Source organism: Centroberyx gerrardi, chromosome 8 (assembly GCF_048128805.1).
Source record: "Centroberyx gerrardi isolate f3 chromosome 8, fCenGer3.hap1.cur.20231027, whole genome shotgun sequence".
NCBI classification, from domain to species: Eukaryota; Metazoa; Chordata; class Actinopteri; order Beryciformes; family Berycidae; genus Centroberyx; species Centroberyx gerrardi.
Window position 1 is genome coordinate 6454312 of NC_136004.1, and position 422304 is coordinate 6876615.

Consider the following 422304-nt stretch of genomic DNA (forward strand, 5'->3'; position numbering starts at 1 on the left):
GGGCTCCTTGTGGTTAACCCCCCCCCCCCGCCCCTTCGTATCTCCCTCAGCCAAGGGGTGAACTCACTCGGGTCTGGGGCCAGGCACTCGCACTTGTAGGCGGTGACGTAGTCGGGCTTGAAGTCGGTGTTGATGGGGTAGTACTTGAAGGAGCCCACCATCTTCTTGATGGCGTCGGAGATGAAGATGAAGGAGATGAGGCTGGAGAAGCCCTCCTCGGTGAAGCGCGTCATGTACTTGATGATGTAGCTGGCGTCGGTGGCCACCAGGATCAAGCACTGCAGGCAGGAGTGGATGCCGATCCACAGGCGCAGCTCCATGTAGTCGATGTTGTTGCTCCTTGGGGGAAAGGGGGGGGGGGGGCAAGCATTAGAGAAGCACGGACGTATCCGAATCGTATGCATCATCTACATCTGAAAATTGAATATATGCATGAGGTGAATAGTTTTTATAATGCACTAACAAGCTCTAACTTCACGTTTATATGGTTATGAAACTAAAATGGTCATATGACATGTGACATGATTCAAGCACCTGATGGTATGCATGCATGTTAGCAGTGTCATATGAAGAGTTTCATTCCAAAACGAGGTAAAAATGTGACACATTCTTTGAAAAAATCGTTGCTGGTAGGAAGATAAAACACACTATTGAGTATTAATGAAGTCATAGTTATCGTTATAGTCATCTTGAAACTGCTTAGTTACAAATTCATATTACAAGATGTGATTTAATCCCCCAAAAGTCTACACATGCACACTTTTCAAAGTTTCTAGTATTTATTGCCTTGAGGCCTGAGATGAAAACCCATTAAAATCATACTTTTTTCCCCACTTTCATTGGATAAAGTAACAAGCAAAATCCAGGCAAAATCAAAAGGCTATTAATTTCTGTGAATGTATTATTCCAACAAGATATATATACTTTAATTGAATGGATTTTCATTTCAGGCCTCAAGAAAATAACAACTAGAGAAACTTGCGTGCGTTGACTTTTGAGCAGCGTTTTGAAATTAAATCATTCAGATTAGATTGAGTAGATTGCAAAAACTGAATCATGAACAGGGGTCAGACACTGCAGAGCAAAGGATTCAATTGTTTTCTTTCTCTCCATAACGACACTGCTGAATATCCTCTAATTGATATTAAAAAGAGCGTGCAGAGTCCTCCACAGTATTCCCCGCTCTGTATAATGTGTGTGTACGTCTCTGAGAGGGAAGCTCACTTGCTGAATTCAAAGAGCAGCTTTTCGAAGATGAGGATGGGCCCCGTGGAGCTGAGGATGATGAGGGGCTGGCCGCTGAAGAGGCAGAACACCGTCCCCGCCAGGGCCGTGCCCAGGAAACTCTCCATTACACCCTGTGGGAAGGGCGGGGGGGAAATAGATAGAAGAGGGACACAAAGAGAGACCAACAAAAATGGAGAGGGGAGCAGAGAGGGAGAGGGAAAGATACACATAGAGAGAGGAAGGGAGGATGGGGGGGGGGGGGGGGAGTGGGGGGCAAAAGAGATTGAGAGTAGATGGGGAAATGGTGTAGGCCGAGTTGCCAGGTTGAGTGGCGGGGAGGGAAATTGAAGTTTGAGATGGCATCGGAGGAGAGGGGAGAAAAGAGAGAATGAGACGGGAGAGGAGGGTGTGTGTGTGTGTGTGTGTGTGTGTGGGGGGGGTAGGAAATCAAAAGTGAAGAGCAGACAAAGGGACAAGACGCTGTATTTCAACTTGACAGCATGTTGTGAATCAGCGCCGGCCAAAACACTTATCTGAAATGATTCCTGCGTGTGTGTGTGTGTGTGTGTGTGTGTGTGTGTGTGTGTGTGTGCGTACAGCTGCATGTGTGTACACCTTGGTCAAGGAGAGAAGTGGATCGATACAAACCCGCAATGAATCAAAGAAGATTTGTGAAAATAATAACACAAAAAAACCCTGGTAAATCTGAATAAAGAGCCCAGTGCTGTTCTTTAAAAGTTCCTTTGGGATTTTATAGGGTTCTTTACAGCACCGTAAATGTCCTATGAAGAACTGTTTGAGCACGGTTCAATATCAAATAAACCACTTTCTAAAAAGGTTCTTTACAGCACCATGAAGGGTTCTGCTATCTCCTGATACCACAATATATAGAACCCTTTTTGTTAAGAGTTCATGTCCAGTAAATACACCTAGAATAAGTGCAGTGCCGGTACCTGAACTGACTTGTGTGTGTTTTCGAAGTGTGGTTCTCCATGTTACCTGGTAGTTGTCGGTGGCGTCTCCCAGCAGGCCGCCGAAGGTGATGGCGTTGGTGATGCAGCCCAGGTAGATGAACAGCACGGCGGAAATGGACTGGATGTGGAAGCCCTCGTAGAAATCGCTGGGCACCCACGGCAGCTTCCGCTTGATGTCCAGGAACAGACCGCTGCAGAAGCTGTCACACACACACACACACAGAGACAGTGGTTATGATGCCTCTCACGCTGTCATTTCCCATGACAGGATGGGACCGCTGAATTATGATTTAAAGTGGTATCAGAAGTCAACGCCACATCTGTCGCGTTTAATTCTCACAGATTCACGCTCTAAATTACCATGCTGCAGTTGTTTCTAGGAGTTTTAAAAGAAACAGCCGACGTGGTTTGATTGTGAAAGGATACAGGATGCATCATCACTCTGTGTCTGTGCGTTCATGCAGGGTTCAGCACGGCGGAGCTAAGCATACGGCAGACAAGACCCGTTCAAAAACACGGTGAACATCACGCTTGTGCCATTTGAAGCGACGGCTGAGAAGCAACGCAGAGCCAGTTTGTATACCAGTCGGTTCATCAAGATGAGTGACAAGTGGGATGGGATCTTGCCCAACTGAGACTTTCAATATACTTCACTGCCTCAAGGGGAAAAGCTGCATATTGTAGGAAGCCTTGTGGGTTTGACTTTAGAATATTCAAAATGTAAAAATGTTCCAAAAGTAGCACCTAAATTCTAGAATTCATTCCAACAATTCAACTCATACTAACCCAACTCTCACCCAAAGTCAATGCCTATCACAGTGGTTCTCAACCTGGGGTCCGGGGACCACCAGGGGTCCTTGAGGGGGTTCCAGGGGGTCCCCAGCAAATGGATGAATTGTTAAACTTCAGCATTGTTTCATTTACAAGAAGTTAACACAATTAGAGAATGTAGAAGAATGACTGTTTTGGTCATAGTTTCTCTGTTATCTCTCTACCTACAATACAGATAGTCATGGAATTCTGGACAAAATCATATCTAACAATAAAAATGTTCTCAGATTTGGGTCAGAGAGACAAAATCTCATCAAATGGGGGTCTGTGGCCCTGATGTGGACTAAATTAGGGGTCCTTGATATGAAAAAGGTTGAGAATCACTGGCCTATCAGACCGGGGTAAAATAATATTTGAAATATCACATTGATGTGGACTAAATTAGGGGTCCTTGATATGAAAAAGGTTGAGAATCACTGGCCTATCAGACCGGGGTAAAATAATATTTGAAATATCCCTTTAGACTTTGCTTTCCTGCAATGCGACAAAACGAGAAGTGGAACATTTGGTCGTGTTTTCTCGGCTGCATTGTGTTAGGCGTTCCCCATCACACACAGATGAAGGTGTTAGAGAAGACTGTCAATGTGACCGCAGATTAATTTTCACCATCTTGAGCTAAACTGCTCAATGGGGGAAACTGCCTGACGCAATTTAGAGGAGCTTGGACCCGAATCTCCTCCTGCTTTGCCAAAATTCAGGTTTCCGTTCGGTCCAAACCTCCTCCCAGTCTGCCAGGTGGACCGGACTGCCTACCGTCCGGTGAACGCCAGCTCCTCTCCCAGTTCGTGAGGGACCGGCATCACCTCGTCCTCGGCCAGGCCTCCCCCTCCTCCGGCGGTGCCGTTCATCTGCCCCAGTTCGTTTAAGGAAAACACCGACTTCCTGCGGACGAGAGACACGGACAGATGGAACCAAAATTGAATTATGGGTTGTTATTCTGCAAAAGTAGACATTTTCCCCCAAAAAAACTTCCCAAGGTCTATTTCAGTTGTTTTATAAGTTTTGACCCATGAGATCTCAGGACTAGAGCCAGACCGATCGATCGGGCTGATATTGGCCTTTTCTATAAATTGAGCATCAGCCAGTCAGTATCGTCCACCTCTGATATGATGGAGGTTCTTCCCTGACCACAGCTGGTCAATATGTTTGTATTATTATTATTTTTATATCAGATATCTGACCAGAGAAATCATTCCAGTGTGGTGTGGGAGGATTTTACTCAACAGTCTTTAAAATCTGCAATGAAACCTGCCTCATTTTGAGCTGATAACCCACCTAAAATAAATTAATTAGTCTGGCTTTCAATGGAGAGTTTTAATGTCCCATGATGGTCTTTTCCACACTGACAAGAATAAAATTCTGGGGGAAACAATGAATACTTTTGGGGAATGGTTAGGCATGAAAATCATCAAATTTATAGATACTGAATATCGGCATAAAATATCAGCAGCTTTCAATCGAAAAACATCAATATCAGCCTTCAAAAACCCATATCAGTCAAACCCTACTCAGACTCGAGCAAAATTCAATGCCTAAGATAGTTGAATGAAAGCTTCATAGACAGTTGCTTTCCTGTATAAATATTAAATACTATTTTTGCCTCTATTTAAAGACTAGATTTTGAACTAAGTCGGCTTTGGTGGAAATCCCCTTTCAGTTTAACTTGCCAGTCGAGGCTGAGCATAATGCTCATTGTGCCGCAGACAGAGAAGCTGATGGGCTTTATGCTCAGGCCTTTATGTGGCGTATGGATTAGTGAAGTGTGCGTGGTAAACGTCCAACCTTTTGTCGGCCGAGGGGACTTTCTTGGGCGGCTCGATGCGGATTTTGGGATCCCATTCTCCAGGTGGAAGCACGATCACCTCGTCCAAAAACTCATCTATGCCTGCTATGAGGTCCTCCCGATCCCTGGCCTTGTACGCTACATCGCTGAAGAGCTAGGAGGGGGAGAGAGAGAGAGAGAGAGAGAGAGAGAGAGAGGGAAGATATGATTTCACCGTTTCAATAAGCTCATATCTTGGTGATAGTGATCATCAGTATGCGCTGCTCTGTGTCAAACAGCTGGGTTTCTGCTCTTGGCCGTCCCCTCTGATGGCTTCTGGAGCCTTGTTAGATCTAATTCCTGAAAGCTGCATCGACACCTTGACCCCGGTTGGACTACATTCAAAAACAACTGCCAATCAATGACTAAACAAGCCCTAGAAACATTGTGAGTCAAGTCCACAGGAGTATAATGTAGAAAAAAAAATCAAAGGGTTGATTCTAATTGGCAATGACTTGGGCATAGGCCCAGTTCTGTTTTTTAAATGGTCACTGCACAGACCGCAGGCCATTTGGGACTGTAAAACAAAAAACACAAAAAACAGCACAGGCTAAATTTCTTGCAGAGTGAAACTTGTTTTAATGAAAAGCAGCAGGTGCCTGCAGCCTAGGGAAGACAGGAATATTGCAAAATAGAGCGGCATGTTACGCTTGATTTGATTTTGGTGTGGAAGAAATCACTGAATTTATTGGTGCTTTTTCTATATGCTGCTATGCTTTTGGATGAACTTAAATTCAGCTGATAACCACATTTTGACTATACAGCAATTATATATGTGTTTAACATGTCTATTGTTGGGTCTAATTTCAATCAGGAAGACTCTCATCATTTGGAGTTAGGGGTGGTGATTTCTTGATGATTTCTTTACTACTACTGCAACTACTATGAAACAATCAAAATAGCCCACTTGACTTTGGGCTTGGTTATATAACAAGCTCATCATCTATAACAACTAAAACGGCCTTCTGGAGAGAGCAAAACACTCCCATTAGTGAGCCAAGAGTGACTCATTATCCAAATAGAAACCCTGCAGTGAAAGTGATGCTTAGCAATCAGCCTCACCTCCAGTCCTAATAAAAACACAACAACAGGGCATCCCGGTGGATCAGCAGGCGAAGGCACACATCACATACTTGCGACATCTTTGGCTTCGACTCCAGCGCACGGCCTTTATTGCGAATCATACTTTTCTCTCCCCCACACCTTCCCTGACACTCTCCAGTGTCTAATACACAAATACAAAAAAAGTTCTTTAACGCACAATGAGAGACACTTACATCATCCACCATTAGGGTTGCTATGGCTCGGCCGATCTCATTATACGACTTGGCTTTTCCTTGGGGACCCAAGAGAACAAACAGGAATCTGCGCAGTGGAGGAGAGAAATGTGAGGTATGTGCTGGGTTCGGTATCGGTGAAAAGGACTTTGTTAGGAGAAGGTGATGGATAAGTAGACATGGCGGTGATTACCTGGTGGGCACGGGGACCTCGGTCAGGCCTCCTAGCGTGGTGGCCTGGGACAGGCGGACAAAGGCTACAAAGGGTTTGTTGAGAAAATCCACTTCGCCCACCAGCACGTTGGACGCCTCGGCATCTCTGGGAATCTTCTTCATGAACTTATTCTTGAGCTACAGGAGGTGGAGAGAGAGAGAGCGAGAGACAGAGAGAGAGAGCGGAAAGGCATCATCTCATGTTAGTATGATTCATACCGTTCCTAGAAATCATCATGTTCTGACAGCAAGGGAGATAAATAATACTTACTCTACTTAATACTTACTCATGTATGACACTGCGTATTTCACAGTTTTTGGTATATTCTCATATCATACAAATTAGGGATGGGACGATATGCTTATCTCACGATACAATTTGACATTACAAAGTGTAAATAATATAATTTCAAAGGAGAGCTTGTGAAATTGTGATGGTCAAGCATCTCATTTGTGATTACTACAGCAGAATAAAATGTATATCGCGATTCATTTTTCTGTCCCACGATACATATTGTCACATATTTGTATTGCGATATATCAAATTCAATATATCGTCCCATCCCTTGTACATATTTTTCATGAATCTTTTTTTCTTTGTAAATTCTACTGCTGTTATTTTAAACACCTTCTTAATGCTGTAATTAATACTTTTTCCGTAACTCTGATTCATACATTTTCTACTTAACTTTACTTTCTGCATATTCTTTTATAACCCCCTTTTGCTCTATTCTTATTTACATTCTATTTTGTCTTCGCTGTATCCTTTAACTATTGGCTGTTGCAAAGTTCCAATCTCCCTAGCAGGGATCGTTAACGTTTCATCTCCTCATTATTTTTCCCTAACAGTCCCTCTAAACCTGGAGGATTAGTCTGGAAGGACATTGTTAAATCCACCGTCACCGCTCTTCCACAGGAGCCCTTTGCTAGATAATAGCCCGGCGCATTAAACCCTCGAGTAACACCAATCAGAGAGACAAAACATATGTAGGCTGATACCGCTGAAACTGAAAGAGAAATAAACAGATAGGTGGCCGGCCGAGCTGACCTGTGTGATTGCACACAAAGCCGCGGTTGCTAATTGGACAGCGGCACAATAGCACTCGATAATGGCGAGCCTCGCCAAATCCCCGCGGCCCCGAATCCGCCGCTACATGTGAGGGCCGGACACGTGGACGGGGCGGCGAGATCCACGTTTTCCCGGTGCCAGCTCAATATTGACCCAGACAAAGTGGCACACACACACACACACACACACACACACACACACACACACACACACACACACCACCGACACAGCGAAAAACTACCACTGGCCCATTATTACATGTGACCTAGTGTAGGCATGTAAATACAATCCAAATATCGAGCCGCCCGCTCACAACTGGGGCACTTTACCAGGAGCAGTGGTCTTCCGCGTAGCTGCAATTTCAGAGCCTGCATCGCATACTCCCAATCAAATTCTTATTCATTTATTTGTCATAATTATTTGGCCATAGACTTTCAAGTGCAGCTAATTCAATGCGCTAGAGCCTGACCCGCCCGTGTCAAAGCCCGGTAATCCGAGCAACAATGGCACGTCCTCGCATCGGCGCAAGCATGTGTCGGCGGGTTTAAACCACGTTATTGAACTGTCCCCGCAAATTAGTGAATTATGTGTTTGCACGCTTCCTCCACCGCTAGCCGCCACCTTCGCCGACAACCGCAATGAAAGGCTGATGAGACTTAGAAAAAAAAGCCGGCTCTCACCGCTTCAGTGAAACTCAATGACACCACACCTCAAGAGACATAAAATAGGTAATCTCGCCAGTAATGGAATGGGATGGAAAACAAGCATGCGCTCCTGCCCGTGCTTCGGTGCAGATAAACAGAGTTTTTGCCATTACAAAAGATAGGAATATGAATTCCTACATTACGAAACACCCTGGGGGACAATTCAGCCAAAGCTCCAGAAATAAAACACGTTGTCGTTCACACTCTGAGGAAACACTGATGTTAGGTAATCAACATAAACATTGAGATAATGTTTATCTCCGTGTTCTCTTGGTTTGAGGAACATTGAAATCACCCTGCTGGGTTGGAAAGGCACAATAGTGAGTCACCTGGTCTGTGCTGGGAGTGTCTGCAATGTCATTCATGCTCCTACTCTGGGCGTGATCTGGAAGGCAACACAGCAACAGCACCAGTTAGAACACATTACTTGCTATATTTTAGACATAACGCTTGGACACTGTTATCCAGAGCGACTTACAATGAATGCAACAGTAAAACATAAAGATCATAAGCACTGCAAGCAACCAAAAGTAAGGACTGGAAGTGTGTAATGGTGTAAAGACCTAATACATACGTGTGTAATAATTAACAGGTATGACAGAGAAGTGCAAGGAAAAGCAATATAAGCTACAAAGAAGAGCTAGAAAGTTCTTTCTTACTACTTTCCCCTTGTTTTTTAATATATGCTTACTTCTTATATACTTTGTGCAGACAATTGTAAGACAATCCAGCTTAGTGGTTATGGAGGAATGCTTACAGAGGAAAAAAAAAAAAAAATTTCAAACATGCATGTGAAAAACACACTATCTAGGGCAACTATGAGTTGTCGGATGACATTTACACGCAGCATTAATATGCATCTCTCGTATCCACAGTGAAATCTGATTGTTCTTTTCATTGTAAACCACAGGTTGCTGCACAAATCATTTCCCCTCTTAATATTACCATCCTTTACAAAGATGGCAAAGCTCAGGGAAAATCCATCATACACGACAGTTTCGTCAGACCGGTTCGACTGCATCTTGTCTTGCTTGCTCCCCATCCACGATTATCCATTTTTAATAAGTTGTTATTTTCAGTATTCCTAGTTTTAAAGCAGCATTTATTTCCCAAATGGCAGCGAGAGGTAACTGCTTGAATTTTGACTTCAAAACAGAAATCCTGTAAGGTGTAAATTAGGAAGACACTTAACCCCTACCAGCTCACTCTTCAGTGCCAAATACATGCCCGAAAATTCTGTTACGCATTTGATAGGGTTAGACCAATTGATCGGACTGATATTGGCCTTTTATTAAAAATCTGATATCAGCAAGTCAATGTCGTCCACCTGATATGATGGATGTTCCTCTCCCACCACAACTAGTGAATATCTTTTTATTATTATTTAATATTAGATTTAATCTGATGAGAGAAATCATTCCAGTGTGGTGTGGGAGGATTTTACTCAACAAACCTGCAGTGAAACCTGCCTCACCCGGCCTTAAGGAGCTGCTAACCCATCTAAAACAATTTCATTAGTCTGGGTTTCAGTGGAGAGTTTTAGTGTCCCATTTTATATTTTTAGTGCATGAAAACAGTCGAATTTATAGATACTGAATATTGGCACAAAATATCAGGCGCCGGCAGCCTCAATCCAAAAATATCAGTATTTTCAAAAACCTTCAAAAACCCATATTGGTTGAATATTGTAACACCCTCAAAAAATGAGAAAAAATATGTTTCTATGATATTGTGGCCGTAATGTGCAGCCCTGCAGTAGATGTGAGATGTTACAGAATGAAGTCCTGAACTCCTGACCATGAACACACACACAGACACTCACGCAGACGGCCGTAGCTGGCAGACTGCTGTTTCATTCGGAGGTCTTCGGTGGATCGGTTGAAGTTAGCCCCCGACCCCGGCCCCGGCCCCGGGCCGCCCCTTGGCCCCGGACTCCGATCTGACAAGCAGGAACACAGATACAGACACAAACAGCAACAGACCGGTCAGAGGTGATGCTTTATGATTTATAGCGGTCCGCTGTTCCCCATGCGTGGATAGGATGAGGAAATGCTACAGCGGTAATTAACTCATCAAACATTAATACATCCCTGCGGAGTCTATGAGCCTTGTTGACTCAAGGAGTGCATTCATTCAGTCATTTACCAAGTGAGTCATACCCATTGTTATATTGAATGTATGCACATTAAATATCTCAGGGTGTAGGACTAGAATGGACCAATCACTGATTAAAAAAAAGAATACTATTTTTCAAGGAAAAGACAGTGTTATTACATGATGACATGCCTTAACACATGCTGTTCAACATTATAAGTAGCAGCATTAATCACGGCAATAATTAGGCGTCAATTCACTGAGACCTAAGCTATGGCAAAGCCCCTGCACTGAATATCATTTGCCACTAAAATGTCCAAATCCGCTTGTATAAATGAACTATATTTGGGGATAAAGTGGAGCAATGACTGATGACTGAGCAGATTTTATTATGTTGTTTGTTCACCAAACTGCCAGATTAGAGGGAACATTGGTCCTAAATGCTCCCCTGATGTGATTTGTCTTAGAAATGGCTTCCAAATGAATTTCTGCTTGATCTTTTTCCCCCATTACAACGATAAAAACTGCAAGATCAAATTTGGACTCATTAGTAATGCGATTCTTTTCAGTGACCGTTCTCTGCAGTGAAAGCTATGCAGAATTGAGAGACTTGAGACTGAGGTTTAATGGGTGTCAGACACTCACTGGCAGAGGAGTTGGACTTGCCAATGTCGGCTAGCGAGCGGTGGATCGGCTTCTTGGTCTGGTGTCGGTGCTTCCTCAGCAGGACGAAGCTGATCTTCTCTCTCAGGTCGGGAGATATCATGCCTTCTTCTATCTGCCTTTCAATGATGTCATCTGCCAAAGACACATTCATCCTTCACATCAGAAAATATGATGTAGGAATCCAGTGTATACAGCAGTATGTATGTATAACAGCAGTCAGTTCCACAAGCATCACTGGGATACACTGATGTTCTTGGTCCTGTGTGGCTCAATGGGTAGAGCAAGGCAGTAATACAGCCAGGATTGGTGGTTCTATTCCCAGTGCAGTGATCTCTAAGGTAAACATATGCACTCATGGTACTGTAATGTGATTTAAAAAAAAAAAAAAAAAGAAGAAGGCACAAAAATGGCATATGCTAATTGTATATATATATCTATATAAGTACAACATCCTGTGATATCTTAGGATGTAAAAAAGTACTAGAAAACTTGAAAAGCTCAAGCTGTGATTTTAAACAGCATTGAAGAGGGAACATAAAGTACTTTCATGTTCAGTAAAAAGAGTGACTGTCTTGCTCCATTTCCCCCATGAGTCTCTGTAATCATCAGAGTCTAATCATCACTCGGATTTGCTGAAAAAAGTGGTAACTTTTCATTTCACAGCCCCCTGAGCACTAGGCATTTACCAGGTAAATACAAGAATAGTAAATAACCAAGTAATTATAGCTGATGGGTAAATACTTAGCTTAATTATTTAGAAACACCTCCGGTATTACTTAGTTCAAGGAACAATCTTGTAGGAAATTGAGTTTCATATCAGCAACAGCCCAAATTTAATTGTGTACTCTCTAGGAATTAAGGCAATTAGTTTTTCTCTAAACCTTCATAGCTCTACCCATTAAAAAAAGGGGGGTTGTTGGGCTTATCATAGAAACTATGAAACTGTTTCTATGTAATTTGTGGAAATTAAAGCAGTAATGATCTGGCACAAACTCTGAAAGAGCACATATTTTCCTCTAGCTTTGTGGTTGAAATTTTAGGCACTTCATTCAGGGATATGCAGTGGAGAGAGAGGGGAAGAATATGTGACTAACTGCTCAATGCAACTTCCACTGCTGTAATGGTGCGTTACAAGGCAAAGTTTGATGCTCGCTGTAATGTGATAAAAGATATTAGTGGCAAAATCCAATTTGTGCTATTGTCACTTACAGTTTGTGGTGGAGGAACATAATCTTGATTGACGACGCAAAGTCTGAGTTTCAGAGTTTGTGCTCATTTCAGAAAATTTTATGAGATCGGAGTTGGGAATTCTAGATGCAACGTACACGAATTGGCCGAGTTGTGACATAGCTGCCTTGGCCAACATGGCTTACAACAACGTCGCTCTGTCTGTTGACAATAGTAAACTATTCAAAGTACATTGTATGTGATCCATCTTCCGAAATTTAATTTAATATAAGCTGGTCTTGGCTACGATGCCGTCAACAAAACAATATATATTATGCTTCATCACCTCCATGTTTGTTTTTATTTCCAACCAAAAGTTGTGTGTCCCACTTCACAACTCGGAGAAAAGACGGACAAGAAAAGATAGTTTTCCTGATAACGATTTTTGTGGGGTGGGTGTAAGTCATTTAAGTAAAAGTCAATAGTCTGTAGTAGATTTGTTTCCAAATTTAAGGATATGTAATACAATAAACTGTCTTGTCTTTAGCCCAAGCCTCTACGTTGTAGCTTTAGGAGTCAGCTCAGCTAACCTTGGCTTTTGGATTTGTTCGCTTGCTAACTTCTCTACAAGACAATTTGCAACCAATGTTAATGTTAACTACTACTGTGCAACTACTAGTGCAACAACTAGCCACTACCAGCACTAGCTTCTACTAGATACATTAGCTGTGCAAATCAGATTTGTTTACAATAAGATAATGATGGTTAGCTAACCAGATACTAGCTAACAAGCTGGCATTATCTAAACACAAAATCAATCAAGCCAAATTAATTTTTCAGTGGGGAAATGATCAGTTCCTAGTCAAAAACAGCACAGATATAAATTATGTCTACTAAATTCTGATGGCCAAGTCAAACATTTAGACATGCAATCGGCTATCACTGTTGCCCAGGAGCTAAGGACCTCCACTATGGCAGCCAGAGGGTGCATTACCATCTCAAAGCCCTCTGGACATGAACTGTAACGGAACTAAACCCTAAACATCTCACCAACAATCTGAGGCAGTGAGTAGCCCTCCAGGTCCAGCAGCACCGTTCCCGTCTGGAGACACGTCCTGAGCTCAAAGAGACTGTGCAGGGACAGCGTGGACACGTGGGGTTTACTCCACCTCTCTCCCCCCTCCTCCACCTTCTCCTCAAACTTCACCCACCTGAAGGCAGCAAGACACACAGAGAGAGAATGAGGTCTGATGAGGAATATACAACTGTCGAGGTGCCTTTGAGCAAGGCATTTAACCACCACCAGAGCAGTTGGGGGCCCAAAGCAGGAGACTGTGGTTGTAGTGGGAAGCTCCCAGGTGTGACTTTATGAAACTGAATGTGAAGCTGTTGCTGGGTAAGAGCATGATGCCTTCTATTGCTCAGGAGACTAAATTGAGACTCTCACTTGTCACAAAAAAACATGTAGTAGTAGTAAGAGTCAATGGCCAAACCGCTGTTCCAACATTCTTCTATCTCTCTCCTTAGTTCTTATTCTAATCCTTCTCCTAGCACTTTGCTCTTACATGATGGTTCTCTGGTCAAAGGAATACTGTAAGGGAACTTGCTTGTAATGTTGGTGATCTAGGACTTTAAACTTTATTCTGCTGATGCACTTCCATGCAATTGCCACCTGCTTAGAGGGCCAGATGTGGGCGTGTTTTGTCACATAGGATGATATATGAAGTTCCAAAAAGTTTAAATTGGTTCACAGACAATTTCTGACACCTTACACTGGCAGTAAACTCCAAGCATCTGATGATCCATGTGTGTGTGTGTGTGTGTGTGTGTGTGTGTGTGTGTGTGTGTGTGTGGTCAGTCACCTGGCAGACTCCTTCCACTCCAGCTCGTCTCCTTCGTGCTGTAGAGTGTCCATCTCGGTGAAGAGCGTCGGCGTGGGCATGTCATCGTCTTCACCCAGGATGTAACGTAGCCGCTCCGCCGCTGGAGACACTGGAATTATTCAGGAATGAATAAAGGAATATTTTGGACAATTTTTTATATTTTTGAACTTATATAACATGAAACGATATGGGCCTGAGGACCGTGAAGCTCACTTGACACATAATAAGGATGAAAAGAAAAACACCAAAGTTGCAATTACGTGGTTTTCACTTGACACCGGCAACAAATCACTGAAGCTCCACCACACTGAATTCGGTAATTAACACTACTGATTAGATAAGACATTTGGCCACTTTCAACTGATAGTAATAATCATGATGTTGATGACAATGATGAATGCGTTTCATGTTCCCGGTTGAGGTTGTACTCCACTTGGCTTCACCTCTGTTAATGATCTAGCACTCCAGCTGTAGCCTACAGCATTTCTACCAAACAAATGGGACATCCCTTTCCCTAAGGTTATGCAGATTAGCTCACTGATCTGTCCCCTGACACATAATACCACTTATCAATGTACAAAGTGATCTCCAATATCAATCAGCATGATTGATGATTGATGATGAGCTTGTGTAAGTCATTATCAACCAAGCCTAGGCCAGTGACTGTAATAATTTAATATCATTCCATGTATTTCTTCCACTGTACAAGCATTGTATTATCATTACTGCAGTATTATAACCAGCGTCCAGATCTCATACATTACTGCATGGTTATAGATATTCAGTCATGTACCTGCTGTACATACAATCCATTTCATTCTAGTCTTTTTTGAATGGAGATTAACATGGACCCCATATGGGCTAAAGTTCATGAATGGCGCTGCAGGGTAATGACCCTCCAGCTGGCCACAGTGTTCCTAACCTATGGGCTGAGCTGTATTGTAATTACTGTACACAGGGTGTGCCATTAAATGCCACCAGGGATCGATGATATTGAAGCACTGTATTGACAGCAAGCTGACAGTGAATTCCACTTACATTGCCTGTTGCATATACTGCCCAGGATCTGAATGAGGGAGTGGTGGTGAAATCAAGTGCAGTTAAAAATCCAGAAGCAAAATCACATAAAATACTACATTCATGGTCATTTATATTGATGAAACATAATGTTTGCAGAACTACACAGAGATGTTACACGGTGTACCGCCAAAGGGAGACACCCACAAAACACAAAAGGCATCAGCATCACACAAAGCCATGTGAGCCTCAAAGCGAGTGTTGCCATGCAGCTCAGCGACTCCACGCAGCACATTAAATACTCATTACCTACTCTGGCTGCTATAGCAAACAGTGTAGTGACTTCAACACAGAATACACACGGTGTGAAGCTGAACGGTAAACAGACAAGACATGAACTTCCTTCATTCCCATATAGAGAGATGAGGAACATCAAAGAGTCACTTTCCCTGACTATATTCCCTAAATTGTTTACTTGGACACTATTCTCCCTTGCTTTCATCTCTCATCTCTTTGTTGTCCCAGCTGTCATCCTCTTTCTATTAATAGCACAGTATGCAAATATTGATATTCATGCACACACTCCAAAAGAGTGTGTGAGCGTGTGCCTGCAGTCCAGTAAACTCCTGTGTTGCCTTGCACCTGATTGCACCATGCTGACCGATGTGGACCACCTTCGCAGCCAATGTCTATGAAAGCTAAAGCAGCATTCGAGCAGGTAGGCTACTCACGACCCGAAGCTGACAAATACATTTTTCAGGCTCGTGCTGAACTCAGTTAAAATTGGCGCTGCAATGCAACATAAACTCAAAAGCACAAGTAAATAGGTAGAATTTCAAAAGATTGCATGACAATTGTAACATCTGACATAACCTGCTTCCTGTCTGTGCCAATCTTATGGGGAGCAATTTCCCCCCCCCAAAAAAAATCAAAAGCCTGTCTGCACAGCAAACTAATTAGAATGGGAGGCAGTAGTTGTATTAGAAGTTATTCATACTTCATCTTTTAACAACGAACTGCAACGGAGCGAGAGACAAGAGATTCAATATTAGATTATTTTTTTTAGACATGTTAAACAAGTAAAACTTACTTTTCAAACTTTTCAAGCTGCAATAGGTGTTCCCTTTTGAAATATGAAAGGCAACAATGATTTCTTGTGATCCACAGAAAGGTTATGTCATGTTATGTTATGTCATGTCATGTCATGTCATGTCATGTTTTGTTGTGTTATTTGACTGTATGTTATTTGATGTGATGTGATGTGATGTGATGTGATGTGATGTGATGTTATGTTATGTTATTTAATGGGATGTTATTTGATGTGATGTGATGTGATATGATGTGATGTGATGCGATGTTATGTCATGTCATGTCATGTCATGTCATGTCATGTCATGTCATGTCATGTTATGTTATGTTAGGTTATGTTAAGTTAGGTTAGGTTAGGGTAGGTTAGGTTAGGTTAAGCTATGTCATGCCATGTTGTGTCATGTCATGTCACGTTATTTCATCTTATGGAATCCTGGCAACTGCTTCACTGTTCATTATGTCATGATATTTCATGTCATGTTTCCATGTCATATTGTATCATGTCATTTTGTGTCATGGCATGTCATGTTGTGTTGTGTCACATTGTGTGATGTCAGGTTGTGTTTTGTCATGTCATCTCATGTCATGTCGGGTCTTAAGATGCCATTTTGTGCCATATCATGTTGTGTCATATGATGTTTTGTCATGTTCAATTATGTCACTTCAAGTCGTGTCATGTCAAATCATGTGATATCATGTCATGTTGTGTCATAACATGTCATGTCATTAAGTGTCATATGTCATAACAGGTCATGTCATGTCCTGTCATGACACTGACAGGATGTCTTTTTATCTTAGGCTCCCTGGCCCCTGACTCACTTGTGTGGTTGACGTCTGGGACGTTGTGGTCTTGGGGGTCCATGAATCCTTCCTCCATGTCTATCTCTCTGTACTGGTCGTGGTCGTGGTGTCTGTGGTGGCCGTAGCGTCTGTCCCTGTCCGTGTCGCTCGCCTCATGACTCGAGCGCCTTCGCCGGCGTTTGCGGCGATATCCCCGCGGCACCGGGACGCCGATGTAGATGGACTGATGGTCTGTGGACAAATATGAACAGTGTTGTTGCAAGATGAGATATCTACAATTCAAAGAGAAGAACATCAGCCAATGTTTCCTTGCTAGAGAAACTGCGTAATTAAATGATATTGTGCAATTTTTCTTGAAAATCACGAATAGTGTTTAGAGATATTGCTTTTATCATAACAATGGATAGTAATTGAAGTCCCTGACTGAGACAATTTTACATGGAGGGTGGCTTTATTGAATGGTTACATTCATATACACTACTGGTATCACTCCATATGAATGGTTGCATTCATATTACATGCAAAAATTAGCTGCCAATATGAGTTTCTCTGGAGGAAAACTATTGCAATTTACTTAAAAAACAAGCTTTAATGAGATCACACATTTTGCAAAACAGCAAACGACTTTAACGAATATTTTGTGAAAAGCCCCCAAAATGGTCGACCAAGGTTCCATAACATGGCAGATTGTCTAATGAGATATTTAATTAATCTCTCATACTCAGAGGAAAATTTTCATGAATGTTAAACCACTTTAACAAACTATGAATAAATTATGATTCCCAGCTCATGTCTGTTTATTAATGATAGCACCATTCTCTGTTGGAACAGTCGTGAATAAATAGGAAATCAAATCTATTCGGAATCAGCGGTGCATTCACAGTCTGCGCATCATTTCCTCTTGATTTGATGTTGATTTGTACAATCCCTGTTTTGAAACAAAAACCTGGACGATGTGAGTTTGATCTGCTGTTAATTAAAGTGTCACTGCAAATCTAATTGCATACAAAACCCCATCTGGAATAACTAAACAAGTGGGAGAACCGGGCCAATATTGGCTGTTTGGAACCAGAACCTTCTAATCTGCTGCTCAGTGTGAAGACACACACACACACACACACACACACACACACACACACACACACACACAAATACCGATACACATGCATTCCCTCAAATGTCCCTCCACCCCACATACACACACACACACACACACACAGATGTATACACACAGAAATACAGATACACATGCATGTGCTCACATCCCTCCACTGCACACACACACACAATACAAACACACACACAAATGCATACACATTCAAACAATGCCTCCTGACTTACAAACACACACACACACACACACATACACGAACACACACACACATACACACACAAACACACACACACATCCTCAATACTAATTTGCAGCCTATTAACGCCTACAGATGCTGTTAATTCTTCCACACAAACTACCAGTTCAGATTAGAAACAAAGAGAGAGAGAAATCAGAAAGCAAATGACTGTGATGATGTACTGTGTTGCTATAATAAAAAAGACAAAGCACATATAACAAGCTTTAATATCCTATTTCTATTAGCGGCGGGCCAATCTAATAGATCTTACTTATGTATGCACCACACACACACACACTCACCCTCCTCCTCCTCGTAGCGAAGGTGAGAGATGCCCATCCCTCGGTCTCCATGGTCCATCCTGGAACAGAGGAAGAGGAAATGTTGTCACTTTGTGTGTGTGTGTGTGCACGTACATGTGTGTATTTGTGTTTGAGCATCTGTTTAAATATCCGTCTAATTATGCATATGTCTGTGGATGTGTTTGCATCTGCATGCGTGTGTGTGTGTGTGTGTACATGTGTGCATATGTGTGCACGTGTGGGTGTGTGCGTGTGTGTGTGTATTTCTATGTAATTGTGTATGTGGATATTGGAGATGTGATGTCTGCACGCACGTGTGTGGATCTGTGTTTCGGATATGTCAGTGTTTATGTGTGTGTAATGTGTGTGTGTAGGTACTGTATATGTGTGGGTGTGTGTTTCCTGTGTGGGTGTCAGTGTGTGTGTGTGTCGTTGCTCTATTTCCGGGATGAGAGCCTCCAGCAGTAGCTATTGTTCACTGACCTCCATGTTGGCTTACAGTGTACTGCAGATCAATGGGGAAATAATTAAAAGGGAGGCCAAGTCGATGGAAATGCGCATAATTAAAACAAATGTGAGGGTAACTTATTGCACGTGGCGCCAATTCACACATCAAATGCCACCAGTGACGTTTAAGGCTGTCCTGTTCCTATGGGAGCTGAGAGGGGCTTGGAAGTAATGGATTACATTTAACAGGATTACAGCAATGTCACAAGGGAAAAAATGGCAACCAACTTCTGTTACATTTACGGTAGTTGCAGACCAGATGCAGTTCGCCTCCATTCATTGTCTATGAGAAACAAATGACTGTGTGCACAGGTGGCGACACAAACCAGGCCAACAGCTTGGTGAGAAAAGTAAAAAAAACCAACTAGTATTATGCAAATGAGCTTAACGGTCAGGCAAAAAGCTGGAAATTGTTGTTCTTCCTGGTGTGTCACGTTACTGGAGTTAGCCAAAATTAGGCTAAACAAGTATGTTTGCTTGCTAGCCTACCTATCTCATCACATCCTACTAGCTGTGGCCGTTTAGCTAGCTAGCTCGCTAGAGTAAAGCGCAATATCAAGATTAGCCTACATTTTCCATATGTATGCTAATGAAGAAAAAGAGAAAATACAAAATGGGTCTCCATAAACAATGTTAAACTCACTGCGAATTTGCTGCTTGGAGGCTAGTTCACAAAACACACCCACATCTGCATACTGTTACTAAACTAGAAGACACTCTAGTGCAAACCTCCACCAACATTGAACAATTCTACAGCTTGCTGTTACACCCAAAGACATCGCTCCTATCACTGAAGTTAAATGCAAACTTATCCTTAGGATTTGGAATCAAGTCTCTATCTCTGTTAGTTTCATAGTTATGACTAAAAAACAATAATCACCTAATGGTGGAAATCCCAGATCTTTATCACCACCAAAATGCAGTCAATTGTTTCTTGGCCTAAGGCCTATCTGCCTTCCAAATCTCAAGGAAATCTATATCCTACTGACATACAGACTAGCTTATAGGTGTGAAAACAAAACCTTAGGGATGGAGAGTTGACTCCAAAAGAGTCGATTCTCGATTCCATCACGTCAATTCTGAGAATCGATTCTACGAATAAATGGAATTGGATTTGACTCCTGATTCTGGAACGGTAGAAACTGTTTCATTTAAATACATTTTTAATGAATTCATTCTGATTTAGGCCTATCTATACTAATCTGTGTTCGACTGCCTTGGTCTGATCAATTTCACAGTGGACAGGGGGAGTGAGAAACTCAAGGCTGGTTGAATGCCAACCGGCGTAAAACTTCCATTTTTGTGTTGATTTTCATTTGGAATGGGAATTGATTTAGAATCGATTCCATCAATTCCATTACAAGAGTCGGAATTGACTCCAAAAAATTTAGAATCGTCCATGCCTATAGCAGAGGTAAAAACTACTGAGAATTCAAGATACAGAAACTTTTGAGAAAGTAGGTCCTTACTTGCTGTTACGGGTGTAGTAGTAAATATATATATACATCATAGTAAGTGGCATCAAAATGCTGTATCCTCCTTTTTATCTACACTACAACACTGCCCAGAGGTATAATATTACAGCTGCTTTTGAAATAATAGTTCACATTTTGTCGGATGCCAAAACACGCTGGACTGGAAATCAGGCAGTTTGATTCACACAAATCATTTTACACATCTTGAAATAAATTCTAACAGTTCCAAGTAAAATTACAGTCTGGATAGTGAAGTAAATATTTTTTACAGGGTCTGGAGGAAGAGTAACTCAAAAGTGATTGAAAGCAATTAGATTAAGCATGGATGGGATCAGGAGCACAAAAACAGCAGAGAACAGAATTATCGCCCATTAGAAATGAATGGGAATTGTGTGTCCAAACAATTGGAAAACTGACTACAGTTTTACGCAGGCAATCTGTAATTGATTATCTTCCCAAACTAAAAATCTAGTCCAAAATGGTATATGTAGATTTGGGAAAAGGAAATCATAACCTGATATTCATTGTTTAACACAAACATGAAATGAAAATGAACTATGAAACTAACAGAGGTAAAAACTTGATTCCAAATCCTAAGGACATGTTTGCAGGGTCAAGAAATCTATTTAACTTGAGGGATAGGAAGTTAACTTCAGTGATAGGAGTGATGTCTTTGGGTGCAACAACAAGTTGTAGAATTGTTCAGCTTTGCCGGGGGTTTCTGATTCTGATAGAAATTGCCTTCGAAGGCAATTATCTCCTCTGAAAATATAAAAAAAAGCGCCTGTATCTTTGTGGCTACTGTATCTTGCAAGGTTAAAAACACACCAGCTTAAATAGCCAAATAAATAAAGGCTTTTTAATATGCTCACAAGAGAGAGAGAGTCACCTTGGACTTTTTGGATTTCTGTTTTGCTACAGAGGTGCCCCCATTTTCCAAAGAGCACGTCTGGTTCCTACACCCTCTGAGCCAAAGCAGCGTTCTTTATCCTTCGCTCATTGTGGATATCTCAATTTGGCATGAAACTGTCAAAATGCAATCCATGATGAGAGGCGTAAAGTGGCTGGTCGAGGGTCAGTTCAGCCCAGCAGAGCCCAGCAGAGCCGCTGCTGCGCCTGTGTCTGGCGCTGGCTTCCTGCCTCTGTAATTAGTGCTGTCACATCAGTGTCCTTCACACCCGGTGGACAGCTGGACCGAGAGCTGCAGGCCACCCGAACCACCACCCCCACCCCACCCCCTCTTACAGGCTGATCGATGGGCGCGCCCGGCCTCTAAAACCCCACACCGGTTGATGTAGGCATGCACAGGCAGGCACACACACACACACTAACACACATAAACATACACAAACACACAAAAGCAGATGTTTCAACGTGTTCACGCATTCCACTGCACACATATGCGTGCATGCAAACACACACAGGCTTGGGCACACACAGGCAAAAATTATAGTCATTCAGTCTACTGAATGAGTCTTAAAATCCTATTTTTTTTAAACCAAGTGAAAACATCTGCTAATGCGGTGAGGTAATTTCATTTGTTTCCAAAGCAAATCAACTTTACATGGACATGTACATGTACGTGCACTGCAAAAATGCACACTTTCATACGAGCATTGAAAAACATATACTTTACTCTTCAAATAAGATCACACCCACATGCTGCATAACACAAGCACATTCAAACACACACACACACAAATATGCCCAGTGCACGCAAAATTTAATATTTCATAACAGCGTCTCTTTGTACCACTCAGAAATAGCATTTCAACTTTTAACAAGCTGTGCAAGGCCTCAAAGTTTTGAGGAAGCAGTGTGTGTGTGTGTATGTGTGAGAGAGAGAAATATATAACAGCTATTAAGTGGCGCTCATTAGTGGTTCAGTAAGTTTAAAGAAATGATATCCCAACAAGAACATTTCTCTTGAAGTTGTTTAATTACGCTTCAAATATATTTCATTTTTTTTGAGAGGAGGATGATCATACACTGTCAGAAAATACGGAACAGATTTGTGCCTTTTGATGCTGTGGCTGTACCTTATTTTCTGAGAACCTATGAAACTGTTAACTAAACTGAGACACTTTTTTGTGTCAAAATTGTAACACCTACTCTAATGAAACGACTGAATGCATGAAAGTAAAGCTCACTAATGAATGTTATTGAAGTTATTAGCTATTTAAGTAGGGTAAGACAGAATATATATCTGAATATTGACCGAATAAAGCTCTGGGGGAAAACACTAAAACCTAAACAAATGGATTTTTTGGCATGAAAATTGTCAAATTTAAAGATACTGAATATTGGCACAAAATTTCAGCTATCTGCAGCTTCAGTCCAAACATATTAGTATCAAGCCTTCAAAAACCAATATTTCTGGAACCCTAATTTGCAGTCTGCTACTCACAAAATAGCAACATATAAAATGATATGATCGTGTCTTTAAAATGAGCACTGAACATCATGTAAAAAAAATTCAAAATGAATATAGTGTTTAGTGATTTCATTTTTCAAATGATTTGTTCAAAACCCCACTAGATAAAAATGACAGGCCTCTTTTATAAAAATGCCCTTACACTTTGTACCATGTACCATCATTTCAAAGAATATTCAAAGAAAATTGTATCTAAAGCAGTCTTACCTTGGATACTGATTGAAATCAGCTTTGACTTTCGATATGCCACTGAAAATTGGTCAGGTTTTCAAGGCTTTCATTCCAACTTTTGGTTTAGGTTGAAAGCACAGAAGTTTAAACAAGGCCCATAAAGTCCCAGAACGCTCCCACACATCGGTTAGTGTTTTTCCCACACTTCACTGACTGTGCTGCTGTCATTTCAGAAAATATGAGCCCTTCGGCTTCAGACGAGAGAGGGGGAGAGAAATCAATGAAATCAATGAAAGAAAAAACAAAAAAAACAGGATAAGACCAAGATAAGACAAACGTACCTGGATTAGTTGTCTGCTGGGATGAGTGGAGGAGAAAAGGCCTTCACTGTTTGCTGGGCAGCATCAATGAAAACATGCCAGTGGAGCTCTAACAAACTATTGAATGGTACAGGAAGGCTTCTCTCTCTCTCTCCCTCTCGTGACTGGCTCAATAATGGACAAACTAGGACTCGGCAGAGAGCTTCAGGCGGGAAGTTGTTTGAAAGTATGCTTGACAACCTCCAATAGAAAAAATCTCTCTCCATACGCCAGCAGGTCAATATATAGTATTGTGGAAAAAGTGATAAAGGATAGATAGGAAGTTAAGCGTGGCCTATAGGATGCTTTCCATGAAATAGTGTTGTGGGTTAAAAATGGATTTTATCTGATCCCAGCTTAATCGAAGATAGTTTAGACCTCATTTCTGATATCCTATGAAGTTTTTACATAACAGGATTTAAGTTTGCCAATTGAAGGCAAGGCCTATACAGAGTGTGGACAAAAACCTTCCATGGTGCAAACACTGTTCTCTCATAATGTTCCCCTAAGATGATACACACTTCATACACACTGCTAAACAAATGAAAGAGTGGTTTCATGAACACCAGGATGGAGTCAAACCAATTCCATGCTCTCAACCCCCAGATCTAACTGACCTTTATAGATTGGTAGATTTCCACTTCTTCATCCCTCAGAGAACTGGAAGCGTTTCTTCTTGAAGAAAGGTCCAATATCCACCAGACACAGTTCAGGACTTGATGACAGCAGTACAAGGAGGACTGAAGCTGTTCTGAAGGCAAAGGGTGTTAGATGTTTCCCTCATTTTGTCCCTGTAGAGCCTTTTACACATGGCGTTAGGCTATGAGACTCCCAGAGCGTCATCATTATTGATCTTTCTCACTGTTAAGCAGACCAGAGGACACACGTTGGCGTCCTGTGCCTATAGGCAATAAACACATCACAGATGAATTGGTGGTTTTAAATGGATGTATGGTGTTTGGCAAATGAACTCTTCCGTTGGGTACGACTGATTAGCAATCTGACAGGAGAAAATTGTGCGAATTGTACCTTTCTTAAATGATGTCTCCGGGGAGGATTAATCTGTCGCTCCTAACTCATCCACACGGTGTCCTTAATGACCATTAAATGGACAGCAATTCATCAGCCGTCGGTGATGAGAGTCGGTGCTGACTCACAGCATCTAATGGAAGCTCATTTGCCAATTTACATCACATTACTTGCAGAAGTTTGGGGTTTACTGCCTTGGGATGCATGAAGGGATTCAGATGTCGGCCTGTTCCCCGGTGGTCCATTGGTCAGGATTTGGCACTCTCACTGCCGCTGGTTTCATTCCCTGTCAAGTAAACCAATATTTCATTAGATGCCACCTTATTTCAGCATCTAATGTACCTATGGTCAGGGACTCAGGGACGTAGCTAGGAACTCTGGGCCCCCTGAAAGAATATTGTTCTGGGCCCCCCTTTTTTTTATAAAATAAATCTAAGTATTTTTTAAATAAAGGGCATATTTAATGCAGTGAATTAATACTCAATCCATGTATTGTCCAGATCCGATTCATTGTGGAGACACAGGGACTCCCAGACCAGCACCTGCTGGATGCTGGTCTCTACACCAACTGGTTCTTCAGACGTGACCCAGACGTCTGGAGGCTGAAGGTATTGTAACACCCTCCTGCTTTGGCTCTGTCTGGACAGGGTGTTTGTTTTTTCCAGAAGATCCAACAATCCTTTTAAAATAGTTAAAAAATGTATGAAGAAGTATCTCATATATATTCTGTGTTTCTTTAGACAGCAGAGGAGTTCACCTGTGAGACGGGAATTGACTGACAGATGATGGACAGATAGACAGACTTAACCTCCTTTCCTTCCTTCCTCCCTTTCATTTGGCACTTGACAAGTCTTGTAACATTTGCTATGATTGATAGATCAATAGACAGACAGATAATAGCAGTAATTCATAGTGTTCATTTGCTCTGTTTCCATGAGCTGTGAACATGGGCGGAAATTACGGGGGGGACAGGGGGGTCCGGACCCCCCCTTCCTGGGACTAACAGAGAGTTGTCCCCCTCAATATATCATTGTAAACATAACTATATAATTTTAAATAATATAATAATATGCATTGAAAGCACTTGTGCTAATTATAGACACAAAACAATGCGTTTTTAAGTTTCTAAAGATTGCGCCCCCCCCGCCCCCCATATGCCTCACAGTGGTTTGGTCCACTGCCTACCTGCCTCCCCGAACCCACACACACACACATTAGCCCTCGGTACGAGTGTCTGTGGAGGATCTCTGGAAGTGTGTCAGTGGTGGCAGACCTCCAGTAAGTAGCTGCTTCGCAAAGGTTAACTTAAAACAAAGGATGTGTCAGACATTTTTCTTTACTTCTACCACTCAATAGAATAAAACACATTCACAATTGTAACCAGACTACATTTTGTTCGCTCCATTACCTCGCGGTTGAATCTTGTGCGTCAGCGTGTTGGTACGGAGCCGCGTCTCCTAATGCATGTGTGTGTATGGAGGCAGGAGGTCTGTCCACAATTAAAATCATCATAACTCGCTGAATTTTCGACCGATTTTCAAGCGGTTTGGTTTGTTACAAATGCCAGACATGTATTTATGATACAGGATACTTGGTTAAATTAAAATGCGGGTTTTCATACCAAAATTATCTTTTGTAGATGGTAACAGTAATATTTCTATAATATTATAGGCTATTTAAGATTAACTTACCCTATGTAATTAGGTTCTAAGTATATTCTTTTTTTCTTACTGCATGTAAAATGGCTGCCACTATGTAATTTTGTTTATAATTTTGGAAATAAATGAAGACTTAATTCTTAAAAAAGACCCTGAAGTAAGTTTCTGGCAGGCTTCATAGCGTTCTGGACTTTTACACATTGACAGCAAAACATTAGAGATCTGCTTTTTCGGGAAAACAAAATCTAATTAGGCATATATTAGCTTTAGTTCAGTTAATGGGTGTTGCATCTCACCTACTACTGTAAATAACCTGCATGCTGTGTGTGTGTGTGTGTGTGTGTGTGTGTGTGTGTGTGTCTATTTGTCAGCCAGCCAGGTCAGTTAAAATGGCAGAGAAAAGAAAAACAGACATCCGATCATTTTTCAGTGCACCGAAACGCCAAGTAGAAAGACCCCAGTAATATCAAAGGCAATTTGATAAAATCTTCATAAGAAAGGAATGAAGTGCTTATGGAAATGTTTCATAATGGACCTCTATATACATTTAATACAACAGTACTTTTGGCGGCACCTTTGGTGTCCCCTTCAGGAATTGCTCTTGAGAAATTTTTCTGTTTATTGTCCCCCCCAACAGTGAAATGAAATATCCGCCCTTGGCTGTGAAGTGAATTTGACTGAACTGTCATTGACTGTGTTTCTAAATCCAGCTCTACCCAAACGAGGCAGTTGAGTGTCAGGATGTTGGGGCGTTTGTAGGCCTCATGGAATGGATGATGGAGGTTGATGCTGAGCAGAGAGCTACGCCCGGCGACGCTCTGCAGCATCCCTTCCTCACCATGAGCCACCTGGAGGACTCCTACGCCACCAGCTCTCAGTAAGTGTGAATGGTTAGACAGGTGTTTGATTGAGAGGGAAGATAGGATTGATTGATTGATGTATTGATTGATGGATTAATTGATTGATTGTCATACTTCTTGCAGTGTGAAAGAGTCCTTCCTGGCTATGAAGGCTTTCTGTCATGACAGCACATCAGCCACTGAACCTGATTAACAGAGCTTCAGTCACCTCTGCTGAGGAGTAACAGGCTCCATTTACACTGCTGCTGAAAGTTCCAGTTCAGATTTTTTTCCACCAATACATCACATCTGAGCAAAAAATCAGAATTCAGCAGTAAGACCTGCAGTGTGAATGTAGCAGCTTCATGAGGGAAAATAATAAAAAATAAGTACCCTAACAAATGGTTTGATTGTGCTGTTTTCATTCATATGTAACTGATTATGGAATTTCCAATGCAGATCTTGTATCTTTGCTTCAGTTTCACTGCAACAAATACTGACAAGCACACCCACATTTAGGATACATCTATTATAAAATAGAAGTGGTGTTATATGGTGTTTAGAGTTTGATCAAATCTGTTTGATCAAACTCTCACTTAGGTGAAGGGACGACAACATTGGGGAACACTTTAAAGCATAAATTGACTTTCACCTACATGCTTGTAATGCAGAGTTTTCCTCCCATGTGGCTCCTTGAGAAGCCCATCATGTCGAGCCATTTCCAATGTTTTCTAAATTTCCAAACCACTCATAGTCACTGTTTTCCATTATTCCATTATTACTAACATCAAAAAATCAAGGTTCAGGTCCAGGAGGCGCCACCCTGCCAGCCAAGTGACAGCATATTTTCAGCCTGTATAAAGTTCATTAAACCAACATTAAAGTCAGTAGTGGCGTTTTATGGAAAATAAGGTTTGGTATCAGATGAAGAATTCTAAATAAAGTGTTGCTCTGATTGAAACTGAGACTGAGAAGGATGAGATACTATGAGATGCGATGGAAAAGATCCAGATGCCAAGACAGGTGAGGCTGAGTGAACCAGAGGAGGAACCAGGTGTGGTAAACTGGTCTTGCCTGGTAAACTGGTCAGACTGCCTTAGGAACTAAGGCAGTCTGAGAGATAGAGATGTGAAACACGTCGGCTTCGTAGATACAACAGAGGAGAGGCCCAATGTAATAATGTAATAATGAATGTAATAATTATGACATTGTTTTACTACATTAACAGGAGGGTTGAAATTTTTGAAAAGTAAGCTGTTAATATAATCACTGAAGACCTCTTCTATATATTATATTATATATTCATTCCTTTTTTAACTAATACCATAGTTAAAGCCCCTATGGTTATGCAGTGTAATGGGTACATCACAGCACTAACACTGCCAGCGTTAGAGGTTCAACTCTTAATGCGTCCCCCATGCAACTGTTTGCACTGGTGGCAGTGGAAGGCGCTTTGATAATGAAGGTTATGGAATACACGCTCTTGTTGGAGACAGCGATCTAACCAACAACCTTCCAGTTATTAGTTGGACTCTCTACATCTTTCCTAAGACAAGTTCACGCTCCTTCTCTGGGGGTTGTCGAAAGGCATTCTGGGAAACGTAGGAACTCTCTAACTGAAGCAGAAGTAGACGAGGCAGATTGAAAGAAAGTGAGTGCACCCAAAAAGTAAATTACAACACTTCATCACAAAATAACTCCTGGAACAGACTGAACACGACCAAATTGATGATATCTAACAGTGCAAGAGTATTCGAGGGTGGATTTTTCATTTGGGATCTCACAGTGAAGAAATGCGACTCCAGGCTCTTAAAAATAAATCAATTGAAGCTCTGTGCTCAATTTATTGTGTCAATCATAATCCCTTCCCTCTTCTTGCATTGTAAAAATCACGCGGCAGCCTGGAGAAGACGAAAGAGACGGGATATTAAAGGTAGTCTATTAAAAACAAATGGAGTGAGACCGCAGATACTGATTGCAAAGAAGAGGGATAGTTATATAAAGAGCACCAAATCTGTAAAGGGGCAAAGTAAGAGGATGAGAGATAGGAGATGCAATTTGTCAAACTCTGCGCTCATTATAAAGGTAATGAGGGCCCTTGAGTAACAATCCAGTTGTGCTGGAACTCTGCAGGCTCTGATCCTCAGAGAGAGAAACTCCTGGTAAAAGTATCAAATCTGTCTTTTTACCCCATAGCCCAGGGAGCGTTCAGTGTGAAATTGACTGCAGATTGCTTGGTCAAACTTCCCCTGTAACTGAAAGCCAACACAGATGGGTAATTTAATCAAGGGTGCAGACACCAGCGGTCACTCATGATCTGTCCTACGAATGTTAAGGAGGAGGAGTTGGATTTACCGCAGAGAGATGCCAGTGACTGACATGAGCATTCGGCACCTTTGTTGGTATGGAAAAAAAAAGGTATTCAGCATGTAGTGAACAGAAAGAAGTTCTAGTAGTAGGAGCAACAGCAGCAGTCGAAAACTTCCCTAAGTAAGTTCAAACTTGATCTTAGTTTTTCACTTTATAAGGGGGAGCAAAGATCAAGCAAAAATCGCCAGAAGTTTATTTGAATGCAGCATCTTAAAAAAATTACATTCAGAACCAATGTTCCCTCTGATCTGAGGGTTTGGTGACCTGCATCTAATAATTTATCACATTGACCAAATAATATCTTGTCAGTCATCAGTCATTGATCCATTTTGTCCCCACAAATTTAGTCATTACAGTGGGTTTTTAAGTTTTGGTGACAAATTATATTAAATGCAGGGACTTTGGCATACATTAGTGTTTAGTGAATTGATGCACATTTTGTAATAAAGTAAAGACATGGCCATCTCAATAGCTTAAAACAGCATCGATTCCATAGTCAGTGACGACCTACAGTGTTTAGATAAAAGCAGAAAGCCTTAACTCATTCAAACGATATAATCTATCTGCAGTTTTGTCATTCGCCGGCTCTCTCCATCTTGTGCAGGCTGTATTTTTGTGCTGCTGGCTCCAAGCATGACTGCACGGTGCATTTTAAGGGTCAATACACTGTGCATTCAAAACACTGGGATTCTTGGAAATTGTATATTACCATCCAAGCTCAATATTCGTTGCCTCTGCAGCAACTGAGCCCGTTCACTGACAGATGAGTGGCTACCTGGAATAGGCTACTTCGGGGTGGGGGGTGGGAACTGAGAAGCTGCCCATTTCCTCTCCTTCTCACAGCGGCGTTCATGTCATTATTGTCATAATCACGGCTTGTTTGCGTGTGCGCACATCCTGCACTCGGAACCGTCGAGTGTTATTTGTGGCGACGTGGTTCATCTTCTCGCCGTAATTATTCCACCCGCTGCCTCTTGATCGTCATCGCGAGGGAGGAAGCGAGGTGAGAAGTGAATGAGGAGAGATGACACGCAGGAGGGGGGAGAGGTGTGTGCGTCCATTGTGTTTGCGGATGGGAATTGATGTGGCTGGTGCATTCTATACAGGGAGAGTGCTTTCAGGAGGCAGTGTGAAAACAGGGGAAGAAAGAGTAAGAGAGAGAGAGAGAGCAAGAGTAAGAGTAGGGAAGGGATGGTCGTTTTATAATGAGAAACAAATTCTCAGGTGTACTTGAGACCGTCTCTCAAGCAAAAGTATCAAGCAATTTCTGAATAAGGAATTCATATGACAAGGGTGTCCATTCATGCCAACTGATTTCTCATTCTCAGCTGAATCTGTGAAAATTGCATTTCCTTTTTTCAGCGAGATGTCAGGTGAAGTTAATGAGCAGTCCATCAGTGCCATAAAATGCCCTACTGTGGAGGCAGCGCTCTTGCCAAGAATCCGCTTCAATGCGAGCTATAAACTAAAGCGAAGAATCCTCCGCGGAGGCGGGGGAAAATGTTTCAATTTCCGCTCGAAATTCATGGCACTCTCCATTATGTTCACAAGCAAAGAAGCAGACAAGCACGCAAGTCAGTAGACAAATTCAGCTTTATTGACAAGAACAGTAGTGCTGATACAAGGCAGGAGCTAGGGGGAAGCTCAAAACAGTGCATAACTCAGATACAAAAAACGGTCATACTGTAGCTTTTTACTGGATTGGTAGTCTGGAATAATCCCATTAGTTGTTACTTTAAAAGCTGGAAAGAATAAAAAGGTTTAGTTTAAAAATGGAATAGACTGAAAACCCCTTGATGAGAGCCTAACACCTGTAAACTGATTTTTTTTTTCTTTTTTACATACTTCATATCCAGTACAAAACATGCATCCCATGTTATTCCACAACTGTCAGTCTTACAATGTACACTGATTGCACAAAATCAAATTGAGATCATAATAAAAACAAATAATATACATATACATCCGTCACAGACGCTACACGCAAGACATATTTGGCTATTCCTATTTCTCAGACATGGAAAACCTCATTTCAAGCTACCATAAATTTATACACCAAATATTACTGTCCTCTGACTACTGGGCCATTTTCAAAACAGCCTGAGGTAAGCTTTAGCACATGAGACATAGCTCGAATTCAAAGGCTAAAAAAATTAAATAGAACAACGTGATATATTATAATGCCAAAAATCCTTAAATTTCAACCGTCACAAACAAGAGACGAAAAATTATTATTAAAAAAAGCCACTGTTGCATCTTGTTCCTCCAATTTCTGTTGTAAACAAGGTAAAGGATTACCCCAAATGCCTCAAAGTGCCAAATTACTGACCGAACTCTCTTGATCCGCTGATTGACAGGTTCAACCGTTAAGTAGTGCAACACGACTAGTCCAACAAATGCAATGATTACAACAACAAAACAAAACGTGGCAGAAAAAAAAAAAAAAAAAAAGAGGCTAAAAGATCATTCAGTGTTCCCTTTTCTGCTTCCGACCAATGTCTACCTCGTCCAGCCCCGTGGCTGATCTGGACTCCTGCAGTTCTCGGAGCTGCGAGTGTGTGCGGGGCGCCTGCTTCTTGAGCTTCTGCAGGTGAATGTCGATGGGGTCCAGTTCGGGCTCGCTGGCGGGGACGGGCAGGTAGCCGCCGTCCCTCGGCAGGCACATGCACCAGCCGGCGCCGGCCAGGTCCAACTCGCTGTACTCGAAGCCGGCCTTCTTCAGCACCTTGAAGTCCACCATGTCGGCGGACTCGCTCATGTCCACCAGCAGGTTCCAGAAGACGCAGCTCAAGATGATGCCGAGCAGCTGCGGGGAGATATGGGGGCCTTGTTAGTAAAAAAAAATGCTCTTTGGATTTATCGTACAGGGTGTCCGAAAAGTCTGGAATCATAGGGAAACCGCCAACTAGGAGTATTGAAACTGCTGGTTAAAAGTGGGATTCGAACCCACACCTTAGACCGCTCAACTATCCTGACAACTAGTGTGAAGAAAGAAATATCATATGGTGTTACTTATCACTATGATCCCAGACTTTTCAGACACCCTGTCGATTCCACTGAGCAATCATTTCAAAGAGTAAGGAAAAAAATATATTAATTCTACCTACAGCATTCCTCGGATATAATTGGATATGCCTTTGATAATACATAAGCTCGGTTTTAACTTTAGATGTGTTGAGTTGAAGATGAATTGATGAATTGAAGTGAGTCAATGTAACCTATGGAATTTGGCATCAAAATGTATTTCTCTTACATCTCAACTTTGGCAGGATTTTGCTGCAAGTACAAAATTTGTTTATTTCTTTTTTAACTGGTAGATCAGAGGGAGGATACCCCAACTCTTGTCTTCAATGGACAAATGGATTGGTTTATTTACGAAGTGGATGTACAGTATATTGTTTAGAGGCAAAGGATCTTATTTGATAGATAAGAATTCACAGTCTGACACTATACTTGCAAATGTTCTTGCCACTGATAACACCTGAAACTTTCTCCTCCAGAAAACTGCAGGGTGAGGGGAATACTGAGTACAAATATAGGCATTAATTTTTAGCTGGAACTAAAATCGAACCCAATAATCTACTGATGCAGCTGTTTTAGAGGCACCTCGGTGGATAATTAGGCGTCTTCATGGGGGCTCTGACAAGTCTCTAAAGTTTCACAACATTGAAGAGTGTTAGAAAGAGAGTTTATGCATCATGTGAGTTTATGTTTTTAAGAGAGAAGATATGTGGGCAACTGGATTAGTAGGAGACCAATTCAGATAGCCTTAAAATTCATCAAAAGGTAAGAGCTAATGAAACTGTCACAAACTGGTCCACTGAAGCAGGTTTTTGAGAAATTAATGATACGACCCAATCAATTTTATGTTCTTCCTGACAATGCAAGTATTCCAGCTACACTAGATCATGTTGCCAAAACCTATGCCCAGGAGATGACCGTACATCATTAGCTGTTTTTATGTAGCATACATAATACTAATGAATTGGCAGGCAGTGTTGCTAGGAGGCAATCAAACTGCAAATTAACTTTAAAAAAAAATATCAATGGTAAATAGGAAAGGTGTTTATTTGATTGGCTAGAGGCCTTAAAACACAATTCAGTTTTCAGTGAGTCGGTGCATTAGGTTTTAAATTACCTGTGGCAGCCCTATGGCGCAGCAGAGTGCAATGGTTGTTCCAATGTTGTCACTCATCCAGAGGTTGACAGCGTGGATACAGCCGCGCACATGGATCACCTCCTGCAGGGTTTCACGCTGATACACAGACCAGGGAAAGACGACAATTTCATACTCAAACTCAACACTCTCCTCTAGCGAGAACCTCAGAAGGTGAGCCAGTGAAGTTTTAAAACTCAGGCGTGGTCGTTCACTGTGAAACTGCTAGTGCTCGACGAACGGCAGAGAGAGAATTTCAATGGAGCCGTTCAGTTATTCGCAGCCAGTACAAGTAACTGTGATCATTCTAAAAACTAGGGAGGCTGAAGGACAGAAAAACAGATACATGAGTGACTTGGCACCACAGTATCTGCTTGCCACTGCTTAACCATCTGGCAACGGCACAACATGATCACCTTGTGCCGCATTACCTACGTCTTCCAGTTTGCAAACAAACTTGACATGGATGTCAATCAAATTAATACCCTTTTCAGTGATAAAGTTTATACAGAAAAAACACCCTCTAAGGATTTATATAAGTAAAGTTCTGCCAACTGGATAAACCTGTAAACACTGACAAAATTTAAAGACGTGGGCAGCAGGGTTTGGAGATGTGCTCTTGTCATGCAAACCCACAAATCAGCCCTAATTTGTATGGTGCATTTTCCAAAAACACAAAAGAGACTTCTTCACCAATTATTCATCTTACCTGTTTATCCAGGGTCTTGTAACCACAAAGAGTGTTGATGACCTCTCCCACCTGGGCAAAAGTTACAGAGACAAGATTTTAATTGAGCTTACATGACCACACACAGCTCTAAGGGGACTTCTGTGACAGCGATACGCTCCTTGGGAGGAGGTGTAGCTGTCTCCTGCCAGCCGGAGCGTAAACTTGACCATCTGCAAAATGGCTGCAGCCCTGACAGGTAGGAGCCGATAACGCCGGAAGCCAGTGTTCAGCCTTTCTAATCAACTCTCATATCTCCAGGGTGTGTGCGTGTGTGTGTTGGAGGATTCTGTAGATCTCTATAATTTCTCCAGCACAGCTCCACTGCTTCCGGAGGCTGTATCAATGCTTTGTGAGCCGTGGAGCAGGAGAGATAGCAAGCAGATGGAGGGTGGAGAGGGGCAACAAGGGACCTACATTTAATTTAACGGAAGAAAGAAATCTCCCAAAGCCCACACCAATACCTGTGAATCACACGTCTCCTGTAAGCCGGACTAGGCCTTCTCCTACACAATCAATTACGTCTCTGCTGGGCAGATATAATGACAGGTGTCTCTTTTAGGCTTGATGAAACAGCAACATCACTAATTCAGTGTTGGTTTTAGATTTGTACCAGCAGGCAGTAGGGTTTGATCCTATCGCCTGTTCTACCCGCAGCAGGCCCACACAACCTCACTGATCCTCATTCCCTGGCCACACAGTATCAATACTAGCTAATTAAAACTAACTAAATTGGTCACTCTGAAATGTATGGAGCTACTCAGCTAAGAGTAGGAATCTAAAGACCTCTGTGCCGACGAGAGCGGGAGCTAATAGAATCCATTTACTCTCTGCTTTGTGCACATTGTAGATACCTTTGATATAAACACTCATCAGGGACACATGCACAAACACCCACAAATGTCATATGATCCAGCAGACACGTGCCCAAGTGCCTGTCTGAACAAGTGGCTAGTGAATTTTGCATGACGTCTCAGTAAGATGCGACAAAACTTCTGTTACAGCTTCAGTTTGTGTAAAGTTAAAGAGGTAAAAGTTTAAGATGTGCTTATATTATGTTTTGCCATTTTTGTTTTGCTACTGTTAGCTGGCTAAATAGTTTTTTTTACAGGATAGCACAGTGTTTCCTTCTGGAAGCACCAACTTCACCAAGAAATCACTCAGAGCTTAGTAGTGATTGGTCAGAAGAGGTGCCTGACTTGAGAACATCTCCAGATATTTTTTTCCGACGTCTTTTCTTGTGAACATTTCCATGCCTGAATCACAACTTCTCCAGATGTGCCACACTTAACTGGTGCAGATGTTTCACAGGATTTTACGTGAAGGCGTGTGTGCAGTGTGTGTCCATGCTGCCAGCACTCACCTTGCGGCGAACACAACAGGTATATGGAACCCCGCAGGCCAGTGGACCAGTACCGTTACAGAAATGGTACTGGTTGACTCCCCAGTCCTTATACTCATCTCCTCCACAACACGAAAACTGGAGAGGAAAATAACAGAAAGAAAAAGACATTTGGGAGCTAAGTATGCCATCAAAGCAAAGGCTCAACTCAACAGGCACATCAAACTTGGCAACAAGCTCAAGTGCTTTTAAGTCCATTAAATTGAGACAACCCACTGGGTTACAGCTTCCGCTGTGGAATCAAAACCTCTCTGTCACCTTGGACTAAAGCCTGAGGCCACTCACCGTGTTGCCTCCGTTATCCCCCTTACCCAGACCAGGCCTCATTCACTGAATAATCTTACTTCCAATTCCCACTGCAAATGGAGATTGATGTGGAGATAGCCGCGGCGGGGAGCTGGAGCTCAGGTGAAGACTGGGTACTTTCTGACACTGAATTCAAGACTATCACTTAAAACTACAGTGCAGAGAATCCAATCGATCGGCCAACATGTTGAAACCTACCCTGGGACAATGAAGGACAACTCTATCTCTGTCATTACTGCTGCAGCACCTTGTTATTGCCTTGATTCCTCTTTGTGGCACCTCAGCTGCATGCTATTCTACCGCTGATGAAGACAAGCACCCCATTGGCTGTGCAAATAACACATTTCACAAGTGGTGGCAACGGCAAATGAAAAGACGGGATACATGCCAAGATGCAGGATTTATTGTCACCTTTATCGACGCAGATGACAACGACAAAACATGAAATAATAGATAGAACTGTGCAAATGGTGGTTGAGAGGCATTAGTGGTGGTAAGAAACATTGAACGTCCATCTGCTCTGATGAAATGCGTACATGTATGTGTGTCTCAAACGGATAGAAGAAAAAACAAATTCCTAAATACCCTGTGTGTGACAAGGCAAATTGAAGTACTCCAACACCCCACCCCAAATTTAGAAATAAATACATAAGAATAACAATAAAATAAAAAAGTCTACATCCAAGTTCTAAATAATGCACGATACGATTCCTTGTGACAGCATCCAGTTATAGACACACACAGCCCATCAGGGTACTTGGTAGAGCCATTATGTTTATACCACATATTTTTTATCACAATACCAATCCTTATCATCATTTTATAAAACCATTATAGCATTCATTCAATATTATTATCGAACATAATAAAATTAATGAGCCCATGCATGCACACACACCCAAAGGAATTACCTGTCTATCCATACTTTGTACAGAAAACATCTTACTACCTTTTGTTGCACATAGTCCAAGATGTTTTTGAAGTCCAGATCATCGTAGTAGTGTTTAATTCCCTCTCGTATACTGTTCTGAAACAAGCCAGACGTCTAGGTAGAGGGAGAGATGAGAGAAGGAGATGCACAGAGAGAGGGGAGGAAGAGCAACGTGATGAGCACTGACAAAGGTGCTGTCAATCAGAAAGACTGACAGCAGTACGGCCAAGGAGGTTGTGACCCGACTGTGGCTGGAGGGTATGCTGAGAGGGAATACATAGGAATGTATAGGGTGTGAATATATGGCATAGAGAAGCGCATTTACCTTCTTTTCAAAGATGAGAGCAGTAATGAGCGCGACTGCCTGGAGGAGCAGCAACACACAGAGAACACAGAGGAACTGTGGGGGGAGAACAACAGGATTATACAGGGTTTCCTCTGTATCCGTTCAGCAGTGGTGCACCGCCACAGCAAGGAAACTACCACCACTGTTACAAAAAATCTTGATTTAACATTGTAATTTCCCAAGCAATTGTGAACAAACAGCTTAACCTTAAACATTTTTTGTGTAAGGAAAGATTTTTTAGAACACCTCAGCAAGAGTCTACAAGGTTAGGCCGTGATCGCTTATTTTTGAACGCGCCCGTTTCAGTTATTATCAATGGTTTGGCGTGCGTCTCCTCCAAACTATGCGGCTTGCATCTTGGATGCAGTACATTTTGGGGCGCTGGGTGCTCCAAGTTGAACATGTCTCTACTTTAGCTGTGCCACATTACGTTAATGGCAGGCAGAGAAAAACACAGCAGTGCCTGGAGGGACGTAGCCTATACATTTTCTCAGTGAGTAAACTATATCTTCAGAACGGAATGGGCTCCTCATCCTCTACTTCAAGCAAAAGCAGAGCTATAACTAACTTTCTCTTGTCCATTTTTACTTTCAACAACGTTATCTCCTCACTTCAGGTTAGCTAGCTAACGTTAATTAGATAGTTGCAAGAATGATGTAATGCTCCTTGCTCCTTGCTGCACTTTGCGTTTGAGCAGGAGAAAAACATCCTATGTGATCACGGCCTTAAATGTCTTATGAGCTGCTGCTGTTCTGCAAACTTCTAATTCACTTTATCTGTCAAATGTTCAAGTGTATGTAAATGTAAATGCATGCAAAACTCAAAAATAGAAACCTGGATCATATTAGCAACATCAATATCAACCATAACAAACTTAAATAAGAGATATACACACATCCCCCTCCCCATCCTTACCATGTGCAGCAGGGTCTTGTTGTCCCTGAGGGATCCCACCATGCCCACCACTGACACGGTGAACATCACCAGGCCCAGCAGGATGAGCACCACAGCGGGAGCCAGGAAAACCCCCTCCAGGGTCCGGTTCTTCTGCCTTTCCACCTCCGCATACACCCCCACGCACAGCACACACAGACCCATCAGCTGGGGGAGAGAGATAGGAAGACAGTTGGAACTTCGACCTATATGGGTTTTTTGGCCCATATGTTTTTTTGGATTGAGGCTACTGATAATCATAAAGCCTCAGAAACAGCATTAGATCATCATGGGACACTAAACCTCTCCACTGAAACCCATACTAATGAAGTTCTTTTAAGTGGATTAGCAGATTAAGGCAGAGTGAGGCAGGTTTCATTCCAGATTTTATAGACTGACATCCCCAAAGCTGAACAATAGAATCATATACTTGCCTCCATATATCCGTGGTGGACGACATTGACTGGCCAATAATATCTGATTCTTATTAAAAGGCCAATATTGGCCTGATATATCTGCAAACCAATATATCGGTCTGACCCTAATTGAAATGGTTAGAGCCTCGCTGAGTGACAATCCCCCTGCATTAGAATCACAGTACACCACACGGGCCTGCAGGGTGGGATGCGAAAGAAGATGTGCTTGTTTATAATGTGCATGGAGAGTGCCTGTGCTCTTTCCATGCTCAAAGATAGACAGCTGTTTCATCGGAACCACCGTAAGAGAAATCAGAAATGTGCACATTTTATACGACACCCAGCTCTCCTTGATGTTCTGTCGCACAAAAGCAAAAAGTTAATTTGTAAATTCTGTGTTTCCTTTCACACTTTGTGATTCAAGTTTGGATGCTTTTGTTCTGAGTAATCCAACATGAAAACCCTGAAAAGTGCTGAAGCGTCTCTGAGTGCTTGCACCATGCTGAGTAAGGGCTAATAAATGGGAAAGGATGATTAGGGGCACAGGAAATAATAGAGAAATGGAGGTAAAACAAGGTCTTGGTGCAATACGATGTGTCATCACGGCACCAAACTAAACCCAGTCGACAGCCTTATTTTAGGGCTAAAAGAGACATCCTGGGCAGTGTGCTGGACCACTATGGCTCATAATGAATCACAGTCACTAAGTAGAATACATTTACAAAAAACTGTCTTGATCGATTGGTGCACAGACACTGACAACTTGAGGATTTTCAGAGTACAAATTTGTTCCAAAGGGACAGTGCCCCATATATATATATATAAATAATGCAACTGCTGCAAAGAGAAGAGAAACAAACAGCCTTGGCTACCTTGCTATTGATTTTCAATTGGAAACAGAAGCAATCTGCCTTAAGAGTAGGGTGCATCTACTTCAACTCTGCTCACAACCTCCATAAAGCATTGGCAGATGCATTTGGCTTGGTTCCCATGTTCAATGTTAGCCTACTTACCTTCACTGCCACAGGAGTGAAGGTAATACAATGCAACATGTAGCCTAGTTGCTTGCAGTTTGTCCTGCAATATACAATATGTCTTTACTGTCTCTGTAAGAATTAACCAGGCATATTCATATACCACTGTATAAGGCGGAGTCGTTCCTAGAGGACACCTACAGCTTTATTCCTGTCATAAAGATTTCCGTTAAATTGCATTAACCAAATTCAACAGACGACAGCAAAGATAGCCTTAATTAAGTCTACATGGCTGGCTTGCGGCCAAAGGAGCTTTTGTCTGTTGAGCTGAGTCGGGCCACGCTGTCCTAAATCACAGCAGTAGGAGGGAGAGATAGCGGAGGAGAGAAATAGCGAGACAGACCATATGAGAGGGACTGTGGACTGCTAATGGAATCAAACTACTGATGTTTTGGAGTCATATTCAATAACATGCTTTAGGGTGCATCTATTTGACTAACACAGACAGTGGAGCAGTTTGGGGGTGGGTTGGCGTGGGGGGGGGGTTACATTATTCCCATAATTTTCCTGGAGGTAAGAGTGCTGAAGGGGTGAGAGGGAGAAAGCAGAAAGCGAGACAAAACACAGGGTTTTGTAAGTGGGGTGCTGAAGACTGAGGATGACACTCATGTTTACTTCTTAATGACCTGGCAGGAAATCAACTTCCTCATCTGCCGATCAAAGTGGCTGGTGGATCATTCACCAGCCACTTACACTAATTAAAATGTAACCAAACGGCTATGTAGAACAGACAAGAGACCATTTATTTAGCGGCCAAAGTGCCTAGTAGAATAGACAAACAACCACAACCAATGTTTACCAACTTGACTAACCCAGGAGTAGGTCCATGTAGCTTACAGAGAAAACTGGCTCACAGTGTGAAGGAAGCATCATTTCTTCTAGTCCACTTGAACCAAGTAACCCTAACATGACATTAAGATTTCACATACAAACAGACCTACTGGGTTGCCACAACATGCTACTAGGTGACAGATTTTGATCACACTAAGTTTGGCTACTCATGTTTTACCATAACCATTACTGTCCTTTTCACTGTTAGCAGAAAGTATACAATGTAACTAATCAGGCCACACAATGCCTATTTTCCACAAAGGGTTCACTAGTAGCCCCAGAACGTTCTGCTCTGTCATGAATGGTGAGAATGTCACACCAAACGCCATTCAAAAGTCTATCAGTTCAAAGCTGCCTTGCTTTTCGGGAAGGGTTCATACGTGGTAGAACATGACTTAAGACCTTTGCAAATTGCTAGGATCCACTCTTCAACTCTGCATAAATCCAATACACTGAGCAGTACTTATTTGGATAAGATTACAACTTTCAGAATTGGTTCTCCTGTTATTTCCACAGTCGTCTACCACCAAAAACACTGTGGTGGGCGGTACCGTTCTCGCCATACAAGAGAAATACATAAAGATAATTGTCTTTCGTGGATGAGTTAACAGTTACTTTACAGGGTTACCTTACTGTAACTGAACAATTCATTTTAATTACAATATGAGCACGGATTAGTTTATTTAAATTCCTAGCCTAACTAACGTTATAGCGCCTTTAAGCAAGATCGTGATTTCTGTCGGCAAAAAAATATATATTTTCCCACGTTATCATCGCTTTTATTCGATCCAACGCCCTGCACCACCTCACGAGAGCCCCTTTGTCGGTGCCGGTCGGTGCTGTTAGCCGATGAAAGCTAGCCACGCTAGCAAGTTCAATTAATATCTCAATAAATTGTTTTATTAGAAGAACGTGCCGCTGTTTTTTGTTTAAAAATGTGAGAGACAGTTATAAGCTACGTGGTATCGGATATTCCCCTCCTAGGCTAACAGTACTGAGTGGCTAGCCCCGGTATCGTTCACTTGTATGGAGAGAAATGCTACGCCAAACTCCATTCAAAGATCTTACAATTTAATGTTGCCTTTTTATCGATAAACGAACATACCTGGTAGAAAATAACTTGAGACTATTTACAAATCGTTGAGGTCTACTGGTAAATCCGGCATGTACATAATCCACAAAGCAGCACCTTATTTCAGCAAAATTACAACTACAATTGGTTCACACTGCTCACCCCGCCCTCCACGGTGTGTTTTGGTGGAAGAAGATGGTAGGACTGACAGGGGAACCAATTCTTAAAGTTGAAATTTTGTTGAAATACGTCCTGCTTGGTGTATTGGGTGTACGCCGAATTGTACAATGACTCGTATACATTCATAATAGGTCTAAAGTTGTGTCCTAACAGATATATACTTTTGCTTGTAGGCAAGGGCACATTCAACTGCAAGACTTTTGAATGAAATTTGGGATTTCGTTTTTCATACGAGGGCTATTGGGTGGCTAACGTCAACTGTCATTTGGGGAAAATGCTGCAGCTCAGATGAAAAATGATTAGTGGTCGTTAAATGCTGCTGTGAAAAAAAGGGGAAAAGAAACTTACCGAGAAGAGCATTGAGTAGATATTTAAAGTGAATTTGATGAAATAGTAGAAGTGGTTGGTTTTCCTCAATTCTGAATAGGAGGGCATGGCTGCTAACGTTAGCGAGGCTAGCTAACAAGCTAGCTAGCTACCCCACGCGTGGTTTGTGCGCTATCTAAAAACAAATTAAATAAAATATGAACAATGAAATAAAACTAGCTTTTGTGAGAGCTAACTGAATGGTTAAAATATGTAATAGCTCTCATTCCTCACATGCTATTGTGTGTAACGTAAAGAAACCAAACCACTTCCGTGCGGCTGGGCAGTCCACGCTTTGTTTTGACTACATTCTTAAAGGCACAGTGCACAAAAACTCATTTTTATATTGAAGTTATTTTAAAATGTATTTTTTATCAAGGTGTTGTATTATACGAAGTTTTTAATTTTAGCTTTTAATGAAATCTTCAAAATTGTACAACAAATATAAACAGAAAAAAACAGAACCACACTGACATTTGACAGGAGATGTATCAGGCCTGTCAGAGTGCAGCAGCAGTGGACAGAATATATATAAGTAAAATTACTGGTGTAAAAAATCCACTTGAAATAAAAACCAGCTCATTTAAAATAAGATAAGATGAAACAATATTCCTATGACGACATTGGGTCGTTGCAGCAGCAAATATACAGCCAATGAGGGGTATTACACATAATACAACCAGCAATTGTCAAGAACATATTAAGAAGACATGTATGAACGAAAAGCAGGAAAAAACATTACAAGGTTGTGCAAAACAACAGCAGTAGAACATACTGAGACAAAAAAAAAACATGAATGAAAATATGTATGATAAAAAAATATATATACAAAAAAATAAAATATATGCAGAGTAGAATACATAAGTCAAAACAAACTTAAGTAAAAGTAAAAATAATTAATTTGAAGAAATACTCAAATCAAAAAAGTACAAGTACACAAATAAGATGCTAGATTAGAGTAACCAGAGTAATTGTAATTTGTTACTTCCACACAGCTAATCCCAGCTCTTGCTTCAGGTTGCATCAGTTGTTGCTGCCCCTTGTTGGATATATTAGGCACGCTTCTGACACACCTAATGACGGCATCACAAATAGGTTTAGACACTTGCAAAGCTGGCCTTATGTGAGATCACCCAAGTGATTATCACCTGAACTGTTTATGCTTTTTGTGTTTCTCGTGACGCCTGCATGCATGAACATTTTAGTGGCGCGGTAGAAAAATTACCGATAATACCGATTCCAGTTCATCCTCTTTCAGCCAATCCTGAACGGAGGTATGTTTACATAATAGCTGCTATGAGTCAGATCAGTCATCAGGTTACATTTAATCCATTATGGTGGAGTCCTTCTAGTTCAAGCCCTGTGTTGGCAAGCATCCACCCTGCTGAAGTCTCTTTGAGCAAGGCACTGAATCCCTACCAGCTTCAGGTGTTCTGTTCTGTATCTGACCCTGACCTCTGACCTCCCTGTGGAGGGAGGGGGGCAACAGAAAAGACTGTTTCCCTACAGGGATCAATAAAGTATCATATTATCATGCTTTGCCTTGTGATGGACTGGCAACCTGCTCAGGGTGTTTCCCTGCCTTCCGCCCAATGCATGCTGGGATAGGCGTCCAGCCCCTCAACAGGAATAAGAGGGTAAAGAAAATGAATGAATAAATGAATGTTCATGCATTGCACAAATAGATCCACACTTACAAGCTTGCCAAACCTTGGCCAAGTCATCTTTCCAAAGCCCTGTCTAACTGATTGGTAAGTTTATTGATCTCTGTTAAGGGACGTCAATCCATCACTCCTATGTAGCTTCTGAAGGTCATTGGGTGCCAGTAATCAAAGGCAGCATAGAGACTCACAGCTTTGACAAATAATGGAATTGAAATTTCCAGTGGGTGAGAGGGGAACATTTAGGCTAAGCTATTCAAAGCTTGGGTCAGAAGAAGGTTTGAAAAAATAAATAAATAAATAAACATTTGGAATTGGGAAATGTTTTCATGTGCCTAAGTCCCCCGGCACCATTAGCCAGGCTGGGAGACAGTTTGCATGGGAAGAAAGTGAGAAAGTGTTTAAATTGAGAAACCCAGCTCATTTCTTCTGCTTAGTCATTTGAATCCAACTTTATGCCGCCCATCCCCACTATCCCAACCACACACACACACACACACACACACACCTACACACACACACACACACACACACACACAACCTTTTGCTTTTACCCAGTGAGGGAAGGATACAATTATCACTATTTTGATTTCTCATTATTTGATTTATAATTGCCGTTGTGTGAGTGTAAATGTAATTCTCCACAGTGATGGAGAGCATGGGTTGCCTAAAATCATAATATCTGAATGAATAGAAAAGGTGGTTGTTATTGTAGTGTCATTGTAACAACTGATAACTTGTTAATATTTAATAAAATGTCCCTCTGAATGAGTCACAATTGTAATAAACACTGATATTGTAATAATAATGTTAGACTCCATTCAGCTAGCACATTATCATATTAGCCAGCAGTTCTTCCATATTATCAGTCACTACACTCATTCATTACACCTAAGTTGGCTGCTATAGACTGCTGATTCATGTGTGGACAGTGTTTGAGGATCAGACAGTCTTAAGCACTGATCACCCCACAACTGGCTTTATTTACTTAGTGATGTATTGGATTAAACACATTTTTTTCACTCTGAAATTCATTGTCTGAGCTTTTGATATGATGACTGACAATATATGACTGATAAATATGAGAAAATATATATCAAGGCTGTAAAAGATTTCTTTATATTTGTATTTTTTGTAACCTCTGGAATAAACCGGTCCTGTATTTTGAGTATTACTGGGTTTTAAAAGCTTTAAGAATTAGTTTCTATTTACTGGTCGAACAGTCAGAAGAATATATGTGAACAAACCTCAAACTCAAATGTCATAAATTCTAGATTGCATCTTTGAAAGCCATTCAACTGTGTTCATATAAATGGGAATACGGATCCTGTCCATTCAAGTGCTGTGAATAGAGCATAATGCCAATAAATGTATGTGACTGAGTGGCTGTTACTGCCAAATTATGGTCTTTCTTTATCAACCATAGCTTACCATGTTTGTTATGCTGCCATTATTATTTTGATGTAAAGGAAAATTGCACCCTCAGTATTCTTACGCTGTTTGATATCATCAATCTGTGATGTTAAATGTATTCCAGGAGCTATTTTATGCTCCTGGAATACAGTGCTGTAATTTACTTTTTTATTGTGCCCACTTTCACTCAGCCTGCCTCGTCTCGTCTCCATTCTTCCCAGAATGCCGTTCGACAAGCTCCAGAGAAGGGGCACGAACCTGTTGCATTTAGCTGTGGGTTATACATGTAGGTAGAGAGAGGGATAGTGATAGTGATAGAAGAGAGACAAAATGCGTCTTCTCCTCCGTCCTTCCATCCTCGACTCCTTGCTGACATTCCGTCAGAACTGTGTAGAACAAGGTGCAGGTGTTCTACCTGCATGAGGTAGACAAGGCTCATGAGGGGTTGACATAGATGACTTACACATTGATCTTAACTTTGTGAAAGTTTCTATGTGGATAAAACATAAGTCTAATTGAATAATTTAGGCAGCTGTCGTCCTGTGCGGGCCTCAAAGCCACGCTTCAAACGTCACTTCAATGAAATCAGAAATTGGTCTCTCTGCCTCATTTATGATGGATTCCTCCCTGTATGATTGTTGAATGTCAGTGCTAAATGGTGAGTCTAGAAAGAAGCTCTTTGATCCTGAGGGACTGACATCAAAACCTGACTTTCACCGTTAATGTTTTAGATCACTGAAACATTTTCTGCTATCAAACCATTGTAGCTGGGCTGGAAATATCCGGAGGTGACGTCATATCGTCTACATTTGCCACTTATCTGTGAGAAGAAGAAAAATACACCAACAAATAATAAAATGTACCCAGAAATGCAAGGTACACTAACCGTGTTAAAGTGTTTTAGTGTGGATTTTTACTTCAAGAAAGAGCATTACGAATCCGTCTTTTCATAATGGATTGAAACCCATTCTGAGATTTCAATAATTGCGATTAATAGGTGGACAAATTGAGCAAAACAGATCTACTGTATCTATGTTACAGGACGTCAAAAGGCCTTACGGATAGACCAGCTAAGTGGAAAGTCAATATACTGGCTGTGGTAATGACCATTAAACTGCTGCTCATTCAGAGGCTGCAGTGAGCCAGGAGAGCAAGGACCTTTCATTCTGAATGCCAGTGACAAACCCAGTCCATCTCTGCTCTGAATTCACTATGACCTCTTTCACACCAGAGATACAAAGACAGGGCATATGCTTTATATGTATATGTTCATTGCGATTATTCTCTGATAAGGTCATATTTAATTTCCTAATGGGCACTGGTCCGAGGTAGAAAATGACTTACCCGCAGATAAAGAAAGTGTTTGACTCAAGAAGTGTATTCTCCCCTTGGGGGACAGTAATTCTTAATCACCACCATGGCACTATGTGCACTGTTTTATGATGAGTGCAAGACATGCACATTTATCTCTGAAATGTAAGAGCTTCGTCATCACCCCCCCAACTTAGATTTACCATTGACTGGTGCCAGAAGTCACTCCAGTTATGGAATGCAGTGAAGCTTACTCCAGATCAGTTTGAGACCCACGTTCTAAGGGACTTGGTCTTGTCTCGGAAATGCTAGCATTTTTACTTGGCCTTGACTCGGTCTCAGACAGCAAAGACTAACTTGTTTTTCTTTTTACTGTGATTGGATCTAACTAATCTTCCCCTTGGGCAATAAATGACTGGCAGACTTGAATCGTAAGTTAGCAGCAATGAAGTGTTTGACACAGATCTGCTTTATTCTATGATGGCTTTCTGTCATGTAGTAATCCTCTATCATATGTCCAGTTGTAGTTTACTAAAATGCCTAAATAATGTTTGTTTTGAAATATTAGCAGAAAAACTGATGTAAATTAGGGATGGGACGATCTGCTTATCTCACGATATGATTCAATACAAGATATGGGGTTCACGATTCAATACAACCACGATGTAATAAATAAAAGTTCAAAGATAACAAAGTCTGACTGTGCAGAATTATTATTATTTTTTTAATTTATTTATTTATTTCTGAGCCACAAATCTTTCTAGCGATGGCATTGGCTTGCCAGAATGTAAACAACAATTTAAAAATGTCATTGCAAAGTGGCAATAATATAATTTCAATGTTTCAAAATGTGTGATTACTACAGTAGAATAAAATGGAGCTGATATCTAATTTTCACTTTTTCATCAATTTTTCACTGTGATGCTGGTCTTAAGTTGGATTTGCATTGTGCTGGTCTCGGTTTTGACTCCGGCCTCGGCTGCAGTGTTTGTTTGGCTTGGTTGCCGGTGACATTCCTGCCAAATGCGTCTGAAACAATCTGACACCGCTCAGATGTTCCCACCATAACGGAAAATGGAATGGCGAATTGATTTGACCTCAGCACGAGTTGTTTTCACGCTGACCTCGTCTTGAAGATTGCTCTGTTTAGGGACCATTAGGCAGATGTGGGAATAAATAATTGCTGCGTTGATTCAGCAAGGAGGAAAGGAAGGACATCTCGGATGGCAAAAAGAAAGACAAGAGAAAAAGATTAAGAAATACATTGTTTTAAGAGTTTTATTTCAATATAGTTATTTTGGGGAAAGATCACAACCTGACATTCATCATTCAATATCTCTAAGATCCCCTCCAAAAGGAAAAGGACAGTCTCTGATATCATTTTGTCAACCAAGGACATAGTTATCTCATGTTCTTTAAAAAGTAACATTACTTCTTTTCATTTTATGCTATCAATCATTGTGCAAGAGAAGGTGTCAGTCTTTTCCAAATGTCTGTCTCTATTTTAGAACAAAACTCCACAGGTGTTTCTACAGAAAACACTTCTGTCAACATTTCACCTCTCTTCAAATCTGGAGAGAAACAGAAACAGCGATTGAACAGGAAATTGTTCATCCTCTATTGAGCGGGGAGCCGCTCTCTGTCGGCTGAGTGAAGGGCTTCATTTTTAGTCCGGACCTTGGACTGAACAGCGGCTCGATGGAAAGCACAAAAATATAAAAATGTCTCACGTAACAATGCAACTACGGTGAAAAAGCGAATGTCTATTTCAGCACCAAGGAAAAGAACATGTTTATTCTGGTAGGAAAACATCTAGATGGACAGATGTTAAGCTCAGAAAGCTGGTAATTGATTCCCTGCTATTAGCTTCATGTAATTATGATGTAATCAGTTGCATTTACAAAAAAATCAGATTACAGAGACATTTGAAAACAAGCGATTAACTTAAATTTAAAAAGGTGATCACTGGATTACTGGGAAATATGCTTGAATGGAAATGAAGCATTTGATTATGAGATTATGGACACAAACACCATTCATCATTCATCATTATCATGAAATAATAGTAGCTAATAACTGAAGATGATAATAAAAACCAGTATTCAAATTACAGTCTGTAAACTGGAATAAAATGTTCATATTCGACTGGTTTTGGATCAGAGTAACTACAAAGTAATCAAAGTTGACTGAGCTGGAGAAAGTTTATTATGTGATTATGTGTCCTATTACAGTTTTAATCATTCATCTATAAAAGATCCTAGAAGCCTAGTACTGCTCCCTCTAGCCTCCTCTATTCTTCCATCTTTATACTTCATAAATACAAAAACTTTTGTTAGTGATGGCTACATAAAAGGAGGTGAGAGTGTGTTCCAAACCGTGGCAAACACTTCAAACCTTATCTCTGGACAAGGGGATATGGCTTCCCCTGCCAGCCAGATCTGGACACGGCAAGGGAGACACGTCCAGGACCTTTCCAGATGCTGAGCCCCCTGCTTATCTCCCCCTCACCGCTCTCTCCCACCACAAAACAAGTCATCTGTGCTTATTTTGAGATGTTTGTTTAGCCTTCATTTCATCGCTTGAGATCAAGATGGCAGCGTACAAAAAGGGTCACACATGAAAAAACAGAAACCCGGGCACTTGGCATTAACACAGAACGGTCCTGAATGAAAGCGATGTTGTGAAATGTGTACGAGAGCTATGAAAGGAGAGGCAGAAAACCTTGGAGCGTCAACTAAGAGATGGGATTTTCTGCGCTCTGTATGCTTGTTGTCGTAAATTATGGCCTCAGTGCATGGAAAAAGAATATTCCCCCGGCGGTTCACAGGGTCTGTGGTTCTCTAGTCGCTATCTGTGCTTTAAATCCTAAAGAAAAATCACTATAATTTCCCTATAATATTCCTCCATATTACTCCATTCCTCACTTATAGTGTGTATGTGTTTCTCAGGATTATAGTGTCTATATGGTTCTCAATTTATAGTAACCTTATCCTACTTTATGGTATTCTTTTATCTACTATGGTATAACTAGAATATTACTATAATATTGCTATAGGGGCTTGTAGTTTTGCTGTGACATTTGTCTAGAATCCTTCTGAAATGTATTATTGGATTGCCATAGTTCTTTTTCATCAGGGAATGATGGAATAATCAAATCCAATGAAACAGCTGATCCCCAATTATAAACCCAGGGCTGTGTGAGACAGGACACCACAAGAGGGGGCAGCGAGTAGACGACTGGGACTTTCAAACAGCCCGGCACATCTTTACACACCATGTTCAGATAAAAAAAATGATTTTCTGAGGTTTGATTTAGAGATGAAATCTATAAAGGATGAATGGCATATAGATCACAAATCATATCCAAGCTTTCATCAGTTTCAGCAACTCTACTAAGCAAACCAACACCTACCCACTTGTTGCTTTTTGGATTTCTTTATGTGATGCTATGAAGTCAAACAGATAAACTACTACTAACTAACCACTACTACTATTACTACTACTACTACTACTACTACTACTAGTGCTACTACTACTGCTACTACTATTACTGCTACTGTACTACTACTACTTCTACTACTACTACTACTACTACTACTAGTGCTACTACTACTGCTACTACTATTACTGCTACTGTACTACTACTACTTCTACTACTACTACTGCTACTACTGCTGCTGCTACTACTACTACAACTAGTACTATTACTACTACTACTACTATTACTACTAGTACTGGTACTATTTTTGTACTACTACTACTGCTACTGCTGCTACCACGACTACTACTACTGGTACTATTACTTTACTATGACTACTAGCTACAATAATTATATGTTGTGTATTGTACTGTATTTATTTATTGTGTTGTGTCATATTTTAACCAACCTGTGAAGCAAAAGACAAATCCACTGTGGTGGACAACCAAGTTGTATTCTATTCTATTCTATTCTATTCTAATCTATTCTATTATTATTATTATTATTATTATTAGTGTCTATCGGAATTTATTTTTCTCACTGTATATGTCTGCCTGTGCAGTTAGTTATTCTCTAAACCATATAGACCTAATGGAGCATACAAGGGAAGTATGAGCCTAAATGAAATTGGATGAAAGCTATTTAGAGTACTAACAACCCCGTAGGCGACTGTGCAATATGAATTTGATGGAACCTGCACTCATCAGTAATCATAATAACAAAGCCTATTGCCTATTGGACGAGTGCGCATCGGCATGCTCCATAAGCTGCTGTGCTGCCGCTCAGTTTGAGGAGAAGAGGAGGAGAAGGAGGAGGAGAGCACAGAGCCAAGAGCCGCTGAGGGAGAGAGGAGACAGGAGAGCGCTCAGACATGTACAGCCAGCTCAGTGTAACTCAGACTGCTTCTGCTACTGCAATGAGGGGACGGCTTGTGCTGCGCGTAAAAGACGCATTTCCATTTTTACGCACAGTGGAAAGTTTAAAAGATAGATAGATTGCCATCGAAATTTCCATGTGAAGTGTTTGCGCTGAATTCCTGAATTGATTCTTTCCAAGGCAGCAGTGTCTTCAAGTGGACATTCCATAGGCTGCCAGTATGTACAGTCTCAAGTGAGCACGCGGCAGCGAGCCGTGGAAGAAACTTTCGTTTTCACTTTGCATTTTGCACTTGGATATTTTTCTTTTTTGTAATGAATTAGGGTTAAATCCAGTGGCTGTGCTCACACTTTGACATTGGGTGCCACACGGCAAAATGGATCCTTTATTCAATACCACTGATGTGCCAAGCAACTGGACCAGCGGCTCCAACGACACCAACAACGGAACCATATACTGGAACCAGTTTGTGCAGCCGGTCTGGAGAATCGTCCTCTGGGCCATAGCGTACAGCTGTATAGTTATAGTGTCCGTGGTAGGGAATATTATAGTGATCTGGATTATTATGGCGCACAAACGCATGAGGACCGTCACCAACTATTTTCTGCTGAACCTGGCGTTCGCCGAAGCGTCCATGTCCGCCTTCAACACCGTGATCAACTTCACCTACGCCGTGCACAACGAGTGGTACTTCGGACTGATCTATTGCCGGTTCCACAACTTCTTCCCCATCGCCGCTGTCTTCGCCAGCATCTACTCAATGACAGCCATAGCTCTGGACAGGTAAGCGCCGCAGTTCCCGCTGTCTGCGCAGCTCTTGTAAAAAGTAAACGAAAGACGGGAGACCCAAATACCCAATCATGACCAGCTGTAACCAAATCACCCAGTATAACCTTAGGAGAAAGATCCTTAATCTTATGGATCTATCCTATAATCCATCCTATAATACATTTTAGGAGGCTACCAAATATTACACAAAAACTATAAGTCTATAAGGATATTATAGTGATAGAAACACCTATAACTATTAACAATAAGGTCGCTATAAAAAGTTCCAATAAGAATATTATAGGAATATTATGAGAATGTTTTTTAAAAAAAATAAAAATAAATAGGATATACACTCATATTGAGTTCCACATACTCAGTGGGATACTCAAGTTCCTATAGGAATATTTTAGGAATATAGTGATATGAGATTTTGATACTTCCTTCAAATATTGTGGGGCTGGGGGCTCTTTGGATGAAAAAGGTCTCCAAAAATCAGTTATTACGCCTTTATTCTGTCTCTTCATAATTGTAAATAATTGTATAAACAGGCTTATGAAGAGATGTTAGCCTTGGAGCTCTCTTTTCTCCACATGCAGAGGATCCCTTTTCCTTATATGTTTAAGATGATGAAGATGGTGCTGTGTAGCTGAATGGTAAGAGAATAGCACCAATACTGCCATGGTTAGGGGTTCAATTCCCAGTGGAACCCATATTACAGTACTATGAGACGCTTTGGTTGAAAGCATCCAGTAATTGTATAGGCTGTGTTACGTTTTATCTGCCCCTGCCACAGTTCATAATATAGTCTCTCTATATAGAAAATGCTCAGCTGGGAGTCTTGGCTTTGTATCTCAGCCTATGGCTTCTGTTCACTTCAATGAATAGTCATCTATCACTGGAATGGCTCCTTCTAAGAATGAGGCTGAATGGAAATCAGGAGCGTAAGCACCGCTCTGCTGTGTGTGTGCGTGTGTGTGTGTGTGTGTGTGTGCACACGTATGCATTTGTGTCTGTGTATATGTGTGTATATGTGTGTGTGTGTGTGTGCACGCACTTGTGTGTGTGTGTTTCTGTGTGTATACAGTAGGTGTGTATGTGTATGTGTATGTGCACAAGCATCAGTGTGTGTGTCTATGTGTGTGTATGTGTGTGTACATACTCGTCTTTGTGTTTCATTCAGGCTGCCACTTCCTAATCACACTTATTAGTAAAGGCATATTCCCACAAAGCTGTTTCCATACAGCCTGAGGCTTATTGTCCGTGTTTCTATGTCTGTACCTTGTGACTCAGGTGGTAATGGCCTGTAATTCCTCTGCATATCTCTCTTTCAGTGCGTAAGCCATGAACTTGACCTTTTCTAGTGTTTTAAAATTCAATTACCCTTGAGAGCTAGGGGAAGCGAGAGCCAGCAGCCAGATTGAGATAGTGACCGGCCACACACACACACACACACTTCAAACACACTCAATCCGGGAGGCTTTCCCAAAGCGTGTCTTAGCTCTGAGTATATCTTCAAGTCATTCCTCAAGACATACGTTCCTGAAAATACTCGCCACTGAAGTAGTATGTGAAATGCGTCGTTCATTCACCACAACATTGGCACTTGGCGTGAGATTTCAAGTATCTCTGCAGGTGCCATAAATAAGCTGCACTTCACAACATCAGAAGCATTAGAGGCATTTCCTTTTTGCCCCAACCCTTATTGTGAAAATAAATAAATAACGTTGCCTCCCTTTCACCAATGTATTTATCACTAGGCTACACCAAATTCGAGCGTATGCTGTAATCCTCATTAATACCCTGTGCCTCATGCAGTCAGCTATTTGGCACTGTACTGAGCAGATCCCAAGCAACTGGCCAACAACACAAAAAGTTGTTTACGAACCTGCAAATTAAGTAAATATGTTCCCTCTACAGGTGGAAAATATTGACCTGTAATGGTCAGCTGGGTCTATATTACACACTTACAAAGAATATATGCATTCAAAATCTACATGCGACAAGATAAAGTGCATTGTTGTAGGCTATGACCTACAGTATATCTGATTTAAAATTGATGATTCTTCAATCAACTTGATATGCTTTATTCAGGAAATTGATGATTCCTTTAATCGACCGGTGTTGTCTTACGGTAACGTGATTCTTGAAGTTGATCTTCAAGTAGTTCTTTGTCGTCATGATATCCTTTGGGAAACGCACGTGAAAATTTCAAGAACTTTCTTGAAGGAGTGCGTGAAGTATGAGTTTTCAAGATACGTCGTTATCGGGAAAGCCACTGCTGCTCATAGCCAGATTGTTTTCCCTGCCCACCGTCTGTGCAACACTTTAACCCTACGTTAAAAAAAAGCTTGGTGGACAAGCATTAAAGCTGCACTAGACAACTTTGCACTTTGGCGGCCCCAAGTGGCAGCAAGAAGTAACCGTTTGAATTTTTTAAAGTTTGAAGGACTTCATTACCCAGAAATCATGTGCAGCTTTCTCTGGATGGAGCGACTTTGTCACTAGTATTAGTGACTTCCCAGACCCCCCTGGTGACTGTATTTCTCAAAAGTAACTAGTGACAAATCTAGGAACTCTTTCTGACCATGGGGAACAATGTTAATGTGTTGACTGCCAAAGCATTTGCAGACAAAGCGGTATGGTTGATGCAGATTTGCGCTACTTGCTTGTCTAATCAAAGAGTGGTCTAATGGTCACAGCACTTCCCATACACAGTGAAGCTAAGAGTGGGGGGGAGAGCAGGATCAGTGTAGCAAATATATTGATATGCAAATTACCGTATGATGTCATCTGGAGACTTCTCGCTATGTTTTTGAGCAGCCAATAGCTACTTTCCTTGGAAGAAAGTTGGCAACACTGCTGCCCAGTACAACCACAGTCTAATTCCACTGGAGCAGTTTACGATGTACCTTGAATTTCTGGGTCCATTTTGTTATTTTTCTTATTCGAGGTATTTCCAGCGCAGCTACAGTGTAGTTTGACAGCAGAAAATGTTTCAGCGAGCTAAAACATCAGCGGTAAATGTCAGCTTTTGGTGTCAGTCCCTCAGAATCAAAGAGCAAGGGCTTCTTTCTAGAGTCAACATTTTATACTGACGTTCAACAATCATACAGGGAGAAATCCATCATAGAGGAGGCAGGTACCAATTTCTCCACTGACAGTTGAATCAATTGACCAGAATGCAAGACATGTTGCATTTTGAGCAAGGGGCATGAGTCTCACTTTCTGTCAACTGGAAAAACTCACATCACTATCACCAAAATGATATGCACTGAACATCACAGATTGATGATATTTAACAATAAGAGTAAGAGGATTGGAGGGTGGGTTTTGCACTTCTATGGTCCTTGTTGACAGAGGGGAGAGCGTTACTCCTTCACCCTCCCCACCAACTGGTCCAGGGAGTGGAACCCTTAACCTTCTGGCCACAAGCCTGCTCCTCTAAGCTCTAGGCTCCTGCTGCCCCTCACATGGCTTAGGAGCAAATGCAACAGCAAATGAAAATGAGTTATTTACTGGGATTGGTCCAAGCCATCTGAAATCTCCCATTTGTATCCACCTAGACAAGCACCCCGCCTGCTTGTCCCTGCTCCTCCTGCCCAAATCCATCCCGGTGCGACCCGGACTTGGCAGCGGACGACTTAACTGCAGTGCATAGCATATTAATGACAGCTTATGGTGGCCTCCTCTCCAGCTCTCTCACCTCCATCCTTCAATTCCCACCTCCTCCTCTCCCTCCTCCATCTGTTATCCCTTGAGGCATCATCATCCGAAGTTATTCTCACCCCTCCGACCTGTCTCTCTCCGCCTCTCGATGAGCATGTGTGTGACATTTCGTGGCATGAGCACATTGTCTCCAAATGCAAATACGTGAAAAGCGAGACAAAGGAAGCTTTGCATAAGTTCAATCAGGAGGACTACTTCATTCACAGATCCGTCCCCTCTTCCCCTTCATTCACCGCTTCCCGCCTAATCAGCGAAGGCTATGCCTCCTTGGTTCTACTTCATTCAAATGATCCTCCTGCGCTTTCATTTTCCACTTACTATCCAATCAGTGTAAACCTCAAGAAGGAAGCACTCCTTTGGTTTGCATTATCCAAGCTTGAGCACTTCCACACCTTCTCTCAAACCCACTTGGGAGCCAATCGCAAATCAATGCGCTCTTCATTACCTCAATCAGCAGTTTCTGTGTCATTATTGTGTGTCATTCATAATTGGGCAGTAGCTTCAAATGGAGTCTACGCCAAAGTTTTGATCAATGTATGATTCAACAGAGTTTTGAATTTGTAAACCGAGTCTCGAAATGCGTTTTCTTATTTAACCAAGACCAAAACACGGTGTGTCCAATTCATACTATTGTCACATAATCCATATTGTGGTGGAGGAATCTGATCTTCACATAATTGGTCTTTTCCGAGTTTCCGAGTTCGTGCTCATTTTTCAAAATTGTATGAGACTATGTTGTCCCTCTCTGTGTTGTCTGTATCTCTATGTGTCTCGACGACCTGCTCAATCTGTTGATGTCTGGTGTGTTTGCTGGTCAGGTCAGGTCACTGTTCCCACTCTGTATGCCACCTTTCACCTAGAACAGATCCACACACAGCGACTGTATACATGTTTCTTAATTTACATTTTAAGCATTTAGGTGATGCTCTTGTGTGTTGCTCTCGTGTGTACAGAAGTCCACACCTATTAGAGTTAATGTAACACTTTAGATAGTTTTGAGCCTCATCAGCTCTATGAGTGGACATACAACACACCAATCAACACTTGTCAACTCATAATAATTGTTAGAGAGATTCAGACTGATCGCAGCGAGCATGCACACGTGCACACACACACACACACACACACACACACACACACACACACAGTGAGGGGTTGATGGGTGTGCAGGTGGATGCTGGTTTTGCACAGGACATTCTCTGGTGGCTGATAAGATGAGGAGGTGACAGGTTATATGTATGCTTGTAGACAATAATGGCAACAATTCTTCTTCCAAATTAACCCCCACCCCCAACACACACACACACACACACACATGCACACACACACACACACACACACACCCCAGGCTCCTCCACCTTCACCCAGGCTATCTCCCTCCCATCTGTTGATGGGGATTTTATGTAATCTTCTGCAAAACAACAGCAACCCCCCGAGAGGCCGGTAAACCAGAGGAAACAAATTCATGATCAAATTACCAGAGCCTGCTTTCAAACGCAATTTGCAAAAAAAAACCCACTGGCAGGCTTGAAGGTTGGCAATTGCGTCTGTCGCTTTAGCGGCTCCCTTCTTAATCACTTACGTCTCTTCAGGAAAACTCCCCCTGCAGTGGCCTCATGGTGTTTATATCGAACCGTTGTGTGTATTGCCACAGCAGTTTAGGTGCTATTTGTGGATTATTGGAGCTGTATGTCACCCGTTCCGTCTCCGAAGCAGCTGCCGCTGCTGCCTGCCGCCCACTGGGAAGGTGTCCTAGTGAGAGGCATCAGAACTTGCCCACAGACACATATTTGAGGAGCAGAGACTGTAGGGAACAACGGCAAATGAAAGGGAGGGAAACAGAGGGGAGCGACACTCTGAACCGACAAGTCCATAAAGATGAAATACCTCCCAGCGGTAACGGTGGTTATTGGGGCATTAGAATGAAGAGAGCGACTTTGCGAGGTGAATAAGAGGAGTGTCATGCGAAGTTACGCCGAGCGAGTTTGAGCGCGGATTATTTTCTATTAGAAAGTCTCACTGTGAATGAAGACGGAATCATTAACTGTAGCTGTTATGTACGGAAAGTGGAAGAAGAAATTGGATGAAAAATGGAATAGGGCTTGAATGTGCATGTGCTCAGCAGACAACGGCCACACAGTACTTGCAAATAATTCTGTTTACTACAGAATTATCAGAAAAGGATACTCAATTGACTTTCAAATACACATTCCCCATCGTGGCCCTGATGTACAATTCCACGACTTCCCATAACTTTCCATAATTCCTTAAGCTTTCCATCAGTCGGAGTGCTTCCATCTTCCTTCCTGGTTTGTTGATGTCGTTTTTCAGTCTGGATTCCACACCAGTTGGGCTAAAATACCCTGATTTTCCCTTATTTCCCTACAGAATTGATAAAATTCCCAGACTTTCCCTATCTTGAATATACCTTTCCCATGCTTGTTGTTTTCTGTCTGTCTGTCTGTCTACGTCTTGCTCATTTTCATTTATTTTGCACTTTGTAACTTCGGTTTTGAAAAATGCCATACTAAAGATTTACTTACTTACCTCTCAAAATTCCCTGATACTCCAGGAGGAAACCCTATAAAATAGTCTAAACCTACTTATCAGGAATGCCATGCTTTATAAACCCCACCCATCTCCTTCTTTAAGCAGGTTAAAACAAACGTGAGGAATTAAATGCATCTACTAATGCCGATATACTATTGTCTGGTGTCTGGTAGGCATGGAGTCTATGTACAGTGTTCCTATGGCAGCAGCGGTGGCACCCTGGAGGTTCCGGGTGTCCGTTGTGTTCTGCAGGTGTTTGTTTGATTCTGCCATCAACGACCCGACGATGACTCACCTACGTGATGAAGAGGCCCACGGCTGCCAGCACTGCGTGAAGCAGAGCCAAAATAAAGCCAAGGGTTTTTGATCTCCCGTTTTTGGCTGACCGCTGGGAGCGTTTGATTCCAAAGCCCTCCTCCTTCCCCGCGATATAATTAGAGTGAGATTGTCCAATTAGCAGATTAATTTGGGTTATTAGCGGGATTAAGCCTTTAATTAGATCACTTTGGCTCAGGATTGCATTTCTCCAGAGAAGTTTGGCTTAAAGGGGCACTTCAGCGAAAAATTCAACTGACGCTAATGTATTCTAGGCATCATTACATACGTCTATATACAATCTTGGACAGTTTTATTTGGTTTCAGGGTTATTAAGATATACGGTATGTAAATGAAAACTGTGTAATCATCAATTGAGTTTATTGAAATGATACAGAGGGGGAATAGCACAGCTCAAAGCCTCTGTGTGGGATGCTGTTGGAGAAATATAGTTTCCAGGTTATTAAGTTGCTTAGAAGAATAAACAAGGTTTTGAGGATTCAAATGAAAGCAAATCAATACAAGCGAATCTCTCAAGAACTTAAGTCCATCCCGGCAAAAATCTTTGCCGGGGATGAAATAGAGTCGAGGTGAAATATCGACGAAACGCCCCCTCTGACGCTTTGAAATAGTGTATTTTTTGCCGAGGGGGAAAGCGGCGGAGTCTAGCAGCGAACCGTCTTTCTAAAACCAATTACCCGTCGAGCCATGGTGTGAGTGATGGAGAAGAGCGCTTTTAAGTTATTCATGCACTCTGGCGTCTCTCTGATTAGGAGCATGATTATGACGATGTGAAACAATTACTCTAAAACGCTGAGGGGGGATCGTTTGACTTGAATCCTAAAAGGCCGCTTCATAGCAGACACCCGTGATATTGTGATGCTGTTGTTGGTTTCGCTCCAAAGAATACAGTTTTGTGATTCTGTCGTCATCCGCAAAGATCCATCCAGTTTTTTTTTTTTTGTTCAGGAGTCCAGGAGTGTGACTTGGCATAAACCGAAGAGGGATATTTTCAAAAGTGCAAAGAATTGTTTGACATATAAGCTAAAGAAAAGAAGTTTCCTTTTAAATCTTTCTGATTGTGGTGGTGTGTGTGAATGAATGTGTGTGGGTGTGTGTGTGTGTGTGTGTGTGAATGCTCATACACATTTCCCACAGGCATTGTTCCAGTGTATGTATTGAGTTAAACCTTCAAAGCTGTATTTTCAGTGCATGACTCTTATGCAAATGAGCATTTTTACCCTTTGCCTACATCAAGAACCTACAATGAATCTAACTGGACAATGAATCCTCCATCTGAACATCTCATTCTTTCCTCCAGTCTGTCTTCATGTGATCAGGGTTAGATCACAGGTCAGCAGTTACATTCAATATCTAACCTATTACAGATTATTTAGAATGTGTCAAATTATGTGTGCGTGTCTATGATCTACATATATATATATACCTTTAATCTCTTCAAATAATGTAGTCAATAGTATTTGTAATCAGATTACTGTTTTTTTTAATCAGATGACTGTAATCTGGTTGCATGTAACATTATTTAATGTAATGTAACGTAATGTACAGTTACATAGTGGTGAATAAAAAGGTGGGTGAACTATGACCTCAAGTCAGTGATCATCATGAGGCAAACAACCACCAATAGAAACAAAGCAAATTATATTTCAGAAAAGCTTTATCTTTGCCTGAAAAGACTGTATCCTCATATAACTGTCACTACTTACTATGATGTAGACTAGGGTTCAACCATGAGTTTTTGAAGGACGATACCAATACTTTTGGATTTAAGCTGTCGATAGCTGATATTTTGTGACTAATATTCAGTATCTTTAAATTTGACCATTTTTATGCCAAAAAACCCCCCAAAAAAACAAGTATTCAGTGTTTCCCCCATAATGTTATTCTCGTCAGGGTGGAAAACCTTCTCAAGCATTTAGACCATCGTGAGACACTAAAACTCTCCATGGAAACCAAGATCTTAATAATAATACATATTCATGTATACTTGTGTGGAATCTAATCAAAATGTTTCATTAGAATCAATTCAGGTTAAGGGCTTCCCATAGACAACCAGTGCAATATTGATGAATTCTACAATAAATGTGTAATCTATCAAACTGCATCATATCCATCATATCAGAGGCGGACGACACTGACTGGCCGATATTGGATTTTTAATAAAACGGCAATATTGGCCCAATGTATCATCAAAGCAATACGTCAGTGTAACTCCACTGCATAGTATTTACATCATGAAGTGTCACATCAGCCCTATAATCTTCTCCCCTTGACCTCCATGCGTCCCTGCAGGTACGTGGCCATCATCCACCCCCTGCAGCAGCGCATGTCGTCCACGGAGACAAAGGTGGTGGTGGGGGTGATCTGGATGCTGGCCCTGCTGCTGGCCTTCCCCCAGTACTACTACTCCAACACGGACCAGCTCCCCGGCCGCGTGGTCTGCTACATCGACTGGCCCGAGTACGCCATCTGCGACTTCAAAAAGATGTGAGTGTCTCCGAGGAATAGCCACCGCATTTGTCAACAAGCGGGCCGTTAATTACTTCTGAATTGAGAGCAAATGTGGGAGGACGGCATTTGCATGCAGCGTGAATGGGAAGAAGGAGTGAAGCGTTTTTGTTGCTTTGTTGCTGCGAATTGATTGAATGAAGTTGGTAGGAGTTTTTTTTTTTTTTTTTTCCTCCGCTGAAAGGCGAAAGCATCGTGTTGGAGAGGCGAACAAAGGATGTGATTGAGCCTTTACTCCACTGGAAACTTCACATTTTCCATTTACAACAATAACAACAATAATCATAACAATAATGAACTTCATTTGTAGAGCAGCTTTAGAGTTAATAAAACGCTTTACAGAGCAGAGCATGGCAACACATAAACCAGGACGGTAATAGTCGATCATAAAGTCTATAATAAATAAGAACAAAGAATTAAGAATGTAAGAATTTGATCAAAATGGGTTTTAAAAAGAGATTTGTTTTCATGTTTAGACTGGTTTTAATTGGGATTTGAATTTCTGGCTGATTTTGCAGTTCTCAAACTGAAAGGAATGCTTAGATCAAGCTTTTATTCAGTTTTTCCACTTTTTCAGTTTTTCCACACTTATGTTCACTTCAGGTTACTGAAATGCATCCATGACCGCTTTCAGCAACCTGCAAAAACATGTAGTCAGACAGACAGACAGACAGACCCCGTGTCTCACATGTAACGCTGTGAAAAGCCCATAGACTGACATCCCACCAGGCTCGTTTTGTTTATCTAACCACAACAGATCGAGAAGATACTGCCCGTGTGCTGCACTGGCCTGTATTTACCTCTGCTATTGATTCCAACTTCTCTAAGTGCCTTCCATCCAACTTGCCTGGACTCTAAACAAAGGAGCCTATTCAATTATCCCCTAACCAGCCCGAATTAAAGCTCGTTTTATATTCACGGCCCTGCAAAGCAGCAGCAGCAGCAAGTACAGCCGGAAGAAAACAGAATGTAAATTTTTTACGGCTACGACCAACCTTGAAGGGATTTGACTTAAAAGCGTGCGATTCAGAATCACGCAGGGTCGAAGTCTAGTCAGTGTCTAGGCCAGACAGGTGATAATCATTTCAAAGCACAGTGTGCGGTCCGGCTCGCTCCCTCGGTTTACAATTTTTTCTGTTCTTCTTAGATGTGTTTTGTTTGATTCTGTAGCGTTTATCTCACGCGGCAAACTCCGCCAGGTTCAGACCGTATTTGCATAGAACTTTTAGACTCAGCGAGCGGTGGAGAGGTTAGGCCAGAAGCTTTCCAGGCACGATCTGAGCCGTCTTGATGCAGTAGGTCAGAGGAAGGTTGGGACAAGCCGTAAGAATGATTTGCAAACACTATCTGACCCAGGTGTGCTGGCAGCGCTGTCGACTAGTCACCTTTCCTCCAGATATCGGCTTTCCTTGCATGCCGCACGCAGCCGAAGCGCTTTCATATCACACCGGCAGCCAAACATTTATGGGAATCATTTCCACGCTCAGTATTTATGCGTCGCTCGTGCTGTGGAAATAGCAAAGGCTGTCAACTTCAACGGCCCTCACCCCATGATCTACAATCAAGGAGAAGGCAGAGGGAATGTATTGCAGAGCGAGCGCCGGTGTAAATCTTCCGTCGGCCGCACACTGGAGATTTGCTGCTGTGCCAGGCAGACACACAGCTGAAGCTGCTTTAGGATAAAGGCAGTGTGTCCGCAGGTCATTTATTCACACTTTGCCAAAGTAGCCACCTGCAATGTCTTGCATTTGTCTGTTGTGTTACCTCTAGCATGACTGGCAACACACACACACACAGAAAAATGAAGGTGCGAAGTGGAACTGAAAAGAACTATTAATATTCCAAAGAACAATGTATGGTTCTTTGGGATATTAAACAGTTCTTAATTCTTAGTTATTGGATGGTGGGTGGTGGCATAAATATGGAAAATAACCAAACCCCTCCATAGTATATATTGTGCAACTGCAATTGAGGCGATACAAGGGCAGATAAACAAAAACACAATGCAGGTGTCTAAGCAAAGGAGAGCAGGAATAGTTCTTTAAAGAACCTTGATCTGAACCTTGATCCAAAGAACTATTTTCTGCACCTTTATTTTTCTCTGCGTACTCAGGCACATTTGCACAAACACACACACCACACAGAATATGAGTTATATGAACACATAAACACACACACACACTCCCACACGATGATTGCACATATGCACTCTCTCACACACACACACACACACACACACTGTGGTCACAGCTCTGCTGATGGCATCCTCTCAGCTCATCAGCAGCAGTGTTTGCTGCTCTGTTGCCAGCCGGCTCCTGTCTCCCCCTCGCTACTGCCTCCTTCAGATCTCTCTATGGAAATACAGCTTGTTATGAACAGCATGACGGCAATTTCAGCGTTCATGATGGGATTCCTGTTGCACCTATTACTTTTTTAATGAAACTGTAATCAGTGATGCATCGGAGCTAAGTGCGAGCGCAGCGGCAATTCGGCTCCGGCCGCGGCGGCAAGTAAATGACACATCTGATTAAGGCTGACCCCGGGTCAGATCCCACATGCTTTTCTTTCCGGGCGTCATGCCGCCGCCGTCGCCGTCTACACCCTGTCTGGTGCCTTCACAGTCAGCGGAAATTAGCGGGCAAAGTCTCATAGGAGGGTATAAATAGATGACACTGTTTGTGACTGTGTGCTTGCATAGCTAACCCCCCCCACTCCACAGCACACAGCCACATAATACAGGGCTCACATACACAGAAACACACACACACACTCACATTACTATACTTGTGAGGGCCTTCCATTGACTTTCATTACCTAACCTAATCCTACTTTTTAACCTTAACCCTAAACCCAAGCCCTAACCTTAAAGTAACCTTAAAGGAAAATTCCACCCTCAGATACAGGAGTTACTTTGTGATGAAATGTTGTAATTTACCTTTTTGTTGTATCCACTTTCCCTCATTCTGCCTTGTCTACTTCTACTCCAGTTGCTGATTTCCTACATTTCCCAGAATGCCTTTAGACAACCCCCCTCGCCTCGACTTGTTGCATCGAGCTGTTGGTTTTATGTGTAGGTGGCGAGAGTAATAGCAATAGTGATAGCAACAACAACAAAAAAACATGTCTTGTGGCTGCAATGCATTCTGGTCTATTGATTCTACTGTCAGTGGAGAAATTGGTCTCTCTGCCTCTTCTACGATGGATTTCTCCTTGTATGATTGTTGAAGGTTGGTGCAAAATGGTGAGTCTAGAAAGAAGCGCTTGATCTTTCATTCTGAGCAGGACCGGCTCTACACTATGGGGGGCCCGGGGCAAAATTTTCTTTGGGGGCCCCTGAACATTAAACACTAACATAGACATCAATAGTAGTTCACAAAATAGCGCAAGGTAAGGCACAAAACAATTAGGAATATGGGATGGGATTGTATTATCATATGCGGCAGCTAAATTGGGATTTGGAAAGAAGGTGGGAGTGGGGGAATAGGCAGCTCACCTCAAAAATGAGCGGCACATATGGTTAGTTTTGGAGTGACCCCCCAATATCATAATTTTTTGAACTTTTAAAAAGAGGTTTGACTTCAAAAAACAGTGTCATCATGTCTCAAATTACTGCTAGGAAATATGATTTGGACTCAGAATACAGTTCACAGAAATACATATTTGCAGCACATCACCACAGAAACTTATATACTGCATAGTTGATGATCAACCTACTATTGAAGAAAGAAATAAACAAACGACCTGTATATATTTCTGTGTATGATTATTTTTTCCTCTACTGCTGACTTCCAGAACTTCCCATCAGTGCAATTAGTCAGGTCAAGAACCATGTGCATACTATATAGAGAGTCCTTCTTATACTACTTACTATACTTGTATATTACCTCTTTATATACTACCTCAAAGAGAAAAAGACCTGTTCCATATTTTCTACTTTCATATAGCTACTTCTTTGGGAAGTTTGTGTTGTTTTATGTTGAGAGAGAGAGAAACAGAGACAGAAAGAGAGAGCGAGAGAGCTTTGAAATGCAAGAGTCTGAGAAGAAAGTGAGGAAGATGGATGACATAATGCTGATCAGCAAAGTGGAAAAGTACAGGCGGCTGTATGACTGATGATTGTTCCTACGAAGACAGCATTTAAGAGAAAATAAGGTTTGGGATGCTGTTGCCTCTGTTGTTGGATCGCAGCCTGGTAGCTCTGCAGACTTGACATGATGAGGGAAGGCGGAGGCCTGCCGCCTCCATCGCAGTCTTAACTGCACAATAGCCCAGCCTACTTACAGAGACCGTTTTCGGCAAAAATACACTTATTATCCAGCCTGATTGCTGACCATGTAAACATAGTCAGTGTTTAAGTGTTTTGGGGTGGATTTTCCCTTCAACTTTAACCCTAATATTAACCCTAAACCCAAGTCCTAACCCTAAACTAGCCCCCTAAATAGAAGATGTCCTCACTATCTCTCTATCCTTATGAGGACATTTGGTCCTTGTAAGTATAGAACTACAAGAACACACGCACACGCTCACAAATTGGATCCCCATTATGCCATTATGCAGAAGGAACACGCATACACCTAATGGAGGCACATACAGTATAGACACATTCCCAGTCTCTCTCACACACACACACACACACACACACAGATAATCATGTGGAAAATCACAGAGCGAGCACACCTTGTTCTCGGTGGTCCCTCTCCTCTAAATTGGGCTTCATAGGAGCAGAGGCTTTGATCATTGCCAGTAAGGCGGCGTGGAGCAGGGCGTCATGTTACCTCCTGTATTCATTTGCCTCTGCTGACTGGCCCCGGCTACAAAGTCAAAGGAACAGCAGCCCCTCCCCCCCAGCACACACACACACACATAAATACTGATACACACACTCACGGGTTTACATAAGCACACACTTACATACCCAGAATACATTTTCACGTTGAATCGGCCTGCATCAACTTTCCGCTGTGTGAAATCCGGACCTAAATATCTTTCTGATATCAGCTTCTAAAGCTGTTTTCATATGATTTGTTACCGTGTCATAATATCATATTGTGAAAACCTTGTGCTGGTTTCAGTTGACGTTCAACTTGGCCACCTCCCACACATTGCCATCCGCGAAATGCTCGCTCGGTATGCTCACCATTTGCATGCATATTCACACTTACGCACACACACACACACACATGCACGCACACCGACGGCTCGGAAACAAAGACATTTAAGGCAGGCTTGCCAGGGGAAGAGATGAGGCGGCATCACCAGGACAAGAAAAAACATGCAATATTACTGTGTATAATTTGTCAGAGTGTCATCCCTCCCACTCCTGTGGCCTCCGCTGACTGAGATTTTATTGATTGAGCTCGTATGACAGCAAGGTGACATAGTACAGCTTCCACTCCCCCTAAAGCTCCATCCGTCAGAGGGAGGGAGGGTCTGCTGGGGCCCCAGACCGGGTCTGGTCAGGCACAAACTCTATTCTCCTGAGGTAATAATTCAGCTACACTCGGTGAACAGTAAATGAGGGGAACTTTAATCAGAAAATGTGCTTTTATGGCTGAAGTCTGCTCATGTATTTTTTTTGCTGTGAAAGGCTAGAAGGGGGGAATGAAGGATCCAGGCACACTCCTTGTTCTGAATTCCAGCAGAGCGCCTTCAATGGTGTAATGATTTCTGCAAATTGCCTTAAGAGTCACACCAGGCTCAGCTGGAAGTCCTGTCTGCTCGTTGGGGCAGACTTTTCTACTTGTTGCTTCCCCCTAGGGCTTTGGCAATCATAAAATTTAGTAATGACGATTATTGCCTCACAAATAATTATGATTATGATCCGATTGTCTTTTTATCCCAAGGAGAGTGAGTAATGAAATGAGCACATGAAATCAGTAAGTCATAATATTACAATTAACCAATGTGCTGATGGGTACATTACAATGATAATGCGTCGGTAAACTTCAAATGGTTTATGCGCACACAATAGAAAAGATGGATTTGAATCTCCAGCAAAGACACCAACAGACCGCACAGCGTCTGCATCCACAGCAATCTAATTACCTAGTGCACAAAGGAAATAAAACGTCATGCTGTAAAACTTTATCTTTGGAATAAAACAACACAACCAAATCAGTGTCGGTGTTTTCATATTCTAAAATATGACCGGGACCCCTACGCCAAACTGAAGCAGAATATAAATTCTGTGTGGGTCTATTATCTTAGCCATAGACAATCACTGTCCACCAGGTATGACCCAATTTTGCCCCCAGAACAGCCTGAATTGTTCGAGGCTTCATGGATTCAACAAGGTGCTGGAAATGTTCCTCGGGGATCTCGGTACATGCGGACTCTCGCTCAGCATCACTCAGTTCCTGCAGATTTTCCGCTGCCACATTCATGCTGTGAACATCCTGCTCCACCTCATCCCAAAGGTCTCTGTTGGGTTGAAGCCTGGGTACTGAGCTAAAGTCACTGTCATTGTTCCTGAAGCATCTTTACCCTGCTGGAAGGCTAGACTGTGGCCGTGAAGGGATGCAGAGAACGTTCTCCACCCTGTACTCTTGACACCAGGCAGGATGGATCCACGGATTCCTGTTGTTTATGCCAAATTGGACCAGGCAATGTTTAGCCTTCCAGTTTTGGTGATCAAGTGCCCACTGTAGCATCACCTTCTTGCCTATAGCCAACAGGAGTGTAAGCTGGCCTGGTCTTCTGTTGCTGTAGCCCATCTGCTTCAAGGTTCCACGACTTGTGTGTTGTGAGATGCCGTTGTGCACGTCACTGTTGTAGTGAACTGTTGTTTGCATTCTTGTGGTCCGTCTGTTAGCTTGTGTCAGCATTCTCTGATAGAGAACCACCATAGTGCCAAAATCCTAGGAAGGCTGTTGTTTTGTTAGATGCTGGACCATCGTAGCACATTCGCAAAAAAAGTTCCTTAAAACATGTTCATTCTAATGTTTAGCAAACAGTAACTGAACCTCTTGAACCCTGTCTGCATGATTTACACTTGTGATTTATGACTCACGGTCTGGAAGAATGTGTGGGAAGGTGTACTTCATAACATGGAGCGTATATGCCGTTTAGCATGCCAGTTTTGGTGGACATTTTTATCCAAAGCGCCTTATGGTATCATGAGTACATGCAAATCTCCCCCAACCCTGTCAGTTTTAATGCCATGCTTGTACACATGGGTTGTGCTGGTTTTTGCGCCATCTTCACGGTTCCCTTGATTTAGACTCGGGTATATGTAGATATCTGTGTTGGCTCAGTAGTGTTTACCCAGTGGGAGGCTGTCTACCTCTCTGTCTTCCAGCCAACTGACCTCGACAACACCTTTCCCTACAGCCAGAACCTGGGAAGTCATACTGACAAGCCTGACTTTTTCAAGGCAAGAAACGAGTTTTGCTTATGACAGCGGCTTTACAAAAACAGACGCCTGCGAAAGAGGAGAGCCAAGAATGGAAAAGGGGGGCCCAGTGCCTTTCCTTTTCTCTGTTTTTTTTTTGGACATGTCCCTGTTTGGAGTGCCATCACACACAGCTGGAGAAAGCGGGTGATGAATAAACTATATCGCAGCCTTGCATTTCTCACCCTCCGCCACGCACCGTTTTGTAAAATGAAAAAGACATTTATCTCAGGGAATGCTAATGAATTACAAACGTCGGCTGCCTGTTCTGCTTTGAATTCGGCGTGTTTCACTTTATCATTGTTGTTTTCCAAGGAAGGATGTTAGAAAGCTGTGACAGCCAATTTCACACGTCTTTGACAACAAATCCGATGAAGGAGCTGAAGAGAGGGAGGGCAAGAGAAAAAGAAAATGAATGCGTATGCTGCTACTGTCCTAATCATTCTTAACAGTAAAAAGCCATTAATGTTGTATCCAGTACAAAGGAGATACTACATCCATCCTAGGACCTACATTGGAGAAACACATTTAAACACACCTGCAGGATTTACATAAGACTTTTCCGGTAAGCGGATTACTCCTATATGGCCACTTGTGTGCATACAAATGCCTCCCATTTTTCCAAGTAAGTGGATTGTATGGCAGCTTCGTTTCCCCTGAATTGATTTTCATCAGCCTCATGTTAAATGTTTCTGCGGTTAGTGTGACCCGCTCTCTCACTCCTGTGCATTGTTGGCTTGAAAAAGAAACATTAGTGTTTGCCTATACTGGTGTTGCAAAACGATTTTGTTGCTGTAATAAAACTGTGATAAAAAGCTGTAATAAAAAGTTGTATAACATTTCTGTTGACAGTGCAGAGAGATAGGAAAGACTGTGAGCCAGAATTGAACACATCATGAGTATGTGGCATGCTCTCCAGCTGCAGATTCCTGTGTTTCATAAGATTTTATATTACACCACCTAGAGGCTGCAGCTGCACCACAAATCTCCTACAAAACATTTCTGGCGCCAAGATGGTCATCCAGTGGAGAATTGACTGTGTGCAAATGTCTAAATAACAGCCTGGTTAAAGAGAGGGATATCTGTAAATGCAAGGTGTGGTGTGGCTGTAGATCCATTCAGTAAAAGTGAATAGTGTGATGAGGTGGATTTGTTTCCAAATGTATGTCTTGTCTTTAGCCCTAGTCTCTACTCCAAAACACTCTGAGTTGTAGCTGAGTCAGCTCAGTTAACCTGAACAGTTTTTGACTTTGTTAGCTAGCTAACTACAGCAGGCTAATTTAGCAAAGCAGCCAATGTTCATTTTAATGCACCTACTAGCCACTACTAACACTAGCTATACCAGATACGTTTGCTAGTGTGTAAATCACAATATAAGATTGTGATGGTTAGCTAACCAGATAACCTCTGGTTAGCTAACAAGCTGAAATAATCTAAACATAAAACTGATAATATTTAAAATGATCAGTCAATTGCACAAAACAGCACCAAAATGAACCATATCTATTGGTTCTATTGAGACAACTAAGTTGTCCATTTAAAAACTCAGCTGTCAACTGTTCGCTGTTGGACCTCCAATATGGCCGCCAAAGGTTGCATTACTGAAAGAGCTCTTTAGGTAGCCCATGTTGTAACAGATATTTCATAAGTTATTATTATTGTGCTCACTTGCTCAAATACTTAAACAATTTTTACCCGCTCTCTAGTAATGTATCATAGGAAATCAGGATACTTATAAAATAGGCTAAGAGCCGTTTTTGTCTTTTAATCCACTGGATACTGTAACTCATGCTTTTATTTTGTCAAGCCTTGACTATTGTAACTCCCTGATTAGCCAGCAGATTACAGTAGGCTACATCCCAATTACAGTTAGTAAACCAAAATGTTGCAGACAGACTCCTGACAGGAACTAATCAGAGACAGCAATTACCCCCATTTAAGCTTTGGCTTCCACTGCAATTTAGGATTTATTTATTTATTTATTTTTGGCATTTCTGCTTTATTTTGATAGTCACAGTGGAGAGAGACAGGACAGACAGGGCAGAGAGAGGGGATGACATGCAGCAGAGGGCACAAGCTGGATTCAAACCCGTGCCGCTGCGATAAGGACTTAGCCTTAATGGCACGCGCTCAACCAGTTGAGCCACCAGAGGATTGATTTTAAACATTTACTGATTACATAGGCCCATAAAGCAGGTGTTAGACTAGTGCGTAGCTATATCTGGGAGCTTTTAACCTCCTGTGAGATCCCTTCAGTCCAGGCTGAAGACTAAAGCTTGATGGAGCTTTCTAGGCTCTGAAACTAGCTGCCAACTCACTGTCCTCCTTTAAAACACTTAAAAAAGACACTTTTCAGGCTTGCTTTTACTTGAAATATGGTCTGTATTCTGTTTTTCATCTGTTTTAATAGTTATTCCATGCATTTGCCCTTTTGTAAATTATTTTTTCACATTTTTATTTATCTTGTGTAGCACTTTCTACCTCTATTTTGATAAGTTCTCTATACAGACAAGAGGTTATTAGAATTGTATTATTTTGGTGACATACCTTTTCTGCAGTGTACCTGTGTGTGCGTGTGTGGCTCACTGTGTGGTCATTTTTACTCTGATGAAAGCCACTGTGGAGTTCCTGTCCTCCTGGGCGTTCGGTGGGATTAACATAATTGTAGTTAATTGCCAAGGAAATGGCCTGCGAGGCTCAGCTGTACCGTTCACAGTGAGGAAAATGGATTGTCCCTAGTGCTGGAGTCCGGGGTTATGTACACACGTTTCATCTTTTACACAATTCACATTCAGGTAATAGAAGTCAAACACAGGATTCAAATAGATACATAAACAAAGTTTCCCCATCATTTATTCACACACACACACACACACACACACACACACGCATGCAGATACATACACCCACATACACATGTCCAATTGCATATTAACAGGCGTATTAATTGACACACACTCACTGGGGCGCGCAAAGGGCTAACAAGATCAAGCACTGTGTCTGTGATAGATGACCTAATCACTGACTAAATACTGAGGCTGTCATGATTAATTAATTCATAAAGGCTTTAAATCCATTGGACAGTTAGTGGAGCAAAGGTCTAACTGCTCCGCCTCACATCTTAATTCATCTTACAAACCAAAACTCTGGTTCCGAATCCTTTGACAAACAAATGATGATTGATTCAGCCCTTGACTCGACTGAGCAACTTTGTATTTACTACTTAGCACATCAGTACCTCAGGATTAGGCAGTTGGCAGGCTGGCATATATATGAGGCCCACTATTAACTAGGAAGTGCCCACTACCGCTCCATCCTCTGTTACATATATCATCAATCTGTGATCAATGCATTCCAGGAGTTATTTTGTGATGAAGTGTTGTAATTTACCTTTTTGTTGTATCCATTTTCCCTCAACCTGCCTCATCTACTTCTGGTGGTTTTACGTGTAAGTGGAGAGAGCGATAATGATAGGGATAGCATTAGCATTAGTGATGGCATTAGTGATTCCCCACGGGGATTAATAAAGTGATATCTTATCTTATCTTATCTTACTCAAAACACATTGTAGGTGCATTGTGCATTGTATTATGGGCAATTAATGCTATTGTCAATGGAGAAATTGGTATCTCTGCCTCTTCTACGATGGATTTCTTCCTGTATGATTGTTGATTATCAGTGGAAAGAGTCAAGAAAGAAGCTTTTGCTCTTTGATTCTGAGGACTGACACCAAAGCCTGACGTTTACCACTTAAACTTTAGATAGTTGAAAATTTGTGTTCTATTAAACTCCATTGTAGCCGTGCTGGAAATATGTCAGTGTGACGTTGCGTCATCTACATTTGGCCACTTATCCATGGCAATAAGAAACATTCACCACCAAGCAACAAAATGGACCCAGGAATGCAAGGTACATCACCCATAGCTGTTTTTAAGTGTTAAGTATTGTAGGCAACTCTCAAAGTTGATGTTTTTGCACAACTTGCCTCATCCTTAGGCGCAACTTACCCCTACCCTGTGGCAAGTTGTGCCGAAAGACCAACTTTTTTTTGGTGGGTCAGACTTCTACCACTGCATTAGTTACAGAACTTGTTTTAATTCTTGAAATAAATACACATGTATTTTGCAGTACTAGTACAAAATGTAAAGATTTTATTTATTTTACCCCTTTCTCCCTCTGTAATTCTGTCATGTATTTATTTATTCGTTTAAAAAAAAGCACCAATGCACTTTCACATCATATTGGAAGAAGCGAAAGAACAGGATGACAATATAATTTTTATTTATTAATTTAAAATCGACCATAAACAAACTGCAACAGACATTATTTGCTTTTTTTGCAGTCGGCAGCTCATATTTATGGTAAATCCGTCATGAAACGAACGCAGTATAAACTGCTCTTCCTTCCTCAGTCCAGTTCTCAGGGACAGAAATGCCATTCCTCTATACTAACTGAAATGCAAATTCTCTGGATTTCAAGGGCATTACTCTATGAAACTGGTTAGCGGGTCTCTTGTTGGCTGGCAAGTTCAGATTCCATTTTATCATCCAAAATCTGATGAGTTTTTGCTCGTCTGTCATTACCTGTCCTTGGTACTTCTCCTTTGTCTATTTTCTCAATATATCTCTTCATTTCTCTTCGGCGTCATTCTGTCTAACTTCTGTTTCCTTGCCACTGATCACACCGCTGTATGGCTGCCTAGATGCAAGAAGTGGTCCAACTTACCCCTTTCTCCCCTACAATAAAGTACAATAAATGCATTGCACTGGATGATTAAAGTGATTGCGATTGTGATTGTGTTGCTGTAGGTACTATGTGTGTGTGGCCATCCTGCTCTACTTCCTGCCTCTGCTGGTGATGGGCTGTGCTTACCTGGTGGTGGGATTGACCCTCTGGGCCAGCGAGATCCCTGGAGACTCCTCCGACCGCTACAGAGAGCAGCTGACCGCCAAACGCAAGGTAAGCCCCACTTTAGACAGCTTTCCACACCACAGAAAATCTCAACAAACAAGCCACAGGTGCCACCCGCTACATCCTCCCCCTCCAAAGTGCATCGGCGACTCGATGATGAACTGAAAGGGCAGAGGACACAACAAAGGGGATTAAGTGATTTCTAGCATATTGGCATCCTTATCATTGCTAGCGAGATCGGTATCACCAGACCATGCAGAGGCAATCTATAGGGATTAGAGTGCTGTCCAGCTGTCTTCCTAGCTGATCTCCGAGGCCGCCCCATAGAGAGAGCCTCCTCTGTCCTAGAATCCCAACTGTTTCCAAGCCTATGAGGGGCACCGGGCCAGCAAATCCCTCAACTGGTCCATCAATATCATTTTTTAACACGGCTTGATCAGCATCATGATCAGGCTCACACATGGTCACATTATCTGGGTCCAAAATCTCCCACTCATCGTCGCAGTTTCAATCATTTCCACATCTCCCTGATCATGACTATCAAGGTCCCCATCCCCCTCGACTACCCCCGGGGAATTCCTCTTATTTCAGTTCTGTGTACTTGTCCGACTGGCCCTTCCTGGCCAACGGGGGCAATTGAATACACAACACCCCGCTTGGGAGCTGATCTTATGACTTGATAGGGTGTAAGGTCCCAAAAATCCTGGATTTTATTACAGTCCATGACTGAATGATTCCTGGTGTACACCAGATCACCCTGTACAATATCTGGACCACTGTCATGACTTTGACCCTTCTGAGCTCGCAATGTCCTGTTAGCAGTCAGCCGTTGTTGCACCGGATCATATGCGGCTGTCAGTGACTCCTGATCTTCTTGCACCCACTCCTTCAGTCTCCATCAGCATCCCCATCGAAACCTATTAAGAAATCCACAGGCAAACGAGGCGATTGGTGAATCGTAGTATTATAGGCGTAAGTCACTTGGGAGAGATGTCAAGACCAATGTCGCTTTTGTTCAGGGAGAAGGGTGCGCAATAAATTATGAAGGGTACGATTAACACTGACCGTTACCTTGAGGGCGGTAGGGGATAGTACGACTGTTCTCAATCTTATAAATCTTACAAAGCTGCTGAATCAAAGAACTCTCAAAATGTCGCCTCTGGTCTGAATGAATACAACTGGGACGCCCAAATAGATGAAACCACCGCTGTACTAAGACCTTGGCCACCGTACTGGCTCACTGATCCTTTTTTTATTTTAAGTATTTGGAAAAACCAACACTCCCCATAAACGGTTTAACTTTTGGCTGGACAGCCTTACAGGACACACCAGGACACACCTCACAGTCTCGACACCATTTCTCTACATCCTTATACATACTTGGCCAGTAACACCGCACCCGCAATGTCTGCTCAACTCCCTGGTGACCATGATTATCATGGAGCTCACCAAGAATATTCTTTTGGAGGCGCTGTGGCAGTACAAGCTGGTAAACCTCCCTACCTCTGTCAGGGGAATAAATACAGCACAGACTCCCTCTCCTCAATACGCCCCCATTGCCGAACCAACTCTCTTGCAGCCCATCCTGGCTCCCTTCCACTATTTGAGAAAAGGCCCAATGATAGGGTCTTGCTTCTGCAAGATCAGCAGATCAGCTATGGTTGAGATAATTGCACTTGTTTCCATTTGTTAAGACAAGACTTTCCTTAAAGTGACATTTTCTGGAGTGATCTGCCTTGTTTCAAGATACTCACACTTCTAGAGAATTCTTTGAACAAGTGATTGGAAACAAGTTGAATTACCTCAACACACCGGTGGAAATGTGCACTTGTTTCAAGGAAAATATGATTTTAATTCTGAATATGAGACAATATGTCTTGTTAATTTTGCAGGGTAGATAGCTTTACACATGCAAACTATCATCTCATTAAACAGGTCATTTAGTCTAGCATTTTGTGTTTTGCATTGGGTGATTTGCACTGGAAAAAAGTGAAATATTACCCCACCAGCATATCTTTCCAGTTTGTTTTAAAAACAATAAATAAACACAGTTTCAGTAGCTAAGTTAAACTACTTTAGATGGACATCTATTGCACTAGGCTAAATGTGAACATGTAAGGGCTGGTGAATCTTTTTTACATGATTTCTGTGGCATTTCTCATTTATTAGACAGAATGAAGTAAGTGAAAATGGATTTTCAATTAAATTTAATGGAATCTCATTTTCCATCATCAGTACATCTGGCCAAATTAGAGACAAGGTTGGCTACTTTTCAAAATGTAATCTGTGATAACTTCATTAACCATTTATTTAAATTGTAATGAGTAACTTAATCCACTGCCATATAGCCTCAGTAATAAAATCTGATTACTTTCAGTTACTTTTGTGTTACCTTGTCATGAAAAAATATATTCTAATTTACAGATTTCAGGTAATTTGAATGGCGTTAACAGTTTAAACCACTATCAAACAATTTTTAAGTAATATTACTGTTTATAAACTCACAATAAATGTCTATGGTTTCTAAGAAAACTAAAAAGTAATCACGTAATTTTTCAAAAGTGATCTGATTTTTTACAGTAGCTTTAATGGATTAGTTACCAATTCATGTAATGAGATTACCGTCACCCTGTGCCATGTGATCTGTTACTCCCCAGGCCTGAACAGGACATAGCTGCAAGGTTCATATCTGCCTGCATTTCCCTCCAGTCATTAAATAATCATCGTAGGACCTTGAACTTGAAGCCCAGCCTCCGCCCTTCATCTTCTCCTCTTTATTTGTTTTAGAGCCCAGACTTCTCCCAATGCTTCTGTTTTTGCCATCAACTCTCCTATACCTTCTCTCCATTTCTTTGACCTTTTTCAGTTGTCTTTCATCGCCCATGCTTGTCAGGTGTGTTCACAGTCTCAGTGTTGCAGAGTGTCTTAGATAACACTCTCATAATGAAGACAATTGCCGACACTCGCCTTTTCTGACTCTGAAAATAGAACATAACAATCTTTCAACATAATTTCTATTAAGGTGGCTCTACACTGATGACCGATCGGTCAATCGTTGCATCTGGGCAGTGGAGTCTGTGGACATTTATTTATCCCACCTATTTTATTTTACTATTTCATTTTATGCTATTTTTACTTGTCTCTTTTTGTTGCTTTTTTGCTCTTTCACTTTGTTTTTATGTTTTTGTCTTGGTTTATTTATTAGTCAGAATTTGTCATATCTTTTAATTCCTTATGACTGATTTCTGTTATATTTGTCATTGTTAAAGCACTTAGTATTTCTTTTTATGTACAAAATATACAAGACTGACTGTAGTTATCTGCACAGCTATAAAGCAGAGAAGTTAATTGATAGAACAGTGTTAAAACACAATTTTATCCAATTATTTAGTGAATTTCAAATAAACTTTTGAAGGTTGCAAAATTAAAATGTGAATTAGGTATGCTTCCATCAGCTGGGTTGAAGAGAATAGATGGGCCTCCTGATTGTCAGAAAAAAACACATCCACCAGAAAATTGTTTTTCCAGAATTAGTAGTATTGGCCAGGTTGTTGCTGTTCTTTGATGTCAGCAAATGTTATCCATATTTCATACTTTCATCCGAAGACAAAAACAAAGAAATTAACTTTGTAATTTGTAATGCACCAACTAATGGCCACACAACTACAATGGAGACTGATACATGGTAGAAATAGCAGGTATGACGTATCTAGGAGGTTGTGGTGGACAGATATTTTCATTTCAGAACATCTAAAGCCACTTTTGAACTGTTGTGCAGTGAGACTTAACTATTCGTGCCAAGCCTACCTCATTGTTTATTCGACAAATGCATTTTCATCGGTATTGATTGCGGAATTTCTTAATCAACAAAAGAATTTGAAACGCCTCAAGTGAGGGTAAAGGCTTTTTATTTGCGATATTGAGGAAATTCTATCAAATTTGCTATTTCCATTCAGCCTTTCTAAACATAAAAATATTTAGATGGCAACCCAGCTACTGATAAAACACAGAAGAAAGAGAAGTGAATGTGAATTTGACCAGGTGAGATGAAAAACTCCAAGGGGCTTATAAAAGATGCCTCAAAAGAAACAAAAAAAACAGAACAAGCAGCACCCAAAACGATGAAAATCAAGACGAAGCGAGCCTGAGCGCCGCTGTCCTGTGTCTCCGTCAGGTGGTGAAGATGATGATCGTGGTGGTGTGTACGTTCGCCATCTGCTGGCTGCCCTACCACGTCTACTTCCTGCTGCACCAGTTCTTTCCTGAGATGTTTGAGGAGACGTTCATCCAGCAGGTCTACCTGGCCATCATGTGGCTGGCCATGAGCTCCACCATGTACAACCCCATCATCTACTGCTGCCTCAACGACAGGTCTGTCTGCACACACACACACACAAACGCACACACACACAATTGGCAAGTACTGGGCAGTAGTGGGATTAGGCCTAGTTCCACCTAGGGATGTAAAATGATTTGTAATAATTGCGGAATCCCATGCGAATCTGCCATGTCTGTAATTTGTAAAGTAGAAATTTTGGCACAAATTACCTTCCGTTTTTGGATGATGGCAGAGGTCCCCTGATAATACTAACGTCATGCAAATCAAACTCTAAATTTCAGCGAAAATATGTATTCGGCATGCAATTTGTTTTTCTTCTTCTTTTAGACACGCAATTTTTATGTCATAAAAATTTGAGGGAGGTTGGGGGGCAATTTATTAATTATATGAGGTCCTCACATTATACAAATCCCATGCAAATAAGGCTTTATTTTGTGGCAACTAATGCCATCATAAAAATAAAATAGTAATTGTTTATACTGCGTCTTACTGGGAAAAGTAATCATATTACTTTAACACTGGGACACACACACACACACACACACACACATTGATGTGCACACATACCCTGACGAAAACAGCACTGCTGTCCACACGTAAGATAATAAAGAATTCTGCATCGGAGCTATGGGAGTGGGGCTATAACTTTACTTTGAAGTTTTTGTTCCTGTGGGCCAGCACCCCATTAATATTGCGTTTCAACTCATCTCCAAAGCACACATATTCCCAACAATAACAATAGTGTCCAATACTGCTGAAGGGAAACAGAGCATATACATAGATATATACAGTACATATACAAAGACATGTCACCAGAGATTCATTTTACATGCATTCTTCATTGCATGACATGCACTCTGATGCATTTTTTCCTTTTTGTGTGTCTGTCTCGCTCAAAAAATGTGTTTAAAATGGACTAGATAGAAGAACTTTTTTAGATGTTTGGAGAATCCTAACTTTTGACTCTTCATCAACAAACCAGAGTTTTTCTTGCAGCGGGGTACAGACCAAACAGCAATGGTATCCTCCCTCAGGACTGCAACAGAAGACACACACTCATGCAGTCTTACACACACACACACACACACACACACACACATAAAAACAGTATCACACAGCAGTATCCCATCCTCTGCTGCCTCGGTGACAGGTAGTTTAAAACCCAGTCAGAGTCGAGAGGCTGCGTACGCTCACTTTGAGGTCACTTGCCTGGAAAGACGCGTTCGTACCTCCAGCGACTCAAAGACTTCCACACATGTGCCGAAGTTCAGATACACTTCTAACTTCCATACCTGCCTTTGAGACTGGCTGAATTCCACCGTGAACATCAACAGTTTACTCTCATGCGCGGCGTGTTTGCATTCTGGCTGTCAATAAAAATGTCTGTGAGTTTGGCAAATTAGAAAAGGCAGATGTTTGACTGCTTTTGTGTCTTTGATGAATCGTCTCCCACTGTCTTCCGTAGCGGCCACCTGTTAATTGTCTCCTGCTGTCGGAGAGATGAGGATTTCACGCTGTGGGGTTTTTTAGCCTCTGAATTTCATTACGTCCTAGGAATGAAAATATGTGGGTTGGACTGCGAGCGATGAGCCGGGGTTTAGTCAGCGTACTGTACAGTATATTGGCCGGCCCTCGCCTCCATCAGCCTGGCTCATTGAAATTCAAATGCGTGACCAAAGTTGGCCCTCTCCTCTCATTTTCCATCAATCTTTCCTCGTCTCTCAGCTATTGACATTTTCCCTTTTTGAAATTCCTCCCCCTTCATCTGCCCCTCTGTCTGGGCTTTGCATGTGTGAGCGTGTGTGTTTTTGTCACGCATGAGCATACGCATGTGCGCTCTAGTTCATTTGTGCATACTGAGGTGAGATGTTTTCATCCCATTTTCAGCCCCTCAGGGTTGAAAAATCCCATTTTCAGCCCCTCAGGGTTTCTTCATCTCACCTACATGATGTGCATTTCTGTCTTCTCTCCTTTCTGTAATTTCTATTATTTCAGGGTCTTAATTTATTTTTAACTTCTAACCCCCTGCCAAGCACTAAACGCTGGTGAAATTTGTCTTTTGCAGATAAATCAGTAAATGTCAGTAAATGACAGCTTTTCGAGACGATAACGTGAGACGATAACATTTGAATGCATTGGTAATATACAGTCTTCGGTCTTTGCCTGTTTGCTTGACTTTATCCCTACCGGCAACCATACATTCTCTCTGACTGTGAGCCAATCAAATCATAGCATAACAATGGCTCTCTATCAAACACCATATGAAATATCATATGAACTTCTGCAGACTTTCCTAGTCTTGAGAACCTTCTTGAGGATTAACATCAAACTGCTCTGTTTGAATTTGAATTCTGTTGCACCTCATGATGAATTACAAACTTGATCTCTTCTGAGTGAGCAAATCTGAAAAAAGCACTGACACTGTGTAGGCTGTCATATATGAAAAATCTAGATTCATTATTTTGTCTCGTAAAAATTATTTTTGGCAGGTCATTTGTTTTTAGTTCACCACCTCCTGGGAAGTGAGCCAGGTAATTGTTTATATGTGCACATCAACCAAACTCCATTAAACTAAACTATGCGCTTGTACTTGCACAGGTTCCGCGCCGGTTTCAAGCAAGCCTTCCGCTGCTGCCCCTGCGTGCCTCGAGGCTCTTACGAAGGCCTGGAGCTCAAGAGCACCCGCTACCTGCAGACCCAGACCAGCGTTTACAAGGCCAGCCGCATGGAGACCACCGTGTCCACTGTTCTCCAGGTGGTGGACGACATGGAGCAGCCCAAGCCCAGGGCGGTAGCCGGTCCGGGGGGCGCCGGAGGGACCGCGGTCGGAGCCAAACCACATCACTCCTCCCTGGACCTCACCTCCAACGGCTCGTCGTCCCGGAGCGTCTCCAAAACGGTGTCGGAGACATCCAGTTTCTACTCCAGTAACAACCTGCAGGAATAGACCTCGGACACAGACGGCATTTTGCTGCCAGCAAGGAGAGAGTGCGTGTGTGTGTGTGTACTGTATGCGTAGCTGCTTTTGCCTGTGTGCATTCCATGCAAAAGTACAGTATGCATGTGTGATTGTGCCAGCGACTGTGGCTTGTGTTTTCGATGAATCCGTGGCCAATGTCTTTGCTGAAATCTCATATTCAGTGATTTATAAGCGAGGCTTGGTTCCTGCTCTCTGAGGGCTGTCCTTACCCACAATGCCCTTGTCTAAAGTACTCATCATGCAACTCATTCTCCTCCACACTGAATGACCCGCTGACTATAAAAGTTAATGGCTGGCTCAGTGCCGAAATCCAGAGTGATGATCAACACTTCAAAGACTTTACATGAGCAGATACCGGTTCGAGAGCTAAATTGAAGCCACGCATCTTCACAGCTGCTACTTGTCACACCAGCCTCCTCTCAGTGCATGGCGAAAGGTTCGCACATCCTCAATCACACAAGCTGCGAGAGTTCACACAGTCTATTTTGGAGTAGAGCTGTAACATAAGAGCGACACGCTGTGAACACAGCAGGTCCTCACTTTAAAGGGGTGTTCTCTGAGAAGAAGCAGGGCTTGGAGAACTCGGGTTTCCAGAAAGTTCTCCACACCTCTAGTGCTGAAAACCTGGGTTTAACAAGAACTGTCTCCATGGGACGCACCCTTTGAATGCAGAGGCAGGTGTGCGGTTTCATTTACAAGGCTCCCCCAGAAGAGGGTAAAAATAATCAAGCAACTCCACATTAACTCTGAACTTTGCGTGAATGTACGTACGTGCCTGTGTATGTGTGGACGAGTTACGTGATCAGAATGCCCACCGCATCTCCCAAAGCAGAACTTCTTCAGGCAACGAAGAGTGCAAGAAGTGGGCATCGGTCTGGCTGAAGAAGCGCTTTAAGGATGCCTTGAAGGTGTTGATGAAAAAAGCTCCGGCATTGGTCTGAAACACCAGCAGTCCGGCTCGGGTTTCTCCTGGCCAAGCACCGACTTCAATGGAGCCGCCTTCTGTTAATCATAAAGGTACTGCAAATGCTGAAGTGGCAACAGTGCACCTCCAGCGAAAACAGACCTCTTAATCTGACCCCAACCTACCCAATGTGAGACTTGAGAGTCTGAGTGAGTGGCAGGGTGGTAGCAGAGACTGTAGCCGAAAGTTCCCAAGTTCAATCCCCCATGACTCTTGAGCAAGACACCACTGACCCCCGCCAACACCAGTGGCAAAACAACAGAATTCCCACCTTCCTTCGGGATCAATACAGTGTGACAAAAAAACATTGTTCCACGTTCAGCTTCCTATGGCACCACTTTCAAACTGTGAAGTATTTACGTATCTATTATAGGCCACCTTTCCACCTGGCATTAACATGCATCTCAAGATTGTGTCTTGATATGATTTACATTTACACCTGACATTAAAATGCGTCTCTAGTATAGACGCTGAAATTGGATTTCTCATTCCCGCGCCAAGATGCAGATTGCTTCACAGTCACTTCCTCTTGTAATATTCACATCCTTTGAAATAGACAGCTTGATCGGATCTTCAGTGCATCTTGGGTGCATTCACACCTGGATTTTATGCATTGTTGCTCTCTATCCAAATACAATCTGATCACCCAGGATGCATGTTAATACCAGGTTTAAAGGGCTTCATAGACAGTTCAGCCTGGAATCTGCACAGGCAGCCTGTTGGTCTGTTAGCTCTCTTTGTAATGTGCAGTGATGTGCCTTTGCTGCTTAGCATAATGTCTGTAAAAGGGCAAGGCGAGCTGAGAGGCAGCTCACTCTGCTGGCATCCAGGAAAAGGAGGATTAGGTAACTGTGACCACGGAAGCCCACTGGGACAAACTGTCTTACCGCCTACAGTGGTAGACATGCCTCATGCAGGAATGTGCACACACATTCACACACGTACACACAGGCACATGTGTGCACTGCAAGAAATGACAAGCTTGGCATGGGATTTTATCTTGTATGCCATCTTATCAAGCTTGTTTCAGAATATTGTTAGTCAAAGTGTCTTACTACACTGGCAGATATTATTGGTTTAACTAAATGTGGCTTTTCTCACAATAAGCTAACGTGTTTCAAGACATTTACTTGGTACAAGGAAAGATTTTATTCATTGTTTTGTGATGATTTCAAGAAACGAGTGACGAATATCTTGAAATTAGGTGGGTCACTCTACTAGTATAAAGATAATGTCACTTTGTTCAAGATCATTCTTTAATCAAGTTGATTTACATTGGAAATAAGTACAGAAGACCAATACTAGATTAAATCACTTGTTAAGGTGGATTTTTTTTTGCAGTGTACACACACACACATTCACACACATGCACACACACATACCCCCAACAGTACACACCCAACAGTGGGAAGGGTGTGACCACCTGTTGACACCCATCATTCACCCCACTGAGTCCTGGTCTATTCTCAGAACACAAAGGCTGTTGTTATAAATGCCAGTGTCAGCTGATGTGAAACCAAGAGGCGGATGTGAAGGAACATAACTATTTTAATCAAAGTGAGAATCACAATTACCTTATTCACCAAGTACAACATTGGTGACAGTGGTGCAGAGACATATCAATAACTTACATAGTAACAGGAGCACCGACAGGCACACATGGGACAGGCACAACAGGACCTTACATTTAGTGCAAAGGGAAAGTGGGAAACATAGACAGTAGACTATCCACATCACTCTGCATATATACATTCAGTAGATTTGAAGAAGAGGTAGAAAAGATAGATCAAGCCTTGCCAATAGTCCACTTTTTCACAGAGGCTAGAATGTAATTAAAAAGAATACAAGAAGTTTTTGGGAGATTGGCCCACCTGTTAAGTGATGAGAACATAGACACCAAAATCATCCGGGGGTAGATCATTGGCTCTGGAGCTCCATGCTAACACTTTAGCATACACTATGCTGAGTGACAGTAGGAACTAGCATTATCCAAAGTAAAAGATGACCTTTTACTAATGAAAGGTTGTTGGTGGTAATTTTTATTATATGGCCTGTAGATTTCTAAATTTAAAAAATGATTTCATTAACTAGCTGAACCAGGTTTATTTTTGGAACTATTTCAGGTGAGTAACCACACAATCACCTACTGCACGCTCTCCCACTGTGGTAGTTCAAGACAAGATTATTTTTATAAATCTCCTACACAAAACTGCCAGACTTAGTTGTATATGATTTTAACTCACCATTTAACTTTAGAGCTCTCACAGGGCTGACAACTTTCAAGAACGGTTGAGACATTAGCTTCTTTTTGTCTTGACAATACTTTTAACCTTGACAAAATGGAGTCAGTGCAACTGTCATCTTTGAACAGTATCAACTTTTCAGTGTCAACTTTCAAATTTTTTTGAAAAGAATCTTTGTCATCACTCGCTATCTTTCATCTCTTTCTTTCTCTTTCTCTCTCATTCTCTCCCTGTCTCTCTGCTTTCTTGTCTCACATAGCACAGCACAAAGTGTCTCTGCTAGAACAGAGACACAGACTGACTGGCTGTGCTGTGTTAAGTCATCTGCATAAGCGCATACAATTGGACAGCGAGCTACAGTTGGAAGACCCTCGCATACTAGCAACAGTGACTCCTGCCCGCTTCTGACAGCTTGCTTTCACAGTGGCAATCAGATGAAAGTTGAGCCACGCCCGAGACTAATGTGGATGTTGGCTTGCGTCCACAAAGTAATAAAACTCCGACATTGACATTTCAAAGCGTGAGAAATAGGAGGTGTGGCGTGAGTGCATGTGATTAGAGTCAATGCCTGTGCCTGAGAGTTGGCAGCCCTGTTCTCATTTTCTCACTTTTGAGATAATGCTGTATGGCCTATCACTCAACACAGTGGATGATAAAGTGTTAGCGTGGACCACCAGAGCCAACAATCTACCAGGGACATATGGATCATTTGTCTATGTCCCCTAATCTCCCAAAAACTTGGTGTATCATTTTCTCACATTTTGTTATCACACATTTTTGCAGTAATATGAGTTTTGAACGGCTTTCACAGGGTCATGAAACTTGCTCTACCTATAAACGACCACACAAACCTCCAGTTCAAGTAAAAACATGAAAAACAAAATCGCCAAAATTGGAGCTAGAAGATTTTTCCAGCGACAGCAGTGACACACTATCACTCCTCTGTCTTGTGACTCTGTCCTTGTTGGAACAGACGTGTTTAAAGATGCAAATCAGCCTGAATGATGATGTGTGTAGCTATCAAATGGCCATCTGTTTAATTGCTTCGGGTAGGGAGGTAGGAAAGCAACAGACCTTCCTGTACCCAGCGCCGCTACATCTCGACCGCAGAGGCCCAGAGGAGAGCAAGCCGGGCCGGGAGAGGATGAGAGCGCGGCTGTTGATGTCGTTAGGACGCTGTTATGTGATTACGCTACGAATGCTACCTGCACACTCGACGCCTCATGGCCTGATGGGATGAGTAGGAGTCAGTGAGCTGGATAGGCAAATGTTCCTGCCTGCATGTACTGCTGCAAGACAATTATCCCCTGTTTGTGTACTGGAGTGTGGTGGGTTTGTTTGTGTGTTCTTGTACTTTTTTCCTTATGAGGACCAAGGACATTTTGCTGCTTCTCACCTCTATGAGGAGCTAGTTCAAGATTAGGTGTAGTGTTAGGGGGGAATGAATGTCATCAATGGAAGTAGTAGTACAATGGTGTGTGTGTGTGTGTGTGTGTGTGTGTGTAAAGCAAGTTTCCTTTCTCCTGTAAGCACAGGACAGGATTCAGCTCCATCACATCTCTCATCACAGACAAACAGGGAAATAGCGGAGGCAGGGTCCAAAATTAACACTCGCCAGTTGCCAAATGCGGGTAAATTTAGTCTTTGGCGAGTAAATTATGGAGACCACCCACCACTCTGGCCGGTAGAAAAAAATGAATTTCCTACACGCGCTGGAGAAAGCTGCTGGTTTGCTGTCACTTCAGTCTGCTAGATCTGCCGTGCTGCGTGTGTCGTGCGTAGTACGTAATTGCGTCAGTCATCAAACCGCGCGATTTTTTGTTACAGTACGTGAGGTACTTGTTGTCATCCGGGCAGTTGAAACAAACCCAGCCATGTGGAGATTTATTGCGGGAGTGGAGCCCCCAGGAAAGAGAAAGAAAACAGGCGAACTTCAGGCCAAAGAGACCACTGCTGCCACGGCCAATGCAAGCAATACAGTTAATGTTACTACTATTATTACTGCACACTACTATAATATTGATTGAGAATCGCATATGAGACCAAGATGACATGCTAAATAGTAATAATAGCAAAAGCAATTTATTATTTTTGGCTGGTAAAAAATCTGTCTGGCCGGTAAATTTTTTCATCTACCAGCCACCGTGGCAGGTAAGCCAAAAAGTTAATTTTGGACCCTGAGCGGAGCGTTTAGCCAGCTTGTTATTTCTGAGCAGAGGGTTTAGCCACCTTGTCAAACTGACATAAAGCTTGATTTGATAATATAAGGCTGTGAATTCATTTAAATATTTAAATTTACGTCCAAAAATCAGAATCGTTCAGTCAATCATAATGAATTTGAGTCCCAGCCTGCCTGTCGAATCTGTCAAAAATGCATCTCTGGCTCCTCATGCCTCGGCTCCATAGACTCTCATTCTCTGTCGCTCTTATGATACTCTTCTACTAGTCGGCTAATTTGTTGTTAGCACAGATACGTTCACTAGCGGCATCATGGCAGAAAATGCTAGGAGATTACTTCTCCTAACTCCTAATTTAAAGCTCACCCTCGACAAAATGGCATCCTTGGACCAGGTAATTTGACTTTCAATGGTTGTAACTTTTGTAATGAAATTAGGCAGTAACATCGCAAATGATGGTGTAAATGGTGCAACTTGGCAGTAACAGCAGCCTACTGTATGTCGCTGGCATATCAGTCAGGTTGGCCAAAAATGATTTTCAACGTAAGCTCTTTGGGTAGGCTAGTATGCTAACTAGCTAGTATGCTAACTAGCTAGCGGCACTCAGCTGCCCAGCGCAGGTAACCTGTGTTGGCTAGTTGGATAGTTAGCAGACTTTCGTCCTACCTGGTCAAAAATTTCAGTAGCGGTCTATGGAGAGTAGTGTTGGGATGAACGATCCGATTCTTTGAACGGCTCTTTTGTAGGAACGAAGGGAACCGAGTCTCGCTGGGCGATGAGCCGTTCTGTTTTTTGTCAAGCTTTACAGACAGATATGTCATGCTATTTGTTTAAGTTGCCGTCTCCTGCCACCAGCAAATGTGTCCCCCTCCATTTAAGAGATAGCTTATGCTCCTCCCTCGCCGCTTGCCGGGAGGTAGGTGCCCCGTAATTCCCATCACTAATGGAGAGTGTCTCCAACCATGGTAATACTGACAATTGGTATTGTGCAACCTTATTCCATGCTCCACATGGATAAAATAACAATTTGTTACTGGAAAAAAGGTCCCGGATTCCAACTTTAAGAAGTGATGTTTGGAAGATATTTGGATTCTCTTCAGTAAAAGGCAAGACGCACCCAGTGATTTTGTCTCATCTTCTGTCTTGCAAATTTAAAACTAAACACCAACCCAAATCTTCATGTTGCCAATCAACTCCAGATAGAAATCTCTGTTGAGAATTGCACCCTGCTTTCATGTGTCAGTAATATGTAAATGGAAGCCCTCATTTCAGTCAATTCATCGTCTAATAACATTTTTAGGGGCAACTGACAGCCTTAATATGATATAAAGTAATAGTATCCATTATAATATGTAGCACTGGAAAACTGTCTGTAAACCCACCATCCTATTTGAACCTTTTTGGCCTTTCAACAGCAGTCAGGTAGATCTTGAGAGACTCCCTGCACACCGGCTGCCCTAATCGAAAACCAGCAAGTCAGAAATAATCCGCACAGTGCGTCCTGCATGCAGAGTGCTTCCCCTCATCCACCCTGCACTCGGATGGGTCAAGTGGAGCTGGGGAACGAGAGGCATGGGGCTTTAATGAATGTCTAATCAACTTTGTTCAACGAGTGCTCCTAAATGAGAGCGTGGCAGGCTCTCTGTATGTCTCTCTCTTTCTCTCTCCAACTCACACACACACACACACGGTCGCTGATGAGAGCTGTAGCGATGGAGACAAAAGATGCGGGCTTGTTGCTGAGGAGCGGCGCCAGGCAGACTACACAGCGGGGTGAATAGCCTCATCAGCGGCATCTCTTCCTCTGTTTCTATCTATCCCTCTCTCTCCAATCACGCTAATTACAGCCGAGAAGTGGAGAGAGAGTGAGCTCAGTATGAGAGAGCGAGGTGGAGCACACACCCGTGGAAGCACACATAATAGCGGTGTTCACGCAGAGGCGCGCGCTCACATGCACTCGCAGGTCTCCTCATCCGTTGGGGTGAAAGACTAAAAGATTGCTAATGCACACTCACAGGGGAGGACAGGTGCACGTTGAAATGTATGCGTGTGTTGTGAACAGATTGGTGTAGCGCGCCTTAAAATGTGCTTATCTGCTATGGTGACCGAAGTAATTTCTGTTTTGATAATCCTACACTCAAAGTCCTCGATCTAAATTACATTTTACACTTTTATAAAGGATGCATTACTCATGGTTCACTTCAGTTAGAAAATGATATATTTATAAGAGCGTACATCAATAGCTGATGCTCATCTCCAGAGTAAATTACGTTGAGCGTAACCGTGAATATGATTGAATTCCTGCAAGTGCCAATGCCGCAGCAGCATGAAAATACTAAACAGTGAAGAACTCAAAGATGCAGCGAACGAAGCATCTGCATCAATACAAACGTGGATTGTCGCAGTCATGCTCAGTATTGTTGCTTCCTGGAAATACTGTAGTTTTTGTCCCAAGTTTTTCCTCATCTTGTATAAATGCCCACCTTTCCACTGGTCTCTTTAGTGAACCTACTTTTGAATGTGACAGTTCGACTATGAGCTGAAAAGAGAAAATCACCTGTGTTGTGTTGTAAATTTAATGCATCCGAGCAACGATTATCCTTATCTCAGCACTTGGGACTTGGGACACTGCGTCCTTGGAGAAAAAGTGACTGGATTCTGGTGCCATAAAGGGACAACTTCTTAGTGCCTGTTACAACACCATGGGGTTATATACCTGTCCGTCGCCATGCTATGGGCTGTGTCTGAAAGCTGATGCTGTCAGAAGTGGATGGTAACTAATTACAATTGCTGTAGTTACTACATTTAAGTAGATTTTTTTTTTTTTACTCCTAAAATCTGTACTTTTACTTAAGGTTGGACCAATGTATGTTCTTGAGGACTGGTGGTATGATAGTTTTGTATTGAAGCTACATATTTCGTGCTGATACTCAAAACGTTTTGGCTATTTTTTTGCCTAAAAATGCCCCGAATATTCAAGAATTCCCCCAGAATTTTATTCTTGGAAGCACCTCAAAGTATTAAGAGTGCATGAACTTTTAGTATGGGTGACATTAATCAGAATGGAGCCACTAACCCATTGAGCTACAAAGGACCACAAGACTAGGGTTTGACGAATATGAGGTTTTTAAGGCCGATACTGATAATGATATTGGACTGGAGCCACCTATAGCTGATCCCAAAACAGAAGTATTCAGTGTTTCCTCCAGAATTGTATTCTTGTCAGAGTAGAAAAGCCTCTGGAACAGCATTTAGACCATCATGGGACTCTAAAAAACCTGCTTTCAAAACTTGAAAGCAGGTTTCACTGCAGATTATTACAGACACTTTGAAGCTGTTGAGTAAAATACTCTTAACATGATGAGGGAGGAACCTCCATCACATTGGCAGTTAATGACACTGACTGGCCAATATCAGATTTTTACATCTACTAGGTAATTTATTACTACCTTCACTAGTTGTACTTTTAGACATAAGAATAGGGTTTAAAGTTTACATCCTGTAACCAGAGGGGTCGCAGGTTTGAACCCAGTTACAGTCAGTGTGTCTGTCGACGTGTCCTTCAGCACGTGTTTAACTGCTTCAAACTGTATCCAGTATGTGTCTGTACATTCTCTAACTTCAAAATGTATAAAAAAGAAAAAAGATATTGTATTCAAACTACTTACTATATGGTTTCCATTTAGAACTTTCAGGCCCTTTTCAGACACAGCCATGTACTCGGTCACACACGCCAGGCTGAGTTCTGTATTGTATTGTATTGATGTTTTGCTTACTTCTACCATGCCTATTTATTCCTGCAAGAGATTTACACTGACAGTGGGATTCTCTCTTGTAGCATTTTGAACGGTTCAGTATTTCCAAACTTTACATCATGCTTTTGTCAAATGGGGGTAAAAAAAAAAAAAGTATGTAATCTCTTGTGTAAGTACTGCTCTAAGGTGGCTGACTGTGCCATCATCTGTGTGTCCTCTATATGTTACTGTGTCCTATTTGATTGACATTTTTATCTGTGCTCTTTGCCAATTCGGGGGATAAATTTCAATGTTGTCTTATGAAAATGATGTAATTATAGTTCAGATTTATTATTCGCCACATCTGGTTTGTGTGTGTGTGTGTGTGTTTTTTTTTCTCCACTGCATATAGCCACATCAAACAACAATTCTGACAAAGAGATGGGAGGGGAAAAAAGTGTCCGCCAGAGTCCGGCACAGAAAGTGCCTTTTAGCTTCAATGTTCAGAGAAGGGATAGACAAACAACAATTTACTCTCTAGATGTGTCTGGCTTGGCTCACTCTCCCTCTTTGTAAATCCTGACCTTCAGTAGGGGTGCAGGGAGATGAGAGAGAGGAGAGAGAGGATACAGGAGGCTGGGGGGTTTGAGGGAGGAAAGGAAAGGGAGGAGGTGAAAGAAAGACGACAGAGGCATGGGGGTGCGCTGTTAGTGTCAGAGAAAAAACATGTTGTGTGCCGGACTGGACTTCTCGCTGTCAAGCAGAGCGCGCTGTACGCATATTAACGAACCGCGGCTGCGTTCACGGGCCCACACCTTCTGTCCCACCTCCAGTCCTCACCCGCTGTGTATGTGGCATTCACCGTACCTTGGCCCAAGTGAGTTCCAATTTGATCTTGTATTTTTTCTCATTATAATGGAGAGCAAGGATCAAGTAAAAATTTCCAGGAATCTATTTCGAGACCAGCATTCAGGACCAATGTTCCCTCTAAACTGACAGAACTTGGTGACCTAAGTCTAATAATTTATCAGATTGACCAAGAAATGTAGTCGATTTAAACTGGTTTTTAAGTTTTGGTGGCAAATTATATCAGATGCAAGGACTTTGCCGTAGTGTTGAGTTCTATAATCCTTTAAAAACACTGATTACCTGTAATCAGTGACATCATCCATTAGGATTTTGTAGTCTAATTGCTGTAATCCTGTTAGATGCAATCTGTTACTCTCCCCAGTAGCATTAGACTGATATGGATTTTTGAAGGCTGATATTCAATATCTTTAAATTTGATCATTTTCATGCCAACATTTTTTTTTGTATTCAGTGTTTCCTCCAGAGTTGTGTTCTTGTCAGGGTGGAAAAGCCTCTGAAACAGCATTAAGACCATCTTGGGACATTAAAGCTTTAAGGCAGGGTGAGACAGTCCCTGCAGGTTTCACAGACTGACACCCTGAAGCTGTTGAGTAAAATCCTCCCACACCACACTGGAATGATTTCTCTGGTCAGACATCTGATATAAAAAATAATAACTAAAAACATATTCACTAGCTGTGGTGAGGGAGGAACCCATTTAATATCCGATTTTTAATAGGCAAATACCTGCCGGATAATCATTAAATGGACATATGTGTCTAATATCGGTCTAAACTCCCCCAGCCCTGCTTTTGGGAAGCTCGGCCCCGTGCTGCATCTGGATTCTGTCATTTCATTTTCTAAACCAACAGGGAGCGACTCGACAGGCAAACGTCTCGGTGTGTCAGAGAGACTCCCACCTCTAGTTCGCACCATCTGTGCTCCTTTTCATTTTTTTTCTCCCTTTTTCTTCTCATTCCTTGTTAGGAGGTGGCACTTTATTCAGACAGTAAGGATCACAGAGAGAGAAAAAAGCAGCGTTGGTGAGGCAACCTCTAAAAATTGCTAATGGCCGGGTTTGAAGCCAGGCACAAAGGTACGTGGTCAAAACAACACAGTGCTGCTGCCAGGTAAAACCCTCATAACTCCAGTATTTTTCCTTGAATTGAAGCGTTTCTTGGCCCTCGATGAGCTGAGAAAATTGTACATCTCCCCAGGCTTATGAAACCCTTTCAAAGCCTACTGTGTTATTTCAAAAGAATGCACAGTTGTCAGTCTGAAAAATAAGGCTGTTTCTTCTTAATCCCTCAAAAAGTTGGCATTTCTGAGATGAGACCTCGCCGTTCTGAAAGATAACAAGTTGAGTAATTCTAATTACTCATAACTTGTTACTGATTTCAAAATAATTTCATTATTTTACATATTACTCCCTGGGAGCAGAAATTCACTTCACTACATACAGTATATTATTTTTCCATTACACCCCCAAAATTGGTGATTGCTTCCTTCTCTTAACAGTAAACATGTCGTCCCCCATGAATGATGCAGAGTTGCAGTGGGGAAATAAGTAGAAAAGGTTCCCTCGTGTTTCTGTTCATGTTTTCAATTTTAAAAATGCCAGAATGGAGCAATGACCCAAAGTTTAGTCGAAATTCGAAAATAAAATCCCATCTCATCTCATTCTCATCTAAATTAGCTCAGTGTGAGAGGAAGGCAAATAATTATGACTAAAATGAATCAGGGGCATAGGGGTGGAATAGTTTTTGGATATCTCACCTTCAATCTGATATTTAGAATTAGAAAGTAATTCATTAGACTATTTGTTTCAGATACTGTAATGGGCTACCACTCAACACTAGTAACAAATCCAATGAAGGATAGTTAAAGCAGACAGAATGGAAATGGAGATGGAGAGCAGTGAAACCAGAGCAGACAGGCAGGAGGATGAGACGAGATCCAGGCTGATACTGACAGCATGACTACATGAAGCGTCTGTGAGAGGAGAAGGAGATGAAAATGACAACAGGGAGGTGAGGAGGGAGAGAGAGAGGGAGTCAGGAGAAGGAGGGAAAGTGGGAGTGAGAGGAGTCAAGAGAGAGAGGAGGGAAGAAGGAAAAGGAAGCAAAATGAGAGGGAGAAGAGAGGGAGAGAGGTGTCGGATGAAGGAGGGAAGAGGGAGAACGAGAGAATAGAGAGGAATTGACAGGAGGGAAGAGGGAGAGAGGGAGAAGGAGAGGAGAGGAAGAGAGAGGAGTCAGGTGAAGAATGAAGTGGAGGGAAGAGGAAGGAGGGAGGTGAGTCGGGAGAATGAGAGAGGCACCGGGGGAAGGAGGGAAAGAGGAAGAAGCGAGAGGAAAGAGAGAGAGAGAGGAGTCAGGAGAGGGAGCGAGGAGAGAGAGAGAGGGGAGTTGGGAGAGCAAGGGAGGAGGAGGAGGGAGAGCCTGGGGAGCCTTTACTGAGGCTGATTATCACATCTCAGGTACTCCATCAGTCCCCGGGGAGCACCCTGCAGATCTGCAGCTCATGGTAATGCATCCTGATTGTCTTCAATCATCCTCCTTCCACATTCTATGAAGGATGTCAGTAAGTGTGGGGGGGCGAAGAAGAGGAGGAGGATTTGGCAGCGACAGGCAAAAGGCTGCTGCCTGAGTGCCACAATAAAGATGGATGAGATTTTCCTTGAAATCCTCTGTGTGTGTGTGTGTGTGTGTGTGTGTGTATTTGAGTGTGTGTTCTTGCACTCCTATCCATATGAGGACCAAATGTCCTCACAAATACAGAAAGATGAGGAAAATCCTCCAAAGTGAGGACATTCTGGCTGCTCCTCACTTCTTTATGGAGTTAGTTTCGGGTCAAGAATTGTGTTCAGGGGTAAAATCAGGATTTAAAGGAATAGTTCACCCCAAAATGAACATTCAGTCATTATGTACTCACCTCCATGTCAGTCAAAACTCCATTGAACCTGGTAGGACCACCAAACACCCAGCGAGTTAGCTTCTGTAGTTCCACCTCAGCCTTCTCCCAAACTATTGAAGTTAATGGGGCCCTCTTTTTACAGCTCCAAAAACTGCATAAAACGGCCATTAAATTTCTCCAAACAGCTTGTGCAGCATAAACCAAGTGTTAAGTCCAAAAGTCCAACATTTACCTCATTATCTCCTAGATTTTTCTCCCTGACAGTGTTCTGGAGGTGAGTAGATAATGACTGAATATTCATTTTGTAGTGAACTATTAAAGGCTGGTGTTTTTTAATGCATTGCTTACCGTCAACAAATCCTATGAAAATAACAAAATCAGCAATGATTTTGTTTTGCCAACAAGTCTCGTCCATGTAGCCGGTGCCCAGTGCAGCCATGTTCCAGCAGCCATAGAACTCCATTGTATTAAAAAAATGATTAAAAACATGTCAAAGAGCCATGCCGTTGCTCTGGGCAACATATTTCATCATCGCGATGACTTTTTCCTCAAACAACTTAATAAGCCGGCTGTAAAGACGTTTGCGATCTCAGGAAAGTAGTTCCGTAGCACCGAAAATAGTCCCCGGTGTAATGAAGAATTTGTTCCCATTTGAATTTGATTTGGTAATAACTACAACAGCCTGACTTTTCGTGGTAACAGCGATTTTTAAAATTGAAACCATGTCTGTGAGCTGTATTTCAAGGTTTTTAGCTTACAATTGGAGCCAATGACTTCCGGGTTGAAGGCTAAAAACGGTACGTTGGAAGTCAGAAAGTAACGGGAGTAGAGCAAACGCATTGTTGATTTTGTTATTTTCATAGGATTTGTTGACGGTAAGCAATGCATTAAAAAACACCAGCCTTATCCTTTAAGTTAAGGTTGGTTTAGGATTTGGGTTTAAGGTTAGGGTTAGAATTCGGATTAGGTTTAGGTCGGGGTAAGGGTTAGGACATGAATGTAATGTCTGAAGGTCCTCACAAGTATAGTAATACGAACGTGTGTGTCTATGTTCTCATATGTTCACATGCGTGCACGCTTGTGTGTTTGCTTGTGTATGTGGGTGCATTGATGCGGGCTTGCCTGTGCATATATACGTGTGCATGAGTGTGTGTGTGTGTTCTCCATGTATGTGTGTGTTCTCCGTGTGTTGTTACGATTGGAGTGTGTGTGAGAACTGAAGCAGGTGGTGGAGAGCCGAGCTGAGTGGTGGATCCGGGGAGGCGTCTCTCCAGCGTCAATCTGAAGGACTATCATTGCACTCCACTGTCAGCAGCATTGCTGTCTCGCACATCAAGTGCATAATCACATACCAGCCAGCAGCCCCCCCCCCCCCCCTCTCCTCCCCCTCCCACAGTTTCCACTGTTCACACCATGGAGCGTCTCATCGAGGGTCACACCAATATATATTCATATTTGCTTATATTTCAGGCAGATATTGTCCTTTTATTCAAAATCAGCCCGTCAGTGTTGTCCACCATGATGGAGGTTCCTCTCCTGGAAGGAGCGGACAGGTTGATACAGTGAAAAAACAGCCGCTTGTCAGTGCAACAAAACAAAGTTCTCATACAAGCAAAGAGGCTACATAATTCCATGTGCAAATTAAGCAATCTAAGTGCAGCGGGGGAAAATTAGTCAGTGGTTCATTACTCTTAAAAGCATACTGATTAAGATTTTGTCGATTGTGGCTTGTAAACATAACGTTCAAAGTCGACCCCTCCTCCCTCCCTCCCTGCAGTTGGCAGAACGGTAAAAAAGTACAAAAAAACAGTACAGCGAGGCGAAACTCAGCTCATTCCAAAACCAGAGTGAATCTGGGGTTGGTTTTCACCCGTTGGAGAGTATTGAAGGAGAGGATGAGAATAAAGAGCGACGCGGAATTGGCCTCTTTTCTGTTGGACAGGTAGGTGCCGGTTAGCTTAGCTAGCTATATCAGCTTTTCTACTACAACAAAGCTACGCTAACAACAGTAGCTAGCTGCCAGCTCACAACACACACTAGCTCTGACCAGAAGTCCAGTTACTCTGTATTAGAGTTTGGGACGGCCAGCCAGCGTGGCTTTTAGATATAAAAGGATTCAGCAGTGGTTTTGGTTGCAGGCGGACACAGCTGCTGCCAAAAGGTTGATGCCCAGAAACATCCTGAAATAATTAGATTAGATATCAGAAAATCCAGGCAGAAGGCAGGGTCTCTGCAGACACACACACACACACACACACACACACTAATGGGCCATAATGATTGAGTAGGATCACTTTGGATGTGCTTATGCTATTTCAAGTGGGGAAATCCTGCTCAGTATGCCTTTAAGTTTAGACACATTATAGTGCCCTGGAAGAAGACGACCACGCCACTCAAGAACGACATTTGCCTTGCCTTTCAAAGATTTCAGTTATTTGTACCTGGTTCACACCAGTAAGCTCGCTGATTATTTTCACCAAGCTTCCCAGTCTGTTTTCATTGCACAAGCTCATGCTGCCAAGCCAGGCTACGATACAAAACATTGAAACAGATTCAATGAAATTCAGATAAAAAAGGTTATCATTTTACATGAAGAGTTCATTTTCCCTGGGAACAACAAGCACTGCTGTACCACTATTACAACGGCAATTTGTCTTGAAGCATAGTTTGCTATCATCAAAAGTTTCCAGATATTTATTATTTGACCACAGTGAGTTCATGAACAGGTGGTAACCTAAAAATCTATTGCCATGTCGTACGTTTGCTAAATCATCCACAACTCAGCCATGTCCATTTTTGCCCTCCAGCAAAAGACTAAAAATGTCAAAATCACCCGTGAAAAGCCTATCCTCAAATTGACTGCGGCAGGCGTTTGTATAAAATATATGAAGGTGGGGAAAGAATACAACCCTGTGGCGCGTCAGTGGATGAAAAGAGCTTCTCAGAGGGAACTATTAACCTGAACACACTGAGATCTGTCAGTATGAAAGTCCCACAATGTTCGGATCTAATCAGGAGCTTCTCAGCACGAATATAGGGCTGGATTGTGAGAAATCTACGAACACGAGTCTTGTCCCTAGACGCTGACACAATAGATGAAGTATTGTAAGTGTAGAATCATCCACCCCCTCCCTGCTCTATAACTGTAAAGTATGTAACATATTATCAACTTGGTTTTGAATATATGTTTTTAAAAATTTCTCTTTTTTTTTTTCATCACTTGGGAAGTTAATGCCACAGGCCTGAGAACATTTAGTTCCCTGGGATCCATCTTTTCGGTAAATGGGAACAATGGGAATTGCTCAGCACAGGTCTTAAGTACCTTCCCACAGGGGAAGGTACCTCAGCTGAAGTCTGGGCTCTTCAGCTGAAGTCTATTTCAGGACCAGCTGTTGTCTTCCAGTGGAATTAAAATCATGTCTGTTGTCTCATTTGGGATCTCATTCAATTCTGAATTAAAATCGTGACAGTGAGATTGTAGATAAAAATTATTCAGCGCATTGGCCAGTTGTGTGTCTGAGTTAAAATCACCCAGGCTTGTCCCAGTGTCGCTGCCAAGCCTGTTTTCTCCAAATTTTGCTTGGCCTTTTAAAGGGGAAAGAAGTAAGGTTTTTACCGCCTCAGCGATTCTCCAGGTGCTGAGATTTCTGTCTCTCAAAACTCACCCGTACTCTGGTTTGGAACAAAAACTCTCCACCCATTGGAATTTCAAGTCACTTTATTTTTACTTAAAGCTGCCCTAGGCAAGATTTTTATGTAAAAATATACCTGTCTTATCAGCCTGAATCACAAAGTGGGGCTGCAACGGAGAAGAGTGTCCCATCCCCACGGTAGATTCTCCCCATTTGCTCAAATGAAATTCTGCTGTCTGGTAGGGAGACAAACTTAAGGCCATAATCCAAAACTGTCCAGAGCTCTGTCTGTTGGACTCACCGACATTAGAACTTTTGCCTAGCTTGTCCCTTTGGCATCCTTTGGTATACAGCTACAGATTGTTACGTTATTTCTGGGCATTGAATTTCAAAGTTACTGGCAATTTAAGAGTTGTAGCTTTAATATTACTTTAATTTCTGACCGTATCTCTTTTCTAGTTTCCCTAAAAGCAACCACATAATCCTCCTGAACAAGACTAAGAGTCTAACGCCTGGTTCAGAGCACCTGCTTTGTTCTTATGTCTGATAAGATGTGAACTCTGTAGTTTGAATGCTAGTCCAATATCAGTAGATAGTCTTTTCCATTCAGGTGGAATATATTTTCCCCTTCTGGCTTGCTGTGTGGTCAGTGAGCCTCTCCTCTGTTGTATCTATGAAGCCGAGGTGTTTCTCATCTCTATCTCTCAGACTGCTTTAGTTCCTTTCAGCAAGACCAGTTTACCACACCTGGTTCCTCCTCTGGTTCACTCAGCCTCACCTGTCTTGGCATCTGGATCTTTTCCATTGCATCTCATAGTATCTCATCCTTCTCAGTCTCAGTTTCAATCAGAGCAACACTTTATTTAGAATTCTTCATCTGACACCAAACCTTATTTTCCATAAAACGCCACTATTGACTTTAATGTTGGTTTAATGAACTTTATACAGGCTGAAAATATGCTGTCACTTGGCTGGCATGGTGGCGCCTCCTGGACCTGAAGCTTGATTTTTTTATGTTAATAATAATAGAATAATGGAAAAGAGTGACTATGATTGGTTGGAAATTTAGAAAACATTGGAAATGGCTCGACATGATGGGCTTCTCAAGGTGCCACATGGGAGGAAAACTTTGCATTACAAGCATGTAGGTAAAAGGCAATTTATGCTTTAAAGTGTTTCCCAATGTTGTCGTCCCTTCACCTAAGTGAGAGTTTGACCAAACAGATTTGATCAAACTCTAAACACCATATAACACCACTTCTATTTTATAATAGATGCATCCTAAATGTGGGTGTGCTTGTCAGTATTTGTTGCAGTGAATCTGAAGCAAAGATACAAGATCTGCATTGGAAATTCCATAATCAGTTACATATGAATGAAAACAGCACAATCAAACCATTTGTTAGAGGCAAAGACTTTTTTTTATTATTATTATTTTGCCCTCATGGAGCTGCTACATTCACACTGCAGGTCTTAGTGCTGAGTTCTGATTTTTTGCTCAGATGTGATGGTTTGGTGGGAAAAATCTGAACTGGAACTTCAGCAGCAATGTAAATGGAGCCTGTTACTCCTCAGCATGGGGAAAGTAACGATGGAGGGCCTTCCTCAGTCTGGAGAGGAATCGCTGCATCTTTTTAACAGATCTGAACTCTGCAAGTTAAGCAAAATGTGAAGTTAAGTAAAATCATCACCCTTCACTCAATAGTAGGAAATATAATATGAATCAGAAATAATACACCTGTACAGATCAAATTTGGACTTGTATCTTACTTTTTTTCTTGACCTCAGTGAGGATAGCGGTCGAAGCCTCATCAGCCAGGTCAGAGGGAGTGGAAGCGCCGTCAGCTGGGACAGTGGTAGCAGTCGTAGTAGTCTTGTCAACTGGGACAGAGGTAGTGGATGCCTTGTCAACCGGGACACTAGTGACTGAAGCTCTGGCTGATGTGCTGTCATGACAGAAAGCCTTCACGGCCAGGAAGGAGTCTTTCACACTGCCAGAAGTATGACAATCAATCAATTCATTCATCAATCACAATCAATCCTATCATTCTTCCCTCTATCTATCAATCAAACACCTGTCCAACCACACACACTTACTGAGAGCTGGTGGCGTAGGAGTCCTCCAGGTGGCTCATGGTGAGGAAGGGATGCTGCAGAGCGTCGCCGGGCGTGGCTCTCTGCTCAGCATCAACCTCCATCATCCATTCCATGAGGCCTACGAACGCCCACACATCCTGACACTCAACTGCCTCGTTTGGGTAGAGCTGGATTTAGAAACACAGTCAATGACAGTTCAGTCAAATTCACTTCACAGCTCATGGAAACAGGGCAAATGAACACTATGAATTAGTGCTATTATCTGTCTATCTATCTATCTATCTAATTGGTAATCATAGCAAATGTTACAAGACTTGTCAAGTGCCAAATGAAAGGAAGGCAGGAAAGAAAGAAGGTTTAGTTTGTCTATCTGTCCATCATCTGTCAGTCCGTCTTTCCTTCTGTCCTTCCTTCCTTCCTTCACTTTGACACTTTCATTTAAACAATGAATACCAAATCTATGCTGGTCTTGATGTGCGGCTCACATACACACATACAGAAATACTGGACTACTGTTACTACTACTACTACAACTGTAGGAGCCATAAAACATGATGAGTCAGCTTTCCATTTCATTTCATTCAATTGCTTAAGCTCCAAGTAATCAAATTCTAAACACGTCTTTAAACTCTTTCTAATTAATTTTTAACCTTTCAAGCTGAAGCAAGCACACACATTTTCTTAAGAAAATTCAATCTTTTCTAGTTCAGTCTTTTTGATACAAGAAAACAGGGACCACCTACGTGTAGCAATTCACTCAGCCAATAGAAGATGTGAGTCCTGCTCTCTATGGACTCAATTCCCGTCTCACAGGTGAACTCCTCTGGTGTCTAAAGAAACACAGAATATATATGAGATACTTCTTCACACATTTAACTATTTTAAAAGGATTGTTGGATCTTCTGGAAAAAACAAACACCCTGTCCAGACAGAGCCAAAGCAGAAGGGTGTTACAATACCTTCAGCCTCCAGACGGTTTTCAGGGTGTCCCTGTGTCTCTACAATGAATTTGATCTGGAAAGACAATATAGCATCACATTAGCCGACATTCTACATCACATCTCCACATGGGTGTGGAGACTTGTCTGTGGTGGAAACCACCTTAGAGTAACTGTAGACTAAATCAAATATAGGTATATTATGTTACTTACTGCGTCATATTCATTGTTGGAAATATACAGGTGATGGCCCACATGTGTTGTGCATGAATGCGCTAAAAGAGCGCGTTCATTGAACGTGCTCATGTTTTTGGTGAACGGTGAACTAAACGTATCCGTTTGCAACTAATGAACGTGAGCGTCGTTAACTCCCGCGAGAGCTAACGGCGCTCATGCACTGTGTTTTACGGCACCCGGCATGGCTAATGCAACTGGCAATTCAGACGCAGCTACCGGTACTGCTGAAGTACTCTAAATACTCTAAATTGTGTGCTCTGCAGAACTGAAATCATAGCACATCTTTCAGCTAGCGACTGTAATGAAGCCAGTGGTAGAGCCTGTACCAGCTCGCTATTTTATGTTTTTGAACTGCTTGGTTCATGCAGGCTAAATAAAATTTCCATTGCATCTATAGTATACCTTTACTGCACCTCTTTTTTTCACTTTCTGCATAATATGACACATTGTTTAAGTGGTAAAACATATACTCACATTGGTTTTTCTTGGCTTTTAAAAGTAATCTCTGTCTGCGATTCTATTCAGTGGTTCTTAATCCTGGTCCTCGAGTACCACAGCCCTGCTGGTTTTCTGTTTTACCTGGTAGTTAATTACATTCACCTGTTGTAATCAGGGGCTAAGTGAGGGACACCAGGTGAATGTAATTAACTACCAGGTAAAATAGAAAAACAGTAGGGCTGTGGTACTAGAGGACGAGGATTGAGAACCACTGCAGTAATTCATTTAGTTTGGGAAGTGGGCAGTGGCAATGATTGGGGGCTGGGGATGGGTAGGAGGAGGTTCTATTGAAAAAGAATAGCTCGGAGCAGCTCATTTAAAAAAAAACGGAAGAAATTAACGTAAACTAGTTCATGTTTTGGGACTGTGAACTTAGTTCAAAATTCTAAATTGTGAACTATGAATGTGAACTAGTTCATTTTAATCTGTGTGAACTGAACTTTGAGCTAGCTCTTGTGAAGTGTGAACTTGCACAACACTGCCCACATGTCAATAGCCTCAGTGGCTGGGAGGCCCAAGAGGACCTCTGGGGCCCTGAGGGTGGAAGACAAGAGCCAAACATAAGAAATGTTACTGAGATTTGAAGACCAAGAATATAACATCTGACATGGTACCAATCCAGACACAGGACCACACTATATCAGCACTAAACGTTGACAACTGTGAATTACAGTCAAATTCAACATTTTTCCTAGAAGCTACAGAGGAATGACAGAAACTCAACTATTCATTTACAGTAGTGCTAGGAAACTCTCAGTAGAACATACCTGTACCACAGAGCGTGGAAGATGTCTCCAGGCCTCACTGTGGAGGCAGGAGTGGTCAGACCAAAGTCAATGAGTTTGACTCTGTAGGGCTGATCCACACAGTTCACCAGCATGATGTTGTCTCGCTTGAGGTCTGCGTGGATCAGCCCTATTGACTTTAAGCCTGCAAAGGCCTGGGCCAGCTGCTTCAGGACCGGTCTTATCTCTATGAGAGACAGGGGCTGGTTTCTCTCCTCCGTGAAGTTCTGGAGGCTCTTGTCCAGCATCTGGAACACTAGACAGGGGTGTCCTCGGTGCAGGAAACACTCGTGCCACTGCACCAAGTGACACTTGTCTGCGTCCAAGATGCTGACTGCTTCCAGCATGGCCCGCTGGGGAGAGAAGATGAGAAGTTAGCCAGGTTCATTGGCAGCTAGGTATAAACACTTCATGATACACATTTTAATAGACCAAGCAAAATTTGAAACATGTTACCCAAAACTTTCATGAGCATTATCATGCAGTGCAGCCAGGGAGCCTTCACAGTGGTCAGAATGAAGGAATAAATAATTAAAAACATTCTTCTTTCTTTTATATTCACAATATTGTAGTTGTTTGTTGCAGTAGTTTACTACAGAGTCTTAGAGTCCTACCTCGGTCTCAAGTGAGATTCTGAACAGTTGAAGACTGAAACATTTTATGAAGGAACGATCAGTAATATTTTACTGGCTGGTTGTACAAATTGAACATAATACATCAGCAGGGGTTCAGCAGTGTTGTTGATCAGTGCCGGTCACTCCACTGTTACCTCAATGGCTGCTGAGATTTCAAGCTCTCTAAACAAGCAGTCAGGTCCGTTCTCTCTGTTTTGGTGGAAATTCTCCACACACACCCTTCAGTTCAGAACTTCTTTCAGGTTCATGTGCACAACCATGGAAGAACGAACCACAGTGAAGCCTAAAAATTCCACAATGACAAAGTCCGCTCCAAAACCAGAGTGAACATTGCTGTAGCATTTCAAAGGTGGAGGAGCTGAAGACTCTGTAAAACTGCAAGAGCGATGCAGAGTTGGCCTTGGAATCAGGCTGTAGGTAGCCTAGGCTTTGGAGGACAACGTAGGTAGCCTACATTGTTCTCCAATAGCCTCCAAAGCCTCATCTTTTTTACTGTTGTCCTTGTAGACACAATGGTGACATCTCACTGTACTTTTCCACATCAGGAATTAACTTTATATCTTCAGTCTTCTCCACTTTCTCCCTTTCTTCACAGACTCACATATCAAAGCAGTCACATTTATTTGTTTAGGATTTTTCTCAGCCAGAGTCGTGACTGGTCAGGCAATCATTAGGAAAGCCTATGGGACCTAATTGTCTTTTTCTTTCTCTATCTCTCTCTCCATTTAAATAAGAACATAGGCCTAAATTAATTAAGTAGCCTATAAATATAAACATGTATTCTTGTATCCTTGTTTATTTTTGTGGCAATTCAATAACACACCCAATTTTCAAAGTCAAGTGATAATTCAAAACCAGATAAGATCATCATCCTACAATGTGTGATGCATTTAAAACGCTCATGCTCATGAATCAAAAACAACAGTGAAGACACTGGTAAGTGCTTCTGTGGTGATATAAGGTGATATAATGCAGATATGTCCATCTACAGTGTGTTTTCATGGTGTTTTCCTGTGAAATACGCATGCGCCGCACAGAGAAAATAGACTAGACGCCAAAACTGGTGCTGCAGGTTGCGAGGTGTGAACAGGTCTGACCCATTAACATGGGCGGCCAAAGGAAACGCTTCGGTGCCGTTCCGCCTCCGGTCTGAACCAGGCCTACCAGCTCCACGGGACTGCATTTTATGGAAGCGTCCCTGCCAGGAATCGAACTCAGGTGTCCCAATTGAAAGTCTGCAATCTAACTCCCACGTGACTAAAAGTGGTGAACAGCGCAACCGGCCAACCAAACAATGCGTTCATAAAGCCCCTGCTGTCTAAAACCAGCAATCTTTTTACCCAATATCATCGTCAATGGGCTAGAAACCCCGGGCTTGTTCCTAGGATAGATTGTCATCTTTTTAATTGGATTCATCAAGTCTTCGCAAAACGATACATAACAGCACAGGCTATCTTTGAGCTCCCCATCCCTAATCAATTGATTCCTGAAACAGAGCTGTCTGCGCATTGATTTGCTTTGCTGCAATGCCAGGAAGCTGTCACCAGTCCAGACCATAATCTGCCACACTGTAGGCTTCCCCCTCTAAAGCAACAGATGGGGAGCAGATGTAATGTTGTGGTCCAATGACCCAAATGAGGCTCTAGCCACCAATTTATAATCCCCCTTGATAGAGCCATTACAAAGGTCCCGTGTCTTTTCATGTCGTGAAGGGCAAGTGACAGGCTGAAACTCGTAAAAATTGGAAAACTGAAACTTTTTCAACATCACACAACCATCAAGCTGTTCCCGGTGTCACGGAGACAGTTTGCTGTTTCTGAATCACTGAAATTTTAGTTGGCAGCAGTCTCGGCATCAGCTTTAGGCTGAATGTAAACAATAGTGACAAATAACTGAGGGAATTCCCCAGGGGGATAATGGGGCTGGTAGAAAATGGAGCTAAATGTCAGCAAGACAAACCGGCTCGCGCTCTGTTACATGGCTGAACCGTCTGCGATTAAGATGCCGATGTTGCGTTGATGCAAACGCCAAATGTCGTCTTTGATGGGTGAAAACCTTCTCTCTCCAAAATGTCAACTTTTCAGCAAGTAAGACAAACAGCTTTATTTTTAGCTTAATGACCAGGCATTTTTGAAGCTAATGGGTTTTGAAAGGGTTTCATTAGCCCAAGAGGTTGGAGAATCTTCTCAACCGGTAGAAGAGCATGTAATCCTTCACTTGTGGTGACAATCTGAAAATCACAAAGTTGGCATTACGAGGTTTTCACATGACAACAGTGATATGCAAAAGCATCGGCTGAGGCTCGTACCATGTATTTATGGTCTCTTTGTTTTGAATCATGACTCACGACCTTCATCGCATCTCCCATAGCATCTCCCATCTTATTACCTCTCCACCGTCCATTGTTTATTACACCGAAATGCCATAAAAATATAATAATAAATAATATTATTAAAAGCATCCATGGATAAAGGCTATTAAAGGGACGGTACAAACAGAGCCTGTCTTGCTGATATAATTAAAATGTCATAAAGGTGCAGTGACTGAAGCCAAGCGAATTACATTAATCAAAAGCTTTTAGTGGATTTATGGAAATGCATTGTGCCCGGTGACAGTTTCCTCTGTGACTAATGTAGTACTTATCTGTGCAGACATTTCCTGAGAGGAGGCCATCTCTTGCTGCTGTCAGGTGAAAACCACAGGCCTCCAGTTTTGCTCATTTTTATCTTTGTATTGGAATTGGAGGAAAATATATGACCCATGGGTTTATAACGCCGTTTCAGCAGCACCGCTATAAGGTGATCTGTTGCTTCGTTTGTGCCATGCGCACTGCTTAGGGGAATTACGGTATGCACTCATACACCAGAAAGTACGGTGGAAGTCAAACAAGGATTGCGGGCTCTTCTAAGACAACCCTGGGTAACTTGTGAGTCACTCTGCAAGTACTGTACGCTGCTGTTTCCTTGTGGCATATACAGTATGTGTCAGATACAGACAGCCTGCCCTCACTGTGCCCTCTGCTCAAAACCCTTATGGGCACTGGCAGACTTCTAAACAGGGGGGAAAAAGGGGGAAATTTTGATTGTACATACAACAAAGCTGAAACATTGAAAGACAAAGAGATGAGTCATGTTTCTGTGCTTTCTTTCTAACTCTGGGTCCACAGAAGTCTGTAGACCTAACCATGTGGCTGGGTAATCTGTGACATTCTCATGTAAATAAATGTGCTTTTTGCTGCTCTCTATCACTGATTTATATAACACAAAAGTGATTCAACCTACAGCCAGTTCATGAAAGCTTTTACATTTGCTGTTCTAAACAGCCGGGGTCTGGTAGGTCCTCTGGTGATGCGTTTTATGCTTCCAGTTTGTTTGGAATAAACAGAAGAAGAAGAACTGGGTAGTTAGCTTGAGCAGTGGTAGCCACCATGGCTGAACAGGCAAAGAAAAGAGAAACTCAAACTGCATCAACAGAAAATCCAAGGAAAATGACAGTTACCGGACACACTGTTTGATTGACAGGTGATCTCTGGGAAGAGCAGTGCAGAAACACCACAGCAATGAGCGCTGAGCACCAAAGATGGAGACAAAATAAAATAGAGGATCTAACAGATTACCTCTTTAAAAGTGGAACATAAACAGTGGTTTTGTTGTTCTGCCACCACTTCCCTGAGCACCGCTAGACTTTAATGTCTGACTATCACTGGCTTGAAACCTGGATTTTATTATTTCATGGAAAGCAGGAATCCACATTCCTACAGTATTCTCTCTTTATTGCCATGTCTTAACACTACAAGAAAATCAATATATGTATCTTGAGAGCTACATTGCTTTTATATGACCAGGGGGACATATTGGTTGATGTTGATGTTGGTTTGCCTTCATCACGTTGAAAAGTTGGCCGCAGCTTAAAGGACTACACCGACTTTTTGGGAGTTTAGTCCATTATTGGTCACCTTACCCAATATCTGATGAGAGTCGTGTAGTTCTTTAACTGTTGGATTTTGTCACCTGTCAGCAGTCTATCACATATTATAGGCATTGATAAAAATATTGTATTGCTGCAACAGGAGTTAGACAGCAGGAGTCAGACAGCAGAGAAATAGAGGCGAGACAGGGGAAACACAGCAGCAAAGGGTATATCAGACCTCAAAGCCAGGCAGTAACTCTGCTTTTTTAGAAGGTGCTATAAAAATTCTATGATTAGGGCGGTTTAGCCTTGGCTGGTTTAGTCATGGCTAAACCAGCCAAGGCCTTTGCCTTCAATTTCTATTGTCCCAAACTTTTCCCTCTCTCATCCCTTTGGTATCTTTGGTATAAAGCATCAAAGAGCGGCCGGGTTGGTAAACATGAGCGTGCTGTGAGCAGTTTACTGATGTCACCTCAAGGGATTTCTGGGTATTGAAGTTCAAATTTTTCAAACAGTTGGGGCCACCAACATGCAAAACTGCCTAGTCCAGCTTGAAATTGCGATGCTCGTTTCCATTAACTGCATTTTCTCTCCACTGCCCATGTATTACACACCTGTTCAGGTAATGGCAGATTGAATTCGACGTTATTAAAAGATAACCCGAGTCCTGCCATCTCCTACCTATGCACCTCGACTCCATTATGCACAAATCAAGGAGGGAGAGGTAGTCAGCGGGCCAGCTAAGGCTTCATCATTCATCTCACACAGAGTCCCTCACTACATTTCTCTCATTCTTTTTGCATTATGCTGCCAGAACAGATGATTTGTCAGCCAGGCTATAGTGTCAAACAAATAGAAATTTTTTAATCTCCTGTTATAAATATTTCTAAGTCGGCCTTGGTCCTGGCAAGCCCCACACTACTACAAGAGTGTTTATTTGACAAGCATTTGGCCCTGCTGTGGAAAATGCGCTACTGTGAGCAGGGAGTAAAACAGCAGTAAATATCCAGACTTGAATCAAGAAGTAATTGCAAATGCTTTTTCATGGTTTGTTTTATGCTGCGTAGATGCAAGATGGGTGGGGTTTAACACACAGGCAGGGATGTATATTTTTAACCTGACATAATTTCATAGCATACATCAAAGTAAGTATCAAACTAGTAGTATCAAACTGTAAGTTATGTCAGGGTCTTTTAATGAAAAACAAAATTACATACTTCTCTGAAAGTAATTGATTTTTGCTTATGGTTGTTTGCCTTATTAACTGGAGCTCGAAGTTTACCAACCTTTTTTTATTTACCTCTACATCCTTTTGTACACTTTTCTAGTAGATTGTCATCTCACCTGACACCATGTGACTTGCCCCCGTGTGCTAAACCCACCCATGTTGCACATATGCCACACAAACTAAAGCAAATAAATGTTTTGCAAATACTAGGTAGCAGTTGCCAGTGATTTCTCCAGAGGAGCAGCTGGCTGCAAATGCCAACATCAACATCACGGACACAGAATTTGTATGAAAAAGGGCCAAGAAACAACCACATTCATTCCACGGAATATCAGAGTGTACAGAGGCACGATACTAGCATTGCCGTGATGTCACATGCATTTCCAGTATTATGGTGCTTTATATACACAGATCATTGGATGCAGCTGTCAACAGAATATTATGATTGGATCAACCATTTCAAACAAATGTCTAAATGGTGATTTCCCAAGTTGAGATAGAAGTGGATGCAAGTCATGCACACACATTCATCCACGTGTAAAATGAGCGTTGGGGAGTTGAATGAAGATATACTGACAGATAATTGGATCCGTGTAGTGTGTATTTTTTCCTTTCCAAATGAATACAATGGTTAATTATTCATACATAATTTACACCGCATTGATTATTCAAACAGTCCTTGCACACAAGGGAGTTGCAGGCTTATTTTCCACTTACGATGAACTTCCAGTAACTGTGACTGATAACTGTATTATAAGTCTGACAACATGTGCCAGATTAAGTACAAGTACGTACAAGACATCATTTCCTGTGCGTTCCTTGGCCGATTTCTCCATTACCACACAAACAAGGCAGATAAATAAAAACCAATTTGTGAGGAGATGATTGCCATTTTCCATCTCGCATTTGATTACAAGTCCACACCGGTAGCTAACTTCCAACTGAGCTTCCTCCAATTATCTCCTGGCCAACCTGCCAGCTCAATACAACGGGGCTCCAATCGGACATCATCCCAAGACAATACCCCGGGGTATAAATTAGGGTTTGATTGGGTTTTTGGAGGCCGATACCGATACCAATATTTTTGGATTGAGGCAGCGGATAGATGATATTTTTTATTTTGACCATTTCAAGTTTAAGTTTATTTATTGACATAGCCCCATTTATACATAGAATGTAACTCAAAGTGCTTTACATAAAATGCATTGATTAAAACAATAAATTAATTGAAAACAGTGAATGGGTTAAAACCATTACATTGCATTAAAATATAAAAAAAAAAAAAAAAAGCATACAGCATAGGAATGACCCTCTATGCCAATGACATCAGTTCTAAAATGACCAACTTATAAAATGACAAGCAAACAATAAAACAGCAGAATAAATAGCACAGTAAAGGGTAAAAGGCAATGTTAATTAAAAGCTAAGTTAAGAAAGTAGGTTTTGAGCTGGCGTTTGAAAGAGCTCACTGAACTCGCCTGTTTGATATCTACTGGTAGAGTGTTCCACAATTTGGGAGCATAATTTAAGAAAGATGCATCCCCAATCTTTTTATGAGTGCGGGTGTGAACGGTCAACAAGCCAACATTTGAGGACTTGATATAAAGGCATGGATACGTTTTTTCAGCATCTTGCCAGGTTAGGAATGACCATACTCTGGCAATTTTTTCTGAGATGCAAGAATGCTGTCTTTGTTACTTTGTTTATGTGGGGCACAAAACTTAAGTCAGAGTCTAAGATAACACCCAGGCTTGTTACTTCCGGCTTGACCTGGGAAGTCAAATTTCCGAGTCTACTGAATAGTACATCCCTCTTAGTAGTAGTAGTAGTAGGAGTATTTCAGTCTTGTCTTCATTCAGTTTCAGGAAGTTATTACTCATCCATTTATTGATTGCAAATAGGCAGGAGGTCAGGGAACTTAAAGCATCTGCATCTGACAGCTCAACAGAGACGTACAATTGCGTGTCATCAGCATATATGGAAATTAACATTATTCTCTCTGATGACGTCACCTAAGGGAAGCATATAGTGAGTAGAGTAGCGGACCAAGGCAGCTTCCTTTTGTCATATCTGTCTGATGCATGATCCCCAAGACTAACAAAGAATTCTCTAGGCGATTTATGAGAATATTGTGATGGATTGTGTCAAAGGCTGCGCTAAGATCTAGAAAAACAAGAACTGAGACTTGTATCAGTACTAAGTCTTAGATCATTAACTATTTTGGTGAGAGCAGTCTCCGTGCTGTGGTTGGCTCTAAAACCTGACTGAAACTTCTGCAGTATATCATTTTAATTTAGAAAGTTGCTAATTTGACGACTTTTTCAAGTATCGGATTGGATTGGATACGGGCCTGTAGTTACTCAGAACTCTACTGTCTAAATTAGATTTCTTCACTAGAGGCTTCACAAGAGCAGTTTTGAATGCGTCAGGGAATACTCCAGTCTCGAAGGATGTGTTTATTTCTTTTTGTGGAGATACTGTTAAAAACATTCTTAAAAATGACAGTAGGAAGGGGATCAAGATGGCAGGTGAAGGAATCGCTCTGAGCTACTATCTTACAAAGTTCTATGTAAAAAAAAAGCCTCTGAAACACCACGAGACACTAAAATTCTCCATTGAAAACCAGGATAATAAAATTCATTTAGGTGGGTTAGCTGTTTCTTAAGGGAAAAAAAACACCCTCGGATACTCTTACGCTCTTAGATATCATCAATCTGTGATGTTCAGTGCATTCCAGGAGTTGTTTTGTGAAGTGCTGTAATTTACCTTTTTGGTGTACCCACTTTCCCTCAACCTGCCTCGTCTGCTTTTACTTCAGTGAGTGATCTCCTGCGTTGGGAAATGACTTTTAGCAACCCCCCAGAGAAGGAGCGCGAACGTTTCTGTCAATCAAAGGTCCGCGTATGGCAGGAGTATTCAGAGAGGGCTGAGAATCTGCAGGTTTTTGTTCCAACCAAAGACTACAGCAGGTGATAGTTCTTCGTCTTTGGTTGAAGGTGTACTAATCACTGAAATAACCTGCTCTAGTCCTTGGTTGGAATGGAAACCTGCAGCCGTCTATGACACACGGCTGAATACCCCTGGCTTATGGGCGTATAAAGCCAACTAGTTCGGGAACAGTGGGGCGTGTCTGTGATTGTGATTGGTCCATTGAGTCTATGGGCGGTGGAGCAATTGGTCTCTCTGCCTCTTCTATGATGGATTTCTCCCAGTATGACCGTTGAACGTCTAACTCTCCTTGATGACAAACTCCCCATGGCTCAATTCATCCTCATTGTTTCGGAGAACCTCTTTCTTTCTTTCTTTCTTTCTTTCTTTCTTTCTCTGCCTTTTGTTCGCAGTATCTGCCCTACTATTCTGCGCTGGCTTTTTGCATGTCCCCACCATTTTAGAATTCAAAGAGCGTCTGATGGAGGCATGGGTGTCTCGCTGCAGAGCAAGTCAAAGGTTTTCTCCCTGTATGATTGTTGAATGTCGGTGCAAAATGTTGAGTCTAGAAAGAAGCCCTTGCTCTTTGATTCTGAGGGACTGACACCAACATTTGACATTTACTAGCTGAAAAATGGGTCCAGAAATGCATTGGATTCTTTCTTTAAGGTAGGGTGAGGCAGGTTTCACTGCAGGTTTTACAGACTGACACCCCTGAAGCTGTTGAGTAAAATCCTATCACACCACACTGGAATGATTCCTCTGGTCAGACACCTGACATAGAATAATAATAAAGAAACATGAATGCATACTTGTGTGAAATCTGATCAAAATGGCACGTTGGAATTAGGGTTCGACCATCATATCGACTTGGACTAGCTGTGGTCACAGAGGAACCTCCATCATATCAGAGGTGGACGACACTGACTGGCCACTATATGATTTTTATTAAAAGGCCAGTATTGGCAGACCGATATATGGTGATATGGCGATATATATGGTATTTGAAGATGTGCGTATGCTGATGAGGGTAAGTAGAATAATATGACCCTATTGGTACTTGGGCTGATAGGTGGGTAGACAGTAAATTCCCAGAAAAAGAAGGGTGTGTACTCCACATACTTGTGTATACCCTATTGGTGAACTCAATGAGATTTGAAATCTATTAAATAAAACAAGGTGTGTGTTTTGTTGACAGATGGGAAGGTGTTAAAAGGCAGAAGGTTGAAGACAGACAATCAAAGTAATCAGACAGATAATAAGCATGCCTTAGACAAAGAGCCTCTCTTGGTTTCTCTTGTTATCTCTCTCTCTCTTGCTCATTCTTTCCTCCTCTAACACTGCACTGTCCATCATAACAAGTCATGTAATCTAGTATTGAGTCTTAAAATCTTATTTTTGAATTTTCTGGAATCAAGATTAATTTTCTTGATACTGGTGGAGTGGTTCTTCTCATCGCGTTGGCAGATATTTGGGGAAATTATGATTTTATGACTGAATATGAGACAAATTATGGACTTTTTTTCCCCCAGCAAATGACTTTCAGGATTTTTTTTCAGAGATTGATGTTTGCAGTCAAAACAAAAGATCACTGTTTTGCAGATGAGCAGATTTAACAGATATATATGATATTCAGCGTTAAGATATGTGTGAATGGATGGATGCAACCAGCCGTCTCCCTCACGTTCTTGCTGTAAATGAGAATGTGTTTCTCCACCTGCCAAATCAAATAAGAGTTAATGATTTTGGAGTCACTGAAATGCCTTTTGTCTGTCTGCTTGTCTGTTCTTGCCATCTTATCAACCATACACCACCTACTGTTTTGCTTCATCACACACACATCACTTCATCAGAGAAATGAGGCTGGGGGGTTTGTTCCTTGCGTAAACTCAAGATCAAACCTTGAGAAATCTGAAATAGTCATATGGATTATTAAATTGATGGACCTGGATGGATTAAATTGATTTGGCATCCCGGAGAAGTGAAAAGTGCTTTCCAGGTTGTCAATTTTAATCACACACAAATGAGATGTAAACAGAGCTAATAAATCATATTCCCCCTTTATTGATTACTGAACTCACAAAAACAGATCAGACACCTGGAGGATGCCGCGTACGCCGGTGGTAAATGGAGTCTAAATTGTGCTTCACTTATCATCCACGCCTCTTTCTTCTCTCCCAGGAAATCTATTCAAATGAGTCAAGAAAGACAATTAAAAGAGTGTCTCACTGGGTGCTTAGAAACAATTTATTTAGGCAATCAAGCTGTTTTTCTGTGAGTGGAATTGAGCGAGGGCGTTTCTCCATCCTCAACGCTTATTTTTACCATTCGAAAACAATGGAGTTAAATCGTGGTGGAAATCTATTCCTCCCTCACCACATGCATTAAGTTAAGTGAGATTAAGCGGTGGAGATGCGCAGCAGAGGAGACATCGCCTATTTACATATTCAAACAAACAGACCATCTCCTGCAAATGCATACTAAGGATTGTATACCAGCATTGGATGATTGCGTATATGCGATTGTATGGCTTTCACTCCCTCATTCACACAGACAGAAAAAAAACAGCAATTTACTCTATCTTCTCTCTCTTTCTCTCTCTCTCTCTCTCTCTCTCTCTCTCTCTCTCTCTCAACAACCAATGCAATGTACTGTAATTCAAACAAAGCGAAAGAGCTCTCTCCCCTCCTGGTGCCACCGTTCCAGAGAGATAAACATTTCATAATAATCATCTTCAATCTGTTACCCAGCGCCTATTAGTTCAATAATGTCAGTGTGTGTTTTATCTGCTGCAGAGAACACAGCCAATCTACTGATGGCAAGTTAAAATCTGCAAAAATAAATATTTTTCAAGAAAAGCATATTTTGTTTCTTCACTGACACTCATATTTGTATGGTAATGCTGCTCTTGGGGAAGGAATAGTGTACTTAATGCATTTTTCATGCTACCCTAGTAGCAGTCTATTGTATACAGGGTATACAATGCTGCTGATGGGCCACCTGTGGTCATCTGCTGCAGTGGTCCTCAAAATGGGGTCCGGGGACCCCCAGGGGTCCTTGAAGAAGTTCCAGGGGGTCCCAACAAAATGAATAATAGTTTAAGACAAATAATTTTCACTATTATTTAATTCACTAGAAATTATCCCAATTACAGGATATAGAAAAATCACTATCTTCCAGTATGGGTCCCTGGGACAAAATCTCATCTCAAATGGGGGTCTGTGGCTCTACTATGGCCCTAGTATATGTCTATTTAGGGGTCCGTGGCGTGGAAATGTTTGAGAACCCTGATCTACTGGCGATTAAAGCCCTAAACGTGCGTTGTTGTGTTGCGTCCCTCCAGCCTCCTCCTCTGTGGTTTCTGTCATGGGGACGTTTTCGTGGCCCCTGAACCCCAGAGTGTACCAAAGAGTAATACTAGGGTGGCATATATGTATACAGTGCAGTATTCCTGCCCCAAAAGCAGCATTACCAGCAGCGCCGGTGCACCGCGCTTATTTGCATAAAGTTAACTTGAGCTCAACTTTTGTCCCGCCCTTTTCACCACATCGCGAGCTCGCTTCACGCCGCAAGCTATCCCAGCATGCTCAGTGCTGCAAAAAAACGTACAAAGTAATCTCACCTAATCAATGATCAGTCGTGAACAAGATATAATCAGTCAATCATTCAAACAATTAATCAATATTTTAAGACACACTGGTTTACACCACAACACACTGGGGCTGGAATTAAAAAAAAAGTTTATTCCTGTATCCCTCAGAGAGTTTTATCTTCCCACGCTGCACAACAAGTACAGGCAACAATCAAATAGTAATTTCGCACTTTGCCGTGATTGTGAATCCCGCTGAGTCATAGATTTATACCAATTATGTGTATAATTAATGGCATTACAGGCTTATTGTTTCCTAATCCAGAGCAGATGTTACAAGCCTCCAACAGCTGAGACCAGTCAGTAAGACTTAAACGGCAAACTTCAGAGAACCACATTGCAAAAAAAAAAAAAAAAGTGACCAAATCTGTTTAAAACCTTTATTTTACACAGCGAAAGTCGACTCTTTTCCATGCCCTGCTTCACCTTCATCCGTTTCCACACATTCACACAACCACAGTCTTCTTCTACTGTTTTGTCTTCTTCTGAGCTGCTCCACTGGTGCAGTTGGGGGTTCAATGTCTTGCTCAAGGACACCGAACCATGGGAATACCTCTTGAGAAATGGATGAAATGAATGTCACTCAATCAGTTTCCCAACCAACAGCTAGTCTGGGGATTCGAAGCCTGTTTCTCCAACCTCTGGGCTAATTGTTTTACTTGACAAGACATTTTGTGACAACATCAAAGTGACAATATCACTCCGCTTGTTCCAAGATAATGTGACTTGATTCAAGGAAATGAGTTGATTTGCGTAGAAACAAGTGAAATTGTCAGATTTATTTATCATGTGTAAGTGTTAAAATAACACGTTAAGAATCGGTGCCAGATTGACTCATTAGGGTGTTTTCGCAGTGCAGGTGCGGATGAGGTGCTGCAAACAACCGTGAGGGATTTCTGAACGCCTCCACTAGACTTATTCAACAGGAGACAAACAAAAACCCTCACAAAAAAAAAGCGACAAGGAACAACTTCACTCTAAAAGTGGGATGCAAAAATCTATTGTGCAGCTCAAATGAACAACAGCGCAGGAAAGGCTTTAATTAGCCAGGACAGGAGAGTCACATCCTGACTGATCAGGTGCGTTTCAGACAGGACGCCCCAAACCTGAACAGCAACCAACCACAATGTGGAGAGAAAAAATGGTTCACTTTCTGACCAAAACTGCCATATCCTTCAATTTTTTTCAAATTTAACGTGATGTAATGTTATGTTGTAATGTCTAAATTTGGCCAGTAATCCACGGGAATAAGAAAACTAAACCACTAAACAACAAAATGGACCCAGGGATGCAAGGCACATCCCCAACAGCTGATTTTTAACAGTGTTAAAGTGTTTTAGGGTGGATTTTTCTTATAACTTGAGGGTTAAGAGCTAGGTTTATGCAATGAGTAAAGAGTATCTGTAACAAAGAACTTCCAGAAGTATCGGACATGAAAAAGCCAACACCTGCAGATTCGAGCATATAGCAACTTTCTCCCACTTCCCAGAGCTGCAACTAACTCCGCAAGCAACAGCCGGTAATCATCCCTATCCTGGCTATTTCTGTTTCCAGCCAATAGGCCCCTTTGTAATCAGGAATCATACTTAATTATCCACATTCACATTCATCATTGTCAGTGGAGTGGCAGCCGGCCAGGGAGCACTCCTTCCCATTATGGCGTATTAACAACCGAGCGCTCTGTTTTAAAGTCATTTCCCCCCGGTATGAATCATGCTTGTCTTTGGCTTGAATGAGGTGCTGCAGGGCAGGATCCTGATCAGCCGTCTTCAGCAGCACCCCACCCCCACCCCCCCATTCCCCCCCCCACCCCCCCATTCCCCCCCAAACTCTCTCAAGACCTCTTGAATTATGAATCACACAGTTGGGGGAAATAAAAAAAAAAGAAAGAGCATGGCAGGCGAGTCTCCGAGCGAGCATCAAAAAGAGCTGTGTGCGAGTGTGTGTGTGTGTGTTTGGGCGCTGATACGGCTGTAGCTGCAGGTCCTATCCAATACACCCCGGGCTGCGGTTTTATCTCGGCCCCGCATGTCTCCAGCAGGCTCGGGACCGCGTCACGGCTTGTACGGTCTGTGTTGCTGCGCTCTCTTCGTGCCTCGTCCTGGCCTCATCCAAATAATGCGGACTGACACTGAATTCTGGCCCTCTTTCCGTCACCGGCCTAATGGACAGCAGTTGACAACTTTCAACTGTAAATGCATGAAATCAGTACAGTTAACTGTCATGACAGAGGTTGTGCATTTATTGCTAAAACACAAGTATTGTTGGTGACAGAAGCGTAGTAGAAGACAAAGTAGAAGTTTCTGCATACTATCCCTTAATTGAACACTAGGTTGAGAAAAAAAGTGTATAATAGGCTATATTAATCATATTCCTATAGGGTGTCAGCTAAATTGGCTGCCCACCGCTCCTGGCCTGCCCAAGGAGGAGGACGAGCCAGGATGGGATAAAAGCGGAGAATAAATTTCACGGCGCCATTTCAGCATGTGTGTGTGTGCCGCCGCCGAACACGTGTGTGCATGCGGTGTGGTTGTTTGTGACGAAAATAAAGACGGGTTTGTCCGTCCCCTGTTTGTTTGTTTTTTATTGGTAAATTGATTGACACTATTAGTAGAGTGATGCCTTACATCTAATTGTGTTCTCATGAGTTATAAGGAGTCATTTAAATATTTTAGTGTTGGATTGAGATCTACTTTTGGTTCCTTGACCTTTGACCTTAATGGTTGTATAGGCCTAAATGTATCAGAGTTCATGGTGCTGACCATTACACATCCTAGTCAAAGTACAACAGAAATGGTAGGACACTGCGTTTCCCCCAGTGCAGATAAAATCCAATCCTTTCTAATGGGCAATGTATCAATACAGTGATGTCATTTACATATTGAGCCTCATTTTCATACATATGGGATGGTCAAGCTGTTCCAGGCAAAAGCCTATTAGTCACCCAGTCAAAGTGAATACATCTAATTTATATACTAGTCTGCTGACAGACTGTCCTTTTTGAATGTATAGGCTAATTTGCCTTTGGGATTCATATACTGGATAAAGCAGACAATCAAGACACTTCAACATTTTTTTTTTAAGTGGTTGTGTCTCTTGGCAAGGTCCTGCAACAAGAAGAGGAAATGCATGACTTGAGTAATACAGTCATTGAATGAAAAAATTGATGCCAATTGATAACAAGCCAAACAACAAACCAACAATTACCCTGCTCTTCTGGCAATATGATGGACATGGAAATGGAGGCTGTGCATAGGACATTTCTGCTAATTGCAGTTTCTTCCTCAGGTGTGTGTGTGAGAGGGGGGTATGGTGTCTTTGCCCATGGATGCTTCCAGAAGGGCACCTCTCTTTTTGGCCAGACTTGACAGATCCTGACATTGTTTCCTCGTCGCCTTTGAATCCCTCTTGATGCTGCGTTTATGTTTTTTTGCAATATAGTCTCAAATGCTGATTTTGTGAGCCTTTAAAACCAGTTTTCTGGACCTTTTGGTTGCCTTCGCATTGCCTTTCACATCTCAATTGTGTATTTGACAAGAGGCCTATTTGAATGAAATGAATGTGGTAGGCTACAGTAAGCCTACAACAACTATAAACTGTACAGTTACCAAGGCCGTAATTATAGTATCTATTGGGGGGGACACATCCCCCCCAATATTCAAAGATGCTCAAAATGTCCCCCCCAATATATTGATATAAAAAATATAAATAAATAAAAAACATTGCTATGCTACGACAGGCAACCACGCACCGCCGTCCGAAATAATCATTAGCAAATGTAATCATTATCATAACTAAACTTAACAAATTGCCATTATTATTACTACCGGTTCTAGTATTACTGCAGTTCTGCGTGTGGTTTGTCCAAGTGGTGTTGCCGTACCCCAGCAGAAGCCGGTGCTCGACCGCTGTCATTTTGCACTGGAACTGTGGAAATAAATAATATTTTGTACGAGTCTAATCGTCGTCAGACCGATAGACGATGGGTTCCGAGATTGGAAACAAACGTTTTTGGTGAAAACGGGCCGATTTGCGAGTGCTAATCAATCAAATCACTAACGTTAGCTATCATAGCTAAGTTACCTGGAAAGTAGTCTCGCACAGCCAGACCCTTCTGCAAAGTTAATTAGCCACACATTCACCCAGCGACCAACAATGGTGCTCACGGGTGTATTCAACTAACGTTAAGGTCTTTATTACGTTATATTTGTCAGAAAGCCCACGTGAAGTCTGAGTAAAGTGTCAATCATTTATGTTGCGCTGCATGTGTAATTTATGTAGACAGTAGTAGCCTAGCTTTCATTTATTACATATTCGTATAGTATACTGTATAGCTGTACTTGCTTATGATAAATAGACTTTTTAGTGTTTGTTTGATTAAAGTGCAAGCAGTTTTATTACAGTCAGCTTTCATTCACAGTAAGTGTCATCATGAGCAAGAGGAAGGGTGGCAGTGACATTCGTCAGGTTTTTGGGCAGCCTCAGAAAAGAAGAAAAGTAAGTTGAGAGTAATGAGAAAATGAGTACCAGTCAGATGATAGAAGTATACAGTAGCACAAGAGATGAGTCAATGTTTCTTGATATAATAATCATTGCCATTCAGATCACAAAATGGTTAGTAATCCATTCCTGAACATCATGGCAAGAAACACCACTTGTTTACTGATAATATTTCTTTCATGTTCACTCTGGTGTGTTCAGAGTAAAGAGAGAGAGGGAGAGAGAGAGCATGAGGATGCTGACAGGGCAGGGAGAGAGAGGGAGAGATGACTGGAGAGCAGAGAAGAGGAGAGACCTGGAGAGGAGAGGAGAGCTGAGGAAAGGAGAGGAGAAGAGATGACTGGAGAGCAGAGAAGAGGAGAGACCTGGAGAGGAGAGGAGAGCTGAGGAAAGGAGAGGAGAAGAGATGACTGGAGAGCAGGGGAGAGGAGGAGAGACCTGAAGAGGAGAGGAGAGCTGAGGAAAGGAGAGGAGAGTAGAAGAGATGACTGGAGAGCAGGGGAGAGGAGGAAAGACCTGAAGAGGAGAGGAGAGCTGAGGAAAGCAGAGGAGAGGAGAAGAGATGACTGGAGAGCAGGGGAGAGGAGGAGAGACCTGGAGAGGAGAAGACAGCAGAGGAAAGGAGAGGAGAAGAGATGACTGGAGAGCAGGGGAGAGGAGAGGAGAATATAGGACCAGAGGAGAGGAGGAGAGAGGGCTGGAGAGCAGAAAAGAGGAGAGACCTGAAGAGGAGAGGAGAGCTGAGGAAAGGAGAGGAGAGGAGAAGAGATGACTGGAGAGGAGAGGAGAATATAGGACCAGAGGAGAGGAGGAGAGAGGGCTGTAGAGGAGAAAATAGGATGAGAGGAGAAAATGAGAGGAGAGCAGAGCAGAGCAAACGCCCCTGCTGCCCACCCAAGTTTACTTGTAAATATGTAAATAAAAACAACAATTTGCTAAACCTTGGCCACAATATCTGGACTTGTCTTCATATAACAATGCATAGATTTCTGTTTATATGATTATGGTTATGGTTGTACTTTATTAATCCCTAATCTCTGCCATTACATTCAATGAAACAAGAAAAGGTAAAAAAGAGAAAAGAAAAAACAGAGCAATGTAATACAATACACTATTAGACATTATTGTAAAAAATAAATAAAAAAGTTCATCCCATGTGTTAGTGAATATTTAAATATTTTAGAATGGCAGGAAATGAGTTTTCAAATTTTGAATTTTTTCTGGGGGAGGGAGGGGGGGGGTCCCCCCCATTGTTGACTCCATGGCTACGGCCTTGACATTTACACATACCCATCAAAAGTGGCTTCCGGAGCCAAATGTGCACTTACTCTACTTAACTCTCTGTCACCCAAATCTTCCCCAAGACCTTCCTCCGCTGTGTTGTGATTGGTTATCAGCTGCACAACACAGGGGGGAAGCGTAAAGAAATGGAACACGGCCAAAGATGTACTTTTAAGGTACGATGCTCTTACCTTAAGTGCTGTTCTGTGCAACACATGTAAAAACCTACAAACCTTCTTAAAATTAGGAAGCCTTCATGACCACTAAAATCAATCGTTATTGGGAAACGCAGCTCAGGCCAATCAGCTCCATATATCAGTCTAACCCTAGTTTCATGTTTTAGTCTTATGCCCCAAAACTTTTCAGACACCCTGTAGGCCACAAACAAAAACTCTGTGTGTGTGTGTGTGTGTGTCCACCTTATAGTGACTAAGAGAAAACCCCCACTCCCCTCTGCAGCCTGCCACGACGTGCCTTGCCGGGTCACTGCAGGACAGGTCAGAGCCGGTTAAACGCTAAAATGCTGCTGGAGGGCAGAGCGGCCTCCCTCCCTCCCTCCCCTCCGCTCTCCCGTCGCACAGCGGCGTATCGCGGGGCCGACTCGGTGCGGTGAATGGAAAACAGCACGCCGCTGCCCCACGCTGTGCCACGCCGCAGAACTATCAGCTCCAGTGATATTATCATGGTGGGGATGATTCTCCGTGGCATCGGCTGAACCGGTGATTATCGCTGTTAGGGGCTGCTGGTTAGCGCATTATATGGGGCGGGTTGGACGGTGGACAACACCACCCCCCCACACACACACACACACACACTACCCTGCCCCTACGCCCCCCCGACTCGAGATGTCACTGCAGCAACGCCGGTCATTATCAGTCAGCGTGCTGGAGTTAATTGCCCCGGCTCTGCGGGCCCCCCGCTTAATGAGAGGAGGCTCTGCGGGCCCACATGGAGTGCCAGGTCAGGCGGCCGGCCGGAGGTAAAGCCTATTACACACACTGATGGAGGAAGGGAAAGAGGGGGTGGTGGGGTGATGGTCGGTTCATACATTTTTCAGAGCTGTGTCTAAACATATATGGATTTGCTGCATGGGCTGTGTGTGTGTGTGTGTGAGTGTGTGTGTGAGTGTGTGTGTGTGTGTGTGGAGTGGGGGGACAAGTGTGTCATATCGATATGTTCTCCATTTACTACTAGAAATCCTTTGAATTTGCAGCAAATAGTTGCAAAAATGCTGCAAGGACCCCTACGATATTAAAATTCTAATAGGCCCTTTCTAAGTTGCCACAGGAAGCACTGGTTGCTCAACGTGGAAGCTGTTACCATGACGACATGAAAAGGGCCTATAGGAGGACAAAAACATGCTACGTCTTTCAAATGAACTGCTTTCAATAAGTCAGACACAAGATTTTTGTGTAAAAAGAAAAAGTGCAAGGTCATTTATTGACTCTGCCTTATTCTACTCAATATAAAATCTGATTGTATGTACTTGAATTCATGCACTTATAAATGGAGGACCAAAATAGTCACAATTAAATAAATAAATATGTGTCAGTGAAATAAATAATTACATAAATACATAAATAAATTAATAATTGATTCATTGTTTTCCTTTAATTATAAATAAAAAAAATTATAAATAATATGATTTCATAATTATTGTTTTCATAATAACATGACTATATTTAATTGTATTGTAAAGCTTTTTTTTATTTTTCCAATGGCTTTTATTTTCAGTTACATGATGATATTCGGAATTACATTTTTCAAAGTGGTTCTTTTATTTCCCTTTTTCTTTTTTCATTGCTCTTTTTATTTCATAACATTTCATAATGTCACTTTTCATAATGTCTCAGCCGTCTGTCAATCAAAGTGAATGGGGCGGGATCTATTTGCTGATTGGGTAATCCTTTGCAATCGATTATTTTTCCTGGCTCTGAGGCTGGTCTTGCAATTTCAATTTCTGAGATCAATAAAAAAAAAATAGAATTAAATTTATTTTATACAATAACTTTTGCTCATTTTCATGAAGGGTGACAATAATTCTGGAGTTGACTGTATATGTATATGTATCATGCAGAGATGACCAGGGAAAATACATGTCTGGGCAAATATGATGATCAAGATCGATCAATAAGTTGCCTTTACATTTTTTATTCAATCACACAGTCTTTTCGCAAGGCAAAAAATAGATGTTAATCCTGTGTTATGACTTGGTTAGTTGGTTGGTATTGGGAGTGTAGCCTACATTGCCCTAAAAAACTGCCAGGTGTATCAGCACTTTTATATCCTTGATACGCACACTGTGTAACATTTTGGTCAATATTGCAGGATTACACAGCCCAAGTAGATGGATAAACACTCTCACATTGTCTACATGGCAACTTCTAATGCTATGGTATTATGCTGCAAGTCTGACTTCAATTCCTGTTGCCCGCATGTTGCCTTGTCATCTTCTCCAAAATGTTGCTTGTTGTATCACAAGCTTTAGGTCCAAGATGCACAAGCAACATTTTGAAGCTGTGGAGAAGGGAAGTATTGCTTACAACAGGGATGGGATTGGTAAGCAGGACAAAATCAATGTAACCACACTGGCTATAGGAGAATAATGAAAAAATACTTACATACTTTACATTGCTTCACAACACTTCCCATGTATCATGGCCCTTATTCCTCCCTCTAACACATTACACTGAATTGATTTATTAAAAAGTAACTTTTACTTTGAGTATATTTTAAATGAGCTACTTTTCTTTTTAATTGAGTAGGTGTTTACACCAGTGATTTTCCTTCTGCTTAAAGGATAACACTGGTGTTTTTTAATGCATTTCTTACCGTCAACAAATCCTATGAACAACATCAACGATGCGTTTGCTCTACTCCCGTTACTTTCTGACTTCCCATGTACCGTTTTTAGCCTTCAAACCGGAAGTCATTGGCTCCAATTGTAAGCTAAAAACCTTTAAATACAGCTCACAAAGACATAGTTTCAATTTTAAAAATCATTAACTGTTACCACGAAAAGTCAGGCTATTGTAGCAGGGTTTCCCATACATAGACAACTTTGTGGCGGCCCGCCACAATATCAGCACTGACCGCCACAAATTTGCCACAAATTATTATAATTTTTTTCACTATTTCATGCACTTTTAAAATGATGGAACAAAGTATTTATTAACAGACAGACAGATAGACAGACAGATAGGTAATTTGTCAGTAGCCTACCAAAAAACTGGATGAGAGCAAATGATAGAAAACAACAGAAAATGAGGGAAGGAGAGCAATATTGGCATGGATTGTCAATGGAGAAACAGCAAGGGGTTTGTGTATCAGTAAAATGTCAGACTAACCTGCCAACCAAGCTAAGGATCTGACTGGATTGTAATAATAGGCACTCAGCCTAGGCTAGGTTAAACAATCTATCTAACTATCCTATCCTTTCTTTCCCTCTATAGAGGGAAAGAAAGGATAGGAAGATAGTTAGATAGATTGTCACATAGTACTGAGAGTTATTATAATAACTCTCAGTACTATGTGACATTAGTGGGAGGCAGATGAGGGCAGAAGTCAGAGGTGGGGTATAACTGCTGCAAGGTAATGTGTGATGTTAGTTGTCAGTACCTCTCTATCCCATTACTCATGGTGAGTAGTGATGAAGTGGTGTAGAAAAAGGGGGGAGAACTAGGATTTTCAGGATAACACCGAAGGTAAACACCCATTTATACAAAAAAGGGTATAAGTGAGTATGTAACATGTGTGAGCTACCCCAGTGTTAGCATGGAGTCTACTATCGCTCAACATAGTGTATGCTAAAGTGTTAGCATGGAGCAGTGGAGCTGATATATTCGCAACACATGGATGATTTTAGTATCATCCATTAGGTTTCAGCACAGGTGCGTAGGATTAGGGATGAATTGAGGAGTTCTGCACACTCTTCTTGCCAAACCATAGTTACAGTTAAAACAGACCTTTGTTTCTCTGATTGCACAACAACAGTGCTTTTCTAATTGGCAGTATCTATCTTTTTATCACTTAAAGCAGGGCTTCTCAAACTCCGCACCAAGGTCTGGACCAAACTACAAATCAATCACATTAGACATAAGTTAATGTAACAGTAGTTAATGTAGGAATATATTTTCTTGTGTCCGACGCGTTGTATGATTGAACGGGCATATATTTACTAGAGTGCGCAAGCGCATGTGTGACACGCATTGCAGAGTGCAAGTTAACCATCCTTGATTTTTACTTTCACGGAGCAGCTTGTGTGTGTGTGTGTGTGTGTGTGTGTTTGTGTGTGCCGCGCGCCCGTCAGCAGTTTCTGTGGATGCGTTCACTCTGGTCAAATCACACAAAGCGTAATGTCATATTGCTATGACAACGAATTGTCACTGTCAGTCAAATGACAGGTGGCCATTCATGTGCTCACCATGTTTGGTTCCACATATCAATGTGAGGTGTGAACATTGTGAGAAACTCCTACCGCAGCAGTTTGACCAATGAACACTTGGGTCAGTGCCTCCGCCTGGCAATCACACCTTCTGTCCCCAGGTTCAAGGCGTTGGTTAAAGGCAAACAGCCATTTCTCCACTGATTCAAGCCACCATACCGTACTATTGAATGTGTGTAGCCTACTTAGTTATGTTTAAGTTATGTTATGGACAAGTTATGGACGTTGATTTATGTTGGTGCTTTTTATTGGCATAATTCCGGACCACTGAACTTGTGTAAAATTCATAAGTGGACCTTCACTAAAAAAGTTTGAGTACCCCTGACTTAAAGGTTAGACCAAGGGGACCGTCTCCCAAAAATTTGGTGTATTCCTTCAACTATAACAGTGAGTGTGGAGAGGAGCTGGCCAGCATTTCTATTATCGTCCAAAACCTCACTGAATCTCAATTTTTTGTAAGGGGAAATGGAACTTCTTTATCAGGACGAGTTTAAGAATCAAATAGAAGAAATTGATTTTCCTCAGGTATCTCCAAAATTAATATCCAGTCAAAACCTCCACTGGATAATTGGATCATTGTGTGTGTGTGTGCAGTTGTGAGTGTGTGTTCATGATACTGCCAAAAAGAATCCGAGTGGGGGAAAGGGGGTGAAGCCAAAGCTGAGAATATTAATTCCATCTTCAAAATAAAAAGCTGTTTCCAAAACACCGACACGGGATGCAGCACTCAGTCCTTTGTGAGTTTTTCATTTCAACATGAAAGACAGACCCATGGGATGCCGGATTTATCTTCTACTTAAAAAAATGTCCTTCAAAATAAATGTTTTGATCTTGTATTTAATCTCAAATACGTACTTGTAGGTTTTTACTGTCCCATAGCACAAAATGACTATAATATATCTGCTCGGGATTAATAGGGTTGTTGATCAAAACCAGTGACTCAACGATTCCTTCATCAGGCGCTGAGATTTATGGCTTTTCAAAATTCAGACCCCCCTCCAAAATAAGATATGGATCTCAAAGTTTGATAGAAGATAGATATCAAGATCTCAAAATAAGACAGAACACTTCACTTGTTTCAAGATAGTCACTTGATTTAAGAAAATTCTTGAAAAAGCAATCTAGTGAAATTAACTCACCCATTGGCAGATTTTCCATTCAAAACCTAAGATTTTTTTTAAAAAGGCCGCAATGATAAATGACTTGCCAATATCTACACTTTTTGCGGTGTAGTGATGATGAGAGGGTCACGTAGGCCACGAAATGAGCCGCCCGTTAATTACATCTGCACTGACCCGAGGCAAGACCGCACCGCGAAAGAGCGCCGGAAAAGTCAATGCAATTGACCCGAGGTCTAGTGGCTGACATGAGCTGAGCGATGGAGAGCCGCAGCTTATCTAAACCCCACAGCCACGCAGCGGCACACGGGCTAACAACGCCCAGCCCCCGCACGAGTGGTGGGGACGGATGTGGGGGTTTTGTTTTGTGAATCCGTGGACCGGCACGCTGCAAAAAATATTTTAGTCTAGTTCAAATAAAATGTGAGAATTCTTCTGTATGTGGAGGTATTTGTTGAGTAAGTGCTCTTTGGCTTTGACCTTTTTTTTTGCTCTCAATGAAAAAGAAGCAGTTCCAAGGCACTCTTCACGCACAAGGTAATTTAAGGAGCTTTTATTGTGTGGCTAGTTCAAATAACCCTATTAAAGTGTGCAGGCCACAGCGAATGGGAAGGCCACAGCACGGGCGAAATAGTTTTTCATGTTATTTTGAACTAGCCGTGCCATTAAGGCTTTCTAAAATATTTTGCAAGAGGAGTGCCTTGGAACTCTTTCTGTTTCATTTAGTCTAGTATTGACTCTTAAAACAAGTGTAAATGGAGGATCTCTCTTGTTTCCAATGCAAATCAACTTGTTTCAAGAGATTTATTGAATCAAGTGTCATTTTCTTGATACTAGTTGAGTCACCATATTTCAAGATATTCTTGTATGAACAAAATGATCAAAACAGGTGAAACCGAATTGGAGGCGAGCAGAATTATCTCACCCCACAGGCTGATTTCTTCACTTGTTTTAAGGAAATTAAGGTCTTAAGACTTAACTAAAACTTGTTAGGATGGATATTTTTTGCAGTGCAGAGTCATGATGTTGAGGAGCTGAGGAGAGGAGCTGGACAGCTGTCAGAGGGCTGGATGGACGCTCAAGGACCCGCTGATTGAATGCTGCTTAATGCGAGTCAGCGCTCCGGACTTGGATGGAGTCGCTTTCGGTGACAAGAACATCCTCGAGCCTCTGAGTCCCCTGGGAGGAGCTGCACAAGGCTGTGCTGCTGTGAAGGATGGATTCATTACAGTTCAATTAAACTATTTATTGCCACAAGGCAATTTTCATGGCAGGTAACACAAATATTAACAACAAAAACCAAAGAAACGCACACGTTCTACCTACAACAGAGACCCATGTAAAAACAGCTCTGCAAAACATCTCCATCTTTAGTCATTTAGTCTCATATTCAGCCTTGAAATCAGATTTTTCTGAACTGAAAAATTACTGCTAAGAGGGTGAGATTCCACTTCAGATGCAGTTTTATTTGCTTCAGGACTAAAGAAACAAGGGTCAATATCTTAAAACAAAGCAGAATACAGAATATCAGTCCACTAATATCAAGAAAAAATGTCACTTGATTCAAGAAAATTCTTCAAACAAACTGATTTGCATGGGAGGCAAGTGAAATGACCTCACCTTATCAGCAGATTTCTTTATTTGTTTTAAGAAAAATAAAATTTTAAGATTGAGTAGTAGATTAAATGACTTTAAAAGATGGAAATTTGTTTGCAGTACAGTAATCTCAGCTACCCTTGCCCACTTAAGCAAACAGGGAGATCTTATTTAGTGTTGAGTCTTAAAAACTTATTTTTCTTCAAACAAACAAAAGGAAAAAGGACAGACATAAATGGAGAGACATAATTTCACTCAATTTGACTTTAACTGACTTTATCTTGAAAGATGTCGCTCCATCTGCCATACTGTATTTCAGGATATTATCACCTGTTGCAAGAAAGTTGTGGATACAAGTACAACTGCATTGGAAAACAAGTGAAATGATCTGAAATGAAAATGATGAAATGAGTGAAATGATATGATTTTGAGAGTGAAAGATTAACAGAAAACATTTTTTTCAAACAACTTCTGTATCTATATCTGTTGCAGTGCGGATCTTTTCATTGTCTTGCTTCAATCTCCGAGTCTCAGGTGATCTGTCTGACCTGGCCGGCTCTGAGGGAGAGAGAGAGAGGGAGGGGAGTAAAACAGAGACGGGGGAGGCTGGGTAATTAGTTTTGTCAGATTGAGCTGACACACAGCTTTAACATCTATCTCCATTAGCCTTGCCTGTCCGTCCTCCCCTCTGTCTTGTCTGTCAGACCGGGGAGGAGACCGGCCCGGCTCTCTGGGACTGGGTCGCACGGCTGTCTGGCAAGCGCTGTCCTCTCGCCATCCCTCAGCATCACCGGTGGAGCGATAGAGTGGTAGGGATACGGCTGGTCTAGCATGAGTAACGGTGTCAGATTAGCTCATGCTCAGTTAATGTGTTTACTTAATGAGTGTTGTGAGATTTTCTGTGTGATGATATTAGTAGCTCAATAATGAATATTTTGGACGATTCATCATATCTTCTCGGCATTTAGTGAGCACCATAAAAAACACTTGCTTGTCAAAGTAAACAAAACAATGCATACGGGGTTCAACCGATGTGGGTTTTTGAAGGCATGATACTGATATTTTCAGATTGGTGCCGATAGTCAATACTTTGTGCCAATATGTTTTCATGCCAAAAAAATCCTCTAAATTACAAGGATTCAGTGTTTCCCCCAGAATTGCATTCTTGTCGGTGTGGAAAAGCCTCTGAAACAGCTTTTAGACCATCATGGGACACTAAAACTCTCTACTGAAACCCAGACTAATGAAATTCTTTAGGTAGTTTAGTAGCTCCTTAAGCCAGGGTGAGACAGGTTTCACTGCAGGTTTTACAGACTGACACCCCTAAAGAGTAAAAAAGGGAGGAATCTGCATCATATCGGAAGTGGATGACGATTTTTGATAAAAGGGTTAGGGTTAGGGTTATCCGCCTGATATATCTGCAAACTGACATATCGGTCTAACCCTACATAGGCTTTAATGCCCTGAGCTGATCAGCCACCAACAGTAGCGAAGCAATAACATGATGCTCCATCAGGCAAAAAGAAAAGAGACTCTTTAATCTCACGGCGGGAGGCCGAAACCTCGCCTATAACTCAGAGTCGGAGGACAAGATGAGATGACTCCACTGCAACCCGAGCATGAAAGAGACACTGAAATAAGAAGGGTCAGACAGATGAAGGGTACGCAGACTAAAAGGGTAGGCTGGGTTGACGGGGAGGGAGGAAAGGGGGCTTGATGGATGATGACTTCGCTTTCACAAAGCCCGCTTAAATGTCAGGAGGACGGGTGGCAATATTCTCCGATTAATAACCGGAGCGCAATGCGTATCTGAAAAACAGCATGATAAATGCAGGGCAGGGGTAGCGAAGAGGAAGAGGATAAAGAGGAGGCAGAGGAAAAATATGAACAAGGGAGTGAGAGGAGGAGGAGGAGGAGGAGGAGGAGGGGAGGAAAAATGAATGGAAACAAGAGGGGACAAATTATTATTTCACAATTATATAACCAGTCAGGTCGATTAGGAGGACATTTTTATTCATGCTAACAACTTTAAGGCGTCGTTGCAGGGGGAGGGAGGGTTCCACACATGCCGACCCTCCAGTACCGCCGCTGAGCAGCTCCTCAGCCCACCCAGGTTTGCTGGGGATTCAAACTGGCGACCTTCCAGTGTCGAGCTTGCCGCTCTAACCTTTAGCCTATTGCTGCCATTTAGGAAAGGACAGCATGAAGGGGATTTGAAACGGAGCTGCAGATAATCTCAAAGTGCTTTGCTCGGTCCGGCGGTGACAACATGATTCTCATGAGATGTCGACATGATGTTTTGTGACAATATTTTGTGGAAAAAGCCTCTGAAACAGCATTTAGACCATCATGGGACACTGAAACTCCTCAGTGAATCCCAGACTAATGAAATTCTTTTAGGGTTAGCAGCTCCTTAAGGCAGTGTGACCCCTCAACACCTATTTAATGGTAGGGGAAACTCTGGAATATATTAATTAAAGGCCAGTATCGAGCTTATATATTCATCTAACCCTGATGTCAACACCTTAAACGTGAAGGAAAAAAGCATCCAAATCAAGCTTTTGCTCTCAGCCTCACAGCTGAGTGGATTTTTTGTGTGTGTACGCCCCAATCCTGCAGATTGGCCCTACAAATTTTGATGACTATAACCTGATTGACAGCTTGTGAATCCACCACTCTGTCTGGTATTCACCTTCCTTCAGTCTCCTGGTCATCCACTGACTGACAGTCCTGTGTAGAACAGCCCGATACAAAAAGTGAGGCTCCGATATTGAAACACAAAAGCGGGTCAAGCACTTACACATGCCCTCACTCCGGCCTGTAATCACTCCACTTGTTTCAAGATCGCCGCAGCTCTTGATTTTTTCATGGATTGTCCTCGCGCTCTAGCTGATTGGTGGCTGACGAGCCTGGCAGCGTAACAGCCACATGATGATTGTTCTCACCTGATTTCCAGCAGAAAGCCAGTCGGTTCGTACCCAACGTATCCCACTAGCCTGACTCTGCGTTATTGGCGGGGGTGGAGAAAGCCAGATCCAGATCAGCCCCGCATACTCTGTAATCAAAGAGCATTGGAAGCTTTCCCCTCGGCCATCATGGGAAAGCAAAGCGAGCGAGCCGGCACGGGGAGCGAGGGAAGAGCAGGTGAATATTTCAGCGAGCGTGCCGCAGTCCGCCAACTGTCTCCTCCCCCTACTGAGCCTTGTAATCAATGGGGAGAGAGTGATTGACACAAATTATGCCCTGCTGCAAGCGGAGAGAGAACGAAAGACGCATAATATGTTTTTCTCTCCCCGCCGCGTGAAACCCCCGAACGCCTCAATTAATCCTGCGAGGAGCGTAGCACAATTATCAGCATTTCACCCATTTACACGCGGAGCACATTCAAAAGTGTGACGCGCCGCCTGTGCGTTATTTGAAGGAAGATAGACAGCCATTCACTGCAGCTGAAATGCAGTGCATTTTCAATTATCATAACAGAAATACAATAGGAACTCAGTGAACTGTTACAACTGGGGTAATAACACATTCAGCACACACACACACACACAAATCTTCTCTCACCTCTGACTCAGTGTTTTCATCTTTGACAGTGGAATTGAAACTGAAGGAGGCGATATGATTGTCTAGAATTGACTGCAGAAAACATTTCTATTGGATTTCTTCCCTTTCTGGTAATCCCTCTTTAAGCCTATTGAAATCTTGACCTGAGCGAGGCCTCAGAGGAGCCTCACACAAAGTTTAGACTATTTGAAAGTCAGTTTAGTATACTTCTGACCGACAAATTATCGATTATGTGAATTGTCCTGCTGCTGTAAACCCAATTTGTTGGGTGCTCTAAGTAGTTTGAAACAACCAAGAAATATTTGATCCTGGTCTGGTTGCAGACGACATGATAAACTAACTGAGCTGTCTACTAACTGACTGACTTACTAGAAAGAGCCAGAGAGATTTGTTGGAACATGGAGAAGGAAAGAACACTGACAGATCAATGGCTATGTTCACACTGAAGGCCTAGTGTGCAATTCTGATTTTTTTTTACCTGACTGTTCACATTCATTTTAGAAACTAGGCCCATATCTGATATCCTCCGTCCTGAAATGGCCCGCATGCACCAATGGACATAGGGTCCATTACGATATCTTCACTCTAGTTTTGTTTGAATGGAGGCATCTCTCCAAATACAAATTAAATTTGCAACCTCGCTGTCTCTCCACTGGCTGCTTGAGCCGTTCTCCTCCATGTTTTTCCGGTCTAATGGACGCAGAGTTTTGCCGACAATGTTCTGTCCCATGGAGAGTGATGACAAAACCACATGAATTCCCCTCTGACAGTTCAGACAGCGGGTGCCGGTTGCATGGCCACGGATCAGATATGGATCTGAATGTGGTCCACATCAGAAATGAAAAGATCAGAGTCCATGTGGGTTTTTTCTATTCACGCTGCACTAAAAACATCAGATCACATAGGGGAAAAAAACTGAATTAGAACACTTGCAGCTGCAGTGTGAACGTAGCCAAGGACTACCTTTCAATTTTGTAGAGTGAATGCAATCTGAATTCTAATGTGGAGGGTGGACACACATGCCTGTATATATACAACACACACACACACACACACACAAACAAACACACTCACTGCAATTATAGATAGTGCAACACGTCTCATTTTGGTGATAAGTCATCCTTGTGATTTGGAATTAAGCATGCATTTTGCACACAAACATATTTATTTCGCTGTAGCCGTTATCATCTCTTTGGAGATTGTTGAAGTTCAAATGACAGATACTGCTGCAGCATGAAAACCTATTGCCACGCATTTTTCACATGTAAATTCGACTGACCATGAGGTTTCATTTTTTTACCCGCATGGATGTAAACTTCATCTTTTCCTTTAAGGACACCAACCATGAACAACAATATACAGTTTGATCTTTTGCTGCCACTCACTGAATGCAAATCCCATATGAATATTGTAAAGGTGGACCTCCTCCGCAGCCCGTGGCCGCGGGGCTTAAACCACAAACATCCCCCCGTTACCTTGAACGTAATGCCCTGTCACGCTGATAACAAGCCCACAAAACCACGCAAAGGCTCTTTATTGGCGCCAGCCTCGCTCCTCCGATCTCTGCCGTTTTTGATTTATTCCCCTTTTTTCTCCCGCTGCCACTATCTTACTCGTTCCCCTCCTCTCTCTCCCCCTTCCGTGTCCCCCTCCTCTCTGTCCTCCTTCTCCGGTGCCGGCTTGTTTGTTCGCCGGCTCTCTCCAAAATCTTATCTGACCTAAAATGCCATGTCAAACATCCAGCCTGCTGCCTGAAGAGACCGGCAGATTAGCACACTGCATCCTGAGGGACACACGGGGAGACACGGTCACACTGGAACACTCTCGTGAATACTTTTCTTAATCAACAGACTGGACTTTTTTGTTTTTTTTGTGCTTCATGTGCTAAGTGCCCATCTTTTAATTAACGGGGACTTCACCACAGGGTTGCCCCATTCCTCAGGGACAAGTCGTGTAGTAGAAGATGAATAGGGCCGGGAAACAATGCGTGAAGGTCCCGCCACGATCGCAACTGCTCCCTGTGGTGAGAAAGTGGGCCGACGTGGTCTCTCTCTCTCTCTCTCTCTCTCTCTCTCTCTCTCTCTCTCTCTCTTCTGTCTACCCAGACATTGGCCTTAGGGCTCCTCTTTACCCTCCTCCTCTGTTGTGAAATAGTGGACGTTCCATCACTGTGCCATTCCACAGACTCATGCACTTGGGATTGCATTTCTTTATCTGGTTATGTTGCCTGTGGACTGAAACTGCCCTCCGTCGGATGATGCATTGAGGGAAGACTTCTAAAGCAGAAGGCGCATTAATGTACATTTACATTTTACACTTGAGGCATTTACCTGAATGTCATTTTCAAAGCGGCCTCAAGGAACCAGCAACAGTAGAATGAGCTTGAATTCCTGTCTGACGGCAATGTACATTTCCTGAAAATGTGCTCCGCGATCATCATGGACAGTATGTTACGTCTGGTTTCTGTCAGATCGCCCTGAAGAAATGACAAATCACATCTGCTGCAGATGATAGGCAGCATCAGCCTGATTTAAAATGTTTTAGGATGCACACAGACACGTTATTGATTCCACCTGCGTGTCCGTCATAAAAATCGACAGCGCTGACATTCTGAAGGCAGGGCCCATGTGATCAGCTGCAGGCGAGTCCATAAACCGGAGCCGCCGGGTCGGGCAGTAAATAAGCTCCACGTCACTCTTGCTAATCACAATTTTTACGCCTAATCAGTAGATCGCGAAATGGAATCAATATTACGGAGTCCCGCCACCTGCTTTCTCGATATGAGCCATCAGTATTCATGGAATCACTTGGGGGTTTCTCAGATGTAGGTGAGGCAGCAGCGGGGCCATTAGGGAGCGTCCTCGATTTGACTTCAACTTCCCTTTGGTAGACGGGTACATGTATGAAAAGATGTTATGCATTAGGTATAAGTGACTTAATTTTTCATGGATTAGGGTGGCCTCCCAAGTAAACACTTCATAAATACTAATGTGGGAATATATTGCGCCGAAAACCCACACTGTGTGCATGTGTGTGTGTGTGTGTGTGTGTATGGACATATGTGCGTGTTTGTGAGTCCTTATATGTGTGTGTGTGTGTGTGTGTGTGTGTTTGTGAGAGAGAGAGACATGCTGGCTCCAAAAATGAGTTTTCCTGTGTCACCCTTGTCTCCATCTCCCCAGGTCAACCAACCTCCTCGGTGGGTTATTAGACAATCCCAGGCCGCAGCTGGTTCCGATTGAAAAGGTGACAAAATAGAAGACACTGACACAGTGGAGGTCGGGGAATTAGCATTTACGCTATGTCTCTCTCCCTGAGGGCCAGCCGCTTTCACAGGAGCTTCAGCTGCTTCTGCCACAACAATGATTCACTTCAAAATGGGAAACAGCAAGAAGTCGGCAGCAGGCTTCAAAGACACAATCTGAAATTCTTTGACCATCTATATTTTAGATTTAATCCTGTTGAGGAATTAGACCCATTATTAGGCCTACTAGAATTACAGGTCTTACACAAACGTCAGAGTTATGCCACAAAACAGCCACATAGAACTAGCTAGAAAGTAGCTAAAAAAGGGAGATTGTTGGTCAATACAGTAAGTAAAAGTCTGATAAGTAGATTTGTTTCCAAAGTTAGGTTACTGTGACAGAAAATCGTCTTGTCTTTAGCTGTTGACCCTCTGTCTCTAAAAGCTTTCTGAGTTGTAAAAGAGTTAGCTCAGTTAACATGAACAAACAGTTGGTTTTGGCTTTGTTAGCTAGCTAACTAGCCCGCAGTTTTTAGCAATGCAAGTGATGTTAAAGCACTGAAATGAAAAATGACTTTTTCATCTTTTTAGCTAATTCTATCATACCAAATATCTATCTGACAATTTATGCCAAAAAAGGACAACATTTTTATTTTCTTGTATTTTTATATCAAAATCTCATTACTTCCTGGAAAAATCTTTAGTGGTGACTTATATTGTGTACCAGGAGGCATACATAAAAAACCATCACAGATTTTTAAATTCCAACCCTCCCATCAAATAAAACTGCCTTTCTCTCTCTGGTTTACACTTTTGAATGATCCCTCCCTGTGTCCCACCCCATAATCCTAACACATAACACATCACATTAAGCAAGATGCTCTCAAAATGCTATACTGCCACTACTAATGTTAGCTTCTATAAGAGACTTTTGCCAGTGTGCATTTCAAATGTGTTTACAAGACAGTGATGATTAATATACCAGATACTAGGTTTGCTAGCTAACAAGCTGACATTATCGCAACACAAAATCAATCAGACATATCAGTGGGGAAATGATCCGTTCCCAGTAAAAAACAGAGCAGACATTAAACATGTCTATTTAGTTCTGTTGAGACCAAGGAGGTTTTATACACCAAGTTTTTAGAAACACAATCAGCTGTTCACAGCTATTGTTGCCCAAGAGCTGAGGACCTCCAATATGGCTGCCAGAGGGCGCGTTCCATCACCTGAAAGCCTTTTATATTACAAATGTAAATATTGCAAATCTCCATTGGGATTTCTTTCACTTATCCTTAAAGACACGTCCTCTTCCTGGCCCTCGCCCATTCCGATGTTCCTGTTCCTGTTTCTGTCCTTGCTTTAACTATCCTGTACTATATCCAGGCACAGCGTTTGTATCCCTGGGCTTTCACCAGTCTTGTAATTTCATTAAAAGCATTGGAGCAGTGCAACACATATATCTCCCTCCTTGTTGACTTGGACTAGAGCCTGTCCTCGCCTCTAGCTGCCAGGCAGATGAAGTGACGCCACAGCACAGCGAAGGCCTTTCTTGTGCTGCATGTTCTTTGACTTTGCTCAAAGTTAACTGTCCCATTTACACCGAGCAGAAGCATAGTTTTGCTGGGTTATGTGGTCGTGTGGAGCACTTGCCGAATTACGGGTTTTGATTCCCACTGGAGCCAACCACATTTGAAATGCCTGCTCTTGACTTGTAAGGCTTGCCAGGCTAATGCTGTGGATGAAAGCGTCCATCAAACAGCACGTGGTATGATACGGAAAATCCTAATAGAGCGAGCGTGTGCATGTGTGAAAGGGGCTTAAACTCCACCTGGGCACTAGTGTTAGCACAGAGTTAAAGATAACCTAAGGCTGAGAGTATTCAGTGTTATAAAATAAAGCCCTTAATGAGGAAGTGGGGATGCAGAGATGCACAGAGGGCACAGAAAAGTGGAGGCATTTAATAATCGGCGTTATCTCCCATCGATGACCAGCTAGGGAAAATCAATTAAATGGCCTTGGCTGATTCAAACAAGCTGCTGCTTCGGCTGGAGAGATAAATGCTTTCTATTTTTTAGGCACTGCGGTGTGTTTGCGTGCATGCATGTGTGTGTGCGCTTGCGTCCTTGTATGCGTGTACATACGTGTGGTTTAAATATAGTGCGCGCGTGCACACACGCACACTCTCTCTCTCTCTAGGTTCATTTCAGTTTTAATGCCATAACCATATATCACAGTGAAGTGCTTCTCTTTGGGTGCATTAGAGAGATTATACAGCACTCCACACACACACAAATGCACACACACACACACACACACACAGGGAATCTGGCATGTGTTGTAGTCAAGACCACCGCAGTAGAGATGAAGACACGACCAGGACCAAGAGTCCAAGAGAGTCTTTTTTTCTAAAAACTAAAAAGATGAATTAGGTGTAAATCTGTTGGAATTGCTGTATTAACAGTATAGTAGAATGGCAATGGCTTAGTGCTCTTTCTATTTAGGATATATACACAGTGCAGGTTAGCCCAGGGTCAGAGGAAAAATGATGTTTGGGTTTGTTCATCGTCTCAAGAGCAACAACACTGGAGCCTGGTCAAAGATTTCACACAAATGTCCTCGTCTCTGGTCTAGTGTGATGCTTTGTGTGAAGTCAGCATCAAAGTAAAAGAAGTTTTGGCAAGCAAGCACAGGCTATGAGCCATGCAGGGATGGAGACTGGAGTCACATGAAGTCATAATTTATGCTTTACTAAGTGGGTAGTGTGGGTGCATGAAGGGAATCCTTTAGCAAACCTGTGAGTGTGGGCATAGCCTAAAGGGATATAACAAAAGGTTTAAAAAACACAAAGGGTTTCAAATTCAAACACATTCATTATGCCACTGAATAAGTTGACTTGCTCAATGCATGGAGATATTACTTTACACTTATACAGTCATGAGAGAAAGACTTGAAAATGTTGACAAAGAAGGAACGCTGCTTTAGCTTGAACACTATGTAGCGAGGCAGTTCATGTCAAGAAATGTAGAACCAAAGACTTCCATAACAAAAAAAAATTGAAATAACACAGGTTTATTTAATGAGGATATACCTGATTGGCTGTCATGTTAAAGCAGGAAAATACCATTTTACATTTCTCGGGGTTGAAAATATACTATAAAAAACACTTACCCTTACAAAAAAATATATAGTAATCCTATGATAAATTTTAGAAGGATGCTACATAAATATCACAGGAAAACATTCAGAGACAGAAAGGAGACAATCCAGGAGTTTGGTCTGAAGAATATGAATGAATTTTTAATCCACAAGAAATGGGGAAAATGTAACATAAAGAGTCTCCTATAATGTCAAACCAGTGCTGTAGCTGTAAAGCTGCCTGCAATTTGGACCCTTATTCTTCACTGCCATCTAGTGAGCAGCCTCGTGTGATTTTCATTGTCGTCGGCTCCTCTTCTGTCTATGCAAATTTCATTGTGTAGTAGAAGTATTTTAGCTGGGGAAATGTATTTACCGGTAGAGGTGAGGGATTCCAAAAAGGAGGGAGGGAAAGTGGACGGGGGCCATAATGTTGACATTTAGACAGTTGGCACCACTTAAAAAACTGTTTAAAGAGATTTGAGTTGCACTTCATTTATACATTTGCAAACCAAATTAGGGGTTACACAGTGACAGCCATGTTAATAGGTAAGTGTTATAGGCCTGTGATGAGAGTGATATCTTCCCCACTTTGTTCATGGGCCTGAAAGAGAGGTTTTTATTGGATGTCATAGTGCCCAGTTATGAGAAAGACACACTAGCTGGGGTCAGATTTAAGATTTACGTTACTTGATAAGAAGGTATTTACCCATTGTAATAGCTGTGTGAAGTGAGTCTACTAAGGTGCAGGGAAGCCCCTGGACAGTAGGTCACCCAATAGGCCTATATGTAGTCTAGGGATACATGGGATGTCTTGACCAACAGCAAGCTTGATATTCTCATGACAGAACAGCCCTTCCTATAAAATGATTACTGTCTTAACCTCAAATGAGTCAAATAATACTGAAATTGTCCATCCAAAAGGAGCATAGACTGGAAAATAACATAAAGAATCCGCAGGCAGAAAAAAAAGTGGGCGTGGCTCAACGTCGTGACGTATACCGGCGTTACGTAAACCGGCGTTACGTAAACCGTTCGGCGCAAAAATTCAAAAGGTGAACAGGAAGAAGAACTTCAGCCTGATCTGGTCACATCTACCAATTTACAGCGATCAAAAATAAACTGATTGTAAGACATTTAGAGGTAAGTTGTGTCGACCGAGCACATTCTGCAGCTGGTTTGCAGCGCTCCGGATTTATACGAGTCAGCTACGTAGCGTAGTTAACGTTAGCGAGATAACGTTAATGTTAGCTAATGCTAGCCTCTTGTCTTGTTAGGATACATGTAAACTAGCTAACACCACCAATTTAAATTCGCTGAGCTGCAGCAAAGTTGCTTTTGTGTGTTTCTAACCTGACCAGACAAGCAATAGTGCTGTTTTAATATAGCACTTGCTGTCTAAATGACTTATTACATTATCTATTGCAATTAAACTTGAATCCTTTTGTTTACATGTGGCCAACTGTCAGCCGTGCCGTTCTCTTCTAAGGTAAAGATAAGATAAGATATCACTTTATTAACCTTTATCTTAGAAGAGAACGGCACGTACCGATCTATCTATCTATGGAAAATATGTCTCGAGACCTTTTCTGAAACGTCAGGATCCACTCTTCAATTCGGCACAGATATAATCCACTAAGCAGCACTTACTTCAACATGGGTCATTCTGCTTGCTGTATTTTGGTGGAAACATTGTGGAAATAGCAGGCGAACTAATTATAAATATTGGAATGTCTCACAAATATGTAATTGTTAGTCTATTTAATGTATGCCGAAATGAAGAGTGACATCCAATGGTTCAGGAAAAGTATTGAGTCATATTTTATGAGGAATGCAACTTTGACGATAAGCAAGGTAACATTAAATTGAGATTATTTTAATGGAGTTTAGCGTGACAGTCAAGAGAGAACTGACCTATAGGGACAAAACTAAATTTAAACTTAAATTTGCTTTTGTTTGCATCAAACAGCTTATTTATTTTCATGTAGCTGTCTCTGTAAATTACTCGTATTAAGTCATCATTTCAACTAGATACCTTTTGTTTACATGTGGTCAACTAATAAGTTAGCTCTGTCAGCTTGGGTGCGCACGATTTATAAAATGGGTCGCCCGGAGGACTGTGTATGTAGTCGATTATATATACTGGGTATTGAAAATTAATTCAAAAAGATATTCAGCAAATATATTTGTACATGTAGACACATATGTACTATATCTAAAATATATTTTGGCCATTAAAAATATGTTAAAATATATCATCTTTCATGTAAGTACTAATGCACATTTTGGAATATTTTGAAGCATATCTCTAAACTATTCTGAAGTACAGTTATGTGTCCTTGTATGGGTTGACTTCTGTCAGTTACTGACAGTAAAAGCTATCTAAAAAATGTTGGTGTTTGTTTTGTTAACATTGAAACCTAATCCCAGCCATTTTTCTTGAAGGTGAAACTTGGGTGTATGTCAAAATAGATTTGATAATATGTGTTCCTGTCTCTGTCTCCAGCTAAGATGAGTGCAGCCTCTACGCCCATCTCCCGGGTGCGTCCTGGGTGGGGGTCCTCGTCCTTGAAGAACAAGGGCCTGTCCCCCGCAGCCTGCAGTACCCCACTGCTGGCGGCCTTCCCCGGCAACGACGACGAGCAGGAGAGGCGTCAGCGGCGGAGGTCCAGGGTCATCGACCTCCAAACCGCCACCGACTCCTCCTTCAACGAGTCTGCGTCTCATAGGTAGGCCGCAGGGATAAGGGAGCACACTCAGCCTATATCCTGCTTTATGGAGGTGGATTAGACTCGCCTATAGCGTCAGGGGTGGTAGTCTGTTGAGAAAGTATGCAGGGGAATTTTGTTTTCTTTGTATATTTTATTACTTCATCCCAGAGTTTCTATCTATATCATTGGAAAATTGGAGCTGCTAATCCTAAATGAATTTCATTAATCTGGGTTTCAGCGGAGACTTTTAGTGTCCCATGATGGTCTAAATGCTGTTTCAGATATTTTTCTGCCTTGACACAGATAGAATTTTGTGAGAAGGACTGGATACTTATTATACGTATTTTTTTTGTCAAATATAAAGATTTGACACTGATTTGAAAGATACTGATTGAATATAGGCTATCAGTGGCTCCAGTACAGAAATTTCAGTATCAGCATTCAAAAACCCATACCTGTCGAACCCTATTGTATACCTTGACAGCCTGTATATTGATGTTGAGAGCTCACAGACAATCCCCTGTGTGTGTGTATGCAGCGCCGCTGGGACTCCTGCTGCTGTGCCCAAGTTGTCAAATGCGCAGATCTCAGAGCATTACTCCACTTGCATCAAACTCTCCACTGAGAATGTAAGTATACATGTATCATGCGCATGTATATACACAGTGTTTGCAATCACTCACAGCTTCACTGAATGTACTCAACATGACTTCCGCCAACTTCCAGACACATTTGCAAATAGGAATACCATGTTTCTTTTTATCCGATAAAGCATATCTGGATCTTGTGTGATGATTTTTCCTCTTTGTTTATTACATTTGAACTATTTTTGAAATACAGAGATATGTACTGGAAGGAAAAAAACATAGACTAATGATTTTCCCCCCTCCTTTTTTGTAGAAAATTACCACTAAAAATGCCTTCGGTCTGCATCTGATTGATTACATGGCGGATATTCTCAAACAGAAGGATTCTGAGCTCACAAACTTCAAGGTATGAGTTTATCTTTTATCTTATGAACCATTGGTATCTTCCTTGGTGCTGCAAACCTCTCAGTATTTGAAGTTTCCATTTTTTAATGCACTTGAATCAAATATATGGTCACTATGTCTTCAGGCTGTTTACCTGTTTGACCTTTTAATCATGGAAAACTTTGAAATATCATGGAATTTTAAAATTCTTAGTAAAAAATCACAGCGGAAAATTTTGAGATTTGTGTGAAATGTGTCGAAATATTTTCTTCAATCAGTGTTGAATGTCAAGCTTGAATGCTGATAATTTACTTTGAAGAAAATAATGATCCAAATAAATACCCTGGTTAGTCTGCATGGTCCAGGAAAAGTCTTAAAATGGCTTAAAAGGTCTCAGATAGGCTATTAAGTCTTAAATTCAGTTTTAGAGGACTTAAAAATATTGCAGTTTCTTAGGGTGCTGTTTTCCTGGTGAGGAATCCACCCAGTAACCTATTGAGATAGGGTCTACAGTTTTCATGTTTATTACAATTGCAAATTGTTCTTGTATTTCATCTTTAAAGGTATTAACATGTCTTAAATGTCTTTAATTAACTTAATAAAAGTTTGTTACAAAAGTCCTAGGGGATAGTTGTGGCTGTTGTGACACCAGACATTAGACTCTGACAGATGTTGTTCATGGAAAGTGCGGCATATGCCATAGAATAATCACGGGTTTTGATTCGCAAAAGCGGTGCAGAAACCCTGTGTGACTGATGGATACATCTCTCTCTTAATGCGTCTCTGTGTGTGTTTCCCTGAAGGTGGCGGCCGGCACTTTGGATGCCAGTACAAAGATTTATGCTGTCAGAGTGGATGCTGTTCACGCTGATGCCTACAGAGTGCTGGGCGGCCTGGGAGCCGAGACCAAACCTGGAGAGGGTGAGAGCCTCGGCAGTGTGACTCAATTCACTGTTAATAATTTGGTCTATAAAATGTCAAAAATAATGACAAATGACCATCACAAGTTACAGAGCCCAAAGTGATTCTTTAGTTTGTTTACTCAGTCTGACCAGCAGCCAAAAAAATGTAAAGTATTCATTTAATAACGATATGAAACAGAGAAAAGAAGCAAATCTGAGCATTTGTGAATCTGTAACCAGCAAATATTTGGTATTTTTACATGATAAATTATGATAAATGACTTAAACGATTATTCAATTATCCAAATTATAATTTAAAAAAAATTGTCGACCGACTAATCAAGTAATCGCTTTGGCACTAGTCTCATGCATTGTTTGTTATTTATTCATTTATTAACAGTAGAGCAAGGATTGGGGTTTTGGGGGGTTTTCGCACAGGATGTCAGGCTTTGGCCACACAACTGCTATGTTTTGTTTTTTTTAACCTTTACTCCAAGTTAAGTTTACTGATGAAGATTCCCATTTCCTTGCCCATCCCCCATTATCTTCTGTGTGTGTGCGTACAGCGCACGGTCCAGAGCAGGAGGGAGACGTGGAGGGGAGCGCAGCGGGGGAGCTGGCCGCCAAGCAGCCGAAGAAGAAGAGGCCTCCTAAAAAGACGGTGGAGCAGAACCTGAGCAACATCAACAGCTCCGAGTCTGAGCGGAAGTGTGAGGTATGATGTTGTCTCCTACTCACATATGGCTTCCACATAGATTTCTGGTCATTTTTGCTTAATCTTTGCTCTCTATTATGATAATTAAAAACTACTCGATTAAATTTGGACCCAACTGAAAAGAAATTAACATAAATGCAAGTCACTTTACTTTGAAGTGTATTTCAGTGCATCGTATAAGGATCATGGACCATAGAACTTGTAGTGGCTTCTTGTTTTTAACTGAAATTCCTTAGCCACAGTGGAAAATGACTGGACATTCATCTTTTTCATATGAAAATGAAGACCATTTATTCTTCTTCTATACAGATGCAAAATTCCAAAATAAAATACCATTCAAAAGTTGAAAAATAAAGCAATTGCTGCACATAAAACCTATTTCAAACAAAGGAACATAATGAAGCACATGAGGCCTTATAGTTTTCTCAGCCTGCTGCAGGCGGAGAGAAAGCTCACAGCCATTAGCGCCCCCCACATACACACACACACATATTCAGGACGTTTTGGAGTGCTGTTAATGCCTGCGAACGCGGTCAAAGGTCCTTCCCGTCCCGTTCAGGTGGACCCCATGTTCCAGCGGATGGCCTCATCCTTCGACGAGAGCAGCACGGCGGGCGTCTTCCTGTCGGTCCTCTTCAGCGAGGACAGCCGCTGCGAGCTGCTCTTCCCCTCCCACATGACCCTCCTGCAGTCCAGAGCCCCCTGCAGCCCCCCGCCCCCGCAGAGCGTCCCCGCCTCGCCCTTCATGGGTAAAACCTTTGATATAACTAGGCCTGTATATTCACATAAATTCTTAAAAAAACTGAATTGAACATGGTCTTTTCAGTTTTTCATTTTAACTAATTTGCACTGTGAATACAGGTGTGTTTTAATGTTTCAGCATTTTTTGCACAATATCTGTAGATTTTGAATCCTGTCTCGAAACATATTCTAAAATATATTCATTCATTAATTCATTCCAGTATGAGAAGTTACCAAGCTTAATAAAGTAGAAATTGGGCACGCTTCACATCTCTTATTGCCCAAATTGATGGAGTTTATATAGAATCCATACAAACTTAGCCAATTGTAAACAAATGGATTCCCACTCAATTGTAATAGGTGGTTCATTACAGGCTATTTAGAGAACAAGTGCTGTATGCTAGCAAGTTAGCAAAGTTGTGTATTTGACAAACACAAAAACAACTTTACTGCAACTCAGCAAATTTTAAATGCCATCATCAAACATTGCCAATGCAGGCCAACTTTTTACAGCCTCATAATAGATGTAGAAACTCATTCCCACAGTCAAATAGTCCTTGCATAAGCTCAGTCAATGGAAAAATGTATTAAATGAATCAAAACCTCAACAAAACAAAGTAGTGGGATGACAGGAGTCTAGTGGCACTGTACTGTAACTACAGACTGAGGGGTTTAACCTGTATAATGTATTGGAAAAAGACAAAGTGAAAAGTATCTAGGCAAATGCTATACTTGCGGTGTGGGATGAGTATTTGTCTGACCTTTTAGTGCCATGTAACTAACTGCTCCCCAGTGGAAATGCTAATCCCCGTCACTCTCTGTGTTTCTGCCAGGCGGTCTGCAGCGATCCCAGGAGAAAAGCTCCATCTGCCCCTCGCTGCAGGACTTCTCCTTCACTAGCTGGAACCCCGAGCAGGTCAGAGCAACCACACAACCACCGAACCCCAACAGCACTTTTCACTTTTCTCCAAATGACAGCGGGTTGTAGTTGTTAGACTGATGTATCGGTTTGTCAATATATCCGGGCCGTTTTTGGCCTTTTATTAAAAATTGATTTTACTCAACAGTCTGTAAAAGCTGTAATGAAACCTTCCTCACTCTGTCTGAAGGAGCTGCCAACCCACCTGAAAACGATTTCATTCGTCAGTGATTGATTGATTTTATTAGGAATTTAAAAGCACAACAACTCAAAAGAGTATAATGACACAAAATCCCAGAGGATAGCACTTAAAAGTAGGGATGGGCATTTTAAGTAATTTCAATATTCGAGTACTCGCATTAAATTAGTATAGAGTACTCGAGTACTCGCAAAAAAATAATAAAAAAACTAACTTAAGAATATGGTCCAAAATTAACACCCAAGCGAAAATGCGGGTAGGGGTCCGTGTCCGACTGGAAACACACAAGCGGAACCAAAGTTTGGCTAACGCTGAACAGTTGATTTCGTAGGCTATAGGCCTGTAAGAATATCTATTACTATCTAATGCTTTCACATTTATGTAAATTGGCCAACAACGGAAAACAAGTGCAATTTGAAATTCATTTATTGAACAACCAGGCTACCTTGTCGGCACTTTGCAGATCAGCCCTCAATTTCACCGCGCTTTCCTCATACATCTTCTCCACTCTCGTAGCTGTTGTAGCTTGTACTCCGGCTCAACAAACGCCATCAGCTCGCAGAAGCCTTCTCCTTCCACAAAGCTTAACGGGAGCATATCTCCAGTCACCATTTTCGTGATGAGCTGGCTAATCTTCTCTGCCCTGGTGGCATCACAACGGCGTGTGCTAACACTGCTAGCAAATGAGGTGAAGCGAGACTGCCTGTTATCTGTCTCCGCTGTTTTCTCCTTGTGCTTAATGCGCAAATGGTTAATCATCGAATTACAGTAGTTGTTCTATGATACGCAAGTTTAACGTTACATAGCTTGCACTGCATTCATTTCGTCTATTTTGTCGAAATACTTCCAAACATCACTCTTATGCCTGGTCGCCATTCTGCCTGTAACGTTAGATCCTGTAACAATGCGTGTGCAGATCTATCAGTTTTGCTAGCAGTCCCGTCCAAAAAATGTAAACTTTTAATATAGAACAGGGTCAATTTATGTTTATATTTATTATATACATATATGTTTTTTTTTACAAAGCAAAAAAAAAATGCGAGTACTCTATACGTCCAAATCGAGTACTCGAGTACTCATGCCCATCCCTACTTAAAAGCATTACTAAAAACACTTATTTCCAAAGTGGTCCTCGATGGAAACAAACAAACACAATACATAAAAACAAACAAATCGATGGAAACAAACAAATTACAAGATAAACCTACTAGCCCCCCTTGCAACCCCACGCCCGTGTTTCAAACTCCTTAGTGTTTCAATGGAGAGATTTAGTCCCATGATGGTTTAAATGCTGTTTCAGAGGCTTTTCCACCCTGACAAGAATACAATTCTGGTGGAAAGACTGGATCCTTGTAATTCTTTGAATTTTTGGCAAAATAGAGATTCAACTCAAAGTATATCAGTAAAGTAGTATTTACTTTCTGAGCTCAGCCTGGTGTCTGTCTGACTGCGCGTCTCTCCCCGCAGACCATGAACCAGCTGCTGGAGAAGATGAAGCAGGGCGAGCACGTGTTTGACGTGAACGCCGCGCCGGAGCCCGAGCCCGAAGACGACGACGGCCAGGACTTCGGCCAGGACTTTGACGCCGACTATGAGGACGGGCAGGGGGACTGCGGGGACAAGGAGTACAAGGAAGGCTGCGAGGCCTCCGGCTCCGGCAAAGGACGGTGAGAACACAGACTGTCGGGAGGTTAAATGGTGATGGTAACATAGAGATTATAGAAGTAAGCTTGTGACAGGAAGACTGGCAGTAGGGTTAGACCGATATAGGGGGCCGATATTAAAAAATTGGCCAGTCGGTGGTGGACGCCATCGATGCAGTTCGCTTGATTACATATTTATTGTATAATTGATCCACACAACTATACATGAACATGTTTTATTGAGAATAATGCTCAGCTGAGTCAAAGCCGAGGAAAAGAGATGAGCCTTAAGTGACACTCACACCTTTTCCAAGAGGCAGCGAACAAAGCCCCTTCTCACTTTTAACTTCTTTTAAGTCAGTAAAAAGTGTTTTTTTTTTGGGGGGGGGGGGGGTTGCAGTTCTAGGCGAAAAATATTTATCACAAAACAGTGTTTTCCCCAAAATGCAAACCAAATGGAGAGTGAAACTCACATTAATGAGACGGAACCGCTCCGCCGACAGCCTGTCCGCCGACAGCCATCAGAGACGTTTGATTGGGCGATGTGACGATGTGTCAATGTTGGACCTCGAACAACCCCAGCAGCGAGTACACACACATTTATATGCAGCGATGTGTTCGACTGTGGTTCTGGCAAGTTTGCCTGCAAGTATACTGCTGCCTTTAGAAGGCACTAAACCCCCAGCTGCTCCAGTGGAGACTAGCAGCAGAAGACTGGTTTTACTGGGAAGCTTCTTCCCTCCTGCTGCAGCTGCTCCTCCAGGCATTTGCTTGTTAAATAAATGGTTAATTATACCAAGCAGAGACAATAGTTAGATGTCTGCCATACATGGAATTTCACCAAGAAGCTTTTGACTGATTGCTCGATTTATACATTCATTCATTTTCTCTACCCACTTCATCTTTAATCAGGGTCACAGGGGGCTGGAGCCTATCCCAGCATGCATTGGGCAGAAGTTCCTGATGGCGTTTCTGTTTCCTCTGTACAGTCTTGCACTACTCATTTCTCTCCTGGTGCTATTCGTCACGGTGCCACTTAATGAGTGCTCATTAACACGATCAAAGCCTCATGCTAGGATGAAAGAATGGAAACCATTAAGTCTCAATCAGAAAGGATCCTCTACTGCTGATGGCCTACTTGTGCCAACAACTTTAAAATGCATGAGTTACTTAATTAGGGCGAAAAAGTAATTGGATTGCCCAGTATCACCAAGAGAGTTAGCAGTCAATTCATTAGAACATGCTGAATGGCTCAAAATCCAACTTTTTCAGTTTCATAAGGGAATTTAAGGGAAGTTTGCGTTTGTGTGGATGTTGGTTTGAACTTTTCTCTCGTGGTTATGGGATGTTTGTCTAGGGATGTGATTCCCATCGGGGAGGGAGACATCGCCACCATGTGTCTGCAGCTGTCCTCTCAGCCCAGGGAATACTCCTACTTCAGCCCCAGGACCATGGCCTCCTGGGCCGGACCCGGCTACTGGCAGTTCAAACCAAAGCACAAACGTGAGTGAAATCCATGGTAATGATGGGGGCGATGGTAGTGTAGAGGTTCCAGAAGCTGGCTTGCTATTGGCTTGCTAGAATGTGAACAACAATTTTAAAATGTCATTACAAAGTGCAAATAATATAATTTTAAGTGAAGAGCTTGTGAAATTGTTCTCATTTGTGATTACTGCAGCAGAATAAAATACAGCTAATATTGCGATTCATTTTTCTGACCCACCATACCTATTGTCACTTTTTTGTATTGCAATATATTGAATTTCGATATATCGTCCCATCCCTTCAAAAAAACAATGTTAAAAAATAAGGCAATTGATTATGTGTATAACTATTCCATGTAACTATTCTGATGATTACTTATCAGACTATATATACAGTGTTTCTTCTCTGTATAGCTTTATGCAATGCTTACCAGGGTTATTTTAGTTTTGGTCCACATCAGTCTCTTTTATTTTTGTACTGTTAATGCTGAAATGTGTGTCTTTGGATGCTTTATGATACTAAACAGCATAATGTCTGTACACATTAGGTTTATCCTTAGTTTTGTTTTGAGGGATAATGGGATAAATTACCGCTTCACATTTTCTCTAGCAGCGGTGGCAATTTTCCAGCAGCGGTCCTGCGCTGCTGAATGAATGGAGAGTAAACGCTATATCTGTCTATTTCGTACGGTTTATCTCCTCTAGTGGACCATTTGCCTGACAAGGAGACGCGTAAGAGGAAGCCCAAGAAGACCTTTGAAATAGACTTCAGCGATGACGTCAACTTCGACACCTACTTCCGCACCACAAGAGTAAAAAGCTTTTATTTTTTATATCAAGGGTTTCATTCCAAAACACCATGCATCCATTTTAGCAGGGAAAAAGTGTTACCTGTTCATTGCTCAATATTTATATTGCATCCTATAAGAAGCTACTGTTTTGTGTAGCTGAAGTGAAGGGCTCAAGATAGCTAATATTATTTTTGAAGGCTGATACTGATATGTTTTAAATAGCTGATACTTTGTGCCAATACAAAAAAAATATATAAAATTTCAAGTATGGTGTGTGGAAACGCATCTGAAACAGTGTTTAGACCATGGGACACTAAAACTCTCCATTAAAACTAGGATAATAAAAAATGCTTATTTTTGTGGATCAAAAAGTCACATTAGAATCAGTTTCTAAAGGGCTTCACATAGACAACCAGTGTAGTATTGATCAATTCTACAATAATATGTAATCAAACAAACTGCATCATATGGATGACACTGACTGGCTGATATCAGATTATTAATAAAAGGCCAGTATTGGCACGATATCAAACCAGTATCCATCTAACCATACTAATAACATGTTTGTTTTCATGAGTGACTTTTATGTTTCATACCATCAGTCATTTTGTCAGCAAGCATCACATAGTCTAAATAGTGGATCTTTTATTTTGGAATGAAACTCTTGTGCATTGTTCAGTTAGGTCGACTGTCTTTATGTTGCTTCACGGTGCTTTGACACCCGACAACAGAGCCAGTGAGGTGTCCGTCTCAACATGCTTCATCTATTGAAATGTAAAAAAAAAAAAAAGCACTCAGGCTCTCGGGTGGTACTTTTTGGTGCCGTCACCATGGCAACGCGGCATTCGGCACTTTGTGAATGATTTTTGATGCAGCTAATGCAGGTCACACTCCCTGGCTGTGAGAGCCTTTTATGCCCCAGTCTGTCATGCAAGAAATTTGGCATGGGTTTATTAGAGCTGCACTGATACGAGTGTTTATTAAATACAGCGCATGATTCATGTACTGATCCAAGTTTAACTCAATTTACAGTCATTCATGCCATCTAGTGTTGGCCCATTATAAAACAATTACAGGAACAAGTGCATCTATTGCTTTTATTTACTCCTTTGAACAAATTATGGACTGGCCATTGTGTAGCAATCCCCAATCAAATAAAATAGATAATTATGATAATAAAATAGAAAATAGGCTTTATAACAGGCTAGAGGATGTACATTCATATTTTTTTTCACCCTAACTAATTCTGATTAAGCTGTTCTTATCTGTTAACATATTCTGAATTAATTTACATAAAAATTGTTTATTCAGAATATGTTAACAGATAAGAACAGCTTATTCAAAATAGCTGAACAGATAAGAACAGTGTGGTAGTTATGAATAATAAAACAGAATGGCGTTCAGCCTTCATAGCCAAGGCCTCTCTTCTGAACAACAGCTGCTCTGCCTGTGAACTTCACAAACAGCTGCATTCAATTTTTTGACATGTCAGGAGACATTTTTCCTCCTGCCATAAAGTTTTTATATCGTACCAAAGCGCATGTCATCAAAGTATCGATATCAGGACGGCTTCATTTGCTGATCTGAGTACAAGCTCTTGGCAGCTGGCTTGGTGCCGATCCCCACACTACAGATACTATCGGTGCACCTCTAGTTTTAGGAATCAAGTTCATTGAAATATGACAAAGGATCACCAAATAATTAAGTAACTCACTGAATCCAGGGATCAAACGCAGGTCTGGGAAGTCTGGAATATGACAAGTTTCACCAAAGGGCTGTAAAAGTATGGGAAAAATTATTGTTATTCAGTGTTGATGCACTATGACTACATATTTTATGTAGTAGTAGCCCATACATCATTTCACACAAAATTAATCTTCAGCTGTACAGTGATATGGCCTAGTTGTCTGTAGGGACTTTGAACACTGACCAAAATCTCCAAATCCAGTCAAGAAAATATGGACTTGTGACATGGAAAATGTGTAGAGCCTAGGCTTAATCTAATTGAATGTAAGTTTTATCTGACATTGCCGTTATCTGTCCCCCCCCCCCCCCCCCCCCCCCCCAGGCCGCCACCACTAACAGCAAGTCTGCCCTGAGTGCCAGCAACAAGAAAACGACTCTACCAGCAGACTTCCAGTTCCCCCCCGAGACGCTGTCCCAGCTCAGCCTGAAACCCTCCAGCACGGTAATCCTGCACAGATTCCTCGATTTTTCGAGATTACTCGATTTGTAGCTGCTGGCGGATGCAGAATACCAATCTGATCCATTACTTTTACTGATCAATAGAGACTTAGACTACCAGTTTGAGGTCATTGGACGTAAATAAGTGAGACATCATTTTTTACATCCTTCTATGAGTGGAAAGACAGAAAATCAAATTGTTTTACATTCATTTATTCCAGGTTACATGGTTGATCTTTGTAGCAGATTTTAGTATCGGGGATCTTCTCTAATACCAATACCTTATTTTAGCCAGGTATTGGTTGATATTCAGTATCAGTATGAATTAATTATTGGGCAATCACCACACAAACATATGAAAAAAACGTGAGAGTCGACCAATGGCTTTTCATGACAAGCTTCATAATTATACACAATACAATAGTTTGTTGGATTCTACACGTTCAGTCATTTTGAATGATCAAACGCTTAATTCCAATGCATACGGACAATTAGCGTGGTTGTAATTTTTGGTTTTGTCTATCCTAGTTGTGTCAAGAAGGCCAGAAGAGGCTGTCTGGAGAGCTGGGGGAAGGCATCGGAGACTATGACTACAACAACGCCAACGACACAGCCAACTTCTGTCCTGGTCTTCAGGTCTGGACCCCGCCTGTTTATGTTACATTTTACAATTTCGCCACTTAGCTGACTTTCATGTCCAGCGTGACTTAGAATGAGGAGCAGGTGGGGATGACAAATACCGGTCGTGGAACAACTCTTGGTCCATCTTCCTCTCCAGGGTGGCGACAGTGACGATGATGTTGAAGGGTTTGCCGGTTCAGACGACACCCAGCCCTCGGTCGACAGCATACCTGCCTCCTCGCAAGACCCAGAGGGAATCTCCACCTACGGGGAGGACGATCTGGTGCCTGAGCCACATAGGGTGAGAGACAGAAGATCTTAATGGAGATCATATATGCGATCATGCCTTTGTGCTTCCAGAGTTCGCTGCTCTATGCTCATAGCTTCTGGTGGTGATTAATATGACTAAAGCTGCTACGCACCTTTGCATTTTAGCGGCCCCAAGTGGCAGCAGGAGATAACTGTTTTCATTTTTGTAAAGTTTGAAGGATTTCATTACCCAGAAATCATGTAATGTGCACACTCCTCGGACATACATTTCTCCTTGGTGTCTGGTGGGGTAGAGGTGGTGAAGGTGAGTCCTGCTTTCTCTGGACCGAGCGCTCACTGCTGATTAGAGAGAGTTTGGGATTTTGCTCTTAAGTTTTGATTCGTCATCGACATCACATTTTTTTATTTGTATTTTTTCCCCCGACAAATGTTTCCGCAATATTCGCCTGACAGTTGGAAGGAAATGGAACTTATGTGAACATATGCTCTGCTTAATATACTCTTGTGCCTGGTGTTAATTAATTAACATGTTAATTAATGTGCCTGATGTTAATTATAAGCAGAGCTTCTGAGCATACAGAGAATACGTTGCACACATCTGAATACTAAAGACCTTGCTTATCATGGCATGGCCTGATTGGAATTGAATTTCAGCTTCTTCTTTTTTTTATATGTACTTAAGTTTTTTGCTGTGATTGTTCCTATAGGTCAACAAGATTGAGATCAACTATGCTAAGACGGCCAAGAAAATGGACATGAAGAGACTCAAGAACAGCATGTGGACCCTTCTGACTGAAAGCCCACAAAAATCCACAGAGGTAAGTTTCAAATTCTCTATATGGACAGAATATATCCACATATCCTTTTTTGTATGCAGGCCACAGTGGCTGGTAATTTCACTTGCCAGTTGTGCTATTTTACCAGCCAACTAGGTTTTTAGGCTAAGATAGAATAATGGTTGGTCACTGTCCAAAACTGGCTGGCAGAGTACACAACCGTAGCAGCCAGAGCCAGCGATTTAACAGCATTTTGCTGTTGTTAATTCCCCACCCATGTGTGTGTGTGTGTGTGTGTTTCTGTGTCTAAGTCTATTTTATTATTCACCCATTCATGCTCCCTGCAGGAGGCAGAGACCGTGGAGACATCAGAGGTGCCTGGGGAGAAAGCCTTCAGTCAGACCACAAAGACGCTGCTTCAAAGGTACCAGCAGACCTCCTACCATGCCTACCTTGGCACAGCAGTAATGAGGAATAATAATAATGACTGAATTTCACTTAACAAAACTACAGTGTTGCAGGCAACTATATACTCAGGTCTGGAAACGTATGGGAAAAGTTCAGAAAAAAATTGTTTCACTGAAAACTGGGTTAGCAAACAGGACGAAGACTATTCTATAAACTGGGGGCCCCGACAGCAAAGGTTTGGTTTTTAATCTTGACCTTGGGATTGAGAGCAGCGTTAAGGAGGAAGATCTAAGAGGCCGTGTCCGTGTATGAGGCTTCAAAAGCCTAAACCATTAAGGGCTTTAAAAGTAATCAGAAGAATTTTAAAATCAATTCAGAATTTTACTGTAGAGAAGCCAAAATGGGACAGATGTGATCCCTTTTCCTAGTTTTAGTCAATATTCTGACTGCTGCATTTTTAACCAGTTGTAGCCTGGAGTGGGCCTTGTTACTGAGGGTGGTGTACAGAGAATTACAATAGTCCAGGTGGGAGGAGACAGAGGCATGAATAACTCTCTCAAGGTCTTGAAATGACAAAAAAGACCAGATTTTCTCAGCTGATAGAAACATGAGAGAACTACTCCCTGGATTTTCAAAGTTTAGGACCGGATCAAAAATGATCCCCAAATTTTTGGCAGAGGGCTTAACACTATTTGCAAGATGCTAATAACACTATTTTCATCAAGCGATTCAATGATCTTTGGCGTATCCTTTGGAATACCGAACACAGTGACCTCAGATTTACTATCATTCAGCTGCAGGACGTTTTCAGACATCCAGCACTAGACAGTTAGACAGTCCTTAAGTGAATCAAGCCCCATACTGTTAGCCAGTTTGACTGGTAAATAAAGCTGAGTGTTGTCAGTATAACAGTGGAAAGAGATGTTGTGATTCTGGCGAAGTGGGAGCATATACAGAGAAAATAGTAGAGGACCCAGAATGGATCTCTGGGGAACGCCACAATTGAGAGGTGCCAAAGATTAGGCAGAGCCTCCCATGGTAACAGAGAATAGTAAGTAGTCTAATCTATCAATTAGATGGGATGCAAACCAGTTAAGAGCTGTGCCTCTGATTCCCACAAAATCCTTAAGATGCTTGATAAGAATTCTATGATCAACTGTATCGAAGGCAGCGCTGAGATCAAAGCAGGACTAGGATTGAGCATTGCCCAGCGTCAGTGGCCATAAGAAGATCATTTGAGACTTTAAGCAGAGCAGTCTCAGTTCTGTGTTTAGACCTGAAACCTGATTGTAGTTTTTCAAGAACTTTAGAAAGAAATGGAACTTTTGAGATGGGCCGAAAGTTGCTGGGTCAGAGAGGTCTAAACTGGGCTTTTTAAGGAGGGGTTGAACCCGTGTGAGTTTTATTTTTTTTCCATTTACGTTCAGCTTGCCTACTCTTTCTTTTAATGGTGCGAGTGTGCTCATTTAGCCACAGAGAGGCACTGTGGGTAGATTTATTAGTTGTTTTAAAGGGCATGACGACATCTAAAACTGCATGGTTGATTGTGCTACATTTCTCTAATGGAGACTCTGGAGTACTGGATTAAAAACGCACTCAAACTGCCTAACAGTAGTAGAGTTGATCAGGCGAGTCTGACGAGAGCTAAAAGATGGTATTGTCTGATGAGCAACAGATATTAAAAACAAGACAGAGATGGTCAGACAATGAAAATCCTTTTGTTTCCAAGTTGCTCAAGGTAACACCAGAGGACATAAGATCAAGGGTGTGACCAGGGTGTGTTAAGGACTCATAAAATCTCTGATAAGGCCGAAATCCTTGGTTGTTTTAATGAGCATTTCATTGCCTCTGGTTCCTTGTTCGACTCTCTCAACATTGCCCATGGAAATTCCCCTACTGTTTGTTCTGACGGTCATGTTACGGTGGGTCAAGCCTTTAGTTTTAGTCCGGTTACAGTCTCAGAGGTGCGTAAAGCCCTCAAACTTTTAGACACTAGAAAATCAGCAGGTCCTGATAACCTGGAGCCTTACTTTTTAAAGCTAGCAGCTGATTTTATCGCACCACCTTTGACACATCTTTTTAACCTCTCCCTGGACACAAACGAAATTCCCCATATATGGAAATCTGCTTTTGTTCTTCCCCTGTTGAAAGGGGTGACCCTACTGTCCTAAACAACTATAGGCCCATCTCCAAATTGTCTGTCCTGGTTAAGGTCTGGAATCCCTTGTGAGTGAACAACTGAAAGAGTTCTTATCTACTAACAATAGTTTATCTGATTTTCAATCAGGTTTTAGGAAAAAACACAGCACAGTGACAGCGGCTTTAAAAGTAGTAAATGATTTTATTGAATCTTTAGACAACAAACAACATTGTGCAGCCTTTTTCATTGATTTATCTAAAGCTTTTGATACTGTGGATCATGCAATACTGATGCAAAGACTTATCAGTGTAGGACTGTCAGAACAAACTGTCTGTTGGTTTAAAAATTGTCTATCATGCAGATCTCAGTGCGTGCAGGCAGAAGGTATCACCTCTAGCTCCCTTAGTGTATCCAAGGGCGTGCCACAGGGATCGGTCCTGGGACCACTACTATTCATTATATATATCAACAGTCTCGTTCACAATGTTTCCAACGCAAATTTCCACTTTTATGCCGATGATACTGTGATATACTGCTCTGCGTCTACACCAAACCAGGCTCTCTGTCAGCTACAGCTTGCTTTTAATACTGTACAACGTACCCTGTGTGTCTTAAAACTTGTTTTGAATGCCGACAAATCAAAACTCATGACGTTTTCGAATGCAAAATCCAAGCCACTGAACCTCCCATCTATCACCACTTTTCAGGGCTCTGAGATTGAGTCTGTATCTCAATACAAGTATCTAGGAATTGTAATTGATGATTCTCTCTCATTTAAGCCTCACATTCAGCAACTGGTGAAAAATCTGAAGTTGAAATTGGGTTTTTATTTTAGAAACAAGTCTTGCTTTTCCTTCGGGGCCAAAAGGAGACTTGTTGCTGCCACCTTTATGTCTGTGCTGGACTATGGCGATGTTATATACATACATGCATGCATCTTCGCAATGCCTACACACGCTGGATACTGTCTACCATGGAGCACTGAGATTTATTACAAATTTTAAAGCCCTTACTCACCATTGCTCTTTGTATGCTCGGGTTGGATGGTCTGCCTTGTCCACCCGCAGACTTAACCATCGGCATATCCTTATTTATAAGGCTATTCTTGGTCTGCTTCCATCTTACCTACAGATCTACATCCTTCAAAAAAATATGGGAAGTTATTGTCTTCGCTCCCAGGACTTATTCCTACTAACTGTCCCTAAAGTCCGTACTGAACTGGGGAAAAAGGGCGTTTAGGCATGCTGCTCCCTCTGCTTGGAATCAGTTGCAAAATTACCTGAATCTTCGGGAGCTGGTCTCACTGGATGCATTTAAAGTGTTTCTAAATGACTTGGAAGTAAACACATCTGGCTGTAGATGTTTTGAATGTTGATGAAATTTGTTTTTTGTTTTCGTTTTAAATTGTTATATGTTTGTTTTATGTCTGCAACCGTGTAACTGTGCTGCTGCCTGTCTTGGCCAGGACACTCTTGAAAAAGATTTTTAATCTCAATGAGACTCCACTCCTGGTTAAATAAAGGTTAAATAAAAATAAAAGCCTGTGCGTGGGACCAGTAACATATTGTAAACTAAAAGAGGCAATCAGATCCAGAAATTATATAGTCCATATATAACGTATATGACACCCACTTTCATTTCCTGTATTTTGCTATTTTCTTCACTCGTAGAGTAATATTGTCTAGTTGGCAGTCATATTGCCCAGCCATTATCTAATAGTAATCCAGTCAAGAAATGAAGGTTGGAAAAAAAAGTATGTTGATTTGAACTGGAGAATGCATAGGAACCCTGTGGTTTGTGTTAATGGGAACCAAAACACTAGTGTGGGTGAATGTGTCTTTGCCCTTCATTAGCCTGGCAGCCGTGCGTCATTGAAATCCCTGCTGCGAACCAAGCGAGCAGGAAACTCCAAACATCTACTTCCTTAAAGGCACCAGGGTGTGACGGCATGAATTATGGACTATAAACCTCGCTCTCACTCTTTTCTAATCCTCCTCCTCTGTCGGTCCAGGCTGCCCAGCGCGATGGCTCAGAACCTGTCGGTGCCGCTGGCGTTCGTCGCCCTGCTTCACCTCGCCAATGAAAAGGTGAGTGACGCCGATATCAAACCTCAAGTGCTGGGTGTTGACTGGCAGTGTGTCATCACAAGTCCCATTTGATGGTTTCATCCCACTAAAACACATGGGACATTTAAATTAGTAAAAAATGTTGCATTTCAACATAGACATTGACAAATACTGGTAATTGAAATTGTACAATATGTCATGTTACTTGTCCATCTACATATGATCACCATGCTACGGTTGGGTGAAATACAGAATCAGCGGTGTAACCCAACCTTGGGTTTGGGTCCCTCTGGAGGGTCCTCGGATATTAAAATGGGTTGGAAAAATTGGTTCCAAACAAAGTAAACATGATTTTAAATGGCCTGAATTGTCTGTGAGCAGCTTTCAAAGGCATCTGGATAAAGTATGGAAAACTAATTGGATCATTTCTAGGTCTTGAATTGTTTTGGAATTGATCAAAAAGAATGCAGGTGCAAAAAACTGTTATTCAGTGCTGATACCCAATAACTATCATATTATAATGTGATATATGTCATATATGTGACATTATAAAGTGATGTGTCCTAGTTGACTGCCATATTTCCCAGCCAGTACACACCAGTAAACACCAACCAAAATCAACATTAATAATTTTGATGTGGAAAATGTATAGGAACCCTAAACATCATAAATACGCCACAGCCTCAATCTACAATATACATGTATTCCAAATATTGGATGATGAGAATTGTCTTATCTTGATATGTGGTCACCTACCAAAAATGAATATCTGGCTTGTCCATTTATTATAGCGAGTAGAATACGTACAATATTGTGTTTTCTTTCTTTAAACAGAATTTGGAGCTGGTGAAGGTTGATGACATGTCAGATATCATCATCAAACAAGGCCACTGAGGAGAGGTGCATGATGGGATGTATGGAGAGTGACTGTTATTCTCTTCACTTTGCTTATTTTCTCCCTTTCACTGTGTATAATAAATAATGTTTTTCTGGTTCACTCATGTCGGACTCAGTCTTATTTAGCTTTTACGAACAATGTAACAGGATTTTTTGTTTTTAGAACATATGTTAATAAGTGACCCTTTACATGTCCGAACTGTCTTTTATTCCAAGTGTTTTTAAACCTTGAACTTTCCTTTTACTCTACACTTTTGCTGCTTCTTCTTTGTGTAGATAATTCAACTCCACCTCCTTCTCTCAGCAATTGTACATTATCAAAAGAAATAAAGGTTTTTCTACATACTTTGTGTATGTTTCTGTGTGTATATAGAAATACTGTCTAGGTGAACAGATTCATTCCAAAATAGACTGATATATCAGGCTGATATTGGCCTTTTATTAAAAATCAGATATCGACTACTCGGATGCAGTTTGATTTATTTTAAGTAATCAATTCTACGCTGGTTGTCTATGGGAAACCCTTAACCTGAATTGATTCTAATGAGACATTTTGATCAGATTCCACACAAGTATGCATAAATGTTTTATTATCATCATCTTGGGTTTTAGATAGATTAGATTTAATTTCACATGATCTGTTTCAGAGGTTTTTCCACCCTGACAACATGAATATTCCAGTAGAAATTATGATTTTTTTTTTTTTTTTGGCATAAAATGGTCTAATTTAAAGATCTTGAATATCAGCCATTGGTATCTTCAGTCCAAAAATAATCAGTATGGGCCTTCAGTATAAGTCAAACATAATATCCACCATCTAAAACACATCATCTACTTTTACAAAATGACTGTTTGCATCAAAGTTTTCATTCACAATGGAACAAGTCAGTAGCTATCATCAGGTCTTTTTGTTCCTAAATAACTGCAATTTATAAGGACACAACTGGCTGTATTTCTGAAACACTCTTTTATTATGCTTTTATTATAACAACTGTTTTCCAAAATGGACACACTGTATGGCTTCAGTTATTTTTAGCTGCCTGTGATTCCGAGCAGCCTGCAGCAAATGTCTCACATTACAGAGCAGAATACCTGAGTACTGCATACCTTTTTTTTTTTTTTCCCCCTCCTTCCTGGATAGACGTGAAACCGGTTGGTTAGGGCCGGTGCTGCTGGCTGGGTGGGACTCAGTCAGTGTGACCTGAGTACAGCAGCAGCTGCTGGGCAGGGAGGAGTCACTCATTCAGCTGAGAGACACAGTTCAAGCAGTCCTATGGTCTAGTGCAGTGGTTCTCAAAGTGGGGTCCGGGGGCCTCTGGGGGGTCCCCATCAAAATGAGGACTAGTTTGATGTCACTATTATTTAATTCACTGGAAATTATCCCATTGAGAGAACGGATAAGAATGACTATCTTAAACATTTCACTTTCACCACTATCAGTATCAGTATTGCATTCACAGTGGGCTACTTTCATATTGTTGCAGAAGTGGTTTCTCAATAAACTTCATTTGCAGTATTTTACCGAATGTGAAAACCATTTATTTGTAGAGTGCAGAATTTTTAATGGAATGACAAGCCATTATAAAATGGATGGTTGTGTTCCTTAGTTGATCGGCTGAGTCTTGTTGAAAGCCAATGTAAAACATCCAATAAACACAACCATGATCACATAACAGTTAATGAATCATTAATTTAAATCTTAATAATATAATATATAAACCCATTCCTGTGACTGCATAACAGTTAATTTAAATATGAATGTAGTAACCTTAACAACCACTTTGTTTAGCTGCTGTTCAAGAAGAATATTGTTTGATGGAAGAATTATATTTAATAGGGTTATTTGTGATTATTATTATTGTTGTTGTTATTATTATTGAATTAGCATTGATTAAAAATGAATGAATGAATGTTTGTTAGTCGTATAGTTGTTAGCATGTTGATATATTGGTTTTGTTAGCATTCCTTTGTTCGTAGTATCTTTGTTAGCATGTTGACACATTTGTTTGTTAGCATTTGTTTGCTAGTAGTACACTTGCTATAGTAGTTTGTTAGTGCGTTAGTATAATTGATTTGATAGCATATTGGTTTCTTAGCATAACCCTTTGCTTAATTTGTGCACTTGTTTGTGTTGTTTGTGTCACATGTGAAAAGATGTCATAACACCTAGCTCACACCTCAAAAGCCCTCATTTCAAGAAGAATACAAAAATGTTATGAAATTGTTTGACCAGTTTATCTCAATGATTCAGTAAGTAGGCAGACAGCCAGCAGCTGGAAACGCCTTGGTATGACGCCATCCTGAGGATAAAACAGGGAGCGGACCGAGGCTGCGTCGAGCTGCCAGAGTTTACTGTAGTGAGACCGGAACTCAGGCGACTTTTGCCTTCAAAATAAAACGTAATGTTTGTCCCATTAAAAGAAAGGAATAAGCAAGTATTGGGGTGTACAGAACAAAAGTTGTATCAAAATACTCATCAGACGAAATATGGAGTGAAACTTAAGGCAAGGCAAGGCAAGGCAATTTTATTTATATAGCACCATTCAGACACAAGGCAATTCAAAGTGCTTTACAAGGGCATAGAAATACATTGAAAATAGGACATTAAGATTGCATTTAAAGGACATTAAAAGCAAGAAGACATTTAAAAGACAATAAAAACAAAAAACAAGCAAATAAATAGTTAAAGATTAAAAAGAAGTTATGTATTTAATTTATTGGAAAGCCGCAGTAAACAATAATGTTTTAAGCCCTGATTTAAATAAGCTGACAGTATTAGCAGACCTCAGGTATTCAGGAAGCTTGTTCCACAGGTGGCGAGCATAGAAACTAAAAGCTGCTTCACCTTGATTGGTTTTGATCCTGGGAACACTGAGTAAACCTGTCCCAGATGACCTGAGGGGTCTGGGTGCTTCATGACATACAAGCAAATCAGAAATGTATTTGACGTTTTGGAATTGAGTCTTTCTTTGTGTATTTTTGGCCCTCTGCGTAGGCCTATAGCGTCTTGCTATATATATATATATATATGAAGGACAATCTGGGGAAAGCAATTGCATTGTCATTACTACAGATTCCTTGTTAAATATATTCTTTATTTTCATGTTGGTACTTTTGTATTACTCATTAATACTAATATTAATTACAAAATCCTCAAAAAAGTTGCAACATTAATACAGGTTTTATTTTGGAAAACAATGACCGGAAAATGAAGCCTTTATTCTGGGTAATCTGACACTAGAAGCGAAGGAATTTAGTTTGAAGGAAAAAAACAACCAGGAAGTTAAACAGAGGAGGAAACGTAATCGCTTTCGTGGAGCATCAACTCTTTAGTCCATAAAGAGGTTTTAAAAGGTTTCAGATATCATCGTCAACTTAAAAGAAAGTTTATCCATCGGTTCGTGATCTAGGGGCATTGTTTCCACAAAATGGACATGGATCCGGTAGGTGATAATGGTTGCTGGTGTTTTTGTTGTTTATAAAGCCCCTCCACCGTCTCCATGCTCAGAGATGAAATGCAACAGGTGTATTTCCTGATAGATTTAGTTAGATTTTTACTTCTGTTTTACTTTAAGCGACTGTTTTCCATAAAACAGTTATGCATAATTGAGCGCATTAACTTTTTATCTTAGAGAGAGGAAGTTAGTCAGACCCAGAGTAGCCTAACAAAATGGCCTTTTTTTCAGCCATTGTTGAAACAGTCTTAACGTTTTCTACTCAGTCTAACTGATATTCACATAAGCCAGGCGTTTGAACATTACTGTCTCAACTGTCATTACTATCCAATGTCCATGTTTTCTACATTTTCCCAAAAACTAGATTGTCTAATTCACTGGTTCCAAATGGGGTCCGATCGTATAGAGAGAAAGTAGTCCATTAAAAATGTTGCAAGTTAATGCTGTAATCTTTAATGGCAAAGATACGAAAGCCTACCCGATAGAACATGATTGAAGACACTGTACTGAATCTTCAGGAGCCATTGTTCAATTCGGCATACATATTATCCACCGAGCAGTACTTATTTCAATAAAATTTCAACTTTTACAATTGGTGCTCACTGCTCACTAACGTCCTTCACGGTATAATTTGTTGGAAGACTGCTGGAAGAACAGGCGAACCAGTTCTTAAAGTTGACATTTTATTGAAGTAAGTGCTGCTTGGTCAATTATGTGTATGCCGAATTGAAGAATGGCTCCTAAAGCTTGAGTGAAGGTGTTAAAGCATGTTCTACTGGGTATGTACCTTTTCCTATTGCCAAGGCAATATGGAATTGCCCTATTTTTTAGCAGAGTTTTTCTCTCCATACAAGAGAGAACTGCACGTGCCAGGGCTAAAGGTCCTTGAAAGGGTCCCAGAGAGTTCTCAGCAAAATGAAAGAGTTTAATTTCACCATTATTATTAATTAACTCTAAATTATTACAATGTGAGAGTATGTAAGAATGGCTATATTGATTGTATGCATCTCTCTTCCTATTGTTATTTCTCCTACTGTAATGTAAACTAAAATCATATCTAACAAAAATCCTCTCAGATGGGGTGTCCTAGGATCAAAATCATATCCAGTGAGGTTCCATGGGGCCTAATGTGTATCTGTTTTGGTGGTCCTTGGGAACAGTCTAACTCATGTGACAGCGCTTGCTCTGCTGAACTGTTATGAGCCATGACCTCAGTGGTTTGGGAATATTCCCTTTCCTACTCTACGGCGGTCCAGGCAAAACTTGAAGGGAGGACTAAACCAACAAGCAAAAACAGTTTTCCTGTAGCCTGCAGCATTTATCACCGTCATATTTAGGTCAGCTTTTATTTAAATGGCTTTGATGAAAAGGGACTTAACTTCGCACAATGAAATCTCACCGCCTGCCAGATGTCTGTATGCGTTATACTCAATCTTTGTCATGGATACTCACAGAGTAGGGTAATCTCTTATTTTACTAGATTAGGAATTGAGGTTTGCTGCGGCCTGCCAAGTCAAATAAAATCAATCCCTTGCATTTACAGTTTGCCCATTGCAAGTCAAGCATTTTATCAAGAAATATATGATTGATCTCCATTTTCCATTTTAGAGAGCGCTTCCTCATGTGCGTCAGCTAAATATTTGCAGGGTCTAGTATCTGTGTAAGGCATCTTTTGGTGAGTTGTCATGCTTTACCGGAAGACTGCACTTCCCAACGGCCCTTTTCTTGATCAGCCGAGTAACACTGTATGGGATGGATTCCTCTACGAGGCTTACAACAGTTCAAATATTTAAATAATATGATACTTTATGTAGCTAGCTGTCAGTGCATTGAGTTCTTGTGTTGGGCATGTTTCTCTCTCCCTCTCTCTGTGGGAGTTGATATCTGATATCTGTCAGCCATTCAGTGGGCCTCATAGAGCGACTGGTGCCGGTAGAGAGGGAGTAGAAAGACGGTATAAACTTTACAGCGCTTATCTAAAAGCAGAGTTTACAAAGGGCTTTACAGCAAGGTATAACACAAGAATTGTAAAGTGATAAAAGGGAGTGATAAAAATAGGAAAACGCATTCAAGAGAGAATGGGTGAAAAGAAGAATCAATAATATGTCAAATGAGATAGATATATAAGAAACAACACAAGATTCTGCAAGATCAGAAACGTAGAAGTCTGTTTTAAGAAGTGAGTTAAAAGATGATATTGAAGAGAGAAAGGAGTGGAGGAAGGAAAGAGAAAGCAACAAAGGAAAGAAGAGAGACAGAAAGGAATGGACAAAGGAGGGAAGAAAGGAGTAAAGGAAGGAAGGAAAAAAGGACGGAACAAAACTAAGATGGAAGGAAGGAAGAGAGGTGGGGTAGGAGGGAAGCGAGTCGGGTGGTGACGCAGCAAAAGCTGTCCGTTTCCTGGAGACTGTTTTGTTTACGGTATGGTGGTGGCTCCATGGGACTTGGAAGTTATGTGTACACACACACACATACACACACACACACACACACACACTGCATATAACATTAGCACAAAGACCAACTCCATCCTACACTTTGAATTCAAAGCTATGACTTTGCCAGCGGCCTCCACATCATTCACAGCTTATCTTCTTGGTTAAGTGCAAACACACAGTAGTAGGCGTTGACTGAACACGTTTCCCAGCCATGCAGAAGACAATAGTTTGAAAGGCAACAGGTTGTGCTGTCACATGCAGCAGCCTGAGGGACTGAAGTGACGTCAGCCGTCATGCAGACTGTCAGCTGGAAATATGTGCCTGATAATATAGGCTATCATTTGATGTCCTCCTTGGATACTGGTGGCATGCAGACCTGCCCAGGTTTTAGACCGATAAGAGATTGTCTCTGTAGAAAAAATCCATCCCAAATGTATTAATCTTATATAAAGGTTAAGGCATATGGTTAAGATTTACTTTGTCTCCCAAAGGAGAATTTGTTGAGCCACTGTATAGTATAAAAAAAACACACCTTCATACACTACAATTCATATAAATGGCATAAGTGAGTAAATATGAGAGTAAATAGGGGCGTCAACTGACTAAACCCTAGAAATGGTAAAGTCCCTGCAGCTAATGTCATTTACCACCAACGCTAACCCACTTATATCTGCTAAGTTCCTGACTGATGATGATGTATTAGATGTGTGTCACCAAACTGTCATCTTAGAGGGATTTTTTGCTTCATCTTTTCTCTCGATTGTACTGATAAAATCTACAAGATGAAATGTGCGCTCACTTAGGTACGTCTCACTGGTGCAAAATCATCTTGTTCCCTCACTCAGTCCTCTCTCTCTCTCTCTCTCTCTCTCTCTCTCTCTCTCTCTCTCTCTCTCTCTCTCTCTCTCTCTCTCTCTCTCTCTCTCTCTCTCTCTCTCTCTCTCTCTCTCTCTCTCTCTCTCTCTCTCTCTCCCTCCCCCCTACTCCCCGCCATGCTCTCTCCACCCGTCCTCCCCCTCCAGGAGCGGGGTGAACCAGAGGCGGTGCCGCAGGACAAGGTCCAGACCTTGAGGGAGCAGGTAGATGGAGTCAAAGACATCATGACACAGAACGTGGACCGGATCCTGGCCCGAGGAGAGAGGCTGGACGACCTCATGGGCAAGTCCGAAGACCTGCAAGCGGGGGTCAGTCTCACCGTGTGATCTGCAACACCATGCGGATTCATCTGACACCTAACCCATAGACTAGCACCTGAACTGCAGAACAAATCGCACAGTATTGCACTTGCACCATGAAGTAGTTTGCTGTTTGGGTGTCACATAAGAACAACAGTGAATGAATGAACAAGGAAATCTCAGCTTGTGACTATGTTGTGAATGTGGTTGATTACGCCCATGTTGGAGAGTAGCCAGTTGGCACTGAAGATATTTCCAAGGTAGGCAGGTATTGTTTTTGACCTCGTCGGCTTGTCGGCTTGTTTAGAACCTGCAGAGAGAATCCTACCACTGATACTGACCGATTTGAAATTCCAATTCAGTTCTGTCGGCGAACCGATGCAACTCATTCACTTTAAGTATCGTTTAAAAGAATGATTGATACATGAATTGACCATCACTACTTATATCTATATAATTTAGTTGGTACTACCTACAGTACTATGATGTGTACTATGAATTTACGTCATGGAGGCCACTGCAACTAATTACAGTTCTCCTTTAAAGTTCACACACACATTTCTTTTTAGAGAGTGACAGCCACGAGTGACAGCCACAATTCCCCCAGGTGTTGCATCACGCTTCTGTCTTTTAGCTTCCTTGCAACGACTTCCAACTTGAGACCTCACACTTCATGCAAAAGTGCGCCTGCGCAAATTGCAATAAACAACAGTATCCAGGATACAGTGTTTACATGTCCCAGTATCCCAGCTGATATCGGTCAGTCCCAGCGATCATATTTGCATTTCTCAAAATCGGGATAAGGGTTTATCTGGGTGTTTGCAAATATATGATATATATATGGATCAGACCTTAGATCGAGCCCAAAAAAACAAGCCCAACCCTACCCGAGCCCGTGCACGTTCTGTCTGAGCCCGGCGCGGGCCCGTCCCATTGGCTGCATTTATGGGCCCGAGCCCGGTTTAAAACCGAAATTTTCTTAGTAAGTTGGCTGTTTATAAGTAAACTAATTCCGCGTTGTTTGAATGACAAAAATCTGTTCAGAATTACGTGCGGGATCTTACTGAATAGCCTACTTCCTCTCGCAAAGGACTCGCAAAGCGAGTGGTGCCGTAGGCAGCGAAAACCCGACACTTACATTTCAAATCGTAACCCTTGATTGACTGGTGATAAAAACATAATTGACAAAAGGAATTAACAATCAGACTTTGTGGATTACAGAGAAATTTGAATGACAGAAATCCGTTCAGAATTACGCACGGGATCTTAATGAATAGCGTAACACGGAAGCGAAACTTGTTTCAGTTGGTTTGTCACTACCCGATCTGAGTCACTACCTGATCTGAGTCACTACCTGATCTGAGTCACTACCTGATCTGAGTCACTACCTGATCTGAGTCACTACCCGATCTGAGTCGCGCATGCGCGAGCGTAAACGGTTTACGGCACAGACCCCCCTTTAAATTTCGGCCATTAGCTCTGTCACTACCACAGATTAATGTGTATCTTCAATTGGAAAGACAAATGTAATCGTCTCACACTTGAATAGCATTAAGGTTGATGCGGACTCACTAGCCAGCTATAGCTTTTATGTTGCCATGGCCATTTTATATTAATCGCTAATGTTACCGAGTTGGCTAGTTAACTGATGTAGCAAACAAACCCATCATGTTTCACATCACATCAGCCAAAGTGGTGATTGGAAACGAAGTAGTATCCAGTTATGGAATTATATTTATCACCACTTTGGCTCGGGTTTGGGCAGAGAATCAAACCTCTGATATGGATATGATATTTGCATGCGCTGACACAAAAACAGGATACTCCAAAAACCCAAATATGAATGGGATATTGGTGTGCATGTAAACTCAGTCATTGTTCATTTGAAAAAAAATGGTGGATAGTAGAGGGCTGTTGTGGTCGGAGCGGGAGACAAAATCATTCGGTTTCAGGTTGGTAGGAAGAAAGAGAATACAACGCTGCTGTCGGTGGCTGTTTTTGCCTGGGTCCAGACCTTTGAATCCGCCCACTCCACCGAGTTGACTGCTTCTGGTCTGGCATCGTGACATGAAACAGCGGTTTCTCTCGGTTGAAAAATGATCGGTCCAATGAGCGCCGGGGGGGACTAACGATTAGCCAATCAGCGCCACGGGCTGGACTAATGCCGTTGTCAAGCGTTGTCAAGCTGTGCGCCGGAACCAAGGAGGAGTAATAACAACAATGGCGACCGCTGTAGACAAGGTAGACACTGCTATCGAGGCTGTTCTAAGTCCATTAAAAGTACCAATTACTTTGAAATCCGAACAGCACTCTGCTTTGAAGGCATTTATTCAAAGGGGAGATGTTTTTTTCGCATCAGTGTCGACTTAAAATGACGTCAGATTCAGGCGGATACGTTGGTCTCTAGTGATTGGTTAGGGAAAATCGAATCCCCCTCCCCCACGGAAATCGGTTAGAGTGGAGGCATTGTCAGACTGAAGATGGAAATGTAGTGTAACAAGTTGACAATTCTGTCTGATATCAGGCAATGGCTGTTTATCAAAACTTGTCGGATAAACTGACGCCTCCGGCTACCAGTGTTGTCAAGTGAATTGAAAATACTGACTAAAGCAGCCATATTGGTTTGAAGCTTAAACATGACAAGGTAGCGTTGTGGAGTGACTTCCTTTACCTGTACATACATAATGGAATTCACTCTCATTCATAAATACAATAGTCACTCCCCAAAACTGACAGTGTGTGCACATGGCCAAAGATTCATGTTCAGCTAAAAAGGTATACCAAGTTTAGGTGGGTTTACCCTCCACTACAGTCCTGGTTACAGGACCCAGTTCCATTTCTTTGTGTGTGTTTTATATTATATTAGGAAGTCATCGAATTAATCCTCCTCTTCATTGAAACCTCTGTCCCTCCAGGCTTGTTTGCAGTTGAGGGATAAGCATTGTTATGTGAAACCATGATGGGGTGATGGTAATAGAGCAGAGGAGTCACGTGGTTGTCCTGCTTCCAGAAGGATTTTGGCCGTTCATTTGTAGTGTGCAGAATTTTTAATGGAATGACATGCCATTATTATACGGATAGTTGCGGTTCAGATTGGCTGAGTATGAGTATATATACTATAAGTAAGTATGAAGACTGACCTTTTTGGTAATAAAACATTGCTAGTGGTTTTTATTATATGGCCTGTAAATTCATACATTTTACAAAAAGAAATGAACTCAAATAACAAAAGTATAGCTGATGTAGTCAGGTTTATTTTTGGAACTATTTCATCAACCATGTATTCATCCGCTGCACAACGATTTTTAGCTGTACAAAGTCTCCCATCACCTTCACTTCCTACGGAAACAGGGAAAGTAGTCCCTGCTAGTTCGAGCAGCATATTATTTTTCTATCATATTTTGTATAACTTTTTACTAATATCCCAGTCTTAGCTGCATATCATTTAAGATTACTTACCATTTAGCTTTAGAGCTGCTACAAATCTCATTTTCTCCCTTTGTAGAAAATACTAGTGGCCTACTATCACTCAACATATTGTATGCTAAAGTGTTAGCATGGAACACTGGAGTCAGTGATCTACCAGGGACACATGGATAACTTTGGTGTCTATGTTCTCATTGTCTAATGGGGAAGTTGACCAATGGGCCAAACTCCTAGAAGCTTGGTGTATTCCTTTAACGGAGCGTCCCGTCCCCCCCCCCCCCCCCCCCCCCCCCCCCCCCCCCCAGGCTCAGCACTTCAAGCAGACGTCCCAGAAAGTGGCTCGCTCCTACTGGTGGAAGAACGTCAAGCTGGTGGTGGTCATCGTGGTCATCGTCCTCATCATCATCCTCATCATCATCCTGCTGGCCACCGGAGTCATCCCTGTCAGCACCCCCGTGCCTTCCATCACTCCCACCAAAAAGCCGTAAACACACACACACACACACACACACATAGAGACTCATATACACTCATACACACAATCAAACACATTCCTATTCAACAGGACACAAAATGATACATAGACTCACTGCTGTCGGGTGAAACCTCCATAACTTCCAAGTTGATTCCTACCAGTGAATTTCACACTTTTACACACAGGATTTCATAGCTTTGGGTTGAGAAAATTCTTAATGTTCTTAATACTTGTGAAGTGCACGTTTTGGAGGTCCGAGGTGTTCACCCGACAGCAGCACACACACACACACACACTGTAACTCCTCTCACAGGACGGTTCACACCACCGCCGTCAGCCCTCGCTCGTTTAACCACCAACGGTCACTCCTTCACGACAAAGAGGAAGTCGGCGGGCCAATTTTAACCTGATGTACAGCTGCACACAGTTGCACTAAATGTATCTGAATAATGTATAGATGGAAATGGTGGAAGTGGATTCTTCTAATCTCTTCTTAGATACTCCGGGTGTCTGGAATGTTATCGTTTATTTGCACATTTACAAAGTAAGGACAGTAACTGTTGCTAACTTGTACAGTTTAAAAAAATATGAAATGCAGTGTCAACAGCGTCAAAAACAACATGGTGGCGCTTCGCAGTCACAAGCCACTTTTTTTTTCATTTTTTTTTCACACTGAACAGTCTGTCAGTTTGGAAACCCCCCTTGCAAATGTCTCACCAAACACCCTACAATCTGTCACCGATATATTAGTTTTAATGAAAGGCTGAACTCTGTATCGAAGTTATCATTTGTGGCCTATTCCTTTCAATGTGCTTGTAGAGTTTCAGAATGGTTTGCTGCCAGTTACTTTGTAGTCAGACAATCTAGAATAATCCATAGCATTCCATTGAAATATATATATATATATTTTTCCTCACATTGTTTATTGGATGTATTCAGTTAGCACTACCTTAGTTCTTTCTAAAATGTTGTAATCAGCGCCTTAATCGGTATTGAGGGGTTTACTCCTCTGTGAATCGCACACAGCAAAAGCAAAAGAGGCACAAAATATCTGTTGTGGGACAAAAAATCACGTAATTGTAAGTTATTTTTAGGAATGAAAAAAAGCGGCCATCTATTTTTTTTGAAAATGTACAACAGGATTTTATCTGCTTTTGAAGACCCAAAGGTCATGAAACTCGCTCAGCTCATAAATGATGGGGGGAAAAAAGATACTGAAATTGCAGTTTTTTCTACAACAATGGTGGCAATGCGATCCTTTCATGGGAATATATCACATATATCTCAACAGAATTGCAGATTTGTAAATGTGTGCTGTGCAGTGTGTCATCGCCAATTCGTCAGCAGTCTTTTAAACTGGTTCGTTCTTTTTCTCGCTGTCTGAATTTGTTTTAACGGAGACGGTTTCTAGAAATATGAGTGTATGTGAATTCCTCCGCTCTAGTTGGGGCCCAGCGTTCCTGCTGTTTCTGTTTCGTTGTTACATTAAAGTGAAGCAGCGGAGGTCACGACAGGGCAGAGCGAAGGTATTGACAGTATAGGGGGGTACAAGAGTTTCAGACCTCAACGTATGGCCTCGATACTTTGATTCAATAAACAGACCGGCCCTCGGTGAGCCGGTAGCGTCGGTTCCCAGGCTTCTAGTGTTGGAGGATCAGGCTCTTCCAGCCAACCAGCTGAGAGAGATCATTTACAGTCCCATGTCAACCAATAGGCCCAGGCTCTGAGGCTCCAACTGGAACATTCACTTCCAAAACACTTATATTCATTTTGGAGGGGGAAGAAAAGTCAACACCTGATGCTCATTCTTCAATATGTCTAAAATGTAGAAGAACCAGTCTGTAAAGTCATCTCCTGTCCTTCAACAACATACTAGAAGTTGTTTATTAAGTAGGCGTCACTTTTTTCAAATGGTGGATATGATTTTGTCATCTTCAACTCCTGTGTCCTCTGATCTTTTCTTATGTCTGGCAGTCAAACCTTCTCCCTAGGACATTTTTAAAAAAAAAACGGACTTTGTTGTTTCTCATATTGACTAATAAACAGCTGTGGTTTCTGTCTAGATTAATCCATAACCCCCTTTTCTGCTGTTTTCAACACCAGTTTAGCTTCGAAAAGGTAAAAATAATTAACATTATACGGCTTGTATATAGTCAACACCATTCCCATCTGTTTGTATATTTGCAGCAGCCTTTAACCACTGTGTTAATGAAAGTATATATTCTTTAGAGGCTATTTATTTAAACGTCTTTGTTTTTCATGTGCTTAATCTTTGTTTTGTTTTTTGTTTTTCAAAAATCAAAAGTGGGCTGATGAAGGAGTATGTGATTTCCTTAAATAAACAGATCATCATAATGAATGAATCATCAAATGGTACAGTTCACCAAGTTGCCTTGTGTCCCATCACCCTGCTATTAATCATTTTGTAAAAGTACTTATCGCATTTTTTGTCTTCTTCTCTCTTCATGTATTATTATTATTTTTTAATCTGCTTCTGGGGCGCAGAAGCCTACATCTAATTTTCTTTTCACACACCCGTGCTGAGCTGATCCACGCTGTGCCAGGCCGAGATCGCTTTCTGTTACCAGCAGCTCCAGCTGTGGTGGATCTGCTGGCTTTTGTTTTCTTTTTCCATTGTCCTTACTCTTGTCATTTTGAATCCACATTCCTAACAAGGATGACATTCCCACATCCACAACCAGATTACCACACATAAGGGCATTCAGGGGTGTGAGTTCCAAACTTGTGATGTCCCAAGCTGTTGAGATGTGAAACCCAATCCTGAATCCCAGCGTGTGTCGTAATCTCACAGTGAGATGTGTTTTTGATCAGCGGGATTCACAACGGTTCTTATTTTTGATGATTTATGGTGTTTAATGGCTTCATCTGATATACAATAAATAGTATTTACTTACACTCTGTTGTGATAGTGTTTCTTCCTTGGCTGTTTGTGTTAACGGTCACAAGGTGGCGACAGAGAGCGAGGATGATGGGAGACATGAGGAAGTGGAGCAGAGGGGATTCCCCTGCTGTCACTCTGGTGCTTCAGCTAATGGTGAAACTGCCCAGGGCAAACAGAGACTTTGCATTTCATCATTTGAGAATTCTCCCACGCTATGATATTTGGTTTCTGTTTAATCTCCTGCACAGGCCTTAGTGCTACCAGCAGTGCAGTGTTAATATTTGTATCAATTTAAAAAATCAAATAAAGAAAGCAGTCCCGATCTTAAAGTCCACTCATATTTCCACCATCTCCATTGATTTGTCACATCTCAGTTGACACATCTGAACACTTGTAGGTGGTAAACACAGTCTGATGAAAAGGTCATGACCAGACTGGCCTCTCAGTCATGTTGACTCAACAACACGGTCAACCTCTGCATCCCATCCGTGTTGAATGTGCTGTTTTGTCAACAAAGTGTGACTAAAGCTACATATTGAGATTGTGTTCACATGACAGAAGGCCTGATGAGCGCCGGGGACAACGGCCGCTCACACACACAAAACACAAGCACTGAGAGCCCATTTATTACTGACAGGAAATCAGGCTGCACTCAGATTGTTGTAGTCATGCGGATGTGAGTCTGCCATCCATGGACGAGTATTAGGCGATAATGGAGAGGGAGGGCTGGTCAGCGGGGTGAATATGGCCTTTGTGCTTGCTCAGCTCTGCCCAGAAGAAGCCTTTTGTTGGTCGGGTCTTTGAGCCTGGCAGCTCTGACCTGGCAGACTCACATGAGGCATCGTTTAGAAAAACGTTCTCACTTTACCCTAGATCACATTATACGCTCATTTCAGAGAATATGATCATAAAATCAATGTGATGTATAATAGGAGTTGACTGATGCATGTTTTTCAAGGACGATAGTTTTGGATTGAAGCTGCTGATATTTTGTCCCGATATTTAAGATTGTTAAAATATTCAATACTACTGATTTTATTATTACTGCTACTGCTACTACTGCTACAACTACTGTTACTATTATTACTACTACTGCTACTACCACTACTACTAAAGCTACTACTGCTCCTGCTATCACTACTACTACTATTGTTATTATTACTACTACTACTACTACTACTCAGTTATACCATAAGTATGCAATCAAACAACCTGCATCATATCCATCATATCAGAGGTGGACGATACTGACTGGCTCATATCTGATTTTTAATAAAAGGCCAATATCAGCCCCATATATTGGTCTAATCCTAATTCATATAGCATTCATGCCAGGGTAATGATAGCTTAGTTTTAGCTTCAGATATACCACAGATAATTGGAGAAAATCGCTGTAAATAGATCATTCATCACAACTTGAATCTGGTTGTTTTGTCTGGTACCCGGGAACCAGCAGCAGGCCCGGAGTGTTCCTGCTCTGATAGAGGCAGCTAATCAGTGTTGTTTTATTCACCGTTATCATTAGGTCAATGTTGACAGAAGATGGGTTCTGGGTGGTAGATTCACATGGCCATCTCGCCTCCTCAGCAGCCATTTCGCCCTTCAAAGCTGATATATTTCTTTTACACATGATCTCAAGCACACCTCAGAACGGCAAACAGTCTCGTGCAGCTCTGTTTGCTCAGTGTGATGATGCAGGTGAATCAGGCCCAAAACCTCAGTGAGGGATACTGTTGGGAAATAATATGGAGTGAATAGAGTTTTGTTGGAATTCAGATGAAATTAAATAATTCCCACCAAATATCATGTAATGGTGAAAATCTTTATGGCGGAATCAGTTACACACAAGGGAAAAATCTTACACAATACATACACATACTTCTCATTCCTATGGCACTCTAGTGTTCTAGCATTGTAACTATAAGTTATGTTATGTTTAATGTCCACTATACAAACAGATGCATATCAGTTTGCCCTCAAGCTGTGGCTTCCATTTACATCTGAGATATTCATGTCACCAAAGCCAATAATCCAGATTTAGTCATATTGTCATATTCTACAAAGGTCTTTGAACTCTTAGAAAGGAGTGCGTGAATAACCCCTCTTCCTCTTTCCGATATTTCTTTACTTTCAAGCCTCAGGGGTTTCTTATGGGTGGTTCAGATCCTCTATTCCTCTATTGCATCCTCTTTTTGCAGTCATTCGAAAAGTGAAAGTCAACTGAACTGTGACCTGACATGATGTGTTATGATGTTAGCGCGCAGTGTGGACCTTCTCCGTAAGCAGAGGCGGTGATGAAGCCTGGATGGAGTAGTGTGTTATTTTGGCAAATAGAAGCACGCTGAATACACAGCTGAAGATGGTCGGAAATAATTTTAATTGTGCGGCTGAGTGACGCAGGGGAGCTACAATGGAGTTGTGTATACTGCTTGTCGGCTCCTTATCAGAGGCACACAACAGGGACACACACACACATACATGCATATATAACAACACACATGATTAAGAGCCCATAGTCTTCAATGAGCCAACAGACTTGTATGTTGAACTATATTTCTGAGCCACAAAGGACCTACACTACTGCAAGACAAGGACACTATTGTAGTAACTGTGGTAATCCTATGACACATTTTAGGACACTGTCACAGCAAAACTATTATGTCCAAAAATTATACCACAAAAATCCTATGGCAGGACAGAGGAAAAGTACCATAAAGTTCATAAAGGTCATTGTAAACCCACTGCTGAGTACAGACACACTGGAAGTCCCTGTGGGAATATTATATGAGTATTATACAGATTTTTCATCAGGGTGGAACAGCAGTCACCTTCTTAAAAAATGTTGCATAGCCTGTAAGTAGGCAACACCCATCAGTGGCCACACAGCACACAATGTTCTGCAGTTAAGTTTTGCATAGGCCAGGCTGGAAATGGGCCATGTTTCAATGGCCGTGTTTGAAAAGTAGAGTAGAAGAAGAGTCGGACACTACCAGCTTCCCACCAGAAAAGACACTGGGAAGTGATAAAATGATACGAGTATGTTTATGACTTTTTTTTTATTTATTGTGTAGTGTATTTTTTATGGGTTTCCCTGCTGCCAAAAGGAGATAATAGAATGTCACTGTACAGTCAAACTAGTGCTGCCTTCAGGTGCCCCTCGTAAGTTACTGTGTCCAATATTGAGGACGTAAATGCAACTTATTGTGCATTTAAGTGCTTTTGTTTGGAAATAATAACAAAATAGACCCTGTAACAATAGTAGGTTTTGGTGGCTGTTGTTTTATGTAAGAAAATCATTACGTTTTAGGCTAATTAATTGATTAGCCACAAGTTGTATACAGTTTCCCCAGCAAAATGAGGAACCGTTTACTTCCACTATTATTTCACTAGAAGTGAAATCAATGATAAAAAGTATCAGAATGACTCTTTTGATCACAGGTTTCACCATCGCCTCTGTTGTTATCACAATACCTAGACAGTTATACTGTATAGTTCTACACTTAATCTAAACCTAAACAAAAACCTTATCAGATGAGGTTGCTTAGGACACAATGTTATCGAATCTTGGTCCATCTTGGTCCATGGTTCTCAACGTGGGGTCCGGGGACCACCAGGGGTCCCTGAGGGGCTTCCAGGGAGTCCCCAGCAAATTGATGAATTGATGAATTGTTAAACTTCATTATTTAATTTACAAGAAGTTAACACAATTAGAGAATGTAGAGGAATGACTATATGATCATAGCTTCACTGTTATCTCTCTACCTACAATACAGATAGTCATGGGATTCTGGACAAAAACATATCTAACAATAAAAACATTCTCAGATTTGGGTCCGAGAGACAAAATCTCATCAAATGGGGGTCCATGGCCCTAATGTGGAATAAATTTAGGGTCCTTGATATGAAAAAGGTTGAGAATCACTGGTCTAATGCATATCTATTTGGACAGTCCTTGCAGAGGCATCAGTTCACTAAACCCCTGCATCTAATATCATTTGCCACTAAAACTCCAAACTCGCTTTCTTGGAGCGATGACTGATGACTGACAAGATACTGAGGTTTTCATTCCACCCAATCACTACAGCAGCTGATTTCACTGATTAGTTCCTCCTCTCTGGCGGAAGATGTGTTAATTAGTAAAATCAGCTGATATAGTGATTGGTTGGAATGAAAACCTGCAGACTAACGGCCTTCCATGCCAAATTACCTGTCCCTGATTTGGTCAGCGTGATAAATTATTAGACATGGGTCACCAAACTATCATCTTAGGGAACATTGGTCCTGAATGCTGCCCCCATGTTAGTTTTTTCCAAATATATTTCTGATTTTTGCTTGATCTTTGCTCTCCATTATAATGATAAAAACTACAAGATCAAAATTGGACTAACTTAGGCTGAGTGCCATAAAAAAAAACTAAGATGAAACTTTATTTATCCCCATTGGGAAATGAAGCTGTTGCAGCATAAGTAGCCAACTATTCCACAGGGGAGGAAAGACAACTAGCATGTAATAAATATAAAATAAGTAATAAAAACTAGAAAACAATAAAAGAGAATATAAACAAGTGTGGGGTTATAGAAACATATGTTCCTGACAATTTAAACGCATGTTTAAGTAGATTGTATTGGTGATAAATATGGGTAAGGAAGGACTATGGATTACTAACATGTATGGTTTACAGTTGGTACATACAGATAACTTGCCATACTCATTTGACACCCATAGGCCCTTGATATGAAAAACTTGGGAACCGCTGTCATAGAAAATTCTAACTTCCCAAATCGTAGCCTAGATAACACTTTTGTGGGACGGTCACGGTCATGTAGTCGTGAAATTTGCGACGGTACCCTGAACGCAGCATAATGAGGTCTGGTGACGGCAGATAAGGAGGTGGGAGTTTCCAGCAGACCACAACCACTGCACCGACTGCAACACAGAAGTGAAAGTGAGAGAGGAGAACAAGTACAGAGAGGAAAGAGTAGAAGGTAGAAGCTAAAGAAAGCCGCAACACTTTCGCACAGGAAGCGAGGTGGGACATAAAAGAGAGTTCTAATCAGTTTAATAAGGTTTTCCCGTAAGAAGCAGTTGAGTAAAGTCGTGCTGCAAATGCATCGGATCCGGTGACAGGCTCGACAGAAACACAGCGATACGTGACAGACATGGTGAGTGAATTTCAGTTCACTTCTATATTACTTGGATATGGAAGCAGCCTTAAAGAGAAAGGTTTGTCTTGGCAATAGAAGAACTGCTTTCACCACTCTTAAAAGACTAACTTTAGGTTCTGTTAGAAGCCTTCAGGGCCAGTGGGCAAAGTCCTCTAAGTGAGTAAATGGGACACCAAAGGTTACCTAGGTATACACCTATACTGCAAAAGTAGAATGCATGAAATGTATTAAAATGCATCTTTGTTCAAATAACAAATATATAGTCAGAAAATGAATTAAAGTAAGTTAATGTATCAGTTAATGTATCTAATTAGAACACATGGTTGTAAAAAATGAAGAAAAAGCTACTCTCTTGTATTGCAAAAAAAACAAAAAAAACATATAATAATATATAAGATTTTGGGCACTTTGAATCAATTTCAGATGAATGTTGTCTATATGGACCAATATATTTCACACATTTTTCACATATTTTCAAATATATGCAAAATGTATTTTTTTGCTGTATGGAAAATCTTATATCAACAGTTTGGGCTACATCCTTTCTTAATGGCATTAATAACCACCGTGGATGCTCTTATTAAAATAAAATTACCCACTGAACTCCACACTAAGGTGCTACAATACCTGAAAATCCAAGCCATCATTATTAAATAACAACATAAATATAGAGCACGTTTTCTGCTGTTAAAATAATGTGAAACACTCAGAGAATACATGTTTACAGCTGCCTCTTTCACCTGAGGTCCAATTTTCTAAAGAAAATACAGATCCTATAATATGATGTGACTGGGGTTTCCCTAGAAAAATGCCAGGTACACTCATCCAGGCAGGAGGGAGGGAGGGAGGGAGTGAAGGAAGGAAGGAAGCAAGGAGGGGAACTGGAATGGGCAGCAGTTCCTGTGTTAAGACGTCGCCGGTTGAATTTTAAACACAGACTATTGTTCAACTGCTAAAACTATTTAGTGGGGTGAAAATGAGATAGCTGGCTTTAGGGGCATCAATTAATCCGTGTCTGACATTCCCCTTAGGGACCAGGTTTGTTTTTCTACCAGCTTCAGACTGTGAACTTGTGTGTATACGTCGCTTATGTAAGTCTCTACAGGAAATGACAGTGAATTATGAAGCCATTCAAGATGCTGAGAGCGAACTTGTTTTGTTCTGTCTGTTGGTTTCCTGTCCTCGTCGACACGCGTGACTTCTGAGACACCGGCTTCCTCTCCTGGCTCAGAGGGCAAAGGTCAAGGAGAAACCTGTCAGGATGCAAATCAATCTGGGGTCGAGGCATTCTCGAAATATCCTGCTCAGCTTCTTATCAACCTGTAGCTTATCGGTGCCATCTGGGAGGCCGCGCTTTTTCGTTGTTGTGCTCGTTTACTGTCAGAGCAGGTGCTGCCATTTCCCCAAGGACAGAGGTGGAGGTTAGCGGAAACGCTTGAATGTATTCTTCACAGTCAGAGAAAACCTGCCCTACTTCATTTTGTTGGCCTTGCTGCTGCATACCTGTCATGACTTGTTCTACTAGAGTCAAGCTTTCTCTCAGTCTTAACTAGTAGCAGTGTACAGTGTACTGCAGCAGCGGCATTTTCACTTTTTTTCTCTACTCTTTTTTTTTTTTTTAATTTTGAACAAAATTTGTGAACAAAATGAAATAAAAATAACTTTCTAATTTAAAAAGTAACTCATAACGATTTACAAGAATTTAAATACTAATATGTAAAGTTACTAGTTACCATTAAAAAGTAACCTGAGTACTCTTACCCCCAACACAGCTATTGACCACTGTGGGAAAGTATGAAACACCGTAAGCACCAAAAAGATTTTTTGCATAAAAACACCCAAAATATGTAGACTAATAGCCATTTCGTCTCAACAATTAACCCAGACCCGCAAGTATGGAACACCTTCAGCACAAAAAAGGTTTGATGCATATAAAACCTAAAGGGACTGAACAAATTGCCTCTACGTCTCCTTCATTTCCCATGTCCTGCTTGTTTTAGGGTTTGGGTTTTGCACAGGCTGTTCAGTGCAGAAAATGTAAAAGCTTTCATACCAATTGGTGATAGCGAGTAGCAAAACAAGGAAAGTACGAACAACGTGAGCACAAAAGGTCCAGCGCATACAAAAATCCAAAGTGACTGGACTATTCCCCGCTACGTCTCCTCCATTAACCGTGCTCTGCTTGTTGTTTGGACAGGAGAATGGGAGGAGCCGCCTGCAGCAGGCCCAGGAGGATGTGGAGGAGGTGAAGGTCATCATGCTGGACAACCTGAACAAGGCTGATGAGAGATCCGGCAAACTGGGCGAACTGGAGACCAGGGCTGATGAGCTGCTGGTAAAGGTAAGCGGGATGAGTTCAGAGAAGCCGTCCGAGTGGAAAGACATCATTTGTTTAATAGTGTCACACCAAACTATTCTCACTCAGTTTTGACGTTCTCCGTGGAAGTCTAGGGTTGAGCGGACGAGGCAAAACGACTGGAACAAATTGCGCGCAGAGGCCCTCTCCACAGGCGTCTAGCAGAGCCTGGGGAATAAAACAAGGAAATGTCATATTGATGTCTATAAATACACCTTAGGTGGAGCTGGGGAGGAAAACAAATGTACAATTTACATCCTGATTGTGTTTTATGGGGCTATTTTTAGAAAGGTATTTCCTATTGTTTCCTTAGATGAATGAAGCGAACCGGTCTCCCTGGGTATGACAGAGCGAGTCCAGGACGTGCCACGAGGCGAATGTCCGTCCGGGGGTCGCCAAACGGGTCACATCGTTCCCACATCGCCCCGTTGACCTGTTACATCACGCTTGTTGACCAGTTTCGCAGAGAACTGGTCCAAGCGGGTCACTGGGAGAAAACAAACAGGAAAACTAGGAAGAGAGCGCTGACATTTTAGGCCATGGGTCACTTAAGGGTACAGATGGATAAGGAACTGGCAAACGGAAAACGGCTCATAAATTTAGTTCACAGATCATAGGGGTACACCAAGGCGTACACATGGATAACAAACAGGTTAACTAGGAAAATGGCTTCGATTAACATAGCATCACTCATATGAACACAAAAACTCAATAAAATGCCTTCAGATCTTACCATCGACCCCAATGACGGACGTTCTCCAAGCATCGTTTTTGAGACGTTTATTCCTCTAGTCTTTCAAATAAAAGTTCTAGAGAACTGGGAAACTTTGAATGGCTGTAATCAATTTTCTCTGCCATTGTGCACATGCCAGGCAGGACTATTGTTCATGAAACAAAATGACATTGGTAGGGAAACAAGGAAGCGTGGAAATCCGATGACCGATGACTTCACGGCCAACAAGCTTGTCGAGCGTCCGCACATCCGCCAAGTTTCCCTGGACGCTCAGCTCTATAGGAAATAAATGGACTTCCGATGACTTGTTGATCGTGTTTCTCAAAGTGTGAACACACAGTTATGGGTTACACTTAGGTGCATAGGGGTACACCAAGGCGTATACGTGGATAACAAACTGTCACGGAGTGTCTATGTAGTAAGAATCTTCTCAGAATTACAACACATTTTCTCCGTAGACTATGGATGTTTCACCGGAGTTAGTATGCTGCAATGTGTGTCCAAGACAAATTTGCTTCTTGACAATAAAGTCACAGTGATTCAGAGAAGATTTCTGGGCTTAATGTCTTCTGTTTGTGTGTGTGTGTGTGTGTGTGTGTGTGTGTGTTTTCCCCAGAGCAAAACCTTCCAAAAGAACACCACCAAGGTGAAGCAACAGAAGAGATGGGACAACATGAAGATGAAAGTGGTGCTGACTGGCGTCGGAGTGGTGGTGGGAGCCATCATTATCGGACTTATAATCGCTGCCATTGTTGGCGCCGTGTAAGGACGGTTGCTCCGTTGCTAGCACTGATGAATGTGGCATCTAAGGGAAGTAAGATGCCGGGACTAAAGGACATGGATGGGACTAAAGGAAGATGAGAGATCGCAAGTGCAAATCGTGGGAGTTATTGAACCGGGCTGACAGGAGAAGGCTTCAAGCATTTTGTCCGAACCGCTCAGTCTGTGCTATTACTGTGTTTCGAGGCATTTATGGGCGTATCAGTCCCGCTCTTCACTCATGTATAGTTCTTCAGTTGATATGGTACCATCGATAGCTCAGCTGCTTCTTCTGTCTTTTGTTATTTTTCAAAAGGTTACGTCTCTGACCGGCCCAGATCGGAAGCACACACCAGTCCACGCATAGAAACAGAATGTATTTCTGTCTTATCTGTAATGGAGGAAATGTATTATGAACTATTGGAAACATTGCTTGAAAGTCTCAAAGTGTTCCCATAGCGTTTTTAAAGGTCCCATATGGTGTAAAACAGGATTCCCCTTGCCTCTTTGATTATAAAGGAGCTGGATGTGCTCTCTAAACATGGTGAAAGTATCAAAACGCACGGTCGACTAAATCCACATAATCCATATTAGAAAAGCGAGCCTCTAAACGAGCCGTTTGGACTTCCGTAACTTTGTGGCGTCACAAAGGTTCGCTCATTATCATTTTTGTAAGAAATAATAGACTAACAAAGTGTTTTTTTCAAAGCGGTTGAGCGGTTGTCATTGTTTATTACCGGAGAGTTTTCCCTGCCTCTCGCTGTCTGCAGCTGCCGTGGTCTGTGGTGTCTCACGTTTCACTCTTGAAACAGTTAGCCAATCAGAACAAAGGGTCGTTAATATTAATGAGCCTTAAAGACACAGCAACAGAAACAGCCTGTTCTTGGTAAGGCTCAGAGAGATGCTGGAAACTGAATGTGTAAAAATGGATTGAGAGTGTTTTTGGTATATGACACCACACACACACCGCTTTGAATGGACCTCAAGACAGAAAATAAAACACTGGAAAGTGTAGAATATGGGACCTTTAAAATGCATTTTACTTAAATGTCATCACGTCCCAAGGAAACAACGTCCACAGAGAAATCATGTTTTGACAGACTAAAACCGATCCACTGGTCTCTCCATTCCTTTGTAATTCACGATCATGAAGATTTCTTTTAATTAGGTCCAACTAGACATTGAAATCCATGCTGATTGCTGGATATTGTGCTCCATCCACATGAGCATTGCGTACAGTGTACAAATGTTGCTGCTGAGGAATCCCTTGCAAGATGTCTTAACATAAGATTTTTTTTTGTATATTTTTAGTGTTCTCTCTTCAAAGCCTTTATGTTGTCTTTTTGTTTCTATGTTAGTTATTCTTAATCTCAAAGGTCTAATGCCCTGTGCATGTCAAAAACAAAAAATAATGTTCATAAAACATTTACAAAGCTGTTTGCAGTTGTCAGAAATCATTTTCAACTACCAGTGTCTTTCCATCACATGAGTTTGCGTAGGGCAGGCATCCAAAAAAAAAAAAAAGAAAACATAATGGCACCTCCACTTCAGTAAAATCAATATCACCTAATACCAATCATTTTGCCAAAATATTTCCTTTAAATCTTGATTAGTCTCTCACTTGCAAGAAGTGTGGACCATCATTGTTTCAACTTTGCTTTTGATTAGAGTAAAGGTCAGATTGCTTTTTCCCCTAGTGGACTTTACGCTGTGACCCAGTTTCCTCCACATAACTCTGGTATGGTGTGGCAGTTATATTTGGCTCAGTGGCTGACTGCATGTCCAGGGCAGCCCTGGTCAAGTTAGAGAACTTAAAACTCTTTCTTTTCTCACTGCTTCAAGCTATCCAACACTTCTTCAATTCTTCCAACCTTATTTTCCTATTGAGTTCAATGAGAAAATACACATCGCCGAGTGGTGCCGATTAATTATTGTTAGCTTGAAGTAGGACACTGGATTAATTATTGAGCCAAAATGTATGTTATATTGTACCAGATTTCTGTGAGGACAAACAAAGCCAGTTGAAGCAACAAGGGCCATAATTGTTAATCCCTGCTGGGGCCATTGTCAGAGACTGATTATGTCTTACAGGAAGCATTTTCATTGCTGCTGTTAATGACATTTCTCTCTGTTAATATTGTAGAGGTTTACATTTACCTCAATACATAATCAAATATTTGAAAAATTTTTGATGGTACAATTTCCCCAAGGGGTTCAATAAAGTGCTATCTTATCTTATCTCATCTTATCTTATCTTAAACGATAATCAAATGATGCAATCATTTATTCAAAGTCGTACATGCATGGTGATCAAATATATTTGATTCAAGGTGATTTCTTATATTTTTAATACAGTCATATTATTGTTGACCCTATTCCCTTTTGCGATTGGACGAGAAGTATCACGTGGAGTTGCATCGTCATACCCGGAAGAATGACAAGTGTTGGCTGTTGCTAACAGCGGGTGAGTCTACTTTATTGAGTCTGGTCAAGAAATGGCTAACAATTTGTTTGAGCGCTATTTTGTCTACCAGCTCTTCTCTTGTACGTTATGTCTCTGTGTAAAAGTTGAAGAAAGTCTAAAGGCTGTATAGCGTTAGCCAGATAGCTCCAGATAGCCGGAGCTAATGTGTTAGCTTGTTAGCCGTAGCCGTAGCCTGATCAGAGACCGTTAGGCCAAACTCCATTCAAATTCTCACAATTGAATGTGTCCTTGCTTATCGGCAAAGGGCTATACCTCTTAAAATGAGACTCGATACCTTTACTAGATCGTGAGTTGACACTTTCCAATTCGGCATTCATATAATCCACCAAGCAGCACTTTATTTCAATAAATGTTCAACTTTAAAACTGGTTCACCCTGCTCGCTGCTGCCTACTGCGGTGTGTTTTGATGGAGGGAGATTGTTAGAATAACAAGCGAATCAGCTATGAAAGTTTACAGTTTATTTAAATAAGTGCTGCTTGGAGGATTGTACGTATGCCGAATTGAAGAGTGGATCCTAACAATTCACTTAAGCTTTTCAGAAATAATGTATGAGCTCTGTGCGTTTAGCGATAACGAAGGAAACAAACAAATTTCCAGATCTTTGAATGGCATTCAGCTTGCTGTATTCTTCATACGAGAGAACGACACGTATCGATCACCAGAGCCACGTTTCTGCTGTCAGAAGAGGTGAACCTTGTTTTGTTAGTGAGTTGGTCAGCAACTTAGACCATCAGGGTAGCTAATGAGTGAATTATAAATGACCACTTTTTGATATATTTGAAATAACCACTTCTTGATTTGTTAAAATGGGGACAACAGAATTTGCCTTCCCTGCCTATAGTAGATTGAAGGATTGACTTAGCTGGCAATAACGTTACAAATAAATAATATTGCTATGGCTGGTTATTCAAAGTCGTTGTTAAACATGCTATAGGCACTAGTGTAATACACTGTGTCATAAAAACGTATCATGGGGGGCAGCAGTGTCCCGTCCTGTAACTGGTCTCAGGTTCGATCCCAGCAGCAGCCTGTGTCCAAGTGTCCTAGAGCAAGACACTGAACCTTTAACATCCATTTGTTTCTGCCAGGCATCTTATTGCAAAGAGGACACAGAGATTTGCTATGCCAGGATGGCATCCTACTTTGATGAGCATGACTGTGAGCCTACCAACCCTGAGGAACAGTATCGGCAGAACGCACTACTTGAACTGGCCAGGTGAGGCACATTTTCTTTTTCCAGCATCACATTGACTAGTTAGTGGAGAACCAGGCTCTGACTGACTGTTGTGTCTTTGTGTATTAGGTCTTTAATGCAGGGCTTGGACATCGACTCAGGGGCGTTCGACCTGTCGGACTGGGACCAGCGTCTTCCTCCTCCGGCTGCCAAAACTGCAGTTCAAACCCTTTCTGTGGTTATCATTTCCCCAGAGCAAGCAGGTGACAGAAATTGGCTCAGTTCCATTAAGTGTGTTTTTACTTTCAGTTCTATATTCCTATAATAACACTGTCTGGCTGTGAAAGGCATTATGCATTAACATGGGGGCATTGGGTGCCTTTAAAGTATTTCAGTTAAGTAATTCTGATTGGGAAAGGCAGATGAGTAATGCTGTCCCCTTCCTCAACAGCTACTGTGAACATACCTTTTAGCAAGGCACTTAAAGGAAAAAAACACCCCAAAACACTTAAAAAGTAGCTATTGGCAATGTACCTTAAAATTTGTTGATGCGTTTTTCTTATTCCAAAAAAGTACATCACACCACTTCATCACAATATAACTCTTAACAGTATCCGAGGATGGATTGTTCCTTCAGGTTCCCTACTGCTGCTCATTGGCCATGGATGCATTGGTCAGCTCCTTGTGTGAATGTATGCAGCTGTATGAATGTGAAAGCAGGGTGTTGCTGGGAAAGAGTATGCATGCTTAGCTCCCACTCCCTGGATAAATAAAGGTTAGAGAGATATTCAACCTGGCTGTCTTTCTTCTCACAGACAAAGGTCTCAAGTGTCCGGTGTGTCTGCTGGAGTTCGAGGAACAAGAGACGGTCCGAGAAATGCCTTGCAAACACCTCTTCCACTCAGGATGCATACTACCCTGGCTGGGGAAGGTAAAGCCCATGAATCTGTAATTCAAATGTTCATTCTGCACCGTACTTCCTCAGACCCGGAGTGGAAATGTGCGAGCGGGTGCCTAAAATTCCTTTTGACCCCTTTTTTTGGTGTTTTCCTTTTCTTTTAATCGCAGACCAACTCGTGTCCGCTGTGTCGACTTGAATTACCAACGGACAATCCAGAGTACGAGGAGTTTAAAAAAGACAAGGTGGGTCTGCAAATATGCATCGCTTTGGCCAAACTGTTCCTCGCGCTCTAACTGCTGTAACTGCTCTAACTGAATTGGGTTTCTGTGTCTTCCAGGAGAGAAGAAAGCAGCGGGAGCACAGGCTGGAGGACCTGCATGGGGCCATGTACACATGACAGGCGGGACGGCGTCTCGGTGCCGCGGTGCAGTCGATGGCCCAGGGCTCTACGGTGACATTTTCCCTTGAAAAAAACTTTTAAGGCCACAGGAAAGAACGTAGGAGCGTAAACACTGTAGAACTCTGTGACATTTCCCGTACTTTGCTTGCATTCAGTTAGGCGTGACTATGACAAAAATCGCTTTTTACCTTATTCCTTTTTTTTGATATATAATATCTGAGCTTTAAATACACGCACAAACATCTGTTCAGCTGGGTTTGTTTTCCAACGAATATGAATCATTCAATGACAGGAATGCTACGCCAGCTTATACCGCTGGATAGTTTTAACTCTTTCTGTTCTCTGCCTTATAATCTCTTCATTTTTCCACAAATGTAATTGATCGAGCAAATCTGGAATCATTTTTCTCCTTCAGTTTTAATGTATCCCGTGTGGTTGTGTTGATTTCTGAGAAAGCATCGCCCATCAAGACTTTGGATACTATGCAGGGTTCACAGGCCATGTGGGCTCATTTGCCTCCGCACAGTTGCATTTAGATTTTGGACGTTTTCCTCAGGGACGTGTTAGCGGGATACACGGCCGTTGATGGACACATAGGCCGCCGCGGGGATCAAACCCGTGACGTTACGGGTTTTCGGAGAAAGCAACTAACACGACTAACATGGCCTGAGTCGGCTGGATGCTTGTACATCAAACGCAGAACCCCGGATTATAAAATCATGTTCCCTCTTCCAGAGATTCCTCCGATTTTTAGCTTTGCTTTGATGGAATATTTTGCAATTCTGTTATCGTGTTAGTATAAATCTGCCACTTAGGTCCGCGCTGGTCGTCTCTTGTTAACACTTGCCACTTGGACACTACAGGGTGTCTGCAAGTCCTGGGAAGGCTTAAAATGTTGTAAATCATTAACTAAAAGGTCTTGAATGCAGTTAAATGTAACATTTTAAGTCTTACATTCAGGTTTAGAGGTCTTGAAACTATATTCCAATCGTTGCCGACCTCTACAGCACTTCTCATTTTCATGTTTATTTTACTGTGAAATTGGTGTTTATTTCTAACTGGCAGTAAAAAGGTCTTGAATTTAACTTGATGAAACCTGCAGACACCCTGCGTTAGACAAGGGGAAAAGTATCTTAATGTGTATTTCAGTTGCCTCCACTGTCAGTTTCCTGGAAAGCAAAGTCATTTGGGTTTTCGTTCCCCGTCCAGACAATTCAAACTGTTGTGTAACCATTCAGTGGATGCTACATTGAAAGGAAGTGTGTGAAATTGACCAACAGAACGAGGTCTGAATGGTAAGACATCCAGTATGGAAAGAGATAAGTGCCAGCAGACAATGTATTGCATCAAAGTAAATTTACAGAATGAGATTTGTAAGGTACAATTGGACATTGAACGCAATAGCTTGAAGTTGAATACGATTACTATTGAATTCAATTTTAACTATAATGTCAAATGAGGTTTTCCCAATTGAAATTCAGATTCAGCTTCCTGACACACACCCAGGCACAAGGGACTTTTATTCCCTGAGTGTCGACTGGAAGGCGGCTGCCTCTGCACCGGTCTCTTTCCATACTTCAGTCTCTAAAGGTTATTCTCAGAACGTACAGGCTCTATCAGTTCAGTGTAGTCGAGTATTTTGGTTTTCTCAGGTTCTGTTTTGAAATGCACTGGCTTTACATTGTTTTGTTTTGTTAAATTGGAGTTGTGTTTTGGATGTCAAATGATTGTAAACCAGTAGTATGTAAACCAATGACTTATTTCAAAATATGTTACATCTTCCATTATGTCATCTGCTCTGATAGAACTAGTTGTTGTGTCGGCAATAAGCAGATCTTGTTTATCACAAAAATAACCACCCAAACATTGATGTATTACTATGTATTACTAATACTATGGCACACTGTTTATTTTATAGTAAGTACTGTATGACTATGATGTTCTTTGACTTTTGTGTATTAAGCAGAATCATACTGATAATTTTACTGTCCTGTCCTGTATAAGTTAACACAGTAGGCATTTACTGTGCTCAAAGAACCCACGCAAAACACTTGCTAATAATTTATCATTTTTATTTGATATTTGAATATAAATCTCTGACAAAAGAAAATACCTAAATGATAGACAAATCATACATATTTACAGAATTTATAAAAGGAAACAAAATATTCTCTGCGTTGCCTTGTTTTTGGGATTTCACTGACTCTCCTCCATTACCATCAAATTGAGTAAAAGACATGTTTTACATCATTTTCAAACTTAGAAAAAAAAGACTTACATTTTTAGTTTTTATAGACATTTGTTTCTGCATTGCTGTTTTCTAGAGTTCAAGACATCTACAGGTCAGGCAGCCTTTTGTAAATGGGATTCTCTCATGAACAAACATACCGGAGCTATTTTGATTTTTTGACACAAATAAAAGAAAAACGGGTTGTAAAGCCACTTTCATATTTTGGCCTGTCCAGTGGAAGATAGTAGAGATGCTGTCACAGAATAAATCCAACCCTGTGTGAGGGTTCGTACAAGCTGCCAGTTGAAGTCTAACCACGTGACTTGGTTACAGTATGGTGAGATAGGCTACATCGGAACACAAGATTCAACAGAAAAATCAATATTTGAACATGTCCATCTGGCACAGGATGAGGGATAAGGCTAAAACAATCAGTGCGCACACACACACACACACACAGGAGCTAGTGTTTCTATCACACAACAGGAAGCCATCCAAATCCCATTTATTTCACCTGCAGCCGACACTGAGAAAAGCCATCAAAATTCCAGTGTAGACTCCAATCTTTTTTTGGCAAGAAGAGCAGGAGTTAGAAAAACCATCTTCGACACAGCTGCTGTACTTGTCAGGGTTCCTACAGGGTCTGGGAAGCTAATGCCATCATTTCCAGGTCTTGAAAAGTTTGATATTTGCACAAAAACGTCTGGAAAAGTAGAAAAGAATCTTCAGACCTGACGCACGTATGACTACACATTTTATGTAGAAGTAGACACACTTCCGTTTCACATATTTTGATATTTGTTAAGTATTGGCCAGCCACTATCATACTCAACACTGGCCTGCGATATTAAAGCCTGGGAAATGTGCTGCATTTTGAGATTGAGAACATGTAGGAACCCTGCCTTCTCCGACATCAAGCCCACAGATGACAACAGAGGTAGGTGACGCGACAACTTCAAAATGTGTATTGCTGGCATCCAGTGGTTAGACAAAAGTTCAAAATGTACCAATACTACCCAGATGGCAGAACACTGTCAGCGGTTATGTAACATACTGCTGGAACTGATCACAGATGAGGAGGAACAGCCCACTACAAGAGTAACTTGAATCCCAACAGTGTGTAATCCAAGTGTGGAGTAATGTTCTCCACAAGGTGGAGCTAGTCGGCTTTAGTTTGAGCTTTCACCTTGGTGGGGTATTTTGGTGTTCAGCTAATTCTCACCTGTAATTAGCACACTGTTGATGAGAAGTTGGCAACGAGAAAGACTTATTTTTCAAGCATACAAAATGTTCAATATTTGAAATGTAACATAGTTTCAGTTTTCATAATGACCAGTGTCTTGTAATACGACTTGTACGATATTGCCTGGTTTTAACACTGTATTTGGACCATCATGACGCATTGTGACACCTAAAGGGTTAATGGCACAAGGTCTACAGGCATCAAATTCACTCACACCTCTCAATCAATTCCTCTGAACGAACCGACCTCCGTAACTCGCTGAGCAGGCTTCACATGACTATCTTTTAAAGAAAACCTAAACTCAAAAAATCAAATAAGGCTTCCGAGGGACCAGCCTGGAATCAAAACAGCTTGTGTCCACCATATGCTGAGGGTGTGGACAAAAAGTATGTTAATCTGTAAGTAAATGGGCTCGATGGATTGTATGGGTTTACCCTTTTCATAACCACTCACTTTTTTACTACGGGAAGTAGGTCGGTTCAAGTGTCATCGTGTCGCACTTTAGAAACAAAAGAGCCCTGTGTTCCACTTCTCCCGGGTAAACCCCAAATCCCCTCGCTGAAAAAAAGGCATCGCTCACTCCACTGGAGTGTAAATTGACAGATGAAATGGCAATTATTGCACCAGACATGACGGTGAAGAAAAATAATAAGGTAACATGCACAGTAAATGTCAAAAAGAAATCATGTATCCTGTGGAATTAAAAAAAAAGAAAGGAGGAATTAAGAGATTCTCAATTAAGAGTGATTGGGATGCGGACAGTCCCATTCAACATAAGGGCACAACAGACCAGCAGGATTACACAACCAGTCCACACTCACATGTTGACAAAATGGATTACGTCCTGAAGAGAACAAGAAAATGCAGTGGTTCAAAATACAGAGATATACGTTGTAAAACAATTAAAAAAGATACCATCAAAATTAGCATTCAAATCACCTGCCCACTTGGGGAATCTATTCCAGATATCAGGCAAACATTGTGCACACAAATAAAATTGTCAAGTCAAATTATGTTAATGATTTTTGCCAATCATCTGACAGATAATTTATGCTTGATTGATAAATAAAAAAAAAGGCCATGTGGATTTAGCCTGTCAAAAGATACATAACTGTTAACTACCTATTCACTTCTCAAACATTCAATATTTTCTACTTACGATGCTTTAGAATACAAACTCAAAACTCAAACATACATTGTTATTCTCTCATTCAAAAAGTGTGGCGTGCAGAGATAAACGAGGGGGTCAAAACAGCGGAGAGGGCGGGCCACACCAAGTGTTGGGACAGTCTGTGAAAAAGTGTCTGGGGGAGAGGGGGAAAAAAATAAAATACTTTGTGGCTCTAAGAAACCTTCTCGTTCCTGCAAGACGACGCCGATAAACACTGGTAAAAAGCCACAGCGGCTGAACAGAACGTCCCCGACCTAGTGAACAATTACAGGCCTGATTCCCCCCCGAAGTCGACAGCCGTCTTGAAAAACATTCGTGGATCGAGTGCTCCCCCCCCCTGGCTCCGCACATTCAGCCCTCTTTCGAGTGTCACTACAGCAAATGCAACGGGACGTTTTTCACTGTAGTGGTTAACCGGACGGCTTTGTGACAACACTAAAAAATAAACCAATACAGCGATACAGACACGATAAACCTGGTGTGTCGGTCCGAATTCTTAGAGATTTCAAAAACTGCTCTCCTCCTGCCCATGCTGCCTCTGCAACCTCCCTTCCCCGCGGGAGCTGGTGAAGCGCCTCTGCAGACCTTTTTTGAGAGGGGGGGGGGGGGGGGGGGGGGGGACGCAGAGCTACAACATGGCTATGCTCTCCGGGGTGCAGTTGAGATGGGTGGATGTGCTGCTCCCGCCGGGGGACTTGAGGCCCTTGGTGGCCCCGCCGAGGGCCGCCGCCCGCGACCCGGGGCCCATGATGACCCCCGAACCGTGGTGGCTCTGCTGCAGGCCCGCCATCATGGTCTCGTTGGTGACGGTGCCGAACTCGTACGTGAAGGTGCCGTAGAAGACCAGGATGTCCACGGTGAAGACCCACTCGCAGATGGCGGCGGCGTGCTGCAGCACGAAGCTCTCGTGGATGAAGAAGATGCCGCCTGGGGGGGAGGGGGGGGTTAAGGAGCGAGAACATTGCACAGCGGAGAGAGACAGGAAAGAGAGGATGATGCTTGAAAATGGTCAACTTTAAAGATATTGAACATCGGCACAAAATATTTGAAGCTACTCACAGCTTCAAACCAAAAACATCGGTATTGGCTTTCCGAAAGCCATATCGGTCCACTGATAAAAAGTATTCTAATCGTGTTTATAATATAAACTGTCTACAGTTATGTGAGTACTTTGTTGTTAAAAATATGAGCACGTTGAAGCCGTGTTGCTGTAGATCCTCTTTTGAGGCTGAAACAAACAGGCTGACTGGCCCATATGTTCCTAGTATGGCCAATCTCAACCGGCCAGGCAGAAAGCACAGCATCTGTCTCTTATCCCTCCCAGCCCGACTGGGACGGAGCAGGAGAACAAGGAGGAAGAGGAAGAGGAGGAAGACCAGCCTCTGACAGCCTTGCAACAATGTGACAGAAACTCATGTTACATTATGCACCTTAATATCAACTCAGTCAGCCAGGAGCTAGCCGTCACACCTCCACCCCCACATCCTCTCCCTTCATACTTCATCCTCAACAACACCCCAGTCTCTTGAGAAAACTCTCTTATTCATCACTAAACAGACGACTGAGACTCCACCAGATATGAAACCCAGGAGCCAACTGGTGGCCAACAATCACTTAGTAACTTCTGACCTCAAAGGTGCTTTAAAACTGTACAGATCTACAAAAAGACATGATGTCAATATTCATTTAGGAAAAACTTGAACAGCCAATGTGGAAATTGATAAAAAGCTCAGTGTTCCTGCACATTTCCTATTATAAAAACATTTTTTCAAGAGAGTAATTGTCTCGACTTGAATTGAGGATTCTGGTCAGTGTTTAGTATACTATATGTGGACAGTGGCTGGGTAACAACTTTCTGCAAGTTACATTTTTAAGATGTATTTAATAGAAGCTAAAATAAAATTTGAGACCAATTTCACCCCAAAGATTAGCCCGAAGAGTTAAAAAATAAACAGTAAAGTATAGATTTCTCACTAGAAAAGTAGCCCACAGACATCTGAAACTATATTCAAAACTCAAACGCAACTAACAGCAAGCAATTAACAGACACCCTACAATATGACTGTGAACTAGGACAACTGAAGATTATATGTCACAGTATGTGAGATGACATTAGGTCTATAACTGCATGAATTATGTAGCCATATAAACATTGGGGCTGAACAACAATTTTTCCCCACCATACTTTTTCCAGATTTTTTCCCATACTTCCTTGACAATTAAACTAATTTTCCATATATTTCCAGACCTGTGTAGGAAACCAGAAAGATGCCCCTATGAAAAGTCAACAACATACTACAGGTTCAACTCACTAACCAACTGAGTTTCAATTGGAAAACAAACCTGTTTATTCAGGTTCTGCACTGGACCTTTAAGGTGTAAAAATACACCTAGACTACACAGGAAATAATGGGTGACTAACACACTATAAAAAAGAGGGATCCAAGGCAAGTCCAAAACTGTTAGAAAGCATTAGTTCTAATGGCTATTCATGATAATAGATCAACTGCAGTGAAATGGCCTTATCTTCTATTATAAGCAGCCAATGGAATAGAGGGCTTCTTAATTGATTTTGGTGTGGTGAGCATCTCTCCTTTTCATTGCGATTGAAGAGCCTTGTACCTGAACAGCCAACATTTTAATACAAGGTTTCCCTTCTTTTATTCATCCATATATTCAGCTTAATCTCTCTGTTCCTTGTACTTGTTTCTCTGTGTATACATTAACTGGATTCCTGGAACTGTGGATTTCACTATTCCACGCTGTATGTACTTAGTTCTTCATGTCAGAAATGTGTATGTTTGTCCTCTACTGAAAAACCTTTAAGTAAATCATTTCTAAAAACACCTTTGAGGTCTAAACAGATATTCCCCCCATCTCTGCCATGTGGAAAGAAAAGGATACTGAGGACGAGGGAGACCATGGCACCCAGTGCCAGCGCCACCCGGAAGTGGGCCATCCAGTAGTCGAGGGCGGTCACAGCCACCCGGTAGGTGAGCACACACTGCAGGCACACAAACAGCAGCCCCGCCGGGAACGCCACGCCGGCGCCCACGTAGTGGAGAGACTTGGCGTGGTCAACCTGCCGACGAAACATACGGTCAGAGGGCATGTTCATATTATTCTGATTCTTACCACAGTGCCACGCGCATTAATTTAGGTCAGCCAGTCGCTCCTCTATACCTGTACGCCATCAACAAGCTACACTGTTTACAGCACTTGACAAAATCATTCTCTACAAATCCTGTTCTAAAATGAGCAGTATCATAACTAATAATAGTAATAATTGTAATTTTGTGGTTAACTATGGCTCTTCACACATGGCTGCAATTTTTCATCCCATATTCCAGAAAGAACTATACGTCATTGCCACATAGAAAAGAGTGGAGTTCCAACCCGAAAGCAAGGCGAAGGAGCTTTTTAGTGTTGTGGATGTAAGTGGATTTCAGTGGTCTTGCATTTGTTTCTCAAAAACAACACCACAATATGTGACACAGATGTTGTATTTATTGTCACCTCACAAAAACACATTACACATCATGTGGTCTAAAAAGTTTTGCTTTTCTCAACTTTAGAAAGCACTATGCTCTGCATAAGGAGAAGCCAGGCATCTTTTTCTAAATCAGTTGCTATCCATTGATTTTAAGTAAGTAAGGTACTGGCAGTTTGAAAAAAACAAAACAAAAAAATTGCGTGAACACACTCATATGTTTTGTTCCTGAGTTTTTCTTCCTCCTGTTAGCAATGCTAGTGCAACTCAATGGGATACAACACCACCATTTAATATCCTAACCAAGGCCCGGATCTACTAAAGGTTTGTGCCACCGCAAATCGCATTGTGGGTGCTAAAACCTTGTTTTCTGATCTACTAAGACAGCGCACAGGGCATTTGCACCTGAAATCATGGGTTGATCTGTGTGCAGATCAACCCAGTTGCACGCTCTTCTCTGGATTTGCTGACACCAATGTCTCCGCAACATTGCCTTGATGAAAACAATACAACATGTGTGGGTAGTAACTGTCACTACAGTGGAGAGGTGTGCGAGTGGCTTCTCCAGCTATATGTAACCGTACCTTCACCCTCTCCATCCCTCCCACACCTGGCACCTGCGTCTCAGCCAGGCTCTCCTGCACTTGCTCCTCCAAGGGAGTTAAGGCTCCTCTTTGGCTTTATTTATGGTAAGCATTTTGTTTCACCTCCTCATATCATACCAGCACTTTTTACCTCCACTAAATCGCGCCTGTGGTGCCCAACTGCATTCACTTTATGTCGTTCCAGAGTGACTTTTTACGCGCGCGTAAAACTCTTCTAAGCAGCTCTTTGGTGTTTTCTCTGCCTCCAGCTCCACTGGAGACATTTGCGCTTCTTTTCCCCATCATTATGTTGCCGCTAATGGGCTATTGTGCGCATTGTTTGGCCCTTATATTAGCGCAGTCGCAATTCTAATTAATTATCTGCGCCTCATTTGCTCGCCCTACTTTAGTAAATACCTTGCGCTGGCGGTACCAATTGCACCCGCAATTGCTTTTGCGCTGCGCCGGGAATTCCAACATGTTAGTAGATCCGGGCCCAAAATCTCTAAGTCCTTTCTAACAGTTATATTACAATCTCACCATTACTACAGTGATGGAAAGTAGCTTGTTGAGTAAAACAAAAACTCTGGTGTGAAAACTTTGTAGGTGTTCTGAAGAGAAGACTGAAGGTGAGTGGTGAGTAGCGGCAGATGGCAGGACTCTACAGTGATGAGTTCACCAAGGGGCACGTGTCTTCCTAAATTGAAACTGAAAAATGTAGGAGCACAGGAAAGAAACAGCAGTAGAATCTCTGTAGTAATTAAGGTTCCCTTTGAACCTTGAGTTGCACACACGTTTCTTTTTCAGAATTTTTTTTAGCAAGCATAAATTTAGTTTTAGCAGTGCATCACTGCCGTTGTCTGAAAACCTCATCTCTCCAAAATTCAACTTTTCACGCTTTAAAAGGGTTTCATACACCCAAGGGTCAGAAAAGTTTCTTAACTCGTAGAGGAGGACCATGTAATTCTTCAATTCAAGAGAAAAATAAAGAAAAAAAAAAAAATCACCAAAATTAGAGTGTAGTATTTCCCTACATGGCGTAGAGCAGAGGAGAAATCCCAAAGGGAAAGATTACCTGGAAGTTGCCCACCATGACCAGGCCGACAGCGTTTGTGCAGCCGGACACCAAGGCGCTGGTGTTGATCCAACACCGGTGGCTGTGCTCTATCACCTGGGCGTAGCGCAGAAGGCACACCATCACCACTGTAGGACAGAGGAGGGGACGGGTACATTTATACTGTATTCACATTGTGGCCTAAAAGATGCCATACCGGTCAGCAGTGTTGGGCAAGTTACTGAAAATTAGTAATTAGTTACAGTTACTAGTTACTTCTCTCAAAAAGTAACTGAATTACTTTACCAATTACTGCATAATAAAAGTAATTAGTTACTAGGGAAAGTAATTTTTGCGTTACTTTTAAATGTCTGCTTCAATTCTCTTATTACACATAGCTATATTATTTCAGTGTTGCTGTGGCACAGTGTGGGACAAGACAACTGTCAAATTTTATCTATCATTGTACCCATTATCACTATGATGAAAAGTAAGTAGTGGAACAATAAAACACAATAGATATGTTTTGATAGGCGTATATATTGTAGCCTCGACAGGCCTTCAAATCAAGCATTAGTACACTGTGTGTGCTAAGTTACCAGACCGGTAGCAGTGTTGCCAACTCTTTTCCAAGGAAAGTAGCTATTGGCTGCTCAGAAAGTCGCTAGAAGTCGCCAGATGATGTCATATGATAATTTGCATATCAATATATAATGCTGCACTTGTTATGCACGCCGCGGCGTAGCCCGTTTTAATATAAGTGCTGACTCCGCCCACCCGGGCCAGTTTGGGTGTACGCCGGTAACAAGTGGACCCTATCCTACAGTCCCTGCTCTCAGCGGAGGGAGGGAGCTACACTGTGTGGGAAGCGCTGTGATCATCAGACCTCTCTGGATTAGACAAGCAAGTAGAGAAAACCGGCATCAGCCATACCAATTTATTGCCAAATGCTTTGGGATTCAACACATCAACATTGCTTCCCATGGTCAGAAAAAGTCGCCAGATTTGTCGCTAGTCGCTTTTGAGAAATAAAGTCGCCAGGGAGGTTGGTAGTCTTTTGATTCACTTGCGCCACCGTAAAGTCGAGTAACGAGCCCACTTAAATTTCAGTAATTGCGCTATTTAATTTGAAAAAGTAATTAGTTACATTACTAGTTACTGCCAAAAGTAGTGGAATTATTCCCAACTCTGCCGGTCAGCATCACCGGATGGCAGTAAAGTGCAAAATGCAACTGAAGAAGCCTTCTTGTTACAAGGATAATTCTGTTTGACCATACGAAAAAAGGCAACAAAAATGTATTTCTTAAATGGGATCATGTGACTGTTCATTTTCATAAATATATTTAATTTCAAAATGTCTACTATTTTGCAGACTATTTAATATTATTCCCACTGAAAGAATATGAACAGGAGATGAAATGAAGAGGAATTGGAAAAGCCTGACCAAACAAACATTTGGAAGTGCATCTTTTTCTCCTGAAAACTTTTTCCAGATTCCAAAATGGTCACTTAGACAAAGAAAGTCTTGCTTGTTCACTACTTTATCTTCATCTGAAGAGACAAGAATAGCAAGTGGACAAACGCATGTGTCTACATCCATTTTGTTAGATGTTACAACATCTGATTTGCATTTACCACCATGTTAGAGGGCAAAAGTTAGAAAAAATCAAATTCTGTCAGCAAGTTCTATCTATGGGTGCATTAGGTGGAATTTTTCTTGGCAGATTTTACCATCATTCTCTGAAAACTATGAACATTGAGGTTGCTGTCTACTGCATACCACCACTATGTCAATGCAGCATTCAATTTTGGCCATTTACACTCTCATCCAGAGTAACTTAGAATGAGCGTAACAGTAAAATACACTTAATTTCCTAGATCGGCAACATTACAAGCAACCAACAGTAAGGAGGTCGAAGGTCAAAACCACAGCACCCAGACAACAGACAGACTGGTAAGAGAAGAGCAGAGAGAAGGGAGGAGGAGAGGAAAGGAGAGATGAGAGTAAATAGTGGTAGAGGGAAAGATGCGAGGCAACATTAAAGGGGGTGAGGAGAAGATGGAAATATAAAGGGAGTGAGGGGAGGAGGTGAACTGAACGATGGAGTGAGGGAATGAGAAAAAAAGAGTGAGAGAGATGTAATTAAGAGCAGCGGGGGAAAATGGGGGCAGAGCTGAGTAGGGATAAACAAGACAGGAAGAGGAGTAATGGAGGAAGGTCATGGAGGATGAAGGAGGGGAAGAGGAGAGGGGGGGGGGGAAGTGGAAGGAAGACCACATCTATTATTGATTAGAGAGCACAGGCTATTTAAAGCCCCTCTGCATCTCTTGAAGGCTAGTGGCAGCCGCATGTAGCCGCCATGCAGCATTATGGCAAGTTAATATAAAACAGAAAATGCAGTGTCTAGTGTTAAAGAGCAGAAGCCAATAACCTTAAACCTTCACTCAAGTGGGGGCTGCAACAGGTTTAACCACTGAGATTAAGTCACTAGTCAAGTTTCAGTTTTTAACATATGAATTATGAGTATGTATTTACAAATTCCTAGAGAGCTGCACTACTTATTGATAGAAGATCAGGTTTTTACAGCATTCTCATACTGTTATGCCTCAGTTAAATAGCAGCACAAACATAAACCTTCCACGGCTTCCAAACATAATTAATAAAGTGATATCTCCCCGAATTTCCCCACAGGGATTAATAAAGTGATATCTTATCTTAAAGTTTAACATATTGTTGATTCATGTTGTCACACTGTCATATGAGGATACTGATAATAACTCAATCAGTCAATCAGAATGCAAACATGTCTCCCATCCCATGTTTTGGATTGCTGTTCACCCAGACAACTTGGAAGCATAAGTACTGTGCATTCGCTCATTTGAGCCAACTGGCGTCTAGATGCATTGCAAAGTGTATTTAAGTGGTAGACGGCGCATACTGTATAGCAATACCAGCATGTGAACAGTCCCCAAACAGCACTCTCTCAACACACCCCGGTGAACTCTACTTCACTCTGCCAGAAACATCATTTCTATCTGATGCACCAGGCACTTTAAACCTATGAACCAGCCAACTGCAATACTTCAATTCAATGCACCAGCCACTTTATGCTAACTACTGTTAATATTGCATTATACCGTTTCAGTTTGTTGCACCGTATTGTCTTGTAAAGCTCTTCTTTGCTCTGTTTTGTTTGGAATGCAGCAAAAAATGTTTTGTTTCACTGTGTATTTGTGTAAGGTGGAATGACAATTACGTTGCCAATAAAAGGCCATAATTTGCCCCAAAGGTCAGCTGTGGCAAACTTAATGTAAGTTAAAAGGCTCATCACTGCCCGTCATTAAGACACTCATACCTTTCATTGATACAATATTGTGTCGTCACAGTGAGGCTGTGAAAAGATTTCATATTCACAAAGTCCGCCTAATGTTGGCCAGGGCTGCAGTGATGGGAATATAGATGTAATCTACTGCATTAATCACTCACCTATGAAAGAATTTCAGCACATTTAATATGTAACAGTAAATTCCATTCCCTATTGATAACTCTGGTCAACCAGGCCTAATGTAACCTAATGTAATAGAAGCAGTCCTTTATAGCCAGAGTGGTCAAATAGCCTGGAAACACTACAAATATTTCTTATATCTCTAATCTAATAAATATATCTCTGATATAATTAATCATCATGGAAAAGCAAAGTGGTTCTGCTGGTCTCTAAGCACAGTTGCCCTGCTTACAGCCCTTCTTACTATCTGTAAATTCAATAGTTTCCCCCTGTACAGTTCTTTTTTTTTTATTACTTGCCACTTTCATCTGAATGTAATGTTTCTGTTCATACCGGGTTTTGGATATGAAATTGTTGCAATAAAGTTTAATAAAAAGTCTTCTAGGAGTGGTGACGCAAATTTTCCAGAGAGTTTATTGGTGACAAAGCAGGCTTTCCTACGTTTGGATGTGATAGTCTCACCATTACCTGGTCCGGAGCAGGTTAGCTGTGCAGCCTAGGTAACTATGGTGATCAACCCCGCTATAAAGTGAGCCACCTTCATGAGACTGAAAAGCCAGGGTTAAGCCCAAAGCTATCTCGCTGAGCCACTAAACTCGCTTTGTGAGACAGGCCCCAGGACTCACAGGTTGACAACAGGTTCCATGGTTTCCTTGTGGTGTGGACAACGGTAAACAGCACCTTACTTCCTAATTCCGCTGTCAAACCAGACGAGTGACCCAGAAAATTTTGGGAAGCTTTACTGGAATGCCGTAATCTTCCCGGATCATGTGTGTGAAGTGGGTATAAAGATCTAACCTCACTTGCTGCCACCACTCCTCTTTTAATTACTATAATTTAGCTAAATGTCTGTGTGTGTGTGTGTGTGTGTGTGTGTGTGTGCCGCTCGGCTAAATCAAGGCCTTACCCATGAAGGCTCCAACGTTGCCAATCAGACTGAACAGGCAGCTTTCTGGTGGGAAGGAGCCACATTTACTGCAGGACACACCAACAGAGACAAGGAGACAGAACGCCACTCATTATTACAGAAAGAAGAAGCCAAACTCTAATCACAATACTAGATAGACCATGATCTGAATGTTGCTGTTGTCATATGACTTGCACTAGATGAGAGGCTGTTGTCCTTGTACCATCACATCACTGTGTTTCTGCACTATTGCCACCAAGACAACGATCGTCCTGTACACTGTACTAAGCAGATAAACTGACTATGATGACAAATGTATGAAACTCACTTCGAGATATTTTTGTCCCCCATGATAAAATCTGAGAGCCTGGGGATCGGTCTCTGTGCATTTGTATCACTGCTGATCAGATTTTGACAAAACTCGGGGGAGTGCAAATGACTGTGTTGTGTCATTTTCAAAATTACACTGAATGGCCAAAAGGGATCCTACAATAACAGGTCAAAATTAACCATTTTATCTCCAGTCATATCTCCCACACTACAAGTTGGAATTATATGAAATTTGGTGCACACATTTTCCACCAATTTCAGTTTTGTGAAAAACACTTTTCCCACCAAGGCATTTATTTACCGATTGGCCCAGCGGGGGACTAAATCATTTGTAGGGTACGACATGTTTACTGTTGCCTTATTTTACTTGGCCATGTATGTGAAACCACCTGCGATGTTATATCTGGATATAAAACTAAGCTTTAGATGAGGAATTACCTCTACATGCGCTCTGTGAACAAAGGCCACTGTGTCTCATGATGCCGTTTAACAAAAGCACGTCTGTACATACTTGCCAGTGGTGGAGACTGATTTGCAGATTGGACAAATGCAGTTTATGCAGAGTGTGGGTTAATGACTTGCACAGTGCCACCACATAACAAGGTGCTAATTCAGGCCTCGGGGCCTTCGGTGACAGACAATTGCCTCCTGTGTTGCAGATACAAAGAGTAAGAACTGTGCAGAGAGGCGAAGAGGTTGAATGGGAGACCTGATGAGGGGGATGTCCTGGATGGTGCAGCATGTCTTGGGGAAGCCTGGTCGGGGCAGCTCCTCTGTGCATGTTACGTTGTAAGACCTGCAGCCGGGACACAATGACGAGTTTAGTTTATTGAAAGGATCCCCCATTGGTAGTTGAGGAATGAGACTGTGTCCAAATTAAAAAACTGAAAGACTGGGATATTAGATTTCTATGCCCGTTTCCTCGCATCAAATAATCACTCACCAGTTCTCCACAGGACAAACATGGTGATTCATCACGGCCATGGCATAGCTGCGGGGTGAAGAACACACCATTATGCAAAATGAGAAATGTCAAATGTCAAAAACACACAGCATCAGGACACAGAGTGACCTAACCCGTGATGACACAAGTGGAACTATTATCAACAGAGAAGATTACACCGTGCCTAAGGAAAAGGGACATTCCGCAAAATAGGAGGAGATAATCGCTGGAGCACATGGATCTGTGCAAATATTATCTGACAATGTGAATATCTTACAATACACATTTGCACATCTGGATGCAATTCTGTTTATGTCATCTCCATCTGTGATGACGTCAAACGCTTACTTCTGTGCATTTGTTCTTCCATCTGCACACCTGATAATGTGAACAGCTAACAATGCACACTTGCATATCCACTTCAAATCTGTAAATCTGTCAACGAAGATACTTTATATTTATTCATCTGCTGTAATATTCTCACTATGCATATTTGTTGTGTTATCTTCATTTCATTCGCTCTATTGTTATCTATTTCCTTCTCCCCACTGCTGCTAAGACCCAATTTCCCCGCAGGGATCATTAAAATTTCATCTAATCTAATCATCCAAACAATTTATGCCATTACTACTGTGCTAACAGGCTAATGTTTCAATGCTGCAGCGTACTTCACACACACACACACACACACACACACACACAGGATGAACTGTCACTCACACTATCCATATTCCTGTGATGGAGAAGGCAGAGAGGCTGACAGGCAGGACAATCCAGGCAGTCATTGGGCTGGCAGTGAGCTGACTTTGTCCAAAGCATGGGGGGAGAGGGGGAGCTTCGGGCCGGAGAGGCGACACAAGGGGGATCAGGTGGGGGTGGGTGGGAGGGGATCACTAACACATAGGGAAACACACAGGGGGGGGCATGAGAGGACGAAAGGGGAATGGCACACCACTTCTGCTCCAGAGAGCCCTGCAACCAGCAGCAATCTGAATGGAGAAAGAGAATGGAGAGAGGCAGAGAAAGGCATTATTAAAAAGGAAAAATCCACCCTCAGATACTCTTCAACTGTTTGATATCATCAATCTGTGATGTTCAATGCATTCCAGGAGTTATTTTGTGATGAAGTGCTGTAATTAACTTTTTTGGGGGTGTACACTTTCCCTCAGCCTGCCTCGTCTACTTCTACTTCAGTTAGTGATTTCCTACATTTGCCACAATGCCTTTAACAACTCCCAGATAACTCCAGCTGTGGGTTATACTGTACATGTAGGTGGAGAGCAATTACACTAGCAGTTGCATAGTAAGAGTGAGACAGGGACAGTTTTCCCCAATCGAGAGTAGTGCCACTTACTCAAAACACAACATGTTCCGCATTGCATTCTGGTCTATTGAGGCTACTGTTGGTGGAGAAATTGGTCTCTCTGCCTCTTCTACAATGGATTTCTCCCTGTATGATTGTTGAAGGTTGGTGCAAAATGGTGAGTCTAGAAAGAAGCCCTTGTTCTTTGATTCTGAGGGTCTGACACCAAAACCTGACATTTACTGTTGAGGTTTTAGATCGCTGAAACATGTTATGCTATCAAACTCCATCGTACACCACCAAATAACAAAATGGGCCCAGAAACGCAAGATAAATCACCAACAGCTGTTTCTTAACAGTGCTAAACTGTTTTAGGATGCATTTTTCCCTTAAATGACATGAGCCCTGATCATAAGGACTACGGGGAGACAGAAGGACAAGCACCTCTTAAAAATATATGAACAGCAACAAAAGGTACTACTGTCCTGAAAGATCTGAGGTAAAGTGCACACTTGTGAGAATGAGGACTCAACCAAGGTCAGCTCTATGGTGGGAAAAAAAGCACGGGACAACACTGGCAGTATCATTTTGCACAGTGTACAGTTACAAATCTGACCTTCGCTCAAAGAGATTATACACTGAACTAAGAATGAACTCGTCTTAAGCAAATCCAAATAAAAAGAAGCTCTTGTTCTCCAAACAAGGTCACTCTCGCAAATAAGGTAGTCTAACAAAAGGTTATCATAGTTTTTACGCAGCTTTTATCACATCAGCCATACAATTAGCCTATTCTAGGGACAAAGGAATACATGATATGAATACTGTTAGGGTCTTCTGGCTTTTACACTTTAAGACCTTAGTACTATGCTCTTGCTCTGTTTATAATCTCAGTGTAAACTTATTCAACTACTACCCTTATTACACATTTATCAAATATGGCTAAAATGTAAATGCATATGTAACCTTAGAAGACAGTTAGTGGGCATTCACAGTTTGCTTTCCCTGCTATGTTTTTGGCTCACTATTACTATTTGGTGGTTCCCAAACTGGGGTCCAGGGACCTCCATGGGTCCTTGAGAGGGTTCCACGGGGTCCGCAAAATGACACGGGATAGTTTAATTTCACCATTACTTCTTTCATTAGAAGTTAGCACAATGAATGTGTAACAGCATGAGGTTTTAATCTCCACAGTCCCCCTCCCTCCCAAACCCACCACCTGCTGTATAGACTGACAACAAAAATCCTCAGATTAGGGTGCCCCAGCACAAATCTTTACAAATGTGGATATGGAAAGGTTGGGGAACCACTGGTTTAAGTTAGGAGCAGCCTGCATTTGCTCCTCAACTGTAAATTTCCCATGGGCTGTTTAACACTGTAAATAGAAAACACACTGAGTAGATGGTTCATTGGTGAATTGCCTGGTTTATTGACCAGTTGACTGATTTACTGATTGATCGACATAATTGATTTATTGATTGATTGGCATGCAGGTCGTTTGTCAATCATGGCACCATACCGGGCTTTTAGTTAACCGAGATGGTTTAGGTAGCTGCTGGTTCCCTAGCCCTGATTCCCAAATGGTCCTGTATCAGGGATAGTGGTTCCCTTGAACATAGTTTTGATATGCTAACATTAGCTACCGTTAAGGCTAGCGTCTTATCAGGGCTAGGATCAAAGAGTTTACAGTTTTAGCGTGAAAAAAGAGCAGTCGTTATTCGGTACAATTCGCCAATGTAGCATCCTAACTATCTTTAGGCACTAACGTTATAAACACATACAGTAGCCTACTTGCTTGCATGCCAACTAAAACTGTGAACAACAATGTGCTTTTCAATTAACACTGAATTACCCTCGTTTAATATAAAACCAAAGCCTATTAATGCAACCAAACAAAAGGATGAACATTATTGAGTTCGCCAGCCAGCTGTCGTGAACCGGTAACGTTAGCCTGGATAGCTAGTTAGCTAGTTAGCTTGCAGCTAACCAGCTCTCTTGACTTGACACTCGCCCGCAGCTTCATTTCCGCTAGCCTAAATGATAAGCTCGTCAACGAGACACATTTTGAGCACAAGAACACCAATAATGGTTTGGTAGTCAATACAGAAGAATCAGTTTTCACCTACCCGATCCCGCTGTGCCCACCACAGACCTCAACAACCTTGGTTTCCCTTTAAAAACCAGCTTTTCTTATCAGTGTCAAGCTGGCGACAAAAAAAAACTTCCGGTTATAATTTTCACAATAACACCCTCATTAACGAAGCCATAGCAATGTTTTGAGTAGTACAAACTGCCAAAATGAACATAAAGAATATATTTAAGGAGTAATCTGTAAATGACAGAAAATAATCGTTATTTTTTACCAAAATGTTCTTTTCATGCAAGAAGCCTTCCAGCGCTACCAAAACACACACAATGAAATATCACAAACTGCCTAAGGTACCACAGCAGACAACTTGGAAGGATGTCTATCACCTCGAAAAAGTAGATTTTAACCCACAGCGGTGGCACATTTGTTTCCAAAGGCAATAGAATGAGGTACCTGTCAGCTACCCTGTGCTTGCTTAGCTACTTTACAGCTACAGTTTCACTCCATAGTAATCGAATCTATTTTGATACGATTTTTTTCTGTACACCCAGTACTAACCTATTCTTTCATTCAAGTGACACATTTTATGCTTTTGTTTTGAATGCAAATCGCATAATTTCCGGTCTTATTCTGATTAACTATAACTAACTTGACGCAGCTCGCTCTCTCTGAGGCCCCACTGTGCCTTTCATGCGCCACCTCTCTGTTTGTAGTTTTTGGTGAGGAAGTCTAGCATTAATCTAAGGGAGGCCAACAGCTATAGTGGACTACTAGATCCATAACATAAGAGGTAAGACCAGACAGAGCGCCAAACCAATGAAAAGTTTGATATGTTTCCAACGCAGCTCTCAGCTTTATGAATATCTATGTATTTCTTTGACATACTTAATAGTAACGTACTTCCTTAAAATACATAGAGTGACGTTTTAGCTAGGCCTACCTCATACATTCTTTGTTTCTGTGATAAGAAGGCTCCATTTATCAAAAAATACATTTCAAATATGCAGTACTTCAGAATATGTTTTAAGATATGTTTCAAAAATCTATAAAACTTTGTCCAAAAACGACGACATTCATTTGAAATGTTTTGGACAATGGAAATCATTTTCTTCGTATGTAGGCTACTGTTGACAACATATACCATACTGTTTTTGTATGTTTTGGAACCATATATCTATGCTTGTATGTGCAAAATGTATTTTTTTGGCCATATGGGAGTACATTATCATAGTTTAATAACAGAATATTTTGTTTATAAAATCAGTTTATTGCCTGTAGAGTAGTTGCAATGTACCTCGACTCAGCCTAATCCAAGGTATGGGTAAGTGTAAAATTAGTGTAAAAAATTGCCATGAAATTGAGTTCACAGGTGGCCATTGTCAAATGTATTTTTTTATTACAAATATATTAGTAAATTAATTCATGTAGGTTACAAAATGCTTTGCCAGTAAATGTATCTAATTCAAATTTTTTGAATTTTAAACTGGCAGCAGTTTTTTTTATATATTGTTTAGTGTCTATGATGTTTTGTGCATGTTTTCTGGTATTTTTCCTGCTTCAACGTGACAGCCAATCATGTTAGGCATGCAGTCATCAGTTACACCTGCACTTGTACACTGCTGTACATCTTTGTCATCATTGTTGATCCACATGATTAGCCATGCTTTTGTTTATCGGTGAAAAGTCCTGTCAGGCTGTATGTCACAGTACTGAGCTGTCTGCATAGTTTGTACAGTTTGACAATGCTTAGTCATGTCTGAGGAGTGGGATTTTTTTCCATTTTTAAAATTCTGTCCTTAAAATGATCTTGTTTCAGATTAGCCTACATGTTTCATAATTGTTCTGTCTTAGCATATGAGACAGATAAGAGCAGCTTGAATAACTGGTTCCTAACACCCCATCCAGGTATGCTTTTTAAGAGTCTGCTACATGCACATCTATCAGAATGACAGGCACAGTCAGGGAAGGAGAGGACAGTCTCCGGTCTGTAGAGGAGCATCCAGTGCTGTTCAACCAGAGGTAAGCTAAGACAATATTTGTTATGTTTTATTTGTATAGAGAGTACACTGGGTTCTTCAAGGGTTCTTTGGTTAGATTAGTGATTCTATATAAAACCATAATGACTTGTTAAAACAAAAACAAACAAAATCAAGTAAATCATGTTAAATATCCCATTGTGTTTCTTAAAAAGTTCATTTAATATGGCTGGTTTGGAGCATTTAATTTTGCATTTTTAAATGGTCCTTTACACCATAAAGGTGCTATGTGGAACCATATGAGCATGGTGCAGTAGAGAACCTTTCTAAAAGGGTTCTTTACAGCACCAAAAAGTGCTCTGCTGTGGTACAATGTTATAGTATATTATAGAATATTATAGTTCTACCATAGGAGATACAAACAAATATTTTCAGCTGCACATCATGATGTTGAATAAATACTAATAAAATATTATATAAAAAAAACGACTAAGAGTCCATTGAGGTCGCTCCAGAGAAGATAATTCGTTGTGATTGGTGCACTGGTATAATTATTATAATCTACTGTGTTAATAGTATTCAGATCCAAATTATGTCCCACTCATAACCATCACTAGCATCACTGAGTTGGCAGACTGTTCAATTTCATAGTGCTATAATTACATTTCCAGGGCTCTCAGCGGGGCCTGAGTGCATAATGCGGCTCCTGCTCGGCAGATTGCTCTGGGTTTCTGTGTTTCTACTCGGTGCTTCGGAGTTGGCTCAGTGCTGCCCCAGTGATGACGGTGGCGCCCGGCCCTTCGTCTCCTTCACCCGGCCCTCGGCCCGGCAGGTGCTGACGCCCGGGGACGGCCTGGGGCCCCTGTACAGCTTCGCCCGGGCCTTTCTCAAGGCGGTGCAGCCAAATCCTTTCCCTGAAGGCAAGTGGCAATGACTTACTCTTGGTCTCATGTCTTTTTTGACCCTGACTTGTCTCTGTCTCGTGTCTTTTTTGACCCTGACTTGTCTCGGTCTTGTACCTCAAACTTCTGTGCATCAGTTGGTCAATTCCTATATGCATTAGTTGGATGTTGAAGGGTAAATACAGAGCTCCTGCAAATCTACATCTCTGTTGATCCTTAAGAGACTCTTTAAGCCTTATTTGGAAAGACATACGGTATACACTGTTTATTCACTATTTTGGAATAGGAATAGGACTTGATTCCCTCTGGTCTCGGTCTTGACTTGGTCTTGACCCCCTTTGGACCTGGTCTTGGAATTGACTTGGACTCCACTAAGGCGGAGTTGACTGCAGCCTTGATAAGAGCTGTTTTCAGTATTGATCTACTGGCTTACTGGTTGTATCTGCTGGGAATGTATGTGAAATTCATAACAGATTTCTGGCCATTCCCCTCCGTCATTACTTTTTTATTCCATTCTATTCCAACGGTTATTTCTTAATTTCTCAATCAGTAGGAACAACAGGTATACAGTGTACTGGAGACACTAGGAAGATACAGGGGATATTGTTTTTTTTCCAATCATGAGAGAAGTTATCCTCTCATTATACAGACCACAATTATTCCAAAATAATGGAAATGTATTCTGTTTCTTTTTATTTCAGCTATTGTATCTAAAGCCTTGAAGAATGAACAGCAAGACATTCCTAAGGTATGCAAAATTGCCATGGTTGTTCCTTTGTGAGATATGTTATATATCGATATTCATACATACTGTATGTTACGGTGAAAAAAATCTATGTGTCATTCTTAATTGTCTTTGACAAGGCGTGAACTAAAGTGATTTTTTTGACCGTTTCCTTTTTGGAAACAATGACTTGAGTGATGGATGAATCATTGCAATCATCTCTATCATTATCATCTCTGTGGATCATTTCCTTGTCACTTGTCACCTTGTCACTCTGGTTCTTATGCAACTGATCAATGTACACAATGTATTATACACACCATACAGTGTATTGACACAATATTGGACAACACAGATTATTATTCATCTACAGGAACCTATAGTGCTTATTTGGGCCAATTAATGCTCTGCTTTGAGGATGGTGAACCTATAAATGTATAGATAAACCAAAAATCTTGTTGTTTGTTGTTATGTCAGATGTTAAGTGCTAATTCCTAGCAGATTGGAGCCAAATACTATCTTTACATACTTTTACGGTTTGTTTTTTGAGCCTACTTGGGGATGGGGGTCAATATCTTGCATATGACAAAACAATGAGCCAGAAAGCTTAAACAATCACAGCAATATATTTGAAAGTCAACGGAGAACCCTTATCTGTGATTAACAACTCATCTGAGTTGTGATGTCAATTCCCTGTAACGTGAAAATCCCTGATGCTGCAAATCTCACCCATCTGGTACTCCAAGCAGGTTGAAACAAACATCAATTTAGTACTTGGTCTGAAGTCTTTCAGTGTGCAGTGTGCACAGCTTACGGTAAACACTAGCAAGTCTAATAAGTAAGTACTGTTTGATCCAGGTCTCATTCATAGCTCTTCTTTGGCAGTTGGTGCAAGTTACAGTTATAGATATACTGTGTATACTGTAGTAACACTACATAGCGTGCAGAGGGCGACCTTGTGGATTCACAGCTCATGGAATGCATACTATCCAGATAATAATATAATGATCATATATTTGTCAAGCACTTTTCAAAACAAAGTTAAAACTACAATATGCAACTCCTCACCTTGAGGCAGGAAGTGTATTGTTAGTCCCGCCCTCCTCCCCCTCAGTTGGTCAAGTTCCCACCCCAACACTTGTCACTCATCTTGATGAGCTGTCGTCTACCTGAGACTGAGGTAACCAGCCTCCACAGGTGTTGAAGAAGCAGACGCTGAACGCAGACAATCTTCAGCAAAAAATGGTTTTCAATGGGTCTTGTCTGCTGCATGTTTAGCTTCGCTGTACTTTTGCTTCTTCCTGCTTTCTTCCATTGTTGTTGTGTTGTGGCCACGCCCATACAACATGCCCACAGCAAATGGTCCACACCCCAAAACGTCCCCAACATCACTGACAAGCCAATTTCATGTAAACAGGGAGATTTAGGCATGTACACACAGGGACACAGACAGACAGACTGATGATGTATAATATATCGTATACATTTATTGTTATGTTAATGTAAAAAAAATAGCAGTTTTAATAAAGTGCTATGAGGAAACTAACAAATCAACAATACTTAAGACAGCTGATAGATTAAATAAGTCAAAAAATAAGTTGGGTTAGGGTTTATTACCTTTGTTATCACCCCCTCTAAATATCATATATATTGAAATATCGAAATATAATTAATAATATAATTAATCATCCAAAATCCCTATCCCACCACCATCTTCTGATTAATTTTCTTCATAACTAGATGTCGTCCTCTCCTGTTGATGCAGTTCAGTATCACACAGCTAGCAAAATGGCAGAAAAGTTCACTTTGTCTGGGTGGAAGTGTTTATCAAGATAGTGGGAGGGGAAACTTGAGTGTATATGGAGTATGCGTGGTCACAATGTACATCTGTGTTCTGTGTGAACAGCTGGTGCAGTACGAGGCAGGATACCTGGTGTGTCTGATCCTGGCTGTGCTCTACTTGCTGTTCATGCCAATAGCTGTTGGAGTTTTGCTCCGGCAGTATTTTCACAGCAGAGCGGTGCGTATCACCAGCCCCTCATCGACGCCACCATCGCGTTACTATAAGGACATCGCAGTGTCAGGATGCCTCATTCTCATCACACTGCTGCTCCTGTAAGGCATTCACTTCACTTCACTTCACTTCATTTACTGTGTTGGCATGACTGTTTATCAGAAACAATATTGCCAAAGCAGTATATAAAATGTAAATGATCAAAAAACAACAACAAAAGTTTATACATTCAAACCATAATGAGATGATAAATTATTTGGTGTGGAAAAAATATGCTAATGCAAAATTACAAATATCTATAATCATGTAAAACAGTTCAGAAATTCAGAACATGTTTTACAAGCTTTACAAGCCTGTAAGAGCGTAGTAGACAGTGTGTGTGTGTGTGTGTGTGTCTGTGTGTGTGTGTGTGTGTCTGTCTGTTTCAGTATGTTTCTGATGTTTTTCTCCCTTTATTTCTCTCTGTCGCTCTTTCTTTTCATTACTCAATATTTAGTCCCAGATGATTGTATCCTCTGTTGTCATTTTGTAAGCAAATGTATTTTGTTAGCTGCTAAGATCAATAATGTTTTGTGATGGTTTTTACTTTTAGTCCAGCAAAAATTTTCTACGAAAGGGTCTTTTTTTTTTTTTTTAATGATTGTTGCCTCATTTTGGTCGTCACTTGTAGAAATGATCAGGCACTGAAATATTAGAGGATAGAAATGTCCTCTCTTGCTCTGTGCTGCTGATATCTAGTTGTCATTCTTCATTCCTTCATTCCTTCCTTCATTCATTCATATGGGTGTTGCAGGATCGGGGTGATTCTGGCTTTCACCACCAACAGCAGAACCAGAGCCAACATGTCACCCAGCCTCCAGCATCTAGACACCAACGTCGGGATCGTGGAGGACAGTCTAGGATCCGTCCCTCAGGTCTGACACAACAAAACACCTCCCGCACCTCCAACACCTCCACCTCTTCATTACGCTAAGCAATATGCTTGGTTTATTTTTATTTTTCATACTCACAGGTCACATACATTTTTCAGAAAAGCTCAGAACAATTCATTGCTATTCAGTTTATATGATAGTGTGTGTGTGTGTGTGTGTGAATTGTGTGTGTGTGTGTGTGTGTGTGTGTGTGTGTGTGTGTGTGTGTGTCAGGGTGTGTGCTTGTGGTATGCTTAATGAGTGTGTGAATGGCTTTTGAGTATGACTGAATGCTGATTACTCATATACATATAATATTAATGCAGTAAGTGCTGTATATGTCAGTTTTTAATCACACTTGACCTACTGAATTCCCCTCAAGGGACAATTTAATTTTCCTTGTTCATAACCTTCCATAAATAACAGCGATCTACCATCACTGGCCATGTAATGTGACTATAAGCTTCACTGTGTCTTATGAGGGAAATTGGATACTTAACTTTATGGATACAGGCCCTGTAGTAGTGATGTCACTTGTTTTACTGTCTTTGCAGAAAATGGAAGCCATCGTGGAACAGTACAACATTCCCAAATCAGAAATCTCAAAAACAATCCATGGTGAGGGTGATTGGTTCATTTATTTCTGATATTTTATCAACATTTATGTTTTGATATATTAAATAATCTACATTATTTTGCACTTTCAGAGGCTGATGATGCCATCAGTGCGACAATAGTCACGTCTTTCAGCGGTGATGTCCAGAAGGCTCTGATGGATTTGTCCTCTGCTGTTAAAGGTGTGTTAAGTTGCAGAACAGGACCTCACTGATGTGGCTGACATGCTTCGTTGGACACATACAACACGTGCTGTTATGTCATGTGCACCAATCTCAGGTGTCTTATGGGTGTGGTTGCTTTCTCTCTGGCGTGCTTTTAGCTGCTATGTATATATAATCAGATAGAGCTTCAAATAAGCCACACAACAAAGCAAAAATGTCACAACGGAATGGTGTTTACCCAGTAGACACTGACATCTGACCAGCATCAAGACATTGTGTAGTATAAAATAACTCAATGGATTCTCTCATGGGATGGTTAGTGGTTTCTTTGAATCTCTGAACATTTGCACTCTTAAAACGGATGTGTCTTTTTGTCATAGTCAGTAGTTTCAAACTGATGTAAGCTGTATGAAGATCGGGTCTTTTAAGGAAAAAACAAGATATATTCATGCTTTTCTGAAAATATAATGATTCTTCTATATTGGTGGTTGCAAGTGTACAGTCTCTGTGTCTCTCTGTAACCCCACAGATGCTATTGGAACCACTGATAACCTGAATACAATTGAGACAACAAGATCGTCCATGCAGAGCAGACACAGCGTCCTGCAGGTAGCCCTGCGCCAGCTACAGACTCGACTGGACAATCTAAAGAACTGTCCCGGCTGTGATGTTCCTGACTCCACTAACCTGGAGACCGATGCTGACTATACACTGGTATTCCATTCGATTTGTTCTGGGCAAAAAACACATGTTAAAGCCTCCACACACAGACATATTTTAATCTAATTAGTACAGAATCATAGTCAGTCATTGAGCATCACCTTACCTGAATCAAAATTTTGGTTTGTCATTTCAGATCCCAAGTGTTCAGGACAAACTGGATTCAATGCCCCCCAGAAGTGAGCTTGAAGGCCTTGTTGAACAAGTAAGCATGATTAGTAATGAAGCAGTAACCCCTACTGAAGTGTAATAGAGATGCTGATGAGAAAAAACACAAGATAAGATGAAACTTTAATGATCCTGAGGGGAAATGGAATCGTTACAGCCGGACATACGTAGATTCTTGCTGATCCAGGGTTTGTAATTGATGAGTAATGAGTTATTGTAGCCAGAGGAGGTGTATGTGATTTTTGACCCCAAAATTCATGTAATCATGATCAAATCAAATCCGGCTTATTTGCTGCTTGATAATATTTGCTTCAGGGTAACTCCACCTTCCGGGGTATTCCTCAGTTTTACTCTGACCAAATCGCACCGACTACAGCAGGTGAGATGGACAATCATTGTACACTTTCTAAAGTGCTACACAGAAGTGTTTCCTCCCTTTTCTGTTTTCTTCTTTCTGTTTCTCTGCCTCTTTCTGTCTTTGTGAGCTTATGTGTGTTATGTGACTGTCTTCCACCAGCTCTCATATTGGAGCTGAATAAGACCCAGAAATCATTGATGAACACCAGTCAGAGTTTTCCCTCCCTGCAATCTTTCACTGAGTTTGTATCCCAGCTGAGAACCTCCGTCCGGCGCTTTGAAGGACCGATAGACTACTACGATTACATCAGGTAGCTTTGGTACTATCACATCCCTCCTATAAAGCCAGATATACACATTAGTGTAGCTCAACACTTGCCTAGTGTGGCGGTGGCCTAGAAGGTTGTTTTGCTTGGCCAGCTCTCAGGTGTGAATGTTGGGGCATCAGTTCACTAAACCCTAAGCTTTGGCAAAGTCCCTGCATCTAACACAGTCTCACAAATTTTATGAAATGAGCACGAACTCTGAAACGCAGATTACATGTTGTGGACACAAATAATGTGAAGACTATGTTCCTCTACCATGAAAAGATTATGTGACAATAGCACAAACTGAACATGGCATTTTCACATATTCTTCATATGAAAAGGTTAGCTAACGATTAAGTTAAGGCAAGTAAAACAACTTTGGTTAAGGTTAAGGTTAAGGTTAGGCAACTTGAACAATTTGGTTAAGGTTAGGGTGAGGTTTGATCTGAGGTGTGCACCTTCATACACAACAGTAGTCTCATGTGATTGATAAGAGATCAGTGATGAGCTGTTTGATTATACAGGCAACTCTGACAACATCTGTCCTCTAACATATGAATGCATGTTTATCTGTACACACATCAGCCTGGTAGCCGGCCCCTAGCCTAGATGTTTTTTAAATGATCTGCATCTAAATTCCAAACTCCAACCGGTATGGGTGGTAGGAAATGTGATGTTAAGTTAAATGTGATGTCTTTGTCTTATTGGCAGTGTGTCCTCTGGCTCCCTCTATAGGTGGGCGATAGCAGTTACACTCTGCTTTGTGATGCTGGTGATAGTGCTGCTGATGGTGGCTGCTCTGTCCATGGGACTGCCTGTGCTTTTCAACCCAACTATATACTGCTCTTTCCCAAATGCAAGACTGGAACGGACAGCGCTCAGCCTATTCCAAGCGTAAGTAGTTCAACCCCAACATGGTGCTTTTCTGTTCTGATTGACAGATGAGTGATGAATCCAACATCAGTCCCTGAGTCTCTTTTTTTTTTTTGTTAATTTCCGTCCACAGTTCTATGATTTTGAGCTGTGCCTTCTCTTGGCTTTTCATCATCTTGGTCTTTGTCACTCTGTTCTTCGGGGGAAATGCGTACACCTTGGGTTGCCAGAGTTTCACCAGTGGCCGACTTTTTACAGTAAGGACTCAGCTCAAATGAAATTTTGATTCTAATAGTTGTCCATAGTTCGCTGAGTTATATTTGTTGTGCCTCTCTGGTGATAAGAAACAATGAGTGAGTGAGTAAATGAATGTAAAAATGAATAAACAAACAAGCAAACAGACAAACAAATAAATAAATAAATAAAGATATACATACTTTGATACATGCACACATACACATATGCATACTATACATACATAAAACTAATGGTTTACTGCACACTAAATCAGTCATAGACAGACTTGTTTCAACTTATTATCTGCATAGATTTACTTTACTTGAATTACAAAAAATCACAAAGGTAAATAAGTGCAACAAGTCAGTCTACGAGTGATCAAGTGTGCAGCAAATCTACAGTTTTTTATGAAAGAACTGGACGAACTGGTGTTTTCCAATAACATGATGGCTTGTCCTACACAGTTCCTCGACCAGCAGGAGACCCTTTTCACCAGTGTCAATGTCAGTCAAGGAAATGACACCGCACAAATTCACCCCAGCATGTCAACCGTCTACCAGTAAGTCCTCCATTACTGTACTAATAACAAGATATTCCCACCACAAATGATTCCCAGCAGCACGCTCAAGCAGTGTCATTCATCAATATTGTGTCTCAGACGCTCTGTTTCTGCACCGTCACTCTTTCTTTTGTCCAGAGGCTGTATGAGAGGAAGCTCCATGTTCCACAGCATGAACATGAATCAGCAGTTTGACCTAGAAGACTTCCTCAATTCCACCAAGGTGTGGGTCTAATTGTTATATTTATAAACATTAAATATATTTGCATAGCACTTTTTAAAACATAAGTTACAAACTGCTATAACAGTCAAATAAAAGCAAACATTGATCTCATCAAATAAATTGAAAAAAGTAAAAACAAGATGGCACCAGAATAATAATGTTTTCATAGTGCATATGAATATGAACTGTACACTGACTGTTGCTAAGAACCTGTGCGTCCATTCTAGTACCTGGAAGGCTTCAATGAGACAGCTGGAAACATGAGGGTTGACATCAACGACCTGAAGCTGCTGTCTGATGAAGACAGACAAGGCCTGCTGGACTTCAGAAGTCTCGACTTGGAAAGCTACAACTATGACATGATGCTGCTGCTGGTATAAAGACGCACACCTCTCCCTCCTTGCCTCTTTTGATGTGTGTGTGAGAGTCTTGTTTCCTTATAATAATCAAGGATTTGCATTTCACTCTTTCCCTTCCCAGCTCAGCAAGCCAGTGGTGAAGCGAAATCTTTCTGCTTTGGCCGAAGAACTGGATGAGAAGGCAGAGCTGCCTGTAAGTGTTTGCCTGACAGAGTCGCTAAAGAAATACACCAAGGTTTTGGGAGATTGTCCCGCTGGTCAACTTTAAGTGATGAGAACATAAACACCAAAATCATCCATGTGGCCCTGGTAGATCATTGGCTCTGGTGCTCAATGCTAACACTTTAGCATACACTATGTTGAGTGATAGTAGCTACTAGCATTAGCTAAAAATGAGAAAACGAGAACTTTACAGCTCTAAAGCTGAATGGTAAGTAATCCTAAATGATATGCAGCTAAGTCTGGTAGTTTTGTGTAGGAGGTTGATAACATTTAAATAAAATATGATTAAAAAAAAATAACATAAAAAAATCCTTTTGACCTACCAGGAACTACTTTATACTTCATATGGCGGTGGGCAATGGGAGACTGTCTGCAGCTAAAAATCACTGCACAGCGGATGAATACATGACTGTTCACCTGAAAAATAATCCTGGCTACATCAACTGTACTGAGTTAGTTTATTTTTGAAATGTATAAATCTATAGGTTATATAATAAAAACTAAAAACTTTTTATTATCAAGAGGTCAATCTTCTTCTAGTTAGCGCTCTCAGTCAACATACTGTATGCTAAGTGTTAGCATGGAACACCGGAGCCAATGATCTATCCTCACTTAACAGGTCAGTTTCCCAAAACTTGGTGTATTCCTTTAAAATAAAATTACAAATCCTGTGAACAGTAAAGTCATTTACAGCATTTGCATCTATTCTGGCAGGAGAACACTGCGATTAAGGCCGACTTACAGGAAGAAGCAGCAAAAACCAGATATCTGCACAACCTTGTGAAACAGCAGAGAGCAGATGCAGTATGTTCCTCACGTCAAGTCCAATTTACATGCAAAGACATAAACTTTAATACTGAGACCGAGTTTCTGATTCTCTCATGTGGATTTGATCTTTATAATGTCAAAATGTTGACTTTGCCTGTCTGCCTGTCTTTTGATCACTTCAGGCCAACATGACTGCAAGTGTCAAGGCCTTGAGGGACATAAGCCGAACTTACAAGGTACATTACAAACAATCTGCTTACACATTTCTGTTGCCTGTCTCTCTGTCTTTTGTGTGTGTGAGAATGTGTGCATGCGTGTGTGTGTGTGTCTGTACAAGAATGGGTGTGTATATATCAAAGACAATCACTTGAATGAAGTCATGTGTTTGTTGGAAACTCATTTCTTTCACGCCTGCAGGCTAATGTTGACAAAACGCTGAATGGTTTCAGCCAAACTGAAGCTGCCATGCAGGCTCAGGTTCCATACATTGTGGCAAACGTAAGAAAAAGATTCTTTATTGTAAACATTAATCATCAATTCAAGAATTTGAATCATTGTCCTGGAGAAATAGCTCATGTCTCAGCCTCTCCCAGGTCTCCCAGTGTACCTTGGAGAAAGCAGAGCAATGCCTGCTGCGCTACCTGGACTGGGTCCGTCATGCGGTAGGTGAAGTGTAGCCATACAGACCACAACACAATCATTCAGACTGTAACGCTAATTTGTACAATAAAGAAAACTGTTGAAAGAGGATTTGTAATGGATTCTAGTCACACACGCTACACTCCAAAAATGTTACCATTAATTAACAAGGTGTTTAGTCTCATATTCAGTCTTAAAATCTTATTCTAATAAGACAAGTGAAAACTGAGGCAGATTTCTCCACTGGGATCAAGATTCAAGAAAATCCTTGAAACCAGTTAATTTGCATGGAAACAAATGAAATTATCTCATCCCATTGGCAAATTTTTTTGTACTTGTTTTAAGAAAAAATACATTTTAAGACTCAATACTAGGTTTAATGAATTGCTAAGATGGACATTTTTTTTCAGTGTAAAACATTAGCAGTTTTTTGCAGGGTTATGGCTTCAGATCCAGCTCTTAACCTGGGTCGCTTCTCATCTTTCATCTATTCTGTCACTTTCCACCGTGTAGTATCCAGTCAAGCCTCATTTACTGCATATAAAAGTCACTGAATAGTTTGCTCCAATAAACTGAGACTATCCCATCCTGTCATTGGCATTGCGTACTCCAAAGAGCTCGTACAAATAGGGAAGGTTTTTGAGATAAATGTCTTCTACTATGTCATGCCAGTAGTAGTAGTAGTGCTTAAATAGACTTCCACAGTGATAAATGTAAATGTAAATGGTGTGGATGACTTCAAGTGGATTAATACTGCTTCTGAAAGTTCCTATGTATGCTTTTCTCTATTCTTGTTTGTAGATCTTGGATGAGATTATGGGTTGCCATTGGCTTGTAAGATCTGTGGAAAATGTGTACACTGCAATATGCCTAAATGTGATCGACCCATGGGTGAGTGAGATATCTTCATTACATGATTTACATTGTAGGGATTTCGCTGATTTGCAATGGGCACAACAGTAGAATAAGCTTCAGTTTCTACTCAATATCATCGATATTACAAGTAGCAAATTGTGAAAGTGCAAGGGTCAAAGCCACTGCAGCCTGGCAATAGCTTTAACCAAATATTTTTGTGTTCCTAGAATGATTATCTGATATAAGAGCGCAGCCTACTGGGTAAAGAAATAATAAAAGGTAGAAAGGATCATATTAGAGCAAATAGAGGAGAATATGGGAGAGGGGGATGTGACTCACAGTGGGAGAATCTTCAATTTTAAAATACCCTGCGATGCTAATGGATTATTTGTCTATCAGGGGTTATAAATATGGCTGAGACTAGGTCAGCAGCACCTTACTGAGTGTGTCTCCGTCTCTGTGCAGAATGCCTTCTGGCTGTGTTTGGGGTGGTGCTGTGCGTTTCTGGTTCCTGAAATACTCCTCAGCATCTACGTAGTGAGACGTGTGAGACCAAACCCACCCACGCTAACTTTCATCGGGTAAGAGCAACTTTCACGGCAACGGATCAATGGAATTTGACAAAAAAAAAAAGTCATTCCTGTTTGGTCCAAGGGCAAAGCTCATCCTGAATTAAGACTGAACACACTGGAAGATGTTCTTTTACTGTCTTTTATCTTTCAACATTTTAATCAGGGATGTAGTGGAGGGTAAACCCACCTACACTTAGTTTCACCATCTTTCAAATTGCAGAATAGAGTTTTTTCGCCTTTTTAGGCTGACATAAATCTACATAGTCCATAGTAAACATCACAGTAAGTATTATAGAACTAATGTAAGTTATATGATAATGGAGTATTTTAAGGGGAAAAACAAAACAAAACAGAAGAAATGCTTTACTGAGTTTTTATCAAGCTGATATAAATCTTTATGATATAAATGCATAATGTGCATTGTGGTAAGTTCTATTAGATTGCTGTTGTTAAAAACATAAATTCATCCAATTTTGAAAATATGTTTTATGTGTATAATTGTGGTGGCTGACCTTGCGGCGATCAACAACTGGAGTCCACGGTTAACTGAACTTTTTAATTTACCACCACATCACTGACCGTGACCATATGCTATTGTGTTTTATTGCAGGAAAGACCCGTTCATCGTGGCTGTTTCTCACCCAGAGAAGAAGAAGCACATGGAGGAAAACCCCACAGAGAAAACCAAGTCCAACATCTATATGACTTTAGAGGAGCTGCACAATATGAACGCCAAAGATGTAAAAATGAAAGGCCAATCTGAGGACACCTAGAAAACACTCAAAATGCACAAGTACAGAGAGTCAACAGATGTGTATTAAACTGTAGACCCAAGTTTGCTAAGATTTTATCATAGATTCTCTGTTGGCTGTTTTCTGCAGTTTGTCAAGATTAAGTTAAGCACTTCTTTTTTCTTGTAATAGTTTTGACTAATGAACCAAATGATGTTGCTACTGGATATTGTAGAGCAAGTAAAAGCCACCCATTTGATGAGATTATGTCTCAAGGCACACACACACATACACACACACACACACACACACAAATGAGAAGATTATTGTTGTTAGATATGGCTTAGAAAATAATTACATAAGTGATTGCATTTATATTTGGGAAGAGAGAAACCCATGATCAGTAGTCATTGTTACACATTCTGTGATTCTGTTAATGTCTAGCCAGTTCAAAAAAAATCCTGAAATTGAAAATGTCCTCATTATGCTGGGGAACACCCTGGAGGCAGGGGCCCACATTCACAAAAACCTGAATGTATGGCAAAGTTCCTGCATCTCATATCTGATATTTAGCACCAAAACTTCATAAAACACTTATATCCACTACATTTCTGTGGACAAAGTGGAGCAATGACTGATGACTGACAGGATATTATTATTCATGAATGCTTTTTTTAGATATAGCTTCCAAATAAATTTCTGGTGATTTTTGCTTCATCTTTGCTCTTGATTATAATAATAAAAACTACAAGATTAATTTAGGACTCACTTCAGGTCCAGGAGGCGCCACCCTGCCAGCCAAGTGACAGCATATTTTCAGCCTGTATAAAGTTCATTAAACCAACATTAAAGTCAGTAGTGGCTTTTTATGGAAAATACGGTTTGGTGTCAGATGAACAATTCTAAATAAAGTGTTGCTCTGATTGAAACTGAGACTGAGAAGGATGAGATACTATGAGATGCGATGGAAAAGATCCAGATGCCAACAGGTGAGGCTGAGGCTGAGAACCAATGCGCTCTTGCTGAGTCAGTGTTTCCTCCCTCTACAAGGTAAGACTGGCCCTCTGAGGGCGCTTGCATAATAATATAACACCAAACACAACACAACACCAACACAACACAACAGTAACACAGATGGAAATGGAAAACATCCAGTTTTACAGATGGTGCAAATGTTTTGTAGCCCACTAGGGAGTCACTCATCTTCTAAAACACAGAAGATCTTTGGTTCCACATGGCAGCAGAGAGAGAGCGTGAGAGCGAGACTGTGAAGCAGGTAGAGGTTTATCAGAGCAGGAGAGGCAGCAGGATGCCGGTCTGAACGGAATCGAAGCAGAAACTGTTCCGCTTTTAACCTCCTTCTGCTGAACGACAGGAAGAGAGAGAGCGAAGGAAAAGAAAAGAAAACGGAAGAAAAAAAATATGGAAGATTATCATCAAACCTTCCGACGTCTTCAAACTATTTTGTCTATGGAGTTGCGGCTCTGCAGCAGCGTCTGGTAGGAACACAACCACCTGAAAGTCATCTGGTTTAATTATATCTGACTGTTAATTAATCATATACGTTGAAGATGTGGTGGTGATGTAGTTCTGCTCAGTTTTCCTTAATTGTTCTTAATTAGTTGAAACGTGCGAGGCGTCGTGGCTGCCATAAATCCGACCTCCTCACCGCAGATTAAAATATTATAGTTGTTTAAAAAAAAAAAAGTATATTTCCTGGAGAAAATATGCGCTAGCTGGGCGTGTGCTTGCTTCAGTTTAAAAGTTTTAAAAGTTAGAATAATAATTATTATTAGGTTATTAGTAGTAGTGGTAGTGTTGCTATTATTATTAGTAGTATTAAAAATAATATATAATAATTAAGTGTTCTTCTTCTTCTTATTATTATTATTATTTATTATGACCAGAGGGAAGAAAGCTTCAAGTTCATTTTTCAAGTGTTTCCAGTTTGACCAGCAGATGGCACTATTCAAGCTATTCAAACTATTCTGTGTTATGATTTTTTCTGGGGAAAAAAATAATAAAAGTGAAATATACAAAGAGCTTCAATGAGTCTAATAGACCCTTTTCACAGCAGCCATTTTGACGTGTCATAGCAGGTAAACACAGGTGTAACTAATAACATTAATGACGGTTCCATTCCATTTAGATGTTCCACAGCCATTCCAATGAGCCAGCATGCACAACACCAGGCCCTGGCACTGGAACACCTAAATGGAATGGAACCATCTATAGCTGCATCCACACTGTGACACCCAGGGGTCCAGGCTACTGCTGCGACAACTACCTACAGGTCAGTACTAACACTACTATAACTACCTACAGGTCAGTAGTAATACTACTATAACTACCTACAGGTTGGTACTAATACTACCATAACTAGCCTACCTAAGGTTAATACTAATACTACCATAACTACCTACAGGTCAGTACTAATACTGCCATAAGGTCAGTACTACCATAATTACCTACAGGTTAGGAATGCTATTTTATTTATTTATTTTTTTTACTTCCTGCTTTCTGCCCGACCAGACGCTCTCTGCTTTGCTTCTTGCCTGCTTATCTATTTTTGGCAATATTTTCCTGTTTTTCCTGCTGCACTGCTCAAAACTATGAGTGGGGGTTCCTGTTAACGACTATTTCTGCAGGTTTTAGAGTGAGGAAAGGTCGTGATCACTTATTTTCAAACTTTTTTCTGGACAGAGCTAACTGCAGTGTGGTGTGTGGATAACACACGGCTCCCCTCGGATCAGAGTCTTCAAGATGGCACGGACTGCTTTCGACTGTACTTGAAACCAGGATCCTCGCATTGGAAAAAGCTGGAGAGCTTCATGACACACTATTTCTCCTATCGGTGAGCTGATACAACCTAGCAACCATACTATAACTTTTCCAAAGCTTGGTAAAACTGACCCAGTACAAGGAAAGCCCTCTGAGACTAAAGAGAATACTAGCTGCTGGCACAAGTTTGGGGTAAAAGCAGAGCCGTGGTCCAGCATGGAACACAGCTAAGGAAGCCAGCTCATTCAACACCGGGCACCTGTACCAGCAGACGGCCAACTAAAGAAGCAAAAAAACATCAGAGACTGCAGTCACCATCAACCTTACGACTGGAGAACAGGTTTGAACCGTAATAATATCTGCATGAATTAGACAAAGAGGGCACTGCTGACCAGTTGCACAAGAGAGAACAAGGATGGATTATGGTGCGCACAGAGGGAGAAAGATCAAAAAAAGCTCACTCAGTCAAAGGACTAAACCGTGGCCCCCCATTGGATCAAGCGAGCGAGCCGTCCACTCTTATCGTGGGAGACTCCGCTATCAGAGACATTAGCGGTAAGATGTTGAAAACATGTTGTTTCCCAGGCGCAGTGGTCAGTTACATCAATGATAAAATCCCCCAGATATTGTCTGATCACCCAAGAATAAATCAAATCATTGTTCATGTGGGGACAAACGATACTTGCAGAGAGCAGTCAGAACTGCTAAAGCAGGACTTTATGAAATTGTTTGACAGACTTGGCCAACTAAAGATTCAGTCTTTTATCAGTGGTCCCCTACCAACAGTGGACAGAGGAATCAACAAGTTCAGCAGACTCCTAGCTCTGAACTCATGGCTTTCCACATCATGCAGTTCAAAAGGACTGAACTTTATTGATCATTTCAATCTGTTCTGGGGACGCAAAACCCTTTTCAAACCTGATGGCCTACATCCAAAGTAGGGGTGAAACTACTAATGGGGAATCTTCACTACTCCCTTCATCTCCCATCTGCCCACTGCCCTAATGCGCTGCAGTCCCGATATCAGCAGCCCAAGGTCAACCACTCTGAGTCTCCTCCTGTCTATCAGCAGCACTCTCGGAGCCAGGATATTCCATGTGACCTGCCAGAGCCGTTGGACAACAACTGTCGGCCCCGGTCTCTCCAGTCCTCCGGATCATCCTCCCCCCTCTCCCTCTGCTTCTTCCCTCTCCTTTCTCCCACCGGCGCTCATCTAGGGTTCACCGACAAAATGGAAGAACTCGTTGATGCTGGGATCAAACTCACTCCCCCGACCCATTGCCCGCTCCTTCCTATGTAGCACCCTTCCACACTCAAGGTGTGTGTGTCTGTGTGTGTGTCTGTTGTGTGTGTAGGTGTTAACAGACAAAGCAAATGGTTGGACAGGTGCTTGATTGATGGATGGAGGGAAGGATGATAGGATTGATTGATTGATGTATTGATTGATGGATTAATTGATTGATTGTCATACTTGCAGTGTGAAAGACTCCTTCCTGGCCATGAAGGCTTTCTGTCATGACAGCACATCAGCCACTGAACCTGATGACAGAGCTCCAGTCACTAGTGTCAAAGTTGACAAGGCTTCCACTACCTCTGTCCCAGTTGACAAGACTACTACGACTGCTACCACTGTCCCAGCTGACGGCGCTTCCACTCCCACTGACCCGGCTGATGAGGCTTCGACCGCTATCCCCACTGAGGTCAAGAAAAAAAGTAAGATACAAGTCCAAATTCGATCTGTACCGGTGTATTATTTCTGATTCATATTATATTTCCTACTATTGAGTATCTTTGTTTCAGATTCACTGCAACAAATACTAGCAAGCACACGTTTAGGATACATCTATTCTAAAATAGAAGTGGTGTTAAAAATACTGTTCTTCGGTGTTAACAGGTTTGTGTGTGTGTGTGTGAGCCTTGGTGAGGTGAACAGTGAAGCCCACTGATTGCTTTAAACTGCTGATTCTCTGCATTGTGCTGTGAACTGACACAGAAGGTCAAAGATTGGTATTGCCAGTGTTGAGGGTAAAGCATTACTGTAATTTGGAGTTATGCAATAACATTACTATTAATAAGCATTGTTGAAAAAGCTACCTGCTTTTACAAGTCACCAGTTATATGTAACTTTCTACATACACCTGTCTGCCAGAGGCTACAATCTGGACCTAAACATCCTGGTTCTCAGCAGCATAGCATGAGAGTCAAAAGTTGTATCCATGACTTGGTGTTAGCAAAGGCCTAAGCACAAGCAAGACACCAAGATTTGGCGACGGTCAGCAGCGAGCAGCTGGACACAGTGTGAGTGTATTGCCCAGGCATGAATTCACAGGATGAAAGAAAACAAGGGGAGGAGGGGGGTCCAAGGAGGTTGACTCAAGATATGAGGGCAGCATATAATTAAATCCACGGAAAGGATAATGGGATTTGAGAAAACTAAAAGCAGAGTGGAATACTGAAATTATTCCAGCCACTATATTGTGTCCTATTTCAGTACTGCCTACATTTTATTTGTCATTGACAGCGGCAATTTCACACAATCACACATGGAACAGTTTTGGTAGCCTACTATTGCTGGATTAAATGTTATGGAACCGGGCAGTTGAGAGTAAATGAAAAAGTTGTACATAAATTAAAATAAGTTCTGATTTCATGACAAAGTTCTGCCATTACGCACACTTTCACTAATCTGGAAATGACAGAATAATTTTTTTTTGGGTGAAAGTGCGTTACTGGTGGCGTGATCTAGTTTTGCAGATGGCCAGGTCAGATTGTAAACAACTGCACATGGAGCTGGGTAGAGTTTTGTAGAAGACTATCCACTAAGTGGAAATGGTGTGGTGCTGCTGCTTTCCAGGCTGTGAATGTAAATACGTTGTTTGGTCGCCATATTGTTTTCACAGAGTGGCGTTTGGACTGCTTGTTAGCAGCAAGAAGCTAGCAACGGAGCTCGCCGTTTCAGGGTATAGGTTGTCTTTCTGCCAGTAAATATGATACCTCCATCTGCTGGAAAGAGCAGACAACGAGAGCAAGAAGAAAGTAATGTGTGCTTTGTGGAGATTTCATTGAAACATAACGATATAAACCAATATCCACACATGGGGCCCTATTTAAACGATCTGTAGCGCATGGTCTAAAGTGCATGGCGCAAGTGCATTTAGGGCGTGTCCAAGTCCACTTTTGCTAGATAAACAGCGCATAATCTGGGCACAAAGTAACCGGGCTTTCACACCAAACGCGCAATCGCGGCATTGCGCAGAGCAAAGTCATTGTTTTCACTGAAGGACACGGCAGCGCTCTCCTAAACAGCTGCGCAGCCGAAAGCGACGCGCACCACCTTGATATTTCGCCAGGTTTTGCGCCCAAAGTTCAACTATATTGAACTTTAACCCCCAAATACGCTGACCTCTACGAGGCGCGTCCAATGGCATTCCAACATTTACAGGAGGCGGAGGTTTTGTAGGCGCCGGAGCACCAAAGAAAATAACTCTACATTAAAAACATATTGGAACCTGGCCAAAAAGTCATAGCCATGGTAGATAATATCCGAAAGGATGGGGATACCAAGTTAGAAAAAATATATTGCGTTATTTACATATTCGAAAGAAGCCTAGATAGCATCATTGTTGAATTATTTCAGCTGCTTTGAACAATGTTAAGACGTGAAAGCATTAACGTAGCACATTATTCATGTCATTAGTAAATCTATCTACACCATTTCAAATGGACTATTTACAGAAAACGAACCCATAGGCTGTTGAAATTGTTTAATAAACTGCTGGTGACTCCGCTAGTGCATCTGGAAAGGCGAAAATATGTTTCTGTAGCCTACCGAGATTCCAGCTTGCGCTCTACCTCGCGCAAAATATGCGCATTGCCGCTTCTGGCGTGAAAGCCCCGTAAGGCGCATGGCACAAAGGGGTTGTACTAAGTTCCTTAATTAATCATAGGTGTGTTTTGGGCGTAACATGAACTCAACCAATCAGAGTGTCATCTCTCATTCCCTTTAAAAGCCAGGTGCGCTTGCACCTTGACGCATTGCTATTTAAATGGCGGATCACTCAGCTTTTGTCTGGACTACAGGCTTCTGCAGCCAAGCAAAGACCAACAGACCGCATCAGTAACCTAATGTAGCCTATAGGGAAAAACACCACAGCCTAGCTCAAAACTTCATCTTTGGAAAAAAAAAAACATCGCAACGAAATCAGCATCTGTGTATATTTAATATATTGAAGTAATGGCTACGCCTCCGTTTAGATACAATATATACGGGGAAACGGAGGCGTAGCCATTACTTCAATATATTAAATATTGCAGGCACATTGCCAAACATGCTTGAGCAACAAAACGGCACAAAGAACTGAGCAATTAAATGATAAAACAATAACGAACTATAAGGTATTTAAAAAAAACATGACAGGCTCTTTCAATCATCGTGAATTTACTGCATGGAATCCTTGGAATGCGCCATTACGCAGCGCTCAGCTCACGTTTCCTACAGCCTATCTTACAGTGTTATATAGTGTTAAATCATAGGAAATAACCAGTATTGATAACATTTGCTAAATGTGAAATATTTGTAGATATATAATGAGCTCTGTCCATTAAATCCTTTTGGGGACGTGATTCTGAAAAGGCCTTTACTATTTTACATGTTAACGTTGTGTGTGTGTGTGTGTGTTAGAGAGAGAGAGAGAGAGAGAGAGAGAGAGAGAGTAATGCGCCCTTTAAATAGCAGGAAAATACTGCGCCATTGACTTTAGACCAGGTTCTTGTTGGTCAATGGCGCAATCGCTTTCCGCTGCCTCAAGATAGCAATGCGCCAACAATGCGCCTGACCACACCTCATTTTAAGACCAACACGCCCATGGGCGCAAAGATGGGTGCAGGTACATTTGCTATTTAAACAACGTGGGCGCTGGGCGTGAAAATGACAACTGCGTCGGTTGGAAACTAGCAATGACACTTGCGCTGCGCTTTGCGCTGCTTTGCGCTCCTTTGCCCCCTTAGACCGTGTTGGAGACTGTGTTGCTGTTTTCACCTCTTTTCTAAAGCTGTTGTCAAATTCCGCTCCGGAACGATGCTCCTCCCGGCCCATTCAGTAGCTTTTCATTTTTTTAAAACTAGCTTGGCTCCTCCCTCGCTGTTTTATAGCGGAGCTCTCTCCCTCCCATTCCTGAAAAAAATTCTCATAATGGCAGAGTAGATGGCGAGCGAGTAAACTTGTTACCCACCTCTTCACTTGTCATTGTGGCACACGTAACCTTCAGCGGGAGAAAGATCTGTCAGAGCAAGACTAACTGCCCAGACGTCTCCGTAGGTACCAAGCGGCCAAAACCACGGGTGAATTTTGAAGCCAATAAGGAAGTGGCTGAACGCTGCAATTCTTCTAATGTCTGCTAGATGCTGGCTCCAAAAAGCCTCCAAATCCAGCCCAACTCCATGCAAGTCAATGGGACCACAACCCAACTTCTCACTCAAAATATAAAATCAATACATTTTTTTCGACAAGAGGTTTTGGTCTCAGTAGCTAATTTCACTTCTTCTAATATGCATCCATATGGCAATTTTCAAAATAATTGCGTCATTAACGGGATATTACACTTATAAAATGGGGTTGTTTTCCAAGTGATTGACAGGTCGCCTATCCAGTGATTGACAGGTCGCCTGTCCAGTGATCGACAGGTCGCCGATTACGATGAAATGTTTGTCCTTGGTAGGCCTCCATAGTCCAGTGGCTTTGCTGTGTGTTATTTACAAATGTGTTGCAGTTTCTGTCACCATCTAGTGGTCCGAAAATGTAGCTTATTGCATCTTTAAAAATTACATTAAATTTTATGTACTAGTATTTTGTAATTTATATTAATTATTTGTTTAGAATATGTAAGACTAAATTAACGGGGAGTTCCAATATTTAGATTTCCATAGGTTTTGAGATGCAGCCCTATTTTGACTGTTCCTATGGACATGTGTCACATGACATGCTTGATGCATGTGCCAGCTGGGAGTGACTACATGAGTCAAAATTAGTTGTACTCAAAAGCAACTAAAAAGAAACCTAAAGAGGGTAAACAGTGATTTGCTGTTGAAATTTAAGGAAAAGTAGTTGCACAACTTATACTTAAAACCAACTAAAAAGAAACACAAAAAACAGTAAACAGTGACTTGTAAAAAATATATGCTAATTAAACATGTTCAGAGGAAAAACTAAGTAAAATGTAAGTTTAGTGTTTCTTTCCTTTTCCTTTTTCCTTTATGCAAGGCACCTGTTTGGGTCTTCATGCTTGATTTATTACCAGTTGTCAAATGGACACCTAAAGACACATGTCAATTATAATGTATAGATTAAATGTTCATGTTTCAATGTATGCATTTTTGTATTTGAAAATACAAATTACATGTATTTTAATTAAATACATTTGCTCACACCAGTAACTTGTAATTTATTTTGATACATTTAATGGTCATTTATTTGTATTTTGTATCTAGATACATTTTATATTTTTGTACCATCTCTGCTCCCTGTCTTTCTCTTGTCTCTCAGACATAAAAGTAGGGACGGACCTGACTTGGTTTATGTGCCCAATGTCAAATTATTTTGATCATAACTTTTATGTGTATAAGCACATCAGAAAGGCCAGGATGAGTGCATGCTTTTCGTGTGAGGAACATTCTATTTGGGTTTTCTACAATAGTTGTAAATACTAGAGAATGTATGCAACAGGAGGGATTACAGCCAGATGCCACACACTCTTTGTGACTCCCACTGTATCCACATAATTATCTGTGGATGATGATTATAACCTACATTCTTGGTTTACTAAGCAGCTTTGAAGAGACTTTACTAAATTTGACCCGTGAATCTTGCAGACAATAGTCACTGACGGGAAGCGAGAGACCTTGAGAGTAGATGACATTAATCCCAGTTAAATGCCAAGTATGCTCGGAGACATCCATTCTGTCGTTAGATTCTTTTTAAGGCATTTCTGCTTTACTTGATGATATGCAGTGAAGAGTGACTGGGGAGATGGGCAGGGGGGTTGACAGGCCACAAAGGTCATTACCTGGATTCAAACCTACAACACTGGACGTACATGGTATGAGACAGTCTTTCCCCCAGTATTCATTCTAAATCCAGTGTACAGGATGTTGAAAAAGTCTGGAATCAGGTATCTTTTCCTTCAGGTATCTACAGAAAGCATAATTGATATGCTAATGACTTGGCTCAATCTCAATCTCATCTGTAAGACTTTTCGGGCACCTTGCATTTTAGCCAAACCAATATTTCAAACTAGCACTTTCATCACAATGAAGTACCTAAGTTAGAGAGTAGTTGTAACCCTGTTGCCTGGGCCACGACCAAAACTGGGATTAAAACAACAACAAATGTGGAACCAAATTAGATCTACTGCCTGTTAGCCCCCTGTCCGTTCTCCTGAGATGATAAAACAACTTTTATTAGATGCACTTGGATTTAGAAGCTCATTAGACGCCCCAAGCATCTTTAGGAATACATTGCATAGGCCTACTTAGGCCATGGATGCCCATTTAGACACACATTACACTAGACACCCACTGTTTTCAGAGAGACTGAACTTTGAATCTGTTACACTCTGTTAGACCTTATAGAGGAAAGGTCAAAAGCAGCGGAAAATATTGAAAAGATCAGCAGCTAACTTGCAATAATTGCAGCACGCTGATCTTCCATCACAAACACCATAAACCATCATAAACCTTTTTTTTTTTACATTATTATACAATGATTTTGATCCTTTTCATTAGGTTTTAATGGGAAGATTGCTCTAAGTGGAAATTCTCCCTCACTGTTGGAAGATACGTGTAATGCTATTGCCAGTTCTTAATGAGCAGGAAGATCTGACAATTTTAGCTGCCTATGCTCTTAAAATTAAATTAGTCCATTTCCAAATGCAGCGTTTAGATTTCCATCTTTCATTTTGGCCTCTTCCATCCAGTGTGCCCATGTGGTTTGCATGACAAGCTCAGTTCATAAGTCAATCTTATGACACACTACACTAACAAGACTAGCTTAATCTGGTAGCTCTATTTAAATGTCACTGCTTTAACAAGCTAAATCCTTCATTGTTTTAATGAATCAGCTGTGGTTGGCACAAGAATGAGTAAATAAAAGTAAATATGTGGTTAATAATTTTATTAGCCAATGGTGTTGCAGAATGGCCCTGCTGGTCAGGCAGCCATGTTAATCAGCAGGACAATAATCTGATGTCCGATAAGAGGATTCAATGCCAAGCAAAGTTATGTTCAATAGATGACTTGTTTTGAATAAAAATCCCATCTTTTTTAATCACTGCTACTTGTTAGTTACTGTAAGTCAGTGTGTCACAATATGTACTCTATATATCACAGCTTTACAACTGATGTCTCTGTAGTTCCGACATGATCAACAGAAGATTATTTCCAAGAGTCTGTGGCCTTGACTCAGTTCATGTTTGCACCCCCCACCCCCCCCTCCCGCCACACACACACACACACACACACACACATACCCCGCCCCTCCCAATCAGGAAGTAGGCTAAAGCCTTTATCCTCTTTTATGTATCCACCCCCTTTGTTCTCCTTCACTATGGGGGTCTTACAATACAATACATACTGATAGATGATGTAAACATAGTAAAAATTTTAAATTGATTTTCACTTTTTTTGCCCTGATGAAGGTCTTGTGACCGAAAGCTTGGCACTTGATTTATTAAAGAAACTTGCATGGATCTAAGTGTGCAGAACCTTCTTCCTTAAATTGATTTTCACTGAAATGAAAACCATTCAATATTTTGTAATATTTCAACAAAAAAACATCACATGGTGTTGTGGTGTTGCTCAGAGAACATGACAGTACAAGATGCGCAGTGGTATTTTCCAATCATAGCTTTCCAATATGACTTCCTTTGAATAATCTATGGGGATTGCAAACAGATTAATGACTAAGGGCGCAGTGCCTATGCATTCATAGATGGATGCGAGGAAAACAATATTGATTGTTGTTTTTAAACAGCAATCACATAGTCTCAGCACTACGTCCACATCATCCAGTATTTTTCAGATTTAAAGGGGGTGAAATCACAAGGGGCATTCCTTGAGATATGCCTCGTGCCCAACGTCACGCCAGCCAGGGAGCTCAGCAGGGGATAATGGTATTTAGATGTCCTGTAAGCACAAGGATCCTCTCAGTCAGCAACATTAATGGGGCCATGAGGCATCCTGCTCATGTCCTCCATGGTTAAGTGAAGGGGGTATTAGACGGCAGTAATGCTGGCAGGTCTGAGCGTGCTGTCTGCTGTGTAGTCTGGGGCATCAACATGGGGAGCAAGATGCTCAACCTGTTGAACAGGAGACAGAGCCTCTTCCCCAACTACAAAGTCACCGGGACAGACGTCACTCGAAGACCCTCAGAGGATAGCGTCGTTCCGTTTGCCAAGGACAGCTGCGTCAAGACATGGAACTCCATGCAGGAGCTGAGCAGGGACATCTACGATATCTACGCCGAGTATGAAGATGAGGAAGAGGACACTATGGTGCACAGCCCTTTCAAACAGGCTTCACCCTCCAAGAAAAACTATATGATCAACATCAATGTAGGGGGGAAGCCCTACCAGATCGCCTACAGGATGGCTGCCAAGTACCCCAAGACCAGAATAGGGCGACTCGCCACCTACACAGACCACAACATGAAGCTGGACCTGTGTGACGACTACACTGTGACCAACAATGAGTTCTTTTTCGACAGGGACCCGGATGTCTTCCACAGCATCTTCAACTTCTACAGGACCGGCGTGCTGTGGATCAAGGACGAGTTGTGCCCCCGCAACTTCCTGGAGGAGATCAACTACTGGGGGGTGAGGATCAAGAACACCCACCGCTGCTGCCGCATCTCCTTCGAGGAGAGGCAGGACGAGCTGAACGAGCAGCTGAAGATCCAGAGGGAGCTGGAGGCCGAGGTGGAGATCGAGGAGAACGAGGAGCTCTTCCAAGACATGTTCATGGGCCAGAATCGCCGAACCATCTGGAACCTGATGGAGAAGCCCTTTTCCTCCGTCCTGGCCAAGCTGATGGCGGTGGCCTCCAGCCTGTTCGTCCTGATCTCCCTGGTGGCCATGACTCTCAACACGGTGGAGGAGATGCAGTATAAAACCGTCACTGGTCACCTCAGCGGGAAGACCTACTGTGAATACGTGGAGTCCATGTGCATCGCCTTCTTCACCATGGAGTATCTGCTACGTCTGGTGTCCACGCCCGACATCAAATCCTTTAGCAGGAGCGTGCTCAACACCGTGGACCTGATCGCCATCCTGCCTCAGTATCTACAGCTGGTCCTGGAGGTCTTTGATAATCAGGAGAACTACGTGAAACACGAGGCTGACATGCAGGCCGTGGGGCAGGTGGGGAAGCTGGGGCAAGTGCTGCGGATCATGAGACTGATGCGAATCTTTCGTATCTTGAAGCTGGCGCGACACTCGACCGGCCTGCGGGCGTTCGGCTTCACTCTGCGTCAGTGCTACCAGCAAGTGGGCTGCCTCTTCCTCTTCATTGCCATGGGCATCTTCAGCTTCTCTGCCATGGTTTACACTGTGGAGCATGACATGCCGCAGACCAACTTCACCAGCATCCCTCACGCATGGTGGTGGGCAGCTGTAAGTCACCTACACAATCTATTGATCTATCTTTTTAACGGTTCACTCTTTGGACAGAGTATGTACCATCTTTGACAGCTCCACAGTATATATCTCTGTCTTATTATCTGAATATTTTTCAACGATCAAAATATCATACGTGTACGTGTATACGTGTAAAAGTTTCAAGTGCACCATCTTGTGCTATTTGCTGGTTCACTATTACTTACAGTCATCCATTCTTACATTAGTCTTTAAAAATCCAGCAAAGAATATTTGACTAGATCATTTTCTGTCTAGGCTTAAATGGGAGGATGGTAGATCAAACATAAGCTTTTTCAGCAAATTTCATATCCTCATGTAACTCAAAATACAGAGTTATTTTACTCCACTCACTGCCAACATATATAAGGTTTTGGTTATACTTATATAATGGCCTCATTCCACTGTATTAACCTCTGTATTAAGTTATGTACAGCATGTAGCCTACACAAGTATTTAATGGAAATCTCCCTAACACACAAGTACTTACAAGTGTATGACAGCAGAATGTAAGTACAAACAATTACATCTGTTCTCTTTGTACTTACATTGTGTTTACACCCTTGTAAAAGCTAATAGTGTTAAAGACCAAGAGGACAAGACTAAATTCGCAAAAAAGGAACAATATACCCCAGGCAGAAGATATACAGCAGCAATAGACAAACCCAATCGCATGAAATATGAGTCTTCAAATTAGGTGTAAGTGCAGGTCCTCATTCATCACTTCAGTGTTCCCCTTGGTAATCTATCAACTATACTTAATTACCTGTTAAGTATAATTGAACCTTGAATAAATCAATTACTCACTTAAGGACAAACCTAAGTCACCTATTTAAGTTAGGTGTCCTGCTGCTTTAATTACTTAAATGGTTGCATGGCCTCTGAATGGTGTCTCGACTCTATAATGCTATTAGATTACACTACAAGAATACCTGGCACAAAAACACATATAGGCCAGCTCCACTGCTGACTGTCACCTCACAGTGTGTGTGTGTGTGTGTGTGTGTGTGTGTGTGTGTGTGTGTGTGTGTCCTGACAAGTATTGCAGTACCAAAATGTGTGACTGTACAGACACATGTATACCTGTTTGTCTCTAGTCACTCTCAAATCCTCCATTTTAGGGGGGTGCAACAGCAATATAAAAGATCATTTGACCATTTTCATGCCAAAAATCTACAAAAAATGCAAGTATTCAGTGTTTCCTCCAGAATGGTGTACTTGCCAAGGTGGAAAAGCCTCTGAAACAGCATTTAGACCATCATGGGACACTAAAAGTCTCCATTGAAACCGCACACTTCTTCCAATGCTCCCACATATTTATTCAGCTATTTTACAAGTTTTCAACCCATCAATCATGTATCTCCATTTTTATTGGGATGTGCATATATCTCTCCTCTTGTTCACAAACCTGGTTAAGATGGAAGACTCCCATATTAAACTGACTACTGTGGCATGGAAACATCTCACTGCTTTCACTTTAGGTTTTCACCGTCTGCACAAATATGGTTTGATGTCAATCAAGAAAAGAATAATTGCCTGTAACATCAGGTTTAACATCAGGAGCCTCAAGATCACAATGATTAGTTTTGGGACCATCATTTCTTTCCCGTGTATTAGAAGTAATCTGCTATTACTCAATCAAAGAGGGGGGTGGGAGCTGGTGGGACTGCAAAAAAGTATGAAATGTATGTTAGTATATACTGTATGTTGTTTAAGTATGCTTATTGGTTTATTCACTGGCTAGCCACTGGCTAGTTTTACATGGCACTGGCTAGTTTTACATGGCAGAGTAACCTGGCTATTGGCCTCACACTGGTTAAAGTCTCATTCAGGTTGAGCTGTTTATGGGAACCTTTGATACCTTGCGATTGAGTCTCCCAATGAATAAACCAGTTAACAGAATATTCCCCCTCACTCTTTGACTGAGCAATAGGAGGTTACTTCTAATACAGAGGAAAGAAACAATGATCCCAGTAGTAAGTACTGTTGACATCAGAATGTACCCATAATGCTGTGCGAGTCTGAGTTTGCACAGACAAACCAAAAGAGAAAGGAGTGAGATGTTTCCATGCCACAGTAACCCGTTTAACATGGGAATCATGCTGCGTTCATGTCATGTGGGAAGAGGTGGAAGAACGGGATGACATCTTGTTGCTGCAACCTTGTAAAATGTTTAACTCGTTGGAACGCACACATCCAAAATCACTTTTATTTAGGAATTTAAAATCAACAATAAACTAACTGCAGCAGATTTTTTAGTATTATTACAATCACTACTACAAAAAACGTCCAGTCTGCAGCTCGCATTTTCGGTAAATCCAATATGAGGTGAACGCGACATTAACCTGGCATCTTAATGTTTCTCAGGTACCCAGGTTATCCTAACCGAGTTATGATGTTTATAATATCATCAAACCACTATATGGATCTAACCCTGATTATAAGGTATACTAAATAAGACTTTCACTGAAAATGTCTTATGCTCCAGACCAACGGCTGCTCTCCTTCCCCCCTGCAGGTCAGCATCTCCACAGTGGGATACGGGGACGTCTACCCAGAGACCGTACTGGGCCGCCTCTTCGCTTTCATCTGCATCTCTTTTGGGATCATCCTCAACGGCCTGCCCATATCCATCCTCTTCAACAAGTTCTCAGACTATTACTCTAAACTCAAGTCCAACGAATACACAGCCAACATGAAGAAGCGAGGCAAGGTGAGGTTTGCCAAGAGGACGGCCAGAAGCGTCAACCTGTGTTGTGGAGGCAGCAGCTCTCACTCACACTGATTGCTTACCTGACTTGAGGGATTTTATAACTGCTTGATCTGTGGATTCCTAAAACATTTGCTTTTGTACAGGCCTACACAAAACCATGATTTTATGTTAGTGAATGGTCAGAAGCATAAAAAAGAAACACATGTACAGATTTCCCACTGATTTTCAATGAGAACTACAAGAACAAATGAAAGAAATATCCACAGATTATGTTTAGCCCTGCTCTTGACCTATGGAGCAATCAAGCACAATGTTTTGTTTCATTGTTTTCTAATTTCTTAATATTTTATTGGGGGCACATGCCCTTGTTTTCTATTTAAAATGTGTGTTGTTTTTTTTAAACAAACATGGAATAAAGTTTTATATGACATTATGATTTACCATACTACATTTAAGAGTATGGACTAATGAGCCCACAGTCCCACTGAATTTGACTCTCACAGTAAAATATTAAAATATACAATATTGCCAACACCTCTCTGGTTGGATAAAGGGTTTTATGAACAAACTCTAATGTTATTTGCAAGATATTTATTCTAGAGAAAGGATGAAATAGCCATTAATATTGCAATCACAGCTCTCATAATTCCTGGAACTCTTTGCTGAGCTAATATACATGATAGATTTGGAAGTCACGCTGCTCAGAGACAACTTAGCCCCTAAAACCTGTGCATCTCAGCAAACAACACTAGTTCCCTTGCATTTTAAATGTGTAGAACGTACACAATGGGAACCTCCAGTGGCTCACAAAGGGTACTAAAGCTCCAAACACTGGTGCTGCTTTTTAGGTGTTTGTATGCATCATCCAATAGTCTACATGTATAAGATACTTTACTGTTTTAAATAAATACTGTACTGCTCATGAAAAGATTCTCGTCATTGAATGAATACAACTTCATGTGGGGTAATGGCAGGCCAGCACAGGCCTGTTCATCTGCACAGATCTCTACTGACCTCTTCTGGAGGGATCAGGTCCTGCAGAAAGCCTTTTGCTCCCAGTGGAACAAACTGCTCATTTTCAACTCTGCTGTGCTGCTCTGTGAACACTTTGACTCATCTCACTATTAAGGAATATGCTGCTATACAGCAATACAACATGCTATCGAGAAATAACCACACATTTTCTAGCTAGTGATTTTAAAAATAGTACAGAAGAATCATCACTGATGCTGCATTCAGGTCCTATGGGAAAAACATAAAAGCAAGTTTGGTTCATCCTGATGAGCCGTTTCACACTTAACACACATCCACTGAGTAATGTATAATGTACATGTACATATGTTTTATAACAAACTATTGCAATGTCACCCACAGACAAAACCTGCTGTGGCATTTTAAGAGTTGTGATCACAAAATGTTTATGTGAAATTTGTTAATTTTGTTTGTTTTATTTGAAATGAATACAATTACAATTTAGGCATTTAGCAGACGCTCACACCCAGAGCACCTTACAGTTAGTTAGTGGAACTGTAAAATAAGTGAACATTCCTCAAGCATCAATAGGGTAAGTATCCAGATAGTTCAGAGTGCTAGGAGAAAAAGTGCTACAACATTAATCAAGAAAAGTAAAGTAAGAACATCGGGGTCTATCGGCGACCAGAAGTTTCCAGGTAGTATTAACTACCCGAAATCTGATGTGAATGGTATTTTGTACTTGACACAAAGGTTAGCTATATGTTATAGTATGAAGCTTGTATTTCGCAGCTTTCCCCGTGGAACTTGAATGCAGCACGAGAAGACGTACATGAAGACGTCACAGCTGTCCCAGTCCCACACTCCTCAGCGGCAGTAAAGTGACCTCTGCTAGCTGCGAGCCACAGACTACTTTCTGTAAGACAATGGTTCCTCCAGTAGCAGTGTCGCCCTTGATCAAGGTTTGTATTGTTGAACATACTTTCCATTTGGTTACATATGTTTTTTTGTGAAATTTCCCTCGTGTTTCTATTTGTTTACCAGCTACCTAGCGAATGCTAACCTGCTAACGTTAGCTAGCAAGACAGATGCATGCAGCAGGCAAATGAAGGCCAAACAAAAATAACTCTGCTACATTATTAAATGTTAGTGACGTTATGTGGTAAGATATGGCCACGTTATATACGGAGGCATAACTTTGTTGAATTTGCAAGATGCATAGACTGAATAACACCGTTAACGTTGGTAGCTAACACACTTTTGCATGCAGAAAATGTCACGCCAAACTCCATTAAGAAATCTGGCATTTAAAATCCTACGCTCCTCATAAAACATTACCTAACTTAAGACCTTTTACGGACCACATGGACTCACTCTTCAATTCGGCAAATATAAAACCCATCAATAAGGACCTGAATTAATAACATTTAAACTTTTACAATTTATTTATTCTGATCTCTACCGCCCACTACGGCGTGTTTTTGGTGGAAGAGGACTGGGATTAACAGGTGAACCAGTTTTTAAAGTTGATATTTTATTGAACTAAATGCTCCTTGGTTGATACTTTATATGCCGAACTAAAGAGTGGCTCCTAACAATTCAGAAAAACTTTTCAATCACATTTTATGAGATGTGTTCTTTTGCCGATAACGAATGCCACATTAAATTAACAGACTTTTGCATGGAGTGGTATCGGGGCTAGCTAACACTGTAGCAATCAATAGTCATTCCATACTAAGTAAAGATTATTTGACTGGCATTAATTGGCGCCGTTTTTTCAATTACAGACAGCAAGGTATTCAGCTCTAATTGCTGGCATCATCTATGGTAAAAGGAGATATGGTGAGATATTCGTGATATTTGTCATTGTACACAATGTCCTTTATTGTAACTGAGACCAACTTACTTTAATTATAGTAGCAGCTTTGATTTCATAGATGTGCATAAGTACAGTGTGCATACCTAATGTTATTTGTTTTAAAAAAAATCAGAGGTCTACTATTGGAAAAATGACTTTCACAAAATGACAGATGAAAATAAAACTATGGAATGTCATTCATTATCTATCTTGAGTTGTGGGGGCAGCAGTAGTTTAAAGGTTAGAAAAGCAGACAGATCGCTCTGCTCCCTCAACAACCACCACTGACTTACCCTTGAGCAAGGCACTTGCCCCAACAGTTCCAGTGGAGCTGGTTGTACTGGGCAGCTCCCAGGTGTGAATGAGTGTTATATGTGAAGCAGGGCTGGAAAAGAAGATGCATACTCAACTATTTTCCCTAACCCTGTTGAGCAAGCAATGAATATCGGGTAGCATTTTTTTTTCTATAACAAATGTTAGTTTTTGAAATGAAACCCTTCACTCGCTCCCCCCTCAGATGAGCTGAAGCCTATTGCTGCTGAGGAGAGGAGGGTGGAGGAGGAGGAGAAAAAGATCCGGGAGGAGAAGGAGCGCATTGCCAAGCAGCTAGCAGAAGGTAGCCTCATCAGACATATTGACACAAGTCAATCAATCAGTCTCACATCCCACCTTTCATATGCACAGATCTATATGCTGCACGACTGATTGTTTTCCTTTGTCTTTACAGCAAGTGAAGACACCATTCTGAAATAAAGCCCTGGAGATGAGGTGGTCTGTCATGTGAGGATCTCCACATCAACCTTCCCTTCCTTACTTGGGTGCAACAAGGTCAAAATTGGGTCACAACCTGTCCACCACTCCCGTTCTGTGGATATGTTCACTCTTACCTCAGATACCCACACTTTGTCTGGACCGCCAGATACAGTTAGTTACATAAATGTGTGAAATAATGGCTTGTTTGACTTTGAAGCATTGTAATATCGCAAAATGCAGCTGCACTCTAAGTTATTAAGTTCATGTTTGTACTTAAAGTAATGTCATATAAATACAGAACTAAACAGTCACTGAAGTTTCTGTCTTTTGTTTACCTGTGTGTGACACTTGGTTATATATAATATCCAGTGTTCCTCCCGCCAATTTAAGTCAATGCATTATTGTCAGTTAGTTACTGCACAGGTCAGAGATGTAATATTAAAGGGATACCTTGTCATTTTGCAATTTAGTTGGTTAATTTTTCATTCATCAGATAGTCACCACATTGGAGAAAAGTTTTTTTTATTTTTGTCCATAAGTGACTTGTTGGCATTCCTCATAGAAACCTATAGGGAAATGGCTAGCACTTCTTTAACTAAAATACATCATGTTGAACAAGAAGTGTCAGCATTACGGCACTCTAGAAATCACCACCTACAGTATATTATGGGTCAGCTGTGTCCATCTGTCAAACGTGATATTTCAGATGATACCTGATTTTGACTAAACTTGGGAGGGATGGTGCATCTTCACACTGTGTTCCAACATGTAAAGAAAATACACTTATTGGCCTGATGGGGGTGCTATAAAAGTAAACAAACATCACTGGTCTGCTTTTGATGAAGGGATGATGCGTCTTTGCATGATGATCCAGTGTTTAATAAAAGTACACTGCTTGGCCAAATGAGGGCGCTATAATTATAGGTCAAAATTGTAACTCCTACTGTTTGACAGTGTTTGTTATAAAGTTCTGGCTGGCCTGTAAAGAAGTTAAGTAACTTGGTGATATAATGGTGATCACGGGATGAATCCTCAAAACACTTATGGGAAATGCATCATATACTTAAACTTTGAATAATACCCATGTGTAGATTGAGTTATGGCACTTGTGTCTAGGTATAGGCTATCTCAGTCAATTTCCTTACCTTGCCGGGTTACTACATAGGATAGATTTTGAAAATGCACATTGAAGTATGGCTGAACATTTTAGATGTAGCTGTAGACCCCCTGTCCCTTCACATTGTGGTATTTGTTGTGTAGAATAATTTTAAGAGCAATATAGCCCTGTTGAGTGATTTCCAAACTTTTTCATGTGAAGGATACCCAGAAAAATGGGCATTAGACCACAGATTCCAATTTCAGATTTTCCAAGTAATGACATCTGGGAATATTTTTGTGGTCAAATATGACTCAATAAAATGTTAAAACTGACTATAGTGTGGGAACAGTGAAACCTCTGATCTAAACAGTCATCCGCATACATTGTGCAGACTTCTACGGAGTGAAATAACTGACATTTAACTATTCCTAGTTTTGCTGGGAATGCCTGGAACCCCTTCAGGGACCCCGGATTGAACCAATGGCCTTGCTGACAGTCATACTGCCTCACGGTCATCAGCATTCATCATACTGAACACCAACTCAAATCTTAAAATCAAAGAAGAATCAAACAAGAAAACAAGGCATAGGGAAAAAAGTATTTTTGAAATTAAAAATGTGTAGGGGGGTGTGTGTATCCTTGCCTCCTTCCTCTGAGGAAAATCCTTTTGTTACGCAATCTGCCCTGCTGGTATCCAGAAATCACTGGTCTGACATGGCTGGATTGTTGAAAGTTGTGAGAACTTGAGGAAGGGCGCGTCCACAAGAGGATCAGTTAAACCTATCTTTTGTTTTCAGATTAGAGCAGAGTTAATTCTGTTGAGACGCTCTCTTTCTGCAACAGGTCAGGATATTTGTTTTGACAGCGCTGAACAGCCGAGGATCTTAAGGCACAGAAGCCAAAGCTAATATCTTCTGGTTATATATAGAGCAACAACAATGCTAGCGCAACCTAAAAATATAGCTGGACGCATTAACACGCTGCTCGGCTTTACTTAGCTCACACCTACTGTATTGTACAGGAATACCTGATAAGGTGGCCTGATCAGGGGTGGGCAGTGGAGAATTACATGTAAGGTGATTACGGTGATCGGATCTGACAAAAATTGTTCAATTTAATAAGATATAGTTACTCCAAAAATCAGATCACAGACTTGTACAATAGGAGAATACTTGTTGTATTGCTCAGTAAAATGTTTGAATGAAGAAAATGCTTTTTTGTGAGCTTAGATACAAATATTTACACATAATGACAATATATTCAAGGTTGTAGAAGATAGTTATGTTTAAGATACAAATGTCCAAGTTGGAATAAATATTAAAAATTTCGACTTCATATTCCATATTCTGTCAATTTTGTAAGTGTTTTGACAAAAACAAACATCAAACTCATACAATGAATTAAAAAAGAAATAAGAATAGAGGGTAAAAACAATGGTAAAAAAAATACATCACGTAAAAGTCTAAAAATAAGCTTTAAGAAATGATGGAAAAGATGATACTGATGACAGATCTTGAGTAACTAAGCAAATTACTTTATGATACTGCAATTTGAAGGAGCTAATTAGCAATCTGATGGATTACTTTTTGGAAAGTAACACTCCCCACCCTGGTGCTGATAACACGGTGTCATGCATGCTGGCGCAAAACCGATGTCAACATTCCTCTAATACGCTTCAGCCGCCTTCTGAACGTTTTGTCTGGGATTACAGGTGGAAGCTGCGGCAGCATTTAGGGACAAGATAACAGTAAGTTACTTAACCAACTGACAGCCGACAGAAACAGCTGAGGCTCTGTTGGGATAACAACACATCAGTGAGATTTTCCTGTCAGGTGTTTGCAGGCCATACATGGTGTTGATATTAATCTTACATCTCATTTTTTTTGTGTATTTTTTTTTGTTTTGTCTTACCACATATCTGAGACTACACGTAGTGTTATATATTATCAATACTGAATATCATAAAATGTTAAAGGGATGTTTCAGGTGGTATTTGATGCAGAACTTGTAATCGTACGACATACATTATGATTGAATGTATTTGATTTGAACGGTCTTTTATTTGATTCATAATGTTTGATTCATAATGTTTGATTCATAATGTTTATCAAGTCAAGACAACCTCTCTTAGAAGTGGATCTTCATGGAATTTTATGGAATTCAATTCACATTTCCGTTTCCTTAGAGCTGGGTGCAATTCCAATTCCAACTCCAGGAACTGAATTGGAATTTACCATGCATTCTCAATTCAATTCATGAATGGCCCCAACCCTGCCTGAGATAATGCAACATTTTATCTGAAGATATACCACATACATGAGGCAGAGGGCTGGTTTGATAGACACTTAACGCACAGTAAACAAACTCCAAATCCTACTACCATCCCATCTCATAGCTCTTCTTTACCTACACTGTATATTACATTACCCTCTGAGCAGGTATACTGTATATCGAGGAAACAGAAAGAATGAGTCTACAAATCTGGCGTCCTTACAGTAAGCCTCAAATTAATTAAATTACGTTTCCACGTAACCCAGGTGCCTAAAATACTCCTGTTGTATCATGTAAACACTTGACTGTGGCCGCTCGGCCCGAGGCTCAGGTCAGGCCTTTACCCTGGACATCTGCCTTTATGCCATTATGCAGCCCTGCTAACAATTACATAAAGCCTACTGTATATGCTGCTGTATGCAAGGGTTCATCAGCTTACGGCGGGGATTTTGTTAACTGGATTAGAGGTAGATTTAAACCCTGTATTTAGGTTGAAGCAGTGAAAATAAGTGAGCTCGTCTGTGCCTCTGGTATATAAAGGCTGACACGCCGTCTGCTCACCACAGTCGGGACTTTTCTGCTCTGGATTGAAACCTTCTGCAGCTCACAGCCTCATTCTACGCTTCAGGTAAGGTGCTGCTGCTCCACGGGGAACTGGGGAACTTTTTAGTAGGAAGAGTAGCCATTTTTAACGATTCGAAGAGATTTTGCAAGATGAATAACTTAAATGAATAGATCTACTGCTGTAAATAAGTACCAGAACAGTTGGGCTGAAATGAACTAAGTCTGTTTTCAGAGTTTGATAGTGGGAAAATCAACATTGACCAGTACTTGTAAATTTAAAAAAATGAATATTAACCCTATCAGGTAAATTAAAGTGTGCTTGCTTTGGCTTTTGCCCAGAATGGACTTCCAAATGTATGCGGTGGTGCTGGCTTTCCTGGCCTGCGTGGAGCAGAGCCTGGCCTCCTCCTGCGTGGTGGACAGCTTCACAGTCAAACAGGACTTTGACCCTGCAAGAGTGAGTACACAAATATATCTATTATACCATTAGACATATTTTTACATTATCCATATTGTATGGATGAAATGAGAAGCGCTATATTGGTCTTTCTAACTTGTGTTGTTCTGGCTTACAGTATGCGGGAAAGTGGTACGCTCTGCAGAAGAAGGATCCTGAGGGTTTGTTCCTGCAGGACAACATCTCTGCTGAATACACCGTTGGGGACGACGGCTCCATGGTGGCCTCCTCCAGGGGCCGGGTCACTCTGTTCGGGTGAGCGCTTGATGAGCGCAATTCAATGTGTCTAAGAATAACATACAGAGGGAAATCAGTTTCCTAAGATGAATTTAGCGATTTAGAAAGTAATTTAGCATCTATTCCTGCTTCCCCTTGTGCTGGAAAATGGGATTGTGAATGAGTTTTTTTCTACTTGCCCGTCTAGATTCTGGGTTGTGTGTGCTGACATGGCCGCCCAGTACTCAGTGCCTGACCCCACCACCCCCGGCAAGATGTTCATGAACTACCAGGGACTGGCCAGCTACCTGTCCAGCGGCGGTAAGCCTCTTCACTGACACATGCACACACACACACACACACATCACACACACAGGACTAATTTCTTTCCTCTCTGCCCCTCCCAGGTGACAACTACTGGGTCATTGACACAGACTACGATAACTACGCCATCACTTACGCCTGCCGCACCGTGAAGGACGACGGAAGCTGCGACGACGGCTACGCCCTGATCTTCTCCCGCAACCCCCGCGGCCTGCCCCCTCCCATCCAGAGGGCCGTCCGCCAGAAGCAGGAGGAGATCTGCATGGCCGGACAGTTCCAGCCCGTGCTGCAGTCCGGTACGCACCCGGACTTTCACGCTCCGCTAGATAAATAGACAAGCGGTGACCAGAAACCTCCACTTGCCTTCACATTTTTAGGGATTTAGGGATTTTCTTATTCAGAGTGACTTACAATGAGTGCAAGAGAAGTATAACTTTCAGTTCTCGGATTGCCAAAATTACAATTATAGTAAGGAGTGCAAGGGTCTAAAACCACAGTAAACTGATAATTGATATAACAAAAATTAATGTGTCCTTAGGATGATCACTGACATGTATTGATAACTTTAATGTGGGAGCACAGGAAAGTAATTTAGCTCCACAGTGTGTGACAATAATTGAAAAAAACAATCCCTGCTTTGAATCCTAATTTGTACATGAGCTCCCTTGAATGGATTTATTTTTTGAGGACAGGCAGGACAAATGCTAATAAAGTATTTAGACATTTTAGCCTAAATATCCTGTGTAAATGGTTAAGCTTCTCTTTCATGAAAACTGATCTGACCCTTGTTCCCTCTTTCTCTTCTCAACAGGAGCTTGCTAAACTCGTCCCAAGTCGGAGTTTGTTGTGCAACCCTGCATCATGTTGGCTCGGTCGTCCTGCCCAAGATGAAGACGGAGGTCCTCTCAAAGACGCACATAGGGGATTATTAGGCACATTAAGCTAAAATTTACCATTTGCTATGTCCAAATGTCGAAGACAAGAACAAAACATCAGGTAAATCCAATTCAAACCCCCCCCGGTCGATACATTAACATTAACAGCTAATGATACTATGCAAATTACAGTTACAAACCAAATGCGATGAAAACCACAGGTGGTGGAATGAATGTGGTGATATAATCGACCATACATGTTGTCACATTGATGGGTAACATCTGTACTGTTCAATCAGTCTGTATTGGTGGCAATAAATTTTGTAAAGAAATCTGTATTTGTCCTTGTCTTTGTAAAAACTGTTCTTTTGGTGCATGGTGCAATGAATAGACTTCAGTTGGTAAAGGATCAATCTTTTACTCTTAGCTTTTACTCTATTGTGCAAAGGCAACAGAACGTGTTCATATTTCCAAATAGGAAGCATTTCAAGTAGGCTATTATAAAAAACAAAACAACAAAATTATTTTGAAAACAGATTTCAAAAGACTAGGGATCCACCGATCAGATTTTTTGGGGTCAATTCTGATTAGCGATTCTGTAACAGCAAACATGCATAGCAAGCATGGACAGTAACTTTTCAATACAGCACTGTGTTTAACAGATTGTTCTTTTAATTGGCTGACATAGCTGGCCAAACCACATGGAAATAAATCTGTTTATTATCGAGACATAGTATTTACATGCTAGTGTACGTGTGATAGTGCTTGAAAAAGGTTTTCCCTGCAGCTATCCAATACATTAAACTGTTTCTGATCATACAGGCTATGAAATTCATAACACAACATCAGAAAGAGTTCCAGGTAAGACTATAGTGCAAAGTGGAAAGATATTGAGATGACTGTAGCAGACATTCCAGTCCAGTCCCTAATTGGTAATACTAAACTAGTAAAGGCATTACAAGACTCAATAGATCCAATAAGTTCCCACACACTGAATATTTGGTTTGATCTAATTAAACAGTAGAAATTAGAAAGGGAAGTGAGATTGTTGAGCTGGTTTGCTTATGATGATAGATTTAAACCAAGTTTGAGTGACCAAAACTTCAGAAATTGGGAGAGAAAGGGAATCACAGCAATGTGTACAATAATCAAGAATGGAAATATAATGAGTTTTCAGGATTTGAAAGAGAGATATGGATTAGAAAATGAGGATTTCTTTAGATATTTACAGTTGAGGGATTATTTTATAAAGGAAATACAAAACTCAAAAACCTTGAATGGAGTGCTTGATGTAATGATGCAGACATACAGTGGGACAAGATTCAAGGCAATCTCGGTGCTATACCAAAATCTAAGAGACTGTAAAGCTTCCTCTACTATGTACATTAAGGCTAAATGGGAGAGGGAACTGAACATTGACATTACAACGGAAGAATGGCTCAGCATGTGCGAAACATAACACACCACTACAAATTCAAGAACATGGAAGGAGTTTGGAGGGAAAAATCTAACCCGCTACTTCATTACACCTAAAATAAAGAGTAAACAAACTGGTTCACAACAATCATGTTGGCGGATATGTGGGAATAGAGAGGCAAACCACACACACATTTTTTGGGAATGTCATAAATTACACTCCTTTTGGGAAAATGTGCATGTTACAATTAAAGACATTCTGGGATATGCAATACCTAAGGAATGCAAAGTTATGTACCTTGGAAATATAAATGATTGTGTCATTGACAATGATAGATATTTAACCAAGATATTATTGATCACAAGCAAGAAGGCAATAACAAGAAATTGGTATAAGACTGAACCCCCTACTAATTTATAATATGGAAAAAATGACTTATCAGCTTAGAGTGAGAGAAAATGTTTTTGTTAGTAAATGGAAGAAATGGATGATTTATGACACAGTGGAAAATGCTTACGGACTAACTGATATGTAAATTTCAAGATACTGGATTTGTATACGCCCTTCTTCGATAATGGACACTTGTAACCATGGCTGTTTTGTTTTTGTTATCTGTTTATTTTGTTTGCTTCTGTTTTCTTTTTCTATCTTTCTGGTTGTAAAAAAGTCATAAGTCAACATACACAATAATTTTGGTTGCATGCACAAACAAAAACTCAATAAATATTAAAGTAAAGAGTTCCAGGTAATAGCTGAAAACAGGGATTGAATACAATAATCAAACGCAGTGAAATGAAATGACCAAGTCTCTGAAATTAGAAGCAGCACCATTCTCTATTAAAAAAAAAAAATCCCATATTCATTCACTGTCAAATGGAACATTAGCATGATTAACAAGCAGATGATCAGATAAAACGGCTGATCACCAATGACCTATTTAGAACGTGTATTATTGATCAGTGCATCCCTACAAAAGCTGTATTTACACTGTACAAAAAAACATAAACGTAACATACACAACACTGTCATGTTAAAACAGTGGACCCAGGCCTTGTGTTTCACTAGCGGTCCTCTGAGTACCTCTCAGCCAGCGAGTACGACCCAGGCCTTCCCCAGTAGTCCACAGCCCGAACTCTGTACACACCGCTGACTTCCTGGTTCACTGTAAAACACAACATAAAACACACCATAATGAGCATTTCTTATCCTTCTAGGACTGTGCTCTTAAGCAGCTCAATGGACAGAGCAAGGCACTAACACTGCCAGGGTGACACCCATGCTGAAAATGTGGGACTCATGGTACAGCAAGGTGGTTTGGATAAAAGTGTCGAACAAATAGCATGTGTTACGATTTCTATCAGGGTTGGCATCGATTTACATTCAATCCATTTATTTGTTAAAAGAAATTAAGGAATTGTGGTTCATCAGTCAATGATAGAGCATTAATTCTCAACAATTAATTTCTCAATAGGTTGGATATCACAACTTCTTATGTCAAAGCTTTTTCATACTTGGACAGAGTTGGAAATTCTTACCAGGCGAATAGACATATGAAGTAAAAATGGTGTCCTGGGTATTAATTCTGCTGAATTCGTTCTGGTCCTTGGAGAACTCCACTTCAAATGTCTTGATGCATCTACAAAGCGATACAGGAATTTAAGCTTACTCTATTGTTGCTATAAGTAGTTCTGGATAAGGAGCATCTTCTAAATGGATACATGTAAATCTATATCCACTTACAGTCGTGAAAAGACTAATAAAGAGAAAGTGTATCATGTGTTACCTACTTGGAATCGACACAGTGATCTGACCAGACAATCAGGACTTGGCCTTTGGTGATCCTGATGAAGCGTAATCCATTAACCTGATCAAAGATCAAAGCTAGTTAAGTGCTGATGAGAAGAAATTATATTTCATGGAAAATAAGACACCTGTTAAAGGACCTATGTGTTACATTTTTAGATATCAATATATCATGGTCAAATGAATAGTGCTACCTTGGTAGAATTGCTGTAAACAAATGAAACCATGGTGGAGATGATTGGTAGCTTCTATCTCACACCAGTAACATTGTTAATGCTAGTGTTTCTCAAAATTAAAACCACATTTCCCATAAACCCTGGTTCCTTCCTGTTGCAAAGAAGATGTTGCTACTTGTCCCCCCTCCCTTCCTTATACCAATGTCTCAAAATGTTTGTGGTAATGATTTATTCATGTTAGAATACTACACGTTTAAGCAAAAGTTCTAGTTGTTGGGATACCATAAACTCTGAAGAACAGACACAAGTCTTTCAAGTTATTATTCAAAGCATAGTGAGCACCATATCCTGCAATTGGAATTACTAACATGAAGAATCTCTCTTTTTGAATAAGTAGCCCTGTCCCATAGAAGTCTTTTGCCATTGCCTGTGTACCACAGTTAAGTCCAAACCAGGCTAGTTTCATGGTCAAATGTATGGATCTTGAGTATCAGCACAAGAGATCAGCTTCAATCCAAATGTATCAGTAATAATGGACTTCAAAAACCATTATCAGTCTAACCTCAAGGACAACAGCGCCTTACTTACAGTCCAAAGGGTCAATACAAAACCCACTGTGGACAGTAGAATTTATAATTCACAAGTAACCAAATTGTGAGACAAATGTAAACAAAGAAACCAACCAAAGTGAGTTGAAGGCGGTGGTGTGAAGTGTGGTGGTACTGACCTGGTCTGGCATGGCCTTGGGCTGGGAACACACGTGGATGAGGAGGACAGAGGGCACAGAGAGCTGGGCCTTCAGGGTCAGAGTGTCTCCTGCAGGAACGGGCCAGGGTCCACCCACCTGAGGGTCCTAACATCAGCACAGCAGTGAGGGCTTCAATCAGCAGCCATATTAGACAAGGTAAATGGAATTTGTATTTTCGTATATTTTTCGCAATGTTCGTGTTGGTTTATACAGTACCTCCACAGTCCTGAGCCGTCTGAACTGCTCTGCTGATGGGTAGTCAGGGCTGCCCATGTTCTGCCACAGCTGGTATGGGTTGGTTACGTTATTGTCCAAGTAATACGTGACATACACCAGCCCTACATGGAAAAAGACCACATGCAGGACTGAAATGTACTGCCTACTCAATAATGCAGGAATAAAGACCAGTATGACCACTAATGTTGTAATATTAAAGGAGGAATTCCACTTAAACTGTCTTTTAGTTTATCATGTTGCAGGCGTGTTCCTATAATTTCCCCAATATGTTTTTGTTGATTTATGAGTTTAGAAAAATTAAGTAGTAGTAGTTGTAATAGTAATAGTTGCAGTAGTAGCAGCAGTCGTAGTAGTAGTCACAACAGTAGTCAATGTAATAGTAGTAATAGTAGTAGTGCCTGGGAAAATGTACTGTGTACTTTTGCAGAATGACAACCTAAAAGTCCATTTCAGTGGAATTCTCTTTTAAAGTTCACTGATTAGATCATCCACAAAACTGCACCAAACAGCACTGATGCAACACTATGTCCTTAAACCAACCTTTTTGTCCAGCCAGTCCTTTCAGTGTGACAGTGATGTCGTCCTCGTTGGTAGAGGTGCTGTTGTCATCACTGTTGTAGACCAACACCGCTGCCTGCCAGCTGTCTGAGCTGCCTGGTATCACAGGCTCGTGGCTGCTGGCAACAACTCCCACAGTGCTGCTGTTGGTTCCTGCTGAGTCCACAACCTGAGCCAGGACCTGGGTCTCTCCTGAGGGTGGAACCACACACAAGAAAAGAAAAAAAATGTGGCAAATATAACAGCATTTCCCCTTGGCCTATTCTAGAGTGGAGAGATCCTCACCCAGCAGAGCCAGCAGGCCCATGACGGTGAGGACGGGCTTCCTGATCAGCTGGACGTGGGGCGGCTGGGTGTTGTTGACCTGGAAGCGGGCGGTCAGGGTGCGCTGGGTGAAGGGGTGCGGGTGGTAGCTGAGAAAGGCGTTGTCGTTGCTCAGCAGGGTGTAGTTGATGGTGCGGTTCCTGTCCGCTAACAGCAGATCCTGGTGCTGGTTGATCACCTGGTGGGGAGGGAGGAGGGCAGAGGGATGGATTATGTGCGTGGTTATGTGAATCAACATCTTCCCTCCACACTCGGTCGGTAATCCTCGTCCCCGCACCTTACCTTAACTACCATGGCGGCGTAGGTCACGTCAGCCCTCCATGTCTGTGGCCTGGACCAGCCCACCAGCGGATCCGCCTCATCGTTGTAAACAGGGAGGCTGCGGAAGAGGGGGAAGCGCTCCTGGATCTCCCCCACTGTCTGGATCTCCTGCTGCAGGATGGGCAAGGAGTAGCCTCCTCCCTGGAAGACAGCAAAACACGAGTCAGATGGGGAAATCTGCCGCCAAAAAAGTGGTTCTAGTAGCATCAAAGAAGCAGCTCTTACTCGTCTTTCGGCAGTTCGGTTATGTTGTTTTTAATATGCTGCACATAAACTTTTTTGTGGCTTGTTTGCCTTTCACTGATAAACACACATCTGTTTTCAGTAACTGGCTGCCTCCCAACTCCTGTTACATCTATGCAGTGATGTAGCGGTATGCTATAATATCCAGTAGGTGATCATAATAAGGCCAACAACCACCAATATGAAAAAAATCAATTATACACATACTTTTTCTGTGTCAGATTTGCAGATTTTGGTCTGTGTTCAATATGACGTATGTTGACAGCAGCTAAGGAATATGACTGTCAACTAGGCAACAATATTTTTCTATATTTTCATGACTTTCTGCGCATCCAAGCTTATGTTTGGATTAAAGCTGCTGATAGCCAATCTTTTGTGCCGATATTGAGCAATTGAAATTTGACCATTTTCATGCCAAAAACTCCAATAATTACTAGGATTCAGTGTTTCCCCCAGAATATTATTCTTGTCAGGGTGGAAAAGCCTCTGAAACAGCATTTAGACCATCATGGGACACTAAAACTCCAGACTCGTAAAATTCTTTCAAGTGGGTAGACTAATGAAGGAACCTCCTCCATTGATTTTTAATAAAAAGTCACTACTACTACTAAACTTTGGGATGGGAAGAACCCCACCTTCTTGTGCAGGGCGATGTAGTCGAGGCGGACCCCCGTCTCTCCAGTGAAGTAGTTGGTGCCATTGTAGCAGTGCTGCAGCATGGCCCAGCAGTACGGTGAGTGTGGGGGGGAATGACAGGAGTCTCCAGGACCCCCAAACCTCAGGACGCCGCTGGCTGCCCGCAGGCCCTCCGAACAGGCATCGTAGTAGTTCAGGAACCCTACAGAGAAGTGAGAGAAACCATGGGTCTAGTGATGGCTACAGCATGGCCAGGGTTAGGGCTTTTTATTCCCACTGTGAAAATAATTAGGATGATATCCATTTTAGCATAACTGAAATGATATAAAAGCATCATCTAGGCTGCATTCTGGGTTTACCTTGAATTGACATGGTGACGTTGTCGAAGTCATGGTTGTTGGGCTCATTCCATGTTTCAAAGTTCCACTGAGAAACACTTCCCAAACCATACTTGTCTGTAACGCAGAATTAGTGAACACTGTTTAACACAAAAGCTTGTAGAAACCACCTGACATCAGACTTGGCTCAAATAGTACAAATACATTTTAAGGTTAGTTTTAGTCTAATTAGGTTCCAGATGCGTGGGATTTGCCATAGGGCAATACAACAAGTGCCAGTGAGTTTACACAGTCACAGTATTTACACATCAGTTCAATAAACTCTTCTGTGATTGACATCTTATCTGACACTGAATTGTCCTGATGGTGATAACCCCACCTTTTTGTACTCCATCCAGGTGAAAACCAATGTTGAAATTATTTTTTTTCAAATGCTACTTGTAAAAAAATCTCAGTAACCAACATGAAGACGGGGTATGCACATCTAAAATAAACCTTATCTCAGGTGCAGGCTAAAGTCTTAAGTCAAATACTTAAGTCTCAAGTCAAAATTAAGTTTTACTTTTTGAAAGTTTCACACTACAGTTTCAAACTGTATTGCCAAACGAAGACCTACATTGGGTTGAAATGTTACGTGTGAACTATTATGAAATGTTACGGTTTCTTCATTATGATTTCCCGGTTAGACCTGAGTCAGATTGTATTTCCTAACAGTCCTTAGCATTTGTTTTAACCTGTTTGGAGGACCAGATGGTTGGGGTTTGCCACATAGGACAATTCAATGATAATTCTTGTCTTAATTGGACTGATGCGGTAAACCCCACTCAAGTGGTACTTCTAAGTAGGTTGAAGCAAATGTCGAGAATTACTTTTTAAACGCTCTGGCCATTATGTGCTGCTCAATCACAACTCACTCACCAATGTACCTCTTGGCTATGAGATAGACCAGGTTTCTCCACTCTGCCACTTGTCGTTTGTCCTCCAAGTCAGTGAAGTAGTTGGAGACGCTGCCCATTAGTTCAAAACCTGTGATGCAGCAGTGCACAAAAAAACACATTTTAGCCATTTAGAATGATTTACAATGAGTGCAACAGTAGAATGCTTTTCAATTGATCACCAAAATCATCAGCAACCAATAGTACAAGGTTTTTCAACCATATTTTTTATACTTTATAAATGTTAGTTCTCCTGTTCTTGTGTCCCTTTATGATGTTGTGGCTTGTTTCTGTTATTGGCTTTCTTGAACATAAACTGGTTTTCCTGTTTGTAAAGTACTTTGGGTTAAATTGTAGCATGAAATGTGCTATAGAAATAAAATTTGATTTAACTGGATTTGAAGTGCAAGAATATTGGAGCACAGAATTGGAAATGGATAAAAAGCTAAAAACTGGAAGTGGCAACAGTGGAGGGAAGGCTGCGAGGGATACTGTATTTTAAGGTGTATCGGTATGAATCCACACAAAGATATGTGTTTTTAGAATACTGTCATCAACAATTATTCAGTGCCTTAGGGTCTTTTTACCTATGTCTTTATTTTTCTTTTATTTATGTAAAGCACTTTGAATTGCCGTTGTGTATGAAATGTGCTATATAAATAAACTTGCCTTGCGTTGTTTTTTTTTCCAAATTCAATACACAAGTTGCCGACTGCATCAATATTATAAAGAATTTGTGACAGAAAAATTTACATAAAAAAAGAAACAAAAAAAAAAGACAATTTTGAACAAAACTTCTCCCCATACAAATGATTGTGTAATTCAAATTAAATTGAAAAAAATGTATCCAATAAAAACAAAAAACAGATGACTTCAGAAATATAATGATGTGATGTCTTCCAGCTCCAGGTAGAGGCAGTAAATACCTGGTCGTAGTCCATTAATCCACAGGAGGTCTATCAACTGATCCAGTCTAGTGAAGTTGTACTGGGGTTCTCCTCCAACATCTCTGCAACAACAACAAATACGCACAATTTAATAGCCGTAATTTGTTTTTCTTTTCACATCAGGATACCATAGCAAACATGATATCTAACCATAATTCATGCCACAATACTTGAATGTACAAAGCTAAATGTGGAGTATGTGGAGTGATACTGTATGTATTCTAACTGTCGGTAGAAGTCTGTAGGTGAGGTCCTTCTGCTTTGTGTCAGTATGTAATATGAGACTCTGTAAGTTGCCAGTTTGCCTCTGCACCAACATCGCCAAGACAATTTTTCTGGATTTATTGTACTTGGAGATTAAAGTGATTCCGATTACTGTTTGGGGAGGAGGATTAAAGCTGCCATTCCACTTACTGTGCAGTGACCAGCTCCAGCATCCAGTGTATCCTGACCTGCTGGATCCCTCCATGGGGGACTGAGCCCACATAGGCCAGGTTCAGCTCCTGGTCTCTGCTCAGGTCAAACTGGTGGGCCTGGGTGTGGGGGAGAGGGGGGCTGGACACAGAGAGAAGCTGTCATGTCTTTCCAGCTGAAAGGAAGAGCTGCTCTCAACAGTTCACTTTATGATGCACCACAGGGATGAAATAGTATATTCTAAGTACCAGCTTGCTTATATACCAAAAATCAAAGTGCACTGAGTCTTCCAACTGAGTCATGTGATTTGACATTCACTTAGCCCCGATAACGTTCTGTTCTCTCTCGTATGGAGAGAAAGTCATTCCAAACTCCATTGAAAAATCTGGCAATTTAATGTTTCCTTGCTTATCGGCAAAGGTACATAAGTCTTAGAACATACTTTAATATCTCTTATGAATAATTTTTCTTCTGGTAACTTAGATTCGAAATAAAAATGAAGCTCAAGGCTGCATTTAATTACGATAAAATCTCAACTTTCAGACTTGGTTCACACTGCTCGCTTACCGCCCACCACGGTGTATTTTGGTGGTGGAAAGTGTGGGAATAACAGGCGAACCAATTATAAAAGTTGAACAATTTTACACAAATAAGTTATGTTTGATGTATTGGATGTATGCCGAATTGAAGGCTGGCTCATAATAATTCATAAAAGGTCTTAAGTCATATTCTACCAGTATGTGTCTGCCTATAAGCAAGACAACTTTAAACTGCAAAATCTTTTGAATGGACTTCGGCCTAACTTTTTCTCCGTACAAGAGAACGGCTAGGGATTGGAAACTGAAAAATACTGGGATTATTCGACCTACCAGAAACCAGTGCTTCTCCAGAAGTGTTTAAACTCTGTTACTGGTCTCCCCACATCAACTGTGATGACATACGAACTGGCTAAGCTGTCGTTGATGTTAATCAGCAACGCTAAAACAAAAAAAGTTTTCCACGGCATGTCTACAACCGAGCATAGTTGAGCTAGCTTAGACAGCTAACAAAAACAAAGTGAACTTAGCATTGCGGAGTCGAATAGCAAATGACAAACCTTACAGGACATGGTCTGCAGGCATATATGAAAAAGGCTAATATTTTACGAGTGTATACATAACTAAAACACAAGGAAACAGAAGAGTCACACTCTAGTAGCTGTAGCAGCAGTCAGCTGAGAATGATGACGTCTAATAGATGCGACCCTACTGTTCTGTCCTCCAAATTCGGCCAAAATTCGGCTGCATTTCTCGGCCGCATTTGCAGAAGCCTTTGGAATGGGACAGCCTTCATGACCCAGTATGACGTATTCGGCCTCGAAATGCGGGCTTCGAAGGAGGCAGCCTCGGAAATGGGACATAACAGTAGTCTCAAGAAGTAAATACAAAATATTTGATACAGCCAGAGGATTGATGCACAAAGTTTGATTCAAAACGTGTTTATACATTTTTTTTTATTTCTTTTTAATTGACAAATACACGCGAATAATAAAGAGACCTGAAACCACAGTCACCCATAAATATGAATGATTTCAAATCAATCTCTGTTTCAATCAACTGTAGTTTATTCACCAGAAGTAAAACAAAACTTAGCTGCATGCATCTAAAACATCTGAAGGAAGTGGAACATCAGTTGGCATCACACAGTATAGTGCGCTGCCTAGGCAGCATGTGGATCAACTCCTGTTTGACCCCTGCAGCCTCTGGCTCCACAGACTGGAGAAATTCCACCGCCTATGGAACCAGGATTTCCATCGGACGTCCCCTCTCTCGGAATATGATGGGGGGAGATAAGCCAATGGTGGGATGCCCTGCTGGTCCTCCGTATGGGTTGAAGGGACGCATCTGGGGACCGTACGGCATTAGCAGCGGGTTGACGGCCTGGCTTAAAGCTGGGTTGTAGTAAGGGCTACCATATGGTGGAGGGGGCAAAGAGTAAGGGGCAGGCCCCTGGGGACTGGCTGCTGGTGCTAAAGCCATACCTGGTTGTGGCATTGGCATTCCCTGTGGTAAAGCCATGCTTGGTTGTGGCATTGGCATTCCTTGTGGGGCTCCAGGCCCAAAAGCCGTGCCTGGTTGTGGCATTGGCATTCCTTGTGGGGCTCCAGGCCCAAAAGCCGTGCCTGGTTGTGGCATTGGCATTCCTTGTGGGGCTCCAGGCCCAAAAGCCGTGCCTGGTTGTGGCATTGGCATTCCTTGTGGGGCTCCAGGCCCAAAAGCCGTGCCTGGTTGTGGCATTGGCATTCCTTGTGGGGGCATAGGTGGTAAAGCCATGCCCGGCTGTGGCATTGGCATTACCTGTTGGGCTCCAGGCCCAAAAGCCGTGCCTGGTTGTGGCATTGGCATTCCTTGAGGGGGCATAGGTGGTAAAGCCATGCCCGGCTGTGGCATTGGCATTACCTGTTGGGCTCCAGGCCCAAAAGCCATGCGTGGTTGTTGGACATGCATGGCAGGAGGGGGAAGGTAGTTGCCGTAACCTGCAGCGTAAGAGACAGCGGGCGGGGCGAGTGGAATTCCCTGGTGGATTGGCAGCTGCAGCGGGCCAGCAGGGAGGACAGGCTGAGCGGGGTTGTTGATGTGGAGGGTGAGCTGAGGGACAGCGGGGGCAGGCACACTCATGGGGGGCACAGCATTAGGGACTGGGGCGGGGTTGATAAACACAGTGGGAGGGCTGACCCTGGGAGGAGGGAGGGGTTCAGGGACCTGAACTCGGGCAGATTGTCTGACAGAGGCTATAGTCCGTTTCATCTCTGTCAGCAACTCACTCAGGTTCTCGTCCTACAAACAAACACAATACAATGAGCAGTGTAAACATTCAGCAGGAATATATGTTTAAGAATAATACAAATCTGCATTTATACTGTGTGTCTTAAGCTACGTTCCTCTAGGACATGTAGTGTGCAAACACTTTTATGTTAAAGTGGACATGAAATACCCAAATTATCAATAGCAGTACACTATTTCATGTATTCATCAGTAGTAGATTATGTCGATTTGTCATTCTTTAGACATCTGAGTTGGGCTTCTGGATTCCTGGATTATGGCACAAAGGATTGCAACTACAAATCCTGTGTATTGGTAAATGCACAATTATATTCAGCACCATATTAATAGCAAAAACAACACCACCCTATTCTATTATGTTTCTAGAGTGCTGCCATTTTATGGAGTATAGTAAGTCTAACTCTACTGCAGTACAAAGCATATGATCATCACCTGTTCCTCCTCCTCACTGATAGACCGCACTTCTCTCTCATGGTTCTAGAATAGAGAATATAGATAGAATATAGATCAGATTGTTTTGAAGGCAGGTGGTAGATAACATTGTTTTGAAAGTGTTTTGGAAATGTGACTTACTGGAGCAGAATGGCAGGCGGCAAGAAGGCCCAGCACAAAGAGAAGCACCTTCATCTTCGCGAACGCAGGAATCTCTCGTCAAAGGCCGGAAATTATGTTTCTGACAGATCATAAAACCAAATGAAAAACTCAAAGGGATTCACACGAGACATAATAAACTTTAAGCAGTGAAGTAGCAGTAGTAGCAGCAGAAGCAGTAGTCATTTATGGTCTTACCTTATACGAATATGAATCCAAACAACGCTGCACATGAGCTCTTTGAATAATTTCTTCTATGGTTTATTATGTGCTGTGGAGATATAAATGCTTCTCCGTCTGCCAAACTCTCCAATCAGAATGGTGTATAGCCACATGTATTAAAATGGTAAAGTAATGACATCCAAAAGATTTCAAAACAGATGTTTTTCTTTATAAAGGAACCACACCGTAGACGTCGTGCGGCATTTTAACCAACCCAGAATAGATGAGGAGTGAAAATTGACCATGTTGTATCAGAACCTCAGAGTAATGTGTTGCCTTTTCATCTTAATTAAATGAGGGGAGTCGTGCCATGGCAGCTCTCCCCTGGAGGCTTGTGGTCGACTGCAGCCTCAACCGTAGAGGTGCATACCAGACTAACTGAATTTTTCACCTGTGCTATCATAAACTCCATCTGCTGTTGTAACTTCAGCGCTCCTTAACAAATGCTGTCCTGTTTTCTGGGAGCGGTGGTGAGCGGTGGAACATTTTTCCCTAGCCTGACTCTAGACACGGCCTCAGGGGAAACCAGTGTTTGTGTCCTACTGATGGAGATACAGGCTCGACACATACGTGCAAACAGAGCATCAAGTGAACAAAATGTCCTGGGATGGAAATGAAGTTTAGTGGAGATATTTTGTTTTTTCCATATGCAGGTATAAGGATGATAAAATACAATCAAAAGGGGAAAAAATGATTTTGTAGGTCAGATTGAAAAAAGCGGGCTTCTAGAAATAACCTGGAAAAAACTCAAGACATAAAAAATATATAAGGTTATTCATCTAGGCCACAGACTTTTTGGACTTTAATTGTATCTTATTACTAATGAAAACTTCACATTTTCAGCTGTGTTGTCTGTCATCTTGATTTTGATATACACGTTTATCATTGAATATATTCTAGATGGGATCAGATCAAGGAGGCAGGAGCAGTTTGTTATTCAGGACAGATCCAGTGGCTCGTGGTTTCACACGAGGGACATTCCTTCCCGATGAAAACACACTTGTTTGTCGTCTTGACACCTGAAAATAATTTGATATTAAACCCGAAAGTCAACAGTGGTTCTGCTGTCCCGCCACAAGCCAGCGAAAGGTATGCAATCAGAGTTTCACAATGTTGCCATCCTAATGATGTGGTGGCCTCGCGTGGGATTTTGTGATTGGCTGAAATAGGCGATAAAAAGAGGTCCAAATGGCTCCTGATTTTATATTAGCTCACAGCAAATAAGAGCGTCTCTGAAGAAGAGAGGGGTCGGGAACGAAGAGGAGATCCAAGGACTCTTCACACAACTTCTCAGGGTAAAGCTGACATTTGAATTACCAAAGTATTGTTTTTATATACTTTTTGCAAATGTGTTATATTTTTTTTGATAAAACTATTACATACAATGTGTGGGTGCTCTCCATGTTTCTTCAAATTCTACTATATGAAATTGACTGTATGCTTGTATGTCAGAATCGTCACCCTTAGGTGAAATCTGATGATGAAGACCATCATCTTGATGCTGGGTCCTCTCTGTCTCTGCCTGGCAGCTCCAGTAAGTTCACTGGACTTTTCTCATTCCAACATGTGCAAATTATCTGTAATTATTCACTTGCATTTCCATTGAAACACTCTTTCTTTTGTCATTAACCTCAGGTGCATGAAGCTCATGAGAGGAAAGCCAGAGCGTTGGCCATTCAGGTAAGCATTCAACCTGTAGCTCATATTCACAGTCTTCATTTTGATAAATCACTATGAAACTAAACCGATATTGGGGTGATGGTGTTTCAATAGAATGTAGCATGCTGCAATGACAGATGAGGTTCTTTAACTCAGTGGTTCCCAAAGTGAGGTTTGGGAACCACCAGAGGTCCTTGAGGGGGGTCCAAGCTAAATGAGAATCACTATTATTTTACTCACTAGAAGTTAGCACAATGAGACAATGTACAAGGATTACTATTATCCACCGCTGTACTAAATTGTATCCAACAGCAAAAGCTTTAAACCTCCACTTCAATCCTTGTTTGAGACCTGTATTCTACAATCTGTATCCATAACTGTAAACTTTCCTGTGCCTTATTGCAGTACCAGGCTTCTTTTGAGGACGGCATCCTCAAAGTGCCAATCATCAGCCACTTTCCTGACCCCCTTATGCCTAACTATGTGAACCCCGGCTACACCATGCTCCAAAGCCCTCTCCAAAGCCCTCTCCAAGGACGGGCCCCGTACAGCATGTACCAGCCTGCTGCAAGCCCCACCAGCTCCTTCTATCCCTCATACTCCTCAGTGCCTTCCTGGTATTACTGCTCCCTGAACCCCATGTACTGCCAGTATCCTCAGAATACTCAGTATCCTCAGAATACTCAGTATGCGCAGTATCCTCAGAATCCCCAACAACCCCAGTATTCCCAGCATCCTCAGAATCCCCAGCAACCCCAGTATTCCCAGCATCCTCAGAATCCCCAGCAACCCCAGTATTCCCAGTATCCTCAGAATCCCCAGCAACCCCAGTATTCCCAGCATCCTCAGTATGCTCAGTATCCTCAGAATCCCCAGCAACCCCAGTATTCCCAGCATCCCCAGCATTCCCAGTATCCCCGCTATCCCATGACAAATCCCCACTATGGAAACAACCTCCCTCTGACTCCCAACATTGGCGTCCAGCCGCCAATCATAGTGTTGGAGAGACCAGCCAGGAATGCCGGTGGAGGCTCTACTAGACCAGCAACACCAGCAACACCAGCACCAGCGTCGAAAGCAACGCCGGTAGCACAAACTACTCGTTCACGTGGCGATGGGAAGGCATAAGTGTTTGGATGTGGCCCGATGATGTGGCCATAAGGTGTATTTACAGAGGGGGATGTGGTCTTAGGATTTCCTTGCAACTGGGTGTTGGTTTAATCCACTCACTTATCTTCTCCATCGCATCTTTGTTCAAGTAACTACCAAGGGCAAACCATACATGTTTGGCTCTTTGTACCATGTCATGTTACATCAAAATATGCATTTCAACACATGCTAGACTTAAGTTGAGCCTCTACTGCATAGTCGCTATTAGCTCTGTAACATTGTACCTTTACATTCTTCATGTGATATCATACCAGTGTCTTGTGTACAGTGAGAAGAGAAAAAAATATAGATAAACAACAAATTCCACCAGCAATGGTCATGCTGAAAGAATGTCGAAATAAAAAAAATTAAAAAACACACCAAAGAGCTGTTACTGGGACATTTATTCAAAAAACAAAACAAAAAAAAAAAAACTTGGGAGAATCAAGAAGGTATGAAAGGAAATTTAGACGTCATTTACAGTTGAACTCAAAGATATTGTTAAACAGCGACAGTTATACACATCCATTTACACAACCTGTACAAACATTTTTTTCCCGTAACATTTGCAAATTAATTTCAAAATAACTTAAATAGGTTTCTATGTAAAAGTGCAAATCCTTATGCGTGGGATGTCTGTGAGTAAGACTGTGGCGATAGAAGGGCGATTTGAGGAGTTCACTTGGCTTGAGGTGCTGCTCATGAGGCATTGTGAGGCATCACAAGCACATTTTATCATGCTGCCTTATAGCGCATAGCTCATACCAAATCACAATACATGTCATTATACCTTATGTTTAATGTAAGAATAGCTCATGTGTAGAATACTCACGATGCCTCACAGTGCACTTCAAGTTAAGTGTCTCCGAGTTCACATCTTCTCTCATCCAAATCAATATAATGTCCAGGTAGGTGAATACCAAGTCTCTCCCTCTGTCTCAATCCCTATGGTTTAACAGAGAGCCCTTTCTCAATTCAGCATGTCCACCCCTGAATAAAACCACTAAAAAGCAATGATCATAGTGTTCTGGGGTAATGTCTCAGAGTCAAGTGAAAAGTCATAATTACAGCATAGCAACGACGCACTGTTACCTGTTTGGTAGTGTTATAGGTTAGCATTAAAATCACAGTCACCAGAGGCCATTCTATACAGGATGAACCAGGAAATGGCGGGGCAGTAGTAGTAGTAGTACTAGTACACAGGTTACAGGCTTTGGTTGACAGAGTGAGTGTGTGTGTGGGGGAGGTGGTGATTCTCCATAGTCACAAGGCATGATGAGGCAACGAAGAGTGGCAAACTGTTAAAAACGCTGACACTGCATAGTCTCTACAAGCATCCTCCCCGTTGGCAGGGAGGGGATAGTGAAAGAACCCACGCACGCTATTGGGCCGTACATGCGTCTGTATTAACATGCAGCCGATGCAAAACAAAGTGGAAACCGACGTGTCATTACCACAAGTAGATTATTATACAGCATATTTGTTCATGATCCACCGGTCACCATGTATTCTACTGGACTAGAGAATGGAATTGTGTGTCGTAAATAAAAGGAAGGTCGTTTTTAGGCATTGATAATAAAAGGGAGAAAATAACGAGCAAATAACGAGCAAAGTCCTTGTGTGTGTGCGTGTGTGTGCGTGTGTGTGTATGTATACATATAACTAGGACTTCTGCTCTGCTCCTGCAGCAGACTGGGCTGCGCTCTCCGGTTTAAGGATCTGGTAGGTGATGAGGTACTCTGGGTAGGCCTGAAGGAAAAACACATGGCAGTTGATTAGCCAATATCACACGGCGGGGTTCCTAAACATTTTTGCTCGGCCCGGTTTCGGTGCTCACCTGCTCTCCCCTGTAGATGACGTACTCGGCGTAGGCCAGGCCGTTAACGCTGGGCCGCCCTATCACCGAGTGGTGTCCCGGGGGAGCGTGGGCCATCTTCATGGCACTGAACTGTAGGAATGACTTGCCCAGGGTCACTCGGCAGAACAGCATCTGCCTGAGGGTGCAGGGGACAAGACACAGGTCAGGCAAGGTGGCCCAAACGGAATCAATAGACTGAAACATTCTCTGATATTAAGAACATGCATTTTTTTTGTAAATCCATCCAAGCAGTAGCGTCTCACCTGTGGCACAGGTAGCAGGATCGGTCTTTGTGTGTCGGGCAGCCGGTGCCTCCTCCGATGCCGTAGACATACTGGTTACTCTTGGAGGAGTTTTCAGCAAAGTAGATCCCTGCTCCAAACATCCCTCCTATGTAGGCATGGCGCTCGTCAAAGCCTTTGTGGATGATGGCGTTTATGAACGGAGAACCTGGAGGAAGACGCGAGAATACAGTGACAATATGTCATCTGAGGATTTAAAATTAATTTGTGGTGCAATAATCTGTGGGGCACTTTAATCTAAATAAATCTGGGTGGGAAATTGACACCAGCACTAGGCCAAACACTGCTACATCTTTGGCTTTGGCTGGTCAGGTTGTGTACCCTAGCACAGTGGTTTTCAAGACTGTTGGGTCATGATGGTAAATGTTTCAGAACCATTGCACTAGCAACCGATATGGCAGGTCCGATCTAACCTAGTTAGATGGTAAAATTGTGAAAATAACTTGTGAATTTCAGGATTGACCACTGTGACAAAAAAATAAAAAAAATAAAAAATAAAAAAGAGTTTTCTCCCCTGAAATACACCCATTAAATGCTAAGGAAACTCAGGTGGTTTGATGGATACTTTTATCTAAAGCACCTTACGCTGCATACATTTTGAGTATGTGGTGGGAAGTGAACCTCTAACCCTGACAGTGTCGATGTCTCGCCCACCCATAAAGCTGTACAGGACCAATAGTCATTAATTCCTGATCTGGTATGATTTAAAAAATAGAAACAAATCCCTGACAAGGAAAAATCTGTCAGTACCTGCTGACATAATTAATTTCTAACCTTTTGAAGTCAGGAGCTAACCATAATGGGACAATAACACCACTTTGTGAGACAGCAACCAAACAGATGGGTTGGGTGTAAGTATGTTGGGTGTGGTTACCATGGAACAACATGCGCTCGTTGTGGTGGTTGTGGTTCTCATCTGCGATCTCCTTCTGCCGATGGGTGTAACGCTCCCTCAGCTTCTTGTTCACCACCTTCTGGATCTGTGGGCCACAACACGACACTCTAAACAAAATGTTTGATGCTGCATCTGTGTTACACCAGGCACTACATGCTGCCTCACGTACTTCAGGTCAGAAGGATCATTCAGTGGATCATTATTAAAAAACACATAAAGGGAGGAATCCACACAATGTCTTGTTAAGGGCACCAAGACAAAACAAGTACAAAAACATTTCCTGGTTCAGACCTTGATGATGTTGTATCTGCTGAACACGCCACCAGCATTGCCTCCGTCCCTGTGCTCTCGGATGGTGCTCTGCATCTGAGGCAAACAGAACAAAAACAGGACACGTTTTATCATATATTAACATGATGCACTGTGACCAGGTTGGGAAACAAACACCAGCCACTAGGAAAATGCCACTAAATTATTGCTGTGGCTGGTAAGTTTGTCTACTCTACCAGCCACGTATCAGACATGTAACCAACTATCATTCGGAGGTACTATTTTAAAAATTGTTGTCTGTTAAAATACTGATAATGGCAGGTGAATTTTGGCACCTGCAAATCACTGTGGCTGGTAGACAAAATGGCAGCTGCCTGCAGTGAGTAATTTCTAAACTAGGGGTAGACTGATATATTGGGTGCCGATATTGGCCTTTTTATATATTTTTCTCTCAAAATATGTATATATATATATATATATATATATATATATGATTTTACGAAACAGCTTCAGGGTGTCAGTCTGTAAAACCTGCAATGAAACCTGCCTCACCCTGCCTTACAGAGCTTCTAACAGACCTAAAAAAATTTCAATGGGGGGTTTTCGTGTCACATGAACAATGGTGTAAGTGCTGTTTCAGAGCCTTTTCCACACCGACAAGAATAAAATTTTGGGGGAAACACTGAACATGTCTAACTTTTTGGAATTCTTTGGCACAAAAATGGTCAAATTCATTGGCACAAATATTGGCCATCGACAGCTTCAGTCCAAAAATATTGGTATTGGCCTTCAAAAACCCATATCAGCGGAACTCTACTATAAACACAAAGTGCAGAGTACAGACAGTGAGGTCTACCTACCTCCTCCTCAACAGATTGGCACTCCTTGTCATCTGGGGCGAGGTCGATGAGGACGGTGCCCTGGTTGGCACAATGGAATGTCAGGTATGGGTTGGCACCTGAGGAAAAAACAATACAACAGTATTTACACAGCAGTGAAAGAAGCCTAAAGGTTGAAGCAACAGGTTTGTGACCAGAAGGTTCAAAATTTGAGCTGGCAGGGAAAATATCTTAACCCTACCCCCCACGTAACCCAAGTGGAGCTGGTTCAATGCCAACAGTGAAAGACTGTGGCCCGAGGTTGTTGGGTGATTTCTGACTTAACTGGCCCCAGGACGCCTCCTTACCTTGTTGACCGCCCAGCAGCCTCTCAACACCCTTGATGAGCTTGTGGCGGTGGCCATAGGCATTAATCCCGATCTCCTTCAGCTCTTCGTGGCCCATGTCTGCCAGCACATCCAGGGTGATCTAAAAAAAGAGGAGGGATACATCAAGTTGGGAACTTAACACCAGACAAATGGTCCTAAATCTTGGGCTGTGGTTGGTCAGTTTGTCTACTCCACTGAAATGGTTCAGTGGACAAATGTTTCAAAACCACTATATTAAAATGTCAGTTAAACCTATAATGCTGTGTGACGAGTGGCGGTAAAAATTAACCAATCATGAAAAACGGCGTGATGCCACATGCGCATCAGAGTGTAAGCTTTCTTAAACTCTGATGCGTGTCTTGCAAGATTATGTATGTACTGATCACTTCTAGGACAGAGCCAGGGTGATGGTCTCACCTGCTCCCTCTCGAAAATGTCCCTGAGATGCTCCAGGCCCAGGCTCTTCAGGAACTGACTGATGTTCATGTCCAGCATTGCCACTACAACAAAAACACAATACAGCATGTCAGAACAGCACAGACAAGAACAGCTCATCTTAAAACCGGCTTCCTACACATTTTAAATATTGAAAGTCCATTCTTTTTTATATCTTGACCGGCTTTGTCGATTGCCCAGTGATCAATATGATGTATGCCGATAGTGCTAGCTCCTAGACCTCCAAGATTACAAGCAACCAATAGTAAGCCAAGCCAAAGCACTGACAAGAGATGCAACAAATATTCCTGTGCCCCTGGAATGAGTGCAACCTAAAGGTGTGTTCATATTATTCAACTTTTTTCCAACCTTCCAATGTCCTTTCAAACCTTTGTGGGTTTTTTTTACACTTAAGTTAAGGGGAGACGAAAAAATCAAGGAGAATGGAAAGTGTCCACTTTTAGAGGAGTGCTCAAGACATGGACCACTAACAATAACAATGAAAATGGAGAAAGTGGTGAGAGTGATACTAAAGTTGGTAGTTGTCACTATGACCATAAGGAATCAGTATGCACTTGGCTGGATTTTCTGCAAAGTGTTCGCAAGTTGTACCCAAGAACTCGTTACCGACAGCGGCGGCTACTGCAGCTAGTTGTTATGGAAACAAACTCTGCTTATATTATCAGCACAAAATGTGGTTTAGGCAATGCTTTTCCAACAGAGAAAAAACCAACAAAAATACAAACAAACAAATGCGGATTAGTGTGAGCACACCTTAAATCGGCAACTTTACAACGGTAACTCACTTTCTCCTTCCTTGCGGTCAGCCCCTGTGGCTCCATCTGCCACTCCGGAGGCCCCGGTGGCGGCGGCAGCCAGCTCAGTGAGTGGTCCGGCCAGGTTGTCTATGCTGCTGGCGGCTGACAGGCAGGAGGGCGTGGAGGCAGGGGAGATAACCGAGGCGCTGACCACTGTGGCCTGGGGCTTGAAGCAGCTGGGCAGGGCGTCGGGCGGCATGGCGTCCATCAGCAGGGCACGGATGTCATCAGCCTGGAGGGACAAGGTGGGGGGGGGGGGGGGGGGGAGAGAGACAGGGTCAGAAGGAGTCTGATCCAAGCCCCAGAGCTTTTATGATACTGATATTTATCAGTGTCTATGTTTAAATGCTACATTTTGTTGTTGTATAGCTGATTTGAATGTATTAGGTTTTGTTTTGCCTGATGAGAACTATAACTCGACACTTAAGTCATCAGGAAAATTCATATTTTGGTGATTATTCCTTCAAAAAGGTACCACTATCTACCAGCAGCCGTGCTTGACACTTGACCAGTTGAAAAAGACACTTCCAAAACTCAATGTGTGTCATTCCCCCCCCACCCCACCCCCCATTTTCCCATAACTTATCCTGGCCTGGAAAACGCGTATTGCAAATTCCATGACTTTTTTTCCCATGTTGTTGACAACTGTGAAAACCCTGACAATAAGTCGTTACCGTAGCCAGGTCCAGGGCGGTCTGGCCCTCCTGGTTCTTCATGGTGGGGTCAGCTCCGTGGGCCAGCAGCAGGGCACATAGCTGGGTGCGACCCTTCTGAGCCGCCTCATGCAGGGGTGTGAACGCCCATTTGTCTGTTGCATTCACACATGTATTGTATTTGATCAACAGGGCTGCAATGTCTACATGCTGTGGGGAAGAGAGGAGATGCAAGACATCAGTGACGAGAGTTAAAACTGTGTATATAGCTTAAATTGATATGGCTAAATAAATTCTGAATTGGGGCTTTAGTATGTGGATCTTTTCTCAGGAAAGCTGAATACCACACAAAGGCAAATTACTGTACATGTAATTGGTGAATAAAGTGATTGTGTTGTTGTGACTGACCCCATAAGAGGCAGCGTTGTGGAGAGGGATGAGGCCTCCCTTGTCCTGGGCGTTGACATCAGCCCCATGCTCCAGGAGATACTCTGCCACCTCAAGGTTGTTATAGCCAGCTGGGGAGGAAGGCACAGGGATGCCAGGATGAAACTCTTTACCCTCTAGCATTCACAAAAGTACAGTGACTAGGCTGCTCCAAGTTCTCAAAATACTATGGTGATTATGCCATTTTCAATTACCTGAAAGATGACGTTCAATTACAAAAGCCTGTCCAATTGATCACTAATCAAGCCTCCTGTTTGGATATTCAACAAGTTTTCACATTTAAATATGTGCGCATGGACAACAAAACCATTTCCCTCAACATCACATGTTGAATGTTCCAAGAGAGGGACTTGATAAATGATCAGCTTGGCTATAAATGCTACAGCAGGAGTGTCTATTGGTTAGAGTCAGAGATTGAAATCAGCACTAGGAAGACAAAAGCGGAAAAATGTAGAAGCAGCCAGTATCTGTTACCTGCAAGGTGCAGCGGTGTGGAGTTGCGTCCCTGGGTGTCTCTGCAGTTGATGTTCTCTGGGGAGCAGAGTTTTTGGACACGGGCCAGGCAGCCTTTTTTGGCAGCATCGAGCAGGGCGGCGTCGCCCCTCAGCAGGTCCTGGATGTCGGTGTCTCCGTCCTTCACCATGTCCAGTGGCATGTTGCCGTCACGGTTCTTCTTGGTCGGGTCTGCTCCGTGCTGTGGAGCAAAAGAGGTTTTTTTTTTTAGCCCAGATGCTGTTACCTTGTTGAATTCTTAACCTGGAAAATCTCTACCTAAATACACACATGTCCAGGAGGCTCTATTGTACTGCTCTGCTAAGTTTGTGTCCTGTGCTGCCTTATGCATTTATTGGGTTTTGGGTTTATGCTTAAAAGGGTGTTAAGTAATCTGTGACCTTTATCGGCCTCTACTGGAAACCGGTATGAATTGCAACAACATCAGCAGAACTTATCACCTCCTACACAAGTCTAAAGCATAGTGCGCGTAGTTGTGTGTGTCTGTGTTTGAGGGGGTGGGGGGTATATATCAATATATTTTAACTATATAGAGACGGTGGGGCACTTCATAAATAAGCTGATAAGTTGTTCCTTTCCCCCTAATAATCATCGTTATAGTAATCACTAACAAAGGACACTGATCAAGACAATAAGGCAATACTTAGCGACAGGTGACTATGAGGGATCCTCACTTTGAGCAGCAGTTTGCAGATCTCATATTTGCCCTTGGCTGCGGCCTCGTGAAGTGGTGTGAACTTCCACAGGTCGGCCACGTTGACCGAGGCTCCGTGTCTGACCAGCAGCTCGGCCACTTCATAGTGACCGTAGGAACAGGCGTTGTGGAGGGGAACCAGACCGCTGGGGGGGGGGGGGGGGGGGGAATACAGACATGAAAATCTTCTCACCCGAGTCTTGATGCATTGTGCCGAGTAGTGTTAAACTTCTGATTAATGCCTGGCCTCAAATAATAAACTGGTCCAAAAAAAAACAAACATTATTAACGCCATGCTGCCGGTGATTTTGCCAGGTAATTGTCGATCCAAATAGCTGTCTGGGCCACTATTACAGTTCTTATATTATCTCTAGAAGTGTAGGATGGTAATGACAGTGAACTCACCCCTTGTCTTTAGCGTGGACGTCAGCTCCGTGGTGCAGCAGGTACTCCACCACAGCCACTCGGTTGTAACCAGCTGCAAAGTGGAGGGGGGTGGAGTGGCGGCCCTCCAAATCACGGCAGTTCACATTCTGAGGAGTGCATAGTTGCTGCCATTCACAGAGACAAAACGAAAATTAACAACTATAAGCACTGTGTTGATTTGAAATAGATTCATCTAACTTGTGTGACAGCAGCTTCACGAGGCAGTAAATATACAGTTAACGCCTCTGCAGCTGCTACAGAGAATGTTAAATTAAAGTGTTATAATGGAGCTCAAAATTCCTAAAGGAGCAAAAAACCAACACAGCCCCAGTGTTTAGAATGGAATGAGAACTGTGTGGGATCAACTGATTATTTACATGACACACCCAAAATGATGTGACTCCTTTAGGTTAGAAAGAAATGGTCTGATAAACTTAACAGCAAAAAAACTGTGGCAGCCTATAATACTGTGATCCCAAGTTTCCTAGCAGACGTGAGATTGATCTTAAGGCTATGAAATGAGCGAAGCCCACTTTTGTTTTGATCGTACAATAGCTTGATGAATGAGGGCCAGTGAACTTACCTGCACTGTGTCCAGATCCCCAGCTTTGGCCGCCTCAAGGAATCGATAGTCCACGTCAGAGTTACGAGTGGGAACATTTTCTGAACAAAACAGGGACAAATTCAAGAGTAAGTAAATAATATAATTAAGTACATAATCACTGTCAATTCAAATACCATCAGTCATACAGGACCCCCACCCATGATGCCAGAAGCCCAGTGAGTGTAGTTACCGTTGAGAATCTGCTGTACGGCCTCGTTGCCCATTTGGGCAGCTGTGAAGCCCTGCAGGGACACGATGGAGGGGTCGGCCCCATAGCTCAGCAGCAGCCTGCAGGTCTGGATGTGACCCGCCAGGGCCGCCCTGTGGAGGGCCGTCTGGCCCAGCGTGTCCACAGCGTTCACCTGGGGTCGGATCACAGTAATGGATTAAAAATTGAGCTTGTTTTGTAATATTTTGTGTGTCTCACAGGCTTTAGTCAGGAATAGGCCACTTGCTGTTGTCAGAAATTGGGGATTTAGTGCAAAAGGACACCTAGATAGTATTTGTCAAGGAATGGGAAACTGTTACTCGTTCATTTCACCCTCACAGATTACAATTACTATTTTACCAACAGGATGTGCAGAATGAAAAATGTAAAGGCAAATGAGGGACGACCAGACCTTTGCTCCATGCTTCTGCAGCACCTCCAGGATATCGTTGTGAGCCCTCTCAGCAGCAACATGCAAGGGAGTCATGAAACTGTCAAGACATGACAGAAAAGACAGGTCAGGAAATTATTACCATATATGATCCAAGATTGTGCTGTGCTAGTGGATGCCTGTTACTGTCACATTCTTTCTCATTTCTGTTTTTTAGTAATTTTAACACTTTTTTAAATCACTGTAATCAATTTCCCCATGGGGGTTATAAAAATGTCATCAGAGGAAATCATTATGTTCAGAATTCCTCATGTTCTCTATTCATTCTGTGCTTTATTGAAAGCCGCAAAGCTAATGTTTAACACTAGCCACCAAGAGAAACAGCCCTCTGTAAGATAGTATCTTCCAGTAAGTGATGAAGCTAGCTAGCTATAGGTAGCTAGTTTCAACAGCTGTAACTAGCTAGCTACCTAAAATTGAGGCAAACATGGAAGCATGTTATTTAAGAAATATACTGTAGTTAATTCAATGGAGTGGTGTGCTTTGTGTTTGCTTTGTTGTTTCTTTTGAGGAGAAATGTTTTCATAACCCCTTTTTTTTTTAAAGCTTACCTGGGTAACCTATGTGCAAACTAAACAATGCTAGTTGTGGAGCAGTGGTGGTCTTACTCTTTGCTCTTCTTGTGGATGTTTTGTGCTTCTTTAATTCACCAGCCAAATTCATCAAATTCTCTCTTCCTTTCTGTGTTACATCAATTTAAAATGTGTAAGTGTGTGGTGGTCTTACTCTTTGTTCTTCTCGTTGATGTTGGCACCTTTACGGAGCAGCAGCTCAGTCACCTGTTTCCGCTTAGGATGGGGTGAAGCCACAGCACAGTGCTGCAATGCACAATAACATTAGATTAGACTCTTAGTTACAACAAATAATAAGGTTGCAGAACAAATTTATATTTTAGTCCCAACCCCCTGCCCGTCAAGGGGCCTTCTGCCTCTTGCCAGGCCATCACTATAATAAAAATTGTTCTTAAAGGTTCAATAAACAAAAGCAACTACAAAACTTTGCCATTGTGAGGATAGCAGTCACTGTTTACCCAATTCGGCCTATTATTAAACTGTCCTCAGTACCATTTTCATGTAACAAAATAATATAATCTAGTATATATGTATACACACGTGTATGGGCTCTGATTAGACTTTGGTTCAACAGCTGTACAGTAACCTAAGTAATACAGAACAGAGCTAGGGCCAATTTACTTTCAACTCAACCAATTCAGGACGTGGATTTTCTTCAAAATTCAAAATCTGGAAATCTTTTGGCATAAACAGGATTTTAAATCCAATCAAAAAACAACTGCATTTTAATTTCCATGTAGCATTATGTGAATCAAAAGTGATTTTGAGCCCCAACCCTGACAGAAAGATTTGGTTCTGACCAGAGCAGTCTCGTTGGTCTGAGGGTGTTTGAAGCTGATGATCTCCAGAGCCAGGGTCTTCTTCACTTTGGCCATGTCTGCCTCCCGGGCCGCCTGCAGCAGCGAGTGACCTTTGAACTCATCTACATGTCAGGGGAGGAACAGAGAAGAAAAATGTAAATGGGGAGATGCCATGCTATTATTTTGTGCCGGCTTTAAATTTGATCATTTTCATGCCAAAAAGTTATAAGTATTCAGTGTTTCCCCCAGGATTTTATTCTTGATAGTGTGGAAAAGCCTCTGAAACAGCATTTAGACCATGGGACACTAAAACTCTCCACTGAAACCCAGGATGATGATCATAATAATAACAATAATTAGACAATAGTAAACATGCCGTCTCCCATCAATGATGCAGTCCTCTTCTGGGCCTATCAGTAACATGTACATCACCTTGTTTTATCCTGTACTTGTAGAATGTGTTTTTTCCTCATCATTTTGTGTGCATGTGTGTTTGTGTGTGTGAAAACTCACAGGTGAGCCTCTCTTTGAGCTCCGGGGTGGGGGCCATGTCCACGGCGCTCTTGCTGTGGCAGTTGAGCAGGGTGGGGTCGGCCCCGTGGCTCAGCAGTAACGAACAGACCTCCACTCGGTTCTTTGATGCCGCCTCGTGAAGAGGAGTGAACTGCCACAGGTCCATGGCGTTCACACAAGCTCCATGCTGCAGAGTTAACGACGAGAGTAAGGAAAAAACATAAAAAATAACACATCAGAGGCCAGTATATAGTGGCACTGGGCAAGCAAATAACATTCAGAACAAATAACAATTCAGAATCTGATTTAAGTTTGCACACACAAGGAATCTAAACATCTTCTGGCCAGCTCTTTCAAAATCAACTGTTTGGAGGATAGGCTTGCTGAGCTTGTTAGAGAATATCTGTACTTCTATGACCTATCAAACAGCCTTTAAATCCTCATATGTCACCACTATTTACAGTTTCCCAAGATTATGGTTACTTCTTCGCATTCTTACGCTCCACTGGCGTGGAGCATAAACAAAACACACAATACAACCCCAATGCGAGTATACACAAATTTGTATGCGGTGACGTGTTCGACTGCGTTTCTATTTCAGGCAAGTTTGACTTCGTTGCAAGTATACCGCCGCCTCTCATTTCCAATCCTGTGGGGGTCTGATTATCAAGTTTAAAATAAAGTAACTGCAACTTTTTGGGCCTTACTTTTAGCAGAAGCTCTGTGACCTCGAAGTGACCGTAGGAGCATGCATTGTGAAGAGGAACCAGGCCACTGCAGGGACAAGACAGTCAGGTTAGTGTCATATGAATGTATTATGACAAATACACCCACTAGTTATCAAATATCCATGATCCTCTGTTTGGGTTTGCAGTCCGGCTGTTGGTGCTTGTGAACAAGTGTCTTACCCCTTGTCCTTGGCGTGGACATCGGCTCCATGCTGGAGGAGGAGCTGAACGATGCGGACCCGGTTGTAGCCGGCGGCCAGGTGGAGGGGGGTGGACTGGAAGAGAGGATAGCTTGTTAGAACAGAGCTGACTGGCTGGCTCAGTATGAGCTACCTTCAGGAGAACGGCCACGGGAGCGAGCGGCTGATTAGGGCCAGAAGCAATGTGCTGCGCCAGGCTACACTCGGTGAGTTGCAGATGAATGGTGAATGATGATGCAAGATCAAGGGAGTTCTGGGCAAATTCTGCGACAAAAGTCATTGGCTGTCATTACTGCGTCTGAGTGAGTGACAGCATCAACCCCACTACTTCTCTACTTTATCTACCATTTGACAACAAGGTGAGCAAAATAAAAATAAAAACAAATCTTTCTATGTTTTGGAAGTTTAAAAATCATATGCAAGTAGTGACCTGGCTAGTCAGTATCCACTAGTGCAACAGTTAATTTAAAATATTGAATTCCAAATGGCTGAGTGGGAATGCAAGGAGGTAGAATGAGCAGGCTGAGGTTTTAGTAAGCGTTTCTGCAGGCCATTAAAAAAAAATAGATTGCATGGCTTCATTTCAGCCAAACAAATGCATGTTAGTCTAAGCAAAGCAGCGAAACAGATTCCTGTAGCGTTCATTCTTTGCTCCGAAGTCTAGCTCAGGCCTAGTTTACAATCAAAAGAGGAAAATCATTCATTTCAATTCCCATGCAGTGATATCAAGACAACACCCAGAAAGCCCACTGTTAAAAACTCAAGCCACAGTGACAGAATCTGCTAGACAAGAGAATCAAATCAGGGTGGCATCATTCAGTGTTGGATGACATGAGCAATCAAAAGCAGATCAATTCATTACCGCTGATGGTAGCACAGAACTAGAATGAGTGGTGAAATGTAGCTTTCCATTCATTACCGAGTACCAACTGATCCAATAGGGAATGTGAAGTGGACACAAATTTCACAGAGACACATTCAAGAACCGATGCAGGGGGGCAAGCCTTCAGGCATGCATGAGTGATCATCCAAAAAAGTAAAATCAAACACTGACTTAAGAGCGAGTGACTTGAAAGTTGGAGGAAGTGTGGGTGAGTGTGCAGAGGAGAGGAGACACACTGAGAAAGCAGGCAATGGAGATTTTGAGCTCCTCTCCAAATTCAAAAAGGTGGACGTTGTACCACAACACCAACCCAACTCACTCACATAGTATGCGCACGCACACACACACGCTCACACAAACACACGCACACACAGAGGAGCATCAGGGTGGGATAGATGAGAGTGACCCGTACACCCAGGTCCATGATGTGCAATTAACAAGTGACAGCCAGCTTATTGGTCAAATTAAAAAAATGGATTAAAAAGAAATTACAAAAATTAAAATAAAAAAAATCACAACAGTGCATCAATCAAGTGGCCGTTATCAAGGTCGACTTACCAGCATTTTTTGGGATGTTGACTGATCGACAAATGTTGCCAGAGTCACACGGAAAACAAAATGAAACAAAAATTACAAAATGATAGTATCTTTTCACAGCAATCCTATCCTCCCTTAAGTCAATGAAACACAAGGCCTAGTTATGAACCACTGTCGGATCCATCAAACATGGTCTAAATTCAATGTGACACCAGGGTACAGTGAGTAAATAGCTGAGGGGTGAATGTGACTTCTCGTCCACCAGTTTTCTCTGTGGCTTTGTGAAGAGACAGGGACTTGTTAATGCTGCCCAGAGGTTAAATCCCAGGCAAGTGTTGGAAACTGGGCCACACTGAGGTGAAGAAATTGCTCTTGACACTGACCCAATCTGCTTCGACATAATGGCTTAGTTCACGCAAACTCCAAATATGCAACAAAACAAAAGGGGTGGCGAAGGAGAAACGCTATGACTGATGAGAGAGGGGAATGAGAAATTTGGTTAGGAATGTATGTAATAAGCCGTTGGGGATTAAATATGTCCACCAAGGGACTTTGTTAGCAACGGTGAATTATTATGGCACTGTGGAATTGCTGATTACGCTCGCCAAGCATATGAATATGCAATTGTTTGTCATTGATATTTATGAAAATAGGAAAGGGCCTTCTTGCCAGGTAATAGAGGGAGGCTGCGCTCTAATAATTCCATGATGATGGGTAATGCATGAAGGACAAAAACAAAAAAACAAAAAAACAGTGGGAGTAAATCAAGCTGATTCAAAACAGGACGAGGGAGTGAAATGCAAAAACAAAAATATCCAAACCTACGCCAAATTCAGCAATGCCAAACACTGACATTAGAAAATTAAGTGGAGAATGTATTCCAAAAAAAAAAATGCATCTTGGTGCCTTTATCCTTTTAGTCACCCACAAAAGGAAAAAACACAAAGGCAAAATTAATCCCAAATAACATTCTACCTCCTCTAGACTGCTTACATTTTAAGCTGAGCGTCAGTAAAACTGTTGTAGAGTCCTGAGGGGGCACGATAGCTTATGCTGGGAAATATACTGCCAATATTCAAAAAAAGTTCTATTTTACTTTGTTATACTTGGATCAAGTTCCTGGTCTAAGAGCTTGTGCATCTAAATGGATTTCAAGATTAGGTCTCAAATAGTTTTACTTCAGCCGTTAAAATGGAAAAGCGATTATGATGGGGAAAGAGAAATATTGCTGCTGGGATACCTGACAACATAGTCCAAACATCCTGCAAACATCATACCTGATTTTTACCAAAAACATTTGCAATTATAAATAAAAAAGGAGAGGTTGGCCTAGTTCACTTTCCCAAATAAACCAGACATCTCCAAAGAACCTCAACCCAAACTATTCTGTGCCTATTTCCTTCAATAAAAGGAACAAATGATCCCAAAGAACCTAACTTACTGGGACCAAAACTTGTGTCTTTCACAGTGAAAACACAATTGAAGTTTATGAACAGAAAAAAGGGACATGGAAGTGACGAGCTGAACCTACACACAGCTGAGGATTAATGAGGTAGGTAAGGCAAAGGAAGATATGTTATGACAGAAGCAAATGGATTTAGAGATGGGTCTGCTGTCACACATGCATCATTATAAAGGAGAAAAAAAACCTACATCTATGTATGTGGCACAGTAGTTTGTCCAAGTTAAGGCAGTCCCTGTTAAACCTCCCCTTAATCCAATGACATAAATCCTCTTCATATTGCACCACAGAAACTAATCCAGCCACAATCAGATGATTTTAATCCTCTACATACATATTGTCTGAGTCAGGAACCTTCTTGCTATTTTTTGTCAGGCATTTTTGGAGTGTAAAGAATTTGGAACTGCACAACATATAGTATCCAAGGTGTTATGACAGATCTATGACCAGTGTTGGCTGACGTCTTACCTTGCGGCCGTCGCTGGCATGACAGTTGACATTTAACGGAGTCAGCAGTGCCATCAGCTTCTCTTCGTTTCCACTCCTGTCATTACATGGTAACGGACATGAGAAAAGACGGGGACGTGTAATCAAGTATTCTGCATCAAAATACACAACAGCCTTTTCTGCAAAGCAATCTGGAGGTTAAAGATGCAATCCAACTGTGAAAAAAATGAAAATTCCCATAATGTATGGATAGTGGAGCTTTATCATGTTGTCATTAGGGTTTATCGCTTTGCCAGACATTATCGTTGACCTCCGAAATGATGTAGTTCGTTTGATTAGATATTTATTGTATTATTGATCAATACTGCACTGGTTATGTATGGGAAGCCCTTAACCTGAATTGATTCTAAGGAGATATTTGGATTTGGATTTCAGACAGTACACATGCAGGGTTTCGCACAGCTCTATATATTCAAGGTGGGCTGCCTTAAAAGAATTCTGCTGTCTTGACTGAAAAAATAATATAAAAATCTTCTTTTATTTATGTGGTTATTTTTATTGAGACTCAAGGATTGTTGAACACAGCATCCAACCGCAGCATCTACTGGCCAAACGTAGCAGTAAGGAGCAGATTCAGGAGCAATATATCATGTGAGTCAAGTAACATTGGTACAATGGTGCACTTCATCTAATAACACCATAATATCAGCCCTGTCTGAACCGCTGGAAATTGGCTACATTAGCAAGTAGGATAAATACCCCAAAATATTTCTTTCATGCCATTGCAAACCATGACTTTTGCTCTGCCTATACCCTGCATGAAACTACTGGTCGCCTTTGTTAGACTTGTCAAACTATATTTCCATGGATTTCCATGCGCCGGTAACCATTGTATAAAACCCATCCTAACCAACAGGACGTTCTTCACTGTGGTTGTAGGTGCTTCTGTGCCGCTGACAAGTGCTGTACTTTGTACCTATCCACTTCACCTCATACCCATAATCACAGTAAAGAACACCCTCTCTGGAATTAAATTCTAGCATGACATAGTGAAAAGTTAAATTATGCAATTGTTTGAACATAAAAAAAAGACACTGGCAAATAGCACTAGTGTATGATGATGACTCGACACACTGACACCCACCTTGCGGCTTCCAGGAGTTCATCCTTCTTGTATTCACCTGGATTAAAACAAATGTTCAGATTACAACATAGGTGATTTTATTTGTGCTAAATGTATTTGTTCACTTCATGATGACTTCCAAACTTGATCCATTGTATAAGTGGGCGAGCAAGTTTAAAATTAACAGGTAGGGTGACATATTTCTATGAAAAATATATATGAATTATATGGACGGTAGAAATTATTCTTGGCAGGCAGTTTCCCAGCCCTTGGCAGGTGAGCCAAAAAAGGTAATTTCAGACACTGCCCTAGGGACTGAAATGTTTGTGCCATCTATTGTCTGGGCACTGTGGATTTGACCGTTATACTTACTCTTTGTTGCTTGTAATGTTGGCGATCTAAGAACTGAAGCTTATTCTACTCTTGCACTTGGGATAACAGCACCAACTAACTGTCTAAAATGTAAATGAGGAGTGGATGAGAGGGACTGACCAGTGAGCACAGCCTTGGCTGAAGGGTCAGCCAGATCCAGAGCGGATTTGCCGTCAGTGTTGCGGATGTTGGGATCGGCCCCGTGCTGGAGTAACACTGAGCGAGAGAAAATGGAGAAGTGTAATTAGAGGGATTTATATTTTCTATGATTCTGATTTTTTGTAAGAAGTGAAAACAGTGTTTGAATACAGAGGGATTCATTCAGCAGTGGGGCATCACCACTGCCAGAACACTGCCACCACTGCTACGGAAAATATGAAATTAATATAACAATATAATTTAGTCAAATTCATGAAGAAGTGTAGTTCTAATGGTTACAATTGTTTTCATTATGAGCAAGTATCTACATTTTTTTTTACACTGGAAGCAGCACAAGATCCATGACTGGGGCCAGAGCTTGGACAAATGTGGAACAAAAACTAAGATTACTCCCAAGAAACACAGTTACATAAAATTACGGTAGACGCCAATGTCAGCAATTGGGATTATTAATGACATATCTACTGACAGTTTTGTGAAAGATAACCCTTCTCAAAAAAAAAACGGCTTGAATTTGTCCGAGAATCACTGAGACAAATGATGCACATCATTATAAAACACAATTCTAAAAACACAGAGAATACTAGTGTCTACTAGTGTTACAGCCTTATAGCTCATTTATTACTGTTCATGTCTAGTTTACATTTCCCCCAATCATTCTGCGATGCATGCCATATGTAATTAAATATTTTAACATTTACTAATTTTTTTGTCATTTTTAAAATACAAACTTTACGATGTCAAACCTAGCTTGAAATTAACTGCTGTCCCTGCTAACAAACACACCACACCTAAAAAGATATGGTTATGACAATTAAGTTTATAAGGAGACATTTTTGAGGGATTATTTCCTGGCGGAGACTCCCATTTCTTGCTTGATTGACAGGAAGCAGAGGGTAATTAAAATGTTAACCATTTGGCTGTTTGCTAGCTTTAAATTCCCATCTTTTTCACCACCACTCACATACTTTAAAAAGCTCGGTCTTCAAAAAAAAAAATCGGACTTCTAGATCAAGCGTCAAACTTTTCAAGAGGTGACTTTGTCCGTTTGCAATTACTAATAATGAAAGCTGGAACAAGCTTGAAGTGCAGTTACCACAGATTCCCGGCATAGCTTATGTTTTAGCTTAACTTCATCATGAGTCCATATGTACGATTCTGCTCTAAAATGTACTAAGAGTTAGAAGTTAAAAGTTAAAAAAAGTTAAAAGTTCTACTTTAAGCCTTACCAATGCACACATCTATCTTGCCCTTGATGGCAGCCTCGTGTAATGGAGTGTAGTTCCAGTTATCTCTGGCGTTGGGGTCTGCACCCTGACACAGGAGGAGACTGACCACTTCAGCGTGGCCGAAAGAGCAGGCATTATGCAGGGGGATGAGCCCTCCATCATCCCTGGCATGCACGTTGGCCCCCGTCTGCAAGAGGTGCTCGACCACATCTTTTCTGCCAAAACCTGAAAAAGAGGGTTAAAATGCATTTCAGTTCAGTGTTTTCATATTCATTCAGCAGTGGTGCACCAGTCCACCATGTGTAGCTTTATCACCACTGATGCTGCTTCAGAGTATGGGAAATTAATCCCTCTGAATACACAAAAGCTACTTAATTTGTTTATATTTACATATCCCCAAAGCATCACTGCTGCATACTGATACAAATACAAAACACTGTTGTTGCTAGCACTGTACTCCTAGAGTATTATGAAGTGTAAGTACAGTGAAGTTAAACTGGCAAAACATAAACTTATACCGTCTATCTAAATGTAGAGTAGGCAGAACTAATGATTTAATTAAAATTGTCAAGCTTAAAGTTGTATTGTATGTTCTAACCAGCCAAGCTTCAAAGGGAGGGGGTTAAGATGTTGACGGTAGGCCTACTCAGTAATCGACCTGGGTTGAGAAAATGGTGTTAAATTGCTGTCAAACACTTGTGAGCTATTGATTCAGACGGTTTGGCATTAAACTGTTATCCTCAAAGGGGTAAAAGACAAATGTTAGCTGCAAATACGTCGAACAAGACATAGTAACGACATTAGCTAATGTTAACCTTAGCTAGCCGTTACGTTAGCTACAAAACAAACGCTACCCTATCATTAGCTTAGCTTACCCGCAGCGAAATGAAGGGGGGTAGATTTTCGTCCGGCCATGTCCTTCGCGTTTACATTTACCGAATCGACAAGTCTCTTAACTCGAGAAACATCGCCATTTCGACAAGCCTCGAACAACTCCCTGAATGCCCCGCCGATGCCGCTGCTACCGTCAGTGGGACTGGCGGCTCCAGAGCCGGGGCTGGAGACGCTGCTGCCCCCGCCAGAGGTTGTTGTGGTGGAGCTCGCACTGCTCGCTAGGACCGGGGCTGGAAGGTCCGGGGAGGCCAAAGCTATCTCCATTCCTCCGCTGCATTCCCGTTCACTCTCCGGGGGTCCGACAGCCGAAGTCAGCAGAGCCATCGGCGGAGAGCCCGGAGGACCGGCCGAAATGGAGCTGTTTCGCGGCGGAGACTGTAATGTACTTTGCTGTTGTTGCTGCTGCGAGGAGCGACGAGACACCGCCATTACCGCAGCTCTCAAGCAACAATAATAGCAGTTTCTCGTTTCCGGTGAAAGTGGTCCGTTTCCTGTCAGCTGTTTGCTCTCAGTGGTTGCTAGCTGCAGAGTAACGTGAAACACACCTACTATCCTGTTTGTTATGCCAGATAAGATGCCGAAACCCGCTGTATAACAGATGACCATGTGCGTTAAGAAATTAGCTGTTAAGGTATCAGCTTTACGCCCGACTGCCGAGCAATTTAATGGTCAGCAAACGTTAAATAGGCTACTTTACACACGACCTTTTCTGAATCTTTAGGTTCGCACTCTTCAATTCGGCATAATCCACAAACTGCTTATTCCAATAACATCTCAACATTCAGGATTAGTTCACACTGCTTGCTGCCGCTGCACGGAGTATTTTTAAGGTAGACGGCGAACTAGCTTTAATTGCAATTGGATCATGTACATTCCGAATGAAATATTAACTCAATAATTCAGTCATTACTTTAGTCGTATTTATGAGGCCATGTCATTTCGGCGATAAGCAGGACCACATTTTTTTTTTTAAAGATTTATTGTAATTTCTTATAAGAAACATATAAACAATAATAAAACAAACAAACAAACAAAAAAACAATAAAAGCCAAAACATCAGTAACATTAAACATCAGCTGTTCCTCAATCTAGATGAGTGCTTTTCACAGCTGGATTCGTTGCAACCTTGGGGCACTGACTGGTGCAGCTCAGAGGAAGTAGAGCTTGTCAGACAGCTGGATGGCTGGTTCTGAGTGCAGGTACTGGCCAGACAGGAAGGCCAGTTTGTGGGCATACTTGCATGGTGCTGGAACACGAATGGTGCCGGGCCAGTTCCAGTACAAGTGGCACATCTTGAAGGTCAGCCTGGTGTGGGGCCAAGATAACACTGTTACAACTGTTCTGGCATTAGTCAAACTGTAACCCTGGTCCGTGCTTTTCTTGTATGGTGAGAAAGATACGAAATTCCATTAAAAAAATAGAAATAAAAAATAATGTTACCTTGCTTATTGGTAAACATACACACCTTGTGCAGTATGACTTAAAACCTTCTACCAATCTTTCAGGTCAACTCTTCAAATTGGACATACAGTTAATCTTTTATGACTCAGCCGATGTACTGCATAGCTGTCAGACACGGTACCATCCAAAGAACAGAGTTCCATAAACTATCTTGTCCAGTACAATCTATTTCTTGGCTTTCTCTACAGTTCTTGAAAATTTGTTGTCAAAATATCCTTTGGGAAACGCAAATGTAATTTTCAAAAACTTTCTTGAAACTGTGCCTCACGCACAACTTCAGAAGTTTCAGTTTCAGAAGTATGTGAGTTTTCAAGATCATTCGCTATTGGGAAACTAACACCTGATTAGGAAGTAATACTCTGTACTGTATTTAGAACACACTGTCATTTATGACGGCTGCAGTGACTCGATTCCCAACAGGGTCGCTTCCACAAAATTCAATGTCGCGGGGCATAAAGAAGAGAACAGCACGTACCAGGGGTAGCCAAACTGACACTTACTGGACTTTGTTTTAATATAGATGGGTTATCAATGGCTCTGCAGTGGATATGTCCATTAATTTGTATTACCGTTGCAAATGGTCTGGTGTGAGGTTTGCTGTGTTGTACACAGAGATGTAGTGTGTAGGAAGTCCACAGCCCTGGCGAATTTGATGTGCCATCAGGTAGAAGTCCACCCTGGATTGAAAAAAAAAAAAAGAGGTTGCATTGCATACAGGGTGGGAAATTTACACTAACCACCAGCCAAATGCAAACTAAGTTTGGATGTGGCTAGTCGGCCTGTTCTATCAGCCTCTTCAACACAGTACACGTGAATTCTGAGACTTGGCAGCCACCTGTGGCCTGCAGACAAAAGAGATCGCTGCCCCGATTCTGCCATGACTACAAAGAGGCTCTACTGACCATTTCATCAGTAGGATACACTAGGACTGACCAGTCTTTATGAGTGAGGGTGTGATCCAGAACAGTCCCAGGTGGAGGGGTGCCAAAGCGGTCCGTAGCACAGGAGTAGAGGGTAGTGGTGATGCGCTTTTGCACCACGATGAAGACCAGCTTGGGCTCATAGCTGGGGAAGGTCTGAAAGCATTTGAGCAGCTGTGGGATCTCGTAGAGCTCTACCATCTTCAGCTGGCCGTCTGACACGCCGTCCCGGTACACCACAATCTTTTCTGGTAGGTTGTGGTTCACCTGTACACAAGGAGGCAATAAAATGCTAACAAAAATTATCTAAACATACATTTTCTTGATCTAAAGTTTAATCAAAGTTGACACACAACGAGCCGTGTGGTCAGTTGTGTTGCTGGATTAGAGCTATCCACAGCGGACAGTGAGATGTACATGCCCACCACAGCACCGATGTGGTGTGCAAATTCTAAAAACCTGTTTTTGCTTTGTCATTGTGGGGTATTGTGTGTAGATTGATAAAGAAAAAAATGAATTTAATACATTTTAGAATAACGGTGTAACATAACAAAATATTACGTGAAGGGGTCTGAAAACTTTCCAAATGCACTGTATATCGTGACAGTTGGTGATATTGACTGCTTTTAATTTTTTTCATAATTCTAGTGATATATAAACATCATTTCAGCATCAGACTTATACAATTTATCATTCATTTGAGTTTTGTATGATTAATCAATATTATAGGCAAATTATTTGATTTTCAGTTATATTACCCTGCTCCCTTCCACTGGGTATTTTTACTGAGACAATAAATAAGCTGAGAGGAGCACAGAGTGGGGAATATGTGGGGGAGAAGGTCCTCATTAACTTTGATCCTTGAACAAAAGGGGTAGAAGTGGTTCCAGAGGAGGGGGTTTGAACCCCAAGACCATCTCCGAATGGCTGCTGGTCCTTTTTACCTCATAGTATTTCTGCAGTGCGGCCAGTAGGCAGACCCGGAAGCCATTGATGAGCTCCTCAGTGGGTGTCTGGAAAGTCACTCTGGAGTACCACCGGGTCAGCGAGCTGGGAAAGAAAAAAATTCTAATCAGATACTTATCAGCATTTCCTGTAAGAATATTACTGCCATTGCTAGAGAAAATGTGAATTAACAGTATAATTTTGTTTAATTTCCTGTAAAACACAATAAAGCGTAGTCCTAATGTAGATTTAATGTGCTAATTATAGGGATGCTCTGATAGATTGGCTAGACTGGATAGATACTGACTTTCTATGTTATTAGATTGGTGGCCTCAAAATTAACAAATTCTATGATGTAAAAGAAAGTGAGTCAAATTTCTCTACATATGGCTTTACTGGTTGTGGTTACTTGCTGACAACTGTGAAGTGAAGTGAGCAGGTTTTACATCTACAGAAGTGTCAGAACATAGGAGGTTATGAACTGATTATACTGGTTACCCAGCCTGACAGAGGGCTGTGATATTTTAACCCACCACAGTGCACAGTAAAAAGAATAGACCTATTTTAACTCGGTTCAAAATAGTTTTTACTTTAATTACAGAATGCAGTTGTAACAAATGTGTTTCATAAACCTCCTTGTGGTCAGTTTCAAATTCCCTCACCTAAGCGGCGGGGCCTACATAAAGCACAATGGTAGGTGTGTGCCAACACACCTTCTGAATTTAAAATTTTATTGAATCCACATTCCTATTGGCATCTGTATGGGTTGATTCTGCTTATGTGAATTCGGCAATGAGTATTGGTCCCAAAAATCTAGATCAGTGCATCCCTAGTTCATTATGATTAACTATCCAAGGAAAGGCATTTTAAGACCTGCACTTGGACCATGAGTAGAAGCAAAACAACAGTCGCTATGACACTGAAAAATTACCGAAGCTCCACTGCTACAGAAAAAGTATTAAACATTGACAGTTTACCTGTTGACGCTTGCAACAAAGCCCATGACAGATCGATTCTTCTTGCTGGTGTCGTGGTGGACATCAACTCCAACCACCATCAGGTGTTTCTATTCAAGTGAAGCAAAGGGTAATTATTTTCCCATGGACTGAAGGAACATCTGTATAATGACTTTGGGATCCGGGTTTGTTCCTTCCAATATGACTTCCCATTTTAACAAGCGGTAATTTACAGTGCTTAATTAAATACAGTATTACAGTACCTGTCTGCGTCTCACATGCACACCAGTCATTTATAGTATTGCACCCTATGAAATCCGCCTATGTGCACAGAGCTTGTACCGTTTTAGCCAACCTTTTCTTTGTTTTAACAAATCACCCACGATTTCCTAATTTCTGGTGCATTCTTCAGTATTGGATTGTAGAATTTCAGCAACTTTTCCCCAGGAATTCATGGTTACATTTTTTGGGGTTGTAGAGATGCCAGTACTAGCAAAGTCGCTCAGTTACCCCCCCTTCTAATTAGTTAATCTTGGATGAGTTGCATATAGCGCCAGGACATGAGGTAGTGTTTTAAGTGGAAATTATGCATCACCCTATTTAAAAAGCCAATCAACGTACACTACATGGCCAAAAGTATGCGGACAACCCTTCTAATTAGTGGATTTGGCTATTTCAGCCACACCCATTGTTGACAGGTATATAAAATCAAGCACACAGCCGTGCAATATCCATAGACAAACACTGGCAGTAGAATGGGCCGTATTGAAGAGCTCTGTGACTTTCAACGTGGCACCATCATCACCATCATAAAATGCCACCTTTCCAACAACTAGTTTACTAGGGGTGTGAAGGGTGTGAATATAGAGTTAGAGCACAACCTGTGGCTGTGCATATTAGTGTTCTGAGGTGTTATGAGGTCCCAAACTTAACTAGAGCTGCTGACCAGCAAGAATGACTTGGCAAAATAATTAAAAACTCACTGTTGCAGGCTACCTCTATGGAACTCTCATTAAATGGGAAAACTATTTTCAAGCCTCATACAGTTGCAAATCAACACATCTGCCACATACAAATTGCAAATTGCAGACATCCTGCCTCAGGGCCTGTAACCAATAATCTAAAACTAGCCCAAAAAACCATAAAGCTTGGCTTGCTTAATGTTAGGTCTCTGGCTAACAAGTCTCTTTTGATCAATGACCTAATTAATACTTATAAAGTTGATTTTATGTTTTTAACTGAAACCTGGTTAGACAAAAATGGCAGAATGGCTATTCTTATTGAATCTGCACCCCCCAATTTAAATTTTTTAGATGTTTTTAGAGCTGACAGGAGAGGGGGAGGTGTTGCAGCTCTTTTCTCTGATGTGTTTCAGTGCAAACAGGTGTCATTTGGGGATTTTACATCTTTTGAATACCTTGCTTTTACTTTGAAATGTCCTCTTCAAGTTTTATTTCTGATTGTATATAGACCACCTAAACAGTCCAACAATTTCTTTGACGAATTTGGTGAACTACTGTCCAAAATCTCCACAGATTTTGATTGTCTGGCTGTATCGGGTGACTTCAATATTCACATTGATAATCCAAATGATAATCATGCTAGAGAGCTGACTAGTATGCTAGAGGCTTTTGGTCTGTCTCAGCATGTGTCGGGGCCCACCCACAATCGGGGGCATACCTTGGACTTGATTATCACTAGGGGTCTCAATATAACTAAAACTGCTACTATTGATGTTGCCATATCTGATAATTTCTGTGTTTTCTTTGATGTGTCCATAAATCTGGAACTACAAGCTAGGCCAAAAATTGTTAAAAAACGCTACATCAATGATAATACTGCTGCAGCTTTTATGAACGCCATATTTATGTCACAAATGCCCACTGCGCATTGTATTAATGACCTTGTTGAAAATTTGAATTGTCAAACTAGGAATGCCATTGATGACATTGCACCAGTTAAGGTGAAAATCTCTGGTAAGCAAAAAGCACTCTGGAGAAATGCTGTCTGTAAAACAACGGAAAAGAGAATGCCGAAAGGCTGAACGTAAATGGCAAAAAACAAAACTCCAGGTTCACTATGATATCTACAAAGAGGAGCTTCAAAACTACAACATAGAATTGAGAAATGCCAGACAATCCTTTTTTGCCAAGATCATTAGTGAAAATACAAACAATGCACGTACACTTTTTACTACTGTTGACAGACTGATAAATCCCCTAGCATCAATTGCCCCAGAGCTTCTTTCTACTGCTAAATGTAATGAATTTTCCGCCTTTTTCAGTGATAGGATTGTGAGTATCAGACAAACCATCAGTGCTTCCATGTCTAACAGGAAGGTGCCTCCATTTCCTTCACGCATAAATAATGTAAGTAATATGGCAAATTTTACTGGCTACTCAACACTTGGGATACACCATCCACTGTAGCCAGTAGAAAAAAGTTAAGCTTCCTGCTCTAGTAATAAATAATACTCACCAGAGGGACACTGACAGTCCACAGCTCTCCCCCTAGTTTGCTGTTCATCTGCAAGAGGATTTTTTGGGCAACACTCCTCAATTTCTGTGGCTGTGAAATTGTCCGGACATTGATGGCCTACAAGTAAGTAATAAAGTGAAAGCCAGAGTGGGTTAACAAGAAATACTAGGGGAAAACCTCTTATTGAGGGAAAATGCTTTAAAAACTGGAAAATTATGTTGGAAACAGTTCAATTTCTCTCAGTCTCTTTCCCTTTACTTCTTAACTCAAAAACAGATTAAAATGAACTTGGATGAACGTTTGGACCAGTATGACAAACCTGGGAGGGGATGGGGCTTTTAACACAGCAGAGCTTCTTGATGGCGCTGTAGAGGTCGTCTCTGTTGCCGACCAGGATGCAGACTACCAGCTGCATGTTGGGCTGAAATCAGAGGTGAAAGAGAAAAATGACGCAAAACTGAATTTTACAAGTGGTGATACTTTGACCATTCATTTTTAGCATACAGACTACATTATAGGTTGGGTACATAGGGATGCTCCAATCGATCAGCTGCTTATTTAAATCCGATTTTCATTACAAGTTACTTTATTTGGTGGTCTCCAAATTTGCCGATCTCATAAGCCAATCATTGATGTAAAACGCGTGAGCCAGATTTCTCCACGTGCCTCGAGAGAAGAGCGTGCGCTCCAAAACTCTGTGCCGGTACACCGCTGATTATGTAGCAGCAAGGGTGGAGGGAACTGCTCCACTGGACCTGGTGTGCCACTTACTACTTATTGCTGCATGGGTGGTAGTAGCCTCAAGGAACAATAAATCAGTAGGGACTTGATTCCAAATTGTATGTGGATGTTTGAAGGGTCAAAAAATGTACTTCACCTAAAATTTAAGTTATAGGAATGATATCTTTGGGTGTAACAAGTTGTTGAATTGTTCAGCTGTTGGCGGTTGTCACTCTTCTAGTTTATTTTGCCTTCAATATTCTAACATTCCAACATGAGAGAGATGGTTGAAACTGAGGTGCTGAGATGTAACAGTCACACTGCAGCAGTTATAGCTAGCATGTAGCACAATATTTTTGGCCATATCACCCAGCCCTAGGCCTAAATTGTTATTGTACAATTAGCCTCTCATTTCATTCTTTGTTTTTTTAAATAAAGAGAGGCTACCAAATTAAAAATGTGCCACTTGCCTTTCGTCTGATGTAAAAATATTTGGAGGGCCTTGTCATGAGTTTCAACATCTAGACTACAACTCCATTTAATTGAAAGAAGTGAAATGGAACAAGACAGCAGGAACAGTCAGTATCAAACAGTAAAAAAACAAACAAAAGAACAGTATCAGCCAATCCCGAGGACAAAAAAACAAAAGGTGATCAGTATCGGCCCCAAACATCCTGATTGGCGCTTCCCTACTTCTACATTAAATCACTTCTTAAAACACATTTTCACCAGCAGGCTTTTATATAGTCTATTTGCCTGTTTTATTGTTCTTTAACACAGTTTAAAACCAATCCCATTCCATTTTTAGTTATTGTTTTATTGTCTGTAAAGCACTTGATAGCAGTTTTGAAAGGTACAAGTTCTTTTTATTTGTTTTATCACCGCACTTTTCTGTCATCTACATAATTGCAACTCTCACACTGTATTTCGTCAGTGATAGGTATGTCATACCTCGCTGGTGAGCTGAGAGTGGATACTCTTGACGTAGGTCTCTGTGCGATCGTCCTTCAGCTCCACGCGAATGGGACGCTCCACCCGCAGCCCCATAGGCCCGGCCACCTTGTGGAAAGTGGAAACCAGCTCCTCAGCCTGCTCTGCACAGCGGCGTGGGTAGAAGATGGCCCAGACATTCAAGGGGATCTGAGTGAAAGACAGGTCAGTTGGTGAAGAAACAAAACCACAATTACTAAAGGAACCAGCCCTCGAGCTATCTGCCAAGCCTGCCGGTCAGGAAGATAACTGGTCACACTCTGATGCTTTATGCTCAGCTTTGAGAGGAAGGCAGATAGCAACTGTGGCCTCGATCACAGCAACCAGAGATGGGGAACGGTACAATTAAAGACTGCACAAAACACCTATACATCAACTGTGACAAAAATGCCATAGGCCGGAAGTTAAAGCTGCTGCCTAGCTTTCTCTGCTTTACAATTAAGTGTGTCCCTGTGTTAGAGCATCTGTCTGATCTTAATGGAATTCTACAGAATGGGGAGACAGCACCAGAAGTTTCCCACGATGCACCCCCAAACTCACACAGCTGATTGAAGCATCCCTGACAACCTCCCTGGACCAGGATACATCAGTGCCAGTGACGAAGGATGCCGATTGCAGACAGATGGTCTCCATGGGTAGAGTTCTGCCTTGAATCTGCAACAGAGAAAACCATCACACTCCAATGTCCTGTCCTGTATACCCTGTATGACCAACCACTCAATAACTGGAGCTATGGAGAGTAGAATAAATCTTTACTGTAGCCAAAAGGCAAGGACAGCTAGTAATCGTAAAAATATTATATAGGAAGACTGATATCAGGGATGCAAACACATGTATGGTGAGAGCTACCCGAAGTCGAAAAAAAAAATGCGACAGCGTAATACATAACCATGTGACGCAGGCCTGTGCTATATGCTTAAATAAATAGGAAATTCTATTTAATATACTCAGATCAATAAGAGACAGACAGATAAACAAAAAACGTTTTTTTTGGTGGCCCTGGGTAAAATTATGTGTCTAATGGGCTGTTTTTGCATTTTTTTTTGTACGTGTGAATAATTAAGTGTATGCATGATGAATGAAAACAAGCAGTAAAAAAAAAATTAATGAAAACATCAGCTAGAAACGGAGGGGAAGGATGAGATATCTCCTGCAACTTCTATTGTTCTGAAATTTCATCTCTCCCGGTTAGCACTATCCCCAAATCATAAGACAGTCATAAAATAGCCTACGTTGTCCCCTTAAACATTTTGCTAAATCATTAATTAGGGAGATTTCACCACGCACAACCGTGTTTTTTGTGGCAGCCTCGCGGGGGTTTTATTTTGAAAAGAAAATGCGCTTCGGCGGCAAGCCTGGAAATGTGGCGAGTTTCACGGAACTTCAGCTTGAGCGGGTACTGGGAGTTCAAAATAACTGACGAAGAAGAGACCTGAGCGTGGAGCTGGCCTGACAGCGGAGATTGGCCTGACAGTAAAACCTCCTTGGGTCTGCAGCCAGACCCCCCTCGCTGTGTCAGCCACGGTCCAGCAACAACCACGTAACCAGTGACGTAATGTGAGGTCCTAGCAACAGGTCCTAGTTGAGTAGAATTTTTTGCTCAATGCAGTTCACTCATATGAGTGTGACAGAAATACACTGTAGGAATCATTAAGGAGATTCGTCCCCCCCCCCCCCCCAAAAAAAACCTCTTCGAAACTGGACGATTCACACAAGTCACCCAAACTGACGTGAAAAAAAGCGACATTCGCTGAAAAGCGAGTTGTTTGCATCCCTGGATATACTGTAGTTAGGGATGTTAATGATTAATCAACGATTGATTCATCACCATTAACAATTTGATCGATCAAGCATATATTAATCGATAATGTACGTTATGTGCTATTTCTCATTTTTTTCGGAAATGATTTACCGCCACAAGGGCGCAATTTAACGCCTATACAGAGGAAGAAGAAAGCCAAGCAAGCGGGCGGAAGCATGCCACCCGAAAAGACAACAGTGTTCATTGTAAACATTGTAATACAAAGTTGAAATACAGCACCTCTACAAGCACAATGAAAGAGAATGCATTCCCCCGGCTGGCGAAGTTGGCGCGACACTATTTGTGCCTCCTGACCCGGGACAGCTGTTCCCCCGGAGCGTGTGTTTCAGCGGCTGGACTGACTGTCACCAGGCTGCGCACTGGACTCATCCCTGACCATGTAGATACGCTCTTATTCTTAAATAAACCAGTAGATTGTCGTGCCATTGTTTCCAATACATAAACTGTGGCAGCGCCGCAATATCGGCACGGCCGGCACAACATAAACAGTTAATCAATGTATAGAAATTGATCTAAATCGCTCTGTAATGCGTCTAATGTGCGCATCATGCCATGTCTGTCATTTGGCGATGCAGTAGCTCTGTACTCAACCTGACAGTCCGTCTCCCGTTCTGAAAACGTTCATAAAAATATAAAATTCCACAATTTCTCCGAACTTGCATGTGTTGTAACGGTGATGAGTAACTTGATACTTTTCAATCGGACAATTCTAACGCTGTTCAACACTCAGAAAGTTAACATGAGTGCAGTGCAGAGACTTCATTGCATATTCCGCCAGTTGGGTTCCGTTGGACACAATGTAAAAACAATTTAAAGTAATTAACCCTAAAGAAAGTACATTTTCAGCCTGTGGGAAACACTGACGTCCGTTGTCAGGGGTCCCGACTCTTTTGAATTATGCTTGGTTGAGTAACTTGTTGAGTAGGCCTAAAGACAGGTGTAAAAACACGCATTTTGTATTTTCTATTTTCTATGGCAAAAGCTGTTTTTACATAATGATTAATCGATTAATTGGTCATTAACGTGACAGACGATCAATTAAGGAAATTTCTGAAAATTTGCATCCCTAACTGCAGTGGTTCTCAATTCTGGTCCTCAGACCAGACCATTGTAGAGTACTGCTGGTTTTCTATCCTAGCAGATAGTTAATTGCATTCACCTGGAGTCCCAGGTATAACTGAGTCCCTGATTAGATGGCTAGAATGAATCCCTGAAGACCAGGGCCCTCATTTATCAACAGTACGTACGTACAAATATGTGTGTAAACCATGCGTATGACCATTTCCAAGCAGAGTTGGATTTATCAATTTGTACTTATGCTTGAGAACGTGCGTGAATTTAAGCACAGCTCTGACCATGCTTACGCACAGCACCAAGCGGATGAAAATTAAAGACCACCAAGAACGACAGGAACAGACAATCAAATTAATAGGCCTTTTTATGATGATTAATATAAAAATGCTTAGGCTACAGTAGTTGAGACTAAAAGTGCATGTTATACCATTCATAAACAATTTTGACAGTGCCGATTGTTCAACTATATTATCTAGTCCATTTAAGCATACTGAATTAAATCGACTAATTGGCATCATTTTAAATATTAGTATGGGTGATCAAATTCAGGGTATAGGCATTCATAAAAGGCAACAATAAGACATTGGGCCTCATGCAAGAACCACTCGTATGAACAGATTCGTTCTTAAATCACTCGTACGAGCGATTTAAGAGAACTTGCCGCATTCACCAATTTTCTCTTAGGTACGAACAAAATTTACGAGTGGTCCAGACCTGTCGTACGAGTCACGTACAATCAACCTGCCGTTCTCCAAAGCAAAAAAAAAAAATTTCTTGTTGACTAATGGATTGTATCTCTGTCACTTTGAAGAAATGTTGAGTTTGAATATATAAATGACACTGTAAAGTGATGTATAATCATGTTGAGATTAACCAGTACAGTGGTTATAGTCATAGGAAAAATAGCAAGGGAGCACTGTTGGCTTTTTCAAAAGAAGGTAGTGCGTAATTTATTTTACCAGAGCCGCATAAAATCTCATAAGTATCCATGCGGGTTACATAGTAGCCTATAAGTGCGCTCAATACAAAAACAAAACAAAAAACACTAATTTGCCAGGTTATTTGACAAACATTCAGATGAGACAAAGGCAAAGTTAGATTGTATTGTGGGAAATACATTATAGAGGGAGATAAATCTGATTTCTAGGCTATTTCACTCCAGTTGATAACGTTAATGTGGGTGCAAGTGAATCTAAACTTTAAAAAGAGAAATGGCTTTAGGTCTTACCAGGTTGAGGTGCAAATCGCTGTCCAGGGCGACATCGCTGGACACCTGACAGCTATATCACCAATTATGGCAGGTATAGGCCTATTCTTTCATCTGTCTGTGTAACGGAGAATTCCTCCTGGCCCCCTCCTGTTGCAGTCATGGATCAAGCTTCATGTCAAGCCATTTCTTTTTTTTTATTTCTGTGACGGTGCCCTAACGACAAATCACTATAGTCCTATAATATTCCTATAATACTCCGATATGGACTTAGAGTGTCTGTGGTACTCAATAGTGAGTTTATAGTGACCTTATCATGGTATTTTTGTCTTCTGTTGTATCACTATAATATTCCTATAGGGAATTAGCTTTCTTGGGATATTTATTTAGTATTCATCTAAAATGTATAGGAATACTATAGTTATTTTTCGTAAGGGGACGCACAACAGACAACACTGCATTAACAGCACAGGTTATTTTCTCCCATTCCTTGGCATTAGCAGGACCTTTGATTCCGATATTGAATTCCACTATTGCTGGTAGACTTCTTCTTAGTCTTCTGTGTAATTTTTATGAATGAAGCTTCCCGACATATGGGCCGGACGCCTAACCTTATATGGCATTATTGGGGCGTCAATTATGCAAATTCACAATTCTCATGAACACGCGTTAATTTATAACGCCATTCATCATGTTTACGCAGGTCATTTACGACTGTTTTCTGAAGATACGAGCGTTTGGTGAATCTGACATGGCACATTCGTACGAGTCGACCTCACGAAAAAAGTACGAGAAATTTAAGATAAGAATACAAAAATGTTCTTGCATGAGGCCCAATGATTGTTGTGTGCATAAAATGGCTCATCTTGCTTTGATGGATGATTTGGAGCATTATGCATTGCACATGGAGCGCATTTTCAGAGCGCACCAACGTTTTAACTGAAAGCGATGAGCTTGTTTTCCAAGCCCTGTTTTATTGGACCTCTGCCCGCACCTTCTCCATCAGGGAGGACCTGCATGCTTAGAGAAATATATTAAAATGATAATTATTTATCACGACAGGAGGCAAGTGTTTGATCCAAAGTGGTCGGTCCACATCGGACAGGCTGGTCTCAGTCTGTCCTCTGCTTGTTGCAGCTTGTTGTCCCTCTTGTTGACGATAATTATTTTGGATTCAGGTCAAACTTTTTTCTTTTTTTTTTTTCTGCCACTGCTCTGTTGATAAAACAGTTTAATGCCGTTCACACCTGCTGACAGGCTGTATGTTTTTGCTTGTTTATTAATCTACCATCGAGTGTTCCAGAAAGTACTTTACCACAACCTCAGTTACCAATTTTTAATAATTTTAATAATTCAATTTCTGCATCGGTAAATTCTTCCTCCTGCGTTCTTTGTCCGAGCCGTGTTGAGCACAGAGGAGATATCAATGACATTTCCTGCTGCATTTAAAGGGAAGGCTGTCACCATATATGGTCAACTGGGGGCGTATATATTTATGTTAATGAGTGGCTGTGCACGAGCATGATGGTGGTTTAGAAAGTGTGTGTTTATCAAGGCAGATTACTTACAGGTGTGCGCACGCACGTTTGATAAATACAGATTTTTTTGTACTTATGCACATTCTAAATTTTATTCATAAGAGAGAATTTAGAACCTTTGCAACATTGATAAATGAGGGCCCAGGACCCTCATTTATCAACGTTGCATAGAAAAGCCCAATGTCTGTTGGGCTGTTTTGGAATGTCACCATGGTGGGCGTGGCATACAGTAAGGAGAAAACATACCAAGGAGGCTTTGCTCAAAGCAGTGCTACTTCATAGAAAAAGAAGAGACAGACTATACAGTAGGCCTATAAATTAAATAAGAAACTGACTTGGATATCGGAAATATATAACTTGTTGATTGCTAGATCACTAGAATCCTCAGAATCTAAATTGAAAGCATGGAAGGACGATCTACAAGAGGAAATACCAATTGAAGAATGGAATAAGGCATGCAATAAAGCTCAAATTCAAACCGCTAACACACATTTAAAACCTCTGCAATACAATTGGTTAATGACAGTACCGTAAAACTTCAATTAATAGCCCGGGCTTTTATTTGCTTCAAACACTGAACTCAACCGGCCTATATTTGGGACAGGCGTCTATATGGGACAGGCCTTTAATTCCTAAAACTCTTGCTCAGCAAAGATGGGAAATACTATCAAATTGTTTATTTACTGGTAAACCAGTATGAATATTACTTGTATAAAAATTAGGCTATCGAATAACATGGTATACATTACACCAGAAAAACTCAATAAATTTAATCCCAACATTCCAGACTTATAACAGGGGTAGGGCGGACAAAGGAACATTTTTCCATTGTATATGGAAATGTCCAAGAATTTGGGAATTTTGGGAAGAAGTTGGATTAGTAGTGCAGGAGATTTTCCAAATAGCTGTGGAACCTAAGTTTTTTGTTCTTGGCATCTATCCAGAGGGACATAATATAAAACGTAGAGAACAAATCTTTGTAGACATGTGTCTTTTGCAAGCCAAAAAATCTATAGCATTAACATGGAAAAGTACCGGCAGACCAAGTATTGGGCAGTGGCTTAAGGAAATGTCTCTGCGTTCACCTTTGGAAAAAATTACATGCACACTCAAAGACAAACAAGAAAGGTTTCAAAGTATCTGGGGCCCATTTATAAATTATATTAGGGACAAGGATATATCTCATATGTTGGACGAGTCTGGGGAAGGATAATTATAGCCTCTGCAATAGAGGTCATTTAAACAACTGTTTTAGATGAATGTAATGCAATATAAGTGATGAATATTTAGGTATTGTAAGTGCTTCTATTGTAATGTACCCCCTTTGTGTTTTTTTATTATTGTCATTACTATTATTATTTTACCAATTATGTAATGGGAGTTAATTTAATTTATTTATTTTTAATCATTTTAATATTGTTTGTTCATTAATATGTATGTATCTATGTATATATCATGTATATGTTTATATTTTTATAATATTGGATATTTGTAAGTATGCATACATAACAGGGCTGTACAGTGCGACATATATGTCATGAAGTGAGGGTTTGTGTGCTTGTTTGTGTGTGAGGTGAATTGATGGCGCATCGCTATTCTACTTGGTAGTTGTTGCGATTAAAAATCATGTCCCTGGCTGCGTAGAGTCCATACATCCAACACCAATTCCCACAATTCCTAGGGAACAATCCCATAATTCCTATGCGGTTGCCTCTATGCCGTTTCCGCCGAGGGCAGTGCAGCACCCAGACAGTCTACAGCGCGCACACGCTAGAGTTATATTGTAGTTCATCTTCAAAAAAGACAAGCGGTTGCAAGCATGTTTTGATTTAATGACTAAATAATCACCTTTGCGAGACGAACGCGAAGTATATTGTGAACTTTCTACGCCGTCACTCAGAAACTAACGTTAGCAGAGCGGAGCAGCGATCAGCAGTAACAAACGAGACCGGCTGACCAACACACACTGCAGCATTAAACAACTTAAACCAACTCTGAGGTGAAGAAAATAACTCGGTGCTCAGTCCGTTTCACCTCAGAAACCCTGCGCCCGCTCAGCATCTTGGACAATGATGGCTTTCCCCGGAGCTGACGGTGCAGCAGAGAGGCTGCTCTCCACTGTGGAGACATAACGTTAATAACAACAGTGGAGCACTCCGCCTCCTCCTCATTTTGTTATTCTCATACAGGCAGGAGACTGTAAGATGCTTTCAAATTAATTTATTAATTAATTAATGCAGTTAACTTTTTAAAATAAAAGGGCTGCGGACCATTTATCTTAATTGCCAGTTATGTTTCATATTGTATTTCAGTGGACTAAGGACACCAGTGAATGGTTTGGCACACAGTATACTGGAGCAAGAGACTGAAAATAGTGCCCCCTTTACTATTCATTCAATTGAGAATTGGTTTTGAATCGAGAATCATTTGAATTGAGAATCGATTCTGAATCGATTCGGACACCCAAGAATCGGAATCAAATCGAATCGTGAGATTCCCAAAGATTCACACCCCTAATTTGAAGTGTAATATATTGATGTTTTATATACAGTTATGTCCCTGCAATTTACCATTATGGGCAAATAAAGAAAATGTTTGTCTGAAAACATTTCTTGTTAAGGTTTGGATTTTGTGTGCCCTGTATGCAACATCAATGTCCTTTGCCAGTCACATACCTGTTTAAGTGATGAACTGCACTACTTGTGGTTGTTTTTAGAGATGGTAACAGACGTTTTATACGCGTGCTACAATTTTGTGGCCTGTGCTACAAAACTATCAACCTCTGTAGCACAAGTGCTATGTGCAAAAAAAGTTAACGTACAGCCCTGCATAATGTTTTTTTTCTTCTTTTTTTTACTTTTATAAATGTTGAAAACTCAATAAATATATTGTTGGAAAAAAAAAAGAAACTGACTTGGAAAACCTACAGTCATTCCAACGCTATACCAGGATTTCTCAATTTTATGTTTTTGTAATCCTTTAATGAGTTGTACCTTGTCTGTGCTCTCCGCTACTTTTCCCAAAACAAACATAGGAACGGCTCTAATTGGCTAAATGGATAGCGACGAATCCATCCATTCCAGAAAGAAGTTCAAATGTGTTAAAAGTTTCTGTCCATCAAAACGGAGACAGACGCATCAACAGCCCTGTCCGGACAATGGACAGCTGTCTTGAAAATGAACTGAAATGAGTGTACATGGACAGACACAATGGATCAGTGTGGCTGCCCAACTCAGCCATGGGTACCTAGAAAGCCCAAAAAGGATTTTTGTCCTCAATGGATACACAGCATTTTGGAAATTAACTCTTCAAATGTAAATGCAGGGCCTCACCATCAGGATGTTGTTGTCGATGTCCAGTCCCCATCGGCTGAGCTCCTTCAGGCTCTCGGGGTTGGTGCGGATGTTTTTCAAAAGCTGCTTTATGGAGTGTGTGTGCTGTTCAGCACTCACATTGATATGAATGGTTAGGTCCTACAATGGGTGGTAAAGACATTGAGTCTGCAGTCAGGGTTATCACACTTTTTTCATTTTAAATGTTTTCAGACCTGTATCTCCTGACATTAATTCATAATCTCAGTGGTATCGAAAGTATTTCTCTCAGGGGCTAAAAATTCACATTCTAGTAGTAAATGCCCAGACTGGGGTTAGACCGATATATGGGACCAATATGGGCCCCATATACCCTTCACCCTTCCTCACAACTTAAATATGCATGAATATATTTAATTTCTTCCTCTTCTTATCATCAGTTTCAATGAAGGACTTTAGTGACCCATGGTCTACACGCCATTTCCACCCTGACAAGAATTCAAGTCTGGCGGAAACACTGAATACTTGTAATTTTTTGGCATGGAAATGGAAAGATTTTGAATAGCACAAAATCTAGGCTATTGGCAGCTTCAATCCAAAAAAAAATTAAGTATTCCAAACCCTGTATCAGCTGAATCCTAGTTTCCAAATTTCCAGATGTTATCATTTTTCCCCCCATTTTTCTACATTTTTAACAGACCTGGAAATTGTGAAAATAATTTCCCATAGTTTCCCATGTTATAGGTACAGTGTGTAGTTCCTACAACTGTTTAATGTCGGTGGTGTGCTTCATGGTACGTTGATATGAATAACAGCCTCTGGGAAGAAGTACACTGTGCTGACACATCGACCTTACCTTCATGGCTCGGAAGTCCTTCCTCATTTTGTCAGGGATGCCCGTCATGAAGGAGAGCTCTGGCACTAGAAGGATCTCTCCTGTAATTATTTGCTGCAATACATCAATTTGTAGGTTAGTTATTTTTACAGAGTTACATATTTTTTATTGTTGCTTCATATTTTTGTTATCATTTCCTCTTTACATTTAGTATAATGTATCTTATTATCCATCCATCCATCCATTCCATCAGGAGACCTTAGGTCTTCTACTGCTGGTTTGTTAGAAGTACAAAACCCCACTCAAAAGAAGATTGGGGATGCAGCCTTTTTAAACTATGCTCCTAAACTGTGGAACACCCTGCCAAAGTATATTAGAGAGGCGGGCTCTGTAAGCATTTTCAAACGACTGCTAAAAACGTATCTTTTCAGCTTAGCTTTTAAATAGCCTTCATTTTAACTGTTTCTGTTCAGGATCCCAACAGAGCTGACACGGGCAAGTACGAATTTTCATTGGTCTTGTCCGGGTAATGCTTACTTGCACGAGTGAACACTATATGTGGGGGGGACAGAGCTTTACCCTGTATGATTCTCATCCATCTGTGGATGGTGAGGTTTTTGACCAAGAGGAGAATCTATGATTCTCGTCTGCCTTAGGCAGTGAGATCTGACGTAAATATCAGGTCAAGAGTAGAATCAGGAAGGACAGGGGAAAAGAAAATTAAAGAAAAACATATGGGTTCACTCACAATGTGCATCTAAAAGTGGGAGTATTTGTTGTGTTCTTTTATCTTTCTATTTTACTTGATTTGATTCTTTTAATGCAATGCATTTTGCTTGTTCTTTTATATGAATTTTATCTTTTTATCTGTCTTTTATCTGCCTTTTATTGATGTAAAGCACTTTAAGCTGCATGTTGTGTATGAAAGGTGCTATACAAATAAAGGTTATTATTATTATTATGCTCCTGATGGACTAACGGACCATCTATCCATATAGAAAACATATCATAGATGCCTGAGTTGCTGAGTGTAATACCTCAACATGGGACAGCTTGATATGATGAGACTGATTCTGTTGCATTACTGTGTTCTTAATATCATTGTAAAAATACTGTAGCCTTTGATCTAATATCATAGAAAGGCTTGAACTGGGTGGCCCGCCTAGGTAAATTGCTCCCAAATTGTGACTTCACATTGACATCATTGACAACACGTGTGTTTGAGATGGTCAGAAACAGGCGTACCTGCATCACCTGGATAATCTATTAATCATTTCCCATCCAAAATATCAAGCTTATCCCGTTTCATTTGCAAAAAGTGAACGTGAACGCCAAATTTCTACAATTTGCTCCAAACTCGCATGCGTTTAATCGTGTTTGTTAACATGAGTGCAGTGCAAAGACTAGCATACTGTCCCTGTTCACCATTGGATTCCACTGGACACACTGCTGTCAAGGACAAGTAACTAATCCATAATCCACAACAGGCCGTGATGTATTGAAATTAAATCACAATAAAATAACTCCCCACACCGCCCCAAACAACCACCACACGTAAATTGTCAACCTGTGGGAAACACTAAATATTGTAATAGTAGTATTATTATTATTATTATAAAATGCGGTTGATATTCTGTTAACACAGTAATATTCTGATACTCATTCTAGCCACAAGGGGGCATTCTGCTGCAAGAATTCAGATTAGGTCTGCTGAGAAGCCAACCTGAGAGGGCTTTATTTTGCCATTACAGAAATCATGTCTGACCTGTGAGCCTTGAAAGAATGTAATCATGTTGAAATACTTGGTGCAGAGTTTTACCTTCCCTCCAGGCTTGGACCTCTCCTTTGGCCGATGGATGAGCAGAGGCTGGTCCATCTCTTTGATTGTAATTCCGTAATTTTTGCTGTTTGGACATGTTACATAAAATGGGAGCCGATGCAATGGCATAATGACAGCAACAACAACAACCGTAGTAGTAGTAGTAGCAGCAGTAATAGTAGCAGTAGTAGTAATAATGATAGTATAGAACTTTGATTAAAAAAAAACAACCATAAAACCATATTGATTAAGCAATTACAAAGATAAACAGAAATTAACAGCCAGCTATAACGAAGATTACACTTGTACAAGTTGCACTGCTGGCTTCAAAAAGGCCTACACAGCAAAAAAAACATATAACACTGTAAAGGCCAACATTGTAACACACAAATACACAAACATAGCCAGTATAGTTTGTAGTAAAGCCTTTTTTCAGTTCAGTTGTAATGAGTTAATGAACAGAGCAAGCTTACCTATAGTAGTCCACGAAGGTTGTTTTTGAGCCATCAACCAGAGTGAAGGTATCTTTGGGAGACTTGTTCCACTCAATGTCATCAATGCGGTAGGTGCGGTTATTGTACCGGGTGATGACGATGGCGCCGATCAACTCCTTGGTGCATTCGTCTTGGAAGCTTTCTTTACTCTGTTGGTACATCACTCTCCTGGAAGACAGTGGGCATCAAAGATCACGGATTTGCTCTTGTCTGTTGAAAGGGTTTTATAAATAAATTTGATAGCTAGACACTATAAGCCTCTAGCATTTCCCAAGCCGCTTTCCGCTGCCCTCCAACTCACCTCTTACTCTAACCACATGTCCCAAAGGCAGGGTTATAGTAGTTGTGGAATGTATTCACAAATCTGTCTGACAAGACAGATGCACTCAAGAGTGATAAGAGAGCATCTTGCAACCATGCAATTAAATATGTATGAATATATCAAAGAATATGGTGTTTGTACAGCTCTGTGTGGCGTAGTCATGGCATACTGCATGTTTAAAGTTGTATGAACATGTCATTGTACCCATAGTTGAAGCAAGACACATTCTTGATGTGTACAAAAATAGGTTAATTGGAATAAAAAGCAGACAAAAAAAGGACATCATATATAATTCCTCCCCTGTATCACAGACAACTGTGTATGTAATGCTATATCAAAAACTCAAGTGTGAATATATCAGGATTTATTCACACTTTTCCCAATTTCCCCTCAACTTGATTCCCCCTGTATATATTTAATGCTACAAAATGTTACTTATAAAATAATACCAATAATAATAGTAATTTACCAGAGAGGTCAAAGTTGGATTCTGAATGCTTCTTGTCCTCTCCCATGGCAAAACAATGCAATTTCACAGGTCTGTTTGTACATATCCAGTATTAAAGTAGTAAGTAGCAGTAGTAAATAAGAACCCTTCATTAAGCTTTTAGGCCATTAGCCTGAAATTACCCTGTCATTACCTTTGACAAAATAATGGAGTAATTTTGATGCATTTACAAATACCTTTATCTTTTAAGTCTAGATTAAAGGTAAAGGTGTTCAAGTCTCAGACTAGCCTGCCTGAAGATATGATTTGCAAACAACTGAAAATTTATTTTAAGCAATTTGCATTTAACCGATAATTTACTATTCTCATGCTATTGTTAATTAATTTTTTAGGAGTCCAATATAGTTTCAAAATTTTGCCAAGTGGGCCAAAGACATCTGGGTGTTATTGTAGCTATAAGTTCCCTTTAATTATGATTATGGTTTTTATTGCTGCTGTGGCTCCTAGGGCCAGTGAGCTGCTGAGTGAACCAACATGATATCCAGCACAGAGTCGTTGCGGAGAACTTTGTGAGACACATCCACCGAGAAGTACAGTCCTCCATCTGTACGCTTGATACAGGTTGCATAGCCTGGCCACACCTGCAGCCTGCAAAAAGACAACCAGGGTTTTGAAGGAAATGTAGCTGCTAAGTCTCCAAGATATTAGCTGCGGTCTGGCTTCTCAGAGGCGAAAATGTAATTCAATACTCACCGATGTTTTCCGAGAATGACTGCACTTTCTGGATCATAATGATTCCGGCCCACTAGCTTCAATCCCACGATCTTCATTACCCTTGACAAAATAATGGAGAAAAATACTCCTTTCATTTGACCATCCTGAGCTGTCTTTATCTATTTTTTCTTTGAAAGGGGATGGCGGTGGTAGCAGCGTATTTGCTTACAATAATTAGCTGCTTAGGTTACTTCAGTGAAGGGCTTTTAGGATTAAGAGGGAAAATGGACCATTTTCTAAAGCAGTCTGGCTTTGTGTGAAACAGCTCAGGCCTCTCCAGGGAGCACATTTTAGCTTGAAGCTGTGAGTAAACACAATGCATAAGACATCATGTGGAGAAAAAAGAGGGGATTAACTTATTAGCCACGACACGAATGTGCTTCGACCTCACTCTCACACAGATAGCACTGGACTGGCCACGCTGTTTTCTTTATCAAAAGCTTGGGCACAAAGTCCAAAACTGATTTAAATCATGTCATTGTGGATGGGAGTAGGTTTTGGTCGGTGTTCAATATGATGAATGCTGATAGGGGCAGAGCCATATGACTGTCAACTCACTATATATTTGAAAGGTACTTGATGCAACAACAAATACTCTGATATGTGAAATGACACTGGATCTGTAAAATGTGTAGTTACACGTGTATTGAGACTCAAGTTTGTCTCGATACTCAGAATATATTATATTACTATATTCAGAATTTCTATGCAATCCCAAACTTTAAGATTATCAAACTCAGTTTCCATACTTTAGTGTAGGAACCCTGTTACTATACCTCCTAAGCACCACATTATAGAAGGGGATGCACAGATCTGAGTTGGGTGGCAGAATCTTCGTCATCTGGATTTTGATTTCTATTTCCTCATTGTCAGTGCGTCTCAAACTCTTCAGGACAACCACCTGCACAAGGACCAGATAACACACGATCCAAAAACCAGGGTTAAGTCCCAGGTTCTGACACATTTTCTACTGTAAATTCTACACAATGAAAATTCAATACCTGAAAACTGACCATTTTCCATAGTTTTTAGATCTGTGTAGGAACGTTGTGAGTCTCTGGACGCACTCTTACATTCAAATCAACTCGAAATTACAAGACACTTCCTCATGAAATTAATTTGAGTAAAATTCATGCTGTGGGTGCTTGACAGCTTCAGCTAACATCAAACCTGTGCTACAATAGACAAAACAACTTAGTCATTCAACCAGACAGGAGATAACTGTGATACCTACATCGTTCAGCTTGACAGGCAGGTAAAGTATTGAGCCATCAAAAGCCACTACTTCTCCTGTGGTCGATCGGTGGTCTTTCATCATGCCGAAACGCATTGCCATTGACTCAATATTTGGGCTGAAAGATATCATTGGAAACACAAATTACTTCTGACAACATAAATAGGATTCACATTCACAATTACCAGTATTGATTGCCATTATAGAGTAAAAAAAATGTTGCTTTAGAATGGCCTAGCGGTACCAAGCACGGTTCCTCTATAATTTTATTCAATTGTAAACATTAGGACTACAACTTACGTTTCATTGGGAAATTTGTCTAAATTATAGTCTTACTATAATTTATTGTAGTTATTTTAATTTCTCATTTCCTCCAGTCATTTTTGCTGAAAGACTGCTGAATTAATACAAAGTAAACAGAGTAATGAATGAGATGTGTCACACTTACGTGAAGGTAACGTGGTATTGATAAACGGCCTCATTCTTGCAGCAAATGGGGATGTGGTTTGAGCCAATAGTTAGAGGGTGTCCTTTTGTACCAGCTTTATTAAGCGGTTCACTGACCAGGGAAGAGTATACATAAACATGCATGGATGTATTTACAACATCATAAGACACACAACAGCACAACCTGTATTTGACCATGTAGTCCGCTTTTTTCAAGAGACCTGGCCAAGAGAGCAGCATCATGACAAACAACATACAATAATATATACAAGCAAACATACAAGGTATAACATAACATGTATAAGGTAAATGCACAGTAGAAATTATACTTACTGAGCTGCCTCCATTTTCAGTTCTACCTTAGCTGGTGCACCAGTAGGAAGCTGCGGGACCTCTTTAATGGGGGGCGGAGGGGGCATGGTCCCTACACATTTTGTGCATTTTAAAATTTCATACTTTTCCATACCTCTTTTTTTATTATACAAATTCAGTTTCCATCCAAGTATTTTTATGCAAATGATGTATTGAATTAGAAAAGCTGAAGAGAAATGGCAAATTTTGATCAAAACAAAAGTATGCGATAAATATTGATGGAAACACATTTGTCAAAGCTAATGATGTAGACTTAGTTCAATCTCATTGCTCAACATTTGTCTTAGGATATTGTGAAACACTGTAAAGTATCAGTCCATTACAACCTCCCAGAAATGTCATACTCGTCTGTCGCCCATCTGGTTGTATGGCCATTAGTTGGTGAATTAGAATATCGCCATATTGACGTGCATTTGTTTTCATCTTTGGATGAAAGTATGAAATATGCCCAACATTAGCTGACACAAAAGAAAACAACTGCTAATACAATTTTTGCAGTGGATATGTTTTGTTCCTGATTTTTAGGAAGCCTATTTATATCTGCTTACTACTGCTGACTACTGTCAGTTGTGTACAAAGTTGTGTATTTTTCCATACACATTCCCTGGGCTGAAGACCTCGAAAATTGCCACAATCATTTTTCATTTTCCATACCTGCGTAGGAACTCTGAGGCCATAGAGGTGCTGGTGGGTCGGAGGTTGGAGCAACAGATTGAACGGGAGCTGGAGGTAAAGCGGGAGGTAAAGGGGGTCCTCTTCCTACTCCCAGCAGAGGCAGAGGCATCGCTGCTCTTCCAATCCCCACCATTGTCTGAGGGGACAGGCCTCGGCCAAGGAAACTGCAACAAGTCAAATTCAATGACAGCCAGGGCTGGATATCAGCTGAGAATTTATCAATACTGATAAATGGTTCCAATACTTCAATATCAATACCAGTTCTAAAATTATACTTGAAGATACCTGATACCTTTCTTTGTTGAATGGAGCTACATTTCATTATGCAAAAATGGAAATCATTTTCTGTTTAACATATATACATGCCCTCTGCCTTTCTAATTTAGATCAGGACCCTGTTCAATTGATTTCTTCGTAAAAACACCTGTAACCAAGAACAAAACTTCTGATGCCATAAAACTGATATCAAACATTATTTGTTGCTTTATGAACCTGGAGACTTGAGTAGTAGTAACCACTGTGAGAAATTGGGTCAATCCTGATGAATGAACTCTGCACACTCATTTCAATCAACAGCTGCTCTTATATGTTTATAGCCTAGGTGCAAAAAGTGCTCCACTACATAACTATTGCAAGAAATACACCAACCATCCTGGATAGAAAAGGAGGACGAAATCAAGTTATAATCTGAATGCAGTGGTTAGTCAGATTACCATCTTCATGGCCTGTAAAAAGACTGAATGAGCGTAGGACAAACCAATAAAAAAAAACTCTGGGGAGGAAATAAAGAGGAATGTGTGAACTAGTTTAGGGATGCACAGCTGAGATAAATAAAAATTTAATTTTCGAACCACCAGAGACTGCAATTGTTTCCAAGAGGGAAAGGCATACACCTAAGCTTTAAACAAGTACTGTGGTGTTGAGCAGAATCCCCTGGCCTACAAATCAAGCTGCATGTTGGATGAAATATTTAATTTGAATCAAAACGACCAAATATTAAGCATTGACGTCTCATTTTCTTTTGCCAGTTTTGTGTAAAAACTAACAGAAAGAAAATTTAGAAAAGCTGTGTATACTGCAGGTCATATTACAATCAAAATATTCAGCGAAATAGATTTGTTGTCTTGCAGCCATACACTGCATCAGTCTCTGTCAATCATGAATCATGCAGCCTTCCTGGATTACAGAAGCACTTGCCTCCTGGCCTGTGCACTGAGTACCAGATTACAAGTAAACAGGCCACAAGGGACCACAAAAAATTGTAAATCCAGTAATCAGTGCAGATACAATTCAATACTAAATAGACAACTCTTCTCATATGGGTGCCTAGCATAAAATCTTCTCAAATGGGGGTCTCTGGCCTTAATGTGTGTCTATTTGGGGGTCCGTGACACACTCATACCCATTTCTTTTGGGATGAGTTTCTATTCTAGGATGTGACCCGCATCATGTACCATTATGAACGGACACCAATGTCAAAAAGACACGTGCTTTAAGTAACAATAACAAAAGACATTACATCCAATTTTGTATTTATGCATCTCACATGGTTTGGTTATGTATGTGCCTTCAAGTTTTGACTGAACTGAGTCGTCTCCCCAAATACCAATCACGTCAGCTATTTGGCTTTTTTTTTTTTTTTACATTGCTGTGTCTTCTTGTACTCCATGCCAACACTGCTCAGTCAAGTTTATGACACTTGTCTCGGGTGAATTATATTGAGATTTACTTATTGTCATGGCAAAGCTGATGAATTGCAAATTTGAGCATTCAAATACACGTCGCTGGTGGTCACATGCCTCAGGATCCTATTTTGTACTGCATATCCATGTGGTCCAGATCAAAATTAGGAAAAAAAAAAAAAAAAAGACTCCATTCAGCTTTTTGCTGTTTACACCAATTAAAAGCATCAGATCTGTGTCACATGTATGGGGAAAAAAGAAACAGAATTGGGACACTTTCAGCTGCGTGGTGTACGTAGCCATAAAAACATTGAGAAGCCCTGCTGTAGTCAAAGAATGGGATCTGGTCACTCCCCTGTCTCCTACCTGCTGCCTCTGCCCATCACCTCCTCAGGTTGGCCAATGCTTCCTCGGCTACTGATGACAGGCCACTGCTTCAACTCTGCTCCAAAATCTCCAGATGCCCCCCTTCCTGCAACAAAATGTAACACCCAATTTCTCAATTATGGCGAATGGTTTTTATGTACCTATTCTGTGCTTTTGATCAAATCAAAACCAAAGGTGCAATTTAGGAAGAATTGATGTTGACTGTCATGTGCTTTGAACTCACAGGATGGAGTCATAGACTAAGTTGTAGAATGCCTGATCACCACTGATCTTTGGTGATTTCAAATACCCTTAAGCTTTAAAAAAAATAAAAATAAATAAATAAATAATAAACAGGGACACACAGGCAACAAAAGAAACCATAGAGCCACTGAGCAACAACTCAGTGCCATGTAATTCCAAAAAACAAATCCCTTAGTGGCGATACAACATGGTGGAAAGTATTATTAGTATACAACATACATGCAATGCACAGCGGATAGGGCAATTAAAATTTTTCAGTGCAAAACATTGATTATTATTTAATTTCATCTTTCATCTACCAAAAGTAGATGGGCAATTCTACAGGGAGCTGCGGATGTTTTCATTCATGTTTAATTGACGTGAGTTTTTTACAATATTTTTCTCCCATCTCAGCCACAGACTGCTGAATTTAAATCAAGAAATGGCGTGTGACTGTACATAAAAACATGAGCTTGTATTACAACCAGCATACACAGTGCACATTTCAAAATAAGAGTGATGCAGACCAATGTTGATAACTACTCAACTGTGACCAACAGCCTCAACACATCATTCATATTCATTTATCCATTTGTATTAACTACCATCTTAAGGTCATTATGACTAGCTACAGTTGAGCAGTGATGAAATCTACTATTCTGTATCTGAAACTTCAAGCTTTTGAGTGACTTTTTATGCATGTTTTACAGTGCCTATAAAAAGTACTATTGACTATTTGCACATTTTCTTGTGCTACAAAATTAGTTCAAAATACCTTTGTTGTGGAGTGTGAGTTTTGGTGTGGAATCTATGCAAAGTAGTCATTTTCTATCAAAAAGGAAGTTTAAGAAATTCATGTGAAGGTATAAAATTCCAACAACTGAAAAATTTTGTTTGCCAAAGTATTCACACCTTCTATGTACATTTCATAACATATTGTTCATACTTTATCTTTAACAGGCATGTGATTGGCAAAGGACAAAAAAGCAGGAAAATATACGGACCGCAGAGCATGGGATCACACTTGATTCAGTTTAACTCAAAGATAATATATGATAGGCTGCACCACTGCAAATTATTTAGCTAAAGCTAATATTTAGTTACAGTTAATCAAACAACAATAGATAGCTACATATTCCTTCACTCTCCTTGCCCTGCTAGGTAGCAATAGTTACACTAGGCTATAGTAATTTCAGTTACAACGATGGCTCATGTGAAAATGACAATATTTCCGTCTGTTTACTAGTTAAATTCACCTGAACATGTTGCTTTATCACTCACATTGGGCTGAAAATAAGACTAGACTATAAGACTACTGTCTAGATGATTCTTTCTCGACAGTTTCACAACACAACCTGTCAACTCCGCGGCTCAAATTGAACTGTCTGTACCTGTCATTTGATTGTGTGTTTGTTTAACGTGGCCCAGCTTCCCGGTTGGGTGGAGTTTTCCGTTTTTAAGCACTGTGATTGGCTCGAAGGTCCAAACACCGCCCAGCCGGCAAACTATGGTGTTAAAACGAAATGAACCAGTTGTTTAAATGCTGTTTATTTTTTCAGATCTGGAACGTGCGTTCCTTCGTCAAATTCACTCTCGGAACGCTGTTCTGATGCTTTTTTCCTCTGTGAAAAGATACAGGGCTAATCAAAAAATATTCCCAACCGGTCCACAGTTAGAGCGGCCCGATGTCCCGATGGCCAGTCCATCCCTGAATGCAGGTACGTGTGCCCCCCGCCCTCGGATTTGCTGAAAACTCCAAATGCGCTATATTCTCTAAAATGATTAAATATCAATAATAAATGGCTTACACATTTCTTGATTAGGCTAAATGATATCTTAGTGCCATGAAGAGAGATGAAATGGGGGATGGCAGTTTTACAAAGGGGATGGTTTTTGACAATTGTTATTTCAAGGGGGATGGCATCCCCTCGCATCCACCCTCAAATTGACCCATGAGTATGACCCATGACAAGAACTTATTGTTGTATCACACACCCACAGTGAAATGAAGAAACTTCAGTTTTTATATCTGTTCCAAGATGTCACTCCATGAGCAGTCCGAGTTATTGTTAAATCTTTTTTCAAACTTGTTCTAATTTTACTTTCCTTGCCAGAAAGTCTCATATCAGGTCCCTTCAAAACATCTTAGGATTTAAGGATATAGGGAGTTTTCTGCTTCAGAAGCGTGGTGCAGTGTGGAATACTTGCTTCACTTATGGATGACATTTGATTCCAGTTTCTTGTATTTCAAGGAAAAAATAGATCACTATATGTGAAAACAGAGATGGTGCATTCACAGTGGACTTTATCCTCGAATTGAAGTGAAATCCCAATATAGCACTGTGTTTATCAGATTGTTCGTATGGCTGCACGACATTCCTGGCCTATCCATGTGTGAATAAATCATAGTTTTATCCAAACACAGTAATTACATGTCAGGTTGTGCTTGATGACTGTGGTGCTGACGCACCTATTGCCACTGGTAGCGCATCAAAGTTTTTTCATTGCAGCAGCATAGGCTCTGCCTTCTGTCCAATATATTAAACTTGTTCTAATCTATGATCATGGGCTGTGAAATTTAAAATACAATGTCAGAAATGAACTGCCAAAGCCAGATGGATGACATGCCCAAGCGACTAACGTTCTGCTGACTGCTGCAAATTGGCTCATACGTTTTACGGCAACCCCTTTCCTGATCTGGTGTTGAGTTTTGTTGTTGTTGTTCAGGCAGTTGAAACAGGGATCAGCCGATCACCGATGACCTACTTGGAACTAGATATGCACCAATATGGTTTGTTGAGGCTGATACTGCCTTTCTTAAGATAATTAAGTGGTTTTTAAACAAAAGACCAAGTTTGTTTCATAAAAAAAAATGCCAATTCCACAATTGGCCAAAAATGGGCATTAAAAATATTTGCAGTCGGCTAATAATAATAAAATATTCTGTTGAGATAGCGGTGCATCCCTACTTAGAACGTTTGTCGATCGGTGCACCCCTAAATTGGACAAAACAGAAAATACTGAAAGCTGCACCTTCTATGTTTTCACATATAGTGACGAAAGGATAATTATACTGTATATGAACGTTAAAAGGAGGCGAATACTCTCTGTAACACTGTATAGAGACAAGTGGAAGACATTGCATCAGAACCGATTTTTGGCCACTTGCTTTTTGCTGCATGGCACACTTAAGATTTCCTCCCAGGTTTTACATTGCCCACGTTCAGACTAAAGACATTATTAAATCCAAATGAACAGCAGCAACATCTTGAGGTCTTTTGGACTATTGGCATATGAGTCACCTTTGTTTACTTAACTTACTTTCAAATTTCATTGTTTCCTAATTATATGTAGCATTATTGCTAGGGTTTTTAGTTTTGGTACCACATCCATCTATGTTCCAATTAAAGAAACTAATGCAGGTTGCAGTGCTAAAAATGTTTTGCCTTTGATATTTTCATAACAAATGCAGTAATTCTAATTATGAGGACTATACTTATTTTTGTTATAGAGTGAAAATAGTTTCAATTGAACTGATATTTTACATTTCCTATGTTCGTTTGCAGTGGTGGAAATTATCTTGCTTTGGTGGAGCAAAACTGCTTAATGAATACAGAGGAAACACTGAATGCGATCCAACAGATTCATCTTAATTCTACACTTTTCATATACATACCCACTGGCGGCGCTCCTCGCCCCCATGAGGGCTCAATGCCCATGCCTCTAAACATTGACACCAGAGTTGATCCTTCACCCTGGGTAGGCATGTCAACCTGTGAACACACAAAAAAACATACCAGTTCTGAATATAGGAGAAAACTTTTAAAACTTGCAAATGACTAGGCTATACAAACATTCTTGGTTACAACCTCCTCTTTCATCTTCGAACTCAGTGTCTCTTCTGTCAGGTCTTGCTTCATGGGTTCACATGGCGGTGCGTGCCCATGCTGCGGCTCCAAAGCAGGCAGGATCGCTCCCCTTGCCACCCCTACCCTTGGTTCAGCTGCTGAGAGGAGCAGCCCTCTGGCTCGGCCCAGTCCCCCATCATCAGGTGGCGCAGGGCGCCCTCTGGCAAATCCAATCAGGGGTTCAGTCATAGGGGGAGTTGCTCCTCGCCCGAATTGCACTAGTGGTTTATCACCAAGGGCGGTGAAACTTCCGGCTCGTCCTACACCAGGCCCCTCTGTGGGGGTCTGCAGTCCTCTACCACGTCCTACAGCCGGCTCCTGAGGCTGGAGTCCTCTTCCCCGCCCCTGCAGCCAAGGCATGCCCATTGCACCAGGGAGTCCAGGAGGCTTGTTTGGGTCCATCCCGGCAACTTCTCAAATATGTCTGAGTTGTAAATAAAATAAGTTGACTGTTGGGGGAAAAACAAATACGAAGTCTCATGAGCAGTCTTCCAAAGAAGGCTAGGCATGTCAATGTCAAGATAGCCTTGGGTATCAACTGTAGGCTGGGATCATACTTGATCTGCAACACATGTTGTTGCCCACTGTGTGCAGAGTTCTATGCTGGCTCAAACATACAGAGATCAGACTGATTAGACGTGCTTTTCGATTGTTGTGTTCATGGTTTATCAACCATAAATAGAATAAATCTAACACATGTAGCTGCTGCATCTATTTGGACTAGTGGCCTCAGCTAGGAAATCCAACAGTATCCCTCTCCGTGCAAGAGAGGAGAGGGATACACCAAACTGCATTCAAAAGCCTTGTAATGTAATGTGGCCTTGCTTAGCATAAGTACATACCTCATAAAATAATCAAGACATTTTCTGAGTCTTTAAGACCAGGGGCCCTATCTTACACCCGGCGCAAAGCAGCGCAAAGCGCAGCGCAAGTGTCATTGCTAGTTTCCAACTGACGCAGTTGTCATTTTCACACCCAGCGCCCACGTTGTTTAAATAGCAAATGTACTTGCGCCCATCTGTGCGCCCATGGGCGTGTTGGTCTTAAAATGAGGTGTGGTCAGGCGCATTGCTATCTTGAGGCAGCGGAAAGCGATTGCGCCATTGACCAACAAGAACCTGGTCTAAAGTCAATGGCGCAGTATTTTCCTGCTATTTAAAGGGCGCATTATTCAGATAGTAAGATGCACCTACATCTGTTGTGTTACACAAACTCAAAAACTAATAATAATATGATGCCCATTGTTATTGCCACAATGAACCACAGCATCAATCAGTTCTCTCTCTCTCAAACACACAATGTTACCATGCTAAATAGAAAAATAGGATCATCTACTATGAAAATTTGCACTTTACTTTGTTCCTGACATGCATTGTTACCAAATTGCCATATGCTTTCACCATTACGCAATGCCAAATACTACATGTCCCTCTCACCATTACGCAATGCCAAATGCGCAACGTTAACCATCATCACACATTGCCAATTGCTAAATATGCAACCTACAACCAAGAAAAATAACACAGTAAATATGTAAAAAGCACAGCCCAGCAAAAAGTCATGAAAATAAACTGTAAAGGCATCTTACCTTCACCCGACGCACAACATAGGCCTACCTGATGCACACACACATCGCCCTTGATAGGTCAATAGCCTACATACATATTTTCTGTACCCTATAGAAACATAGCGCTGTTAATTCAGAACCGACAGACAGTTACCGACGGTTGGCGCAGTATCTTCCTGACCCAGGTATCGTAAATGTGCCTTTTGTTTTTGTAAAGAGTGAACATAACCACGCACTCAACATTTCACATTAATTCGATGTGAATAAAAAACGCATAGACAAGTTCTGTATTCTTGTTTTCTGACTCGGGGGATCAGACAGTGTGAGACCGCGTTGAAGAGGAGGCTGTAGAGGACGCTGCGCCTGGCACCGGCGTCTCCAATGCGCCCCGTGCGTCATAACGCATCAGTATTTATTACCTTGAGACATCCAGTCCAAAAGCCTAACACCTTGAATTTGTTGGATTTAATTGTGACAAACTGGGTCTAAAAGACTGTAATGCACTTAGGCTACTTGAGACTAATTCACACCATGTCAGCCTATAGATGCTTTTTGGACGTTCGTTTCTCCAACTTGCCGAATCCGCCATTTAAATAGCAATGCGCCAAGGTGCAAGCGCACCTGGCGCAGGCCTCTCTTCCTGTCTTTCTCAAAAAACAGACACACAATTCTCATTCATAATTTCCCTTTGAAGAATAATATACTAGGCATTTTACTGCAATCAGCTGAATTTAATATAGGCCAATAAATATTTTAACTATGCACAGGGATGCAAACACATGTATGGTGAAAAAAGAGAGCGCTAACGTTACCCGAAGTCGAAAAAAAAAAATGCAACAGCGTAATACATAACCATGTGACGCAGGCCTGTGCTATATGCTTAAATAAATAGGAAATTCTATTTAATATACTCAGATCAATAAGAGACAGACAGATGTTAAGTAGTAAATTAAGTTGTTTTTTTTTCAGAATTAGAAAAGTAACATAACTGCAGTGTTGGGGAGTAGTTAACTGCATGTAGTTCAATTATATCACAGACAAACTTCCTAGCGTTTGCTCCTTTCTTTTCTTCCTTTTTTTACTAAAAGAATAAATTTTATTTCAGCACTGTAAGTCATTTCCCAACCGGTACAAACATGACTGCCATCTTTGTCTCTTTCTGAGCCAATACTCCCCTCCCTGTGAGATCAGATCACCAACAGCCAGACAAATAATAAAAAAAAAAAAGCAGCTTTCTTTTTCTTGTCTTTCCAGTCAGGTGCTTCCATTATGCTAACGATGACGGCAAATGATACCAACCATAATCAAACAGCAATAATGATGATGATAATTATATAATAATATGGATAAAACTTTAAACCTTTTACGCTGCACAGACAGTGTTTTTTTGGTGGCCCTGGGTAAAATTATGTGTCTAATGGGCTGTTTTTGCATTTTTTTTTTTGTACGTGTGAATAATTAAGCATATGCAATGAATGAAAACAAGCAGTAAACAATTTTTTATGAAAACATCAGCTAGAAACGGAGGGGAAGGATGAGATATCTTCTGCAACTTCTATTGTTCTGATATTTCATCTCTCCCGGTTAGCACTATCTCCAAATCATAAGACAGTCATAAAATAGCCTACGTTGTCCCCTTTAACATTTTGCTAAATCATTAATTAGGGAGATTTCACCACGCACAACCGTGTTTTTTGTGGCAGCCTCGCGGGGCTTTTATTTTGAAAGGAAAATGCGCTTCGGCGGCAAGCGTGGAAATGTGGCGAGTTTCACGGAACTTTAGCTTGAGCGGGTACTGGGAGTTCAAAATAACTGACGAAGAAGAGACCTGAGCGAACCTATATGCTAACTTTAACTAACTTGACATCATACCTAGCTTACTGTGCTAGCTAGCGCAGGTGTTATTTTAGCATGGTTCCAGGTTGAATGTTAACAGTCATTGTAACACGTGTTTAAGGATGGTGTAAAACCACAAAAATGGAGCTAACAACAGCATTAAAACTTATTCATACAGCTGAAACACGACTACAAACCTGAGCACTGTGTTTTTCTGTTTTTGTTGAACAGGAATATAATGTTAGTTCTCAAAGCATGGAGACATTTCTTCTTAAACAGGTCGCCCTCAAATCGTCTACATCAAATGAATTCAATTGACCGTAATCTGTGGCGCTGATGTGGTATCTGCCCTCCAATAGTCCTATTGGACATTCAAGAGATTCTGCAGCAATGCATTGGTTTACTGCACCTGTCAATCATTTACTGTCAATTTAAATCATGGGGAAATCTGTCATGTCGCCCTCTGGTGGTTAATCATGTGTATGTGTATATGTATGTGTATGTCTGTATGTCTGTATGTATGTATGTATGTATGCCAGACTATGATGCCAGATGTAGGCCTGTGTATGAATAAAGCATTTAGAAAATATGCCTCCCTTTCTGTGTCTTCAAACTGTCCAAGCTGGAATCCAAACCAATGTGTGCAGTGGATTTGTAGGGGTAGAAATCCTTCATTTTAAAGTAAGAAACACATTTGCCACCATGATTGCAGTTACATGGTTTTCCCATGGCAGCAGCAGTAGAGTATTTTGGTCGCTGACCTGCGTGCCCTGAACTTCACTGTTCACTCATGCGGACTCATGTGATGTAATCCAGGGCTTATCCATATCTGTGCCGGGTGTCTGGCTCCCATTCATCACATTAAATCTTTTTATTCCACTAGTAATGCAATCAAGCCGAAGTAATGAGCTAAACGCGCAGATCACCACAATTCTGGTAAAGTGGTGTCATGTGTTTTTATAGCTACATCTGTTTGATGGGATTCCTAACATTCAAATTGCATTTGTTTTAGGCTATTATGCTCTTTTTCAGCAATGCCATGCTTCTCATTCATACAGCTACACACACACCCAGACCTGGGAGAGTCTTATTTATTCACTAATTCACAGGAAATCAAACCTGTGACCTTCTCACCCCTAATCCCAAAGCTACTGCTGCCCCTCTTGAATCGTATGTTTGACCACTCCAGCCATATGGTGCGGTTGAGTCTAGTTTCTAGTGTGCAGCTGATATGTTACGGTTATTCACACAAACAGTAATTGTCACACAATAAACCAGTTCTGTCCCTAGCCCAGCTGCACATCGATGTAGCCTCACACTCCCAGACCACCACCGCCACCTCACCGACAACTCAGATATCTGCACAAAACACTGACACGGGCCAACTGTGCCCTTTTGTAGATTCTTTATTTTTAAAATAACGTTTCAGAAAGACTTAAAGAGACCTACGCATGTCAGAATGGTGACGCACCAGCTCAATCTTTGAACAATATAAATGGGCAAAGTGACAAAATGTTCCCATGTGATTAAAGCAACCATGCTGAGACAGCGTTTTGAGAAATGTTGCCCTGTGTCTCACAGCCTTTTATGATAGTCCCCAGGTTTTAGTGATAATGGCAAGTCGTATAATTCTTGGCTTTCACCTAAATCCCTAAGCTCACAGCTATAGCCTTTGCATCCCTTAAAGTGTCTTATACAGTTTATTTGGAGATGCAAAATGCCATGAGTAAAAAGCTACCCATGAGGACAAGATGATTCTTAGAACAATGTGGAATACAGTTTATTGGCTTGGATGATTTTTAATACTACATTTAATTTGTTTAAATATGAGCTCTGTATAATGCAAACATGTTCATATACTGTGTGTAAGTATGTTGATTCAGGTGCTCTAAAATTCCTACAAAAAAAAAAAAGTAAGCCAGCTTCACTTTGGTTTTCAGGTCACTGGTTAGGCACATTGACAATTAGTCTTAGACTTGTTTGAAGAAATCACAAAAATGCTCCCAGAAGTATTAAGATGATGATTTTCCGCTCACACCTGGTCTCTGCTAGAATAAATGAATCACTGTTCCGGAAAGTAACCTTTCCACTAACCCCCCTCTCCTTTCATTTTAACCACAGTTATTCAGGGAGTGACCAGATGGGACGGTGCATTTCATTGCTGTGGGAAAAAACACACAACCTCCTATCTTCCCAATGTCAACTTTTCAGGAATGAGGAAGAGCAGAATTATTTTTAGATTGACGAGTGTGCGTTTTTCTAATCATAGAAAGGCTTTTGGGAGGATTCCAGATGACCAAGATCTTAAAGCATCAAACCCAAATATATCAACTGTAGGCCGCCACTGAAAATGTCCATTAGTTTCTAACATCTAGGCTAAGCTGATGACATTACACAAAAGACAGAAATCAATAAGACCCAAGGCAACCTGCTTAGGCCCATACATGATTTTAATCTGAGAGGAGATAGTGCCATCTACTGACCAGCAGTGGCAACTGCCACAGATACAAGTGAATGAAAGGGAATGAGCATCCAAAATGAATGGAAGTCTATGAGCGTTGACACCCCAAAAAGTTGCTCCTTACAGACAAACCACACGGTCAAAGCCTGTTATTTATTACCAGAGTTGGGGAGTAATAGATTACATTTACAAAAGTAGTAGCTATAATTATTACAGTTATTGAACAAAAAAACGTAAGTAATTACTTCCTAACCAAACTAGTTTCATGACCAATAATATCCAAAGCTTTTCCACTTTTTCTCCCATATGTCTTTCCTTACTTTCTTACTTTTCCATCACAAATGATCGCATTAAGGACACAGGAATATTCACATCTATTGTCTCCTGTCAGCTAAATGTTTACAATATAAATGTAAAACGTTGGAGCCAATAATTTGTCAGCAGGGAGGTTGATTTTATTCTGATCAGAGCACAGTCTTGTTTTCAATTAGCTGCTCAGTGGCCAACAGCAGAGGACTGTGGCTGCACTGGGCGGTCTGCAGGCGTGAAAGTGTGCTGCTGTATGAATGTGAAGCAGGTCGGCGCAGGAGAAGAGCACGCACGCTCAGCAAAAACCAATGCCCTGGACAAACACAGCTTAAGAAAATTTGAAAAACCTGTCAACTGTTGAGATTAGTCAGCCTTGTCCCCATCGCTGGAATTGACAAGCTGTCATGTTTCCCTCCTTCTACTATGCATTGTGTTACTTTGCACTTTTCCCTCTCCTCTCTCTGCCTCCGCTGCCTTCAGTCAGGCAGTGGCAGATGAAAGACGGCTGAAGTATGAACTCCAGTCTCCAGATCACCATAACAACCAGCAATATAAAAAATATATATAGCAATGTCCTCAAATCAGTATAAATTTTGATGCAGTGTAGACTGGATACCACTTATTATAACATATGAATACTATGAAGATATATTATTAAGAATTCAATCAGCTTAAAAGGGGGATAAAATCTATTTCACACATAAAAAGGTGGGTAGACTTGATTTAGGTGGGTCCAAAGTGCTCATCTAACCAGACCTTGATTATCCCTCTGGCAATTACCCAATTAAATGACCTATAAGGCCAAGTAAAGTAATTGGGATGTGCAATATAATTCAAATCGCGCTGATACTTTAACCTTTTATAGGGCCAATGTGGACGAAGTAACTTTGGCCTCTATTAAAATGCCATTCATGGGATGACAGCAATTCCAGGAAAGGAGTTCAGTCATTATATTGTTCTTCAGAGAATAGAGAGACTGAGCGCCGTACATTGTAAAAGGAAAAAATAGCTTCAGTCTGTTTTGGGGAGTTGGTGTCATCCCATAAAATTAAATTTGAACTGTTTTTACTACATGGAGCACGCCTATACTATTTAAACCTTATTATGTGGCGGCATACAACTCTGTTAAATGGCCTCATAACAACATTGGCCTCTATGTGATTTTCCAATATCTAGCAATGGTTAAGGGTGAATACCAAAAATGGGTACAATCTGTGTTAAAGGATGGAAAGCCAAGGCCTTTTGTTGCTATGGCTATGGGTTAGGAAATAGAGTTTTTAGCATTTGCACATCTACAGTGTATTTAGGAACCTTATGTTGACTTGTTCACTAATGGATTCAATAGGATGTTTTTTTTCAACATGACCTGTGACCTCTATACACTCAATGTAAAAAATATTAGGGTCACTTAGGCTTTTCATGGAGTCCACTGATGAGGTGAATCCACATAAAAGCCTTTATCCCTTATTGATTTCCCTTATTAAATCTAGACCAATCACAAAGGAGGAGATGTTGATAAAGAGCAGATGAGTTAGAGGAGTTAATGGATTGTGCAAAAGGGGCTGCAATGTCAACCAATGTCATCAGTGTCCCTAATATTTGGTACATTCAATGCATTTAAACGTGTTTTTACATTGGCTTGGAATATTGGTTTATTCTATTTATTTTATTTGCCATAGTTCATAGTTTCCCCACCTTTTTCTTTATCTGTAATTAACAGTATTATTCTCTATGTTGTTCATTGGCCATTTCTCCAGGCAGGTACCTTTTATGAGCCGGGGGAACAGATGGGTTTCTCTATTCTGCTCATCACTTGCATTTTGTTGTCACGATGTGATTATCTATTTGTTGCCCAGCTCCTGCTCCTTGCCAGATAATGTCGCTTTATTAAGGTCACGGTCGCAAATCCTCAATTTACTGCCGAGAAAACGAGATAAACGGTGTTTATCTTGGCCGGGCCTATGAAGGGGGACAATCACAACCTGCCTGACATCAAGTGCAATCTGCTTCTAAAGAACAAGGCAATTGAGCTCTGCATCTGATTGGCTAAGGCAATTAGGTCAATTTGTTATAGCAGGACTCAGATGGGCTCCGAGCCAACATTGACGATATCGTCACCTGGGATGACAAATTGACACACGACACACTCGCTGAGCAGGTTAAAGGAGTTGATTTCCTCCCTCAAGTCACATGCAGAAGGTTAAAGGATTATATGACTATTGGGGGGTTTGGCACATTGGTCAATATGTGACAGAAATCATCTCTGTGTCTCTGGTAGAGAGCTCCGTCTGGTGTGAATCATTGTTCAAGACAATATCTAACAACAAACACTTCCATTTATAATTATGTTTATTTGATTTTTGTCAAGCGTTCAAAGAATTGAAGGAAAAATATGACTAAAACAGTAGAGGGGACAGAAGAAGAACCTGGATGTTAGGTTTTAAAAGGGCATTTTCCCAGTCTAGTGGTCTAAGGAAGGAGGTATTCTGAAACAACAACAAAACACATCTGACTCCAGTCCATGTAACATTAGCTGAGCATGATGAACTTGTCTGCACTCTTCTTCTCTGGTGTTCATACCAGTTAAGAACGCATGAAGAAATAGCAGCATAGGAGCATCAGTCCAGACTTTTGTTCTGCTAGGTTTTCCAAGCATGAGCAACTGCTGGCTGTCAGACGTCAGCGTCCGTCTGCTTCTACCCATAATCCCTTGCACTTTGGGGTTGTTTCCTGTACTTGTTTCAGGTGATGTTCTCACTCCTAATGAACCACGCAGCAGTTTTCCAGCAGACTCCACACAGATGAAACAACGCCACTTCATCGCCAAACGATTTGCAGCAGCTGCTTTGAGCTTGTCACTCTCGCTCCCTCCTAACCGTCTAGCATCACGGCCCCCAAAGCAGGTGTAATCCCATACCTGCTTAACCCTTCTCATTACACCAGCTTCAGAGGGCTGAAAGAGACACTAACACGCTGACAGCTTGTTTTGCATAAGCCCCGAGAGCTTTGCCTCGGAGGCTTTCCGTGCCGGAAACCCGCGCCATCTCCACTGACATCTACGCATCCGTAATGTCCTGAGCGTAAACGTGGCAAATTTCCCTGACAGCAGGAGGGTCAGCCGGCGACCGCCAGTGGCCACCGGCGTTAATCTGATGTGACAATCATCATTACCGACCTGTCCGTCAGGCCGCGCAGTAGGTAATGGTGAGTAAAGGCCAGGGCCACAGTGATCTCATCCAAAGGGGGCCAGTGACGGGCGGTGGGGGATTGTGGGAAGCAGCACCAGGCCTCTCCTGCAGCCAGAGGGGACAAACACACCACAGCTGTTCCTGCCTGGATGATGATGCAAGCAGCTGATGTCCTGGGAAGCGTTCCCATATGTCCTCGCCGTCTCACCCCGGATCTTCGGCGGCGCTGCGTTTCCCCGTTTGATTCGCCTTGAGTGCTTCAGGGTGAGGAGGCGAGGCAACCGAGAGAGAGAGAGAGAGACATGTGATGGAAAGTCAACAGCAGAGGAGCATATTGTCAGGCCGCACGCTGGCCTACAAGACAAAATGTGCTTTCAGTTCAGCACTTGTGCTTTTGACTATTGGAGAATCTATTTATAAACAGGTGACTTCTGCTATTGCTGCTGGTGCTGGCAAAATGCCACGAGGTTCATTCACTGTCTCTTTAAGAAATTCAAGCAGCATGTGGGAAAAAGCAAGCGATTTTTAAACAAATTTTGCTGCAATGATGTTTTTTTCTCCAAAAAAGGCTGGGCTTGTTCATGGCCTTCAGAACAACTAGCTGTGACGGTGCTGCCTGAACCTCATAATATTAAATATAGGGCTCTAGATCCAAGGTGTATTATGTGTGATATTAACTTAGAACCAGATGGCAGCTGTAACTGAACCCCCCTAAAGTCTGTGGTGAAATTCCAGCTTGGTTTCTCCATTTCCCCATATTGATTCAGCTTTGGTGTGCTATTCTCATCTCAACTTTTTATAAACCTTTATTTCTCCAGGTCCCCAAATAGACACACATTAGGCCCCACACATCCCAATTTGTTAAGAAGGAAGCCCAGCTTAGAGGATTTTTGTTAGATATGAACTGAACCAGCATTACATAACTGTCTATACAGTAGGTGGGTGATAACTACAGTCTGGAGAAGGAAACCTGTGTGCAAAACAGTCATTCTTAGGCATTCTTTCTATAGGGAGTAAAATAAAAGCAAAATTAAACCATTCCTCATTTGGCTGGGGACCCCCTGGAAGCCTGTCAAGGTCCCTCTGGAGGTCCCCAGACCCCAGGCTGGGAACCACTGCTGTAGCCAGCATGTACTGTATCTTGTGTTGGTGGGCTGTTCGTGCGTCCTAAGCGGTGTGTCACATGGAGAGGTGCGGTTTGCGCAGCTCGCCACTCTAAATAGTCCACATTTGCCATGGAACTGGAAGCGCACCGTGAAACCTGGACTTCTGGAGCGGCTACATTTTTCATTTTCTAATTTCTTTATCTCGGGGCAGAAGTTCTGCGTACAAAGATCTACTCTGCCGTCTATGGATGGACCGTGCGCCTTTTCTAGCACATTATCAGAAACGGTGCGGATCACTCCTAAAGAGAAACCAGTCAAGAAAAACCCGTCTTGAGTTGCTGACAGCTCTGAAGTGGAGCGATTTGCAATAGACCCGGACCCGAAACCGCTGGACAGGAGCCGAAAGCAGGTGACACACTGATCAAATATGCGCGTAATTGGAATACACTGGCGAGGTGTCCCTTGCATCCACACCGGGGTAACAGTGTCGTAATGTTCAATACTTCGGGCATCGAGCTCACTTTTAACAAGAAAGAGGAGATCTCCGAAGTTATCAATGGCACTCTGCAGCTCCTGTACAACGTCCTCGTCACCATCGGTCCCACAACCATGTGGAACGAGTCGTGCGGGGAGCAGCTACAGGATTTCGGCCGGCCGGAGAAGATCATTATCGGGGTGATGCTGGCGATCATCACGGCGGTCACTGTGATGGGGAACACGCTGGTGGTGATCGCCGTGTCCGTGGTGAAGAAACTGAGGCAACCTTCCAACTACCTTCTGGTGTCCTTAGCCGTGGCGGACCTGTCCGTGGCCATCGTGGTGATGCCGTTCGTGATAGTGACGGACCTCACCGGAGGCAAGTGGCTTTTTGGAGAGGTGTTCTGCAACATCTTCATCGGCATGGATGTAATGTGCTGCACCGCCTCCATCATGACCCTGTGTGTGATCAGCGTCGACAGGTAAGTTCCCCAAAGTTGGCAGCCCGGAGCCCGCTCGAGCTGATGAAGTCTGTTTGGTTTTTTTTTAAACGGCACCAAAATGACGCATTTTAGCGCGTCGTGCGTTTTTAATGCAAGTAGGAATACTTGCAAGGAAACGACGCATGTCTGGCTCTTTTATACGCTGCTCCAAACCGCTGAAGTCCAATTAGGGCACGTTCAGATCAAGTGTCGACTGAACTATTGAACTAACGAGTTTCTGCCTACATAAGAGTTCATGGTTTAAAATGAGACACGTATTTTGCGCAAGGGAATGGCTGTTTAAGAGTCTAATGTCTGACCACAGATCAAGCTGTCGGGTTCCCTCGGTGCGGTTAAATGGCCACTGACGTAGAAAATGAATAATCAGACTGTGATTAATTTAATAGCACGCTTAATTAATTTGGTTGACCAGACCATGGCCGTTCTCCCGCGTCATTACGCATTCTGGTTCAGCGCCCATCGACCTCAGAGGTGCTATATGGTTTTACATGATTTACCACCGTCCTACATTTCTAAATAAAGGACAGGCCGGGTCCCACCTGCTCTCAGTGATGTGCTCCATACACGGTTCATTAACGCTGGAGTCAGGGCGAAAAGTAGTGAAATACCATTCACATGCTTAGTGATTTGTCATCCTGCAAGTCAAGTGTTCACTTCTGATATAAATCAAGCATGATAAATTCACTTAAATACCTTGAACTATATTCCAATACAGTTTTGTCCAGGTCTCAGTACAACATGAATATTTTAAATTACTTATATATTTAATTACTTTGTATTTGCACATTAGCTATACTGACATATAGCCATATCAACTCATATGGCAAAAAAAAAAATCCCTTCATCTTGCCAAAATGACATGATCCCATTGGTTGCTTCTCTTCCATTCACATGGTGATAAAGCATTAACATTGAAGATGGTTCAGTAAATGTCAGTTTAGAATCCACACATACTCGAATTTGCACACTGGTGGCCACAGTGTTTCAAACACTGATGTTCCAAAATAATTCATGGAACCCAACCCAGTGATTTCCTAAATGCATGACTAACAAACTGCTTCATTTTACACTCAAAATAAGGCAGTGCACTCCCTCCCATCGTGATCCACTCTGTATCTCAGGCACTCGTCTTTGGAGTCCTTTCCCACAGTGACAGAGTCGAGCTTGATAGCAGTGGGAGACGGATTGGACACCTCCACCACTCCCACTATAATCTGCGCTGAAATAAAGTCAAGTGATCAATCTCACTCCTCTGCCTCAGCAACCACAACAAAGACAAAGACTCATTGTTATACTGATGATCAGATTATTTCCCCCCCACCCGCTTGCCCACGAGGCTTTATTACCTCAATGCATTAAACCCCGGAATTATGCATGCTGCCTGCTTGTGGATTCGGTGAACAAGAGGGACTTAAGTACGCCTGAGGAGATAATACTATTATAGGAGGAACCGGATCACAGATATGAGGCGGTGATACATCGCTATTACTCCAGTTGGCTGGGTAAACATGACGTACGACCTTGCTGAGGTATGAAGGAGTTTTTTTGGCTGTGGGAAGAGATGGCTTGAGGGAGCGCAATAAGATTTTCAAGCTCTTCTGAGGTCAGGTCAGAGGTCACAGCGTTTGGAGAGGATGGATGGGTGGCTTGATGTGCACGACGTCAGCAGTCATTCACTCCCCCGTGAAGTCATGACCTGCCCTTCTATATAGAGCATATGAGTCGGTGTATGGAACCTGTTCATAACGCATCATTCCGCTACATCTCACTGGTGGAGGACACCACCCATCAATCCCCCTAGCTGACTTTAAATGTAGAGTAGAAATGAGTAAACAATGCCAAAGTGCTAACCATATGCTCTTCGGAGCACAGAGAAGCAATATTCACTATTTATAAGAATATATCATGGGTAATTCATTTCTCTGGAGGCAAAGTCAATGTGACAGCATCCCAGAAAAATGGATGTTTCCTTGACTGATTATTGACTTCAGATGGATGTCTGTTCTTTCCCAGTTACACAGTGGAGGATAAGTAGGAGTGTGGCGAGCTGTCGGGTCTGATGGCCATTCTCTGTGATTAGGGCTGTGAATTGCTCATAGCATATGCTCAGCAAGGACGGAGGGACCCAGCTGCGAGCGGGCATGTCTGAAATTATGAAGTGGACGATTGAATCTGTTACCATGAAATTAAAGTGTGCACACCCACTGAATCGAACCGGTGGAGAGTCGCTGCATAGCTCCCTGTTTTGTTTTGTTTTGTTTTGTTTTTTTTTGTTGGGCACAAGAACAACAAAAAGCCTGTGAGAACTGAGAACTGTAACTCAGTAAGACTGAGATTAGCGAGACGTAATCACCCAGGATTTCATTGCCACACAAGCTTTTCAGTGGGACCCACTGTACAGAAAGTCCTGAAAACTCTTTGCGCTGATCTTCATGAAAACAGACTCATGTTAATTAAACAATGGAAAGCATGTTTGGCGTATGACTCACGCCGGGAATCATGGAGATAATTCATTAGGGTGGGAATTGGCAATTAGAGACATGATTAGCTTTATTCAAGGCCCTCTCGCCGTCATCCAGGATTCCCAAGGATGCACTCTGTAAATCAAGCTGTCCACTCTGATAGTAAGGAGTGCTGCAGATGAGGCTCAACATTGATCAGATGTACTTGTTGGGGCTGTATGGTCCCTGCAGACTAGGTGCTGTACTGCAGCGCTGGCTATTGATTGTCTCTGCGAGAGCTCCTTTAGCTTCACAGGGGAGATGTATGCCAATATTGACAGTGTGGAGGTGGAGGAGCGGTCCCTGGTGTAGGGGACCGCTGGATTCATATCGTCCAGGCTTTGACGGATGCTGAGAGAGACACTGGCCACTCTGCTGGACTAATCTTGGACATTTCCCATCATATTGGTCCACTCTTTACAGTGCCTGAGGATTGCACTTAAGTGGTGTTGAATTTGTATATACAGTTATTGTGATTCCGTGGTTAAGGAAGCCATGCTCAAGTGGGGTCTTAACATACCCAAGTATAATTGGATCTTGTCTAAGGAGTCGGTCTAAACAGATGACACTGGTGCAGCAGCAACCAATTCATTTCTTTTAAAAGGGCTATATTGCAGGAATTGAAATCATCTTCTACATTTATATAAATGTGATTGGGTTTATTTACTGAAGATATCCTGATTGATTTTATCAAATTGAATTGATTTTAAGAGGCTAGATCGAGGCATTTTCGAAACTCCATCGATTTTTGCAGGCAGTTTCAGATTAGTTCCAGTTAATGCATCACCACTGGATTTGGTCTTGATTGGCACCCATCCCCAAGTAACTGCTTAACTCCGTCCACACAGGCAGGTTTGCACTGGTGCACTCTGTGCACTGCCTCTACCCAAGCAGGTTTTCATCATCTGAATCAGGGGAGCGAGTGCTATTTGCCATTCAGGGTGTATTGTGACTGTAACGTTAGTCAATTCATTGAAGAATACGATTTCATCTAAACAATGTATATATAAGGTACTCCTGCATGCATTCGGAAACGCTGACGTCCAAACTACTGCCTGTTTATTTCCCAAATGTCACTTGTCTGATGCATTAAAAAGAACTGAAGGGAAACTTGCAGTGTGTGCATTGTACTTCACCATTTAATTGGACTGGATTCCGTCCAGCACCTGTCCTAGATAAGGACAATGGATGTGCGTGCTACCACTACTCCTATTTCCCAAACTACACTCCTAGATTAGTTGTAAAACTTAGTTCAGTAACAGTTCTCAACAGTATAACACCAAGCTGTTAGCAGACTGGTGTCTTTCCGTCCTTTAGCCTGGTTCACTTCAAAATGATTGAGGAATGCACTTCACTGGTGTTGAAGTTGTATATGCAGATGCTGATTTGTGGCTGTGAAAGCCGTGCTTATGGATGAGTACCCATTCATCACCTCTGATCGCCTCAAGTGGAGTTTCCATGCTTGGTGACAAAATGAACCTAACGTACCGCAGCATTGACTCAGTCACAGCAAAAAAAAAATCCTGTCTGGTGTTGTGAACTGTAGGAAGGAGAAGTTAAATTCCCATTTCTATGGCATGGCCTCCTGTCCAAAACAATGTAGGACTGCTCCCTCACAGGTATCCCAGCATGCTCCTTTGTCAAAAGCTTAGCCTCACCCTTGCCCACTTCCCTAAAAAGTTAGTTGCTCTGGTGCTCTTGAGCCAATTTTTACCACTGCCGAAAGTAATATGTTGTATATTCAATAATTCAAAAGCCAAATATGAATGATTCATTCGGAACAGCGGGAAGAAAGGATATTCCTTTTCTATAGTTCCTCAGCCGTCTGAGAAAACATGGAACTAAAGGGAATGGAAGAGCTTGCTATTGCAAGAGACAGACCCTCATTAAATTTGCAAATCCAAAACACACTGGCTTAGTCTCAATGAACATGTGGATGGAGGATGGATATGGGTCTGGCTTAAAATACAGATGCCCCTTTGGCCCGGGATCAGGTGGGCTGGTGTTCCTCTGTGATGACGCCAGCAACCTATTTTAGTCCTGAGACACTTTTCAGCAGCAGATAGGCTCCTTGGCTGCCACTCACACCAGCCAGAACACTTATTAAAACTCTGGAGTGTTTACTCTTATAGTTTGGTTTGTTTGGCCAGGTGAGAACAATGCCATTCCAACTCAGAGACGCCTGGAAAGCGGATGTTGACATATGATAGCCAGCAGTCCCTAATGCTTGGAAAGCATAACAAAATGAAATCTGGACTGATGCTCATATTCAGCCATTTCTTCATGTGTTTTTACAGTAACTGGTAGGAACACCAGAGAAGAAGAGCGCAGACAAGCCCATACTTAGCTAGAGTTACAGGGACTGGGATCAGATTTGTTTTGACTCTCCCTGCTGCCAAACTCTCTAACCTGGCAGCATGACAGGTTACCAAAACTCTGTCCAATAAACAAGCTACTTATGAGTCCATGTGACTTTTGTTTACAATCCCCGGTTCACTTGTTATTATGCGGTGAGAACCTAAAAGAACCAAATACAAAACTGCAACAAAGTGAACTTTTCCACTGTGGTCCAAACCGCAGTGGAAACGAACTGTAGGTGTGATCGCACCCTTAACTTTCCGCAGGGGGATTTGAGGGAGGAAATCACACTAGCGAGGACACTTAGATGGCACCAGGATTAGGTTCGGCAACTGTTGACAGCCTGGCTGCCCGCTGATGTGTCAAACTCCACCTGTCCTTTACATTTGATTATATTTTATGAGGTCGGTGAGCAAGTTCGTCCCAGGCGAGACAGCACTTGTTATGTGCAGCTGGGAACATCCACCCACAGCACCAGACACAGATGACTTGACCTGGCTGACGCGTCCTCAGGTAATATGATGTGACGCCTTGGCTCTACTCTCTCGGGCTCTATTCACTTCTGACTTGTCGTCCACCTTGCCGCAGTGCCCCGGCGACGCTGAAATATGGAGGGATTGGACATCTCCCGCGAAGCCGGCGTGGTCAGATCAAAAGGCGGTTAGCGCTTGTTGAGGAATGCTAAAACGGGACGAAACGTGTGTCCTTGTAATATGCAGTGGGATATTACGCTGAAGATTGGGTTCCTGCGATAACAACCGCTTTGTTAACCAGTGTGGTACATCTGTAAGGGAGTTCAGAAATTCAGGGCACAAAAGACCCATTTCATACTGTGAAGAGGAATGCTGCCACTCATCCTTGTCCTTTAAGGGGAAATAAAAAATGTAAAATCCATCACTGTTCATTCAGCTTGAGTCCGCACCATGCAAACATGTTCTGTTTACGCATAGACCTACTGTAAATGGAAATATTAAAACAGTCAGGTTAGTTAATCATTTATAACTGACAGTTAAACTGTTTGCTGCTTATACTATGAACCACAGAGCGCCATTCTATTTGACTATCTGACTGATTTCATTACAGAAACACATGCGCCGAGAGTCAAATCCTCCACTGTTCATTTGATCAGATAGAGCGGGGACGAATGAGAGCTGAAAATGAAAGAAAGGAAAATAAAATGAAATGGTAGTGCAAACTGTTTGTCTCTTGACCTCGTGGATTTTCATGAATTTTCATGAATTTTGTGAATGGACACTTAGGGTCATGGAGTGTCATGGCGGTTCCCTTTGGCCTCAGTCATCACACAGCTAAGCCCATTTGAGATTTGGAGTCATTTGTCTTAGGCTGCATTATGAAAGCAAACATTATTGGATGGTTTGTAGTAGTAGGTCTAGTATGGCTACAGCATGGCCTTTGGTTTGCCATTCAAATGCTGAGCATGTTTGGTCCCACCAGCAGCCACTTAAAGTGGGTCAATACCAAATACGATCAGGTGCCTTACTAGCACTCTCCTAGGTCACTTGTACCAAACCGAATACACCACACTGTACCATGGTGCACTTATACAGTGGAAAAACATCATAGTTAAAATTGCTAAATGTGTTTAAACGGCATACAGAGTCATGGCTCACTGATGGATCACACAGTCTGTCAAACCAGTGTTGGATTGGATTTACTGCTTGTCTTTTTTCCCCTTCATCAGATTTCCAAACTAATCAGTGAGCTCTTGAGCCAGATCCAGTGATACATCATATTTGAAGAGTGGCAGTCATATTGATGGATCAAAGACCAACATGCAAATTTCCCCAAAGAGATTCTCCAGCCAAAGTGCCATCACAAATAAAAATAGGTTGGGGGGGGGGGGGTCATTTGGCTGATGTCTTAAATAATTTGCATATCCCTCCTGTTTGGGTAAAAACCATCTGACTCCAATTTTGTGATTTTCTTTTTCGTGCTGGAATTGAGTGATATTCATTACCAAACAAGGTATTTTAGTCCATGGAACCTGTGAAAAACACAAGTTCAAAAATACAGGGTGTTAATGAGGACATACAGTAGGCTTTGTTTTCTCAATTCCTGAGAATTGTGGAGACAACATTGCTATGTTGCACTTTGCTGTGCAAGACATTTGACATGAAGGATGATGGATTAGTTACTAACCCATCAGAAGAAAGAGATCAGATTTTTTGTTGCCTTGCACCAAGCTTGTCACCCTCTTTTCCCCAGTAATCTCCGGGGAAAGGAAAAAGAAAAGGCCAAATTCTTGACTGAGTTTCAGAATGGTGCTGGTAGCGTGGCATAAATCATGTTTCGTGTTTGGCATGACAAAGGTGGGGTCCTATTATTCATCTAGAATGAACAAAGGGCAGAAAAACGTTTACCGAGCAGTGGGATAATGAGTTTCCTATTGACAGAGCTGAGAGATTGGATACACACAGAGTTTTTGTGGTTTTCATGTTTATACATGAACTGAAGGTTTACATGGTCCATTATAGATAAGGCAAGTTTCATGATCCTATAGGACCAATTACTTAATTCCTGTGAAGGTCACTTAAAATACAAAGTGTTAACCTGACAGCTGCATTGTATGCATGCATGTGTATTTATGTGTATATGCACTGTATGTTAGAGTGGTACTATATGTGTGTGTGTGTGCATTTGTGGATGCATATAATGTTCCCAAAGGCAGCGCTTCTAAGAGAAATCCCATTGAACATGCAGACATTAGTTAAGTGCCTCATATTTCTATCACACAGACACATCAATCTTCATATATGTCTGCCGCTGTGCATCGATCTTCTGTAGTTGCCAGAGTTTTCACACTCAATTCTCAAACTGATCATCCAAGGCTACTGTACGATAGAAATGTTTCTGTTATGCTGCCCATAGTGATAGCAGATCTGGAATTTCCCTGCTTACTCTTACTCATCAGTGCAGCACAAGGTGAGAACTGGATGCCATAAGTTTCCAGAGCAGTTTGGCCTAGATGTTGACTAGAAACTGAGAAGTTGTTTGATCCTGACCGACTAGAATATGGAACATTTTCTGTGCCACAATCCAACAATAAACGATCACATCTAGCATAAACTATGTTGAGTGATAGTAGGCTCCATGCTAACACTTTAGCATACACTATGTTGAGTGATAGTAGCTCCATGCTCACACTTTAAGCATGTATGTTGACTGATAGTAGGCTCCGTGCTAACACTTAAGCATATGTTGAGTGATAGAATGCTCCATGCTAACACTTTAGCATACACTATGTTGAGATTGAGATTGGACATGTGAGTGTATAGGCCTATTTACTGTTGCTCTGTGCCACTCCAATAACATAGACTATTACAGGTGAATTCAGGTAATCTGCTGCACAGTGAATTTTAGCTGTACACGAGCTAATGGAAACATGGAAAGTAGTCCCTGGTAGTTAACAACAGTACATTAGGCTATCATATTTTGTGTAAATCTCCTACGCACAACTGCCAGACTTGACCACGTCTAATTAAAATGACTTACCATTTAGCTTGAGAGCTGCTGTTCTCACTTTCTGACTTTTGAGATATTAATGGCCTATGCTAAAGTGTTATGGAGCTCACACATAGTGTACGCTAAAGTGTTAGCATGGAGCCTACTATCACTCAACATAGTGTACGCTAAAGTGTTAGTGTACTAAAGATAGCTTTCAAGAATTCTATTATTTCACCAAGCTGTTTATTGCAATGTGGTACATTGTCACTGGATATATTGATGTGGCCTCAACACTGACCTTGAATTTACAAGATCAGTGTCATCTTTGGTGCCATGGTGTCACTGTACACTTTTGTTTGCTCACCTGCAATGGTATTTTGTTTGTCTATGTTTGAAATTAGCCTGCCATAGAGACGAATCCTGGAAATGTACAAATATTTTACAATCATGTTATGGCTTGCAAAGACAAAGAGGCTGAGTAATTTCTCATAACTTTCTCTCTCTGCTCATATGTGAGATAAACAGCAGTGAAATGGCTCTTGTAATGAATATTCCTGTCATCAGTCATAGTTTGCCTGGTTAGATCACGCTGTGCACGAATAGGAACATAGATTCCTCCTCCATATCTGATGTTCTGATGTACGTCAGGGTCTGGTGTGCGAAATCAAATTACATTCAATTTAGTGTCTTCTCCTGAAAACGTTAGTATAACCACTGCTGATGTAAGGAATGGATGAGAGCACTGCTGTTCATTTTTTCTTGAAACATCAGTTCCGTAGTACATGTTGCCTCGGTGCATTTTTCTCATTTGTTTTACAGAATATTGGTTTATTGAGTGACTTAGATTGTTTATTGGCCATTAAAAATACACACACACAACCTCTCTGGCCTTAGACGCCCTATAGATAAAAATAAGTCAAAGATAGTACAAAATCCCTTGAATCCTGGTTCTATTATTGTCCAAGTGGGGGTGGAGGACAAAGAACAGCAAGGGAACCCGTGGCAGCAAGAATCAATGTGCAGTTTGCCTTTTCACCGAGAACCAGCACCTGTAAATGTCTGTTTCCTTGTTGAGACACGGATGTTACTATGATACACTGTTCAAATACTGAGATGAGGCAACCGTTGCTCCATAAAGCTAGGGAGAGGTGCGTGCCTTAACTGTCTATATTTGCAGAACACTGGACAGAATATGCATATCAAATTTGATCTTCAATATACCTTTCACTAAGATTTATGAGTGGAGAGTGTAATGTAATATCCACTGTTTGAAAAAAAATGACATGAAATTGTTGATAGCACCAATTTGTGACTAATTCCGGTCATTTTAAAAGCGAGGTATGTTACTGAAGTTTGAATGATGTGTTCCAAGCCATGATTTTTTTTTTTCTCAAAATGGACATATATAGTGTTTTAGAATAAATATCTTCAATTATTGTATAGCTAATGTCTATAGGGCAATATCAGAAATATCCAAGACTCTGGAAAATATGATTTAGAATGAAAAAAAAGAAGAGAAAAAATATGAAAAGAGAAATATATCTTTGAATTGCAAAGCATCAGAACTACACATTGGAGACAAATGTTTGCTCTGTGCGTGCATAAGAAAACGCCCCAGAATTCATCAGATATATGAAAGTAATACTAGCGTTTCTCTCTCTGGCTCTTGCAGGCTGTGTTTTTTTTTTTTTAGAACAGAGGTCTGTGATATTTTCTTGTCCCAAAATAAAAGGTCAGTAAAAGACTAGGAGGTGGAAAAAAACCCCAAGAATAGAGCTCAACATTGGCCTTTATTTTACATGGCACCGCCTAATGACTCAGGAACAAGTTGGATACAACTCCTCCTCACTGTCCTCTTCTATTCAGCGAGCCTTGAAATGATCCCGTGTAATGGGCCGCACGGACTCTTAAGCTATACTAACTGTTGCCTCGCTGCCGAATTGGAAGAAGGTGAGTTGGATAAAAAAGAGGAGCTGCCTGCGGTCTCCGTGGTAACTAAAATCTTTAAACATCTCCTCCCAAAGGTCAGAAGTAAAACCAGAGGAAGCGGAGAATTACATTCCTCCCCCAACATCTGAGACTTCCTCGCAGCTTATTTAACTTCAGAGGCGTCCTCCGAGAGAGAGAGTGCACTCTGTGATAGAGCCGAGGGGAAGGTGACAAAGATGGAAGGGCTCTTCACACTCGCTCCCTCACACCATCATGACAGGGAAAAGAGAGGACGACAGACTCGCCGGCGCATAATTATTCCGCTTCCACCAATACACTTTAGTCATTGTATAATGATGAGGAGTTAGCGCATTCATTAATATTTGAGGAAGCGTTTTAGGGCCTTGCTAAATGAGTTGGTAGATTTTGGAGCTTTTAGTGGGATGCCACCCGCAGCAGGAGATGTATGTTATAGTGGGCAGTAATAGCACTTCAGACGCCATATTAGGATTCTTTCTCTGCATGTCCCTCTGAGGCATGCATGTACGCATTTAATACCCTTGGTAGAGAAAAGGGTCTGTAGAGGCTTTGCTTCACAAATCTAATGGAGGTCCATTGGAGAATTGACTGTGCAAATAATGTCTAAATATACAACAGCCAGGCAAAAAAAAAGAGAGCTATCTCAAAAAGATTGCTGTGGTGTGGGTGTAGAGCCATTCAGTAATGTTATAAGTAAAAGTGAATAGCAGATTTGTTTCTAAATTTAGCTGTTCTCGTCCATACTCCAATACACTCAGATTCACTAAAGGTGTGCTATATCACCAGAATAACCAAATCAGAACATCATGCTATTCACCAACAGTGCTCAGTGAGTGGAAAGCTGCCTAACAGCGCTGGTCAAAAAATAAAGCCTATTTGTGCCTGTCATGGTCATGCATATGTAAAATCTCATTATTTTGCCCACGTAATATTTATTTGTAGGCGAGGCCATGAAAATCCAGATTTCGCCCAATTTACTAACACTTCACAACACCAACTCAACCCAAATTATTGTAGCACATATAAGCTCCTTTGAAAGGTGACGTAAAGACTGTGCAAAGTGCTTGTCCATTCAGACTGGCTGTTATCATTGCTGCAGGATGCAGGCATCGTGGCCAGCAAGTCAGGAAGCAAGAGAGATTGTATTCCGTCTTAAATCAGGTCAGAGAATTATTGATTTTTTTTATTTATTTAATCATTCTTTTTTTTTTTAACACTTATTTCCTTTCTTCACTTGTTTATTGTATTGTGTTGCTTAGTTTGCCAGTTTAAATTAAAATAACTGTATCCTTGAAAAAAATAGATCAGACAACACTCCAGTTATAAATGGGCTTTAGGACTCAAGGGTGTCAGCCGTGGTGGATTAGTGTTACAGCTGAAGCACACACTTTGTGCCTGGTGGTGGGTGATGTTTGGTGATGAAGGGGCTATTTGCTTGCGCAGCGCTCTTTCCCGAGGGCTTGTTTGCGCCTGAACTTGATTTGCATAAATTTCTTAGTGAATAAGACAAAAACTGAGCAACTGAGATGCAAAAAAATGTGCAAATGTCCACGCAGCATAACTGTAGTGAATTTGGACCTCTGAACTCTGTTAGCCTGAACAAATTGTTGGCATTTTGTTAGCTAGCTAACTAACCAGCAGACTAATTAGCAAAGCAACCAGTGTTACAGTAATGTTAACATGCCACTACTAGCACTAGTAACACTACCTTCTATTAAAACGCCTATGTTAGCTAAGCCCCTTTCACACATTTAAATTTTTCCGGTAAAGGTAGCAGTTTCTGTTGTTCACACATGACATGCCCTTCTGCTTTTTTAACGTAATGCTACCATTCAATACTGGCAATACCGTTAAATTCCACTGTTGTCATTTCATAACGTTTAACCGCCAGAATCACTGCAGTTTGAAAATAAAACGGGCTATCTCTTTGCCTTTTATTAATTATTAGTATTATTATTATTATTTTTAAACCTTGCCTGGACTCCGAGGATTTCTCTTATTTTCGTTTTCGTCTTCGTCTTATTACGTCTTTCCAATTCCACATTTTTGTCAAAAAGTAAAGCTACAGCCTGTTGTGTTGTGGTTTGTATTTCCATTGTGCTGTTAATGTCACAGCATGGTTCACACATACGGAAGTTTACTAGTAACGTTTTCACACATGACGGCGTGACGTTACATTTGCGCAACAGGCTGCATGTATGAAAGGGGCTCTAGTGTGTAAATCTGATGTGTTAACAAGACGGTTAGCTGACCAGATTCTAAGCTAGCTTATATTATCTAAACACAAAATTGATTTGATTCATCAGTGGTGAAATTATCAGTCACTAGTCACATACAGCACAGAAATGAAGCATGCCTACTTACTGTAATTCTGTTGAGACAGTCAAGTTGTATATTTAGAAACACAATAAACTGTTAACAGCCATGGTTGCCTAAGAAGAAAGACCTCCACTATGGCCGCCAGAGGGTGCGTTATGTCAACCCAATGCCCTCTTTCAGGTCTGTTTTGCCTAGTGCAGCTGACCTACTTAACAAAGCAGACGGAATCACTTTAACTGCACAAAGCTTTATCTGTGATTGTCATATGTACTGTGCTGTTGGGCACTGACCATCATTTGTGGTGCTACTGTATTGCCTTGTATGGTGGTGGTGTTTTTAAGCATATGTTTTTTCATGGTCTATTCTATTCTATTCTATTCTAGCTTGTAAGGTATTCAGTGTGTTGCTCAAGGACACTCTGACGGTTGAGGGGAGGGTTGGGGAGTGGGGGGGGGGGGGGGGGGGGGGGGGGGGGATCTATTTATCACTTAGGCACTAATAGCTGCCCATCATCTCTATTGGTGTGAGAACCAGTAAAGCACAGATAGGCACAGGTGGTGTGCTACACTGCTCAGGCCATAAAACATCCATGCTGACTGCTTTCACTGCTTTACAACAATTAGGAGGAAATAAAAGAGACATCATAAAGGTGTCAGTACTTAAGGACAGAGGAGTACAAGCAGGGTTTATAGGTGTGTCCTTCAACTATACATACCTATTGTGGAAATTGGTCTATGAAGGGACCTACAGTACCAGACCCCGGCCCATATTAAGGACCATGGATGAATATGGGCTATTGTGTACATAGAGAATTACATGACAAGTTTATTCCAAAATGAGATATTTGCCATTTTAAAAAAAAGCTCTTGCAAAGCTTTAACTTTTTCAAAATAATTAACAACACAAAGTTAAAACAACACTTGGCACTTTAAAAGGATAGTTGCTAATGGATGTCCTTAGAGGACAAATGACAATCCTTTTAAAAGGCTGGATCCTCCGTATTTTAGAGACACTGAATGAATTCCTTTCCAAAATAGTGTCTTGAAATACAACATTTCATATATAGAGGGATATTTAAAGTTTGTCTTGCACTGTTGCTTGGCACTGTGTGTGTGTTCCTGTTGTCCTTGTACCAGAGGTGTCAGTGTGCACCAGAGGTGGGGACTCGAGTCACGTGACTTGGACTCGAGTCAGACTTGAGTCACAGTTTGAATTGCTTGAGACTTGATTTGATGCATGAAGAGAAGACTTGAGACTTGACTTGACTTGGGTTCTGGTGACTTGGGACTTGACTCTGACTTGTACTTTGATGACTTGAAAAGGTTTCTAAAGTCTTGACTTGAGATCTTGTGTTTGTGTAAATGACTTGGATTGAAAGTGATGAGATTTGTTCCAGCAGACGACTGAATTTAAATTCTGTTTTCTGAATTTGTATGGAATGATTGAATTTATTGAAGTTGAAACTGATTATAGAAATCAAACTCATGATGCTCTTACCAAGTTTTTATCCTATTAAAACCATATTGCATTGAAAAGTCCTAGATATTTAGTTTTCTTTAAGATATTAAATTGATACTGGACTCTTGATTTGTTCTGACTTGACTTGCTGTTCTACATTTAGACTTGAGACTTGACATTAATGACACAGACTTGACTTGGAAATCTACATTTAGGCTTGGGACTTGACTTAAGACTTGAGCCTCAAGACTTGAGACTGACTTGGGACTCGAGCAAAGTTGACTTGGTTGTACTATGAAACTCTTTACGTTGACTGTGTCTCTGCATCATTGTTACCAAGAACATGTCCTGTATATCATGTTTGGTGAATTAGGTGTTTCTGATTCTGAATCTGGAAGTGAAACAAGCTGTCAGGCTGCAGATAGTAAATTAAACATCTGTCTGTGGAGTTTGATTCATTTCAGGACATGCCGTCTAGAATAAACTAGTGAAAACTAGTTGTATGCTTGTCAGCTGTGAGTGTCTTGGTAAGTAATGTAATAATTGAGTGCTTTCTCTGACTGTCATGGATACAGATACCTCTAATGTATTTTTCATGTATTGAAAAAACAGAAAGCAGAGCGGTTTCATTTGTAATTACTACAGCAGAATAAAATGTTGTGATTAATTTTTCTGCCCCACGATACACATTGTCACATTTGTGTTGTGATATATTGAATTCTTTGTCTATGATATATTGCTGTAGTGTGGGTTAGTGATGTTAGGTAGACATTATGTTATATGCTCACTCAGGATGTGGACTGGCCCAAGAGGATGCCAAATGTCTTTTCAAACTACTTTTCTACTTTTGACTGTATGAACTTTCTGGTGAGCATCGCACTGTCCTGTGTAGCAATCCCCAACCATCTGCCACTCCAAGTAGGTTAAAACAAATGGCATGAATTATTTACAAAGACCATTTGACCCCGGTGTGGCCTGGGCCGCCGCGGTCGGGTGGCTGGAGGTGGACGACAAATCTCAGGGAAGAAGTACCTGTCTTGTCCAGGCATGACTCATTTTTGGATGTTTATGTAAGAGTGTCAGGAATCCAGCCAAAGGTCCATTGATTTTCTCTTTTGCATATTCAGTTCATTTTGTGTTTGCCTTTTGCCTGTCTTGTTTTCTGCTCTGTGTGTCTGTGTCCAGTTCCCATACATCCAGCCCCTCCTGCTTCAGCTCCAATGATTGGTTTACCTGTTTCCCGCTCTTACCTGTTCCACCTTGTCTCCGCCTCCTCTGCACCATCTACCAGCCAATCTTCTGCCAGCCCATCAAAGCACACCTGTCTCCACTTATCGTTAGCCTGTATGGTGTATATATACCTTGTGTTGTGGGTCAGTCTTTGCCGTTTCGTCCCAGTGTTTTCTCCTGTGTGTCGTTCCAGCCTGTTTCCTGTTTTCCTGTAACTTGTAACTTCCTTAACTTATGACCTTTTTGCCTGCCTACTGGATTCTGTCTCAGCTCACTGTTTCTGTACTGTTGCCTGGCTTGTTTTGGATTATCTGGTTCTGACTTGGATTTGGTCTTTGGTTTTTGGCTCAGTAAAAACCCTTGAACTTTTACCCCTGCCTCTGCCTGGTGTGTTCCGCTTTTGGGTCCTAACTACAAACCTGACATAACAGTCTATTTTAGATAAAGATGTTCTGCCACTAAGTGACCTTCCTCGCTCAGTTATTTCAACCCGAACTTGACCAGAAATGAGAGGAAAAAAAATAACAGAACCTGGTTCATTCATGAAATGGGATTTCCTCGTTTGGTTTCTCCTTTCGGGGGAAAGTAACAGCTCCACTGATGTTGTTGTGCAGCTCGCTATGTGACATTAGTAGTTCAAATTCTGTCTTACTGAGGTTTCTCAGAGAGAGTGTAGGATTTCCAAAGCGTTCCTTGAGGACTGAGGTCTTTGTCTGTTATCAGAGAGATTCAGCAACTCTTCAGTCTGGGGCAGCTAAGAATAATTACTGTACTGTATTGTCAATACTCCATTTTTGGTGTTTTTCTTGCTTAAAATGAAAGTTCACATTTCTGTGTTTTATTAGGTTCATAATGCGTTAGCTCTTGAAACCTGTTAAAAACCCATTGTAAATACAAGGGTGTCAATGAGAAAACAAGCATTCTTTGCCTCTCACATTTTGCAGATTCCCGTTTTTAGTCCCACAAGAGCCGTGTGATTAAAATGCTCTTTCCCAGCCATGGATTGGGTGTTTACAGATTCCCCCACTTTTCAGCAGCCCCACTCTCTTTGTGTTAAACAAACCAAGCATGAAAGCAGCAAATACAGACTACTGACCGCTGGATAAAAAAACCACAGCGACGCTGTACTTCTCAGTTCTTGAAGAGACAGTTCTTCAAGAAAAATGGTTTGATCTCAGACGACGTGTGCGTCTCAGTGCCCGCTTCGTTCACACACACTGTAACACAAAAAATATTCTCAATAAAATGGGCAACACCTCACTCTTTCACATGCTCGTCTTGGACGGCCCTTAAGTGCAGTGACTTTGGATTTATAAACATCTCCACGAGATAAAACCGATTTTGGAACGAGCCATTCTCCGGTTTCCAGACTTTCTGTGGGAACAAACTAATTCAGCAGACCCCCCCCCCCCCCCCCCCCCCCCCCGACCGCAGCTTGGTAAATATTTCACTGCGCATCCCCTCTCAGACATAAAAGGTTTGAGTGGTGCTCCTGGAGATGCCTGCCGACCGCTGCCGACACCGGGGCCGGTTTGGATGTGCAGAAAATAGTTCACTTTACTGTGCCCTCGCTGGTAGCCTAGCGGAAATAATGGAATTCTCCATTAACTCAGGCACACTGTTTGTCCGGGGCAGAGTAATCCCCGGGGGCCGGTACAACTGTGGATATGCCCCAAATCCTCCTGAGATAGGAAAAAAACACAACAACTCGCTCCTCATTTCAAGTGAGCTGTCCTTCTGTCTCATTGTTTCTGCTTGGTGCGTGTTGTTTTGTGGAAGGCGATTAGAGCCAGTTGCCATAGGTTTTTTGGATTTCTATGTGCCTCCCCATGTGGTTTTATGTGTTGAAGCATATTGTACAATCTGCTGTAATTTCGCATAATGTTTGTCCTCATACTCACATATGCCTCTAATTTGTTTCTCTTTTCCCTTACTTTCTTTTGTAGTTTCTTTTGTTATACTCTCAAATTGTACATATTTTTGCCTCCATAAGTACTCCTGCTGCTATTTTATACACCCTCTTAATGCTGTAATGCATACATATTCATAATTTAATTCATACATTTGTACAGCATGTTCTAGTGCTGAAATTGTTGCCATTCTTGTTTATATGACCCTCAATTTGCTATGCTATGTATTTCTTTTCTGTATCCTATTACTACTTGCTGCTGCAGTGACCTAATTTCTCCACAGGGATCGTTAGAGTTTCATCTCATCTTATCCTATATACGTCAAAATGAACAAAAGAAAAGATCCAATAAACAGCCAGCGCCGTGGCTGTTTTTGCGTCACCTCATCCTGCGATAACACATGCAGGGACCTGTGTGATAAAGTGTTAAAATGCGTACAGTCTCACCCAACCTGGCAGCCGTCTCTCCCAGTGAAGCTGGTGAGAAGATGCCTGAGCCAATGAGAGCGCCTCTAAAAATGTCTCTCTCTTGTAAAAGGCCAAATATGAGTCACGGGTTGTAGAGACGCCCCCCCCTCCCCCCCCCCCCCCTCCCCTCCTCCCCATTAACCACCACCTCTCCCATTGAATAATGCATTCAAAGAGGAGTGTTGCATTACTGTGTATCCATTATGTATTCCTGTGAATTCCCACAGCATGGAGTGTACCCATCCGGAGATCTGCCTTGTATCTATTTGACGTCAGGCGCCTGGATGTGTTCCGGCCCCTCCACAAAGCTTAACTACATTTTAAGCGCGGGTTGTAAGCTAGGCTGAGCAGTGAGCAGTGGTTGCAGGGCTGGGGATTGGATACACACTGCTTGTTATGTAATACTCACAGAGCACAACAAGCAGCCTTAACCGAGGGATCTTTAAAGAAGGAAAGGGCAGTACAGCATGGCAGCGGAGCTTAAATGGGAGCTGAAAAGTCACTCTCTACACTCTACACTATAGCTGCAACCCTATTGTTTTCCATCCTGCCTGAATATACACAACAGTATGGCAAATGTATATATATGTACTGTCTAGTGTCTATTGTCTTGCACAGACTGTAATGTCCTCTTGTCCTTATACTGTGTGTTTACTGTGATGTATATACTGTGAAATTCTGTAAGTTGTCAATATGTTTCTGCATGTCAATGTCATTGTCAGTTGTCTCAGGTGAATGATGTAAGATTTACTTATTGCCATGGCAACGCTGACAAATTCTGATTTGATTGTTTAAATACAAGTCTGGTAGGTCACTTGCCTCGGGATGATTTTTTTTTTTTTTACCACATATCCATGTGATCCAGATCAGAATTGAAAAAATGCGACTCCATGCAGCTTTTTGCTGTTCACTCTGATTAGAAAACATCAGATCTGTGTCACACGTGAGGGAAAAAAAAATCCTATTTGGACACTTTCAGCTGCTGAGTGAACAAAGCCTTATTGTCCTTGCCAATTAAAGTGATTCTGATTCTGATCGATACCGTTTGGCCAGTGTGTTGTCAGTTGCTAACAAGCTATAGCCTGCAGCATGAATGATGGACTACAGTGGGGTGGATTTTCCTTCCCTTTAAAAACCCTTTAGCATGTGGCAAACTGAAGACCTGGGTCAAGTATTTCATATTTGCACATAAACTTTAATGTGCTTGGAGTGCCAAATGGTGGGGTTTGTCACACAGCAGGGCAATACGGCAAGTGCCAGAAAGTTAAGACAGTGACACATGACTGGGATGTATTTCAGAGTCAGTTTAGTGTATCTTCCCGTGTTTGACAACCTGACACTGTCTGAATTGTGTTGATGCTGTAGAGCTGCCATTTTGATTAATAACTGCCTGTCTTCTAAGGCGAATGTAAACCAGTAAACAAGATTCAGTACATTGGCATTTGTGCACCATATAATTGTTTCTGAATGAGGATTGTGGGAGTTGTGTGAAAATTTGCAGCTGATGTGCAAAGCTTCATCGTTCTAGTTAAATTTTCACAATAATAGAACTTTAACTTCCTTTTATTAATTAGATACTGCGCAATAAATACCAGACATGATTTGTATAAAAATCATTTTCTTAACAGCTGTAAATAAAAGTACAATTTCTCACCCTGACCTGAGTTTGCCTCTTGATTACCACAGTTCTGTGGTGACAGCAACAAGCTAAAGAGCTGACGGTTGGGTGAATTGGCCAATGCTCCCCAAAGCTTTTCATCTTGTGATTAACAATAGAGCTGAAACTAGAAAAATAGGCAGCACTCTCAAGCATTCATCAGTGTGGCTTTTGATGCCAATCAAGGCTGTACAGTCAAAACACGCTCAGATATAAATATACACCTCAATCATTTCTTGAGAGCGCTGGCTATTTTCCCAGTTTGTACCCTTTCAAGCCTTTTGCACCTCACTTTATCTTTCTTTGGCGTTTGACACCTCCAGCTGCTATTTGAAACCACAGAGCTGCCCATTTGATTGATAGCTCTCTGTCCTCTGGTGAAGCTCTTCTAGCCCGAAGAAAAGGAGCTAATGGCCCTCCAGACAATGACGGGGCTTAACTCTTAGAGCTCACAACCTCTTATTGAAATGGCCCTCTCTGAAAAGAATGAATATGAATTTGATGCTACTGCACTCCGGTGTGATCATGATGAAGACAGGCTGTGGCTTTCTGCTCTTTAACGGAGCGTTGGGGCGCAACATTTGTGATTAAGAGGCCATCCAGCCGAGTCGCTGCTGAGATAACTAAGCGACTGTATTTAAATTAAAAGGCTTTTAGAGCACACATCAAGGTACTTTCAACCCTTTAAGAGAGGATACTAAGCTAACAAGCAGCCTGGAGGTTAGCGCTATACATAGTAATACTTCTTTGTTCTCTTCTGCTCGCAGGTATCTGGGGATCACACGGCCCCTCACCTACCCGGCCCGGCAGAACGGCCAGCTGATGGCCAAGATGATCCTGGGAGTGTGGCTGGTGTCGGCCTCCATCACCCTGCCCCCCTTCTGCGGCTGGGCCAAGAACGTCCACACAGCCGGCGTGTGCCTCATCAGCCAAGACTTTGGCTACACCATCTACTCCACAGCCGTAGCCTTCTACATCCCTATGCTGGTCATGCTGGTCATGTACTACAAGATCTTCAGGGCGGCCCGCAAGAGCGGCGCCAAGCACCGCTTCATCGACTTCGCGCGGCGCGAGCGCCTCGAGACGGTGGCCAACGAGGCGCTGCGCATGCAGGGGCTGAAGCCGCCCGGCGTGGCGGAGGAGTGCGCCGCCCTGTCGCGCCTGCTGAGCCGCGAGCGCCGGAACATCTCCATCTTCAAGCGGGAGCAGAAAGCGGCCACGACGCTGGGGGTGATCGTGGGGGTCTTCGCCGTGTGTTGGCTGCCGTTCTTCATCCTGTCCACCGCCAGGCCCTTTATCTGCGGAGTGGAGTGTAGCTGCGTGCCCATCTGGCTGGAGCGCACGCTGCTCTGGCTGGGCTATGCCAACTCCCTAATGAACCCCTTCATCTACGCCTTCTTCAACCGCGACCTGCGCTCCACTTACCGTGACCTACTCCGCTGTCGTTATCGCAACATCAACCGGCGACTGTCCGCCGTGGGCGTGCATGAGGCTCTCAAGGTGTAAGGAGTGGGAGTTTAGCAGTATACTTGCGACTCTCAGAAAGTGGAAAACGCTGCCCCTGTGCTTGTACACTTGGAGCTTAAAGGGCGACCTGTGCACAGTGGGCCTGTAGATAAGACACAGACTGACAGAATGGGAGTCACTGTTAGTGGCTCTCTGGCCCCTCTGCAGAGGCAGAGAGACAGTGCGATCACTTCAGTGTCTGTATGACTCAGTCATTCTATTTTGGGGAGGAAAATCATAGAGCGTACTTGATGGGCTATTCAAGTTGACACTGCTTTTGTGCATATGCCACAATTCCGTCCGGGCTCCGGATTTATGGTAGGATGATGTAGTGACAAAGGAAATGACAAGCAAACACAGTCAGTGATTCAAGGGTTTTCAAAGGGAGCAGAAAGCAAATTGATTTCTGTACATTTACTAAATTGATGCTCGAGAAGGATAAACCATTGTATTGTGGCACAATGTTGTCTTCATCGAAACGTGCGTTTGATCTCTTTCCAGATTCATTTCAACCGGAAGGTGAAGACTTTTTTAGCTGTATCATGGTCTGTGCAGGTACACATAAATCTATTTTCCACTGGAGGCAAATGCTCCATATGACCAAGATGAAGTATTATTTGTATAACTTCATCTCCAGTCATAACTCTCAATTTGAAGGTTAAACTAGTCACAATACTAAGCTCAGACATAGTTTGTAGTCCATAGTCCATGAATGAAATAAGTGAAACAATCTCAACGACAGGAACACTCAGTTTGAGTACCCTTAAGTGTAGCGCAAATGTTTAAATTGTAATAGAATTGGATGCCAAGGGAACGAGGGGCGGGCGGGCGGGTGGAAAAACATCTTTGAACATTTCCCATTCATGAAATCCCAGTGACTGTCGCTTAAAAGAATAACGAGAGAAACTGAAAGGACTTTTGTTCGGCGGCGTCTGCATGAAATACATTTGTCTGACATGCTAAGTGTGTACATTAATCATGAGAGCGAGCTCACATCGTGAGTGACATAGTTGGATTAAAATTGTACCATGTTTCACCCGAGCACTTCATCACACAAGTTGTATTATCAATATGTAATGCCTGTCAGAAGCCATGATACCATGGGACTTGGTTCCCTCTCCGATTTGTTATGTTACCCCGATCCGTTTCATGTCACAGTTGGCTGCTGACGTACTCGTTTTTTTTAATGTCTCGCTGCAACAGTTGATGCAGCGAACTGAACTGTGGGGTTTCACTGATCAAGAAACTCTTTGGATCCACTGGTTGTCGACGGTGTTTCTGTCTCCCTCTCCTACCAGGATGTGGTCAGTTCTCTCACGACTGTGCCCCCATCTGAACTCTCTCCGTGACCTGTACCAACCCACGTCAAATGTAATCATTCGAGCGGTGTGTGCTTTTTCTACCTCGATTTTTGGAGCATACTGTACATTTCCCGCAAGCGGACGTACCGCTGCCTTGCGTTGTTTTGTAAGTGACTATTATTTATTGTGTGGAGTCGATCTGCGACTGCTTTGTGATCGCTCTTTTGTGACCGCTTTGCCACTGCCTCCGGAAGACGAACCTGGAGAAGTGGCAGAGCGTTGCATCACTTTGTAAATAAAGCAACACTTGGTTGAAATGTCACTGTGGCCTATGTCGGCGACCTCGGATGGTCCCATGTGCATTCATGTGAACTTAACTGGTTGAAAGGTGTAGTCCCCGTTCTCTAGATCTAGGCTGTTTCATTCAGAAGAGGTTTTTTGCAGGAGACAATCCACAAAGGTCCCCCTCGCTTTCTAGCCACATAAAACACATCCTCGTCAAAAGGCTGACGCACACAGTGTGTTGTACAAAATTCATCATCCTAGCCGACTTGATTGATAGGTCTATCGTGAGGAAGAAAGACACACCTTGAGGCGCGTTCGATGCCTTTGAAACATTCATGGCGTTCCTTAATGAAGTGGTACAATAAGGTGGGGGTTAAAAAAAAAAAGTGCCGTCACAAAACTGCAGGGACTCTGGAGACGCGTTTGAGGACGGTGACCCAAAAAAAAAGACGCCTTTATTCTCCGTCTGCTCGGAGCACAATCTTTTATTCAGAGCCTAGGTGACAGCTGTCTGCCTGCTATCCTGACTGGAGCTGTCCTGCAGAGACAGAGGGTGAGGGAGACATTTGGGAGAGTTTTGTGTCTTGTGACCAGCAGGTCGCCGGTTCAAATACTCATCAGACCAGTGGGGATAATTCACTCATGGATTCATGGATTGAGTAACACCCCAGCAACTACCATTAAGGTTCCCTTGAGCAAGGCATTGAAGCTTCAGCAGTGCCAGTTGAGCTGCTCAGTGGCCAAAAGTACAAGACTAGTAATCCTGTGCAGCTATCAGGTGTTAGTGTGTCAAATAGTGTAACCGTCTCAGGCTGATATGTCAGTCAACTCACCAGGTGTAATAAATATAAACTACTGAAAAAACAAAACAATGTCCAATCCTGACAGAACCTGAAAGGACCTGATGGGCTTAGGTCAGGTTGGTCTGAATTTTCCACATAATTCCTGTGTGTTGGGTTGGGCTTGGGTACAAAAATATACAAAAAATAGCGTTATTAGTGTTTTTTATTAGCAAAATTATCAAGCACTTTTTTGCTTTAGTCAAGTTCGAGCTCACAAAAGCTATACCCCATGGTTTGGTTTCAGGTTTCTTTTGGTTTTGGTTCACTGCAATGGAGTCAAGGAGAGATGGTGTTAGTGGAGAATATGGTTTAGTTTGGTACAAAAAACAGTGTATAGCAGTGGTACTCAAAGTGGATCCAGGGGGTTCCCAACAAAATTAGATGTAGTTTAAAATCGCTGTAGGCAGGTTGTATGAGTTGACATTTGGTCTGAATTCAGCAAAAGTAATCCTCATGTTGGGTGAACATAAATGAGAAGATAATATGTAATATACTTGCCAAAATGATAGCGCCATTGGTCTGCTATTTCCTTTCAAAGTAAATTTTGTGTCATCTGACCAGTTGAAGCAAACTGTGCAGCAGGAGGGCAATTGGCTCTGAGTTGTCAATCAGCTGTCGGTCATTATCAGCGACCCGGTGGGTGGAGAGCGAGGGCAGAGGCGGGCTAAGTGCATTAGTCTTCCTGTTTTCCTTCAAACTTCACCTGCTGCGGCTTTAATTTCATTATAATTCACTTGAAACACAGGAGACAGTTTGACGTTGAATAGATGTTGACATGGCCTGCACCAACATTGGAAATCCATGTAAAATGAAAGCTGCTACTTGCACCGTTTTGTGAAATCTGGACCAAAATATCTTTCTGATATCAGTTCAAAACAGTTTCCAGAGCTGTTTTAATATGATTTTTTACAGTGTCATAATATCATATTGGGACTTTGGTTGCGGTTGACATTACACTTGGCCACCTCCTGCATGCCGCCGTCTGTCAAAAGCTTCGGTGGGAATGATCCCAATTAGAGCATAAGGACTTTTCTAATTAAAGGTTTCATTCTCACCACTAGCATCTCCAACATGTACAGTGCAGACAGTTATATAATTCAACCGCAACAAATATCCACATGAGGGACGAAATGTTATCCAATGAGGGGTTCGTGGCCTAATGTGTGTCTATGTGAGAGTGTTCGACACCCCTGGAGTAAAGGACGGGAACGCGGTGACATTTTATTTTAGCACATGAAATAGCAGGCGGACCTGGCTGGACCTCCTGCATCTCCTCTGAGACGTCCAGTCTCCCAGCAGCGATGTCACCAGGCGTTACTCTCGGGAAAATGAGCACCGACGCGCCTGTGTGTGTGTGTGCGGCTCGCCACGTGTGCCATCAGCATCTCTAACGGGGGGAGCGGGCGAAATCTTTACATGCGATGCGGTATATTCATCAAAGGCAAAACAGACAGCAGATGAGTCTTTCACATATACTGCCCAAAGGCTGCAGCTACGACAGGCTGCGTGGGTTGAAGGGGGGAACACACACACACACACACACACACACTCTCGCTCTGCTATTTTTAACCCGCCCCAGTAATTAAGTGGGGAAGCTTTGGTGAAACATTAAGGGAAACGGATCTGAGGCTCTAAGACTTTACCACTTTGTAGCGTGTGCTTTGCTCCCCCCAATACAAGCAGTCAATGAATTTTTTCATCTAAGTACAACATCTTACTACTCTCTATCACCGATTGATGTAACACAACAGTGATCCAACCTACATCCAGTTCATGAAAGCTTTTACATTTGCTGCCGTTTGCTTGGAATCAATAGAAGAAGTGTGGAGTTAGTATGAGCAGCATTCCCAAGGTCACCCTCTGTTATCTTGAATCACAGAGTAATGCAGATCGGCATTAGGAGGTACCGTAGGCACGTGTGTACCCCACAGTTACATATCCCTCCAATTTAATTGGACTGTGAACGTAGCCTTGTTCCCCACTTTCCCAGCCCAATAGGAGCTATAAATACCCCAGTAAACATGTCAATTATGAGTTAATCCGATTTATGTGGTGTGACCTGAAATATCAACTTCCTCCCACGGCTGCAGCCGCCGGCCAATCGCAGCACGAGAGTCTGCTATTAGTCTGCGCCGCGTCCTGCGGGGCATGGGCCTGTGGCAAGAGAACATGCAGAGAGGTTATCTGCAAAGTGTCAAAGTGACAGCCAAAATAGTTTTTTTTCTTTCTTTACCCGGAGGCAGCTTTCTGTAATTAGGTTCTGTCATACTGCTGAAAGGTAAGTGCACGCTTTTTAACGTCGCCGGCATCAAAGGGACTGTACATGAGAGCCCCCGCCCCGATCCACTTCAAAGGGATACAGTGTAGATATCTCCCTGCTTACGTCGTATTGATTTCACTGCCATGTATTTTTGTGATTTCTTCCAACAGTTCAGTGTATTCCAGTGTTGACTCACCGCCTTGTGTTTTCACACATGCTCACGGTGCCGCCTGCCAAGACTCGGCGCCCTCCTACACACCGTATATAGGATGAGTTTGACCATTTCTTTTAAACGCTGCATCTGTGGTAGAGATGTGTAGAAATGGGTGTGTATGTGGTGGAAAACAACCTATGTAAACTGAGGGTGCTGGCTCCATATTCATCTAATATGTTTGGTATATCAAAGTAGTTACACCTTACTAAATCATCCCTTGATTTGAATGGATGCGTCTAGATCTGTGCCTTAGTCACACAATATACAGTCCTGGAAGGTCTTTCTCACAAAGACCTGTAACAAGCTCCTCCTATTAGATTTTCCAGACAGTAAAACTCCCACATAACGGAAATCTTAACTGGATTCACTCATTGGCCTGGAGCATTTAAGGCACTCAAATGCACAGTGGGCAGTAGCTCAATCATGTGGTTTCTATACCTAATACACAGGATTATGAAGGTTGCTTCAAAATGCAATCTGTCCCAGATTACTGACTGTGTGTTTAAAACTACAGTCAGTCATGTCAATTGAATTACTCCAGCCCAATAATCTATATTAACATTTTTAGAGTATGAAGTAAAACTAACAATTTAGTCCAATTTAAAGTCCGCAATTTGGAAAGCTCATCATTTACAGCCATTATCAACCATTATTTCAAGCTGAGTAAGACGATAGTGTCTATAATATTCACAATCAAAAAGCCTTTTTTCTCTTCATTTTTTGAGAAACTCAACAAGTAACGAGTAACTCAACAAGTAACGAGTAACTCAACCTCCCTCACCCTGTGTACAGTAGACATTAGTCGTCTGTCATTTGGTCCCTACGCCTCATACAAATGCACAGGACAGGTCAGCTGCTGTGTTATCTGCTCAGTTGCCTTAACTGCCTCTCCTCTGTCCTCCGAGAACAGCGATGGAAAACAGCAGTTTGGTCGAGGTCAAGGACGGTGAACTGCCTTTTACACTCGGCGGCCCACGCTGCTCATCTCAATGCGTTTATGTTGCTTTTGAAATGACAGCGAGTGTCTCTTTTCTGTGAAGACCGTTGACTTGGAGTGGTTTCATTCTTCAGCCGCCTGAACCGTTGAGTAATTGGCCGCCGGAGTCAAGTACAAGACACAATGCCATTCATCCTGCTGAGGGAGATTCATACCAAAGAGTGAGCGATATGCAACACATTCGCCAGTTAACAACATCCAGTTATATTCTCAGTTGATGCAGTCTAGTGATGCCAACTTAGAAAATGAAATGCATACTGTAGCCAGCAGTAAGATAAGATAAGATAAGATTGCACTTTATTGATCCCCTAGGGGAAATTCGGGTGTCAGCAGCAACTGACAATGTACAGCACATTGACAGGTGCAAAGTACAGGAAAGGTAACAATGTAATAAAAATACTAAAAATAGTGCTGGAAAGATATATGGCAATATGAATAAATATAAAGCTGTAAAACTATGAAGATAAAACATATAAAACTATTAAAAGTATCTGAAGTGTCTTGTCTAAAGTGGTGTTGAGCATTAAGTCCTGTGTAATGCAAACTCCTGCGTAAGTTTGAGTCCAAGCATATAGTCAATATCCATAATATCCATAATAGTATAGTATAATAGTATAATGCAACCAGCAGTGATCAGCATATTAAACAACATTCATGAATTTAAAGCTGCAGTCAAACAAAGAAGTTAACTGTTTAAAACTGTTTGAACTTCATTACCCAGAAACCCTGTAACCCCACTTTGTTATTTAGGCTGATAAGACGGGTGTAATTTTACATAACAATCTTGCCGTGCAGCTTGGACAACATTTGCATTATGGTTATGAGGTTGGCAGACATTGGGCGCCTTTCACCTCCTCTCTTCTTCAAGTATGAAAACATAATTATCACAAACTCATTCTCGTAATTATCTCCCTTTAAAGCGTCGGCTCTCCCGATCTGCCTGCTCCCTATAGGTTTACTGAGTTCACACAGAAGTGGAGCACAGCATACATTGATCCCCATTATGTAAACCCTTTGATCCCATCGAACCAGGACGCGCAGTACTTACACTGGAAGCGTGGATGAGAGTGGGAACTAAACTGCACAGCTTGCCTGTGTCAGTTTGTTTGCTGCTATGGGAGTGAGGAGTGACAGCGGTGCGGCGGGTCTGGGAGCGGAGACTCAAGCACACCCAGGTGTTCCCGTGCTGTCTGAGCCGGTTACAACACCAGTCAATCTGGACCTGCCTCGTGTCACTGCGCATTGGTGCTGATCCGTGGGCAAAGCTGGCGCGAGGCTTTTTTCATCCCGACACCTTGTCTGACTCCCCTCAAATCTCAGTTCTGTTGCGTTCCCACAATGCACTGCCCCGCAGTCACTCACCTGTGCTGTTGGCGATAAGGAATGAGGACAAGCTGAGATAAAGATCCTCCGCAGAGGACTTTTCCTCCGTCAAACTTCTGGCTGTGTGTTGGACAGCAGTGGGCAAACTTGAGGCTTTCAGTAACAATCTGTGACATTTTCATAGAAATAAATGTGTTAGTCTTTATCGCCGACTGATAAAACACATTAGTGATTCGACCTATGCTCTAGTTTATGAAAGCTTTTAAATTTGTTGTTCTAAACGCCCGGGGTCTGGCACGTTTCTGGTTTGTTTGGAATAAACAGAAGAAGAACTGGGTAGTTAGCATGAGCAGTGATAGCCACCATGGCTGAACAGACAAAGAAAAGAGAAACTCAAACTGCATCAACAGAAAATCCAAGGAAGAAGACGTCATAGTACTGGACACACTGTTTGATTGACAGGTGATCTCTGGGAAGAGCAGAGCAGAAACACCACAGCAATGAGCGCTGAGCACAAAAGATGGAGATAAAAAAAAACATACAAGGAACTCACTTTATGTCATTTAATGCTGTGCTGTTTTGTATTGATTTCCTTGTCACGGCGTGGTCCTCCTCTGTGCTTAGATACCGATGATGACACACCGGCTCCATGGTGTGAATGTGCTATTTATGACCTTTGCGTGGGTTGCAATGTTTTGCAGAGGCTGAACTCAACTCATGCAGTCCAAATGACCTTCAGAGACACGAGCTTCAAAGGACAACTTTGCTTCTATCTTGATATTTCAACGCTCGCTGATGAGAGACGCTGCTTCCCTACGCTGCAGCCAGTGAGCTCGCCCATCATTATTGATTTGAAGGTTCAAAACGTGAAGGAACAGATCCAATTATACCAATCAGCTGGAATTTACATTGTTGGGGTAGGATGGAAAATGCAGAAACTGGTACAACTGTGTTTGCATGGCACTCAGCGACTAATACAATTGGTTTGCGAAATGGCTTCTTAAGTGCGTACACACACAGCCAAGATCAAAAATGAGTTTGTGGTGTGGAATTGACCGGCTCTGCAATTAAGTGCATCACACGCCATGTGAGGTGACAGTTGTTTGTGCACAGAGGGGCCAAAATCAATAGAGCTGTAGCCTATTATCAACAATACAGACCCACTGATTCCTTCTCTTCTGACAGTTTATTAATGGTAAACCCTTTAGCCTGGCTTTAGTTACATTAGAGGAATATAGGACAATCACGGCTTATTCTATCAGTTGGAAATGCCCTACAGCTGTAATGAATATTTTTATTAGGTGTAACATCGATGCGTTACAATTGCACCGAAACAATGCAATGCGTTCATGCTGGTGTACACACACACGCACACACACACACACACAGTCACAGTATACACAATATGCCCTTGATGTCTTATTTGCTGGTATTAAGTCAGTGAATTTACTTTGTCAACTTTCAATATATGGGAGAGACAACAGAGACAACATTACTACATAGTCCATGGTCCACCATTGCATATTGTTGCATTTTCCTTTACTAACATCTTAGATACCAACTCAACACAAACAGGAGTAGGGGGGCGAATGTACAAATGCTGCTTTATTCCAGTGTGTCAAACGCACAAAACAATGCCCTCTTTGGTAATGAATCACTCTGGATGCCATCTGGACTGACAATTTGCAGTCCATTAATTCAGTGATGTACCCATTCCCTTCCATTTCCCAAACCTGGGAAGTGTGGCGTGGAATCGTCCGTATCCATTACCCGCGATAACATCAGAAGCGAGGGGCTATACCTGGCCCGGCCTTGTTTCGGTCAAGGTTATTGGGGATTCTCGGTATAGTAGGAAGTCGCAGAGCCAGGAGGAGCCTCGCTGTGTGCTGCGGAATCCAAATTTATTTTGGTCGGAGTCGTCTCCATTTGTGACCCTGTCTGCATGCAAGAGGCGAGGAGGGGGGGGGGGGGGGGGGGGGGGATTTAGTAGTTGAGATTTTCTCCACCGATAGCTCAGCCTGCATTACTCATCCTCCAAAGGACAGCACACAGCGCCACCTGAATGGGGTCAGCTGACTTGTGCATAATGCATATTTGATAGACATCGCTTCTCTACATTCAGTGGAGGCGCGTGTTGTTATTGAGGAGAAATTAAACACAGATACGGATGCCGCCATCCTTCACTTTGGTTTGACGTCACAGAACCCTTTTCTGTGAATCGCTTTTTCTCCCTTCTTTTTTTTGTGATCACATTATGAAGCCTCTATCTTAAGTTTGGTCTCTGGACTCATGGACTTAGTTGATCCCCTCTGAAAGTGAACGTTAAATATACAATTAAACACACAAAGCAATAGCTGATTTATACATTTCAGAGATTTGATGCAGTTTTTGTGATACTTTTACTGACCTCGATGAAGGAAATGAATCTTTTGCCTGCTGCCCTGCACAGAAAAGCCAGAGTTCAGGTCTAGTTACCCTGTGAATTTTATACATTATAAAAGTTATTTAATAAATGCATGTCAACCTTCACTACATGCATGCCATGTGTTCCCATTTTCCTCATCAGATGGGGAGTAATGGCAAATGTAAGCTTGAAATGTCAACCCTGTTACCTTGTGCAAAGCAACAGGGCTGCCATGTGCAGTAACAGGGTTGACATTTAGTTAAAAAACAGTCCAAGATGGTAGAGATTGTAGAGAGGGTCTCTTGGTGGAAGGTTAGGGTTAGGGTTAGGTGGGGCTCATGAGAGGAGGGATAGCTGGGAAGTTGGGTGGGAAAATCCAAAATGTTTCCGAACACGGTCTTGAATATTGTATTTATATTTATAATTTTTTGTGGAATAATTATGAAAACCAATAAGATAAAACAAATCAAAACAGTCTGTAAAGTTATGTATCATTTAAAATGTATGAATTCATTTTGTAGATATAAGTCTTATGAGTCAAAAAGGTCAAGAGATCTAAGTAAATATGATAATTAAGAGTTATAATAATAGTTAATCCTGAATTGGACAAAATATGGCACCCACAAGTATAATTCACATTTTGTACTCATGAATGCAGTTTGAATTGTGAAAGGAGCCAAGACAATATACTTACCTGATTAAGATAAAATAAGTAACTGATTTGATTTACCTGTGAAAAGAAATGAATAATATACTTATCTGATTAACTGGTGGCTAGGGATGTAAATTAATATGAATACATTATTCAGATGCTGGACAAGAGCCTCCAGGACTTCATGGAGGAGAGAAACCAGCCCCTGTCTCTCATAGAGATAAGACCGGTCCTGAAGCAGCTGGCCCAGGCTTTTGCAGGCTTAAAGTCAATAGGGCTGATCCACGCAGACCTCAAGCCAGACAACATCATGCTGGTGAACTGTGTGGATCAGCCCTACAGAGTCAAACTCATTGACTTTGGTCTGACCACTCCTGCCTCCACAGTGAGGCCTGGAGACATCTTCCACGCTCTGTGGTACAGGTATGTTCTACTGAGAGTTTCCTAGCACTACTGTAAATGAATAGTTGAGTTTCTGTCAATCCTCTGTAGCTTCTAGGAAAAATGTTGAATTTGACTGTAGTTCACAGTTGGTGTCAACGTTTAGTGCTGATATAGTGTGGTCCTGGGTCTGGATTGGTACCATGTCAGATGTTGTATTCTTGGTCTTCAAATCTCAGTAACATTTCTTATGTTTGACTCTTGTCTTCCACCCTCAGGGCTCCAGAGGTCCTCTTGGGCCTGCCAGCCACCGAGGCTATTGACATGTGGGCCCTCGGGTGCATCATGGCCTACATGTTCCTGGGTCATCATCTGTATATTTCCGACAATGAATATGACGCAGTAAGTAACATAATATACCTATATTTGATTTACTCTACAGTTACTCTAAGGTGGTTTCCACCACAGACAAGTCTCCACACCCATGTGGAGATGTGATGTAGAATGTAGGCTAATGTGATGCTGTATTGTCTTTTCAGATCCGATTCATTGTAGAGACACAGGGACACCCTGAAAACCACCTGCTGGATGCTGGTCTCTACACCAGCTGGTTCTTCAGACGGGACCTAGACGTCTGGAGGCTGAAGGTATTGTAACACCCTCCTGCTTTGGCTCTGTCTGGACAGGGTGTTTGTTTTTTCCAGAAGATCCAACAATCCTTTTAAAATAGTTAAAAAATGTGTGAAGAAGTATCTCATATATATTCTGTGTTTCTTTAGACACCAGAGGAGTTCACCTGTGAGACGGGAATTGAGTCCATAGAGAGCAGGACTCACATCTTCGATCGGCTGAGTGAATTGCTAAACGTAGGTGGTCCCTGTTTTCTTGTATCAAAAAGACTGAACTAGAAAAGATTGAATTTTCTTAAGAAAATGTGTGTGCTTGCTTCAGCTTGAAAGGTTAAAAATTCAAATTCATTAGAAAGAGTTTAAAGATGTGTTTAGAATTTGATTACTTGGAGCTTAAGCAATTGAATGAAATGAAATGGAAAGCTGACTCATGTTTTATGGCTCCTACAGTTGCAGTAGTAGCAGTAGTAGTAACAGTAGTCCAGTATTTCTGTATGTGTGTATGTGAGCTGCACATCAAGACCAGCATAGATTTGGTATTCATTGTTTAAATGAAAGACTTGTCAAGTGCCAAAGGAAAGGAAGTAAGGAAGGAAGGAAGGATGGAAGGACGGACTGACAGATGATGGATAGATAGACAGACTAAACCTTCTTTCCTTCCTTCCTTCCTTTCATTTGGCACTTGACAAGTCTTGTAACATTTGCTATGATTACCAATTACCATTAATTGGTCTATCAATGGAATTACCATTGATAGACAGATAGATAGATAGATAGACAGATAGATGGACAGATAATAACACTAATTAATAGTGTTCATTTGCTCTGTTTCCATGAGCTGTGAAGTGAATTTGACTGAACTGTCATTGACTGTGTTTCTAAATCCAGCTCTACCCAAACGAGGCAGTTGAGTGTCAGGATGTGTGGGCGTTCGTAGGCCTCATGGAATGGATGATGGAGGTTGATGCTGAGCAGAGAGCCACGCCCGGCGACGCTCTGCAGCATCCCTTCCTCACCATGAGCCACCTGGAGGACTCCTACGCCACCAGCTCTCAGTAAGTGTGTGTGGTTGGACAGGTGTTTGATTGACGGATAGAGGGAAGGATGATAGGATTGATAGATTTATGTATTGATTGGTGAATTAATTGATTGATTGTCATACTTCTTGCAGTGTGAAAGACTCCTTCCTGGCCGTGAAGGCTTTCTGTCATGACAGCACATCAGCCACGGAACCTGATAACAGAGTCACTAGTGTCCCGGTTGATGAGACTTCTTCTACCACTGGCCCAGCTGACAAGGCATCCACTCCCTCTGACCCGGCTGCTGAGGCTTTGACTGCTATCCCCACTGAGGTCAAGAAAAAAAGTAAGATACAAGTCCAAATTCAATCTGTACCGGTGTATTATTTCTGATTCATATTATATTTCCTACTATTGAGTGAAGGGTGATCATTTTACTAAACTTCACATTTTACTTAACTTGCAGAGTTCAGACCTGTTAAAAAGATGCAGTGATTCCTCTCCAGACTGAGGAAGGCCCTCCATCGTTACTTTCCTCATGCTGAGGAGTAACAGGCTCCATTTACATTGCTGCTGAGTTCCAGTTCAGATTTTTTCCCACCAATCCATCACATCTGAGCAAAAAAATCTGAATTCAGCACTAAGACCTGCAGTGTGAATGTAGCAGCTTCATGAGGGCAAAATAATAATAATAAAAAAAAGTCTTTGCCCCTAACAAATGGTTTGATTGTGCTGTTTTCATTCATATGTAACTGATTATGGAATTTCAAATGCAGATCTTGTATCTCTGCTTCAGTTTCACTGCAACAAATACTAACAAGCACACCCACATTTAGGATACATCTATTATAAAATAGAAGTGGTGTTAAAAATACTGTTCTTTGGTGTTAACAGGTTTGTGTGTGTGTGTGTGTGTGAGCCTTGGTGAGGTGAACAGTGAAGCCCACTGATTGCTTTAAACTGCTGATTCTCTGCATTGTGCTGTGAACTGACACAGAAGGTGAGAGATTGGTATTGCCAATGCTGAGGATAAAGCATTACTTACTAAAGCATTACAGAGTTATGCAATAACATTACTTTTAATAAGCATTGTTGGACAAGCTACCTTGAATGTCTGCTTTTACAAGTCACCAGTTATATGTAACTTTCTACATTTTCACTCAGACACCTGTCTGCCAGAGGCTACAATCTGGACATAAAAGTCCTGGTTCTCAGCAGCGTAGCATGAGAGTCAAAAGTTGTATCCATGACTCGCCGTACGCCTAAGTATCAATATTAATGTGGTCTGTCTCTGACTCATTTGTTTTATTGTTTACATTAGGTCACAACTTTTTTTCTTATTTCAAAAATGCATACTAATTCCTTGAAGTGTGAAGAAAATGTACTGTTTTACTGTGACAGAACATTATTTTAGATGCTGCTCCCCCTAATGGACTGTATAATTGATCAGTTGTTATTGTTCGTGTTAGCTTTCAAATAATTGTGCTCAATAAGTTTTATAATTTAGCTGCCTCAACTGTAAAGTTAAAGTTCTGTAAAGTCGTAAAGTTAAAGTCATTGTAAAGTAAACCAGGACGCACTGGTGAAGTAGATCACACAGCTCCATTTTAAAGTCTCTTCCACAACAATATTATTAGTTATTAAACAGACTATTTCTTTACTCACAGTATTGGCAATATTGGCATTGTAGTGCGCATGTAAACTAAATATGATGTAACCCTTTTAATCACTTAAGTAAAACAAACTACAGGCAACCGACAAGATAATGGAAACAGGTTTTATTGTAGGCCCACAACAAGTTGTAACTGCACATGTTGTTATTGTGTGAATCATTGTCTTCCAAAATCAAACTGTCGGTGCGCATCATTATACCTGGAACACAAGGTGACTGGGCTTTCAATTTCACCAGCGCTTCTGGTCATGAAATGGCCAAAAATCGGTTGGTCACACCCACGTGAGTTTGTGCCACTGCCTGTGTCTGTGCCTTGGGAACATAAATCAACAAAAAGAAGCACTTTCAATGGCAGAAGATCTCTCTTCCTGCAAGACTTTGAGCGCAACTTGTTTTGTTTACAGAGAAACTGAGCGAAGCTAGCTTAAGTTTTTGAGCTTTTGATTCGTAACTAATGATGAAGATTGAGATTTTGTTTTCAGAAGTTATGCATCTACAAGCCAATATAATAAGAATCAATCTTGAAATTTTGGATAATGCCAGTCTACGAATACTTAACATACTGTATGCTAAAGCGTTAGCATGCGCATTTTGGTGGCCAACTGGCTAAACTGACAAAAAGTCGGTGTAGCTGGTCAATGACAGCTGTATCTAGGCAGGTTGTATAAATCCATACATACACAGTGTCTTCTGGTCAGTTGAAAAGATGAAGGTGGAAGTCTTTCATTTACTTCTGTCCAAAAACACTGGGAAAGCTTAGTTTATTTCAAATAGGGATGCAAAATAGCATGAATGAATGCAACTGCTACCACTGGTTTAGGAGGAATGCCCTCTCACACGACACACACACACACATTACATACATCACATATGGCACCGTACCGCAACACATGGCTAAAAATGGCAGATTGAAGATAAAAAATAACAGAATGCATGCCTGTGTTGACTGTATGATTAGAAAGGAGACAGCTGTGCCTCGATGTATTCACTGTAACGCTCTTTTGCTTTGAACTCCCCCCAGAGACACTTGACTACAGCGCAGTAATGAAACCCACACCGGCAGCGGCTCGGTTTGGACTGGAGAGCCCTTCATCTCCTGGTGGAGCAACACAACAGAGCTAAAGAGGTTGAACATGTCTGCGTTACGTCATGAAGAGATGGATGGATCCGGCTGAGCTTTAAAACCACAAAGAACCACATTAGTACATTTAAGTTGATCAGCGTTAGCATTTGCTTTGGCCGAATCACAGTGGAGATGCAGATGGAGAGAAGTCCTCAGGGTAATGGCGGGTTTCAGAAAGCCAAATGTATGACTTTTAAAGGTGTTTTTCATCCAACTTGGAAATGAATTGAAGACCAATTAAAAATAAAAACTGAAAAGAAACAAAACTGGCACGACCAGACTATTTCTGATTAGTCACAGCTAATGAAAGTTCTGAAACTATAAAAGGGCAGTAGAAGAAAAGGGACACCAGGAAATTAATTGCTAAGGGACATGAAGTCTAATTGTGTTTATTAAGGCAGATATGACTCATACTGTATTCTGTATTAATCTAAGTGTGGATGTGCACTGCGGGGGAAACCTGTCGCTGCATGGTGAAAACACAAGACCTCTAATAACTGGTTTACAGACATTTTAGCACATTAAATGTAGATATTTTAAGCCTCATGGACACCGTGGATCCTGTCCTTCGTGGCATGATAAACACCCATTGATTTGGAGTGAGTTTCGAGTGAGTTTAACCTCCTTCTGCCACGCTGTTACATGAGAGTGGCACTGGAGATAAGGTTGTCCTGTCCTCTCACGCCGCCATAGCTGACAATACCCGCAACATATTTCACATCCACTTCATGTAACAGCGCGTGGGAGATGTAACCGGCGTTTGATTGCCACATACACAGAACAAAACCCTTCAAATCAGCTCATCAAATTGATATGAGTCACGGATTACATGGGACAGCAGGGCGGCTTACTGGTTAGAGATTCTTGCTGCGTATATTATTATATTTTAAACGTAACAGATCTTTCAGAGTGAATCAGCCAAGTCAATGAACAGAATGGCGATTAACTTAATCAGGTGCAACAAACTTTGATCCCTGACTACCGACTGGCTCATTCTGCCTTGCACTGATATATGGATGAGAGTGTTGAATTGCTAAAAAGACTGAATCACACAATCGCATGAAGAAACATAACACCTCTCTGTTTGACACCCTCAATTTTCACACTTTGCTGCTGCAAGATTTTAAAGTACCGCAAACCCCTCGCAGTTCGCTATTCGGTATGTGCATGGAAATGCTGCTATACTGTTGGAAAAAAAGACGGACAAATAAAGAATCTCCAGGCAGATGAGAGGGTCTGGGCAGGGAAAGCGAACGCATCTACTTCCAAGAGTGAGAGTAAAAGAGTGGAGGGAGGAAAACGTCCTGATATCTCCAACTACGCTGACTGTGTGCAGAAAAAGCAGGAATAATAGAAAGGAAAGCACATATAAAACACATATTATCCTTTAGCCTCCAATTCCGATACTGAAAAAGAGCTTCAACAAACCTCCCCTAGATATATAAAGCTGAAAAAAAGCCCATCATTTATGTGGCATTGTTGATACTCTGTGGACCGTAGAAAAAATAAATAACAGTGTGAGATTTAAACACTTGTTGAGTGTTGGTGCTATAAGTGTGAGAGGTCCACTCTAGCCACTTCACACACTTCACACTAAAACAGATTTAATGTAATTCTCTGCACACCACTGAGCAGGCGAAGAGTTTCCATATCTGCTACATGAAAAAAAGTGACATCTACTATTACAAAACCAGTCAGAGCACAACATTAAAACAAGCTATGGTGCTTTTTAAAGGATGACACATTTTGAAGACTTTCACAGACCATATCCTCTTTATATTAGAGATATTGAACGTTGAACTTCAATCCTCAGTCTTCAGCTTCCAGAGAACATCTCTCAGCAGCTCTGGCCCTCTTGTCTGGGTCCTCACCGCTGATGTTAATTCACATTTACATCTTAGTCATTTTGCAAATGCTCTTATGCAAAGCGACTTATAATCAGCGCTACTCAAGGAGGAGAGCAGCAGTAATCACAATCACCGCAAGTAAAGCCTCCATTAAATGACAGGGCCAGAAAATAATAGCAAACTAACAGCATGGTTTGGGGTTTATGCCGCTCGAATAGCGGCAATGGCTGATAGAGCACGCATGTCAAAAAATGCAAAGTAGGATCAAGTATCAAACTGAAGCCCCTTTGGGTCCATGCGTCTGTTTTGAAATAATTCTTGTAATTTCCTGACTTGATAAGGGTTAACGTCTGAGCGGCAAGATATGCAAATCCTTCTCCCAATTATCCCATTCATTTTCCGAGCACGGTGATATTCAAGTCACACATGAATATTCCACTGCGGTCCCGAAGCAAAATAACAAAACATGATTGAGATGCCCGGGCCAGGCGACACGAGTGACTAGAGGAATAGGTTTCCTGTCGCCAATTCCGTCCTCTAATCACCGGGAGATGCAGCGTTTCGGTGCTTCAGGTAACAGCTGTAATTCATGTCGGTCGCTCGCTTTATAAGGAGAAAGTCAAAGGGTGTGAGCTCACTCTGCTCACGGATTAGCTTTTATTTCATTCAGTATAAAATATTGTTGGATTTGTAGAAGCGGGGACAAGTCAGCTGTTTTGTTGCTTGGCTCACAGAGTAAATATGGCTGTTAAAGCTGCAGTATGCAACTTTTTACTCATGAATTGGACATTTTATACATTATCAGTCCGTGTCTATTTGTGGCCCTGTGTGTTCATGCCTCCCTGTTTGCCTTAAATTGGCTTTTACCATTTGCTGTGGTGGGGTCAGCGGTGAGCAGGGGTGAAAAGCAGTAAGAAATGAAAGTACAGTGAAGCTAAACATGCAGCAGACAAGACCCTGAAGTGAAAAAGTGAACATCGGGCATTGCTTTGTAATTGCAGATTGAATGCAATTATTGTTCAGCATCTGCCTGTGAAGACTTTAGGATGCCTCAGGCTAGATGACAGCTCATCAAGATGAGTGACAAGTGTTGGGGTGGGAACTTGACCAACTGAGGGGGAGGAGAGCGGGACAAACAGTACACTACCTGCCTCAAGGTGGAAAGTTGCAGCTTTAAAATGGAAAGAAATATCCCATAGAGCTACAAAGACAACACAGCAGAGCTCCAGGGCCGTAGCTTTCAGTTGAACTTTTAGTGTTTTCAGACCTGAAATGAACACACACAAGAACATTTGTTTTTCACTACAATACTCAACGTTTTGTAAGGCAGGACACAATACAGAACATCTAATACCTCTGGGTTCACCGGCACACCAAACAGCCCATTTATTACACATCTACTGCATTCACTTGAATAAGAAATTGGCAAAAAAATAAAAAAGGGGGAGTTGAATTCACCCACCCGTCCCACACCTCGAACTCACGCCTCTGCCCTTCTCTGTGCACAACACTACATCTGCTGTAGATCAGCCGAGGCGTAGAAGACGTATAGGCAATCAACATCTGGTTATTCCCCAAGAGGGTGACGCTTAAACACACTCCATACGCTACTGAAAACACACACCCCGCACCTCATACATGAATTAATTAAATGTGCATGAATAAACACTGTCGTGGAGGATCCTCCGAAAACAGTTGTAAGATATGGTTGAGCGGGGCTGTGAGAGCAGATTAAAAATCATCCTAGCAGAAGTACTCCCACCCTGGAGACCCTATCTGAACAAATGTCTCGGAGGCGGATGAGTGTTTGATTTGTACACCGCTGCCCCACCTCCCCCTCCCCGTCCTCCTCGCTATCCTCAAGGAGAAGTGAGTGGAGGAGTGTTGCAGGAGAGCGCAGAGGGTTAGCATGCAGGGAGGAGAAGGATTTATGGCTACATGCTGATCACCTGCTCTGGCTGACCATGTGGGAAAATGAATCATATCCAAAAAAAAAAAAAAAAAAAGACAGCAGTAAGGGTGAGTGGGCATACAAATCAACGCTCTTATATGCTACAGTCGGTCTTGTTTAAGTAGTCGGAGGTTACTTGAAAACAAAAGAGCTTTGACTGAATCACAGTGGAGATACACAGCCTGAAAACTTCACCAAACTGTTTCAGCAGGTCAAGAGCTCGCAATATGATCCACTTGCAAAAAAGACAGCTGAAACCAAATCATTTCACATTGCAGCCCACTGATTCTTTTCCCAGCGCTGCCACCATAAACTGCTGTGTTACAATAACTGCTGAATAATTCTGATTAAATGACATCTCAGACTCGGGGGAAATCATACTAGCGTTTTACTACAGATTTACCGCTATGTATAAATCTTCGCATTCTTACAGTTAAACACATTCATAGCTGGGAGCTGCTACTACTGGTGGCTACTGAGTAGTTGTTGAAGGGAGTGGTGGTGGGGGGGTAGAGTGGGGGGTGGAGGGGGCGTCACTCATTCCCTTTTCCTGCGAAGATTTTCTCAGCGGGTCTAGGAATTAACTTGCACTCCATAAAAAGCAGCAGCACAAGTAAAATCTGTACAGTCCCACACCGCATTTGTGACGATGAGATACAGACCTAATTAATGATCAATTATTAATTAATTAGCATCTGTTGTATGAGAATACAGTAATGTTAGGCTCAGCTTGGCATGTTACATACATACATAGAAGCACTGCTTATATAACATGTGCTTTATTACAAAATGCTAGAATATGATTAGATTAGATTTCGTTCTCTATATATAGTCATACATAACATCAGTGTATAGCAGCAGCCCATGTAAACTAATAGACGAAGAAAGTCTGACATAAACTCATTTGCATATGAAGATGATTGCAAGAGATTGAAATTACAGCTAAGGTGTCAAGATTTATAGGTTTTCACAATAATATGTTTAACTTCATGTTATTCATTATATACTGCTCAAGAACAGAGTTGATTTATACGAAATGACTTCTGGCACATCATAAAGTTTCATAGCAGACAGGTATAGAGGAGTGAAGTGTCTCTTCTCTTTTCCTGGCTGAATGTGGCTCTTGAAGACCATGGCACTAAAAAGATGAGAAGAAGAGCAACACATAACAAGGCTCCATTTATGAATGACTGAGAAAAATTCCAAAATCATATAGAAGAAATAGTTGAAAAAGGTATATCCATATATTCTAGCATTAGCTTTAGCATTACTGTCACCCCCCCCCCCCCCCCGACCCCCCCCAATATAAGTACATAATTGAGGCAGGTAGGGCTGGCAAGACAATGTGACTTATCACATCATTCTGTTGTTGGACATCACCCAGGCTGGATTTGTTCTCATGTGCGTCTGGACTAAAAAGTCTGATTTTGCTCATTTTTGGCTGTGACGTTGCTTTTCTAAATAGCGCCGAACAAAGCCAGAGGAAACACAAAGGGAGCTTTAAAGCAACACCCCACGCAGTCCGTCTCCATTAAAGAGAGGAAAGGAGAAAAAAAAAATACAGGCAGGCTACTTGGGAGGAGAGGAAGGCATTTCCATTTCGAGTCTCTTTTTATGAGAATTTAATTGTGCGCTCACCTGGACTCCTCACCGGGAAGTGGCTTTTATTCGAAAGGTCTTCTCCGCAGTGGCAGGACCCCTACACCCACACTTCTCTCCGAGGGGCCTCGCCTCAGGCTTTATCTGTGCTGCCAGCCCCGCTCTGACACAAAGACACACGCACACACGAGCCAGCGTGCATGGACACGCTCACGAGCGAGCATGCGTGCATACACACACACACACACACTCACACTCGGAGCTGTAATTACGGTCAATGCGGGCTGCGCGGAGAACGGGGCCGCAGCCAAGTTGTGCTGAAGTCCTTCCAGCTGGCTCGCCGTCCACGTAGATTCACTTTATTCTGATTATTTTCAGAACAACAGGAGCCTGACTGCTTTCACAGAGAGGCTAGGGGGATTATTGCAGAGCGACCTGTTATGACGCTAATGCCCCCACGTATTTGTGCTGTTTTGTGCCCTATTATTAACAGCTGTTGTTTGCGATGCAGCCATATCATTATCACATCTCCGACCTCTGTGGTAATCAGGCTGCCATTTATTTTCACCGCGACACTGAATAACTGAGAGTTGAGAATGAAAGGGAATGTTTGCAGTGCTCCTCTATGGCCTTAAACAGTTACTAGATGAAGCCTGGCATATGTAGCATATGAAACTCTCTCTCTCTCTCTCTCTCTCTCTCTCTTGTGTGGGTGATTATGCTGTTTGCGCTGCAAGGAACTTAAGCAACCACTTGCCAAAAGTCCATTCCCTTTCTACGATGAAAGAAACGCCAGCCAGTGTTCGCTATGCTCGCTTTGTTTCCTCATTTGTCAGAGCAGAAAACCTGGCTCAACTGTTGTCCATTGGCAGTCAATCATGTGGTGGCGTTGATATACGCCCGGTCTATTGCTGTGACATTATTGGCGCTACAACTGGCAATCAGCTGAAATCATCCACTGGACAGTAACATGGCAATGTGGCCTGCGGTCTGAAGACAGAGAAAGGCAATTGATTCCTTGGGACTAACAAGGAATCTATAAGGAGGGAAAAGTCAAACACATCAGAGCCATGCGTGTGAGCGTTAATTGGAGACAAACTCTAAAGCCTGCAGCACAATTTGTATTGTAGCGGATGGAAAGTCCATATCTTTTTGAAGCCTATGTTTAAAACACCTTAGCAGTGACTCCAACTGTTATTTATTTGGTTTAACTGCTAATGTTTTGGGTGTTTTCATAGTAAATTTTGACTGATAACTCCTAAACTTGTCTTTGGGCTGTGACAGGAGCGGACCAGACACACTTTAACCACTGCTGTGAAGTTAAGTTAATAACATTAACTTCATTCAAGCTTATTCTGTTGGTTAATGTTGAACAAATTAAAGATAATCTGTAACCGGCCTGTTTTTGCTAGCCACATGGTTAGCCTGCTGTTTGCTAATTAGCGTTAATGCTGAAATTGCACCGACAATATCTTTTAGCAGCTAGCGGTAGTTGATAGCATAAAGATGACTGGGCATGCATTTATTTATTTAACCTTACCCAACAGAATAAGCTCTAGTGAAGTTAACATTAGTTCCTCACCCTACTAGTGTTTGAATACAGTGTCTAGTCTGTTCTGGTCACATCTTAAAAAGAAGTTTAAGAGTTGACACATTTATCAATCAAAATCTAATGTGACAACACCCAAAACATTAGCTAGTGTTTGAAACTTCAAAAACTAAGGTAAGGACTTCCCATCTGCTACAATACAAACTGTGCTGTAGGCTTCAGAGTTTGTCTCCACTGAACACTCAGGCACATGGCTCTTATCTGACTTCTCCTTCTTTATAGATTCCCTAGGGACCGGCTGTGTACAGTAGGCTATATGCGAGTTGAACGGCTCTCCTTTGTCAGCCTCGCTGAGCTGCAGGGCAGCTAACATACAAAGCCAATCAAAGTAATAATACGGAAGAAAAAGAAAGGGAGGAAGAAAGAGGGAGGGAGAGAAATATAGATACAAACAGCCTTTTCTGATGAGGGTGAGGCAGTGGGCCGCCGGCTGTTTGTTCCACATCAGAATGTCAAGCAGCGCAGCAGCAGCCGGCAATGAGTCACAGAGGTGAAAATAATGTCAGGCTTTGGAGAAGACGAGTCACCAGACTCCCAGGACCCAAACGCCACCCGCAACACAAAAGCGGTTCAGACAAGGTTGAACACCACCCTCGCTGCACAGTCGCAGAGGACAGGCCTGCATTTTCTCCTCCAGGAGACACGCTTTGCTTAGCTTCGGTTTGAAATTCACCTCTAGTGAATGCTATTTCCTTTCCGCCTTGAGATGTGCGAGTGTTTGCTTGGTGGTGTGTATAGCGAATTAGGCTGAGAGCAGAAGGTTGTCATGAGGCCCGGCTGTGCCTCCACACTGTGAGCCACTCGAGAAGCCGGTTGCCAGAAGTCATTAATTTTCTACGACAGAGAGCAGAGACAGGTTAGCTAATGTGTCACGGGTGCCTCAATTCTACATTTGTCAGCGTGGGAAAGTTGCGAAACTGAATTTTCAGTCAAAAAACCATCACCGGAAAATCATGTACTTGTGTTTGTTACATATCACTGCAATACCATCGGTACAGCTGGCAGTCGGCTAGCTCAGTGGTTCTCAACCTTTTTGGCTTGTGACCCCTTAAAATTAAGTGATACCCCCATCACAGGCTGCATGTGAGGAATGGTGAACAGTTGAACCAAAGAATGATTTTCCCTTTTCACATTGTTTCACTTGATCAGAGGAGGCCTATAGAGGCTTAAAACTATTCAGTATTCCACAAGAAAAAGCAAAACTTAGAGAAAAATCAGAAAAAATAGACAATAACAAATTTCTATAATAGAAAAATTATTTTGCGACCTCCTGGGGGGATCCTGACCCCCAGGTTGAGCCACCAAACAGTATGCAGCGATGTGGCTGTAGGCGGTGTGAGAGCAGTTTCTCTTCAGCAAGTCCTGGAGAATTCTTCTGCGACTACTTTTCGGTCACGGTGGCCTCATCAATCAATCTCCACCTTTATCGATCCCGCTGTTGCACCGTAGCTCACAAAAAGACCGAGCGGTGTAGTGGGCGACATGGTGCGAGTGTCTGAATCTGTTGTCACTGTAGTCGAGATCTGAGCACAATGTCAGGATGCTGCGGCTGGCTCCCACAGGGACAGATCAATGAGAGGCTAAATCAGTATCTCTCCCCTGACACTCCGCCCCAAGGGAAGCGTCTCGGAGATCTATGGGAGCTCGATTTTCACATTTCACATTTTGGAGTTTATTTATTTGCACCTATGAAAATAATTAAACATGGGCAAAGGAGTGAAATAACACAGATTGTGATGGAAAGATATAGAAAAACTGAAACTCTGAACTCAACAAGGATGAAAATTGAATACCAAGACCAAAATGCATAAATAACAAATAAGGGGAATAAAATAAACCAAAACAGACTTAATGCAGGAAATAAAATCATAGGGAAAACCACAGTAATTTCTGCTGCTCAACAGCCATAACTTCTCTAAAATATATCACTGATTAGCTTCCTTAATCCTCATACAAGGGGTTAAAGGATCAGGATACTATAATTTCACAGGCGCTGAAGTACAGACGGGAAATTAATTGTCAGTGCCTTGTGCTCTCCGCTCATCGCCTACATGGCCCAAATCTTGTTGAGGAGAGCTTTGGTTTTCATTTGCTTTGCAGCCCTCAGCTCAGCTTTCCACAAAGTGCCACTTCAGCAAAGAGCATGATTAATTCTAATATGGCGAGAAGAAGTTTTTGCCTGCAAAGTGATTAAGTTACTTCAAAGGACAGGTTCCCATTGGTGAGGCAAAGCATGGACCTTTTCACAACATAGCCAACTGTGCATATTTTTCACCTATTAAATACCTTTATGTGCCTAGGCAACGTAATAACATAAAAAAAAAAAAAAAATCTAAATGTTAATGCACTCTAATGTTTTCATGATGTAAATTACTTACATAAGAAATCTTCTTGATGTGTGTTCGTCAGTGGTGTTGGGAAAAAAGTGCAGCAGCGCCAGGGGGGCACATTCTTATGGGATGCAGAATTTTGTGGGACACCTATATGTTAACCTGGTTTACATCTGACAGTCTTCTGTCATCAAAATATTTCAGGCCATGGAGTTTAAAGTAATAATCTGCATCATTTTCATTTAAGTAAATGTCCTTTGTGCTGCTCTCTATTCATTGTATTCCCATGATGTCACATGCATTATGAATGCATTATATGCAATATGGTTCTTCACCATATATACAGCTCATTGGCTGTGGCTGTCATTTGATTATAATCACCTGTTAATTTAGTACAGTCACCTGTTATTTTCCTATAAGTTGGCCGTGTGGTGACGCAACAGAATACTATGAATTGCTGATAGATACAACACAATAATGATCCAACCTATAGCCAGTTAATGAAAGCTCTTCCAATTTTCTGTTCTAAACACCTGGTGGCTGCTAGGTCTTTTCTGGGAAGAATCCTCCGCATGAAGCGATTTCTGGCAGCAGCAACAGCGATCTGTTTGGAATAAATTGAAGAAGAACTGGGTAGTTAGTAGGGAGGTTCCTGAATCTGAATACCATATTCGGCAAAGCACAAATAATGCATTTGACCCTAATATTTTTTCCTTCTGAATCTTTTCAGTGTTATTCAGTATGCCTATAATCGCAGAGAAAACATATTCAACTGAATGTAACTCAAATGGTTTCTCTCATTGAACTCTGAAGAGAAGGAGGCAGAGTTTGTTCCTTTTTTCTGGTCAATCTGCAAGTGCCTGCACACACGAGAGAGAGAGAGAGAGAGAGAGAGAGAGAGAGAGAGAGAGAGAGTTTCAGGATTTCAGGATATTGTGTCTCCCCATCGCTCCACACTACAGATCTTCACAAAAAACAACTTACAGAAATCTGAGTAGGAGCACAGGAGGGTGGGGAGGGTGTTCAGTTCATAGCATGAGGCAGTTCATAATGAAGGTGTTGATAATTGACTGTTTAGTTTCCCTCGGTGTTCTTGCAGCTCGTAATAGCATACAGTCAGTTCAGGGCAGAGATCTTTTTCCTGTTTATAAATGATTATGACTATGGTTTACGGCTTAGAAAAGCCTATGTTTATGGATACATAACATCCAGGTTGCTGTTTTCATACTTCACTGTTATTGATGTCACTGTAAAACCATGAGTTTAATGCTTTAATATCTCAACAAGAGCAATGGCAACAGGAATTTGGGGTATTTTTAACGTTTCTGTCTAAATAGCCTTTAAGCCCTGCCCACTTCCGGATTTATCTGAATACAAATATGAATACAAATAATTTGGTTGGTGAACAAATTACAAATAAACAATACAGATACAAAACAAAACAAGCAAAAAAGTAAAATAAAATCCCACAAATCTCGCAGATTACCATTTTAAGAATGCCCCAATGCAAAGCAGACTTATTTTTCAACAACCACAAACCTCTGTTTTTGATAGTACATAAATTTAACAGTGATACAACTACTACAGCTTGCTTTTACTGTCAACAAAGCAGCTCCAGCTGTTATTTCCTGATTACATCATCCACAAAACCTCTCCTCTCCTGCTGCTAGCCTTGGGAGAGACCTGTTCATGTTCACATATCCTGACTGAACTGTCCAAGAAGCCTAGACATGACATTATAAATCTGTTGTAGGATAGTCTGTCCATTGTTGCAATTTCATGTGTAATTCATCAAAAATGTTTGTCTCTACTAATAAACACTGATTGACCCTAACATTATGCTAATAGGCTACAGACCCAAGAGGAGGATGTAGTATGTGAATGGCTTGAGGGAATGAGTGAGAAAAATTCTAGTTCTTTCAGAAGCTATGGCAGATAGCACTCAAATAAATATATAGCAATTATGCAAACAAGAAAAAATAGAAATAGTATTAATGCAAACATACAGTAAGGATATACCTTGAGTTTAAGATGCAGTGTTTCAAAAGTAGGTATAAAATAAATAAATAAATAATAATAATAAATAATAATAATAAATAATAAATAATAATAATATTAATGATAATAATAATCATGAAAAAAAAGCTGTATAATTTTAATCATTTTTAACTTATTTAGTCAAATAAGTTTTATTTACTCAATCTTCAAATTTTCAGCAATGACCTGAAGTGCACCTGGCAACTAATAATACAGTGAGCATGAATAATGCATATAAAAAAAAACTGAAAATGATATGAAAATTTTCCACAATTTACATCACAGCTCTATAATTGCAAACATTTGCTAATGACGGAGAATACATATTCAACAACCGATGTCATAAACAACTGGAGCTGCGTTCATGGCCCCTTCCTCTGAAATCCCTTTCAAGTGCCTGTGTGAATATTCATCAGCGAGCCTACCCACTTGAAGGCGTTCTAGAAATCCCCTTATTGAGCACATTAGCACTCATCCGATTAAACATCAGCACGAGAATGTAATCAACTGCACCTTTGAATGGAAAACAGTTTTGATATGCATGATGTGTGACAGTGCTTCCCTCCTGGCAGCTCATCCTCACGCCACGGACTGAGGGCCTCATTGAGAAAAATGCGCTTGGACTTCAGCCTGAAGCGGGTGAAGGTCGATTCCAACTTCTTGTCATTACTTAAAGCTTTTCTGACAGTTTATACATTTCAATACAGCGCATTGAAGTCAAAGCTCTGCGATACGCACACGGTAAGTCGACACCTGTTTAGAGATGGGAACTTTCTCATGTTAATTTCAAGGTTAAGAAATTAAAAATGAAACTTAAATATGTAAAATCTTTTTAAATAAAAGGGCCTAATTTAAGATTTATTCAGTAAGTTATTCAGTGACTTAAAAACAAGAGTTCAATATGTAATATTGTCGACTATGTTGAGCTTTATAAAAATAAGATTCTAAAATTCATGTCCTTCAATCAGTAATAAAAAAAAGACCCTTTAAATTACAGGCCATTAATTAAGAAATAATGACTGGAAATAACTAAGTAATATCCAAGGAAAATGGATGTAATAACTAGTTATAGCACTAGAATGAATGATAATTACTGAGCAATATACAAGTAAAAAAGAGATGCTTTTACCAGTAATTGTATCAGATAAGTGGAACTACTAGACACTTTTGAAAACTTAGAAAGGTTCTGGAGGTGAAGGATAAACTAGTTCAAAAAGGAAGAAAGATTCTGCACACTGTCTCCATTGCAAATTTATTGACAAAATTGTTAAGCTTTTGGTCAAAGACATTCATCAGAGCGTGAATTCACACCAAGTGAACAAGACAGATTTCTCTTCCACAGAGGGGAGGGACATTCATTACAGCAAGTGACTGCACCTGTGCAGAAACAATGTTTTTCATTAGGTTTTTGTTTACAACGTAGAATACATACAATACATTATATATTTTAGAAAAGACATGCCGATACTGACAATATACAGTATTCACATATAAATACAACTCCATACTAACTCTACACAGAAAACAACAGAAACCCCAGAACTGGCCTGTCTGAGCGGCCTGAAAAAGACATCAAGCAGAAGCCATCATAAATTACAGGAGCATCCAGAAGCTATAGAATGTATAATATTTGTTACTTAGTTGTTTGGTTGTTTGATTAGTTATTTGTATAGAGTATGGAGTACGTTTAACTTTGTATACACATGTGAATATTGTACATGGTTAGTATTGGCATGTCTTTTCTAAAATATGTAGCCTAACATGTAGCTAGCCTAATGAAAAACCAAACAGCTTGTTTCTGCACAGGTGTAGTTACTTTCTGTAATGACCTCTCCTCTGTGGAAGACACTGCACGGAATCTTTCTTCCTTTTTGAACTAGTTTATCCTCTGCCTCCAGCACCTTTCTTAGTTTTCAGAAGTGTGCTGTAGTTCTACTTATCTAATACAATTACTGGAGAAAGCACCTTTTTTTTTTTTTTTTTTTTTACTTGTGTATTACTCAGTAACCAGTTATTCTGAAGCTATGTAGTTATTACATCCATTTTACTTGGATACTAGCCTACTTAGTTATTTCCAGTCATTACTGCATAATTAATGGCCTGTAATTTAAATGTTTACCAAAAATGTAAACGTCTATCCCCATTATCTACAATGATGTTTCTTTTGCTATCTAACTAGCTAGCAAAGCTAGCGAACTAGACAACGACCAGGCTAACAGCTGGATAGGTAGCTTTTTTGCTAATGTTAGCTAAGCTACTATCATGGATTTGAACATTTAATGTTCCTGTAAGTTGACTAAACGTTTACTCCATATGCTTGTGCAGGTTTAATGCAGTTGTAATTTACAATTTTCTGTTAAAATGCTAATGGACAGCCTACAAAATTTGTCCTCTGTAAGGGATGCGACTGAAAATGCTAGTAGAGGTAAAATTACTGACTTAAAAAAAATTCTCAAGTGCACAAAAAAGCTACTCAATTACAGTAACGAAAGTAATTGTAATTTGTTAGTTCCACCCTTGATCACGGAGGACTGAGTTACTTCGCTTTGTGGTCGATGTCTTTACTGCTTACAGTGGACGTCTGTGATAGATAAACAGGTAATTGAAGAAGAGACACTACGTCAAGTTTAGGCCCTACATGTACATTAATTAGCTGACCCATCTCTAGTTAGACAGGCATAACTAACCTCTTTCCCCCTCACGGCAGCTCACACATTTGCATCATCGGCTTGGGCTAATAAAAGGCGTCTCGCTGAGATCCCTGTGTCTCAGGGCATTCAGCTGCCTCCTATCTGCAGCCGTCAGCGGGAAGTGAGTCATCCCCTCCTGTTCCAGTGTCGGCGGTGGAGAGATGAGCCGCGTGACCCCGGTGCATGATTAATTAGCGATCATTATCCTATCTCCGCTCTCCTCGGTGGGTGCTGTGCTTTTGTCCTCCCTTTTGTTAGCATAGCTAGCGCCGCTCCCCGCCCGCCTTTTGACGTGACTCAGGAGCGCGGGAACACGTGTGTATCGGCGAAGATGTGCCGAGCCCGCCAGATATTCTGATCGGAGGCGGCGGGTGCCATTCTGACGTTTCTTTCTTCTGCATCAGAAAGAGGAAGCAGGGAGGAAGGAAGCACGGAAGGAAGGAAGGAAATATTCTCGGAGGGAGATAGAGAAGGTTACCCAACTGTGCTCTGTAAAAAACACAGATACACTCTTTTGTTTGGGTGTATGCGCACACACACACACACACACACACACACACACACACACACAGAATACCCCCCCTCCACTCCCCGAACAATCTCACTCGAGTCGCTCATACAAAATGCGAGCGGTGCCTCTGATTTTTTGGAGAGCTCTCTGCCCAAAAGGAGGGCTGATCAGTAACAGCCGACCTTTGACCCCACAGCCGACCCGTCTCTTAACACCTCTGCCGACAGCCGCACACCTTCTGATTACCTTTTATCTGCTGCGCTGCGGCCATCGCACACTCCCAATTACTTCCGCTAATGGAGCAGCCTCTCCTCCAACCCCCGGCCTTCCGGCAGGTTTAGGGGGGTGAGGCAGCAGAGGCAAGAAGAAAAGCCAGATGGAAAAAGCTGGGTTGTAAAAACTCGAAATAGTCTAAATAGCACATGTTACATTATAACTCTTGTATGACAAAAGGGGGGAAAAAAACAGCAAATATTCAAACAAATCGGTAACCCGGTGTACCTCGAGCAACAGCGGCTTTACTTGTGCAAAGCCACGGCTTATTCCCAGAACTGAACCCGTTCCATTAGATTCAGAGATGACACATGCAGTCCACAAAGGAGGTTGGACCCCTTGCTTGAGGCAGAGGAGAATGTGGTATTGAATACTGTTTTTTTCAAAGACTTGCTTTATTTGATAGTTCACAGTTGAAAGAGAGAGGAAAGATGGGGATGACGTGCATTTCCTAGGCAGGATTCAGTCCCATGACTCAGGTGCAATACACACTGTAGTGTGATTACCAAGTTTTAATACTTTGCTGACTTTACTTTCAGTTGACATTCATTATATTCAACTGAGAACATTACTGTTTTGAAATGATATTGAACTTACGCCTGTATTCCTGGTAAACATTGGAGTAGACGGCCATTTTTAGTTTCAGTGTTGCCTGAAGGTTTACCTTTTAAAGCTAACATAAATCTTAAAGGTCCCACATGGAAAACAGGATTCCCTGTGCCTCTTTGTTGGATGGTCTATCTAAACATGGTGAAAGTATCAAAACGCACAGTCGCCAACTAAATCCACACAATCCATATTAGAAAAGCGAGCCTCTAAACGAGCCGTTTGGACTTCCATAACTTTGTGGCGTCACAAAGGTTCGCTCATTATCATTTTTGTAATAAATAATAGACTAACAAAGCGTTTTTTTCAAAGCGGTGGAGCGGTTGTCATTGTATTTTACCAGAGAGTTTTCCCTACCTGTCGCTGCCTGTTCTGCACATTTAACTCTTGAAACGGTTAGCCAATCAGAACAAAGGGTCGTTAATATTAATGAGCCTTAAAGACACAGCGACAGAAACAGCCTGTTCTTGGTAAGGCTCAGAGAGATGCTGGAAAATGAACATGTAAAAATGGATTGAGAGTGTTTTTGGTACATGACACCACACACACAGCTTTGAATGGACCTCAAGACATAAAATAAAACAGTGGAAAGTGTAGAATATGGGACCTTTAAATATATGAAGTTCATATTATATATCTATGCAAGTAGTATCAAACTGATGGAAGTTACAGAAAGATAGTTACAATTCCCATATTGTGGACGGAGCCATGCAGCCCACTACTGGGGGTGGACTGTTTGCTTGAGGCAGAGACAGGAAAACTTTCTGAAATTCCTATAACTCTAACTGAATAAAAAATGTTTTATATTTTGCTTGACTTTACTTTCAACTGATATTCATCATGTATTGCTGGTAAACATTGCAGTAAAATACTGTAGAGGTCCATTTTTTAGTTGCAGTGTTATTTGAAAGTTGTTAAAAAGCCTGCTTTTCATTTACAAGCGGGGATGGAGCGTACACCCAAACTCAGTTTGCCCACTTTTTTTTAGGCTGACATGAATCTTTAATATATAAATTCATAATATACATCAAAGTGAGTAGCATCCAACTGACGATTACAGGAAGATATGGTCTTTTAACTAGAAAAAATATTGAAAAATATTGAAAAATGTATTGGCCTTTGTTTATATTGGATGTTCGTTGGCCTTATCATGATCACCGACTGGAGTTCAAAGTTTATTTTCCACTACATGACTGTCTACAAGTGTCTACCCATCTTTGATATATTTAAAAAAAACACAAGGCATTTTTGTAGAGCTTCAACAAAAACCCACAGATCATAAAATCTCCAATGATTACACAAAGCAGTTGATTTATGATGACATTTTTACCATTTATGTCATTTACAATGTTTGCACCTTCCGCTGTCACCGCTTTATAACTTCCAGTCAGGGGTGAGTGATGATACTCTTCCTCATCGTAACCGTGGCTTGACCTGGCCATGATAGCAGCGCTCAAACCAATAGGAAAAAAGGAAACACATGCATCATCAGTGTTCCTTGCAGAGCCAGCTGTGCACGAGACTGAGCAAGTAAAGCTGCAATTAGCAACCGGTTAAACAGCAATGGCAAGACCTCTACATCCAGCAGACAGGCTGCCTCGTAGTCAACGTCCCAGATTTGAACCCCCATGACCCGGTATCCTTGAGCAAGGCTGCGCTCCAAACTCCCTGTGGAGGCAGGATCTCTACATGGGGGTGGGAAACATAACTGCTCTCATATACACATACTCCAGTTTTGGTGATTTTCATGTTTTTTTTTACATGATTACATGGTCTCCTTTCATGTTGTTTTACAGCATTACAGTCTAAACTGCAAAACGCATGGTGGTCAAGCTAAAAAAACTCTCTCTACAGCTGCAGTCATACTGTATACTGGCCATGCTACCATATAATTGAATGTATGAATGAGTATATACTGTGTTTCACCCCCAAATCAGGTACCTGTCATTTGAAAAACATAACAGACTTTAACAAAAAAAAAACATTTAAATTATGAAATGATTTTAAGACCTTTGTCAAGCAAACAAATGCTGGCACTATTGGAAAAGGAATCACCTGTACTTTTTGCCGTGTTGAATGAAGCCTAAGTAAAGCTTTTTTTTCTAAAAATGTATATATAGGATGTTAGGAAACCTTTCAAAAGAGCGGTATGAGTAGTTTATTCATTCATTGACATGTTGCATTGTATGTGAGGTTCTATTGTCCCTGTATGATGTATGTTGGTTTGTACTGTGAAACTCCAAGTTGTCTCTGTATCAATGCTGCTAAAACATCTTGGATTAGCACAATTCTACAGTAGTACTAAGACAAGAATTGAAAGAGGGTTTTAGTTAAGGACAAAGTCGTATCTGTTTGTGTTAAAACTCATCCCTGTAAGTTTTAGTCCTTTGAATAAATGCATAACATACACAGCAACAGACTATGTTACTCTACATATATACATTATCTACAAATTTCTACTACATGTAGGTTCAACATTTCAGAACATGTATGGTGAGCCTCCAGTAGGATGTATATCAAAATATGTATTTAAAAAAACAGATTTTTCATGAGGATAACAAGTCTAAAAGTTAAACAAGTCGGTTTGTGACTAAGATGTTGCCGGTTCAAAACCCCATCTTGGGGCGTCCTTGTGGCTAAAGTGCCCGTGATGTCCTGGAATCAAATCTGGCCCAGGACCCTTGTTGCATGTCTTGCCTCTCTATCTCTCTCTCTCTCTCTCTCTCTCTCTCTCTCTCTCTCTCTCACCCATATCTTTCCTGTCTCTCTTCACTGTGACTATCCAATAAAGCAACAATCTAAAAAAAACATCCCAGCTAGGAAAATCTGCTCAGGAAAAATGATTAAGGCTCTCCCCTCCCTCAACAACTACTTTCTAAGACTCCTTGAATCCTATTTGCTCCAGCGGAGCTGCTCAGCGGTTCATATGGTTATGCAATATGGCTTTGTGAGTTATCTGCTGCAGCCATAAAACCCTGCGCTTCGACGGGTGGTTAAACCAACAGGATATCCTGCTGAGAAGAGTGGCAGGGATAACAGCTGCTGTTGATTTCTCTGGGTTCGGTCGATCATGTCTGATGGCACCGAAGCCTTCAGAGGACTGTCACAGAGCGGAGCGGGGGCCATTATAGACTCTCTCCACCACTCAAATCTGATATAAAAAAGGCTGAGACCGCAGACCAGGGCTGAGAGCTGCTGCACTGACAGACCATGGCCAGACAAAAGTGAATCTATCTGCTCCTCTCTCCACAGGACGTCTTTGACATCTCCAGCCAGCTGTGCTGCAGGGGGGTGGGGGGTACGGGGGGGTCCAAGTCGAAGTCGAAAGCGCCGCGCTGGATGACTTTTCCATCATGTTTATCGACCGGGAGAAGTCCTCTAATTGAAAAGAGCTGGGATGGAGACTTTCGCTTTGACTCCCTCTCCATGAATAACTCATCAATACCTTTATGCATAACTAATCAGTGAGTCTGAGTCAAAGATCAGACACGCGGCCCCCGGCAGGACCGCGTCGGGAGGAAAACACTCCAGACTCGCCTCATTAAAGTCGGCGTTGTAAATATCACCTTACCATCTGTCCACGCTGCAGGCAACATTTATCTGCATTTATTGGCGTCTCTCAAGGCAGAGCAAACACACTCCTGGTTGCACGCCGTCTTTCCCCAAACACATCTGACATCAGGGGGAAATCCCAAACCAAACCCCATATGGAATTCAGAGGAAAGTCTTCTTTGGGACTTCTATGAGATGGATGGGAACGGAGCTTGGAATGACCTATGGGTAAACACTACAGTATTACATCATTAGTATATAAGAGAGAGATGTTTCTCCTTGCATGGAGTTAGCATGGACAAAGGTCAGCCTAATGTTTAGAGAAGTGGGCCGTTCCTTGGGAATAAATGACTGCTTCTATCTCCTCCCTCCGCAGCTGCCATCAAGCCACTTCACTTCTCACCCAATTATTACAGTGGAGCTGCTCTGTGACAGAAGGCTGTGGTCGGACAGGATAGTCCCCTCGTGTGAATGTGCGTAATCGTAATGGCTCCGCAGCGGGGCGGTGCTACCGAGAAACAGACACGAGCATGCGTGTTCCGTAAAACCCCTCCCTGAATAAATATAGTAAAATGAAATAATGAAATAAAACCCGTTGGGATGAATGAGATGCTGGACGGGGTCAGAGCAGTCAGACATGGATTTGCTGCAGACTGATAACTAATGCAGCAGAGATCAGGCCCTGGTGAGCAATATAGTCTGAGCTTGGATGGTGGCCACAGGAGGCTTAAACCAGAGGAGGAGCCATTGCCATTATCAAATTGCTGCCGTCACATGAGACCCTTGTAATTCCTGTAAGGTCTTTTTTTTTTTTTTTTACATAGTTCTTTTGAGTGGGTGATTCAGATTACATGACCTTAGAACACATGGGCAAAAGTCCATGCGAAAACTCTGGATGTAATTTCAAAATTGTTTTCTTGATTCCTGAAAAGTAGACTTTTTTTTGGAGATGCAAAGCTTTTGGCAGATAGCAGCAAAATGCAAGAGCTACAAATAGCAACAGAGTAGAAAGAGGAAGAGTTTGATTGTGTCCAACAGTGGCTTATTAATGCATGCCTAAAGGGTGCAGGATCTGCCTGCAACAGCCAGGGACTTCACACTCCCACAGCTACTCTTTCTGAGATCCACATATAGAACGCAAAAAACAGAAAATCACAAGTAACATGTTATTAGCCTCATTCAGGTTAGAAAGTTGGTATTGGTAAAATTACCACTCTGGTACACATAGCAATAGGTAAAATTAGTATATTGTTAAACAGAAGATAAGATTAATCTGCGTTTTATACAGTTAATATGAGGGAAATAAAAATCTAAATTGAGAATGACAGACAAACACATTAAAAAACGTGCTGAAATGTGCATGAGATGCAATTTTTGCTGGCAGAAAAAAAACAACTTTATTTTTCTTCTGTGTAACCTCAAATAAATATACTTTACATATTCAACATTCCATATTCAATACATAGACACAGTTGAAGAAAGATGCGGCGACAGCCAAGAACTTGAACACTTCTCATTGAATAACCCAACTGCACCTGTGTGCGTGTGTGTGTGCCTGAGCCTTTATGCGACCTCTGCCACATAGCTGATGAATGAGCTCAATGATGTTGTCACTGCACTGCAGGAGAGCGTTTACAGGGCTGTTATTTGACTCAATGAAAGAGAACAGAGACCTGCAAACTGCGATGATGCATTATTATTGGTTTATTTATTTGACCTCACCATCACCTGAGGTATTTTAGAGAATACCAATGGAGACTTAAGCGTTGCTGACTAAACCATTAAGGAGGCGACTATCCAGTATGCAGGAATCTGTTTTCTATTTCATTGTCTCTTTTTTGTATTAAACAGTTCAGGATTCTGGATGTGCATAAACCACGTTCATGCTGCTATAACACTGATCTAGATTTGAGCAGTCCATATCTGAACCAATAACATCTGCCTCAATAACAGAGCAGTGGAGCTACAGTGCCACCTAGTGGTCACTCTTGATAATTAGTCATTACAAGCAGACAAAGCCGCCCCGGCTTGCTCAATCTGTGTGGGAGTGTGGTCTGTACGGGACCCAGTGCCAGATCCACAAATATGTTGTGGCCATATGGCAAATAATAAGATGCTTTCTATACAGAAGGAAGGGCAGAAAGTGTGTTAAAACAGCCCCAATCTCACAGACTGTTGCTTGGTAGTATTTGGAGAACGTAGCCATAGTTTCCATAGAGACAGACCAAAGTGGCACAGAAAGCCAATACGTGTTGCAGCGATGGCCGCCCCTGGCCATTTTAAGTTGGTTGATCCACGGAGCATCATGTGAAAGGTTTATCATGAAAACATACAAAGTAAAACAAAGGGGATTCACCAGTAATGGTAATGGCACAATAAAGTTTACACTATATACAAACTCATTTGTGGAAAAAACTGCTCAGATACAAGTGCAGAGCCACTCGATTGTGTTAGAAAGCAGCATTAAATGCACTGATGACCGACACATTTGACAACCCCCACCGCAATCCCAAGTCTTGGCCTTATTGTCACAACATTAAAACACACATTTTGCTTTCACAATCACAGACATGCATACAGCTAGACACCTATGATACAGCTTCTCACAGCTGAGAAGATTGACAGTGCAAATACAACAGTAACAATTCTTTTTGTGGTGAGAAATTGATATGATATGGCAAATGATAACATGACATAGTAACATTCTTCATTGCTGCCCCTAGCTTGGGCATACATACTAATATGAACAACATTAAAACTCAGTGTTCCAGGTCATTATAGCCGTGGTTCCTATTTCCTTTCAACACTTGAATGTTTACTTCTGCTTATGTCTTGATGCAATAACTGACAGTTCTGAACAATAACTGGATATTGGCTGCGTTGCATTTGGAGGTGCTCAAGCTTGCACTGTGATAAGTTGTCTACCTAACACTAGCACTGAAAAGAGATGATGAACAGTAGATTTGTATGATCTGATCTCAAAACCGCATTGAAATGACAAGTGTAACTGAGGCAATGGCAGCAATGCTTCACATGTGAATTTTCCTGCTCTTCCTCTCCACGTCTTAATACTGCTCATATGCACATTGTGACTTCACTGCGTCCACACCAGTGTTGAGCTAGTTACTCAAAAAAGTAATATATTGCCCACTATTCATACATTTAATTTAGTGCTACGTAATATGACCTTACTTTGTACTCCCTGGGAACAGTAATTCATTACAGTACTTGTTACATTATTGCAGTTTTCTGTTACGCCCTCACAATTGGCGACTGCATCCTCTCTTCCCTTAAAAAACCCCCCAAAACAATCAGGATAAGTCAGTGGCCTTGCCTGTGAGCTTCTGTGTGAATCATCATGGTGACCAAACAGTGTTGACATCCAATGTTCTTGCCATCCGTTTGCTCAATAAAATCAAAGTACTGAGAATACATCCACCTGGAGAAAGTAAATTTTACTGCCGTTTTTCATCTGAGCTAGTTCAGCGTGAGATGACGACTAAGAGATGGAGGGGAAATATAGTTTTTGAATGATTCAACTTCAATGTGATATTTAGAGAGGGTAATAAAATCACATTGAAAAGACAAATGTAACTGAGGCCTTTGCTGTTCGACCATCTGGAACACACACAAGAAGCCTTAAGCACAGAGGAAGACCAAAACCTCTAAAGCGATAACAAGCAAATTTAATAAAGAATTTGTGTGAGTGGATGTGCTTGTGGTATACACCCATGTCCACACATCATGTTGGATCATTTCAGTCTTCATGAGCAGCTAAATTACAGGCATGACCCTTGATTTGGGAACGCAGCAGCCAAACTCAAAGGATTACAGTGTTCTGAGATGAAAGCAATGACAGAGGAGTCGGACCTGAAGCACTGACTCCTCCCCTCTGGTCCTGGGTCGTGTGTGTGTGTGTGTGTGAGTGGAGGAGGGAGGGTGTATGAAATCATACAGTGGGGTAACTGCAGTAGTTCGAATCCCTGGACGGGGGAAAGTGAGTGAGAAACGTTTTCTCCAAGTACCGTCACGGTGCCCTTGAGCAAGGCACTGAACTGTCAACTGGTCAGTGGCCAACAGGAGGAGATTGTAGATGTACTGGGCAGCTCTCGGTTGTGAATGTGTGTGACTGTATAAATGCGTAATGCATGGCTGGCTGTGGGTTTGTCCAAGGGCACCGCTGACATGTTAGAGGAGCCTCCGCTTCAAACGCAGAGGAAGAATGGCGAGCTGGAAGTTACCGTGGACGACTGGGAGGAGGAATGGCTTCCCGGCGGCCGTTTAGTCCAGGGGAACCTCCGACAAGCTGGGCACCATGGAGACCGTGGCCTGCTTGGACTCCCTCATCTTGTCCAGGCCAAAGAGCAGGTCCAGCTGGGTGACCGGCCGCAAGCGCTCCTCATCCACGGGCCTGGAGGGGGGGGGGGGGGAGAGGTCAGAGGTCATACACATTTCTCACTTATTTCATACAGCATTTTTGGCATATTGTCAAATTGTTTATATTCTCAGATTTATTTCTTTGTCTCAGTAAGTTCTACTGGTGTTATTTTACACACAGTGCTGTAAGTCATATTCTTTCATATTTCATATATACAGTTTCGACACACCCATTTTGATCTAAAGGCTTATGCTTAAATGCTTGACATTTGTTTCTTAGACAAATATAAATAGTGAAGTTGATGCCTATGTATGAATTTCTTTCCAAAGCCTTTGCCTTTACATCAAGGCAAAGGGCGGCTAATTTACTTTTTTGGTCTTTGCATAATTCCATTTGTGTTGTTTCACAGTTTTGATGTCTTTAGTATTATTTTAAAATGTGGAAAATAGTAAAAATAAAGAAAAATCTGGTGTGTATATATGTCATATTTCATAATTTCTTCATATTTTCATGTTGCATGGTACTGCCAGTACTGAGGGCTTAGTAATGATTTTAGTGCTCAGCGCTGAACACTAGGAGGTAAAAATATTTCTTCTTTTAGCAGGAGTGCTGTGCTTCAAAAGGGGATTTCAACAGTCGCTTAGCAACAGCAGAAGCCATGACCGGCACTTCCTATATGCAACTGTTTTAGGGTTAGACTGAGGTTTGGCCTTTTATAAAATATAAAATGTAGATTTTGTCAGTGTCTTCCACCTCTAATATGATGGATATGATGTTTGTTTGATTATATATTTATTGTATAATTAATGAATACTACATTGGTTGTCTCTTAACCCGATTCTAATGAGGGATTTTGATCAGACTTCACACAAATATGCATGAATATGTCTTATTCTAATTTATAATTTATAATACTTATTCTAAGTATTATTATTATTATAATTATCAGGGTTTCAGTGGAGAGTTTTAGTTTCAGAAGCTTTACTGCCTTACCAAAAATACTTAATAATTGACTGCTTCCAATTTTTTTGCAATGTTCTGGCATGAAAATGGTCAAAAGATATTGAGTATTGGAACAAATATCAATCCAAAAATATCAATAATGGCCTTCAAAAACTCATATTGGTCCAACCTTAATCCGTTTAGTACTAGCAGCTACAAAAATAGGGGCCCAGTGGACACACAGCGGATATGTAATCTTGTGGGTGTTTCAGTAAGAGTCGTACTTTTCCTCCTCCTGGCTGTCCTGCAGCTGCTGGGCGATCTGCCTCATCTGCTCCTTGCGGACGTAGTCCCGCACTCGGTACATGGCGGCATCGCGGCAAAGCTCCCTGAGGTCACTGCCAGAGTAGCCGTCCGTCTTCTCCGCAATCTCCTTCAGATTAATGGCGTTGCTCAGCTGAACGTGGGAGAGAGGAGGATGGAAACATGAGCCGATTATGTATAGAATGGATTTGTTCAGTCAATGTCAGTAGTCTTCGGTTTGTTTGGCTGTCAACGGACTTGAGTTTACCATTAAAGTGATACTTGGGACATTTTGAATTTTTAGTTTAGTTTTTACTTTCTACATTTGTCCTTCAGCAAGCTGGTGAACAGCTGAAGAATGAGGAAAGCCATCAATGCCTATTCAAGTGCTAATATGGAAACCTTTTCCCCGCATTATGACAAGCACCTGCTGAATAAAAATAGACTAAAATTAAATAGACTGACTTGAAAATGTGAGCACTGGGTATCATGAAGACAGCAAGCAGGGCCTCATGTGTGGGATGCACACTCACTGCTGTATACAACTGTACATGGGTGACCGAATTTCATTTGATACAGATGACAAAAACATTTTGGGCCCCTGAGAATTGCAGCAGGAGGCATTCAAGAAAACAACTATTTCCACTGTGGTCCGCGATGAAAAGAGAAAACATGTCTTACGTTTTCTCCTGCCAAGATCAGCTTCAGGATCTCCTGTCTCTGTCTTGTGTTCTGCAAAGACAGGAGGTAACAGGTAGTTATATGGAAAATGGAGTATAAAAATGTCATATCCAATTTAGGGATGCACCGATCAATCAGCCACCAATCATCAGCTGCTAGACAGTCTAATAGGTATTCAGAGATCATCTGAGCACCGTTTCAACTGCCCCATCACATTATGGGTCTACCTTAGTTATTTGACAGAACTTGAATACAGTTACTGCCATTTGACAGCATTTGAATAGGGTATTTTATTGCTTAATAGAGAATGGTGCCCTTTTTCATTTCAGAATTGCCGGGAGCATGGAGTGAAATGAAATGACCAAGTCTCTCTGTGCGAGACTTGGTCATTTCACTTCACTTTCTGTACAGAGCGTTTTGGGGGTGTTTGATAATTGTATTCATTCCCTATTTTCAACTGTTAATAAAAATTCACAGCTTACATACATTAATTTCTGGCATCGAGTTATTAATTTACTAAACAGTTTAGTGCATTGGATAGACGGCATAGCCAATGCTGGCTCAATGAAAACCCTGTTCAAGCGGCAACTATGTTTGGGTAAAAACTATCATTTATTTCCCTGTGGTTTGGCCAGCAATGTCATGCAGCCAAAAGAACAATCTGTTAAACAGTACTATATTAAAATTGTACTGTTTATACTGGCTGTGCACTTTTACATGATGTGCCGTTGGAAGCAGAAAGTCTGAATAAAATGCATCATTTCAATCATCGATCGCAGATCAGCCGATCACAGTTTCAAATTTGATTTCATTTTGAATAGGGGTGCACCCCTAATGAAATTATTTGAAACAAGGTGACAGTAAACATGTCATACATACGCAAGGGGAACCCTGAAATGAGGTGATTCTTCTGGTGTATGTGTATGTTATGTGTGCACATACATGACAGATATGCATCTAAACTGTTTCTGCTGGTGTATGTGTGCACGTCTTACTGGCAGGCCGACGTGAAATGTGGTGGGCATCCTGCGCAGAATGGCTGGGTCCAAATCCTGGGGCCGGTTTGTAGCTCCCATCACCATCACCTACCGTGATAACAGTCACAACAACGTGAATACACTACGCTGATACAACAACCTGTGTAGCTCAGGCGTAACTGACTTCTTCAGGTGGGTTAAACATACACAGTATCAGGAAAAGTCTGTGTGGGATGATGAACTTGTGTTATGTTACCTGGCTGGAGGTGGAAGTTTCTAGACCGTCCCATAGGCTCATGAACTGGGCCTTCATCATGGCGGTGGCCTCGTGGTCCAGGCTGGAGCGGTTCCTCAGGAATGAATCTAACACATGGAGAGAGAGGCAAGTCAAACAGTCGAAAGAGACACAAGGAGAAAAGACAAAGAAGATGACATGTATGCAAGGCTCATCTGCACACACAAGCCAAAATCATTAAGCTGAAATCATTTTGGGTTGTTAACCATATGGGGTTGAAATGGGGTTACACCAATGTATTGGTTTTCTTAAATAGCATATCATCCTGGCATATGATGGAGGTGAGGATATGATTTTACTCAACACCTTCATGGGTGTCAGTCTGTAAAACCTGCAATGAAACCTGCCTGACTCTGCCTTAAGGATCTGCTAACCCACCTACAAGAATTTCATTAGTATGGATTTCAATGGAGTTTTAGTGTTCCATAATGGTCTAAATGCTGTTTCAGAGTTTTTCCCAGCCTGACAAGACTAAACTTTGAGGGAAGACACTGAATCCTTTTAATATTTCTGGCATGAAAATGGTCAAAACATAGGCTATCAGCAGCTTCAATTTCAATCTCTGTATCGACCCTAGCTTGAAAGCAGTAACAGACTCACATTAACAAACTAAACGCTCTTGACAGGCTTCTTGTTAGATACACTCACCGATCTCATCGATGAAGATGATACAGGGCTGGATTTTGACAGCCAATGAGAAAACAGCGGCGGTCAGCTTCTGTGATTCGCCGTACCACTTGTCTGTCAGCGTGGAGGCCTGCAGGTTGATGAACTGGCAGCCCGAGGCTTTGGCTGTTGCCTTGGCGATCAAAGTCTTACCACAACCAGGAGGACCAAACAATAAAACACCTGGGAAGACAGAATATGACAGATATTACAGTCTTTGTGGCTTTTCTTCATTTATTTAGTTTGAGTATAGAAAAAAAACATACCATGGGTTGATATTATATAAAACTGAATTTATTGTATATGAATGTGGTATGCGCGTATGTACACATATGACCTAGCTAACCCAATCTGTGGGTGTGAGTCTGTGAGTCACACTTTTCAAAAAGTTATATAGTGTATTAAGACCAGGGGATAAAAGCTTAGAAGCCAGGGATGAGAGTGGATTCCCAAGGCAGCTAATTTTGGAGGTTGACTCATCCTGAACCACTGTAGAGCGCTCTGTGCCAAACAGTGAAAATGTTCTATGAAAAGTGAAGTATTCCTTTAAGTGATTCTCTGCTGTCTTGCAGCCAAGTGTATAAATCTTGTCAGATGGCTGTTTTTTTGGCACACAGTCCTAGATGGAACCACAATGCATCGGATGGCTTTACAACAATAATGAGGAAGAAAGTGGCTAGCACACGAGCCAAGAAGGCTCATGACAAGTTCTGGTATAATTTATCAAAGCCAACAATCTTAAAAGAACTGAGTTCTACTTTTTTTGCTCTAGTTTTTGATACACTTCACTTAAATTGTTGGTATTTGTGACATATTTTCAGTGAATGCCATACATGGATACAGTATGTATCTAATCCATTCAGACATCTGTGAAAACTGCTATGTTGAGTTTATCTTGTATTGTTCCCTAATGTTAGCTACTATCTAAAAATAAGTGCGTATATAGATTTGACCATTATGACTGTATGAAGATGACATGCTGTGGTACCTTTAGGAGGCTGAAAGAGTTTGGATCCAGCCAGAAGGTGTCTCTTCTGGAAGGGCAGGATGACTGTGTCTTGCAGCTCATAGATAACCTCATCCAGACCTGCTATATCTCTCCAGGACACCTGCAGGAAGGAAGTGTCCTGTTAAACACTTCAGGTTGAAGTTCCAACCAAGTCTGGGAAGGTGCCTTTAGACTAAAAGTGTAAAATTATCATACCACCTTTTTTGATAAATTTTATGTCATGGACTCTGATTTCAACAGTTACCTTCATAGCTCGTGGATCAACTAGGTGAGATGCAATGTTCATCTCATACTCTGTGAGTTTGACCCCCTCAACGCCAATCCTCTTCATTAGCTGCTCGGCCTGGGGAGATTACACACACAGACACACACACTTACTTCAGCTGAAGACAAAACCAAGACTAACTAACCCATACTGTGAAAGTAAAAAGCTGCTCTAATCATTCCATTTATGACATACTAACTGCAGAGAACCTACAGCTTATAAGACAGGCTTATTATAATTCATATTACTGATGCCATACCAGACATATGATAAAACCCTGTATACCTTTTTCTTGGCTTGGTTTTTCTGCTTGTAGGTAGGATCCATCGCTTCCACAACCCACTTGATGCTGTAGTAGGTGGCTGCACCAAAGATGGTCAACCTCACCAGCATGCCCACCACTTCATTCCTGGACAATGGGCGCATCAGGGCCTCTCGGGGAATGTCTTTCAGCAGCATCTTGGCTTAGCTGGCTGGTGTCAGTCCATTAGCTGAATAAAGAGGTAGCAAGTAGAGGAATGAGAGAGACTGAAGTAACGCTAGCTGGCAAGAACTAGAATAGAGCTGGCCATTAAGTTGGCCATACTGGCTGCTGCAAACGGCACGCCAAACTTCTTTAAAAAATGTAAATTGTTTATTGGCAAAGGTATATACCTGGTAGAACATGACATACGACGTTTAGTGATTTGGTAGGATCCAGTCTTCAATTCGGCATACATCCAACACACCAAACAGTGCGTATTTCAATGAAATTTAATCTCGAATTCACCAGTTAGAATTGGTTCGCCTGTTACTCCCACAATCATCTTTCACCAAAATACACCGTGGAGGGCGGTAACGTTAGACAGTGCTAGCAAACCGTGTGAACCAGTTCTAAAAGTTGAAATTTCATTGAAATAAAGTACTGCTTGTTGGATCAGACGGCTGCCGAATTGAAGAATGGCTCCAGACAATTAGTAAAAAGTCTAACGTTGTGTTTATGAGTTATGTACCTTGGAAGATGAGTGAGGCGAAATTTATTTGCCAGATTTTTGTATAGAGTTAGGCGTGACGTTCTCCCAATACAAGAGAGAACGGCACTTAAAGCTAACACGCCGGTGGTTGTGCTGGCCATTCAATTTGCTCATTGTCTGCTTCTGTCTGAGGTAGCTAACGACAAGAAGTTAGCTAGCTAATCAGCTCAACAACGCTAGCGTAAGGATGCTATCCTAGACATTTGACCTGTCGTGACATGAGGCCAAACCGAAAGCTGACTAGCAGCAACGCTGTAAGCTAGCTAGCATCGCTTTGCAGGACAAAACAGCTCTGACATAACTGTCAGTTGACCAGTCGTGAAAATGTCAATTTAAAACCAACGGTTAAAACATTCACTACATCTACTCTGTATACTGTCACGTATTTATGTAATATTACGATTGACTTACTTAAACAGGGATCAACAGCACTTTCACCAAAATTCCATCATGAAAGGTGCGCTCGGCATTGTAACTCGAGTTGAAACAAACACCAAAGTTCCGGGACTGATTTTGTTCCCACCACTCTTTCAGCATAAAACCACTGGATGGCAGAGCTGGCACACGGTTAACCACGCAGATCAGCACCACGGACAGCATCTGCATTACTACAGCAGGCACTCAAGATACCACATCACATCTTACAAGGTAAATAAGGTACGTCCAGTAATAATGCGCCTCATGGTGAATAGATTTACCGTTAGATGCATGTGTTATTACAGTAGGGAAGGATGTCTGGTATTACTTTTTGACACAGTTAATAGCACATCACATTATCAACACCCTTCTTCACCACGTTTTGTTGAAAAGGTGATGTGGGAACTAGACATGGAGAGATGTGTTTGAAATTACACATCATTTTTAAGAGGGTAGACGATTTAAATTGGTAGGTAGCCTAGCGTGAGTCCTACCTAGGCCCTAAATTAATATCTATCTATCTATCTATCTATCTATCTATCTATCTATCTATCTATCTACAATGATTACTTTTTTGGACCATTTTTGTCTTTATTTTAAAGTTGGTACGCACAGTAGCTAACTGAGACACCAGGAAGCCGCTTCATTCATATTTTTGATAAAAAAATTCTAGATATGCATGTATCAAAATATATTGACAGCTATTTCAAATGTATTTTTTTTTTTTTTACCTTGTCTCGTCATCTCGTAATGGCTATCTTGATTGGCTGATCGGACTTTGTGGGATGGGCTTATAGTATTTAAGTTTTGGCGGCCATTTTGAAAACGGGGCTCAAGACGGTCTTGAGGCTTTGAGACCTGCTGTAATGTTTTAGACTGAATGTCGTTTGCTTTTGAAGAGACTATATTCCCTCATGTACCCATTTGTTTAGTTTTAGTTAAGGGTAGTGTCCGCGTCTATTTCATGTCAATTAAATGAACGGCGGAGTGTCCACAAACAACCTCGGCCATCATCCAGGCTTGAGCTGTCCAGTTGAGTCGGGACCACGCCAGTCTACTGCACTTACCGTCGGAGGTCGGTGCAGGACCAGAAGCTATGGTAGGCCCGTCCCAATACACAGCATGAGAGCCAAAACGCTACCGATAGTCTATACTCATGTGTCCATATGTTCCCAATCCAACTAGGCTCTGTTTAACCCCAGAGCTACTTTCAGTCATATCCAATAATTGTCCAAGTCGGCACCTATCATCCTGTAGAGAATTAACCAGTACAGTATCTGTCAGAGCAGACTGTGGATCTGTCGATTAGGCTCTGTGATTGGAAACCAAACACCCCAGCATGTCCTGGGGTAGCTAGATGCAAATGTAGTCCACTCTGTTAGATAGCTGGAATCTCCGGCCCTAATCTGTGTTTGATTTCCACTCATTTCCAATGCTGTGTGATAATGGATAATTCAGTCTTCTTAACATCGGCCTGATAGATAAGGCTGTAACAAATGGGCTTCTCCAGCAGGCAATTTATCACACATGGGCCAAAGGGATTGTTAATTGTCACAGATTGTGAGCTAAATTTGAAATTGCTGTCACAGCTTTTATTCAGACTCCTCTCTGCTTCAGGATTTCACCACTTAAATGCAGAGTTGCACTGTTATTATTTATATATATTATATTATAATATATTATTATTTTATAGGGGGTGTTATGCCAGCTGATGCATCTTGATACAGTACAATAAGAGAAAGATAAGATATGGTGAAACGTTAATGATCTCCATGGGGAAATTGGGTTGTTGCAGAAGCAAATAGTTATATGATACAGCTATGAAAAAATAGAATATAAATAAGAACATAGGAAACAAGGGTCATGTAAACACACACAACTGACAATGAGAAGATTTCCTACCAGTGTCCATACCAACACCAGAATTTCATTTGGGCAATAAGCAGAAATGTATGAATGAAAATATGTTAAGAGGATGTACAAAATAGCAGCAGTAGAAGAAAATAAATTGTGCAGATTGAAATATACATGTGGTTATTGTGTCTCTTTAAAATGATATTGTTTTAAAGCATGTCTGCTTCATTAGATAGTATACACTGGGAAAGTGATAGGAAAGATGGGAGGAAGAGAGGAGGGATGACATGCGACAAAGGCCAGAAACCCATCCACGATGTTGTAAAAACACGCCTTTACCCACTGAGCCACAAGGAAAACAAATATTGTTTGGTGCGTGCTAAAATATATGCTCAGTTTAATACACTAACCATTGTTGCATGTGCAGGGACATGAGTGCCATTGCCCTTTGGACCAAGCAGTGTTCCCATCCCTGCTTAATGTAGGAGATGCTATATTTAGGGTATTTTTTGCCCTGGAGCAGCTATAAGTGGTGAGAATGCAGTGAACTTATTCGTTTCAGATGGTAACCAATGGGGTTGGCAATAACATCTTTTATTTTTTAACCTTTATTCATCCAGTGAAGGGTGACAGTGCCTAAACCAATCGAATTATTTCCCGTTTTGGAAGTCTGATGAACATCCAATATGCATGTAGACAATTTGGAAAGACAGTTAGACCCTGTTAACTTGCCTTTTCTCATCAGAAAATTTATATTATTTCTGTATTGATCAGCAATGTCACAGATAGATAATTCGAAATGTGAGATTCTCCCATGGTCCCAATGCTTCCAAGTAAGGTATGAGATGACAATGCAGATGCATGTTACAATAAGAGATTAAGTTAATGTATTAGGATATTTAGTTACCTCTAACACTAACATATGCACAATGAATAGACTAACTGTGCGGTCATTGTCTAATCTAATGATAATTTATTTACTGATTTCACTGGACTTTGTCTGATTCATTATGAAAGTTCTGAAATTGCACGTATTTCACATCTATTTTTCAGTTTGTTGTTGTTCTACAGTTTTTATGATGACATTTTGATGAAACTCCTCTCCCAGTGGTAGGCATCCAAACAACGCTTCTGTAGTGATTAAAATTACTGTTGCATGAAAAAGTCTGTCAGCTCCCTTTTATTGCAGGTGGTCAATCTATAGTAATGTCTACTGTTAAACTTCTCTCAGCCGCTAATTTAAGTTTGTTTTTGTTTTTTAACTGCTATTTACCCAGAGAATGTTTTTGCTAAGAAAGTGAATACTTTTTCAGCCTGTCCCTGCTTCACATTCATGCAGTTAGACACATTCACACCTGGGAGATGATCAGTAGGCCTACAGCCACAGTCTTCTACTGCCAGCCACTGAGCAGCTCCACTGGGCCAGTTGGGGATTTTGGCTTCTATTCCCCATCTCAGTGGCCCAAAGTAGAGTCCCAAATTCAAATTCCTGATCGCAGAATGTGGTGAATATATCATGTGCCAGTTGATTGGAAAGTGTTTTCTGTGTGGTGTGAAAACTGTACTGCAACAAGCAAAAATTAAGAAAATATGAATAACTTAAAAAAAAAAAAAAAAGTTCACATTTGTGGATGGCTAACATCAAAATAAGCCACAGTGCAAGGAGTGCAGCTCCATAACTTTCAAGCTTTTAATTGTTTGTGATTTTATGAATACACCAGTTCCTCTTGATTTCATGTTTTATTTCTGCAAGACTCACAGCTCTTGCATCATCCTGAATGCAGCACCTGCAGCAGAAATAAACAACAACACTCGGAATACTGTATGCCATCCTTCAGGACCTCAACTAGAATGGAGCTCTCATTGTAACACTTCACCCCCCAGTCCACACTCTGGCCCAGTTTACCACACTTCTCCTGGAGGATAATTATCTGGATTTTGAACAATGTGCTAGAAAAAAGGGGATTGTCTGTGCTTTTCTTTTTTCTTTTTTTGCTGTGCACAAGTGTTGAGAAGAAAGTTCCAAAGCCTTTCGCTCCTTTGTAGGCCAATTAGTTGTCCAATTTGGATGCAAAATTCCATCCTGCACAGTTCCAGCTTCAAGCATCCAACAAAGTTAAGTCCACCCTTGTTGTGGAAAATGGCACACAGACTGCTATTGCAGACACCTTTGGCCATGAAAATGCTTCATAAAAAGCTTTAATCCCCCTGTACTGCAGCAGCGAGTCCCTGGAGATAGCAGGCTGACAGGGCCATTTTGATGGGTCTGGGCATGAAAGCGCAGGCTTGTGTATCTGCAAAGTGCAGCCGGGGCTCCGCATTCCCACAACACCTAGCACCTCACCCAAACAGCCACTCTCAAGCGGGTGGAGCAAAAAAACACATTCAGCTCTCATGACTGTCAACCTCCATCATGCCGTGGCTGAAATAAAACTCTCAGCTCTGCTACTCCGCTTTGAGCTTTCACATGCCAAATCCTTTCTCTTCTGAGAAAACAGGGTGGCAACGGATTGTTTTGGAGCAAAAGATACAAATCCCTGTCGATGAGTAATGCTTGGGCTATTTTGGCTTTTTCTTATTGTACTGCCTCTGAGCCAGGTTAGACTATGGCAAATTTTTTTTCATGCAAGAGATTGCAGGAAAGTGGTTCTATCTATAAACGGCTTTATAACTGTGCCAGTTAAACTGTTCAACACTTGAGTGCATGTTGGTCACATACAGCAGTTAATTACCCTTTCAATCTCCCAGGAAGAGATATTACCCCTAGCAAGCCGAGGAATCATTTGAGAGTGGATTATTTATTTGCTTGTTACCCAGAGGAACCAAAAAGATTTATTTGTGAAAACACTGGCAAAACCAAGCGCTGGAACTGGACTGCTAGCCCACTTGAGTTCACATAAAGGATTTGACTGGAAGTATCTTATAAAACAAGCTGTGTATGCATGTATAATCGTTACCTGCATGATGAGTTTGTGTTGTACTCCATTCTGCACTGGATCAGATTTTTCAGTCATATGCATAAAGAAACAGTAGTAACAGTAGACATAAAAATCACAATGTACTCCATTCAATCATTGCATTTCTTCTCTTTATCAGTGGCATGCCTCTCCGCGTCCTGGTTGTGCCTTTTGGCACCGATCAACTGCTTGACGTGATATATAAATGATTTATGTCCATTATATGACAAAAAAAAGCCTATCACTCTCATCTGGCATAGGGAGATGAAAAGACAGAGGGATGAGCTGACAAGAGATGCATGAAAGAGGCGATGTCTGGGCGAGACACGATAGTGCTCAACAAAGGGATTTCACATGGTGCTGAGGCTTCCTCGGGCAACCTGCGCTCTTTGTTCATTCTGCCAAGGTAACTCAGGCAGGCAGACGACCCACCGACATCACCAGGGAAAGAAGATTACAACTGTAGTTTTAGACTGACAGTTCCCCCCCCCCCACCCCCCACCCCCGCTCCCTTCACTCGTCGCCATGGTTACCGAGACCCCACAACATCAGAAACAACCGGTTAAAACAAAGAGTGATCATTGGGTTTCTCCTTCCCCTCCATCACCTGAGACAGGTGAGAGGGCCGTGATGGCTCTGCAGTCCGGATGTCTCGTCCGTTCACGCATATAGATGAGGCGGACTTCTTAGCCCGAGAGGGAAATCAACTTGTTTGTTGAATCACTGGGGTGGCAATTAGATAGTGAATATTCTGCAGGTTAGCTTGTGCAGATTTGATGTGTTCAGGAATATTTCATTGTTTTCACCATTCGATATCTCTAACTTATAGAGGATCCAGTTAAAATGTTAACATGTTTTTAAGTTTTGGCAGTTTTGTTTTTTTTAATTTGTCAAGAAGGGTTTGACCAATACGTTTGTGAATGTTTGTGATATGTTTTTGAAGGCAAATGACAATACCGGTATATATCGATGGAAGCTGCCGATAGTCAATATGTTTAAATTTGACCTTTTTCATGCCAAAATATTCCATTTCCAAATTCCATTTATTGTTTCCCCCATAATTTGAATCTTGCAGGGTGGAAAAGCCTCTGAAACGGCATTTAGACCATTATAGGACACCAAAACCCAGGATCATGATAATAATGTTCATGCATATTTGTGAGGAATCTGATCAAATGTTGCATTAGAATCAATTGCTTCCCACAACTAGTGTAATATTGATCAATTATACAATAAATACGTAATCAAACAACTAAACCTAAATAACCCTGTTGCCATTTTTGTAAGAGCAAGTTTTTAAATAGTGGATATCATCTTGGAATAAAAAATAATTCTTCACCTTGTAGACGTCGATTGTGGAAGTGAACATTGTTAGCCTCTGGATGGATTGTAAACAGTTCTATCTTCCCTTCGCAAAATGTAGCATGAAAAACTGTTATCGTTTGTCATCACTCACAGGCTGTTGGCGCACCTCATCTTCCTTCAAAATGGCATCTTCGGCTCCGCATGTTTGTGCTTCATCACATCACCTCCTGTGTCTGCTCCAAGTGTCACTGTGGAAACGGGGCACTCCCCAGTTCAGTCTGATGATCACTCGTGAATCAAAAGGTTAATGCTCATGCAACATGTCTTTTGACATTTGATGGCTCATTTTACAATTAGTGCCGGGTTGACTAAACTGCTTTACTGGCTTTTTATTGTCCTGTGTGTTTTCTAAGGCGTTGATTAGCCCCATTTACAGAGGCACTAATGGCGGTCAAAGGTCATCAGTTCCCAAACATGCACAGTTCCTCTCCACACATGAATAATATACAGCACCATGGTATAGTATGTGATAACGTCATCCATGGTCATCAAATGGAGAGGCAGAAGCGAATTGACAGGTTGAGATGAGCTAAGTTCATGCTGAGATGAAATGTGATATTCATCAACTTCAGTTCCATTTCAATTCAGCTTCAATCTCTGCTCCCTATTTCACCTCTGACAGTTGGAATATATGCATCTGAATGGCTCCAGGTCTCCTATATAGCCTGACGTCAGTTGTAGTTATAGAGCTGTAGTTATCAAGGGGCTCTGCACATGAACCCTCTGTCTTTAACAGTCATCTCAGACTATTCAACCAGGATCAGGCTGGAAAACCAGCTGACCAGAAGTCAAGGTGAGAGGATAGTATTAAAACATATTAAATGTTTAGTTATGGGAATTTCTATGATTTCTAATAAGGCAGCCCATGTATTTCAACAGACTGGGCTGATATGACTAGTCCCATGTTTCAAAGTGATGTCCAGATAGGAATTTGACATTGAGAGCACCCGTAGGTCAACCAGCAAAATTTGGTCACATGTCGGTACCTCTTTACTTGAAGTGCATTGTAATAAGGGGTAACAATTGAGCAGCTTTTTTGTGTACTTGTACTTTTTTGAGTACTTTTAGAAGTCTGTAATGTTACTTTTACTTGAGTATGTTTTGACTGAAGTATTTTACTTTGCTACATTTCATCACAGAGGACAAATTTTATAGGCTCTCTATAAGCATTGCAGCAAAAACTGACCTGTCGTAAATTGGCTAAATGTGGCCCCATTAGCAGTGACCAGTCAGTCAGCCGAAAATAGAAGAGTAATCTGACTTTACTCTGTTCATGTACTTTATTTTCTGACTGAAGGAAGTTAGGTCAAATTCTCTGTCCTCTCGTCTTTTTAGCATTGCATGACAAAGATCACATTAACAATGTTCTCTTTTCGTCAAAAAGTAATTCAGTAACATTTACTCTTGAGTACATTTTAAATAAGGTACTTTTTACTTTTACTTAAGTAGATTTCAACACCAGTAATTTACTTCTAGTTGTACTGTTAGTACTGTTTCTATTCCTGACTATAAGCCCATGAGAAGCACAGATACATTTTACTTATCATTATTATTATGATTATTATATAATCATGAGACAAAGATAATCAGACAAACATCAGTAAATTACATTCAATTTAATTATGTCATTAACTATACGGTTGCCCCATAAAGTATTCACCCCCTTATTTTTTTGCACATTGTCTTTAGTATATCATGCTATAATATTATATCATACCTATAAGAATTATAATGCCCTAACAAGATGCTTATGATGAGATTTTGATGCCTCATAACACCAAATGAGCACCACCTCCTGTAAAATGTTACTGACTCGTCTTGTAGACCAAGTGGGCTGCACTGATTCAAACCACCTTCGGCTAACTAGCAGGCTCGTTGGCATCTGTCAAAGGGCAACCGAGACGGCGGCAACAGCTCCGAGGCCTCGTCACGCCGCCTCCACACATCCACCGCGGTTACATCCTCACCGCTCACCTGAAAAGCTGGAGCTGACTCCATAATCACCACCTGGCATAAGGCATTCTGGGCCATGGAGCCGAAATGGAAGCTAACAGCCCTGATTCCTCAGGTGGATTCTAATAAGAAAAGCCCCGGGGATGTCAGGTGGGGGTGGGGGTGGGTGCGTGGGGGTCTGTATATGTGTGAATGGTGGCGGGGGTGTGTGGGCTTGCGAGAGCAGGGGAATGGCGGAGCTCCTCTGACAAGAAGGACGTTTAAGTTCAAAGCGTGCGAGACTTGTCCCGTCGAGTGAAAACAATTGGCCAGTTCCAGCTCCCATTCATCAAAGTGACAGCGCTTGGCCACGTGGAAATGAATGAATAAATAAAGGAGAACGCATTCGGCGTGCAGATGAAGCGGAGCCTGCTGGGTAGACGTTGTCAGTGAGGACTGTCAGCGTGTATACCATTCAGCCCGTGTTGGTAAATGACATCCCTCCCTGTGTCTAGAATGCTCCTTGCATATGGTTCTCTCTTCTCCGCTGCATTATACGTCATGCGCCAATGATTCCGGAGAGCGAAGGTACAATTTCAGCCGTACAACTCCCCCCCTCTCACCTCTCCTCTACCAACAGCTCCCACCGGTTGCTGTCATTGCCGGCCTGTTGTCTCCTCTCCTCTGAAAAAACAGCAACGCCCGACCTCGGAGAATTCAAAGATATCAACATTCCTTTCTCGACTTTGACCGTGAACAGAAGAGTATTTGTATGCAACATGGGTGGATACAGAAAGTTTCACCCCTCACTACCCTGCTCTTGAGCTATGACCTCCCATATATTCATTGTTGACCATCGCCTTCTGTTGCTGCTGAGTAGCAACATTTTAGTTGCCTTGGTTACCTATAGAAAAATCCATGCTGGGCTACACGTCTCCTTCCATGTGGAATTGGCAACACATATGAAAGGCTTTCATGGCTGGGCAGTTCGTGCCACTGAGGCTGTAGAGGCTGTAGACACAGTGTGATCATCACACTGGATCCATCATCTCTTTGACCTGTGGAGAGGAGAACGTGCACTGAAAATGCTATTACTATAGGTAGTGGCTACTATTAATACTGCAATACTGAGCTATCAACGTTTGAAATTATTAGAAAAATGAATAGTTCTGGTAAAGTCATTGTGCATGGTAAGTCATATCATAATTGGATATTTCTGTGTCAATGCCTGCATGGTAAAAACATGAATTGAATCAATTAATTCATAATTCAACTGTGATGAGTTGCCTATTCTAAGTCAACCTCATAATTGTAGTCTGATCCCGTCTCCTTCCCTGTTTAAATACTGTACGTTTTGTATGATAACCTATGGTTTGCATCAGAAGCACTAGAACGTTTCATTTATATTCCTGTCCTTCAAAGCCACTTTAGATTCATCACTCAATTTTAACTTTTTATGGGATACCTTGGATCAATCCATCATTGTAGGAGCGAAACAGGATTGAATGGAGCTAGCAACTTTTTTTTTCTTGGGGAGGACAAAAAGCCGTTATTTTCCTGATGGGCTGGGCTCTCTCATCCGTGGAGTATCATTCTGAGAGTGACACCTTCATCATAAATTACACACAGGCTGCGTGATGGCACCCAACTTTAGCCCGGGGGCAACCGGTGGGTGGAATGGCTGCGTGGGGAGCCTTATGCCGCTCGGCTGCACAGGGAACCATATTGATTACCACTCATGTTTCTTTTGAATCAATCTCCATCACCCATTGGCCATTTTCTCCATTATATTTCATTTGGGAAGACAGATGATGGAGATGGCTGAGTGTACGGGGCCTATCTGTGGCACGGCAGAGATTCCATCAGGAGCTTTAGCTTTGTCTCCATCACACCGGGATCGGCTAATGGAAGGAGGCACATCACTGTCGCTGGCTGCGCCCGCCCGCCCCCTGCCCCCCACATCCCCGGGGATCCAGAGACAACATTTACTTTGGCTGATTAAAACTACTGCCAAATAATTCCACCCTCACCTTTGGTTGAGACTAGACACCTTCTGTGACAGTGGTGATACATGTTACGTCTATATACAGTATATATACAGTATATAAAACCATGTATATTCTACATTCTACATATATACATGGGGAAAAAAATTCAAATTGGAAGTTCTTGTCTCTGTGTGAACCACAAATGAAATATCTGGTATCCACGCTTCAGTGTGTATTTCCTATTCAATGCATCAAGTCTTTCCTGAGGCAGGCTTGAAATGATGAAACATTTTGCATGTCAATCAAAGCCCCCAAAATAATGAAAGTCTCTCCACATTTCTTTATTTATGTTTGGCAGGAAATTAACTCGGAAGCCGTATCATGCCCCCCTCCCTGCGCTCGGGAGACATTCCTCACCGTGACGGCGACCACACACGGGCACGCCGTCGCTTATCCTCAAGCACAATCTTACCTTTGATTGTCCCCGGATAAGGTGGAGTTGTTGCACGGAGGCCCGGTGCGAAGCGCGTCTCACTCAGCCGGTGTCAGCCAGATTTATTTTTCCTCCCAGCGTTGGAGCTCGGTCAGCGCTCCGGCTCAGCCTGGGCCCCCTGGCGCTCTCACCAATCTATCAAGTCCATCAGTGTTTCATGTAGCCTGTGGGACTCTGGCTGGCAGCCCAAATGAGCTCGCTCTTCCTCCTCTCCTCGGGTAGACTGCGGGATGTTTTTTCACGGGGATGTTCGACGCCGTCAGATCTCCTCGAGGAAAGAAAACTAGTACCGATGCACCATCTGTATCATGCACCATTTTCTGTCCCTGTAGAAATGGAGCAGATGCAGTAAGTGGGGCTGGATTTCAGGTGGAGTAAGTATAAAACACCTCCATTTGAGTTTTGTTTGCATTGATGCATGACATCGATGCTTTCAAGGATAATTCCGGTTATTTTCAACCCGGGCCTTATTTTCCTTGCCTTTGCCATCCTGACGATTGATTGTGTTCAAAATTTCATCACTTACTTCACTGCAGAGCTTTAGGTGCCTCCAGTTCGCCGGGAGCGCTGCTCTCCAATAAACAGTTGAACCCAAAAAGCTGAACTACAGTAGGTAACTTCGCACATTGGCTCCAAATGGCAGTGAGAGGTAACTGAAAAATTTAAAGTTCAATACCTTCAAATCCTGTAAGGTAATGTCAGTAAACTGCACACAGCACGCTCATGTTTACCAACCCGGCCGCTCTGTGATGCTTTATACCAAAGATACCAAAGAGAGGAAAAGATCTAATGTTGGTGCGTCCAGCTTTCTCTGAATGGAGCGCTGCTCACTGCTGTTGAGGAGACAGTTTGTTGACTATTCCTTAAGTTTGTCACTTTGTGTGGGCAGAGAAGTGTCCATACCTGACACCAGCATTGAATTTGGGAAAATAGGGTGAATCTACAGCATCTCAGTTAGTGGGGATGGGACGCTCTTCTCTGTTGCAGCCCCACTTTGTGATTTAAGCTGATAAGATGGGTGCATTTTTACAGCAAAATTTTGCCCAGTGCAACATTAACATCAACCAAGCAGGTTTTTAATGTAGTAATGCTCATCAAAAATACTTGTGAGTTGGAAGAATTACTGACAGCAGATCTGTAAAGTTCAGGTCTAAATATCGGTTAAAAGGCCTGGCTGGGTTCGAGTCCTTCCTGTCAGAGTCTCAACTGATCATGAAGTCTAAGTCGGGGTTGTAAAAAGATGGCGACAGTTTATATCATCCCTCATTAAAATACTGTGCCCACCTATAATAGCTGAGCTACAGTTTATAGGGCTGTGAAGGGCACTGGAGAGAGCTGTGATGTACAGCTACACCTCGTCACCTTGTCACCCTGTCGAGCCCTCTCATGCTAACAAGACACAAACGCCACCATAACATGACATTACATGACATGGCAAGACATGACAAAGCGTTCCGTGCAATTTTTTTTTTCTTATTCAAAACGCCTTAAAATAGTATGAATGGATGCATTCATAGTGTGTGTGGCCCCAGAGGGAATAAATGGAAAAGTTAAGAGATATCTTACTGCAGATATCTTATGTTAAAAATGTCTTAAGTTTATTTGGACCAAATTACACCCAAGACGACAGTATTGTTAACATCCACAGAGTTAAAAATGTATATTTTTGCAGTGTGTAGTTTCTGAGAAAAAGAACTGATGTTGTCTTTTGCAGAATGGACGGTGGACCAGTTTTTTTTACTGTGTGTATCATCTTATGAGAGATAGATGATCTTTGTCTACCTCTTGAGCTTTGCAGAAAACACATTTACAAAGAGTGTCATTATATTCTGTAAAGCTCAACACAGTGAAAAGTGCTTTTCATAATGTATAGTCTAAAATCAGCGAGAACTGGATCAGGGCTATTTTGTGGAGCCCTGCCAGCTTTCTTTCATTTTCTTGTTGATTAGGGTAATTGTCCATTACTGGTATTATTTATTATGAGTGGTATTTGGACGATTTTTGTTCTCTCGGAATTTTGACTTCCTTCAGGCCAAATCCTCTCATATTTATGTATTTTTTGTGAACCTCCCAGTGCTTTTGAGAAATCGTTCACTGAGACCAGAGAGTTAAAGATTATTCTGTGTTGTGTGTTTGCCATAGATGTGAGATTATATTCTACTCTACGCTCTCAGTTTGGCCAGAATGAAGATGATTTAGTTTGTTGCTACAATAAACACAAAATTAATGCAGTTTGTTCATTTCCACAAACCCACAAGCTGCTTAGTCCCTGAGGGCGCATAACTTTGGATACATGACTAAAGATTTCCAAGTTGTGTAGCAGAATTTAGAGGAAATGGATCACAATGCGTGAAAAAAAATGAATGAATTGAACAGGAGGGCAGCTGAATAATTTCACATACAAACAGATGCCATTTGGGATCAGTATTAGAATTACAAGGATGCGTGAGTCGCCGTAGGCTGCCTCGCTACCCAGCTGTCTGGAGCAGATCTTCAAAACTAAACCACCAAGGGCCTTATTTAACAGTATTTCCATTGGTGTAAAATGTTAAAAAGAGATGCTTAACCAAAACTTATTTAATAAATGAAACATGTATTCTTGCTAACAACAACACAGTAAAACCGCCACTTTTTTTTCAGCTGGAATGCTATTGGCCATGCTGTGGAGAATCTTCAAGGAATTCACTCAAGGAAGTTTGTTACTTCCTTGAGTGACATCATACACTTTTTTTTACATACATTTTCAGCAAAAATGTTGACCATTGCAGAATTTCAAAACTCCCTGTATCGCTTGTTAAAGGAAGGCACCAACTTTGTGGCAAACAAGCTCTTTAGTCATTACAATAAACACTGATGGGCTATAGTGTGTCATTAAATTCATACCATTATAAGAGATATTAAAATTCCATAAGTAAGGAACTAAATGGTTCTCCCCTGGGTGATTTTAGAAAATACCCAACTCTCCCCTGGGCTGAAATTAAACGATAGCATAACTCTCTCCTAAATGGCTGCATCACCCCTTAAGCTGCACACGGTCCCTTAATAGTTAGGGAGGAAGGTTGTGTGCGTCAACAGTTGTCTTCAAAGAGGAGCGCTTGGCCAAAAAGCACCAAATCAAAGGAGAAGCACATCCCACAAACCGGCAAAAATAACAAATCAGTAACTTTGCACTATAATTTATTTAACACTAAGGCCAATGGATATTGGGGGTCTAAGAGAAGTCCAACAAGCATAAATGCTACTATTTCCTTGTAGTATTTTGAAAAAATCTTACACTGCTTTGTACAGAAATTGGGTTTAAGAAAAGTCATGGAAGGATGTTAAGGCACACATGTTTTTCAGCATTTCAGCTGAATCAGCCCCAATCAACAGCGTCACCTACAATCTTGCGCAAAGATGGAAATTCAACATTTTTGCTTTTGACCGATATGGATTTTTCAAGGCAGATACTGATACCGATATGTTGGGATTGAAGCCTCCGATGGCCTATACTTTGTGTCGATATTCAACATCTTTAAATTTGACCACTTTCATGCCAAAAAATAAAAAAGAATTACAAGTATTCATTGTTTTCTTCAGAACTGTATACTTGCCAGGCTGGAAAAACCTCTGAAAAAACATTTAGACCATGGGACTAAATGGCACTAAAAGTTATGAAACTCAGGATAATACTAATCAGGTAAAGGGCTTCCTATAGACAGCCAGCATAGTATTGATCAATTATACAATAAATATAAATATGTAATCAATCAAGCTGCATCATATCCATCATATTGGAGGTGGACGACACTGACTGGATCATATTTAATTTTTAATAAAAGGGTAATATCGACCTTATATATTGGAAACCCAACGCATCAGTTCAACCTTGTTAAGGAGTTCTACATTTTCGTCTCCAGCTCCCTTAATAGTTGTTAGTGGTCCAAAGTGCGAGCTCTGCAAACCTTTGATTCTATAAAAGCATGGCCAGAAAGCACTGTTGTTAGTTGTAGTATGCCATGTTGCTCCTATCACCCAAATCAGACGATGTCCGTGGTTTAATGGATTTGAGTACTGAGATGGGACTCTCACTTTAAATGGCACAAACATCCCTCTCCTCCGTTAGCTATTTTCCAGGCTGCTGTATGTTACTCTTTCTCCTTTAGAGTGGTGTGCACTCTACCCATCAACCGTACATTTTTAGAGCCAAACATGTTCCAGCCAAGATAGGCGGGCAGAAGTGGACTTAACATTCCTAAAGGTAGTATCCATCACCAGATACTGCATGCTTTAGAGTGCTGAGTAGATTTTGAGGGAAAAATCTGCATCCTTTTGCTAATGTAACATTGACAGAGAACAGAAAACTGACTGATGATCAAAATGTTTTTACCTTTAACTTTTCAAAAATTCTGAATTCTGATTCATGGGTTTTATATTTCAGGAAAAATCCACTGTTACACTTGTGTACAGTATAGCATCAATTTGTAATGAAGTGATAATTTGTGATAACGTATTGTATTTTACTTTCTTAGTGTACCCACTTTCCCCCAACCTGCCTCGTCTACTTCTACTTCAGTTAGTAATGGGCTTGAAGAACATGCATGAAGAAATAGCAATAGCATAGTGTGAGCAGGAGAGAGTTTTTCAAGTCTAGAACATGTGAGTGGCGCCCCTTACTCAAAACACAACATTTTCTTGTGGTTGCATTGCATTCTGGTCTATTGAGGCTACTGTTGGTGGAGAAATTGGTCTCTCTCCTCTTCCACAATGGATTTCTCCCTGTATGATTGTTGAACGTTGGTGCAAAATAGTGAGTCTAGAAAGAAGCCCTTGCTCTTTGATTGTAAGGAACTGACATCAAAACCTGAAGTTTTGCAGGTGATCTTTTAGATAGCTGAAACAGTTTCTGCTATCAAACTTCATTGTAGCTGTGCTTGAAATATTGAATATCATGTCACATCATCAAATGCAAGATACATCACCAATAGCTGTTTTCGTTAAGTGTTAAAGTGTTTTAGGCTGGATATTTCCTTTTAACACTGACAGTGTAAAAATCAACACTTACACTGGCACGTAAGTCGTCAGCCATCAATGTTAATTTAACACTTTAGATAGTTTTGAGCAGCCGCCCCTGAGCCATTTCAGCATATGAGTGGACAAACAAACAGCACTCCAATCAACACTTGTCAAATCCCAATAATTATCACTGACAAATCAACACTTATTGTGACTGGAAAATTAGCTGTGTACCCTGTTGAAGAGGGAGCATCTAATCAATTTGTATTGCATGGGATCATCTATGACTATTCAAGCCTTACTGATTTATGTAATGATCTATTCTTGGGAAATAATCAATGATAAAATGACAAAACATGTATTCAATCATTAAGTAGATCTGCAGTGTCTCTTTTAGATATCTAGGCCAAGAAAGTGCTTTCTAATTTTCACAGTTCGACAATCCCAACCTAGAGGTCTTTGATGTACTCGTCCCTATAGATATTAGCCAATAACTGAATTCATTTCACACTCTGCCAGTGGAGATGGCTTGTTTCATGCCAACTAGGTTTGACCTGTGATCCCGAACTGCGGATGGAGAATACACTGCGATGTGCACTTTAATGACTGCTCTCCTTGCAACGCTGGCCAAGGCCTCTTCCTCTATTTCTTTTTTTATTTCTTTTTTCCCCCCTCCTTTCATCATCAGACTTGGGAAGGTTACGTTCAACATGTAATCTATTGCAGATTACAGACTGCTTGGAATCTTAATTAGTAGCAGAATTCTCTATTCAGTGAATTTATTTCTTACCTTTGGATATTTTGCTTTCAAAATCTACAATATAAAACTTAGAAAGCACACTATTCCAGTGTATAGAATGTGGTTTCTATAGTTTTACCATCATCATCATCATTAGAATGTGGTTTCTATAGTTTTACCATCATCATCATCATCATCATCATTATCATCATCATCATCAATTATATCAACATGTGCAGAATAATAGTCCAAATGTCCTTTTCCCTTCAAACATGTAATCCTTTTTCAAAAAGTATCTGTAATCTAAATACTGTGTTGTTCACAGTTACTGTAATGGATTACAGTAATCATTTGACTAATAAAATTACAGTAATCCCCTATACTGTATGTAATCTGTTGCTCATCTTCACTAGCGCTTGGTACTGAAAAGCAATACCTATAGGTACTCTACTGATTTTTGGCATCATATACATTTTAAGGCATTATAAGTTGTAGCAAAGCTTTAAAATACTTGATTCTATGACTATGGGCATTTCTGTTACGTATAGGCAATTATGTCTAGTGCTGTGGACAACAATGTAAATAGAATGGAATATGGAAATAATGATTTACTCCATCACAAAATAAAATGTGCTGCCATTTTCCAAAGAAACACTGTTGTCCAGCGAAAACCGGATAGACCGGAAAGATTACATGTTCCTTTATGGGTTAGGGTAGAAAATCCTACCACGCTTATGAAACCATTTCAAACCCCACTGGATATACTCTAAAAGTCAGACTGGTCAAAGCAAAGTCCAGGCTGTTCTTCTTAGTTCTTCAGGTTTTCACTGGACAGCAATGATATCAAAAGGTTATTGCATTACAACTGTAATTTAATTTAAAGTATCAGAACTAGTATTGATAATGAAACATTTGCAACATTACCTGACTGTTTACCTCATCCAGTTCCAGTGTGAATGCTTTTTGCTATTTTTACTCTCTCTATCTGCCAAAGACATATCAGTGATGTTGAATAGTTAATGACATAGTAAACAAATAGAATACTGTGATGATACTTTCCAGCCGCAGGAAAAAAAATCCAACCTAAGTTTTGGTGTCAGTCCCTCAGAATCAGAGAGCAAAAGCGTCTTTCTACACTCATTGTTTTGCACCAACAACAACAAATTTCTCCAATAGACCAGAATGCAATGCAGCCAAAAGACATGTTGTGTTTTGAGTAAGGGATGCAGCCACGATCACAGACCACGATCCTGCCCCAGTGTTCTCAAACTAGTTGGCGACCAAGCTATATTTATATGCCCATACACCCACTGTTGATTGACAGCAACAAGTTCACGCCCCTTCTCTGGGGTTGTTGAAAGGCATTCTGGGAAACATAGGAAATCACTTAATGAAACAGAAGGAGATGAGGCAGGTTACACCAAAAAAGTAAATTATAACACTTCATCACAAATTAACTCCTGAAATGCATTGAACATCACAGATTGATCATATATAAAAGTGTAAGAATATTCCAGGGTGGATTTTTTCTTTAAATTAACAATTTAGTAGTGGAGTATAAAAACCCCAAACATTGAAATATAAAACAAGTCATGAATCAGAATTCTGAATTTTTTAAAAGGTTTATCTTTTTTTACAGTGGAAAAATACCCTTCTACGGAGCACCATCAATAAAATATTTTGTGCTCGCAGGATGTGGTTTGGATTTTAGGATTTTATGGAAATAATTCTCCCGAGCCGACCTTGGCAAACAACAAACACAGTAATGAAATTACACTCAAAAGGAGCCTCGCGAATCTCCATTTCCACTGAAACAACTGCGTAAGAAGCGGCACAGCGGCGCCCCGGCGCCTCCGCCTTGTCTCGAACGGTTAGAATGAATCGGGGCCAAGCGGGAGGCGTGGTGAAACGCTCTCGTTCCTCCCCGACGGCGCGTATAGCTCTGTGGGTTGTGTTCGCCCGCCTGCCGAGGTCTGGGGAACGTTCGGCCTATGTTTTTGGAAGGAGAAAGCACTCGGCTCGCATCTGAGTGCGCCGGCTGACGCCCGGTCCCTTGGGCTCTGCGGCACCGTCGCTGTCAAACCCCGGGGCCCCTTGCTTCGTCTCCCGGAGCCTGCGGATCAAACACTCTGTGCAGGACTGTCAAAACCCATCTCGTCATGGAGTGCAGAGCAGACTGAGACGCTGTGATACAGTTTACCGGCGCGAAACGGGAGACAAAAAGCACTTTGGCGTCGACTTTTAAAGCCCGATGTGTCTACTCAGCTTTTTCCTCGTCTCTTTACTCGCGTCTCGGCACGTTTATAGATGCGTCCTAGTTACTGACCATACGTGAGCAAGCCTTAAGAGAGCATGATGAGAGCTTCGGGAGGCTTATTAGAGGAGCAACATATTTCACGTCCTTGCGTGTTCACGGCAACACGCTTGGGAGCGTATGGCCTGTAAATGTTTTCTGGAGGAGAGCAAAAACCCCAACTATATGGAAATGAAAAAAAAAGAGACAAAGCATGAAAACAACATATAGCAATTCAGGAAAGAGTAAACATAAAATGTCATGGCCTAGGGCACTGTGCAGTATCTTGGAAAAAGATTAATGAGCGTTCCTGAGGACCCCAAATTAAAATAGCATCGCTGTGCATATCATCTTGACAGGGGATAATTAATTACCGCCCCGCATACAATTGGTTTCAAAAACATTGTGTTTACTACACACGCACAAACATATTTTTTGATTTATGAATTTCGCCGTTTTTCTGATGGACAGCGCTGTTGGTGGGGTGCCAGCGGGTCGGGAGAGCAGAACTGGGCATTCGCAGAACTGCTGGCTCAGTTACTTGCTCTTCAAACTAGAACGTCGAAAATGGGACTTGTGATCCCGTTTTTTAAGTGGGAGAACAGCACCTAGAGGGAGAAAATACACTCAAGCCAAGTATGCAACAAGGACAGTACCGCAGCTATTTAAGTCATGGGGACTTATGGAACGGCACAGTATCTCGGGACCAGCCTTAATAAATTATGGAGTATCTCACGCAAGAGATAGAGCTTGCTACCATGGAGAGAGAGAGAGAGAGTGGATAGACTGTGCTTGTTTCACCTCCTCATCAATCAAGCACAGAAAACAATCTAGGGCCTGTCGATACAGGATGGCAAATAACATTGAGGGGTCTGTGGCGAACGGGACAGGGGAAGGCATAAGCTTAGGCCGAGATTTAGGCTGAGATCAAGGCACCACTAGATTTCAGATGCGTTTTTTTTTTTTTTGTCTTAAGCTGCACTGGGATTTTGTGTAAAAATACACCTGTCTTGTCAGCGTAAATCACAAAGTGGGGCCGCGGCACAGAAGAGCGTCCCATCCCCACTAACTGAGATGTAGATTCTTCCTATTTGCCTAAATGGAATTCTGGTGTCTGTTAGGGCCACACACCGCCAACAGGAATTGACAAATCAAAACTTAAGAGTGAAATACAAACTGTCTCCTAAACAGTAGTGATTGATGCTCCATCCAGAGAAAGCTGGACTCACCACCGTTAGACCTTTACCTCTCTCGTCTCTTTGGTTTCCTTTGGTACAAAGCATCACAGAGAAGCAAGGTTGGTAAACATGAGTGTGCTGTGAGCAGTTTCCTGATGTCACCTTTCATGATTTCTGGCTATTGAAGGTCAAATTTGGCAAACAGTTACCTTTCACTGCCATTCAGAGCTGCCAACATGTGCCCAATGCTGCTTTAATGGTGAGATTTGACATTATAGAGGTAAAATGTTATGGGCTAAATCTAAGCCTAAAACTGTTGTCACAGTAGCACAAACCTACCTGGAAATTTATTTCGCTTCCCAATGATGTCAATTGAAAACCATGTGAAGAATTAATAAAAACAATCGCTTCCGGTTGTGAATCGATTTCACCCTTCACCTTCGCACAGAACAAATTTGGTTAACTTTGACCTGCAAATTCATGCAGCCGGCCAATAGAAACACTTGTTTAGCTGTGTTGACCTCTGAGGAAAAAAAATCCAACAGGGAGGAATCCATAATATTATGTAATATAGACGGTACATTCACGTTTTTCCTGTTTGTAATGTACAGTTAACGTTAGCTTGCTAACCACATAGCATAGCATCAGAGTCGATTGACTGCTATTTCACTATGTTAACTTGCTAACCAAATAGCATAGAATTGGAGTCGATTGATAGCTGCTTAGCTACTGAACCAGCTACTAAACAATGAATACAGATTAATGTGAGGTTGTTCACAAAATGTAATTTATTGTAGAAACCATGGCAGCTATCTTCTAGCGGTCTCCTCTGCCAGAAGTTTGGAATGCCCGACCTACAAAGCATAAAGTCACATCCTTTTTCAGCACAATGAGCGAAAAGAAATCATTGGGTGAATTCAGATGTGACCGCCCCTATAGATGCCATAGTTTAAGTTTAATGTGGGTGAGTGTCCTCAGTGCTGACAGTGGAGATTCAGTGGCATGGAGCCATAACTTACCGTTGAGCCCTTTGGAGGTGTTTAGGTCCAAATTCAGGCAAACATCTGTGATGGGAGGTGTCGACTTAATAATCTCAATACCCACTCTCACTCCTTCTATCCTTTTATTTTTGACATGCAAGCCAGGTTTCCACACAGGCATTCACACAGTTTTAGTAGCTCAGGAGATAGTTGCATCCGATCCTACAGGGGATGGACAAAACAGAAACATCTTGCAATATGTGAATATCAAGTAGCTAATAAGGAGTCTGGCCACCCTTTGCCTTCAGAAGAGCTTCAGTCCTCCTTGTACTGCTGTCACGCTGCATCCTGAACAGCATGTAGTGGATATTGGACCTTTCTTCAAGAAGAAAAGCCTCCAATCCTCTGAGGGATGAAGGAGTGAATATCTACTTATCTATAAAGATTCAATAATGTTTAGATCTGGCGGTTGGGGAGAGCATGGAATTGGTTTGACTTCATCCTGGTGTTCATGAAACCACTCTTCAATTTGTTTAGCAGTGTGTATGGAGTGTATATCATCCAAGGGGAACATTATGAGAGAACAGTGCTTGCACCCTAGGGTGCACTTGGTCTTGTAAAATGGCCTCATACTCATTGGCCGTTACACAATGTAGAGCAATCATGAGACCTAATGATTCCCAGTCGATGGCTGCCATGCCAGTACAGATCCACCACCGTGTTTAATAGTTGGCAACAAACACCGTGTGCTGAAGGCTTCCTTTGGTTTTCTCCAAATGTAAACCTGTCTGGGTGGAGGAAAAAAGGCTGAAAGCTGACTTGTCAGAGCATAATACTTTCTTCCATCGCATTCCATCAGGGTTAGGGATCAGGTTTTCTGCTCGATCTTACAAAGTGTTCACCTTGGATACAAACTGATACAAACCGTTTCTGAATAGTAGTCCTGCTTTGTGAAAGCTCAAGATGGTCAGTTTATGTTGAGACTGTATCACAGTGGTGTTGATTAAATTCTGTGGTAGTTTTTGAAGCCGTAGTTTTGTAATGTTTAGCAACTAACTAACAGTGTCTGTCTAGCCCTGCCAGTGAGCTTTGACTTGTGACCACTGTTCCTCCTTGCTGATGCAGTTTGTCCATGTTTGGGAAATGTTGTCATGATTTTCCAGAATGTTCCCCTTGCCACAGTTTTTGGGATCAATGCACCTGCAATTCAGGCACTGAGGAATCTGTTAGCTGCATCATGTTTCTTTGAAAACTCTCATATAAAAGTGGTGATTGTCAGATCTCTTTTAAAGCTGACACATATTAATTGCCATTCAACTTAATATGACTCGCCTGTCTAACTGCCTTTGTAACTTTGATTTGTCCTTTTTAATGTACCAATTTTGTCCGCCTGCTGTATGCAAAAGGCTACAGTGGCAAACTGAACCATTGTGTCTACGAACAAGTCTGTTGGTGTCACATCGTATAGCAATGCAAGCAGAGAGGAGCTGACGTTCTGCATAATGATGTGCAACATTCATAATCATTAACATTGCATTCTTTCTGAAACTGAATTTGACCTTTTCAGACAAGGAGTCACAAAATCTCTTACCTTGCTGCGGGGAAGCCTTGAGCATTTCTCCAATAATTAATGCTCTATTGCTGCTGTTATGTTAAAATTAAACAAGGCCAGTGTCATTTCACATCACAACAGAGATGGCTGCCATTGTGCCTCCAAGGTGAACTTATACACTATTTTACACTATTTTACACAATCCTGTAGGCCTTGACTGTAATTTGTAATAACTAATTAAACAAATGATTAACACTAGAAAGGCTTTGAATTTTAGAGCTTTCAAAAATCTCCCTCCATGACCTAGACCCACTTTCTGTACAAACCAGTGTTGTTACATTTTCGAAATCCTAGAATAAGGAAATAAATAGACAAATATGTCAAATATACAAGTAAATATTATAACTGTGTGTTTATATAGAAATATATAGCTAGATAGTAGTATAGTTTTGTGCTGCCATCTGCAAAGTGCGATATGTCTTATTCTTGTTTTATCCTAAAAGTAATCCACACTTTAAATAGTGTTGTGCAGACATGAAAAAGAGTAATACCAAGGAAATATGATTCACAACACACTCTGTTGTCGCTGTAATTGTTTTTTTTTTTATCCCCACCCTTTTTTCTTTCCATTTTTGTTTGAAGACCATAAGGCTGAAAAACAATTGATCTTTGAGGTTGAGCAAGTGCATTTTCCAAAGCAGATACAGAAGAGAATCAATTTGAGGCAAGAGCACCCGGCGCCACAATTGTTTGTGGGTATCAAAGGCTACCCTTTTCCGTCTCATGAAACAAACAAACCATAAATCACTGCTGATTGGACAGTGTGGCCGGCGCTGGCAAGGCCACTCAGTAATAGTGGCTTCACCACAGCTGATACAAGCAAGCCAGGAGTCCGACTAGAGTCAGGTAAACATAAAAACAACTTTCTTCTAGAATGGAAACAAAGTCTAGGAAGTAATATACCAACAAGTCATCATATTATTATCATTCATTAATCGATTCACTAGCAGACCATGTTATTGTCTAATATCCATGGGGATCATCATCAATGAACGTGAAAATTAAAATGCACTTCTGGAAGTAGATAACTAAAATGTATTCAGTTCAAGTGTAGAAATTGCCACCAAGTCACATGGGTTGTGTGTTATCCATCAATAGGCTGTAGTGTAACAATGACAACACAATGTACTTTATATACAAGGTACATTTTTTATCTACCTACACATTATGACTGTGTACTTAAACTACTTTGGCATTTCCAGAGCTAGAACTTTCCTGAAGTATTGGCTAAACCACTCAAAAATGACATTGCTTTGACAGTCATTAATTTTTCATAACGTAGCAGACTGCTCATTGTAGATCTGTATTTTTCTTGGTACACTGTGTCCTTGGCGTTTTTGTTTTTTCAGAGAACAGAAGTAATAAATTGGTATGTTTTAGTCCTTGGCCCTGTTTCGACGAGACACTTTTCATTTGATGATAATCATCTTTGTAGCACGGCACAGGAATGGTGATTAATTGTTGATTTTCCATCAGAGAGGTAGCAAGTGATGTATGTTACCACACTGTCCCCCGATTACAACAATCCACCGGCTGATTGTAAAGGTTATCTAGGAGTAAGAGCTCTCCTTCCCTGTGAGAACAACCTTGGACAGATTGGCCCTCAGTATGCAAGACTCCTCTTTGAAAATCTTTCTCTGAAACTCTGTGTTCTTTTTCATAAGGACAGTAGGCGGGATGTCCTTCCTGGCAGAGGTAAGGACTGGCGTCGTCACGTATGTTTGCTGTGCAAATGTCCCCTCTGCAAACTACATCAAGGGCATCAGCGACTGCCTACATTTGAACAGACACGGCTGATTATTTAGATAGATAAAAGGAGGCTCATTTGTATTCAGGGATGAGTAGAGGGAGAGAAGTGAGTGCGTCGCGGCCTGGCAAGACCGATACTTGCAAATGAAAACAACCCACAGGTCAAATCAATACTCTGTCAAAGATAATACTGTAAAGTGGCGTACCAAGGCCATTTATATCTTTAATAACACTTACCACCTCAACAGTGCAATGAATGACCACAATACAATATTATGCAGAACTTGCAGTAGCCCCCCCCCCCCCCGCCCAACATACACACACACCAACCAATCACCCCTCCATCCACGTAATGAATTACGACAAAAGAATGCATATTGAATGAATACTCCCGATTCGATCCTGAGATGACTCACATCTGTTGAGATTTGTTCTCTAATCTTTCATTTCCATTTTCCCCTCAGCCAATCTCTGATTGGCATTTAAACAAAGCTTCAAGTAGCCTAGAGAGGACTGACATTTGCGCTGCTCTTTTTTTCCCAGCACTCCTCTGCATACTTTCTGAATAAGATAAACCATTCCTCGATGAACCCCTTATCTCCTGTTCTCTCTTTTCTCCAAAATGGCGTGATTCTATTCTAAAGTAGATCTGTAAAATTAGTGAATAGGTAGCAATTGCCATACACTGAATGTACAGTGTTTGTAACAGTATGCGTACTGCACTATTTGTCCTGTACTACTGAGGCTTTCAATATTTGGACCCAATGTGGTATGGAGGATGACTTGCCAAATTGAATTGTTTGATTAGTACATGCTCTTATTTCCTGGTGCTTGGCCTACTGGTTCTACTGGAAGCTGGTTTAAGTCTCAGCTGATTGCATATTTAGTATAGCCTATGCATAAATATATTATGTTCTTGTGTCTTTGCTGCAGAAAAAATGCCAGTGTGTTCTTTAGCAAGGCCCTTAATCCCTGATTGCTCCAGTGTAGCTGCTCAGTAGTCAACAGTATAAGACTATGGTTGTACTGGGCAGCTCCCAGTGGCCAGTAATAGAAGACTGCAGTTGTACTGGGCAGCTCCCAGGAATAAATGTGTATAAATGTATGAATGATAAAGTATGGTGCTGAAAAAGAGCATTTGTGCTCAACAAAAGCATTCCCTTGATAAATGAATGTTAAACCTCTGAAAAACAATTCAAGAGTTCATCCAAAGTGCATTATATCCATTTTGGAAAAAAAACAACACATTACCAACCAGTTCATCATTCAATATCTTTAAGAGATAGAGGATCCAGACTATAACAGTGTTATTATTTTGTCACCAATTTGGTGTTATCAATTATTTTGCAAACGGTGGATATCTCATGTCTCACATGGTTCTCCTTGAGCAACCTAACAAAGCCCTCCACCAGACCGCTGTGCTCCTCCTCCTCGCCCTCACTGATTATCCCACAGTAGGGGAGTCATCAGAGAGCTTCTGGAGGCGGCGTGACCCAGAGTTGTGTCTGAAGTCTGAGGTGTAGAGCACGAACATGAAAGGTGACAGTACAGCACCCCGGGGCGCCCCGACGTTGCTTTCCACAATGTCAGACATGCAGCTCAGGAGGCGAACAAACCGGCGGCCTGCCGGTGAGGTAATCTGTAAACCAAGGCACCGTGCCCACATCGCTTTGAGCCTCTCCCCGAGAGAAGGGGGCTTTTATGGTGCTGAAAGCGCCGGAGAAGTCAAGGAACATGATTCTCACCGTGTCTCCAGGCCTCTCCGGATGGGAGTGAGCCCTGTGGAGCAGCTATGTGATGGCATCATCGCCCAAAAACAGAACAATTGCAAGGTGAGAACTTTGCAGAGGCACAATTTAGAAGAGAACAACTGAAGTTTAAAGCATATGACGCATATGTTTTTTACCACAAAGTAGTACGTGATAGGACAGATCAGCTGGTCAGCGGACTGCCTTCTGGCTCCACTCAGCCCGCCGCACACCGAGATTGTATGAATGTCTAAATGTCCCATTACCACTTCACTGTATGGCGAGATTGATTCCATTCATCCGTGTTATTAGAGGGCCTGGAGGGCGGCCAATGAACAGGCAGTACAGTATGGCAGAGGGACGCTCTGTGACAATTCAATTAACCGCCTCCATCTTTGCACCACCTCCACATGACCTGCACCAGTGGTTCTTGCTGACGTTCCACCTATGTAAAGTGATAGCATCCTTGGGTTGTGTGGCAAACGCAACACCGAAGTGTTGATTGGCTGAAAGGACTTCAGGTTAATAGCACGGGTGGAAGGGCCTCGTCTGCTATTTTCAGCGATGTGATTGGTTTCAAGGTAATGGCTGTGGAAAATCAGCAATGGTTCAATTTCAGAACGCACAAAAGCACATTCAAATTACAGCTCTCTCCTCTGTTCTCTCATAATGCGACTAGTGTGCCACCAATGAATATAATCAGTTATCATGCAGCTGCAGTATTTCACATATAACCTGTAATTTTATTTCTGGGTTTGTGTGTTAGAAGATTAGCGGGTGGCTCGTTTCTGCTGAATACTGTAAAAGAGCTTACCGTGCGCTGTTTTCAGGTCAGCTGTTTGGCCTCCACTCATCTGTGCATGTAACCCACATGAACTGTACAGTATCTCTTCCCACGTTAATGGGGAATACCAATCAATTTAAGTAAGCTTTGAAAAATTAGATTTTTAATGCTCCAGGACAGTTGTATTTGTGAATATTCGCCACTGTCTTCCATAACCACAGGTTTATTGCCACACTGATATTCAGCTCCATAGAAGATGAATTTGGGAAAAAAAGTAAAAGCTGCCTGTGACAGAATCTATGGTGTTTTTCTTTCTGCTGCTCAGGTTGAATATTGTGTTTTGGAACCGATGGTGCTGAGTAGAATGAAATACGCTGCGCTTTATTTGACGTCCAATCTGTCTTTTTAGCTGTATGCCTCACTGGTATGTATAGATAAAGATGCTTGATCAGAGCATTTGCTGTCATGCACCATGCACTGCTTGCATTCTGGAATAAAATGGACCTGTATCGCATAGACAGAAAGAAATCTCTCATCCTTATTTTTTGATGGCGTGCAGATTTCCTTGCAGTTACTAGAACTTATTTTGCCAATTTCACATGACAGTATACAGCTCACTTGGGTATAAAAATACAGTAAGTCCATGCTACAAGTTGCAAAATAACTGTAACCGTAATAACTGTCTGCTGTTTGCGGAGCAGGTAGTAAAACATCAAACTTCTAGATAAGCTTCAGCTGTAGATGATGCCTCAATGACCATAATGCACCATACCTTTTTTGAGGCCAATGTTCTAATATGTAGAGGATGTATTCTCAGAGACCAGCAGAAAACACACTGCCAAATCTCTGGTGTGATGAAGCTGCAGAAAGAGTTCAGGGGCTAAGGGAACCTTGCTACGGCAAATGACCTTGAATGCAAAGCCTGCAATGGGTAATGCATTTCCCCCTCAAGTCATTCTGCTGTTTTGGGAAATGGCACCATTAAAGTCATCACTGTCTACGATGCGGAAAGAACACAGAGATGGGGGAGCGGCGAGAAGACCGGCTGACCTTGATGGAGCTCATTAGCATAAAGCGGCCCGTTGGGCCCCACATACTGGGTGGTGGTGTATGTGCGCATGAGGAAATGAAGTCAGCTCCGCAAGCTGCTTCCCCGTAACCTTATATCATATGAACCCATTCTCCTTCTGAGGAATAAAAAGAGGATTATATCACTGTGGTGTCCACTAATAGAAAGGAGTAAGAATGGCAAAGGAATCCAGAAGTAATGAGATTACATTGTTGATTCTGGGTATTCCAGTGCTCTATGTTCCTGATTATTTTGCGCAGGTCATCAGAAAACTGCTAGGTATTACAGTATATTTTGAAAGTAACCTTCCCAACACTCACTGTAAGTCTGTTTTGATCCATTTCAGAAGCTGAGGAGATTTGTACTCTGGGACGTTGGGGCTTGTTTTGGGCTATGTATACATGAGTGTGTGTTAGTTTTAATGGGAAATAACTATGGGTTAGGATAGGGTTGTGTATGAATACCAATGACTTGACGATTACTTCGCCAAGTGCTGAGATTTCTGGCTGGCAAAACTTTCTGTAGTCCTGTTTGGCATTGGCACAATCGCATATTATAATAGAGGTTTGTTTTATAGGGGAGATGTCCTTCTTTGTTGGATAACCTGAGTTAGAGACTACTTTCCACTCTCTATCATATTAAGCTTATATTTAAACTGATTGAATCTGTTTCTCTATTCCGTTGCCAAATCAAGGCCTAAAGGCATTTTCACCCCTCGTTGGTTTGAAGCAGTTATTTTGAACCCTGGAGTGGTTTCCCCCTTAGTTGGGTTCGTTTAAGCGGCTGAGAACACCGCGGTCCAAACCGACTGGACCAAGTCTTTATTTGGAGGGAGGCTTCTCTGTACGTTTTCCAAGCCAACCCCGGAGCTTCGTTTGGAGGGAGAACGCGATCCGACCTTGATCCCACCCAGCTGCAGGAAGCACCATGCATTATGCATTCAACACGGCATGAGTTATGGGTTAAGGATGAGTTTTACCCCTGAAGAAAGTCCTTTCCCACACCGAGGTTCTCACCAATGAAGGATGTGACCGCTCCCATGTGGCTTTTGCTGATAAATTACCCAGCGAGCATTTGAGGGACATTGATGTGCAGGAAGTGGCCAAGTCCAACATCAAAAACTGATATCAGAAAGACATTTAGATCCAGGTAGCAGCTATAGACAACTATGGGCGACTATGGGCGTCGTCTCAACTTACATTTTGGCACAATATATACACAGGTTTTAAAAGTTGGTGCAGGCCGTCAAATCGACATCTAGTCAACCTTAAAATGATTGCTAGTATGAAGTCATTGTTGGAGCAAAACACCCGACAACTTGGAATTTATACTCTATATTATAGTTCAATTACGATTATTTTGGGTGTTTTCAAATATATGCAGTGTTCCATATATGCATTGGTTTGGTTATATTTCACCCAACAGAATTTCAATCAAACCATACCTAGCTATGAAGTAATTATTGTAGCGAAAACACCTGAGAACATCTATATTGGAATTTACACTCAGAAAATATTCACATACTATGTATATGCACATATGAGAAGTTGTAATCACTGAGTTGTACTAGAAAACCAGCCAATATTCAAGAAATACATTTGAGAAAATCTATCACGTTTGCCGTTTCTTTTCCATCCATTCATTCATTCTGACTTGCACAATGCACACATTTTCTGTGAATTAAAATTTAGGACACAGGTGTGTGAATATGTTCTGAGTGCAAATTCCAGTACGCAAGTTCTCAGGTGTTTTGTTATAATAACTTCATAGCTAGGTATGGTTTCGTCTCCTGATTCGGACCAAAGCAAGTTTGGAAACAACCGAAATGCAGCAAATGTAATTGAACTATTATGGGGACGTATGCAGAGGGGTCATTGTGTTACTATGGCTGCTGCTCGAGAAACGGCCAATTCCTTATGGCCCTGTTCATTTCTCAGACACGTGCACACACACACACACACTCACTCACACACACCACCTCAGCGCTGCCTCTATACAGTTTTATCTTGGAGGTAGAGCAACGCTGGGCCTAATTGTGTCTTGGAGCTACTGCGCTGCTTATCTCTGGAGATCTCATTATAAGATCCACAAGCTGTTCAGGCACGTAGCCACTCTCTTCACTCTCTCATCCCATCAGCTTGTACAGCATAACTGTCTGAAATCTCCATCGCCCCTTTGCGGTATTGACGGAATAAAGCAATTATTGTTGATTAGGAAATTGCACCGTGCACCTAAAGAGAGACACATGGAGACAAAGAGATAAACTGCTTGCTGAGGTGTTTGATCTCGCCGTTAGCTGTCAATACCCAGAGTCTAGTTAGGGTCTCTGATCCGAACCATGAGAACAGTGTGGGTTTCAAAGTCTGCTCAAAGTTTTGTCCATTTGACAGCAGATATAGCTGTTGAGCCGCCCAAAGCGAGCCTTTTTTTCCCCTGATCCTGCTGGTGCCGTGCTACTCTCTATCAGACTGTTTTACTTGTTCTTCGCTCTCTATTCTCTCCTCTGCAGGTACATCTATTATGGAGGAGGGATATGCAGCATTGGGAAGGTCATTGTCAAAGTGTAATAAGGTACATATTAGTGTTATTGGTTACATGTATAACCAATACACACACATATAAAAATAAACACATTTTCTTGGCGTTGTGGCTTTGACTCTTGCACTCCTAACTAGTGGTTGTTTGTAATGTTTGCAATCGGATGATCTAACTTTAAATTCCACTGTTGCCTTAGCTAAATGCTTAAAATGTAAAAGCAGTAAATATCAATGTAAATATGAATTACACAATTAAAATTGGAATCAATATAATTTTTCCATTGGATTACCCCAACTCAATCTGATTACTTTCAGTTACTTTTGGATTACTTTGCTTCCAAAACGTATAGACTCTGGCATTAAATGGACTATTCAGAATATAATTTTAATAGTATCATCATCATCATCATGTGCAGATGTCAAGATGTGTCATTTACTGCATCTATAGAACTCCAACACAATTACTTTTTACGCTTTTTTGAGTAATCAAACAAGTACTCACCTATTTCTAAAAAGAATGTATCTTCAGTAATTGCAATGCATCATAGCATTACTGTTTTTGTAATCAGATAACTGCTATATTGTAACATGAAGTCCATTACTCCCCAGCCCTGCATCTAGTCCACTTCCAGTGCACTTCACTTTATTGGATAGGGGTTGGTAAAAATGCATTAGTGGAAGTAGAGATAGGTAAAAGTGGAGAGTGGAGTGTGGGGTTTGAACCCAGTTTGACCTTATAGTCTGTATTACATTCAGTGCAGTTACTTTATTATTTACCTAATCTTATTCTTAGAACGCGGGGATCAAACCTGTGACCGTCCTGTTATGGGACTCTCTAACCTCCAGGCCGTCTTCCCTTCTTTGGGCTACACCATGCTATCCTGACCAGCCAAAGCCACCCTGGCCAGCATTTTGATATACTTTGATCCGCTATACTTTTGCTTTATTTGAACATTCATTATGTGCACATTCTTACTGTCTGTGTGTGTGGAAATTATGTAAATCTAAGTATTAAATGTGCACAAATATGACAAGGGAAAATATTTCCCGTTCTGTGAGCCCAGAATAGAGTGAGCATCGGCCGGGTGGGATGAGGACTGTAAAAGAGGTGAAATATTGGACAGGGAAATGATCATTTTATCTCGGGGGGGCTCATAAACTGTATGACATTAATATGTGAAGAAATGACCCACTCATCGTCCCCATAAAGCCCGGCTGTTATCCAGTCCAGAGGAAAATAAGTGAGGCTTTATAATCCCCATGACTGAATTCAAAGGGACAAAGACCAAATTTCACTTAGACTTTATCACATTCATAAACATCTGCATTGCACCCATAGCATACCATTTTCTGTAACATAACTCATTATACGGTTTGGTGTGCATTTGCCCCCTCATCAAACTTTGCTCATTAAAACTTTCACACTTTTGCTTATTGAGCTGGCTATCTGTCCAGATCTCGGTGCTTTTCCAAACACTCCAGTAATTGCTGTCAGTTTCTCTGCAGATAAATAAACCTCAGATTGCTCTCCTGGCTCTCTCATAGCTATGAATGCATGTGCAAACAGCAGACATTCAGGGAAGGTCTGGGGAATTTGCATTGGTTCGCCCTCACAATGGAAATGCTGCATTTTGCATCGCTTCTATCAGATGCTGGCTGTTTGAAAGCAAACCCTGCCACCCCTCCACCCCTCCTCCACACACACACACACACACACACACACACACACACACGTTTGTCATGACGGCCCCTCTCTGCAGCTGTCTGAATAATGAAGTCACCTCTCCCTCTTGGCCGGGGCCCAGGTGTAAAGAGACTATTGTCAGCATGACAATGAGAAAGAACGAGGGTCTCCTGCCCGCGAGAGGGAGATGCGGTGTCCTTGTCCGTCCAGCGCACCCCCTCACCCCCCTCTACCCCGCCCTCCCTCCCATACACCCCCCCCCCCTACCCATCACTCACTGTCACGCTGTCATCCACCCGAGTGAAAATGAAACCTGTAATGCACGCTGACCTTTCCTTTCACCTGCTGCGAGGAGGCTCGATAGCTATTGTCTGATGCTGAAGCGTGCGATGCTAATACGCACACACACACACACACACACACACACATACATACTCTATACATGTGAGGACCTTCCATCGACTACATTCATTCCCCTTAAACCCTAACCCTAACCTTAACTCTCACCACTACTTAACCCTCACCCTAACCTAAACCTAATCCTGATTCTAATTTTAACCTTAAATCCAAATCCTACACTAACCCAAAACTACCCCCCCACCAAACACACACACACATAAACCAGAGTGAGTGTACCTGCACCACATCTCCTAGAAGGCCACTGTATAAAGACCACGGGCTGCGTCACAGTGCCGTGACGCACTGCATCCACTCATTCCATCAAGCGGGGCATCATTATTCTGCAGGTGTAAGTCTTGGGAAAACGCCTATTGATAGAATAATAATTTCCTGGTTAAGGCTATTTCCTGACATGGGGGGGTGTGAGACATTGCACAGGCAGTGTGTTTGTAAACCTTGTCTGAGACCAGAATAAGATATTACCCCGGGAGAGCTGGAGCGGTCTTCGTTTAGAGGACACGGAGATGATGCATTGCTTATATGGAATGATTAGAGGCAAAGAAGCATGACGTGGCGGCGAGCGCAGGCAATCTCTCAGGGTAAACCAGCTGGAAACCAAATTAAAACGGGCCTCCGGAGCACACAGGTGGCTAACCCCTGGGTTGAGGAGCTGTTTCACTTCCCATCGCTTCCCAAAATACACAAGATACACAAAACGCCCCGGGCCTCGGGGGTAGCGGAGAGATAGATCGGACGCGCGGGGGAAGCCTCCTGTGAACGCAACGGATGTGTTCAATGTTTTCAAGGTAGAGAGTGTCACTTTGTGGAGCAGGTGTGGCAGGCATTCTGCTGTGTAGGACTTGTGCGTTGAAGGGTCAATAAGTAAGATTTTTACTGTCCAACATCACAAAATGCTGCTCCCTCCCTCTCATACACACACACACACACATACACACACACACACCTGTACCTACATACACCTGGCATTTTCAACTGCTCAATCATTCTGTCATTCTCAAGCCAAAAAAAGCTAACCTTTTAGCTAAAATTATCTAGCTTATATGTCTCTACTATGAAAATGTGACTTCATTATTTTTGTCTATTACAGGCCACCATAGGCCGATTCAATTGCAGATAGAGGTTGATATGTCATAGATCACTTAATTCCCCTTTGAACAACCATCATGAGCATTTCTGAAATATGTTTTTACATTTTCATCATTTAACCTAAAAGCATGGCAAAGAAAAAAAACACTTTTTATTTATTTATACTTTATATTATTCATCTTCAAAAGCTGCCAAATTTTTGGTCGGCCCGTGAGAAAAAAAAGGGAGCGGGTTAAGGAGTTTCTCGCTGAGTGTAATAATTGGAAAGCTTTCAGTGCTTTCTGAAGACCTGTTATCCGGTGGGCGTGCTGGAGCAATTAGAGTGCACAGGGCCAGAAACCTGAAGGAGACTTGAGGTGGTTGTAAGTGCAGGCACAACAAAAGACGAGCAATTGCACCGGCGCTGTTTGCGACCGGCTTTACAAAAGTACCAAAAGACAGCTAAGTGCATCTGGGCAGCAAACGTTGTTCTACAAGTCTTTGAAATAACAGCAGAATTGACTTAAAATGTGTGAGGGGAAACACAGTGTTGCTCATCATAAAAATGATTTTATTATCCTAATTGTTATCAGAGGACAGATATCAATTTTTGCGCTTTTTACAATATATTACTATCATTAGACTGTTTTATACATTGTTTTATATATTAATCACTTTCAAATCATTTTGTACATGCTTTTGGGACTGACATTCCCTGGTCAGATGAAGCAGAACGATGAGGAAAAAAAGGCACATGATTGCTCCTGTCCACGGTGAGCAATGCAGTCCAAAGGAAACAAAGAACCGTCGCGGTGTGTGTGTGTGAGCGCAGGTGAAATGCGTCCTGATCAGATGATGAGCCGCCCCTGCGAAGCCGATTAAATCTCTTACCGGGGTAGCAAAAAAAATGTCCAAAGCAATTTTCCAAATCACAGCCTGAAATAATTACATGTTGATGTGGCAATTGATAGCAATTTCATCTTTTGATTTGCTCAGACGCATTCAGGAAAGAAAAAAAAAAAATATCACGCTCTCCGTCTCATCTGCAAAGAACTGAATGATTGT

General features: G+C 41.6%; 17 protein-coding genes and 1 long non-coding RNA gene across 22 annotated transcripts in view; 11 read left to right on the forward strand and 7 right to left on the reverse strand.

Moving 5' to 3' along the window:
- slc4a5a (solute carrier family 4 member 5a) overlaps positions 1–13974 on the reverse strand; it is a 26444-nt gene extending 12470 nt beyond the window's left edge. Inside the window, exons 1-12 of the mRNA XM_078285096.1 lie at positions 13907–13974; positions 13095–13255; positions 10857–11009; positions 9940–10056; positions 8447–8502; positions 6325–6482; positions 6132–6219; positions 4815–4969; positions 3786–3914; positions 2227–2401; positions 1225–1358; positions 68–339 (exon numbers count right to left, since the gene is read on the reverse strand). Of these exons, the coding sequence (XP_078141222.1) occupies positions 68–339; positions 1225–1358; positions 2227–2401; positions 3786–3914; positions 4815–4969; positions 6132–6219; positions 6325–6482; positions 8447–8502; positions 9940–10056; positions 10857–11009; positions 13095–13255; positions 13907–13959 (1651 nt within the window). The 5' untranslated portion in view covers positions 13960–13974. The remainder of the gene's footprint in view (positions 1–67; positions 340–1224; positions 1359–2226; positions 2402–3785; positions 3915–4814; positions 4970–6131; positions 6220–6324; positions 6483–8446; positions 8503–9939; positions 10057–10856; positions 11010–13094; positions 13256–13906) is intronic.
- Positions 13975–30905: 16931 nt separating this feature from the next.
- On the reverse strand, positions 30906–42298 carry LOC139926828 (tetraspanin-15). The gene is made up of 8 exons (XM_071918668.2): positions 42013–42298; positions 38114–38299; positions 37178–37252; positions 36871–36966; positions 35577–35693; positions 34196–34246; positions 33469–33585; positions 30906–32136 (listed from the first exon to the last, which is right to left on the reverse strand). Exons 1-8 carry the CDS (start codon positions 42097–42099, stop codon positions 31798–31800), a joined length of 1068 nt encoding a protein of 355 aa, XP_071774769.1. The 5' UTR covers positions 42100–42298; the 3' UTR covers positions 30906–31797.
- Positions 42299–51145: 8847 nt separating this feature from the next.
- On the forward strand, positions 51146–80247 carry tacr1a (tachykinin receptor 1a). The gene is made up of 5 exons (XM_071918667.2): positions 51146–51552; positions 60445–60639; positions 72859–73009; positions 77136–77332; positions 79899–80247. The coding sequence occupies exons 1-5, from the start codon at positions 51146–51148 to the stop codon at positions 80245–80247; spliced, it is 1299 nt and encodes a 432-aa protein (XP_071774768.2).
- Positions 80248–137643: 57396 nt separating this feature from the next.
- Positions 137644–157320, forward strand: ncaph (non-SMC condensin I complex, subunit H). The gene is made up of 18 exons (XM_071918656.2): positions 137644–137727; positions 139091–139313; positions 139834–139924; positions 140196–140288; positions 141070–141187; positions 141735–141883; positions 142443–142632; positions 143458–143540; positions 145210–145409; positions 146743–146888; positions 147575–147681; positions 149729–149848; positions 150373–150480; positions 150623–150766; positions 151443–151553; positions 151859–151935; positions 156071–156146; positions 156960–157320. Exons 2-18 carry the CDS (start codon positions 139096–139098, stop codon positions 157017–157019), a joined length of 2091 nt encoding a protein of 696 aa, XP_071774757.1. The 5' UTR covers positions 137644–137727; positions 139091–139095; the 3' UTR covers positions 157020–157320.
- Positions 157321–160284: 2964 nt separating this feature from the next.
- On the forward strand, positions 160285–170907 carry vamp8 (vesicle-associated membrane protein 8 (endobrevin)). The gene is made up of 3 exons (XM_071918676.2): positions 160285–160465; positions 163938–164099; positions 167822–170907. The coding sequence occupies exons 1-3, from the start codon at positions 160451–160453 to the stop codon at positions 168002–168004; spliced, it is 360 nt and encodes a 119-aa protein (XP_071774777.1). The 5' UTR covers positions 160285–160450; the 3' UTR covers positions 168005–170907.
- A 4912-nt stretch (positions 170908–175819) lies between these two features.
- vamp5 (vesicle-associated membrane protein 5) lies at positions 175820–373907 on the forward strand. 2 transcript variants are annotated; one of them, XR_013505066.1, is made up of 4 exons: positions 175820–176055; positions 178256–178399; positions 179764–180738; positions 373715–373907. XR_013505066.1 is itself a non-coding variant. In XM_071918665.2 (3 exons), the coding sequence occupies exons 1-3, from the start codon at positions 176053–176055 to the stop codon at positions 179911–179913; spliced, it is 297 nt and encodes a 98-aa protein (XP_071774766.1). In that variant the 5' UTR covers positions 175820–176052; the 3' UTR covers positions 179914–182144. The 2 variants fall into 2 exon arrangements, 1 of the variants encoding a protein (XP_071774766.1); XM_071918665.2 differs by lacking the exon at positions 373715–373907 and having other exon boundaries at positions 179764–182144.
- On the forward strand, positions 182335–186929 carry rnf181 (ring finger protein 181). Of its 2 annotated transcripts, none has more exons than XM_071918678.2 (6): positions 182335–182370; positions 183482–183609; positions 183697–183830; positions 184383–184498; positions 184636–184710; positions 184806–186929. In XM_071918678.2, the coding sequence occupies exons 2-6, from the start codon at positions 183524–183526 to the stop codon at positions 184863–184865; spliced, it is 471 nt and encodes a 156-aa protein (XP_071774779.1). In that variant the 5' UTR covers positions 182335–182370; positions 183482–183523; the 3' UTR covers positions 184866–186929. The 2 variants fall into 2 exon arrangements, with proteins under 2 accessions (XP_071774779.1, XP_071774780.1); XM_071918679.2 differs by lacking the exon at positions 182335–182370 and adding an exon at positions 182912–183080.
- Positions 186924–203800, reverse strand: LOC139926833 (transmembrane protein 150A-like). The gene is made up of 8 exons (XM_071918675.2): positions 203753–203800; positions 201047–201315; positions 200327–200374; positions 200093–200179; positions 199054–199121; positions 194662–194789; positions 192417–192594; positions 186924–190439 (listed from the first exon to the last, which is right to left on the reverse strand). The coding sequence occupies exons 2-8, from the start codon at positions 201109–201111 to the stop codon at positions 190141–190143; spliced, it is 873 nt and encodes a 290-aa protein (XP_071774776.1). The 5' UTR covers positions 201112–201315; positions 203753–203800; the 3' UTR covers positions 186924–190140.
- Positions 205621–219541, forward strand: LOC139926829 (prominin-2-like). The gene is made up of 24 exons (XM_078285008.1): positions 205621–205734; positions 206363–206611; positions 207295–207341; positions 209224–209432; positions 210125–210245; positions 210797–210860; positions 210950–211039; positions 211551–211735; positions 211878–211946; positions 212225–212288; positions 212427–212577; positions 213310–213468; positions 213581–213704; positions 214149–214243; positions 214382–214466; positions 214694–214840; positions 214947–215018; positions 215762–215851; positions 215998–216051; positions 216233–216313; positions 216409–216477; positions 217256–217345; positions 217775–217890; positions 218492–219541. Exons 2-24 carry the CDS (start codon positions 206389–206391, stop codon positions 218652–218654), a joined length of 2568 nt encoding a protein of 855 aa, XP_078141134.1. The 5' UTR covers positions 205621–205734; positions 206363–206388; the 3' UTR covers positions 218655–219541.
- LOC139926818 (potassium voltage-gated channel subfamily V member 2-like) lies at positions 220682–235710 on the forward strand. Of its 2 annotated transcripts, XR_013505033.1 has the most exons (4): positions 220682–220905; positions 221316–222711; positions 222871–223106; positions 234594–234729. XR_013505033.1 is itself a non-coding variant. In XM_071918659.2 (2 exons), the coding sequence occupies exons 1-2, from the start codon at positions 230723–230725 to the stop codon at positions 234858–234860; spliced, it is 1599 nt and encodes a 532-aa protein (XP_071774760.2). In that variant the 3' UTR covers positions 234861–235710. The 2 variants fall into 2 exon arrangements, 1 of the variants encoding a protein (XP_071774760.2); XM_071918659.2 differs by lacking the exons at positions 220682–220905; positions 221316–222711; positions 222871–223106 and adding an exon at positions 230723–232054 and having other exon boundaries at positions 234594–235710.
- LOC144539622 (uncharacterized) lies at positions 236584–238682 on the forward strand. Its single transcript, XR_013505054.1, has 4 exons — positions 236584–236722; positions 237548–237602; positions 238136–238234; positions 238346–238682. It is a non-coding gene; the product is annotated as an uncharacterized LOC144539622 (long non-coding RNA).
- On the forward strand, positions 242646–244486 carry LOC139926826 (purpurin-like). The gene is made up of 5 exons (XM_071918666.2): positions 242646–242762; positions 242881–243017; positions 243187–243299; positions 243386–243598; positions 244114–244486. Exons 1-5 carry the CDS (start codon positions 242646–242648, stop codon positions 244122–244124), a joined length of 591 nt encoding a protein of 196 aa, XP_071774767.1. The 3' UTR covers positions 244125–244486.
- On the reverse strand, positions 246508–254475 carry idua (alpha-L-iduronidase). Its single transcript, XM_071918673.2, has 14 exons — positions 254144–254475; positions 253275–253415; positions 252840–252922; positions 251897–252004; positions 251000–251095; positions 250640–250842; positions 249723–249902; positions 249402–249618; positions 249099–249308; positions 248538–248659; positions 248301–248426; positions 247382–247458; positions 247130–247230; positions 246508–246756 (listed from the first exon to the last, which is right to left on the reverse strand). The coding sequence occupies exons 1-14, from the start codon at positions 254278–254280 to the stop codon at positions 246656–246658; spliced, it is 1902 nt and encodes a 633-aa protein (XP_071774774.2). The 5' UTR covers positions 254281–254475; the 3' UTR covers positions 246508–246655.
- On the forward strand, positions 258125–259696 carry LOC139926819 (uncharacterized). Its single transcript, XM_071918660.2, has 4 exons — positions 258125–258204; positions 258362–258443; positions 258545–258589; positions 258974–259696. The coding sequence occupies exons 2-4, from the start codon at positions 258387–258389 to the stop codon at positions 259694–259696; spliced, it is 825 nt and encodes a 274-aa protein (XP_071774761.2). The 5' UTR covers positions 258125–258204; positions 258362–258386.
- LOC139926817 (poly [ADP-ribose] polymerase tankyrase-1) lies at positions 260105–279846 on the reverse strand. 2 transcript variants are annotated; one of them, XM_071918657.2, is made up of 28 exons: positions 279399–279846; positions 278524–278748; positions 277256–277351; positions 276785–276821; positions 275662–275737; positions 273753–273773; positions 272292–272386; positions 272091–272157; positions 271384–271570; positions 270871–270992; positions 270225–270316; positions 269460–269538; positions 269030–269201; positions 268819–268898; positions 268215–268360; positions 267790–267955; positions 267077–267296; positions 266564–266673; positions 266177–266365; positions 265491–265734; positions 264667–264749; positions 264229–264349; positions 263903–264000; positions 263064–263138; positions 262752–262857; positions 261839–262025; positions 261555–261711; positions 260105–261466 (listed from the first exon to the last, which is right to left on the reverse strand). In XM_071918657.2, the coding sequence occupies exons 1-28, from the start codon at positions 279844–279846 to the stop codon at positions 261380–261382; spliced, it is 3786 nt and encodes a 1261-aa protein (XP_071774758.1). In that variant the 3' UTR covers positions 260105–261379. The 2 variants fall into 2 exon arrangements, with proteins under 2 accessions (XP_071774758.1, XP_071774759.1); XM_071918658.2 differs by lacking the exon at positions 273753–273773.
- Positions 280566–310860, reverse strand: piwil2 (piwi-like RNA-mediated gene silencing 2). The gene is made up of 23 exons (XM_071918662.1): positions 310405–310860; positions 310227–310323; positions 306308–306413; positions 304239–304423; positions 303546–303636; positions 303214–303324; positions 302766–302883; positions 302308–302432; positions 301511–301591; positions 301292–301405; positions 299967–300155; positions 299494–299578; positions 297696–297788; positions 296861–297001; positions 288428–288541; positions 287849–288037; positions 286497–286598; positions 286178–286294; positions 283721–283809; positions 282743–282848; positions 281812–282065; positions 281448–281555; positions 280566–280722 (listed from the first exon to the last, which is right to left on the reverse strand). The coding sequence occupies exons 1-23, from the start codon at positions 310858–310860 to the stop codon at positions 280566–280568; spliced, it is 3228 nt and encodes a 1075-aa protein (XP_071774763.1).
- htr7c (5-hydroxytryptamine (serotonin) receptor 7c) lies at positions 321418–342744 on the forward strand. Its single transcript, XM_071918677.2, has 2 exons — positions 321418–321884; positions 342006–342744. Exons 1-2 carry the CDS (start codon positions 321418–321420, stop codon positions 342742–342744), a joined length of 1206 nt encoding a protein of 401 aa, XP_071774778.2.
- A 5295-nt stretch (positions 373908–379202) lies between the features above and the next one.
- On the reverse strand, positions 379203–387841 carry atad1a (ATPase family AAA domain containing 1a). Its single transcript, XM_071918672.2, has 10 exons — positions 387792–387841; positions 386653–386858; positions 386347–386445; positions 386082–386202; positions 385076–385276; positions 384389–384495; positions 384151–384240; positions 383156–383206; positions 382456–382628; positions 379203–381262 (listed from the first exon to the last, which is right to left on the reverse strand). Exons 2-10 carry the CDS (start codon positions 386824–386826, stop codon positions 381133–381135), a joined length of 1146 nt encoding a protein of 381 aa, XP_071774773.1. The 5' UTR covers positions 386827–386858; positions 387792–387841; the 3' UTR covers positions 379203–381132.
- Between the last annotated feature and the right edge of the window lie 34463 nt (positions 387842–422304).

Excerpts from the sequence above, each read along its gene's own strand:
- ncaph (XM_071918656.2), top strand. The coding sequence starts at position 139,096 with ATGAGTGCAGCCTCTACGCCCATCTCCCGGGTGCGTCCTGGGTGGGGG. Across the intron at positions 143,541-145,209 it reads CTAGCTGGAACCCCGAGCAG|ACCATGAACCAGCTGCTGGA; the intron begins GTCAGAGCAACC and ends CTCTCCCCGCAG. Across the intron at positions 156,147-156,959 it reads TTCACCTCGCCAATGAAAAG|AATTTGGAGCTGGTGAAGGT; the intron begins GTGAGTGACGCC and ends TTCTTTAAACAG.
- LOC139926829 (XM_078285008.1), top strand. The coding sequence starts at position 206,389 with ATGCGGCTCCTGCTCGGCAGATTGCTCTGGGTTTCTGTGTTTCTACTC. Across the intron at positions 209,433-210,124 it reads CTCATCACACTGCTGCTCCT|GATCGGGGTGATTCTGGCTT; the intron begins GTAAGGCATTCA and ends TGGGTGTTGCAG. Across the intron at positions 215,852-215,997 it reads AACAGCAGAGAGCAGATGCA|GCCAACATGACTGCAAGTGT; the intron begins GTATGTTCCTCA and ends TGATCACTTCAG.
- LOC139926818 (XM_071918659.2), top strand. The coding sequence starts at position 230,723 with ATGGGGAGCAAGATGCTCAACCTGTTGAACAGGAGACAGAGCCTCTTC. Across the intron at positions 232,055-234,593 it reads ACGCATGGTGGTGGGCAGCT|GTCAGCATCTCCACAGTGGG; the intron begins GTAAGTCACCTA and ends TCCCCCCTGCAG.
- htr7c (XM_071918677.2), top strand. The coding sequence starts at position 321,418 with ATGTTCAATACTTCGGGCATCGAGCTCACTTTTAACAAGAAAGAGGAG. Across the intron at positions 321,885-342,005 it reads TGTGTGATCAGCGTCGACAG|GTATCTGGGGATCACACGGC; the intron begins GTAAGTTCCCCA and ends TTCTGCTCGCAG.
- atad1a (XM_071918672.2), bottom strand. The coding sequence starts at position 386,826 with ATGCTGCTGAAAGACATTCCCCGAGAGGCCCTGATGCGCCCATTGTCC. Across the intron at positions 386,446-386,652 it reads AAAACCAAGCCAAGAAAAAG|GCCGAGCAGCTAATGAAGAG; the intron begins GTATACAGGGTT and ends TAATCTCCCCAG. Across the intron at positions 384,241-384,388 it reads AAACTTCCACCTCCAGCCAG|GTGATGGTGATGGGAGCTAC; the intron begins GTAACATAACAC and ends TTATCACGGTAG.
- LOC139926817 (XM_071918657.2), bottom strand. The coding sequence starts at position 279,846 with ATGGCGGTGTCTCGTCGCTCCTCGCAGCAGCAACAACAGCAAAGTACA. Across the intron at positions 270,993-271,383 it reads GCTCAAAGAGAGGCTCACCT|ATGAGTTCAAAGGTCACTCG; the intron begins GTGAGTTTTCAC and ends CCTGACATGTAG. Across the intron at positions 267,297-267,789 it reads TCTGCAAACTGCTGCTCAAA|CACGGAGCAGACCCGACCAA; the intron begins GTGAGGATCCCT and ends TTTGCTCCACAG.
- rnf181 (XM_071918678.2), top strand. The coding sequence starts at position 183,524 with ATGGCATCCTACTTTGATGAGCATGACTGTGAGCCTACCAACCCTGAG. Across the intron at positions 184,499-184,635 it reads TACTACCCTGGCTGGGGAAG|ACCAACTCGTGTCCGCTGTG; the intron begins GTAAAGCCCATG and ends TTTTAATCGCAG. Across the intron at positions 184,711-184,805 it reads AGGAGTTTAAAAAAGACAAG|GAGAGAAGAAAGCAGCGGGA; the intron begins GTGGGTCTGCAA and ends TGTGTCTTCCAG.
- vamp5 (XM_071918665.2), top strand. Across the intron at positions 178,400-179,763 it reads CTGATGAGCTGCTGGTAAAG|AGCAAAACCTTCCAAAAGAA; the intron begins GTAAGCGGGATG and ends TGTTTTCCCCAG.
- tacr1a (XM_071918667.2), top strand. The coding sequence starts at position 51,146 with ATGGATCCTTTATTCAATACCACTGATGTGCCAAGCAACTGGACCAGC. Across the intron at positions 51,553-60,444 it reads ACAGCCATAGCTCTGGACAG|GTACGTGGCCATCATCCACC; the intron begins GTAAGCGCCGCA and ends GCGTCCCTGCAG. Across the intron at positions 77,333-79,898 it reads TACTGCTGCCTCAACGACAG|GTTCCGCGCCGGTTTCAAGC; the intron begins GTCTGTCTGCAC and ends GTACTTGCACAG.
- LOC139926826 (XM_071918666.2), top strand. The coding sequence starts at position 242,646 with ATGGACTTCCAAATGTATGCGGTGGTGCTGGCTTTCCTGGCCTGCGTG. Across the intron at positions 243,018-243,186 it reads GGCCGGGTCACTCTGTTCGG|ATTCTGGGTTGTGTGTGCTG; the intron begins GTGAGCGCTTGA and ends TTGCCCGTCTAG. Across the intron at positions 243,300-243,385 it reads CAGCTACCTGTCCAGCGGCG|GTGACAACTACTGGGTCATT; the intron begins GTAAGCCTCTTC and ends TGCCCCTCCCAG.
- idua (XM_071918673.2), bottom strand. The coding sequence starts at position 254,280 with ATGCCGTGGAAAACTTTTTTTGTTTTAGCGTTGCTGATTAACATCAAC. Across the intron at positions 249,619-249,722 it reads ACGCCGCCATGGTAGTTAAG|GTGATCAACCAGCACCAGGA; the intron begins GTAAGGTGCGGG and ends CCTCCCCACCAG. Across the intron at positions 249,309-249,401 it reads GGGCCTGCTGGCTCTGCTGG|GAGAGACCCAGGTCCTGGCT; the intron begins GTGAGGATCTCT and ends TTCCACCCTCAG.
- piwil2 (XM_071918662.1), bottom strand. The coding sequence starts at position 310,860 with ATGGACCCAAACAAGCCTCCTGGACTCCCTGGTGCAATGGGCATGCCT. Across the intron at positions 306,414-310,226 it reads GCGAGGAGCGCCGCCAGTGG|GAAGGGGGGCATCTGGAGAT; the intron begins GTATGTATATGA and ends ATTTTGTTGCAG. Across the intron at positions 281,556-281,811 it reads ACCCTCACTCATAAAGACTG|GGTGGACTTCTACCTGATGG; the intron begins GTCAGTCCTAGT and ends TTTTCAATCCAG.
- LOC139926828 (XM_071918668.2), bottom strand. The coding sequence starts at position 42,099 with ATGCCCTCCTATTCAGAATTGAGGAAAACCAACCACTTCTACTATTTC. Across the intron at positions 35,694-36,870 it reads TGGACTATGTGCAACAAAAG|TTTTCGTGTTGTGGAGGAGA; the intron begins GTAGTAAGATGT and ends TTTCCTCTCCAG. Across the intron at positions 32,137-33,468 it reads GCGCCATAGGGCTGCCACAG|CTGCTCGGCATCATCTTGAG; the intron begins GTAATTTAAAAC and ends ATCTCCCCGCAG.
- vamp8 (XM_071918676.2), top strand. Across the intron at positions 164,100-167,821 it reads CCGAAGACCTGCAAGCGGGG|GCTCAGCACTTCAAGCAGAC; the intron begins GTCAGTCTCACC and ends CCCCCCCCCCAG.
- LOC139926833 (XM_071918675.2), bottom strand. The coding sequence starts at position 201,111 with ATGACTGCCTGGATTGTCCTGCCTGTCAGCCTCTCTGCCTTCTCCATC. Across the intron at positions 199,122-200,092 it reads CAGGACATCCCCCTCATCAG|TAAATGTGGCTCCTTCCCAC; the intron begins GTCTCCCATTCA and ends TGTGTCCTGCAG. Across the intron at positions 190,440-192,416 it reads CATGGTCTCCCTCGTCCTCA|GCGGCATCTTCTTCATCCAC; the intron begins GTATCCTTTTCT and ends CCTCCCCCCCAG.
- LOC139926819 (XM_071918660.2), top strand. The coding sequence starts at position 258,387 with ATGATGAAGACCATCATCTTGATGCTGGGTCCTCTCTGTCTCTGCCTG. Across the intron at positions 258,444-258,544 it reads GTCTCTGCCTGGCAGCTCCA|GTGCATGAAGCTCATGAGAG; the intron begins GTAAGTTCACTG and ends CATTAACCTCAG. Across the intron at positions 258,590-258,973 it reads CCAGAGCGTTGGCCATTCAG|TACCAGGCTTCTTTTGAGGA; the intron begins GTAAGCATTCAA and ends GCCTTATTGCAG.